At 47.5% G+C, this 517,072-nt stretch overlaps 1 protein-coding gene across 8 annotated transcripts; it reads right to left on the bottom strand.

Moving 5' to 3' along the window:
- Window positions 1-30,914: 30,914 nt before the first annotated feature.
- On the bottom strand, window positions 30,915-400,584 carry CLTCL1 (clathrin heavy chain like 1). 8 transcript variants are annotated; one of them, XM_085634408.1, is made up of 33 exons: window positions 400,401-400,584; window positions 295,239-295,446; window positions 270,663-270,931; window positions 269,386-269,547; window positions 260,906-261,019; window positions 220,941-221,114; window positions 219,762-219,959; window positions 200,993-201,193; window positions 199,653-199,805; window positions 198,998-199,120; window positions 197,998-198,135; window positions 184,649-184,813; window positions 184,203-184,383; window positions 183,291-183,454; window positions 179,726-179,851; window positions 179,196-179,338; window positions 177,840-178,074; window positions 176,654-176,776; window positions 174,206-174,354; window positions 172,715-172,898; window positions 171,619-171,811; window positions 168,829-168,986; window positions 156,851-157,015; window positions 155,360-155,467; window positions 150,498-150,665; window positions 149,395-149,544; window positions 134,125-134,256; window positions 133,310-133,420; window positions 132,376-132,546; window positions 104,242-104,463; window positions 103,712-103,732; window positions 71,068-71,143; window positions 30,915-33,353 (listed from the first exon to the last, which is right to left on the bottom strand). In XM_085634408.1, the coding sequence occupies exons 1-33, from the start codon at window positions 400,440-400,442 to the stop codon at window positions 33,220-33,222; spliced, it is 5,061 nt and encodes a 1,686-aa protein (XP_085490534.1). In that variant the 5' UTR covers window positions 400,443-400,584; the 3' UTR covers window positions 30,915-33,219. The 8 variants fall into 8 exon arrangements, with proteins under 8 accessions (XP_085490534.1, XP_085490535.1, XP_085490532.1 ...); XM_085634409.1 differs by having other exon boundaries at window positions 174,206-174,351; XM_085634406.1 differs by having other exon boundaries at window positions 270,663-270,947; window positions 295,240-295,446.
- Between the last annotated feature and the right edge of the window lie 116,488 nt (window positions 400,585-517,072).

Genomic DNA, 517,072 nt, shown 5'->3' with positions numbered 1-517,072 from the left:
TTATTATTAATGAGTTTTATAACGCGCCTGGTTACCCTTGGGCATCCCCGCGCTCATCCAGAAAGAGACGCCATGACATGAGGCACCAGAATTAGGCAGGAAACAGGTGAGTTTTTAACAGCTTGCGGAAGCGTAAGAAACTTGATTCCAAGCGTAATTACAGTGGAAGGGAGTTCCACAGAATGGCCACATTGATGGAGAATCTTCTACCCCCCGTTCTTACCTTCCTTACTCTCATGACCTTCAGCAGATGTTGATGGTCTGAACGAAGGGAACGAGAGGCCTTATAAGGTTGCACCATATCCCATAGGATAGGAGGGCCTTTCCCCAGCAAGATTTTATGGGCCATGCAGAGTGCCTTAAATTTCACCCTCTCCCTAACGCCAGTGCAGCGCCTTCAGCGCAGGTCGAGCAGACTGACGCCTGGGGAGATCCATCAGGAGCCTGGCGGCCGCATTCTGCACTTGCTGTAATTTATTTAAGGTGGACTCTGGGGCCCCCAGAAACAGCGCATTACTAAAGTCCAGCCAGGAGATGATAAGCCCCTGAATAAGTAACCTTCTAGAGACCACTGGGAGAAGAGGTAAAATCTTCCGGGCTGAACGGAGCAGACCAAAACACACGCCTGTGGTCTTTTTAGCGTGAGTCTTAAAGGTAAGGTCCTGCTCCAACCACACCCCCAAACTCTTGATCTCCTGTTTGGGGGTGGGAGCCGCTCCCAGGCAACTAGGCCAGCTACTCGGAGACAAGGTAGGAGGGGAATTCCCCAATATCATCAATTCCGTTTTGGAGCCGTTGAGCTTGAGTGCTGAGCTACACATCCACGTGAAGATCTTATCCAGGCACGTATGCAGCTGATCGGGATGGTAAGATGACTGGGGGAGGCCTACCACCAGCTGAGTATCATCAGCATAGCTGATAATCTTGATACCCAGGGGCAGTATCTCATTCTCCAGGGGGGCCATATAAATGTTAAATAAGGTAGGGCTCAGCGATGAGCCCTGTGGCACACCACACTGGAGAGGAACCGATGGAGATTTCATATGGCCTTCCCACACCTCAAACGTTCGGCCAGCCAAAAAGGAAGAGAACCACTTCAGGGCCAGCCCGGAGACCCCCACCCCCGACAGTCGTTGGAGAAGCACTTGATGGTCCACAGTGTCAAATGCCGCACTGAGGTCAAGGAGGATCACTGCCACTGATCCCCCTGTGTCCAGAATGCTCCTGGCATTCTCCACGACTGCCAGCAGGGCAGTATCGGTCCCCTGACCGGGGCAAAAACCCGTTTGAGAGTCACCCAGAAGGGAATTGGACTCCAGGAAGCCCGAGAGGCGCCGATTCACCAACTTCTCCGCTACCTTGCTAAAGCCAGGGAGCAGAGAAATAGGCCTGAAGCTGGCAAGGTCAGCGGGGTCCAAGTTAGGCTTCTTCAAGAGAGCCTTGACAACCGCTCCCTTCCAACTCGGGGGCACCACTCCTTGGGCAAAGGATAAATTTATCAGATCCGTCACTGGACCACCAATGATAGAAGCTACCTGCTTAAGATATTTCATTGGTGCAGGATCTTTAGGCGAGCCACTTTTCATGGTCGTCAAGACTGTGAGAACTTCTTCCACAGTGACGGATCCGAAAGAGGCCAGCTCCGCTGTCCGCACCCTGGGCAGAGATTCAAACTTACCATCAGAGGAAATCTCCTCGTCTAACCGAGGGAGTGATGACAGGATGTTATCTATTTTAGTTTTAAAGAAGGAGGCAAGTTCGGAGCATTTCCCAAGAGGGTCAGCGTGGAAGACTTGAGGTTCGGGAGCTTTTAAAAGTTCTTTGATGACCCTAAACGACTCTTTTGAGGAGTTGGCCGCCGAGCCTATTCTCTCCTCAAAGAATACAGATTTAGCTACCCGAATAGCAGATTTGTAAGTGCTAATAGCCGCCCGGTATTCTCTCCGGGTTGCTTCGCTCCAATCTTTCCTCCAAGACCGTTCCAATCTCTTGCAGCCCCTTCTCAAGGTTCTCAACTCTGATGTGTACCAGGGCGCCGATCCCACTCTCTTACCCATAGAAAGTTGTTTCTTCTTGGGGAGGAGAGCATCAAGCGAGTTGGTCAGCCAGATGTTTAGCCTCTCATCGGCGACTAACGGATTGGACCCAAGATCCATGCCTAAACGGACCGAGAGTGCCCAATTGATTAGTGTACGGCCAGGGCATCCCCTGGCAGGCCGCCCTGCGTGGTGGGGATGGCAGCTTCACATCCTTGCCTGCTCCCGGGCAAGCAGGCTCAAAGGAAAGGCCCATCAGGAAGGGGCTGAGAGGCAGGCGCAGGGGGGCCCAGGCAGGCGGGCCCGGGTGCTGCCTTCCCCTGTCTCAGAATCGCCAGACCTCACGGAGGTCTGACTGAGCAAACTCAGAGAAAAAGGACCATCGGGAAGGGGCTGAGAAGCAGGTGCGTACCCAGGCCCCTGGGGGCAGGCCCGGGTTCTGCCTACCCCTGTTTTGGACTTGCCAGATCTCATGGAGGTCTGACTGCCCTCCCCTAGTAATCCGGAGGAAAATTACCCCCCTTTCTTGTAATCCGTGCACATAAGGTGACAGAGGGGACCCTGGGTGCGAATGTACCCGACCTCCTGGAGCCCTGGCTGGGATCGGGCAGGGAAATGAGCCCTCATCGGGACTTCCAGGGCAGCCCAGCCATCTGGTCTCCCCATTGGAAAGCATTGCGTGCGACCAGATGGCTGAGGGGAAAGGTGTGACCAAATGGCCTGGACCAAAAGGACTCCCATCTGCCCGCCTGAGCCTTCGCGGTAAGGCTCCCGCCTGCCCACACAGGGCTCGGGGGCTCCGCTTCCCAGGGGCTCGGGGACCCCGGCTGGGCCTCAGGCACGGGGAGGACCACCGGAGCTCTCGGGCCCGGACGAGGACTGCCCGGGACCCAAGGTGCCTGTCCTGGGCACTTTGCCACACCGTGGGCTGGAGGAGGGAGCCCCCAGATGGAGGGGATGTGTTGTCCGGGCATAGCCCATCTGGTCCCCGGCAAAGAACTGCCAGTCCGGGAGGGGTGTTCCGGCATACCCTGCCCCTACTAATCCGGAGAAAAGCTACCCCTCTTTCTTGGAACCTGTGCACACCGCAAGACTCAGGGGACTCCGGTCGCGAACGTGCCCGACCTCCTAGAGCCCTGGCTGGGATCTGGGAGGCAAATGAGCCATCGGGACTTCCAGGGCATCCTGGCCATCTGGTCGCCCCATTGGAAAGCATTGCGTGCGACCAGATGACCGAGGGAAAAGCTGCGACCAGATGGCCGGGACCGAAAGGACACCCATCTGCCCCGAGCCGAGCCATAGCGGTAGGGCTCCCACCTGCCCTTGAAGGGCTCCGGGGCTCTACACCAGGGACCCATGTCCCGGGCAGATGGACACTTGGCAGGCCGCAGGACGGGGGCTCCCACACCCCAGGCCCTGACCGAAACCCAGGCCCCGGGGCCAGTCCCTGCTTCTCAACCCAGCTAGGCCGGGGAGATCGGGGATCCTGCCCAGGCACGAGGGACTCCTGTCCCGGGCACACGGACCCTCAGGACGTGCGCTCGTTTTGCACACATTTTTTCCATAATTCCGTATAGAGGCCTTACGCCAATTCCGCCCAGCCCAACTTATTTCTGCCTTCATAAAAAGTCTTTTCCCCCCTAACGTAACCTTTTTCCTCCTCTTTGAATATGGAAACAGTCTTTTTTTTCCTGCCTAAACTTAACCTTTTGCTTCTTTTTTGAATACATAAACCTTGTTTTCCGCCCACCTAATAAAACTTTGCCTCCATAAGGATTAGTTACTTACCTGTAATCCTAGTTCTCTTCCAGGGGTATCCTCATCAAAGTCATAAGCATTAAAATATTCCCGCCCATGCGCGGGTTCCCGGAAACAGTATATTATATGTGCCCCACATATATATATATCCATACATATATACCTATATGTATACACAAGCAACTGCAGCCAATAAACCCTAGAGCTGAAACATGCTGTAAGGAATTTCCACTATACATAAAAACATAGCATTATAAACACGAGAAACAACATTATAACTTGGTTAGAAACTGTTTTAATGCTCAGAAAACAGCAGAAATTCTTATAAATCACTGAAAGCATAGGAAGCTCCCAGGCTGCATTGCAAATACCCAGTCTAAAAAGACTGAAAAGCTAACTAATAGCTGCATAGCAAAAAACTGACACCGTGCCTTTAAGGCACACCTAACCCCCACCTTCCCATCATGCCTCAGGGGTGGCAGTAAGGTCAGTTGTGCTTTGCGGGGACTGAAAAGTCATGGCACAAAGAAATAACCTCTGAAAAAGATAGCACACCTTTGCCCGGGGAGGCGGGAGGGTTGCTTATGACTTTGATGAGGATACCCCTGGAAGAGAACTCGGATTACAGGTAAGTAACTAATCCTTCTCTTCCAGGGGATCCTCATCAATAGTCATAAGCATTAGAATAGAATAGCGAGCCTCACCTCATCCCCCTGCGGGCAAAGGAAAGAAACAGAGAATGAACAGTATGCTTAGATAGACCAAGCTACCCAAAAAGGTTCCTCAAGGAGGCTTGGCCTACTTGGGCATCCGCTCTGGAATCGGATTCTAGGCAGTAGTGCCTGGTAAAGGTATGAACCGATTTCCAGGTGGCCGCCTTGCAAATCTCTGCCATTGGAACGTCATGCAAGAAAGCTACTGTGGCCGCTTTCCCCCTAGTAGAATGAGCCTTAGGGGCCAAAGGTAAGGGCCTTTTCGCCAGCTGGTAGGCTAGGGTAATGCAGGAAACAATCCATCTGGAAATGGATCTCTTAGCTGCTGGGAAGCCTGTTCTCATGGCGCCATAGTTGACAAATAGTTGATCCGTCTTCCTAATACCTTTGGTACTTTCCAGGTAGAATTTAAGTACCCTCTTGAGGTCTAAGGAGTGAAGCGACCGCTCAGCCGGGGTCGATGGATTTGGGAAGAAGGATGGAAGAGTAATGGACTGATTAATATGAAAATCAGACACTACCTTAGGGAGAAAAGATGGATGTGCCCTCAAGACCACTTCGTGCTGGTGAAAAACTGTGTACGGCTCTTTAGTACACAGCGCCTGGATTTCGCTTACTCTGCGTGCCGATGTAATGGCTACCAGAAAAGCAGCCTTCCAAGACAGATGCTGCAAGGAAGCTCTGTGGATTGGCTCAAAAGGTGGGCCCATCAATTTGGACAACACTAAGTTCAACTCCCACGGAGGAGAAGGGTTTCGAACAGGGGGGTAAACTTTCTTCAACCCCTGTAAGAAGTCCTTGACCACCTGCATCTGGAAAAAAGAAGGCTGATTGGGAGACCTCCTGTATGCTGTAATGGCAGACAAGTGGACCCTGATTGATGCATACTTTAAGCCTGATCTCGCTAAGTGCAGAAGGTAAGGGAGAATGACATCCTCCTGACCCTTCGTAGGATCAAGGTGATTCTCTCTACACCAAATGAAAAACCTCTTCCACTTAAACGCACAAGACGCTCTCGTGGAGGGTCGCTTCGCTTCTTTCAGAATATGCATGCAATCAGGCGGCAGACCTAAATGTCCGTATTGCAGGACCTCAGGAGCCATGCTGTTAAGTTCAGTGAGGGAAGGTTGGGATGCAGAATCCTCCCGCCCATCTTGGATAGCAGGTCCGGCCTGCAAGGCAGTCGCCTGTGAGGCCGCACTGAGAGATGGAGAAGGTCCGGGTACCACCACTGGCGCGGCCAGTCCGGAGCTATGAGGATCATCTTCATGTCGGATCTGAGCAGCTTGGATACCACCTTCGGAATCAGAGGCAGGGGCGGAAAGGCGTAGGCAAATGTCCCTGACCAGTCCATCAAAAGAGCATTCCCCCTGGTCCCTGGACGGTGGAATCTGGACGCGAAGGCGTGGCATTTTGAATTTGTCGTCGTCTGCAAACAGATCGATTTCTGGACGACCCAAACAATGGAACAGGTCCGCCACCACTTCGTCGTGTAGCACCCAGTCTGGCTGATCTTCGAAGTGCCTGCTGAGTGTGTCTGCTTTGAGATTCAACTCCCCCGGAAGGTGCACTGCCACTACCGAGAGGTTCCGGGCGAGCAGCCAGTGCCAGATCGCCTGTGCCTCCAGGGAAAGAGGGCGTGACCGAGTCCCGCCCGGTTTGTTCAGGTAGAACATGGTCGTGGTGTTGTCGGTCTGCACCAGGACTGAATCGGCCTTGATTGCAGGGAGGAACGCCTTTAGAGCAAGGTGGACTGCCCGGAGTTCCAGCATATTTATGTGGTAGCCCTGCTCTTTTGTAGACCACCGACCCTGTATTTGGAGGCACCCCATGTGGGCCCCCCAGCCTTGCAGCGACGCATCTGTCACCACCGATTGCACCGGAAGTGGCTGGTGAAAAGGGACTCCCACCATTAGATTGACCTGACGAGTCCACCATGCAAGGGAAGATTTCGCCACCTGGGAGAGAGAGATTTGATCTCCCCAACGGCCTGTGGACTGATCCCATTGGTCCTCTAGAGCTTGCTGCAAAGGTCTCATTCGCAGTCTGGCGTTGGGAATGAGAAAAATGCAGGACGCCATGGATCCCAGCAGAGATGCTACCTGCCGGGCTGACGGCCTCTGCATCTGCTGCATAAGCCTGCATTTCCGCTTCATTGAAGACAGTCTCTCCCCCAAAGGATACGCTTTTCCCACGCTTGTGTCCAGAACGGAGCCAAGGTAGTGGATGGACTGAGTGGGCTGCTGCACGGACTTTGCCATGTTGACGTGAAGGCTGAGAGCGTGCAACTGTCTCAGACAGGTCTGGAAGTCTTTCTTCACCTGTTGCTGGGATGGAGCCTTCAGCAACCAGTCGTCTAAGTAAGGGTAGACGAATAGACCCTGCTTGTGTAGGCAAGCCGCCACCACTGCCATACATTTGGTGAAGACTCGCGGAGCCGACTTGAGCCCGAATGGAAGGACTTTGTACTGATAATGCTTGCTTCCGACCACAAACCGCAGGTACCTGCGGTGATTTTTTGCAATTGAAATGTGAATGTACGCATCTTGGAGGTCCACCGAACACATCCAATCCCCTACTTGCAGATGTGGACATATTTGATGAAGTGCCAACATACGAAACTTCTCCTTGACGATGACTTTGTTTAGGAGACGAAGGTCCAGAATCGGCCGAAACTTGTGCTCTTGATCTTTTTTGGGCACAAGGAAGTACCGGGAGTACACTCCTTTTCCGACTTGCGAAGGAGGAACTTTTTCTATGGCCTGTTTTAGCAGAAGGGCCCTCACCTCCTTTTGGAGCAGCTTTAAGTGGTGAGGACGGGACTTTTTTGGCGGGATATCTTTTGGATGCGCTCAAAAACGTAGCGCATATCCATTTCGCAGTATATTCAGCACCCAGCGATCTTTTGTGATGCTGTCCCACTCTGCCAGATGTTGTGACGCACTTCCCCCCACTGGAGTGGGCAACGGTCGTAGAGGAAGCCACAGCTCATGACTTTCCTCCTCTTGTGGTAGTGGAGGACTGTTGCTGGTGTCCACCCCTGCCCCTAGTGGATTTTCCGCCTCGAAACTGCGATTTTCCTTGGGTTTTACTCTGAGACCACTGAGGGGTTTGAACCCTCTGTTGAGGGCCCTTGCGTTGGGTGGGTCTAAAACGGCGCTTGAATTCTTTTTTCTTCTCCAACCCCACAGCTTTGAGGGTGTCCAGTTAAATTTCATGCGCCCCATCTCCTCATCCGTGTGAGTGCCGAAGAGGGAGGTGCCAGAGAACGGGAGGTTTAAAATCCGTTGCTGCGCATCCGGCTTGAGCCCTGTCAGCCGCAACCAGGACGACCTCCTGGCGCACACGCCGTGTGTAAGAATGGGCTGAGACCAGCGCACCATCCGCCGCCGTGCTAATCGACTGATTAGCCACCAGTGACCCTTCAGTGACTATTTCTTCGAAGTCCTTTTGGTCCTCCTTCGGGAGCTTGGACTTGAACCGCTCCATAGAGTCCCAGAGAGCCCTATCGTATCTGCCCAACAGCGCCGCTGCGCTGGAGATCTTGAGGGAAGCTGCTGCGGACGAGCAGGCCCTGCACCCCCAGGAGTCCTGGGTTCTGCTTTCCTTATCCGGAGGAACGGAAGAGGACGCCGATACCGTCTGACTCTTTCTTGCAGCCGCCACTATTTCTGAGTCCGCAGGAGGGTCCATCTTCACAAAGACAGGATCAGAGGTAGCCGGCTTATATTTTTTGAGGATACGAGCCGGAACCGCTTTGACGGTCGCTGGGGTGAGAAAGGTGTCCATGACGGGTTCCATGATCCCTGGGACCAAAGGCAGCAGTGGACGAGAGGCAGACTTCTGGTGAAGTGTTTCGAAAATCACCGACGTGGTGACTTGGGGGACTGACATCTCAATCCCCAACTTCTGCGCCCCCCTCTGCAGCACCTCCTGGTAGGTGTTGATGTCGTCTATGGGTGAGACCCTGGACACTGGGCTGCCCGATAGCGTGGGTGAATAGTCCCTTATTGAGGACCTGGTGGACGAGGAAGATGACGTTGATGGTGACCTCTGATCCCTGCGACGATCACAAGCCCGTGATCCGGCTGAACGCCCCTCCCGCCTGGGGGAGCGCGATCTGCGTCGCCGGCTCTCAGGCGACTTCTCACGTGCTGGTCTGGGAGGACTTGCTCTGTCCACTGCCTCCACCAGCCGTTGCAGTGGAGAGTCATGCACTTGACTGACATATTCTCGCAGTCTCCTTGTAGCCCCTAAGTCCTGCCAATGATGTGCTGGCAGCAGCCATCTGGGCGACAGTCGTACCGCAGAAATGGTCCCTTGAGTCTGAGGGGAAGACCTGCGGAGTTGGCTGGCAGACTCTCGTGGAATTGCCGGTCGTGGAGATGCCCCTGAGCGTGAGGAGGAATGGCGCGAAGCCGACTCCGTCACCAGGACCACCGACCTGTCCGAGGCCTGTCTCGACGCCGAGCGTGGTCTTGACGTCGATCCGTGGCTTCGCCTTCTTTCTCGCCGGGACTCTCCCCTTCTCGACGTCGGACGCCTCGATGTGGACCGGCGGCCATGTTCAGCAGGCGAAGAATGCCGCCTCGACGTCGAACAGCGGTGTGAAGCCGACGACGGAGGCCCTCTCTCCCTCGACGCCGAACGCCGTCTTGACGCCGGCGGAGATGCTGCCACTCTCGACGTAGACGTGGATGGTACCCTCGACGCCGAACGCCGCCTGGATGACGACGGCGGAAGACTCTTCCCTCTCGGCGTTGATCGCTGATGGAGTCGCGACGACGGAGGGGATCGTGCCCTCGACGACGGAGGGGTGACACTCCTCGACGCCGATCGTCGCCTGGTTGACGACGGCGGAGGGTCCCTGCTCCTAGACGCCGATCGTTGTCGAGATGACGACGGCGGAGGTTCCCTGCTCCTTGACGCCGATCGCTGTCGGGTTGACGACGGCGGAGGTTCTCTGCTCCTCGACGCCGATCGTCACCTGGTTGACGACGGCGGAGGTTCCCTGCTCCTCGACGCCGATCGTCGCCGGGTTGACGACGGCGGAGGGGTGGTGCCTCTCGACGCCGATCGTCGCCGGGTTGACAACGGCGGAGAGGCTCTGGTTCTTGACGCCGATCGCCGCCGAGTTGACGATGGCGGTCTAGACTTCGACGTCGGCGACGTACCTGCTCTCGGCGGCGAGCCCGCTGTCGAAGGTCTCTTCTTTGAAACATGACCTACCGGAAGATCTTTCCTCAGCGCCGGTCCCGACGCTGAGGCGGAAGGACGAGAGGACTTGCTTCTAGATGTATCTCTAGGCCTCTTGGAGCCCTTCCTCACCGGAGATCGCCCTCTGGATGGTTGTGCCAGGCCATAAACGCAAATTCGCTCTCTGTCCTTCAAAGTTCTCTTGGACAGGCTCTGGCAGTGAGGACATGTCTTGGAATCATGATCCTCCGGTAGACACAGGATACAGACCCTATGAGAGTCAGTCCTGGCCTTCTTCTTGCCACAAGCAGGGCAAGGATCGAAAAGAGATGGCATTTTAAGGTAGAAGAAATGGCCAAAACTGCCTAAAAAAGACAGCCTCTTACTTCTTTAGATGTAAAACGTCGAAGTAAGGGAAAAAACTGTTGAAAAACAGACAATATTTTCTGACAAACTCAGGAAAAAGTTGAGCTCTGTTGCCAGGATCCTTCCAGAAGGAGCCGGAAAGAACTGACCTAACTGCCACCCCTGAGGCATGATGGGAAGGTGGGGGTCAGGTGTGCCTTAAAGGCACGGTGTCAGTTTTTTGCTATGCAGCTATTAGTTAGCTTTTCAGTCTTTTTAGACTGGGTATTTGCAATGCAGCCTGGGAGCTTCCTATGCTTTCAGTGATATATAAGAATTTCTGCTGTTTTCTGAGCATTAAAACAGTTTCTAAACCAGTTATAATGTTGTTTCTCGTGTTTATGATGCTATGTTTTTATGTATAGTGGAAATTCCTTACAGCATGTTTCAGCTCTAGGGTTTATTGGCTGCAGTTGCTTGTGTATACATATAGGTATATATGTATGGATATATATATGTGGGGCACATATAATATACTGTTTCCAGGATCCCGCGCATGGGCGGGAATATTCTAATGCTTATGACTATTGATGAGGATCCCCTGGAAGAGAACCTTGTTTATATCCCACCTATTCTTGAAATTATCTCCTGCCAATTGTGACTTTTCCCCATTTTGTAACATTGCATCTTTTTCATAATCGTGTTTTCTGATTCGCGCCTAAACTTAAGCTCTTTCCCCTCCCCCTTCCCACCTTCTTCTAACCCGGTCCCCTCCTAGAAACCTACTTAATGAAGGCCGCAGCGTGATCTCAATGAGCAGGTCGCTGGACCAGCACCCCTCGCTTCTGTAGGCTGAGCTCCCTCTCAAGCCTGTAACTGCTGTTAGCCAAACACCTCGTCGCTGCTCTCAACCTCTCCCAATAACCTTGTTTTCTGTCCGCTTAACTTTAATCTTTTTGCTCAACTAAACTTAACGTTTTGCCTCATTTTTGCCTCCATAAAGCAATTATTACCACGTAAACCTAATATTTTGCTCCATAAAGTATTTTTCCTGTCTAAACTTAACCTTTTGCCTCCATAGTCTTTTTTCCTGCCTAAATGTAACTTTGTGTCCTTTTTACCTTCATAAACAGGTTTTTTGTCGTGCCTAAGCGTAAACCTTTTGCCTCCATAAACGTTTTCATCCAGCCTATTAAAACGTTTGCCTCCTCCTTACCTCCATAACCTTTTTATCTCGCCTATTCGTAACCTTCTCTCTCGCCAATTGGGACTATTTTCCCCTATTTCGTAACATTGTATCTTTTTCCTAATCATGTTTACCGATTCCCGCTTAAACTTAACCTCTTTCCCCCTCTCACTTCCCGCATTCTCCTAACCCCACCCAGCACCACGCCTCCTCCCAGGAACATACTTAATGGAAGCCGCAGCGCTGATGCAGGCGGAGTTCCCACTCAAGCCAGTAACCACTGTCAGCTAGACACCTCGCTGCTGCTCTCAACCTCTCCCCATAACCTTGTTTTCCTTTTGACTAACTTTAACCTTTTTGCCTCCATAAACATTTTTTTTTTACCACCTAAACTTAACCATTCGCCTTCTTTCTGCCTCCATAAGTCTTCTTTCCCGCCTAAACGTAACCTTGTTGCCTCCATAAAGTCGTTTTTCCTGCCTAAACTTAACCTTTTGTCTCCTTTTTGAATACATAAAGTCTTTATTCCCGGGAAATGTAACCTTTTGCCTCCTTTGAGTCTTTTTTCCAGCCTAAACGTAACCTTTTTGCCTCCATAAATCTGGTTTTCCTCCCGCCTAATAAAACATTTGCCTCTTTTTTGCCTCCATAAGCTACTTTTTCTCCTGTCTATTTACGACATTCTCGCCTGTCAATTGTGACTCTTTTTCCCGTTTTGACACATTACATCTTTTTCCGGATTGTGTTTTCTGAATTCTGCCTCAACGTAATCTCTTTCCCCACCTGCTTCTTGTCCTCTCCTATCCCCGCCCAGCTCCCCGCTCGCTCCCGGAAACCTACTTAATGGAGGCCGCAGCAGAACTGCCACGGAGGGGGTATGCTGATGTAGAGCCAAAGGCAAGCCCATCTGCGCCCGTCCTCACCCAGTGCCAGGATCCCTGGATCTCCAACCACCCACAGCTACTCCAGAGCTGAATTAACAGCCCTGATCACTGGACCTCCCGCGGCACCTCATATCCCCTTATTCAATGGTAGGACCCTTCTCCTGCCGACATTGCCGATGAAACATCAACCCACCCCTACCTCAGAACCCAGCCCATACCCGCTGACAAAAGAGAAATCCAATGCCCCCTGATCAACATCCGATCACTTCACAAACATGCCACAGAAATCTGGGATACCATCACCTCCCTCACCCCCAATGTTATCTTCCACACCGAGACATGGCTCAACCACGCTTCTGCACCAGACATCACAACCTCCACTTCCAGTGGCTACGAGTTCATACATTGAGACAGAGTCAACAAACATGGAGGTGGTATAGCCATCATCCACAAACAGTCCCTCCACTGCACAGCAGTCGCCGACACCATGAAATGCCGCAATTTCAAACTCAACACAGACAGCAAGTCCACCATGAGGGGCACCCTGGCATAAAGACCACCAGGGCCACACCCTGCATTCTGCAAGGACATCTCCAACTTCCCAGCCCCCCCTGGTCGTCTGCTCCAAGAACTTCATCTTCCTCGGAGACCTCAATTTCCAAATCGACGATCCAAGCAACACCAACACAGCAAACTTAATAGAAAGCATGAACAACCTCGGCCTCACCAAAAAGTCACCGACCCCACGCACATAGCTGGACACACACTGGATCTGATCTTCACAGCCAGCAACAGAATCAAATACAACCCCACCTCAGAGATCACCTGGTCCGACCACTCAATCGTCCACTTCTCCATCTACAACACCACCCTCAACCAGACAAGCAGCACCCGCTGGAGCAAGGTAACGGAAAATCTATGGACCAACAGCCTTAACACTTCACCCTACGGACACCTCCGCCGACCTCAAGATGGCCTTCCAAAATTTCAACACCTGGATCACCGAATGCACTGACAGAGTTGCACCCTTCAAACTTGCAAAGCAAGGCAGACCCTCCAAACACACCAGCTGGTTCACTCGTGAACTAAAAGTCTCCAAATGCAATTGCAAACAACTAGAAGGAACATGGCGCACCAACAAAACACCCAGCGATTGAGGCAACTTCAAAGTGGCTCTCAAATATTGCATACGCCTGAAAAATGCTAAAAAGGAAGGCCAAGCCATCCGCTTTGAAGCTAGCTCCAACCATAGCAAGGAATTCTTCACATCATCAACGAGTTCACCAACCGAAAACACCGTAATCCTCACTCAGGACGTACACAACACCCTCGCAGACTTCAACAAAATCGCCACCATCTATGAACACTTCGACCTGCAATCAACCAGCGACATCCTCCTTAACAGCAGTGACCACCTCAAACACTATGATCACTATGTGGATCAACTAACCACACAAACCACTGCTCCCATCATGTGCTCCATCCTCTCAGGAGTCCCACCACATGTTCATCCTGGGGAACAACTCTGTCAGTAAGGAACTCAACACCATCCTCAACTCGTCCATCACCTCTACCTCTTTCCCAGAAGGATGGAAACATGCAGAAGTAAAGCCTCTGCTAAAAAAACCTACTGCTGACCCATATGAACTCAAGAACTACCGGCCCATCTCCCTTCTCCCACCCCTGGCTAAAGTACTGGAGAAAGCAATAAACCGATAACTCTCCAACCACCTAGTCATCAACAATCTCCTGGATGCATCCCAATTGGGATTACGCGCTAATCACAGCACAGCAATTGCTCTAATTGCAGTCACAGATGACATCTGATCTCTCCTAGACCAGGGCAAACTGCAGCCTTCAACACCATGCCACACTACACCCTCCTACACAGACTCCATCAGATGGGGATTCAAGGAAATGGCATTAAATGGATCGCTCCCTTCCTCACCAGAAGAACCCAGAGCGTCTGCCTTACATCTGAGGCCTAAAGAACATCATTTGCTGTGTTCCCAAACGGTCCTCACTGAGTCCAACCCTGTTCAATACATACATACATACAGCCCCTGGCCACGCTGGTCAAATCCTATGGTATGAAAAACATATCATAAGCTGATGACACTCAGCTCCTCCTCTCCCTATTCTCAAACCCCACTAACACCAAAACCAATTTTCACAGGTGCATGGCCAGCGTAGCCAACTGAATGCAAAACAAATGCCTCAAACTTGACACAGACAAAACAGAGGTATTCATCTTCGGGAGCAACACCAGAACTGAGAACCTCGCCCACACCCACAGACACCGCCATAAACCTCTGCATCATACTCGACAACAAGCTCACCATGAAGTAGCAGCTGACTGCTGTCTCCTCAGCCTGCTTCCTCACTCTGGTGCATGCTCCGGAAAATATTCAAATGGATCCCCATTAACACCAGACGTACCGTCACCCAAGCCTTCATCATGAGCTGCATGGACTGCAGAAACTCCCGCTACGTGGGCATCACCTCACAACGACTGAGCAGACTGCAAACCATCCAAAATGATGCAACTAGGCTCATCCTCGACCTCAAGAGAAAAGCCCACATCACCCCACACCTCAGAGCGCTCCACTGGCTTCCCGTCCGCCTACAAGGCCCTGCACTTCAAAGGACCAGCCTACCTCAAGCACAGGGTAATCTTCCACCAACCCGGCAGACCACGACACTCCGCCTCTCTCTTCCACATGCCCCGCTTCCGCAGAAGTGGCAGCCGCACCTTCTCCTACCTGGCCGCCAAGACTTGGAATGGCCTTCCACTGCACCTCTGGACTGAATCCACCCTACAGAAGTTGAGAGATGGTCTAAAAACCTGGATGTTCGACTGACAACTCCCAGCAGCAGCCCCTCACCCAGCGCCTGGATACCCTCACGGGTGATAAGCAGTGCTCTACAAATAGTTAATTGATTGAACTGTTTGGATGTGCTCCACCAAGGGCACACTAAAAAGGTTTTGCGAAAGTGGGGGGATGTGGGGTGTCAGTGGACTGATTGGTGTTGTCCCCGACTGCAAGGTTTGTGGTTGCCAGGCTCTGAACCGCGAATCTTCTGGGCACCTTGCTGAGGCTGAAGTGGTTGGCGGTATGCAGCACCTCTGCTCGAACTGCAAAAGGAATAGTTGGGTTGATGTGGGTGGTAAGGCGAGACAGAAGCTCAGGTAGTGTGCCTTGGCCCTGATCTCTTTGAAGCACTCCAGGGTAAAATCAGCATTGTCCCTAAAAAGGAGAGTCCGGTCCAAGGATATCCATAAAGGATGGCTGGATATCATCCAAAAAAACGGTCAATCGCATCCAGGCGTGGCAACACTAGTGGCGATGGCTTGCCTGATGGAATCAGTAGTATCCAGGCCATAAAGAAATTTAATTTGGCAGTGCCACGGCTGTCTTGCATGACTTGGGTTAGGACAGTGAGGATATGTTCCGGGACACTTGGGAGGGGGTGGGGGGAGACTAGTGCAACCGAAACCCAGAGAACTTGGGAATAGCGGCACAGCAGGCAACTGATTTGGACCGACTTGATAGCCAAACTAGCAAAATTAAATGCACTCTTCCCAAAGGTCTTCACTCTCTTGGACTCTCTATCCATAGGAAAAGCTGGAAAATGATCCTGATTTGTCTGACTGGTGGAAGCCCACACTAACAAGCTTTCAGTTGAGGGGTGCGGAGACAAAAAGGCAGGGTCAAGAGGGACGGGTTGGTGGTGTCTTGCAATTGACTGGGAGACCAGAGCAGGGTTTGGTCCAGGCCCCTAGAGGGTCTAGAGGGTATCGGTGAATGCCTCATTGAAAGGAGGTAGGGGCTTAGTAGTGGTATGCCCCATATGGAACACTTTGGTCAGAACATTGGTTTCAACTTCTAAGGTAGGGAGCTGGAGGTCAGAGACTTCAGCTGCCTTCTGCATAACTACCCCGAAAGAAGCACTCTCTTCCATGGCAGATCTCGAAGTGAGAGAAGACTGGAATCAGGACAGGTGGAAACGGATAGTGGCCTTGGTCAAGGTCAGAGCAGCGCAGACACGGAAAGACAAAGGGCACTTAGTCTTACGGCACTGACCGGGAACTGTCATGGATCGTGGAACTAGAGGTGGAGTCGGTTTCGGAGACAGGAGAGGTCCAGTGATGGACTCTGAGGGTTCAACTGGCGCAGGATACCATTGAACCCAGAAGTGATGATATTTGGCAGGCCGTCGGCTGTCTTCCCGAGAGATTCTAACTTTTCAGATGGTTAGAAGATAACCTCTCCTCTGAACTCTTGCGGATTGTGTGTCTAGGGTATTTCCAGATCATGGTCGAAATGAACTCGGAGCACTGCAGTCTTGTAGTCATTGACTCAGACTCAAGAGCTAAAGGACAGAGTGTTCTGTTTAAGTGATGTTGGGTCTTCTGAGATGATGATTTTAATAGCCTACTGTCCAAGTTGGGATAAACAAAAATGTTCGTCTTCTCGATGTGAAAAGGGACTAATGCCATGCACTTTGAAAATGTTCAAATTGTTGGCTTGATACCGAAATGAAGACTTTGTATTAACAGTGCATACTGCCCATCAGAAATCATCAATGTTTCTGTATCATAGGGACTGTCTAAGCGGGCACTTTTAATATCCATGGCGCATACAATCTCCTTGATGGAAGTGAGGGCATATTTTATGTAATGCCAATATGCAAATCTTCTCTTTCTTCACATATTTGTTCACTGACATCAGATTGCAAACGGGAAGATATTTGCTGTGGTCCCTTGTTTCAACCCAGAACGTAACTAGGGTAAGGAATATGCTACTTACCGGTATGCATCTGTTCTTGGCATGTAGAGTTGCAGATCTACACACTATGCATAGATCGCCATCTGGTTTTGGGCCCGGATGTTTGCACTTGTTTTTGTCCTGGAAAGTCTTTGGAAGTCACGAGATAGGGGACACCTCCTTTGGATCGTAGTGCGTATGGGCATCGGCTCCATCCTCAGATTGGTTTTCGCCAGCAGGGAAATGATTGAGCTTTGTAAGAAACAGGAATGATGCCCATGTATGCTGGATCTAAATAAGATAATACTGGAACAGATAGAGGTAGCCGGGGAGGCAGGTGGGCGTTTGTAGATCTAACTACATGCGAAGAACATATGCATACTGGTATGTAGCATATTCCGTTCCAGGCATATGAGTGGCAGATTACACACTATGCATAGATTGTATAGCAGTATCCCCTCCTAGCGGCGACTACCAGTATCTGTTGCAGTAGTTTGAAGTAGTGTTTGGAGTACAGCCTGGCCCACACTAGCAGGTTGTTTAGTTTGCACATCTACACAATAGTGTTTTGTGAATGTGTGCGTTGTAGACCATGTAGCTGCTCTGCAGATACCATCTAAGGGAATCTTCCCTAAAAATGCCATTGAAGCCCCTATCTTTCGTGTAGAGTGGGCTTTAGGAGGAAAAGATAATGTACGTTTTGCTTTGTGGTAGCACATTTGTATGCATTTGACAATCCACCTAGCTATCCCAGATATTGATATGGGGTTGCCCTTGTGTGGTGGTGAGAAAGACACAAAAAGTTGTTTGGTCTTACGAAAGGGTTGTGTTCTCTCGATGTAGTAAAGCAATGCTCTTTTGACATCTAAGGTATGAAGAGCTCTTTCTGCGACTGTTTGTGGCTGCAAGAAGAATACGGGCAGCTCCACAGATTGATTGAGGTGGAAGAGAGAAATGACTTTAGGAAAGAATTTAGGATAAGTTCGGAGAACAACCTTATTATGGTGAATCTACAGAAAGGGTTCCTGAATGGTTAGTGCTTGTAGTTCGCTAACTCTTCGTAAAGAAGTAATGGCTACTAGGAAAGCAACTTTCCATGTTAAGAATTGTAGCTCACATTTATCTAGAGGTTCAAATGGAGGACCCCAAGTAGCCTCCTTAATGACGGCTCAACAGATCGGCTATGGTGTTTTGGACTCCTGGGACATGTTGGGCTAGGAGAAAAATGTTCTGAGGTATAGCTCACCTCCATATGTTCTGTGCTAGCTTAGAGAGCTGCAGAGAGTGTGTCCCACCTTGATTTTGTATGTAGTACATGGCTTGTCATGTTGTCCGTGCGGACTAAGACCGTCTTGCCTGATATTTGTTTTTGAAATGTTTTTAAGGCTAGGAATATGGCTAGTAACTCCAGGTGGTTGATGGGGAGTAACTTTTGTTGAGGTGTCCACCTGCCCTGCATGGTGTGATGTAGTAGGTGAGCTCCCCAGCCGGAGAGCGATGCGTCCATTGTCATAACTATTTGATGAACCGGCTCTAGGAACAGTCGTCCTTTGGAAAGGTTCTTGGTGTTCCACCACTGCAGACAGCAATGAGTACGACCGTCTACCAACACCAGATCTCTTAACTGACCTTGAGCCTGGTTCCATTGGCGTGCTAAGCACTCTTGGAGAGGACGCATCTGGAGTCTTGCATGAAGCACTATGAATATGCAAGAGGCCACCATCCCTATGAGTTGCATGAACACTCGAGCTGGAAGACTGTTGCGGTTGGAATTTGGTGAGAAGAGCCTGCATGCTTGCTATCCCGGCGGGACTGGGATAGGCTAACGCTTTTGAGGTGTCTATTGTGGCACCAAGGTATTGTTGTGTGTGGAACATGTGCAGATGGGACTTGGTGTGGTTTACTGTGAACCCCAGGTCGTGGAGTAGTTGGATAGTGGCGTGAGTGTGTTGTACACACTGGTTGTATGAGCTGCCTTTTATGAGCCAATCGTCCAGATATGGGAAGACGTGAATGTGCTGTCTTCTTAGGTGTGCTGCGACCACCGCTAGGCACTTGGTAAACACTCATGGTGCTGTTGTGACTCCAAATGGGAGTACTTTGAATTGATAGTGCTGACCGTCCACTACGAATCTGAGATACTTCCTGTGAGCAGCGTGAATGGGAATGTGGAAATAGACGTCCTTGAGGTCTAGGGTAGCAAGGAAGTCGCCCTGTGAAAGCAGAGGAAGGACCTGTTGGTGTGATCATGTGGAAATCGTCTGAGTGTATGTATAGGTTAAGGGGTCTGAGGTCTAGAATAGGCCTTAGAGAGCCGTCCTTCTTTGGTATGAGAAAATACAGGGAGTAAACTCCCTTGTTTTGTTGGTGCAGGGGAACTGGTTCTATTGCACTTTTTTTGTAGGAGGGAGATTACCTCCTGCTTTAGCATTAACAAATGTTCGTGACATTGGACGTTGTTTGGGTGGTATGTTTGGGGGGGTTGATGTTAGTTCGAGACAGTTACCTGATTGAATTATCTGTTGCACCACTTGTCTGAGGTGATGTTGGTCCAGACAGGAAGGAATTGTTGGAGTCTTCCCCCGACTGGAGTGGAATGGTCTGGGGGAAGTGGAGGGAAGTCATTGGGTGGGGGTGGAGGCAGAGCGGGAGTTGTTGTTTTTGCCTCTGCCTTTGTTGTTGTCCCCCCTTTGGTAACCTCTAGTAAAGGTGGATTGGGGTGGGAGCCTTGTAAGAAGTGGAGGGGCTATCCGAGGAGTAGCCTCTGGAGGTGCTCCAGAAGGATGAGCGACAAAAGGAACGTCTGGAAGCTTGCAACTGCTAGGCTCCCATAGATTTAGCTGCATCGGTATCCTTTTTCATTTTTTCAAGGGATACGTCAACATTAGGGCCAAATAGGTGTTGCTCATCGAATGGTTGATTGAGAATGGAACTCTGAACTTCAGGTTTGAAACCTGAAATGCGTAGCCAGGCATGCCTACGCAGAAGGACACTGGTGTTTATTGCCCTTGAGGTGGTATCTGCTACATCTGAGGAACAACGGTTGGAGGTGATAGTAATGGTTTTACCCTCTTGTATGAGTTAATTGGCCCTATTTTTATACCTGTCTGGGAGGTGCATATTGGACTCAAGCTCATCATAATGTGCCCTGTCATACCTAGCTAACAGCGCTTGAGTATTGGCAATGCGCCATATGTTTTCTGCCTGTAACGCCGTTCGTTTGCCAGAGGCGTCCAGGAGTTTAGACTCCTTATCTGGTGGTGGTGCGTCACCTGAGGATTGGGAATTGGCTCTTTTTCGCGCATTGGAGACTATAAGGGAGTCTAGAGGTGTGGGCCTTTAATGTAGGTTGGATCAGTAGGGGCGGCCTTATACTTTTTTTCGATCCTAGGGTTGATGACTCGAGCCCTGACCGGGTCTTTAAAGACCTCTGGTGCATACTGACCCCCTTAAGCATGGGTAAAATTGAGGTGGACTTGTGTGGTGTCAAAAGTGTCCATGAGAAAATCTTCCTCCACAGGGTCTGTGTGTAGGTCTACCCCATGGTACTGGGCAGCTCTGTGGAGAGCTGGTTAAAGCTGATAGTGTCCTCTGGGGGGGAAGGCCTTGAGGGATAGATGTCCTCTTGTGGGATGCAAGGGACGTCTGGGATGCTATAATCATCCCAGGGGTCTGGGGAGCCAGTGGGACTAGGGTCCCCTAGTGGTTGATCATCCGCACCTCCCCCTGCATCATCGGAGGTGTTATCATCAACCTCTACTAGAGTAGGCTATGGTGTAGGAGAGCAGTGTGGTGGGGGAGGAGGAGGAGGAAGAGGAGAAGGGATCCTTAATGGAGAGGTAGCAAAATCTCGCTTTTTAGGTGGTGGAGCCGGTGCAGGCGTATCTAGTGGTCGCTTCTTGAAGCTAAGCATCAAGTGACCAGTCTTAGGATCCTTTACAAGAGTTTTTTGGGTGGGATCTGGGCGAAATAGTTCTTCTGTGGGAGGCAGATCCTTCGGTGCCGATGGTGTTGGTTCCGTAGGCTCTCTCGGCGTCTACTCTGTAGCGGTTCTGGGTTTGGAACCGTGCGGTTTTGCAGTGTCTTTGGCCGATGAAACCTGTCTCCTCGGTTCCGAGCTCTTTTTTGGCTTCGAAGCATGGGAGTTGGGGACCTTTGGTGGCAGTTTTTGGTTGGCTCCGAGTGTGTTGTCAGTGTCGAGGAGCCGGTGCCAGTCTTCTACGCCGAGTGCTTGGATGTCGAAGCAGCGGTCGGCGTGGATGAGAAAGAGGACTGCTTCTTTTTCGGTGCCTGGGGATGTTTTTCGGCACCGAGGGTAGGCTGACTCAAGCCCGAGTCACCTGAAGGCTTAGTAGGCTTCTTTACCGGGCCCGGAGGCGGGGCATGGGAAGCAGTCTCTCGGTGTGCACCTGGGCCCGAAGGTGAAGGTGTGACCGAAGCCTTTTTAGATGGTGTCGAGGGGGGGGTTTGGGGTTCAGGGTCGACGTCTGTACTCACGACCCTCTGTGCTGGAGTGATGTCCTCGACGGAGTCATCGGTTTCGGAGGCGCTGGCGAGGCCTTCTTTGACCCGCTTCTGCTCTGGCACATCGACGCCCTCTTGGAAAATGTCATCAGGGATCGAAGACGACGAGCGAGCCATGGTTCTTCTAGCTCGTCGGTTCCGAATTGTCTTCTTGGAGCAGAAAGAGGTGCAATCTGGACACTCTCTGGCCTCGTGCTCCGGTGAGAGGCAGAGGTTAAACACCTCATGCAGATCGGTGTGGGGAAACTTCGACCCACATCGAGGACACTTTTTGAATGGCGTCCTTTCCACGAGCCAGATAAGGGCCCATGTAGGCCCAAAGGCCTTCGTCGACGACCGGAATCGAAGACTTTGAAGTTGCTGAGAGTCGCGTGGATTGGGAAAACGCGATCGAGACAATACCGTCAAAAAGGGAAGGATTGCGCGCCGAATGAAAAAAACGGTAACGGTTCCGAACTGTAGCACGAGAAACACATCCGAGCCGGATGGCGGAAGAAAACAATCTGAGGATGGAGCAGATGCCCATGCGCACTATGGTCCAAAGGAGGAGTCACCTATCTCGTGACTTCCAAAGACTTTCCAGGACAAAAACAAGTGCAAACATCCGGGCCCAACACCAGATGGCGATCTATGCATAGTGTGTAATCTGCAGCTCATATGCCTCGAACACTCCCTTTCTTTTGGGGAATGAGGGACCAGTTACACTATCTTTTTGATCAGCAGGATGCAGACTTCCAGTTGGAGTAACTCTTGATGGTACTGAGAGGTTTTATATGGAGAGATAGATGGTAGAGCTTAACGAAACTTCAGGGGGAGGAGGGACATCCTGTCTGGTGTTAAGCATTTAACACGCCTTTCTTAGGTGCAGGGAAGCCGAGGACTCGGACGCATGGAGAATGGACCAGCTTTTTTCCAGGCAAGTACTCTTCACATTCCTGTACTCCCTTTTCTCAATGTCAACAGGTTTGAGTCTCTTCAATTCAGCTTTTCATTGCATTTCATCCTCCACATGGGCTCCAAACAGAATGGTTAAAAAAAAAAAAAGCACGTTTATAATTCTGTGTGTGCTCTCGGTTTCAAAAAGGTACGAGGTATTCATGATGAGCAACGAAGAGCCAGACCTTGACAGAATCCATGGGCAGCTATATCAGCTTAGTGAGCTGCAGCATTTCTAACTTGGTGGGAGACGGTCATGATCCCCTCTTGTAACAACTCAGAAAAATCCTGACAGTCTTTACAAGGTAGTGTCTTCCGGAAATGCTGGAAGGTCGTCCAGAGGGATTCAGCATAATGCCAGAGTAGGACAGCAGCAAGCATGGCCTTCATGGCAGTTGCAAATGTTCCAAATAACTTTTGTTGCTACAGTGTCCATTTTCTTGCTGTCCTTTTTAAGAGGTACTGTTGCGTGAAGCGGAGGATCTGCATGTAGGAAGAAAAATCTTATTCAAGTGGCTTGTATTTTTTCTGCAAGCGTGCTAGACTGCACTTTGCTGAAGCTGGAGTAAGGAACCTCTGTGCTGTAGGTTCTAATAGACCTAGAACCAAATAAAGCAATAATCAGAAGAATGGTGGGGAAGGGTCTCAAAGATCACTGAAGCCGAGTATGTTAAGTTTAGCAGCAGCTCTTACAAAGACTCTGTCAAGAGTGTGTATGACGAGATCTAGAGCAGCGTGTTGGTCTTGATCAATAAGTAGATCATGAACAGGTCAATCTTAAATGCTGATGAAGAGAGCAGTGACTGTTTTGAGGACCTTGACGAGCTAGGACACCTGAATGAAGATAAAGGTGCCTCGGTATACAGATAGTAGCAGCAAAGCAGGCTAGGGAGGCAGCAGAGATTGAGGACATACCGTTGGTATAGGCTTCAGTTTGATTGAGCAGGCGCAAGAACCTGGAAGACCATCTGCTCCGCAGACAAATTGTTGAGGCAAAAAATATCGCCAAGACTGGTGGGGTTCCAATATATCCTAGTATAGTGCAAGTCTGGTGTAGACAGTACTGTCCTTTTCTACATCTTGTTACCCATTCCATAGACAGACTGAAGGATCAGAATAATAATGTATCCCTCGGCATCTGGCATGGATCCTACCTTTAAGTTATAGATCTTAATGCTAAACAGATGCATCCGCATTTGCTTATTTCCATAGACTCTTCTTGTGAGGCGTCTCGGGATACAATGAAAGGAGCCATGGTGGAGGGCGCACACTTCTCAATGCCCCTCAAATCTTCCACACACTGCTTCACACGTGCACTGGACCTCCTGCATCCCACATAGCCTGATCTTTTCCCTCTCCTTGAAAGTTCTCCTGGATATTTTTTGACAAAATAGGCAGGGGTGTGCAGACGAGAGGAAATGTGAAGGCAGACAGCTTGAGTGTCCGTCTAGGCCTTCTTTCTCTCACAAGGAGCACACTTCACAAAAAGGATAACATTTTGTGAAGAAAATAAATATTTCCATCAGAAAACAGATAACGTATAATCTTGAACTATAGAAACGTCAAGTTAAAATGCTTATCAGAGGTTTGGAAAGGTCTCCAAGAAAAAAATCAGCCTCAGGATACTATTACCAGGAGCCTGAAAAAGCTAGCTCAACTGCCCCTGGGCATGATCGAATTCTGGTGGTATGCCATTCATTACAAAAGCAGAGGGCACGTTTTGTAGTATTTCAGGATTTAGCCTATTAAGCTTCAGTGTCCCTTTTCCTGCTGTCCTTCTGTAAAAAGAGCCGTCTTGTAACTGTTATTTTTTTTTAATCATCTTACAGACTGTCAAGCTACTTTTTGTAATGTAAAAGATAAGGATTGGCTTTTGAAAATAAAAATTATATATACATTTTGTAAAAAATGCCCTGCAATCCTGCACGTAGATTGGACAGTTCAGTACTGGTCTGACATCCATCCTGAGGATCCTTCTTGAGATGATCATTTCTCATAGGAGGCTGTGGCCAATACTCGAAGGTAAAAAACCCAAGACAGCCCTCTTTGTAAATCTGATCAGAAATCTTTTTGCTTTTTTGATGTTAAAGATTTTGCATGTCTATGTAAAACAACATGGAAACGCATCACAAGTACATTACTTGAGAGGTTTTAGAAAAAACATTGTTGAGGAAACTATTTTACAGCTTCAGATAAACATTTTTTTTTCTTGTTCGCCTGTCATGGTGACCCAGGGTTAACAGTCTAAGCTTCTTGTTGGCCTTTGAATAGATGAGCAGTGCTGGGAGAAGTGGGTGGAAGGAAAATGCTACTTACCCAGTATGCATCTGTTCTTGGCATGTAAAGCTGTAGATTCACATGCTTCGCATAAGCCTGCCATCTAGTGTTGGGTCTGGATGTTTGCACTTTGCTTTCCAGTCACGAGGTAGGTGATTCCTCCTTTCGGTTATAGTGCGCATAGGCATCGACTCCTTTGTTAGATTGTTTTCCCGCAGAGGGTGAGAATGGAGTTAGTAAGAGTAGAATAGAGATGTCCATGTGTGTGTATCTAAGTAAGATATTACTGCAACAGGTATAGGTTCCCAACGGAGGCGGGTGGGCGCATGTGAATCTACAGCTCTACATGCCAAGAACAGATGCATACTGGGTAAGTAGCATTTTCCGTTCTAGGCATGTAAGCTGTAGATCACATGCTTTGCATAGACTATACAGCAGTAATCTCCCAAAAGCAGTGGCTAACCTGTAGCTGTTGCAGTGGTCTGAAATAGTGTACGTAGAACTGCTAACACATCTACACAATAATGTTTGTGAATGTGTGAGGAGTAGACCATGTTGCAGCTTTGCTGATGTCAGCTATGAGAGCCATAAAAGCCCCCAGTTTGCGAGTGGAATGCGCTCTAGGGGGCACTGTTAAAAGTTCTTTTTCCTTTCGCATAGCATGTCTGAATACATTTAACTATCCACCTCGCAATACCCGATTTTGAAATGGGACTGCCTTTATGTGGTGGAGCAAAAGCAACAAAGTGTTGTTTAGTTTTACGAAAAGGTTTTGTCCTTTCTATGAAATAGAGTAATGCTCTTTTCACATCTAATGTGTGTAAGGCTCGTTCTACCACTTAATCTGGTTGCGGAAAGAACACAGGCAACTCAACAGATTGGTTGATGTGGAAGGCAGATACTACTTTGGGTAAGAATTTAGGGTTAGTACGAAGAACAGCTTTGTTGTGGTGTATTTGTAAAAATGGTTCTTCTATGGTTAGTGCCTGAAGCTCACCCACTCTCTTAAGTGAAGTAATAGCAATGAGGAAAGCCATTTCCCAAGTGAGAAATTGTAATTCACATTTATGCAATGGCTCAAAGGTTGGACCCATCAATCTGGTGAGAGCAATATTAAGATTCCACACTAGGGCAGGTGGAAATCTAGGGGGGAATAACTCTTGAGTCCTTCTATAAAGGCCTTAATAACAGGCAGTCTGAAAAGAGACAGATGTTGTCTGTTTTGAAGGTATGCGACTATTGCAGCGAGATGTAAGCGTATGGATATATACGCTAAATGTGAGCGTTGTAAATGCAGTAAATCGCAAATGATATTTCGAACTGACGCATCAAGCTGGTTGATGTTATTACAGTAAATAACAAAATCGCTTCCATTTTGCTGCATAGCAAGCTCTTGTAGTAGGACGCCTAGCCTCTTTAATAATGTTCATACAGTCTGGCGGAAGATAGAGATAGTCAAATTCTATGACTTCAGGTGCCAGATCGCCAGTTTGAGATGTCTGGGATATGGGTATTTTATCTCTCCACGGCTCTGTGTGAGGAGATTTGATGTGAGGTGTAGTTTTTGATGAGGAACTACTGAGAGCTCCAACAGGGTGGTGAACCAAGGTTGACAGGCCCATGTGGGAGCTATTAGGATTAGTGTGAGGGACGTTTTGCCTGAGCTTCTGAACCACTAGTGGAATGAGTGGGAGAGGCGGAAAACCGCAGGCAAAAATCCCTGACCAGTTGATCCATAGTGCATTGCCCTTGGACAATGGGTAAGGATACCTGGAGGCAAAGCTTGGGCATTTTGCGTTTTGGTGTGTGGCGAACAGATCTATGTCCGGGAAGCCCCACATCTGAAAGAACGGGAGGAGAACTTGAGGGTGGAGTTCCCACTCGTGAATCTGTTGTCTCTGTCTGCTGAGCAGGTCTGAGATTTGATTGTCTACTCCCGAAAGGTGTTCTGAAAAGAGATATTTGTGACGTATAGCCCACCTCCAAATGTCCTGTGCAAGTTGTGACAGCTGGAGAGAATGTGTCCCCACCGGTTTCTGTATACAATACATGGCTGTCATGCTGTATGTACGTATCAGGACAGCTTTGCCTACAGGAGAACTCGAAAGCCTTTGAGCGCTAGAAACACTTCTAGTAGCTCTAGGTGATTGATGTGGAGCTGCTTTTGCTGTTTACTCCACATGCCCTGAACTGTGTGAGTTTGGAGATGAGCTCCCCAACCAGTGAGGGATGCGGCTGCTGTTAGCACCGGTTGTGGAACCGGGTCAATGAAGGGCCACCCCCTGCAAAGGTTTTGTGGATTCCACCACTGCAGAGAGCGATGTGTGTGGCAGTCAACCAACATTAGATCTGATAACAGACCCTGAGACTGATTCCACGGACGTGCTAAGCATTCCTGAAGGGGACGCAGTTGAAGTCTTGCATAGGGAACTATTAAGATGCAAGACGCCATCATTCCCAGTAACTGCATGAATACCCAAGCTGGTAATGAGTGGTGAGGCTGGAACTGGGAAATTAGAGACTGAATGTTGTGGATTCTGGCTGGATTGGGACAGGTTAGAGCTTTTTGTGTATTGAGAGTGGCTCCTAAGTACGTTTGCGTGTTGGAGATGGGACTTGGACAGATTTACTGTGAATCTGAGATCATGGAGCAGCAGTATGGTTCTATTAGAATGTTGGAGACAGTTTGCTTGTGTGCTGGCTTTGATAAGCCAGTTTTCCAAGTATGGAAAGACCTGAACGTGTTGTCTACGCAGATGAGCAGCAAATACTGCCATACATTCGGTGAATACTCAGAGCAGTGGTGACTCCGAATAGAAGCACTTTAAATTGGTAATGTTGTCCCACTACCACAAACCGGAGGTATTTACGATGAGCGGGATGTATTGGAATATGGAAGTAGGTGTCCTTTACGTCTAAAGTAGACAAAGTCGCCTTGCTGAAGGAGAAGGAGCACTTGTTGGAGTTCTACCATGTGAAATGGTCTGATTGGATGTACAGATTTAGGTCTCTCAGGTCTAATGTAGGCCTGAGAGAGCAGTCCTTTTTGGGTATTATAAAGTATAGGGGGTATACGTCGGCTCCTTGATACTGTAGTGGGAATGGCTCTATAGCTCCTTTTTCCAATAAAGAGAGTACTTCTTGTTTGAGAAGGTTGGGATGCTCTTGGAACATGTTGTGTGATCTTGGAGGAATGTTTGGGGGGGGGGGGGGGGGGGTGGCGGTAAGTTGCAGGCAATACCCATATTGGATAACTTGTAGAACCCATCTGTTTGAGGTTATTTTATTCCAGATGGGGAGAAATTGGGAGACGTCCCCCAACAGGAGTGGAATGATCGGGGCAGAGGAAGGAAGTCACGGTTTGTAGTTTGCAGGGGAAGTACGTGTTGAGTTGCCTCTACCTCTTCCCTTGCTGTTATCACCTTTAAATCTTCCTCTAAAGTAACCTCTTGAAGAGGGCGACTGATTATTGCCTTTGTAAGAGGAGGAGGGATTTTCTGAGATGTTCTTTGAGGCCCCCCCATGTAAAAGGAGCGGTGAAAGGAGCCCCGAATGGAAGGAAGCTGCAAAGCCCCCATGGATTTTGTGACCTCTGTATCTTTCTTCATCTTCTCTAAAGAAGCATCTACTGTAGGCCTGAAGAGGTGCTCTTTATCAAAGGGCTGATTTAAAATAGAGGCTTGGACCTCGGGTTTAAACCCATAAATTCTGAGCCAAGCGTGTCTCCATAACAGAACGCTAGTGTTCACTGCGCGAGCTGCGGTATCAGTTGCGTCTAAAGCGCACCTAATGGATGTGTTGGAGATTAATTTTCCTTCTTGAATTAGGTCGCTAGCTTTACTCCTATGTTCATCTGGAAAAAATTATATACATTTTTCTGGCTCGTCATAATGAGCCCTGTCATAGCGAGCTAAAAGAGCTTGGGTATTTGCATTTCACCAGTGATAGGCTGCTTGCGCAGCTACTCTTTTGCCAGAGGCATCTAGGAGTTTGGACTCCTTATCAGAAGGAGGGGCCTCTCCCGTGGTCTGTGAGTTTGCTGTTTTGCGAGCGTTAGAGACTACCATGGAGTCTAATGGAACTTGGCCCTTGATGTAGATAGGGTCAGTAGGTGCCGCCTTATACTTCTTGTCTACTCTGAGTGTGACAATCCTTGCACGCACAGGGTCTTTAAAATCTTGTCTGTGTGTTTAAGCATTCCCTTGAGCATAGGTAGTGTTTGTGTTGGTCTTTGAGAGGAACTTAAAGTCTCAAAGAGAAAACCCTCTTCAAGGGCATCTTTATGAAGTTGTACCCCATGATACCCAGCAGCCCTATTGAGTTGCTCTATGTATCCAATATGGTCATCTGGAGGGGAGGGTTTGGAAGGGTATAGATCCGGTTTGTTATCAGTATTGGGATCTGTATTGTAATCCTCCCATGGATCAGGAATAATGTCCTGAGGTATATCACCATCCCCATCCCCACCATGTTGGTGATCGGGTGACTGGTTGTGGAGAATTTGTGGGTGTAATCAATAAATTTGGGTCAATGGGTGAAGGAGGTGTAATAGGAGGAGAAGGATTAGTGCCCACATTCTTTCAAGTGGAATGTGGTATTCCTCTAGTAATTCTGGTTTACTTTTAGTTGGTAATTTAACATGAATATGTCCAGTGTCTGGATTGATGGCCAGTTCCTTTTGTTTCGGGTCCGTGTTAGAAGGCGGAACATCGAAACAAGGCTCCTTGGATGGAAGAGGAGGCAGTTTGGTTTTTGGCGCCGGAATTATCGAAGTTTTCGGATCCGAAGATTTAGTTTTCGGTGCCGTAGGAATGGTCACTAGTAGATGCTTGAATTTCGATACCGAAGATTTCGGAATGGTGCTCAAACGGGGCTGACTCGATCTCGAGCTGGAAGGCGTTTCGGTGCCGAGCCAGGGGGCAGGTAGTTTGAAACCTTTTCTCGGTGCAGACCTTGGCCCGAGGGCAGAGGAAGGACTGGAACCTTTTTCTTCGGTAAGTATTGGGGCAGGGGAGTGGCAGTACTCACTGTACGCTGACCCGGTGTTACTTGCTCTTCCGTGTAGGAGTAGGCTTTGGACACGGAGATGTGTTCTTCCACTTCTTCGGCTCCTTGTGCGTGGAATTCTTCATGGACGGAATCTTCCTGAAGATGTCTGGTGCGGAGCTGCTTTGTTCATGCATATCATGACGTCGAGCCCGACGGTCACGGAGCATCTCCTTAAATCGAAATGATCGGCACGCATCGCAGTCCTGTTTGTCGTGTTCCAGGGTTAGACACAAGTTGCACACTCCGTTCAAGTTGGTGCGTGGAAACTTAGCGCGACATCCGGGACTTAATTTAAATGGGAGTCCGTTCCATCGACTGCTAGCGTGCCCGACACTGGTAGGCCCAACAGCCCTCCACAAATCTTCCGATCGAAGACTACGATACGCGGAGAATGGGAAACACAATCGAGAAACAATACCGTAGAGGGTAGTGGATTGCACGCTGAGGGGAACCCGAGAAACGGTGTCGAACCGGAGCGCAGTGATTTAAGTCCGAACCCGATGGCGGGAAAAAAAAAATCCAACAATGGTGCCGATGCCAAAGTGCACTATCACCGAAAGCAGGAGTCACCCACCTCGTAACTGGAAAAGACTTCTTCGAAGAAAAACAAAGTGCAAACATTCAGACCCAAAACTCGATGGCAAGCTAATGCAAAGCATGTGATCTACAGCTCACATGCCTCGAACAAAGCTTTTCCATAAAGATGTTCTCATCTGCGGCTGAAGCTTTGTTGAAACACACTTTTTACATAATCTTTTCAGTAATTCTTTCAAATCCTCACAAGAGACCAGAGCTAAACCAGGCATTTCATAGCACAGAGGTTGCAGAAAGATTCTGAAGACTGTTTGTGGTGTGCAGCTTAGCTTATCCATTTCACTGGACAGTAAACATGTCAAGACGTAGAAGTGGAAAGGCTACTGTCTTAAAAGTGGGTATTTAATCATGCTATATGAGGCATTCTGATTATTACCAGTCTGATGATTTGCAATAATTCAAAGTTGGTAATCTATGAAAGATCAATGGTGTCATCAACCTGAAACACAGGATTAACTTAATTTGGGAGTTAGCAGGCGAATGGAAAAGTGGTTATCTATTGTACCACTACACTACCAATTTCCTCCCCCACAGTTGAGCACAGCAGTTGTCCCAAAATACAACTCATAATGAAAGTTTATGAGAGGAAAATAAGAAGATGTAATGAAAGGAAGCCGAAAGGCACCAGAAACAAGGGACTACAAAGATTTGGTTTATGTTTATAATTGTACTTCTTTCTTCACACTATTCAGGATTAGCACATGGTTCATTATCATAAATTATACATTGTTATCTAATTTCAGTACATAAAATGTTAAGGATAATATATTTGAAAAGTGGCACAAAGTATCTCTGTTGGCATTCTCTCAACAAAAACAGAAAACAAAACAGTACTTTGAGCAGAGGCAGCGGGTCCTTCAGCCTGTAGTGAGCTGTGATATGCAGTCTGAAAGCAGAGAAGGATGAGGGTGTGAAACATGATGCAGCAATCAAGAGATCAGAATGGGTGGGAATATGCAGCCCTTGCCTTCTGACATGAGGTTGGCCAAGAACTTCAAGCACTAGTTTATAATAATTACCGCCCAGGCAAACCTTGAATAGCTTTCAGTGTCATGGCACTCTTCTCACCAGAGCCATCAACATGAAACGCAATGGACCACAATATTCTGCATGCCTACCAATGATAAAAAAAGTCCTGAACACATGCTTGCTTTCACTCTAAAAACAGCAGATGAGCACTTTTTAGGGGCTCTCTTGGATAACATACCCTTGCCATTAAAGATTCACACCCTGCCCTCCTCCAAGACAGACGCCTTTTTCTTAGGGAGTCTACTGAAGCCAATGGGTCCTTAGATAATCCTTGAAAATGTATGCCCGATTACAGTCAAGGTAGAATGTCTGTGTTGTCCAACTTAGATACACTTTCATTCAAGTACTTCTAATTGCTCAGTTTTTGAGTCGTACACCAACAAGCATGTGGTCACGCGAGCATGCAGTTAAGGACACACACGTGCATGCAGCCTCGGGCAGGCACTCAAGGACATCTGAACTCTTAGGATAACAATGTGGTAGGCAGGTGTACAGGAACCAGAAAAAGCCAACAGACAACAGGTCAGACAGAAAAAGAGGACATTTAGACAGATAAGACTGAGGCGAGCACACAATCACAGGGCCAGGCAGGCAAAGGGAAGTACGCTAGACAACCCAAACGGGCGAACAAACAGAGGGTAGCAAGGAGATTAAATAAACCAACATACAACAGACGCACACAGGTAAGCAGACACACTAAGAGACACATTCCAAAAGCCAAACACACAAATGAGGTTGAGGAAACAGTCATATGCAACATTTGCTCTTTCTTTGTTCCTTCAGTACCGGCCAATACTTCTGAGATATCAATGAGATGGTTCATCAAACTAAAAAAATGCAATAGCCAAGTCTGTTCACTGAAATAAACCAGAATTAGGCTTAACTCAGTATCCAAAGACATGTGGCATCAAAATGCTAAACAGGTTTACAACCCCACAGCTAAATGATTTTCTTGTCCAACAATCATTACATGGCACAGGCGAAGGAGCAGGAAGAAGCAGCTGTGGGTTCATACTGTAGCCTAGCAAGAGCCAAGACTCACTGTGATGCAGCAGCAGACAGCATAGCTGAGAAACCTGGTTAAGTAACAGAAAACTAACACAGGAAAGACACAATTATGCCTGGGTCATGCCTTTTGAAAGATGAACAGCTCAGCCTTTGCAGAGTGAGGTGACTAAACCAGGAAGGCGTGAGGGGAAAGAACAACATACCTGTGCCGTATTGTCTAAGTCCATACAGGTATAAAGTAAATCACAACCCCCCAGACTGCTAAAGGTCAGGCACAGAGGACAAGGAGAAAGGAGCATAAGAATTCTCTACATTAGAGGATTAGCAGGTGTCAGATACTAAACAGAGGCTAGGAAAACGGGTGGCATCAAAGAGAATCTTGCCCCATTACTTGGTCCAAGCTCTTGAGAAGCAGAGGGGGCACAAGAAAAGTCACCATCTCAGTCCTTTTGTCAATACTGGCTAACACAAATCAGGCCTCCAATGTGCACATGCGCCACATGTAATATCAGCCAGAATGAGATGGCTGAATCACAAATTCCTTCCCTCCCTCAATCAGTATGCTGCCGCTTGCTCAGTAGTTGGGCTTCAGAGCTAACAAGGTGTAGTTTGAGGATTGCCTCCGTCGCCCGACTGATTCTGTGCCTTCTGGTTTATCACAAAAACGCCACTGGGTTTCCTGCTGCAAAGCCAAAATAATAGCAGAGACACACAGGAGACTCCTTTGAAGGTCTAAAACGCAACAGTTCATTAATAATAAATATCAGTGAGCAGAGTCCACTGGCGACCTTCTTCATGTCCCACGAAGGCCGTGTGGTGAGCAGAAGAAGCTGCTTTGTGCCGCTGGGTTCCTTGCACGCTTCTCGCAGAGGTGATTCGAGGGGAGATGGGGAACACTTGGTCACATGGAAGAATCTACATGTTGAAACCATATGCAGGTGGAGGTGCTGCAGCCGGCTGGGCGAATCCTGGTGGTGCGGTGTAACCATATGGGAAATTGGCCTGGGGTGGAACAGCATTAGTACCCGCTGTCAACATCAGTTGTTGGCCTGGAGAATGAGAGAGGGAAAACATGATGTTAGCAAATAATAACACTAGTGGTGCTTATAATCCCTTGAGAAACAGCAATTATTGGCTTGCGTAAATGCCTCAAGCCGCATTGTGACTTATCTGTACTGGCTTAAGTAGGTCTGTTAGACACGGCAGCCGTTGCTTGCTTGTTGGCAAGCAGCATCTGGTTTGTGGGACGATCTATTGTGAGAATACCAAGGTAAAAAATCTCAACCTAAAAGAAAAACTGACTGCAGAATATAGACTACCACGAAGTCAAAAGGTTGTGTAGGTAAAGATTCTATTTTCATTTTCTGTAAACTTTGTTTTGCTTTTCATATCTAACAGACAAAAGGCAGGACACATATAAATCTATGTTTCAAAGTTAGGCAGCAAATAAGTTCAAATACAACCTTGACATCTCACTCGGCGGATGACAAACCACATCTCCTGTGGTGTGCCTCACATTAATTTCATCTTCACTTAATTACATTGACTAAGACTCATAACACACTTTCTCCCTTCATGGGACCCAGCAAGTATCCTTGTATAGTCCTTTACTGAACTGCATTGTTCGGTTCATCAGAACTGAAACCATAAAAACCCCTTCCACCTTTCCCAAATTCTAAGTTTTCTTAACTCCACACCCACTTTTTGGGAGAATAGGAATAGTAAATCTACATTTACCCAAATATGCTCATCTTCACAACATAGTTTGAGTCGATATACTGGAGTTGATATTCTTGCAGATCAATATTAAAAACCCAATACAGTGGTAGAACCCTTTGTGAGACTGGATTCATTGTCAATAAGTGACCCGTCTACATGTAACTTATCCACAGCAGCTTTCAGCTCTAAAGCACGAGACATGCTTATAATTATGAGAAAACGTTCAGGGGTATTTTTATTCTTTTATTCCCTTCCGGTGGACTGATGAGTGAACATGAAATATCTCCACGATTCTCCAGGCCACTGTAGTATTGCTCTTAGATTTTACAAAATGACAACACATTGCCTTTGAAAGACTAGTTGGGTGGGAGGATAATTAATCAGCTCAGGAAACACTGATGTGTCCTTTATTCCGCCCCACTATCGCTGAATTATCAGAGGCATGGGATTATGATGGGCTATAGGACAGAAGGATTCTCTGCTTGAGCCTGGTGAAGGTAAAGAGGTGGTCCAATCTGAGCAAAGTGAAAGGTTGGGCTGGGAAATGGTTTAATGTGACAAATGAATCATTTTGTAATTTGCAAAATATTCCACTCTTATTTGCCCATTTTCTCTCTTTGCCTATCTAGAGATCAAGTCTCTAAGCACCACGGGTTGTCCGACGACCCTTATTTTTCCCCTTTATTTTGTTTAACAAGGTCTTCCTGCATTTTTCTTAAACAGTACATTTACCCGGTCTGTCTACTGGGTAACACCATGGCAACAGAAAACAATTTTAATGTAACTTTACTAAAATGTTAGGATTAAACCATCAATATGCTGTCAGCAAATAATTTATTTTACTGCTTATTAGGACTAGTATTAAAGTACGAACTAATTAAAATGAATTAGGATTAGTGTTACAATAGTGTTACTTTTTAGGTTATATTTTATTATAAATACATCAGGAACATTAATTTATGATTCAGATTAAATAATTGAACAAAATGTAATCAAAAACGTATTTAATCAAACAAAAGCTTAGTGTTAACATTTGCATTAGAATAGTTTTGCTTTAATTTATGGTTAGTGTAAAAAATAATCTTAAACAACAAACAGGTTTCTTATCTTCGAAGGCGGATGCTCTATCACACCACAGATTTCTTTCCTAAGCACACTCGCCAGAGGCAAGACTGGATCTATTTACTTTTCTTCAGCAGGGAACCCACTACCTCATTGATGGCACTGAGCGGGTCTGTGCCCCACTGGAAGTGTTAGAGCACAGCCGCATAAAAGTATCATGCCCATCTGCACGGACGTCCGTTTCTAAACTTTTCCCTTTCCATGCCCTCAAGCGCGGAGTGTGAACACATGTTATCACCAGTGTGCTGAATACTAACTTGAAACTTTTTAGATCCTAAAAAGAGGCAACTCCAAAGAAAGGGGAGGTGGGAGGGCAGTGCTGAATCAGCGGTTAGAGTATTAACCAGAGGAAAATGTTACTTACCCTGTAAGCATCTGTTCATAGCATACAGACATGTAGACTCACATGCCCTGCTTACTCCAACTAGTGTTGGGCGTGGACGCTGCAAGTTGTTTTTGTATTTCGAGTCACAGGATGTGGGGTGAGTTCCCCCTTAGGTTGTTGGGTCTCGCCTGACCCAGCGCATGCGCTGGTCTGGCGAGACTTATTGAGAGGGCTCCAAAAAATGCTACCAGGCCAGCCTAGTGCTACAGTGCATGTGCGCGCGCGCAGCGCTTTACCGCGATTGCTTTCACTTTCGTGGCCGCTTTGCATAGCCAATAGGTCTCGCTTTTGGGAACTTATAAGTATTTAGTTATGCAACTGTTGCATGGCTAAACACTTATAAGGTCCCGAAGGCGAGACCCATTGGCTATGCCAATGCTTGTTTTTCTCTATCATCGGGTTCAGACGTGTACCGATGGGTCACCTGGACTGGACCTGCTCCATGTTCTTGTTTCGGGCCCTCGAGGTTCAACCTTCTACCCCCACCTTTGAGAAACCCTTTGACGCCTGTGGTAGTTCTTCCTCTTTATTCCTCTCCATGCTGACACTTTGATAAACTCCACATCACTCCAGGACATCGAAGAGGCTCAGTCGCCCTCCACTGATACCGGCCCTCACACCAAGTCGCCGCCCAGAGCCATGAGTATGGTCATGGTGCAAGTTCACCATATGCTCCCCAAGAGACTGCACACGGAAGCAGATGTTGGTGCACGTGTAAAACACTGCAGCTGCTTTTGTTATAGGGGGTCGATATTGCAAAACCGGCCCACGGTAACAAAAACGGCCCCCCAGGGGTCCAAAACCAGCCACCACCCTGGTGGCCCACTGGGGAAATGCCCGGTGCCCACTACGGCCTTTAAGAGTCATCGGACCCAGACAAGGATGCCATCTTCAGCACAGAAGGAGAGGCATGCATACTGTGTCTTCGGCTGCAAAGGGTGTTTGGGTTTTTCAGCGCTGGAAGCACAAACTGCTTAGGAGGGATCATGCGTGAAACGTTTAATAAATCTCATCACAGCAGCTGATTTAACCAAGAACAGTTTGAGTTAATGTAGGAAGTTCAAAACGGCAAACAAATAACCTTTGATAGTGCCCACTGCAACGCATTGCTGGTCCACAGATAAAACAAAGGGACATCCGACAACTTTGCTTGTAAGGGACCAGTCACACCTGACCACAAATTTGTCCAAGCACCCGGCATAAATGGATATTCTGGAAGGGAGCCAGGCAACAAGGATGACAGCCACTTCAGGCTTCAGATCAAATACAGTCAGTTGCTGCTGCTCAATTTCCAAGCATTTATGTCTAGAATACACAGTTTCAGGTGGAGGACTCTGACCTGTAGCTGCGACAGAAGATCCTCGCAAAGTTGCAACCTCATCAGTAGATAGATACTCAAGCCCAGAAGTTTTGGGTACCGCACGGTCTTGGCTCAATCCGGAGACACTAGGATAACATGGACCTGGTCTTTCTTGATGTTTCAGAACTTGGGGCAAAAGAAGCAGGGGTGGGAACGCCTACAGGAGCTTGTGTTCCATTCCAGCAAGAGCACATAAGTTCTAGAGGAAACTCCAACGCACAAAGCATTTGACATCACCAAGATCTAAGAGGGTTCTAACCACTGAGGGAAGATGCACCCTGAGCCACTGGATGTAAATGCCACTTGTGATCTGCTAGATGTCACCAGCTCAGATCATCAGCTCTGACATTAAAGGACCTTGCCAGGTGGTTCGCGAATAGGAAAATGCCCTGGCACTACAACTAACCCCAAGGCACACAGCCTCCTGGCACAGGACTTGAGACCCCACTCAGACTTGTTGGTTACAATATTACATGGCAGTGGATTTGTCCAAGAGCACCTGCACCAGCTTCCTCTTGAAGGACAGCAGAAGGTCTTTCAGAGTAAGATATTGACTAGCAACTCCAACAGAATGATATAGAGGTGGGTTTATGAAGGTGACCTTCCTAGCCCAGAAGGGACACATCAATCACAACCATCAGCTCTGGGTGGGAAAAGGAAGAGTGTCCGCAAGAGCAAATCTGGTCAAACCACCACCAATGCCGATCATGAACAGTCTCCTCTAATATCTGGGTAACCACTGTCAGATTTCCTTAATGCTGTGCCCACTGGAACTTCAGCTTTCATTGTGGCATAAGGCTTATCTTATATGGAGGATGCAGAAAGCTAAGAGCCCAGGAAGCTTCAGAGCGGCTTTCACCATGATCTAGACCCGAGGCTGAACCATCAGGATTCATAGCCTGAATGTCCTGGACTCACTGTGGCGAGAACGCCTGTAACTGTACTGTGTCCAAGAGAGCATCAATAAATATAAGCCTTTGTGAAGGAGTCAGGTGTGTCTACAGCTTGCTGATAAAGAACTGCAACAATGTCAGGAGGGTCACCATCGTCTGGAAAGGGTTTACGACTGACTATGGCAAGCCTAGATAGTTGGCAAGGTAGAGGAAGACTGGTATCCCTGACCTAAGAAGACTCTCTTACAGCAGAATGGACAGGTGCTTGTTTGACATTCATCCTGATGTGGTGGAATATTTGGTGGGGCAAAAAGAAAAAGCAGGGCATAGACATGTTCAATGATTTGTAGGACCTATCTGTCAGACACAATGGCTCTCTAACCAGGGAGGAAATTACAGATCCTGCCCCCACTGGATGGGCATGCACCACTAAGGGCAAACTAAAGTGGACTGGTGGTTGTTGCAGCAGGGAAAGCAAAATGGGAGCACTAATCTGCCTGCTGGTCCATGCGCTGTCTGCCAGGCCAAGTCCATGGCCTTGAAAAGATTAGGGTGACTGCTGTACTGGGTGGCGAGACTGTCTATGCACTTGCCATCTGGAATAGCCTCTGAACTTTACGAACTGGTGAGGTATCTGTTTGGGAGGGATAAACAGACCTAAGGAACAAGCAGTAGCTCTGCTTTCCTGAAGACACTCCAATGCAGAGTGTCTTCTCATCAAAAAGGCATGGCCCATCAAAGGGTAAGTCCATAAGGGAGTACATTGCTGGAACATACTGTGGAATACATTCATGCATTTCACAAAAGTACAGGTCTGGTGCCGATTGCCCTCCCCAGGCAATACGTAGTATCCAGACCATTGCACATAACATATTTGACTGGGTCTTCGCCATCATTAATTGTCTGAGCCAAAGAGGCTGTAAGGCCTTCCAGGACCGCTGGTAAGATCTCGCTGGTCATGTCCTAGAAGGCATGTGTATAGCGACTAAGTTGACAGCTGTTACAGAACAAAATGCCAGACTAGCAGAAGAGAATCTAATCTTGCCATTGGCCTCATTTCTGTGTGATTCTCCTTTTGGGAGGAGTTGTGAAGATGAGTTGGGATTCACCTTACTTATTGAGGCTTGAACCAACCACAAGGCTCTCTGGGGTTGGATGTATGGCAAGGAAACCGGAGTTTCCAGGAGCTGGTCTGTGACATCTGGCCACCTGCCTATTTATAGGTGAGCAGGAAAATGTATGAACAGGTAGCCATCAAGGTATCAGTGAGAGCCTTGTTAAAAGAAGCAAGGGCTCAGTAGCAGATGGCCTAGGTTGCAAATCTTTCAGGACTTTTATTTAGCTCCTAACTGAAGGCAGCCGCAAATCCAGAGCTTTCAGCTGCCCTTCAGACTGCTACTGCAAAGGAGGCACTTTCTTCTGTTGCAGGCCCAAGTGGCGAGTCGAGCCTTACCTCAGGAGAGGTGGCAGTCCCACTGGTCTCTTGCAAATCCATGCAGTAGGCTTTATCTGTGTAGCGAGAGGCTCATGATCATCTACATCCTGGGGTGTCCCTTCCTGAGAGTCAGAGCCAAAAAGATAATGGAGTCACTGCTACAGTGTACACCCTGGTAGGCGCATTGACTACATGGACAGGTTGTGCTTTTGCGATTTCGTAGGATGACAGTTGACAAGATTGAGCCGAAGTCAGTTAGGTATTCAACATCAGAATCATACTGGATCGTCTTCTGGCACCAGTGCATCCAGTTACACACAATAGCAACTGGAATTATCAATGAGATAGGATGAAGAAAGAAATGTTATCCTACTGTCACATGGCCCATGGGGACACTGTCGTCTTCCCTAAGCATGAGCACGCTGTTGACTGTCCGCTGCTTCGCACACATTACTACATGAGTTTATTTTGCAAATGCTTTTTTAAAAATAAATCTTTTTATTAATTTAACATTAAAGTCACGTACATTTCCCAGTTGCCATTTCGAATAGTTGTACGATGCTGCATCATCATAGGTAAGGAGAAAATGGTTACAAACCTAATACCCCAAAATCACATTCTTCCCTTCATTGCATTTCCAGCTCCACTGATGGGGATATAAACAGGTTGCCACGGTAGACATTCCATTTCCCCATTTTCTATCCCATTTCTTCGGACACCCACGCGATTTGAATACTTCTGTTTCTGCAATCATTCCTTTATCTATTTCTTTCACCCACACTCGGAAAGAAGGCGCACCTGCCGCCCCCCCATCCCTTCGCAATCTCACGCTTGATAAGGGTGTAGCCCAATATAGTTAGTTGTTGTTCCACTTCTGTGAGGTCAGTCGGCTCCCAAATATTAAGAAGACCTAGTCTCGGTGTGAGGGAGACTTCCTTTCCTAAGGCATTCTGAATATGGGTCGTGGCGCCCTCCCATATGTACCGTACTACCGGACATTCTCAGATCATGTGATAAAAGGTGGCAGCGTGTTGGCAGCCCCAGAGGCACATCGCATACAGTCTGGCGTCTATCTTTGCTAGAGGAACCCCGGTTAAGTACGACCTATGTAAGATTTTGAGCTGAATCAATCTGAAGCGGAGAGGGATTGCTGCTTCTCTGGGGGGCATTAGTGCTGTCTGCCAGTCCTCATCGTCAATGGGTCCTAGGTCTCTCTGCCACTGCTCTCGTAATTTGTGGAAGGTGTCCGGTAGGTTGTTGCACAGCTTTTTGTATGTCAGCGATATAGCTTTTGAATGTAGCGGTCCGTCTAGCCATCGGTCTTCCAGTGGTGATGCTTCTGGTATGGGCAGTGTCGTGGTGAGGGCGTGTCTAATTTGTAGGTATCGGTACACTGCACTGTGGGCCATTCCGTATTTCACCCTTAGCTCCTCAAACTTGAGAATCGAACCCTTTTTAATCAGATCTCTGATATTGGAGATTCCTATGAGATCCCATTTGTCAAAGCCAGGTCGATGACATAAGTGTCCCAGTCTCTGTGTATACCATAGGGGCGTGGCTTTTGTGAGGACATTTGACCATCCCAGACGGTAGTACACTTGATGCCAGATCATCACCGTGTGAGATGTGGGCCCAAAACATCTCTTCTTGTTAATTTTTTAATATAGTGCCCCTAAATACCCTTCTCGACCAGTTTGGTATCGGTCTAGAAGATAAGCTGGATCTGTGGGGGAGCGAGCGATATAGCCAGTGATTCACTACCACTAATTGAGACGCCCAGTAGTAAAGTCTAAGGTCCGGGAGTGCAATGTCTCCATCGTACCACCCTTTTGAAAGTTTTTTCATTGCAATACGAGGAGACCCACCGTCCCATAACAGTGTTCGAATTGCACTTACTATTTCCGAGAAGTAGGTATCTGGGGCTTGGTGTGGGCAATTCTGGAGGATGTAGAGAAAGCGTGGGAGGGCTAGCATCTTAAAAAGAGCAGCTCGGCCCACCAGTGAAAGAGGTAAGGATCACCAGTGCTTCACATGCGCACGTAGGCGGGACAGTGGGGGTGCCAGATTACGGTCATAAAAAATGTTAGGGCTCAAAGTTATGTATATCCCTAGGTATCGGAATCCATCAGTGGCCACTTCTACACAGCAACCCGTAGGGAGCCGAGGGACCGGACCCCCATAGCACAAACAGCACCGACTTGCTCCAATTTATGGCGTAACCGGAGTATTTCCCAAAATTCTTGAAGATATTCAAAACCCCATGGATGGATGGATCTATATGGGGAGGCAAAATAAAGCAGGATGTCATCTGCATAGAGGGATATTCGGTCGTCATAACCCTCCGCCCATTTCAGGCCTCTTACCATGACATCTCGCCTTACCCAAGCAGCCAGTGGTTCCAGCATGAGGGGAAAAATCAAGGGGGAAAGGGGACAGCCCTGTCGGGTGCTTCTTTTTAATGTGATTGTGCGAGATAAGTAGTTGTTCACTCGCACTTGGCCCTGTATACCCGTGTAGAGCAATTTCACCCAGCCCAGAAACTTTGGACCGAAGCCCATTCTCTTCAGGACTTCAAATAGGTATGGCCCCTTGATAGAATCAAATGCCATGGAGGCATCTAGGGACAACACCACTGCGTCCTCTTCTATGTAGTCCCGACGTGCGAGCACATTATGGAGGCGTCGGATATTTAGTGCCGTATTCCTTCTTGGCATAAAGCCAGATTGGTCTGGGTGGACCAGGGCGGGAATGACCGTGACCAATGACGAAGCCAGCCCTTTCGCTAGGACCTTAGCTTCTACGTTAATTAATGAAATCGGTCTGTAGGACCCGCAGTTATCAACAGGTTTCCCTGGCTTGCGAATCACTACTATGGAGGCCAGACGTTGATCCTCCGGCAGTATCCCGTTTTCGTAGCTTTCGTTGTACATGGCCCTTAGGTGAGGGGCAGTCTGAGAAGCAACCATTTAAAAAAAAAATGATGGGAGTCCCGTTTGGTCCCATCGCCTTCCCGGACTGGATATGGCTTATGGCCTTTTGGATTTCCTCATCTAGGGTATCTCTATCAGTGTCAGAGAGCGTCTGTATGTCACTGTCGGAAAGGAACTGACGGGAATCTTCTGCCGTATAAGCAGTGGACAGGGAATAGATGTGCTCCAAGTGACTTGCAAAGGCTTCTGCAATGTCCCTTGGATGAGTGACTTGCGTGCCGTCGTTTAGAATCTGCCGGGGCACCCATCTCTCACCTTGATGCCGTTTCTCTAGCCAGGCCAGGGTTTTACCATCCCTGTCTCCTAGTCTATGTTGAGTGCGGAGTAGTTTGGCCATCATTTGTTCCCTAGTTTTAATCTTATATTCCTCTTGTTTAAGTGTGAGGCGGTGAAGAGTGTCTTCCGAAGGCGTCCTAGAGCTTTCAACTTCCAATTGTTGGAGCTCACTTTCCAATTGTACTAGTTGCTGGCGTTTCTTGTTAATATATCCCATCTTAAGTGACAACGCCTGCCCCTTCAGTACCACCTTGAAGGCCTCCCATATAGTGAGCGCCGAGTCAACGGAACCCACGTTTTCCTTAAAGTAGTTAGTTGTCTGTGTATATAGTTCCTTTTTAATATCAGGGATTTTCAAGAGCCAGGGATCAAGGGTGATTGTGGCCCGTGGTTGATGGTCCCCATGTGTGAGTTCGACCCTTACCGAGGAGTGATCAGAGATGCCCCTCTGCAGGGCATGGGGATTTCGGGAGTGGCCAATTGAAGCTGTGTAGGTTAAAAAATAGTCAATACGGGATGAGCTATTGTGTGAGTTAGAAAAATAAGTGTATTGGGCTTCATCCGGTTGCAACGTGCGCCATATATCTGACCGTCCCATAGCTGTGGTGAACTCTTCCATTAACACATGCAGCCTCACCCCCGGACTCTGTGGGTATCTGTCTTGTCGGTCGTCCATTGTCATGTTAAAATCTCCCCCTAGGATTAGTGAGCCCACCGGAAGGTCTGTTAATATCTTACCTAGGTCTGTCAGTGCCTCTTTACCCAGTGCTGGCGGTAGGTATAGTGAGACAATGTTGAGCGCCCTCCCCTCCAATTGTGCCTCAAGGACCACAGATCTGCCCCCCGCTCACGTACGTTTCACTGAGTGCCAGGTTCTTTTTAACTAGGATTCCCGTCCCTCTAGACCCTGAGGTATATTCCGCATGTACTAGGAGTTTGTAGTTCCATCTGGTGAGGGCCTTACTCTTGTGTTTCTTGTAGTAACACCACATCCGGTGCCTGTCGTTTTAGATATTGTTGGACTATTCCTAGTTTATATTTTGTCCCCCATACCATTTACATTCCAGGTAAGCACAGAGAGTGACGTTTCCATTCTACCCCCTATCATCAGTGATGAGAACAATTAAATAAGGACATTTAGAACTTTCTCCGGGCCCTATATTTCTGAGCTGTGCAACCAGTGTGTAATGGTCTTTCAGTGTGATGCAGGTAAGATCACCTATGTCGGTCCGGCTTCTGATTATCTCCCCCCTACAATCATTTTCTGCATTGGAGCACGCACATGACAGCATGTAATCAGTGACTTTCGAACTCAACAAACCTTGAACCAGGAAATTCCCTTCCATCCTTCCCCACCCCACCCCCCTCCCTCCCTCCCTCCCAGCCCCCTGCCTGTGGATTTAAAACTACCCACTCCCCAACTAGGCAGAGTGCCTCTCTCCCCCCAAAAAATAATGAAGGTATGGGCTGGCAGTCCTCCCACCCTCGTTACATCTGATTATCAGCATGTAAAAGTTATGGGCTCACCACCTAGTTTCTAAGAGGTCCATTTGTCCCGACCCACAGCTGGTTGGTAGTAGTAGTCACCATCGTTGACTCAATCCTGCAAGTGTCCCCACTCATGTACTTTCTTTAGTAACCATCCCACCCATTTCAATGATCACTTACCTGTGGTCCTCACTGAACAGTCCGAGATTCAAGATGATGCCTTCTCAGCTATGTGTTGTCTCTCCCCCCTCCGCCATGACTGAATCGCAGCCCAGCTGGGTCCCTTGATTATCCCTGTTTGATTTCGGTCCTCCATTTCGATCTCTGCGTTGGCCCCCCCACTCTTTGCCAGCCCTCCAGCCAGTCCCATGCTTCCTCCGGCAAATCAAAGAACCATGTCTTGCCGTCCGATTCCACTCTTAGCCTCGCTGGAAACAACATGGCGTATTTCACCTCGCGGTCTCGGAGCTCCTTCTTTACTGCCTGAAAGCTGCGCCATTGGGTCTGGACCTTGGCCGTGAAGCCGAGGAAGAACGTAATCACATTATTGTCTAGTTTCAGCGGAGGGTTGGATCGTGCCGTTTGGAGGATTGTGTCCCTGTCTCTGTAGTTAAAAACACGAGCGATAAGTGGCCGAGGGGGAGCTCCTGGTTTCGGGCGACCCCCTGGCACGCAGTGGGCCCGTTTGATGGAAAAGTAGCTCGATAGTCTCTTGGGCTGCAAGTGTGTCAATATTCATTCTTCCACATAGAGGTCCATTGCCGGCCCTCCAGCACGTTCCGGTACCCCTAGTATGCGTATATTGTTCCTTCATAGTCATCCAGTTGTTTCGACATCAGTGCTTGTTTGGTTTTGAAGGTCCACGACTTGTTTCAGGAGTTGAGACGTATCTTATTGTAGTGTAGTTGTTACCTCCCCCAGGTCTTTTACTTTTTCGTCCATCTTGCGAAAGTCTGCCCGTAGGAGGGACACCTCAATGTTGACTGAGTCTATACGGGCCTCTAAGGACGTACGCACTCCACTGATGGCGTCCATAATGTCATGGAGTGTAAGGTCACTTTGACGGTGTGGATTATTTTGAGTATCTGGCGCCTCCGTCTGGGGCGATTCGCGTTCTTCCCCTGATTTATTCCAGGCACATTTGGCCAGTCTATTGTGGGCATTTACTTTGGTTCCCTTGCCAGTTGCCATGACTGGGTCGCTGCACGCTAGGGACGATGCGCCTCCAGAGAGCCGCCCCAGTACTCGCCACCGCCTGCCCAGTAAGAGTAGCGCTTCCGCGGGCGGCCTGTCAGGTTCCCCAGGATCGGTTTCTCGTAATGCACACTCTTCCCACCTAGGTGTCACGCCCTCAGAGGATGGAATCCCTTCTATGCCCTGTGGTATGCCAGGTGGTCTCTCACACACGAGTACATGCAAGGGCGTGTTGTCTTCACAGGGTCCGTACTTCCCCTGTGTGTTGCTCACCACTGCCCATCACCCACTGGAGAGCGCACTCTCTACTCCCAGTTCGTGTGGGACCCGCAAGAGCCCACCTGGCTCTCACCTCATTAATTACCAGATCACCGGCGTCTCAGGTCCTCAATCTTGTCTCTGTTGGGATTAATGAGCCCTCTCTCCGGGGTCTCCAGACCGACCCCTGCGTGTCCACTAGGGCTGTTCTTGCACTTCGGGGCTCCCCCAGGTCACATCTAGCAGCAGCAGAGGGAGGTGGGGGAGGGGGGAATCGCGCCAACGATGGCCGGTGACACTCGTGGTTCCCTCAGGAAAGATCGCTCTTGCAGGCCCTGCAGCTCACCAGCGCCTGGGCCTCTATTACCGGGCGTTGCCGCTCCTCACCCCAATCGTCACACCTCCTTACCTTCCGCAGTGGGTGAAGCGTCATTAAGCTAGTTTGTCAGGGCTACGTGATCTCCTGGGGGGATAAGGCCGGGGGTCAGTACCCGGTACATCTGCTCCGGGGCCTTCAGCTCAATCCACCACCTCGCTGGTGTTATGTTGCTCCGCCTAGATTACCTAGCTGGCAGTACGATTTCAGGATTCGTTTGACCCCCACAGGGCCCAGCTCAGCCTTCAGTAATTACCGCGAGGGGAAGGGTGGGATCATCCCATTCCTAGCGAGCCCCGATGGTTGTTTGGGCCGCAGGAGGCGGCGTCAGGGCCTAATAGGTTGTTAAAGCCAAGGCTTCGATTTCGGGCCTCCGCGACTGCCCTCTCCCGGCGCCGCACCTTCTACAATGTAGGGAGCGCCGACCCGCTCCTTGTGTAAGTGAAGAGGCGGGCCCGTGCGAATCAATTAGTCGTCCTCAGTGGGATTCGGAGCAGGCGCACATTACCGTGATCACTGAGCTCTCATCACGGGTTGCCGCAGTTTCACCTCGTTGGCCGCTGCGATGTTCGGCTGCCCCATATCTTTGCTCCGCTTGGAGTTGTGGCGATTTCGCATTCAAATACAGGTGGCAGGTGACTACAAGATTCTCCGACCAATAGTAATTCGGGTCAGTATCGATTGCTGCAGCAGGATGTTGTAGGATACGTAGGTAGCGAGGGTTTGGGAGCTTCGCTAACACGCCGCCATTCTTCCCGGCTGCTAGCCACGCCCCCCGCAAATGCTTCTTTTGATATTTTCACATGAGAACTTGCTGTTATGTTTACGCTTTGCAGCTTCCCGGGATTTAGTCTGACCATTCTTAACAAGGTCGAACAACCACCCCTTGTTATTCTGTTCTGGTCAAGCCCTAGCACCTAGACAAAACATACAGATGCAGCTGTTGTTTGGGAATACGTACTTTGGTCTTATTGGAATACACAGACTTGGAGAGGGATCTTTCCAGGAGCCTGACAGCACTTATGATCTAGAACTATCGTCTATAGACGGAGGTACGGGGTCTGCAGATAACACCCAGAGCTCTTCTTATATATAGTCATCCTGCGTCTGTGCAAGGGAGGCTATTCTGTCTCTCACTACGACAGCTCCTTTATGATCTACGGATTACTTGCCATGCTGACCGTATTTGTGTTGTGCATTTTTCTGCTTATTGTGGCACGTACACTGCATGATAGAACACGTTGGTTAAAATAAATATTTTAACCTTGTTTGTGTCGCTGTCAGATCTTATTGTGGACAAGTACAAGAGTGAGCGAAAGGCTGCGTCTTCTAACCGCTATTCCTCAGAGAGTCAGGAGTGTTGTGTTCTGGGGTGTCTAATTACTTGTTCCTCTGTATGTGAGTAGGCGGGTAAGTGAGACACTATAGCTAGTCAGTCCTAGGCTTATGGGTACTAAGGTGGTAGGATGACGCAGTCTCTATATACTAAGGCCCCATATTCCTACGCATAGTTTGCATAGTTCTGTGTTTACGCAGAATCCCTGCATCACTACCATAAGCGGAGATGTTCTGTCTTAACTTCCTGAATATCCAGAGATATTGGATTAGAGGCCTCACTCGCTGATCGTAAAATGGTGCGTCATCGCCGCCTATCCACACCCTGGCAGAATGATACCACCAGGGAGGACTCAACCAAAGATGGAATGGGAGTTCTTAAATGAAATCAAGCTAGACAAGCAGGGATCCAGGAAAAAGATTTTTATTTAAAAATACCTACAGGTATACCCAAAGATTTTCCTTTATTTATAGGGTACCTGGGGTTTGGATAAAAATTGATTTTTGGGGCTATTTTATTGAAAATAATTGTTCAATTGCACCCCTTATGTCTATGCCAACATGTTTTGGCCCGCTCTAAAAGCCTGGTCTGATCTGGGCCCTTCGTCAGGGCTTTTTATGTGTCCCCCTGTTTTGCTATGCATGCACACCATATACATTTGTGAGGTCTAAAGCTCTCACCTGTCTCAGTCTTCTTGCCTGTGGATTTTCCTATAATCTGGATTTTGAAGGGTCATGCGATTCCTAAGAGTAAAGCAGTCTTTTAGTCATACTTTCATCATAGAACGAGCACCATGGGAATACCTAGTGCCATTTTGCAGACCGCCGCCGGTGGTGGTGCCAGAAGACGATCCAGTACTAATTCTGATGGTGAATACCTAACTGACTCTGGCTCAATCTCATCAAGTGTCATGCTATGATGAAACTGAGGCATTAATTGAGGATAGCGGTCAACATGTTTCATGCCCTATGTTGTCTTGAAGATCGTGGCATTTCATCAGGACCTAGAGCGACTGTTAACTACTCATAAGAGGGTGGTTCACAACTAGGTATAGGAAGCCATGCCCTCACCAAATACGCCAACACCTTCAGGGGTCCTCCCAGTTCGGGTCCCGGGCGAGAGCTGTTGAGGGAGCCGGAATCGACTGAGGGTAGGTTACCCGCCATTAGCAGAACCATACGACTGAGTGGGTCTCGACGCTACTACGCGTCTTGTGAGTCCGGAACTGCACACCCTACTACTCACAGCATGCTTATCACACAACTCTAAATCGATTGGGAGAGGAGCTCTGGAACCGCATCAGTAGGCGTGGAAAAAAATGAATTTACGTCGGTGCGCAGTGGTGGCGTTTATACATAGGCTCTGGTCCATCACTTCTGGGGCAGTACAGAAACAAAACTGAGCCACACGTTATTTAGTGGTGCGCCAGAGCACTACTGAAGAAACTTTTCCAGATCCAGTCTAGCGCCCGAGAGTATTCCAAGGTTAGGCACCTGCGATTAGAAATATCCATCAGAAAAGCCAATTTAATTGTGATTCCAAGAAGGTGGTGGATACCTGAGCTCCACGAGCTAAGAACACCATTTTGCCCCAGATACTCAGTCTGGACAAGAGATCGGGCTTCTCCTGTTGTGAGATGCAGCCGACAAGCGACAGATTTCACCAGTGAGAATATTCCTAAGGTATACACAAGAAATTGTGTCACTTCAGTTTTACCAATTGTCCACGCAAAATAGCGAGAGTCATCCTTCCCCTGCTGCTGCCAGGACCTCAGCCGGTATAAGTGCAAGGACCTTAGATACATAGCAGTTTGGTGGGCTGCAGCTGGTGCAAAAGGTTAACTGCCAAATAAGACTGAGAGGAATGATGTGGGGCAGTGGATCAGTAGGTTAGGAGAAATTATCGAAGCACACCCTCCCCATTTGACCCCCCCACCTCCAAGATGGTGAGGCATTATTTAGTGTTTTAAGAATGGAGGAGACCTCCCTCGCGGTCAGAAGATAAAAAGGGGGTAACCCTAATTTACCTGTGGAAGGTGGATAGAAAGGGGAGCTGCTTCTTTAGAAGGTATAGAGGGGATAACTTGTGATAGTGTTTTGAGGCAACTCCTGAGGGATGCTGAGCATCAGAGCACAATGCAGCAACCTGGACAATTCCCACGGAACTATCCTTTGGTGAAAGCATCATCTGGAGCGCATTGCAAATGGTTCACTGCACCTTGGATAAGTTACTGCACACTACCTCTTCTAATGAATCAGTGGCACCGCCATTGGAAATGGTGTTAAGCCACACACAAATTAGTTCCCCTTCAATGACAGGGTCTATTATGGCAATGTATGCACTTTTTTAGACAAAAAAAATGTTGGTTATAGCAATTTTTAGTTTTAATTTACATTCATAATGGCCTGGCAAATTAAAAAAACCATAACAAAACAGAAACTGGCAAAGCTAAAAGGTTGGAAGTCAACATCAGACATATTCCTTTGGCAATGCTGGTTTACCTTGTGTATCACAAAGTGGTCTGCAGTGGAAGCGTTGTTCACGGCTTATCTTGAACGGCAGGGCCAGCCACTGCAGACCGAACTGCTCTAATTAGCTGCTAAGAGCCATTCAATGCAGTCATTAACGGTTTCATTTTAATTGTTTGATGGACCTCGTTGTGCTTTACTGTAAGCACTCTTAGAATTAACTCGAAATAAATAAATTTACGTTCATTGACAGCGTATATATTTATTTTTTTGTCTGGTTTGACAGCGCAGCTGTGGCCAGACAATTATATGAAGATCACTAGAGAAGGGCTTTGGCTCGGCCCAAATGTTGGGAGCCAGGAGTACATGTTTTCATATGGTGGAATTTGGATACTTCCGCAAAAGAAAGTGCTTGTCTCCCACTCAGCTATGATAATTATGCTTATTTAAGCTCAAACTTTAAGAGGCACACACATGACATGGGGATGCTATTAAACTTTATTACAGATAAGGGCACTGACTGCCCAGCTGGCACTCACTCTACAACGCCCCCCATGCTCCGTCAATGTTATGGATTCCTTCGTTCCACCTAACACAGAACATATTTTGCAGGTAGTCAGATCAACAAAATCCGGAGCACCTTCAGACCCTTGCCCGCCTAAAATATTTGAAATGACTCCAGATAGCATTAGCGAGCAACTTGGCATACTCTTAGAAGAGATTATTAGTTCATGCATTTTCACAGACGTATGGAAAACGGTCTCAATTCTTTCTTTGCTAAAAAAAAAAAAAACAATCAAGATCCCAGCGACCACAGCAACTACAGACCTATTTGCGAGGATTCCTTTCCCGGCCAAGGTTTGAGAAAATTCTAAATTCCCAACTCACTGCCTTCGTTTCCTCGGCAGACCTGTTGGATTCCTCACAATACGGTTTCCGACAGGAGCACAGTACGGAGACTGCCTTGGTTATGGCAGTAGAGGAGCTCCGGACAATAATGGACACTGGTGCCAAGGCCGCCCTGATCCTTTTGGATCTATCGGCGGCTTTTGACTCTGTGAACCACAACATTCTTATTAGAAGGCTCCAAGAGGTAGGAGTCAAGAATTCTGCTCTAAATCTGATTAAATCTTATCTGAATAATAGGTTCCAATATGTTCAGATTGGTGACTCTTGCTCAGAGCAGTTCACGCTTCCATGTGGGGTGCCACAGAGCATCTCACTGAGCCCCACTTTGTTCAACTTATATGTGACCCCCTTAGCTGACATCATCAGGCAGTTTGGCTTTTCGTTGGTTTCCTACGTGGACGACACTCAAATAGTGGTGTCCATCTCAAGCAACTCGGAGGAAACCTCTGATCGTATTAGCCAATGCATGTCGTACGTAGACCAATGGATGAGTGCAAACTGCCTAAAGCTCAAAGGAAGCAAAACAGGTTCTCCTGTTGGGATCTGACATCTCTTTTTGGTCACAGAACAGGTGGTCCCCTGGTATAGGAACTCTTCCAGCCCCCCCCCCCCAGTCCATAAGGAGAGGAATCTGAGCACCATCGTTGATGACAGACTGACTTTCCAACAGCAGATCAACAAGGTTGCTTCTCTGGTCTTTCTAACACTTAAGTGCGTGCCTTAGTTCCCCCTGAAGCAGTAAAAACACTGGGGACGGTTCTAGCTATGGCTAGACTGGATTACGGAAATGCTTTATATCTGGGCCTTAAAAAACAGCACATGCTCAAACTTCAGCGGGTACAGAACGCAGCCGCCAGAATGCTGATGGATATCCCCAAATTCCAGTCTATTTCCCAAGGCTTAAGAAAACTCCACTGGCTTACGGTGAAAAAGAGGATAGAATTCAAATGTTTATGTCTAGCGTACAAAGCTATGCATGGAACAGGACCAGCGTTCCTAAAACAACATTTCACCAGGTATCACCCACTTAGAAACCTACGTTCAGCTCAGAGCAAAGTCCTCCAGACACCCAAATTTAGGAAAGTTTGCTGGGGAGGAAGTAGCTTTATCCTGAGCACAGTGAAACTGTGGAACACGCTTCCGATAGATAGTAAAAACTGCCTAACGCTACTTTCCTTTTGAAAATCACTAAAAACGTGGCTTTTTTCAAACTAATTCTTACCGTTTTCCACTGAAATCTTGGAAGACACCTCCGCAGGGGCGCCTAGACGCCCTTGGGCATTCAAGCGCTATATACATTTCACAATCCAATCTTAACTAGATTTATGTTATTCTTCTGTAATCCTGGTTCTCTTCCAGGGGTATACTCATCAAAGTCAGAAGCACTGAATAGTCCCGCCCTCGTGCGGGGACCCCGGAGCATTAACAAAAAAGATATGCATATATAACCATATATATAATATGCATATTTCTATAATATACACATACATGTATAGAAATATGCAGCCCACTATTAAAATCTAGGCTCAAATATGCCAATATTGTATTGTATTTTTCATTTGAAATACATCATATAAAATAACATTTCCATGACCTAGAGAAATGTACTCTCAACTTGTTTGAACACAGCCTTTATTTTCAGAGAAAAAGGCGAGGTGATAGCAGGCAGATTAGCCTAGAAGGCTGCATATAGAACACTCAGAGAAAAACTGGCGCCATGCCTTGAAGACCTCCAGGTTCCCATCATGCACCACAGATGGCTGTTGGGTCAGTTCTTTTTTCTGGCTCCTTCTATGAGGATCCTGGAGCATTGAGCTCGTCAGTTAGTGTTTTTTGTCACTAATTGGTTTTTTCAAGTGAGATTTTCTGTCTTCACTCGACATCTTTAGTACTTATTGTACTATTTCTGTAATTTTTTCTGACTTCCCAGCCATTTTTCCTATCAGAATGCCAGCCTTATTTAATAAGTGCCCTTCCTGTGGGAAGAAAATGGCTAAGTCAGATCCGCACTCTGTCTGTATTGTGTGCTTACCATCTACACACAGACCTGATAAGTGCTACTACTGCCAGCAGTTTTTTATGAAGAACACTTCGTGGAAGAGAGAAGATCAAGCGGCATGCCATGCAGGAGAGAGGAAAGGAGTCTGTAAGTGGCAGGGAAGGACATCCCTCTAAAGAGTCCTCCTCTCGAAGATCAGAGCACAAGAAAATGGGGGAAAAACGAAGACACCGGTCGAATTCGCCGTAGAGGGAAAGATCAACGCCAAAAATACCCATGTGCTCTTCAGCATCGGAATCTCTGTGCCGAGGTTGGCATCGAAGACTATATCGCCATCGAAACAGACTCCAAGTACGGCTAAGCATGTGTCACCTTCCCATCAGCCGACAGACACCCTATCGCAGGCGGTCTGAGTCAGGCTCGCCTATGATGGTGGTGGGCAGATGTTTGACGTCGAAGACACATCACCGACAGGTGCTGTTGCTGTCGTGGGCAATTCGAACATCGACGCCAAGCCCGACGCAGAAGACTTCGATGTCGGTAGGCTTGGTTCACGGTCGATCGACTGCTTTGTCGCAGACGGCAGGGTGAACATCGCCGTCAAGAAGGCCGATGTTGAGAATGTCGCCGTCGAGATGGTCGCTTTTGTCGAGAAGGTCATTTTCGTTATTGAAGATCACCGGCGAGGGGTTCGCCGTCGAGGAGGTCTATGTCGAAACCTACTTCCACCCACCGGCTAAGAGACTGAGAACAAATCACTCACCAGTGCTGTCGTCGTGGGATCCGTCGAGGGAAATTCTTGATCTGACTTCTAAAGGTCTGACGTCGAGGAGTGCTTCATCCTCTCCGGAACTACGGATTGTTCAGGTCACGCCGGAAGGCTCCCCGGCTCCAGAACACCATACGCACAAGTTACTTACTTGTGTAACGATATATCTGTAAGAGAAATTAGTTAGTGATATATTTCTTACCTTAGAATATCCTCAGGCGTCAGACTGGATCCGGAAAGTTTGTCAGCAGTACCCCTGCACGTCGGTAGGCGTCGTCGTATGGCTCAGTGTATGACGCTGGTGTCGTAGCCGCCGAGATGACGTCATCAGAGCTACTTAGACACGCGCGCTGATGTCAGTTCTGTACACAACTTTTCCGCACCAGAAGTGCAGAGCCATGCCAGAGACAGACTACTGGTGCAATAGAACTAGGGCCCTGAAAGGAATGACCTGAACCCTAGAGAACAGTTTGCAGAACTGGGAGGATGGGCGGGCGGTAATATCGTTACAGATATATCGTTACACAAGTAAGTAACTTGTGCATCTGAAAGAGACGTTCGTGATCGATTCCTTACCTTAGAATACATACCCAAGCAATACCAACCCCGGTGGTGGGTCTGCGAAGTGAGATTACACCAGAAAGTCACAGAGAACTGAACGGCCAAAGAAGCTGTCCCTCTGGACCGGACTGTCAAGGCAATAGTGCTTAGTGAAAGTATGCAACAAGGCCCAAGTGGCCGCCTGACCGATGTCTTGCAGGGGAACACTGCGCCCCAATGCTGTGGTAGCTGCCGTCGCCCTGGTAGAATGGGCGGGCAGCCCAACCGGAGGCTCCTTTTTAGCCAGAGAGTAACAGGCTTTAATGCACAAGACAACCCATCGGGAGATAGTTCGCTTGTGCACAGCCCGGCCTTTCTTGGCGCCCACGTAGCCAACAAAGAGCTGGTCATCCACCCTGAACAGTTGTGTGCGGTTGAGATAGAACGAGAGCGCACGTTTTGGGTCCAGACGGTGGAGCCTCTCCTCTTCTCTTGAAGGGTGCGGAGGCGGAAAGAAAGTGGGCAGAATTACAGTTTGCCCGAGATGAAAGGCAGAGACTACTTTTGGTAGAAAGGAGGGACGCGGTCGAAGCACAACCTTGTCCGGATGAATCGCCAGGAAAGGAGGTTTAGTGGAGGGACGCCTGAATGCCAGAATCACATTACAGACTTCGGGAGGCAAGTCAAATGGAATCAGCTGTCGCCGCTCAATCTTGACGCAAGAAGGTGGAGGCTGGAAAGGTTCGGGTGGAGGAACGTCTCCTGTTGCTGCGACAGGAGATCCTCCAGAAGAGGCAGTCGTATCGGGGGATCCACGCTCATACTGAGTAGCTCAGGATATCAAACTCTTCGAGCCCAGTCCGGTGCTACAAGAATGACTTGGGCCCGGTCGCACCTGATCTTCTTCAGCACTCTGGGCAGATGTGGTATAGGTGGAAAGGCGTACAACAGACCGCAACTCCACTCTTGACGAAAAGCGTCACCTAGCAAGTGCCGCCTTGGAAACTCCAACGCGCAGAACTGCTGACATTGTGCGTTCTCTTCGGTGGCGAATAGATCTAACCAAGGTTCTCCCCACTGCTGAAAGAGACCTTGCACCATTCGTGATCCAACATGCACCTTCGGCTGAGTTTGTCCACCCTGGCGTTTAGGGTACCTGCCAGTTGTTGAACCACCAAGGAAATGCCATGACGCTCCAGCCACGTCCAGAGACGTAGAGCCTCCACGACCCCACCCCGCCCTGTTTGTTGCAGTACCACATGGCGGTGGTGTTGTCTGTGAACACCTGCACTACTCTCCCCTTGACAGAGGGAAGGAATGCTTTGAGTGCAAGTAGGATCGCCCTGAGCTCCAAAAGGTTGATATGGAGCTTGGACTCTGCCAGAGACCAGAGGCCTCTGATCTCCGCCTCTCCCATGTGGCCGCCCCATCCCAGGAGGGACGGGTCTGTCACCACTGTGTGCTCCGGTTGGGGAAGGTAGAGGGATCTGCCACTGACCCAACGCTGGTTTGTGAGCCACCACTGCAAGTCCTGTGCAGTGCCCGCAGGAGAAGTGTCAAGTGTTCCCCAACATGCGGTGGTACTGAGGTGGCATGGCTGGAGGGGTAGATTCGAAGGGGAGGGAGTAGCCCCTTCAGACTATTTGCAGAACCCACCTGTCCGAGGTTATGGAGCGCCAGTGGGGAAGGTGATGGCGAATCCTGCCACCCACTGGCGTCAGGTGGGCCTGAAACACCGGAATAGGAAGGGTTAGTGGCGGCGGCAGGGGTGGTGGTGGACTGATCTGTCCGCTGTCCGCGGGTCCCACCACGGCGTTTCCCACATCCGAGGCTGCCCTGAGACTGTGGCTGCTCAGCCTTTTGGGTCTGAAAAGAACGCGCCTGGGCGCCGCGACCTTGACCTCGAAGGGACCGAAAAGCGGACCCCGAGGGAGTACGTGTGGTGGCGAGACCCAAGGACTGGGCCGTAGCCCGAGAGTGCTTAAAGCGTTCCAGGGTGCTATCCGCCTTATCACCAAAGAGGTGTTTACCATCAAAGGGCATGTCCAACAGGGTGATCTGGACATCCCCAGAGAAGCCAGTAGTTCGGAGCCAAGCATAACGACGGAGCGCCACAGTTGTGGAAAGTGCCCTACCAAAAAAAATCGGCCGTGTCAAGCCCACAACGAATAGTAAATTTGTCAGCATCTCTCCCTTCGGTAATGGCTTGGGAGAGAACCGCCCGTGCCTCCACAGGGCACTCAGGCAGCACCTGTGCCACAGTGTCCCACACAGAATGGGAATAGCGGCCTAGCAGGCACGCAGTATTCACCGCCCGCAACCCAGAGCTGGCAGATGTGAAAATCTTTTTCTCAAATTGCTCCAGTTTCCTAGATTCCTTGTCCGGAGGAGCAGAAGGGAACGCACTCGGCGAGGCAGAAGCCTGGACAACCAGACTCTCAGGCGTCAGGTGTTGTGTGAGAAAGCTGGGATCGCCCAGCATCGGGCGATTGCGGCGCGCCACACCCTTGTCTACAGGGACTCCTGTGTTAGGTTTAATCCAGGTGCCCAACAGGCTGTCAGTAAGAGCTTCATTGAAGGGCAGGAACGGCTCCGCAGAGGATGACTGCGGCTGCAGAACCTCAGTTAGAGCCTCAGCTGTCCTACGCAAAACCACCGAAAAAGTCCCAACCTCCTCCGTGGCCACGGAAGAAGGGGACAGAGTACCAGGGTTTGAAGAGAAATCCAGATCCACTGGACCCTCCACATCGCCTTCCCACTCAGGCTCATCCTCGCATTTAGCTGCAAGAGGGTCCTCAGACCCCTTCCAGTACTCCCCTTTGTCTACCGGTTGCTGAAGAGGCCGGTAAGGACGTTTTGCCCTGGGAAATGGGATAAACTCCCCTCCAAGAAATGGAATGGGAGGGTAAGATACCAGTCACGGTTCGGCACTGTCCGGCGTCAGCGGCGGCACCGCGCCCGACGCCGAATCCAGGGCCGGCGCTGGGCGCCGCGCCCGGTGCCGAAACCGGATCCAGGGCCGGTGCCGAGGCCAGAGCCGGCGGCGCCGCAGGGTATGGTGCCAGCGTAGCCGAGGCCAGAGGCTACAGCACAGAGGCAAACCCTTCAGACGGATCCGCGGGGCCCGAAGGCGCTCCGGAGGGACCCGGCGGGGCAAACAAATGGCGCAAGGCCGCCATAAAGGCCTGCACCTCATTTGAAGTCGCGTGCGGGCCCAGAAACGGTGGGTAGGCTGCAGGCAACGACGGAGGCTCCAACGGAGGCACCGGGGAGTTACTGCCCGCCTCCTCCACTGTGTCTCACGACCGGTGAGGGGTAGAGGAAGAGCGACGACGCTTCTTCGACTTTTTTTGGTGCCTAGACTTACCTGTCTCCGATTCCGACGAGCGATGCGAATGACTCGGTGACCGGTCCCTTGACATCCCACGGGATCGGGATCTCGATCGGCGCGGAACCAACTGCCGGACCTCCAATAACTTTCGGGAACGCTCCCGCTAAGCTTTGCACGCCATGGCCCGACAATCGGGGTACGCCTCGGGGTCATGGGCGTGCCACAAGCAGAAGTGAGACACGTCGTGAGGGTCCGATACCAACATGTTTCGACGGCAGGCCCTACAGGACTTAAACCCGGGCATCCGTATTGCACCAGGAGTCAAGTACACGACACAACAAGTTGTCAGAAACCAAGTTGAAACTTTTAACTAGGGGTACCACTCTTTCTCGGATCTGCTCTGCTGCGCGGATAAAGAAAGAACTGACGTCAGCGCGCGTGGGTAGGTCTAAGTAGATCGGACGACGTAATCTCGGCGGCTACAACGCCAGCGACGTACTGGGAGCTGTACGACGACACCTACCGACGCGCAGGGGTACTGCTGACGAAAACTTTCCGGATCCAGTCTGACTCCTGGGGATATTCTAAGGTACGGAATCTATCACTAATGTGTCTTTCAGATACCTCAGACTAACCTCTCCCCGAGATGGTTGGAGAGTATAAAGGACTGGAGGATGCGAAAATTATCCCAGGCTCAGAATACTCTCAAGTATATTCACCTTCTCATTCTCCCGATAGGCAAGTGCGACATGCCACACCTCAAAAGTCCACAGCCTCGAGGAGACACAGATCAAGATTGCCTCGTACCCGCTCTAGGCCAAGATCTCGGTACCGTTCGCCTAGAGAGCGAAGACACAGCTAGCCTTCATGGTCCTCTGACTCCAGATCATCGAAGGCCAACTATTCTCCAACTCGGTCATCTACTCCACCAACTAGAGTATCGCCAGTGGATGATATCCTCACTTTTAATGAGGTACTGTGTAGAGGGGCTTCGAAGCTCAACATTGAAACACCTGCATCTGTCCCTTCAGCATCTGTTATATTTGATACACTGCATCACAGGTCCTCCAATAAACCTCTTCTCCCTTTGGTGCCTGTGTTACTAGAGCCGGCTCTCCATACCTTTCTGACGCCAGCTTCAGTGGGAGCAGCGCCATCATAGATACTGAAGTACAGAGCCCCAGAAAGAGGACATTTTTTCCTGAGATGTGATCCACCACTGGACTCTGCATTGTGTCAGCATCCAGGAAGGGTCACATGGGGGGGGCCTCATCTGCTGTTCCCCCTGACAAATACACCAAAGCTATGGACTCCATTGGGAAGAGAATATGTAACACCTCTGCCTCTTACATGAAGGTGGCCAGTGCCTCTACTCTACTAGGTCAATATGACAGTTTGCTATGGGATTCTCTCTCTTTACGAAGAAGTTGCCAAAGGAAGATCAGCAGGATTTTCAGGAGATCCTGCATGAAGGCTTGTGGCGAATCAGGTCATCAGCACTGCAGCAGATACCTCAGACCTTGCAGCCCAGGGTTATTCCCATGGTCTCTGCTCTAGGAGATCCTCATGGCTGAGACTCATGGGCTTGAAACCAGAGACCCAACACAGGATTCTCAAACTTCCCTTCAATGGTACATCTCTTTGGATCTCATGTAGATGAGATGTCAAGGATGAAATCCGAACTGGACACCTTGAAGGATGTTGGTTTGGAGAAGAGGAAGGACTTCCGACGTCGCTATCGACCCTATGATTGCCATCAATACAAGCAGAGGGTTCAAACCCCTAATTGGTCTTCGCAGCAACACCATGCGAGATCGCATTTCCACCAGCGAAGGCCTGGTAGAGGAAGAGTGGGCTCTAGGCAAACCCCCCCCTGCGGCAAAACAGCCTAATCAGTGAGTTCTTGCTTCCCCGAACTCTGCTACCCACTCCGGTGGTAGGAATTATAAGTTTGCACTTGGAAGGGTGGATACAAGCAAATGCAGGACAACTAGGTACTCAATATTGTGCGGAATTGGTACTCAATCAGATTCAAATCCCCGCCACCCTCTACACTCCTCGGAGAACACCAGTCAATCAACTAGACCTGCTGCGAAAGGAGGTCTCCATACTGCTACAAAAACATGCCATCGAAAAGGTGCCCTGGCAACATCGACAGGGGATCTATTCCCGCTACTACTTGGTTCCAAAGAAAGGTCCAAACAAGGAGTTCAGGCCCATACTGGATCTCAGACTCTCAAACAAATTCTTCCTCAAAGAGAGATTCAGGATGTTGGCATTACACCAAATCATTCCACACATTCATCAAGGGGACTGGATGTGCTCCATAGACCTTCAGGATGCTTATTTTCACATCCCAATTTCTCAGAAGCACCGGAAGTTTCTATGATTCAGGATAGAGTCAGACCACTTCCAGTTCAAAGTCTTGCCCTTCTGACTCAAGTCTGCTCCTCGCACCTTTTCAAAATGCATGGCGTGGTGGCTGCCTTCCTGAGAAAGCAAATAATCTTAGTCTAGCCTTACCTAGACGACTGGTTACTCAAGAGTGCCTCTCCCAGTCTCTTGCAGGAACATCGGAATTACAGCATTCAAATCTAAAACCAATTAGGCCTGTGTGTAAACTTCAAAAAGTCTATCCTCAAACCTACTTAGAAGATTCACTACTTGGGCGCTACCCTAGACGCTGCAAAAGCAAGAGCGTGTCCTTCGGAGGAGAGACTATTATCAATACTCCACAAAGGTCGTACTCATGAGAACACCTCATCCCACAGCCGGCTAGGACCTTCTCTACTGGGCTCGATGGCGTCATGCATATTCATTGTTCCAAAAACTAAGTTGTAGAGGAGACCCTTACAGCAAGCTTTAGAGGACCAATGGTCTCAAGGCTCCAACTGCTGGAGGACACCATAACTCTTCCTCACGCAGTCCAAATCTCAATAAGATGGTGGATGCAACGTGCTCATCTTCTGAAAGAAGTTCCTTTCCACCAGGAAATCCCCAGACTATCGTCACATATGAGTCTCTTCAGGTACGGGGTGCCCACTTGGGATCTTTTCAGGTCCAGGGTATATGGGCGGAAAAGGAGAAAACTTACCACATCAACATATTAGAATTCAAAACGGTACATCGGGCTCTCAAAGCGTTCTTCCCGGCTATAGAGTCACGTTCCCTGTTGGTCCAGACGGACAACACCACAACAATGTACAACCTGAACAAACTGGGAGGGACCAGATCCAGACCCCTGTCTCTGGAGGCTCAAGCAATTTGGAAATGCCTACTGGCGAGGAACATGTCCATATCTGCAGTTCACCTTCTAGACACCCTCAATGCACAGGCGGACGACCTAAGCCGTAAAGCGCATGACTGGGTGCCAAAAGACAAGATAGCACAAGACATTTTTCGGAGATGAGATTCTCTAGACACCGACTTATTCGCCAGTGCAGCAAACGTAAAATGCCACACCTTTGCATCCAGGTACCGTCAACCAGAGGGAATGCACTGTTGAACGACTGGTCAGAGAAATTACTTTACGCCTTTCCACTAGTCCCCCTCATACCACTGGTGATCAGCAAGCTCTACAAATCTAGGACAGAGATGATCCTGATTGCACCAGAGTGGCCTCGCCAGTGGTGGTACAGGGGCCTGCTACATCTCTCCAAGACACCGCAGAGCAGGTTGCCATTCCAAACAGATCTTTTAACCAATTCAGGAGGGAAGATCCTTCACCCCAACCTCCCGTCACTGAGATTGACAGCATGGATCCTGAGTTCCTACCATATGGTCACCTATGCCTCTTGCAGGACTGTATGCAGTTCTTAAAAGAAGCGAGAAGGCCTTCGACAACAAAGTATGCTTTCAAATGGAAGCCTTTTCATCTACGGTGTACAGCTAATGGCCATAACCCTATCATGGGTCAAGAACAGGTTATTTTGCCATATCTTTTGTAATTAGCTAAAACGGGCTTAAAGTTCTCTTCTATCAGAGTATATCTAGCAGCAATTACAGATTATAGAAAGTCTCCCACTCAGGCTTCTTTTTTTCAAATGCCAGTTGTTAAAGACTTCCTGGAAGGGCTAAAAAATGGTCTACCCACCAATTCGGTTACCTTCCCCTGCCTGGGAACTTAATGTTGTCCTTTCTAAATTAATGGGTCCCCCCTTTGAACCCATTCACAAAGCTTCTCTAGAGCACCTCTCTTTGAAGGCCGCTTTTCTAGTGGCAATTACCTCTGCTTGCAGGGTAAGCGAGATTCAGGCCTTATGTTCTACAGAGCCTTATATTGTTTTCCATGCTAATCGAGTGGTTATGAGAACTCACCAGGGCTTTCTACCTAAGGTGATCCCAGACTTTCATATTAATCAGTCCATCACTCTACCCACATTTTTTCCAAATCCTACCATGCCTCCTGAGAGGGCGTTGCATTCACTTGATCTGCAAATTTATATACATGTGTGCATATTAAAGATATATGCATATTATTATATGGAATATGCTACTTACCAGTATGCATCTGTTCTTGGCATGTAAAGCTGCAGATCTATACACTGTGCATAGATCGCCATCTGGTGTTGGGCCCGGATGTTTGCAGTTTGTTTTTCCTCTTGGAAAGTCTTTGGAAGTCACGTGTTCGGTGACTCCTCCTTTGGTTCATATTGCGCATGGGCTTCGGCTCCATCCTCAGATTGTTTTTCGCCAGCAGGGAAAGATGGAGCGTAGTAGTAACAGTAAAGAAACCCATGTGTGTTGTATCTAAATAAGATAAACTGGAACGGATACAGGTAGCCGGGGAGGCGTGTATAGATCTGCAGCTCTACATGCCAAGATCAGATGCATACTGGTAAGTAGCATATTCCGTTCGAGGCATATGAGCTGCAGATTATACACTGTGCATAAATTATATAGCAGTACCCAACCCTAGCGGCGACCACCGGCATCCGTTGCAGTTGTTTGGAACAGTGTTTTTAGTACAGCCTGGCCCACACTAGCTTGTTGCTTGGTTTGCACATCTACACAGTAATGTTTTGTGAAAGTGTGCGGTGTTGACCATGTCGCTGCTTTGCAGATGTCATCTAGTGGTATGTTTCCTAGAAAAGCCATAGAAGCCCCTATCTTCCTTGTAGAGTGGGCTTTAGGGGGAACAAATAGTGTTCGTTTTGCTTTGTGGTAGCAAATCTGTATGCATTTTACAATCCACCTAGCTATCCCCTATTTAGAAATAGGGTTGCCTTTATGTGGTGGAAAGAAGGAGACAAATAGCTGTTTGGTTTTCCTGAAAGGTTGTGTCCTTTGGATATAGTAAAGTAAAGCCCTTTTAACATCCAGTGTGTGTAAAGCCCTTTCCGCAACGGTTTGAGGTTGTGAGACAAAGACTGGTAATTCTACCGACTGGTTTAGATGGAACGGAGAAATGACTTTGGGTAGAAATTTTGGGTTGGTGCGGAGTACAACCTTGTTCTGATGCATTTGGAAAAAAGGTTCCTGTATAGTGAGTGCTTGTATTTCACTAACCCTTCTGAGGGAAGTGATGGCCACTAGAAAAGCTGTTTTCTATGTGAGAAATTGGAGCTCACATTTATGTAATGGTTCGAAAGGAGGTCCCATTAACCTTGTGAGAACTATATTCAAGTTCCAGACAGGCGAGGGTGGAACTCTGGGTGGAATTACTCTTTTGAGGCCTTCCATAAAGGCCTTGATGGCAGGCACTCTGAAAAGTGATAGGTGCTGCCTGTTCTGTAAATAAGCAGCAATTGCAGCGAGGTGTAACCGAATGGAAGTATATGCTAGGTTACACCTTTGTGGATGGAGTAAGTAACATAGGATGTGCTGTATGGACACATTTAAAGGATTGATTGTGTTGTTGTGGCAGTAAACAACAAATCTTTTCCACTTTGCAGCATAGCATGCCCTAGTGGTAGGGCCTCTAGCTTCCCTGATAATATTCATGTAATCAGGGAGAAGGTTAAGGTATCCGAATTCTAGGACCACAGGAGCCAGATCGCAAGGTTGAGCTGAGCTGGGTCCGGGTGCCTGATCTCTCCATGGTTCTGGGTTAGGAGGCATGGTGAGAGGTGTAGCTTTTGGTGTGGTACTACCGAGAGTTCCAGCAGTGCGGTGTACCACGGTTGTCTGGCCCATGTTGGAGCTACTAGGATCCGTGTTAGAGAATGCTGTTGTAGCTTTCGTACCACTAATGGAATTAGTGGGAGAGGTGGAAAAGCGTATGCAAATTTGTTTGACCAGTTCATCCATATCGCATTGCCTTTGGACAATGGGTGTGGATATCTGGCGGCGAAGCTTGGGCATTTTTTGTTTTCGTGGGTGGCGAATAGGTCTATGTGTGGATGCCCCCACTTCTGAAAGAACGGGTGAAGAACCTGTGGGTGAAGTTCCCACTCGTGGATCTGTCTGCTGAGCAGATCTGCCACGGTGTTTTGGACTCCTGGGACGTGTTGGGCCAGGAGAAAGATCTTTTGTGGAATTGCCCATCTCCATATGCTCTGTGCTAATCGAGAGAGCTGTGGAGAGTGTGTGCCCCCCTGTTTTTGAATGTAGTACATGGCAGTCATGTTGTCTGTGCGAATGAGGACTGTCTTGCCTGAAATCTGCGTCTGGAAGGATTTTAGGGCGAGGAAGATTGCCAGTAACTCCAGATGGTTGATGTGGAGTAACTTCTGTTGCAGCGTCCATGTGCCCTGCGCTGTGAGATGTAACCGATGAGCTCCCCAGCCGGAGAGCGATGCGTCTGTTGTCAGGATTATTTTTGGGACCGGGTCCAGGAACGGTCGACCTCTGGAAAGGTTTGTGGTGTTCCACCACTGCAGAGAGCGATGGGTGCGACCGTCTACCAACACCAGATCTGTCAGTTGTCCCTGGGCCTGGTTCCACTGGCGCGCTAAGCACTCTTGGAGTGGACGCATCTGGAGTCTTGCATGGGGCACTATGAAGATGCAAGAGGCCATCATCCCTATCAGTTGCATAAACACTCTTGCTGGGAGAGAGTGTTGACATATGAATTTTTGACGCAGAGCCTGTATTTTTGCAATCCTGGCAGAATTGGGATAGGCTATGGCTTTTGAGGTGTCTATGGTGGCACCGAGGTACTGTTTTGTGTGTGATGGTACCAGGTGGGATTTTTGATGGTTCACCGTGAAACCTAGCTGGTGAAGTAATTGGACTGTAGCGGCGGTGTGTTGCACACATTGTTCGTAGGACGTGGCTTTTATTAGCCAGTCGTCCAGATACGGGAAGACTTGAATGCGCTGTCTTCTGAGGTGTGCAGCCACTACTGCTAGGCACTTGGTGAATACCCTTGGTGCTGTTGTTACCCCGAACGGGAGCACCTTGAACTGGTAGTGTTGTTCGTCCACCACAAATCTGAGGTACTTTCTGTGAGACTGATGTACTGGAATGTGAAAGTATGCATCTTTCAAGTCCAGGGTGGTGAGAAAATCGTTCTGGGAGAGGAGTGGAAGAACCTGTTGAAGGGTTACCATGTGAAAATGGTCTGAATGTATGTAAGTGTTTAGAGGTCTGAGATCTACGATAGGTCGTAGAGTCTCGTCTGTCTTTGGAATCAGAAAGTACAGGGAGTAGACCCCTAAATTTTGTCGATATATGGGGACCTGCTCTATGGCTCCTTTTTGCAGGAGGGAGATCACCTCTTGTTTTAGTAGCGCAGTATGTTCTTGCGACATAGGGCGGTGCCTGGGTGGAATGTTTGGGGGGGGGGGGTAGATGTTAATTCTAGGAAATACCCTGACTGAATCATTTGTGTCACCCATCTGTCTGAGGTGATTGTCTCCCAGACGTGAAGGAAATGTTGTATTCTGCCCCCGACCGGAGTGGAATGATCTGGAGGGAGCGGGGGAAAGTCATTGGGTAGTAGGTGTGGCAGAGCGGGAGGTATTTGTTTTCCCTCTGTCATTATTATTGCCTCTGTATCCGCTTCTTTGATAACCCTTAGTGAAGGTAGATTGAGGAGGGGATTTGTAGGACGTGGATGCACTATCCGAGGAGTAGCCTCTGCCCGTGCCTCGAAAGGAAGAGCGGCGAAAGGAGCGCCTAGGAGTGTGTGACTGTAGGGCTCCCATGGATTTCGCCGTGTCAGTATCTTTTTTCATCTTTTCGAGGGCTTAAACCTTTGGGCCAAATAGATGATCTTGGTCGAATGGGTGGTTCAATATAGAGGCTTGTACCTCAGGTTTAAAACCTGAAACTCTGAGCCAGGCATGGCGACGGAGAAGGACACTGGTGTTTATGGCCCTGGAGGCTGTATCTGCTGCATCTAGGGCACAGCGAATAGAGGTATTAGTTATTATTTTTCCCTCTTGGATCAATTCATTAGCCCTGTTCTTGTATTTTTCAGGGAGATGGTGCATGAGGGCCTCTAACTCATCATAATGCGCCCTGTCGTATCTGGCCAATAGCCCTTGCGTGTTGGCGATACGCCATATGTTGGCGGCTTGTGACGCAGTGCGCTTCCCTGACGCGTCTATGAGCTTGGACTCTTTGTCAGGTGGTGGTGCTTCGCCTGACGCCTGAGAATTTGAGCGCTTCCTAGCTGTAGATACCACTAGGGAATCTAATGGTGCAGGGCCTTTAATGTATGAAGGGTCTGTGGGGACGGCTTTGTATTTTTTCTCTATACGGGGGTTTAGGACCCTGGCCCTGACTGGGTCTTTAAAGACCTCCGGTGCATGTTTAATCACTCCCTTTAACATAGGTAGGATGGCAGTAGACCTATGTGCGTTGTCAAAGGTGTCTAGGAGAAAATCTTCCTCCACTAGGTCAGTATGTAACTCCACCCCGTGGTAGTGTGCTGCCCTTTGTAATAGGTGGTGAAAACCTAAGGAATCTTCAGGTGGGGATGGCCTAGATGGGTAAAGGTCATCCTGTGGGACATCTGGGATGTCCGGATTATTATAGTCGTCCCATGGGTCTGGAGATCCAGTAGGGGTGGGATCCTGTGGCACATCTGCTGGATCATAATATGGGTCTCCTAAGTCGTCTGGGACAGGAGACAGGATTGGGGAACGATGAGGCAGGGGTGGAGAGGGTAGAGGTGGGGAGGGTGGAGGAGGAGGGGAAGGCACTCTGAAAGGGGAGGTAGCAGTGTCTTTCCTCTTTGGAGGTGGAGGTGGAGCTGGTTTGTCCCAAGTGTCTCTTTTTTGAAGACAATGTCAAATGTCCAGTTTTTGGATCCTTGGTGAGTGTCTTTTGGAGAGGATCCGGTGTGAAAAGTTCTTGCGACACTGGTTGTTCGATCGGCGCCGAAGTTTTCGGGGCAGACGGCTTTTTAGGCTTGTCTAAGCTGTGCTTCTTTGGGACCTCCGATTTTTTGGTCGGTGCCGATGAAGGCTTCGGCACGGGAGTGTCGGTGCCGAGGGCCTTGTGATGTTTGGTCGGCACCGGAAGGGCAGGTTTCGACACCGAAGGCTTTGGTACTGGGTTCGGTGTGGAGATGGAAGCCGATCTTTTCTTCGGTGCCTAAGGGTGTTTTTCGGTACCGCTGGATGGCTGGCTCGAGCCCGAGCTGCCGGAAGGCTTAATAGGCTTCTTTACCGGGCCCGAAGGTGGGGTGTGAGAAGCAGTATCCTTGGTCTTGCCTAGGCCCGAAGGCGTGACCGAAGCCTTTTTGGGTATCAGCGCGGGTGTGGGAGGGGGTATTGTACTCACGACCCTCTGCGCCGGGGTGATGTCCTCCACATCTGAGTCGTCGGCCTCGGAAGCACTGACGAGGTAGTCGTCCTCTTTTTTGATGTTCTGCTGTCCCGGAGCTTCGACGTCGTCCCCGAAGATGTCGACTGGAGCGGAGGTCGAGGAGTGCGCCATGTTGCGTCTAGCCCGTCGATCTCGAATAGTCTTTTTAGAGCGAAAAGACTTGCAGGCGGGACAGTCTCGGGCCTCGTGTTCAGGGGAGATGCAGAGGTTGCACACCTCATGAAGATCGGTTTGAGGAAACTTGGACCCACATCGAGGGCACTTCTTGAAGGGAGTTCTTTCCATCAGCCGAGACCGGAGCCGGAATAGGCCCGAAGGCCGCTGTCGACGACCGGAATCGAAGAAGTGCCGAAGAGAAGGTGAGTAAGATGATTTATTATCTGAAGGAGCTCAATGAGCGAGGATTTTTGCGTCAATCGTTGAACCGTAAAGTTCGGAACCGGAGCGCGAAGTATTACATCCGAGCCCGATGGCGGAAAAAAACAATCTGAGGATGGAGCCGAAGCCCATGCGCAATACGAACCAAAGGAGGAGTCACCGAACTCGTGACTTCCAAAGACTTTGCAAGAGGAAAAACTAACTGCAAACATCCGGGCCCAACACCAGATGGCGATCTATGCACAGTGTATAATCTGCAGCTCATATGCCTCGAACATATATTTATATATATGGTTATATATGCATATATTTTTTTTTGTTAAATGCTCTGGGGTCCCCACACGAGGGCGGGACTATTCAGTGCTTATGACTATTGATGAGAATCCCATGGAAGAGAATAATAGTCTACAGTTCTTTGCTATATGCTATTTACTTGTAATGTTTCACTTTACCATGCAGCATTAATTAAAGCCAGACCTACTGGCATTGCCAATGCTCGTTAAATAACATGTTGTCCCTTCCCTTGACATCCAATGTTTGATCCGCGCTGGCAAGGCAGCTAAGTGGGTTACAGAGATGTGTGCTAAACTGGTTGTCCAATGGGGTACACAGCCTTTCCTCCTTCCAATGCCCTACAGTTGAGGGGAACTATAAAATGCAAACTGAAAACATTATAAAAAGGCATTTTGGGAGTTTAAGAAACCCCTATAGTGAGCCTTCCAAAACAAGATAAATACTGGGAAGTATCAGCCAACACACAAAATGCACTAAATGCAAATTATTATCATCCTTAGTGGTATTTTTATTAATATTATTGAAAGACACAGGCAATGCTTCTCTATCAGAGAAAAATCTTCTACAGTGCACAAAGTGAATGCAGGGCCAGGTTGAAAACGGACTCATAGGGAACCATACAATCTATTATGGAAACAGCCCCAGCTCTTTAAGTTCATTGTCTCGCTGCAATAGTAAATTTGTCAGAAAAACGCTCCCACACATCCAGGAACTGTAGAAAAAGTGTTCAAAAGTGATAGGTGAATCTTGCCACCCTGTTTTAGTGGCTGTGGTATTACTGAAAATCTATCACTAGTTGCAGATCTATACTACACACCAGGGGTCACATCTATCAACATTAGGAATAGCGATCATCTAATTGTGATTTTCTGTGAATCGCAATTAGGTCATTGCAATTCCTAATGTATGAAACTCCAAGAATTTCATTTAGCGATTCGCCGGGGTCGCAAATTGAGCTACCTAACTAATAAATATTAATAAGGTTGGTTACAATTTGCAAACTATTAGGAAATGCTAAAATCAAGGGGATGGGGGCCTGCTGGGGTTAGCAGTCCACCATGTCCGTGATTGCTTTTAAATAAAGCAATATATATATTTTTAAATGAAGACTATTTTCCTTAAAGGAAAACGGGTTGCGCTTAAAAAAGAAAAAAAAGTTTTTTTAGTTTTTAAGAGCAGGCAGTGACCACTGACTGCTCTGAGAAAACATTTTCGGTACCATTCCCAAAGGGTAAGGGGGCAATAGGGGACCCCTTTATATTTGCGAATGGGTTACCACCTACTTGAAATAGGTGGTAAAATGCAAATGTTTTGCGACCACATTTCGGTCACAAAACATTCCTACATACGGCTGCAATTCGGTATTAGGAAGGGCCGCCCTAAACACAACCCTTCCTAATAACGGATTGGTATGTATTCGCAATTCCAAATTGCGATTCGGTAACATGCTACCGAATCGCTAATTGGAATTCATACATACCAAAATGTATTTTACTGCTTGAAAATGGCCCGATTTTGTGGATCGTAATGTTTGCGACCGGTAAAATGCATGATACACGAGGCCCCAAATATACACTACAATCCTGTCTACACGGACATTATTTCAAGACCCAGAATTCATTCCCATGGTCACAAGCCATCACCCTGGTAAGATGGAGCAGTTGAAGCGTATCCAAGCAGCATAGGTTCAGCTGTACCGTCTACCTTCAAGGTGCTGCTGGGTCAGTACAGCAGCCTCATTACCTGACAACAGAAGGTCAACCAATACCTACTGTTTTTTAGCTTAAAGTGCTAGAACTGAAGTTTGGCCTGCCTAGGAGAAGTAATGGCTAGCTGACTTGATGCTAACTGTCTATCCACCCGTCAGTCACTGTGATGGGGTCGTGATGTACCTCCCGATGTGGATACCGTCACCATTTGAAACATTATATCTTTACATTACACTAAGTTCACTACAACCAATCTGATCTTTTCGGTCTTTTTGTTTCTGGGCTTGTGGCTGCAGAGGAGCACCGTGTGGCGCATTTCCACAGCTAAAAATAAGAATGATGTAAAACCCTGTGTCTTAATAGAGTTCTGTACGAGAGGTTCATATTTTCAAGAGAAAACAAGCTGTCAGCCAAGTAGGGAACCAGGGTTTAAATGATATACATTTTCTGCAGAAAGCACACACAGAACATTACCTTGTTGTCTCAATGACATACGACGATGGTCAAGGTATGATTGGTTTTCGAAAAGCAAGCCCATTAATAGTGATATATGCTGTAACTTTGAAAACGCCAGCAGAGAAGGATTTTCTGCACTCTTAAAAAGCACATACATCACTGTACGTAAAGAGTTTGAGGAATCAATCAATGTAGGTGGATAATAGGGCCTTTGGAAACAAACAGTTGCAAAATGCTTTGGCAACTTTTGTTAGCAATGAATTATAAGTCTACTTTGACCCCATCCTCGGTTATTGTATGGCAGCAGATATGTCCAGGACAATGGAGATCACGGAAAAGGACCTATAGTGGGGAATGACTGTGTCGAACTGTCTCTGAACTCTCCTGAAATAGGCATGCACTGTTCAGCCTACTGATGCTTCCAATAAGCAGTTACACTTAATGCCCTGGGGCACCAGTGGTAAATGACTGTCTTTGTGACGAATGGCAACTGCAATAAACCCAGACAAAACGACTTTTTGCTTTTACTTAAGAGAAAAATACTCCGGTTTAGTGCAAAATAAAATGACAGAGCCAACTGAAAACAGAATGAAAAGGGAACATGAGAAAATCAAATAGTAGGCAATAAACACGCCAAATCCCACGGGACGCGTCTGACAGCTGAAATTGGGACGAGTCTGACAGATGAAACAGGGACGCGCCCGACAGATGAAACAGGGACGCGCCCGACAGATGAAACAGGGACGCGCCCGACAGATGAAACAGGGACGCGGGGACGCGCCCGACAACTGAAACAGGGACGCGCCCGACAGATGAAACAGGGACGCGGGGACGCGCCCGACAACTGAAACAGGGACGCGCCCGACAACTGAAACAGGGACGCGCCCGACAACTGAAACAGGGAGCCATGGGCAAGCCACAAAGCAGGTGGCAACAGAACCCAAGCTGACCTGTTACAGCACGTTTCTTTGAATCGTGATCGCTCATAGCATATCGATCAATTTTATAAACCATGACAGCATGTATAATTTACTAAAGCACCACTATCACGTAAAAAACAAATTTGATCTGCAGTAAGGGCCCACATACCATGGAGGCTTTTATCACAATGTATCCGATGTACACTCAATGCATGGTCTGGCAAGATCGACGGGCACTTGCAAGGGCCTAACCTTTAAGATTTCCAGAAGTGAAGTCTGGAACCAATGCAGCTGCCTCAAAGACTACAATGAAGCTACCGATGTAGCACCTATGGTGTCTGGGGGTTACCAGTTTAAGCCCCCGCTGAACCCTCTTACAGTATACACTCTACATGGCTAAACAGAGATACAAGTTGGACACTCTGGTCAGGTACTTACCAAAGACTATGGGCGTGGGCTCTGCTACCTGCTCCTCCTCTTTCCTTAGACTTTCAGCAGCATCAAGTTTGTCCACCTGTTTTGGAATAGGCAAAGGGTTCAAATCAAGCAAAAGAGGGCAACGAGGAAAGCAGGTGGATGCTAAAGTGCCAGAGAGAACATGCCACTACAAACAACCATTCATCCTGGATGAAGCATGACATGCAAATTATACAAGTCAGGTGCATATTCTACCACTTAGGTGCATAACTCAGATGAATAAATTACTTCCCTTCGGTAACACTTTCTGGTAGAGACTCTTTCTAACCACAGATTCCTCACCATGGTACATTCCCTAGGTGCCAGAGTGGGTCCGAGAAATCTTGAGCAGTACCCCTGCGTGACGGTATGTGGCGTCTTTCAGCTCTATGTTGGTGTCATCTTTTTCTTTTTTTGTGGAGTTTTATATAGCGCGAACTAGAGCCGAAGGTATCAGAGTGCTTCACATGAACACCAGTTACCTTACAGATAGACACATTCATTTTTTTGTTAGGCACAGGGAGAATAAGTGATTTTCCCAGAATCACAGAATGTTGAGTGTCCCTGCCGAGACTCGAACCCGGTTTCCCTGCTCCGAGATCGACCGCCCTAGCCGCTAGGCCACATTCCCGCCCCATCTGCATCGGAAGTGACGTTACAGTGCCCATATAGGGGCCACCAGAGTGCTGGCATCCGTTTCTTTAGTCTGAGTGGTGAGGATCAGTGAGGAATCTGCAGTGAGTGTCTCTACCAGAAAAAGCATTACCGAAGTTAAGTAAATTGCTCTTCTGCTAGAGACTTCTAACAGCAAATTACTCACCTTATAATAGATACACAAGCAATACCTCAATGAAGGTGGGTCTGCAAACTGGCTTAAACCAAAAGGTCCTGGTGGACCGAACAGGCGAAATGCCGAACACAAAGGCTCAAGCAGTGGTGCTTTGTGAATGTATGGAGCAATGTCCATATGGCAGCTTGACAAGATATCCAGGACAGGTACTCCGAGTGCTAATGCAGTTGTGGCGGCTTTGGCCCTGGTGGAGTGAGCCCTCAAGCCTTCAGCCTTCGCCAGTGCATAGTACATTTTATACAGAATAGTATCCATCTGGAGATTGTTCGTTCCTACACAGCCTTTTTCATCTTCATTCCGGTGAACCCAATGAAGAGCTGATTTTCTACCCGATGATCATTGATGCAATCAATATAGAACGACAGAGCTCTTTTAGGGTCTAAACAATGGAGTCTCTCCTCCTTGGACGGAAAGCAGGCAGAGTGAAGCTCTGGTGATCATGAAAGGGATGATCACCTTTGGAAACAAAGAGGCACACGTTCGAAGGACCAGTTTGTCAGGGTAGAAGTTGGTGTATGGAGGCTCAATGACCATCCTGGCCAATGTTATGGCCACCAGGAACACTTTTTATAGTCCGGAGCCACAAAGGACAACTATGTAGGGACTCAAAGGGACACCACGTGAGATATGTAAAGATCAAATTAAGAACCCAATGGGGCATCACAAGGGAGTAAGTGAGAACAAATATTGGAAACCTTTCAAAAACCAAGTCACAATGGGCAGCTTAAACAGGGAGAGTTCACCTGGCAGCCACAAGGAAGTGGCTGACAAGTAACCTTTAAAAAGGGTCAGAGCAAGGCCTTGCTGGGCTAAAAAAAAAAAGAACAAAACCAAACCTCCAAAAGAGGTGCAAGAAGGGGATTCACAGGGCGTGAGGAACAAAAAGCCACAAACCTGTCCCAACAGCAGGCACAGACAGTTTTAGAGGCGGGACACCACGCTGCCAAGATGACATCACGCAGTCGCTACTCAATTTCTATGCAAGAAGGCGGAGCGTACGCAGATTCTGGCCTGTTTCTGTGACAGGTGATCCTCCTGAATACAGATTCTCAAGCTCTCAAGGAGGTCTGGATACCATACTCTGTGTCCAATCCAGAGCCACGAGATGGACTTGGGTCCTGTCGGGCCTGATCTTCTTAACTCTGGGCAGTAGTAGAGTCCGCGGAAAGGCAGGACTCCTGAGTTCCATGTGAGGCGGAGTAAGTCTCAAAGCGACAGCCGCTTTGGAAACTCCAGTGCGTAGGAGTGCTGAAACTCCACATTCTCGGTGGTGAACAGATTGAGCCAAGGTTCTCCACACTCTCGAAGAAACCTTGCGCCACCTCAGGATTTAGACACCATTCGTGATCTGCAAGGCATCAATGGCGGAGTTTGCCCACCCTGGCATTCACAGATGCCATCAAGTGTTGTATGACCTAGAAAATGTCATGACGTTCCAGCTATGTTCAGAGGTGCACAGGGTTCTGACAGAATCCACAAACCCACCCAGCCCCATTTATTGCAGTACTTCATGGCGGCGGTGTTGTCCGCGAACACTCTAAACAGCCTTCCTTACTGGAAGGAAGGCTTTTAATGCAAGGTGGACAGCTCTCATCTCCAACAAGTTGATATGGAGCTAAGTTTCAGCTAGAGATCAGAATTCTCTGATCTCCACCTCGCCCAGATGGTCGCCCCAACCCAGGAGTGATGCATCTGTCACTACTGTGAACTCTGGGTGGGGAAGGGGGAGGGACCTGCCACTTAACCCATCGCAGTTTGTAAGCCACCACTGCAGATCTTTCACAGTTTCCTCCGATATTACACATCTGCAGTAGGGGCTAACGGAATGCTGTTGCGGCCAGGTCGAACGTAAAAGGCCAAGGGATCTTGCAGTAACCCTGATCTTGCGAAAGCGCTCGAACGCCGCATCAGCCTTGTCGCCAAATGGCAGGAGCCATTGAAGGGCATGACACCCCCCTAGAGCCCAGTGTAAACGTAACCAGCCGTGGCGAAGCAGCGCCACTGAAGAAGCCCAGGCTCTGCCCAGGGAGTCAGTTGTGCTCAGTCCGCACCAGATTATGAGCTTCACTTCGACCACCAAAGCTTGGTTGAGGATAGTTTGGTCTTCCTCGGGCAGCATGGGAAGCAGCTTTGCAACCGAATCCCACAATGCATGGGAATATCAGCCCAAGAGGAATGTCGTGTTGACCAACCACAGGACAAGGCTGGTGAAAGAATAGATGTACTTCCCAAAGGTGTCCAGCCTTTTGGATTTCCTAATAGGGTGGTGTGGTAAGGAATGCACTTAGTTTGACCTTTGTTGCAGAGGCCTGCAGCACCAGGCTCTGGCAGGAGGGGTCCTGGTAAAGGAAGGCTGGGTCTCCCCGGGGGGAACGGAGCAAATAGGCAATCATTAGGTGCACAGGAGCCACTGTGCAAGGTTTTGCCCAGGCCCCCAGGAGCAGGATGGTGAAGGCTACATTAAAGGGGAGCATGGGCTCCGACAAGCCCACTACATGCTGAAGCACCTCTGTCAAGACATTGGTCTTGACCTCGACAACTGCCCTGCACATCACGGTGGCCAAAGATGTGCTTTCTTCCGTGACCTGGCCTGGAAGATAAATCATGTCAGAATCTGGTGAGGTATCCAGGTCACTGGCTTCACTCAGCTCCTCATAACAGTTGTCCTTATTAGGGTCCTCTAGGGGACCATACACCACCTCCTCATCTCCTATTTCAGGAAGGTAGGGCCTATCAATGGGTTGAAAGTCCAGGGGATGGTACGGCCTAGATGGTGCAAGCATAGACATTGAGCGGCACAGGGGCAACACCGGGTTGACATCAGGTTTGATAATTGGCTTGCCGACGAGCTGTACCAGGGATGGCCCTGGATGGGACATAGCCACGGTGGATGGAGGCACCCGTGGCGGCATCAGTCTGGATCCAGGATTGGTTCCAGAGGACCAGGGTGGTGCAGAGGGCGAACCTGAAACAGTCACCCAGCAGGAGCACCCCTGGGTTCTGTAGGGCCCAAAGATGGCACAAAAATAGCATTGTAAAATTCTTTGAATGGGGTGAGTGGCGCTCTGGGACCTGGATACTTGGGATAGCGTTTAGACGGCCTCTAAGCCGGCCCGCAGGTGGAGTGTGGGAGCGGGCCCAGGGAGCATGATGTCAAGAACATGTAGCCAAAGAAAGCTTCGACTTCTTGTGCTTTTTTGACATACCGAACTTTCACAAGGATGTCTTGGAGCGGGAAGATAGTTTGCAAAATAGACCAGGGATCATATACAGAACTGGGAGCAGCGCTGAGTTTTCTTTTGCCTCTGTCATGAGCTTCAGTTCCTGCTCACAAATTACCAACGGGTAACTCATCTTGCACTTGACACAGGGGTCATGTCCCAACCTCAGGCACCAGAGACAAACCAAGTAGAGAACGGACAGATATCTGCCTGTGGAAATCCCCGCTAGGCTTGAAACCTGAACGTTTTGAGTAGACATGATGTCCTAGCACACTGGGAGCAAACCTCAAAAATGTCTACAAAAAGTTGAGAAAAGTTGGTCAAAAAAGACCAAGGTAGCTCTCCGGATTGGTACTGTTGGCGTGGAACATAAGAGCCTGATGTCAGCAGACGAGGGTATTGCCTAAATAGGCCTCACTTCCAACACAAGTACCGATGAGCCAAAAGATGCCACCTAACAGTGTGCAGAGGTACTGCTCAAGATCATGACATCTGGCTAAATCTGCGGTTAGAAGTTGATCAGAAAGCAGAATTATACACTAACCCAGAAATGGCATAATCGCTAGCCCTCAAAAAAGCACAACATCTTAAGCAGGAACAGCGTACACAACCAGTAATATTTTTCAGCAGCCAAGCACACAGTAATCCAACTATGTGAGTACTAATATTCTGCCAGGTGCAGTACACAACAGTCTTGTGGACTAGGGATCAGTGGTGAGGGCAAAAATACCTCCTGGCATTAGAAGTAAGGGGGATCTTGGGGGCACGGGGTGACGATTCGACACTAGTCAAAGGGGGAATGGGGGGGTGAGGACTACTTGCGTCTAAGCCATGAGAGCGGACACTAGGCAAGAGAAACCACCAACCCCCTTCTCAAGTCACCTTTCAAAAAATGGAACAAGGACATCTGCAGACTACATAATTCTGTAAAATCTGTGACACAACCAAACCTGCACTAGTGTACTGGTTAAGCAGGTCTACATAACCTAGTAGTTGTTCACATGTATGTAGTGTTAAAGCATATGTAAAGACAATACTGGATTCACAATGCTGCCTTAATACCGGACTGTAAATTGGTGTGAAGGGATCTTCAAACATTGTACGATTTTAGGAACCCCAGCGTACAAAATTGTGCCCAACTCTGAAGGGAATCACTAACAACTTCTCCAGAGTAAAATACGCCACAACAATGGAAGTGAGTTGCCAATAGTTTTCATACTACAAACCTGCACAGGACAATTCATACAGACCCTGTGACTCAGACCTGTAACAGGCAGCCAATGCTGTATGTGATAGGCTTGTAGAGCCCACCAATTTAGTGCACCAAAGCTAACAAATATGAGGGACGCAATGTGGGACAGCCCTGTTTCTTTATTCAAGCACCACACGATGTATGTGCCCTATATCATTATACTGAGCCTTTACCAAGGCTGTGAACCCTCCACATATGGCCATTTCCATTCTACTGTGCTTGGCTACATAAACCACTATTCATTTCTCTGCGCTGATGGCATATTAGCACCCTTCGTCGCATCCTTCCATGCTTCCATGCACTTACATCGTGTTTACCTCCCACTTCTAGTGTTAAATCTCTTTATTAAATTTGCAATACAATATACACAACAAAAACAGTGCAGTAGCGGGTTACGTATCATCTCGACATTAGTATGAAAGTCAATTAAAAAAGTTGGGGGCGGGGGGCCCCAGGAGGAGGTCAAGGAACAAGAGACTCAAACCAACACCAGGTAGACACAAGTTGGGGGCGGGGGGCCCCAGGAGGAGGTCAAGGAACAAGAGACTCAAACCAACACCAGGTAGACACACTCACTCCAGTTTCGCAGAAGGATTACTGTGAGGAGGGGATCTGGCACAGTCAGAAGGGTCTGGCTATGCATTGTCTCACCAGCACTAGTCCTAACCCCTAACTTTTAATGTTGGCATCTCTTTACCCTTCCATGAGCCAATCGACATTTCGATATGCCACTCACACACCCGTGCCCTTCCCCATTCTGACTTTCAATTAGTTATTTCTAAACCTTTCACAATCTTAAATCTATCGATCATTAATAGAAAACTGCCAATTTGTCTTACTGAATTGTTAACAAACACAATAAACAGTTGACCCTGCATCAATGCCATGGCAGTGTGCAGTATTTGTATTATTATTTCTGGCAGACTGACTTGCTGATGGAACAGTATGAAACACAAGGCTTGCTTATTCTTCTTCAAAACACACTGCACATGACTGGCCTCCAAGCTTGAAGGAGAATTTGTGCTTATTGTGTGAAAATATGAACAGTGAAAGCCAAAACCAACTTCTGCAATGCCATGACCAACGTATCTGGGTGGATGAAAGACAACTGCCTCCAACTCAATGTAAACTGAAGTACTTCTCTTTAGGAAGAACACCTCCGCATGGGACATCAGCTGGTGGCCTGCAGAACTCGGACCCACTCCCCCGACCACGCATGCAACCTCGGCACCATCCCCGAAAACTAACTGACCATGAAACGATAAGTTAACACAATTGCCTCCTCCCTCCTACACACACTTCGCATGCTCTGCAGAATCTTCAGATTGATCCCAATCAACACCAGAAAGTCAGTCACTCAGGCCCTCGTCACCTACAGCCTCAACTACGGCAACGCCCTCTGCGCCAGCATCTCCACCCAGCTCCTCAGAAGACTCCAGACCATACAGAATGCTGCAGCCAGACTCATTCTGGACCTCCCCAAATGAACCTATATCGCCCCTCACCTGAGAGGCCTTCACTGGCTCCCCATACAGAAGAGATGCCGGTTAAAGTTCCTCAAGCACACCAACATAGCCCTCCAAGACCTAGGACCCAGCCTACCTCAACCATCGACTGAACTTCCACCAACCCGCTAGACACCTGCGATCCTCTTCACTTGCCCACGCACACCCCCCCGCATCTGTCGCAGCGGTGGACGCTGCTTCTCCTACATCGCTGCCAAGACCTGGGACGACCTTTCCCTCCAGCACCGTACAGCCCCCTCGCTGTCAGACTTCAGAAAGAGACTCAAGACCTGGCTCTTCGATGGAGACATAGCACCCAGATACCCCTAGGGGTGACAGTGTTGTGCTCTACAATTGCAGATTGATTTAGAAGTGCTCCATTACCAAACAAAGCTAACCAGAAGATAAAATGTTGCACAACGTGTGGGCATTCAGAATCCATTTTCACTCAGTATGTGTTGCATCTGCAAAGCGAACACGTGTGCAACTATGTGAATAATGGCAATTGCTTTATATGAAACAGAGAGGGAGACAAAATACAAGAAAATGTAAACCAGTGGTGGTTGGACTTCTAACAAATCTACAATTGCTTCCAGTCCATCCTCAACCCAAACTTTAAGGTGTTGTTTTTTTCATGCATGGAATGCAGAGCACAAACACTCACTAGTTCTACATTACTCACCTGGTAGGCGACAATTACACGCCACAGCTGCTTGTACAAACTTTAAAGCCTCAGACACGAAAATCTAACCCTGCACCATTTATTTTTGCCCTCACATATACAATCCTGGCTCCGCACCATCTGGCGACTAACTCATCTCACTAAATCTTCTTGAAAAAAACTGCTGTCTCTTGATATCAACCATCTCCTGTCTTCACATATAGTCCAATACACCAAGAAACTAGCAACAGAAATAAAGACGTCAGGAGCATAACCCCCAGTCTCAACACAAATTCTATTTAAAACACTCAATCAATACTATGAGCTGAGACAACTCACGTTCATCCAACTTCAAACATTATCAACACACGTCACCTCTCTAAACCCTGACAAGCCCTGGCTACCAACAGCGACAACACCTCAATATATGTGCCTCTGACTCTGGCACACTTAGCCACACTATTGTCCTCAATTTTGGATACCAGATTAAAAAAAACAAAAAAAAACGGCTGCCTGCAGGTTCTATGGGTTGTCTGGTCACTCACGATGGCAAATCACATCAAGAACAACACGGTTAATCTAAGGACAGAGATGCACTAGATAAGAGTACCTATATAGAAAGGAATTGAACCCTCACAACGCACCCATCTCTTCATTAAACAACAGATGACCCTCAGCAAACAGATTTAATGGCATATTCTCTATCCCAATTAGTGGCCTTGAATGTAAACATTGTGGTTGGCATTCTTCACGTGACCTGATCCTTTGTCAAATAATTGGTTGTTTCATGTCTGTTCTCCACTGCAAAAAAACTTATAAGATGTACTTGGTAATCTAAATACTTGAACTGGTTCTAGATAAAAAGACACAACCAAAACAATAACTTGTTGCCCAGAGCAGACAGACCTTATAATTAAGTAAACAAATGTCACTTTGTTCTGCACTTGATGCAAATAGTTCTTTTCTTCATTGGCCCCATCAAGAAAAGGATGAAATGTCCATTTTATTGGGAGCAATGTCCCAGCAGGTTGAACATGTTCACGTGAATATTTTGGACTCCTGCCAGGTGACAGAATCCCAGAAGAATTTTAAAAGAAGAGAATTTTGGGTGTCTGCAGGAGGGCCAGGCGAACTGCAGCTCAACCAAGAAACACTTGCCTCTGGAAACTCCCAGTGGCAGAGGTCAATCCTGAACTCTATTGTGGTACCTTCCTGCTTTGCAGATAGTAATAAAAGCAGTTCCTCAACAGTCTGTGATATAAAACTTTATTCAAATTCTTTTCTAATTGGTATTTGCCCTTTTGACGCTGAAGAAGTGATACATTTTTAATACTTTCAGACTTTTTCCATATCACAGTCAGGGTTACTGTCAAGAGGAACTGGTATGCTGGCTAACAGCAGCTGAGAAACAAAATGTGGTCAAAGATGATCATACCTTCACAAAACATGAAAATGTTTTAGACACCAAAGATATAAAGTGAAAGGAAAAGCTGGTTCACTAAACCAGGATAATTCCACAGGACCAAGGAGAAGGAACCTGGAGCCAGACTATCTGTAATCAAATAGGCTTCAGCATCTCCTTCTTTCAATGTGGTTTCTGTGAAGCTCAAGGAGACACTTTAGTGGGCTCATTTCCCACAGCAACAGGTGCACACGGGAAGCTAGGAAGTGATTCCTTAACATCTGACCTCATGATCATCCTTTTCTCCCAAAGAGCACAGACTAGGCCACGGGCATGATTCTCTGGAAGAAGAAGACAAATGGAGACAGACACAAGTGCACAGCAGTGGTGAAGAGCAGCACTTTATTCAGGTTGCTGCGATTACTGCTTATGATAAATCTGGTGTCTCATTGAACATCTGCAGACATGTTTATTAGCAGCTACTCCTTAAAACTACTAAATCACAGACCCAAATAAATATATATTTTATCTGATGTATCTCACACTGAAATGGTTAATTCAACAGCAAAATACCTCAATCAGTGTGTCTGTGGCCAAATGTTTGCTACAAAATATTTTTCTAACACAAACATAGGACATTCTGAAAGGGGGGAGGGAGCACACTATCTGGCATACCAGCACACAATTCCGAAGGTTACCCTCTGTTTTATCAAAAAAATCTCATCTATGTGACTCGCATGCCTCCATGTAGTTTCTGAGTCTCTTTTATTCAATGTAGCACAAGAAGTCATGCGTTTGAGGTCTGATTGGCATCAAAAGATATGTTATTGGCGGGCCAAAATACAACAAATCCAAAAGAAAAGCTTTATTCACTATCCCAGTCATGAAAAAGGGCAAAATCAATCAAACCAAAATGGCTAGCAAACCGTCATAATTTGACACCAACATGATTGAGCTGACGCATAAAACTGTCAAATGAAGCTTCTTCCCTGTGAATCAAGCAAGGTCAGTTATAAAAGAACCACATGTAAACCATTCAACTATTTTTTCACAGTATAAATTGTGCATAAGAGCCCAGCAAAAAGAAATCCGTTCAGTACTTAGGCCAATCAAATTCTACAATACTATAAGGAACATCATACATGAGCAGAGACTGCTGGCATGGTATCTAGCACAAGGGAGGATGCAAGCCATGATGCTCTGCTTGAGCACACAAGTGCAGACCGTAGCTCCAAAAGGAACTATTTCATATTAATGACTATATATTTATAGATGTAGGTTCATCTCTACCAACCAAAGTACAGGTAAGTCACCAGCAGGCGTCTGTTACTCTTCTGAGAAAACCCCTTCTGGCGGCAATGGGAATGTCTACACTTCCCACCAATTCTGCAAACCTCCTGTTTGACTGAAATTTTGGGCAAGGGCTATGATTGCTAGGCAGAAATAGAATTTCGATGAGATACCCCAGACTTTAGAGGTAATTAATATCATTAACACAACTGCTCCTCTGATTTGGAGGCAAGATCCGAACAACATTCTAGTCTAGACCTTACTCAAAGGAGGACTGAACAGATATTTTAAAATTCTCTTTATTAGTGGCATAATTCGAAAAGCTATATATGGCTTCAGTCAGCTGCAGGTACTCATTAATGATGGGGAGAGTTTAGAGGGAAAATCAATATTGTAACAAATTGGGATGCACGGCATAATTCAGCAGCAGGTATTCCCTTCATGACAAAGTAACAGGCACATAAGTACAGGGAACTGGAACACAAAACAATTTCCCGATCAGAAGCCACTCAACTCCTCGATGGGCTTGAAGCTGCTTCTGGTAGACATTCAACACAGACTTGAATGATTGGCTTCATACATAAGTTCTTATTTTCCCTGACAGAAAACATTAGACAAGACTGCTTTGTTAGGGTTCACACAAGAGCAGCAGCAGCACACAGTGCTTAGTGTAACAATCACTACCTAGAACTTAACTTGCGATAAATTGGACCAGTTTTAGGGTTCAATCACCATAATAAAACCAACATGCAGTAGCTCTGGATGCAGGATTAGGCAAAACGGTATGCTACGTGCCATACAACAAGAGCAGTACACACTACCAAGGCTAACAAGTGCCATAAGATAAACAGAAAAGTGACTTACTTGTAACAGTTCTAGGAATCTTTCTTGAACATTAACATTTCCTCCTACAAGGATCCAGAAATGCATATAATGGAACGTTTCCTCATTCTTAAATTAATTTTACTGAGGAAACATGCAAATCCACAAGCTCTAACTATTGTTTTTAAAAATCCAATTAAAATCGCACTTTGATGGTAAAGAGCCTAAAGGATGAAAAAGCAGGAAATACATTATTTTCTAATGAGAAAAATGTGTCTGTCATTTTAAAGCGCCAATGAGTATCACTGTACCAGAATACAGAGTGGTATCAGTTTAGTCAGTTCATAAGGTCAGAGAGGTGTAAAAACGTAAGTTTTTGTGCAATGCTTTCGCTTGAATGGGGATTTGGGAGGTCTGCTTGTGAATTCAGAGAAAATACCAATAAATAGAACGCTAGTATTACAAGTACACATTGTTGAATTCATCAAGGGGTCTTCTTTGATTGATAGTCATGAATAGCAGACAAGAGTGGCTAGCTGAGCACTCCAAACATTATTGAAGGTAAGTAACTTGTTTTTCCGATAGTTACTTCTAACTGTAGACTTGTCACTTTTACAATAGATACCCCAGCACTACTTCGTGAAGGGTTGAGGGTCTCAGGAGTGCACTCAGAAGTCATGCAGGGCTGAGCAGATAAAATGGCCCTCCCATCAGACCTGGCTGTCAAGGCAGTAGTGTTTTGTTAACATGTGCACCAATGCCCAAATCGCAAACCGGCAGATATCCAGACTCTGGATCCCTCTTGCCAAACCCATTGTAGTAGGCATGGCACTGGTGGAATAAGTTTGCAGGCCTTCTGGAGGTTCCTTGTTAGCCAGTGAGTAGCAGGATTTAATGCAGAAGACTATAAACATGGACAGACTCCGTTTTTGCACAGCCCTGCCTTTCTTGGTCTCAGTGATCCACACAAAGAGCAGATCATCCACACAATGGCCTCTTCTACGGCCAATGCAGAAATTTTACCTTCTCTTGGTGTCAAGCAAGTGGAGCTTCTACTCCTCTTTTGAGGAGTGGGGCAGAGCAAAAAACATCAGCAGAGGGCTCAGGTAATTGGCTGATCAATATGTAAAGGAAACAATACCTTTGGCATGAGTTTGTTGAGTCTGCAGCATCATATTGCCTAGGACGAAAATGGAGTAGGGAGGCTGCATGGAAAGTGCCTGTAGTCCACTCAAATGATGCACAAGTGAAGGCGAAAAGAAAGTGTCGTAATCCTCAAAAGCTATAGTAAGCAACTGTATGGGATTGAATGGTGAGCACATACGGAACGTCAGGACTAGATTTAGATCCCAGAGTCACGATAAATGTTAGTCTGGGCTTTTCAGTAAAAACACTGGACCAGTGATTAAACATATAAAAGTCTTAAGGGCCAAGCAATAACTCTTAACCGTGCCTAGTGCAAGGTCATGCTGGGCCAACGTCAAAACAAATGGAGGTGGCCTGTAGAGAATCTAGATGGCGTACACCAGGCCCAAACCTTCCCAGGCACCCAGAACAGATGCACTTTGTGGATGGGTATCGGGCCTAAAGAATGAAATCAACCTCTTCAGACAGCAAATTTAAATAATTTAACGGTCACCAGCGAATCGCCATGCTTGCATGTGTAGGTTGTGGAGATTCAGATGCGGGACCCTCCCTTGTTCCGGAGGCAGGAGGTCTGTCCGAAAGGGAAGCCGCAAGGGAGGGTAAATCTGAGCAGTCTGCCCTGACTTTCCTCAGAACTCAAGGTGGAAGGGGCTGTGGTGGGAATGCATACAGGAAACCTATGTCCTACTGCAGATGGAAGGCATCTCCCAATGACTGACTGACACTGTTCATTCAACTGTAGCGAACACACCTAGCAGGTCATGCCACACTGTTCAAAGATGCCCTATGACACCTCAGGAAGGAGACGCTACTTGTGGCCAGCCAGACGACGTCTGCTCAGCTTGTCTGATCTGGTATTTGGAGATCCAGTAGGTGGTTGGCTACCAAAAAGACCTTCAGCAGGTCCATCCACCTTCAGAGAGTGTTCCTGGGAACTCCAATTGCAGACAATTTGACACTGCGCATTTGACAGTACCTAGCCCCCACTCATTGGAATACCTTGCCGGATGAGTTCCGCGCTTGTACCAATTTCCGCTATTTTAAAAAGCTTCTTAAGACCTGGCTATTCTAATGATTCCTCTGCAATAGTGTGCTCCTCTCTCAGGCGCAGAGAGATCCCCCTGGGGATGATTCGTTGCGCCCTACAAATGAGTAAATAAATAAAGATCTAGCCAGGGCTCTCCCCACTGTTGGAAGATGCTCTGTGCCACCTCGGTATGCAACTGAGTAAGTGATATGGCAGGAGATACACTGACATTCCAACCAACTCCAGTGTCACTTGGCACAGGATCCAGAACGCTACCCTGCCATGTTTGTTGCAGGCCGCAGATGTGGTCATGTTATCCTTGAAGATCTGCACCAGTCTTCCCTTGATGGTCAGTATTAAAGTTTCAGGGTGAGGCGGATCGCACTAAGCTCCATACGGTTGCTGTGGAGCATGCTCTCTGATGGAGGCCCCTGATCACCACCTATCCTGCATTGCCTTCCCAACCCAGTAACAAGGCAATCAATTACAACACATCTGAGACACATCTTGGTGGGAAAGGGACGGTGGCCTGCAAACTGTCAGGCTAGTGTTTGTTTGCCACTACTTAAGGTCCTGAGCCATTTCAACCCAGCACCCTGGACAGATAGGAGAGGCAGCCATGATGCTGGGCCCATTGAAACCCAAGGTTTCATTTTATGGTACACATGTGCCATCTAGCGTATGGAATGAGGAGGATGCATCATGCCAGTGGGTCCAGGTCTACCCCTAGATTATGGCTATGGATGCATACTACCTATAGGAAGAACCCATAACAAAATCAATTGTGAAGAAGACCGCAGCAAACATAGCCTTTTTCAGGGTAAAGTTCTTCTCTGTGATGGTGTAAGTAAAGTCTCTTCCTCAGTGTACAGAGGAATACAAAATACTGGCTCGAGGGGTCAGCATTCATCGCACTCAGGGCACACTGGTAGGACGCCAAAGCCAACCAAATTGTAAGTTTTATTTAAAATGCAAATGCTCCAACAATCAGAATTCAACAATATTCATAGTCATGGTATCCAATGTGTCCTTCAAAGGATAGATACACTTTTATCAACCCAGAGTACAGCACAGTTCCCAGTTATTGTATTGTCTGCACTTGTGCCTCGAGTACAATTTAGGTGGAGCTCCAGTTCCTTCATGTAAGAACCAGTTTTGCGGACTCCATCCTTTTGAGTATGGGAGTTATGGGGAACAGGTCCGTCTTTTTAGGAAGAATGGCATCACTGTCATGCCCTTAGAGGATGCCTGCGGGCCAATCTTCATTTAGAAGGGTAGATTTTTTTTAAGCTATAGAATTTTTGTATGCTGAAGGTAAGACATAATCCGCAAGTCGAACCGTAACGTTCAGAACTTCTTTTTCACTTATTTGCTTGCCAAGTTAAGGTCTAACATGGGTCTGACTGAAAAAGAAGTTCTGTTCATATATGGAGCAGCTGGCCTTTCTCAAAAGCATGGAAAATGTCACTCTTGAAATCTTCAGGGAAAGCATTCTATGCATTTACTTTACTTTCTTTGTGGTAAAATGAAAGGAATAATGGGGGTTAGATATCATCATTAGCAGACAACGTTGTGGCATCTTGCAAGTGATTGATCAAACGAATAGTGAGTGGGCTAGGAAAGACTCAGATTTATTCGGTTTCTGATAAAGCACAGGTTGTGATCCATGGAGTGATGTGTAGGCAGTTCGCAGACATTAAAATTAAGTGAAGGCAAAGGGACATGTGACAGAGTAGGATAAAGACATATAGAGGATGGTAGGTAAAGAGAAGGGGTCATTCGATAGCAAAGGAGGGGAAACATTTGACAGTAGTGGCTCAAGGTAAATTTGTCATGCAGGGAAATAAAAGGAAAATGCTACTTACCAGTATGCATCTGTTCTTGGCATGTAGAGCTGTAGATTCGTATACTTTTGCATAGATCGCGATCTGGTGTTTGGCTCGGATCTTTGCCCTTTGTTTTTGTCTTGGAAGAAGTCTTTGTAGTCACGAGGTAGGGGACTCCTCCCTAGGACGATAGTGCGCATGGGCATCGACTCCATCCTTAGATTGTTTTTGCCACGAAGGGTTATGATGGAGTAGTAAGAAGTAGAAAGAGATGTCCATGTGTAATGTATCTAAGTAAGATAGTACTGGAACAGATCGAGGTATCCGGGGAAGTAGGTGGGCGTATACGAATCTGCAGCTCTACATGCCAAGAACAGATGCATACTGGTATGTTCAGTTCGAGGCATATGAGCTGCAGATTGTATACTTTTGCATAGACTGTACAGCAGTTACATCCTTAGCAGTGGCTACCTGGATCTGTTGCAGTGGATTGAGAAAGTGTTCTTAATACAGCTTGGACCACACTAGCTTGTTGTTTTGCTTGCACATCTACACAATAATAGTGTTTTGTGAAGGTGTGTGGTGCAGTCCAAGTTGCTGCTTTGCAGATGTCATCTAGGGCAAGATAGAAGCCCCTAGTTTGCGTGTGGAATGGAATTACCTCTAGGGTGGTACCAGGAGCGGATCCTCCAGTGCCTGACCTCCATCGCTGCAGAGCAGCACGGTTCCTCTCTGGCTGCACTGATGACCTCCCGCAACCTCCGATAAATTTCAGGAACACCCTGGTGACTTCTTCCGTCGAGGTTCCTCTGTCACCAAAGGATCTCGAAAGCCCCAGACAACGTTTCTGTTTGCCTCAAGGTATCAAGGATCCTCCGGTGGCCAACCGTGCTCGCTAAAGAGCAGCACGGCTCGTCTTCGGCTGCACTGTCGACCTCCCCCCGCCACTTAAAAATCTCGAAAATCGCCGCCATCTTGAGCCGCTATCGAAGATCCAACGCGGCCCTTACTTCAGACCAACCTGGACGACTTTTGATTTCTCTGAGCCGTCACTTCACATCTTGGAGTAGATGTTTTCTAACCCGCTCCTGCCGCCGAAGTTAACTCCCCCACCAGCACTCGACATAAACCATCACCCCCCCCCCCCTCCCTCCTCCACCCCCTTCCGGGCCTTCAATGGGTTTTTACCCCGCTGAGGCCTCACCGCTGGACTCCTGGAACTTTAGCAGCCTCCGAGGCATTTGAGTTGCGGTTGCAGATTAGAACCCGCTCCTGCACCCTGGAGCCTAAGGACCCCTCCTAGACCCAAACACTCAAAAACCGGAGGTTCTGCATGCCTCCGGCCCAGATGAGCCCTCCGGCTCGCTTACGACCTACCTGACACACGCTCTAAAACACTCCTTTGGGGACAAGACCAGGCTGACTCTCGACAGCAGAGACCGGCACTCTGTGACATGCCCCAGGGCCACCGTGCTCCTTTTGCTTAATTTCTCGCCACAACACGGGGACATGCTCTGTTTCCTGGACCTGATCTCTAAGAACACGATCTTACGCTATCTCTTAGGAATCCGGACCATTCTAATCCTCGCCAGCCGCGCCTGACCATCCTTGGCTCGAGTTCCTAATTCACCCCCAAAAACAATAATGCGGTTTCCTTGATTCTGTAGTACCATTATGAACCTGATCTTCCCGTTTAGATCTCTTCTACGTATCGCCTCATTGTTATTAAGCTTATGCCCTAGCCTATTCTTGTCTTTCTCTATCCTTCTCTGCCATTAATCTCCCCCCTTCTATCCAACCCTACCTACATGCACTTTAACTACCTGTTCTGATCTCTCCCCCATGAAATCCTGCCCTTTATCTCTTATTTTTTCCTTTTTCTTCCCCTATGTGCTCTCTTTTTCCTCACACTTCCTCATTGTTACTTAAACTAAATTTGCATGTACCTTAAATTGAATGTATTGATTCTATGACCTATAAACTATTGTCTCTTTCCTTTCCCTCACTGTCATTCAACTCACCTTCACCGTCTAATCGGATCCATAGACATATGCACTCTAATCCACCTGTAATGGTCCTATGCCCTACTCAATTCTATGGCTTTCTGATCTTTTTGTGTTTCTCACAAATCTCACTCATCCCCCTCTTAGCCATTTCATCGGACCATGTATGCGTCATAAGCTGCCTGTTTCGATCGTATGCTCTTTACAATTGTTGATGTTTGCATTACCTGCATTTCCACACACCTCCCTATTCATTCAATTACTCCTCTCTCCACTCTGCTAAACAGTGTATCCCCCATACTTCACTCACAGAGGAAACCTACTGCCTATTCGAACTCTGAATCCGACCTCATTTTAACCCTCCTGCATACCTCCTCTTAACCCATACCCCTACCCACTGCTCCCCCTATCTCATTATCACCTAACCCCATCTTGGGCACCAACCTCGGCCTTTCTCCGCTCTCTTTGTAGCCTTCCCAATCCGAATATCCCCCCGCCCACCTCTATCTTGCCCAAAAAGTTCCAATCCCTCACCAACCCCACCAATCCTAGTCATTCTTACCCCCGCCAGATTTGCTGCTGTGATAACGAAAACTAACCCCACCCTCTTACCCCTACCCTCTCCCTCCTCGCTCTTACCCAAACCTCCTTTTTCAAAACTTCTCCCCCCCCTTCTCTTTTCTTGCTCCTTCAATCTCCCCCAGCCAAACTTCACTATCATGTCCCGCATCAATCCCATCCACCCACCACGCCCTGTTCCTGCCCTAACCGACAAACACCCCGCCCTCACCAAACATGGACCCAACTCTTGGACCATTCCATACCCTCCCAACCTTTCAAAAAATGCCAAAAAGAATTTTAAACATAAATTTCTAATCTGGCATCCTGAAACCCTAATTGAAGACAACTACCACCGCCTCACGTCCCCCATTAAAACTAACTATATTTTCTACACCAAACGCCCCTCCAAATGGAAGAGCACCTTTTTACGCCACCTACAAGTATCTAGTGCAATCAAAATCCCCTACTGTTTCAAACTTTCCACTACCTCAACCTCATCTTTCCCTGGTGAAGGGAAATGCTACTTACCAGTATGCATCTGTTCTTGGCATGTAGAGCTGCAGGTCTACACACTATGCATAGAACGCCATCTGGTGTTGGGACGGATGTTTGCACTGGTTTTTGTCCTGGAAAGTCTTTGGAAGTCATGAGATAGGCAACTCCTCCTTAGGATCATAGTGCGCATGGGCATCGGCTTCATCCTCAGATTGTTTTTTGCCAGCAGGGAAATGATGGAGGTTTGTAAGTAACAGGAAGATGCCCTTGTATGCTGTATCTAATTAAGATAATACTGGAACAAGTAAAGGAAGCCGGGGAGGCGGGTGGGCGTGTGTAGATCTGCAGCTCTACATGCCAAGAACAGATGCATACTGGTAAGTAGCATATCCCGTTTGAGGCGTATGAGCTGCAGAATACACACTATGCATAGATTTTATAGCAGTCCCCCTCCTTAGCGGCGGCCACCAGTATCTGTTGCAGTAGTCTGAAATAGGGTTTTGAGTACAGCTTGGACCACACTAGCTTGTTTTGATTGTACATCTACACAATAGTGTTCTGTGAATGTGTGCGGTGTAGACCATGTAGCTGCTCTGCAGATGTCATCTAAGAAATGTTCCCTAAAAATGCCATAGAAGCCCCTATTTTTCTTGTCGAGTGGGCTCTAGGAGGAACAGTTAAAGTAAGTTTTGCTTTGTGGTAGCAAATTTGCATGCATTTAACAATCCATCTGGCTATCCCAGACTTTGATATGGGATTGCCTTAGCGTGATGGTGAGAAAAACAAAAAGTTGTTTATTCTTTCGAAAAGGTTGTGTTCTCTCAATGTAATAAAGCGATGCTCTTTTAACATCTAAAGTATGTAGAACTCTTTCTGCGACTGTGTGTGGTTGAGAGAAGAATACGGGCAACTCCACAGATTGATTGAGGTGGAAGGGAGAAATGACTTTAGGGAGGAATTTAAGATTAGTTCGGAGAACAAACTTATTGTGATGGATTTGTAAGAAGGGTTCCTGAATAGTTAGTGCCTGTAGCTCACTAACTCTTCTTAGAGAAGTAATGGCCACTAGGAAAGCAACCTTCCATGTTAAGAATTGTAGCTCACATTTATGTAGAGGTTCAAAGGGAGGCCCCATTAGTCTTGTGAGAATGTTGTTTAAATTCCACACAGGTGAGGGTGGAACTCTGGGAGGAATTATTCTTTTGAGTCCTTCCATAAAGGCTTTGATGGCAGGTACCCTGAATAGTGATAATTGTTGTCTATTTTGTAGATATGCTGCTATGGCAGCAAGGTGTAGCCTAATAGACGTATAGGCTAAGTTGCACCTTTGTAGGTGTAGTAGGTAGCCTATGATGTGTTGGATAGACACATCTAGGGGATTGATGTTGTTATGACAATATATCACAAATCGTTTCCACTTGGCTGCATAGCAGGTTCTAGTGGAAGTTAGTCTAGCTTCGTTAATGACGTTCATACATTCAGGAGGAAGGTTAAGGTAACCAAATTCTAAGATTTCAGGAGCCAGATCGCAAGGTTGAGCTGAGCTGGGTCCGGGTGTCTGATCTCTCCACGGTTCTGGGTTAAGAGGCGTGGTGAGAGGTGTAATCTTTGGTGCGGAACTACGGAGAGTTCCAGTAATGTGGTGTACCACGGTTGTCTGGCCCAAGTTGGAGCAACTAGAATGAGAGTCAGTGAGTGCTGCCGTAGTTTGCGCACCACCAGTGGTATGAGTGGGAGTGGCGGAAAGGCATACGCAAATCTTCCTGACCAGTTCATCCATATCGCATTGCCTTTGGCCAATGGGTGTGGGTATCTGGCGGCGAAGCTTGGGCCTTTGGCGTTTTCGTGGGTGGCGAAGAGGTCTATGTGTGGTTGCCCCCACATTTGAAAGAATGGTTGAAGAACTTGTGGATGAAGTTCCCACTTGTGGATCTGTTGCGTTTGACGACTTAACAGATCAGCTATGGTGTTTTGGACTCCTGGGACATGTTGGGGTAGGAGAAAAATGTTCTGAGGTATTGCCCATCTCCATATGTTCTGTGTAGCTGAGAGAGCTGCAGAGAGTGTGTCCCACCTTGTTTCTGTATGTAGTACATGGCTGTCATGTTGTCCGTCCGGACTAGGACAGTCTTGCCTGATATTTGTTTTTGGAATGCTTTTAAGGCTAGGAATATGGCCAGTAATTCCAGGTGATTGATGTGGAATAACTTTTGTTGAGGTGTCCACCTGCCCTGCATGGTGTGATGTAATAGGTGAGCTCCCCATCTGGAGAGCGATGCGTCTGCTGTCATGACAATTTGAGGAACTGGCTCTACGAACGGTCGCCCTTTGGAAAGGTTTTTGGTGTTCCACCACTGCAGAGAGCGATGAGTGCGACCGTCTACCAACACCAGATCTGTTAGCTGTCCTTGAGCCTGGTTCCATTGGCGTACTAAGCACTCTTGTATGGGACGCATCTGGAGTCTTGCGTGAGGCACTATGAATATGCAAGAGGCCATCATCCCTATGAGCTGCATGAACACTCTAGCTGGAAGAGAGTGATGCGGCTGAAATTTGGTGAGGAGAGCGAGAAGGCTTGCTATTCTGGCTGGAGTGGGATAGGCTAGCGCTTTTGAGGCGTTTATTGTGGCGCCGAGGTACTGTTGTGTGTGAGAGGGTTGCAGATGAGACTTGGTGTGGTTTATCGTGAACCCCATGTCGTGGAGTAATTGGATAGTCATGTGAGTGTGATGAACACACTGGTTGTACGAGCTGGCTTTTATGAGCCAGTCGTCGAGGTATGGGAAGACGTGAATATGTTGTCTTCTTAGATGGGCTGCGACTACCGCTAGGCGCTTTGTGAATACCCGTGGTGCAGTTGTGACTCCGAAAGGGAGTACTTTGAATTGATAGTGCTGCCCGTCCACTACAAACCTGAGATATTTTCTGTGAGCTGCGTGAATGGGAATATGGAAATAGGCGTCCTTGAGATCTAAGGTAGCCAGGAAGTTACACCGTGAAAGCAGAGGGAGAACTTGCTTAAGTGTGACCATGTGGAAATGGTCTGATTGTATGTATAGGTTTAGTGGCCTGAGGTCTAGAATAGGTCTCAGAGAGACGTCTTTCTTTGGTATGAGAAAATACAGGGAGTAAACTCCCGTGTTTTGTTGATGCAGGGGAACCAGTTCTATTGCACTTTTTTTGTGGTAAGGCAATTACCTCTTGTTTCAGGAGTGTCAAATGTTCTGTTGACATTGGACGCTGTTTGGGTGGAATGTTTGGGGGGGTAGAGGTAAGTTCGAGACCGTAACCCGATTGCACTATTTGTCACACCCACCTGTTTGTGGTGATGTTGGTCCAGGCAGGAAGGAACTGTTGTAGTCTTCCCCCGACCGGAGTGGAATGGTCCGGGGGTAGCGGAGGGAAGTCATTGTGCAAGGGTGGAGGCAGAGCGGGTGTTAGTCTTACCTCTGCCCTTGTTATTGTTGCCTCTGTATCCTCCTCTCTGATAATCTCTGGTGAAGGTGGATTGGGTGGGAGCCTTGTAAGAGGTGGATTGGTTATCAGACGAGTAGCCCCTGGAGTTGCCCTTGTAGGATGAGCGACGATAAGAAAGTCTGGGAGCTTGCAATTGCAAGGCTCCCATTGATTTGGCGGTGTCCGTGTCCTTTTTCATCTTTTCAAGGGATGCGTCAACATTAGGGCCAAAAAGGTATTGTTGGTCAAATGGTTGGTTGAGGATCGAGCTTTGCACCTCAGGTTTAAAACCGAAATGCGTAGCCACGCGTGCCTGCAGAGAAGGACACTTGTGTTTACTGCTCTGGATGCTGTATTTGCCACATCGAGAGCGCACCGGATGGAGGTGTTGGTGATAATTTTACCCTCCTGTATGAGGTAGTTGGCCTTATTTTTGTATTTGTCCGGGAGGTGTTGTAGTAGGGACTCCAACTCATCATAGTGAGCCCTATTGTATCTGGCTAACAGGGCCTGAGTGTTAGCGATGCGCCAAATGTTAGCTGCCTGTGACGCTGTTCTTTTGCCAGAGGCGTCGAGGAGTTTAGACTCTTACGGGCGAAGCTGCATCACCGGATGTTTGCGAGTTAGCCCTCTTTCTAGCATTCGAGACCACCATAGAGTCTAATGGAACAGGGCCCTTAATGTAAGCTGGGTCTGTAGGGGTAGCTTTGTATTTTTTCTCAATTCTAGGATTGATGACTCTAGCCCTAACAGGGTCCTTAAATACCTCTGTAGCGTGTTTAATAACGCCTTTGAGCATGGGTAAAGTGGATGTGGACCTTTGGGTGGAGTCAAAAGTGTCCATTAAAAAATCCTCTTCGACCGGTTCTGTATGTAGGTCGACCCCTTGGTACTGGGCAGCTCGGTGTACCATCTGATTAAAACCCATGGTGTCTTCTGGTGGGAAGGCTTAGAGGGGTAGATGTCATCTTGCGGGACATTAGGGACATCAGGTGCATTATATTCACCCCAGGGGTCAGGGGAAGTTGGTGGTGTGCAGGTCGTCCACACCGTCCCCTTTGTCATCATGTGTGTCGTCATCGTCTATTGGTGTAGGGGATGGCGTAGGAGAACGAGGTGGTGGGGAGGTGGAGAAGGGACTCTAAGAGGTGATGTGGCTATGTCCCTCTTTTTAGGTGGTGGAGCTGGTGCAGGCATGTCCAGTGGTCTTTTCCTGGAGTCAATTGACCAGTTTTAGAGTCTTTAGAGTTTTTCGTTGAGGGTCTGGTCAAAAAAAGCTCTTCTGAAGAAGGTTGGGTGTTTGGTTTCGAGGGCTTTTTCGGTGCCAGCTCCGGAGCGGTTTTGGGCTTGGAGACGTGTGGTTTACTAGTCTGTGTGCTTCTTCGGTGTTGATGGTTTTTTCGGCTCCGAAGAGTGCGAGTCTGAACTTTTGGGGAGTGGCTTCTTCGTCGGCTCCGAGTGTTTTTTCGGTGCCGGAGAGTCACTGCTTGGTGTCTTTGGTGCCGAGGGCTTCGGGGTGGAAGCAGCAGTCGGCCCAGAGGATGGGTGTGGCTTCTTTTTCGGTGCCGATGATTGGGCTTCGGCGCCGGTGGCATGCAGACTCGAGCCAGAGTCGCCGGAAGGCTTGGTAGGCTTCTTTGCCGGGCCCGAGGGCAGGGCTTGGGAAGCAGTGCGTCAGTGTGCACCTGAGCCCGAAGGTGAAGGTGTGACCGAAGCCTTTTTTGGTGTAGGGAGTGGGTCGGGGTCGACGTCTCTACTTACGACCCGTTGAGCCGGAGTCACTTCTTCGACGTCTGAGTCATCAGCTTCGGAGGCGCTGATTAGGTCTTCTTCAACCCGCTCCTCTGGCACATCGACGCCCTCTTGGAAGATGTCGTTGGAGATCAAAGTCGACGCATGAGCCATGGTCCTTCAAGCTTGTCGATCCCGGATGGTCTTCTTCGAGCGGAAAGAGGCACAAACTGGACAGTCTCTGGCCTCGTGCTCCGGAGAGAGGCAGAGGTTACACACCTCATGCAGATCAGCGTGGGGAAACTTCGACCCACATCGAGGACACTTTTTGAAAGGCGTCCTTTCCATGAGCCAGATGCCAAGGCTCAGGTCGGCCCGAAGGCCTTCTTCGATGACCGGAATCGAAGACTTGTAGAGATGCGTGCCGATTAGGGTTCGCGATCGAGACAATACCGTCGAAAGGGTGAAGGATTGCGCGTCTAAACAGGAATCGGTACGGTTCCGAACTGGAGCGCGAGACACACATCCGAGCCCGATGGTGGAAAAAAACAATCAGAGGATAGAGCCGATGCCCATGCGCACTATGATCCTAAGGAGGAGTCACCTATCTCGTGACTTCCAAAGAATTTCCAGGACAAAAACAAGTGCAAACATCCGGGCCCAACACCAGATGGCAATCTATGCATAGTGTGTAATCTGCAGCTCATATGCCTCAAACAGTCATTTCCATCTACAAAACTGGACACAGCCGGATTCAAGCCTCAGAGCAGCACCTTATAATTTTCAAACTCCTTTTCAGCACTCTTTTTGACAAGCTGCCCCTACCTACTCCTCCCCCAACACCTACACAAACCCAAAACCCCCCCTGGCTCCCCACAACTGCCCCGACTTCAAACCCCCTCCCTAATGACACTCCCCGTACAACAACCTACACTCTATCACCCTCTCTTGAACTCCCATGTCTCAATCCTTTCCCCCCTCCCCAACCCTGCCCCCTCCCAGCTCTCCCCAGCCTACCGGAGACAAAATCCACACCCCCCTGAAACACCTACCCTTAACGACACATCCCTCTCCTTGAGTTCCATTCTACCACCCTCTCTGGAACCTACCCCCCCCACACTCCTCTAATGCACTGCCCCAATGTCCCATGTCCCCTGATGACCATCACCCTCCAACACCCTATCATCGTGCTTCCCTGAAACTCAACCCTCGCTCACCCCTCAATATCCACTGGATACTACACCTTTACCCACCTCCCCTTGAAACCACTCCTGACCCCCTCACTCCTCCCATCGCTTACCCCTCCTGAACCCTACCTCTCTATCCCACCGCTTAAAAACAATGCCTCATGGTATAATTTCCACTCAGTTTTTGAGCTGGAAGTCTTCAACATCCTATCCAAACTCAAACCATCCTCTCACACTGAAGACCCTCTCCCATCCGCACTCGTCCAAGATCTCAAACACATCATTGTCCCCTACTGGAACAACTTTATGAACGCCTCCCTCTCAACAGGGAGTGTTCCCATCTCCCTTCATCTCGGACAAATCACTCCCATCCCGAAAAACCCCAAGGCTGACCCTAATGACGCAAACAACCTCCGCCCTACCTCCAACCTCCTCTCCAAAGCCCTAGACAAATGCGCCCTACTTCAACTGGACAAACACATTGTCACGTTCAACCTACTAGACCCCCTTCAATCTGGCTTCCGCAAAGGTTGCAGCACTGAAACTGCACTGCTCAACGTAGTCGATGACATCCACCTTGCCCTGAAAAAGGGTGAGACCTACCTATTCATCCTTCTTGACCTCACCGCTGCATTTGACCTAGTTAACCACCCAACCTTACTCAATGCACTCAAGGATTGCTTCGGCCTTAATGGCACTGTCCTAAACTGGTTCACCTCCTACTTCCAACATAGAACCCAACAAATTAAAATTCAAAACTGCCTCTCTAGCCCAGCATCTGTCTCCCTAGGTGACCCCCAAGGATCTATCCTCTCTCCCACTCTTTTTAACCTCTTTATGGAACCCCTTACCCCCATACTTAAACAATCCAGAATCAACTATCACCTGTACGCTGACGACACCCAACTGTATTATAAAATAAAATCCCATTCTGATATCCTGCACCTTAACACTGCACTAACCAAGATCCAAACCTGGTTCCACAACAACCATCTCAAACTCAACCCTAAAAAAACTGAGATCATACTCTTCTCTCCCAAAAACAACCCTCTCCCCAGTCAAACTTGGATCGCTGACCTTAATGCTCTAAACGGCTCTCTCTCCCTCGCCGAATCTGTCAAATCCCTCTGAATCACCATCAACAATACACTCCCCTGCAGGAAGACTATGTATGCCTGTATGCCACTGTCTTTTGTTACTTGGTTAATAAAAAGATTTTAATAATACACCGACGCTAAATTCCCGTATAAAGAACTTCGCAAAAGGTGTACTTTTTACACTCCGGCATCTAAAAAAATCTTTTAAACCTTTTATCCCAGCGGAAGACTTCAAATTAGTTATCCAATCTCTTGTCCTATCAAAAATCGACTACGGAAATGCCCTTCTCTCTGGTACTCCCAAAATCCACCTTGCCCCCATCAAATCCGTTCTCAACCTTGCAGCCAGACTAACAACAAACTGTAAACATTTTGACCACATCTCACCTGCCCTCAAGGACCTCAAATGGCTCCCCATCGAGGGCAGATCCTCCTATAAAATTGCCTGTAGTGCACACAAAGCCCTCTATCAAAAGACTCCAATCTACCGCTCAACCAAACTCAATAAAGCTGGCTGCGCCCAAACGTTGAGAAGCACCAACTCTCTCATTCTCATCCCCCCACAACAACAAAAAAAACTCCTCCCAATCCCGCTCCTTCTCTGGCAAGCCCACAAACATCTGGAACGCCCTCCCCAAAGACCTTCGATATAACCCCTCCTAGGCCAGCCTCAAAAGAGACCTTAAAATGCACTTTCTCACTAAATATTGGGGAATGTAATTCCTTACTCTCCGTTCTGACTATTTTCCTTCCTTGGGCAACTCCGCCTACCTCTCGCACTCACAGCCCCCCTCCTTACACCCTCCACACCCCTCTCCCCTCCCTTACCAGCCCATTCTTTTCTCAATCCCTCCACTCTTCGCCTTCTTATATTCCCCCACACCCTACTATGTCTGCCGAGCCCCCCTTGGTATACTGTAAAATTGTTATCAATAACGACATTCTTGTTCTTTAAATTGGTTTTTGTTTATATTCTACTCCTTCACCTCACTACGTACTCTAAATGTTTCTTTTTACTCTGTCAGACCACCTTGTATAATTTGTTTCGCTCATAACAATTGTTGCTTTCTTGTTTATACCCATGCAAATGTAAAGCGCTCTGATACCCTCGGCGCTATATAAAACCTTCAAAACAAATAAATAAATACATAATAAAATAATGAGCTCTAGAAGGAATGGTTAGTGTGCGTTTGGCTTTAATATAGCATATTTGGATGCATTTAACAATCCACCTTGCAATTCCTGCCCTTGAGATGGGATTGTCTTTATGAGATGGGGAGAAAGCCACAACGAGTTATTTGGTCTTCCTAAAGGATTTTGTCCTGTCAATGTAGTAGAGTATTGCTCTTTAACGTCTAACGTTTGAAGAGTTCGTTCTGCCACTGAGTCTGGTTGAGGGAAAAACACTGGGAGTTCAACGCTCTGGTTGAGATGGAAGGCAGATACGACTTTGGGTAAAAACGAAGGGTTAGTCCTAAGAACCACTTTGTTATGATGGATTTGTAAAAACGGTTCTTGTATGGTTAATGCCTGGAGTTCACTAACTCTCCTGAGAGATGTTATAGCAACCAAAAAAGCTACCTTCCAAGTGAGGAACTGTAGTTCGCATTTGTGGAGAGCTTCAAAAGGGGGACCCACGAGTCTGGTAAGGACCACATTTAGGTTCCACACTGGAGAGGGCGGGACTCAAGTCCTTTCATAAAAGCTTTGATAGCGGGCACTCGAAACAAAGACAAATGTCTGTTTTGGAGATAGGCTGCTATCGCAGCTAGATGTAGCCTAATATGCTAGGTTACATTGTTGTAGATGCAAGAGGTAGCAGATAATGTTTTGAATAGAAGCATCTAGTGGATTGATTTTGTTGTTTGTGCAATAAAATGACAAACCGTTTCCATTTTACTGCATAGCATGCTCTGGTGGTAGGGCATCTAACTTCTTTAATGATGATTCCGGCAGTTTTGATCAAACTGTCCCAGTCCAGGGCCAGGATGATCCTCATTGCTCCAGAATGGCCTCGGCAGTGGTGGTTCTTCTACAACGGTCCCTCCTGCCGCATCTTCGACTTCCGTGTCGGCTGGACCTTCTCACGAAGTTCCGAGGGCAGATGGTGCATCCCAACCTCTCGTCGTTGAGTTTGGCAGCATGGCTCCTGAGCTAGTGCAGTATGGACATTTAAATCTGCCTCAGAACTTCGAGATCTTAAAAGAGGCAAAAAGACTGTCTACAAGGACTTCCTATGCATACAAATGGAAGAGATTCTGCATTTGGTGCACGTCTAAGGGTGCAGACCTTACATCCTGCAAGGAGGATGTCATCTTTCCATACTTACTGCATTTGGCTCAATCTGGCCTGAACTTTCATTCCATTAAGGTTCACCTAGCAGCTTTAACTGCATATAGGAAATGCCCTTCACAAACTTCCTTTTTCCAAATCCCAGTCATCAGATTTTCTGGAAGGTTTGAAGAAGGTATTTCCTCCCATTAGGCGTCCTTCGCCTCATTGGTAGCTTAATGTGGTGCTGTCTAGACTAATGAAGGAGCCTTTTGAGCCTATTCATAAGGCTTCTCTACAGCATCTGTCCTGGAAGGCAGCTTTCCTTGTAGCTATAACATCGGCTCGCAGGGTGAGTGAGATCCAAGCTCTTTGTTGCCAAGAGCCCTATACTGTGTTTCATGCTTCTAACGTTGTCGTGAGAACTCACCCAAAGTTTCTTCCTAAGGTGGTGTCCTATTTCCATGTGAATCAGACGATCACGTTGCCCACGTTTTTTCAGCATCCTTCCTCTCCGGCGGAGAGGTCCCTTCATTCCCTCGATGTGAGAAGGATGTTGAAAATCTACTTAGATAAGACTAAGGAGATTCGTAGATCGGATCAATTATTTGTTAATTATGGATCAGCCAGGACTGGTCTTGCTACCTCTAAATAGTCCATCTCTAGGTGGATTGTGTCCTGTATTCAACTATGTTACCAGAAAGCTAACTAAACTCTAGCGGGTAAGCATAAGGCTCACTCTACCAGGTGTACAGCTGCTACAGCGGCTTTGCTGCGCAATGTCCCCATTGCAGACATCTGTAGGGCTGCCACTTAGAAGTCAGTTCATACCTTTGCTAAGCACTTCTGCCTGGACTCTGATGCCAGGGCAGATGCTCAGGTTGGGCAGGCTTCGCTGAGAAATGTATTTGCACAGTAGTGGTTCTGCCTGTTTCTTCCACCACTAGGTTTGGTTTGTGGGGGATGGGCTAGTCATTCTATTCACATGATTATGACTATACACAGAGATCCCCTACTACAGAAGGAGTAGTTTCTTACATGTAACTCCAGTTCTGTAAAAGGGGTATCTCTGTTATAGTCATAAGCAACCCCGCCCTCCTCCCCTGTGGATGAAAGGATAATATCCTGAATGCTACAGGCCTGGCTGTATACACCTTCAAATATAACTGAAAGTAACTAGCCGGTGGCTGTGCATCATGGGACACCCAGGGTCTCTGGAGGGTTCCTTAAAGGCACGGTATCCTTTTACAGACACATAATGGCAGCCTATGGGGGCTTGTCTGTCCAACCCTTCCTCTCTATCATGACAAAGGATTTTTGTGAAGGGGAGTTTCTCTGTGTGTGAAACTTAGCAAAATGTCTACATTTCAGTGTCATCTGGCTATCCTTTTTCACTTCAGGATGAAGCACTGGCCAGAGTAGCCTTGTTTATTTCAGGCTGCATTATTTGTCTTTATTTTCTCTTAAGTGTCTATGCAGGATTGCAGAAGAGGACAACTTAAGAGACTATTTTGATTGTTTCGGGGTCCTCGCACATGGGCGGGACTATTCACATGATTATGACTATACACAGAGATCCCCTACTACAGAAGTCTTGTTCGTCACCCGATTGTTCCGGCTGGATTTCTGGATCTGCTCCGAAGAAGTCCAGAATCGAGCTGCTTCCGCAAGACATTTCTTGACATCGAGCCCGACGATCACAGATAGTTTTCTTCGACCTGAACGATGCAAAGGCCTTGCAGTTCTTTACTTCGTGCTCCGGAAAGAGGCATAGATTGCACACCTCGTGCAAGTCTGAGTGTGGGAACTTAGCACCACACCCGGGGCATTTTTTTTTAAAGGAGCCCTTTCCATTAACTGCAGGCGTGGTCGGCGCAGGGAGGCCCATCGACCAGTGGCGAAGATGGAGGTCGAGAAGTATTTTTTGAAGATGCGCGTCGAAAAGGGAGACGCGATTGAGACTATACCGTCGAGTGGAGAGATTTGCATGTTGAAGGGGGATTCGAAACCGATATCGACCCGGAGTGCAGCAATGTACATCCGAACCCGATGGCAGAAAAAAACTATCTAAGGATGGAGTCGATGCCCATGCGCACTATCGTCCTAGGGAGGAGGCACCTACCTCATGACTACAAAGACTTCTTCCAAGACAAAACCCAAGTGCAAACATCCGAGCCCAACACCAGATGGCGATCTATGCAAACGTATACAATCTGCAGCTCATATGCCTCGAACATATTATTTGCTACTGAAATAGTACTTTTATTATGTGCTTTTAATCTGTACTAGAATCAGGTGAACTGTGTCTGGAAATAGGATTTATTTCTTTTTCTCATTAGATCTTTGAGAACCTTGGAGAAGCTTCTCTTAAGTCGACAGAGGGGTCTGATTTTATCTTGATAATCCCATCTTTAAAAAGATGATGCATCAAGGACTCCATTGTGGTCAGGTTGGGAAAACAGTTCTTAACCACCTGTATGAATTTCAGGCACTTATAAATAGCCCTTAATTTTGCGGTGTGGCAGTTCAACAGCTTAGCAACTTGTACGAAGAACATAGCGCCTTTTTGATAAGGGAGAAAAACTAATCGCTAAGCTAGCCTGGAACTCAAGTCCCGAAATGATTGAGAGTGTTTGTTAATTTTCATCTGGAGGAATTACAAACCTTCACAGTTTAGCTCCTTTTTATTGATGAGCAATAGTATGACTATCTTCTTGCAACCGGTAGCCAAAGAAACAGACTTCAGGTATATATGCCTGCAACTTTAAATGTAAAACAAGTCTTGTGGCTGCGTTCTGAATTCTCTGGAGTCTTCATGGTTGAGTGCAGAGTTCCATGATATAGCCTATTTGCATAAAGCAATTTTGAGAGAATGAATGCTGCTTAATCCATTTGTTGAAATCCAGGATGTGGAAAAATTTGACCGTTTTTTCGTAGAGTAGAAAGACAATTTAGTTTGACTGTCTACCTGAGCATTCATAGTGAGTGCAGAGTCCATGGTAATTACAAGATTTAGTACTTCCTCGGATATTTTTGGTGGTGGGCTTAGTTCCCTCAGTAATAAGTAATTCTATTTTTGATATATTTAGTTTGACATGGTTCCACCAACTCAGTCATTGGTGACAGCTTTGAGGCAGCTGTTGAGTTTTGAGTTTCTCAAGTCTTCAGGGTTTTTTAATTGCAGTATTATTTGTATCATCTGCATGTTGTAGCAGGTAAGAGCAAAGCTGTTGATTAGTTTTGGTTGTGTGTGTACACTGAAAAAGAGAGGTGAGATGACAGATGCTTAGGGAGCTCAAAGAGTAGGGAATCATATATATTATGTTAGTTCTGTTCTGCAGATAGGTGGCATTCCGGGCAAGAATTATACCGTAATGCAGATGTGTCAGAGTCTGAGAAATAGGGATTAATGATAAACTCAATCCATAAAAACACAAAAAACATTCTCAGCCATATGTGATGTCCCGATGACAAAATCTGAAAAGGACGAGGATCCTCCTGGATCTGGAGCCTGGACAGCCATACCTTATGGTCCAGAAGCAGTTCCAGCATGTATACTGAAACCTCTCTGGATGAACTCTGGATCTCAGAACAGACTTCAAAGCATTTTTACTGCAGAAGCCCAATTAGGTTTTTAATGCAGCAGGGTCAAAACACAGTCCCCGTTTGGGCACCTTAAAGAAGCACATTTCTAGGGCTAGTAATCCTTTGCGGATGAGGGAAACTACTAAATGCCATCTTCTCACAGAGGGCACCATTAACATTGACGTGCCCACAACATTGGTCAATGACTAAACGTGCAGTCCCCTCCATGATCCTTTCATGTGTAGCCCCTGTCCTAGACTAGAGGAATCTGAGAGGACAAATAAAGCCCAGTGAGGACGATATGTTGTACTCCCTAAGGCCCTTCACCATCCAGGATATTTTGTAGGAAAGGCAACATTCACAGAGAGGAGGTTATAGGAAAGCTTTATCACTGGCAGACTCACAACAAGAGTAATCTTGTCCTTCATTATAAAGTGAAAATACCAAAAAAACTGAACTAAGAGAAAAGGCATATAGTGCCCAAAAAAACCCACTAGTCTGCATTCAGCTAACAAAATCAAGCTGAAAATGCTCGATTTCAGGAACTTATTCTGCAGATTGGAAAAAATGAATGCACTAACTGACACTGCTCTGCATTTTGGTGTAGTGAAACTGCTTGAAGCCTTAATGAGCCAATTTTTAAATTAACTTTTGTAAGTGAGTGTTTATCTGCATCCTTTCTTGTTTACTTTTTAAAGAGCATTTAAATGGGATTCTTGCTGTGCTAGGGCTCGCTCATTGGAATGTGATTTTGATTGGATTTCAATAAATGTAAACACAAAATGCTACTTGTAATTTGCCATGTTTTCGCTGTAAAAATAATTAACACAATTACTCACTCACTTAAAATGGGCTTTGGGATCAGTCCTATGGAAGGAAATATTCTAATGTATAGGAATAGCAAGGCCTCCATGATGGAGAATTAGACTGCGTTATCAAGGTCAACGAGACAAACGTGTAGTAGTTCTGGACGTATGAACAGACAGGTAATGTTAAGTTTCACTCAGCAGTACTTGCGCACACTGTTAGGAGTAACAACAACTAGATACAAATAACTTCATGTATGTTAGGTTTGATTCAGCCACAGTCACCGACATCCCTATTTAAGAGCCAGGCTTCAGCAAGACTTGGGTTAGGTTTTGCTCAGCAACAGCTGCTCAAGTAACTAGTTTTATGCAAAGGAACCCTAGGGCCGGCATACCGACATATCAAAGGAAACAAGATCTGGAAACAGTCACCTTCACAAAGCGCTCGTCTACCTGCAAAAAAAGGCAGAGGATGAAGGCATGACAAGGTAGCCCATGGAGAACAATAACAGGAACACTTCAGGAAACCACAAAACAAGCAAACATTAGTGGAAGGAGAAATGTTTAAATTGTAATCACAGTGTCCTGGAAATATTAAATGGTTAGAATCGATTGGTTGCACGAGAAAGGCGGCTGTGTGCAGAGATTGGGCTAATGCGTACGTTTGCTAATAAGACATTGCATGTATAATATGGTGATGTTCAATATGCCTTATTGAGCTTACTCGCTGTAATTTATTGAAGCTGAATAGGTGGTGTGAAGAAAGAAAATGAATATAAAACATTCTGCTTTCAACAAAACCCACATTCAATACACTTTTTAAAATAGATAAGTGAGGTTCTGCAAAAGGCCATAAACAGATCAGGACCAGACAAGTGGCTTAGAAATGCAATACCGTTAAATACATTTCACTATTTTTGTTACAACAACATGCCATAACTCCACCTGTTGAAGTGACCTACCTTGGTCAGGTACTCCCGCATCACTTGGATGAAGTAAGGCATAGCAAAGTCCATTATGTTGTGCCTCCAGGCCAGCTCCAGAACTATGTCTGGATGCAGCAAGTCATAGCAGGTGAAAAGAGATGCTGCAAAGCATTCCTGCTTGCCCTGCTCCAGGAACCACTGCAGCAACGTCTCCGCAAGCTCCATGTCCTTGGACTCTGCAGCATACTGCATTGCATCCTAGAAAGAGACCCAAAAGAGATTATACGTGGCATGGGACAGACCAATGAATTTAGATATATATTTTACTGTCTGTTTAGTAGGATGCGATACCTGTCACCCTAAGACCGACAAACAATTAAACACTGGGTAAGACAAAGTGGGTGGAAAAGAAAGCAGATATAGTCCAATTGTGAGAAAGAGCCTCTTCCGATATCGTTAGCCCCTACTTTTTGCCTGATATTTGATGTGGTTTCAATTGTAGTGCGCATGATCCCTGCCAACCAGGTCCCCTGTGTAAGTGATTCTTCCCTAAAAACTATTCCACAATTGGCCCTTCAGGCCCCCTGTAAGTCCCTAGTAAATTGTACCTGGGTTCCAAGGGCATGGGGACTGAAGAGGGTCCCCTAGGAGCCCATCACCTAGGCCATGCAGACTGCCACTGCAGCATGCATAGCCTAGTGCAGACTAAACGACAGTCAATATGGCATACTGTCTGTGTGCCATGCCAACTAGTACTGCCTAAAGTCTAGGTAAGTTACCCCTCTAACAGGCCTTCCAGCTCTAAGGCAGGGTGTACTATACCACAAGTGTAGGCATATCGGCATGAGCAGATATGCCCCTACAATATTTAAGGCCATTCCTAGATATTGTAAGTGCTAGGGAAGCCACAGCGAGTACAGGGGCTGGAAACAACAACTCGAGTTCCCCAGCACCATGATGGCTGCTCTTAACTCAGGAGTGTTTGGTACCAAACTATTCCTCTCAATAAACCCACACTGATGCCACTGTGGGATTTATTGAACCTGCCACGTTTGTAATTCGACCCCCCTATCATCTGCTGGCAGCCCCCGGTCTACACCCCCACCTTAGGTGGGAAAACCAGCAGGAAAACCTAGAAGAATAGGATGTGTGCCCACCTTTGCCAACTCCACCCCCCGTTCCCACCCCGAGGTGACTTAAGCGAGGTGAAGCACATCTTTCAGTCCCCGCCATTTCGAAGATGGAGAGACTCCTTCCATCAGGGCTAGGACTATGTCCCCTCCCCCAGGAGGGTGGCTTAATTGAGGGTGTAGTCACCCCAGGTAAGGTGCCCATTGGCCCTACCTGCTACTCCCCTAAAACAGCCCCAAGTGTAGTATTTAGGGGGCTCCCCCAGACCTGAAAACTAGTTCCTGCCAACATAAGAAGGAAGAAGAAAACGCCGTGCAGTGAAGCCTGAGACGCCTACTGACTTGGCCCCAGCTCTACCGGCATGTCTCCAGCTTCCTAGACCCTGCAAAAGAAAACAACGCCTGTCCTACAGCCTGTGACTTCCAGAACCTGAGGAAGACTGCCTGCTTTTCGACAAAGACCAGAGACTCCCGAGGATAGCTGATCTGTCCCCAAGAAATCTACCAAAAGGACTCAGGTGCCCTCCGGATCTGCGTGTCCTGCCCACTCTGCACCCTATGCCTCTGACCTGTGTCCAGGTGGCCCACCGTACCCATAGCAGACTCCCCAGCGATCCAGACCTCAAATCCAGTGCTGGCTGACACCTTCTGGACTTCACGACGTCAGCAGCCTGAACCCCAGAGGCTCCCCCTGACCACGACAGTCTCTGGTAAGAAGAATCCAACTTCTCAGGATACCTCTGCACCCGAAGCACCTGGGCTTTGGGGAGCTGAACCGACGGTAGCTCTACGATACCTGCCCCTCTACATACCTCTGCTGTTGCTGGTCTCCGTCCTGCAGTCGACGGTGCGATGCCTGCAACTGGTTTGTCCTAAGCAAGTTCTCAGTTGAAAAGCAATGGGTGCCCAATACTGCATTTGCACCCTGCACCTGGCCACCCCTGTGCCGCTGGTGGTGTATGTTTGGTGCTGCTTTGTGGCCCCCGTGCTTGCTCTAACCCCCAAAGCTTGCCCCCTGCAACCGATTTACCTACCTGACAGCAGTGTGGCTACAAGCGCCCGTAGTCTCCACTGAAAGGCACGCCGAATTTGACCTCTGAACCCATCCGTCCCTGTGCCACTGGTGGTGCAGACTTTGTGCTTACCTGAACCTTGCCCTCTACTGATCTTAACCACTGAAGACTTAAACTGTAAGTTGGGTATTTACCCGTAAAACGACATTGTTGTCTTCCTCCATAGGAGAACATTGATCTGGTGGAAAATGACACTAAGTGTCGACTTTTAAAACGTACTTACATTTTTTTTTTTTAAGATCTTGCTCTTAAAACTTGAACAAAGCTTATTTCTAGGTCTCGCCTGACCCTCGCCTGAGCCAGCGCATGGGCTTTAAAAAGCCTACCACAGCTTTTTGTATGGCATACTGCATGCGGTTACGCGCACAGGCACGAGCAGAGGCGCCATCTGGCTTTCCTCTCGCTCTCCCAAGCGAGCGCGCCTCGCTCCGCCTCTGTCTTGCTCGCCCCTTCCATACCACAATGCGCGTCTTGCGGCCGCGTGTCTAGTGCTTGAAATTTCTTGACTGGTTCAGCTTGTCCTAGACTTCACTCTTCGTTTTAAAATATTGGTATCCTTCTGCTGCCTACCCAGGGCTAAATGATGAGCCCTCGGTACCTAGACTCCTCACCAACCATTAATGAGAATTTGTTTCCCCAGTTCTGGAGATCACAACAGGTTCTTTAACACAGTACATCCATGGATAACTCTTTCCTTTTCCCCTAAGCTGTGCACCTGCTAGACCGTCATCTGACATCAAAATCTCGTTTCCGAGCAGATCCGCTCCTTCCATCGGCAACATTGTATCTACGGACGAGGTTTGTACGAGCCCCGCCCGTCACTACCTTCTGCGCAGGTGCTGAGGAAGCATTCTCCAACTTAGACTCACCAGAAGCAGCCTTCGTTCCTACGGAAACTGATGAGAAAGTTCCCACTATTAGTGGCTGCTTAGAGCCGCCAGGATCCGTGCTGGTTCTCCGATGTTGCCCCTGAGTTTCTCTCTCCGCTTCCTTCTCTGCTGCAGCAGCGACTTCCTCCTGCTTCTTGGCTGAGACACCTCGGTGGGGTTGGCTCCAGGTCCATCCCGCTACTGCTCCCGCCGCGTCCTTTACAGCCTTGTTGCCTTTCATTGCCATTTACATTAGGAGAAGCCCAAGCCTCATCCGCAGGGTGCTGACCACCGACTTGATTACCCACAGAGCTGCGACAATCTCGCTACGTGTTCCTCGAGATTGGACACCACTGCAGAGCCACAAAGGGTCAACGATGTATGCATCTTCCAGCATACTAATACATCATTTCTGTTTTCTTAGGGCCAAAGTGCCAGAGCACCTCTCGCAGTGTTCAAGCAGCCGCCATCTTGCTCCTCAAAAAGTTCCCTCCCACTTCTGTTATAGTAGGCACCTGTATGCAGCAAATTCTAACATTTTCACTTTATTTACTGCTTTTAGAACTTCATACATAGCGATCTACTTTCTTACTGAGGTTCAGCTCCAAATATCTTACAGACATTCCCTTATGTTGTTCAGGTGATCTTAGTGTATTCACTGCATTTTTATTTACCTCCCAGTTGTTAGGAGTGGCAGCTCTACTAAGAAAAGTGCATGGTCTGACTCTGTCATTGACTCTATTCTAATTCCGCCATATGGACAAACAATCTCTAGTAGAGACCCATGAATTCTTCACTGTGACTTAGGAACATGGCAAAAGAGGCTATCGCTAATGTACAACAGCCTTACTCTACCAGGCCCACGCCTTAGCTCTCCTGGGACAACTTTCGATCTGCCCCAAGTCCTTTTTAATCTGTCTAAATTTAGATCATCAACTAGAGCCAGCTCCATCTGCCCTAAAGAACTGAAACATGCTGTTTTTATTATTCAAACAGCTCCTGTTCATGGCTTTGTGTGTATATTGATCCTAATCTTAATTTCTCTGTACTTTTGTGCCATTCAGAAGAATGCACCTCCTGTGCTTCTCCATAAACCTTTCATTGAGCCTGCATTCTGTAGTTTTTAACTTCTGAGAAATTTTGTAAGGAATTTACATTGTACAACTAGCAGAAAAAAATCAACAGCATCACTCAGCGCCAGCGCATCACTCAGCGCCAGCGCCACCGCAGCATCACTCCGCGCCACCGCAGCATCACTCCGCGCCACCGCAGCATCACTCCGCGCCACCGCAGCATCACTCCGCGCCACCGCAGCATCACTCCGCGCCACCGCAGCATCACTCCGCGCCACCGCAGCATCACTCCGCGCCATCACTCAGCACTCAACGCAAGCACAGCATCACTCAGTGCCAGCATAGCATCACTCAGCATCGCCTTTGCACTAGTACACCACCACATCATCACTCAGCAAGACCTGAGTATCATTCAGCATCGTCTCCGCACCATCACTACCACCTCAGCATCACTCAGCACCACCTCAGCCTGCTCTTGGAATCTGGCATCTGTTGATTCTCCCATTAGCGTCTGGCTGCTGCTAGTGTTATAATACAGGTACTAGTTTCCAACCTTCACCCTCCGATTGTTTAAGCCCCCTCAAAAAAGAGCTTTAACAGACAATCATTGGACTAGGCAGAAACAAGTTGCCAGCATTGCAAGAACAAAGGAAAACTGAGGAAATGTTTTATTGTAAATACTTTAATATGGTCGTTCAGTTGTACATAATGCCTTCTTGGTCATATACAAGGTAACAAAAAAGTTTCTGACACTTTTTTATTATAACTTTTCAGCAATCTGCACAGCAGCCACACTTCTCTACAGCACAGCTTGAAGACATTGGCAAAGTCACTAGCTCTGGCTAAACACTTTTAAGGCCCCAAAGGCGAGACCTATTGGCTATGCCAATGCTTGTTCTAAAATTGGTGTGGATCCCCTTTTTGAGTCGTGTGTCCCTTATTGGACTATGTGTGTGCAATAAATGTCTTACACTCCTCTATGTTAGGCCCAAGGCTGCTCCCCACACTACCACTATTAGAGCACTTTGGGTTTATATGGAGCCCTGAACACTTTTGGGGAATCTCTGGACTCTGGGCACAGTATAACCACCTAATGGGATACCATATACAGAGCCAGCTTCCTACACCAATGTGCCGACAGTCTTGGAGAAGCTGGTAGATACTAGGGAGGAAGGGAGAAAATTCAAATGCCATTGGCGGGGAATTTATTTAACTACTATAGTAACGTTTACAATTTTAGTCCAAAGCCATCTAAATTCACCAATATGAGAACGGCCAAACACTACTAGAATGTGCCCCTGCATGCCCCAGAATTAACATCTTTAACAATCAACCAGAATGACCTATTATACCGACCTGATCTATGGATTGTTGTGAACAAAGGTGCTTAATGTAGGAAGCTGGCTCTTTATATTGTATACCAAAAAGAGGTGTACTGTGCAAAGAGTTCAGGTATCCCTTATAAGTTGACTGGGGCTTGCTCTAGCAATCCCAAGGTGCTCTTCAAAGGGGGTGGTGTGGTCGAGCAGCCTTAGGCTTATTAGAGAGGAGTGTTCGAATCAATAAATAAATGATACACACGACTCAAGGAGATCCATACAGATTTATAAAAACGACATGTCTCTTTATATAAATTTAGGCACCAAGATTAACACGATCAGGTAAGTATGGTTTGAGCTAGAAATACTTTGTTTTTTGAAAAGTCGACACTTGGTGCAATTTCTGGAGCAGTAACGCTATCCTACGAAGGAAAGACATAACCCAAAACAAAAAAGTGGTACTTGAAAGGCAAGCTATGGAAGCATAGAAGCCAGCCGTTCAAAGAGGATGGTAAAGGGGCTAGGCTTCATGGGAGCGACAAGCACAAGACTGACAAAATGTGACACGAATTAGAAGTAGGGAAATGAAAGTGACTGTAAAGACAACAAATGGTAATCAATGGGAGGAATCCAAACCCCTCTATGATCTTGATTAGGCAACACATAACAAATTAAAGGCAAATATTTATGTAAGCAAATAGACTCCAGAGTAAACAGTACACTGTGAAAACACTAACTGCCTTAACCCCTTCCCCACTCATGACGGAACCACTCCGTCATGAGCCACGGTCGCCGTGTGCTCATGACGGAGTGGTTCCGTCATGCTGCGGCCGTTGGCGGCCGCGCCGCCCACGCGGCGCTAATTCCCCGCCTGTGCGGGTGATTAGCGCAGTGGGCGGAGTCATGACAGAACCACTCCGTCATGAGCACAGCTCAACCGTGGCTCATGACGGAGTGGCTCCGTCAAGAGCACCGCGCTGCCCCCAAACCCCCCCCCCCCCCCCCCCAGCGCTGCGGCGGATTTCCCGGCCGCAGCGAAAGGGTTAAAGAGACAATTCCATTACGCAGCACAATAAGAATAGGTCCCTCATTCTATTTTGATAGTCTACCTAAAGATGAAGGATCTAAAACTAAAGGATGGGGTTCTATTCTTTTGGTTTTATTTGGAAGGAGGGAGTTCTTTCAAATGAATCAACTCACCCAACATCCTTGGACACAGCAGGGACGGGGAAGGTGGTGGAGAGAAGACAATGAACCCCCCACCACTGCCATTGGGCAAGCCAGAAAGGGGGTGGAGGCTAAAAAATGTTGAAGTGCAACAGAATCACTACTATCCTAGGTCCAGGTGTGGGAGGAGAGGGTATAACATGCCTTCATGCTTGGATGGAAACAAAGAAGTGCAAACAGGTGAGCTAAAAGGATACCTGTCTTTGGACAAAGTGGGTAGTTAATGCCATTGAGTGCTCCCCACCTGGGGGAGGTAGGGGGCAAACTGACAACCCCACTTCCCCGGCATTTGGTTAAGAGCAATGGGGCTAATCAAAGACTATATTCTGACCCAGCATATACTCTAACGAACAGGGTGCTAGGGCCGGCGTTAACAGTCCCGGTTGTCTTTGGCCTTTACTAATTGTCAGCTCATGGATGCCTGGTACAGGCGATTTCGCTGGACCAGCTCTGCTCCCAATTGTGAAGTGGGTATCAACCTATATGTCAGCTGTATTAGCATCTTTCACCTTCAAAATAATTAAGGTGAACGAGCTTCAGAAGTCTACTATACCGTGCCATACAACACCACATACACAATCTACACTATAAGGAATGACATACATCCTATTGGTTAAAAATGGATGTAATCAAAGTTTGTAAAAACTACTAACCCCGTAATACAATTCCCAAAGTACTGTCACATTTAACCCCTTCAGTGCCACGCCCTTTCCCCCTCCTGTGCCGGGCGTTGCACTAGTGGGTGGGGTTCATGACGAGATAGTCTCGTCATGGGCACAGCGCAACCGTGCTCCATGACGAGACTATCTCGTCATGGGCACTGAAGAGGTTAAGGGGAATTTAATAATGCACCCTAAAACACCATAAACATAACAAACCAACCAATCATATCTTTAATGTCAGACGTCCTTGCAAAATGGCAACCTTTACTGAATTAACTACACACAAAAAAATCTAGCAATCAGCACTTTAATTCATGTCCCTCCAGCTACTCAGTGACGCAATCATAAAAACTAACTCATGTACACGCACCTTGATGGGGTAACTCACACTTAATTAAAAATCTATTTACTGAAAAACTCATCTCATTTTCACTTTTCAAAATTAATGAGGGGGGATTGATTTGAGTTTAATTTAGTATGGCAAGGTGGCAATAAAGGTGAAAGCAGTGCCATTTGAATATAAAGCAATTTTAGGTTTACGCCTGACGCTAATTACAATGTCTGCTGTTTCCAGCATTGCAAATAGGCCTTGCCACTTTCTGATCTAGTACCCACTTGTGGAAAATTTCCCATGCATTTTCTTAATACATCTGCCAGAACATTTAATTCTCTTGACAGACGGTATGACACCAAATTAACTTTTCTGATAAGTGCTAGATGCTAAAACTCCAGTGCCACTTCACTGTGCTAAAAACCATGCTTCCCTTGTTGGTTGACATAAAACAGTAGTGGTATTGTCTGTATCATGTGTCACTGTATCTGGTTTGGAAAGACCTTAAGTGCAAAGTATACGGTCTTCAATTTGAGTAAATTTCTATGTTTGACCGCTTCTTCCAAATTTCAAAGTCCTTTTACTAGTAAACCTTGTGGGGAACACTCGTTTGATTTTAGAAAAAATGGCATATGTGGGTAAAGAACTGTATTGCATTCTCAGTCCACACGTTATTCAATATGCTCCACATGTTAAAAAGCTGAATTATTTGCACTAGTCCCAAAAAAGAGACGCCGCCACCAGAGGCTCTTCATGTAAAACCACCCAGACAAGGAAGGTCAAAGCATCAAGCATCAGTACGGTACAACCACCGGTTTTGGGTTACACTCAGACTTAAAATCGAATATAAACCAGATAAGCTCAGCTACATAAAAAAAATCTCTGGAGCTAATAAATACCCTAGAATCAAAGAACTCTTCTTGACTTGATTCGAAAAATCTGAAAATCAAATTAGCCAAGGTAATATTTTTTGGGAGCAGCTCACATCCTCTGGAAATCTCTCCCTGCTGAAATGCGATGACAAGACAACCTACTAATGTTCTGAAAGAATCTAAAAGCCTTCCTTTTTAACTGCTCTGTAAGTTATCTTGTAACAACTCTTAACCTCGCAACAAAAATACTCCTGGAATGCTGTTTTCTTACCTTAATTCTTTACTCCCTTATTGCTTCATCCTTGCTTCCCAGGTTACTTTTTCTACTTTCCTCCTGTCCTCCCACTCTCCACTCTTACTCCTTTTGCCTTACACTTTCATCCCCTTTTTAACTTTTTCGCCACGTCCCCCTCAAGTGTTCCTCTTTATCCCCTCCGCTACACTTTCTCTCCCTCCACCTGAATGTTATTTGCCCTCCCAAATTCATCCCCTCAATCCTTCACTACCCTGCTGAAATTTCTTTCCCTCTATCCAACTTCCCTCTAACCCCCATTCTATACCCCTACCACTCCTCATCCAGTCCGTTGCCCCCTCCCTTAACTAGCTCTTTCCGGTGTCTTCCTTTTTCCCAGTTCCCTTATTTCATCCCTAGATTTGATGGCTTTCTATTAACAAATCATCAGTCTTTTTTACATTCTATCAATGTTACTACAAGTTACCCAGAGACGTCACTCTTTTTAATGTTGTTACCATATAAAGCAAGTCAACACACCCTTGGGTAGAGCAGCACTATAGAACATTTTTAAATAAGTGGATTACTCTTTACTAAATATATATTTATTCTTACATGTCCTTTTATTTAAGGAGCTGTAAGAATGATGTTTTAACACTTTTTTGCATATGTTGAATCTGGTAATATAAATCGGGTTCAATTTTTTTTCTATAAAAAAAAAAAAAAAATCACTAGACTTTTGTGGAAAAATATTTAGCAGTTATGGTAATTCCTCAAAATGCAGTTTCATTAGACTGGTTTCATCCTGGCTGGCATCCACCATTTTAAGAATTTGTTATAATGAGCCATGGACCTTATTACAATCTTGTTGGTGTCTCTTTTCAAGCATCAGTGTTTCTTGCATCTATTATGGCGCTTTACCTTTGGAGTCCTATCTTTTTGACTCCGAAGGCTCATCATCAACTGTAGACTTTGCCCATTTTTGGAGTTAAAAAGATGCCCATTAGAACAATTTTGATAGTTTTTTATTTTTAGAAATTCCCTGTTCCCTCAATGTCAGAGCTGGAGAATTCTTTCTCCTTTCCTTCTTCTGCACCTTCATCATCATCTGAGCCCCCGCCCCACAGATCAATACCCATCTCCAGCATAGCGGGTTCTCTTTGTTACATGCTTACGTCAATTTTTGGATCCTAAACATTATGAGCCCACCCCCATGGCTTATCGTTTCTCTATTTATCGCGCATTTTTCCTTAAGTTTTGAACACGAGTAACATTATTCCATCTTAGGATCTAGCGGAAAACAATTTACATACAGTGTTCATGTCTTTTATGCAAATTTTCTGTAGCACTATAAGCAGAACCTGAATGGTGCTCCACCATCTCCTAAAAATCCATACAAATGTAAGTAAACAGATGCAAGTAAACATATGTAACTAAACAGACACTCCTTGAACTTGACTATGGTCAATTGTCTCAAGAAAACGAATTTATTTCCCCAGCTGATGTTGAATTTGATGGCCCAGTCATGCTCAATCTTAGAACTTCCTTCAGAAGCAAAGGCAAAAACATTAGCCTTTGGTAGAAACGCAAATAATTAAAAACCATCAGCAACGATAGAGAACTGAAATATCCATGCTCTTCCCTGCGCGACTGCGTGTTGAGGCGGGTAGGAAAACCTATTTTTTCGACCTCCCGGAGGCCGTATCGGACTGACTGGAGAGACGAAGAGACCCTCCGAAAAGTGGCCCCTCTGACAGCTGAGTGGGAAAAGGGGCCACCACTAGAAAACCTTAAACACCTGCGATGCCGCGGTTTACCATTATGAACAGGTACTTGCCGGGGGCTCCTTCGGACCTTCTGGCCCTGAACTGCGCATTTTTTATTGCACAAACTATTGTTACTCCATCTGGCCTCCTTGCGCAATGCTTTAGACGATTTATCATGATGGGAGGGAGGGGGGGGGGGGGGAAATCGGCGGAGTGCCACAGCCTCCCCTTACGTTCTTTTTTTTTGCAGATTTATCTTTTTTTCGTGGGCGACAGGCACTCTGCATTTTTTGTTCTGATGGGCAGTTCGAAGCCCAGAGTGCAGGGAAGCAGGGAGGGGGGGGGGGGGGGGGGGGGGGGAGTTGGGAGGGATTGTTTTTTATTGTTATTTGTTGTATGTATGTTTTCGACGGCATAGTGCCTAATTGTACAATACAAAGTCATACTCTATTGACACACACATGGGTACGCAGCGGAATAGGGAAGCCAAAATCTTAAATTGGAATGTCAACGGATTGGGAGACAAAGTTAAAAGAAGTGTAGTGACCCAATACATAAAAAGACTTTCCCCTGACGTAGTCCTACTTCAGGAAACACACCTAATGGGCAATAGATGTGGAGCAATGGCTAGGTGGGGATATTCGACTGTTGCACATGCGGGCTTCACATCTAATTCGAGAGGGGTGGGCATTATTATGAAAAAATCATTCCCGCTGTCTGTGGAGTCCACATACATAGATGATCGGGGGCGATATGTTGCTATCACGGGCACGTGGGAGGGTCACACTATAACTCTTTCAGTTTACGCACCCCCTGGACTACAATCTGCCACATTTGCTCACCTTAGTGCTCTGTTGCTTACACTACCGGAGGGGCACCTCGTTATTGGCGGGGACTTCAACTCCGTCATTTCGGGCGAGCTAGATAGACACCCGCCCCGAGTGCCCAACAGCGCAGGCGCTTCCTAACTTTCTAGATGCAATGGGCTTAGTAGATATTTGGAGAACCTATAACCCAGACAAAAAGCAACATACATTCTACTCCAATGCGCACCATAGCCTCTCCCGCCTGGACTACATACTTGCCCCCGCCTCCCAGGTCGCCAACTTCCATGAGATCAGACACCTTGCTAGAGGTATATCGGACCATTCCCCCATGTGGGCCCATCTAGTGTTAGACTACAGACAAGTAGGGCGCATCGCCCCCATAAATCCCTGGCATCTCAAAAACCCTAAAATACGTAAAGACCTTATAAAAATCTATTGACGACTATTTTACAGAAAATGAGCACACGGTTGATTCCCCACAGACGCTTTGGGAAGCCTTTAAAACAGTGGTCAGGGGTCAGGCCTTGTCCCTCATAGCAGGAGCCAAAAAAGAGAGACTGAGGGACATCTCGGACGCTGAGCAAGATATCTATCAGCTCGAACAAGACGCTAACTCAAATCCCACACCCGAAACGATACATGCGCTCCGCCTCCGTCAGGACGAATATAGAGCACTGGTCACCGACCGCGCCAAACTAATGGGTCAGGAAAGACTAGGTCGTATCTACGACTGGGGAGATAAAGCAGGGAAATTAATTGCTTGGCTGGACCGGAGGGAGCGAGCTAGCCGGCTAGTCCCGGAGCTCAGGGGAGCGGAGGGTGACTCCATAAAGGATCCCCAAGCGATAGCCAACCAGTTTGCAGCCCACTACCACGCACTTTATAACTCTGTTGCCCCACATACGCAAGCAGACTCTCTTGACCTACTAGAGAATATCTCCCTTCCTGCCCTCCCGGAGGCAGATCGCCAATTCCTGGATAGCTCCCTCTCCACTGAAGAAATCGTACTAGCAATACGAGCGCTACGCCCGGGCAAGGCTCTCGGCCCAAATGGTATCCCCATTGAGCTGTATAAGCTTCGCCCTGATAAATTAAGCCACTATTTGAAATCCATGTACACCGGCGCTCTAGAGGAGGGGGTGTTGCCTCTCGATCAGCGTCTAGCGACCATTGTCACCATACATAAAGACGGTAAACCCAAAACCGACTGCTCCTCATATCGACCCATCTCCCTGCTCAATGCGGAGCCTAAAATCCTAGCTAAAGTACTTGCCAACAGACTAGTGAAAGTTATAGGGGACCTTGTACATCCTGACCAATCAGGATTCATGACTCGACGGAACACTGCCCTGAACCTACGAAGAATCCACGGGGTGTTGGGCAGGGCCCCTACATACGGGAGGACGCAATCATAGTGTTGTTAGATGCCACTATGGCATTCGACACCCTTGAATGGCCTTATCTCTTCGCAGTATTAACTAAACTGGGATTTGGCCCGATATTCATCAGCTGGATAAAACTCCTCTACACCGCACCTCTGGCGCAGGTGGTAGTGAACAACAAAAAATCCAACTCCTTTGCCCTTAGTCGTGGCACCCGTCAAGGTTGCCCTCTCTCTCCGTTATTGTTCACTCTAGCCCTTGAACCACTCGCAGCATGGATCCGTAAAGATGTGACCATTCGAGGGCTGCAATGGTCGGCAGGCTGGGAGGACCGTATCTCCCTATATGCAGATGATATTCTCCTCTACCTTGCCTCTCCCAAGAGGTCCCTGATTGTCCTATTCGACATCTTAGATGTTTTTGGGAGACACTCTGGATTCCGGGTTAATTGGCAGAAATCACTCATATATGTGTTGCATGGGAGCTCCCCCCAACTGTCGCGCAATTGCCCAATCTCAATTGTCACTGAAGGCTTTAAATACCTAGGCATATTTGTCTCTCTTGACCCCACACTTAGATATGACCGCAACCTGGACCCACCCCTGCAACGGCTTAAAAGTGTCATCATACACTGGAAGTCACTCCCGGTCTTTCTATTGGGCAAGGCTGCCTTATTTAAAATGATGTCCCTGCCCAGTTTCCTTTATGCATTACAAAATGCCGCGGATCCTGTTCCCAACTCGTACTTTAGGGAAATAGAAGGACTCCAAAGGGACCTCTTGTGGTGTGGCGGCCACGCATCGCCTTGCCAAAACTCACGCTTAGCTGGTATGACGGTGGAATCGGACTACCAGACATCAGAAAATACTACTGGGCTGCTCACCTCACAGCTATAAATCATGGCACCTACAGCTCCCCTGACGCTCCAGGATTCCGTATGGACCGATGGATCCTCCCTAACGGGGCCTATGCTTGAGCTCTGTACTCCAAGCCCGACAAATACCCACTCACGGGGCCTACCAAGCACACAGTCAAGATCTGGCACGCTGCGACACAATCACTAGGCTGGCGTAATAGGCTAACGCTTGCCACCACACTTTGGGACTCACAACAGCTAGGTTATCTGGGAAACTCCAAAGGTTTTACTAAATGGGACCTTATCTGCATTTCCAGTATTGGAGACCTCTGGGGTGCAGAGGGAGTAAAACCGTTCAACGCTCTTCAGAGTCAATACTCATTGGCGGACTCTGAGTTGTTTAGATATCTTCAGGTCCGACATGCACTGCAGTCCGTCTTAACTGGTGAAGGCTCCCTGCCGGACAGCTCCCCATTGGAGGACAGACTTCTCGATGGCCATATGCCTGAACTGGCTATATCCCGGACGTATAGGAAACTTATCAATAATATGAGCGACCCCCTGACCTTGTTGCGAGAGAAATGGACAGCAAATGGTATTGAATTAGATGCCGAAGGGTGGCAAGAGGCGATTTCATCCCCTAGAACAGTCGCTATATCAGCGCGGCTCCGGTTGGTACAACTTAAAATCTTACATAGAATATATGTGACGGGGCCCCAACTGGTACACATGGGGGGCCAGACGGATGGGTCTTGCAGACGGGGGTGCACACAAACGGGCATTTTTATGCACATTTTATGGCACTGTAGGCTAATTCAGGAATATTGGCGTAAGATACACGAAAGTGACACTCTAGAAATCGAGATCCAACCAGAAGCTCCCAGATGCCTCCTTAATATTTGGGAACCGACAGACCTCAACAATTACGCCATGCAATGGGTCACACTCGGCTGCACGATAGCCAAAAGGAATATCGCACAGCTCTGGGGGGGCTTCACGTACACCCAACATTGCGGACTGGAAAACAGACCTTGATTGGTGCATGCAGCGGGAGAATTATGTATATATTGCTCGGGCTGCCCCCGTAAATGGTCCAAGGTATGGGCCCCTTGGAACGTATATCGAGGTAATATATGTATCCCCCCCCCCCCCAGATTGCTAGATGAAGATGTCTCCCTCACCGTGTAATTCCTACCTCATAAACCTAATGTATACTGAAGAACCTTTGTTTTGCTGCCACCTTTGCTATGATTTTGTGATACTATGCCATGTTGTCGAATCAGTTTTAATAAAAAGATTTACAAAAAAAAAAAAACATCAGCAACATATCTGCTTGCTTTATACATGACCACCAAAAAAGTCTAAAGATGGTAGTGCACGTACTGGGACATTGCAATCTTTCAGTTTATGTAATACTAGCTCGAACTATGACCTAACAGAAAACCTTTTTTTTAAAGAATTTCGGAACCCATCTCCTAGGTAATAAATAACACAAAACCGGTGAACTCAGAATAGGTTCACAATGCAAAACTCCCCGAACTCTTCCCTTTAATCCCAAAAATTAGATTAATTAATATAGTGCAAACAAATGATCAATATTTTACACGGTGGGATGTTGTGTACAGCTTCTCAGTAGCCTTTTCTGCAAAAGAGAAAAGGATACAGGCCTGCAGAAAAACGAATAGTTTCTTACCTGTCGGTGTAGTTTTGCAGCTTGAAGATCTTTCTGGATTCACTATGCTGTGCATTATTCCGCGATCTTGTGGTTGGGTCCGGATTCGTAGTGTTTTCTTTGTTTTTTTTTTTTTTTTTTCTCTAGCACAGGTGGGCGTCGACGACCACCATTTGGTGCACCTCCCGTGACGTCGTCGTGCTTCCTGCGGAAGTCCCACCTTTGAGGCGCCATCTTCGGGTCCTTTTTTCCCTTTTTTTTTTTTTTTTTTTTTAACCCTAGGCGATTGATTAATTCTTCTTGTCCATTTTCTGTAATTTTTCATTCCTTCTGATCTTTTCCATTTCACCCCCTCTTCCTCCAGCCTCATCTTCCTGGCGGAGGTGGGTGGGTTCGCTAGTGAATCCAGAAAGATCTTCAAGCTGCAAAACTACACCGACAGGTAAGAAACTATTCATTTTGCAGCGTGAATATTTCTGGATTCACTATGCTGTGCATAGACTTTGTAGCGGTTTTCCTAATTTTGTGGCGGCTGGGTGTTAGATGAGCGTTGGTCGTTGAAAATGTGTTGAAGCACCTTCTGTCCAACCTGTGCTTCCTTGTTCATCTGAATGTCCACGCAGTAGTGTTTCGTGAACGTGTACACAGATGCCCAAGTTGCCGCGAGGCATATGTCCTGGATGGGCGTGTTCGCCAGGAAGGCCACGGTGGCCCCTTTCTTCCTTGTGGAGTGAGCCTGAGGCCCCTCCGCTAGCTCCTGTCCAGCCTGTTTGTGGCAGAATTGAATAGTGAGGGCAAACCACCTAGCGATGGTGCCCTTAGTCACTGGCCTACCCATGAAGCTAGTAGCAAAGGACACAAACAGCTGCTTCGACTTCCTGAGTTCCTTGGTTCTCTCAATGTAGTGCATCACCGCTCTTCTTGCGTCGAGGGTGTGCAGGGCCTTTTCTGCGTTTGAAGTCGGTTTTGGAAGAAACTTGGTATCTGAATACTCTGATTCATGTGGAACGCCGACACCACCTTGGGCATGAAGTGTGGGTCTGTTCTCAGGACTATTCTGTCCTTGTGAATCTGAATGTAGGGTTCCTGTAGTGTTAGTGCTTGAAGCTCGCTCACCCTGCGTAGTGAGTTTATGGCCACCAGAAAGGCCGTTTTCATCGTCAACACCTGCAGTGTGGCCTTGTGAATGGGTTCAAACGGTGCCTTCATGAGCTCCGTCAGCACCACGTTCAGATTCCATGCCGGCGGCGGCAACCTTTTCGGGGGGGCCATCCTTTTGGCTCCTTCCATGAATCTCTTCACCACCTGCGAGGTGAAGAAACTTCCACCCTTTTCACCTCTGGTGTAGGCCACGATTGCCGCTAGGTGTACCCTTAGGGAGCTCGAGCAGAGGTTACTCTTTAGAAGGTGTGTGAGGTACCTCAGTACTGTTGAGTCTCTTGTCATTCTGTTTTGCAGGCCCTTTTTCCTGCACCACACAGTGAATCTCTTCCATTTTGCGCTGTAGCATTTTCGTGTAGTTGGTTTCCTTGCCTCCCGTAGCACTCGCATAGTGCTCAGAGGCAATCTTAGGTGTGCGAACTCTAGGTCTTCAGGAGCCATGCCGCCAGGTTGAGGGTCTCTGGCTCTGGGTGCAGGACCTCTCCGTTTTGCATTGAGAGCAGGTCCTTCCTCCTCTCGAACCTGTATGGATTGCCTTGTGCCATTTCTTGAATTTGTGAGAACCATGTCTGCCTCGCCCACTGCGGAGCCACTAGGATCAGAGTCATGTTGCTGGTTCTGCACTTGTCGAGCACTCTGTGCAACAGGGGTATCGGTGGAAAGGCGTAGGCAAATGTCCTCGACCAGCTTATCCATAGGGCATTTCCCTGGGATTGCTGATCTGGTTGCCTGGACGCGAAGCTTTGGCATTTTGCATTGTGGCGTGTTGCAAATAGGTCTATTGTGGGAGTTCCCCATCTCCGGAAGAGTTTCTCCGTTTCCTGGCCATTGAGCTCCCACTCGTGCGATGCTGAGGTCTGCCTGCTTAGCCAGTCTGCCTCCACATTGTCCTTCCCCGGTAGGTGAATTGCCAGTAGATCTATCCTGAGAGGTATGGCCCATCTCCAAATCTCCTGAGCTAGAGAGGAGAGAGGGAACGACTGTGTCCCCCCTTGTTTGTTGATGTAGAACATTGCCGTGGTGTTGTCTGTTTGAACCAACACCCTCTGGTTGTACAGGTGCCTCTGGAATGCCTTCAGGGCTAGCAGGATTGTTTTCAACTCGAGGTAGTTGATATGGCGAACCGCATCTGCTGGAGCCCACAGACCCCTCACTCTGAGGTTCTCCATGTGCGCTCCCCATCCCTTTTGCGATGCGTCCGTGGTAATGGTCACTGTTGGGATTGGTGGTCTCAGGCTTCTCCCTGCTGTCATGTTGTTTCTGTTCCACCAAGTTATCTCCTCCTGCACTGCGTGCGTAACAACCACTAGATCCTCCCAACTTCCGTTTGCTTGTGACCATTGCTGTTGTAGCCATTCCTGGAATGGTCTCATGTGCAGGCGTACATTCGGCACCAGCTGGATACACGACGCCATCATCCCCATCATCTTGCTCACAGCCCTCACTGTCAGAGCTCGCCCCTTCTGGTAGAGCCGCGTCTCCTTCAGTAGTGCATCTGTCCTCCTGTCGCTGGGCACTACTGTACTGTTGAGGGAGTTGATTTTCGCCCCCAGGAAAATCTTCACCTGTTCCGGTTCCAGCGAGGACTTGCCCCAGTGGATCGAGAACCCCAGATTCCTGAGGGTGTCTATTAGGCGTTTTGCGTGCCTCTCGCACGAGTTTGCCTTGACCAGCCAGTCGTCTAAGTAGGGGTAGACATGGATTCCCTGTCTTCGTAGGTGGGCCGCGACCGCCGACAGGCATTTTGTAAAGACCCTTGGTGCCGATTTTAATCCGAAGGCCAGGGTTGTGAACTGGTAGTGTTCCTGTTCGATGTTGAATCTTAGAATGCCCTTGTGTCTTCTGTTTATTGGGATGTGAAGGTAGGCATCCTTGAGGTCCACGGTGACCATGAAGTCTCCGTCTCTTATTTGGGGCAGTACCTCCTGCAGCGAAGTCATTTTGAACTTCTGCGATCTGATGAACTTGTTTAGGTAACGCAGGTACAGGATGGGTCTGAGGTTTCCGTCTACTTTCGGGACCACGAAGTAGTTTGAGTAGACCCCTTTGTTGCGTTCTCTGAACGGCACTGCCTCTATGGCTCTCTTTTCTAGAAGTTTCCGTGTTTCTTCTCTGACTAGTGCCAGTTCTTGGGCCGATCTCTGTCTTCCCTTTGGTTTCCTGTTTGGAGGTCTTTTCTCCAACTCTACGCAGTATCCGTACTGCATGATGTTCCGTATCCACTTGTCTGTGGTTATACGCAGCCACTCCTGAAGGTAGAACCTCAGTCTTCCGCCTACTGGTGTTGTATGCTCGTAGGCTTTTGAATATTCTTTTCCCCCTGATGTTACTTTTTTGCGCCTCACCCTTGGGGGCATGACGAGGGTAGGCGTCCTCTTGCGTGCTGAGTCACTTTGATGAGGGCTGTTCGCCCCCTCTCCTCCTTTGGCCACGTCCGTTCCCTCTCCCGCGAAAGGACTGGCCCCGAGGTTGGTACTGCCAGTTTTGCTTCTGCTGACCTTGTCCGTGACTTTCACCCTGCTGACCCTGCTGGAACGTCTGGTGCGACGGCCCCTGCTGGCTTCCTCCCCTACCGTAGGGTCTCCGAGGGATTGCCTCGCCTCATTCCCCTCAGCTGTAGGGCCCCCATGGACCTCGCCGTTTCGTTTTCTTTTTTCAGATGGGTGAGCTTCTCGTCCACTGTTGCTCTGAACAGTGTCTCTCCGTTGAAGGGGGTGCCAAGGATGTTGTTCTGCACCTCCGGTTTGAATCCCGAGATTCTTAGCCATGCATGCCTTCTCTCGGTGACCCCTATGGCCATGAGTCTTGCTGAAGTCTCTGCCCCGTCCAACGCCGTCTTTATACACGAGTTGGCGATGTTCTTGCCTTCGTCTATCAGGTGTGAGGCTCTCTGGCGGTATTCTTCGGGGAGGTGCTTTACTAGCTCCCCCATCTCGTCCCAGTGCTGGTACTGGTGTCTATTGAGGAGTGCATTGGAATTTGCCATGCGCCAGTGCATTGCGGCGTTCCTCTCGACCTTTCTTCCTGTGAGGTCTATCCTCCTGCTCTCCTTATCAGGTGGTGGGCCCGAAGTTGCTGGTACGTTGGCCCTTCTCCTGGCCGTGGAAGCTATGATGGAGTCGGCGGTCACGCTACCCTTGATGTAAGGGGGGTCCAGGGAGGAGTGCTTATATTTCTTCTCTGTCCTGGGCGTGATCGACCGGCAGGTCGCTGGTTCCTTGAAGGCTTCTCTCCCCTGATTCATCACACTTTGTAGCATGGGGAGGAACTGGCTCCTTGTCTGGATGGGGAGCAGGGTCTCGAGGAGAAAATCGGCTTTCAGCTTCTCCTCGTCGAGTTTGACGCCGAAGGCTGTTGCTGCGCTCCTGACCACCATATTGTACACCCCGATGTCGTCGGGTGGCGAAGGCCTCGAAGGGTACGTGTCCACGGGCTCCTCCGGGTTTTCGGTGTCGAGATCCTGCCATTCGATGTCGTGGCTGGTAGATGGCGCCGAGTCGTAGAACGACTGTTGGTCTTCTTCCTCGGCTTCACCATCATAATAGGGCTCTTCTTCCTCTTCGAGATCCCTTGTTAGTCCTTCGGTGTCGAATTCGTCCTCGACCTCGACGACGTCCGCCGATGAAACCGTTGGAATCTTGAATTCCTTCATCTTGGCGTCGAACTCCTACTTCCTTTGAAGGATGTTCTCCATTTCGGCCTCGAGCCGCCTCTTCTTTTTCTCCATCTCGGAGATGCTTTCGGCGTCGACCGAGGGTCTTTTCGATGAAACTTGCGTCGACGTCGACCGTTCTTTCAGCGTCGATCGGCCCGTTTCCTGGGTTGTCTTCGACGACCCTTGCTTTTCGGCGTCTTTCGGCACCAGGGAGTCCTTTTCTAAGGATCCGCTCGGCCTCTTGTCCATGGTTCCCCCTTTGGTCGTCGAAGTTTTCGGCGCCGGGGCTCCCTTCGTGGACTTAGACTCTGATTTTCTCGAGTCACCCTCGTGTTTGAGGTACTCTGTTTTGCGCTTGACGATTCTCTTACCTCGTCTTCTTTTTTCTTGTCGGTCTCTACGACCGTGAAGTTTTTGGCTGTCTCGGCGACGTTGTCCTAGTCGTCCGTGGAGAGGCCCAGATCGTAGAGCGACGGGGCCTTACCCTTGCCATCCATGCTGGCGTTGGCTCTTCTCTGCCGACCTCTCACCCTGAGCGTCTTCGGCGCGAAGGCTGAGCAGGCGTTGCAGTCCTTACTCTGGTGTTCGACCGGTAGGCAGAGGTTGCAGACCGGATGCTGGTCCTTCTGCGCGAACTTGTGGTGGCAGTTTGGGCAGAACTTGAATGGCGTCTTGTCCATTGCGCTCAGGGCCTCTGAGTGCGCATTCTCCAAGGTCGTCGAAGAAAAAGGGCGCTGAACCTCCTTTCTTCGCGCTCCTGATGAAATCTCTTCCTTTCCTGTGATATCCTCTAGTATTTATCGACGAAACTCGCTTTTCTTTCTTCTTCCTTCGAGTGTAATTCTGGAGCTTCCCGATGACGATCCAGACCCAACGGCGGAAAAAAGAATCTGAAGATGGCGCCCCAAAGGTGGGACTTCCGCAGGAAGCACGACGACGTCACGGGAGGTGCACCAAATGGTGGTCGTCGACGCCCACCTGGGCTAGAGAAAAAAAAACAACAAAAAAAAACAAAGAAAAGACTACGAATCCGGACCCAACCACAAGATCGCGGAATAATGCACAGCATAGTGAATCCAGAAAGATTCACGCTGCAAAACACACTTTCATAAAGAACCATGTGTGTTATGTGAACAAAATAAACAAGGCAAGAGGTTTCATGGGTCCAAAGTATTTAACATGGGCCTCTTGGAATTCAGACACTAGGTTTAGACTCTGGTTTGACCCATCTTTCAATTTGCATCTCAGGCATGAACTGGCTGCTAAAGAAAGTACAGGAGAATGATGGAGTAATGTGTTGTGGAAAACAAAGAATAGCATGTTTAACACTGCACTACACCATGCTCTACGAAGGCAGGACAGAGGCATAGTTTGAGTATGTTCGAGTTGCTGGAGAAATAAGAACTAGAGATGCAAGGCTCAGCTAGGTGATATGCTGGGGGATTATGTATTTTCCTATCCACATAGCTGTGGGATGTATCCTGTTACCAGAGACAAGATGGTGATAGCACCACGTGCTACGAAGGGAGGAAATGCTTTTAAGGGCAGTGTCATGAGCGTTGAACAGGAAATGTACACAGTCTGGCACAACTGACAACAGGTCAAAGGAAACTGCTGATTGGGGGTAACGGATGGTCTCCAAAACAGACCTTCTCTGTAAATATATGCAACTGTTAATAGTTGCAAATATGTATTGAGATGTCAAGACTGAATATGCTACTTACCAGTATGCATCTGTTCTTGGCATGTAGGGCTGCTGACATTCATATCTGTGCATAGATCGCCGCCTAGTGTTGGGTCCGGATGTTTGCACGTTGTTGTCCTGGAAGAGTCTTCGAAGTATCCTGAGATAGGTGACTCCTCCCCTGGACCACAGTGCGCATGGGCATCCTCTCCATCCTCAGATTGTTTTTCGCCATTGTGGCAGTGATGGAGTAGATAAAGAAAGTGATGACCATGCTATACAGTAATTCTGAGAGCTGCAGCTGCTACAGGCGCCGGGGAGGAGGGTGGGCGATATGAATGTCAGCAGCCCTACATGCCAAGAACAGATGCATACTGGTAAGTAGCATATTCAGTTCGAGGCATGTGGGCTGCTGAATTCATATCTGTGCATAGAATACATAGCAGTACCTCCTATTAGCGGCGGCTACCAGTGCCAGCTGCAGCGTTCTGAAAAAGAGTTTTGAGAACAGCCTGTCCCACAGCTGCCTGCTGTTTTGAGTGTACATCTACACAGTAGTGTTTGGTAAATGTATGTATAGTGGACCATGTGGCTGCTCTACATATTTCCTGTAAAGGAATGTTTCCCAGGAAAGCCATGGACGCCCCTAACTTACGTGTTGAGTGGGCTCGTGGGGGAATCGTTAATGTGCGTTTAGCCTTTTGATAGCAAATTTGAATACATTTAACGATCCATCTGGCTATACCTGCTTTGGAAATGGCGTTGCCCTTGTGCTGTGGAGAAAAGGCAACGAAAAGTTGTTTTGTCTTCCTGAAGACCTTAGTTCTGTCTATATAGTACATGAGGGCTCTCTTTACATCTAGTGTATGGAGCATTCTCTCTGCTACATTCTGTGGATTTTGAAAGAAGACAGGCAGTTCAATAGTTTGATTCATGTGGAACTGCGATATTACTTTAGGCATGAATTTGGGGTTGGTACGTAGTACGACCCTGTTTGCGTGAACCTGTATGAATGACTCTTGAATGGTTAGTGCCTGGAGTTCACTAACTCTTCTTAACGAAGTGATTGCCACTAGGAAAGCTACTTTCCAGGTGAGGAATTGAATCTCACATGAGTGGAGAGGTTCGAAGGGTGGACCCATCAGTCGGGTGAGGACCAAGTTGAGGTTCCACACCGGTGCTGGTGGGTGTCTTGGGGGAATTACTCGTTTAAGTCCCTCCAAGAAAGCTTTGATGGCAGGCACTCTGAATAAAGAGAGGTGCTGCCTGTTCTGGAGATAGGCTGCTATTGCGGTCAAATGGATACGTATTGAGGTGTATGCCAGATTGCATCGGTATAGGTGTAAGAGGTAACAGATTATATTTTGAATGGATGCGTCTAGCGGGTTAATGTCATTGTTGTTGCAATAAATGACAAACCTCTTCCATTTAGCCGCATAGCAAGCTCTGGTAGTGGGTCTCCTGGCTTCTTTAATGATCTCCATACAGTCAGGTGGCAGGTTTAGGTAGCCAAACTCTAGGACTTCAGGAGCCAGATTGCCAGGTTCAGCTGTTGCGGATCTGGGTGCTGAATTTCTCCATGGTTCTGCGTCAAAAGCGCGGGTTTGATCCGCAGCCTTTGATGCGGCACCACGGAAAGTTCCAGAAAGGTTGTGTACCATGGCTGGCGTGCCCATGTTGGAGCAACCAGGATGAGTGTCATTGAGTGCTGTCGCAGTTTGCGTGCCACCAGCGGTATCAATGGCGCTGGGGGAAAAGCGTACGCAAATCTGCCGGACCAGTTCATCCATATCGCATTGCCCTGCGACTGTGGATGTGGGAACCTGGCGGCAAAGCTTTGGCATTTTGCGTTTTCGCTTGTCGCGAATAGGTCTATCTCTGGATGACCCCACTGCTGGAAGTACGTTTGGAGTACTGATGGGTGTAACTCCCACTCGTGCATCTGGTGGCTGTGTCTGCTGAGCAGATCCGCCATCTGGTTGTCCTTGCCGGGGAGGTGTTCCGCCATGAGGAATATGTTCCTCTGAATGACCCACTTCCACATGCTCTGAGCCAGATGAGACAACTGTGGAGAGTGTGTTCCTCCCTGTTTCTGTATGTAGTACATGGCAGTCATGTTGTCCGTCCGGATCAACACGACCTTGTTGCACAGATGTACTTTGAATGCCTTCATGGCTAGGAAGATTGCCATCAGTTCCAGAAGGTTGATGTGCATCTTCTTTTGTTGTGTTGTCCATAGTCCCTGCACTGTGTAATTGAGTACATGAGCTCCCCATCCCTGGAGAGACGCGTCCGCTGTCAGTATTATTTGTGGAACAGGCTCTTGGAACGGTCGGCCCTTGCAAAGGTTTTGTGGATTCCACCAATGCAGAGAGTTGTATGCCCGACCGCTCACCAACACTAGGTCTTTTAATTGCCCGTGAGCCTGATTCCATTGACGTGCTAAGCACTCCTGAAGCGGGCGCATATGTAGTCTCGCGTGTGGGACTATGAAAATGCAGGAGGCCATCATGCCTATCAACTGCATGAACACTCGCGCAGGAAGGGAGTGTTGGGGTTTGAACTTGGAAATCAGCATTTGCATGCTGTTGATCCTCACTAAATTTGGCTGAGCTGTGGCTGCCAGAGTGTCTATGGTCGCACCTAGGTACTGTTGTACGTGTGTGGGTTGGAGATGTGATTTTGGGTAATTTAGTGAGAATGCCAGACTGTGAAGAAGCTGAATGGTGCGGGACATGTGGCTGGCACATTGCTGGGCTGACTTTGCCTGAACAAGCCAGTCGTCCAGGTAAGGGTAGACGTGAACGTGTTGCCTCCGTAGATGTGCAGCCACGGTAGCTAGGCACTTTGTGAAAACTCTGGGTGCTGTTGTCACTCCGAAGGGGAGGACTTTGAATTGATAGTGCTGACCCTGAATGGTGAACCGGAGATATTTTCTGTGTGATGGGTGTACGGGTATGTGGAAATACGCATCTTTGAGGTCTAGCGTGGCTAGGAAATCTCCCTGTCTGAGGAGCGGGAGAACCTGCTGCAGGGTGAGCATGTGAAAATGCTCTGAGAGAATGTATTGGTTGAGGGGTCTCAGGTCTAGGATAGGTCTGAGTGACCCGTCCTTTTTTGGTATTAAGAAGTACAGAGAGTACACCCCTGTTCCCTGCTGGCGTACGGGCACGACCTCTATTGCGCCTTTTTGCAGCATACTTAGCGCTTCCTGCTGTAATAACGCTAAGTGCTCTGAGGACATAGGACGGTGCCTTGGCGGTATGGTGGGTGGAGTGGAGGTTAATTCGAGACAGTAACCGTGTTGGATAACATCTTTGACCCACCTGTCTGTGGTGATGGAATTGCACGTGGACAGGAACCGCTGGAGTCTCCCCCCGACAGGTGTTATGTGGTCGGGGGGAAGGGAGAGGGCGTCACTGTTTGTTCTTAGGGGAGGACCTGGTATTGCCGTAACCACGTCCTCTGTCCTTGGTGCTGGAGCCACGATATCCACCTCGGGTGTTTTTATCGTAGGAACTCTGTGTGCCCCCTTTATTGTAGGTTTGCTGTGCCCCCTGTCCTCTACCTGCACCTCTATTTCCGGGGCGACGAAAGGAGCCACTACGAAATGTCTGTGTTTGCAGAGCCCCCATTGACTTCGCAGTGTCCGTGTCTTTTTTTTATCTTTTCTAAGCTGGCGTCAACCTCCGGTCCAAATAAGTAGTCGGGGTTGACCGGTTGATTGAGGATGTTATTTTGGACCTCAGGTTTGAATCCGGAGATTCGTAATCAGGCGTGTCGTCGTAGCATGACGCTGGTGTTTATTGCCCTTGCAGCAGTGTCTGCAGCATCTAGTGCACACTTGATGGATGCGTTTGTGAGCAGTTGTCCCTCCCTGATGAGGAGCTCCGCTGCCTCTTTGTACTCGTCTGGCAGGTGTTGGAGTAGGGACTCTAACGTGTCATAGTGTGAGCGGTCGTAGCGAGCTAGGAGGGCCTGTGTATTGGCGATGCGCCATATGTTTGCTGCCTGGGCTGCAATCCGTTTGCCGGAGGTCTCTAGAACCTTGGACTCTTTGTCCGGGGGAGGAGCATCACCAGTTGTCTGCGAGTGTGCCCGTTTGCGAGCATTGGCAACCACAATGGAGTCCAGAGGCAATTGGCTCCTAATGTACGTGGGGTCCCCAGGTGCGGGTTTGTATTTTTTCTCGATCCTGGGGTTTATTACCCGTGCCCTGGTGGTCTCTTTGAAAATGTCATTTGCTGGCTTGAGGACACCTTTTCACATGGGCAGAGTTTTTACAGTCCTCTCGGAGGATGCGAAAGTGTCCACCAAGAAATCATCCTCGATAGTGTCTGAGTGGAGTTGCACTCCATGATTGGCTGCGGCCCGTTCAATGAGGGCGTTGAATGCAGCAGTGTCCTCTGTGGGGGACGTTTTTGCGCCATAAAGTTGTGTGTCCTGTGTATCCAGAGCGGCACCTGGCTCTACGGGGTCATCCCAGACCTGATCAGGGTCTTGCTGGCCCTCAGGGTCCATGTCTTCGGGGTATGTGGCGTCGTCACCCATGTAGTCCTCCACTGCATCCGTGTCGGAGTGCGTTGGAGAGAATGATGGATCTGTGTAAGAGGTGTGGATGCGTTCATAAAGAACTGGTTCCGATTACGCAGGCATTTTTTGTTTTAGCGGGATCCTATAAGAGTCCAAAGCGTGCCCTGAAGTGATCTTCCGCTTTCGGAGCATAAGCCTGCCGGTGTCGGCGTCGATGAAGTGAGACGGCGATGTCCCAGTAGTCGAGTGTTCGGTAGATGGGGACCTTGTCTGGGTAACGCGGGTTCTGATTTCGAACATCTTCGGCGCCGTGGATGGCCGCAAACCAAAGGTGATGTTGGCCGGTGCCGAAGGTGCCTTCTGTGCCCGTTTCGGTTTGGAGCCCGACGAGGTCTGGAGGGCTGCCTTTTCCCTGATGCGTTGCAAGGACACTGCCACTTGTTGCACCTGGAACGCCGACGGTTCTTTGGCGCCGAGAGGTTCCGTCGAGGCAGGTGTGGACTTCTTCGAAGTCACCGGGTCATCGAGCCGAGGAGGGGTAGTAGCCGTCGACGGCGTTGATGAATGTACCTTAGTAGGTGCCTTTGAGGTGGATAGCGATGCAGTGGCCATTTTCACCTTGATGGCTGGTGCCGATTGCTTCGGTGCCGGGGGCCTTGGCGCTTTGACGGTACCGATGGATTTTCTTTTTGGGTCGGCGCCGACATCGGCTGCAGCGAGTTCGGCACCGAAGTCCCTTTTGGTGCGGTCGGAACCGATGGGTTTGGCTGGCGTCGAAGGTGTGGTGGTCCTCGAGCCGACCAGTGTCAGTTTTACTTTCGGTTTCTGTTGAACCGGTGCGATGATTGGTTTCGGTTTCGTGGTAGGGAAACCAGTCTTTTTAGGTAACAATGGCTCTCGCTGAACGTCCGTGGCCGGGCCAGAGGGCGGGGCCGAGGAACTGCGGGATTGGTCTTGGGTAAGGCCCGAAGGCGATCCCTCGACCGGAGCCGTCGACTGACTCACTGGGATATCCTCCATTTGGACGGGTAGGCCTTGCTCCTCACCGGAGCTACCTTCTTCGGCCCCTAAGGCCTCGTCGTAGTCTCCTACCTCATCGTCGGCTTCTTCCCTGTGAAAAAGCTCTTCATCGACATCTTCCGATCGGGAACCGTGTTCGGAAGTGGGGCTGGAGGGTGTATTTTCCACGCTTTCGACATCTTCGTCCTCGGTGCTGAAGATGTTGGTCGGGGCTGGTGCCGCTTGCTGCGCTTCCAGTCGCGCGGCTCGTCGATTCCGTAGAGTCTTCTTGGATCGGAATCGGGCACAGGCCATGCATTTCGATTCGTCATGATCCGGTGAGAGGCATTTGTTACACACCGGGTGGACGTCGATATGGGGGTATTTGGCGTGGCAAACAGGACACCGCTTGAATGGGGTCCTCGATTCCATCGTCGAAGTTCGGTCGATGGTCGGATTTAATGGATCCGAAAAGTTGTTAAAGTCGCTAAACTAGCCTGTAAACTGTCGATACCGATCGGGAACAGTACCGTCGAGAACTAAAGGCCTTTTGGCCTGAAACTAGATTTTCCTAACTTGAGTCAAGATAAGCACATCCGAACCCAATGATGGAAAAAAAACAATCTGAGGATGGAGAGGATGCCCATGCACCCTGTAGTCCAGGGGAGGAGTCACCTATCTCAGGATACTTCGAAGACTCTTCCAGGACAACAACGTGCAAACATCCGGACCCAACACTAGGCGGCGATCTATGCACAGATATGAATTCAGCAGCCCACATGCCTCGAACACACATATACTGCTGGTGGTGGCAGTAATCTAGTTAACACCCCTAAACAGAACTTACCTTGTAAAGGCGATCTTTCTTGCAAAGCTCCACACTCTGCTTCCAGCGGTTGTTGCCTTTGTACAAATAAGCTGCAATTCGTCGGAACTCTATCAGCTCGTGCTTCTCGAGGCGCTGCGCCAGGCTAATGTTGTCAAAGTTATCATAAGCATCAATGGAAGCCCGCAGACCCTGCAAAAGTCAAGCACACCATCACATCTTTCATGGAGAACAGGTAGAGAGTGACTCACTGTAACAACCACTTTCAGTCTGTCCCCCAAAGTAATACATGGGCCATAAAAATATGGGGCACTAAAATGCTGAATTAAAACAAATCAAATATTTCACAAGTAAATGTCAACAAACAAAATAGCTAGTTTAGAGATTAACCGATTGGATTTCAGGGAGCTGCAAGAAGTATAGAAATACAGCAAGTGAATCGATGCATGTCTTGATTAAAAGACACAATCTAAAATATCAAACAACTGATTTCTAAATAAGTCAACAGTGGTCTTTAAAAAGATGGCTGTGCGGTCCCTAGACTGCACCAGTGCTTGGGAATGGACTGAAAGATTCTGATGAAGGGGACACGTGTTTGACCACTATGGCAGCTGACATACAGAGGTCATGGGTGGAAAATACACTGTTTAAGTGCTATTCTATCCACTGCCTACTGGGAGGCTCAAGAAGTTCAAATGTGTGCACAGCTGTGGAATCCTGACAATTGATGCTGGGTTGCTGAATGTTAAGACTCTGGTAAAAGGGAAACCCCAAAAAGCATTCCATGTCGGCTTCAGGTGGGTCAGGTTACCCTACACAATGTATTCAGCCTTGTCCGTGATTGCTGGGCGTAAAGCCCCCATGACACCAGGCTTCTTTAAGTCTATCATCTAGGGTCTGTGACAAGTCTAAGTTCCCTGCCACATCTCATATCACATCCTGCACCTCTCCTCACCTGATAATCCTCCTCCTCTGTCAGCAGATTGTTCAAGGCCTCATTGACACCTTTGTTGTTGTGGTTCTGCACCGAACGCAAGTATGGTTTCACAAGTGGTAACTGGTTCACCTAGGCAGTTGAAAACAGGAGTAAGTCCATTAAAAAAGGTACATGTGGTCTAAAAGTAGGAAATGCACTAAAATGACTGAAAACAGCAGGCTGAACATCCAAGATAACACAGCATGCACGCCTTTTTCTGCAACTCTACTTTTCAAGTCTTCGCAATCAGTGAAAACGTTTTTTTTATATTAAAAACAATTAGAATAAGCATGTGCACAGCCAAGAAATCTCAGTTTAAAACGGTTAAACTTGGAGCGTTAGCACATTAGAGCACACAAGAGGAAGCCAGTAGGAGTAGACTGACAGACAATAGCTGTAAAGTAGTCCCTTGTAATTCAATGAAAGCACCCAAATGGAGGTGGAAGGATACGCCCAAAAAACAACTCGCATTATGCTAGAGATTAATATCCCACTTGGTTGAAGCACGCCTTGATTGACAGTCTCGAGCCAATGTATGAAAATGTTGGTCGAAGAAAGTCAAAGGCTGAATGGGGCAGATTCAAAACCCACTATGTATATGGTTAGAAATATGGCAATTGGAGAGCTGCACTATCAAGAGCCAGAGCTCGGGTCCCCCGCTCTGCGGGGGCTGCGGGGGCTATTGTTACGCCACTGTGTAATGGACCTCATTGACTTTTCTTGTTTCTACATTGAAAAGGCCAAGCCACTCGTAACATCCTACAAAGTTAAGAAGTTCAGCCTTGAATGCTCACCTTAGAGAAGTAGCTGACCGTCCTAGTGTGGTCTAGTCTAGGCGACAACACCATCAGCAGGTCATTGATGAGGAGTGGTTTGAAGTCGAGGTAGTACTGCAGGGCTCTGTAATACAACTCCACGTTGGCCACCTGTTGGAGAAAGGAGGAAGAAATAGACAGGTTGGGGGTCAGAAACAGCATCGCAATCCGTTTAAAAGAGACAACTTATGAGGAAGCTAGAGACATGATGAATCTCAGAACTGAAATCAGCCATTTTCCACTGGGAAAGGCCCAATTCATATTCACTTAAATTCCAAAGGACGTGATCAGAATGACCTTATTATAAACTATTTCATGATGTGAGCGAGGACACTGAAATCATCAATAGTCCACGGCGATGTGCATAATGATAATCACAACAAACTGCCACTATTTTCCTTAGCATCAAACTACTACAACATTCTACTTCCATTGAAAAAACTGCTAACCAGCCAAACAAATAGTCGCAATGTTTTAGGGTCTGAGTTAGATCTTGGCGGACAGGTTACTCCATCACAATGGTGACGGATATCCCATCTGCCGAAATATAAATCCAATAGGATAGAATGGGATTTATATTTCAGTGGATGGGATATCCATCACCGTTGTGATGGAGTAACCGGTCCACCAAGATCTAAAGCAGGCCCTTAGATGTCATTCCCCGGATTCTTGCAAAAACCTTAATGTTTTACTGACCATGACCTAGTAATGAGACAATACTTAACTATACAGACACTTTTCAAGATTTGCGCACTTTGTAAGCAAAAAAGACAGATACCCATCAGAGGCACAAAGAGCTAAGTAAAGCATATACAAATAAAAACAAGCGAGAGGGGAGCACTTAGTTAATGGTCTATTGTGTGCTCGTCCTATTGGTTGACTCTGTACAACACAGTATGATATACACCAGATTCCGTGAATAGATTGATTCGCAATGATTAAGGCTAAGTAGTGATGCGCAGCTACGACAGTTTTCTCTACTTAAGAATGCTGCACTCTACCCCATCATGGTGGCATGCTTTACCACCGAGTTAGCTCCACAACCTGAATAAGGAGGTCATTCTTATCCAGAAAGGGCTAAATAGAACCCATCTGTAACAAACCTGCAGTTTGTCAGACTCTTTTGAAGTGATCCTTTTTGTTTCAACCTTTGGCTGATAAGCTGTCCCTACTCTTTGCTTATCATGGATCACTGGGGACGTCAGAATACAATCAAACGTAACCCAACTGGTCTTACTGAAGACTCCCTATGTGAAGGTTAAAAAGGTGGTGGATGCTAGTCGAGCATCCTGTGTTCCTCCTCTTGTAAAGCTGTACCACCGAATTCAAAGAGCCTCAGTCAGGGTTGATGGCTTTATCAGGATAGAGGTCACATAGTTTTTACTGCCCACTATACATCACTGTAGGTATTGATGTAAAGCGGTGTGTTAGGAATGTGAGTGGTTAGAAATAGCAAGTACAAACCAAGAATATATATATTTTTTTCCTATAGAGGGAACAACCAAATTCAACAACTTTGTGTAACACATGAGCACAAGCCAAGACTCTGCTTTCTGTATGCGTAGAAATACGTCATTTTCCAATTCCTAACACAAGTACCGTCAGTGTTGCCACATCATGCATTTATTTTGAAATTGTGTCGTTGTACCTAGTAATAGTCGTCTACGTACCTAGTGGGGTCCCAAAAGGGGAAGAGAAGAGTGGTTCACTAAAGACAGTTCCTCTGCTTAATTCAAGTGTTACATTTATTTTGGTAAATAAAATGGCCACAAAAATGACTAAAGGGTATCTTCATTATAATTTGAGAGGGGATTAGGTGGGCACTGGGTAAGAGTCCAGAGGATTTGGTTTGCAAAAACCTGTCTAAGCTACAAATCAGTTACGTGCTGTGAATAAATGAATCCGAAGAATCACGCGTCATACAGTGTGTTGTGCTGAGAATTGTAAAGCAACACAAGTTGCTAGATGATTCACATGCAGCTAGAGGTTGGAGACCAAATAACTAAATTCATGCAACAAATACAACGATTATTATAAGGCAAGTAACCAAACTACACTGACCTACTGTGTCAGAGATACTAAACACATGACTAATTGCGCTTCTCATTATACACAGAGAACAATCCTAAATAAAAAGTTACTTACCCTTAGGAGTAATCCTCCTGGATTTCTCCATCTACCTGCAGATTACTCACCTCTTGAATCTACTCCAGGCATCAGACGTGATCTGTAGGAGTTGAAATGGCAGGTGGTGCTCTGCTCCAGCTCAACGCCAGGAAGCATCCTGCACAAGACATCACCAAAGACATAAAAGTTCCACGCACATATGTTCCTGGTTTGTTTTTCCACAACCAAGAGTTAGAGACAAGGCCGACTATACTGAAAATGAGGACCTTACTAAGGGCCTAAACCACTTCTCAGGTGGGGAGGTAGGCGAGATTGGCGAGCAACCTGCAAGCAAATACAGTATCCACCACAAAGTAAGTTACTAAAGGTAAGTAACATTCTTCTGATAGATACTGATACATAGTAATACCTGCAGATTTCTCACCTCTTGAATACATACCCAAGTACCACCTCCATAGTGGTGAGTGCAAAGAAAAGGTTAAACCAAGAAGTGCGACAGAAAAGATCTTCCAAAATGGACATCCCTACAGACTTCTTAATCTAGACAGCAATGTCTTGTGATGGTGTGGTCAGAAGCCCTTGTTGCAGCCGAGCAGATGAAGAGAAAAGGAAAAACCCTGAAGAAGCTTTGGCCCTGGAGGAAAAGGACCTGATGCCCTCAGAAGACTCTTTGCTTAAGAGAGCACAGCAGATCTGAATCCCAGCCTTTTATGGCACCACTTTCAATGAACAGCTGGTCATCAATCCAGCATTCAGGGGTCCAATCCACATAGAAGCTCAAAGTCTTGCAGAGATTCAGATGTTAGAGCTTTTTCTCCTTCTTGGTGGAAGAAGGATGTGGATAAAATGTAAGTAAGCAGGGTGATAGACTGGCCCACGTCAAACGGAGTGACCAATTCGGGCAGGAATTTAACTTTTGTCCTACGAACCAACTTTTCCAGAAAGAAAGATGTAAATGGATGACAGGCACACAAAGCCTGCATCTCGCTAATATGTTGAGTCGATTTGCAGGCAATCCAGAAAACGTTCTATCATCAACAGCCACAACAGGCAGTTATGCACGGGCTCGAACAGGGGACTTATCGAAAAGTTAAGCATCAAATTAAGGTCCCACTGAGACACAATGAAGTGTCAAGGAGGATACATTTATTTCAAACCTTTGAAAACCTCACAATCAGCGATTTAAATAACAAGTTGCTCGGGTAAACAAAGGAAGACCAAAGGGCTTAGAGGTAACCTTTAACAGTGCCAACAGCATGGCCTGGCTAAAGAAAGCATAGCGCAAATGAAAGACACATTTAACGGGAGCCGCGCTGTCCCTGGCCCACCAAGAAGCAAAACGTCCACAGTACAGAAATGTTGCGGAAGGATGGGAAGCCTACAAAATGACGCCCATCACCGCGTTTGAAGGTATTCAAATTGCACCACTGACTCTCCATGCCTGAAGGCGACTCTGGAGAGTCAAGTAGAATACCTGTGCCTCTAACCGCGAGAGGAGATCTGCACTAAGAGGAAGAGCGAATAGAGGGCACAAGGACACACTGATCAGATGCATACCACAGCCTCCGAGGCCAGTCTGGTGCAATCAAAATCATCTGTGCCCAGTTCTGACACCTCTCCCTCATACCATTAATGGGACAGGCAGGATGAGTGAGAACGTCCTATGTCAAACAGAATGCATCTCATTGAGGTTCCTTAAGCGGAACCCGAAGAACGTAAAACACCCAATATTGTGGGTTTACCAACACGGAGAAGAGTTGACCCAAACAGAGAAATCCTGAACCATCTGAGGGTGAAGCTGGCACTGGGTGTGTGTGTGTGTGTGTGTGTGTGTGTGTGTGTGTGGGGGGGAGGAGGCTTGGACGCTATGTTGCGAGATCTGGCAGATGAGAGGATCCCGGCATCAAAGTGCAAGGTGACCACCTAGGGATCAGACGCTGCTGTGGGGAGAAAGGCACAATGCTGTATTTTGACCCTATTGTGAACATTCGGCAGATGCAGCATAAATCTTCTGTGGCTGTCTGATTCGGGTGGAGGTACAATACTGACAATGTCTTAGCGACACTGTAGGTTTTTTGGAGGTGCCGGAAGATGTGCACTGCCGCAGAGCCACCCAACACGCAGGACCAGGACCTTAGGGACTATATGCATGCCTGACAGCCACATATAATACATAGGCCATCAACAATAGCGGAGTGTATCTTGAGAATTTTACAATTTCTTAGAGCCAGTGGGGAACCAAGCACCTGGTCTTTGGGGAAAAACACCACAACAAGATGGTGCATGACAAATCTGCGAAACTCACGCCAAGTCAATAGAATAGATTAGGAAGTTACTTACCTTCGGTAACGCCTTATCTGAAGAGACTATCTTGCCTCAGATTCCTTACTTTACAATATTCATCAGGTGTCCAACTGGATCCGGAAATTTTCTATCAGTAACCATGCGCACCGATGGATGGTGTCATTGACTTTGCATCGGTGTCATCTCCGCCATGATGTACACAGAGCTAAATAGGGGCCACCCGTGCTTGTTGACGTCAATTCTTTTCACGCCACTTATGCTTATCTATTAAGAGCTATGGTCAGTCCTTTTTTGACTGACCTTTTTCCTCAACTGATAGTCAACACTTTGAGAAATACTTCTCCTGGAATGCTAAGGTTGTCCACTAAGAAACCAGCACGTTTCAAGCCATGTGGTGCCTCGCAAAGGCAGATGTTATGTTAGGGTAGCTTATATAGCGCATGGCTGCCCCAGCAACGGGGCGTCCCAGCGCTTGCAGACAAACCAGATACACATCAACCCAGCCAGGGGTGGGAAGAACCACAGAGAACCGGGCCTAAAGAGTGGCAAATAGCCTCACTTACATTATATATACTTACCTTAGTTGTAAAGGTACGTGTGGTAAGGGTATATGCATAGTAAAGGCTTGCATTGAAAAGGTATATGCATAGTAAAAACATTGCATGGTAAATGCGTGTGGTAATGTCATACAATCACTGGAAAAGGCACAGCCATCACCCAGAGAAAACAACTAAAGACTCAAGAGATTAAAAAAATTACATGATATGTAAAGTCTCTATATAACAAATGTAATAACAATAAAACATACAAAAGTTCAAAGACACAAAAAGCAGGCACCAATACACAACAGAGGAACAAAAAACAGATCCAATATCCATCATGTTAAGAGAAGAAATTCATAAAGAAGATTTAGATTTTCGCTGCTGTTTCTTAGTTGGCCATGAAATTGGATGTGACTCTTAGTCAGGTGTTACCCTTTTTCGACCCATTTTTGGCTAAATTCTAAAAATGCTTTTCTTGGAGTTCGTTTCTGCATCAGGCACATAGTCTCTGAAACGATCAAGGAGTCCAAATGGATGCAATATAGCTTAGAGTCTTGTCTGTGACAAACCCACACTTGATTTGTCTTTGGTGCCTGGAACGGGACCACGACTAAGACCTGTGAGGACTGCAGTGTCATACATATGAAGACGCTGAGGGAGCGTTCCCTCAAACTCCTCCCCGCCCAACGTCATGCGGATGGCCTATAACCACTCATGGAGCCCCTCCAGATGGTCCCCCGATCCAATTGGTTGGTTAAGTCCGACCAAAAGAAGAAGTCCAAAAATTCAAAGCAGTCTTCGACTTCACCCAGCCAGTTCAAGTCCTCAGATGTTGGCACTTTAGGCCTCACTCCTCCGTGGAACTCTGGTCAGGGTCCACTCAACGCCTCCTTGACTTTCCCAGAGGCGAAGCGACCCCCGCCGAACTGAAAGAGTTCTATAAGGTCATGCACATCATGTTTGGGCGACTCGGCCTCTCTGGTGCGCCTATGTGCCCCGCGGGAGGGGCCCTCGCTGGATTCATAATGGTGGGTTCGCCCTCCGCACCAGTCGGGCATCTTGAATCCGGTGCTAAATCCAGAGCGGTGCCACTGGGGATATCAAGACCTTCCACAGTGCCCACATCTGTATGGAAGTTCCTGGCAACACCGATGCCCCGTGGCAGCACCATCCCCATCGCTATACCTGACTGACTGACTCTGGCATACCTTCAAACCCTGCAAGTGGTGGTGTGACAGTTGAAGGACAGAGCCCACCAACTATATGCCATGTCCATTGCTGAGCAATGGTCCAGGCGCAATAATGTGTGCCAGGTAGGCATACTGGAAAAAGCAGAGGGCACGGATGTGGAGATCTTTGTGGAGAATTTGGTGATACAGACAATCAAACCATGAGACTTCTCACTGCATTTTGAGGTAAAGCAAGCACATCGGGTGCCAGAGGCCCTGGCAAAACCTGGAGTCAGATCATGACTCCTCCTGGCCCGCATTCTCAACTTTAGGAACAGCAACGCAAACTTTGAGCGGCTCGCTGGCAAAGTCCCACATAATATGAAAATCACTCAATAACGATCTCCCGGATTACAGCCAGGCAGTTTAAGCCCAATGCAGTTCCTTTAATAAGGTGAAGGCACAGCTTCACAGGCAGACCCTGCAATACATGATGATTTTCCTGGAGCACTTAAAGGTCTTGGCAGAGGGGAGCTCTTGGTTTTTTGAATCACCACAAAAAGCCTGGGAGAGGCAGGAGGTCAGTGGAGAACGGATGAGTATGAAGGGGAAGCGCATCGGAGGAGCCAGGTCCGAGAGGCAGAGAGCAAGGGGACGGCACCGCCATCAGATGCAAGATAGAATGGTGTGATATGGACTGAGGCCGCCCTGATTAAACTCTGAGGCTCACTGTACTTTGGGAGAGGGGATGGCAGTCCAACGATGGAGTGTTCAGAGGCAAGGAACAACAGACGCCATCTCAGACAGTGACCAATTCCTGTTAGCAGAGTTCGAGAGTTAAGGAGCCGAGGCAGAACACAAGCAGGTTTGAGATTACGAAGGGGTGTGTAACAAGCATTTCGGGCATTTGGGTGGAGGCTAGTTTACAAACTTGCAGCCCAAGGAAAGGGAGTTATGGGGGCTGGGGGGGGGTTTGGTATTGTCTGCTACAGCAGCCAGTAAACACGGAGGCGGGAGGGGGGAGCAGGGTCACACACTTTACTACACCCCAGCATGAACAGGATGCAGAAAAGACCAGAACCTAAAGGAACAACTCTTGAACTCCTTTTGTGAAATGTGAATGGGCTGGGCAACAAGTTGAAGAGAGGGTTGGTGTCCCAGTTCCTATTCAGACACAACCAGGACCTCATTTTGCAACAAGAGACATACCTGGTGGAGAACCATTTCAAATACCTCAGACGGGGAAGATACTGGACCCTGGTGCATTCTAGTTTCACCCAGGGGGTCTGCATCCTAGCTCGCAAATCGCTCCTCCTAACTATCACAGACACATGAACAGACCGAGGTGGCTGCTTTGCACAGCTGACGTGCAGAATGGAATGGGTAGAAACTCATGGTAGCTTCATGATACTTGCCCCTGGATTACTAACCTGGGACAAATGGGAGATTGGCTGACAAGTACGCGGGACTACCTGACCTGCATAGGGGAGACTTTACCCTCACCACGAGGGGAGACCAGGGCATAATTTCCAGGGGCTCACACAGGGAAGGAGAGGTGGGGTCAGGGGGAGATAACAGATTGCTTTCTTTCACCACATCCATGGATCTCGTAGACCTGTGGTGGGACGAGAATTCAGGATCCGGCAATACTTTAACATATTGAGAAACTCCAGTTCGATGTCCAAGCAAGATTAATTCCTAGCACCAGACACGCAGAGACAGAGATTCCATGATGCCAGGAGAATATCAGAACAAGCCCCAATGTGCACACAGTTTGTCCCACTAGGGCCCCGACAACGGTAGAAGTGGAGATTAGACCCGTGGGAGCTTATGGACTGGAACACCAAAAAGTTCATGTCAGAGGGCACAGAGCATTATTTAAAGACCATGCAGTCAGTCTCATCTAGCATAGTAGTTCGGAATGCATAGAAGACCGTTCAAGCGGGCTGTTGATTTCACATACCACAGGGAAAAAGAGGGCCAGGATGCGAGAGCTAAAGGCGCTCTAGGTGCTCAATGTGCTGAGACCCCCCCTCCCTCCACCCACCACACTACTCGAGCACCAGGTGCATGCAGCTAGAGAGGAGTTCAAATTACTACCAGAAGCTAAAGCACAGGCATAATACAGAGCACACCAACACAGACTGTACGAAGTCTAGAACAAGCCGGGGAAACGGATGGCATGGTTGGGAAAACTCGAAGAGGGACGAGGTGGATCAGAATGCTAGAAACCATGGAGGAAGTGCTAATTAGCAGGGCGGCAGAGATCGCTCACATTCACGCTACATGTAGCCGAGCTGTACAAGTCATGGAGCAGGGAGGACCTGGAGGAGCTAGAGAAATTTATTGCGGATATTCCTATGCCTGTCCTAGAGAAAGACAATGGAGCGATGACTGACTGGGAATTGGAGGAGGCACAGTTAGGGGAATCAATTTCATAACTTAAGAGAGAAAGACCCCACGCCCAAATGGGTTCCCTCCAGTGTATCTTAAACGTGGAGGGGGTAATGCTGACAGGCCCATTCCAGGACATGTTTTCTGAGGCCATAGACAAGGGTACGACTTTCGATGGATCTGATCCGCAACCATAGTCCTTATACACAAACATAGCAAGCCAGTGGAGCAATGCTCCTCCTTAAGGCCTATTACAATGCTCAACACAGAGATTAAGATTCTGGTAAAGATCCTAGCGTCTTCCCAACTCATTGATGAACTGGTAGCCCCTGACCAGTCCAGCTTTAAGCCCTTAAAGTAAACATGCCACAACCTTCAACGATTACTTGGTTGCCTCACCAGGTGCCATTTAATACCAAAAACGTCGATCATCCTGTCCTTGGATTCTGAGAAGGCTTATGACTCAATAGTGTGGCCCTATCTGTTAGCCACCTTGCAGAAGATGGGTATTGGCCCCAGCTTCTTGTCATGGATACACCTACTATCTAAAGATCCAGCAGCCAGGGTGAGGGCTAACGGTGCATTATCAGGTGTGCTCCGGCTAGAAATGGGGGTCAGACAAGGATGCCCTCTGTTTCCCCTGCTGTTTGCCTTGGTGCTCGAGTCTTTGGCTTGCTGGGTGAGGATAGAGGAGCAGATCAGGGGAGACCTTCGGAGTATATTCCGGAGTCCAGATCAACAGACACAAATCTGTGGCGTTCTCGATCACCCAGTGGAGGCCGCCAACAGACTGGGATGTTCCCCTGGTATGGGCACAGAAAGGATTTAGGCATCAGGGGGTCCAGGTAACACCTGACCCAGCCAAGTTCTAGAAGCAAAACCTAGGGTGGATTCTAGATGAGTACAGGGGAGTTGTGGAACATTGGAGAAGTTGCCCTCTTTCACTACTAGGCAGGGCCGCCCTTCATAAAATAGTGCTGCTGCCCGAGTTCCTCTACGGACCTCAGAACATAATGTTTGAGGTCCCAAATAAAATGTTTCGCTCAGTGGAAACAGCGACACACACACACTGCTCTGGAAGGGTGTGGGGGTCTAGAATAGCGCTGACGACCTTATCAAGGGGTCAATACAACAGAGGAATCACACTCATTCGACCTGCAGCCATATTACTGGTTGATCCAACTGTAAGTGGTTAATAAAGGGATGTTTGCCGACCAGCAGTGCAGGCAGACAGGTGAGCAATGGACTCGGGGGATACATCTGTAGGTTGTTCCCGAGTGACTTAGTAATTGCTATATGGAGGAGAGCAACATGCAGTACATTTTGGGAGGGGAGCGCAAAGCTGGAAACGCCCCCATGGGACTCAGACGAGCTGAAAGAGCTCTGATCTCTGGAGATCTGGAAACAACAGGATTTGCTGTGCTCTGCAAGGGTGGAGGATGTCTGGGTTCCCAGGAGATGCTCTTCTTCCGGGAAGTCCAGGGTCAAAACAAACTCAACAGTCAACAATTCCGGCACACACAACTATGCTGCGCTCCCACGTGATACAGGGATAAATTGAAACAAATAGAGGAGACCCCTTGAGAATATAGACTTCTTGCAGCCCCGCTCATGACACATGTAATCTGCCAGATATAAAAGACACTTATAGCAGCACACAGTAAAAACCTTCCTGGCAGCACTGAAGGAGAGATGGGAAAGGGATCTAGGGAACTTAGAAGAGGGGGGCTGGGATGAAGGATGCAGATACCCCAGAGAGGCAGCCATTGAGCTGGGTAGCATGTAGTACTTTGGGCCTGGGCACTGTCAGCCTATTCTCCGAAAGGGCTGAGAAGCCTGTTGCTGCTGAGGCACATATTGGTGTTGCCTCTGCTGGTATCCCAACTTTGTTGAGTCCTGACCATCCAAAATCAAACACTGTAATGGTGGTTGGATTTCCCCTGGGACAGCTGGTAAGATGTCCACCACTCTGTCCCACAAAGTGTGGAAGTACCTGCCCAGGAGGCAAAAGGTATTTATGGACCTGAGGGAGACGCTGGGGGTGGAGAACATTCATTTGGTGAATGTCACCATCCGTTTAAACTCTGTCTGCTGGTGTTGTGGGGAATTAATTGGGGTTTAGGCACCTTATGGACTCTTGGACCACCAAGCTATTTGAAGTAATGTGCTGGAGGAGAACATTTAGATGGAGGAGAAAACTTAGATCTACAGGAGCGGGTCTGTGTCCCTGGCCACTTGCCTGTTCACTAGGGGGCAAGATCCTGGTTTCGCTCAAGTGCCCATTAAGACAATCAGGGTCTTATTAAAGGGTAAAAGAGGTTCTTGGTTTGTTTGTCTAGGGCTGAGGACCTTAGTTAGTACCTTTGTTTTCACCTCAGTGAGGTCCAAAACATTCTGATCACCAAATGAGGCTGATGGTTCTGTTGCACAACCTGGGTCAGGGATGAGAGGTCAATATCCGAGGATGTATTCTGACCTGGGGCATCCTGAAGGTCATCAGATACATTACATTAGTCATCTTTTGGGCCATCATCATTGTTCCCCTCGTCATAGTGGGAGACGTGTCAGATTCTGATTGGGTATATTGTCAAGGTCAGGGTGGAATGGGAGGGGTATCCGAGTCTGATAAAAATGATCTGCTTTGTTTCAGCCATCGATGCCCAAAACAGTGGCTTCTGCCATGGCACCAGGGCCAGAGTAGGCAGAGACAACTGAGGAAGAAAACAAAAAAAGTCTGACCTTGAATCAAAATTGGAGGGGCACAGTGTGCTTTGGGGACAGATATTAGCTACAGTAACCCGACTGGAGGCCCCCTCGGGTCCTTGGGGCCTAAAGGCATGCCTGAGTGACCCAGGTGGGGCACCAAAAAGGGTGCCTAGATCCTAATTCAGCTTTAAAGCTGTTGCGGCGTCGCGGATGGCCTGGGGAATTCTAGGCACACTGGGCTGGAATTTGGTTTTGATATGGAGGACCAATTCTGCAGCCTAGAGGTGCATGTGGAATCGCACAATTAAGCGGTGTGCGATTGAGACCAATGCCTGGACTTTTTATGGTTCTTGGCCTTTTTTAGTTTACTTGTACCCTGTGACCTCAATGACGACTGGTTACAGGAGAAGTCTTGGGATTAAAAGCGCGTTCGTGCACTGGACAGATGATTTCTTTGGCTTCAACTTGCGAAGTTCAGAGCATTTCACTTTGTGGATAATTTTAAAGTTAATTTTTACACACCAGTCATCTTTGCGGCTGAGGCACAAGAGACATATTGTGGCACATGTTGTGAGTGTCAGTCAGCAAAACACAGCTTAAAACTAGTTGCTTTGTTGCAATTTTAGAGAGAAACAAGACAGTCAGAATGACAGGACTCTAAGATTTAGATCTGTGCTTAAAGGTGCAGAACATAAATGAACTAACACTAACGGGTGGAGGTACAGCATATATGGGGGTGCTGACATGGCATTCGAGATGGGACCGATTAGTCTCAGAGCCACGCAATGCCACCTGCCCGTATGCAAGGGAATTGCTAGTAAATGTTTCTGGGTCCAGTCTGACGCCTCAGGAAATTCACAAGTTGAGGAATCTGTGGTTAGAAGTCTATCAGACGATGCAAAAGCTCATCACTTTCACGGGGTCCAAACAATGGAGTCTCTCTTTCAAGGGAAGAGGCGGAGAAAAGAAGAAAGATTCAAGAGGAGAGCAATCTGAGGTAGAAGTACCAATGGAGGCAAGCAGGTTTCACACCCTAACTAACCAATACTTTGGTGGAGCCAGATGTGGAGTTCTGGAAAAGTATTTGTCTGGGGAAATGTGAAGAATAAATAACAGGCAAATGTGCAGTATAGTCCAATACTGCCACTGAGGAGTTCTTGTGACATGGTGCACCACAACGCCACAGGCAGAGTACTTTGTAAATGTAACCAAAACCCAGAGATCTCTATTGGACCATACAGATGTTAAGGGTTATGTTTTTAAGAATATATATTACATGTTCCTTTTTGGGTAGTTAGCTTGATCACACGAGATCCTCGCATTGAGACTTATTTCAAGCATAAAGACGCACCCGTCTTTTCTGGTTCCCCGTTTTGCTGGGGGACACATGGGAGGATTTCCTCCCACATTCCGCCCTTTTCTTGCAATAATACCCGTACCACGACCCGGACCGATTGAACACCGGCTCATCGGCTACAGAACCACCATGTTTTGACATACAGCCCTGAAGAGTCACAAGTGTAATACGTTGTGACGAAACACGTGTCGGCTGGTTTGTTTTTCACTCTGTATTGATCTGGATTAGTATATATAAAAAGATCCTTGCACATGATACACCTGATGTCGACCTCCATAATTTCAAAAACAAGAACATTTTGATATCTGTGCCATTACCTATCGGGTACACCTTTACCATTATTCCAATACGTGTGCACAGGACCTTACTTCTATTTTATGGTGCGGGTTTCGACCCACACACTTGCAGGGGCTGTTTCTTTTGGGTTTGTTTCCCCTGACCTGTTAGCATCGTTCTTACTCAATTTTAGTGACACCCACGACGCACACGTTTGAGCGCCAATTCTTCCTCTACTCTAACGAAACCCTCCATTATTGTTAGCTTGAAAAAGTGGCTGTCTTCAAAGGGCATCTCACAACGGGCACTCACTGAAATTAGATTTTTTTGTTGCTAACGTTTCTTGATTTGTTGATAAAATAGTGAACAATGAGGAGGGCCAGTGGATTTAAGTGATTATATGGCTACAGCATTCACTTCAAAAGTATGGATTTGGTTGAACTAGCGATATAATTTGCAGATTTCACACAACAAAATCTAGCTCAAACGGATGAAACTACTATCAGAGACCACATAATTTGTCTTTTTGACACACTGTCACATAATTTAGCTCTCCTTCCCACATAATACTAGTGGTCTAAAATTAGTAAAGCTCTTCTGAGTATTTTGCAGCAGTATTAGGATGACAGAACCTATATTTCACAGGGATAAAGTGTACAAACTGCTGTCTGGGTGAGCTACTTAGCTTGTGTCGCATATGTGCCACTTTTATTGTTCCGTGCAGCACTAGAACATGGCTTTAGAGGTACAATCTATCATTCAGTAATGAAAAATCAAAAATAAAATCAACACATACCAGTTTCACGAGGACTACAGTACTCTAACTGTAAGAGTGATCTCATGTTATCAATACTAGGAACAGGTGCCACCCTGTGGCTGGATCAGAGACGGCACATCACCGAGCTGGTAGAGGTGATGTGGCAGAAAACGAGAAGAGGGTTCATCTTCTCCTACATAGTTATACGTGACCCTCATGAGAGTATGCTCCGCATCCAACTTTGTTTCCAGATCCTGAGCCAGGTGATAACTGAACAAATGCAGCACTGGAGAAGACAGATAGGTATGATCTAAGAGCACCAAAGTCACCAAACAAATGTTGCGTCTGTACTACCCTCAACTTGCTCCATTGCTCGCTTCATGTTTTTAATTTGTCATATTGTTCCTTACTCAACTGCCTAATAAACATTTACACAAAGCTAGATGCACCCACTCTGGTTCTATTACCAAACCATTTTAAGCAAATTAGGCAGTCGCACATACTCAACATTACTTCACTAGGGGACAGGAACGCCTGTATGTCTTCAAGGAACCTTGTCATCTTCATATTCCACCCTGGAAGGAATTGGCATTGTGGCACAGGATGACAGCTTACTGTCCTAGTCTCTATCTACCTGTTGGGAGCCTTTAACAATATGGATCAGGACATCCTTATCTACTATTGTGCTCCATCAGCATCAGAGGAAAAGCTCAAACATTGTTTACGTCATGCATCTCTTCACACTAGTAGGCCTTTTACATCTTGCCATGCTCACTTAAATCCAGGATCCCAGTCAGTCACATCTAGTGTCCCGCAGGGCTACTCACTGTCCCAGGTGTATTTAACATCTTTACCGAGCTTCCCGTTAGTCCAATGGACTTCAATTCTACATGTCATGATTACAACTAGATCCTTCCCGATCTGTAGGGGTGGCCGGGTAAGTTGTTTTAGTATTTTAAGTACTACATAGTGAACAACGAAAACTTAATTCAGCTACTACCTCTTAAACAATACAAATCGCAAGCACGTCTGTGTTTATATGTTCTGGCCTCAGGACCTGGGCAGTTGCTTCATCTTTGATAAGATTCTGAACAGTGGTTTCAAACCTGACCTGAAACGATCACTCTTGGGTTGTCGATGAAAGCTGTATCATCTTGTTTTTAACAACCTCAAAATCTCACAGGATTCAGCCTGCTTGTTCCTGAGTGACCAGACGTCAGTAATTACAGCCTTTGTGGGTCAAAGCATGGATTATGGGAATACTTTAGATATGGACTTCCCACCTCAACCGGAACTTCATTTTAATTTTTTAGGCATTACATTAAAATCTTCTATGGATCTAATTTGTACTTTGATAAAAATGTGCCTTTGTGAGCTCATTTGTTGGTACTTCCAAATTGGCTGCCGCTTCCTCTTTAAAATATGAGCATTTGAAAAACAGGAATGCAATTGTTCCTTATTGGAGCCTTGGCTTCAGTTACTCATTGCTATAAGTATGTTGTGGACCTTAATTCTCTAGCATTTCACGGACCTCCTTTGATTCAACACCATCCACGGTAAGTCATCCGATTACTTAATGTTGCAAGTATCAATGTGCAGGACTGCTTACACCCTTACCTTAGTGATAATGTCTTTAAACTGCCCTTCCTTCCAGGCATCAATAGGGTGATTCATCATGGTAATTATTGCATTGTCGTACTCTTCGTACTTATCGTACAGGAAGACTAGCTCGCCCCACAGATGAGCCTGCTCGGCTGCTCTGAGAACCTAGAAAACACAACACACCACAGTATTTATCTCCTGGACAAGTCTGAGATGGAAAAACATCAAAGCATAAAGATTAAGAGTACACAGCTATTTAGTGTAAACTTAAGTCACAGCAGACAGTTACACAGGGTTCGCATACGATGAACCAGAGCAAAGGGATTTAACGTTCACCACTACTCTAGAACTAGGCAGAGGAATACATGGTCATATCAGGGCTCGAAAAATCCGAAAAATGGTACTAGTCCTGCAGGTCTAGTACCTTGAAAAATCTCCTCGACCTAACTGCAACGTACTTGACCTCCGTCTCTGAAAGCGGAGCAAATGTGACAAGTTAACAAGATTTAAAGGCATCTTTATTGCTCATTTGCTTTGTGAGCAATAAAAATGCCTTTAAATCTTGTTATCTTGTCACATTTGCTCCGTTTTTAAAGACAGAGGACAAAAGTTAGTTTGTTTTCCTACTGGCCAGAAAGGGCGAGTAGGACCTAAAAATAGCTCGTCCTCATTAATTCTACCTCGCAAATGCGAGCGGGCGAGTGGATTTGTCAAGCCCTGCATATTATAAACCATCCATGAGAACACAGGGCATTAGCGTGCAGCACAGAGTCAGTGGGAACTACTGAGCCCATGCACACTTTCCCTACTGTCCACACTCTTCAACCAGTCCCCTCATGCACTCAGACACCAGCTGGAGGAATACAAACCTCTTTCGAACGAGTAAAGCACCCACTGTGTCTGGTAATCTTATACCGTGCACCCTTAAACCATCAAACTTGAGTCAAGAACCAAATCGAAATCCTAGACACCCTGTGTGACCGGTGCATTAGTACCAAGGAACGCGAGGCATCAGTGATGAAAGACGGGCATTGAAAGAAATGTGAAATCTGGACAACGGAAGATTCATATAGAGAACAAAGGGACAAACAAGACATATACACCCTCGCTTTCCTTACCTTTGGAATATTTACTCGGGACCAGAAGAGTTCAAGATGCTCGCGCATCTTCTGAGGTTTGAACTTGGAGTATAAGATGGCAAGCTCGGTGAACATACCCATGTGGGCACGCTCCAGGCCCAGAGCAGCCTCCAGCAGTGAAATCAGCTCCTCAAAGTAGCCACGATCCTATACAGAAAACCAGACCACAGAACGCTTAGTAGGAGAAAGCATGAAGATGCAAACTTAGACATGGAAAATCTTTTCAGTGTACTAAACTTTCTTCAAAACGTTTCAGGTGCAAATCAAATCACAGCATCTTTTCAACCACAGGAGTGTGCTTTTAAGGTACACACACTTAATGGATGTAAGAAAACACTACGGTCGGGACTTTCAGACTCTAAAATCCATACCCGCATGAAGGTCTAAAGAGATGCCTTCACAATATGCAAAGGGTAAATTCATTTATTTTCGCACAAAGCTACTGTATGATGTAAGAGCTGCACAGAAGGAGTACGCCTGCCAATAGTCTTGCATCAACTTCACTGCTACACTCACTATTCCATGTTTACCCACTGCTGCATTCTTTCACAATCTTTGCATTTGAGTACCTTCTAAGACAAAGAAAAAACTCCTAAATGAATTAGTTCAGCACACGCCTCTCTTTTCTAGGTCACAGTGAACCACACTTGGCCTTGTCTCTATATTTAAGAGCTTGAGGACTCCAGGACTGGAGATAGGCAGGAAAACCTTAAATGAAAATAATTCCTCTAGCTTTCCTTAAAACTGTTGTCCCTTTTATCTCTCCATCCTCACCCATTTCTTCATCTTGTAGGCCTTTTATAACCTAGCTAGGGTTGTACGTGAAAACCTAAAATCTAATCTGATATTGTCCCTTCCAGTCAGATACTCAAGCAGTGATGGGTCTCATAATTTTATCTCCCTGTGGATCATAAAAGCATCTACAGAAGTGAATGAGGCTGAATGGGAAGTAAACACATAGCTAATCCACTTGCAAAACAGACTGCATGGCTAAAATATATATTCTTATACCTTTGTCTTTCTTCTATGTCCAGAACTCTCAAACTAAATTATAAGCATCACAATCAAAAAGCAACAAAATAAACAAAACTTCAAGTAAAGGAGGCTGTCCTGCAGTGGTTTACAGGACGGCACCATTTACCAAGCAGCATAGTTGGCAGCCATAGCGGAGACATGTTAAAGAATGAAAGAACAGGAGTGTGATTGCCATGGATTTGCAGTGCACCAAGTAATATGTGCTAAACGCCACACGCTTTATCCAGTGGCAAATCTGCAAACCTTACTGTACACTCACAAACAGCTACTACACCTGTGCAAAGATGATCAGTGGGTAACCCTTGCACCAGGGCCAGAAGGCGTAGCCATATGCTTTGAAGTTTAGAGGCATAAGTTCTCTGTGAAGTACTGACAACACCTTCTCTTTGAAAAGTATATCTATCATTCTGTCACAATCCTTCATGAGGGCACCTAGCCGGGATCTGGAATTCAATTCCTGCGATAGGGACAAACCTTTTGCTTAATGTTGGAGGAGGGTGGTGCTGGGGGGTTTCTGCGGGGCGGCGGCCTCGGGGCTCTGGCATGGTGTTTGATGTGGTCCGCTCTCCTTTGATTGCTTGAGTACGTCCTCTGGACGCAGAGTGGGCCCTCTTATGCTCCTATCTCCCTAATTTGATTAACGAAGGCGCTTAAGGCTCATCAGTAAGCACCCCTCTTCCTTGTTCTTTTTGGAATGGTTGACCGTCTTCCCATTATTTTAGAGCGCCCCTGCTTTCGAAGAGCCAGGAGAGCCTGGAATATTCAAGATTTTAATGCTAAACATAGGCATTGTAAATAAGATCCATTTAGATGAATGACATTTATCTGTATCTGGTGTGAATATTAAAGACGTCTGGCATGGGTATGATCCGGTTTGACCTAAACTGGACAGCTCTGGTCTGTAGGAATAAGTACATAGATGTCATAACATATGCATCCGCTTCATAGAGAACAAAGAGCCAGTCTGGTGTAGTCAGTAAGAGTCTTGTGCACAGAAGCTAAACCACGTATTCACCGGGACTTGGACATTTTCATTTTTACTTTTTGATGAGCAAAAATGTGCCGGTTTCCTTCAGTGAAGAGAGAACTTTCCAGCAGTTTGGAGGAAGAAGTGCTGTTGTGTCCTCACACCTGCAATAAATAACGCCAACCTAATCACATTTAGGTATCTCTGCTTAACTGGAATGAGAGACCTCAAATTTCCCCTGTCTTTAAACCAACACATTTTCAAAAGAACCTGTAGAGCCAGCTCATATTGACTTATCTTAGGGTGTGACACTCCTGAGCGGGAGCTACTGCAGTTATTGTATGCTACCCAGAATAAGATGTTGTGAGCATTCTCTGATCCTGGGCAGTGGTTCGTAAGCCACACAAGCTCCTGGATAAAATCCCTTCTACTAGCACCCCTCTCACTCCGAATGTGCTTCCTCCTCCATATGAACCATATCACTCCCTTTTCAGCAGAAAGATTTAGAATAATCACTGCCTCATGAACCACCAACATGATGAGCACAAAAGGTTATATAAGAGAAAGTTGTAATCACCGTGGACTGTCTCAAAGTACGTATTAAAAAAGCAAAGCTATAACAACCATGCACTACTCTGTTTTTAAGAAGTACACCTGCACTCTGCAACAAGGCTGGAGCCTCACTCTGGACCTCAAGGACAACATCAAACTCTTCCCGAATAGGTTTCCCACAACAATAATTCCCAACATCCTAAATAAATGGCTTGCTGAAGTTGACAATGATTTCCTTGCGTGTTTTTACACCCACTAATGGGACATCAGCTGCTTAGAACCTCCAAAAAGTAGCTGGAAACCCGCTCTGTGCAGGGGTTTCCAACTCACCTTCCCTTCCACCATTTTATATCAACTCTTTACTTGGTGGCTGTGTAAAGGGAGCCATTATGTGACCCTTGGTGGCCCATTGTGAGGGGGCAGATCTGATGTAGTCATGGTGTCAAGGAAGTACCTCAGCCTGAACAGATTTATCTGCGCAATAAAGAATGGTGAGCAGAGACCATAATTGATTAGAAGTTCTGGTGAATCCATAGGAGAGAGGTCTGTCCAGAGACAACCGACATAGGGTAAGAGACATCATCAGATCTTTAGTCCTAACCTGTGGCATATGGAAAACTAGGACAAGCACGTAAACCGCTTTTATTTTTTCCCCTCATCAGCATGCTAGAAGGAAGCAAAGGTAGCTATGAAACCTTGGGCATAGAGCACAAGGAACGCCTCATCCCCAGGTGTTCGCCAGGGATTGCTTGGAGCACTGGGCTTGGTGGCAAGTCGGTTCGCATATATGTGACTGCATAAATAAGTAAATCTTTTATCTTAACTGTTCATCTGCAATTGCTTGACTACTGAATTACAAAAAAAAGGAAAGCAACACTTGTAAGTTTGAGTTTATTTAATACAACCTAAATCTACATATTTTACCTTGCTTACACATATATACCTTCCATGTACTTGTGTATCTTTATATTTATTACTTTGCTTCTAATTCGGCATCTCCAATGGACTACTCCATGTCTCACCCTATATCTCTCACAGTATATCCTCTGACTCATCTTAAACCTCATTCTACTACTCTTTCCAATGGAGTACCCTATTTCTCAACCTATACTCTCAATATATACCCTAATTCATCTGTCATTCATCCCAAGCCCCATTCCACTATGATCCCCAAAATAACCCTTTCTACACTCTAACCTCCTTTACGCCTCCTTGCATCATCTCATACCTCTTACTATTCAGATCTTCCTAACATGCCTTTCTAAACCCTTTCCAGAGACTCTGCACCCTCCACCTTTCCTTTACTTTTCCTAAACCTCCTCCTACTGCCATCAACTCCAAACAAACAAACTTTCTAGACCCTTCCCTCTTCTATCCCTCAACTATTCCCTTTCAATCCAAATAACAGACTAACATGTCCACCGCTCAAATTGATTTAATATTTTTCTATACTAATTCCCCACTAATCCGGTTTGGGTTCTGGAGTAGCATTCTACCCTCCGAAAAGCACTTCAACACCTCATCATGAGTAGCAAGCGCTATATAAATGCAAACCTTTCACTCTATCACTCCACTATCCCTTTTAAATACAAATAACAAACTTGCATGTCCACAGCTCAAATGAAGTTCATATTCCCCACAAATCCTTTTTGGGTTCTGAAGTAGTGTGCTACTCACTGAAAAAGTGCTTCTACACATCATCAGCTCTATATATATATATATATATAAATGCAATTACAATTAATGTGTTAAAAAGGTCTGAAATGTGGTTTATGCCAACGATACCACCAGTAATTACAAATGCATTCCATGTAGGCCACTTTCTTTTGTACTGCTGTTACATGCACAACTGTATAAATGTGTAAGTGAGGGTAGTTTGGTAATCTTGCCTACATAATGATGTATTTGATACCTAAGCTATATTTACAGCAATTTGCTTAGTGCTGTGGTTGGTTATGCACCCTGTTGGAATATAGTTTACTGAACCGAAATGTAACTTGACATTATTCCTTGTGTAAAGTGCTCCAACAGCACTTGAATTTGTTTCATGCTGTGTTTTTGCTGTTTTGTTGTCACTGTACTTACATGTTTAGTTAAAAGAACTGGTGCAATGAACTCAAGTGAGAACAACATGGCAGAGATTAAAGATTTATTATCCATCGTTCGACTGTTGGGAAATGGTAAGGTTAAGATACATATGTGTGTGTCTATGTAAGTCTGGGAAGCAGGAATGGCTCTAACAGAAAATGATTTATGGTTTCAATAGAAGAAATGAATGCCATCTCACCTGGTAGTAACTGATCAGCTCCTCTAGCTCATCGGCGTGGATCACAATGTGCAAACCACATATTTGAGCAAGCCTGAACTCTGTTCCGTCCACACAGGCGAAGCACACCTGCAACGAAGAGAGCGTTGTTTCGGTCAAGGAGAGCAGCAACAAGGAGCTGCTTCAATAGCACAATTCTATAAGAACCTAAAGCATCTCTCAAGATAGCCGGTTCTGGAATAACATTGAATTCTTGCAGCCTCAAACACATTATAATATAACCCACCAACACTCAAGTAAATTCACTAAACCTAAATAAACTAGAAGACTGCATTACAATGAGGCATGCGAGCATACGGGTCACCTATGCATTAAAAGATTTAATAAGGACTAATCGAACCCCAATCGTCAGTTTCACATTCACCTAACCCTGGACATTCAGAAGGAACATAAGTTTGTGACTGTATGTGCAAAACATATGGTGTAACGTGATTTGTTTTTAAAAATGTATGAACACCAATGTTCATACACTTTCTTCGACTCAGATATGCTAGGTTCACTCTAGGATAGAAAGTCGTAAAACCCAAACCACATATCATTTCACTTTCCTCTACAAATAGTCATACTCAGATAGGACATGCTAGGTAGAACCCACTCACCAACTTGGGCACTAAAAACAATGTAAGTGGGAAAGCATTGCTAAATAGATGAGAAGTGTGTCACCACACAAATGTGCACCTTAGAAACACAGACAAAACTTGGATGAACATAACAATCGCGCACATTCATCGCATCATGTCGCAACGACCTGTGTTGTGGCGAATTTACAAAAAACACCATGCTCTTGCCAAACAAGGAATTATTGACCCCAGTCCCCAAGTGAGATACAAAGTTATGTCTTTCAGCACCAAACAAACACACCAAAAGATATTCCTAGATCAAATGAAATCTCCTTTTATACTTATAAAGACCATTTCAAAACTCTCAAGTAACCTCAGAAAGCCAAACACCAGCAAAACAGACGCTATTAAATAATGATTCCTCCATCCCACTGATGGTCTTCTTGGATACAGTTTGACCATGTACAGTATGTGCTTCGATAACATAATTGGAAGTGCTATACAACTGTATAAAAATGTAATGGCCAAAAATAATTTTATAGAAAGGTAAAACCAAAAATATGATCAAAGGTTTTGGGACTAGAATCCCAAATGGTGAAGCAATATAAAATGAAAGCACAAATTTAATGAAACAATGCTGAACTGAATACGCATTTCACAAAAAATGCAAAATCACCTTTAATGGATATCTGTTCACTACAACTACTAACATTACTTTCACCTCCAATCAGCAAATTTTACTACGGGGTTACAGAGGGATACTACAACAACGGAGCAACAACCATTAGAGTTTGCATTACGTCAACTGACTGTCTTCCAGTCTCTCCTCACTAAGTATTCAGGGGATAATGCCCAACTCTATTCAAATCAAGTACACACAAATGTAGCTTACCTCTTTCCACGTCCTTGTGCTGTTGGCTTTTCGGGCACTGTCCACGGCTGCCTGGTACTCCCCCAGGTGCACCAACGTGGATGCCAAGCGGGCAAAATTGGACACATTATTATACAGTAGCTTTGCTGCATCATACATGCCTTCCTCGTAACAGCGGTCACCAACCTGCAGATGAATAGAGTCCATGTCAAATGCAAAGAAAGAAGAAATCATGGTGGCTATTAAGTGGCGGGTGGGCAAATGAGATTTCTTTATTGTGCAGGCTGCTCTCAAAAGGACAATATTTAAAAGCTGCTTTGCAGCATACATCAAGTGCCTGAAATGAACAAATCTTAACCCTTTATCCACCCAGATTACATGAGAATGACAAAGATGTACAATACTAAGTATCCTTTAGTTCCTAGCAACACTTTTGATACTTTTGCAACAACTTTCATACACCTCTTGTGGTCTTCTTCAGTTAAAGAAGAACACAGGAAGGAAAATGCATAAGGCTTCATGCACCACATCATATCATAATAAAATCACGATTTATAGAGCTACCTCCTGTTTGTATGTTAAATCTGAAATCATGAACTTTTAGAAATCAGGAGACGCAAAAAGTACCAAACTTTAAAAACAAAAAAACTAGCGCATAGTTCCATCTAAGATCTGTGCAGCAGGTGAAGGTGCAGGTGTGCCTAATTAAATAAGACTCTAAGTGTGGAGAATAGTTTTGCATCAACTGATCGTTCTATTCTCAGGACAGTGCTTTCAGCTGCCAACAAAGGCCACACAATATGGAATGCACCAAGATGATCGTTCTCCACATACAAGGCCTCGAAGGGGACAGTAACAGCCATGAAGAAGAAGCATTAGCGCATACAACTGCTCCACCTAAAATCCTCCAGAGAGGATATGCATACCAAGGGCAAAATTATAGAAGCTAGATCATAACCACCTCCATCGACCTTGCGTCCTACATATTATCATAGTCAACAGGGTTGTGACAGCAAGGAGACCTTCTACAGCTCATCCGAGGAGAGAAAGAGGAATGCTTCTTCATAAGTTAATAAAAACTGGTGCTCAACCCACAAAACAACTACTTAATTGGAACGGCAAAATGGAGGCTAGCAATAGAGCAGACAATACAAAATGGAACAATGTCTGCAGAATGAGGCAACAAAGGTTACCCTTTTTGGAAGCTGAACTGGGGCAACAAAAGGCTTTCAAGAGGCAGCGCCCAGGTAGAACACCTTGATGATGGTTTTTCAAGTGTATAACACCTATATGGCAAACTAAGCAATCCTGGAAGAAGTAAACATGCCAGCAATGATACGGTTTCAGAATCATAGGTGGTCCCCGTCATCCCACCTGGATTGACAAAGTACAAAATGTTAAGACTACCAACCAAAGTTTCAAAAAAGGTGTGGTATTGGGAGGGCACAACAGCTGCAGATTTGGGCAATACAAGGAACAGCTAAGACAATCTTTAGGCTAATTGTTCCAGTCTACAGCAGATTAACAGAGATGAGAAGACAAGAGACAACATTTTAAGAAACAACTGATGGGACTGAAGGGAAATCTCCGTGGTACTTGGCCAAGTGACAAGACGTTGTGTGTATTTAAAGAGGGGAAGAATACAAAAGCCTTTCTGGTCATGGTACTGAGAAGAACAGACAGATAGCAGCACAGACTGAATAGTTGATTTCCCTTTCATACTATCTTCATATTTTTAAACTTCTTTTTGAGCAGATCAATTCAAATTTCAAGGGAGTACACATAGGGGATGAAATGCAACAAAATTAAAAATTAAACATTTAAAGAGCAAACTGACATTCAAAAACCACAAGCTCTGTCTCACTGTCCCATGCAGGCTTTAAGATTTATTAGAAATGATTTGTAAACCTCATATTCATGTTTAAAATTGAATATGCTACTTACCAGTATGCATCTGTTCTTGGCATGTAGGGCTGCTGACATTCATATCTGTGCATAGATCGCCGCCTAGTGTTGGGTCCGGATGTTTGCACGTTGTTGTCCTGGAAGAGTCTTCGAAGTATCCTTGGATAGGTGACTCCTCCCCTGGACTACAGTGCGCATGGGCATCCTCTCCATCCTCAGATTGTTTTTCGCCATTGTGGCAGTGATGGAGTAGATACAGAAAGTGATGACCATGCTATACAGTAATTCTGAGAGCTGCAGCTGCGACAGGCGCCGGGGAGGAGGGAGGGCGATATGAATGTCAGCAGTCCTACATGCCAAGAACAGATGCATACTGGTAAGTAGCATATTCAGTTCGAGGCATGTGGGCTGCTGAATTCATATCTGTGCATAGAATACATAGCAGTGCCCTCTATTGGCGGCGGCTACCCGTGCCAGCTGCAGCGGTCTGAAAAAGTGTTTTGAGAACAGCCTGTCCTACAGCTGCCTGCTGTTTTGACTGCACATCTACGCAATAGTGTTTTGTAAATGTGTGTGTAGTGGACCATGTGGCTGCTCTGCATATATCATGCAGGGGAATATTTCCTAGGAAGGCCATGGAAGCCCCCAACTTACGTGTTGAGTGGGCTCGTGGTGGAATAGTTAATGTGCGTTTTGCCTTTTGATAACAGATTTGAATACACTTAACTATCCATCTGGCTATCCCTGCTTTGGAGATGGCGTTACCTTTGTGGTGTGGGGCAAAGGCAACGAACAGTTGTTTTGTCTTCCTGAATGGTTTAGTCCTGTCGATGTAGTACATGAGGGCCCTCCGTACATCTAGTGTATGTAGTGCCCTTTCTGCAACAGTTTGTGGGTTTTGGAAGAAAACGGGCAGTTCAATGGTCTGATTCATGTGGAACTGCGATATTACCTTGGGCATGAATTTGGGGTTGGTACGTAGTACGACCCTGTTGGCGTGAACCTGAATAAATGGCTCTTGAACGGTTAGTGCCTGGAGTTCACTAACTCTTCTTAGGGAAGTGATCGCTATTAGGAAGGCCACTTTCCAGGTGAGGAATTGAATCTCACATGAATGGAGAGGTTCAAAGGGTGGACCCATCAGGCGTGTGAGGACCAAGTTGAGGTTCCACATTGGAGCCGGTGGGTGACTAGGTGGAATGACTCGTTTGAGCCCGTCCAAGAATGCTTTGATGGCAGGCACTCTGAATAGAGAGAGGTGCTGCCTGGTTTGCAGATAGGCTGAGATTGCGGTCAAATGGACACGTATAGAGGTGTACGCCAGATTGCATCGATAGAGGTGTAAGAGATAACAGATGATGTTTTGGATGGATGCGTCCAGCGGGTTGATGTCATTATTACCGCAATAAATGACGAACCTTTTCCATTTGGCTGCATAGCAAGCTCTGGTAGTGGGTCTCCTGGCCTCCTTGATGATGTCCATACAGTCAGGTGGCAGGTTGAGATAGCCAAACTCTAGGACTTCAGGAGCCAGATTGCCAGGTTCAGCTGTTGCGGATCTGGGTGCTGAACCTCCATGGTTCTGCGTCAAATGCGCGGGTTTGATCCGCAGCCTTTGATGCGGCACCACGGAAAGTTCGAGGAAGGTGGTGTACCACGGCTGGCGTGCCCACGTGGGAGCAACTAGGACGAGTGTCAGGGAGTGTTGTCGGAGTTTGCGGGCCACTAGCGGTATCAATGGCGCTGGGGGAAAAGCGTACGCAAATCTGCCGGACCAGTTCATCCATATCGGATTGCCCTGCGACTGCGGATGTGGGAACCTGGCGGCGAAGCTTTGGCATTTTGCGTTTTCGCTTGTCGCGAATAGGTCTATCTCCGGATAACCCCACTGCTGGAAGTACGGTTGGAGTACTGATGGGTGTAACTCCCACTCGTGCATCTGGTGGCTGTGTCTGCTGAGCAGATCCGCCATCTGGTTGTCCTTGCCAGGGAGGTGTTCCGCCATGAGGAACATGTTCCTTTGAATGGCCCACTTCCACATGCTCTGAGCCAGATGAGACAACTGTGGAGAGTGTGTTCCTCCCTGTTTCTGTATGTAGTACATTGCGGTCATGTTGTCCGTCCGGATCAACACGACCTTGTTGCATAGATGTACTTTGAATGCCTTCATGGCTAGGAAGATTGCCATCAGTTCCAGAAGGTTGATGTGCAACTTCTTTTGCTGTGTTGTCCATAGTCCCTGCACTGTGTAGTGGAGTACATGAGCTCCCCATCCCTGGAGAGACGCGTCCGCTGTCAGTACTATTTGTGGGACAGGCTCTTGGAATGGTCGGCCCTTGCAAAGGTTGTGTGGATTCCACCAATGCAGAGAGTTGTATGCCCGACCGCTCACCAACACTAGGTCTTTCAACTGTCCTTGAGCCTGATTCCACTGACGTGCTAGGCACTCCTGAAGTGGGCGCATATGTAATCTCGCGTGCGGGACTATGAAGATGCAGGAGGCCATCATGCCTATCAACTGCATAAACACTCGCGCTGGAAGTGAGTGATTGGGTTTGAACTTGGAGATCAGCAGTTGTATGCTGTTGATCCTCACTAAATTTGGCTGAGCTGTGGCCGCCAGAGTGTCTATAGTCGCACCTAGGTACTGTTGTACGTGTGCGGGCTGGAGATGGGACTTTGGATAATTTAGTGAGAATCCCAGACTGTGAAGAAGGTGAATGGTGCGGGACATGTGGCTTGCGCATTGCTGGGCTGACTTCGCTTGAACGAGCCAGTCGTCTAGGTAGGGGTAGACGTGTATATGCTGCCTCCGTAGATGTGCTGCCACTGTAGCTAGGCACTTCGTGAAAACCCTGGGCGCTGTTGTCACGCCGAAGGGAAGGACTTTGAACTGATAGTGCTGCCCCTGAACAGTGAACCTGAGGTATTTTTTGTGTGAGGGGTGGATGGGTATGTGAAAGTACGCATCCTTGAGGTCCAGTGTGGCTAGGAAGTCTCCCTGCTTGAGAAGCGGAAGGACTTGCTGTAGAGTGAGCATGTGAAAGTGCTCTGAAAGAATGTACTGGTTCAGGGGTCTCAGGTCTAATATAGGTCTGAGCGACCCGTCCTTTTTTGGAATTAAGAAGTAGAGGGAGTACACTCCCGCACCCTGCTCGTGGATGGGTACGACCTCTATAGCGCCTTTTAGAAGCATACTTTGCACTTCTTGCTGTAAGAGCGTTAAGTGCTCTGAGGACATAGGACGGCTTCTTGGTGGTATTGTGGGTGGAGTGGAGGTTAACTCCAGACAGTAACCGTATTTTACAATATCTTTGACCCACCTGTCCGTGGTGATGGAATTCCACGTGGACAGGAACCTTTGTAGCCTTCCCCCGACAGGTGTTATGTGGTCGGGAGGAAGGGAGAGGGCGTCACTGCTTGTTCTTGGGGGAGGACCTGGTGTTGCCGTAGCCGCGTCCTCTGCCCTTTGTGCTGGAGCCACGATATCCACCTCGGGTGTTTTTATCATAGGTGGTCTGTGTATTGCCTTTGTTATATGTTTGTTGTGACCCCTGTCCTCTACCTGCTCCCTTGTTTCCGGGGCGACGAAAGGAGCCGCTCCGAAAGGACTGAGTTTGGAGAGCGCCCATGGACTTTGCAGTGTCCGTGTCCTTTTTTATTTTCTCAAGGGTGGTGTCAACCTCTGGCCCGAATAAATAGTCGGGGTTGACAGGCTGGTTCAGTATATTGTTTTGTACCTCAGGCTTGAATCCTGAGATCCGTAGCCAGGCATGTCGTCGCAGCATGACGCTTGTGTTTATGGCTCTGGCAGCCGTGTCTGCAGCATCTAGTGCGCATTTGATGGAAGCGTTCGTTAGTAGCTGTCCTTCTCTGATGAGCATTTCTGCGCCTTCCTTGAACTGGTCAGGGAGATGTTGGAATATTTGCTCCAGTGTGTCATAATGCGCTCTATCATAGCGAGCAAGGAGCGCTTGAGTGTTGGCTATGCGCCATATGTTGGCAGCTTGGGCGGCAACTCGCTTGCCAGATGTTTCTAACACCTTGGACTCTTTGTCCGGGGGAGGAGCGTCACCTGTCGTTTGCGAGTGTGCCCTCTTGCGTGCATTCGCTACGACGATGGAGTCGAGTGGTAATTGTCCTCTGATGTAAGTAGGATCCCCAGGTGCTGATCTGTATTTTTTATCAATCCTGGGGTTTATCACTCGTGCCCTGGTGGGTTCTTTGAAAATGTCCTTGGCTGGTTTGAGGACCCCCTTCAACATTGGCAGAGTCTTTACATGTCTTTCTGAGGATGCAAAGGTGTCCATTAGAAAGTCATCTTCGATGGTATCAGAGTGAAGCTGTACCCCATGGTTATTCGCAGCACGTTCAATAAGAGCGTTGAACGCCGCAGTATCCTCCGTAGGAGATGTTTTTGCCCCATAGAGTTGTTGGTCCTGTGCATCGAGAGGTGCACTGGGGTCTGCAGGGTCGCCCCAAGTTAGATCAGGGTCCTGCTGGTCGTCCGGGTCCGTGTCTACATGGTAGGGGACTTGGTCATCCATGTAGTCCTCCAATGCATCCGTAACGGAGCGTGTGGGGGAGAACCGGTGTGGATCCTGGTAGGATGAATGGAAGGGTTCATAAAGGAGAGGTTCCGATTCTGCAGGCAACTTCCTTTTTAGTGGGATCCTGAAAGGGTCCAACGGCGGCTCCGAAGTTATCCTTCGGTCATGGAGAATCATCCTGCCAGTGTCGGCGTCGATGATACGTGCCGGAGACGTCTCAGCAGGTGTGACCGTAGGTTGGGACTGAGTTGGAACATTTTTGGGATTGTCGACGGAGGCAAGCCGAATGTAATGTTGGCCGGCACCGAAGAGGCTGCTGGAGCTCCGATCGAGCCGGAACCCGACGTGTCCTGGAGGACAGCTGCGGTTTTGCTGCCTTGCGTCGCACCAGGTCGTACTTGGGGCGTCTGAGGCCTTGGCACCGGCCAGGCTGGTAGAGGCCGTGGATTTTTTCGGCGCCGGCGGTTCATCGAGTCGAGGTGCAGAGATCACCATCGAAGTCTTCGATACCTGAGGCTTAGGTGTCGTCGAGGGAGCGATGCGAGACCCAGCAGGCGGTACGGCCCTTGGTGTCGTCGGTGCCGGTAGCCGAGCAGGTTTGTCGGTGCCGATGGCTTTTTTCCGTTTGTCGACTCCAATGTCGCCCGCTTCAAGTTCGGCACCGAAGTCTCTCTTGGTGCGGTCGGTGCCGACGCGTTGCGCTGGCGTCGAAGGCCTCGATCCGACCAGCGCCACTTTCAGTTTCGGTTTCGGTGGAACCGGAGCAGCTTTCGGTTCCGGTTTTGTGGTAGGGAAACCAGCCTGTTTATGTAGTAATGGCTGCCGCTGAACGTCCGAGGCCGGGCCCAAGGGCGGGGCCGAAGAACTGCGGGATGGGTCTTGGGTAAGGCCCGAAGGCGATCCCTAGACTGGAGCCACAGGCTGTGGCACTGGTGATTCAACGTTTTGAACAGGTAGGCCTTGTTCATCATTGGAGCTACTCTCTTCGGCCCCTAAGGCCTCCTCGTCGTCTCCTACCTCGGTGTCGTCTTCACCTCTGTGGAAGAGTGACTCGTCTACCTCGTCCGATCCGGGTTCATGTTCGGAAACGGGACTGGAGGGCAAGACTTCTAATTCCTCGACGTCTTCGGCCTCGTCGAAGATGTCTGTTGGGGCCGGTGCCGCGTGCTGCGCTTCGAGTCTCGCCGCTCGTCGATTCCGCAGAGTCTTCTTGGAACGGAACCGGGCACAGGCCATGCATGTCGATTCGTCGTGGTCCGGCGAAAGGCATTTGTTGCACACCGGATGGACGTCGATGTGTGGGTACTTCGCATTGCATACCGGACACCTTTTGAATGGCGTCCTCGATTCCATCGTCGAAGTAGTCGATGGACAGGTAAATGCGAAAAAAGTCGGTGCTGAAGTTAGTAGACTAACAGGATTGTATCGAAACCCGATCGATAAACAGTACCGACGCAAACTAAAGGCCTTTTGGCCTCGAAAAAATATTTTCCTAACTTGAGCTAAGATAGCACATCCGAACCCAATGGCGGAAAAAAAGAATCTGAGGATGGAGAGGATGCCCATGCGCACTGTAGTCCAGGGGAGGAGTCACCTATCCAAGGATACTTCGAAGACTCTTCCAGGACAACAACGTGCAAACATCCGGACCCAACACTAGGCGGCGATCTATGCACAGATATGAATTCAGCAGCCCACATGCCTCGAACACATTATACTTGTATGTACAAAAGTAGAAAAATCTGTAGATGCTGTGTTTCGGTGGAAATCAGATTAGCTTACATTACCTTCTTTAGAACATACATATTAAAATCAAGAACTTATAACTGATGGTCTCCAAGTGTATAGGAACCTTTATACTTGCTTTGAGATTGTGTGACGGGGACTTTGTGTAACAAGACTGCATTGGCCTTGGAGGAAGATAATCCAACCGGCTCCAGGTGACTGCCTATCAACTGAATTATATTCACAAGAAAACAGACTCCTTGGGTGTAATTCTATCCAATAATTTGTATAAAGGAGAGGTTCAAGGTAGAACCAGAAGTACATGTGCAGAAAAACAAAGAGGCCACAAACAATTATTTTAAACAGCTGTATTGTCTTACTCTAAGCAAGTAATTTTAACGAGTGGAGAACACAGTCCTGGTCTTTCAATCAAGGCATGTTTTACTAGGAGTAGAAGGTGTCTAAATGCAGTTTATTCCTCCGAAACTATAGAGGTTCATATATACTTGGAGACCATCAGTTATAAGTTCTAATTTTTAATATGTACGTCCTGAAGAAGGTGGTGTGAACCAATCTGATTTCCACAAAAACTCAGCGTAGGCAGACTTTGAACTTTTACACATAGATGTAGAATGAAATGATTGGTGTGTGCTTTCTGTGGGCGTCTTTGGGTACTGAAAGAAATTAGGTAGCTGTCTGAACTGGCTGACAAGGACCTTTGGGAGGAAGTGTGGAGTTGCTCTCAAAATCACTCTGTCCTTGCAAGTAAGACTCCTCTGTAGTCAGCCCTTGCAATTCACTAACTCTTCGCAGTGACACTATAGCTCCTATAAAGGTTGCATTTAGGATCAATTAATTGAGTTCTCCCCCAATACATTGGTATAAAGGGCTCTTTTATCAACAGAGTGAGCACTAAGTTTAAATTGCATGCAGGCTCGGGTCCTGTCCCCTCTGGTAAAGGTGAGTTTGCTCATTCAATGCCAGAACTCGATCGTCTACTACTTCCCTTGAACTCAGTGCTGCACCCAGAAACACCTTCTCCTGTTCTAGTAATGGGAATGTTTACTCCAGATTTATAGATATTAGTGTGTGAAGCATGTGTATTACTGTTTGGATGTCCTTCCGGAATTGTTGTTACAAGCTAGCCTTTACTAGTTACTCATACATGAATTCCTTCAAGCACTTTGTGAATACTATGGGTGCAGACTTTATCCCAAATGGCAATACTCTGAATTGATATTGTACTTTGTCCATAGCAAATCGGAGGAACTGCTTATCTTTGCTGCTCATTGGAATATGCAGGTAGGTGCCCGTGAGGTCAATAGAGGCCATGAAGTGTCCCTTCTTTAGTAGTGGAATGACCTCCTGCAATGAGGTCTTATTCAATCACTGTGTCTTTATGTTTTTGTTTAATAGTTGAAGGTCTGACATCGGTTTTAAGGATTTATCCTCATTTGGCACCAGGAGGTATGCAGTGTACATCTGCCCTTATTGACATGCTCTCTGGGTACCTTTTCTATAGCTTTCTTCTGCAAGAGTTCTTGCACATCTTGTTGAAAAGACTTCTTCCAAGACAACAACAAACTGCAATCATCCGAGCCCAACACCAGATGGCGATCTATGCACAAGTACATATTCTGCAGCTCATATGCCTCGAACAGAATTCTTCTCTGCTGTGCCTCTTTGTCTTTGGTTGCACTTTTGGTGGTCTTTTAATCAGTTTGATGCAATAGCAGATTCGTATAATGTTGATAATCCACTTGTCTGAGGCGATTGCTCCCTGCCTGGCAAGGAATCCCCTTATCGTGCCCACAATGGTGGTGCTGAAGGGGGGGCTGTGGGTGTGAGCGAGCCACTTAGCTGTGGACCCCAAGCCCATCTTGCCCTGCCACACAAAAAAGTTGCTGTGGTGTAGAGTGTTACTGTCTTTAAGTTGTGGCTCTTGCAAGCTTCCAGACTGGTTAAATGGAATCTGACGAGTGCCTGACTGAAAGGCGCCACTGTCCGATGGTCTTCTGGTTTGCAATGACCTCTCATAAAGGCACCTCAAATTCACAATGCACCAATTGATTTGGCAGTGTCATCTATTGATTTGTTGCAAGGCCTTGTCAATGTCTGGTACAAACAGGTGTTCCTCTGTGAATGGCATGCTGATGAAAGATGACTTGACTTTTGGTTCGAACCCCAAAACTCCGAAATAGGAAGGCATCCTCTGTGTTTTCTCCAGTACACATCGGTCTACTTGCAGTATCCGCAGCATGAGAACTGACTTGAGGCATGTCTGACATAATCCTGTCCTCCAGTAGGACTATTTTTGCCCCTTTCTGATACTGTTCTGGCAAATGGTGCATCACATCTTCAATTTCCTCCCAATTGCTGGTGGCCACACTGGTGAAAAAGTGTGCTAGAATTAGCAATCATCTACTGGATTGCTGCCATAGGTTCCATTTTTAGGTCGAGCTTAATGACCTGTTGTATATACTTAGTGCACTCGCTGCTTTTCATTTGCTAGTGGCCAATCCTTCCTCTTTGTTCCTCCTTTTTGTCTTTCGTTTCCTCCCACAGAGCAGGGATCAAGTACTGTATCTTTACGGATTTGTTGTTTATCAGTTCGTTTGGGGGACTATTTTTTAATTTCTTTCCTGCTTGTGTTACACTGAGTGCGTGTTCAGCTACAGACATGTAGACGGTGGAGTCTTCCAACTTAGAGATGAGGTCCCTCTTTTTGAATGCGTCCCATGTGAGGTCGCGTTTAGATAGATATGTATTGACCCCTGTCCCATGGGCATATAGGGTTGCCCTCGTTGAATATATATATATATATATATATATCTTCAGACAGAACTCCTTGCAGTCCTCAACATTCAGCCAGAGCCTCCACAGCACAGAGAGAGTCCGCAAGTATTTTTTCGATTCAAAAGTGCTTTATTTTAGTACACCATAAGTGCGAGCATGGACGGTCAACGCGTTTCGGCGACTGCCTTCAACTGGACCATATATATACACAAACTTGAGTGAGGTCTGCTTTTCCTATGACTATAACAGAGTAATGTCAGTATCGTTGTTTCAATCTAGTTTTCAACATTTTTGGCTGAAATGTGGTGCTGGCTTCGAAACCATCCGCGCTTAGATCTTTCTTTAGGCACAAGTAGCAAACTTCGTGACTGTTTTACTGTGCGAACTTGTGATGGCAACACGAACAAACTCTAAAGGGAGTGTTAACCATCTTGCACATTCTCTGGCCACATGATCAATTCTTTGACTGTAATTTTTCCCAATGGAAAACATGTCACATATGTATTCCCTCTGGTATTTTGTGTTTCAAACCGGCTCTCTCCCTCATGGTTTCCCTCGAGGATACATCGATGTATCTTCTGAATATTGAAGCTCCTCCTGTTCTGCTTCCAGACCCAATGGTGGGGGAAAAAATCTGAAAATGGGCACCACTCACAAGGGTTTCCAGGTATACTTATGAAAAATAGACTACGAAGAATTCTGGACCCAATCACTAGATCGTGGAATAATGCAGAGCATGTGAGATCAGAAAAGACTCACATTGCAAAATAAATTAAGTATATCAATGTAAAGCCTACTCAGTAAGAACAGACTTAAACAAAGCAAAAAAATATAAGTTTTTCCTTTACAGAAGTTTTTGCAGGTAGACACCAGGACTATCATACAACAAATATTTCTAAGCGTCACTTTCAAATGAATAACCTGTAAGGTTCTTAATCTATGAAAGGCAGAAAACACATATAGATCATGAATTACAGTGTGCTGAAGACAAAGCTGGTTAGGCTGTCACAAAACTCGAGGTACCTGCTGGATATGAGCATTGTTGGGTCCACTGACAAACTCCTGCAACTCTGCCAAGCGGTTGGTCTTTGCCAGAGCAAAGATGAGTTCGGTCTCCACGTAGGACTCTCTGGACTTTTTCCTTGCCATCTGCAAAAACTTAACCAGATCTTCCCAATTGCCTGCAGGAAAACACATTATTTAAATGTGAAAGTTACATTTGTTTACAACAACAAAAAAACACCATGGTGAGAAGATACACCAGCCCTATAAAAATCACCTAAATAGATATACTTCTTTCCCTGCAAGTTCAAATTTGATTTCCCCATGATAAACTCCGATAGGCAGAAAAACGGAGCGGAGGGCAATACTGTGAAAAGTCCTGGTGAGTAGAATTGGGATAAATTCATGGTGATCAAAACTGGAAAGAAATACTGGCATAAACAATTACAAAATCTGATGGCAAACAGAAGAGTAATTTATGTGTGGTATGCTGAACAACATTACATGAACAGCACGCTGAACTGTGATGAATTTATGCTGGGGAGACCAAAGACTTGATGCTGAGCAAAACTGTATCAAACTCGTGCTAGACAGAACTCTGATCAAATTACCAAGGGTAGGATTTTATAATTCATGATGGAAAGATTTGCATCCATTTATTTTGGGAAAATCGGAGGGTGTCCTGCGAAGGGAGAAAAAGTTGGAATTCATAACGCTCAGGGAACGGACGTCCAGGAGAAGGCTTAAGTATGCATTGAAAGGAGTCTTTAAAACCCTACTTTCTTTTAACTAATGTGAGAGGTCAAATGAGTTTCCACAAATAAATACTTTACAGAATTTGCAGCACTCTAGGTGTAAGCTTTTGGAGCATCTCCTTCAAGATAAAGACTCACCAGGAGGTACCAGTTGGATTCAGCTGCCTGTAATTCACTCACATACCCTTACATTTACAAAGAGTGGTCTTTTTATTACAATACGTGGATGTTAAAGCATCCATTTGGTGCCACTGAGGCATACTGGTCCACGTTACGGAAATGAATGCTTAATCATCTTCAAGTGGTATTCAGGTCACCTCTAACAAAGAAAAGGCAGCAGCTGCTGTGGCTAGAAGTCATGCTGGGTGCAGATACAGCATCAGAGAAGGTCACAGGAACACTGCATTTATGGATACTTGTTTGTTCTCTGCACCTCCCCTTTGTTTGTGACCCATTTGCTCTCGGGAAAGCTTACTGTGGAGAGCAGACAGGCAGTCTGCCCCACATGGGTACAGGTCAAAAGGCGAACGCTTTCACTAACGAGGCTCAGTGGAGAGGTCGATTGACATACACAGTGTCAGGACACTTTCAGTGTCCTAATACTAAAGCACAGGTCGACTGCTGAAAACAAAACAAACGACATGAAACACCTTCGGTAAATTTATATGACTGATCAACTCACTGGGATAACACTAGTTTAAGAAAGCTTGTCAAACTTCAGCCCACATGAAAAAGTATGAGTGCCTAAAAGTCTACGGAGACTACTGTGTAACTATGTGAGGAAACTTCTAGACCAAAGGACATATGGGAGCCCCTGAGATATTTCCTTCAGAATAGGGCGGCGGAAGCAGAGCAGGATGACACGAGTTAGGCGACATGAGGCGATGTGGTGGGCGACACGGGGCGGCGGTCTGGGAGAATGGAGGGAGGATGCACTAACATCTCAATGCGACTTTTAAGATATCGCTTAGGTATGATGGGTGAATGGCTTTGTGGTAGTTTTATAATTTGATGTGCTTTGTATTTTGGTTGGATTTGTGGGGAAGTGTTTTTTGGATTTTGCTAATCATTATATACGCATGATGATGATATGATCCATGCTTGCATTGTTGATGTGTATGTTTTTTTTTTTTGTCTATGCAAATAAAAATGTTATTTAAAAAAAAACTATGTGAGGAAACTGAAGCTGGCGGACAACACTCAGATTCTACGGCACAGATCCTCACTGATGACATATATATCTGAAACGTAGTCCAACATGTAATATGGCAAAGCACTACTTCAGAACGAAAAGATTTCAAGCTGGCTGGCTCAACTGGCGTGGGTGATGCCATGCGAGTTCTGTGTGTCCCTAATCAGCAAGGAATTACCAAAATTGATGCTGCCGCAGTCCTTGGGTAATAAGCTTAATCAGATGTTCTGTACGTTTAAGTAGTGAACTGAGCTAAGTGTGGGTCTGAATCATACAGGTTTATCAGTGGGATTACATTTTCGGTTGCATGGTATCAAACACAAAATACATGCCCCTAAATCACTACCCTCTAAACAAGTGAGACCAGGAGAACTAACATGAATAGCCACTTTAAGAATCAGGTCTCAATGAGATGCCTCTAATGGTATATTGTCTCTGGCACTACAGGTAGAGCAGAACGATGAAGAACTCAATAGCCAAAGAATGACAGGCTGCCTGAAAGTCGCGTGGGGCCCCAGATTTTTAGTGAAGCATTTGGAACTGTTTGCATGCAGAAGGGAGACTATCTGAGTGGTTTAATATAAATTAACAGAGACTCTAAGAAGAGTGACCGTAAACAAATGGAGTAAAAGGCAGTGACACTGATCCTTATGGGAGTAATGAAACACTGGCTGTGAAGTCTCACACAGTTCTGTTCTGTTTTAGGAGTAGGATAGGACAGCACATGGTGGAAGCCTGATATCATCTCTCCTAATTAGGCTAACTGCATGATAAGCCATAATCTGATTACAGTCTGCCAGGCACTGTCTGCTTGTTACCCAATAAGCTCATTATTGCAATCATGGAGCGCGCAGGACAGCTTACTGTTCTTGCTGGCAGCCTGAACCACCTCCATGTATGCTGAAGGATCATCCGCCTTTATGTAAGAGTCAATAGCTTCCTTCACAAGGTCTTTCTGGAGCTGTGCTCGCGCCAGCTGGCTCCACACCGCAGGCTCGTTGCACTTTTCAGCAAACTCATATGCGCGGTCCAGGTTTCCGATATGTTCAATGAGAACCTGGCAAAGTGGAAGACAACAGAAAGATTCACACATGTAGGCACCACACTAACCCTTCACCTAAACCTCCTTGCAGAGAGTCAGCTTGTACGAAATGGAAAGCACATAAAAAAAAATATTTGGCATAGTTTTCATAACTCTCACACAGAATAACAATTAATGTAATCTACAAACAGCTACTTTATGTGTGCATTTCATTCACAACCTGCAGGATTCATCTGCTGTCCCAAGTCTGTATAGACTAGACACTACTATACCTCAAAAATAATCAGTTTAACCAAGTAATTTATCTGGTCAGTACACTACAGACACATTAACAATTTCATTCTGGAAGTAATGCTTCACTTCCATCCTAAATGAGTGTTTTTTATGCCACGATAAGGATCTTATTGTACCCCAATAAATCTCAGACCTGCTGATCTACCTGTCCTGGGCTGTACCACTGCTACCACTCAGCACAGACAGGCCAGACCAGCCAAAGCACCCTGCTCATAAGCGGCAGCCCCTGCAAAGCGAACTCTCTACTTACAATGTACCTCAAGCCTGTAAATCCAACATGTTGGGGTTACTGGTACATTTCCTAGAACAGTTTAGAAAACGCAGCTGAAAACTGTATGTAAACAACATTCCAAATGCATTCTTCAGCTGCACAAACAATCCTAGTATAAACATACATGCAGAGAAAGTCTAGAGAGCTACAGGTTCTGAGAGAGACATCTGAAAAGAGGGAGAGAGTGGATCTCATCAGCCAATGGTTTCAGGGTCAGTTTTCAACTAAAAGGTATATTTTGGTTCTAAACACTATCAGCGATAGTGTTTGACAAGTGCAGGAGGTTAGCCTTTCATGCCACATTTCTCATTGAAAGGTTTTTTATACTTCCAGTATCTATTCCTTGTGCTCACCTGTATGGCAGATGTGTTGACATCAAACTTGCGGAAGATTGCAAAGGCCTCCTCAAACAGCTCATTACTGATGGCGATGTTAGCGATATCAGGGGCATCATAGTTGTCCAGGCGGTTGATGTACTCCATCACACGGGTGCGGTCTGCTTTGATTGCGGTCAAGATCAGAAGGTTCTGCAGGTTTCTGAGAACAGAAAAATTTACAAAATTAAACCTCAGTAACAGAAAACAGAACTGGCAACCCAGGAAGGATACAGAAACAACAGAGAAGAACATGGAAAGAGACTATCCAACATCAAGCTTATCAGCAAGGAAACTCACCGATACTCCCTAACGCAGCAGTCATATGGTAAATGCCCATCTTTTAAAGATGAAAGCATCCAAGCACAGCTGCCAAGAGGCCCCATATTTGAGAGACAATCTTTGGCCAGCTCGGACTTTTTTACAAACCACACTTTGCATGCGGAGATTTTAATGGACCTGCGTACAAGTAAAAGGAAACTTGCAGCCACAACGTAATGGATATTAAGCCAAGCCTAGGTGGCACAGCCACACTTGTTATGTCGAAGGACACATCTCTGGAAAATATCAGCAGACACACAGCAGTACAGCCATGAGGGAGGCAGGTAAACAAAGCAAACAGCACCTTCTGCAAATGCTTCCATTGGAGGGAAGAAAGTAAGGATAAAGACAATTATCAAACAAGGCAGAAGAGAACGGTGCTTCCCCACTTCAGAGAAAATGGACTACTCTTGAAAAATAAAATCAAGACAGCAATGCCCCATATGCTGAAATGTGGCATGAGAAACTGTAAAACTCGTGTTCTGAAACATGGGAGAAGGTCAGCACTAACTGGAAGCTCTGGTTCAGGAAGGAGTAGACGAGAAGGAACTAGTTATATATTCTAAAGAGAGCAGGAACAAATTACTTTTCCCAGACTCTTGATCAGACACAAATACATACTTGCCACATTTTCCAATGGGGGAATGGAGAAGATGGCGTTGTTGCAAGTTCTAGGGAGGGCAATTAGGAGCCCCATGTTCTAGGAGAAAGAACTAGCCCCATGTTTGAGATTGAGCAGAAGATGAACTTATCCATACTATCAATCAGTTTACAAAACAAGCCTTCTATTCTACACAACAGTAGAGATTGCACAGACCTCAGAGAGTAAAGGACAGTATATCATGTGTAAGAGAGGAACACATCACATGGAGCTTGTGCACACGGGAATAGAAATCCACTCCAGTCTTACGCAGCACAGCAGAGATCTTCTGCTCTTTAAATAAGAACACCACCAATTGTCATGAGGGCATGTGTGAGGTTATGTTTAGCTTCAGCAAGAAAGAGGCCCAATCAGGGCATTAGGACATTAGAGGTTTACAAGAGCATGAACTCTTGGTAGCAGCTTCTACTTGAGCTGCCATCCTCATTTTTCTCCACAACTCAACCTGCAGCCTCACCCTCAACCAACAGAGGGAGTTCCCAGCTTACCTGTGTTCACTGAACACAGAGTTCTCCAGCACAATCTTCTCCAGCAGCTCAATCAGCTCATTGGGCAGGTCAGCAGTCATGAAGGCTTTCACTGTGACCGACACCTCCTCAGGGTCCTGAGTCTCCGATAGGGCTGTCTGCACCACCTGCTTTCAGAGGCAGAAAGAGGAACCTCAGACATGGGTTCATGCATCCACTGTATCTGCCCACACCCTGGTCCACATGAAAGAGCGCCAAGGCTGGAGGCCTCAGTTAACGTAGCGACTAACTCAGCAGTGTAAAGGGGTGTAAGGCTGGTGGGCTCAATGAATGCAGTGTAAAGAGGCCCAAGGCGCAGGACTCAGCTAGCGTAGCGACTAACTCAGCAGTGCAAAGGGGTGTAAGGCTGGTGGGGTCAATGAATGCAGTGTAAAGAGGCCCAAGGCTGGAGGCCTCAGCTAACGTAGCGACTAACTCAGCAGTGCAAAGGGGTGTAAGGCTGGTGGGCTCAATGAATACAGTGTAAAGAGGCCCAAGGCAGGAGACCTCAGCTAACGTAGCGACTAACTCAGCAGTGCAAAGGGGTGTAAGGCTGGTGGGGTCAATGACTGCAGTGTAAAGAGGCCCAAGGCTGGAGGCCTCAGCTAGCGTAGCGACTAACTCAGCAGTGTAAAGGGGTGTAAGGCTGGTGGGGTCAATGACTGCAGTGTAAAGAGGCTCAAGGCTGGAGGCCTCAGCTAGCGTAGCGACTAACTCAGCAGTGCAAAGGGGTGTAAGGCTGGTGGGCTCAATGACTGCAGTGTAAAGAGGCCCAAGGCTGGAGGCCTCAGCTAGCGTAGCGACTAACTCAGCAGTGCAAAGGGGTGTAAGGCTGGTGGGCTCAATGACTGCAGTGTAAAGAGGCCCAAGGCTGGAGGCCTCAGCTAGCGTAACGACTAACTCAGCAGTGCAAAGGGGTGTAAGGCTGGTGGGCTCAATGACTGCAGTGTAAAGAGGCTCAAGGCTGGAGGCCTCAGCTAGAGTAGCGACTAACTCAGCAGTGTAAAGGGGTGTAAAGCAGGTGGGGTCAATGAATGCAGTGTAAAGAGGCCCAAGGCGGATTTTTTCAGTGAATGTGGACAATGGCTCAGAAGTGTACAGATGTGCAAGGCCTTTGGCCTCCATGAACATGGACAATGACTCCGGAGAATACAGAGGTACAAGGCTGGTTGTCTATGTGAATGTGTACAGTGACTCAGATAGGTGCAGGGCAAGTGGCTTCTGTGAATGTGGGGGTTAAAAACTTTCACACTCCATGGCTCAGAAGTGTGCAGAGCTGCAAGGCCGGTGGTCTCCATGAACGTGGACGATAACTCGGGAGCTGAGGTGCAAGGCTGGTGGCCTCTGTGCATGTAGACAATGACTAAGCAGCGTACAAGAGCACAAGGCTAGGAGCCTCCGTAAATGTGGACAATGACTCAGCAGTGTACAGAGGTGTAAGGCTGGTGGCCTCCGTGAATGCAGGCAATGGCTCAAGATCGTAGAAAGGTGCAACGCTGGTGGCTTCGGAAAATGTGCGAAATCATTCGCAGAATAAAATGGCGCAAGACGAGTTATTTCAGAGAATGTGGACAATGACTCAGCAGTATAAACGGGAGCAAGGCTGGTGAACTCAGTGAATGTGGATACTGACTTAGCAGCGTAGAGGTGCAAGCCTGGTGCCTTAGTGAACATGGACATTCTTTCAGCAGGGTAAAGAGGTGCACACCTGGGAGTCTCTGTGAACGTGGACACCACCTTGGCAGGACAAGATTTGTATGTAAATATAACACAGGCAGCAGACTGATGTTCCTGGAAACCAAGGCTTGTTTGCACACTTGACACATACTGCACCGGTAGACTCACCTCACGATGAATCCCACAGGTGTGGTTTTAAACAGGTTTGTTCAGACGCCACGCAATTCCTTTGTGGTCTATTTCCAAACACAGCCAACCAGAGATAAAAAGTGGATGCTGGGAGAAGCTTTGATTTGGTGAGTCGCCAATAGTTTGTTACATATACTTATGTAGCGCTGAAATATTCTGCTGTGGCTCTTCAAGGGCTTTGACATTAACTGGGTTATAAAGTGCATTTTGAAACCTGAAACTAATTTCGAAGCCCTGAGAAACCACTTAATATATAAACATCCACTACTCTTGGTTAAGGGAGGATTATTCTTATAGAAACCAAGTTTATATTTTGAACAATGTCAATGTGTTGCTTTTCAGGGCTTGGTCTTTAAATGATACATTTTAATACCCATCCCACTGTTTAAATTACGGTGCATATAGAAGTACTCCATGCATCGGCATCAATAGGAAGCCCCGACCACACAGACCCAGCTATGGCACCAACCCTGTGTAGTACGCATTTAGTGTTGCATTATGTTTACACGCTCCTGTGCAGCCAGACGCTTACTACCCCTGAGCACAGTGGCTGCAGCACATTACCTGATCGATGAGCTGCCTCCGGAACGGGTTGCTCTCCTCCAGGACATTTGCCCAGAGTTCTGGGTCTTTCCGCCTCACCAAGTAGCGTGCTTCACTCTTAAACAGCGAGTTCTCATTGCAAACCTATAGAAAGGCAAGAAAAGAATAAAGACAAACTGTGAAGATAGGTTCAAACTGGGCTCCGGTATCCACGCCGGACACAGACGGCAGTACTGACCAAGGCCGTTCCATCTGGGGCACATAGTGAACATAACAAGCAAAGCACACACAGATGAAGTCTCTAGGCACATGGGTCTTCATGCTTCTGGGAGGTGGCAGACTGACAAACTAGGTATGATCCTTCTTGTTGGTACCATACAAGACATGGTTCCATAGATTTGCTTGATTACTTTTCCATTTACAATTTGCTTAGGTGGTTTTAATTGTATAAGCAGGTTCAAAGATGCATGCCAAAATTACTTCTCCATTTCAGCAACCAACTCCCAGCCACTAAAGTAGGTGATTCTACGTAAGCACATACAACCTAGCACCAACAAGGAGTAAAGAACAGGGTCAGTGTAGTGGTTGGTTGCTGATTGAAGATTGCGAATTACAAGGAAGGGCTGTTGATTGTAGGGATGTGGGAATGAGTGTGTTGGTGGTGCCGGGGATAATTCTATTTCTTCTTATCGTGATTGTGGGTCTTTCGATGGACGAGTGTCAAGACCTTGCAAACCGCTAAGGCGGAAGGGAGATTTTGTGTGTAGTTGGATTGATTTGTGGGAAATCTCCTTTTGTTTCAGGGCAGTTCCTTGTGCATTTTCAGTGTGGGTTGGGAATGTGCCATGGAGTTTGTCTGTTTTTCATCTGGTCTTACCCTTTGTGTAAGGTGTCAGTGTGTTGAGGTTGTGGTGTTTGTGGATGTGAATTATGTTCTTAGGAAGGAAAGGGGGGGGGGGGGGTGTTATTTACTTAGGTGTGGTAATACTGTTAGGTAATAGCTGTTCAGGAATGTTAGCTATGTATTAGAATGATCGCTATATATTGGAATGTGACCAGTGGGTCTCATGCTGGTTGTTTTTAGAGTGCTGTTTTGACCGTTGCTTCTGGTGCCTGGCTTTGGGTGTCATACTGTTTGCTGCTGAATAAACTTCTATGCAATCCACATATTCAAGTGTCCAGGTCCGGTTCCTTACAGTCCGCTCACCTTAATCAACTCGAGGTCACACTGTCCCCGCTCATAAGCCACACAGGCCAGGTGGGGGTCGCGTTTCTCGCAGTACTTGCCCACGACGCGGCTATCATAGAAGGGATTTTCCCGCAGGAAGCGCTCAGGGTTGTTGTTGCTGTCAATGTAAATTTTCGCCAGGGCATTGTGTGTGGCAGGCTCCTCGCAGCCCTCGTGTATCCGGGACTCTAGCCAGGGCAATAGGAGCTTCAGCCTAAAGAGCAAATGAAAGGAGCATGTTACAGTGCGTGCACTATTAGAATTCTCCCGGAATGCAAGACAGAATGTATGAAGAAAAGAAGAAAAAAAACAGCACAGCATGCCGAAAGGAGTGAAGATATTGCTCAGTGAGTACATTGCAATGGTTTGCTTTTTTTAAAATATTTATTATTTTGCTTTTACATGCACTTAATAAGACATAGCTAGTGTCTCTGGGTTTCAGCAAGTTGAAAAGATGCACAAACAATTGATGGCACATACAGGTACCAAAATGGCAGGATTAGGGTGGAGAGGTTACATTCTGGCAGGAGTCTTAACCGGTCCTCTTGCTTTTGCCTCGTCGTTGCGGGAGAATAGGAAGAGGTAGGGAACTAGCATGAGGGCAGGCAATGAAACTGGGACCAGAGGTGTGTGTTTTGTAAAGCTATATGAGGCTTGTACCAAAGAAGGATTTGGGAGAGGATTACTGTTGATCAAATTATTTTAGGTTGTGTTCTGAAGATCAAAGAGCTGGACAGGGATCGGCTGCTGTAGAGGCGAGAGACAGCAGGTCCAAACGACCAACCTTAGATAAGAATAGTTTGGTAGTGGCACAAACTGTGAAACACCAGCCAATGTAGAGTTGGTTTAGGGGTAGACAGTAGGGCAGTTGTGTTAGACCCTGTGGGGTGCTTAAGCAAGAGGTTAGGTTGCTGTGTGGATATCTGGGTTTAGCTGAAGAAAGGGTGTACGGATGTTACAAAGTTTATTTAAAATCAGCCAGCGATTAAATGGCAAACAGTCTCCTTCTATACCTCCCCTGAGACATATGGAAGCCACCAAATATGCACCCAAGTGAATTTGTGCTATTATCAAATCAAATGAATAGAACAGGCATTCAAAGACGATATTTCCCCCCATTTTTCAGCCCCACAGCACACCTTTAGGATACTTCCATTTTAAGGTGCCCGCCCATTACTCTCATGCTAGTAATAAGGTCGCAGTCAAGCACTGTAGGCTCCAGAGTGCGTGCCACAGTAGTAGTTGTGCATTCAAAAGCATTACAAAGTGTTTGCTTGAACTGCAGCAGGATGGGAAAGGGGTCAGAGTCAGCCAAAGTCACTTGCATGCAAATACCTGTTTCTTTTTTCCACTTCAGCCACTAGCTCATCTGTCGAGAACTGACCCCGAACAATCATGATCAGATTCTTGATGACGTCTTCAGAACAATCCACATCAAGGAGACCCCCGATGACTGCTGGGATACGGCTGGGGTTCACCTGCAAGAGGAAAGGCAGAGCTTTGCAAGCAAGGACATAAAAGGAGAATGAAAAGCATTTCTTGCAGCTCACTCAGGGATGGTTTGGACGTGCGCTCTTGGGATTTAAGAACTAGAAGGGTTGCCTGGTCCCACCTGGAAAGGCACAAAGGTCACCACTCTTGCACCCTCATTGAGAGAGAATCCCTCTTTTGGGCTACACAGGCATTACGCACCTCGCTCTTAAACACTACTATGCACATGGCCATGACTCTCTTAAAGAAGTGGGATGGGCTTTTGTACTAAGTCTTGCAGCCAGTGGTCGCTCTTTCACACTCACATGGATACGCTTCCCTCACTGCCACTAAACATCCCAAGAATGAAGAGACATGTAGGATCCCAGACTCACCTTCTGAACGTAGATCTCGATGTACTTCTGCAGGTTGTTACGGTACAGATACAGCACCAGGTCGTGGACGAAGTCAAACCTGTCGCAGACAATGATCAGAGGGAGCTGGTCTGTTAACTTGGCCTCCTGAACAGTCCCAGGGAGAAGGAAAGAGAAGATTATGGCAGCAGCAGCACAGCTTGTACTGCTTCACGCATGCAATCACGCCCAGAGACTGGGGCCTCCGAGGTTCTCTTGTGGACCTTAATAACAAGAACACTACAGAAAATCCCAGGCATTTCGATGGAGCGCCTTCATGTGAAAAGACCCTTATCCCAAGAGCCTGTAACGGCCTCTAAAAGAGAAAAAGAAAGTCTGAGCAAAAGGCTGGGCTTGCCAGAGATCTAGGAGAAAGTCTTGGCTTTTCTCTCAAAAGGTTGCTTACCTCGGATTACCAGTTCCAAGTCTACATGAAACATGCTCCTAACGATTACAAATCACAGATGACTAACACCTGCAGGAAACTAGTTCAAGGCTAGCAAGCCCATAATGAGTGGGCTGAAGACTCGGGGATTTTAAGTGATATTCAATACGGATTTCGCAAGGGTATGGGGACAGTGGACCAGAGCCTCAATTTAAATCTTTTAATTAATAAGTATACGACAGCAAAAAGGGGCAATTTATATTTAGCCTTCGTCGATTTATCATCAGCATTCGACTGTCGTCCATGACAAGCTATGGGCAATCCTAGAAGACTTAGGTGTGGATATTCCCCTAATTTCTTTTCTTAAACAGCTCTACGCAGGGGCCAAGGCAAGGGTGAGGTACGGGACTGAGGGTCAATGTACTACTGATTTTAGGATTGGAAAGGGAGTGAGACAGGGCTGTGTTCTCGCTCCCTTCCTTTTTAATCTTTATATTAATGGTTTAGGTAAACATTTAGTACACAATTGTATTGACCTTCCTCAAATAGATTCTAGACCCATTCCGGCTCTACTATATGCTGATGAAGCCGTGTTAATGGCCCGTACTCCCCTTGCCCAACAACGTGTCGTCACTGCTTTTGAGAAGTATATGTCCAATCTGGGACTCACCATTAATGTTACTAAAACATTTGCTATGTTTTGCGGCATTAGTCAGAGTAGGATCCCTAAGACCATCTTTGTATATGACAAACCTATAGAGTACACTAAATCATTTGCCTATCTGGGCATTTTATTTGATAACAAATTGAGTTGGCATCAAGCTGTGAAAGCTAGGAGGATCCTGTTCGCTAGAACAGTGACTGCCCTACATAATTTTAGTAAAATGTTGGGCAAAAGGCCCCCACATGAATTGCTAAAAATTTATAATGCCAAATGCGTCTCTGTTGCCACCTATGGAGCAGGTGTCTGGGGGGGTTGTTGATGTCACTATTTTACAGATGGTGGAAAATAAATTTTTAAGGTTATTGGCGGTTCCAGAGTCCATCTCAACTTACTCATGCCACGTAGAACTAGGAATTGGTTATCTAGAAGACATTATTAAAATACAACCAATACTCTAGTGGCACAGGATTTGGACCTCGGATAATCTGGCTCTGAACCGTTCCATAATCCTTGACCTTTTAAATTTGGAAGGGGTCTTAAAGATCAGTTGGCTAACATATATCAAATCATTCTGTGGCAAATTAGATCATTGTGAGTTTTACGATAACCCCACAACCTTGGCTCGGATAGCGAGAAAAGATCTGAAAAAACTGTGTTTGGACTATCTAAATGACTGCAGATTCGCCATTGAACTGAGGAAAACATCGGTCCAGAGCCACCAGCTGATTTCTACTCATTTATCAATTCAACCATATATAAAATTAGTAGATGGTGACTTTGATAGGTTTTTGTTAGTTCGATTTCGCCTGGGAATTATTCACAGGCTACTAAGTTTCCCGGAACGGAATGACTGGTCCAAACAATTATGCAACTGTCCTTGCGACGATATTTCGACTCAATCTACACTGCATGTTGTACTTCTGTGTAAATTCTATTCTATTCCTAGGAAAAGATGGATTCTGCCAGTTTTGAAACTGTTTGGCATCAGGCACTGCCGACCTGCGCTTATTGCCCTGCAAATGCTAGATACTGTCTTTGCTGTAGCTTCAGTCAATGCTTTTTTAAAATTCATTTTCAAATCAAGGAATCAGTTGTTAATGTAGACATTCTTTGTGTTTTTAACTTGAATTGTGTTATCCATGCTTTTATGATTATTGATTTTAATCGAATAAAGCTGGATTTGATTTGATTTGAGTGGTGCTGTGAGGATAATCTTAACCTTCTACTACACCAACTGCAGAGACAGACCACCCATCCAGAATTCTAGCATGTTTTCAGTGTCTCACTCAGTGAATGTGTGCACTGATGATCTACAGCCCTAGCTGTGTCACTCAGTACAGATATAGCAAAGGCCGTCGTGTGCACCAAATTCCACCAGCTTCTATGGCTTGATGGCTGAACTTTCCTCTACAGCTTCACACCTCGAAACAGGCTCTCCATTTCAACCACAAAGGCACTATGCTACAAGAATATGTCCCGCTTTTTGTCAGTGTGCTCAGATCCCGCTCATTGCTACTTGTTCACCTTCGAACCTCTGCTAAACCTTCTTTCCACTCCGATATGCCTTTTAACCAATAATCTACTAACTGTCTAATCTCTCCTATGCCATCTAACTGGCAGTCTAACCAACTAGACCTAACCTGCTAACCCTAACTAGTACTCTAAACTGCTCTGCTAAGCATCTCATTCTCAGTTTCTGTCCACTGTGCTAAGCCTTTCCTTAAAATTCTAAGGTACTAAGCAAAATCCTAACATTTCCTCACTATCAACATCAGATTAGCTTTTTAACTCATTAGATCTCTGTACTGAACTTTCACTAATTCTAATCTTTATCTCTCTCTAAAAAGCCTGCCAACTCGTAAACTCTTATCTTGATGCTACACTCCAAATCCTTCTAATTCTCATCATCACCAGCCCAACGCTCTCATAATCCTTTGAGATGTCAATCTTTTTTTTTCCAGCCCTAGCTTATTTCAAGATTTTTCTTTCCATTCTCCTAAGACATCTCTCCGCCCCCTGTTCCTAAGCTTCAAAATTTCTATGGATGGGTGTGGAGGATATCAGTTGTGAGCTTCAACTCGGTTATGTATGGAAAGATAATTTGCAACGTGTGCCCTTCCTGTCACCTACAACTATTTGTATGAAAAACGCCCTACCATTAGCAGGAGCTCACCATCAGACATGAAAGAAAGCAGTTGTGCTTTCTAGCCTGTCGCCAGCCTAGATAGAAAGAAAGCTGTGCTCACCTTTGCTTTTTATTGCATGCTTTAACTTTAGATCCTTATATTTAGCACTCAGCTTTTATGGCGTAACATGAAGCAATAGACAAAAGACACAAACTATGACAGTAGAAGCTGATTTGCGTTTCAACAGTGCGTTGATGAACCAAGCTTCCAAAGTTGTTTTGCAAGTAAAGCTCCAGAGAAATGGCACCTCTACTCTGACGTCCTGCATTTATTTCCCATGAGAAATGCACACACCCCCAAAACGAGACCTGCCTTGAGGAAGTTCTTGACGCGCTCGGGATTGTAGCAGTTGCTTTCCCTGCAGATGCGTTCCACCTCCTTGATCTGCCCGGTCTTGCACGCAGCTTGGATGTACTTGAAGTGGACATCAGGGTCCTGGCTGAAGTTAACAATGGACCCCAGGAAGTAGAAGAGGCCTGGAGAGGGGTATAAATGCAAGTGCCCAGGTGTTAGAAACTCCCTCATGAAGGGATTAGTCTGGTTTACAATCTTCCCACTTTTAGCAGTTGAATGAACTGAGGTACACTGAGATAGCGATTCACTCTGAAACACAATGTGGACAGGTAAAGCAGTCAGCATCAGAAACTCAGTGCCTGGTTCCGCAGCCAGCAGATCACGTTGGCTTATGCGGCTTCATATGAGAGGAACGCGCTCTAAAGTAAGTTCTCTCAGAACAGAGTTAAGGCGAGATGGAAGCTGGATGAATTCCAAAGTCAGATCCAATGCTCCCAAGTGAAAAAGAGGACAATATTTGCTTTGAAGGAAACGAAATGGCACAAAGGCAACCAAGAAAAAAGCACAGCTTAGCAGTAAATAACATGGAATTACTGCCTCATGAGGTACATTTCTCAACAACGTGGAGCTGGGGGATTGTTGTTTTTCTAAGCTAACTGAAATGTACCCATGCTCAAAATATTTAATATTAACTCAATCAAAATCTGCTGCACTTCTGCGTAAGGTTCCTGTCAATGATCTTAATTAGTGAAATCTGACGCAACACTTAACATGGATGTGAAAAGAAAGACATTCGAATTTACAATATGTAATGGAAAGATTCTCCTGTCCTTGCCGCTCGAGCACCCTACCCCCCCTGCCCCCACACACACACACCATGGCATAGCAGCACTCGCTCAATAGCAGTGCAAGGGCCTCTTAAGATCATACCTTCATAACTCTTAAATGACTCAAAGAGCTCCACCAGTGAATTTGTGCCCAGCTGTTCGTGGTACTTGGAGGCCACCTGCACACACAGCTGCAGGTTCTGGCGGATGTTAGCGGAGAGCATAGCGCGCAGGCACTCCACGGAATCCTCCACTGAGAGAGAACCGAAGAAGTTCACAAGCCACTGAGAAGAGGGAGCAAAGAACACACATTAGTTAGCATCATTTTGCTATCAATAAATACCCATTTTCACTGAACAGAGTAAATGCATTGGATCCTGCATGATGATTACATACTACCCCCTTTACTCATGCAGGCGTAAAGACAAAACAAGCCCAGAACCACATTACAAGCAGATGTGCACTGTAGATACAGTTAGAATTCCCATTCCTATTGTAAATTCAGAAAGTATTCATGCTTTAACTATACCCTGAAAACAGGAGCGTTACCTCTGGGTTCAGCAGGTGTGTGTGGACAACGGCCCGTTTGATGTCATAAAGGTCTGTGTAATGTTCCAGCGCCCGCTGCAGCAGACCAGCCTTTTCACACAGCTGGGCAATGTGTGCCCGGTCATAGTGCGTGAACATCTGGTTCCCAAGGATGGCATCAGCAACCTGAAAAAAGGCAGAGTGATCGTCTGATGGAATCCTTATCACATTCTCCAGCTACAAACTTCTCGAAGCACTTTGAGATGCTATATGGGGATAATCTCTTGGTGCAATACTGGTCATCTTATAAGTGAAATATCTGTCGTCCTAACAAAGGTTCTCTGAGACTGTAATCGACTAAGTAAGGCTGTAGTAGTCAACCAAAGCCAAAATAGTAACATATCACAGAGTAGCAGTATGAAAAGTGGTGAATAAAGCTCAAAAAGGCACCAAACCTGCCTCAACATAAATTTACTGCATCCACTCATCCCAATGCGGGTTTGCTGTCTTTAAGTTATTCAGTGTAATAATGTTATATAAGCAGTAGGGATGGAGCTTAAATGGAGATGTCCTATGAATAACCCATCAGCTCTGAGTGTAGGAACATCTCCATGAGAGGCTGCCAGTCAGGCCATGATTATTTTGCATGGATTCAGATGCCCTTGAAGATTCCTTTTTGTCACTGAAGCACTGAATGACTCCGTAGAATGAAAAGTTGCTTACAAGAATGCCTAATTCTCGGTAAATCCAAGAACAGCAGACTAACACCACACAGACTGAGATCCCTGGAAAACGCATTATATCCTAAATACATATATGGGAAGGCTGGCAACTTCTGGAATTTGAAAAGTGCAGTGTTAGTGCTGCACTGCGCGGTTGTAAGCGTATATCTAGAGCCTATTACGAGGGCGCAGTTTCCTTGAATTTTTCATTTTAAGTGATGATTAACGCAGTGGCGTGCTGTGCGGGTGCAGCTTAGCGCCCTTCATGAGCAGATGTGCTTCCTCAGAGTTCCAGCAGAGCTCTCTTTTGGGACCCAGTTCGTCAGTCAGGGGAAAGTGAGCGAGTCAGCAGTGACTGCCAAGATGCCAGGTGCCTGCAGATGCCGACAAGGGGGTTAATTTGTAGGGAACTGAAAGCAAAATGACTGCAGGCCAAAAGATTCTGGGGCAATGCCTGGGGGGTACTGTCCTCATCTAGTTATCTGTTCCACTCTTGTTTTCCTGTATCATCGACATGGTGAAAAGGAGTGACTTGAAAAGAAAAATATAGACTTTCACAGTTGTACACGCTGAAACTCCTGTGGCTAGTGAGCGACCTGTTAGGAGGAACCTAACAGGGAAAAGCCGCTCCTAGAGGTTATAGGTTTCGAGCCTGGTTCACCAGGCAGCAGGAGTATGGCATACAGTGCTGATCAGAGCGCCAACTAGGTCTGCATTCGCTGGCGACAGTCCTATTTGGATTATCAAACCATTTCTAGATATATAAAATCAACATGTCTTTCCGGACTGACAAGGAGGTAGTTGTAAAACTGCTGAGGTCTTATTGTCAAACGCTGGAACAGGCGCAAGGGTACTTTGGGCTGAAAACGAGTCAATCCTTACAACATACTAAAATGGCTCAAATAGCTCACTCTATCTGGAGCCTATTTCCTGAGGCCTCAATTGAACATGAGACAATGCAAAGATTGCTGGATATAGCGGGATGTAGAACATTGATAACTGTGCTGCAATGGTACAGGACAGGGCAGGAATACAAGGAAGCGTGGTATCGATGGGCGGCAGACTGCTCAGATGACGAGCACTGAATGGAAGGCATTTGAGCAAGTTAAGAAGATCTCCCCAAACGCCCGTTTTAAATACAATTTCATTACCTGCACAAAACATATACAGCCCTTGCAAGCTGGCCTTGAGCTATACAGAGAAGCCATCCATGTGCGGCAGATGTGGTGCTCCGGAGGCTGACGTTTGCCTATCCCATGGTTGTGCCCAGGGATGGAGGGCTTCTGGCATGGGGTGGTAGCCTACCAGGATGGAATCATAGGCCTCAATATTATGAACTTCGTGTGTAAAGGCAGCTTTTGGATAATTACCCTCACATTTTGCTAGGTTTAGTGCTAATTTACTGATTCTGAAAATGGGGGTACAGACGTCCAGTGCCCACTGTATGTGCTCTGACTCAAAGTACATTGGCTAGTACCTGACTGGCATATATAACTTACCTATGAGTCCCTAGTATTTGGTACTCTGTGTATCCAGGGCCTGTAAGTTTAAAGTCACTAATAAATTGCAGCACTCATTATACCACCACTAAGGTGGCAAGTGAAAACATGACTCTGGGCCTGCCAGTGCAGCCTACGACCTGGCATTACATTACCCTTCTTTTTTAAGCCAGGTAAGTCACCCTAAGGTGGGCCCTATGTACCAACACCCCAGGGTGCACAGTACTTTAAAAAGGCATGAGTATTTAATTTTTACATGTTGTGGCAGCGAAAAATCTCCAAAGTCTTTTTTCACTGCAACAAGGCTGGTTCTCCCATAGAAAAGCACTGGGTTACATTCTTACAACTTATCCTGTATAACTTTGGTTTGAGACTCCGCAGACCCTCGATTCAAGGACTCAAATGAATAAAAAGGAATATGCTACTTACCAGTATGCATCTGTTCTTGGCATGTAGAGCTGCAGAGTTGTACACTTAGCATAGATCGCCATCTGGTGTTGGGCCCGGATGTTTGCAGTTTGTTTTTGTTCTTTGGACAGTCTTTGGAAGTCAGGAGTTCGGTGACTCCTCCTTCGGTCCGTACTGCGCATGGGCTTCGGCTCCATCCTCAGATTGTTTTTCGCCAACAGGGAAATGATGGAGCGTAGTAATAACAGTGAGAAACCCATGTGTGTTGTATCTAAATAAGATGTACTGGAACGGATACAGGTAGCCGGGGAGGCGGGTGGGCGTGTACAACTCTGCAGCTCTACATGCCAAGAACAGATGCATACTGGTAAGTAGCATATTCCGTTCGAGGCATATGAGCTGCAGATTGTACACTTAGCATAGATTATATAGCAGTACCCAACCTTAGCGGCGACCACCGGTATCCGTTGCAGCTGTTTGAAAAAGTGTCTTTAGTACAGCCTGGTCCACCCTAGCTTGCTGATTGGAGTGCACATCTACACAGTAATGTTTCGTGAAGGTGTGCGGTGTAGACCAAGTGGCTGCTTTGCAGATGTCATCTAAGGGTATATTCCCTAGAAAAGCCATAGAAGCCCCTAACTTTCTTGTAGAGTGGGCTTTAGGCGGAACAGATAATGTTCTCTTTGCCTTTTGATAGCAAATTTGTATGCACTTTACAATCCACCTAGCTATCCCTGATTTAGAAATGGGGTTGCCTTTATGTGGTGGAGAGAAGGAAACGAACAGTTGTTTAGTCTTCCTGAAGGGTTGCGTTCTTTGCATGTAGTATAGCAAAGCCCTTTTCACATCAAGTGTGTGTAAGGCCCTTTCCGCAACAGATTGGGGTTGCGAGAAGAAGACAGGTAATTCCACCGATTGATTGAGATGGAAGGGGGAAATGACCTTGGGTAGAAACTTCGGATTTGTGCGAAGTATGACCTTGCTGTGATGTATTTATATGAAGGGTTCCTGTATAGTGAACGCTTGTATTTCACCAACCCTTCTAAGGGAAGTGATAGCTACGAGAAAAGCTGTTTTCCAGGTGAGAAACTGTAGCTCACATTTATGCATTGGTTCGAAGGGCGGACCCATTAGTCGTGTAAGAACTAAATTTAGATTCCATACAGGGGAAGGTGGTGCCCTGGGAGGAATTACTCGTTTAAGGCCTTCCATAAAGGCTTTAATAGCGGGCACTCTGAAGAGTGATAAATGCTGTCTGTTTTGTAGATAAGCAGCGATCGCTGCTAGGTGTAGGCGTATGGATGAATATGCCAGGTTACACCTGTGAAGATGGAGTAGATAGCATATAATGTGCTGTATGGATGCATCTAAAGGGTTGATTGTATTGTTACGGCAGTAAATTACAAATCTTTTCCACTTTGCGGCATAGCATGCTCTAGTGGTAGGACGTCTGGCTTCCATGATGATGTTCATGCAGTCAGGGGGAAGGTTAAGGTATCCGAATTCTAAGATTTCAGGAGCCAGATCGCCAGGTTGAGCTGAGCTGGGTCCGGGTGCCTGATTTCTCCATGGTTCTGGGTTAGGAGGCATGGGGATAGGTGCAGTTTTTGATGTGGTACCACTGATAGTTGTAGTAGCGTGGTGTACCACGGCTGCCTGGCCCACGTCGGAGCTACTAGAATGAGTGTGAGGGAGTGTTGTTGTAGCTTCCTTACCACTAATGGAATTAGTGGGAGAGGTGGAAAGGCGTATGCAAATCTGCCTGACCAGTTCATCCATATCGCATTGCCCTTGGACAATGGGTGTGGGTATCTGGCGGCGAAGCTTGGGCATTTTTTGTTTTCGTGGGTGGCGAAGAGGTCTATCTGAGGATGCCCCCACTGTTGGAAGAATGGGTGAAGAACTTGTGGATGCAGTTCCCATTCGTGTAGTTGTTGCGTTTGTCTGCTGAGCAGATCTGCCATGGTGTTTTGTACGCCTGGAACGTGCTGTGCCAGGAGAAAGATGTTTTCGGGAATTGCCCATCTCCATATGCTCTGGGCTAAGCGGGAGAGCTGGGGAGAGTGTGTCCCCCCCCTGTTTTTGGATATAATACATTGCAGTCATGTTGTCTGTGCGAATGAGGACTGCTTTGCCCGAAATATGTTTTTGGAAAGATTTTAGGGCTAGAAAGATCGCCAAGAGCTCCAGATGGTTGATGTGGAGCGATTTTTGCTGTGGCGTCCATAGACCTTGCATCGTGAGGTGTAGGAGGTGCGCTCCCCAGCCGGAGAGCGATGCGTCCGCTGTTAGAATCACCTGAGGAACCGGGTCCAGGAACGGCCGCCCTTTGGAAAGGTTTGTGGTGTTCCACCACTGCAGAGAGTGATGTGTGCGGCCGTCCACCAACACCAGATCCGTCAGCTGGCCTTGGGCCTGGTTCCACTGTTGTGCTAGGCACTCTTGAAGTGGACGCATGTGGAGTCTTGCATGGGGCACTATGAAGATGCAAGACGCCATCATTCCTATGAGCTTCATAAACACTCTTGCTGGAAGAGAGTGTTGGGGAAGAAATGTTTTGCGTAAGGCTTGAATGCTTGTGATTCTGGCTGAGTTTGGATAGGCAATACCTTTGGAGGTGTCTATAGTGGCCCCGAGATATTGCTTTGTGTGAGATGGTATGAGGTGGGACTTTTGGTAGTTCACCGTGAAGCCTAGCTGGTGGAGCAGTTGGATGGTGCTGTTTGTATGTTGCACACATTGGTGGTAGGACGTGGCTTTTATCAGCCAGTCGTCTAAGTAAGGGAAGACGTGAATATGTTGACGTCTGAGGTGTGCTGCTACTACTGCTAGGCATTTGGTAAACACCCGTGGTGCGGTGGTGACCCCGAAGGGGAGAACCGTGAATTGGTAATGCTGCCCGTCCACCACGAACCTGAGGTATTTCCTGTGAGAGGGGTGTATTGGAATGTGAAAGTATGCGTCTTTCAGATCCAAGGTTGTGAGAAAGTCTCCCTGGCAGAGGAGCGGGAGGACTTGTTGTAGGGTGACCATGTGAAAATGGTCTGAATGTATGTAGGCATTTAGAGGCCGGAGGTCCAGAATGGGCCTGAGGGTCCCGTCTTTCTTTGGTATTAAAAAATATAGGGAGTAGACCCCTAGATTTTGTTGATTGACGGGGACCTGCTCTATAGCGTGTTTTTGGAGGAGGGAGAGTACCTCCTGTTTGAGCAGTGTGGAATGTTCTTGAGACATTGGACGGTGCCTTGGTGGGATATTGGGTGGGGTAGATGTGAGTTCGAGACAGTACCCTGACCGAATGATTTGGGTCACCCATTTGTCCGATGTTATGGACTCCCATGTGTGGATAAAGTTTTGTAGTCTGCCCCCGACCGGAGTGGGATGGTCTGGGGGGAGCGGAGGGAAGTCATTGTGCGGGTGGGGTGGCAGAACGGGTGTTGTTGGTTTTGCCCCTGCCCTTATTGTTGTTGCCTCTGTAACCACCCCATTGGTTGCCCTTTGAAAAGGTATTTTGAGGAGGGGACTTGTAGGAGGTAGAGGCGTTATCGGTGGAGGAGCCTCTGCCTGTGCCACGAAAGGATGAGCGTCGAAAGGAACGTTTAGAGGCTTGTGTTTGGAGTGCCCCCATAGACTTTGCTGTGTCTGTGTCCTTTTTCATCTTTTCCAACGCTTCGTCCACCTTTGGCCCGAAGAGAGTTTGTTGGTCAAAGGGGTGATTGAGTATGGACGCCTGGACTTCAGGCTTGAACCCTGAGATCCTGAGCCAGGCATGGCGACGAAGCAGGACACTGGTATTTATGGCTCTAGAAGCAGTGTCGGCTGCATCGAGGGCACACTTAAGGGAGGTGTTTGTAATCAGTTTACCCTCCTGTATTAGTTCATGAGCTCTACGCTTGTGTTTCTCGGGAAGGTGTTGCATAAGAGCCTCAAGTTCGTCGTAGTGTGCTCTGTCATAGCACGCAAGTAGCGCTTGTGTGTTTGCAATGCGCCACATGTTTGCAGCTTGAGAGGCGGTGCGTTTGCCAGACGCGTCTAAAAGTTTCGATTCCTTGTCTGGCGGTGGGGCTTCTCCTGAGGACTGGGAGTTAGCCCGCTTTCTAGCTGTAGAGACAACTAGGGAATCTAAGGGAGCAGGGCCCTTAATGTATGCAGGGTCTGTGGGTGCCGCCTTATACTTTTTCTCTATTCTAGGGTTTAGTACCCTGGCCCTGACAGGGTCTTTGAACACCTCTGCGGCATGCTTGGTGACACCTTTAAGCATGGGTAAAGTAGAAGTGGATTTGTCCTGTATGTCAAATGTATCCAGTAAGAAGTCGTCTTCCACTGGTTCAGTATGCATGTCCACCCCATGGTAGTGTGCTGCTCTCTGCACTAAATGATGGAACCCTAAGGAGTCCTCTGGAGGAGACGGCCTGGATGGGTATAGGTCGTCCTGAGGTATATCGGGTACATCAGGGTTATTGTAATCCTCCCATGGGTCTGGGGTCCCCGGTGGAGTGGGATCCATTGGGGCGTCCGCCGGGTAATTGTCCGGGTCCCCGTCATCCGGATCTGGGGACGGGGCCGGAGAGTAGTGAGGTAAAGGTGGCGGAGACCTGGGAGGGGGAGGGGGTGGAGGGGGTGGAGGAGGTAGGGGAGGCGGTAGTGGGGAGGGCACTCTGAGGGGAGAAGTAGCAGAGTCCTTCCTTTTGGGTGGAGGAGGAGGAGCCGGAGTATCAAGGCGTCTTTTCTTGATAATTAAAGTCAATAGCCCAGTCTTTGGATCTTTGGACAGAGTCTTTTGTAAAGGGTCTGGTGTAAACAGAGCCAATGGTGCCGAATCGTCTGTCGGCACCGGTGATTTCGGAACCGAGGGTTTCGATGGTTTGTGTGCGCCATGCTTTTTTGGGGCCTCCGGTTTTTTCGGCGTCGAAGGAGTTTTCGGCGCCGGAGCGTCGGTGCCGACAGATTTGTGTTTGGTCGGCACCGAGAGTCCAGGCTTCGGCACCGGTGGCTTCGGAGTCGAGCTGGATATTGCTTTCTTCGGTGCCGGATGCTGTTTTTCGGCACCGGGCGTCGGCTGGCTCGATCCCGAGCTGCCGTGAGACTTTGGAGGCTTCGACACCGGGCCCGAAGGTGGGGTGATAGAAGCTTTGGTCTTGGTTTTGCCCAGGCCGGCAGGCGAGGGAGTAACCTGAGTCTCTTTGGTTTTGGGCGCGGGGGTGGGAGGGGGCACAGTACTCACGACCCGCTGCGCCGGTGTGATGTCCTCCACGTCGGAGTCGTCGGCCTCGGAAGCGCTGACGAAGTCTTCCTCCTGCTCGGTGTGTGTTTGCCCCGAAGCTTCGGCGCCGTCTCCGAAGATGTCCGGTGGAGCTGCAGACGATGAGTGCGCCATGGTGCGTCGAGCGCTTCGATCTCGGATGGTCTTCTTCGATCGAAAAGACTTACAGGCGGGGCAGTCTCTGGCCTCGTGTTCTGGAGAGAGGCAAAGGTTACACACCTGATGGAGGTCGGTGTGGGGAAATTTAGACCCACATTTTGGGCACTTTTTGAACGGAGTCCTTTCCATCGGCCGGGACCGGAGTCGAGGAGGGCCCGAAGGCCGGTGCCGATGTACGGGATGGAGAAAGTGCCGCTTCGAGAGATGAAGATGATGAAGAAACTCGAAGAAACGAGGATTTTCCGTCGAGGCTGGAACCGTAGAAGTTCGAAGCCGGAGCACGAAGTATCACATCCGAGCCCGATGGCGGAAAAAAACAATCTGAGGATGGAGCCGAAGCCCATGCGCAGTACGGACCGAAGGAGGAATCACCGAACTCGTGACTTCCAAAGACTGTCCAAAGAACAAAAACAAACTGCAAACATCCGGGCCCAACACCAGATGGCGATCTATGCTAAGTGTACAATCTGCAGCTCATATGCCTCGAACTGTAAAATCCAATCTGATGGTAAACTTCTATTTCAAAGAACGGTCTTGAAAATGCCACTTTTAGAAAGTTTCTAGTAGGTCTTTCTGCGATAATACCCATCTGTCACCCTGCAGGGAGGTGTGAATTGCTCTCAGGAAAGGAACAAAAAGGCTTTGACCGCGAGGAAATGTAACTTCATCCTGACAGGATGACCTGGGGGATATGGGCAACAACTGTACAAGCTCAAAGGGTCGGCCCCTATCACAGGCAGATGTAACCAAACACATTTTCTAAGTAGCCAGAGTGGCAACTATTGTGTCCGAGAACAGGCTTTGCAGGGGGAGCTGTTCATTATACTAGACATACCTCAGAGGTGAGCTCATCGCTCTGACGAAGGGAAGAAAGATTCTGCAATATGGGATTTTCGTAGAGCAGGGCACTGTGGGATTGTTTAGGGCCAAACCCTCAGGAGATTATGTCAAAGTGGATATGACTGCCCTGGGAACATTAGTTAGAGAGTCGCCCCCACCCACAAGCTAGCACCAGCCCTCAAAGTGGCAACCCTGGCTATCTTCCTCAGTATACTGCTGGACCTGCTGAAAATAAAAGAAGTACTAGGCCTCCAGTTATACCTATGGGGAAAAAAAAACGCGGGCTGGACCTGCGCTCATTTAAACCCAGTACAGAAGATTGGACTCCAAAGACTAGTTGGCTAGCCTTCTGTTAACCTACAGGAATATAAAAGCTGCAGGAAGCCTGCAAGATAAAAACAGCTTACCAGTTCAAATTGTATTTGCCTTAGACTGTTGGCTACTGGGAGATTGAGTTCTATGTCAAAGAGTACCCAAAAGGTCCTGGACCCTTGGCTGGTGCCGGAAAGTACCCTCTCCCCCTCAAGACTGCAACAATGGACACCTGGAAATGTTTTCCTTAAAGAACCTGATGCCATCATGGGACTGCAGCTGAACAGCAGCGGCCGCATTGCCGGTCAGATTCAACTTGCTGGTTTGCCCAGCTAAAATCCGCTCTACTTCAGAAATAATTAGAAGTCCCAACAAGAAGAAATTTACCAGGAACAACGCAGAGCACCACTCCGCCATTGTGGAGTCTTCCATCTGATTCGGTCTGCAGCCCACACCCACCAACGAGAAAAATACTCCAGAAGAAAGACTAAGGGCCTGATTTAGATCTTGGCGGACGGGTTACTCCATCACAAGGGAGACGGATATCCTGTGTGCTGAAATATAAATCCTATTATATCCTATGGGATTTACATTTCGGCGGACGGGATATCCGTCACCATTGTGAGGCAGTAACTCATCCGCCAAGATCTAAATCAGCCCCTAAGTCAGAAAGTAAAGTTTTCACTGGGAGGAACCTGGTCCCTGTATCTGACCCACACGTCATCGTGGTCAGCATTAACTTTGAACTTTGACCCCGGTCTAGCACAGCCAGATACCAGAGGCTGCTGCTGTTCTCTGATTGGCACTAAAAAACTCCTAAAAATTATATCCCCGGTTTCCCTGATGCGATTGTCATTTTGGCGTCTATTTGCTCATTAAAATTTATACTATATTTATCAATTGGATTGGGATTTTTACTGTGTTGCCGACTTATTACCTGTTTCGGGACTGATAAATGCTTTACAGTTGTTTCCTTTGAGTTAAGCCGGACTGCTCTGCGCCACAGCTGACCAGAACTGAGCTATGGTTTAAATTAAAGTAACCTGACTGGACCCGATACAGAATAGTGACAGTATTACTAGCTGATGTTTCACAATCACTCCAAATAATCCAGTTTCACACAAATTCTATTAAAACACATCTGTTAAGTATGGGACAAAGAGGAAGCACAGTAAAATGAGGATACAAATGGGAGCAATGATGGGCACTGTTCTTGCGTAAATGTGAATCGCTATAAACTGGGTCCCTTCAGGAGCCCAAAAGCTAGCACATTAAAAAAAGACTTAGAGTGGGCTCTAGTTGATGAACAGCACATATAACAGTTTCAAAAGGATAAAAAAGTACCATTAGAATATGCGGAGTGACCGGAACATCTAAAGAAATTTTCTGAGCCCCAAAATAACAGACAGCCTTGAGGGAAGGGAGGTTAAAGAAATAGGAAATGCATTGTTTATAGAGAATGGGGGAAGGCACTGGCGAGTGGGGCTCTGTGGATGTGCGGGAGCTCCCTCCCAAATGTGAACAGAACTTCGTAAGACATAACATTCTTGAAGACTCCATGCTGTTGTGGCATTGTTAATGTTGTATGCTCAAAAGTTAAATAAGAAGATTTAAAAATAAAAATAAAAACTTTCACTTCAACACCATCATCATGCCCTGGAGAGAAAGAGAGAAAAAATAAACCGGAGAATCCAAAAGCAGAAGAGATCTCGATTCTAGAGGCTTCAGGGACCTGTAGCACCCTAGATTTATAATGATTGGAAAGTGACCGCCACTGAAGTCACCATGCCTGTTCTTGTCGAGGGGATGACCAAAACGAAGGGAGATTTGTATGGGTCGAGCTGACAGGTCCAAAGTTGAAAGCCTTGCTGTCCAAGTTATTTGAGGAAGATACGTCAAAAGAGGCTTTTCAGATGAGCCCATATCAACTCTGAAGAACACAGAGCCCCAGATACAGCATTTTAACGACAGCTTACAGACCTCAAGCATCCGTCTGCATGGTGTGCCAATCCAGCCTTCGAGGAGTCTCGCTGCACCACGATTTACGTTTTTTTGTACATAGGTGTTTCCAGATACTCAGGTTAAAGTTTTAGAAGAATACCACCCCTCAACTAGAAGCATGAAAGGGAACAAAGAAACTAGGGATGCATTGCAGAGCTTGGCAGTACTCAAGAAAGGAATGGAGACTTTAGGTAAGCCAACAGCCGACATACAGCAACCATAAACTAGGACTCTTTCCCATCTTTATTGACTAGAGCAATTTTAAAAGAAGATGCAAAGGTTGCACAGCATCCAAAGAGAGGTGCTTGCTTAGGACCTTAAAGCCTCTTTGTGGCATCCAAAATATTACAGTGGCTATCAGGCGGAAAGGTCATGTTTTTATGCAGCCAAATGCTTCTTAGGGCTAGGCATATTAACATGGTATCTGTGAACCGAAACAGAGTGCCCAAAATTCTATGGCCCATTGTTGAAGTGGCGGTGTGTTCGTTAAAATGGTATGTGTATTTGTAAAATGCACTATCACCTGCGAGACTATCAAAGCACTGATCAGGTGTATGTGCCCAGCCCTGCCTATGGTATGTTGGTTAATCGAAAATAGCAAACACAAAGAGATGATGGACAGAGCGTAGAAACATTTTTAGACACCCACCCCCGGTCACAGATCCGGGTTGAATCCATCATCATTCTTTAGCTCACTTCGCCAACCCAGTTCAGACCCAGCAATATGAAAATCAGTCTTGACCCTGTTCCTTGTGGGAACATTCTAGCTCAAACTCCCAAGCCAGTTCTTCCTTGGACCGGAAACACACATCCTGGGGGCGGTTTCGGGGGTAACACCCCTCATTAGCCAGGCTAGCTTGAATCCAGTAGCAAAGTGAGCAAGAGCCCCACGTCTGGGCATACCCTGTAACTTAGGGTAAACATAGTAAACACAAGATGATGGACAGAGCACTGAAACTTTTCAGACACTCGCCCCCAGTCACAGACCCAGATCTGTAACTGGGGGCGAGTGTCTGAAACGTTTCAGCATCCATCCATCATCTTATTGTTTGCTATGTTCACCCTAAGTTAGACTGGAGTCTCTGGCTCACTTTGCCACTGGTTTCAAGCTAGCCTGGCTGATGAGGGGTGAAACCCCGAAACGGGTCCCAGGATGCTCGTTTCTGGTCTAGGAAGGACCTGGCCTGGCAGTTCGGGCTGGATAGTTCCCATGAGGAGCAGGGTCAAGGCTGATTTGCATATGGCTGGGTCCAAAGTGAGGAAGCTTAGCAAGCAGAACAGTAATGGATTAACCCCAGATCTAAGACTAGGGGTGAGTGTCTAAAACGTTTCAGCACTCCATCCATCATCTTATTGTGTTTGCTAGGTTAATCGAAAAGCCAGGTCTTCTAATATAGCCTCAATTTCCGAGCCTGAAGGAGGGTCTGAAGGGAGGGTTAAACAGTATGGACAAAGGACTATTTTGTTTCTTCCTCCTCCCAAATTCCAACTTTAAGCTTGCAGCGGGTAGAGATTGGTGTTTAGAATCAACAAGACTTTCATGTGTTGGTCTGTACTTTATTAATGGGTACCATTTTTAGTTCTTCGGAGCCTCCATTCAGGGATGTGCATCCTTTTCTGTTCTCCCCCCCAAAAAAAAGCTGAGTTTTAAAATGAAAGTGCTTCAGCCAAGCGTACTGTTTAACTGATTTGGGTATTTAAATGCATTTTTTTAAAAGAAACGGTCTGAAAACAATGCCTTCTAAAGGCATTATTTTCTATCTATTGCTGTTCATAAATACCGAACCTGGGATCTTGTGCATTGAAGTAACTACTGTCGACAGTGTACCAGAGACCACACGCATTAAAGCAATGGTTGAAGACCTATTACCCCCATTATAAAGACATACATTCTTCGTTAGATCACCACTGACTGAAGATGAAAGTCCATTCCATAGTGAACCGTTGCCTTACTTTCCGTACTCATCTTGAGTTGCTTTTGCTGACTTGCACTACAGACTGCTGGTTGTATACAGTGAATGTCACCATGTAAAATGAAATCCCTGCAGCCCTTCAAACAGTGAACATGAGAATGGTAAATTCCCACCAAACCAAGAAATGTATCATGAAAGAGGTGTCGTCCCCTAAAATGTGTACTTGTGCAGCCTCAGTTTCTCCCACCCTTACCTGCGGTGCATGGATGAGGTTCATCTCCAGCAGGCGCGTCTGCAGGTGTCCCTCGGCGGGGCGGTTATTTTTCAAAGCGTCCAGGAGGAAGGAGGTGCACTGCTGGATGAGGCTGTTTTCCATGAACACATCCACGATCTGCAACAGAAGAACAAGACAGAAAATCAGCAATCCTGATTCACCTGGTCTACAGAGTCAACACTGGCTGAAAGCAAATCCTGCCAGACTAGGCGAACGTTCACTAACAGGGACTCAGTGTAAAGTATGTACTGAATGTACAACAGGGAATAAGGGACCCACAGATGTTTTTGCTATTTAATCGCGTGGTAAGAAACCTCATTTAATCTAAAAACATTCTCTTCCACATTGTAATTAATGAGATGTTACTTGATACTATGCCATATTCTACTGTGAAAAGAGGTTTTAGCTACAATACTTGGGATTGGTCTCTGGACATTAGTAGTACTTCCACAAGAGAACTGTGGTCTAGTTCCCTAGAGAAGCCCTGGCAAATCTCGCCCTCACCAACACTAGCTGTCATTCTCTCGTCATAAGGTTCAGCCTTATAACTGCTTAACCAATATCCAACTTGAGGACTGCAATTTCTGCTGCCACCCCAGTGATTTACGTTTGATAGTCTTGAGCACCGTCTAACATGGACTAGCGGACCAGCCTTCCCGGATATAAATTTGGGTTAAAAACTCCATCTTCATGATTGCGCAACAGATTAAAGTGCAACAGAATGCCACAAGCACAGGTTTGCATCATGACGCACGCAAGCATTTGGTGAGGCTCGCCTGCTCAGTCTCGGACGAGCATTGTGTTGGAGAAGCCACTACTGATAAGAATGCATAGATGAGGTTTTGTGGCGCCTGTGACAAATGTTTAAATAAAAGAAACAAAAATAACTTTGTGCCAATGCACCGTTTGCAATCTCATGATGGCCGCTCTCCTGCATGATATTCAACATTATTTCTGACATTCTGGCATTCAAACTTACCTGATTAATGTTGGCCAATGGTTCCTCATCCTGCACCAGCATCTGTGAGAACTGCAGGCCCTGCTCTGGGCTAACACGCATCACACTCCGAAGAAGGAAAATCCAATCTGGGGTGTAGGCGACCTAGATTAGCAAATACAATAAGAGTAGTGGCAAAGCTCTTTTAGAGAATGTACTAATCCAGACAGACAAGTCTTACTTCTATGCCACCTCCTCTCTTCAGAACATCCCAACCACCTTCTCTCCTCTAAAAACTTGTAGGACATCTTTGGCCACAAACTTACCACCCATAACAGTCTATAGATATCTTTCACACTTAGGAGGAGGAATTTGTCCATCAGGAACCCAGACTTAAGCCACCACAGCTTATCTCCAGCATGATGAATACTAACTTTTTAATCACTTCTGTGACGTGTAAATTTAAGGAAAGCATCTTACCAAAAAGAATTGGAAGGGGAGTCAAATATGTGGACTCTAAGTGGATGCTCAGCAAGTGAAATTTCCTTAAAGAAAGGCAGAGGGATTACGGAATAACACATTGACTCGTCGCTAATACTATCCATTTTATTACCAGAAATCACCTACTAGCAATGAATAAAAACACTGAAGTCAGTAAGAGTGTGGTTTCACTGACATTGTCAAATCTGATACCCACCTTTTTCGCATAAAGCACAATCTTTTGAAACTGGCCGGTTTCCGCAAAGCACTGGATGACTTTGTTTGGCACATTGGCACGAAGGTACACACTCAGGGCCAGGGTGGGGTCCACGGCCTTCACCAGGTCTCCGAGCTCTTCTGAGCACTCCAGCTAGGGGGAGAAATGCGTTAGAATGGGCCTGACCAGGAAAGAAACCTATGCTTGGATGTTTCATGCTACTGAAACACTTGTGAACAAGCGCTGCTGGTAAACTGAGACCATGCACACTCAGACATTTGTCTTACACAAAAGCACCCTACTACGACACATCACAGAAAATAAGACACCATCTCAAGAACTCACTGCACAATTTGCACAGTGTACAAGAATACGTATCATTAAAAATCAAAGTGACCCCACATCTTTCTAGTCGTATTATGCGATCTAGCAACGCACACAACCTTTGACCACAGGTGCCTGACTATTCTCATTCATCTGGCTGAACTCCCAATCCTTCGCTCAAACTACTGTTCTAAACAAAGTGCACTGCTATTGCAATGGCTTCACTGCAGTCTTCTTCTAAAGAGACATCTGCCAGCTTGCTATAAGAAAGGTTTACATCAAGTGTTTGAAATGTGTTCAGAACCAGCTGGGTTCTCATTCAAGATTTTCTGCTGGCTATCACAAATGAAATAACGGATAGGGACTCAATTACCCTATAGATGTGAATCACAAACATGCATGCACATTTTAGAGGATTACGTGTCTCACAGCGTAAATGAAAACATATAATATGAGGGGGGGGGGGGGGGATCCTTGGCAGAGGGTGTGATCATACACCAGCAGGTGAAGGGTTAATATTTATAGGCCATCTCGTGGTTCCTATGGGATATCAAATTCAGCAGAAAACAAGAGATAACGGACAAGTGATCCTATTTGGATTTCCGCACACACACAAAAAAAATGTGCTTAAAATAAACAGAGACCTTCCCAAATAAAAACGTGTTCTGTCATATTTTTACCAATACAGAACAAAAGTTGTGGTACCAGTTTGTTAGTCAATTCAAAATGTGCTACAGTAGTTATCTTACTTCTTGGAGAATAAGATTCACGTTCTCAAAACATATCTGAGCTCATTTCCAAAGATATGATAACATTTGCTTGAAGAGTGCCTGCAGTACTGTTTATGGGACACACTAGCATTATCAGATAGCACACCAAGCTTTCAGATTGAAAAACAAAGAAATCCTCATGTGTCTAAATAGGACAAACCCAACTTGCACTAGTGAGGGCCTCATAAATCCAAGAGGATCTTAAGAGGAGGCAGCTTTCTTCAGCACATCCCAGATGTCACATACCTTGTCTTCCTTCAGCCACTTCTCCAAAAGCTGCTTGCGTCCCTGCTGCAGAACCGGCCGGCAGAGCTCCAGGGACTCAAACTTGTTCAGCTGTCCTTGGTCCAGAAGGATCCCGAAGTACTGCAGGAGGGGAGAGGCCTGGCCAGGCTGAGCTGGAACTGTCTGGAACTTCCTGATGGTGTCCGCTGTGCGAAGGATTCCCTGAGAGGAGGAAGAGCAGAGGATGGCTTAACACATCATAGGTTCCCTAAAGCAAGGTCAGGATCCCCAGAGGGTCCCTCATTGGAGACATTCAACCCTATTCCATTAAGTTCACAATATCGCCTACATCCAAAGGCAGCATCGGAGCTGCACACCGATAAGAATGGTGTATGCCACGATGACAAGAAGCATATTGTCAAACACCAGACAGACCAGCGACACTCTGGAGAGGCAGAAACACGATCTGGCATGAGCGGGACTCTGTTTAAGAGGTGTTGCATCTTCCCCTTTCAGCCTCTTCACATGTGCCTGAAGGAGCTGCCGGTCGGCTGATAAACATAAAGAGCTAAGCAGGCAATGGAGTCTAATAACCCACTACTGGCCCAGTGAGTAGCCCTAGAAGCAATTTCGGGATTCCTCTGTACAAACCAGGCTTCTCCGACCAGTGCTTGTGAGCTACTGGGAGCTCTCCTGTGTGCAGCCCAGCCTGCTTTTACTTAGTTGAAGTATTGCAGTTCTACCAAAATGGAAAAAAGCGTGCAATCAGGACGAAAATGTTTCTGTTTTCATAGTTCACAAACTGATTTTTGGAGAAAAATCACTGGATTTATAAAAATATATTTAAAACTGACATATCAGTGATAAATCCTGTGGCGTTGTTAAGACTTATTCCTAATTATCTTGGAGCTAGGTGTATTGCAGTTCTGGCCATTTTGTATTATCCGCAAACTTTTTTTATTCTACATAACTGCTGGCAACCGTGCCTTCTGAACTAAGTTGATCACTGCTTGCAATCTTACATTCAGTGGCCACTAAGCTAATCTTTTCTAAACCAACACCTGGACCCCTACAGCTACTGCCAACCCACCGTACGCCAGGGAGCTAAAACCCCAGAGCTGCATCCTCCTCAACATATGCTCCTTACACAGGCACGCAGTCGAAATCTGTGACCTCCTCAACACCCTATCGCCAGATGTCGCTTTCCTCACAGAGACCTGGACCAAAGCCAGGTAGGCAACTGACATTGCAACTGCCATCCCCGACGGGAACAAGATCCAGAGGAAAGACCGCCCCAACCACCCTGGAGGTGCACTTGCCATTGTACACAAAAACTCCCTCCGACTCACAAGCACCAGATCGAAAGACCCCATGCCCCCATGAAACACCTGTACTTCCAGATCTAGATCAACCCCAGAACGACTGTGCGGAACCCTCGCCTACAGACTTCCCGGACCACGCATCCTGTTCACCATCACCATCGCAGACCTCATCGCGCTCCACAGACTACACAGTGCTTGGAGACCTAATTTTTCACCTCAACAATCTCAGTGGCCCCAACTCCACCGCACTCCTGGACAACCTCGCCAACATCGGACTGAAGCAGCTTGTCGCCTCTTCCACCCACAAGGCAGAACACACCCTCAACCCCATTTTCGCAGGAGGAAACATTTGTTTGTGCCACACCACGCAACCCCTTTGGACGGACCACCACTATGTCAACTTCTCAAAACCCACTGCACACTAGCCCGCAGAAACTGGAGCAAGACCACCGAAGAGCACCTCAACTTCGCACTCAGCAGCACTCCTCCACCCACCAACGCAAACTCTGCAGCCAACAAACTCCACAGATGGATCACCGACTGTGCTAACACGCTTGCCCCCCTCGAGAACCCCGACAGACAACACACCACAAAAGCCACCTGGTTCACAACAGACATCCGTGAATCCAAGCGCACGTGCCGAATGGAGGAACAGCGAAACCTCGGAAGCACGCACCGCCTACAAGACTGCCACGACAGAACACCACCAACTCATCAGGCCCACGAAGAGAAACTTGATCCAGGACAAAATCCCCTCCAACTCCCAAAACTCTAAGGAACTCTTTAGCAACATACAGGAACCACCCCCCCTCCCTCTGCCCCCCCCCGCGAAACCTCTGACGTCCCTGCATTCCAGGACCTCGTGGCTCCTTCTTCCATCACAAGATCAGGACTCTCTAAGACAACTTCGACGAACAGAACTAAGGCACTGACAACACCAGCCACCAACACCACCACCACCCAGTCGACCATCACCACCTGGACCCCTTTCACCACAGAGCACACCACATTGACCATGAGGAGCACACACTCAGGAGCTCCCACCAACCACTGCCTGCTGTACATCTTCCACAGAGCCGCCTCCGCCATAGCTCCTGAACTACGACCTACACATCAACTGCACCCTCGAAACAGGCACATTTCCCGATGACTGGAAACGCGCAGAAGACAAACCCCTCCTCAAGAAGCCCTCCCCAGACCAGACGGACCTCAAGAACTACAGACCCATCTCTCTCCTACCCCTCACCGCCAAAGTCGCTGAGAAGATAGTCAGCAACCAGATTACGAACTTCATAGAATTCAACACAATCCTCAACACTTAATCTGGATTCCGCAGCAACCACAGCACCGAGACCACCCTACTAGTCGCCATGGACAACATTTGCACTCTTCTCGACTAAGGCCACACAGCAGCCCTCATTCTACTAGACCTCTCAGTAGCCTTCGACACGTCTCCCAACCAGGGGTGTGGAATTTAATGAAATATCTACATGTCCACGGGGCAGGTTGCTTCATAAATCTACTTGTCCTGTAACAAAATGCACTTGTCCCTTTTGTGCCATGTAGTGCGGCAACAAATTACGGCAGCAAACTCATATAAGAGTTCTAATATAGCCTCTCCAATTATGCCAGGGCTCGTACCATAGTAGGGTTTGAATACTAGCAATTCCCTTATGTTGCTACGTTTCTGCAGGTCTACATGCTGGGGCTGAAGGTAGTGGTAAGCAATAGTTCAAGGGTCGGAATGCTCTTTTGAGTCCGTGCAAACCTTCTAACTTGCATGTTTTAAGGGTTTGCACCAACTTCTGACAGTGGCAGACATAAAACTTTTTCCAGGATTGGGAAAAAAGTGGTTGGAGGAAAAGTGAACCTAAAACATTCAGATTTTCACGTGAGCAAATCTAAACATGCACATTTGCTCATGCTAAAATGCATTTCACAAATATTTTCTAGGAGTACTATTTCTATACCTACTTCTGTAAATTCTTGTGAATTCACATAAACTGTATATATGCACTTAATGCAAGTATATATACCATTGATGCACTTTTGAGACTAACAATTGGGCCTCAAATGAGCCTTGGCGTTAATCATGACCTTTTGTGTTTAAGAAAATTGTCTCTCTCAGTCTATCAGCTGGCTTCACTGCGAGTGACAGTATTCTGCTCTTTTACAAGGAAGATATTGGTATACAAAGTAGTTTTGTTCAGTGCCCGGAACTGCTGTGGCAATGTGTGCTTTTTGAGACCAAAATCTATTTTGCCAATGCTTGTTAGAATGGTGAGGGCCCAGCAGCTCCCACACCGATAAGGTTTTACAAAAACCATGCATAAACAACTCACGCTTTGACAAAACCAAGAGGCTGACAACCAATTTCAGACCTACTGACCTTGCCAGTGCTTGTTTATTTTTGTTTCTCATCATCTTATTTAAACTGGTTACTCTGATTTTCCGTTATGAATATTTTTGGGAAATACAAGCATACATCAACGTGTTACTAAATGATGCTGCAAAGATATGGTACCTAAAATCTTACAGTAGTTGGCAAAATGTTTTTTTTCCTGCTTTCATTTTTTTGTGAACATTTTATTTTGGAAGCAAAGAATCATCACTCTTGCTTTCAAGCTTCTTCAAATACTTACATATAATCAGAGAGCATTCTGGAAGCATTATACATATCTTCATATTAATAAACTTTCAAAATGTGTGCACACATTTAAACTGGAACCACCGTCAGTAGTGCAGGCCGAGCTTACAACATTTACTTTTAGTGCACACCCTATTTATAAAGGCTTTGCATTAATGAACCATAAATACAAGTTTGAACAGAATGAACACAAAGATACACACATTACCTCAACTGCAGACAGTGCCCTTCCCCAATCCATATTGTGGTACTGCAAACTGACAGCCAAAGGGTTGGTGCTGCAGGGGGTTGGACCTACTTGTCCCAAGGACAAAATACACATGAAAACTTGTTGTCCATGACCTCAAACAATATGTCCCGGGCGTCGGGCTATAGGAATTCCACATCCCTGCTCCCAACACACTCTAGCCACCAGACTCCACGACGCCGGCATACAAGGAACCTCCCTAGAATGGATCTGCTCATTCCTCGCCGAACGAGCTCAAAGAATCGTCTCCGAACCCACAGAGATCAGATGCGGAGAACCCCAAGGAACCTCACTCAGCCCCACACTCTTCAACATCTACATGGCCCATCTCACAACCATCGTCCGAAAACACGGAGTCAGCATAGTATCCTAAGCCGACGACACCCAGCTCATCCTCTCCCTCACCAAGGAACCCGGCATCACCAGGCACAGTTTCCAGGAAGGAATGAAGGACGTCGCATTCTGGAGGAGCAGCAGCTGCCTGAAGCTCAACTCAGAGAATGGAAGCCCTCGTCCTCAGATCCACCCCCTCAGCATCCCACGACAAGACCACATCACCCAGCACCTACGAGACCTCCACTGGCCCGCTGACTAAAAGAGTGACTTTCAAGCTGCTCACTCACGCCTACAAGTCCCTCCACAACACCCGACCCAATGCCTCAACTAAAGAATCTCCTTCAACGGCCCCATGAGAAACATCCGCTCTGCCGACCTTGCCCAGGCCGAAATCCCTTGCATTTGCAAAGCCAGAACGGGAGGAAGACCCATCTCCTACATTACGGCCAAGACCTGGAACAAAATACCCCTCCGCATCAGGCGAACCCCCACAGTGCAAGTATTCAGGAAGAGAGAGGATGTAGCCTTACGGCTGGAGCTATCGACCTCGAAGCTGGAGAACTGGGTTCGAGTCTCGGCAACGACGCGCAACATCCTGTGATTCTGGGCAAATCACTTAATCTCCTCGTGCCTAACAAAAAAGAATGTGTCCTACTGGTGCTCATGTAAAGCGCTCGGATACCCGATGTCTCTGGTCTAGTTCGCGCTATATAAAACTCTTTAAAAAAAAATGTTTAAAAGAGCGCCACAAGACCTGGCACTTCAGCTGAATTGGAGCCGCCCGTTTTCCTCCCTTCCCCCAGCGCCTTGAGACCATCACGGGGACGTAGTGCGCTTTACAAATCCCTGATTGAATGTGGCCACAATTACAATGCTAACCGTATTAGTAGCTCAGGATGAATTTCACTGGAAATCTGTAGTTCTTATTACAGGAAAACTTTGGAGACCGCTGGTACTAACAAACACAATTAAACAAAAATCCAAGTTATGTACTAAAGAAAAATACAAAGAACAAGCCGGCAGAGATTTTAGGTTACTAATATATTTTCCACAGCTTAGACATTTTGCCGAAATTCCATGGGCAATCTGAAATGAATTATTTGACAGAATTCAAGAAGCGCCCACACATTTCCAGAACACATGTGCAGAAAGTGCAATGTTTACTAGTAGCAGAATTCAGCTTCTGGAATGGATGCTTCGGGCTGAGCAGATGAGAAACTGATGTTAGCAGATGGTGCGGGGAGCAAGCACTCCCAATCCAGACGAACCCAGAGCCGTCGCGTATGTGTAGAATTATTACGACACACTTCATGATCGGCTGCAGGAACATTCGTTAAGTGAGTGCTGGGTACAGCGCGGGAATGCACCTCTGGTCTCACCAATGGTGATCTGCCGTGCACAGTTGAAAAGGGCACAGACCCCAGTGTCACTAGTCCTAGCACTTGCACAGCGAATGTCGTGCGTTCACCCTAAAAACCGTGCGTTTATTGTGCTCCAAAGTTCACCCTGAAGCACAGGAAGCGTCGCTCAGTCTTTCCAATGACGGGCAGGGCTCGGTTTCGAAGAGCACGCGGTGCCATTTGAGTCAATCTCGCACTAAACAATGTGAGGGTCATTTGTTCCTGGCATAGGACGGGGGTCGGGGGGCTCCACAGTGAGTGCCCGTTAGGGCTCACTAGGGCAGGGCCGGGCAGCTCGAGGCTGAAGAGCAGGGCTTTGCTGACGGCCAGGACAGGGGCAGGAGCTCAGCCTAACATTTGATTTTTGAGACCGAATAAATGCATTTTCCAGTCCGCATGCCTCCAAAGCGCCGCCACCTCTCAGTGCAGCCAGACGCCCGCTGAGCTCGGCTTGTAATGAAACCGCTCGGAGTAAATACCGAGTTAAACCCAGCCTACGTTCATTCAGAAGCGGAAGAGCAGCGCACTCTAGAGGAGAGGGAAAACGTGTTAAGCTTGTTCCACTTTTATCGGCAACGGGCTTGTTTTCAGGAAGGACTAAATGAATTACATTCCTTTTATCAGAAAAGCTGCGGTTACCGAGATGAAGGGTTTTGCCCCTTAGCAGAGCGCGCAGTGAGGCGAGCATGCAGAATCACTGCGGCTACACTACTGCGGACCGACACCATCTATACACACCTCATTGGTTACTTCACACCAGTGTTAGAAGTGGGGGGGAACGGAAGGGCACGGCGTGCCCCTACTTTTAAAAATTATGCTAGTCCGTTCCCCTACTTCTTGATTTTTAAAAAGCGTCCCGGGACTGCCCTAATTCAGGCCCGGTTCTAGTAAGGGCTTGAAGGCAGGCGCGAAACGCCATGGGGCTCAAAGTGCTTCAAAGCCCGGGCGCGCGCACACAGACAGTTTCAGAGATTATCGCAGCCGTACCCGAGTACTTCACAGGTCTTTAAAAGACCATTTACATGTTAACAAGGCTTTGTTTATTTTTTCACCCCTTCATCTCCAACAGGGGCTGGCGAAAGGCGACAAATCCTTTCTTTGGCCGCGGTAACCTTTGCCGACTGTCCTGCTGCGTGGATATTCTTTTTCTCTGCAGCGCAGGAGAAAAGAAGTTTGTTTATTTCGATTCACCTTTCCCAACCCCTGCAGCTGCTTATCACTTCAGGCTGCGACACTAAGATTGACTAATGGAGTAGGTAGGAGAATGTGTCACTATTTTTTTTTCTTTTTAAATTCTGCACAGGCGCAGCAGGACATGTACTTTGTGTGTGCTTCATTTAATCAGTTTTTATCATTATCATGGCTGATGCAGGACAATAGGACAATAAAAAAATGCCCAGATAACGCTGGCTATTAATGATCCTGCTGGAGAGCAATCATTTCTCTGTTAGTAGTTAAGTGCAGATGAACTGTATTTTATGTCGAAGCTCAGTGGGTTACTGTCATTGTGACAGAGATCCTTGTGTTACTTGCAGTTCAGAAGTTACAATCCTAACATAGGACAGTGACCAATGAACTGTCATCAAAGAGCTGTATGCAAACCTGAATGATATAGTTAGAACTTCGCGTTTTTTGTTTTGTGATATAGTTAGAACTTCCCCAATCTTTCATTATTCTAATGTTGCTAAAATGAGTATCTTTGGGCAGATATACACTTATCAGTAAAGCCAACCCCTAACCACTGGAGTACTCTTTAAATCCTGAGTTTGTGCTTCTCCAGACCAAACCCTCTTAAAATAACTGCCCACCAGTATGGATGACATGTGATTCATACACCTTGTAATCCTCATTGGTTTATGTGACATTCCCTGTAGGCTGATTTACATACTTGTATGATTCGTTGTCTCTGTATAATGTGTGTGTGGTGTAAAGTACTGACCCACACTACACTGTTATGAGTAGCGCTACACAACAAATGAAATGCATATGAGAGAGGGGCTACATAAAGATGAGGGGCACTGTTGGAGGGTGGCAGTGAGGGAATCCGAGGAGGAGGTAGTGGGAGTGGCTATGGAGCGATGAGGGGCACTGTTGGAGGGTGGCAGTGAGGGAATCCGAGGAAGAGGTCATGGGGGAGGGGGGAGCTAGGGAGAGATGAGGGGCACTGCTGGAGGATGGTAGTGAGGGATTCTGAGGAGAAGGTCATGAGGGGGAGGGGCTACAGCGAAATGAGGGGCACTGGTGGAGGGTGGCAGTGAGGGAATCCGAGGAGGAGGTCATGAGGGGGAGGGGCTATGGGGAGATGAGGAGCACTTGTGGCGTATGGCAGTGATTATTGGTGTGGCGCCAAAAAAGACTTTCGCATCAGCGCTAAAGCCGGCCTTGTCATGGCCTTTCTGTTTTTGTTTATTTAATTAGCAGTCGGGTCATAAGGGCTACTGTGGAACATACTTTAAAGTGTGTGCTAAATATATTTACTGCTATATTCAATGTTTTAAGTTTGAAGGTGATTTTACTAATGTTTTTACCGGGAAAAATGAAAGTGGAGCCCGATGGTGCCTGATATGGGGCTGGGGCCCAAGGTCAGCTGTGAGATAAGGTGCACTGGAGAGGAGTAGTGGACAATCAAGCCTGTAAGGAAGTGCGTTGCGGAGTCTGGGGTCAGGTGGAGGTAGCAATGAAGAGGGATCCTCCATGAAGGCTCGAACAGAGGGAGCCCAAGTAGTGTCACTTGCCTGATACTACCACCTCAGAAACCTCCTCTTCCCATCAAAGGAAAATTACATAGAAAAAACAGTTTTTGAGAGTGATAATATTTAGAAAGAGATTTGGAAAAGAGTGCGATTTACTGGGCCTTGTAAGACTAAGAAGAGATTAAGGAGGGCCCGGAGGATTTGCAGTCTGGGTGTTGCTACTCCCAAGATAATTTTGAAAAAAAAACTATAGGGTCAAATACTGCATTTTATTTTCAACACCCCATTTTTACACAAATTCTCTCCAAAGCCATTACTGTGCCAAGACAACATCCCCAGGAGTTGACCACATTTTTTTTCAAGATGCACAATATGTTCCTCCCATAAGTAAATATTTACCTCCACTTTGCCAAGGCCTGTGTTTTGTCCTGTTTGCTCACATGTTATCTCACTCAGGCTCACTACCCCTATTATTCATTCTCATTCACTTTCCCTTTTACTCAAAATTGCTCACTTGCACTCACTCTTCATTCGGTATCACATTCTCACTCACTCAGTCTCACCACTTTTTCCTACTCTGATTACCTCATTCTAATTTACAGTTTCACTTACTCTACATGACTCCTTCTCACTCACTTTCTCTCACTTTCATCGACATACACTCTTTCACTCATGCTCAGTTACATTCAGGCACTCAATCATTCACACCCACATTTACTTACTCGCACTCATTCTTCTTTGCAGGACACTTGAATACATATGTGCTATACTATGTTTGAGCAGCTAGCTGGCTGACATGAATAAGAATTATTTATTTATTTATCTCACTTGTAAAGCGCACTCTCACCTAACAGGCATCCTGGCGCTGACAATCAAGAGTGCACAATTTGTGGATAAGAAGGAGCCCTTGTGGGTTTCCGTGAGTCAGATCAGATTCTCTTGAAGAGTTCCTTTGTCTCTGAGCCCTGCTTAACACATGTGTACAGGAGGAGCCCAATATTCATGTCCTCAATGTTTGAGACAAAAAATACTCATTGATTTCTGAACGAGAGTAAAAGCGTTAAAGTAACATGTCGTTCCTGCTTATATTTTGCATGCTTTACATAATCCTGCATTCCCTATGAGTATTTGCTTTTCCCAGAATATTGTTTCTTTTTTTCAGGCACTGCATAATTTGAAATGAGTCACATCCAGGTGCTTATAATGGGGCAGAATTGGGTTGTAGGTGAAGACAGTGCGAGTTTCACTCAGTGGGGCAGAAGGGTGTTCGGTGGGGATAGGATGTGGCATTATGGCCAGAGCTACCAAATTTGGAACTGGGGAACCTGGTTCAGCCTTCATGCCTTGTCCATCAGACCACTCCTGAGGGAGCACCCATGATAGACTTTAGAAGGCCCCACTAGACCTTAGAAGCCCTGGTCTCTTAGCACCAGCAGGTGAACCCTACCGGTGGCCAGCTGGGTAAACTTGAAGCCCTGTCCACCACAATTCATACCGAAGTTCACCACCAGTCTTGCGGGCAGGTCTACAAAGCAGCACACCCTAGAGCAGCAGTGGCTTTGTCACGCAGTAGTTTTCCTGCAATAATAAAAGTCTCCCACACAACCCCCACGGTTTTTGACGCATTCATAGATTTACAAGGACTTGTAATCCTGGGAATGCGGCAAAATCTTGCGCTGCCCCAGAGGAGGCATAACTAGGAGAAATATCTTAATTTCTCCTTGCTTTTTCCTCTTTCAAACTGTGCTTTATTCTGCAGCCCACATAGAAAGATGAAAAAGCCTCTCAAGATTGTTTTTGTACAGGAAGGTTCCCCTTCCTGCACAAAAACAATCCTGCATGCAAAGGAGGCACCCTTGCACCATGGGGCAAGTGTGCCTGCGTTGAAGCTAGGCTGTCGAAATGGCGCCAGTGCAGGGGGAAAAGACCGGAATGCACCATATTGGATAAATACGGCACATTCCCGCCCTTTCCCTGTGACGCAGGGCAGCGCAGCAAAGTAACTTGCTGTGCTGCCCTGCGCCACCATTCCCATAAATATGTCCCTAAGCTCACAAATAGTAAATTGACCACACTAATTATCTGTGTAAGAGCATGTATTGATAAACACAATGAGCCACTGACCTTTTTCTTGGACCTTGTTGAGTTGCCAAGCACAGCAGCAGATCTAATCTTAGATACCTTACTTGTATGCTTAGAGAGACACGGTTTTACTGATGAGTATTTAAAAAGTCATTTGGTTCAGCTTGTAACAGATGGTGCTTCCAATATGATAGATAGGAAATCCGGTGTGGCAACTCTTCTGAAACTGAAATATCCACAGTTGAGTGTATGGCACTGTGCTAACCACAAGCTGGAGCTTGCTGTGGGTGATGTTTGTAAAGAAGTCGCAGGCATTAATCAGCTCAAATTTTTTTTTGATAAACTATATACCACCTACCATGCCTCTCCGAAAAATCAGAGAGAGCTTGGGGAATGTGCTCTGGAGGTAGAAGTAAGACTTCTGGCAATTGGAAAGGTGCTAGATGTACGTTAGGTGTCCTCAAGTGAAAGATCTGTGAGAGCTGTTTGGAATAACTACAAAGGACTTATTAAACATTTCATGGAATCTTCCGAAGACTCAACGAGGAGTGACATTGAGCAGAGGAAATATGCTGGTTTAAACCGTTTATTAACCTCCCTGGTGTTTGTTGAAAATATGGGCATTTTATATGATGCTCTCACAGAATTGGGTGACCTATCCAGAAGGCTGCAGCGGCGTGATATGACCATATATGAGGCCGATCGTTCAATACAGATGCAGATTTTAGTGTTTGAATCAATGGCTGATGCACCTGGGCCCTTTGTTTGCTACAACTGCATTAGATGCTGCTGAACGGATGCAGTTTGCTGGTATAGGACTGCAACAGAGCAAAGGCTGTGTTAGCATCAATAGGGCACAGTTCTTTAGGAGCTTAGCAAATAACCTGCGAAATAGGATGACAATGTCTAATGCATCAAATGTTTCTAGATGCACAACCACAAACAATGATGAAATAGAATACAAAGAGTTAGTACATAGAGTGAAACTCCTACAACCAGTTTATTGGCCAGATTCAGTAGACATCTTATACGGTGAGGGAGAATTACAAAACCTTTGTAGCAGGTTGCATGTATTTGATAATAGGCAGTACATCCTTAGTTTCAGAGAGTACAAACAAAATAAAAATTGCATCTCTGAAAGCCTGAAACCATTAATGCACATTATAAACACCTTTTGTACCTCAACTGCTGAATGTGAACGGGGCTTTAGTGTAATGAATGATGTGCTCACACCACTGCGGAACAGAATATCAATCAATCGTCTGTCTTCTACAATGTTCATAAATATCGTGGGACCACCTGTCATAGAATTTAAACCTGAATTTTATGTTCAGAAATGGTTAGAAAAAGGGAGGAGAAGTACAGATGAAAGAAACTGCATGGCTCGGAGACAAATGGCTTATGATTCCACTTATAAGCGTATTTGGAATATTCTGTGATTGGAAACATGTCCCACATTGTAAATGAATTAAATATAAACAACTTGTATATTAAACCTCAAATAAACATGTTTATTGATTCTTTGAATTAAATAACGTTATAAGCTGTAACTGGTCAGTGAAATGCCAAACGTTCAAAAATTGGTATGTTTTGCTATTTCTAGCCACACCTCCGACTCCGCCCACTAATCCAAACCTTGGGTTATTCCCGCCCCCTGTGTCTCCGCCCACAGTTCCCCTACTTTTTTTTCCCCACTTCGACCACTGCTTCACACAGACCCTTTGCAATCAATATGCAATACTAGAACATGTTTATGCATCGGTGCTCCGGTCAGAGATCTCAAAGGTTCCTCAAAATGAACGGTTTTCAGATATCTATCATAAGCGGCAGCTGCACATCAGGGGTCGTGAGGATCTTGCAACAGCTCTATTAGTGAAGCCGCCGCCCCTGCTCCCGGACATCTCCGCTCTGGAAACAAGCATTTGCAATGCAATAGGTCTCGCATTTATAAGAGTTTGAGCTATTGGCATTGTAAAATTACAATGCCTTTTATTTATGTTTTGGTTTTAAAACAAATAAAAGGCATTGTCATTTACAATGTCAGTAGCATAAACTCACATAAAAGCAATGTGTGGAGTGCAGCAGTGTGCAGCAGTGTGCAGCGTGCAGCAGTGTGCGGCGTGCAGCATGCAGCAGTGCGTAATGCAGCAGCGTGCAGCAGTCTGTGGCGTGCAGCAGTGTGTGGCGTGCAGCAGTGTTTCGTGTAACATTGTGCGGCGTGCAGCAGTGTGAGGCGTGCAGCAGTGAGAGGCGTGCAGCAGTGTGAGGCGTGCAGCAGTGTGAGGCGTGCAGCAGTGTGAGGCGTGCAGCAGTGTGTAATGCGGCAGTGTGCGGCGTGCGGTAGTGTGCGGCGTGCGGCAGTGTGCAGCGTGCGGCAGTGTGCGGCGTGGTTTGTAAACAACAAGAAAAGCGGACATCAAAGGAAGGGTGGGAGGAAACGAGCATATGGGGTGTGAGTTATAACGAAAGTTAATTGTTGTAAGAGGGGATGTAGGAAGTGAGGCCGAGCGCGCGCTGGCGAAAGCAGTCTGCTGCTTTCAAGTCCGATGCCAGATGCCAGCTTCACGCTTGAATGCCTCACATGCACTGGCCATAAACAGCATTCCTAAGGTCTTGTGCCCCTTACTAAATCTCTCTGAATGCGTGAGGCAGCGCACGCGCAGGAAGTAGCTGGTGGCAAATGGAATGCGCGTGATTGTGCGTGTAACCGCCACCCGATCCGCCTGGGAAGCCTTTGGGAGCATTTTCTGAAGCCCCTACATAAGTCTCGCTGAGCGATCGCTTATGCGATAGCCAGGCAAGACCTAAAAAGGGGGCACTTCTGGCCTTTGTTGCACAATGTGACGCTGCCACAAGCTGCCGGTTCGCTCATACACCTGCTGATGTCTTCCAATGAAGGTTGTATTAACACAATGTCCAGGCTTCCAGTCGGTTCAGGACACGGCTCCATAAGGGCACAGCAAGCACTGCTTCCTACGACAGCCCGCTACATACAAATACTATCGACAAGGTTTCATTTGCGTCATCGTGAGGGGGTGAACTAACCAATCCACTTCTAGTCACCTCCACGGCCACGGTGTATTTACACCTACCCAACATAATCTAGTTCTGCAGTGTCCACAGTACAAGGACACTACACAAACATAAGACGCACAGGAGGCACTGAGGACTGCAGTGACCAGATAGTCCTAGGAGATCACTGCGAGATCTCTACAGGGTACTGTGACCTCCAAAGATACCCAAGCGCCTGTGGCCTGTACCACAGACCTGGGAGCACAGCATCCAACCTCAGGAAAATAAAATACAAATATGGGTTAGTTAATTAAAATCATAACAATCATTTATCGTAGTAAAACATGGTAAAACGGAATTCATTGTCAAGAGAAGGTCAACAATATTAAAACCAAGTGCTGGAGTAGTCCAGACAAGATTGAACTGTTTAAGTGACTTGAAGCTGATAGCGGTTGAGGCCGCCAGCTTCATTATCAACAATGAGTAACATACTTGAAGCTGATAGTGGTTGAGGCCGCCAGCTTCATTATCAACAATGAGTAACATACTTGAAGCTGATAGTGGTTGAGGCCGCCAGCTTCATTATCAACAATGAGTAACATGAAGCGGATAGCGGTTGAGGCCGCCAGCTTCATTATCAACAATGAGTAACATACTTGAAGCGGATAGCGGTTGAGGCCGCCAGCTTCATTATCAACAATGAGTAACATACTTGAAGCGGATAGCGGTTGAGGCCACCAGCTTCATTATCAACAATGAGTAACATTTTAAACAGGAAATTAAGAGTTTCATCTCAGATTGTTTTTTTTGGTTTTTTTTTGTGTGTCTCTTTATCAGAGCCTTGTGACAATAAGAATGGTGTGTTTATTGGATTAACCAGTCTAGTTGTTCTATCCCTCCAAATGGCTAGTGCAAACAGATATTGAGGCTCAACTGTGACGAGGTGTAATGCGTTCAAAATCTGTGCAAGTTGGCCAGTGTTTGAAGAGGGATGGTACCCAAGTCTTTCAATGGGTGGCAAGCGGAATGTGCAAGCTCCTTCGAATAGGCAGGTTTATAAAAATGCTAGCTTCAAGAGCTGCAGTTTTACTGGGTTCCGTCTGCGAGACAGAGGGGGCTTCATAGAGGATTTTGTGTGACTATCACTTCCCCCTAATGATGCTCCAGACTCTCGTAGTCTTCTGCCCGCTTCCGCGAAGAACTTGCCGTCCTGTGCTAGGACTTTTGGAGTAACAGATGTATATATAAGTAGTAGTGCTTCCTTGCATGATCTGATCACATGTTGCTAAGGATAGGCCTCAAGATACCTGCGTCTCTGTTGTGATGAGCATGCGCAGCAGCATACGATGTGGGCAACTGATTCGGAATGGTAATTACACAGTCTACATTGTTCCTATGCCAGGTCCCAGTTATTACAGGGCGCCCTGTACACCTGGATGGGTGTAGTCAGTAGGCTAAATGATGAAACATTCTTAAATGCATGCTTTCCAATTGCTGCTCTTAAGTATGGTTAGTAAAGAAAGGTTTCATATGATATTACAAGCTCCTCTGCACCTCTAATGCTTCTTGCCTTGGTTAGGTCCAAATCCCTTGAGGCCTTCTTAGCTTGTGTCTTTGCTTTTTAGCTGTGCTTTGCTGATTTGGAGAGCCCTCAGAGATGTTAGATCCAGTTTTAATGTTGAAGCGGCTAGTTGCAGGTACTTCGCCAAGGCACTTATCTTGTCCGAGAACATTGCCATAAGGGCACTCCGCAGGGACTCTGGGTCGGTCCGGCTCACCTGAAAGTAGTAATTGATTATGTCTTTTTTGCATGCTTCGTCCATGCTTGCGCGGTTAAATTCCAGGCGTATTAAAGTGCGCAGTGTGCGCTTTAGCATGCCAAATAACGTTTTATATGACAACGTGTGGTTTCGCTCACGTGCCTCTGTTAGCCTTCCAGGATAGGCATGGTGGCCATAACTTAGTGTTGGTACGAGTTTGGCCTCAATTACTCTTCGTATTGCCTCAGCAGAGTGGCTGTTTAACTTGTGGTTGAGACAAGCTAGAGCATACGTGGTCTTTGCTGCTTTGGTTTCTGTTGCCTTTGTCTGCAGTGTATGTGTCCCTGAGTCCATGAGCCAAACTCCAAGGTAGTTGTACTTGGAGTCCGTGTCAACCTTTAATGGGCCGAGTTTCCACTTGAGTTTGTGTTTTAGAGGGCATCGACCAAAAATCAGGACTTTTGTTTTTCCCGCATGGAGGGCGTTGCGTTTATTGTACTTGTGTAATATTTCCAGGGCCCTCCTCATTCCTATTTGAGTCTGGTCCATCAAGACCAAGTCATCCGCGTACCGCATTATTGGGAATTTTTTCCGTCCTAACGATGGTGGAAAGGTTATGCCTTTCAATAGCTCTTCTCCTAGATCCGCTGTATATAGGTTAAATGAAGGTGGGGCAAGTACGTACCCCTGCTTTAAGCCTCGGTTTGTGGAAATCCGTCTTGTGGCGTGTGATTGCGTTAACTTGATCCTCACCCATGTATCCATATACAAGACTGCTATTGCTGCAAGCAGTTGTTTAGGCATGCCCCATCCTGCCAGTTTTCTTCCACAGGATGTTATGGTCAATGCCGTAAAAGGCCGCACTATAGTGCACAAAGCAGGCATTTAATGGGGTGTTTCTTTCACGCATCTTTGAGCCCAGGTAGGCAAGAGCGATGATGTTGAGAGCTGATGCGTCAGGTCTCAATCCTGTCTTAGAGGGTGGTGTGATTTTGTCTGTTATCCATTGCTCTCGTTCTTTTAAGAGAATTTTTGCAAATAATTTGCCATCTACATCAAGGAGGGCAGTTAACCTGTAGTTTTCTGGCAGAGTTGGATGTCCCTTTTTATGAACTGGGTAAAGGATTGAGCCCTTCCATGCTTCTGGTATGGCAGACGTGGCAAGGCATTCGTTGAACAGGTTGGGCATCACTGGGGCCCAGAACATTCGGTAGTCTTTGAAAACGATCCCCGGTATGCCATTCGGTCCTGGAGCCCCGTCACTCCGGCTATTACTTATCTTTAGTAGCTCTGCCCTAGTTACTGTTATGAAGTGGTCATCCATGTCTTCTAAAATATTCTTCAGCTGCTCTATATGAAAGGTCTTTGATTTATCCGAGTCTACATATAGGTTCTCCACATGCTGCTCCCATTTGTTTGACGGTAAGATGTTCTCCTTGCTATATGACGTAGTCACTAAGCTGTTTATGTATTTCCAAAATTCTTTGGCATTGCTGGGCATAAGCAAGGAGAATAAGTGTTTCCACTGTTCCTGGATTTCTTGATGTTTTTGGCTCCACACAATCTTTTTGTATTGACTTCTGGCCTCTGTCAGCTTGCTTTCTGTAGCTATGGTTCTGTCTTTTCTATGTTGTTTAGCAGTTTGTCTAAGTTTTTTTGCTCTCTGTAAAACTCTTGTTCTGGGAATTCGGGGACACCGAACATCTTTCGGCACAATTTGGCTCTCCTTTTGATTTTGTGGAGATAATGACACGTGGAGTAGGTCTAGCAGTCGGGACCATGCCCTACTTTATTGCCTCATGGGGCCATTGGCCAGTTGCAATGATGTGTTTCCAATCTTCATAATTGGTCATTGCGACCGTTCCCCATTTGATCCTTTTTATGAGTGGACCCGCATTTGTTTCTTACTTATGGCCGGCTGGATTGCAGATTTTATGGACCAATGTGCTCAGACTGATGTCTATCGTAATTGGTTTGTGGTCGCTTTCGTTCCTCCACTGTACCTGGAAGGCTGTGCACCTCTTTGATAGCTCGCTGCTTAAGAAGATATAATCAAAGGTCGATGTATCTCAGCAAGTGTGGATGATAGTGCCCCCAGTCAGAGCTACTAATGCTGCTGACCCAAGAAAAAATTTGCAGATGCATGCTTGGAGGATCGTTCTTTCTCGGCCGCGTTGGGATATATCAAGTTGGTCTAAATTACAAATATTAAAATCGTCGGCCATTATGTACTGATTTCCTGGATGTTCATATATGAATCCTTTAATAAGCTTGGTTGTATTCTTCACTATGGCCAATTTTGTGTCTTTTTGTGGACTTATGTACAAGTTTATCAAAGATATTGACATGGGCATTTTATCTAGTGCTAAGCCACTTATGTTAACTGCCTGTAGGTTCCAATTGTTGTTTGACCACTCTTTGATTTCCACTCGTAATTCTAGTTTCACATAGATTGCGAGGCCACCCATTGGTCTTACGAACACATTTTTTGTGTGTGTAGGTATGTGGCTTATTTAGAACCCTGGAATAGGTATGGGAGCAGTCGACCACGTTTCTTGCATGCATATGATATCTCCAGTGTTTAAAGAAGTCCAATGTTTTTTTATCCGTCGTTGGGGAGCAAAGACCTGCCACGTTCTAGTTTATAATCCGTAGTGCGCTTCTTATAGGGATTAATGATAATTGTTTTGCATTTCCTTTCCTGAAGAGTTGACCACCCTCTAGACGCAAGGGCTGTGGGGAGCCAAGCCCATTCAAGTTTTTCCAGGTCAATGCGTGTTAATTCTTCCTCGGTCCTAAGGTTTTCACTCCTGCGTCCACGGGTGTTTCTGCTCCAGTCCTGACAGAGGCCAGCCGATCCCACACCATACAGTATAACAAAGGACTCCAGGTTTAACGTTAGTCTGCTGCTACAGTTTGCCAACCCTGGGTTAGGTGAGCGCAGAGGAATTACTGGAAACCTACAGCTTCACAAAAATGACACCGATCAATATGCCATCAATCATCTATCAAAACACGTTTTCTAAGTGAAAAGTTAAAATATTTAGTTTGTATTGATGCCCCTTTCTGCTATGTTTTACGCCCTACACTCCACTCTAACCCCCCGCATGTGCTGATTCACAGGCCTGACTTTTACCTGTTTCTCCAAAGAAACTGATAGACAAATCGTGCAGGCCGCTCAATGTGCTCCCTCTGCTGGGATCACACTGCCTGGAGAAGAGACGGCCATCAGTCCACAATGTGGATAGGTTTCCAGTACCTTACGAGTTACAAACATCGCGCGCTCCTTACCTTAGGTGCGGATGCTGCAATCTTTGCCGCCTCCGAATAATTCCCCTGTGCGAAGAGGGTGTTAAACTTCCTTGCGAAAAGCTCCTCGGCGCCAGCGAGGTTGGACCGCACGGCCATGCGCAGAGCGAGGTCTGGGTTCTGCAGCACACTGGTGGCATAATTCACAATGTTCTCTTCCTCCACACAGACAGACAGCACCTAAGGGGAGACAAGAGGGACACGAGATGGTTGAGCAGACCAGGGTGACCTTCAACTGTTCGCAGAGACCCTGTGGATCAGGCATGGCCAGCACGGAGGGGGCAGCGCTGGAGCTCAATGCATAGGTAAAATATGACGGCGGTCATCTTCCTACCAGCAAGCGGGTGATGGAGAAAATGCTGGGCTTTGCTGAGAAGGTCATGCTCAAAATAGTGGCTTGTGCCCAGTAGCAGGAACGGATAAAGACTGACATGGCAGTGGAGGAACCACAGAAGTTCAATCTCAATAAATGGAGAGTCTCACATGAAAGCCAACAGGCGTGAGCAGGGTATGCAAAATACCAGATACACAGGCCCTCCTTTGCCCTGAAGAAGCTTGGCATGCCTCACTTCGAACCAGACATCTATAAACTGATGGGCGGTCAGACCCCTCTCAAAATGCAAACCTTGGCCGTCCAAGCTCCGTGTGTTATGCGGGGGAGAGACCAGGGCCGACCGTGATCATCTGGCATGGTCAACCGTGTGTGCGGAGGGCAGGGATGGAAGCGTTTCTAATCTCATTTGGGAGAAGCTGAATACACAACATTTAGTCTGACGGGCTGTTCATTAAGAAAACTAGGAGGGCCCGGAACTATAATGACCCTACCCAAGAGGGCGCAAACGTGATCCATAACTGATTCCACTCAAGCACAACTAGAGGATGAACTAGAACTGAGACAATCATAGCGTACTCGGCTCTGTCCCCAGATGCCAGATAGACAGTACTGAGGGAAACTGGCGCCTTTAGCAAAATGCAAAGGTGGGCTCATTCGTTTTCTATTAATGTTATGGGGTGTGCACCGGTAGACCCTGAATGGCAACCAATCCTGTCCATGAATGATGGCAATGGCAGGGAGCGGACCTCTGGCTACGAGCTCATTTCTTTGAGATCTTACGCTGGCGCGCTGCAGGATGGCATCGGGATGACACAAATTTAACTTACCTGTCCTTTCTTGTTCACACCAATGATGCCAGAGGTGGGCTCATGTGGCGCAGTCACAAAGATGGTGTCGGCACTTATGCGGTTCATGTAGATGCAAACCCCAGACTCCAAGTCATACATGTGAATATATCCATACTTTGTGATGAGGTAAATCACACCGTGCTTTGTTCCAATCTAAAAAGGGGGATGAAAACATGCAGAATTAACTGAGCACCAGTGAAAAAACACTTCTCATGCACCGTGCAGCGATGGGGTTAGCCGGGGCCATCATAAGACACACTGTCCCTAGTCACACAAAAAACCTAGAAGTAACTGTGCAATTAGTGCAGTGATAAATGCACAAACCTACTAAAGGTTCAATTAGTCTGGAGAAAAAAAGTCAGTAGACACCACTGGAAGCTCTCCTTTAATTCAAAATATTTCACAAAAACAGCGTTTGCAACCTCACTCCATATGACACACACCTTTCCTAGGAAATATCTTACTCTCTAATTAATTAAATCTATCAACCATCTGTAGGAAGGTGGATATCTGACCATGGTTACCCCCAACTTTTTGCCTAGTGTCTAGCTGGTTTTTCGACTTAGTTGGCCTGAGATCCTGCCATTCAGGGTCTCAGGCTGTCTGCTCTCTCTGTAAAATGGACTCCATGTACCCTAGGTACATAACCAATTGGTAAGGATCACCTTATTGGACCCTGTACAGTGTACCCTAGGTACCCAGGGCATAGGTGTACCCTAGGCCTCCCAGGGGCTGCAGCATGTATTATGCCACCCCTGGTCTGGCCTTCCAATCAGACACAACTGGCTGATCACTCAGCTGGGGCAAGGTCGTGTAATCACCCCTTGCTTAGATATAGTATATCTATATCTACCTTATATATAGACACATGTGTACCTATCAGTCACTCCTATGGCAGGCCTTAACAATCCTGGAGGCAGAGTGCTTGGTAACATGTGAGATGGTGCTCTAGCATGAGCTGAGCCTGTCTGCAGCTTTCGGAACCATGTCCTTATAGCTGTTCTATGATATAGCCTACCATATACTCTTAAAGTGCCTTATAATCTTAAACGGTTATGGTAACTATGGTTGGGCTGTATCAAAACATGTCGTGTAAGGTGTCTAACACTTTGGAATAATACCCCCATACCATTTCTGGTGATGAGGATATTATTCCTCCCTTCTAGAGGGAGAGACATGTTAAAATCCTACTTTGCTGTGTAACCTCTGACCAAAGCCTCAGCATCACAAAATGGATGCTGCTGCCACAGACACAAGTCTGACCTCCTGCTGCTGGGAGTGATCCCAGCCAGGGAGGCCTGGACAATAGGTTTCCTGCTTGGGGAGGTGCTAGCACCTCCCCAGACAGCCTTTAGTGTATTGGGGCAGGGTGGGCTGAAAGGAATGAGACATGCCTGGGGCACACAAGGTGTTCCTTGCATAGTCCAGTTCAAACCGGTGCTGGGGCACTCCAGCCCCAGCTCTGGCGCGAAACTGGACAAAGGGAAGTGGGTGTAACCACCCCCTCCCAGGTCCCACCCATAAGGCGTGACCTAGCAGGTATCCCAGCCCCCCCAGATTAGTATAAGAGTGGGAGTTGGGCCTCAAGACTTTAGATTATCCTGAACCTGCAGAACTGAACAGAAACTCTGGACCTTCGACATTCGACGAAAGAAGAAGACTGAAGAATCTCCCTTGTAGCCAAGGAGTGGCTACCCTGTGCAGGCACCATCAAGAGACTACCCTTTGCTTTGCGACCGTTCTACGAGGAACCGACTGCCGAGCCCGACCAGAGCCTTGACTTCCAGACTTCTCCGACCCTCTTCCACATCTGCAGCAGAGCTGAGATCCGTGGAGGCGACGAGCGACGTGGGACCGGCTACCTGGGAAAAGTGGCTAGTAACTTACAGCGCAGCTTCTGAGGCACCCTCGAAGTTGTGCACCGGGGATTGAGAAGCCCCAACCCCAAGCACCATCTGCACCGAAGATCAGCCCCCCACACTCCACGAGTCCTGCGTGGGGCCCTTCAGCATTTTTCTGCTTGCCGCGTCTGTCCGGTTGCTTGCCCGCTGGCTAGTGGCCTCTGTGACGACGCACCCTGAAATCTTCTGCGCTGGTTTGGCTCCTCCAGACTGGCTCCCGCTTCTCTGCAAAGAAGAAGCACCCCAGACCTTCCTGGTCTGCACCAGAAGCAAGTCCTTTGTTCTTCGTGGGTTCCGCTTGCCAAGGCTTGGTGAGTCCTAGTCCAACTTCGACGCCGCCGACAGCAAGAGCCTTCGTGGGACAGCTCGCCTCCTGGTCCTGGTCGTCCTCGACGCTTCCTGGTCCTCCTGGCTGCAGCGACAAGCTTCACCTTCACCTGCAACTCTTCACGACATCGCCTGGTTCCTTCCTGGTTCCACGTGGTCACTGGCTAGTGACCTTGACTCTGTCCCTTCTGCTTGCAGGTTTCTTCTCTTCTTGATCCCAGCCTTGGGATCCACCGGACACTCTTCACTGACTGCCTGTCAGCATCTTTCTTCAGGCATCCATAGGAGTCGACGACGAAAACGACGCATCTTCACCCCTATGCACCCGCAGCCTGTGGGCTAGGTAACTTGGGTACTCCGGTGCTCATCAGGATAGTGACTATCCTAGTGTCTAGTTTTCAAGTCTCAACTTCCTAGCTACTCCGGAAGTGTCCTAAATCTACCGTTTTCTAAACTGTACTATTGCTATTGACTTTTACGCATTACGCGTGAGTGTTTCCACTCTGCACACGAATCCCGTGGGCCTCCCACTTCCTAACTAACGCTAGTGTAGTGTAGCCCCAGCGATTCCCTAGGCCTAGGCCTATTCTATTTCCGTGACAGTGGTTCTTATACCACTTACTTAGTATATGGTTTGCGTGGCCCCTAGGGCCTAACTGTATTACTTACCTGTGTGACTTAATGTATGCATAAATAAGACTGTGTTGTACTTACCTCTAATCTCATAAAGAGTGCTGAGGGTTTGCTTAGAATAAATACACTTTATTTTATATATATATCTGTTGTGGTGTCCTTTCATTTGGTATTCAAGGGATTATATATGGTATCACAGCTGGCTTCACATGCCATTCAGAGTTTAGCCTAAGACTGCTCTTGTCCATGCTACCACTAGGATAGCTGGTCTATAAGGTTGACTTTACAACCAATCACCATAAGGGTATTTGGACTGATATAAGGTGTACACTATAACTAGTGACATCATACATCAGGCCAACTTCTCACACCATCAAACACCACTTCACCAGTGAAAGGACTTCAGGTGAAACGAGGGACGCTAACAGTGACAGTCCTAAGAATAGCAGACCTGCTGAGGCGACGAGGGGGCGCTTGTAAAAGCTTTCATAGCGCTGTCTTCACTGGACCTTAGGATGCGCAGGCCTGGCTTGGAGAGGAGCACTGGACACATAGAGGAATAACGCCACACTTGACTCGTGCTCAAAGAGTGGGGGCATGTCGACCCTGTTATGTATCAAAGGGATGGACGCAGTCGGGACGCTGTGAAGGCCTTTGAACAATCATCCTGGACTCAACGGGAGAATATCATGGAGCATCTAAGGAGAACTGTTTCCAAATGATTGTGTATTTCTGTGTTTTTCTACTGTGCAACACCACACACTGGCACATTTACGCTTTGAGTTTGGCTGTTACAGAATAAGGGTTGCAATTCAATAAAAACAGGTCACACTACATGATCGTTAAAATCCACCATCCAACATCTTCATTAGTCGCAAAAGGGACGGGAAAAACATTAATGCAACTTATTCAATTTTTGCTTGAGTCTGCTATATGAGACCAACACGCTCAGCAGCATAATTGACGAAAGGGATTAATTTAATGTTAAGATGCAGTGCACATTTGATAACAAATACATCCTCTGTGTCATAGTCAAGGCAGTGCAACTTTGAACCATAGATTAGGCGTTCCAAGGAGGCTTTTCCCATCCCTCCACTCTGTTCCCAGGACTATCCTCCCTACTCTCTTTTCCAAGGACACAGGAACCCAAAGAGTAGATAAGAACTGCTTAAGAAATCCATGAGTGAGTATCCATCGGTTGACTCTGGACCCACCAGTCAATGCTCACCCTCCGCTGAGGAAGGGGACAGTTATCCACCTGAGCCTTTCCTCAACAGTGCTATGAAGCGGTTCGAGTCACAAGCTTTGTAACACCTGAGCAAATAAGCGCAGGCTCTTCAGAGACTATCGAAGAGTGGAGGCCCTCATTAGATGGCTGTTCAAGGTGCGTGGGGTGATGGTAGACTCTTCAGAGACTATCGCAGTGGTGGTACAAAGAGTGGAGGCTCTCATTAGAAGGCTGTTCAAGATGATAGACGGAGCAGAGGGTGGACTATTTGGAGACTACGGCAATGGTGGTACAAAGAGTGGAGGCGCTCATCAGAAGGCTGTTCAAGATGATAGACGGAGCAGAGGGTGGACTATTCGGAGACTACGGCAATGGTGGTACAAAGAGTGGAGGCGCTCATTAGAAGGCTGTTCAAGATGATAAGACGGAGCAGAGGGTGGACTATTCGGAGACTACCGCAATGGTGGTACAAAGAGTGGAGGCGCTCATTAGAAGGCTGTTCAAGATGATAGACGGAGCAGGGGGTGGACTATTTGGAGACTATGGCAATGGTGGTACGAAGAGTGGAGGCCCTCATTAGATGGCTGTTCAAGGTGCGTGGGGTGATGGTAGACTCTTCAGAGACTATCGCAGTGGTGGTACAAAGAGTGGAGGCTCTCATTAGAAGGCTGTTCAAGATGATAGACGGAGCAGAGGGTGGACTATTTGGAGACTACGGCAATGGTGGTACAAAGAGTGGAGGCGCTCACTAAAAGGCTGTTCAAGATGATGGACGTAGCAGAGGGTGGACTATTCCGAGACTACGGCAATGGTGGTACAAAGAGTGGAGGCGCTCATCAGAAGGCTGTTCAAGATGATAGACGGAGCAGGGGGTGGACTATTCGGAGACTACGGCAATGGTGGTACAAAGAGTGGAGGCGCTCACTAGAAGGCTGTTCAAGATGATAGACGGAGCAGAGGGTGGACTATTCGGAGACTACGGCAATGGTGGTACAAAGAGTGGAGGCGCTCATTAGAAGGCTGTTCAAGATGATAGATGGAGCAGAGGGTGGACTATTCGGAGACTACGGCAATGGTGGTACAAAGAGTGGAGGCGCTCATTAGAAGGCTGTCCAAGATGATAGACGGAGCAGGGGGTGGACTATTCGGAGACTACGGCAATGGTGGTACAAAGAGTGGAGGCGCTCACTAAAAGGCTGTTCAAGATGATAGACGGAGCAGGGGGTGGACTATTCGTAGACTACGGCAATGGTGGTACAAAGAGTGGAGGCGCTCACTAAAAGGCTGTTCAAGATGATAGACGGAGCAGAGGGTGGACTATTCGGAGACTACGGCAATGGTGGTACAAACAGTGGAGGCGCTCATCAGAAGGCTGTTCAAGATGCATGGGGCAGAGCGTGGACTCTTCAGAGACTATCGCAATGGTGGTACAAAGAGTCGAGGCTCTCATTAGAAGGCCATTCAAGCTGCATGGGACAGCGAGTAATTGAGTGTCAATGGTGGCAGACCGCTTGTGGTTCAATGCATGTGGACTAAACCTGGAATTTGCCATTGTAGACTACCAAAGCGGAAGCAGCGAGGGGAAAGAAACAGAGCTAGAAAATGAAATTAAAGGAGGCAGGTGTTTGCTGCCTGTTGTTTGCTGGTATACACTTAACCTTCATCAATATTGGTATGGTTATTAGGCAGTTTTCACTGCCAATTCAGTTAGTGAAGACCGCAGATGGAACATATGCTTAGGGCCACTGGAATTATCGGATTCTGGGGCAGGGACGTTTTTTCCGCGTAATTATGGATTTGCCACATAATTCATCTGCTGCATATTCAGCGTTTTTGTTTTTTACAAAAATGTGTTTCCAGCTCAAATGGATCAAAAGTTACTAAAAATGCAGCAGTGTGTTGTCGCGCACAAGAGAACTTCACAAACCTTGACTAGTCACCCATAATATGCTTATTAAGGTGTTTGGGTGTTAAACTGGTACCAATGACGGGGAAACCTATACCCACACAGTGTTAATGTGTGTAATAAAATATTGAAGTCATTTTATCACAAAAAGTGACATGTTATGCCGCATAGTTAGGCTTTTCCTGGTTCATTCTCCAGCCAACCCTGCCACATAATTTGGTCCTCTGTTTCCAGCAGGTCTGAATATGCAGTGGAACGTCACAGCACAACCCACACACAATTCATCTTTACAAAGCCCAATACAGCCACTATCTAACCACCCAAACTTTGGTATGGCCCACCAGTGTATACCAACACGCAACGGTGTAAGACAGCCGATTTTTGCTGAATAGCATGGCCCAGAGTCCATGCCCACATATCCATTTAAATTGTAAAAGATGTGTGTTCTAGACACGTAAAACAGTAGCGGAACCTGGAGAGATTTTGCACAAGAGCAAAATTCAGAAGAATTACAGAAGTCTTTACGGTACATTGTAAGTGCTGCGCCTTACAAAGTCACAAAAGAAGCCTGCATAAAAACACAATATCCAAAACAGACAGGCCAAAGCAAGGCTGGAATAAACATTTTAGCACGAGCAGACACTCTGAGTGCTGCAGCCATCAGCCATGTACCACAAAGATGACCCAGCACAAACCCGCATCAAAGATTGCTGACCCGCAAAGGAACAGCCCCATAAGCGCAAAGCGCATGAAATATTGAAGACCCATCATAGGAAAATAGCAGAATGACGAGGAAGCTGCATTTAATTTGGAGGTGAAAAGAGATCAATATTTTCACACAACTTGTTTCTATTCTTGTATCTTCCAAAGGCAAGAAATACTAATTGATTTACAATACGGACTAGATGTTTGCTTTTAGTTTCAAGATACAGACTAAAGGGGGTCACAGTGAAAAAAAAATCAGAGTTCTCATTGATCAACCAGTGTACTCGTCACAAATTAGATCTTCAGATAACCTACTAAAAGTAGAATTAACTGTAGCGCTTCGGTGACCTTCCAAAAATTGAATACTTTGTACTCAGACACATACTCATCCGATAATTCATGAACAGGCAATACAGTGATGTTCATAACTATGCAGGGAATAGCCGTGCATACGAAATCAAACTTGAAAATGTTAGGACGAAAACCAAAGGCTTTGTAAAGAGGTGCTGCCTGACCTTGTGCGTGTATTTTTGGGCAGCCCTGTGCAGATTTTGCAGAACAATCATGCACTAGTAGTTCTCCCATTTTACAGATGTGAGGCATCAAAGCATGACTCTAATGTTGAGGGGTACCCATCTTTCACAGAACGCATACTGTCCCCCACTACACAGGCTTCATGTGGACTGACATGGTGTCAGCATAATTTATGGTTAGCAGCAGAGCTTTCTTTCCTGATGTCTGAGACATAAAAAGAAAATGAGTGTGGCATATAAAGAGCGAGAGTGACAGAAAGATACCGTTTACTCACTTTTTAACATGCATGGGTGGCTGGTGGAGTCCACTAGACACCCCATACGTCAGTTACACCAGATGCCATTTTTCATCCCAAGATTGGTGTCTGAATGTGCACATCTCCCCCTTTCCACACAGCCAACAGACTCTGTGGAAGAGGGCGGGAGGTGGAGACAACCCACTTACTGCATCTGCTCTGCCAGAATAAAAACAAGCTCTTCCCCCTTCACTGTCTGGAGCCATGCTAGATGCTACCTGAACTATCCCAACCTGCTCTTGGCAGGGCCAGCAGTGCTGCAGGACCCAGACACACGGAGATCCTGCTGTGCTCATTACTTTCTGGATTGGAGGGTCACTTTCAGATCTGCAGTGTGGTCAGCAGGAAAGACAGGTACGTGGCTCTCCATGAAGTACCCTGTTCAATGTTCTCCTAGGCAACCTGACCAACAGAATGCAGGAGGCGAGCAGACTAAGGACCTTCAGAACTGGAACAACCGCCCCATTGTGGGATAAAGGGATCATCTCCTGAATGTCGAGAATTCTTTGTGGAGGAGGAAATGCTCGACACACAGTAGTGTCCAGAAACGCACCTATGAAAAGGTTGCGCTGAGAGGGCACCAGGTGAGATTTGGGCACATTGATTGAAAAACCCAAGTTGAATAACAGATGAGATGTTACCTGCAGATGATGTTGCACCATCTCTGGCGACTACTTTCAGTAGCCAGTCATCCAGGTAGGGGAAAACCGGAATCCCCGACCTACTGAGATGGGCAGTCACCACCGCCATCACCTTGGTGAAGACTCGAGGTGCAGTAGTTAGACCAAACGGGAGGACCGCAAACTGGTAGTGTTGCGACCCAACCGTAAAACTGAGATACTTCCTGTGCGACTTCAGGATTGGGATGTGGAAATACGCATCCTGCAAGTCGATCGACACCATCCAGTCTTCTTGCTGCAACGCCTGAGCAAGGGTTAGCATTTTGAATTTCTCCTGTTTCAGGTAGAGGTTCAAGACTCTGAGGTCCAGGATCGGACGCAAACTGCCGTCCTTTTTGGGAATCAGGAAATACCGAGAGTAGCATCCTTGACCCCTTTCCTGCTCTGGAACCATCTCTATCGCACCTTTTTGTAGCAATGCAAGAACCTCCTTCTGCAGAAGCAGATGGTCCTTTGAGCAAAAACCTTGGCAAGGAGGGTAAGGGGGAGGAAATTCCCGAAAGGGAAGGGCGTACCCATTCTCCACAAGGTTTAAAACCCAAAAGGTCCGTTGTGACCATTCCAACCTTGCAGAAAGTGGGACACTCTACCCCCAACAGGCCCCACATGATCCAGGATGGGGGATCTAGGGCTGTTTCCCGGTTGCATCATTGGGAGCAGAGGAGGATGAGGAGGAGGAGATATTGAGGCCAGAACCACGCCAACCCCTTAGTCTTCCTCTATAGGACTTATAGAGAGGATTTTACAGCTGTTGCTGCTGTTGAGGTTGACAGAAGGTGCGGAAGGAAGACCTCCCAAAACCCCTATACTTTCTGAAGCCAAAACCCTTCGACTGTCTGCAATCCTAATGATTTCGCAGTCACTCTGCTATCCTTGAACCTCTGTAGGGCAGAATCCGCTTTCTCTCCAAAAAGCTTTGTCCCATCAAAGGGTAAGTCAACAAGTGTTGCCTGAACATCAGGTGAAAAACCAGAAGAGCGGAGCCAAGCCAGTCTTCTTGTGGCTATGGAAGAACCCATAACTCTGGCAACCGAGTCAGCCGTATCCAGGTCTGACTGGATTACCTGCCAAGCTGCAGCCTGAGCGTCCGAAAGAACCTCCATGAAACAACCCTTCTCCTCATCAGCCAATTGCTTTACAGAGTCCATTAAAGCATGAATGTAACGGCCTAACAAACAAGTGGCATTAGTTAATTTCAGTGCCATACTGGCTGATGAGAAAACCTTTTTAGCTGACTGTTCAATTTTCTTTGAGTCTCTGTCAGCTGGAGCTTGAGGAAAAGCCCCCGAAGACTGTTTGAAGCAGGATGCTTGCACAACCAAACTCTCTGGAGATGGATGTGAAGAAAGGAAGCTCGGATCTCTTGGAGCTACTCTATCTTCTAGCCACAGCCCTCGAAACAGCAGGCGAAGAAAGTGGCTTGCGCCAAACATCCATAATCGGATCCAGGATGGCCTCATTAAAAGGCAACAGAGGCTCAACAATTGAGGAAGGCGTATGAAGAACCTCGGTCAATAAGTTAGGCTTATATTCAGCAGAAGGCAACTGTAAGTCTAAAAGCTCCGCAGCCTTCTTTATTATCAAATGGTAAGGAGCCAGTTCTTGAGGCGGAGAAGACCTCAAAGAAGAAAGTTCCCACTCAGGAGTGGTGTCTAATCCGCTTGCCTCCTGAATGCCTTCAAACTCATTCATTGAGTTGTCTAATTCACCTTCCTCCACTTCCTCTGAACGATACTGCTTCTCTTCTATAAGTCTCTGAGCCTCTCTTTGAGATCGAATCCGTGGACAAGGCGTCGGCGGCGCCATTCGCGGAGTCGGCTGCGAAGATGGAGTCGGCGGCATCACACGCGGCGCAGCTGGAGCCGGCGTCGAGGGAGGCTCCAACGAAGGCACACTATCCAGACGAGGCCGGGAGGAAGGCTCTCCAGCAGGCGCCGGGAACTGCCATGACGGCGCCATCGGCATGGAGGGCATAAATGGTGCCAGAGCATAGTGTTGTGGCATGCCCAAACTGCACGCCAGCGGACCCACGGGACCTGAAGGTGCTCCGGATGGGAAGGCTGCTCTTTGAAAAACTCCATACATTGCATTTAAAAAATGCGACGGATCCGCCCCTGGAGTCGGGAACTGCGGGTATCGATTCAAACCTGTATCCAGCTGAGGAGTAACCGGCATCGGAGCCGGCGGATCCCCTAGCGGATCCACTGGTTCACCTTCAGGTACAGGACAGAGTTCAGCACCCTGATCCGGCTCGGCATCAGAAGCTGGTGAATCCTTCAGCGCCGGAGACTGCACTGGAGTTACCTTTGGCGAAGGAGACTTCTCTGGAGTGACACGAGGAGAAGGAGAATGAGATGGTGAAACAAAGTGCCTACTGCGACGTCGAGGTGAAGGCGACCTCGAAGCCCTGCTCTTCGTCGATCGGCGCCGAGAATCATGCTCCTTTTTCTTGTGTCTTCTCGACTTCGACGAGGTGTTATCTCCTCCTCCAGAAAGAGTGGTAAAATTAGCACTCTAAAGCAGGGAACTTCAAAAACCCGCCATATTTGGTATGCAAATCTGGCTTCGCACAGCCCACATCCCCCCAGCTCTGAACCATCTGGCGCCAGTAGAGGCAATAAAATTAGCTATGCAGGAGGCATGCTACTCTACCAGGCTGGGCACAACTCTAGGGTGACTAAGCCTGAAGTGAACACCAAATTTAGGATTCCACCAACTTGTGTGGTAGAATTAGCAATTCTGGGACAGGGCGATGCCCACTCCCCAAAGGAAGTGGTCATCAAGGTTATATTACTAGTAGACATTTGAATAATAAAAATAAAGGATATTGGAAAGAAATGTAACATATTTGTGCTTCTCTGAAAGCATGAGTGCACTGTTGAAATAACTGACTTTGAGAACAATGTCTGTGATGTGAACATAAATACGTGTTACAGTTAAATAAAATTATGACGAAGAAGGAATCATTTCAACCCTCGATCCCCCTCCTTTTAAAAGACACTGTAAGCATTTCAGATGCTAGTTTCCAGCTGAAGGCAAACTGTGCTCACAGTCAATTGAATGGGGGAGTTTCTACTACTTGGGCAACATGGTCGCTTCTTCAAGTGGCTCATTACAGCAATCACCAGCCACCAGTTAACTTCATAAAGTACCATGCACCTCTTTTCCATAACCTTACTACTGCCCTCTACACCCATGCTGCGCTACAATGGCAGCAGTGGCAGCATCAGTAGCACCGGGCAGGCAGGTGGGGGTGCAGAGGTATCAGAAGATTGGGGAGGAGAGGTGTTGCTGTGATGGAGCGGGTAGTACAACCTTTTGTATACCCCCCCCATTTTGCATGTTTATATTCATCCGAATAATCTATTAATTGTAATATTATTAATCCGTTTGAAGTGATAACTCACCAATTATATTAACGAAAGTATTACATGTGGGATTTGCATTTCGCATGGCTAAACTAATTGTATACTAATATATGTACGCATACTAATGGTAGAAAATTAGAATATTGCATGATATATGTTGCTTTTGTGACGTAATTGTAAGTTGCACCAGATGACATCATTGGGTGAGTGTAAACGCTTTGAATGTTGCTATCATGCTAGATAATTACTTACACATAGGGGAATTAGTGAGGGTTTAACATTTTATTAGCCATTTCTATGTTTTAATTAGGTTTTGTGTTTGTTTTGCTTAAGTTGACCGTTTGGGCCTAAGAAAAGATGGCTGACTGAGAGACATGACGTGACTGCTACCTTTTCACGAGGTTTCGGGTGAAATGCGCCTGCGCAACAGCAAGCAACAATGGCCTCGTCCTGACCCCAGGCAAGATGTACCAACCAAGGTCGTACTGGGAGAGTTGCCAGGACCACAAAACAAAGGACAGTCTTTAAAACCGGAACCAGCAAGTGTGATAACTTAATCTAATAGACTATGTGAGAACTTCACCGAATGACCCCAAACCCACCATTCTTGATACATTTTGACATTAAAATCATTATAACAGTCAGTAGAATAGTGAGTTAAGGCGTTAGTTTGTCGTTCGATTTGTCTTGCTGCGAATTTCCTGACGTTATACTGACGGAGAGGACGGTGACACTGCTGGACAGCTGTTTCCATGAATCTTTGACAGACTGAATTGCGGCTTGACTTGATGAATTAAAGAATTTTTCCACGACTTGATTGACTTAGAGGACGACTAATAGCCAGATTAGGTAAATATGATGTTCTGCGGTTTGGTCGATGATTTTCTAAAATTTGCAATTAATTAGATAAACGATGCTTTGATTAATAGACAAATGTGTTGAGTGATTTTTTGAATAAATTAGATTTAAGAGAAGAGTATAATGAATATGCTACTTACCAGTATGCATCTGTTCTTGGCATGTAGGGCTGCTGACATTCATATCTGTGCATAGATCGCCGCCTAGTGTTGGGTCCGGATGATTGCACATTGTTGTCCTGGAAGAGTCTTCGAAGCATCCTGAGATGGGTGACTCCTCCCCTGGACCACAGTGCGCATGGGCATCCTCTCCATCCCCAGATTGTTTTTTGCCATTGTGGCAGTGATGGAGTAGATACAGGAAGTGATGACCATGCTATACAGTAATTCTGAGAGCTGCAGCTGCGACAGGCTCCGGGGAGGAGGGTGGGCGATATGAATGTCAGCAGCCCTACATGCCAAGAACAGATGCATACTGGTAAGTAGCATATTCAGTTCGAGGCATGTGGGCTGCTGAATTCATATCTGTGCATAGAATACACAGCAGTACCTCCTATTAGCGGCGGCCACCCGTGCCAGCTGCAGCAGTCTGAAAAAGAGTTTTGAGAACAGCCTGTCCTACAGCAGCCTGCTGTTTTGAGTGTACATCTACACAGAAGTGTTTGGTAAATGTATGTATAGTGGACCATGTGGCTGCTCTACATATTTATTGTAAAGGAATGTTTCCCAGGAAAGCCATGGACGCCCCTAACTTCCGTGTTGAGTGGGCTCGTGGTGGAATCGTTAATGTGCGTTTAGCTTTTTGATAACAAATTTGGATACATTTAACGATCCATCTGGCTATACCTGCTTTGGAAATGGCGTTGCCTTTGTGTTGTGGAGAGAAGGCAACGAAGAGTTGTTTAGTCTTCCTAAAGTTTTTAGTTCTGTCAATATAGTACATGAGGGCCCTCTTTACATCTAGTGTGTGGAGCATCCTCTCAGCGACATTTTGTAGGTTTTGGAAGAAAACAGGCAGTTCAATGGTTTGGTTCATGTGGAACTGCGATATTACTTTAGGCATGAATTTGGGGTTGGTACGTAGTACGACCCGGTTTGCGTGAACTTGTATAAATGGCTCCTGAATGGTTAGTGCCTGGAGTTCACTAACTCTTCTTAAGGAAGTGATGGCAACCAGGAAAGCCACTTTCCAGGTGAGGAATTGAATCTCACAAGAATGGAGAGGTTCAAAGGGTGGACCCATTAGTCTGGTGAGGACCAAGTTGAGGTTCCACACCGGTGCTGGGGGGTGCCGTGGGGGAATCACCCGTTTAAGTCCTTCCAAGAAGGCTTTGATGGCAGGCACTCTGAATAAAGAGAGGTGCTGCCTGTTTTGGAGGTAGGCTGCTATTGCTGTTAAATGGACACGTATTGAGGTGTATGCCAGATTGCATCGGTATAGGTGTAATAGATAGCAGATTATGTTCTGAATAGATGCGTCTAGCGGGTTAATGTGATTGTTGTTGCAATAAATGACAAACCTCTTCCATTTGGCTGCATAGCAAGCTCTGGTAGTGGGTCTCCTAGCTTCCTTAATGATCTCCATACAGTCAGGTGGCAGGTTTAGGTAGCCAAACTAAGACTTCAGGAGCCAGATTGCCAGGTTCAGCTGTTGCGGATCTGGGTGTTGAATTTCTCCATGGTTCTGCGTCAAAAGCGCGGGTTTGATCCGTAGCCTTTGATGCGGCACCACGGAAAGTTCCAGAAAGGTGGTGTACCATGGCTGGCGTGCCCATGTTGGAGCAACCAGGATGAGTGCTGTCGCAGTTTGCGTGCCACCAGCGGTATCAACGGCGCTGGGGGAAAAGCGTACGCAAATCTGCCGGACCAGTTCATCCATATCGCATTGCCCTGCGACTGTGGATGTGGGAACCTGGCGGCAAAGCTTTGGCATTTTGCGTTTTCCCTTGTGGCGAATAGGTCTATCTCTGGATGACCCCACTGCTGGAAGTACGGTTGGAGTACTGATGGGTGTAACTCCCACTCGTGCATCTGGTGGCTGTGCCTGCTGAGCAGATCTGCCATCTGGTTGTCTTTGCCTGGGAGGTGTTCCGCCATGAGGAATATGTTCCTCTGAATGGCCCACTTCCACATGCTCTGAGCCAGATGAGACAACTGTGGAGAGTGTGTTCCTCCCTGCTTCTGTATGTAGTACATGGCAGTCATGTTGTCCGTCCGGATCAACACGACCTTGTTGCATAGGTGTACTTTGAATGCTTTCATTGCCAGGAAGATTGCCATCAGTTCCAGAAGGTTGATGTGCATCTTCTTTTGTTGTGTAGTCCATAGTCCCTGCACTGTGTAATTGAGTACATGAGCTCCCCATCCCTGGAGAGACGCGTCCGCTGTCAGTATTATTTGTGGAACAGGCTCTTGGAACGGTCGGCCTTTGCAAAGGTTTTGCGGATTCCACCAATGCAGAGAGTTGTATGCCCGACCGCTCACCAACACTAGGTCTTTCAACTGTCCTTGAGCCTGATTCCACTGACGTGCTAAGCACTCCTGAAGCGGGCGCATATGTAGTCTCGCGTGTGGGACTATGAAGATGCAGGAGGCCATCATGCCTATCAACTGCATGAACACTCGCGCCGGAAGGGAGTGTTGAGGTTTGAATTTTGAAATCAGCAGTTGCATGCTGTTGATTCTCACTAAAGTTGGCTGAGCTGTGGCAGCCAGTGTGTTGATTGTAGCGCCTAAGTACTGTTGTACGTGCGCAGGTTGGAGACTTGACTTTGGGTAATTTAGTGAGAATCCCAGATCGTGAAGAAGGTGAATGGTGTGGGACATGTGGGCGGCGCATTGTTGTGCTGATTTGGCCTGAACTAGCCAGTCGTCCAAATAAGGGAAGACGTGAATATTTTGTCTCCGCAGATGTGCGGCCACTGTCGCCAGGCACTTGGTAAAGACCCTGGGTGCTGTTGTTACTCCGAAGGGGAGAACTTTGAACTGATAGTGATTCCCTTGAATGGTGAATCTGAGGTATTTCCTGTGTGAAGGGTGTATTGGTATGTGGAAGTATGCATCCTTCAGGTCTAGTGTAGCTAGGAAATCCCCCTGAGTGAGTAGTGGGAGAACCTGTTGGAGGGTGAGCATATGGAAATGCTCCGATAGTATATATAGGTTTAGGGGTCGCAGGTCTAGGATAGGTCTGAGCGAGCCGTCCTTTTTTGGGATCAAGAAGTACAGAGAGTACACTCCTGTGCCCTGCTGAGCGGTGGGCACTACTTCTATGGCCCCTTTTGCGAGCATAGCAAGCACTTCTTGCTGGAGTAAATCTAAGTGTTCGGCTGACATAGGACGGTGCTTTGGTGGTATGTTGGGTGGAGTGGAAGTTAGTTCCAGACAGTACCCATGTTGAATGATGTCCCTGACCCACCTGTCCGTGGTGATGTTCTTCCATGCGGGCAGGAACAGCTGGAGTCGTCCCCCGACAGGTGTTAAGTGGTCGGGGGGTAGGGAGAGGGCGTCACGGTTTGTTTTTTGGGGGAGGACCTGGTGTTGCTATATCCACGTCCCCTACCCTTGGCGCTGGATCCACCATATCCACCCCTGTTGTTTTTGTCGTAGGTGGTTTGTGTGCTACCTTTAGCATACTGTTGTTGTGACCCCTGGCCCCTTGACGTTCCCCTATTTCCAGTGCGACGAAAGGAGCCACTACGAAATTGTTGGGTTTGTAGCGCCCCCATAGATTTGGCAGTATCTGTGTCTTTTTTTATTTTCTCTAGGGTAGTGTCAACGTCTGGGCCAAATAAAAATTCCGTGTTAACCGGTAAGTTGAGGATATTGTTTTGGATCTCGGGTTTGAAGCCTGAGATGTGTAACCAGGCATGGCGTCGTAACATGACACTTGTGTTTATTGCCCTGGCCGCTGTGTCAGCTGCGTCTAGGGCGCATTTTATGGACGCATTAGTTAGGAGTTGTCCTTCCCTAATGAGGAGCTCCGCTGACTCTTTATACTCCCCTGGTAGGTGTTGGAGCAGTGACTCTAGGGTGTCATAATGTGACCTGTCATAACGTGCCAGGAGTGCTTGTGTATTGGCAATGCGCAGGATATTGGCTGCTTGCGCCGCCAAACGTTTGCCAGATGTTTCAAGGACCTTTGACTCTTTGTCTGGGGGAGGAGCATCACCAGTTGTCTGTGAGTGGGCTCTTTTGCGAGCGTTGGCAACCACCATAGAGTCTAATGGCAACTGACCCCTAATGTATCTAGGGTCACCAGTTGCAGGCTTATATTTCTATTCAATCCTGGGGTTTAACACTCGGGCTCTTGTGGTGTCCTTGAAAATGTCTTTGGCAGGCTTCAGAACCCCTTTAAGCATGGGCAGGGTCTTGACAGTTCTTTCCGAAGATGTGAAAGTGTCAAGCAGGAAGTCCTCCTCAATGGCGTCAGAGTGCAGTTCCACCCCATGATGAGCAGCTGCCCGTTCGATAAGGGCATTAAATGCGGCCGTGTCCTCTGTAGGAGAAGTTTTAATATTGTAGAGTTGCGCATCCTGAGCATGTGGCGTGACACTTGGGTCTGTGGGGTCATCCCATGCCTGATCAGGATCCTGTGTGTCATCGGGATCTGCGTCCGCGGGGTAGATGGTATCGTCCCCACCATATTCCTGCATTGGGTCCGATTCAGAAGGGGTAGGAGAAAAGGACTGCGGAGCTAGTTGGAGGGGATGGAAGTGTTCTTGTAGCACTGGTTCCTGCTCCGCCGGTAGCTTGCGTTTAAGAGGAATTTTGTATGGCACCTCTTACCTGACTGGCGTGATCTTGCGCTTGTGGAGCATGAGCCTGCCAGTGTCGGCGTCGATAAACTGTGGCCCTGAAGGGTCGTGTTCTGTTAGGCCAGAGGTGGTGGACTGTGTGTGGAGGACACGTGTCCGAATTTGAAAGAGTTTCGGTGCCGATGTCGGTGGCAGCCCAAAGGTGATGTTGGTGGGCTCCGAGTGTACTGTACCGGGTGAGGTAGTGTGGGGACCCGAGGTAGAGTGGAGGGCTACCTGGTCCCGGATACGTTGGAGAGATGCAGATACCTGCTGCACAGCAAACTGAGATGGTGGTTTGGTGGGCATCTTGGTAGTAGGTGTGGAGGCCGACCCCGACTTTTTTGTCGGAAGGGGGTCACTGGCTTGAAGGGATGCATCGATAGTCGACGTAGTCTAGGACTTCTTTTTTTTGTTTCCGTGCTTTAGGCGTCGACGTTGCCGAGGCGGCCATTTTGACTGCGGAGGCGACGGGCTTCGGTGTCGGCGTCGAAGGTGTCGGTGCCTTGTGGTGCACGAGGGCGCGCCTCTTCTGAGCGTCGACCGCGTCTGCTGCGGTGAGCTCGGCGCCGAAGTCTTTCTGTACGCGTTCGAAGCCGACGACTTTTTTCGGCGTCTGTGCCGGGGCAGCGGACTGTTTCGACGCCCTTGATCCGACCACCACCAGTTTCGCTTTTGAAGAGACTGGAGCGATGGATGTTTTTGGGTTTAACAACCCGGTCGTCTTGGGTAGTATTGGCTCTTGCATAGTGTTCAGTGCCGGGCCGGAAGGCAGGGCCGAGGAACCATGGATTAGGTCTTGGGTAAGGCCCGAAGGCGATCCCTTGACCGGAGCCTGACGACTAATTTCGGCCTCCGTTTCGACGGATTGGCCTAACTCCTCGGGAGAGCTGTCTTCTTCAGCCCCATAGGCTTCGTCGATGTCCCCTACCTCGTCGACGGCTTCTTCACGTCGAAAGAGCTCTTAGTCATCGTCGTCCGATCAGGAACCATGCTCCGAAGCGGGGCTAGATAGTATTTCTTCCACGCTCTCGGCGACCTCGTCCTCGGTGCTGTATGTTGGTGGGTGCGGGCGCTGCCTGCTGCGCCTCGAGCCTCGCTGCCCGTCGGTTCCGTAGAGTTTTCTTGGATCGGAACCGCGCGCAGGCCATGCATTTTGATTCGTCGTGATCCGGCGAGAGACATTTGTTACAGACCGGGTGGACGTCGATGTGAGGGTACTTGGCGTGGCACAACGGACACCTCTTGAACGGAGTTCTCGATTCCATCGTCGATGGAGCGTCGAAGTTTGGACCAATTCGAATCGAAAGTTTGAAAAGGGTGTGGAGCACTAGGACTAGTAGTCTACACCGAACGGTAACTGTACCGACGAAAACTATAGGCCTTTTGGCCTAAATTAAGTATTCCGAAGTTGAGCTAAGATAGTTGCATCCGAACCCAATGGCGGAAAAAAACAATCTGGGGATGGAGAGGATGCCCATGCGCACTGTGGTCCAGGGGAGGAGTCACCCATCTCAGGATGCTTCGAAGACTCTTCCAGGACAACAATGTGCAATCATCCGGACCCAACACTAGGCGGCGATCTATGCACAGATATGAATTCAGCAGCCCACATGCCTCGAACATAAAAGAATTGAATTACCAAATACCCAAATTCAACTAACTGATTCATCGCCAAATGTGGGGAATATCACGAGGTTTGAAGTTAATAAAGGCAATCAATGTATATTAGGGTTTAGGTGAAAAGATATTCCTTTCATGTCAGCGTATGGAAACTTATCCCTCCCGGGAGAGCAGATCAATGAAGTGTGAGTGTTGGTGTTATGGGCCCCACCAATGAATGTATTGAGTTAATGTGTTATTGCGATATTTGGTCTGTGAAGAAGGGAGGATTTGACATTCCACGCTGCAACAGCTGCACCGGGCAGGCAGGCGGGGGAGGATTGGTATCAGAGGACAGGTGAGGAGAGGTGTCGTAGCACCAGGCAGGCAGGCAGGGGATGAAGGAGAGATGTTGTAGACCGGGGAGGAGAGGAGCCGTAGCAACGGGTAGGCAGGCAGGGGTGCAGAGTTATCAGAAGATCGGAGAGGTGTCGTAGCACCGTGCGGGCAGGCGGTAAAGGAGTGGTACCAGAAGACAGAGGAAGAGAGGCGTTGTAGCACCAGGCAGGCATGGTTTCAGAAGACTGGGGAGGAGAGGTGTTGTAGTAAAAAGGCAGGCAGGCGGGGGAGGAGAGGTGTTGTAGTACTGTGCAGGCAGGGGGGAAGGAGAGGTACCGGAAGACCGAGGAGGAAAGGCGTTGTAGCGGCAGGCAGGCGGGGGAGGCGAGGTTTTAGAAGACTGGGGAGGAGAGGTGACGTAGCACTGGGCAGGCAGGCGGGGGGAGGAGCGGTGTTGTAGCACGGGGCAGGCAGGAGGGGGAGAGTTGATATCAGAGGACAGGGCAAGAGAAGTGTTGTAGTATCAGCAGGCAGGCGGGAAGGAGAGGTACCAGAAGATCGAGGATGAGAGGCCTTGTAGCAGCAGGAAGGCAAGGTTTCAGAAGAGTGGGGAGGATAGGTGTGGTAGCACCAGGCAGGCAGGGAAGAAGAGGTGTCGTAGACCGGGGAGGAGATGTGCCGTAGCACTGGGAAGGCAGGCGGGGGAGGATTGGTATCAGATGACAGGGCAAGGGAAGTGTTGTAGCACCAGGCAGGCAGGCGGGGTAGGAGAGGTGTGGTAGCACCAGGTAGGCAGGCAGGGAAGGAGAGGTGTCGTAGCACCGGGCAGGCAAGTGGGGAAGGAGAGGGCCTGTCAGGAAGGGGGGCAAAGAAGGAGAAGTGTCAGAGGGCAAGGCTGGAGGGGTGATAGAGGACCGGGCAGGAAAGGACACAGGCAGGAGCACTGTCAGAGGACGTAGCACACAAGGGGGTTCAGAGGGCTGTGCAGGAAGAAGTCAAGCAGGAGGGATTTCAGAGGACTGGTTATAAGTGGCCGAGACATGGGTCTGGCTTGACTCATGAGAGCCCAAGCAGGTGCCATGCCCTGAAAATGTTTGACAAGTACACCATACAAACAAACATAATATAAAATGTGATGAAGTCAACTTGCAATACAAAAAAGTGTATTTCTTTCACATGTAGAACCTTGCGACATTAATACGTCTATCATAACAGTGCAATGAAAAGTATTCTATAATATGCACTGCACTGAGAAGTACATAGTAACAGTTTTTAAACTTGAACTGCTAACCATTCTGAGCCTGCCCCCAAACCTTACGACATGCCATTAGTGAAGTACGATGCAAGACAGTAGTCACATGAACCTTGTATGTGGCCCAGATTTTTGTAGCTAGGGCAACATTATAAAAGAGATAAAGTACCCCTTGTAGTACATTAAAACTATATTGCAAGCCACAGAGGAGTTCCGTGACCACATAGAGGAACACCACCAAAGGCCAAGTTCCTTTATAAGGTTATGGAACTCCAGGTTAACTTGCAATATCCTTATCATGTACGCCAGGGTGTTTTTAGCCTATATATGGTTACACCATCACATTTACGACAAACCAATTAAAACCTTTGTGTGCAGCTCTTTTATATGAAAAAGCAAGGATGTTTGCAAAATTAAACACATCAAAAACCTGTTCGGTATTTGTTGCAAACCGATATTAGTTACAGTGCAATAGAAACCAGTTTTTTTAAAAACCTACAGTAGCTCAGAATGTGTAGAATTCTTCAGAAATATTCTAGCTTTTCTCCATCAAGGGAGAACAAAAAATAAAACATTATCTCTGCTTGTCACAGTAACCTATTATAACAGAGCAGAAGACAGAAAAGCAATGTTCTGTTCTCATTGCTTCAAACAGCTGCTTCAATTAACTTTGTGACTTGACCTGCCTTTCACCTCAGCCACTGGCTCTGGCGGTAGGCATGGTGACGTCAGAACTAGACTGTAATAACTTATAATAGTCAAGTTCTGGTGTCTTTTCTTTATAAATTGGCGACTGAGTGCATCAGTAATCGCCGATTATAAAGAGATAAGAGACTTGCATTTATAGAGGGATTACAGAGCTCTATGTATTATAGTCTATTGAATCACATGCAATCTGTTTTTGTATAGCTAGTATTCAGTACTCGGGTATTTGAAGATGCTTTTATTTGCAATAGTGAAGAAAAAGGAGGATGGGTAAAACAAATTATTTGACTAAGATCACGCAATATGATTAAGTGGGGAAGCCGCAATTAATTCAGATTTTCTGGTTTCATTTGGTACAAATGGGCCACTAAAAGGGTATCCATTTGTCTCTCCTTTTTACCTCAAATGGCAATGTTTTGTTTTTACCTCTTGGTGCATAAATGTAGAAGAACGAGGGTAGCAAGCAGAACCCATACGAAAGCTCTGCTTATTATGGGCTGGTGTTCCAAAAGGCACTCAAGTTGAGCCAGAGACAGGCTTCAGGCGTGTGCCTGGCTCAAGCTTTTACTGGCTCCTCAAAAGGACCCATTCTTGAAGTCAGAAACAAACAAAGCTTTTAAACCATCGTCTGGTTTCCAACTGGAAATGTTCAACTTAAGCAGCTGTGATGAACAAGTTACTAACCTTCGGTAATACCTTATCTGGTAGAGTCTCTATCTAGCCGCTTATTTCTTACCTTAGAATTATCCCCAAGCGTCAGAATGGATCCAGAAAGTTTTCATGGGCAGTACCCCATGCACACCAGTAGGTGGCGTCGTTCAGCTGCGTATGTCGTTATCTGCGCCGTTAGTGACATATGCGGTGCCTATATAGGCGTCACTCCAGTGAGCTGATGTCAGTTTCTCTTCACAACCATCCACACCAGAAGTGGGAAGCCATGAAGAACACGGACCACTGTTGAGGAAAACTTGGCTCCTGAAGAACAAGTTGCTTACCTTCGGGAACGTCTTATCTCGTGGAGACTAGATCTAGCCGCAGATTACTTGCCTTTGCATTTCCCAGGTGTCAGACTGCATCCGTAAGATTTATCGTGAGCAGTACCCCTGCGCACCGGTAGGTGGTGTCATTCAGCTCTGCTTGCGTCTGCGTCATCCGTGCAGGAAGTGACGTACGCCACACTCAGAGGCACCACCTAGGTGTGCGGACGTCATGTTTTTTTCACGACTTTTCACACCAGAAGCGGGGAGCCATGAAGAACACTGACGACTGGTGTGGAAACTAGGGCCCTTAAAGGGGTCAACCCTAGAGCGGGGCCAAGCAGCAGGGCGAGATGGCCGCCTAATCCATCAGCTCTGTCAATACTGTCCCCATATATCTATCCAGCATACTAATCCGATTCCCGAGAGGGGGAAAAGGAACCGGAAAGTGAGCGGCACCACTTCCATAGAATCCCGGGTCTGAAGATCGCATACGGCCGGAGTTATAGGTCCCGTTCGCTGACTGCCTGTGACGGCGCCGGAGCCGGGAACTGGAGTGCCGGCGGAGACCGCGGAAGTGACTGGGAGGTGCGGCCCAACACGATTGCAACTCCCGGGTCCTGCGAGCAGAGCGCTGACGTCACCATGACTGGTAACACCCACTGGACCCTCGACACGCTTCAACAGCTGACGGAGGGGTGCTGAAGATGCCGCGAGTGGAGCCCAGCTGGGGCCCGGCCGGATGCGAAGTGATAGGGGTCCGTGAAGCCTGGTGACGGTGTGGGGGCCTTTAGTGCGCATCGGAGGAGGCGGTAAGGTGAGGCAGGGTGCCGGTATTGGGGTTGAGGAGCGACACAAACCCCCCCCCCCCCCCCCCTCCCCCTCTCCGCCGACCTTTCCCGCAAATATCAAGATGGCGGCGGCAGGAAAACAGGGATTGTCTCTTCTCAACGGGGAAGACGCCACACAGCGTGTGCAGGAGCCCGGGATAGCTGAGAGGCCCTGCGAAATAACAGAGGGAGACTGAGGCACCTCTGAGTGGCCTGACAGAAGACCCTTTGGGGGGGGTGAAAACACGAGGCCCAACTGCGACACAGGGAATACGCATCACGACCTGCAGTGGCGGATTTAGCCTGCCACCCAGGACTATCCACCAAATTATAGGGCACGTGTTTGAGGGATGGTGAGTCGCACCCTCCCCTCTCATTGATCCTACACCCTACAGTCTTGTTGGAGCTTGACAGCCTGGGATAGGGCTCTGACACTGCGCCGACCAGCACACCGCTGCGGTCCGAAGGAGAGAAAGGCAGCGCCACAGTGTCCTGGCCCTACGACAAAGCAAAATTTACAAAACGAACGCAACAGGGGCAAAGGGCTCCAAAACAGTCCAAACGAATAAACTAGATCGCTAGCCGTTCCCTAAAGATACACTACAGGAGCTCCACACCAGAAGCAAATCCACAGGAGACCAGGGAGGGGAGAACCAGGCGCTGACACTAAAAGACGTCATGGACGCTATAACCGGAATTAAGACCACCTTGGAGCATAAGATGGACTCAATCTCGATCGCAGTAAACCTTATCAGAGCAGATCTCACCCAAATCAATGAGAAAGTCAAACAAGTAGAAATCACTACGACGAGCCTAGTTGGTGATAATCCGTAAGGGTCTTGTTAAAGCCATAGATAACTACTTCGAGAAAATGAGGGGGCGGTGGACTCTTCCCAGACTCTATGGGAAGCCTTAAAACAGTGATCAGGGGCCAAGCCCGGTCTCTAATATCTGGACAGAAGAGAGCCCGGTCTCTAATATCTGGACAGAAGAGAGACAAACAGAAAGAGATCTCGGAAGTTGAGGCAGAGATCTATCGGCTAGAAGGGGGAACTGGAAACTGACATCACACCAGAGATGCTTCATCCGCTACGCCTCAAACAAGACAAATATAAAGCTCTGGTAACCGACAGGACTAAAGTCCTGGTGAGGAAGAAACTGGGCAGACTATACGACCTGGGAGATAAGGCGGGGAAACTAATAGCCTGGCTTGATAACAGAGAGTGGGCAAGCAGACTATTTCCGGAACTCAAAGATACGGGTAATATTTCCATAACAGACCCACAGGATATCGCAAATCAGTTTGCCAGCCACTTTAGTGAGGTGTACACTAACGTGGCACCATATATTGAAGAGGACTGTTGCGAGACATAACGCTCCCCACCCTCTCTACAGAGGACCATAATTTTCTGGACAGTGCTTTGACGACGGACGAAATAGCGCAGGCAATTAGATCATTGAACTCAGGAAAAGCCCTTGGCCCCAATGGCATTCCTATCGAGCTGTATAAACGCAGGCCCGACAATCTAGCCCCATATTTAAAAAACATGTTTGATGAAAGCAAAGAGCGGGGGACATTGCCAATGGATCAAAGGGTGGCCACCATAGTCACCATTCATAAAGGGGGTAAACCCAAAACTGACTGTGCCTCATACAGACCAATCTGGCTCCTCAAAGCGGAACCCAAAATTCTTGCCAAGGTCCTGGCTAACCGTCTAGTTAAAATAGTAACAGGCCTAGTACAGCCAGAACAGTCAGGCTTTATGTCACACCGAAACACAGCTCTGAACCTGTGCAGAATCCATGGAGTTCTGGGTAGAGCAGCCACGATCCAAGAAACGGCCATATTTGTATCCTTGGATGCGAAAATGGCATTCAATACCGTCGAATGGCGTTATCTCCTGGCTGTGCTCGCGAAAATGGGGTTTGGTCCGGGCTTCACTCAATCGGTACGCCTCTTGTATCATGCGCCAATGGCGCAGGTTGTGGTCAACAACAAAAAATCAGACACGTTTACCCTGAGTCGAGGGACCCGCCAGGGATGTCCGCTTTTGCCTCTTCCGTTCGCCCTGGCTATGGAACCACTGGCGGCATGGATCCGGAAGGACCCAGTAGTACGAGGACTGCGTTGGTCCCCAGATTGGGAAGACCGCATTTCACTCTACTCGGATGACATAGTATTGTACTTGGCCTCCCCCAAGAGGTCCCTGGTGGCACTCCTGGCCATCCTGGCAGATACTCTGGGTTCTCCATCAATTGGAATAAGTCCCATCTATACGTCCTCCAGGGAGACCATCCCCGCAACCACGAGGGTGCCCAATACAGATTAGCACAACGGGCTTCAAATGTCTGGGAATATTTATCTCCTTAGATCAAACATTCCGCTACAGTTGCAATCATCTCCCTACGACGGAAAGGGGGGTGTTTTATTCTCTTACTGAGGAACTGAGAGCGTCACACCATTAACCTGTCTGTTTTTAACTACAAATGTGAAGATCTTTTGTGATTTGAAACGGAATAAAAAACATCAGCAGAAAGCGTCAATTTACAGCAAATTTTAAGTTAACCAAAAAAATGTGCATTTTTGTATACTCACTGAAAGCCATTTAAACATGCTATTACTGAGCACCACAGGTCTGTGTACAAATAGTTCCAGCCATTTCCGAGCTCAGCGATGCGTTGATATGTCGTAAAATTCACGTGATTTATTAAAAAAAAGTAAAACCTAAAAATATTGTTTTCATATTTGTGTGATTACGTAAAAACGTATTGTTTAAAATAGGCCCTTTGCCTTTTAAGTGAGGTTTATTACAAGATCATGAAATCACTTCGTAGTCACTTCTGTGACGTCACTGTGATCTGCATATGATAATTCGTCTCACCACTATTTTAAGTCGGACTAGTGCCCTGAACATACGTGGGCAGGTGCGACAATGTTAAGTGCGGCTAGTTCTAAAGTTGAATTATTTATATTTTACGGGTTTATTGCCCAGCCCCGAGAGTTGACGCGCCGTGAAGCTGCCTTCATGCAGTACAGCACGAACCTTCCTTTCCCCCGCAGGGGGCGCACGGGTGCACGGAGGGGCAGCTGCAGTGACGAAGTTACGGAATCACACAAACACAGGCGCGGGAATTGAAGGTGCACCCCAGAAGGAAGCGGCCGGTCCTGAAAAACAGGACGCATGCGGGGCGAACGGATGTCAAAGTTTATTTTAAAGTAGGGGCAGACAGTGTAAGGAACCTTTTAAGTACGGCCGCGTGACTGTAAGGAACCTTTGAAGTACGGGCCGCGTGACTGTAAGGAACCTTTGAAGTACGGGCCGCGTGACAGTAAGGAACCTTTGAAGTACGGGCCGCGTGACAGTAAGGAACCTTTGAAGTACGGGCCGCGTGACAGTAAGGAACCTTTGAAGTACGGGCCGCGTGACAGTAAGGAACCTTTGAAGTACGGGCCGCGTGACAGTAAGGAACCTTTGAAGTACGGGCCGCGTGACAGTAAGGAACCTTTGAAGTACGGGCCGTGTGACTGTAAGGAACCTTTGAAGTACGGGCCGTGTGACTGTAAGGAACCTTTGAAGTACCGGCCGTGTGACAGTAAGGAACCTTTGAAGTACGGGCCGTGTGACAGTAAGGAACCTTTGAAGTACGGGCCGTGTGACTGTAAGACAGCAAGGAACCTTTGAAGTACGGTGTGACTGTAAGGAACCTTTGAAGTACGGGCCGTGTGACTGTAAGAAACCTTTGAAATACCAGCCGTGTGACTGTAAGAAACCTTTGAAGTACGGGCCGTGTGACTGTAAGGAACCTTTGAAGTACCGGCCGTGTGACAGTAAGGAACCTTTGAAGTACGGGCCGTGTGACAGTAAGGAACCTTTGAAGTACGGGCCGTGTGACTGTAAGACAGCAAGGAACCTTTGAAGTACGGTGTGACTGTAAGGAACCTTTGAAGTACGGGCCGTGTGACTGTAAGGAACCATTGAAGTACGGCCGTGTGACAGTAAGGAACCTTTGAAGTATGGGCCCTGTGACTGTAAGGAACCTTTGAAGTACCAGCTGCATGACACTGTAAAGAACCTTTGAAATACCAGCCGTGTGACTGTAAGAAACCTTTGAAATACCAGCCGTGTGACTGTAAGAAACCTTTGAAATACCAGCCGTGTGACTGTAAGAAACCTTTGAAATACGGGCCGTGTGACAGTAAGACACCTTTGAAGTACGGGCCGTGTGACAGTAAGACTGTAAGGAACCTTTGAAGTACGGGCCGTGTGACTGTAAGGAACCTTTGAAGTACGGCCGTGTGACAGTAAGGAACCTTTGAAGTATGGGCCCTGTGACTGTAAGGAACCTTTGAAGTACCGGCCGTGTGACTGTAAGGACCCTTTGAAGTATGGGCCGTGTGAGTGTAAGGAACCTTTGAAATACGGGCCGTGTGACTGTAAGGAACCTTTGAAATACCAGCTGTGTGACTGTAAGGAACCTTTGAAGTATGGGCCGTGTGACTGTAAGGAACCTTTGAAGTACGGGCCGTGTGACAGTAAGACTGTAAGGAACCTTTGAAGTACGGGCCGTGTGACTGTAAGGAACCTTTGAAGTACGGCCGTGTGACAGTAAGGAACCTTTGAAGTATGGGCCCTGTGACTGTAAGGAACCTTTGAAGTACCGGCCGTGTGACTGTAAGGAACCTTTGAAGTACGGGACGTGTGACAGTAAGGAACCTTTGAAGTACGGGCCGTGTGACTGTAAGGAACCTTTGAAGTACGGGCCGCGTGACAGTAAGTACGGGCCGCGTGACAGTAAGGAACCTTTGAAGTACGGGCCGCGTGACAGTAAGGAACCTTTGAAGTACGGGCCGTGTGACAGTAAGGAACCTTTGAAGTACGGGCCGTGTGACAGTAAGGAACCTTTGAAGTACGGGCCGCGTGACAGTAAGGAACCTTTGAAGTACGGGCCGCGTGACAGTAAGGAACCTTTGAAGTACGGGCCGCGTGACAGTAAGGAACCTTTGAAGTACGGGCCGCGTGACAGTAAGGAACCTTTGAAGTACGGGCCGCGTGACAGTAAGGAACCTTTGAAGTACGGGCCGCGTGACAGTAAGGAACCTTTGAAGTACGGGCCGTGTGACTGTAAGACAGCAAGGAACCTTTGAAGTACGGTGTGACTGTAAGGAACCTTTGAAGTACGGGCCGTGTGACTGTAAGGAACCATTGAAGTACGGCCGTGTGACAGTAAGGAACCTTTGAAGTATGGGCCCTGTGACTGTAAGGAACCTTTGAAGTACCAGCTGCATGACACTGTAAAGAACCTTTGAAATACCAGCCGTGTGACTGTAAGAAACCGTTGAAATACCAGCCGTGTGACTGTAAGAAACCTTTGAAATACCAGCCGTGTGACTGTAAGAAACCTTTGAAGTACGGGCCGTGTGACTGTAAGGAACCTTTGAAGTACCGGCCGTGTGACAGTAAGGAACCTTTGAAGTACGGGCCGTGTGACAGTAAGGAACCTTTGAAGTACGGGCCGTGTGACTGTAAGACAGCAAGGAACCTTTGAAGTACGGTGTGACTGTAAGGAACCTTTGAAGTACGGGCCGTGTGACTGTAAGGAACCATTGAAGTACGGCCGTGTGACAGTAAGGAACCTTTGAAGTATGGGCCCTGTGACTGTAAGGAACCTTTGAAGTACCAGCTGCATGACACTGTAAAGAACCTTTGAAATACCAGCCGTGTGACTGTAAGAAACCTTTGAAATACCAGCCGTGTGACTGTAAGAAACCTTTGAAATACCAGCCGTGTGACTGTAAGAAACCTTTGAAGTACGGGCCGTGTGACAGTAAGACTGTAAGGAACCTTTGACGTACGGGCCGTGTGACTGTAAGGAACCTTTGAAGTACGGCCGTGTGACAGTAAGGAACCTTTGAAGTATGGGCCCTGTGACTGTAAGGAACCTTTGAAGTACCGGCCGTGTGACTGTAAGGACCCTTTGAAGTATGGGCCGTGTGAGTGTAAGGAACCTTTGAAATACGGGCCGTGTGACTGTAAGGAACCTTTGAAATACCAGCTGTGTGACTGTAAGGAACCTTTGAAGTATGGGCCGTGTGACTGTAAGGAACCTTTGAAGTACGGGCACTCTGACAGTGTAAGGAACCTTTGAAGTATGGGCCGTGTGACTGTAAGGAACCTTTGAAGTACGGCCGTGTGACTGTAAGGAACCTTTGAAGTATGGGCCCTGTGACTGTAAGGAACCTTTGAAGTACCGGCCGTGTGACTGTAAGGAACCTTTGAAGTATGGGCCGTGTGAGTGTAAGGAACCTTTGAAATACGGGCCGTGTGACTGTAAGGAACCTTTGAAATACCAGCTGTGTGACTGTAAGGAACCTTTGAAGTATGGGCCGTGTGACTGTAAGGAACCTTTGAAGTACGGGCACTCTGACAGTGTAAGGAACCTTTGAAGTATGGGCCGTGTGACTGTAAGGAACCTTTGAAGTACGGGCCGTGTGACAGTAAGACTGTAAGGAACCTTTGAAGTACGGGCCGTGTGACTGTAAGGAACCTTTGAAGTACGGCCGTGTGACAGTAAGGAACCTTTGAAGTATGGGCCCTGTGACTGTAAGGAACCTTTGAAGTACCGGCCGTGTGACTGTAAGGAACCTTTGAAGTACGGGCCGTGTGACTGTAAGGAACCTTTGAAGTACGGGCCGTGTGACTGTAAGGAACCTTTGAAGTACGGGCCGTGTGACTGTAAGGAACCTTTGAAGTACCGGCCGTGTGACAGTAAGGAACCTTTGAAGTACGGGCCGTGTGACAGTAAGGAACCTTTGAAGTACCGGCCGTGTGACTGTAAGGAACCTTTGAAGTACGGGCCTAAGGAACCTTTGAAGTACGGGCCGCGTGACAGTAAGGAACCTTTGAAGTACGGGCCGTGTGACAGTAAGGAACCTTTGAAGTACGGGCCCTGTGACTGTAAGGAACCTTTGAAGTACGGGCCCTGTGACGGTAAGGAACCTTTGAAGTACGGGCCCTGTGACGGTAAGGAACCTTTGAAGTACGGGCCCTGTGACGGTAAGGAACCTTTGAAGTACGGGCCCTGTGACGGTAAGGACCCTTTGAAGTATGGGCCGTGTGAGTGTAAGGAACCTTTGAAATACGGGCCGTGTGACTGTAAGGAACCTTTCATGAAAACCGTGGAGGTTTGGCCGCAGACAAATCACGCGTCACAGAATGAACCGGGGCAGCCAGGAGCGCTGGCACCGGGGCTTTCAGCATGAGTACCCCTGCAGTAGTAGGCGCTATGTCTGTGGCGCGTGGGCGAGCTGGCACACTGCTCTGGGAGTGAAGTGGCGGCTAGTCACGGGGTAGCTACACCGAGGGGCTGGTGCTAGGTGGCTGTGACAATAGTGACGTTCACTCGCCTCGGGGGTCAGTTCGGCGCCTGCTCCCCCGTTTCCCATGATGCTAAAGGCAGGAGACGGTGATCCCTCCTCGTGGAGGGGCGGTGGATCCCTTCGGGACAGGCAGTGCGGACGCAGTGCCCTTGACACGGTTCCTGCGCCGTCCTCTGTGCGCTGCAGGCTCCTCTCCTTGGGGCAGGCGCCTCGCAGCGCTGCACCAGCTCTTCAGGAGGCATAAAAGGAAACCTCTTTAAACCCCGCTTCTGGCAGGGCCTTTTGAGAGTCACGGCAGCACAAAAGAAAATTGCACAACACGCCTCGAAGGCGCCTCATTCGGACTCTGTGCGCACCGCTGCTTTACACAATCTCGGGGCCGCATTGAAACGGGGAACAGTGGGCGCATCAGCATTTAATATTAACGACGACAATGTATAAAGTGCGCTTTACGAACTCAAAGCATCTCTGAGCGCGTAAATACCTGGCGCGATCTCCCAGCTTGGTGCAGACTTCAAAAGGATTAAGCACCGAGTCGGCCCCGTAGGCAGTGGCGTAGCTAGAGCTTGTGGCGCCCGGGGCTATCCTTCAGATTGCCGCCCCCCTGGGGGGGTGCTGGAGAAAAAGGATGGCGAGCACCTGAAAGAGGTCAGAGACACACGTAGTATCGCCGCTAATAGTTACCTCGATCATGCAAGTTACATGCACATACATGACACGGTCCAGGGCTAGACAGCCCCTGTCCCCAAAATATTGCCGCCTGGGGCGGACGCCCCCCACCTAGCTACGCCGCTGAAGGAAAAGCAGAAGGAAACCCAAAACTTACATCAGTTCTACCTACTCTGCTTGTGACATCTCACTCATAAAATCACAGCTTGTGCAGGACCCTTGTCCCCTGTCCCCCTGTCCCCTATCTACCCCGTCCGTGACCTCAGCAATGTCTGCAGACCGGTCCACCAAACTGGGTTTGACCACGATTCCCCTGGCAGGACCTTCAGGATACTACAGGTGAGTCCAATGCACCTGATCACTAGACTAACTTGAGTTCTGTAGTTGGGGCAGTACCAGCCCTGCAGTGAAAGCCTTCTCACTCCACCCAAGCCCCCCATGAGAGCTCAGTAGACGCCATCCCACATGCCCCTCCCAGGAGAGAGCAGTGGAGCCATCCACTGCCCCAGCCGCAGAAGAACTACATACCCTGACCCCACCCATCCCAGGAGAGAGCAGTGTAACCATTCTACTCCTCCCTCCCGCCAAACAGAGAGCATTCAACACCAACTCAGGGTCGCCTACGGTCACTACAGTATAGTAATGTGAGTTTTTAAAGACTGTCAGTGCTCCGAAAGAATTTCAATAAGCTGGAGTGTCAGGCCAGGGAATGCAGTAGAATGTGTAAAATTCCGTTTTTACCAGGCCAGAAGGGGGATCTGACCCGTGGCCCAGCGTAGAGACAGCCTTGACCCTGCACCTGTCACTACAGACAGCCCCATGCCCGCAAAAAAGATGTAAAAATCTATAGAAATATTTTCCTATTTTTGTGGGGGGAAAAGGGTATACTAGGAGGAGACAACCCACGGAATCTGCAGAAGGAACCGTGGCAATGTATACTAATAACAGTTTAGTTTCCCAATGTAATATTAAAATGAATTGCACCCAAGGTGCCTCGTTTCAATATTCCTGAAAGTTTAGAAAGGAAAGTAATTGAATGTGAGTCCTGATATCATGGTATGTGCCAGTCCTCACAAACATCTCTTGTTAGCACATGAGTAATGCCAAGGTCTCTGCACTTTCATATCGCCCGCGCTCTTTTTGTGTGTGTTACTAAGAACACGCAGGTGTTGCTTGCCACATTCACTCTTCAGCTGTAAATGTCCACTTCAGCACAGACTTACTTTGCTGAGCTGACGCTGTAATCAAAAACAAGCACTGGCAAAGCCAAAAGGTCTTGCTTCTGAGAGCTATTGATTTGGCAATGCTTTGTAGCCATGCTGTACAGCATTGCAGATGCTTTGCAGTGTAGCTAAAACTAATTTTAAATGGCACTAATACACAGCCAGGGCTAATGCACTTTTACCCGATACTTCCCCTTAAACTATCCCAACCATCAGATATCCCAATCTTCCCTCACACTGTCCCCTTCTACCTTCAATCTAGCACTTCTATACTCAAATGATCCCTCCCTTTCAACCTAACCTCCTTCACCCAAACTGCACCAAAACAACCTCTCCAAAAACAAAACTACCCCATCTTCTCGCTACCCCATACTTTTAGACTACCTCTCCACTCAAACTACTTTCTATTGTCAAAGAACTCTGCCTACAGTCAGAGTATCTCCACTTACTACCTTCTAGAACAATGTCACCCCTTCAAACAAACTACACCTACCTTCATGCGAACTCCACCTTCAAACTACCCCTCCAATGCTGAAACTACCTCCAGTTGTAAAGTATTCCCTTCCAACTTCCTCCCCAGCACCGAAGCTACCCTATATTTTGTCACATCCCTCCTGACCTCTAAATACTTCCAACTTTCAAACTGTCCCCACTTCCTACTACTCCTATACTCAGTCTCCCAGTATCAACTTACCCTGCGCACTCAGCATGACCCATTTTACCTGAGCAAATCTTCGATGTCACAAAGTCAGCCTCAATACCCCATGCCCCTTCCCTTTCACTATACCAAGGATTTCTAGAACTGGGCTTATTTACTGATATTGAAATTCTCCCTCTCTCCTCTTACATTTTATTATTCCATATATTATAATATATATGTAACAACATAATGTTGAGTAATCTAATTCTAGTCGCGTAGCACAAAACCCCTTAGAATTCTTGTAAAGTGGGTGTAATGGGGTAAGAACCACACCAACAGGCCTAGAACTCCAAACAAAGCCATATCAACCTAACTAAAGCCATACAAACTAGCGTAGCCCAGTACAAACAACAGACAATGGGAAATGCCAAAATATTTCAAAGCATATTAGGTGTGATATTTGCTAAAATTACACACAGTGCCTAATTTACCCTTAGGAGTCTGTCTGCACAAAAGAATTACATTCGAGGGTTTACTCAAAACACAAAACTCATACAAAGTATTGTTTCTCTGCCTTTGCATAAATTAAAAATCATATTTGTCACAAATAACAGAGTTATTTGCATGTGTGTGGCTGATGCCATCATTGTGGCACAATGCGCAGTAAATACAATGCAATGCTAATTTTGGTTGTGCAAGAGAGACTATTGCACATAGTTGCATAGTGTGAATCTTGGTAAATCTGCTCACAAGTGTACTGAATTTAGAACGTGCTAGATCAGTAAATGCACACAAACATAATGACCCCTTCAACACCCAAACTACTCCATACTCCTACTACCTCTGCCTTTTATTAACCCCTTCGGTGCTCATGACGGAACGGTTCCGTCATGAGCGTCGGTTGAGCTGTGCTCATGACGGAACCGTTCCGTCATGACCACGCCCGCGCAAGCAGCGCTCAGCACAGCGGGGGAATCCGCCCCGCATGGAAGGGGTTAACCCATCCTATATTTAAACTATCCAACCTTTAAATTACTCCTTCTACCCTCACATTATATCACCAAAACTCACACACTACACCAGGCCCGGCTCCAGGAACTTTTATTTGGGTGGGCCAAGGGTGCATTCGGGTGGGCCACTACAGGCCCGATTTGTCGCTTATATGTCTAGCCAGGCCTGCTTCCAACCCTCCTTTAGCTCTTCTTAGTCTACCAAGGCCCAGTAAAACACACTCTTTTCCAAATCTCTTTATAAATGTTATTACTCTCAAAAAGTGTTTTTTTTCTCCATGATATGTCCCTTTGATGGGAAGAGGAGATTTCTAAGGTGGGAGTATCAGGCAAGTGACACTACTCAGGCTCCCTCCGTGTGACCTTCAGGAAGAATCCCTCTTCATTACTACCTCCACCTGACCCCAGACTCTGCAGCGTGCTCCCTTACAGGCTTGCTTATCCACTTTTCTACCACCCCTCTTCATTGCATCTTATCTCACAGCTGACCTTGGGCCCCAGCCCCATATGAGCCACCATCCAGTTGCATTTTCATTATTCCTGGTAAAAAAACATTAGTAAAATCACCTTCAAACTTGAAGCATTGAATATAGCAGTAAATGTAATTAGCATGCACTTTACAGTTTTCCTAATCACCCGACTGTTAATTAAATATACGAAAACAGAAAGGCCATGACAGGGTTGGATTTAGTGCTGGTGCAAAAGTCTTTTTTGGGGCCCTAACAATGACCTCTTTCTCCGTGGATACCTTTACTACCACCCTCCAACAGTGTCCTTCATCTCTCCGCAGCCCCTCCCCCTCATGACCTCCTCCTCAGACTCCATCACTGCCACCCTCCACCAGTGCCCCTCATCGCTGCGTAGCCCCCGTACCCCATGACCTCCTCCTCGCTTACCTCACTGCCACCCTACACTAGTGCCGCTCATCTCTCTGTAGTCCCCCCCCCCCCCCCCCCCCCACCCCATGACCTCCTTCTTGGCTTCCCTCACTGCCACCCTCTACTAGTACCCCTCATCTCTCGGTAGTTGCCCCACCCCATGACCAGCTCCTCGTATTCCCTCACTGCCACCCTTAACCAGTGCCCCTCATCTCTGTTGCCCCTCTCTCATATGCATTCCATTTGTTGTATAGCGCTACTCATATCAGTGTAAGGTGTCACAGTACTTTACATAACAGCACACATTATACAGAGAGAATGAATCAGTCTACGGGGAATGTCACATAGGCCAATGAGGATTACAAGTGTAGGAGTCACATGTCATTTATGCTGGTGGGCAATATATTTTACTAGGCTTTGGTCTGGAGAAGCACAAACTCAGGATTTAAAGAGTACTCCAGTGGTTGGGGGTTGGCTTTACTGATAAAAATGTATGACTTCCCAAACAAACTCTTTTTAGCGACATCAGAATAATGAAAGACTGGAGAAGTTCTAACTATATCACAACACAAAAAAAGGTGAAGTTTGTATGCAGCTCTTTGATGACAGTTCTGAGTTCACTGTCCTATTTTAGGATTGTAACTTCTGAACGGCAAGTAACACAAGGATCTCTGTGACAAAGGCAGTAACCCACCGAGTTACCCACATAAAATACAGTTTATCTGCATTTAAAAACTAACAGACAAATGATTGCTCTCTAGCAAGATCATAAATCACCAGTTATCTGAACATTTTTTTATTATTGTTGTACATCGGTTGCAGATTCATTGCCATTGCCCAGGCCCACCCCCTAGAACCGGGCTTGCACTACACTCCAGTTTGAAAAACTGCCCATTCAGACGCAGACGCACACTGTGCTCTCCTACCTTAAAGTAAAAGTACATATTGGTAAACGGGTCCCATCCAGGGGTGTCAGGCACCATAGCCGATTCATCCACGTCATCGGGGAATGGTGGTGGGGTGCAGGAATCCATCCCAACCCCTGCACGCGCTCTCCCTGGCTGCACCAGCGTTGTGGGCTGCTCGACGTCGTGGTGCACGCGCTGGAGGCGGAGCTCGTTTCACCGCGCGCCCAAATAGCCTAATCTGGCAACGTGGTGCGTGTTCTGCATGCGACAATTTGTTGCGTTTCCTTTTTTGCAAGCACGTGAGCAGTGCTTGTATGTGAAACGGCGGCCGCGCGGCACAGGCCCGTTGCGGCGGCCTTTATAATTTATTTGGGTACACTGACTGTCAGTGTCTCCAAATAAATTATAAAGGCCGCCACAACGGGCCAGTGCCGCGCGGCCGCTGCCGCCCGCAAAACAGTGCCGCCTGGGGCGGTCCGCCCCCACCGCCCCCCCCTAGCTACGCGCCTGCCCGTAGGAGTCCATGTACATCATGTAGGCTCTCCTGCAAGTCTATGCGGAAGGCCTGCACTGCACCGAGCTGCGGACACTGATGACACTACTCACCACGGGGGGTAGTTGCACTAGTAGTTAACCTCAGCCCGCTGAAGGCCTCACCACTGCACCTTCCTCAAGGGACCCGACGTGCAGGCGCACGGGTCAGCCTGCGCCCAGGGCACGGCCAGAGACCGCTGGCACATCGAGGGAAGTGGGCTTCGGCGAGTGTCTCGGGAGCACACGGGGGCATGTGACCGGCTCCATGAATACACTGCACCCCACAAACGCCAGAGGGTGGCTGGAGGCAGGAGCGGTTCCAATGAGCAGCCTGCAGTCACCTCAGTGGACTGCCCTGGGGGCGCAGAGTGCGCACACCTCACACAAAGTCCATCTGAAGCACTCACCCCCTCAGCCCCCACCCTTGCAGCTGGGGGGGTTCGACGGGGCTAGTAGGACCCAGGGGCGGCCACGCCCAGTGCCGGCAGTTACCGCTGATCTCCAATTCATGCCAGTGTGAGGACACGCGTGTTTAGCAATCAAATTGTTAATTTGTTTTATGGAGCACTTAATAACACGACAATATTCAATCAGTTTATAGAGCGCGCTAATCACCCGTGAGCAGAGGCGCAACTAGAGCCAAATTTCAAGAGGGGGGAGCTAAGAAAAAATTTCGGGGGGCTGAATCTTTAAGCAATAGGCAGAGTGGAGCGGATCTGGGGGGGGGGCGCTGAATCTTTAAGCAACAGGCAGAGTAGAGCTGCAGGGGCTCTTAGAAGGTTTGAAACCACAGCAAGGCCTCATTAACATGCAAATTCTCTTTTAAAGACCTGTGAAGTGCTCGGTGTGGCTGTGTGTGTGACCGGGAAGCTGTCTCATCCCAGGCTGCCACACACGAGGGGGGGGGGGGGGGGGGGGGGCTGAAGCCCTTTGAGTCCAATGGGCATTGTGCGCCTGCCCGTGAGGGTTGCAAGGCGCTGGGGGGCGGGGGTGCAGTTCCAGATCAGCCGAAGAGCCAGGTCTTGAGGTTGTTCCTGAAGGTGTGCAGAGTGGGGGAGCGTCTGATCTTGACTGGGAGCTTGTTCCAGGTCTTTGCTGTGATGTAGGAGAAGGCTCTTCCACCTGCTCTGGTCCTGCGGATGTGTGGTGTCTCTGCGAGGTCAGCGGAGCGTTGGTTCCTTTTGGGTACATGGAAGGAAACTCTTTCTTGGAGGTATTTGGGTCAGATGATGCAGAGGGATTTGAAGGCGTGGGTGAGTAGCTTGAAGACTACTCTCTTCTCGATGGGGAGAAAGTCGAGGCCTCGTAGTGCCGAGTCATGTGTTGGTGTCGTGGGCTTCCGAGGACGAGTCTGGCTGCAGTGTTCTGGATGGTTTGGAGGTTGTGTAGCAGGGTTTTGTTGATACCGGCTTAGAGGGAGTTACCGTAGTCCAGTCTGCTGGTTATGAGTGCGTGGGTGACAGTCATCGTGAGAGAGAGAGGATGAGCTGGGTGTCCTCGGCATAGGATTCTATGTTGAGCCCATGCTGTCCGACGATGGCGGCGCGGGCGCCATGTAAATGTTGAAGAGCGTGGGGCTGAGCGTGGATCCCTGGGGTTGAGCGCGGATCCCTGGGGCTGAGCGAGGATCCCTGGGGTACTCCACAGTAGATCTCTGTGGGTTCGGACAGGAAGGGCCAGTTTAACAGTGCTCAGCTTTTTTAACCTCTGAAGGAAGAAAGGCTGAGTAGCCATTGTCTTAATTTACATTTGTAAACTGTAAATCCTACACAAAACTGAAAGAAATCTCGAAGAGCCTCGCCTCGCACCAAGCAGCAGGGCAGGTCAGGCACCGTGAGGGCAGGTGGGGTTTTCATGTGGTGCAGCGCCTTGAAGGACAGACAGTGCGCCCGGCAGTCCTTTCTGTGCCTCGTTGCAAGCCCTCAAGGCACGGCGTACACTTTTCACAGCCAATAAGAAGCCTCGATGAGCTGCTGGTAACAGGTGGCAGCGCCAGCAGGCCTGGCTCCTCTATTCATCACATCCAGGATTCTAGGAGCTACATCCACGCCAGCCTGTGTCGTGTGCTATCCAGACATTCATATCGCGACATCTGTGACGATTTCTGCACTACAGACTTCTTTATCTGTAGAGGGTTACAAAACCTTAAAGCGCCGTGAAGCTGCAGAATGACGGCAGGTAACCTCTACAGAGAACACCAATTTAAACTCAACTCAAGTTTATAATTATTACTATACTACTGGAGGAGGATTCGCTTGAAAGTTTGATTTAAATCAAACTGCCACTCAAAAGGCTGAAAGAAAGATCTGAAAATTACTTGAAACAAAATACAAACCAACGAGCACAAAAGACACCCTGTCACCGAGAGGCTCTCAGACAGTGGGAGAGGTCACCATCGCCCCACGGACGAGAAGCATTGGCAAAACCACTAGGTCTCGCCTATGCCAAAGCTATTGCCTTTGCCAATGTCTTTTAACCATGCTGTACAGTAACAAAGCTGTGCGGCAGGACTAAAAGTAAACTTAAGAAAAACATTAGGGGTGGGTGAAGAATTCCACTCCGCCGGCAGAGTTCGCAGAGTTTTGCCCACTCTGAAGAACTCTGTTAAGTGATGCGGACTGGAGTTTTTTCTCTTGCGCTGCTCGCCCACATTAAGTGGGCGAGTGAGCAAAATCACGCACAAGACCTCCTCCTAGCGAGATTTCTCAACATGGGCAGTCGCAGCCGCTCGCATTGAGAAATCACCGCTAGCGTTGAGGAAGCTGCTGCTCGAGTAGAAGAAAGAAGCAGTGCCCCGAGATGCGACGCTTAGTACCGTTTGCGCTAATTTTCCGGCGCAGCAGAACTTACCACACTCCACCGCTTGAGGAACTCCGTGGAAAGCAACAGTTTTTTTGGCACTTCGTGGAGTTCCGCCCAGGCCTAAAAAACATGCTATGACGTTGTCAATGCTGGCCACACCATAGCGCTTTTTTCCCTGTGGCTGGTGAATGTGGGCAGCATGGACAACAGGAGGGAGGGTGGAAAGGGGCAACACTGAAAACGGGAGGATGGGAGGGGACAGCAACGGGACGTTTGGGGGGGTTGTTCTCTAAAACAGCCAACAGGGTGAGAGGGATGAAGCCACCCAGACAACAAGTGGAAAGAATCAACACGTACGTGTGGGGTGGGAGGGGAAACAGCAACACAGACATCTTAGGGGAAGATGCAACATGGATGGAACACTAAATCAAATAGTACCAAAGCAAGTGGTGGATGGTCAGCGGATGGGCACTAATCAAAGCAAATCAATCAGTGCTTGGTCCAAGCTCTAATCTAAAGAATAGGAAGTGACATTGGCAGTACAGGCGTATTAGGAAGCAGCAAATAAGAGTGGCAATGAAGCCAATGAATGGCAAGCAATGGGTGGGTTCCAAGTCCCTTAAAGTACACAATACATCCTGCAGCGAAACCAATCGTGCTGTAGGCAGGTAAGACCTAAAAACTCCTAAATGTCAAGAACCAGAAAGAAAATAATCCTACAAACACAAAATAAAAAAAAGATGGCACACAAAATACACATTGCAAACATTCCACTCACATTTTGACACACTGGGGCTGCAAGGCAATTTTCTTTGTGAATCTGGACACCAGCCACCAACCCAGTATCAAAAACCCAGTAAGACTGAGTATCACAGCAGCGGTAAGCCCCTTCTCTGCTGGCATGCTCTCGCCTACACTGCACATGCAGCATGCACGGGGCCTCAAGTCTTTGGGGCCACCTCAGTCTTACCTGCATGGCCACAGGGAAGTCGGTCTGTGCCTCTGGGGGGAAGAAGACATCTACAGCTTTCTTCACGAAGGGCTGGTTCCCGGTGGCCGGCTGGCCCACCTCTATAATGTGAAGCTGTGGGCAGGGAGAGAGACAGGAAAGGTATATCACAAAAGCAACCAAGAAACGTGCTGGGCACGGTGCAAGAGAGATGGGTGACTCAAGGGCACTACGCTTGGGCCTCTGGTCCCAGGCTACAGCACACCAACAGCTGGAACCCGGGGCATCAGGACACCCTCTGCCTCCCCAGGAACCAGCAGCAACAGGACACCCTCCAAAAATCCCCATTCCCGCACAGTCTTGCATAGGTAAAGTGAGGTCCTCTCTGCTTTTCAGCTCAGCTACCTTTGTCACTGCTGTCGACAGTGCTGTCTCTGACCCTGGTTACTATTTGGGTCCACTGCATAAAGGGAATTTTGTTCAAAACAACTAACAAAATCTTTTACTGAGTCTTCAAAACGCTTCAAACTTTGCCCCAGTAAACAGCATGTCAGTGAAAGTGTGCCCACTCGGAGAACACTTCACCTAGTAACGAGCAGCAACTGCTTACCACTTTGATCTACATATTTTATGATATGGGTCCACATTGATAACATGAAAATTAGGGCCTAGGCAGAGCGTTGCTCCAACTGCAGGAAAGACACTGACTAAAACACAGTCTCTGGGTCAGGTATGTAAATGTCGCCTAAATCCTCTACGAAGAACCGTTTTAGCGCGGGGACACACCGGTGGTGTAACCATGCGCTCTACAAATGGCAAACTAAACACGGCAAGGGCGGCCCAGCGCATGGCATGCAGAACATTGCACAAGAACGCATGCACACTGCTGCAGATGGGGGTTACAACAGCTCTATATGGCCCATTCTAAAATAGTGTCTACTAGCAGTCCCTTGACTGTATGTACAAATCAATGTAATTCAAAAATATAATATTCACACTCACGTTTTTAAAAAAAAAATTAGTTACCGTTTATTTGTAAAGCATGTTATGCATCACCATTTAAAACTCAATCTATTCTAGTCCCTACTTAACATTGATCTAAGCAGAAGATATAATCCAAACAATATATTCAATTTGAACATGAGCAAGTAAAAAAAGGCTGAAATGTCATTTGATACTGCAAAAAATGTAAACAGGACAAATTATTACATTAAAAACGCCTCGTTATGAACCAGCATAACTGAGAAAACACACCACCAAAAGACATTACACTTTGTCATATATTAACACATCCAAAGACACTACTGGACTTTAACCACTTATGGGATGTTTTGGGCTCTTTATCACTATAAGTGTGTATCCGTTTCTATGGATTGTGTGTTTCATGAGCGTCGACGCGTTTCGATAGGCTTTGTTTTATACCACTATCTTCCTCAAGACCATAGATATAGGTTTTCTCTCAATATTCAGTGGTAAGCAGGACCAAAGACGTTTCCCCGCATTCATGAAACTATCGGCGTGCTCAAGGCTATAGGGGGCCCACAATACGAAGGACAATTTATCCACAACGGTCTCGTCTATAAGCCTTCGGCTGATCCAGCTGAGGACAATCTATATTTTACGGATAATGCGGGAGAATAACAGTGTACCATAAGAAAGGATACGGGGTGGAAGGCACACAAAGGATTTCACACAGTCTTGATCCCCAATATCATCCGAGTCGTATAGACGGATAGAGATTGAATTACAAGAACGATGTTGGCATAATAACGACATCAATAACGAAAGAAGCACTGAATATTGAGAGAAAACCTATATCTATGATCTTGAGGAAGATAGTGGCATAAAACAAAGCCTATCGAAACGCGCCGACGCTCATGACACACAATCCATAGAAACGGATACACACTTATAGTGATAAAGAGCCCAAAACATCCCATAAGTGGTTAAAGTCCAGTAGTGTCTTTGGATGTGTTAATATATGACAAAGTGTAATGTCTTTTGGTGGTGTGTTTTCTCAGTTATGCTGGTTCATAACGAGGCGTTTTTAATGTAATAATTTGTCCTGTTTACGTTTTTTGATTATTTGCAGTATCAAATGACATTTCAGCCTTTTTTTACTTGCTCATGTTCAAATTGAATATATTGTTTGGATTATATCTTCTGCTTAGATCAACGTTAAGTAGGGACTAGAATAGATTGAGTTTTAAATGGTGATGCATAACATGCTTTACAAATAATAAACGGTAACTAATTTTTTTTAAAAAAACGTGAGTGTGAATATTATATTTTTGAATTACATTGATTTGTACATACAGTCAAGGGACTGCTAGTAGACACTTGTAAAAAGTATCCTATTCCCTTGATCTTACAAGGGATCTCTCTCTACTTTCCTATAACCATTCTAAAATAGAGCACCCTGGGGGATTAAAGTGGGGAGAAGACAGACTGACTGGACTTGAGTGAGAGTGTCGACAAAATCTTACTATAACATTGATAAAATGCATTTCTCCCAGGTTTCACCAGCATAACAAAACAGACCTCTTTAAAGGTTTTACAGGTTTTATTGTCTTAAGTGTTGCTCATGCCAGTGGTGTAACACAGGCCCCTACAGCCCCGGGGTGCCGGAGGGCCCACAAGCTACAGGGGGCCCCTCAGCACAATACTTGGGCTGGAGCGCTCCTGACCGAGTCCAGAGGGGGCCCCCTCACGTACCTTGCAAGGGGGCCCTCTCAAGTTTTGTTACGCCAGTGGCTCATGCGCCTCCAGTCCATGCAAGAGAAGCTAGCACTAACCAAAGCAGCCACTTGTAATGCTTTGTTATGTGTATTTGTATAGTGCACAACTCCTACAGAAAGGTAACCTGGCTTTGAAGCAGGAGCAGTCTGAGCAGAACCATGGCTTGACCTAGGTGTTCTGGTCTTCTGCCCAATTCTTGCAGGATTCAAGAACGGAGGAGACGCTGATGTGCAGCGGGCAGGTGGTTCGAGGCATTAGGAGCGAGATAGGAGAAGGCATGACCGCCTGATGAGTTTCTGTGTTATCGGGGCGAGTAAGAATCCTGAGTGGGGGTGTCTGGTAGGTTTGTGGAGGTTTATGTGGTTGTTTAGGAACAAAGGACCAATGTTGAGCCAGTCCTTGTATATGTGTGCGAGGAGTTTGAAGTTAGCTCGTCTGCGGATAGAGAGCCAGTGCAGCTCTTTGAACTGCCGGTGATGTGAGCGCGGGGTGGCAGGTTGAGGGTGAGCCTGGCCGCTCAGTTTCTTATGGTCTGGAGCAGCAGTTCTAAACCTATTGACTTCTGTGGACCGCCACTTAACTGCTGATGAATCCGGAGACACCCACTCAATCATTAATTGAATCTGAGGACCCCCACTGAATAATTGCTTGAATCTGGGGACCCTGGACGAAGCAATTCCGATTATTTTAATTGCAAAATACACAAAAATGCGTAAAGAAGCATCCACCAAACAAATACACATGATGAAACAGTTTACTTAATTCACAAATAAGTTTACAAAATATCAACATTTTAATGGGAAGTTTGGAGATTTTATAAATTGAACTGATGCCACCCATTATCCATACCAAAATCTGTTTGATGCATTTGCACTTCTCCCACGGATCAATTGGAGGATACCAACTTAATTTTTGGTCTGCCACCTTCCATCTCGTCTACAGGTCTTTAGGACAGAATAAGGACTTCATTAATTAATTCACAGATCTCCTTGCCACCCTATACAATGGACACATCCCCAACACCCTATTGGATTACTTCAACTCCCAGACAACAGAAGCTTAAGTAAAGAAGAAAAAAAAAAGAGCACTCACTCAACCGTTGCACTGTAAAGGCCACATCCTCGACCTAGGCTTCTTAGCATGACCAACAACCTGATGGAAATCACCCATACCCTGGAATAGGATGAACCACATTGCCATCCTCATCTGCCTGCTCAACAATTTGATGTCAACCCGAAAGAGAAGACTGCATCTTCAGATCCTTCAAAGACATTGAAAATCTAATGCTTGAATTCCTATATTACACTGCAATCACATTCAGTGTTAACGACTAAACAACTTAAACACTTTAAAAAAAAAAAAAAAAAATGTGAACATTCACGCGCCAACTAAAAAATAGAAATGCAAGCAAAAACCTTCACCACCATAGCAATCTAAAGACCTCACTGACAAACACGACAACGATAGACAGGGAATACAATGGTAAAAAACAACCTCCCGACGACCTCATGATATTGAAGTCCTTCTCCACAAAATAGACAGCTCATAACATCAACCAAAGTAAGGTACTCTAACAATGAAACGACCAATAGAAGCAGAAAGCAGCTTTACAAAAAAAATAAAGCACTAAATCAACCCCTGCATGCCCCTCCTATGCCAAACTCCACAGAGCAATGCCGTCAAACCATTCTTCAGGAAGAAAATACAGACAATCTGACAGCACATCAACACTAAGCCAGCTCCTCCTCTTACAACCACTCCTTCTCTTAGAATCTAACAATGGCGCATCCTTCAAAGTTTTCCTCTTGCAGATCTCAACGACACACCCAAGTCCTTCAAAGTCACTTATTAAAATTATTTCTTACCCCTCGTCCTTCATTAAATCTCCCTCACCCCCACTCACCATTGTCCACACCTCCATCACTCAAGCCATCTTCCCAGAAGCTCTCGAGACAGGCCAGATCCTCATTTCTTAAGAAAACTACACTAAACCCTGATGACCTTTCCAACTACAGGCCCATCACTCACCTACACTTCATCAGCAAGACGTGTAGTATACACATAACTTAGAGAACACATCAATGCTAACAATCTTTTTCACCACTACTAGTCTTCCTTCACATCATGCCACATCACTGAGGCTTCTGGCTTACACATCAGATGAGTCCCTCCTGACCACAGATCAAAATGACCACTGCCTCTGAATATTGCTGGATCTCGCACCTGCCTTCCACACAGTCAGACCCTTACCCACACCCTGCAGGTTCGAACAGGATTCTCTGGTAATGTCCTTTACAGGGTCTCCTCATACCGTTCCAATCTACACCAGTCGTGCACATAAGCATCCAAGAGATACCAACAGAAGCTTATCACTGGAAGTCCCTCAGGGTACCATGGAGTCTCCTGTAATCATAAACCCCTACATGGGGCCCTCTGGGACGCTTCTCTGAGATATCAGAATTCTCCAATAGGTCAGTGATGCACAACTCTCCTTGAAAGTCTCTTCGACTCCAGACTTCCAACACCTTACTCACTGCTGCTTTCTGACCTGGCTCTCCAGTGTCTCCCTGACAGAAAGAATTCCTATTTGCCAAAAACAAAATGCAAGAAATAGTACAAACCTGACTCAATGACAAGAACTTTAACAGCTTCAAACCCCAACTTTCACCACATGCCAAATCACAATGATTTACTGTGGTCACCAACCATCATTTTGAGGAACTTGGTGCCAAAAACCAAAACAAGAACAAAAAAACAACAATGGTACAAGCTCTCGTCTGAAGAAAAGGAAAGTTTTTTTAGAAAGTGACTTGAGTACACCTGTTAAAGCCCTTTCTCTCACATCTGAACGGTGGCAACGCACAGCTCCGCAGTCTCCAGAGTCCCCCTTGAGGGCATCCTATATGCCACACCACATATCACCCATGGCCAGAGGAAATATGTTCACCCTCAGCCTGATGAAACTGTATTGGATCACCTTGCCGCCCGCTCCACTCCCCCACACTATATTCCAAACCAGTTTAATCTTTCACAAAGCCTTCACAAAGCCTTCACAAAGCTTATCTTGCAGACTAAGTCATTATCTCTGGTGCCTCACGACACACCCACACCATTATCAAACTGGAGGCTAAGTGGAGTAAAAAAAGACAAGGAATCGGGCTATTTCCATCTGTATACCCACGAGCTAGAATAAAGTAAGCGTAACAAACAATGCTCCAATTTAGGAAAGAGTTTAAAGATCACCTCATCACAATGCAGTAACAGTATACTTCTGCTCCCAGAAGCCAGCTCACCCTCCATTAACTCGTGAACCGTATCCTTACATTTGACCGTGTAAAGCACTCTGCTGCTTTTTGGCTCGGTTCGTGATAGACAAACATCACACAAACATGCATACATACATACATACCATCTTTCTTAAGGGGGCTATAACAAGGGTTCCATGCAGAGTACTAGGAGTTACACTGAAATGAGACCTGGACCCCATTTTGTCACCGATGTCAGACTCCAACTTTATTCCAGTCGTTTTGAGTGTGGCGACCCTCCTCTTGCTGCCAGTTCATGGTGGTCTCTTGCGTTCCCCTCCCAGCTCCACAAAGGAGTTCTGTCCCCATTCCTTAAGTGGATGCTGGAGGCTGCACTTCTCGTCCTCATGATCAATTTGTCGTCTTGTTCAGATATAGAATTTCCAGTGTCTGAATCCCTCGCCTGCAGAAAACGTTAATGCATGCTCTTCTCTTGGGCAGACAGCCACATCCCGATTGAGTTACAACTATTTCCAAGCCTTATTGTCTGAACTGCTGCATTTGTATTTTAGACATACGTTTAATCTTGTAGTCAAACAAAAAGGGGCCACGGTGGGGTATTTCCTAATTTTAAAAAAGGAAAAGTTTTCCAAAACGCAGATTATAAAAAAAAGTTCATTGAACAATATACACTTCTCTGTGGGTACTCAATAGCACGTGGGGGATAACACCTTTATATCCTCTTTATAAAGAAGCCCTCCAATAGATCCCTGTTTGACGTAACAAGGCACATATTCTCTGTTCCAACGCCCACAATCTGAAACAGTTCTGGAAGCACTCTGGTAACTCCACGAGAATGAGCGAGGGATGCTCTTCCTCGTCCCAGGAAGGGCCAGGTCCCGAATTAGGTCTTAAAGGATGCTCAAAGCCATCAGCTCTTGGTCCAAGGGCTTTATGTTCTTTTCTCGTCCATCCTGATTTAGCGTTTCCACTCATGGTGGACACATACATTCACCTCCATCCTCCACTTCCTTGTTATTGCACCTATTCCACTTATGGTTGCACATTCTTCCTCCACCTTTCATAACCTCTTCTCCCAAACTGCCCGGGATCACTTTAAGCAGCATGCTGTTGTCCTGGGGGCCACAACAGTTGCATCCACTAGAGCAGCGGCTCTTAGCTGTGGTCCGGGGTCCCCTAGGGTTCCACAAAACATTCCCAGGGGGTCCGCGACTACTTAGAAAATTAATAATAACAGATGAATAAAATATACATAATTGAAAAAGCAGAACATAAAATTGAAAAATGCAAAAGCGTTCTGTAAATGTGAAGGAATGCGAAACTGGAGGATAAAACTGAAGTCAGCAGCCTCAGGTGGATTCATGAGAGCAGTGCAAGTGCATCAAACACTATGGTATGGACTATGAGTGACCTCACTTGAATTCAGGAAAGCTCCAACCTTACCACTAAAATGTCATCATTTGTGCATTTGTTTTATGAACGCATGTCTCTGTATTATTTGTGTACTTTCTTGTGGTTCAACCCATAGAAAATGCTTAGGGCGGGGTCCCCAACTTCCAGCAATGACTCAGTGGGGGTCCCCGAATTCCAATTATGAAATAGTGGGAGTCCCCAGGTTCCTGTAATGATTAAGCGGGGTTCACAGAGGTCAAAGGTTAAGAACCACTGCACAAGAGAAGTACCTATCCACTCTCTTTTTTTCTTTTTTTTTTTTTTTTAAACACTCCGTGCTTGAATCTTTAAAAGTGTAACATTTTTCTTGCAGTCCTTTCTGGCTCATCATTCGGACTGCCTTAATGCAGCAGAGAATCACCCTCTTCAGCCACAGCCGCCACCTATGGGCCATAGGTAGCAAAAGAGGCACTGCTCACTTAAATATTTCCCCTCTGAACATCAGAGCCACCAGGACTATCCCCACAGAGGGAGAGGCGCTGCAGCAACAGTCTATTCCTTCAGGCCCTTCCAGTCTTCCTCACAACCAGAAAGGGCAAATCGGAGTCCCCGACAGCACCCGCTGAACTGGAAAAGCAGAGAGCCACAAATACAGCAGGAAGAGCCGACTGCTAGCCACCATCATGCGGGCCAACGGACTTTGAGTACTGTTCCCCCTGCAGTACCAACCACCATAGAGCACCACCATGTCTGGCCCAGGACTTGGTCAGAATGAGCTCTTAAACCACGTGACCCACTTGAAAGAAGACTGAGGGAGGCCTCTTCGATGGAGAAGATGATGGTACGCTCTCAGAGACCAACTACTGCTTCCATGGGCTCATCGTACACACAAGGCAGAGCAGGAGCATTTTGTTTGACTGTTTAGCCTATCCCAAGGGATGGGTTCCCAGGAAGTATAGCTTCAGGATAGAATGAAACCATAGATTGCTGGAAAGCCAGAAAACTCAACCATCTTGCTCGGGTGTTGGCCACGGCCCACTAGAGCTTTGGTCCGAATGCTCATGTTCCGGACTTTACCCCTTCCCCTGTGGGTGGTGTACATACCTTGCCTCCACCCTGACCGCGGACAGCAAAGCAGAAGAGGGTGGAAGGCTTGGAGTTGCCCTCAATCTTGAAATCTGCAAACGCTGCTGCGTGGCCCTCAATTGGCTGCGAGACCTTCCTGTCCACAGAGTAGAGCTGCATAGCACCAACCACGCGGTTTTGCTGCAAGTAAGAGAGTAAAAGGGAGCAAGTTATTATATTCAGATGGAAAGGACCCCAAAAGGAATCCACATTTGTCACAGCGAAAAAGAGGTCTACCTACACGCATTCACAAATTTTAAACCAAGTCAAACACCCAACACTATGCACCTACATAAACATTCACATTGTGTGATGCAAAGAATAGGTTGTTTTAATGGGACAGAAGATCACTCAAAATAGCGCGAGTCATTCTAACTAAAGTCTGCAGCCCCTCCACCAGGTCCAATAGTGGTCAATAACATGGACGCCGTCAAGAAACAAGCATGCTGTAGAGATGCTCCCTCAATAACAGGACGATTACTGTTAGCGGAGACCTGCAAGATATCCTCGGCACATTAATGACAACACACAAACTCCCTTTTCTATAACATCACAACACACGTTTCTTGACTATGTCCACTGCGTGCTGCACCATCCACCAGCATTATACATCCACTGAACACTTCGCTCAAGATCCATATATCATACATAGGGGTTTAGCTAAATGCAAGCCGAACTGAAATATTCCGACCTTCAGTTATTGCCAATGCCTCTCTTGCCACTTTGGAGAAAATGGCGGGTTTAGGCAGAGACCCAAAGGAAGCTCCAAGGAAGTCTAAACCCGGGGCAGAAGGTCGACTGATCTGGGACAGGGCAGAGAGTGGCTAAATGGGTGAAGCACGGGTTCAAGGGCAGGATTTGCAACTGAAAAGAAGAGAGCCCTTGCAAGCACACCCACACACCCATCACCACCAGAGAGGGCCTTCTCAGGTGAAATCTACCTTTAAAGCTGCTGAACAGTTCGGCCCTTACACCGAAGGAAGCTCCTGCAGATGCACCAATCGGCTATCCTAATAATTTAGCACTGCAGATATAGGGTAGCAAGCTGTCATTGCCCCTTACATCCTGAACACTATTAAGGTTCAGAATACAAGTCAAGTGACCTGAGCCATAGGGTCCCCTTCCTGCCACGAATGGAGCGGGGCTGTTGGAGGAACCAAGGGCTGCAGAGAACTACCCACACACTGCCTCACATTTTGAAGGTTTTGTGTGGACACCTGTGCAGATATAGAGGACTGCACAAAATCCTGCCTTACTTGTGCGGAGATCCCGATCAGGAGTAGCCACTTCTGTTGCTCATCCGTGCGGTAGTTGATGATCTGGCAGCCAGCCAGGCTGGCGTGGCGGTCGAACATCTTTTGCGGCTGCGAGTCACCCTCCATGCTCCAATGGTACACCGCCGTCTCCGTCACCAGAGCCACCGTGTTCACTGAGATCCACTTCCAGAAGATAACCTCCTCCGCCATGGTGTGAGCCTTCATCTTGCTCTTCATTTCGATGTTGAAGATCTGCAGGGTCTTACCCGCTGGCATTTGAGATGCAAGAAAAACCAACAAAAAAAAGCATCACAGAACTCTGCAAGGTACAGCGGTCTATTGCCTTTGTGGCCTAGACTTCTAGGTACCACTTGCAGGCAGTGCGACCACACTAAGCCGCTCTCGTATGATCCTGGGTGACAAGTGACAACTAACACACATTTACATACATGAATTCATAAATTCGACTTCTACGAACATATGGACTGCAGGACGGGCGAGTCGCGCTTAACAAGGCTTTATAAAATGAGTGGTACAAAGGGTAAAGCTGATTTTCCAGTGAATATTGGGCCATTTTAACTTTTGCTTGAGACCAGCCTCCGAAAGATGGACAGAAATTATTGGCATGAAGAGAGTGATTCCTGTATGCTCAACTGTGTGTCTTTGTAACATGTGCTAAACCCCCTGCTCGGTTTAAGTTTTCACAATACTACACTCTGGTGTGCCTCATGCCGGACTTCGGAAACAGTGTTATCGGTCTTATCTCACTTTCACTCTTTGCACCTCCTCACATTCAGCAGAAAATACAATGATGTTTAAGAGTTACGGTAGAGTCAAGAGGCCAACCCTATGATGTCCCTGAAGGTTCAAGGGTGTGTGAGGTCCCTTCTGCTACCCTGGCATCCATTACTGCTCCCTTATCCTGCATGTTACGCCTCTCCTTGCCTGCTCTTATAATCCCACCACACACACTAGAACAGGAAGAGGGGTCTCCATCCATTTTAGTAATAAGATCTACTTATGTTCAATGAAAATCATCGTGAGCTACTAATTTTATTATGTTTGCAAGAATGACCACATCAGACAAGATTAGATTAGTTACTGCCATGTCCAAGATTACCAGCAGTGATCCCCTCAATGCATCAGAAGGGCTGCCAGCAGGAATGTGACAAAGGCTTTGTCAATTTGGAAGGCCTATGCATAGGAAATACATGCCAGCCACAGCGGCAGTGCCCCTGGCAAGGAGGTAATCATATTGGTAATAAGTCTCCACACAGGACACATGACTCAAAAATCACCAGGAAATATATTTTGGAAATTAAAGCCATTTTTCTTCAAACATCAGCTTATGAGTTCTGAAAATACACATTTTCGTCATGGATTACACAATGTTACCCTCATGCCTGAATGTAACCAAACAAACAGTTGCAGTTTGGAAGTCAGTGATACACACAGAGGTGCTACTGACAAGTAGCTGGAGATCATCTCGGGGCTCACGAGCTACTCGTTGGAGATGAGAAGCCTGCACTATAATGACCCCAAGATCCCTCTGCTGTCTGCTTGTCTGCAGTGACCCCCTCTTCGTCTGTCTCTGCTCCCCAGGGGTTCTCCACCGCACCTGCACACAGCCGCATGTGTCTGCTATGAACTCCAGCGGTCACCTCGGTGGCTCATTATGGAGTTCCCTTCAGGCACTGCTGAATGCATTAGCCATCAGCACCCGAGATTGTGCACTCTCTGAACTATCAACTGAGACACATGCAAGAGCCACCCGCAAGGAGACTCGCCTTCCTTCCCACACCTTGTGCCAGGCCACTGATAAGGCACAGAGAAGGGTGTCTCTCTGGGCCGAGGTGTGCGACGGCCCCCTGGGGGATCGCACCAAGGCTGCATCACTCGCCTGGGGTGTGCGACCCCCAGGACGGCCCCCTGGGGGATCGCACCAAGGCTGCATCACTCGCCTGGGGTGTGCGACCCCCGAGGGGGACTCCTGCGGGATCACGCCATGGCTGCATCACTGGCCTGACTGGCCCGCCCGAGGTGTGCGGCCCCCTGTGGGCTCGCACCAAGGCTGCATCACTGGCCCGAGGTGTGCGACCCCCAGGGCGGCCCCCTGTGGGCTCACACCAAGGCACCATCACTGGCCTGAGGCGTGCGACCCCCACGGACGACACAGTGGAAGCTCACACCAAGGCTGAGGAGTTTCTTACGAGGCTTCTGTAAGGAACAGTGGCGAAGACAAACCAGGAGGCAGCGAGGGAAAAAGAGAGAGAAGGGCAGGCAGAGTGAGAGAAGGGCAGGCAGAGTGAGAGAAGGGCAGGCAGAGTGAGAGAAGGGCAGGCAGAGTGAGAGAAGGGCAGGCAGAGTGAGAGAAGGGCAGGCAGAGTGAGAGAAGGGCAGGCAGAGTGAGAGAAGGGCAGGCAGAGTGAGAGAAGGGCAGGCAGAGTGAGAGAAGGGGATACAGAAAGAGAGAAGAGGTGGAAAGGCAAAGCAGGATTGAGAGAGCGAAGGAGGCGAGACGGAGAGGGAAAGATGACCGGCATCGAGAGATGGAGAGATCAGTGACAACAAGACACACCAGATGAAATCGAGACAGAAAGACGAAGATACAGAGGAAGTGGCAGAATAATGTGATAGAGAGACAGGGAGAGAAACACCAACAAGTGAGTGAGACGGAAATCTAGGAATAGATATCAAGGGAGACCTCGCCAGGGAGACAGACACTTCGACACAAAGAGTGAGAGGAAAAGAGAGATACACACATATCAAGGGAGGGGGACACTGAAAGATTCACAGAACAAGAGAAGGCAGAGAAAGAGAGAGACACGAAAAGAGGGGGGCAGTAAACCGGGAGAAAGACAGGGAGAACCAAGGCAGATCTAGACGGGCACCGAGAGAGAAATCTCTTGCGCTCCAAAAGACACCGCTCAAGGACCACTCGGGCCCTAAAACTCTGCATGGCAAAAGGCAGAATCAATGGACAGCATCACAGAGACCCCCCCCCCCCCCCACACCCCCCGGTCAGCAGAGGTGGCAACATGCGGCACGGAATCCAGGCTGTGCTGGGCCACAAGCCGTGTAGTCTTTGGAGTTTATGGGAAGGATTCTCTGCACATTACAAAGGGACTCTCATGCAAAGAAATCTATTTTATTGAAAAAGTAACAGCAGCAAGCTCTTTGCACTAGTCCATGGAACCACTGCGTTCTGCACCACGGCAACGATACAAAAGTTATGTACCACTAAAATAGTTGAGGGGGCATGACTGTAGAGAATGAAATATTCAATTTTTAGGTCGAGCCTGGGCAGCGCATGCGCTGCTCTGCGAGGCATGCTGTATTCAGGTATGGTCTTGAAGCTCCGCCCATCCTTTCAATTGGCTCCTGTTACTGTCCGTTTTAAATCGTTGCTTTTCATTCATGAATAGGCGTAGTAGTCCCTCCTTGGTACTGCCTTGTCTGAATTTGTAACCTCCCATGAGGACTGGACTATTTACTTGCCTTGTTTCACAGTATGCTTTATCTGGTCTGTGAGCACTATTTTGTTGAATGATTTGCCCCTATTCCACCCACTACGTGCTTTCCTACAGCACCACAAACACGCTGCCCGCTTTTATTTTAATTAGTAATAATGGTCCATTTTAACTACAGCGGCCGTGTTTCTTTATTTACTTTGGCAGCATGGTCCGCTTTAAGTCTAGCAGACGTGCTACTAAATATATATATATTTTTTGCAGTGGAAGTCCCCATACCATGCTTTCACTTTCATAGTGGACGCGCCCCTTTCTTTAGATGCCGTTACCATACGGCAAACAGAGTTTAAAGAAAGGGGTGCAGCCACTATGAGAGTGGTCTCACATTTGCGAGAGTTTGAGCTATTGGCATTGGAAAGGACAATGCCTTTTATATATGTGTTGGTTTTGAAAACACAAATAAAAGGCATTGTCTTTTACAATGTCAATAGCTTAAAGTCTTGCAAACGTGACACCTATTGCATTGCAAATGCTGGTTAATTAAAGTGTGTTTTATATTGGGTTTTTTACTTAGAGAAGATGTTGCCCCTGAGGGCAGATAAGCGAGTAGATCAGTTGTGTTTTCACTTTTGCAACTACACCGGGCTGATAAGTAGGTCAGATATTCCTTGGGCACCGTTTCACTTTTACGTGTATTTTTTCTTTTTTTGTGGTGTCCTTCACTTGCATCCACATTCTCCATGCAAGTCGACTCGCACACATTGTGCTTCTATCTGACAGCATGTTTTGCCTTCATCTTTCTAACTTGCCGCCATCAAAGAGCTCCTTGCTACATGAAACTCCAAAAGAAAACAAATCAATGGTGCTATTGGTGCTTGCTTTGGGAGGGGGGCAAGCTATGGTTTGCACTGGTCAGCAGGGTTTGGGAGTTACAGTAGTCCTAGATAAGATGCATGTAAGTTATACTGGGAGGAGAAGCAGGGCAGGTGTTCGACGACGAGGGCCCATGTCCGAGGTGAGGTCCCCTTAAACTTGTTCAAGAACCACAGACAGCCACACCCAATGTTAGCTTACGGGTAGACCTTTTGGGAGGTGGGGGCTGGGGAAGACTAGTCTCGTGTTTTCCCTACTTGTTCTTCTGGTTGAGGCTTCTAAACTGGAGCCATGGTGCTGCTTCATGCAGGTGCAACTGGGTCAAAGTGCAAAGTTTGTCTGCTAGGGAGTCCAGAGAAGTAGCTGCTCTGAGGTAGAGCTGTGTCCATGGCACAATGGTTTCAATGCAAAATCTGCACTCTACGCCTCAATGTTCAGTGAAAGAACATGGCTAATAGTATACAAACCTAGGAGGACACTGCTGGCTACCTGGAGAGGATCTTGATCTCAAGTGGCCATCTTGGAATGTACCACCTAGGTACAGTGGGGCCGGATCCAGGTCACGTGCTCAGGACATGCAGGTTCAGATAAACTTACATGCAATGGTTTTAACTGAAACACAACACCCTGGAAGTGGTCATCTCGACATATTGGCATGGAATTGGCACAGGAGACATCTCTTCTCTGCCAAGACAACCTTCGGTCAGCTGGCTATGTGTCCGAAGCTAGTGTTTGTCAAATTCAGCACTTTCTCTTTAGTAGTTTTTAGCTTATACACATGTATTAGACTACAGAGAGTTATGGTTCAAATTTGTTGGCAAGAGTAGGTGAAGGTGATGGTGCTATTGACTGGGGGCGGGAGGGGGGTAGTCTGTCGGTATATTAGGTGATTGCTTCAGGGGCTCAAGGGATGTGACAACTATTAATGCAATTATTTTGTCATTTGCTGGATTTGATTATTCGCTGGTCAGTCCTGTCTGGAATTTAGGGATTTGGTAGCTCAGTGAAGGTAGAATCAAGGCGACTAGAACTGGTGTGTTGCACTTGGAATGTGCTATGTGGGTTGATTGGGCGATTTGTTGGGAAGTGAGATTCATGGAGTTGACTAGTTTCAAGAATGCTTTCTCGAGGGTACTAATAGGGGTATGGAACTTGCTAGTACTGGCAATGAATGTGAATGAGGCAAATTTGTCGTAGGTGTTTTTGTTGTAGCTGCGTGATCTGTAAATAAGGCTGGTGATGGTAGTAGGAACAGTGCGAGGCAGGCTAAAGGAATCTGAATGATGTGTGTGGTCAGATGGGCTCTATGAACAGTGACGTTTTGTGGATAATGGCAAGGTTAGCGCTACAACCACATTAGTGGGTTTGTGTTTTGTAAGGAAGTTACCGGCCATCTATGATAAGCTAATATTAGATGGGAGATGAGTTGGGTGAGCACAGGGAAGCATTTGGATGATGAAGGAAGCACATGGGCAGTAGAAAGGAACAAGCTCTGCCATGTCTGCTGTGTCAGAAATTGCTGCAGAAATTACTGAGCAGGAGTCATCTGGAGGATGTTAGTTCCACGTTGTGTAAGATTAGTAGTGAGGAGTAAGAGGTTTTGTTGGCCAGACAAACTCGTACTCATCACCACAAATCACACACAGCGTGACTAACATTTTTGAGTAAGGTCAAAGGTAGGAAAGCAAGAGTGGCTGTGGAAACACATGGTGACTTAGCCAGGAGGCGGGGTGTAGGGATTCTTCTTTTGCCCCCACCCTTAGCATGGCCAAACAGATAATGAACTTTGGAATGTTTTAGCCCTTCCCAGTGACACCAGGCTGCAACACCCTGGGCAATCAGTTAAATGGTGTAGAGGATTCCAACTGCACAAGACGCGGGCACATCTACCTACTCCAGGTGATAGGAAGTCAGAGTGGCATTTAGTTGTATTTAGGGCACCATCAAACTCCCATCAGTAATCATTATTTCAGGGCCGTCTTGCACGTTGACGATTTGAACCACAAGGTCTCAATGATGTAGATACTGCTGGACAATTCCACATGCTGGAGGATGCAGGGACTGTTGGGTGACAGTTCAGCGTGATGACTGGGAGCAAGCCCTGATGCATGGTTCACCCTCAGATGAGAATTAAGCATTTCTGAGATGGATGTCAAATTGAGTGAATGGCCCTCCATCAGGATATTAACTATCATATCATGCACCCCACGGTCAATAATTGAAGCAACGTCTTCTGGCAATGAAACCACAAACCGCATCTAGATGACTTTAGAGCAGAAGGAAACCTTCTATGCCTGTGTTATGTGGTGTCTATTGTGGGGAGGAGGAGGTACACTATTGCTATCTTTTGGCAATTAGGGTTTGCCCAGGAGGGAATTCGATTATCTCTATTATGAAAGGAGTCTACAAGCAAAGCATGTGGAAGGATTAATTTGAGCTTAAGTGAGGGAACTACAGTGTATTTATAGAAAAGAAACCCGCAACAGAAGAAGCTTGCCAGTCTCTGAATCCTCCAAGCCAAAAACCTTTCCTAAATGCAAGATTGCTAGCGAGCAGCATCAGCTCACCTCTTATCTTGGTTTACTAGGAAGAGAAGATGCTCATATACTTTTGGCATGGGAGATACACATTCGTGGTATGGTTGTACTCCTATTAAACAAATCAGACCCCAGGTTAATCACTACGTGAAGCAGGGGAAGTTACAAGGCTAGACCACCTCATTTGATGTCCACTGAACATGAGGGATCTATTTGATTAATGCAAACATTCTATAATAACTGTACTCCCATCTGCAGGCATACTTTAGATATGTAAAGGAGCTGTGACAGTCAACTGGGTCATGGAATATTAGGTCACAAGGTCAGAAGAGAGGATGGAACACTTGGCCTAGAACAACTGATTTGGGCAAAATGCTAGAGCACTTGGCTTATACATAGGACTGATACCAGTGGCCAAAGCAACAGGCATGGTGCACCGATTCTGCCAGAGGACCAGGGTACAGCCAGGAAGACAGACCAGGTTACAGGGGGCGGCTGACCAATAGAAGCAGCAGAGAGACCACCAAGAAGCTGGGCAGACCAGAACAGTGCCATATGCTTGATCACTACAGAGTGGAATCATTAAATAAGACCACAGGTTATAAAGATCGGAGACATTTATAGTGTTTCGTTTCAATATTTTCAGACTGTATTCACATTAGCTGCCTAGGCTTCCTATCATAATACTTGCAGACCATCCAGGATACAAAGTTCCAGTAAAAAGAGCTCTTCCACCTAACACCGGTGGCATGAACAAATATGTTAAACAAAATTATTTTGGGGACGGTTCTGTTTCTGGAGTCCATCAAACCTCAAGAACAGCCACACATTGATTCTACGTTCTATTACTCAAGCAGTCTTTCCACTGCATGTAGTGCCAACAATGAAACGGTCTGGAAAATACGTTTTATGCGCCAAGAGGGCAGAGTGTTCTCTATTTTGGACTGGCAGAGCTGACAGCTCCTGCAGCGGAAAAGTGAGAGGACATCTCCAGCATGTGCACTTACACTAGCTCTGGGTGCATACCCTAAACCTGGAAGGAAACATCCTGGCTTCAGTAACCGCCAGAACAGGAACCTAGCTCAAGAAAAGGGACTAATATATATATTACTGGAAAGCGCTATATAATTACAAACCCCTTCCTTCTTCTATTCCTCCACTATCCTTCTCAATCAAGATAACTGACTAATATATTCACAACTCAAATTACTTTGATATTCCACTATACTAATTCACCACTAATCCTTTATGGGTTACAGAGTAGCGTTTTACTCGCCAAAAAAGAGCCTCAGCGCCTCATCAGGGGTAGCGAGCGCTATATAAATGCAAACCTTTTCCCTCTTCTATCCCTACACTATCCTTCTCAATCCAAATAACTGACTAACATATCCACCACTCAAATTACTTTCACATTTCACTATACTAATTCACCACTAATCCTTTTCGGATTCCGGAGTAGCGTGCTACTCGCCAAAAAAGTGCTTTGATGCCTTGTCATGGGTGGTAAGCACTATATAAATGAAAATACAATACAATACAATACCAGGTCCTTGTGTTTCTTCTGGCAACAGAATAGAGAAAGGACTTGAGGTAGCTTGGCTGCACACGTTCAGTTGCAGATAAAGGGGACATCATTGCCTGCTACCTGTCTGGAGCAGGTATGGTCTTAGGTAGAGGACTAGGGTTAGCTGAAATATTTAACAGCTTGTTTTATGATATACGTTTCAAGTGAGCAGTATGGTATTTGTGAGTGTGAGTTCAGATATTCCTACTGTGATGCTTGAGAAGAGTAACTGTTGGTGCACGGCTGATTTTAGAGGACAAGGGTACAGAGCTGCTGGGCACATCAAATTGGTATAGGTGGCAGAAAGAAGCCCGCTGAGTTATTTTTTCAGGGTGTTGATGAAGTAGAAGCGAGGGGAGCAGCAACACTTATAAGGCACTTAGTGGCTCAAAGTTGCGCCTGATGGTACTCTAAAGAACGGATGTCATTATCTCAACTCACCAAAACAAACTTTATTAGATGGTAGATTAGCAGACAGCATGGTCTGAGCCTGTGACATACAAAATGAACACACATACATCTGAGGAGAAGACATTAACTCACTAAGACAACTTAGGGGTACTGATTAAGGCTCAGTTGGAAGGACCCAAAGAATCACCGTATCCTCCTAGCAGGGAAGACATATCAGTAAGATGAATGTTCACTGCTGACAAGTGCAATTTGCACGTTCCAACCCCAGGAAGACAGACTCAGCCTTTCATCTCTCCGAGGTGCGGAATGAAGCACTATGTAAAAAACAAGTTATTATTTACTAACCAGAAGTGATTCAGGAATTGAAACCTCAACTATTGCAGCCATAACTTTATGAAGGTTTTGCCTTGACGCTTGCAAGCAGTTACCTCCCTCATTAAAGACATTAATCTAACAGTTCAGCTCTAAAGGTAATCACACCTAGCCCAGGACTCGGAAGCGCGTTGTACACCATTTTACCCTTCTATCAGGTTGTGCTGTTTTTCAAAGTCATCTCTATAATTGTTTTCCTTTATAAATCATTAAATTGCACTATTCTCTTAGTCTCCTTTATTAGAAACAATGACCACTGCTCACTATTCGTTTTTCTTTGTATGCAAATATTCTTTCTCTACTTACGGCTGTTGTCCTTCACTAAATTCCTAAATGTATCACTATATAAAGGGTCAATAAAGAAATTAAACAAATTTGAACCTATGGATAAAGGCCTGGAATGGTAAGAAAAACTTTAATGAATGTGATGTTCAGTTACTCTTGTTTATAGCACATATCAAGGACTCGAGGTTTTAGATTGCTTTTTAAAAAATATATTTCAAAGGTATTAACCCATATTTTTTCCTAGTTCTCGATTAGTTTTGTTCCATGCTAAATGAAGTCCCAATTATTCTTTTTCCTTTAGTGGATGCGTGATAGCCCTGGCATCCCTATCTTAATGGGAGGACTGCAGCCATAATGAGTGTTTTCATTTTCTCTGATTTTTCTTTTGTTCGCAAAAAAATAAGAATGTAATTTAACCTTAAACATGGCAGTCCATACGAAATATAAAAAATGAAGATATTAAAAAACAAAGTCCTCGTGTTCCAGCTATTCAGCCAAAGTCACCCACTTTTTTTTTTTTTAACAACCATCACAGGACAAGCATTCGCCTGAAAAATCAGCTTTGAGGACTAATAAAACTATACAAAACCAAGCATAGACGTATAATATTACCAAAAAATGGTTTAAAAATGCAGTTTGTCACTTACCAGAGCCTGATGCATCCGCTTCGTATATAACCACTATGCTTCCCTACTAAAGGTGAGATCAAGCATGATATCCACTCTCTCAGGTAGAATCACAGAACAACTTGCCCCAATGTATGAAAAGATCATGGAAGGAGCGGGGTACATCACATTTGCTTTGGTTCCAAAACCCACCAAAGCAGTGAGTGTACGTCTTGACAAGCCCCAGCAACCAGGCAAATTTAGGGGAAGTATCAAAAAGTTAACTTGGTCAGGGTTGCAATGTTGTTCAAAAATGGGAGAAAAGATGAGCTACATGGTCATTTTTGTATTTTTGTTCCTTACTCTCTTTCATTCACAGCTGGTCAGGAATTGCTGGGGCACGAAATGCAGAACCAAAAAGCTTCTTTCAAAAGAGCTACTGTATCATGATTTCTGGGTGGAGCTTCTGTTGCCCAAATGTCCAACCTTTCATAGGTACTGCCACTCCACCACTATGCCACAAACTATCTCGATCACGATTTGTGTGTTCTTTCCGATGCACAAGTACTGAATGGACAGTTACTGTGACAAAGTCTTAGTACCTCTTGTCCTGCTTTACATTCTTCCAAATGATTGAAAAGGGGATTTCACATCCTTAAGCACAAGAAAATAGCATATGCCATACCAGGAGCAGTGTCTGTGACCATTGTAGATGCCCTGCAAATGTCTACAATGAGAATGTGCCATTGGAAGGTAGTTAATGGTGCACTTGCCAAGGCGAATAACCATGAATAGGTACAATACCCAATGTCATACGATTTTCAGATAGAAGACACTGCCATCAAGCATTAGCAGTCTTATTTAAGTTAGCCACTGGAAAATGTCCCCCATACAGTACCAAAGGATCCATCCAAATGACAACCTTCGGTCTTTCGTAGCTGAAGCATGACTCATAGGAAAGAGCCTGAGGCTTCCCGGATCATCTGTTGACATAAAGCAATGGACCTTTTTCTTTCCTTTGCTTGCCTGCTCATTTAAAGAGAGAAATCCAGTGGGTTTAAGAGCAGTATTGGACACAGGTTTAATTTCTAGAACTTGCTCAACCAGGTCTCCTCGAAGTGAACATTGTGTGCACTACAGGAAGGGTGGAACTTTCAGGAAGCTTGATAAAGCTGGATGATCCCAGGAAATTAAATTCGGATGAACAAGTAACAGTACATCTTAGGAAGACTGGATCAACCTCTGGCTGAGAAAGCTGGACTACAACCCAACAACTTCTTTAAAGGATGTGGCTCTATTAGCATGTTCAGCCCTGGAGAGCTCTGGTCAGGCTCTGTGTGGTTCCAAGATAGAAACACCTGTCTGGAGTACATCATATTAATATTATTTGTTTTTTTATATAACACTTCTCTCCGAACCTCTACATTTTAAAGCAGCAAGTATTAATGGTAGTCAATTTACTGGTCTGGGGGAAAAATGGCTAGCTTGGCTCAGCCAGGATTTAAATTCATGGCCTGAAAACGTCAGGGGGTATCTTGCCAGCATTCCGTACCAGATTCAATTGACAAAAGAATGACTAGTATTAAAGGATGCAAAGTATTGTGACTCTGTGCTTTTCATCCACGGGGTACTCACAACGGTCTGCTCCTGGATAAGCATCACCTTAGTAGAGGGATGGTCAAGAGCCTCACTATGGGCAAGATGATGATGATCACGCCGGTGATGGCAGGTGCTTCTGACCCGGAGGATTGCACTCGGTATTGAATCCCTCTTACATAAATAAAGGAGCTTCTGTAGAACTACAAAGATTAGGGACAACCTAGGTACCAGTCAGTTAATCAAAACAGACAGACTGTTTCTCAGCAACCTCGTGTGAAGTTACATTTAATGGGAAGACCTCACTGATTGGTGGTTACCTAAACCACCACCTAGGCTTTGTGTGGATCTGCCCCAGAGAACTGCCTGCAGCATTCAGAGCACTGCTGTGCAGCAGGGGAGAGGCAACGTTTTATTTCAGCTGAAAACCCTTTCAAGAAACTGAGTCAGCTAGAGAAGGAACTAGTCTGCCCAAAAAGGGAAAGCATCCAAGAAGCAAAAAGCTACGTCTTGGTTGTGAAAAATTAAAATGTCATCGTGGTGGGGACAGTGTTGTGCAGAGCAGCAGGAGCTGATCCAAGCAGTAAAGGTACTCGCGAGAAGTGCATCAAGGAGGAACAGAGACTTCTTTCTTCAGGATTCTCTATTCAGAGGGGAAGATGCCCTCACGCCCTGTGCTCTCTAGAGCGGGTCCAACTGAAGAAGCAGGGGCCGTGGAACAACACAAGTCAGGTATAGATTTCCTCTGACTGTGGAGGCTCTCAAATATGTTGCAATCATACAAAGAGAATTGCCCTGACAGTGGGAGATGTTATTTTCTATTAAGTATGGCTTATCTGCGTCATATCATGGCTTTGGGAAAAGTTGTGTGGCCAGCCAATTTATCTGAACCAATCCAAGATAACCACAATTAATATTCTGGTTAGGAACATTTTACCAAGCCTAAATGGAACCTGATAGTTTTTCTGTGGTATCATTTCCTCTTATCCTCGTATATAAAATAGCTCAATGGCCTTTGCTGAATGCATTGCAATGCATTCGAAGTCCATATTTTCACTGCATTCAGCGTCACCTTGGGCATTTTCCTCCTATTCTTGGGCCAACCTAAGAAAATACCAGGAACTCCTCGAGTATTTAGTGCATGATGCCACCCTGGCACATAGGAGCAGTCGCCATTTCCCTTATACAATCAAGAAAAGTGAAAGAACACCATTAAATCCAGCCCTTGACAGTGGGTGATAAAGGTGCGGGCAGCATTGATGCACTCAAAGGACGCTTCTACAAGTGAAGAGCCACACAAATAAAATTAAAGTAACAGCAGACTTCTCAAGAAGCTTTCCTGTCCTGCCTCCAGCTTGCCAGCAATTCAAAATACCATTTGGGAAGAAGGGAAAGCATAGCAACAGTGTAACTGGCTTTCACCACCTAGTACAAAATAATCCATAATGTGAGGTCAAGCGGCAACATTAGATCAGAATTTTCTCAGTGCACTCCATGTATTTAATATTTTAGGCTTTTTAGTTTAGCTCATGGTGTAATACGACATCTGTTGCACTGTGTCTGGCAGTGCCCTTAAAAATCCAAAGCTGTGTGGGTCAGGAACTCCTTTCCCTTAGATGTGAGCACCGTTATCTTGAAACAAAATGTTGCTTATCTTATTGTAGATCAATGAATTTTCACATGAATCTTCAATGTTTGCTCAACATAAAATTTTATTCTTAGTTTTCTTTCTTATGTGAATTTCCTTTACCATTCTAGCATCTTATGTTCTCAGATGCACAAATATTCCATTTGCAGTTTGTTCTATGCCCAATGCATTTTGGGTCCTATTTGACCCTTCTTCAGGGCTCTAAAAACAAATACATGAATAGCACAAATCAAATATACAATCTGAAAATCCTTGAACACTTCAAACAAAACAGGGGAAAAAAACGAAGGCTAGATTCAGCATGGTAACAGTATTCGGATTAAACTCGCACTTCACAAAGTTCAATGCAATCTTTCAGTGTGTCAATAATCATTGCGTTTTTAAACCGTGACAAATTAATCATAAAAACAACCTTACCAATTTTGGAATCTTAAGATACATGCTAAGTATGCAGACTTTTAGTATTCTGTGCGCAAGCTAAGCTAATGCAGGGCAAGCGCGAGGAACATTTCCGTGTCAAAATAATGGTTACATTGTATCAGCAGGTAGCCGTTGCTCACGAAAAGAATGCGTACATGATCAATCATTACGCGGTTACAAAGATTCGAAAGAATGTTTGGTTTCGGTAATGTTGCTACTGTCATAGAACCTTTCTCGTACGAAAATACTCTTGCATTTCAATTATTTGCTTAACGAAAACACTTGCATTGAAGAACCCTGCTTCAATCGCGGAATGACGCGCAAGAAACTTTTCGACTGGAATGAACGATCGCATTGAACTGTCTTATTTTCTATAAATGCATATAAGTATATTTGTTGTAACTTACATTGTTTAAATTGATTATGGTAAAGCACTTTTATGATCAGTTTATATATAGAAACCGTAAATTCTAACTGAATTTTTACATGATTGTTACGCTTGTTAGTGTTTGCACACTGAGACATAGAACTGTATTTCATCATTGAGAGTCATCAAATACCCTCGCGATTAATTGTTTTAGATCAAAGCATGACACTGACGAAATGTGGTGAATTCTTTTTTAAATCACTATCATCACACGTTTACAGCTGAGAACACTGCAAAATTAGCTGGCGTTACTTTACATACCACAATAGTGCATCATGGAGAGTATAGTTTTCTACAATCACCTATCACAAAATAGGGGCACGGACACTTTAAGATCCATTTGAACCGGTAAGACGTATTTTATGTTAACACCTAATGTATCGTGAGAGCAGCCACCATCGAAAAGTTTCTTGCGTGTCATTCCGCGATTGAAGCAGCGTTCTTCAATGTAAGTGTTTTCGTTAAGCAAATAATAGAAATGCAAGAGTATTTTCGTACGAGAAAGGTTCTATGACAGAAGCAACATTACCAAAACCAAACACTCTTTTGAATCTTTGTAACCGTGTAATGATTGATCATGTACGCATTCTTTTCGTAAGCAACGGCTATCTGCCGATAAAATGTAACCAATATTTTGACACGGAAATGTTACCCGCGCTTGCCCTGCGTTAGCTTAGCTTGCGCACAGAATACTAAAAGTCTGCATACTTAGCATGTATCTTAAGATTCCAAAATTGGTAAGGTTGTTTTTACGATTAATTTGTCACGGTTTAAAAGAGCAATGATTATTGACACACAGAAAGATTGCATTGAACTTTGTGAAGTGCGAGTATTTTTTTTTTGTTTTTTTGATTTTCAAAAACCTTTGTCTCATCAAAGCGTACACTGCTATTCAGACAACAACCCAGAGGCAGGCAGCATGTTTTCAGTGCGGCGAGCCGCATGAGCGAGTCCACAGCGTACATTGGAGTAAAGAACAAAGAGTATCATTTTTATGAACATTTCAACAATACCAACTGTGAACTAGAGTCAGGGAGGAACCTGCCAACAATAAGGGCCAATATCCCAGCTGCCCCCACCCTGCGACCTCGCACCATCAGATCCGCACAAGCACTAGCTCTCCCATCTCTGCTGGACGCAGTTTCAGCTAACATGGCGCTCGTACCAGGCTGGCGCCTTCACCACAAGCGTGCTCCACGACGCAGCCTTATCCGATCATCATCTCATCACCAGCCATCCGACCAGTTAACTCAGTCATCCCCCTCCACTTCCGCTCCTGCAAGCCACTCCACCAACGGCTGCCACACATCCGCAGGTCTTGAACGCTGCGGCATTTGGTCCCAGTAAGCAGTCAGTTGCTCCCTACAGTATACCGCTGATCCCACCCAGCCAGACGCCTTCGGGGGAGCTTTCTTCTTCCAATGTATCGCTATTTGGCGCTTGGCAAGCAATAATGAGAGGGCTACGAGCTTACGCGATGCCCTAGGCACATTCAGCAAAAAACCCAGGAGGGCTACAAGCGGGTCCGGCACCAGTGCCGCTCCCACTATCTTCCCTATAATGTTGAAAACTGTAACCCAGAATCTGTGTATTGGTCCACACGTCCAGACTAGGTGGTAGAACGTAGCCTCACTCTCGCCACATCTCCAACAAGTCGTGTCGGACCGGAGACCCATCCTAAACAGTTGTATGGGCGTGCGGTATGTCCTGTGCAGGTAATTAAAGTGTATCAGTCTCAGTCTATAGTTAGGCGACAGGTGTTCTAGTTGGGTGCAACAGAATTCCCACTGTTTTCTGTAATATGTATGCCTGCGTCCTCCACCCACAAGGTCCTGGAGTCAACGTGCGCGACAGGCGTCGTGCTTTGTGTGGTCCTATAAATGCGTGTTATCAATTTACGCGGGGAGGAGTTTGACAGAATGTCTTCCAAAGCTGCCAGCGTCGGCGGAGCCTGTGGGAACATGGGGTATTTGTGCCTGCAAGCCGACCGCAATTGGTAGTACAATAGGAGCTCCGATGCCGTCGGCTCAGGCGCCGCGGCCAAGGATTGAATCGGAAGAAAAGTGTCATCCGGATACAAGTTCCCCGCCACCCTCAGGCCACACGCGTGTGCTCGTCGCGCCACCGCCGCGTCTGTAAGCGGACTCAGCAGAGGGTTGGCCTCCAATGGCATACTTGGGGCATATAGGTCCACTATGCCCGCACGCTTCGCAATGTTGGACCAGGCCCAACGCACCATCTCAACGGTGTCAACGTCTTCCTGGGACCGCTTGTATTTCTGGTACACCGCTGTCCGTATAGGACAAGGAGCCGCCACGTCCATCTCTATTGCCACGTGAGGCTGGTAAGGAATCCGGTGATGCCAATAGTGCAAGTATTGGGCCTGCGCACTATACGCATACAACTCAAGGTCCGGGGCTGCGAGACACCCCTGCCGGAAGGGGAGCGTAAGGAGGTTCCAGGCCACCCTGGGCTGCTTACCCGCCCACACCAGTTCAATCATCGCGGATCGAAGTCGGCGAAAGAACGCCATCGTCAACGGCACGGGGATGTTTGCGAACAGATAGAGGAATTTAGGCGCCACAACCATTTTTGCAATGGCTATGCGGCCCGTCAAAGACAGTGGCAACGCTGTGCACCTCTTAACCCTACTCTCTAGCCACTCCATGGCCACACCAAAGTTAGCCAACAATATTTCTTGAACTGAGCGGCTCATCCTTATACCCAAGTACTTGACCTCGTCCGTGACCCAATCGATCGGGAATTCCGTGTGGCACTTGTTCGTGCCCTCCGTTAAGGGAAGCATGGACGATTTTGACCAGTTGATATCTATGCCGGTGAGCCCACTGTAGCGCGTCACCTCTCTCATCAGCGGGTCAAAGTTCTCCGACGGGTTCATCATGTATATGGTGATGTCGTCGGCATACAGAGAAATTAGCAGACCGCGCGACGTAAATCCAATGCTACGCTGAGTATGGTGTTGTCTCAAGCGGGCCGCTAGCGGTTCCGTCGCAATTGCAAATAGTAACGGCGACAGTGGGCATCCCTGTCGGGTCCCTCTGGTTATGGAGATAGGGGCAGACGTCTGTTAATTTACCCGCACCCTAGCCGCCGGACCATTATACAATATGCCAATCCGCCTGGCAAATAGCAGACTAAACCCCATTCGGGTAAATAACGTCTGCAAAAACTGCCATTCCAGAGAGTCGAATGCCTTTGTCGCATCCAACAGTGCCGCAGCGGCCTGGACTCTGGGATCCAAATAATGCAGGAGCTCAAATAGTACTCTTAAGTTGTGAGAAGTGGACCTCCCCAATACAAATTCCGATTGATCAGATAACGCGATCTGTGGAAGCATGTACTTTAAGCGATCAGAGAGCAGTTTAGCATATATTTTGGCGTCGAGGTTTATTAGTGACAGTGGGCGATAGAAGTCTGGGTGCTTTGGGTCCTTGCCAGGCTTAAGCAGCGTGACGATCAGTGCTTCCCGCAGTGACTGGGGGAGGACCCCCTTTTCCACTGCCTCCTCAAACACCCCATGTAGCCTCGGGACCAGGATGTCAGCGTATTCCTTGTAGAAGGCCGCCGTCAGCCCGTCCGGGCCCGGTGCCTTGCAAGGTGGGAGGCCAGCAATTATCGCCCGTATGTCGTCTTGCGTGAACGGCAAGTCCGTGTATTGCCTGGCACTATTGCTGAACCACGCCAAGGCAATGGTGTCCAGGTAGTCGCTGAGCACCTGTTCCTCTGGCGTCACCTTTGTGGAGTATAAGTCCCTATAGAATTCTGTCATTGTGTCAAGGATATCTGGCGGCTCACGCACCACGTCGCCCTCTGCACGCTGCAATTCCAGTATATAATCCGACCCTCGTGGCGCGCGAAGCATGTGCGCCAGCGTGCGTCCGGCGCGATCCCCCTCGTCATACCGCCTAGCCCGACAGTCTTTAGACAGGTACGCGACTTCCCTGTCCGCCTCCTCCTGGTACCTAGTGAGCTGCGATCAAAGGTCCGCACGCACTCTATCTGACGGCACATTTAGCAAGTCAGACTCCAGTCGCGCAAGGTCAGTTTCTAATTTGCTCAAGGTATCGCAAATTGATCTCAGCACACCCGTTTTTAGCGACATGCAGTGCCCTCTCGTCACCACCTCACAAGCCTCCCAGAGCGTGCCCGGCGAATCCATGGTGCCCTCATTAATCGCAAAGTACTCCTCGAGCTTTTCACGCAGTGCCTGCTGAAATACCTGATCGCGCAGCGCCAGAGAGGGAAACCTCCAGCTAAACGGTTGGATATATTGGGACGGAGTGGACAACGTGAGGAGCACCGGGACATGGTCGGACAACGATCTCGGCAAGTGCATCACCTCTAGCACCGACGAGTGCAGGTCCCTGGATAGCAACCAGTAATCCAGCCTGGACCAGGCGGCTCTATGAGCTGTTATACATGTGCCCGCGCGGTCCCCGGTGTGCAGCACCCTCCAGGAGTCCACCAGCCCTGTCTCCTGCATAATACAACCAAGCGCCTCTGATGCCTTAGGGTGGTGTTCTCTAGTAGCGCCCTGTCTATCCATAGTGCCTGAGAGTACAACATTGTAGTCCCCCCCCCACAAGATCGCTGCCGGGCCACGAGCCTGCACCTTATGCCATAATTCCCCGAAGAAATCTGGGTTATCAACGTTAGGGCCGTACACATTCACCAGCACCAGTCTCATGCCACACAGCGTTCCCACAAGCAGTACATAGCGGCCTCCCGCGTCCCTGAACTCCTCGTGTGTCGTCCACTGGAGACCCCTTCTTATCAGAACCGCCACCCCTCTGGAGTAATTGGAATAAGATGCGTGAACTATCTCTCCCCATCGTTTATGCCTAAGCAACTGTGCCGCATTAGCTGTCAAGTGAGTCTCCTGCAAGAGGCAGATGTCTATGTCTTTTCTGTGCAAGAAGGCCTGCACCAACCTGACCTTGCGTCTATCATTCATGCCTCGCACATTCCAGGTAAGGCAGTTTATTCGCGTCACGGCGACAGGGACATGAAGAAGCCACGATCAAACAGTATGCCCAAGCCATGTGACACGCCACCCGACCACAACCAGGCGAGGCGCACAGCACAGTCCAACGACCCAGCGGGCCACATTGCACGTAAGCGGTCATAGTACAATAAGCAATAAGTTTTTCGACAGGGCGGTGAAGAATATACGGTATACAGTACAGCAGTAAATCTCGCTTCCTCTGACTCCATACTACCAAACAAACCCCAGAACCACCCACCAAACTCAAGTGAACCCTCCCCCCACCCACTCCAACCCCCCCAACCAGGTTGTGCAATATCCCCCCAGGTTACCCACCCAGCCATATAGACCATGACTAAACCCAACAGCAGTAACCAATATGTGGGAATCATCCCCTGAGGTACGTAGGTTGGCCGCCTACTAACCCTGTACTCATGACAGGGCAATCGAGCACTGGATCAGCGTGCCGGCTCAAGGACCCCCTCCATCCCAGGACCACAGTGATACACACAGCCCTCCCAGTGCAAGAGAATGAACCCCCTGCACAGCAGTCAAACGATAGGCCCCGAATCGGCCTGGACAGGGGGCACACAACTGAATATCAAACATCAAACGTGATCCGTCACTCAATGTCACTTAGCCGGTCCTGTCGATCCGGTCCCTCAGCAGGCGGTTGGTTTTTTGCTCTCTTGCCAGTTGTTTCGCATATTGTAGGGCCGCTTTCGCATCCACGAAGAAAGACGGTTTTCCGGGGCCTTGTACCCGGAGCTTCGCGGGGTAGATCAGGGAGTATTTCGTTCCCGTTTGTTGGAAGAGTTTTTTCGCAGGCATGAATTCTCTACGAGCGGTTTGCACTTGCATGGTATAGTCTGGGTAGAGGGCAATGTGATTACCTTTGTATTGCATGTCCTTCATGTCTCTTGCCATACGCAATACCGTGTCACGGTCTCTATAATTTAAGACGCGCGCGATGATTGGCCTAGGCAGTGCTCCCAGTTTAGGCCTGGGTCCCAATGTCCTGTGCGCTCTTTCCACGAGGAACATCAAGGATAGCCCCGACCCAAATAGGTCTTTCAGCATCTGTTCAACGTATTGCTCCATGTTAGTGAGGTCTGTTGTTTCCGCCACACCCGTGATGCGGACGTTGTTGCGCCTCGAGCGCGCTTCTAAGTCCTCGTTCTTCTGTTGTATTAACTCCAGGACTTTATCCATTCCACGCAGTTGTTTGACCAGGTCGGTCTGGCCATCCTCCGTGTCGGCCACGCGTGTTTCAAGCGCCTCCACTCTGCCTTCGTGCTTGTCCATACGCGTCGTGATGCCGTCCATGCGTGCCGCCAGCGCATCCATTTTCTTTAAACATCGATTTAATGTCCGCATCTTGTGGGCCACACTGTTCCGCGCGCGCGGCATCCGCGTCTCGGTGTTCCTGGTCCGACGCTTTTTGTTTGGACTTATCGAACGTGAGTTTGGGCTGGCGCGTGTCCGGTTTGCCCATGGCCGCCTCCCCGCACAGACAGCAGATAGGGGCCACTTAACCACAGGCTCCTCCACGGCACCGGGCGCCCCACTCCAGGCTCCTGCAGCAGATGGTAGGAAGGGCAAGCGTCTACAGCAGACCAGGGAGCCGCCGCCCCCGTACCGGGGTATGTCTGTAATGCAGGGAACCAGGTCCACTAGGGTGGGACAGCCGCAGGGTGTATCTTCAGACTCGGCCTGCCTCCCGCTCAGCGGCGCCCCTCGCGTACCGCAAGAGCCCCAGTGCAGGTATCCACCGGGCCGAGCGAGCGCCGGTCCGCGCCACAGGCCTCAGTCGCTAAATCCAGAAGCCACCCGGCCACGCCAGCGGTATCACCACCCTGTCAGGGGCCACTGCTCCACAGCGCGCCGCTCTGCACTGCCGCGAGGGGAAAAGGCAAGCCCCGCAGCCCACCACCTCCCCCAGGCCGCCGCCTAAGGGCTCTAGCTGGTAGTGGGCAGCAGCGCAGCCACCCCTGGAAAGATGGCCGTCCCCGGGGCCGTCCCGGTCTTCAGGAGCTATATCGGAGTGCAGCCGCCCCACGGGCATATGGCAATTCTCTGTCGTGCTAGGTCGGGCACAGCGACAGCCCACTCAGGACGCCGACTCGGGCTCAAGTCGTCCGACTCTTCGTCAGCCCTCGAGTCCTCAGTGCCCGGCGGCCGCAGCGCCGCTCCCCCGCCTCACCTTCTCACAGCCAGCGATATTCCGTTGCGGGACTGACGCTGTTGCAGCAACGCTACTCCGCCGGTGGGGGTATAGGTTGAGGAGACTGTGCCCCCAGGGCCAAGCCGACCCAGCAATCTTTGCTCCGTTGCGCACGTTTCAGGCCGCTCCGTCACTCAACAACCACCGGGCCGATCTCCGCCACAGCTCCAGCCACGGGTTCAGGAGTTTCGTCGGGAAGGGCCGACACCCAGCACACTTTGCTGGGGACGTGAGGACCGAGCTCAGGCACCTGAATTGCTGATAATTGTCGGATTGATTCGCTCGATCGGCGGAGCTGCGGTTTCAGGCAGCCATTCCGCGTTGCAGCCAAGCCACGCCCCCTTGTGAAGTGCGAGTTTAAATAGAATACTGTTACCATGCTGAATCTAGCCTTCGTTTTTTTCCTGTTTTGTTTGAAGTATTCAAGGATTTTCAGATTGTATTTTTGATTTGTGCTATTCATGTATTTGTTTTCAGACCCTTGAGGAAGGGTCAAATAGGACCCGAAATGCACTGGGCATAGAAGAAACTGCAAATGGAATATTTGTGCATCTGAGAACATAAGATGCTAGAATTGTAAAGGAAATTCACATAAGAAAGAAACTAAGAATAAAACTTTATTTTGAGCAAACATTGAAGATTCATGTGAAAATTCATTAATCTACAATAAACATTTTGTTTCAAGATAACGGTGCTCACATCTAAGGGAAAGGAGTTCCTGATCCACATAGCTTTGGTCAAGAGGCAACAACCACGTAATCCTGCTGGGCCCTTTACTTTTGCCCTTTCATTTTAAACTCCCTTATTTCTATAATATGCGGACTACAGCAGGGGATAGCAAAGATGCTTATTTTAACATCTACAAAAACCAATGTGGGTTTTAATCTGGCGCGTCAGATTGAGTCGAGGGCCAAATCATCTCTATGGCAAACATCAACTCTGACTGAATTTAACTGCTTTGGGTTTTGCTCAGTTCCAGGCACATCTACCACAATCCAGCAATCCTTCCACTACTGTTTAAACATCTAATTGCCCTTTTTAAGCGGTCCTAGATTGTAAGGAACTTGGACCCTCATTCTGTCATTAGCTGCAATTTAAGTCTAACTATCCATGAAATGGTTCAGCCATGGCCTGAGAGATGGAGAGAGGTGGGTGCAATGCTGAGGACTCGACGCTCTCCTTCCCGACTACAACGACATGGCACATGATCTCATTATCCCAATATAATCTCATGGTTATAAACAATACCCTTCAGACCACAAAACCAAACATATTCGCCAACCAAATTTGAAATTTACTGTTGCTTAAAAGAGTGATCAATTGGGAACTGTGAAAAACACATTCACGTTATGAAATGCATAAGGAATAGACTCACACAAGGGCGGTTGCACAGATGCTTGAGATGGAATGATAGTCTTGGGATCTCATAAAAGTGATGCTGCCCTGGGTTTCTCTTCCAGGTTCGCCTGTTTACACCAGTACATGTCTTCCATGGAAAACAGCATGGACATTATACCTATCGGGAGTTCCATTTAATGCAAAACCATTAAAGTGGAATGGGGCCTATTTACCACTATCCAAAAGCCTCAACTAATTAAAGGAAGACTGGTGGTTTAATGTGTCCGCCATAAAACCAGACACTTGGGACTGCCACAGGCTGGAATTTACTAACACACCTTTCAGACAAATATTAATTTCATTTAAAATTCAGGCAGATGGTGTCAAGGTGGCAGCCACAGTCAGATTTGTAAGCTCCCCATCTAACCACGCACAATAAAATATGAATGTCCACTGTCACATGCAACCACCAGCCAAGCTGATGATTTATGTGGTTACACTACTGAAAAACTAAGCAATCTATGGCATCACAGAGGAACACAGCAGGTTGACTAGTAGAATGGAAACCAAGATAAATTTAGGTTAAAGATTTTCCTGAAAAGGTCCAAGGGGGCTCAATGGCAGTACTAGGAATCGCTTCCGTCCCACTGAAGGGCCACCACTTGGAGCAAGGGGTGTCCTACAAGGCCCACTTATAATGAAGGCAACCAGGCTAGAAGAACTACATCTTTTCAGATATATGGCATGAAGACCAGTAGGCATGTTTGGTTAATGGTGCACTTCAGTACCTCGTATGAGATCAGACTATAACAGATACACACTACTCGTAAAATGGGAACAGATAAAAAAACTCACCGTCTGTGCAGAAGTAGAAGAAAGCATGAGGAAAAGTAGAAGAATCAATAACAGAGAGGAAAAATAGAGCAAAGCAGTTTCATATGCAAACAGGGATGTGGCTGTGGATCAAGTTAAACAACAGTAAGATGAGTCAATGCGGTAACCTGTGCTTCACCCTGGGGAACGATGTTTGGTGGTAAATGTGTGCTATTCGAAGGCTAGAGGCAGCAAAAAAAGAAGATACGAGGTAAAGGGCTGGAAGCTGCGTCTTCCTTTGGATGCCCATCGATTTTAATATGACATTTATCCGCTACTTTGCTTTTTAGATGTCAGCATGGACATGTTGCATGGTACAGTATGTGGGACATGTAAAGAAAGACAGATTAATAGGATGCACTAATCGGAATTCTTCGACTGAGGATTTAAGTGAGAGTCGGGAAGCAGAATGCACTGCATTTCTGCTCTTCCAAGCGATCTGCTCAGGTTAAGGGCAAGGCAGGATAGAAATAGAATTTTACCTTGTTTGAGGTCCGCATCAGTAATTGTTTTTAGTGTAAACATCCCAAATGGGGAACAGTGGGCTAAAAAGGGCAGGCCGTCACACGTGTGGTGTAGGTATCACACGGATACACCTTAGTGCATCTAGCACACACGCTTTTCCTTTAGGATTCAGGCTTGGGTAGGCTACCAGCAGGACTTAAAGGCTTTGAGTAAATCATATATAACTGAGAGCTCTGGAGCAATTAATAGGTGAGCTTCATAACTAAAGATTCCAAAGCACAGTGCTTTACTAAAGTTGCAAAGTCTAGGATACTCCAGGTCATACCTTGTGCTCAGTGCTTCTGCACTTCATTTATAAGAATAAGATGTCTAGCTATTCACGGGATTGAAGCAGCAGTGCCTGTAGCAAGTCTCCAGAAAAGACAGGTTTCATACACGGAGTAGAACAAGCGCTCATGCTTACCTTTCAGAGCTATGACCTTGGAAGCAGGGTTCATGATGGCGCTCTCCGCCGAGATGGGCCGGCGGATGGGGGTGTTTGGCTCGCTCATATCGATAATGACCACCTGGGCCTGCTCCCCCACCTTCTCCCGGATGCAGATGAACTTGTCAGATTCCATGGTGAGGGTGCTGAACCCAATGTTTGCAGGGTTAATGCCCAGGTTCTGGAGCTAGAGATCGACACAAACAAAACACATTAAAAAAAGAAGAAAAAAATACTAAATAATCAAGAAATGTATCTACTGATAGTTTAAAAGAATGCAATGTTTGCAAAAGGAGATACTCAATAGCACTGGTAAACATACCCGTAAGAGCATATCGAAAGGTTGCAAATTGTAACGTAAAAAAGTGAACACTAGATGGCAATGATAGCTACTAACTCACTAAAATCTGTAAGCTTTGCTTGACTAACATGGTGCCTCATTAGCTCCAAGCTAAAGACAAGAGCAAATCGAACCCTGCATGTTTGCTTCCAATAACAGCTTACAAACAAGCATTTACAATGCAATGGTCTCGGCATTGTTAAAGTTAGAGCTATTGGCATTGCTCATGACATTATTTTTGGTTTAAAAACATCTCTCTCTCTCTCTCACAAAAAAAAGACTTATTTTGGTGACAGAGACAGATGTTTTAAAAACAAAAATAATGTCATGAGCAATGCCAATAGCTCAAACTTTAACAATGCCGAGACCATTGCATTGTAAATGCTTGTTATGTCTCGCGAGCGAGACTGCGCAAGCGCAGCCATCGCTAGCCGAGACCTAAAAAGGGGGGGGGGGGGGGGGGCTTGGAGAGAAGCATTATTAATAGTGGGTCCACTCTACTGATAAATCATATGAGCCTGGACAGTGTAGGCGACAATCTTTAATACTACTCACTCCCTTATTTTGATACAGGAACCTGCGATCAGACATGGTTAACAAGTGTGAAAAAAATTAAGTTATACTATCACAGTAGTCTTTTCTTGCCGAATAATTTAGTCAACCATGCCGCATAATTTAGTTTGTCTCCAACCACAAAATACTAGTGGCCCTACTCAACCAAACCGCCAAAACAGAATATTTAGGAGGAGGGGGACTTGAAATGCAGTACACTAAACAAAACGAGCAGTTATCTGGCCAAAGCCAACAGAGTAAAACATGACAATTTCAAATTAAGACGAACCCAAACGTGTTGTTCCATGAAGTGTTGACTCTGTACATAACAGATGTTTGTCTGAACTGCAGCCTCATTAGTATCCACATATTACCTGTACGCAAGTTATCCTACCACTCCTTACATGCTGATAAATTAAAGTTCTCCTCAGCCAAAACAGAGAACATAAGTGCCATCGCCACTATCAGACCTTCTCCTCCTAGACCATGTGCCCGCCAAGTCGCATCCATTCTCTCACGGTCTTAGGCCCCGCGATTATCTTTCACAGGTTGTAATTGCCTGCAAACTCTGCTGTCCACTCGTTTGATATGGGATATGACGCCAGTTAAGGGGCTCCCAACACCTGCTCGCATAATAGGGTGTCACTAGCCAATTTAATAGCCCTTCTATGAATGTTTAAACTGTTTCCATCCTCTCGCTTTCAAATGGTTAACACCACCGCCCTTGCCCCACCAGCGCCTCCATTCTGCCACCTCACAAACTGCCCCAATCCTCTCGCTCCACAGTAAGGCCCACTCTCCTTTGACCGATTCTGTCCTGCGAGGTTCCCTCCACCCAAAGGCCTCCGGAGGTACCGGTACCAAGCTCCCATCCTCTACAAAGCCTGTGACTCTTTCTGGGGTTCTTACTTGTCCTTCTCGGTACCGAAGATTGATGCAAGATACTCCGCCATGTTCTGTTGCTGCTCCGCACCGCCGCCGCCGAAAACGAAACGACTTCCGGCCTCTGGTAGCCGTCACAAAATCGACCAAACGTCACTTCCGCTAGATAGTTTTACTCTGCGCATTGAATTGTGGGTAACACAGTTAACGCCATTCGGGTAGAGAGGTTTTATTATACCAACGTTATAAGGAGCTACAAGTACCAGAATGCATATTCCCGAATACAGCTCGGCCTAGCTCCCTTCGTGCACCGTCCCGATGCGCGTTTCCGTCTACCCGGAAGTGGCTTTCCGTGCTGGTGCGCACTAAGAAGAGGCCGAGGAAGGAAGGAAAGGATCGTCTGATGGTGAGTGAGTCCTGAAAGAGGTTCTGTCTGTCCCGGCGTATTCCGCTCTCTCGCTTTCCGATAACGTCCTGTCCCCTGAGGGGGAGGAGGCAGGGAGAGAAACAGTGAAGAGGGCCAGGAAGGGAGCAACGGAGGGGGCAGAATTAGATTGGACGGCGATGGGGGGGGGGGGTGTTCGGGGGACGGTAGAACGGGAAAGGCAGAAGGGGACATTTTATGGGTCATTAGATAGCGTGTGTGCGCGGGAGCAACGCCGGGGCACCACCACCTTTCTCCGAGGCACAGCAAAAATGCCTCGGAGAAAGGGAGCCTCATTTTCGGATTTCGGGGCGTGTTTTGCTGTTGTCTCCTCCCTGAGACTTCTTGCAAAAAACACGCCCCCGATCCGAAAAGGACGGGGCTTCAACGGAGTGACTGGACCTCTTCTCCAGTGGCTGGCCAGCATTTAAGAGGCCAGCCAATGGAGAACAGGAGAGAAGAGGGGCGGGTGCAAGCCCCTCTTCTCAAAGTCACTCCAACTCATTAAATCTCGGAGCGAGACTGCGCAAGCGCAGCCTTTCGCAGCCGAGACCTAAAAAGCGGAAGCACCGATTTAATAGAGGTTGTGATCTGAGCCTCTTTTGAAACGCCGAAGTCAGGCGAGGCGCCTGCGATGAACTCATAAAAGGGATCTGTGTGGGGTCATTTAGGGGCTGGGTTCCAGCGTGGTTAGGGTCAGCCGCGCGCACTCCGGAGATGGGAGGCTGCGGGGGCATTCCTTCAGGGCTGCGAGGGGTTAAAAGCTGAAGCAAGTTACTGACAGGCAGGGCTGCTGGTGGGCTTTATTGTTCGGCCCCCTTTCTCACGGCTCAAGAAACGTAACCCCCTCCCCAGCCTCGGGCCAGCTCCGCGGCACCACAAAAGCCAGAGCTTCCAAAGGGATTTATTTAAATGCCGTGCCTCTCTCAGCTCACAAAAGTCCGAGCAGAGAGGCCAGGCTCCGCGGAACCTGCTGCGGGCCTGACGAGGGCACCGGGGCTGCAGCCAGCGCCATCGAACCTGCCGCTACCAAGTTTAGGGGCGCTGCAGCCAGGGATAGGCCCACAGCAACTGCACTGAGCTCCGTCACATCTCCGGCTACTAAAGCCAGGGGCATCAAGTGGGCAATCAGTGCGAGAGTACCAGCTGCACCCAGCTTCATGATGCTGCAGCCCGGAGAGGTGCCACCAGGTCTTCAGGCAGTGGTGCGAGAAGCCGGTGTTCACCCAGTTTCATGATCCTGCAGTTAAGACAGGAAACGCTAGGTCTGCAGACAGTGGTCAAAGCACCTGGTTTCATGATCCTTCAGCCACGACAGGAGGCGCTAGATCTGCAGACAGTGGCCAGAGCACCTGCTCTGCATCCGGGGCAGAGGGGACTAGGTCTGCATCCAGTGTCATCAGGCTGCTGCCCGGAGTGGGCCACTGCGTTTGCAGACAGTGGCCAGCCGGGGGGGGGGGGGGGGGGGGGGGGCTCGATCCTTGTAGACAAGCATTCAGAATATTAGCTTTACAAACGACATGCCTGGCACAGGAAATCTGTAAATATGCTTTGCAATAATAAAACGTCATAGAAATCGTTGCTTGCTTGGAATTCATCTCCTTTCTCTACAACAAACATTGTTGAGAGCCGCGACCCTGCCAGTGCTTAGTGCGACCCTGTGAGGTGAGGGCGTAAAAGAGGGGGGCGGACTTTACACTCACTCTCTGCTACAGCCTTACAAATCTTCAGCTCTTATCCGTAAAAGGCCCCCAACCCTCACGGCAGTAAAAGTGTCCAAATCCAGCACCTGGCCCACTACCCGACGCCGTTCTGTCCTCTCGACGCCCACCCTCTCTTCATCTGACATGGCGCACACCCGCTCTCAAAATATGGGCTTTCTGGCTGCTCTGTGGTCGTCGTTCCCGACAGACAGAAATGGGTGGGGAGGAATGGGGCAGGCGTAACACGCGTCTCTCTCGGCAGTTGGGGAGGACCCGTTTTCTCTCGGCGGGAGAGACACGTGTCTGCGGGTGGAGGGTGGGATTGGGCATTTCTCGTATGGCCGAGCAGAGGGGCCGATATAACTTTAATTCACGTTAACATGAGCGTGGGATACTAGGCGATGCCCGCTTATGTCGCAGGAGGCGCTAAAACATGAACGCTTTTAGGTACTGGGCACCACGACCACCAGTACAAAGCACCCCCAGTTGCCTCATGGCGTGAGTGTGTCTCCTAACAATGCAAACTGAACCACAAAATCTTACAAGATTAGCTATACATCACTTTACAGAGACAGAGGTGACCGAGGGGGAGGAGGCAGGGAGAGAAACAGTGAAGAGGGCCAGGAAGGGAGCAACGGAGGGGGCAGAATTAGATTGGACGGCGATGGGGGGGGGGGGTTCGGGGGACGGTAGAACGGGAAAGGCAGAAGGGGACATTTTATGGGTCATTAGATAGTGTGTGTGCGCGGGAGCAACGCCGGGGCACCACCACCTTTCTCCGAGGCACAGCAGAAAATGCCTCGGAGAAACGCCACGTCCTTTTCGGATTTGGGGGCGTGTTTTGCTGTTGTCTCCTCCCTGAGACTTCTTGCAAAAAACACGCCCCCCGATCCGAAAAGGACGGGGCTTCAACGGAGTGACTGGACCTCTTCTCCAGTGGCTGGCCAGCATTTAAGAGGCCAGCCAATGGAGAACAGGAGAGAAGAGGGGCGGGTGCAAGCCCCTCTTCTCAAAGTCACTCCAACTCATTAAATCTCGGAGCGAGACTGCGCAAGCGCAGCCTTTCGCAGCCGAGACCTAAAAAGACATGGCTAGCTCATCAACCAGTGAATACACATTATTTCAGACATATATCGCAATCTATGTTAATTTGTCAGCATCTGGGTGTACACTCTTGGATTAATATACTGTGAGGTAGGTTCTGGGGACCAAACCCCGTCCACATCCAATAATCTTCAGTCAACTAGGACAGACTTCACTGAGTGTGACTCCGGTCGTCCATATTAGTCCTTACTCACTTGGACACCACAGCTCATTTAATAATGAGCCCCAATGCTGGCCGGTATTGAGCTCCCTTGTAAAGCATTATTTTGATTGCCACAATTTCCACTGATTTTGTTTTTATCAATTCCTTCACACAATCCCTAATTCAGCCAGGTCCTCGATTTTTAGGACATGGCAATTCTAATTTTTGCTAGCAACAATTCTCATCTGGCATATTTAATCATGGTTTTCTCTCTTATTCTCTGGGATGAGTGCATATTTCTCGTGAAACAGTCAGCATATGGCAGTGAATATATCCTCTACCGTAAGATCTGAATGAGAACCGAGTCTCAGATCATTCAGATGATGTTGAAACTCTATGGTTAAACATCAAGGAGTCATAGGAGGAAACCAGCTGGTGCCAGACGATGATCATAGGGGAAGCAATGCTGCTGAATGGCTGCAGTTTAAAGAAGTTTCATAGAAAAAAGTGGCGCATGCTACTTCGCACAACTGGAGTCATATGTCCCACTGTATCCACGATTACATTCTTTTAGGTCAACGATTCACTCGCAATTTGGTACCATTTAAATTTAAAGCAGCATCAGAAACAAACTGTAAAGGAAATCACAAATATCGCATAGATCAACCCCTAAGAGGGATACTGCCGCCCTTATATTGAGTCTGTCACCTCAGAGCTGAATTGTACAGCTGCGGAAGTTTGAAACGCATTCCTTTACATCTGGGACTATTGATCTCAAATGTCATGGTCACACTGAATGCCCCCTTGATAGCCATCTTGGCAGATGCCACCACCCAAAAACAAGAGAGGCAATTCAATGCAGAGCCTTTATTTTGGTGAACTAACTGACAAGCAACGTTCACACATCCACATCTACGGCTTCAGGTGTCAATCTGCAATCATGGGTGAATGACCACATGTGAAAAATGACTGCACTGCGACCAATGTGGAGGGAGGGCCAGAATACACACAACCATGCACCATCCACCTGCTGTTCAGTCACTTGGCTGCCACTCATCCTTGGCTGGCAAGAAACCTGTGCAGTGGAGTCATTTCAAATGCATTCTATCACACATGTGGGACTTCAAATGATTTTTCCGATGGATTCTCTTGAAAGCCCCTACTTAGCATCAGTCACCAGATTCTCATTGTCTGGAGCTCCGTATTACCCTGCAATACATCACCACGCGTGTGTTCAGCACCAGTTACAGCTTGCTCGGGTCTATATGAAGCCTCAATAAGGAAAGAAATGAAACCACGCAGCAGGAGGGAGGAAATGAGAAAAAGTATTTAATACGATCACCACCATTTACAATTGGGCCAATTATTCTAGGAAGGAACCATACTCCAGAGACCACACATACTGATTATTTCTTGAAATGCAGTATGCAGCCTCCAAGCCTGGGCTTGTTCAGGGCCACAGTAGTGAGAACTTACAGGCGCCACACAGGCAGAATGTTCTCACAAATGTACAGCTCTTTTGATTATGCTCATGACCACAACAAGTACTCCGTTAATGTGCTCTTTAATGCATCCAACATAACACTTTCCAGAAACATCTCCATACAATGCAGACCACTCTGAAAACATATTTTCAGAGTCAGAAAGACAAACTTGTGGCTAGTAATTCTGGTCAACCATTCTGATGTGTGTTCTGTTACATACATGTTATGAATTCAAGGACTAAAACTAAAAATATTCTGTAGGTTACAACATGGAGCAGGATTAAACAACCTGTCACCATCATGTTACTCACATGAAACCCAAACACTGCGTTACACATGTAAGCTTGTTTTAACAAGCATTGGCAATACCAATAGACCTGGCTTATAAATGAAGTGCCTCTTCAGGAAATGGTGGGCTTAGGCACTCATTAAGAAATTAAGTTATACATACATTTATTCACTTACGCATCTATTCCTCTACTTTAACAACCACAATCTAACAAATACAAACTCAACAGCTTTTGCTAGATAAATTAAAAGAAATAAAGTAGAAAAAGAAAACATGCGGCAGTATAAGCAGTTTGCAATAAAGTTAAAACACAGCAGGGGTGGCCATCTTAAAATGGTATTACAAAGTCTTTCAGACTTTTAAAGTTCCAGCCTTAGAACCAGTGTGTTGCCATCTTGGAATGGTAAAACAAAGATACATTAGGACTCTACCATCCCATGATGGATGCCTAGTTTAAAGACAGTGGCCACGCGGGATGTGGTTCAGTGCAGATGAAATTAGCGGAAAGCAAGTAGTCCAATAGCACTACCTGGGGAACAGTTGTGTATGCAAAAAAGGGAAATAAAAAGAGGGGAAGAAAAGAAATTAAAGGGAACCTATGAAAGAAGAAAAAGGGAAAACAAAGTGCTCACCCACCAGCCTCGGTACAGAAACGCACTGATTTTCAAATGGACATGATCAGAGAAATGGCACCAATCACAGGGCAAGAGAGCCAATGGCTGAAGTAGGGTTACTCATTACACCATGCTGTACGCCGCCATGGATGGAAGCAGAGTGTAAATGACGCTCAGAGAGACCAGTGACAGAATATGATGAACCCAAAGCTTTTCCATGTACCACTATTCATGCATATATAAGACAGACAAATATGAGTGTCAGGCATTCCGAAGACAAACAATACAGCAAGAATTATTACAGTGCAAATCTTCTACGCTTTATAAAAGGGGCAATCAGCGCCAACATCTTTGCCTACAAAATAAATCTGTGAGATTTCATTCATCAAGATACATGTCTCCAGGCATTAACATGGTGCAGTAACAATGCAATCTTAAAAGCCCATTTCCTACAACACATTCTGTTCACAATAAGTCAGACCTACTCCAAATAATTAGAAAAATATATATTTTCCCAAAGGACTGATAAAGCCGTTAGCTTGTATCACTGGCTTGACACCATAACAGGCCTACTGAAGTGAGCCCAAGGTTTCACACAAGGCAACCATTAACTAGGCTGCAATAACTGTAAAAATTAATTCAAAATTACAGTTGCCAAAACGATATAAAATTCCTTGAAAAGGGGCCTAATGAGGATTATCACAGTGCAAATCTATCTGCACTGTTTGTCAGAGAGGGTAACCATCGTCAAAACCCTTGCCTACCACAGTAATCAATGAGATTCCATGTAAGGACTTCTCAGGCTTTAATACAGAGCAATAACAATTCGCCCTTAAATGCCTATTGACTAACATATGATTTTCACAATAAATGCTTACGGCCTACTGCCTTTATCGCCGCTCCATAAATCACTGCCATAACCAGCTCACTCCTGCTGTATTGCACATTCGCGTTTGCAATCCACAACTTCTGCTCCATCAGAGGCTGTACTCAAGGAACTAATATATTGAGGGGACCAAAATCCCTCTCTCAGGACTACCTCTACAACATCTTTTAATTTGGATCACATAAGTACATTGACGCCCGAGCTGTCAAGCCAGACCTATAAAGAAATCTGCACTCAAGACAAAATTTATCTTAAGAAGCATGCGGACCACGGTCGATCATGAGAAGATGCAGAGAGGGAGGAAGGGCTGCACCAGCTTACACAATCTGCCACATGGGCAGAAAACAGGTGCAAGATAAATGGAACTTGAAGGGGAGAAAATTGGGGATGTAAATTGTGCTTAGTCAGGAAGCACAGCAATTATTACAGTGCTGTTGTTCAACCACTAACAAACGGTCTCAAGCTTCACAACTGAAAAACAAGGAATTCAGAAGCCCATCGAAGCCAGAGTAATAACTTCTAAACTGCAGTTTAGTTTACGTAATTGGTGTGAACCTCTCACTGAGACTATTACACAAATCCACTTTACCCATCATGGATATATACGCCAGGAAGAGTAACTCTAGTCATTTAAATGTTCATTATTATTTTAGATCCTTAGTGTCCTGTTAGCCCGGACTTCTTCATTCTGCTGACCACGACCATTAAACCCGAAATTGTGACCACCAGATAAAGCAGAGTAGCTCCTGAATCCACTGTTAGCCTGGGTGTTATTGCAAGCACTGTGGGTGGCACCCATGCAACACGAACAAAGAGGGCTGCCACCTCGGGAACCAAGGAGGCAGAAATGCATTTCAATAATGTGCTTGGCGGACATAAGAACGATAGAATACACACCGTTCAGCTAACTGATTCAACGGCTCTTTGCAGGTCCAAGCACAGATCACTAAGATTATGGGACACTCGAGGCACAGAGGAGGTAGGCCCTCCAGAAAAACTAACAGGATCACATTGTCGGGCCTTCATCAATGAATTACAGATGGCACCCTCCTGCAGGCCCAAAACTGCCACTAGTCATCTTCCCTTAAGTAAGCATCTTTCCGTTCCCCATGAAGGCCTCCTGCTGATGGCAGGGCCCTCAATGTTTGCATTACAGGTGCTTTCTAGCTAAACACTTACTTGTATGACTGCTGATACCGCCTGTTGGAGTTATACATTGTCAGATGTGTGGCGGCACAGGGATGTTAATAAGATGTCTGCCCCAGGCTGCAGCCACGTCTCCGTGTAATGAACCCATGCAAGATGGGAACTCCATCAAGGGGCGAGAGGGTCCTGCCAATGGACACGTTACCCAGTCCCTTAATTATTTCACAACTGGTGTGGCAAAGGCACGCAGCAATGAGCAGAGCCCCCCCCCCCCTCCGTGGCCGAGGGCCCGATTCTCACTACAGAGCAGTCAGGATCAGCCCTCAGGGGCAGGCACGCAGCAATGAGCAGAGCCCCCCTCCTTGGCCGAGGGCCCGATTCTCACTACAGAGCAGTCAGTATCTGCCCTCAGGGGCAGGCACGCAGCAATGAGCAGAGCCCCCCCCCCCCCCCTCCGTGGCCGAGGGCCCGATTCTCACTACAGAGCAGTCAGGATCAGCCCTCAGGGGCAGGCACGCAGCAATGAGCAGAGCCCCCCCCCCCCCCTCCTTGGCTGAGGCCCTGATTCTCACTACAGAGCAGTCAGGATCAGCCCTCACGGGCAGGCACGCAGTAATGACCAGCGCCTCCCTCCTTGGCCGAGGGCCTGATTCTCACTACAGAGCAGTCAGGATCAGCCCTCAGGGGCAGGCACGCAGCAATGAGCAGAGCCCCCCCCCTTGGTCGAGGGTCGGATTCTCCCTACAGAGCAGTCAGTATCTGCCCTCAGGGGCAGGCACGCAGCAATGAGCAGAGCCCCCCCCCCTTGGTCGAGGGTCGGATTCTCCCTACAGAGCAGGCAGGATCAGCCCTCAGGGGCAGGCACGCAGCAATGAGCAGAGCCCCCCTCCTTGGTGGAAAGCATCATTCTCACTACAGAGCAGTCAGGATCAGCCCTCAGGGGCAGGCACGCAGCAATGAGCAGAGCCCCCCCCCCTCCGTGGCCGAGGGCCCGATTCTCACTACAGAGCAGTCAGGATCAGCCCTCAGGGGCAGGCACGCAGCAATGAGCAGAGCCCCCCTCCTTGGCCGAGGGCCCGATTCTCACTACAGAGCAGTCAGTATCTGCCCTCAGGGGCAGGCACGCAGCAATGAGCAGAGCCCCCCCCCCCCCCCCCTCCTTGGCTGAGGCCCTGATTCTCACTACAGAGCAGGCAGGATCAGCCCTCACGGGCAGGCACGCAGCAATGACCAGCGCCTCCCTCCTTAGCCGAGGGCCTGATTCTCACTACAGAGCAGTCGGGGTCAGCCCTCACAGGCAGGCACGCAGCAATGAGCAGAGCCACCCTCCTTGGTGGAAAGCATCATTCTCACTACAGAGCAGTCAGGATCAGCCCTCAGGGGCAGGCACGCAGCAATGAGCAGAGCCCCCCTCCTTGGCCGAGGGCCCGATTCTCACTACAGAGCAGTCAGGATCAGCCCTCAGGGGCAGGCACGCAGCAGTGAGCAGAGACCCCCTCCTTGGCCGAGGGCCTGATTCTCACTACAGAGCAGGCAGGATCAGCCCTCACAGGCAGGCACGCAGCAATGAGCAGAGCCCCCCTCCTTGGTGGAAAGCATCATTCTCACAACAGAGCAGTCAGGATCAGCCCTCAACCAATGGCCTACCAAACCCCTCTTCCGAATACTCCCAAAAACAGCCCACGAAGAGTACTCTGAATTCTTTCTAGTTGTAAGGGGCCTCACTTGAGTCAGAAAGAGATTCTCCCCCTTTATGTTGTTCTAGGAGGTCTTGCAGCATGAAAAATGCGCCCAACCTTTGGCAAAGGCCAGATGTCCACATTCCAATGCGCGCCTCAGGAAATGCACGGGGAGTAAAGAGGAAGCAGGAAATGACGTGAATACACGAAGTAACAGTTGATAAAACAGACAGTAGACAGTGAAATGACTGCTGTCTCGATAAGGGAAGATTAAACAAGTGATCCCAGAACAAACCTGCACCCAAGGTCTACATCAACTACTCTGCACATGCAGAAAGGAATACAGGAAAATGGGAACAGCATAGGGGCAGGTCACGAGAGGAGAGCATAAGTAGTACCAAAATGCATGCAAGCAGAATAATGTCAAACAATGAGAATACTACAGATAGCGCAGTGGACAAACGAGCCAACTGCGTGAAACCTTGGGCCACAAGGGTAGAACGTCAAAGATATTTCCACTGAATTGGACTGTACCACCATCTTTTTGTACAGGATATTTTCGTACTCTTTTAAGGGAGTGTACAGCTTACACCGTGTAATACAATGAGAGGAGAAAGCATCTTATTAGTTGTTTACCAATTCTCAATGGATAAATCAAATGTATCCAGTCCCGCGCCCACACACTTAGCCCCCCACCCCAAAAGACTAAGGCAACAACTGAAATATTCGGCTGAAACACCTCGACCTCAGGCACCCTCCTCAACCTCCTCCACCCCTCTCCCCCCCAGCCCCCAATGCGCCCAACAGAATATCTTTAACGCGAAGGGTTAAGGCACATGGGAGCGCCCTCCAGATAGTGTCCAAGCTGTGCTTCCCACTGTCCCTCAAACATGAGGTGGGCACCCTCTAGATTGCCAATTAGTTTCTCCATAACAAGAATATTCAATAACCGCTAGTAGCACTGTTCGATCGTGGGTGAGTTGACATTTTTCCAGGCATCTTAATGTTAGATATCATTCGTTCTTGCCATGTGTGTACAATTCTCTGGACAAAAACCCCATTAGCAAAGTCCTTGAGGCTAACGGCAGCGCAAACCCTATAATGCTCCAGACAGTGTCCGCCACTTCTCTCCCAACGGTACGAGCCTGGGGCATCCCCACCGTGTTTGAAATGTGCTTTTACTATTCCACAGGCCCTCCAACAGAAGTCTTATGCCTCTGGATACACTCTACGTATGATGCCAGTCATATATCAATTTGTAATGTATTTCGTTATTTCTCAAGCAGATAGAACGGTTATGTATGTCCCTTCGAGACGCTTCCGATCTCCCTGTGTGATAAGGGTGTTCAAGTACTTGTCCCACCGCCCTCTGGTTGTCCGTCTGTCCGTTGGGTTGCTCCCTGTAAGATCCTATAAATGTTGGAAACTCCCCCTTGTGAATGGAGGAGTTCGCCTATCATCCTACACCTTAACCTCTTAAGCAGCTCGCTCCAAGGAGAGGCCTTGGACACCGGCTTATCAGGCACAGCCAGCTTTTCAAATGGGTGTTGGCCTGGAAAACCGACAAGGGCAAGAGTGCAAATATATACTGCAAAAAAAGAGGGTGCGATATGTGGGCAATGAAAAGAATGGAATACTAGGTTTTTAGAATGAAAAGACAAGCCAAATAAATGGTCTCACAATTCCGCGCTCAGTAGCAGCCGCTAACCCAGTGAGATCAATAAACTAGCGGCCATGGATCTGAAAGAGCTGCATACAAAGGCAGACATTGGAGCCTTTCAATACAAGTAAGTGTGCCGGTAAAGAGAACAGACGTGCAACATTCATTGTGCAGGGTTTTGAGGGCAGAGACCAAGCTTGAGTTCACTATGTACAGGTGTCCTGCGAGACCCTTTTGGGGCCACTGCTCCTGAAAACAAGTATTGGCAAAGCCAGTAGGTCTCGTTTTGGCAATGTGGAAAAGCATCCCTCATGCTGTGCCACATGGCTAAAGAATGAAAACAAAAAGCTTCTGGTGATGCAGCCGCATCATTTTGTAGATGGACGCACCAAGCATGCGCGCCTACAAAACCACAGACTGAAGACCTTGAGTTACACACAACTGCTACCAACAGCTAGACACAACTGCGCCGCTGCCACCATAAACGCAACAGACCTGGTGTTCGAGCAACACAAAGCCGAGAGGCAGCGAGTCCCGCCTCCTCTTGCAGATACTCGGCAGAAGAGGGCGAGCCCCGGGCTGTCATGGGCTTCATCGGACTTCAGCAGCAGACTTGGGGGGGGGGGGGGGGGGGGCGGTCAATCAAGATCAGAACTGAACACAAACATGTGGTCAGAGGTCTACCTCACGAGGATCAAGGAACGAGACGAATGAGCAGCATTCATGGGACAGGGTGTGTAGGGTGAACACAGCCAGGCCCTCGAGGGTGGGTACAGGAGGCCGTCGCTGATTGGAGAAGTCCGGTCCCTTCAGAGAGGACAAGAGCCTCGCTTCACATGCTCCTGTTCGTGCAGGATCACACGCCCCGCACATGGACGTTGTTGGTGAAGTGGGGGTGCGGCCAATGAACCAACACCCTCCTTATATCAGTTCAAATAACGTCATTTCCGCAAATAAGGCCATAAAAGTATTGAAGCATACATTAAAAACACATAAAAAGATAGAACAGATAATTTAGACATTCATTTTGAAGGTTTGTTCGCTAAAAAGTCGTGCAGAATCCAAATGAAATCACCCAAGGCATTGGGAAATTAAAAAAGTCAATGCAACAGTAAAACATATCTGAAACGACCGTGAATCACGTGGATACGCGGCTCCTTGGCAGGAGCAGCGTCGCAGCAGAGAACTCAAGTGACCGGCCCTGCTATGGGACTCGCGGCTTCGCGGGAAAGAACAGCCTTCCTTCTCACAAGCCACACTGCACCCAGACATGCGACACCCGTACAAGCACGCAACAACCGACAGTGCAATGACTGCGAGTGCACACCTGTCGGAGGCTGGCAGCAGCCAGGTAAGGCGTGGACAGACAGGCAGCGGCCAGGTAAGGCGTGGACAGACAGGCAGCGGCCAGGTAAGGCGTGGACAGACAGGCAGCGGCCAGGTAAGGCGTGGACAGACAGGCAGCGGCCAGGTAAGGCGTCGACAGACAGGCAGCGGCCAGGTAAGGCGTCGACAGACAGGCAGCGGCCAGGTAAGGCGTCGACAGACAGGCAGCGGCCAGGTAAGGCGTCGACAGACAGGCAGCGGCCAGGTAAGGCGTCGACAGACAGGCAGCGGCCAGGTAAGGCGTGGACAGACAGGCAGCGGCCAGGTAAGGCGTGGACAGACAGGCAGCGGCCAGGTAAGGCGTGGACAGACAGGCAGCGGCCAGGTAAGGCGTGGACAGACAGGCAGCGGCCAGGTAAGGCGTGGACAGACAGGCAGCGGCCAGGTAAGGGATGGACAGACGGGCAGCGGCCAGGTAAGGGATGGACAGACGGGCAGCGGCCAGATAAGGCATGGACAGACGGGCAGCAGCCACCTAAGGCGTCGACAGGAAGGCAGCGGCCACCTAAGGCGTCGACAGGAAGGCAGCGGCCACCTAAGGCGTCGACAGGAAGGCAGCGGCCAGGTACGGCGTGGACAGACAGGCAGCGGCCAGGTACGGCGTGGACAGACAGGCAGCGGCCAGGTACGGCGTGGACAGACAGGCAGCGGCCAGGTACGGCGTGGACAGACAGGCAGCGGCCAGGTACGGCGTGGACAGACAGGCAGCGGCCAGGTACGGCGTGGACAGACAGGCAGCGGCCAGGTACGGCGTGGACAGACAGGCAGCGGCCAGGTACGGCGTGGACAGACAGGCAGCGGCCAGGTACGGCGTGGACAGACAGGCAGCGGCCAGGTACGGCGTGGACAGACAGGCAGCGGCCAGGTACGGCGTGGACAGACAGGCAGCGGCCAGGTACGGCGTGGACAGACAGGCAGCGGCCAGGTACGGCGTGGACAGACAGGCAGCGGCCAGGTACGGCGTGGACAGACAGGCAGCGGCCAGGTACGGCGTGGACAGACAGGCAGCGGCCAGGTACGGCGTGGACAGACAGGCAGCGGCCAGGTACGGCGTGGACAGACAGGCAGCGGCCAGGTACGGCGTGGACAGACAGGCAGCGGCCAGGTACGGCGTGGACAGACAGGCAGCGGCCAGGTACGGCGTGGACAGACAGGCAGCGGCCAGGTACGGCGTGGACAGACAGGCAGCGGCCAGGTACGGCGTGGACAGACAGGCAGCGGCCAGGTACGGCGTGGACAGACAGGCAGCGGCCAGGTGCGGCGTGGACAGACAGGCAGCGGCCAGGTACGGCGTGGACAGACAGGCAGCGGCCAGGTACGGCGTGGACAGACAGGCAGCGGCCAGGTACGGCGTGGACAGACAGGCAGCGGCCAGGTACGGCGTGGACAGACAGGCAGCGGCCAGGTACGGCGTGGACAGACAGGCAGCGGCCAGGTACGGCGTGGACAGACAGGCAGCGGCCAGGTACGGCGTGGACAGACGGGCAGCGGCCAGGTACGGCATGGACAGACGGGCAGCGGCCACGCAAGGCATGGACAGACGGGCAGCGGCCACGCAAGGCATGGACAGACGGGCAGCGGCCACGCAAGGCATGGACAGACGGGCAGCGGCCACGCAAGGCATGGACAGACGGGCAGCGGCCACGCAAGGCATGGACAGACGGGCAGCGGCCAGGTACGGCGTGGACAGACGGGCAGCGGCCAGGTACGGCGTGGACAGACGGGCAGCGGCCAGGTACGGCGTGGACAGACGGGCAGCGGCCAGGTACGGCGTGGACAGACAGGCAGCGGCCAGGTACGGCGTGGACAGACGGGCAGCGGCCAGGTACGGCATGGACAGACGGGCAGCGGCCAGGTACGGCATGGACAGACGGGCAGCGGCCACGCAAGGCATGGACAGACGGGCAGCGGCCACGCAAGGCATGGACAGACGGGCAGCGGCCACGCAAGGCATGGACAGACGGGCAGCGGCCACGCAAGGCATGGACAGACGGGCAGCGGCCACGCAAGGCATGGACAGACGGGCAGCGGCCACGCAAGGCATGGACAGACGGGCAGCGGCCAGGTAAGGCATGGACAGACGGGCAGCAGCCACCTAAGGCGTCGACAGGAAGGCAGCGGCCACCTAAGGCGTCGACAGGAAGGCAGCGGCCAGGTAAGGCGTGGACAGACATGCAGCGGCCAGGTACGGCGTGGACAGACAGGCAGCGGCCAGGTACGGCGTGGACAGACAGGCAGCGGCCAGGTACGGCGTGGACAGACAGGCAGCGGCCAGGTACGGCGTGGACAGACAGGCAGCGGCCAGGTACGGCGTGGACAGACAGGCAGCGGCCAGGTACGGCGTGGACAGACAGGCAGCGGCCAGGTACGGCGTGGACAGACAGGCAGCGGCCAGGTACGGCGTGGACAGACAGGCAGCGGCCAGGTACGGCGTGGACAGACAGGCAGCGGCCAGGTACGGCGTGGACAGACAGGCAGCGGCCAGGTACGGCGTGGACAGACAGGCAGCGGCCAGGTACGGCGTGGACAGACAGGCAGCGGCCAGGTACGGCGTGGACAGACAGGCAGCGGCCAGGTACGGCGTGGACAGACAGGCAGCGGCCAGGTACGGCGTGGACAGACAGGCAGCGGCCAGGTACGGCGTGGACAGACAGGCAGCGGCCAGGTACGGCGTGGACAGACAGGCAGCGGCCAGGTACGGCGTGGACAGACAGGCAGCGGCCAGGTACGGCGTGGACAGACAGGCAGCGGCCAGGTACGGCGTGGACAGACAGGCAGCGGCCAGGTACGGCGTGGACAGACAGGCAGCGGCCAGGTACGGCGTGGACAGACAGGCAGCGGCCAGGTACGGCGTGGACAGACAGGCAGCGGCCAGGTACGGCGTGGACAGACAGGCAGCGGCCAGGTACGGCGTGGACAGACAGGCAGCGGCCAGGTACGGCGTGGACAGACAGGCAGCGGCCAGGTACGGCGTGGACAGACAGGCAGCGGCCAGGTACGGCGTGGACAGACAGGCAGCGGCCAGGTACGGCGTGGACAGACAGGCAGCGGCCAGGTACGGCGTGGACAGACAGGCAGCGGCCAGGTACGGCGTGGACAGACAGGCAGCGGCCAGGTACGGCGTGGACAGACAGGCAGCGGCCAGGTACGGCGTGGACAGACAGGCAGCGGCCAGGTACGGCGTGGACAGACAGGCAGCGGCCAGGTACGGCGTGGACAGACAGGCAGCGGCCAGGTACGGCGTGGACAGACAGGCAGCGGCCAGGTACGGCGTGGACAGACGGGCAGCGGCCAGATAAGGCATGGACAGACGGGCAGCGGCCAGGTAAGGCATGGACAGACGGGCAGCGGCCAGGTAAGGCATGGACAGACGGGCAGCGGCCAGATACGGCGTCGACAGGCAGGCAGCGGCCAGATAAGGCGTCGACAGGCAGGCAGCGGCCAGGTAAGGCGTCGACAGACGGGCAGCGGCCACCTAAGGCATGGACAGACGGGCAGCGGCCACCTAAGCCATGGGCAGCGGCCAGGTAAGGCATGGGCAGCGGCCAGGTAAGGCATGGACAGACGGGCAGCGGCCAGGTAAGGCATGGACAGACGGGCAGCGGCCAGGTAAGGCATGGACAGACGGGCAGCGGCCAGGTAAGGCATGGACAGACGGGCAGCGGCCAGGTAAGGCATGGACAGACGGGCAGCGGCCAGGTAAGGCATGGACAGACGGGCAGCGGCCAGGTAAGGCATGGACAGACGGGCAGCGGCCAGGTAAGGCATGGACAGACGGGCAGCGGCCAGGTAAGGCATGGACAGACGGGCAGCGGCCAGGTAAGGCATGGACAGACGGGCAGCGGCCAGGTAAGGCATGGACAGACGGGCAGCGGCCAGGTAAGGCATGGACAGACTGGCAGCGGCCAGGTAAGGCATGGACAGACGGGCAGCAGCCAGGTAAGGCATGGACAGACGGGCAGCGGCCAGGTAAGGCATGGACAGACGGGCAGCGGCCACGCAAGGCATGGACAGACGGGCAGCGGCCACGCAAGGCATGGACGGACGGGCAGCGGCCACGCAAGGCATGGACAGACGGGCAGCGGCCACGCAAGGCATGGACAGACGGGCAGCGGCCACGCAAGGCATGGACAGACGGGCAGCGGCCACGCAAGGCATGGACAGACGGGCAGCGGCCACGCAAGGCATGGACAGACGGGCAGCGGCCACGCAAGGCATGGACAGACGGGCAGCGGCCAGGTAAGGCATGGACAGACGGGCAGCGGCCAGGTAAGGCATGGACAGACGGGCAGCGGCCAGGTAAGGCATGGACAGACGGGCAGCGGCCAGGTAAGGCATGGACAGACGGGCAGCGGCCAGGTAAGGCATGGACAGACGGGCAGCGGCCAGGTAAGGCATGGACAGACGGGCAGCGGCCAGGTAAGGCATGGACAGACGGGCAGCGGCCAGGTAAGGCATGGACAGGCATAAGCTCGGCAAACGAACAGAACATGGGAAGAGTTTCCTTGTCAGAATTACAGGCTGGGCTAACGGGAAATTCCAATGCAGCCATCCATTAGTGAGGCAGTAGAAATCCCTAAAGGGAAAAATCGCACATCAAGGAGAAAACAGCAGTATAATTGGTAAGTAATATAAGTGTGAGTATTGTTCCACACTGTAAACTATCGGGGTGCTAAAATAACTGGAAGCACCTACTACCTAACGGTGCTATCGGCAAGTTGCAAGAACATGCACATTAACATCTCTAAAAACACAGTCGGAGCACACCCTTACTAGTCCCAAAGACTTGTGACTAGTAAGGGTGTGCTACGACTGTCTTTAGAGATCCATTAGTGAGGAAAGGATCTCAAAGGTAATGAACCCACTCTAAATGGAAATATAATGTGGTATTCAACGGGGCAGTGAACAATCCCAGAGGTGCTCGAGTACAGCTAGACTTCAGATGAAGGACCTACCCCGATAACGCGGCGCAAGCCGCTTCTGGAGCATGGCTATGCTCCGGACCGGTAGAGTATTTTCAAAAGCTCATTCGAGGGGAGTGTTCACTGGACGGAGTCTCCCAAAGATCAGACACGCCTAGAGAAATCAACAGCTTGTTGATGTTTGCGAGCCGAGGGATGTTATTGCATCTGCCTGCCTCGATGATGTCCTCAAAGGCAGCAGCATAGTGGGCAACCTCTGGGGTGGACCATATGCTCCCTCCTCCAATACAGTAATGGGCCAAGCCCAGACTCGCTTTCAATCCTCTTTATGCCCAGGTCTAATGTCAAGGAATGGAAAGGAGCGCAGTGCTTGCAGGTAAAGAGGCCAGGGTTCTTGGCCCACACACGGCATCTCCACCTCACCCACTCTCTATCATGGCAGCATGAAGGTGAGGGCTATAGGACAGCGTCAGAGACGAGCAGCTTTAACGCTACAACAAGGGGCCCAGCAGCACGACTTGTTGGGGCCCCTAGGGAGTTAGGATAGGGAGACCTTCAATGACGGAGCAATACATTTAGGAGGAGAATGGGCTCCAGCAAAGGGTGGTACAAGATCAGTGACCGAGCACACAAACCTGGGTCAACCCGACGAGTAGCCCCAGTGTGAGAGCAAAGACAGGTGACTGTGCTGGGGAGCATCCGAGCATGGACTCACCCAGGTGACGGAGCTGGGGAGGGCACAGACTCTCCGAGGTGACAGAGCTGGGGAGCATCCGAGAATGGACTCTGAGGTGACAGAGCCGGGGAGGGCACGGACTCTCCGAGGTGTCCAAGCCGGGGAGGGCACGGACTCTCTCGAGGCAACAGAGCTGGGGGGCAAATTAAGCACTGGTCTAACAAGAAGCAAAGCCTCTAATCTGAAGGTCCAAGGTATAAATGTACATCTTGTCAGTTACGCGAGTCACCGGGTGAAAACAAAATGACTGACAAAAGAACCATTATGTCTATTCAACAAAACAACAACAGCAGGAGGAAGAACACACATTACCCCAGAGGGGCTGTGAACATCCTCGGTGAGGTCACGTCTCACAGCAGTGCAATGTTGAATGGGTATCTCGGGGTGGAAAGGAGAGCAAATTCACCAGAAACAATGAAGGGATGCAATGCCATCCTAGAAAAGAGAAATTGCTTTATTATCCATCTATACTGTCACATTACACAGCCACTCGTAAATGCTCAGAATCCAGACTGGCGACTATTGCCTACAGGAGGCATGCCTTCTAAATGGACCACCGAGGCTGTTAGGAGTCGTACCCTCTGCTGAAGTGCCACCATCCCTCACCAATGTCAGCAGTACACTCTTGGCCTCACTACTGTGGTGTCTCGATCAATCTCGGGGATGTCCTCCACTGGGGTCGGCAGTAGACTGCAATGGACACTGGCTGTGGAATGCATGGCTTCCGATAGTGCCAGGAGCCATACCGTCTGCTGTGGTACCTCTATTGCTTTACGAACACCAGCAGTACACTCTTGGCCTCAGTACTTTGTCTCAGGGATGTTCTCTGCTGGGGTCTGTAGTGGGCTGAGATGACCACAGGCTGTGGAGTGCATGGCTTCAGCTGATCCTGCTCCGGTTGGGCACTTGTTGTAGGCAGTTCCGCATGTTCTTCTCTCCTGTCTGCCACCATGCACTATACCGAGGTCACTGGTGTGGGTAGGGGGCAGGTACCAGGCCGGATATCCCACTCAAGGGCGCTGATTTCAGAAATACAGAAACGAGGGGCTTGTGGTCTGCAACAACCACCCAGTCATGCTGGGCAGAAGTGGCGGCATCCCACAGAACAGCAAAGGTCCTCTCTAGATATCAGTGGGAGTGTGGGCTTAGCTGTAGAAGATTAAGGTGTGCCCTGCTTGGATTCATACCGCAATCCCACCCCTAGACCACAGTGGCTGCAAACACTGCAAGCACCATGTTTTTCAGTGGGCCAAGGAGACCCTTCTCATGCTGGCAAGCACTGTGCTGGATGTACGCATGGATGGACCCTGGGAGTGTCCATGTTCATATGCACCTAAAGCATGTATGATGTGCTGCCCTGGTCATGTCATAGTGAGCCCTAGCTTTTAGACGTTTCAAAGGGTTGTGCTGCTGGCAATCACAGCGAGCGCTTACACAGTGTGCATCAAGTCCCACCCTCCTTAAGGTGGCTCAATAAAGAGTGGTGCAGGAGCACCTGGTACAAAGTGGCGGCGGCGCCACATCACTCACATCCGTATTTTGAAGTTGTAGGTACTGGAGGTCCAGCTCTTCACAGTTGTGTAGGGTGCAGCATGTTTCCATAGGAATGCATAATACCAGGAGCCACAGACTGGTGCAGTCTTGGCATGGAGTCACCACAGTCCACCCCTCATTTCTCAGCACTGAGGATGTTTGGTATGTGCCTGAAAGAGGGAGAAAGAGTGACAGCAAGAACGAGAATGCGAGTACGGCTGAGTGAGACACTGCGAGTTTCCTATCTTAAAGGGACTGAATTATGGACATAACCGCAGGATACAACACTGTAAGCTTGCTCCTTCCTTCCTGTAGTCAGGGGTGGAAGCTCGTTTACAATGGTACAGGAAAAGGGCACTTCCGGGTTATGTGCTCTTGCCCTTAACCATGCTAACAGAATAATGCAAATATATCGAGGGATCCGCAGTTTTGTCCCAGAGAAGTATTGCACTGATAATTATTGTACAAAAAAAAACCGTTTCTTTTTAACTAGGCTCCAAAAATATGAAGCATGACTTTACAGTGCAAATTTGACACTTGAGATACATCCCTTTCTTTGCGGAGTCTTGATAGCAAACAAAGACTTTTTGTATCATCCATTATACATGATTAAACGTAGTGGAATTCAACACTGAAGGATGCTTGTTTAGCCGAGATCTGCAAGCCAACGCTTTACTTTTAGCCCAAGAGTGAGAATTGCTTTTCTTTTTATGAACGCCACCTTCACTATTTTCAAGTCTTGCTACGGAAAACTTTAACTATTGTCAAACTCCTACTATCTACAATTAAGGATACATAGCTTGGACTTTAGGGCTAGCCCCTTGCTCATGACTGGATGGCTTTCTCATCTATCTCAGTTCCTGCTCCTTATTTTGATGGTTTTCCTTCCTATGTTTGTCCCATTCGGGCATTATTGGTTTCTGACCCGATGACTTGTATTTTTTCAGCACTGATGTAAGGAAACTGCTTTTAGAGACAGCCAGAGGCACACTTTCCATGTTTATAGTTGAAAGACCTCTAGTGATCCACACCAAAACGTATAGGAGCTCTGGACCTTCCTTCTGCATACGTCTGTTAAGCTTCTTTGTCACGCATGTGCTTGCTTAATCAAATACTTTTTCTTCTTCTTGAGTTTGAACCTTCAATAGAGCATAGCATAATTTTGTAACCATCCTTTTATTTGGATGTCTTGTATCCCTCCACTGCTCACATTCAGGGAACTACTTTTTTCTTTCAGCACTTTATAACTGCATTCGTTTTCTTGCTCTCTCTCGTGTGCAGCTTCCCACCTCAAAGCTCCCTCCTTCCCCACTCGCTCCATGTTGCTCCCTCCTCTAGCACTCCCAGTTTGTCCACTGGTGCCAGCTTTTACCTTTTTAGTTCTTTTCCTCCACTTCTCAAGCTATTCAGTTGCTCCACCGCCCACACCCTGTGTGCTCCTCCAAAGCTGACTTCTCTCCCAGCCACTCCTTCATTCCTCACCTACCACTCTTGTTGTGGTCCTTTAAAATAAAACACTGTGCCTTTTGTATTTTTTGCATAAAATGCACCCGAAGAACAAAAAAAAGAAAGAAATGGACAGAAAGCAAGGCATGAAGAAACAAAAAAGGAAAAGGAAAAAAATGAATCTGTGGCAAAAAAGGGAAAAGTCAAAACAAAGAAAGTGAAAGAAGATGGAGAGAAATTGACAAGTGATACATGGGAAGAAAAAAAGATGACATGGGAAAGAAAATCAAAAGGAGATAAAGAGAAGGAACGAGATAAAATAATAGAGTAAAGAAAGAAAAATAGAGACTAAGAATGAGAGAAACTATCTGGTCAGCTTCCCACACCCTAAAGGCAAGTGCTGACTTAGCAAAAAGCAGCTGCTGGTTATTTTCAAATATCGGGCAGGAAATGATCATGCACAGATGCCCCTGGCAGCCAAGGAGCTATCGGTAGTCCGTGACGTACCTTTAGAAACCCCCGAATGGATTTTTGACAAAAAAGTTGCTATGTTAAAATTACGACTTTTAATTGCTCGATTAACTTTCTAACTCAGACTTTATCCGCATTCTTAAACTATTCAGTATTATTTTGAGGGGGCTGTTCTACCTTTGCCTAATTTTAACGACACCCTTAGGCCTAGAACTCGTATGATCCATGAGGTGGAGGCCATCAAACTTAAGTATGCCCCTAAAAATGAATCAATCTTTAACCTTGCGGAGACGCAGCCTTAAGACCCGGGCAGAACGTGAAAGGAAGGCTTTGTATCCATGGGTACCAAGCTACTATGACCACATTTTTCTTGTGCTTTTCCTGTCACTGGTTCCACAAATTAGTGTCATTATTTTGACACCTAAAAACATCCGATATCCTACTGTACGCTCCTTTCTCCATTTGGTGACCTCCAGAACTTCACCTACCATTTCCTGACTCCAATCCTTTTACACTGTCCTTATGGAAACCACTCCCAAGGGGTCTTAGCTCTGTCACGCCTTATCAGGGGTGCTACACAAGATAAAGCAGTTCCTGCTTGTACATACAAAGGGTCTAATTTAGACAACTCTGAACTCCCGTTGCTCTGTTTCTGCCACTTCACATCTTCTGTCAAGTACGCTAGAAGGATCCTCGAAAGAAGAGCTATTGGAGATGAATGCTCTTTTTAAAAAATCCTCATCCTTTGCTGTGGATGTGGTGTTTGGGTCGTTGTTCCAGTACCACTGGAGCTCCGGGGGTGTGAGGAGATGGTGATTAAGTCCGTACTCAAGGAGTTGGCCCCAACTCTATTACTGACACTAGCAAGTCATGAAATGGTACGAATGGTTGGCAAATATGAAGTTATTCCGTGTTTGTGCAAATCCATCCTTAAATAGTTGGTTATTGTCAGCTTGCGTCGCTTATGCACTTTTTTTTTTTTTTAACTTGGCGACCGCATTTGCCAATTATGTGCCATTTACAGACAGAATAACTTTTCACCATATTTTGGTTTCCTCTTATTCCAAACGTGCAGTGTAAGCTTATGTAAAGAATGTCACAAATGACAAAACCTGTGCGAGTAAGGCAATATCAGAGGCTTTCATCCTCTGTAGGAAGCGGGTGTGATTTACGTTTTAATTTGCATTGAATTATCGTTGCTTAAGTGCAGGCTACAGTTTTGAAGGCACATGAAGAGCCTTTATAAACCTAGAGAGCCTTTCTATACATACAGAGCCTTATATACATAAGGAGGCTCTGTACTCAATAACCTGCCCATGTGGCTTAACAGACTATCTGATAATTTCCCCTAAATGTGGGTTCGATATTCGCCCTGTTTGGTCCCTTCCACCAAATAAGGGTCCTAAGCTCACCTACCTAGTCATTGCAACTCAAAAATGGTACTTCCAGAGAATGTAACCCATTGCAGAAGACATCGATGCCCATATGATCCTCAAACACATGCACACTTCAGTCATAAGATCAATGAAAACAAAATTAATCTTGTCTAATGATCCTTCCAAGAACCATTCTCATTGGAGAGCATTCAGATAAAGCAGCGTTATTACCTGTGGTTAAGAGATTAACAGTAACAGAGGTGCACATCGAGTGCCAAAAACAAAGTCTTGCATTTTAGGCACAGCAACCTAAATAGGTGCACAAAAGGGGGACTTAACAATCCCAAGCCAAAAATCAGAATCAAGAAGAGAAAGTATCACCAGATCCGATGTACCTACAGATGGCCAAGTATGGCGCAATAGCAGAAGTCAATGAGCAGTCAATTAAATACTAGTAAGCACAGATAATGTACAATCAGCAGTACATAGGTGCTGATGTTAATGTATAGTGTATTAGCAAGATTTTATCTGGAGCACTGCGTCCTCCCAAAGACGCAATCTTCAGAAAGGATTTGATCAAGTATTAAAAGAATAGAAAAAAGAAAGAGTAACACAAATGTGTCAGGCATGCCCTATAGGCCCAAAGAGGGAAAGAACGTAGACTTAAAAGGCGATTAAGAGATACTGGCCTGGAAGCTTTAGCTTGAAAAAAGAAAGGCCATAACTTAAGTCGCCCTTCTCCCCAGAGGAGTGGGACATCACCAGTCTTACAAATGACAGGGTGCCATGCTGGCTGCGGTACGAGGCAGAAAACCAATAAAGACTCACCCAGGAAAAGATCAGAAACTTTAGAGGCATTTTCGGGCAGAGTGCAGTGGTGTGCAGCGACACTCTTGATAGTATATAATTCAGTCTATGTACAATTTATAGGACCAAAAAACATTTTCAATACGTTTGAACAAACCAATGGCAGCAAGAGGTGGGGGCAGCAGGGAAACGCAGTAGACTAACTAAGGTCAGTAAATTCACTAACCGAGAGGAATAGGGCTCGCTTCAAGGATCCTTTAGAATATTTCTCACGTCCACCCTCCCCCCCAACCCCAGTGTGTATGTGGGGGGGGGTTGGGGGGGGGATTGGGAGATATGCAACGCTTGGAGCAAAAAGAGGGACGGAAGAATTACCCGAGTACTCCAATATTACTGTCAAGGAATTGCACAGTGTAAGAGGTGCAGGTATCATAAAACATGTGGTCACAATACGAGACGGGACAAAAGCACTTCCAGCTGAATAAGGCCCTTTTCTTTGGAAGACGAGTGGACGCAAATTAAGTTGCCAAACAGAGATCTGAAGAAGTGAGGGCTTTAGAACCTGGACAACTACAGAGGACCTTTAGCCGTGGACACAGACCGTCATGAAGAACCAGGAAGTGAATACCTTTCTATAACTCCTAAATAGGCAGGAACCTAAAAGGCGATAATTTACGCATTTGGTGGTTATCATTAAAATTTTGTGGGCATGGCCCTCGGGGGCCAACGTTAAAGACCCCTGCCATAAAATAAGTAGAAAAAAAGAGCAGGCTGGCTAGACTTGGTGATAAAAACCTGCCATCACCTTCAACATTTTCATGCCTATGAGGAATTCAAGTTAAACCACTAGTAACCTGTGAAACAAGCATTTGCAATGCAATAGGTCTTGTATTACTGAAAGTTTGAGCTTTTGCCGTTGCAAACAATAATGCAACGCCAATAGCTCAAACTTTCAGTAATGCAAGACCTATTGCATTGCAAATGCTTTTTCTTGGAGTGCCTAGTAATTCGTTGACATATGGCTATAGCCGGTGGCAGTCCGCGGGCCACTTGGCCACAGAGCAGTTACTTTGACTATTCTTTGGCGTCTGGGATAAACTTTAATGAGCAGTCTGTCCTGAAGAACCATTATCCTGTGTAGGGTGGGGATGATGGGTTGGAGAAATACCGTGTCTAGAGCTGGTATTGGGAAAACTTACAGGTTTCGCGGTTAACATGTAGTATGCATGTCTCAAACAGGGGGGTTCTGAGTTTAATGGTATTTTCAAATGATTTGTATCTATTCTTAAGCACAGGTAGGCACAGGACAGCGTCACTGATCCACAGTGCCTGCAGCCCACCTGTGTGTGGCATTTGTCCACTCCTGCTAAGCCTACGGTCGCCTCCTGTGGGCGTTAGTGCACACTGACCAGACAGTCGCGTTGTCACCTTAATACTTTAATTTTGCCTGCTGCGGTTGTACAAGTAGACGTGCGTTCCAGGCTGGGACTTGTGACGTCACTCTTTATCTACTCCAATGTTGTTGCCCTCTCCTCATCCTTTTGGTGTGTCAGTCACCCTGCAAGTGACTGCCTAAGGCCAGAGGCGGAGTGTAAACAGGCAGAGGATGCGTCACCCTTCCCACTCCAGCCCTGATCCCTTTCAAAAGTCGTTCCGAAAGAGCCACAGGGCCTTTCCGAGTGCAGTTCGCCTCTCTGGACATCTGTTCTTCCAATTCGCGTGACCTCCTCGACCCTCCACTGTTGCAGACTTTCCATCGACTGCAACGATGGTTAACACAAGAACTGCCTCCATCATAGCCATCAGCACTGAAGAATGGCGGCCTGTCACAAGCCAATCAAGAGAGGAGGCTGTCGTGTACCTACTGCCCAACCCTTGGTAAGGTCCTACGTGGAGGGTCGCGTGCAGTTTCTAAGACTGCACTCGAAGTACCCTGTGCAGTTGCGAGGGAAACATCTCCCCAAATATGCAACCCATTAGTGCAAGACTCCAAAGGTGGGTGACACTCGAAGTACCCTGCGCAGTTGAGAAGGGATACATTTCACCATATACATAACCCATTAGTGCAAGACTCCGAAGGCCACCCCCAAAGTACCCTGTGCAGTTGACGAGGGGTAAATTTCCCCATATATGTAACAATAAGTGCAAGAATCCGAAGGCCGCACTCGAAGTACCCTATACAGTTGCGGAGGGATACATTTAACCATATATTTATTTAACCATTAGAGCAAGACTTTGAAGGCCACACTCGAAGTGCCCTATACAGTTGCGGAGGGATACATTTCACCATTAGTGCAAGAGACCTTCACATCAGCATGACAATTTTGGTGACCAGACCTCGGCTTGACACCTATTATTCTAATGTCGGTTCTAGATACGTGGATGCCTGAACCATGTCCGTGTCATGACAAGAGCTTTTTATGGTCACGTTGTTGCAGCGGTTGTGTGATGTGGGCTCTAGGATTCTTTAGTAGGCGGAAGAAACGTCTAGAGTGGAGGGTTTCTCTGTAGAAGGATGGAGACTGATTGAAGACTGTCACAAAACCTGAGGGCGGAATGCCTTAAAGTAGGTCTCCAGCAATGGAAGCAATGTGTGGGTCGGTTTAGAGTTGTGATAATGTCTGTGAACTGTCATTAACTTCCAAATTATATACAAAATTACGTTTGGTAAAGTCCACATGATTCTACTCTGCTTGGATGTGTCCAGTGCGTTTACCCTTCCATATAGTCGCCTTCTGTCGAATTCAGTGGTGGCCGGTTAGGAAAACGACTCTCTCTATCGCAGCCCTCAGATAACCACGGCTGTCAGCCAGATACCCGGCATGACATCCATATTTAACTGGCGATTTGGTGCAGAAAGTGGGAGCCAGGCAGAATGCAATCAATGGGTCTTAACGATCTGCTGAGCGGTATGGTTTGCCCTTTCCTGGTTTATTTGCTCGGCCCTCCCCCGGTCCCCTCCCTGGTGGAAGCTCGGCTCCCTGGCGTGCTCGGGCTGAAGCCCTGTGCCTGTCACTGCCACAGAGACCAGCGCGTGCCCTATCTTCAGGCCAGGGGGGCTGAGACAATCAGCAGCCCCTCCCAGGGATGTCCTGGGCTGCTGATACCAGCCATGGCCCCCATTATTGTTCACAAAATAATACAGAGTAATCTTTCGGCAAGCAATGATGGGCTTTGATTACATACATAACGTGCCCTGAAGCAATGGCTGCCGGTGGTAGCAGAGGAAATCACCTATAGCCGATTTCCTGCCTCCTGATTGTTATAAGGCACGTAATATAATTGAGTGATTGAACCTGCTCCAAATCGTTGCAGTGGGCGGGCCTAGATTTTGAACTTCCGCTGCTTTGCTCAGCTTTGTTGTAGACATCATATAATGAAGTGGTGGGTGCCCTTTCTCGGATTATCGCTGCTCGACTGACCCTTCTGGGGTGCCTGCATTTCAATACAGACAGCTCATCAAATTATAACTATGAAAAACATAAAGCTGCCCTGTGTTACTAGCGTTACAACCGGAAGGCAATCTTGCTCCCTCCCCACACAGCCCTTTGCATGCTGTAATATGTAGGCCCATGCTAACAAGAGGAAAAAAAATTAAACTACAAGTCCCAGAATCCAACGTACTGCACGGCATCAATCCAAGAATGCCTGAAACCCCCACGACATTGTAGCAATACACAACAAGACCCCAGTTCACCTGACAACAAAAGGCAGTGAAAGCGATCGCAATTGTAAAAAAAAAAAAAAAAAAAAAACCACGCCCGCGAGTGGTGCGCGTGCGCCACAGCGAGCCATATGTTTTCAATTATCGCGCCCGTGTCTGGGAACGATAATTGAAACCACATGGTCTTTGGTGCGCGTAATAGACACCAATAGGCCAGGGGCGGAGCAATGTGGCCGCCTATGGCCTACTGCGTGCTCTCTTGGAAAAAACAGTCACGCAAAGGCCAATAGCAGGGCACAAAAGGAAAAGCACACGCACGAGCGTGTGCGATTCCTGGCTCCTTTTTGGAACCCTGGACAAAAGGAGACTCTCTGCGCGAGCAGCGCTGCGCACTTCATCGCTAGGCGCGAGACCTAAAAAGGCACTTGCCTAAAGAGCTCTTTATATCACTTCTGACCGAATTAAGTGATCTACTTCAAAGTGAACAACTTGTGCAACAAGAGCTTTCCTGTACAACCCCTGGTTTTGTGAAGCTGGTCAAATGCACCAAGCGGTGTCAGAAAAGGGAAGAACCAGTGATGAATGGATGATGGGAAGGGAGTGGATAAATCACTTTAATAAATATGTCGAACTTGAAGACTCTACAGCTCCACTGCGCCACTCATTCCACGAGATTTAACATTTAATGATAGTGGAATTAACGAAGAACATGATTACCAACTGAGTGCCATAAGAAACACTGCACCTTCAAGAAAATGTTCCTGGAAAAATGCAAGTCAGATTGTTGTCCATCTGAAACAGGCTTTCCCAACGGGTAGCTTGTGAGTTACGGGTTGCTCGTGAGTTACTGGTAGCCCTCTAGCTACCTGTAAGTAGCCCTCCTGTATGCAGCCCAGCCTTGTAAATTAGAAGCTTTCAATTGGCTGAATTAATGTATGTATCATAAAGTGGAGTGTGTATTCAAGGCGAAAATGTGTGAGTTTTCAGAACTCATACGGTGACCTTGGGAGGAAAAGGATTCAATTTCCCAAAAATATTCAAAACTGACATGTGCCTGATAAAATCTGTGGCACTGCACAGACTTCTTATTACCACCACAACCTTGGTGTTAGGGGCAATGGGTTGTGTATTGCCCATGTAGAGGCATTTGACATTGACAAAACATTTTTAAGTAACTGCTGGAAACCCTGCCCGAGGCGATCACTGCTAGTAATCGTGAATATGGTGGCCACTAATGTTCTCTGGTCTGCTGTGGACGCAATTGCAACACTAATATTTGTAGCTAGGAATGATTTTTTCCTGAACATAAGTAGCTCTTAATGCAGAAAAGGGTGGAGACCCGTGGAACAGCTTAGTTTGACCACATTTAAACGCTCTTATCCCAGTGAATTCTACTATAATTACATTGTAAAAGGTCGCTGACTAACAAAATGCACGAGAATATAAATACATTTGGCCCTGGTAACTGGAAGAGAACATAGAGGAGGGTGAGGCCAGTGCTAATCACTTGGACAGATCTTTTAGAATCAGGTTTTCATTTTCCGAAATGCCGGCTGTGTCCCAGAGTAACCGACGAATATTGCATTTGTGTCCTGTAATTAAACACAAGGCATCCTGTGAGATGAAAAAACAAATATGCCTTTAAAATAAACAACAATGTTTACCCTAGTTTAAAGCTACGAGTTTTCACAATCCAGAAGCAGGACAGATTGAACTCAATCACATTTGAAAAGTTTCACATAATCCAAATTTTAAGATGTCCTCCCACGCCAGGGCCAGAGAAAGAGGCCCAAAAAACCTCCAGATGAGGTTTAGGAAGATTACCAACACAGAAGACTCATCAAAGCACCAAATGCGATAAGGAAATTGTACTAGTACACAAAGGGAGTCACTGTTCCTTGTAGAGGATGAAAGAGGAAGAATCTTTTTTTTGTGTGCTACTCTATCTCTGGGGGACAAAGTGTCCTCATCATAATGCCCTCACAGACCCTGAAGGATGTCATGCTTCATCATTTGGGCTTTGCTCCTCGTCGGGCTGGCGCTGCAATGCCCTAGAGGTCCCCCGAAGGGTTTCTTTATCGGAGATCTTTTGATTAGAAGCCGTTTCGGTGCGTGGGTGTAAGTGGCAGTGAAGTCTAAAGTGGTGTGTTAAAAAATGACTGGAGGGAGAGTGGGTACCATTTATTAGGGTGATCCCTCGGTCATTGTTAAAACAAAGTGTGTAGTGCTGGTCTAGGGGATATTAGGTCTTTGTTTTATTATTATGTATTGTATATGTTTTTTTAATAAATAATATGGGAAAAAGTGTTTTTGACGGATATTGATGAATAATGAAGAATGTACTGGTTAATAAAATAGGTAAACATCTTATTCCTTTGAATCTGTGTAGTTGTTTCGTTTGACTGTAATCACAAAGCATTGAATTACTTTATTGTAAATTTGGTAACCTGCATAAGACTCTATCGCACACTTAGTCCCTTTTTCTCACGTTGAGAAAAGAGAGGCCCAGGAGGAGATAATCTCTTCCTAATAACATCAACAGGAGAAGGGAACTTTTGTTTTTTTGAGTAAATTACAGAGACACAAAGTGTGAAGTGAGAGTTGCATATGCTCCGAGCTATAAACACTAACAAAGCGCTCCAATACCTTTCGCTATGTGATTACACTGTCACGGCTCAGGAGGAAGAGCAGGGGGGCTATTACCTGCCCGCTCCATGATTGGAGTGTGCATTGTGGCATTGAGTAATGTCATTGCCATCTTTGGCCTAATAAAAAACTCCTGGTGCAGGGCGGACTGTGTTTTGTGGCAGGCATGGAGGGAGGAAGGGATGGTCTCGGCTGCAGCTCCGGCCTCGTACAGTGCCCGTACTATTACTAGTGAGCGAGAGGCACTGAGGTGGTGGTGGTGTGGTATTGGTATCGGTGGTGGTGGTGGTGGCATTTGTGGTGCTGGTATTGGTGGCGGCATTGGTGGTATTGGTGGCGGTATTGGTGGTGGTAATAAAACAGGCTTTTGAAAACAACCCCTCAGGTGGCTCTAGTACTGATGACATGTAACACAGATGTGCTGTTATCAACTTCAGCCCATGAGCACAGGATGTTCCACCTGGAATTCACATGATTTAATTAGCTAATCACTCCTAAATCCATTTTACTTGGGGGGGTTTAAACAGACAAGATAATGCTGGGTTAAAGTGATCGAGCGCAGGGGCCCGTGTTACGGATGCGGCCGTGCTGCTTAAAAAACCAAAAGCGGTTACAGCTGAAGTAGCGCATGTCTGGCCTGCAGCAAGAGAAACTCAATAAGTAAATAGTACTTACAGACTAATTAACAGGTCCCGTTAAACAACCGAAGTAAAAGGGCCAGTCGCCATGGGAGGGTACAAATGAAGACAAGGCCGTACTAAGGAGGGACTAACAAGCCTATTAACGAATCCGAAGGCAGCATTTACGAAAGACAATGTCACAAGCCAATGAAAAATATGGGAGGAGAGTGGACGCGGCTACTCTCCCATAATCTACTACCCCAGTCTCGCAGAGCAAACAGTGCATGCGTGCTGCCACTAGGTTTTACCTAAAAAGCAGAGGGTTGCGCCCTTGACTGAGATTATCTCTCTAAAAGATACATTGTGGACACCAAGTATTGGGTAAAGACCGTGTAACGGAGACCCCCTACCTCGGGTCGGGCCCCCCTTCCTTACCCTGTCCAGAGAATCCTTTCCGCTCAATCCTCCCTGTTCGGACAGTCCATCCAAGCTTTCATCCACAGCCTCGGTTACCCCAGGAACCCCGCCCCTCTTTCTCTTACAGGAGCCAATCCCGAACAGCGACCCACCGGAAGGACAACCCCTGATTCCCGGAAGTCCCTCCTACCCGTTCCCCGCCGGGGACAGAAAAGCCGGAAGACAGGAAGCAGAGGTGTTCGAAGGATCGTGGAAGGAGAGTCCGGCAGGAGATACGACGAAAGGAGAGGACGAGAGCGGCGAACCAGAAGAGTGGTCGGAAGACTGGTGGAGTCCCCCGGAGGAGGCTGAAGAGCGGCCGTAACTCGGATGAGAGTTACGGCGGAGCCCGTGAGTACCAGTTTTCTTCCAGTATAGCACTCTAAAGCACCCGTGTGTATCTTGGGTTCTTTGTACATAGATGTATATAGTCTCTCTCCTGTTAGCACCCCTGCACACTAGTAGGATCTCTAGGTATCCATTGTACAGCACCTCACGCTTTGTACATAGTATCCCACTCAACCCCCTTTCCGAACACCCATCTTTCCTCGACTTGTCCCTCTTTCTCCTTGTCCCTTCTCCTCACACCCCCTCCTCTTTATCACTCCCCGGTGAAGGTTACGGCAGCGACATAGACTGTCCGCAGGTCTAACGGCTCCTTCTGTGTTTTTGTCTCACTGCCCTCCGAGGTGTCCGTCCTTCCCCCTTCCTGGGACCAACGTCGGCGATTTGGACAGCAGAAGACCTTCGGTGACGACGACCTCAACCGACGGGATCCCACATCGCTTCCACCCCCTCCTGCAGAAGACCCGCATTCTATCCTGTTGTACACCGTACCTTGGACTCAATAAAGTAGACTATTGCACACTATATACGGCCTCCTTGCCTGCTTTTCCAGCCCGCCAAATCCCAAAGATCACAGGTGGTGTCAGAAGTGGGATTAGCTGGAAGCATGGAGGCCGTAATAAAGAAAATGGCGGAGAATCAGGAGCAGATGGGGATAATGATGGAGCGATTCTTGAAGACGGCCGAGGACGATCGCGGCCAACTACACGATGTGTTAAAGGGTCAGGGGACCACCCATGAACAGGCTATGGGAAAACTGACCACTGTGTTGGAGCACCAGAGACCAACCACCTCCCTACCCTCAGTGGTGCTGCAAAAATACGTGCCCGGGGAGGATCCCGATTTTTTCTTTACCAATTTTGAGAGATTGGCACAGGCTGCAGCATGGCCTGCCGACCGGTGGGGTCATTACCTGGGTCCCTTATTGACCGGCGAATTACAGGCGGCGTACCAACAGGCGAACGTACAGGGTACCACACCGTATGGGGACATAAAGAAATGCATCCTTGAACGGTTGGGTATCGACGACGAAACTTATCGCAGGAAACTACGGCAAATCAAGGAAGGACCCCAGGAAACCCCGAGAGCTCTATCCTTTAGGATTAAGGACCTGGCTAATAGGTGGTTGAGACCAGAATCCTCCACCATGGACGACGTGTTACAAAAAATCTACCTAGAACAATTTCTGATGTCCTTGTTGCCCGGCACCCAAAGGTGGGTGCGACAACATGCCCACCTTACCCTAGACACTGCGGTGGAAATTGCGAGTGCCTATAGTCGGGCACAAGAGATCCAACGAAGTAAGGAAGATCCCCCCCCAAACCACATCCCTCCACAAACCTCCGACCTCCCCGTCCGTCTTTCCAAAGGCGACCGGAACCAATCCCCCTGCTCCCATACCCCATACCTCCCCGACCTAATAATCCTGGACCCCAGTGTTACCATTGCGGGGGTTTTGGTCATATTGCTCGGTTGTGCCCCCAGAAGGAGGAACCGATGGAGGTGGGACTCGCCAGGAATTATTCGGTCCCAGGCACGTCACCTCCGTCGTTCCGCTGCCCGGTAAGCTTTGATGGGCAACCACTTATGGCCTTGGCTGACTCGGGGTGTCGTCAGAGCGTTCTCCGGCCCCAGCTCTTGCCTCAACCTGTGGGGCCGACGTCAGGTACGGTCGCCATTCAATGTGTCCATGGAGACACAAAACAGTACCCCACTACTCAAGTTCGGGTCCAACACCCCAAAGATCCTGGAACCACCCTCTCTGTTGGCCTTGTCCCCACTCTACCGGAACAGGCTATTCTAGGAAGTGACTATATGGGACTACCAGGACTTCTGCAAGAAACCACTGATTCCCTGACTCGTTGGTGGGGAGAAGCCCCGTTCCCTCAAGGACCTGTTTCCCCTAGGACTGATCCCAAGCCACCGAAACCCAAAGCCCAGAAAAAGAAGGAGAGACGTGAATACACCGGTGTCTTCCCAGTGACCCTCGAAGAACACCCGTGGCAGACCGACAGAGAATTCAGGGCAGCCCAGCGAGAGGATCCGGTGCTGCAGGAAGCATGGGCCAAGGCAGTAGACCACGAGGATCCTCTTATAGTAGGTCCCTACTTCTTTAAGAAACATGGGTTGCTATATCGGAAGGGAGGGACCCACCAAAAACCACAATTACTCATACCCGGTCCCTTTCGGGAGAAGGTACTCTTTCTGGCCCACAGCCACCTTCTGGGGGGACATTTCGGAAACGAGAAAACCAGCCAAGCGATCTTAGACAGGTTCTATTGGCCAGGGGTACACCAAGCCATCAAAACATACTGCAGAGAGTGTCCGGTCTGCCAGAAACACAGTAGATACCAACCTCCAAGGGTACCCCTACAACCCCTGCCCCTCATTGACGTCCCTTTCAGCAGGGTAGGCATGGACATCATAGGGCCCTTGCTACCTTCCCGAAGTGGTTGCAGATACGCCCTAGTTATCGTGGATTACGCCACCCGCTTTCCCGAAGCCCTTCCCCTACGACAACCCACCACCCAAAACGTTGCGAAAGCTCTCATCACTGTGTTCTCAAGGGTAGGATTTCCCCGGGAGATCCTGACGGATCAAGGCACTCCCTTCGTCTCCTCCCTTATGAAACAGGTCTGTTCCCAACTAGGGATTAAACAGATACGCACCTCGGCGTATCATCCACAAACCGATGGGTTAGTGGAACGATACAATGCCACCATAAAACAAACCCTAAAGATACTATTAGGGTTGGAGGCGAAGAGGTGGGAGGAGATGTTACCCCTTGCCTTATTTGCGATACGTTGCAAGACGCAGAGCAGCACAGGATATTCGCCCTACGAACTGTTGTATGGCCGACCCCCTCGTTCTCTATTAGATATGGCTCAGGAAGCCTGGGAGGCAGAACCAGATCGCACCCGCCCCCTCCCGGAATATATGGAGAACCTCAAAAACCACTTGTCTCTAATAAGGGACATAGTACATCAGAATCTTACACAGGCACAAGAGAAACAGAAGGGTCAGTATGACAGAGGCACAAAACACCGGGTCTTCTCAGTGGGAGACCTAGTTCTCTTAATGATGCCCTCTTCCGATCAAAAGCTCCTTGGACAATGGCAAGGTCCCTACACCATACTCCGACAAATAACCCCGGTCACCTACGAAATACAACTAGACCCCACACGGGGTACCACCCAGATTTACCACGTCAACCTACTAAAAAAATGGGAAGGTCCTCGTCCCGTCCTGACCGGCTCTGTGGGTCTGGAACCCCTTTCTTTCTCCCCTTGCATAGACCCCGCCCTACCTCCGTCCCTGAGTGTAGCCCTCCAACATCGTCTCTCCCCTTTACAACAGGTGTTTTCCTCTTTGCCTGGTCACACCTCCATTACTGAGCACGCCATACAGACGAGTCCGGGGAAAGTGGTCCGACAAAGGCCTTATAGGGTCCCTGAAGCCCGTAGAGCGATCATACACCAGGAAGTCGAACAAATGTTAAAACTGGGCATTATAGAACCCTCTGTAAGTGACTGGAATTCCCCAATAGTGCTTGTACCCAAACCTGATGGGTCTGTTAGATTTTGTATTGACTTCCGGGAGGTCAATAAGATATCAACCTTTGACACATACCCGTTACCCCGAGTAGACGAGATGGTAGAGCGTATAGGGAAAGCCCAGTACATATCCACTCTGGACCTTTGTAAGGGGTACTGGCAGATACCCCTCAGAAAAGAAGACCGAAAGAAAACGGCATTTTCTACCCCTGAAGGTTTATATCAGTTCCATGTCCTCCCCTTTGGCCTCCATGGCGCGCCCGCCACATTCCAACGGGCCATGAATCATATCTTACGTCCCCACACTCAGTATGCAGGGGCCTACCTCGACGATATAGTTATCTACAGCGACACCTGGTCACAACACTTGGAGCATCTCCATAACGTCATTTCCTCTTTGGGCTCCTATGGGTTCACGATTAATCCCGCCAAAACCACCCTGGCAGCCCAAACCGTTAAATATCTGGGATACCTCCTGGGTGAGGGCCTCATACGGCCCCAGAGCAGCAAAACAGAAGCCATCCATTCCCTCCCCTTCCCCCAGACCAGAAAAGACTTGAGGGCCTTTCTGGGCCTCCTTGGTTACTATCGCAGGTTTGTGCCCAATTTTTCCCAAAGGGCCGCCCCGCTCACTGACCTATTGAAGAAAGCCACGAAAACAGAGGCCATTCTGAAAAACCCGACTCCCCTATTGTGGCATGCATTTAACGATCTGAAGAATGCCTTGACCTCCGATCCCGTACTAGTTAGCCCGGATTACACACAACCCTTCCTCCTTCAGACAGATGCTTCAGAACAGGGTTTAGGGGCAGTACTGTCACAGAGGGACCACGAGGGGCACGAAAGACCCATCCTGTACCTCAGCAGGAAACTGTTTCCTCGAGAACGGAATTATGCCGTCGTGGAGAAGGAAGCTTTGGCGATTAAATGGGCAGTGGACAGTCTCCGTTACTACCTAGAAGGACGTGACTTTACCATCTTCACCGACCACGCCCCCCTTGAGTGGATGGCCCGGAACAAGGGTCACAATGACCGTGTCCTGCGGTGGTTCCTGGCCCTCCAACCATACCGCTTCAAAACAGTACACCGAAAAGGCACAGAACAGGGTAACGCGGACTTCCTCTCTCGCTATCCCCTATCCACACCGGATACAAGAAAGACAGCTAGGGAAAGGGAATGTAACGGAGACCCCCCTACCTCGGGTCGGGCCCCCCTTCCTTACCCTGTCCAGAGAATCCTTTCCGCTCAATCCTCCCTGTTCGGACAGTCCATCCAAGCTTTCATCCACAGCCTCGGTGACCCCAGGAACCCCGCCCCTCTTTCTCTTACAGGAGCCAATCCCGAACAGCGACCCACCGGAAGGACAACCCCTGATTCCCGGAAGTCCCTCCTACCCGTTCCCCGCCGGGGACAGAAAAGCCGGAAGACAGGAAGCAGAGGTGTTCGAAGGATCGTGGAAGGAGAGTCCGGCAGGAGATACGACGAAAGGAGAGGACGAGAGCGGCGAACCAGAAGAGTGGTCGGAAGACTGGTGGAGTCCCCCGGAGGAGGCTGAAGAGCGGCCGTAACTCGGATGAGAGTTACGGCGGAGCCCGTGAGTACCAGTTTTCTTCCAGTATAGCACTCTAAAGCACCCGTGTGTATCTTGGGTTCTTTGTACATAGATGTATATAGTCTCTCTCCTGTTAGCACCCCTGCACACTAGTAGGATCTCTAGGTATCCATTGTACAGCACCTCACGCTTTGTACATAGTATCCCACTCAACCCCCTTTCCGAACACCCATCTTTCCTCGACTTGTCCCTCTTTCTCCTTGTCCCTTCTCCTCACACCCCCTCCTCTTTATCACTCCCCGGTGAAGGTTACGGCAGCGACATAGACTGTCCGCAGGTCTAACGGCTCCTTCTGTGTTTTTGTCTCACTGCCCTCCGAGGTGTCCGTCCTTCCCCCTTCCTGGGACCAACGTCGGCGATTTGGACAGCAGAAGACCTTCGGTGACGACGACCTCAACCGACGGGATCCCACATCGCTTCCACCCCCTCCTGCAGAAGACCCGCATTCTATCCTGTTGTACACCGTACCTTGGACTCAATAAAGTAGACTATTGCACACTATACGGCCTCCTTGCCTGCTTTTCCAGCCCGCCAAATCCTAAAGATCACAGACCGGCAGAACAGAGATTGTTTAGATGGAGCGGGAATACCATCCGTCGATGCTTTGGAAGGGAGAAAAGGAGGTTGCCAGACAGGTAGGGATTGTGAGAACAAAGGATGAATAAACACCCGGTTACCCTAGAACTATGAACCACTTATCCAAAGAGGAAGTCTCATTTGTTAACAGAAAACATATTAGTCTTTAACAATTTTCTCTCATTATCCTTCTCAACCAAAGAGTAACTCCTTAGCCCTTTTCTCAGTCACCCAGATATTTGTCATCTTCATCCTTTACCTTCCAAGTCTCCGCACTACCACACAAAAACAAATCAGTTCATCGTGCGCAGATCAAGCAACTAACTTAATACTTAAAATGAAGATAAATGGTTGACCAAAAAAGGTTCAGTTCACTTATCAACCAATATTTAAAGACGAAAGTGAGTAACCCTCAACTAAGATTCGTATAATGGGTTAAAACAGTCTTGCTTTTCATGCAGGTTATTGATTTTGACATTCAGCACTTTTAGATAATACAGGTCGGAATTCTACTCTATTTATGGAGTGATCTATTTCATTTAACATCAATTATTAACACTAAGTAGCTCTGTTGAATTACCATCAAGCTAGGTTGTTCCCAAACATGTTGCACGAGACTGCTTATTTTAATATATTGAAGATGGCCTCCACTGTCTCTCACAACAGGATCTAACCTGCAAGGAAAAGAATGAGCTGTGGGCAGATTGAGGGCACAGAGTCACTCCATGAACATTGAGATTTCCTGACTGGCACTCACTATTAAACCATAGCACTAAGTAAAATAAAACACACTGGTTATTTTCAATAACGCACTATCGCAAGTGAACGCCAATGCAAACAAACTGAATTTAGAAGCAATGAAATGACATTCCTTCAGCATACCGTAATCCGAAAAATCCTTGGCTAGCAACCTGCGTTCTTTTTAAGAAGTATTTGCGCCCCTTTTGTCTTTGTATGATGGCTTGTAGGGGGGCGGCCCCTCCAGAAGTGCCTGCACTGCATCTTAGGTGTTGGCAAGGTCCTTGGAAAAAGCCATTTGTGCACGAGCCCAGGGCTGCTAAAATGCAATGAAGAGAGTGTTTTGTTGTTCAAAAATCAACAGACGTCAATGTTATAAACTAGTGGTTGTGCCAATGGGTGTATATAATGTGACCGAGCACTAAGGGTGGGCGGAATTTGCAAAATTGACTTTCGCAAACTATCGCGAAATTGAGCAAAATCTCCACGAGCATGCGGAACTTTCACGAAGATTGCTTTTCCGGCCCGTTCGCAATGTGTTTTTGCGTGCTCGCGGGGAAATATATCTCCAACTTGCACATGCGGTTGCTAATGGGCGCGGCCATCTTGTTCACGATGCTCATTTCCTGTTCCGGGTCGAATGACGTGTTCAGCGATCGCAAACTCTCGCGGGATAGCGCAACCTGCTACCAACAATCCAACATCTCGTGGCGCGCGCGAACGGTTAGGAAAACTCGTCGGCGAACGCAGGGACCCGGTAAGTCGCGACCGCGCTAGAACGCCTTTTTAAAGCGCGAACAAGAAAAATACTTCAGTTTTGCGGCAGATTGCGAAAGTTTTGACATTTTCGCACTCTCCGCGGAACGCGAAAATGTCAAAATATCTCAAATTCCACGAGTGGAACGAAATTTACCGCCCAGGCCTACCGAGCACCTCCACAAACTGGTAAATATCACCCAATAGCATGATGTTTCCTTTGTGTCACAAAAACTTGACCAAGTTAAGATTTGGGACCTATGCAGAGGGACTTTGCCCCTTCGGTTGTAAGTGCCAATGCCAAGTTCAAAGGATAAAAGAAACAGACTGGTGGAGCGCCTTAGGTCTACAGCGAAACTCTCGATAAAGGCCCTAATGAGCAATCTGTCAAGAAGCGCTCCAATACTTACCGGGTTTAAATCATTTATTGCATCCACCTCAAGCCAACACTATGCACAGCCTCAGGTCAAAAACTTCTCTTTAACTGCTGCATCAGGAATCTATCTGATGACACCTTGTAGTTATGGGACAGCAGGCTAAGAACAATAGGTTACAACACAATCCCTTTCAAGGAAACTCCGCCTAGCTCTAATGAAAGGATCTCAGGAGCAAAGACTTGACTGTCCTGACATTGCCACCGCAATCACTGTAAAAGAGAATGATAACTCTGCTGGCCTGCCACGCTCGCCCCTCTGCTGGCCTGCCACGCTCGCCCCTCTGCTGGCCTGCCACGCTCGCCCCTCTGCTGGCCTGCCACGCTCGCCCCTCTGCTGGCCTGCCACGCTCGCCCCTCTGCTGGCCTGCCACGCTCGCCCCTCTGCTGGCCTGTCACGCTCGCCCCTCTGCTGGCCTGTCACGCTCGCCCCTCTGCTGGCCTGTCACGCTCGCCCCTCTGCTGGCCTGTCACGCTCGCCCCTCTGCTGGCCTGTCACGCTCGCCCCTCTGCTGGCCTGTCACGCTCGCCCCTCTGCTGGCCTGCCACGCTCGCCCCTCTGCTGGCCTGCCACGCTCGCCCCTCTGCTGGCCTGCCACGTACCTTTATAAGACACACTCCTGTGTCCAGTGCTTTGTCTAATGTAAACTGCAGGTGTAAATACAGCCTGCGCGAGGCCTACAGTCTTGTGCAGAGCCGCGCCAGCTGAAGCAGTGTGGTCGGTGCACAAGAAGTATGTGAAATAATCAGAATGATAAAATAGTTTAAGCTGTCAGATTTATCTGAAAGCTGCGGGTTCGTTACTATGGGTCCTAAGCACCGACTCCCAGCCCTGCACTGAACACACATTACAAGACGGAATTGGAAAGCTTCCAAGTCTTGCAAAGCTGTGAGGAAACATCTAACCTCCAGGCTACCTTTGAAAAGGCAGCCGGCCTGTCTGTGCCAGCTCAGAATAATGCAGGCGGATGTTATTAAGAGCTGGAAAACATAAGAGCAGGATTGGCACACAGATGCCAACCTGCGGGCTCGTATTTCACACAGTGGAGTCAGGTTGATGTTAGGTAGACAAGGAGCTGGGCATTTGGTCCTTTGTTGACTTCAGATCTCACATTTGTTCCAAACCCCAACCCAGCAGAAAGGCACCAAGTCCAGGGGATGTGTTCTGAAGTGCTATGAAATAAAGAGGCAGCACACATTTCTACACTACAGACCTGTCCAAGGCCGGTCCAGAACGCGCTTGGAGATTCTCCAAAGCCACGACCTTTTAGTAATGCAGAAGCCAAAACACCGGCAAAATGGATGCAATACAAGAAAAAAAAGCTGAAGCCTCCACTTGGACAGAAACATGGAGCTCTAACACATGGGAAACAGCCTTTACACCGTAGCTCCAACCACGCTGTGCCTTAACAGCGCAGTCCGAACCACGGATGCGTCTCTACAAGGCATTCCTTTACCACAAGAGTCGTTGGAACGACTTGCCTTATGTAAAGCATTGTTGGATTTTAAGTTCAACACTTTCCCTACTGGCGCACAGCCTGGAGTTGGAATGGTAAATTATACTATTCCAACTCCAGCGTTTTCTCAAAAGCAAGTCGTCGTAACGACTTGAATGGTAACGGAATGCATTGTAAAGACGCAATCGTTGTTCGGACCACGTTATTAAGGAAGGTGTGATTAAGCCCCGAGTGGTTCAACTCACAACCCTACCACATCATGCATGGAGCTCTACCACAAAGTGACCCATAGTGCGATCTACAACACCACTAGGCCATTTATGTCAATGACCCAATAAACACCCTTTCGCACTTTACATCAACTTTGTCACCTGCTACAGGAGTGATTATTGCTTTTCTTTTAAAGCAATTTGGATGTGATCTTCATGATAGGCCAAATAAGTTCAGAATCACAGGCACTGATCAACAAGGGCCCGCCTCTAAGCTTCAACAGTTTCTTTTAAATAGTCAGGTAAGATCATGAGATCCCAGTGGGAAGTCCTGTGCTGTACGTTACAGTAAACCGCTAAATCCCTTGTCCTACAATAGCCTAATGCCTGATGCACAGCATTTTAGACACTATCATATACTGGCATCAAAACCAACCGACAGTTTTAGGGGGTTTCTTGGATTGTTGTTCGACACGTTACAGCCCAGTTTTGTCATCTGGCTTTGCAATCTTTGTTTCAAGCCTATGAGATCTTTCTGGCAAATGACGATCTTGAGTCAGTAACCAAGATATGCTAGGAGCTGAGACAGTACAACAAGGTGTTTGGTTTGCAGGGGAGGTAAGGGGGGGAGGAGGCAGGAGAACAATGCTGGTAACTGAGGAGCCGAATGTTCATGGGTCTAGTCAGCTCCACATGGTATTTGATTTGTAACTGTGTGTGGTGGGCTATTCCAAGGGATACTGCCATCCTGAACGATGGCAGAGGTCAGCTTCCAGACATGAACAGTTGAAAAATGTTTTTCCTGACTTGTGTGTTCACCGGATGACTTTAACAAAGATCCCAGTTAAACATTACTCCCGGGATTGAAACCTAAGGGGCCGACAGCCCCCAAGAAGTCTAGGCTAAATAAGCACTGGCAGAGACAATTGTTCTGGCAACATTGATTTGTAGCGCTACTCCAATAACTTTTTCAATCTTAGTGTGCACTATGAGTTGTGCTAAGGAACCAACATTTTTCCAAGGTAAGATAAAAGATGAAAACCACAAGAAACCTGGACTAGTCACCTTATCAACAATGTACTAACAATTCATCAAACTTTATCCCTATCAAACACTGGCTATTGAAGAAAATTACATAATCGCTTCTGACCATTTCTTCTCCGTCGAGGCTGCCCTTTAGCTGGGCTCACCTTCTCCGCCATCGATGCTTCTCTTTGGCCCTTGCCATTTTGCATCACCTGGTCAAGGACTGGTCGTCTCAAGACCAAGGGGATTTGTTCCTCTATAACAAAGAGGAATGAGTCTTGGGAGACCCTATCCGCAATCCCCAACAGTTTCCCCTCCACCCTTGCATCTGGGATTGGATTACTGTGTGACGGTACCTCCCTCAGGTCAGCACAATCCAGCCTACTAGTGAGACAGTCAAATATGGGCACCTGGTCAAGGACTCAATGTAGCCGTGAGAACTGCCATGTATTGCCACGGCTATGCCAGACAGATAAGACACAGCTGAAGAGGCCCACACTGAAGTACTGTGGCAGCTTTTGTATGGTCTGGCCCCGTATGCCCCTCCATGAAAAACTTACCATCAAAAAGGAGTATTTCCTGAGAGCTAGAAGGGCAACACTGGTAAGTCGACTCCTCTGACTACACATCATTCCTGATACATGGAAAGGAAAGGACATATTGCCTATACATAAAACGTGTTAATGTAGTGACCCTAGCAATTATCATCCAAGATTTTCTGTGGCCACATTTTGGAAGGCTAACCTTCTGGATTACTGATAATGTACTTGGTCATCTTCAGGCGGGGTTCTCGGTGGGCCCAGGCATGGTGGATCAAGTCTTTTATTGATAAAACGGAACGTGGTGGATTTTGATGGAGGAAGCCTGTACATAGCCTTCGTCGGTTTCTGTGCAGCATTTGATATGGTGCTATGTGCGCAGGTTAGGTGGGGGTAGCAATGGAGAATTGAAAAGGAAAATCATAGAGCACAGAGGGGTTCGCCAGGGCTGTGTTCTGGCCCCCACTCTGTTCCTCCTCTTCATTAAAAGGTTTGTATTTTTTTTTAAATCAACAGTAGACTTTTTATTCAGTTGTACCAACAATGCATCCAAGCTGTCCGGGGAAAAAAATCCGGCCTTGTTATTTGCAGACTATACTGTGCTAATGTCGAAGACTTAGATGGGTATCGAAATTTTAATACAGAGATTAGCCTTATTTTGTTTTGCCCATGGGTTGGAGATAAATGCCCGTAAGACCAAGCAAGTGGTGTTTAACCCACATACGAAATCCAAAGGGGAAATATCCATAGGTGGAAGCAATTTAGAAGCAGTGAGGGAGATTGATTACCTGGAGATCAGGTTGACAAATTCACACTTGAGGCCATAGCAACTACTAAAACGCACCGCTATTTTAAAACACAGAGGACTGCTCATATCTAAATTACTTAGGCAATCCTTGTACCAGCCTATATCGCCAGCTATTGAGATATAAAGAACACAAGAAGTTAGTGGAACAGTTTATGGGCCCTAATTACGGAGCTAATGTGATGTTTCTTGCTTAGGGAAAATTAAAAATGGTATGATAATGTAATTGTTGTCTGTGCTTCCAAGAAAAGAGGGGACTCGGGGCCAATTTAAACTAAGTCCAGCATACAGGCCCAAGCGCAATACAAAACAAAGTGGTATGCCGTTCGTACTGTGTGGTACAGGTAGATGTTTATATAGAGAGCACCGATGTGCTCACTTCGGGCAGGAGAAAGATATCCTCCTTTCGGAAAAAGACCCTCACACACCCAATCAGCTAGGACCGTCTTGCTTCATCGTTTGGTCTGCTCCTCGTCAGGTTGGCGCTGCAACATCCAATCGGCACCCATGATGGGGCCTTTTAGCTGAGATATTTTTTCCTGGCTGTTGGGTGCAGTGCGTGTGAGGGTCCCAGTGAGTGTAGATGTGAGGTTTGTGAGGCTAAAACAGGAGTTAGAGGTCCACTCAGAACAATTTTAAAGAATGTGGCCACTATCCTGATTAAAAACGAAAAAGCGTGCACTCCTGCTCTAAGGTTGCAGGGTATTGCGCTTTGAAATCAGGCCAACATGTTTCTTGCCCTAGGTCAAGTAGACGGCAATTCTTCAGGGCCCGTGTGAGATCTATCTACACTTTTTGGTGGTGGCCTATATTAATACCGAAAAGTGACCACCCATACAGCACCCTAAAAAGTGGTACCTGTAGATCGAACACATCACCCAATTTGGGTCAGCAATGTGGGTCAACGTATACCAGCAGGTGTACGTTGACACTCATTACCGACGAGGAGCAGACCCAATGATGAAGCAAGACACCTAGCTGATTGGGTGTGTGAGGGTCTTTTTCCGAAAGGAGGATATTTTTCTCCTGCCCAAAGTGAGCACATCGGTGCTCTCTATATACACATCTACCTGTACCACATAGTAGGAACGGCATACCGCTTTGTATTGTTGTCTGTGCTCCAGAGTACCCCTATGCTTCCCTTAAGACTCGACCTGGTGATGGAATCTATAGCTGCCCACATAGAGTTGAGGCCATTCCTATATTGGGTCAGATTTTGGCAAAGATTTAGTACCCTACAGGGAGGGGTTGCATGAAGTGGTTGAAAGGCAAAATACAAGTAAAATACCCATGAAAAAAGGAAGGGGAAAAAAACCCCCCAAAAAAACTCTTGTGCGTGGCTTGCCAAGTTATTGGTTGGATGTAGATTCTCTTACTGTTGGAACAGGACAAGTTATTAAAGAAAGGTTTAGACACTGGTTTATGGCCTAGCAATATCCAGTCTGATTTCTAGGTAGGCTGGCTGACACTTCTTTGGTCGAATATTACTTAGATCAGATACAACCCCCCACAGTGCGGACGCTTTACATAACGTAAAGATTGGGGACTTTGGTCTTTCCTGGGAGTATCAGAAGCAGCGTAGGTCTTTCCTGGGAGTAAAGAAACTGCTTAGGGACAGGGGACTCAAATATGCGATGCTCTTTCCCTCCAAGCTCTGAGTGGAAGCAGATGGTAGGGCTTGGTGTTTCGACGACCCCGAGATCGCAGCGAACCGGCTGGAGACACGGAAAGCCTGAGGTCGGAGGGGCTACTATCAGAGAAACAATCTCAAGACTGCTGGAAGTGACTCTCGGAACCTTCGTACCAACTATAACTCCATGAGACAGACGCAAATGGACACTGTAGACATAATGAGACGGGTAAAAGGGGCTAACCTAACTGGATGTGAAAAGTATATGCGATTGTAATTCAGAGATACGTAAAAAAGTTCCCGTGTGGGTGGGTGGTTGGGGGAGGCCGGGGTATCACACACCCCTCTTTTTCTTCATTTAGTACAGCAGTTGGCGACAGGCGCTCTGCCAGTTCCAAGTGGGCAATTTTAAGTGCAGAGGGCAGGGAAGCAGGGAGGAGGGTTGTTGGGGGGGGGGGGGGGGGGGGGGTAATTGGTTTGTGTTTGTAATTATAATTGTTCTGTCTACAAGCAAGGTGATAGGCGTGACTAGGGCTATGGATCTTTCCACTACGTCTGATGCATACACAGTGGGATAAAGGGGCAAACATTTTGAGCTGCAACGTCAACGGGCTTGGGGATAAAGTTAAACGCAGTATAGTTTTTCAGTACATTAAGAAGCAGGCCCCTGAAAATGTACTTCTGCAGGAAACCCATCTGATAGGCAGCACATGTAGAGCGCTTTGCAGAGGAGGGTATAAGTTAGTGGCGCACGCGGGGTTTACAACGAGCTCGAGAGGAGTAGGCATTATGCTAAAAACACATTCCCTTTTAATGTGGAGTCCAAATGGGCTGACGACAGGGGCCGTTATATAGGGATCACTGGGTCCTGGGAGGGACGAACTGTTACATTAATGACGATTTACGGCCCACCTGGCCTGCAAATCACTACATTCCAGGATCTGTGCACTACTCTCCTTTCATTGCCTGAGGGAGTGCTACTGCTGGGAGGAGACTAATTCGGTGGGCTCAGGCGAATTGGACCGTCACCCCCCAGCACGGGTTGGGGTCAGCTAACAGATGGTTGCCAGGTTTTCTGGAGGCCATCGGATTGGTAGACAGCTGGCGCACTTACCACCCTGAAAAAATACAACACACCTTTCATTCTGGGGCCCACGGTAGCCTGTCCAGATTAGATTACATTTTGATCCCCAGCTCCCAAGCCTCACTTACCCATGAAATTAAGCACTTAGCGAGGGGTATATCTGACCACTCACCGATATGGGTACATATACTCCTAAATCAGATTAGGGTGGGTAGAATTGTCCCCATCAACCCCTGGTATCTACGCAATCATAAACTTCGTAAAGGTCTTCTCAAAACTATGGACACTTATTTTACTGAAAACTCGGGCACAGTGGACTCCTTGCAGGTACTCTGGGAAGCATTCAAAACGGTAGTCAGGGGGGAGGCTCTCTCATTGATATCTGCTCACAAGAAGGAACAACAAAGGGAGGTGTCTAACATAGAGGACGAGATCTACCACCTAGAGAGGGACATGGAAACAACAATCACACCGGCATCACTCCACCTACTTCGACTTAACCAGGATGAATATAGGGCGTCACAGAAAAAGCCAAAGCGCTGGGGACAGAGAAGATTGGTAGGCTTTATGACTTGGGAGATAAAGCGGGGAAATTGATAGCGTGGCTTGAGAAGCGTGAATGGGCTAACAGACTTGTCCCGGTCTTGCAAGATGCTGATGGTGTTGACATTATTGACCCTCAAGGAACTGCAAATCACTTTGCTAATCATTTTGATGCGATGTATACTACAGTGGCACCGTACACTGAAGACGACTCGGCTGAATTATTGAAAAGCATAACACTCCCTACCCTCTCCTCATCAGACCAGTAATTAATGGATAGTCCCTTGACAACAGACGAAATTGGAGGCGATCAGATCATTGAAATCAGGAAAAGCTCTGGGCCTAACGGCATTCCTATTGAATTATATAAACTTCACCCTGATAAACTAGCCATTTATCTAAAAGCCATGTTTGAGGAGAGCAGGGAAAAAGGGGAACTACCTATTGATCAACGAATAACAAACATAGTGACTATTCATAAAGAAGGCAAATCCAAAACAGACTGTGCCTCATATCGACCGATCTCCCTCCTTAATGCCGAACCTAAGATCCTTGCCAAAGTATTAGCCAATAGGCCTGGTTAACCCAGACCAGTCCATTTTTATATCACAAAGGAACACGGCATTAAATCAACGCCGAGTCCATGGGGTCATTGGTAGAGCAAATACAATTATGGAACCAGCTATCCTTGTCTCTTTGGATGCCACCATGGTGTTTGACACTATTGAGTGGCCCCATCTGATAGCTGCCCTTCGAAAACTGGGATTTGACCGAGAATTTATCCGGTGGATTCCCCTCCTTTATTCTGTGCCACTGGCACAAGTCGTGTTTAATAATAAAAAATCAGACATTTAATTTGAGTCGGGGTGCCCACTTTCCCCCCTCCTGTTTCCATTGGAACCCTTGGCAGCGTGGATCAGACAGGATCCGGTTATCCGGGGTATGCGTTGGGCACCTGAGTGGGAGGACCGTATCTTGTTATATGCAGATGACGTGCTGCTCTGCTTAACCTATCCCAAGCGATCCCTAACTGCAGTTCTAGATATATTGACTATATTTGGCAGATATTCTGGGTTCACGATTAACTGGACTAAGTCCCACCTGTATGTCCTCCGGGGGGGGGGGCCCAGACCTGCCCCACAACTGTCCAATCCAAATCAATGCCACGGGATTCAAATATTTGGGGATTTTTCTCTCTTTGAACCCTCTACTTAGATAGGAGAGAAACCTCCTGCCTCCACTACAATGGTTGAAACGAGACATAGCCAATTGGAAATCTCTTCCTCTTTCTTTATTAGGCAAGGCTGCACTCTTTAAGATGATGTCCCTCCCAGCTTCTTTTATGTCCTTCAAAATTTACTTGATCCGGTTCCACTGAAATATTTCAAAGAAATCGAACACCTTCAGAGGGAACTATTATGGACCGGTGCGCCGCGGATAGCCTTAGGTAAGCTCACGTTAAAATGGTATGATGGAGGCATCAGTCTCCCGGATATAAAGAAATACTACTGAGCCGCAAACTTAGCGGCTATTAATCACGGCACTTATGGTAACCCTGAAAACCCAGGTTATCGTATGGATAGATGGCTCCTCCCGGGTGGGAATTACAATAGATCACTATTCAAAATCCGTCCGGCAACGACTAACGGGTCCTACTAGTCACTCAGTTAAGATATGGCACGCCGTTAATAGATCCCTCGGATGGGAGCACAAAGTGACACTGGCCACTCCCCTATGGGATTCTGTACAACTAGGCAATTTATGGACATCAAAGGGGTTCGATAGGTGGGACATGATCGGCATTACGTGAATTAAAGATCTGTGGGATAAAGGGGAGGTGAAAACATTTGCCACTCTCCAGAGTCAATAAGAGCTGGCTAACTCGGAGATTTTTCGATACATGCAGTTTTGTCATGCACTACACTCACTCCTCCCAAGGAGCTCCTCCCCTCCAGAGTCATCCCCATTAGAGGATAGGATTTTGGATGGGCACCTTCCAGATAAAACCATCTCACTGATCTATAATAAGTTGATATATAATATGGCTGACCCTCTATTGGGACTGTGACAGAAATAGGTGGCGGATGGGATAGAAATGGATGATAAGGACTGGAGAGAAGGGGTGTCCTCTCCCCGAGTGGTGGCTACCCCATCACGATTAAGACTAGTTCAACTTAAAATCCTGCATAGAATATATATAACAGGTCCCCGACTAGTACAGATGGGCAGAGCGGAAACAAGAACCTGTCGCAGAAAGTGTGGACAGATGGGTACCTTAAAGCACATCATATGGGAATGCATGCATATACAATTATACTGGAGGGAAGTACATGAAGTCTTAAGTACAGTCCTTGGTATCACTATTAACCCTGAAGCACGCAGATGCCTGTTGAACATATGGGAGCCAACTGACTTAAATACCCATCAAACGCAGTGGGCCACCCTTGGGTTCGTAATTTCAAAAAGAAACATCGCTCAGGCCTGGGGAGCGACGATTCCCCCTACGTTAGAGGCATGGGAAAAGAGTATGGACTGGTGTATGTTCAGGGAAAAGACTGTATATGCTGCCCGTGGTTGTCCTAGAAAGTGGTCCCGCATTTGGACACAATGGAACTCATACCGTGGAGATATTTGCACCCCTCCACAGAGTATTGAATTAGATGATCGGATTCCCTGCATGAATGATCCCTACTATGTGTAACGTAGTTGATTGTCTCACATTGTCATGCCTTGATTGATATTGTTAAACTTCGAAATTGCTTATGTGTCGACGCTTGTTTAATAAAAAGATGTATAATGTTTTTATTTTTTTTTAAATAAAAAGATTGGGGACTTTGCCAACTGCCTCTTGCATCTAAGTGATACAAAAGGGGGTGGTGATGGACGGAGCATCAGAACCAATCAAAAACTCACACCCAGTCAACAGATCAGGGATTGATCCATCACCGTTCTTTAGCCCACTCTGATTTGCATATGGCCATGTCTAAACTGGGGTGGTGTAGTGGGCAAAAGAACGATGGATTTAACCCAGATCTCTTGACTGGGGGAGAATGTCTGCATTGTCAGCGTTCCGTCCATCATTTGTTTGTTGTAACGCTTTTCGCCCTAAGTGGGATGGGTATTCCCAGACGTGGGACCCGTGCTCACTACGCCACTGGAGTCAAGCTATCCTGGCTGATGACGGCCGATAGCCAGAAACCGGTCCTAGGATGCTTGATTCCGGTCCAGGGAAGACATGGCTTGGCAGTTCGGGCTGGACTGTTCCCATGAGGCACAGGGTCAAGACTGATTTGCATATGGTCATGTCTAAACTGGGGTGGCGTAGTGGGCAAAAGAACGATGGATTTAACCCAGATCTCTTGACTGGTGGAGAATGTCTGTATTGTCAGCATTCCGTCCATCATTTGTTTGTTGTAACGTCTTGCATCTAAGTGGCCAACTCTGGGTGAAGGCAATAATTGTCTGTCCAACCTGCACGTTATGTGAGGAGGCTGAGGCCATCTCTTAATCTTCTGGAAATCCTATATCACGCAGAGGTCAAAATGGATCAAACCACTGTTTAGCTATTAGGCATACGCCATTTTTAAACTGCATTCTGTGTATTTAGGACAAATACTACTTTGGCTGTTGTATGTGCAGTTTCCAATTTTCTAGATACTGCTCGGTGCGTCAGGAACAAGGTGAAGGAAGACTAGAAACGAAGATATCATGCTGAGGCGATACGGCATAGCTGCTCATTTTATATACGAAGGGGGGAGGGCAATTAATTGTTAGCTGATTTTATATATTACAAAATATGGTTTTACATTTTTAATTTGTTTTATTAATTGTGTATACTGTCATGTTGATGGATTATTGTAAATAAACAGGCTATATACATGCAAAGAAATTAAATGAAGCTTGTAAGAATTTTTATTGCAGCATAGTCAAAAGTGAAAGACAGTTCCTAGGTCTGAGAACCTTCTTATAGACCATCACAATAATGTCATTCAGAAAACAGGGAGCTAACATAACCCCATCAACATAATCTGATGTGAACCACCAGCAACACCACCATGAGCTTAGCCACAACAAATGCTTCGCCATCGCAAACCTGATAATGCACAACAGACAGACGTAGCGGATTGTTCTCCAAGGCCACTCCCCTGACAATGCTGTTATGTTGATGTTTATTTATTCAGTGCACCACTCACCTATCCATATTGGCACTACAGAATATACAATTACAAGGTGATGGCAAAATAAAATACTTACTTCACTATACTACAGAGTAAACAGCCAAATATTTAAGACCAAGAACGCCTTGGCACCAATTCTCACATAATTGCTTTGGCTGGGACAGAAGTGCTAACTTAGCAGAACGACGAGAACAATTCAGGGAGAGTCAGGTAAACATTGAGGCAATGAAGTTAAGGAGAAATTTAGTACTCAGTTTTGTGAATTCTCGTCATGGCTTGAATCACACACTTTCATCCTGGACATGGGCATCGGTGAGGTGGTACATCATTGCATCTCCTCCTTCCTGACAGCTCGTACTCAAAGGATCCAACTGGGTGACTGCGTGTCCAAAAAAGGGGACTTCCCTGTGGAGTACCACAAAGCTCAACACTATCTCCGCTACTCTTCAACATCTATCTCCAGCCACTGGTGGCAGCTCTGGCCCGCATTGATTGCCAGGTGTTCAACTATTCAGATGACACGCAATTAATCCTCGAAATTGACAACTCCTCCCAAGCCCACTCACACGTGCGAAACACCCTCAGATACATTGTCAACTGGATGACAGCCAACTCGCTCAAAGTCAATCCTGACAAATCAGAGGTCCTAGCAATCACTAAGGGAAGCAACCCTTTGACTGACCGCTATTGGCCACAAGAGCTGGGCACCACGCCTACACCAGTTCCAGTCGTAAAGATCCTAGGTATCAAAATAGATGCCCAGCTCACCCTGTCTAATCAAGTGTCCACTGTGGTCGGGACCTGCATGGGCCTGCTGAGACAACTGAGGAAACTGTCACCTCTCCTTTCTCATTTTCCACTCTGCGGATAGTGGTGTCTGCAATGTCTGGGATGTGAGGGACATAGCACATGGGGGATGCACTAGGTGGCAACGAACTGATATTTTCTTGAGGGAGCAGCATGCCTGAGGGGGTGGTGGGTGTTTCCTGGGAGTTTGGGAAGAGGGAGAGAGGCGGGGGGAAAGCAGGATGGTGAGTGGTGTAATAATATGTCTTTAGAATTCAATTTCCTTTGTACTGAATTCTATTTACAAGTGGCATTTGCACGAGGCATGCCATTGGGATGTTCAATATGGAAGGCGCTCTGGGGCAATCACACGCAACTAGAAACGGGGAGGGGAGGTGGTCCAGTGAGCAAACTTACCTGTTACCCAGCCGATGGGAGGGTCGATGCTGAGAAAGGAAGGAGGACCTTACCAAAAGAGTGGGGGGGTACACCTGTACTGGACTTTAATTGAATTGCTTGATCATTTGTTGTGCCCTCTGGGCTGTTTCTCCCCCCGCCCATGATGTCACATTGAAAAATCAATAAAAATCTGTTTACTAAAAAAAAAAAAAAATGGTGGTCTGCAATGATTGTGTACTGTCTGGACTACGGAAATGCTCTGTACATTGGACTTCCTGAAAAGCTGTTAGGCAAGCTGCAAGTAGCTATGAATGATGCAGCTAGGCTGATCTTCATGCTCCCAAGACACGCACGTGCCACACCTCTGTAGCAGCAACTGTACTGGCTCCCCGTCAAACAGCGAGCCAGGTTCAAGGGCCTCTGCATCGCACACAAAACCCTTCATGGACATGCTCCAGTATACATTAAGGAGCGCCGGGGGAGGTATGTCCCAGGACATACCCTCCAGCCTTCCGAAGCAGGCCGGCTTGGTTGTCCACGGTTCAATAAAACGATTAAAGGTGGGCGAGCCTTCTCGGCCTTGATCCTGCAGTTGTGGAACAAGCTAACAGAGAGCCTACGCAAGGAAACCGCCCTTCTTCCATTTAGGAATAACCTGAAAACCCTCTTATTCACAGAGGCCTGGGAACAACACACGCTTTGACTGGGTACTAACAGTAAAGCCAATGGTGGAGTCTATAGTTACTCTCTCTTAGCGCTAAGAGACCTGCTGGTGATTATGCGCTTTATAAATCCCAATTAACAATAACAATTAATAGTACGTCAACCATAGCAGTGGTTAGAGTGTGGAAGAGGTTTTTTCCCCATTTTGAAAGACCACAAATACTTTCAGAAGCAGTGGCATTTTGCACCAGTTTCAGGAGGAATAGAACATTCCCCAAAGCATACAGACAAGATTAAGTAAGGGCATTTAATACTAAGATATACAAATGGTGCAGAAAAAGCTGTAGGATACTCTATCAGTTTTTACTGAAAGAAAATGTAGTTGCTCCCCTGGATGCTTGTAAATCAAGAGAAAGATTTTGATCAATGTGGATACCCAAGGAACAGACCCACGGAAGAGATCACGCATTGGCCCACAACCACAGTCCGAGCATCATTATCAAAGGTTGCAGATTTGGTTTTGGTTGGATTCAACTTTTTTTTAACCATATCAGGACCTATCGCACTCCATTATTTCCCAGGACCATGCAGGGAAGCGAGGTTGAGTGTGAGTCACCGATCTGCATCAGAGATCAGGCCATTTTTTTTCTGGTCTAGAGTCCCACTTTTGTGGTCCATTCCAGTCGATGCGATCAGTGCCAGACCAGGAATTGCATGCTTCTGTGTGCGGAACTCTGTTTTTGATGCTTTGGGGTTGTAAGGGCAGGGATGTGGTGGTACATGAATCTAACTTCACCATATGCAACGCTAACCAACCCAATAAAATCATGATTGCGCCTACATTTAATGTTCAACTATCGCACACATGCTGTGCCCTGCAGCAGGAAGCACAATACAGTTGGCTTAGGCCTTCAGAAATAAGAATCCAACAGGGGTAGGAGCTTTGCCAGGGAGGGCGCCTGAAGAAGACATCATATGAGTAGCACACCAACATAAAGGACACTGCCTCAACACCCCAATTTCTCCTTCGCTTAGGCGCACGAGCAAAGAAAAAGCTGGTGCCCTGTTATATTCTGCTTAGGCAGCGTCAGTTAAGCGGAGGCTGTGACGGTTCTTATGACATAGCAACAGTCTATGATGACATAGCAACATTCTATGATGACATCAATGTATTCTGTATTTGAATCGGTCAGTTGAACTGTTGGTTGTGCCTGACCTACCTCCACATGGTTTTATGTCTCTGATTAAATAAACTGCTTCAATGTCTAGTGGTCGAGAGATTCACATCTTTAATTACAACAATGTTGGCGACGAGGCATCCTCAGACCTACGCTGTACGTAAAGTAAGCTGCGATTTATAGTGTAGTTGCTTTCTAGGAGGAGTTTGCAGCAGCTGTTTTATCACTCAGGGTACCACACCATGAAACAAGGCAACGTACGAGGCATTCACACCCACATAAACACCAGAGGAGACAGAATAATTATTCCACGCATCACCTCCCTTTAAAAACTGCAAAGTTCAGCAGTCCCGAAAGGGAAGAAATGCAATCAATACACTTGCTGCAACGCCCCGGGTACGTGGCTGTGAGTCACCAGGCCCAGCCCTTACACCAGACTCGCATTTCATCAGCATTTCCCTGAACAGCCCTGCAACGAGCAGTCCCAGCACAGTGATCGCACTGCACAGGCATGGCCAGCTACTGGGAGTAGCTGTTCGAGGGGAAATGATTCAACTATTCCAAGAAGGAGAAAAGGTCAAGGCAGCCTTTCAGCCCATTAACGGGTGAAAGGGAGCCAACGGGGATTTAATGCACCTCAACAGGCGCAGCCCTGCAGAGCAAATATGGGGCACATGGCGAATTCTTGGGGTGTGCACGAGAGAAGAGACAACATTCTCAACCATGCAGATGATAAGTGGGCCAGAGAAACGGCCTGCGTGAGATGGTCCGAGTCCGGCATTAACTCCTAAATCAAGGCGTCAGCCATAATAAAGGATGCAATAGTATTCAATCAATAAGGGGGTTTTAAAGGGCAGATCCTCGCCCGTGAGGGGGCGGCCGATTCCGGAAAACACACCAGGCTTCTCAATGAAAAATGCAGACCGCCTTGGATCTCTGGTATCTGAGGTACATAACTCTAGTCTACTTCACCTGTGGCGGGACGCAAACGAGCGCCCTCCCGCAACCCCCAACCTTGGATCACCCAAGAAGTAAAGAAGCTCGACACTTACAGAGTCCAGGACTACGGCTCGGAGTTCTGGACCCTCCAGAACAAGCACCGACAGAGCCGACTCCACCTACTGCCAGGTGCTGCACTTCAGCCAAATACAGCAGCAGACAGCAGTCTTCTGCAGCCCCAACCACACTTCCTGCAGCAACTTCAAGTGCCACAGGGAGATGAGTTTGAGCTGTTGTTGGATATGAATAGTTAGGACCTCTTGAGCCAGCGATACACAGAACTCGCAAGCGAGCAACTAAACTGAGTAAGTCCTCCTGAAAGGAACATTTTTTAAACTGCTCTAAATATTGCACAGGGCGAGGAGTGTCAGCCTGACCTGTGACTGGTGTTTATTTCCCCACAGCTAAGGAATGTCCTCCTAAGTGAGGAATGACAAAATCAAAGAGTTTGATTATCTGCTGAGCTATTATGTGGGACTGGGCAGTAGCCCAGACAGGCCACTCAATTTGCTCTGCTAGCAAAAGGCAAGCCCAGAAAGATATCAGAACACCTGCACTGTGCTCTTGAATAGGATATAACACCGTACATATCTTTTTGCACACATGGGTGGGGATCCCCCAGCCTAAGTCTGTACTACACTTTTTTCAGGCTTTCATCAATAAGAAAATCTGGTATCTTCCTGTATTTAAAATGCGTGCAATGTTCGGCCAGTAACAATTATGCCATGTGCACCGCCATAACCCCTCAAAGGAAGGCTTTGCTATTTCTTTTTAATCCAGTTTAGAGGTTTGGTTGGTTTACGGGCCAACTGTCAGCATTTATCTTCAAAATGTAGGTACAATGTCCTTCAATATTGGTACTCGGCCTTTCCATTTAAAATCCCCAACTGATCGCTTTGGCTTTATTTGCAAGTTGCAAAATGAGAGTTGAAAACATCCGATATCAGACCTTGGCCTAGCTTCTACCTTATTCACTCAACCACAACACTTACACACGTAGTTCTGCATTTGGTCTGGTCAACGTCCAACTCCACCCACAAACATTAACAAGCTTTGGACAAGTTACATAATTCCTGTGCTGAAGATATCACTCACATCCTTCCGGTTGTCAAAGAAAGGACTAAACCAGCTACAGAACAGAATCATTCACAAACTAACTGTCCAAGTTCACACTCCTACAGCTGATGCATTAAGCTACTGCAAGGTTTCAGAATGCAAGACTGCCCTAGGCATGCACTATGGGTATTATCAGAGCCAAATCCAAACAGAGGTGGTGGCAGTTTTCCAAAGAGGAATAGTTACTAGAATTGTTACCCGCAAGAGTAAGGGCGGTTAGGGTCGGATACCAGAGACCATGCAGTGTATGGTAGAAGCAGCCGATTAGACGGGTCAGCCCCTGCGCTACTTTCATAATACATGTTTCACTGGGCGGACGCAGCTGAACGGGAACAACATGTACATTCACAAAGCGCTTTCTAAAAATATCTCAAAGTAGTGGATATTTTTAAGGGTTAGGTCGCCTGCCTGACCTCAGTACATTATAGTCTCCAACATCACCAACAAGGTGGAGTACTGAAGTTAAGGGGGGGAACGGGAAGGGCAGTTGAGTGCACTTGTGGGGGGAGAGGGGGGGGGGGGGGGGGGGGGAAAGAGGCCCCCAAACTGCATAAACTCGAAAAACGCCTCAAACATTCAAGCTAACATGTTAAAGAATATTGAATTGACCTGCTACTGTGAGACACAAAACACCATAAAATGAAAACTGTACGTTTTTAGAAGCCATCTGGAATTTCAGCCAAAAGAGATTTCTCACATAAATAATTTCTCTGCCAGAGTTTTTCCTACCCCTTCAGCCATTTAGCACTTGCAGTCTTGCTGTTACCGAGAACGTTGGGTACTACAGAGGCACGCGGAGACATTTGCACTGCCAAATCAGGCAATTTCAGTTTGTTTAGAGTACTATATTAACTGATTCAAAGAGTTAGAAACCTTCCATCTCAGACACGGTTTTGCACTTAGACTTTTCCAAATTGGGCGGGGAAAAGCCACGTTCAAGCAGATCCAAGAACGAAAATCACTGTTCTTCCATAAAAGGACTTTCATCGATTAATAAAGCACAATCAGTTTGGCCTGTGATCATGGTAAATAGACTTGCGACAAAACATGCAGGTTTATTCACTTGCTTAGGCAGCGTTTCGACCTATCCAGGGACTCAATCCCCCTTTCGACAGAGAGTGTTACAATCACTACACAGCATAAAAACCAACCCGGGAAGCAGAACCGGCCCATAACATGCCCTGTGGCGATGCGAAATCCTCAAGAAACGGTGCACCTAGGACAAGCAGTTAACTGCACTGAACTTAAGGAAGGTGGGGTTTCTCCAGTCTTTAAAGGCACCGGAGTCCTGAAAGTGGGTTCAACAGTATGCCGACAGAAGCGGCTGAAGATGATCACGGTAGGGCTTGTGAGTAGAAATATCCCTTCCAAGGACTACTGGTCCAGAAGCTCCTACTCAAACAGGAATGCATGAGAACCGGTTGGGAGAAGGAACTCGAAAAGGATGGAGACCCATCCTTCATGGCCTCAGGGATTCAGCGGTCTTTGGTTGACACGTTGCGCTTCGTAGAGAGTGCAGGTCAGTTGTGATGCGAATAGGTCAAGACAGATTGCCTTCCATAGAAGGCAGTATGGACTTTCACAGTGGGAGCAACGAAAGAGTGAAGATGGAAGCAGTGTATATCCAGTCTGACAGATGTTTCTTTAGTAAAGATTGCTGGCAATGGAGAAAATGCACAGTAATGTACCAGCTGCATAATCTGAAGGACCCTCTTCACTCATCTTTATGTCCCTCATGCAGATGTGCCAGAGAGCGAGATCTGCTAGAGGGACAAACAGAGAACATCTGCAACGTAAAGATAAAGGTTGGTGCCTGCAGACACTAAGAAACTGTGGCAGATACAAAAGGAGCACTGGCTACAAGGGTGATGGAAGTCAGTATCAACGTAAGGACTTCCTTAACGACGTTGACACAGAAAGGCTCACTATGTCCGAGTGTGGAGTTTCCTTCAAGGGTTAGGGGCAGGACTTTGTCAGTAGCCGACAGCAACATTCAGGAAACAAATCCTGAAGTCCCACTGCCTTTGAGTGAGCCCTTGGGAAATCTTTTCCAGGGCTTTTGTTAAGCACTACATACAAAAATTAGGAGGACATGCACCGACCATGGGCTGGAAAACATGGACCTAGATATGCAGGTGTGCTAAGGACCTGGAACATAAAGTAGCAGAGTGATCTCTGGCCAAAGGCAGAAGCATCTCAGTTACATATCATACAGTGGTTGTAGCACAATTCCCACCCCAAATAAGGTCATGCGCAGTTCCACAATGAAAGCTACACAACGTGTAAACAGAGTTGTTTTCAACCACTTATGAATTTAAATGCATGAATTAAATCAAATGTGTTTAGCACAAACAGCTGCCGCAAGAGAGTCTCCTACTAAAGAGCACACTTTGAGCTTAGCAGAACCACCAAGTTTCCAAACCTTTCTGAAATCCTAGGTAGTGGTTTTCTCCCTTAGGTTGTTGGGAAGAGCATTCTACAACTTGGGCTCCTGGTACAAAAAAAATCTATCCCCCACATATGGAATGGTATATCTATGGAAATATAAATACCCTAGTTTCTGCCAGCTTAGCATTCTTGTCAACCTCGCTTGAATGAACACAGAGCCTCTCTTACAGAATGCTGTGTCACAAAAAGAGTCTTAAATCACGCCACTTAGACTGAGAGCCAATGTAGCTTCTTCGAGTGATCTGATGTCCGGCTGCCAAGAATAGGTTTAAGAACACCCTAGCGTCAGCAATGCTGGACCTACTCCATTACTTGAAAATTGCAGTGATGACAATGAAGGAGCAAAAGGATTGGATCTATGTCATATTTTCAGTATATAAACAAAAGACAATGGTACATAGAACTAATCTAAAGAGAACACACATGCATAGCCAGTGGTTAATGTTAAAATCGGCATGGGTCCAGACCCAGGGAGAAACGAATTTTTAAAGGTATTACACAAAGATGTGCCATACTTCCCACCAATCTTCTCTCCCCAAAAATGCAGACAATTCTCCCTGCTGGCTTCCAAACTATGGAATGTACTCACCCTAAACTACCGAACTTTGCCTTTTCAATAAGCGCTGAAATCCTCATCTTAACCATCTTGTAGAATTCAATCCATCTCTCATTAGCTGTGTGCTATGGAAGAGCTTCACTCTAGATCAGTTACCGCCACTACAACACCCGTACATTGCTTTAAACAATACACCCCCCACTTTATGCAGGAGGCAAGGCTTTTGTGGATTTATATGGAATGTTTTCTACTGAAACGCTCAGTTGTTAATAAAAATGAATATCTCAGTCATTTAAATGAAGCTTTCGAAGGGCATGTACTGGAAGAAAGTGGCGCAGCGATATTTCTTGTGCTCTTTCTGGAAGACAAGTACTAAAGGCCAAAATGCAGACAGAAGCTTTCAGATCACTGTAGGCACAGAAATCCTCTGAATAGAACTCCTGCCTTTATGGCAGATCAGCAAAGAGAAAACCCCTACCCAGCGGGAAATTGTTAGAGAAAAAGATTTGATTCTTTGGGATTCATCTTTAGTTTGAATGATGCCATGCAAAAACAATAAGGAAAACAAGCATATGCTGCCCCATGGGGAAAGAGTTATAATGGAATGTAATACAGAGCTGCGAGGCTTCCGAGGACGCAAGTCTCTTAAAAGCACAGCATGCTCTGAAGGTGCTGAATTCAACATGAATGTTTACGGTCTGATAGGGGTGAGCTAAAAGATTGCTGCTTGATGTAGGCCTTCAGGCATCACAACTAAACCCTCAACTGATGGCTGAAAAAGACGGCCTGGTAAAAATACAATTTCACTGAAAACTACAGCATACATGTGCCTTTGTTGAGGGGACCTCCAGCGCTTAGCCAGCAGTGCCACATATGTAGCAGATTTCGAGGAAATCTTTGACTATGTTCATGAATTCTCCTTCAATCCACTCTATGTAACTTTATCTTACAAGAATTATGTGAAAATCTAGCATGCAGCCAACCAGCCTACTCAGGTAGGCACTTTAAAGCATCAATGTTAACCAGAGTTAGCAAGCTATGCTAGCTAGAACTAGGCAAATGTTGCACGGTAGCAGAGATGGGCAACTGAATTACCTGCTCTCATTTAAGGTCACCTCAACCCACCACTAACTTTATCACCTTATACTGGCTTTCCGAAAACACATAACACCTCTGTGTGGTACTGGCAATGAGAGTGAGTCCATATTACTTTACGTGTTCAATGAAAAATGTTCTTTTCAGAAGATGGCAAAGGTATTACAAGTGCATGTTACATAAGAATACAAAACGCTGAGAACCTACGTTTTAATTCATGCAAAAATGTGAATCAGCTTTGTAAATCAAATAACTGTATGTACTGTATTATGTAGCCCGTACACATTTAGTAAGGTGGTCTCATCTGATCAGTACTTCTACATAATTAACTGTGTTGATAAATGCTTTAATAACTTATCGCATTCGAGGATTCTTCACGCATCACGTCCAATTCACATGTTAGTGACCTTCTCCATGTTAATCACCCAGATGACCATCTAGAAGCATATCTCGCGTGATGCATACATGCAGTGAGCATATGCTTAATTCTGTCCACAAACAGAGCATTATGTGTTTCCCACTGCAGAAAGGCACAATGTTCATTTAGATTGGTACATACTGGAGAATAGGAGGGGTCCTTCTAGGCAATCAGAAAGATAAGCTATACTGGTAGTCTGAAGATGCTAGTCCAAGTAGAAGAGGCTTTAACACTCTTCTCAAATTCCACCCCCATCTTTTGGATGGATTGGCTGCAGCAGTAGATATGCATAAGTGGTTTCAACTGGGGCTACCGTCTGCTGACTGCAGAAGGTGAAGGCTGAAAGTTTGGATTGTACAACCCTCGTCAGTCTCAGCATGTCAGGAACTGCTGAGCTACGCTCTCATTCACTCAAGTAAACTCCCGACGACATACGGAACAGATGCAAAAAGAACAAATGCTGGACAAATGAAACATGCACTTCCAGTCACGGATCGGAGTTTAACCCCTTCCATGCTGCGCAAATTCCGCCGCTGTGCTGACGGAATCTTGCGCGGGCGTGGTCATGACGGAACGGTTCCGTCATGAGCACAGCTCAACCGTGGCTCATGACGGAACCGTTCCGTCATGAGCACCGAAGGGGTTAATCTATTGTTGTTTTGCTCACCACGCTACCCCAGTTTGGACCCAGCCATATGCAAATCAGCCTACACCGTGCTTCCCATGGGAACAGTCCAGCCCGAACTGCGAAGATCTGCAACTGGGGGTGAATGTTTGCACTGTTCAGCATTCCGTCCATCATCTGTTCTTTTTGACATACGGAACAGGAGCCATGCAAAACATGGGCAGCAGCTCCCGCTGCAGCAGACGGTCACTGGATTCGGCCACCAGGAGAAGGAGGGACAATGCACCAGTGGCCACAGGTGTGTAACCAGGGCCGTGGGGGTGGGATGGAGGCATTTGGGGGCTGGGCCAGCCCATAATAATCTTCAGCCCTTCCAAATGACCGAGGCAAATGGCACAGTATAGAAATCCGGAAGTTCACACGGTCAATGTACAATAAAAATGTCTTAAAAAATAAATTTTTGTTACATTTGCTGTGTGTTCCAAGGAAGGTTAAATCTCAGGCTATTTCGTCTAACAAACTCCTGTTATGTTTTTTTAGGAGGAGATGTGTTTTACTTTTCTTAATTGCAAAGTGAAAGGATTTTGTAGAGTAAACTAAATGACTCGCGGGGGCAGAGAGAGCCACTGTATTTATGAGGCAGGGGAAGCCTAAATTATGTAGCAATGAGGACTACATTATGTGTCAAGAAAACAAATTATGCTGCTTAATGTGGCACATTTTGTAATAGTCTCAATACATTATTTTATCATTTGTAAACGCTGGCACTGTCTAGCTTCATTAGTACCAGTTCCACATCCAAACATGGTTCTTCACTATGCACTATGGGTTCCTTTTGTAATGCAAGTGATGTGCTACCGAGTGGAACTGGTACTTTTCGGAGTGCATTTAACGTGAAACAATATAACTACACGTAAACACATACATATATATTTTTTTAGTTACCCCCAATGAAGGGTGTGTGGCACCCGAAATGCATTGGGATTGATCGCTATTGATCCAAGATATAACTGTCAACTTGGATGTTAAAGGGATTCTGTACAGAAATGTGTTGAAACTCACATGATTTGTTTTTTTTAAACCACATCAAATTGTTGCGACATTGCTTTTGATCGTAAGAATGCTTACGAGATGTGGCCAACGGGCATCAAAGGGTGGAGCACTTCGGTTCCCTGGGTGTATTCCTGTTGATTCTCGGGGAAAGGCAGACTCCCACACAGAGAAGCCCACCGAATTTACAGAACCTGCTCTAAAGTTTTATTACTTTTTGAGTGCGTTATTTCATTGTATATTGATTGAGGTTTCCCTGGGTGCCACCTATCAAAGCTCAAATACAGCAGCTGCCCACATTGCCAGAATTGGCCAATTTGCAAGATAATATCTTTATATTTCCTTGTGTCTGAGGGGGATTAAGGAGCATTTCATTTTACTGCCATAGTTGTGCAATACAGCAAAACAAAACAAGCATTGGAAATGTTTTGAGTTAGAGCTATTGGCATTGCAAATGGGGTGCTGTGGTTTGTGTTTGCATCCACAACCCTTTCCCAGTGAGAGCCCTAAAGTGACCAGTATATGCCCACAGCACTTTGAAGAAGGGACAGATTAAAAATAAAAAATACCTCAATTTGCAGACAGACGATACGTTGCACACAAAAATGGGGAAAGAAGTGGTCAGGGAACAGCAGGAATATACATGCCTTTCATTTGGGAGGAGTAAATCGAAGCAGTGTTCCCGAGTAAATAGAAGTGGTGATCCTGACAAGAGCCGGATTAGGGATGCCTTGAACTAGGAGCAGCAACAGGGTGGGGGTGAGGAGCCATCCCCGGTGAGAGGTTTGACAACTTCTGGACAACTCCAGCAAGTTTAGGGTAGAAAATAAATGGGGGTTTGTGGCATATCGCCAAGACAAAAATTACAGGAGGCCAGTAGTGATACATTGGGCAATACTGCGGTGGTAATCTCTTGATAGGAGAGCACCGCCCATTACCGCTTAGCAGGCAGGGGAGTCAGAGCCTTAACTGACTTCGGAGGCCGTAACTCACTCCACTGGATCCCTATCTTCGGGGTGCCAGTCCCCAGTGGTTATGGTGCAAGTCTGGTGGCCTTTTGTAATGCGCCATTTGAACCTAAAGTTGTTCTTATGTAAAACGGTTACGTCCACGCATGCAGAAAAGGGAAAGGAGGAGGGACAGGTGCTCGGCTTGCACGCACTCTTACTGAGTAGCGCACTAGAGCAGGTAAGCAATCAAAATAAAACAAATCAAATTACACAAACAATGTGATGTTAATTAGTGTAGGGTTGCTCATGATGGTCACTTATAGTGGAAGTGGATTCTGAAACATTGCTAATAACGACTAAACTATGAGCCAGACAATGACGAGAGCACTGGGGGAGATTGACCGACACAGCAAGCAGAAATGTGGCGTTAACTCCAGCACTTGTGTGGCGTGCTCACAAAGAGGAGCGATGGGGGCGGAAGGGACAGACGGGTAAAATGTAACAGCCGTTAGGGATGAGAGCAGCAACCACTGGTGCAACAGGCAACAGAGCAAAGGATGGGTCCATGAAGGGAGCACCGCACTGAGCCAGGAAAACCCGTGCACTGTGCCACAAAACTAAGAGAGTGAGCGAACACAAAAGAAAAAAAAACATTAATAGGTTAATATTCCAAGGGAGGAGCAAGATACGAGAAGGTGGAACATAGAAGACAAAAACACCATTGAGAAGCAAGCTTTTTCGAGTGACACTCTCCTTAACCAATCAGCAGCAAAGTTGCGGAATGAAATCCCACATACTGAATACAGCACATCTTCCAGACAGCACAGGAGCAGTCTAGGCTCGACCTAAAAACAAACTAGGGACACATGGGAAGCATTTCCCTTGCAAGTCGACTTAGATTTTGGAAAAGAAAATGCTTCTGGTGTTTTTACCATAAACATTTTCTTTTCTAGTTCCATAGATGACCCGTTGAAGTTCAACACACTGTGCAGGCAGTGTGGCGGACGTCAAAGGGTCATTGTTTGCCCTAAAGCAGTTAAAACCCACCAAATCCATGCAGCCTGATGTCTTGTCCAACAAGCATTGACAAAGTCTGCAGGGGAAGATGCCAACATTATGCTAACTTCTTTGTTCCAGGACTGTAGGGGACTTTTTCAGTTCCAGGAGGCACCCAGGAGGGTAGGTTTCTGGGACTGGGGGAACAGGAAAAAGCACAGTGGTCAAAGAAAGCTGGTAGCGCTGCTAATGGCCATGCATAGTCAAGAGAATATTTCAGTTGCGAACATGATTTGTGGAGCAGAGGGGTAGAGCGAGAATAAACAATACTGAGAAGTATAAAGAAGATAGAGGTTCTAGAAAAAGAGAAGATTGAGAGAAAGAAAGGAGAGTAAATAGAAAAAGCAAGAGAGCAGGAGAGATGTTACTAGGAAGATCGATGCAGCAGAAAGGGGTAGAGGGGAAAAGGTGGAGAGAGGCAGTAGGGACAGCGATTGGAATAGAATGGAGAAAGTAAGAGAGCCTAACAAAGCAAAGCGAAAGCTAGGTACACATAAAAAAAATGGTGACTGGAGATTTTAAGTGGCATTTATAGCTTATGTTCTGGCCAATACACCTGGCCCAATGTGATTTCAAAGCACAAGTTTGAACTTTATTTTCAAAAAGGGATCTTGGAATAAGAATCGAAGATCACCTTGCATAGTGGTCTTTAAAATCCTAATAAGATCTAACCAATTTTATTTGATCCACAATGCTTTTTACAAATTGCTTAACAATGGCACCCCCTTGCCATGTGTTACTATGAAGTGCTGATGTCTTTTCTTTCGATACACATCAGCCAAGACTACATTTGCTGCTCCAGTTGCTGGGGGAGCCAAGTTCTATTAAGGTGGCCGTTTGCCTTTCTAGTGTACTTCAGTTGCTAGAACATACAACCTACTCGCTGAGGAAGCCAAGTTCTATTACGGTGGGAAATTTGCCTTTCTAGTGTAGTTTTAAATATGGCAGTTTCTTAACTGTTCTAGAAAACGAAGTTTGACTCATCTGCACCTGTACTAATGCCGAACAATCCCTCTGCAAGTAAATATTTTCCATTTCTAGCACACATGGCAGGCTCCCATGTTTTCTACATTCACCACTCAGAAAAGTGCATGTGCGTCCAAGCAATGTTAGCCACATAGAGGTTGTCACATTGAGGATCCTAAGCAAGGAATCTACTACATGTGAAAAAGTAGATGATACCCATAATTCTGGAAGTGGATGACACTAGAAGCAGAGGTCTACAAACTTTTTTACTCTGAGCCCCCCCCCGAAGCAAAATGTTTTGAGGTCGGGCCCCCCTCTAAAACTTTATGGCAAGGATTAGGGGAGTGGGGGGGGGGGGGGACATGGCTGCGTGCAGTGAGTTGGGCTTATGAGAGGATTTCAGGAATACTTTTTCCATAGCTTATGAACCGCTCTAAATAGGAGACTTATAAAATAGCAAATGCATCAAACAAAAACAGGTATCCCAAACAAACTGCTCCCCATAATTAGGGTGTTGTGAGCCCCTCACACTCTGTGACCCTAATGCAACTACACCTGCTGCATTAAAAACTGCAGTCCTGAGTAGCAGACTATCTCCTCTGCATCTTTTACCTCTTCCCCACCATGACGGATCATCACTTCGGTCCTAATGCTTGAAAGGAAAATAAGCTCCAATGACCCTTTTTTTAAAGGTAGACAATCATAACTGTGATGCAGTGAGCCCCTCAAATCCCTGGGCTCCAGTCCTACTAAATCTGCTTCCTTAATGATAACCAGCAGTAGCCACTTACACACTTGGCAGCAGTACCAGCTTCACTAATGAATGTCCCTTTAAAAAACACATATGGTCCCCTTCTTTGGGGGTATCTCTCTGAAGAAGCGGTCTCTGGCCATTTGTAAACATACAAATGAGTTCCAATACAGTGCTCCCTATTCTGGGCCCTCTCTGACAATATCTATGAATCTGGCTCCTTTCCTCTGTCTCCTAGACCATTACTGTGCAGCAGCAGCATTTTCCACATAATTATCAGTTTACTGCATTTGCTACATACTCTGCAGATTTCAACTACAAAAAAACTAGCTTAAACAGAACAAAAGTTACTTAAAGGGTGACAAAGTGTTTTGGAGCAGTGGAAGGCCCTTTGCAAAGATTGACTGGTAATCTTGTAGTTGCTTACTGCTGAATTTGGGTGTTAAACTGGTACTAATGAGATGAAATATTTCCCCTGACCGAGTTACCTTGGGTTAAAATGACAAAATAATGAAGTAATGGTAACCACAAAATGTGGCCCATTGTGCCGCATAATTTACCTTTTCTGGCTGCATAATTAGTCAAACCTGCCGCATAATGTGGTCCTCTTCTACTGAAAATTCCTAGAGCTTCATGGTGGCAAAGATTTATTATTTTTGAGATGTAATGGAAGGGTGTGATCTGGAGTAGTGGAGACACTTACAAAAAAGTTGACTAAAAAGTATATTTTGTAAGAACTTGTTTTATCTCAATCACTGCATCATTTTGCAGCAGCCTAGCTTATATACGGTTTTAAAATACTGACATTCACAGTGCTTTCTGCCAGTCTGGGACTTCATGCACTATGAACAGGGCCACTGGAATTATGCAGCAGGAGAAGGCCAAATTATGCAGCAGGGCTGACTAACTTCTGCAGCAAGCAAATACGAACTATGCTGCAAAATGCTTCATATTTTGTGATAGTATTACTGCATCATTTTTAAATTTTTACACTGGTTAACACTGTCCTGGCTTTTATTGCCCCTCATAAGTATCACATTAACACCCACATATAGCAATAAGAACCAGAAAGGTGACAAGTCAACCTTTAGAAAGTGCCTTCAATTGCGCTGTAACATGTGTTGCTGCATTTTTAGTAACCTTTGAACCGTTTGAGCTATAAACAAGTTTTTTTTTATCTGCAAATTAGGCAGCAGATGATGCATTATGTGGCAAATGCTTGAAATCCATAACTATGCGCGAAATGCCAAAAACGCACAATTTCATAATTCCAGTGGCCCGACTATAAATACAAAAGGTCACTATTCCTCTGCACCAACTAGGGTTCAATTAAGTGTTGCTCAGCTTTAACACACACAGACATCAACAGTGATGTTAGTCGCCAACTGAAGTTTTATAACCTAAAAGAGTGCATTAAACACCAGTTAGTTTAACTTGCATTTATTATCCAATTAGGCTGTTATTGCATTATTTTGTACACACGTGCATGACTGAATACACTAAGGCTTTTTATTTCTTTTAGCAACCTCTTTGACCCTGCCAGCACACAAAGGGGTGCACCTATACCCGAACTTCGGGGGGGGGGGGGCAAACACTCTCTACCAGCGCTGGCCCTAGCACTGGTCGCACATGGTAAAACAGTCTTTTTGACGCCCTCCCCCATTTCCTCCTTCTCCATGAATTCCCTCACTACCACTCACCAACGATGCACCTCATCTCTCTATAGCACCTTTCAGACAAACATTTAATTTTTTTTAATAGAGCTACTCCTAGTTTACTCACACTCAGTTCTGTGATCTGCATAGTACACATTTTTTTGTAGCAGGCACATTAACTCTCTGTGCTGTGTGGGTGGCAGGAGTGCACGGTGAGCGGTGCAACAGTGCAATCCCCAGTGCAATAGCAATACACTGGGGATCCAACACATGGCCATTAACGGTGGGGTGGGTAGCGGAGATGGATCGATGCATGATTGCAGAAAAAGAGGTTTGCAAGCAGCGGGGTTGCCCTAAGAAGTGGGATAGGAAGTGGGGTGGGTGGAACACATACAGAGGGGAAATGTGTACCTCTCCAATAGTGGATATGGAGATGAAGGACAATCGAAACAGGGATCTGCCAAATTTTTAATTGTGTGTCATCTATTAATATTGCACAGCACCTATGGGAGGATCTGGACCTTTCTATCAAAAAATATGGTAATGAGAGGACATTGTGACAGTAAAACCTCCAAATTGTCACATAATTGTGATTTCTGTATGATGTGGCAATGTGGCGTTCATAAGTCGAACTTTACTGTGAAATTGTGCTGATGAATCTGTGCTTTATTTCGAATTAAAAAAAAATATACAAAAAAAGAAAAAGAAAAAAAAGAGTAGGGTAAGCGGAGTGACTGCAGTGTGAGTGAGGTGACCATATGATTTTGGGTGCGGATGTAAGTACAGAGTGGGACGAATAAATGCATGGTTAGTGATGGTCTTGTTTGAGTGAAATTGCAGATTGAGCAGTGAGGGGGGCAGGTGAGTGAAGTGTCACATTTATTTATATTGAAAATTTTATATAGCGCGAACATGACCACCGAGGGTATCAGAGCGCTTCACAGATTATGCATTACAAGGGTATAATACAGATTGTGCATCACAAGGGTATAAACAAAGCGACCAAATAAAAGTCTAAAATTGTCCAACAATCTCGTGAGGGTAAAGTAAACACACCAACAGGCAAAATCCCAGTCTAGAATTGTCCGACCTAATCGTGAACCAGGAGGCTGGGCCAGAGTCAACTGGTATGGACCCAGAATCCGATGAAGGTGCCAGGCTAAGGCAGAAATTTCTTCATCAGGAGTCCTTTGACCTCTTTTTTGAAGAAGACAGTAGAAGGGTTCACCCTGACTTCGGGGGGGGAAGGGAGGACTAGATCCTCGGCGCCATCCCTGAGAAGACTCAGTTATAGGTCTTTTTTTCTTGAATTTTTGAAGTTGAATCAAGAGGGTGCTGGCGCTTCTGGAGGCTCTAGAACCACATAAGAGTTCCAGTTTCTGGCCTAGGTACAGCGGGGTCTTGAAGTGGATGGCTTTATGAGCCATGCATGCAATTTTGAACTGTATCCGAGCTTCATATGGAAGCCAATTCATTTCCTGCAAGTCCGGAGGATGTGGTGTTTTTTTTTATGCCAGTTATCCCCAGTTTATGCCTGAACTGGGGTGGTGTAGTGGGCAAAAGAACAATAGATTTAACCCAGATCTCTTGACTGGGGGAGAATGTATGCATTGTCAGCATTCCGTCCATCATTTGTTTGTTGTAACGCTTTTCGCCCTAAGTGGGATGGGTATTCCCAGACGTGGGACCCGTGCTCACTACGCCACTGGAGTCAAGCTATCCTGGCTGATGACGGCTGATAGCCAGAAACCGGTCCTAGAATGCTTGATTCCGGTCCAGGGAAGACATGGCTTGGCAGTTCGGGCTGGACTGTTCCTATGAGGCACAGGGTCAAGACTGATTTGCATATGGCCATGTCTGAACTGGGGTGGTGTAGTGGGCAAAAGAACGATGGATTTAACCCAGATCTCTTGACTGGGGGAGAATGTATGCATTGTCAGCATTCCGTCCATCATTTGTTTGTTGTAACGCTTTTCGCCCCAAGTGGGATGGGTATTCCCAGACGTGGGACCCGTGCTCACTACGCCACTGGAGTCAAGCTATCCTGGCTGATGACGGCTGATAGCCAGAAACCGGTCCTAGGATGCTTGATTCCGGTCCAGGGAAGACATGGCTTGGCAGTTCGGGCTGGACTGTTCCCATGAGGCACAGGGTCAAGACTGATTTGCATATGGCCATGTCTGAACTGGGGTGGTGTAGTGGGCAAAAGAACGATGGATTTAACCCAGATCTCTTGACTGGGGGAGAATGTATGCATTGTCAGCATTCCGTCCATCATTTGTTTGTTGTAACGCTTTTCGCCCTAAGTGGGATGGGTATTCCCAGACGTGGGACCCGTGCTCATTACGCCACTGGAGTCAAGCTATCCTGGCTGATGACGGCTGATAGCCAGAAACCGGTCCTAGGATGCTTGATTCCGGTCCAGGGAAGACATGGCTTGGCAGTTCGGGCTGGACTGTTCCCATGAGGCACAGGGTCAAGACTGATTTGCATATGGCCATGTCTGAACTGGGGTGGTGTAGTGGGCAAAAGAACGATGGATTTAACCCAGATCTCTTGACTGGGGGAGAATGTATGCATTGTCAGCATTCCGTCCATCATTTGTTTGTTGTAAAGTTAAGAGCCCGGCAGCAGAATTGAGGGTAGCCCTAAGAGGAGCCGTCCTCACTCTAGACAGGCCGCAAAGTGTTGCACTACCATCCAGTTTTGAGATCACTAATGCTTGTACTGCAACCTTGAGGTCATGAGAAGGGAGGACGGCTTTGAGTTTCCTAAGTAAACTGAGTTGGAAGTTAGCTCCTTTGGTGAGGGAACTGATGTCCTTCTGCCTGTTCAGGCTTTTGTCTAGAATGATACCCAGAGATGATGCAGAGTCCACGAGGTGCGGTCTGCAGTTAAGAGTTAGGAGTCACATGAGTGCAGGGTGAGTAGTGTGCTCGTGTGACTGCAGGGTGAGCAGCACAGGTGCATTTTGAGTGCAGAGTGACCGCTGTGAGTGCAGGGTGAGCGTGAAAGTGAAGGGTGAGAATGAGGAGTGAGTTGTCTGAATGCAGGGTGCATTCCCAGACACTTGAAGTAAATCAGCATGTTATTGACGACGGCGTAGGGTTTCAGATACAAGTTAAACTATTGCTACTATAGCATTACTCAGGGATCGAGGGTGGAGGAAATAAATAATGTGCTGATCCTGCAACAAACTTCCAGTCTTATGATTAGGGTTGCCAGCTCATTATTTTGATGTCGCAGACGATACAAAAATAAAACAGTCACCTAAAGCCGCATTTTCAGCACTTATCTGTACGTACTTCGAACAGCAAATATAAATAGAAAGCACTTTTAATAGTGTTCTAGGGCGGCCTGAATGATTCATGACTGATAATTAAAGGGAACAAAGACAGAAACGTCTCATTACAAATGAATACATACTTTTTTATTTATAACCCTATTTAGTCTCAAGACGAGCTCTTTGCAGGCTCTTTTAACAACACATGGCTGGGATTTTAATTTTGGCAACCCTACTTTATATTCCTTTTCATGACATGCATTCTCACACTAGTAAATGTAAAATAAAAATGTAAGGAATAGGCAGAGTGGCGGCCCAGGAGGTATTGGAACCAGAAAACAAGCATTGGCATAGCCAATAGGTCTCGCCTTTGGGACATTATAAGTGTTTAGTCATGCAACAGTTGATGTTGCACCAAGGATATTGTGCTGCATAATTAAATACTTATAAGGTCCAAACGGCGAGACCTATTGGCTATGCCAATGCTTGTTTCTTTACCAGAAAATACCTGGTGCAAACCCCTTAGCTTTTTTTTTTTTAGCTGCTGGCACTGGCTTAACTGCCCCCCCCCCCCATCTTTGTTTTACATTTTTTTTTTTTTTAACCGAATCAATGTTTCTTTTTTGAGGATGGTTATGCATCAATATTGGTTTTGGAGGAATCAATTATAACATGGCTTATAAACAGTAAAAATATTCACAAGCACAATATTTAGTACACACCTATCTAATGTTATTGACTGCCAGATGCAAGGATACCCGCTGTCCCACAGGGGTGCAGAACGGATGTAGGGGTAATGGATCATCACTGTATTACCAAATGAGTGCCTACCAGTGGAGATGGGAAGCTGAGTAAATGACGATTTAGATTTTGACAACCTTCCATGAAAACAGTCTCTCTGACCCTGGGGTACGGTTGTTACAGAAGTTGGAAAAGCAAGCAAGGAGACTGAAATATGAATTGTTAATGCCTCCTTTCTAATATCTTAAATTGCTTTTTGAATAACTTTCTTTCTTCAAGGCCCCCCTACCATCAGTCTGTCTCGTATAGTTGTAGTATTTCTTGCTCCATGTGTTGATCAAACAAAGAAAACCCTGAAAAGGGGAGGTTCATCATTTTTAGCTGTGCCGCTCATATTAATGTGATAAAGAGGAGGCAGGAGGATCTATGAATGAATAATAGATTGCAGTGTCCTGTGGCAGCCTATTAAGTGAGAGCAACTGCTGCTCTAATAACTGGCTTAGAAACCAATGGTTTTTAATATAGCATTTCAGTACCGTCTTGCTTCTGATGTTTCGGCAGGTCATCTATAAAGGATCGCAGACCCTCACGTTTCACTAAGATATCTTTCAAACAAATGACTACCTGCTGTATCTCATTCTTTTCTGCCAGTAGCATCCAGGAGTATGCCTGCTCACTGCGGCGGATCTGTAGTTAACAGAGCCGAAGCATGCCTTCTCGCTTAAGACACTACAACTGAATTAGGCGGGGGAGATGGGGTGATCAAGCAAGATGACCGGTTGGAAGCCCTGAGTGGGGCCTCCGCTGCCAAAAGTGAAATCCTGCGATCATCCTGCGGCATCCTTAGTCGGTGATACAGGAATCTACTTCTAAACATCACACTGGAGGACTAGGAGAGAGACCCGAGTGGATTGGTGGCTGTGGGTGTGGGGGGGGGGGGGGGGGGTAAGCTGCCTAGCTCTGTAGCAAATATCCCCCTGAGACCAGAGCTGGCAAAGGAGTAATCCGCCTGGACGAAAGATCCTGCCTTAAAGCCAGGGCGTGCCTGTCTGCTTCTGAGGAGACTGGCTCCGTGAGGTCCCAAGGGCCAACAGAGCTGTAAGTCAGGCCAGGAGAGAGCCAGGGATGCGGACCACCGCTGCGGTCAGGACGGATGGAACCCCCTGCCGTCAGAGCAGCGTGTTGTGCGGTCAACACGGCTGGTGCAGGGGGTGCAGAATGAGTCCTCAGCGGCGGCGAGTGCTACAGGCGGCCGATCTGGACTGAAGGATGGAGTTCTCCTGGAGGCCGAGCGGGCCGTGAGCTTGCTGGTAACGGCCCCCCAGGAGCAGACTGAGGGCCCCCCAGGAGCAGACTGAGGGCCCCGAATGCACATAAACTAGCAGCGGGTTGCTGGCTGGGCCCGACAAGGTGTTTAAGGCAAGGCCGACAAGTGCTTATGGGGGGGGTTGGGGGGGGGGGGGGGGGGGAATGTCATTAGTCTGAAAAAAGGGGTTAACCCAGCAGCCGGGGATCTACTTGCACCCTCAGGGACAATGCCTGGACCCAGACAAAGGTTGGCCCTGAACTCCTAAACTGCTAGCAAACCAGGGGGACGAGCTAGGGAAAATCAAGTAGCGTGAGGGAGAGGACTGGAGTGGGCCTGTGTCGCCCCTTATCCCCGCTAAGGAGACCCCGGGGAGTGCGTATAAAGCAATGACTGCAGGACCCTCGCCCCATGGCCGGAGGTTGACCCCCTGACAGACTCAGCGAGTCGGCGGCATCTGCTCGTGGAGCCTTTAAGCAGAAATCCGTACGCCTCGGGGCTGACGTAGGCAGACACTATGAAAGTGAAAATTGTGTTAATTTCTGACAAGAGGTGGCACGTAGGATCTAAAAATAAACTGACGAACATGTACCATGGAAGACAGACAGGAAACAAATTAAACAAGCACGCGAGAGGTGTGCGCGCGCGCCACAGCGAGACATCTGTTTTGCATTATCGCGCACGCATCTGTGCACAATAATTCAAAACAGATGTGGCCCGTGCGGGTAACCGCAAGCAATAGGCCGTGGCCAAGCAAAGGAGGGACATACACCCGCCTTTTCCCAATTGCGTGCTGTTTTTCTAAGAAAGACGCACGCAAAGACCAATAGCCTGTGAAAAAAACAAAACCACACTCACAAGCGTGTGGTGAGCTTTCTGAAGCCCCTTACTAAAAGTCTTGCAGAACAGCGCATGCGCACTGCTCTAGGCTCGACCTAAAAACTAAGCCTCAGTAAACAGTTTACAAAAGGTATGTAAATATGCAAATGGTCTTTAAAGGCCTGTGAAAAACTCCGGCGTGCCGCAGATAAGACTTCAGACACTGCCCAGCGGAGCCCACAGACAGCAGCACACTCACTGACCTCCGGCCCCACGGCACTCTGATCTCACTTCAAGGGCTTCGGAGTAAATGAAGACAGCCTGGAAATGCAGCAAACAAATACTTCCAGGCCATCTTCATTTACATGTACTTGCAGAGGCATTCGCGCCCCCCCCCCCCCCCTGGAAATCCATCCAAGCCCCCCCCCGGGGGGGCGTGCCCCACAGTTTGAAGAACTCTGCTCTGTAGCATCCATATGGGAGGTACCATGCAGGCAGCACCAAAAGGAGATGTTATCACAGAACAGGATCCCAGATGCAAACCATTAAAATATGACATCTTTGAAGCAAGGCTGCTGCCTCCCTATCTACGGCTCCTCTACCTAGAGATGAAACTAGTGTCCTCAGCCAGGCCACCGGCCTCAAATAGACACATCCTGGGTTCACGCAACTTCACTTACGAAATTGATCAGTATTAAAAAAACTCCACACTTTACGAAGCAGATGAAGTTTCCTAAATTTACATGAGTTATGACGACTTCCTGATGGGAGTGTGGAGGCTAGACATACACTAAAATAAGAGGTGTGGGAGGGCTATGAGTTGGGCCCAGTTTAAAAAAAAAAAAATAATAATTTGATAAGCTTTGTATTACACCAAACTTGAATAGATTACAAAATACACAAAGTTGTGAGTTAGCATACTTTCAACTCTTCTACTTTAATGCCCATTTAATTGATAGGATTTAAAGTTGGATTGTCAACAATTGATTGAGTGTGCTTTAATATGCACCTTAAAGAAATCCAAGTATTACTTCACACAGAATCACATGGTATGACCAGAATATCATAACCAGATAATCAATGACACAGAATACTGAGGACAAAATATTGAATCCTAAATATCAACAGGTAAGTATAGGTTATCTATACCCGACTGCACACATATATACACAAAAACATATATACACCCACACATATATATGTAAAGAATGCATCTTTAGACTACAGCTTTAAACTTTGGTCATAGCTGAGGGCCAAGCCCCCCAAACATACACTTCTGGCTACGGGCCTGTGTGTAATACACTGATGGTACTCACAGGACAAGCTGTACATGAGTCTTCTTTGACAACACTGAATGACAGGTACTACAGCGTACGTGCCTTTGGTTCCAAGAATCATTTTGTGAGAGGTGCTACTGTGGAAGGGTAAACCTCAACAAACTTACTTGGGCCCCAGGCAATTTTTTCCATTTCATCTGAATTTAAGATAAGAGGACGGCATGTTCATAAAGGTTGGTGCTAATCATCTTCATTGGAAGCCCTCCCACTTGACTCTGGATCTCTAATTTTGGCGGTGGGGAAATTATATCGCAACCGGGCCTACTCTTTCATGGCAAAGTCATTGTACTAATTGTTGAACTTCTTCAGTCATCCTCAAAAAGAACGGCACACTGTACGATCATTTGCATTGTGGCAAACGCCTCTACAATTTAGTCTGTTCCAAACAGATCAAAAGACTTAACATGTAGATATGTAGTTGTCAGATTGAAAGCCAACCCAATGCTAGCTTGCGACCACTTAGAATAACAACCATTGGCATAGCAAAGTGGTCTTGCCTTTTTTGGCTTATTGGTTTTCCTAATGCTTTTTGCGGATGCTGTGTAACATGGGCAAAAAAGGTGTGATGATGTGTCTGTATCATTCTGTGGGTGTGCCTATGCGAGCTCTATTGGCTTTATCAAAGTTTGATTTGATTTAATTTAAGGATTTATGAAGCACCTGAATCACTTCGCAAAAGACCTAGAGCATGGAAGCAGGCACTGCTATTCAAGCCATGTTGCATAGCAGTGCAGCTGCTGTGCAACATGGCTGAAAGGCGCTATGAAGCTAGCCACAGCACAGTTTTTTTTTGTTTTGACTTTAGCCATATTGCATAGCAGCTGCGCTGCAGTACAACATGGCAAACATTTTTTTTTTTTAACAGAACACCCTGATAAAGCGAAATAGCTCTCACATATGCAGTAACTACTACTTGGGGAAATGGGGAAAACAACAGGGAGATACGGGTGAGGGTGGCGGTGGGCATCACAGGCCAAGCAACAACGCAGGTTGGGAGACAGAGGAAAGGAACAAGAACGATATAAGCAACAATGTGGGAGGGAGCACAGAGCAAGCAAAAAAAGGCAAGCAATGGGGGCGGGGAGAGTAACTACCCCAAAATAACAATGAGAGGAAAGCTATGATGCGGGATGAGGGTAAGCAAAGATGTAGAAGTGGGAACAAGCAACAACGATGACAATTAGGAGGAAGAAGAAAACGAAAATGGCCTCAATCCCTGCACGAGCAAAGGAAGAACCAATATTAAAAGGAAGCAATTGGTACTTGGTCCATGCTTCATGGAAGGGAGAAACAAAAGAAGAGAAAGGAACCCGCAAGCGATGACCAATCAGGAACCAGCAATTAAGAGTGACAATGAAGCCAACGAATGATAAACAAGGGGCGGGCCCAAGCTTTCTTCTGGTCAACATAATGTCTTGCAAAGAACACTGCATGCACTGGCTCTTATGAGACCTAAAAAGTATATCCCTGAATGTGAATAGTTAAAGAATACAAATCATACCCAATCAAAAGCACGATAAAGAGCTATGCTCCAGGGGCGGGACAGATATAAAAAGAGGAAGGCAAACTTGAATAATACACAAGCAAATTACCGTGATAAAGCAAACTAATGGCAAGCGATGGGCAGGGCGCAAGGCCATTGTACGTTTTTGGTATGGTCCACAAGAAGTCTTTTGCAAACCGACAACTAAAATCGGAGACCTAAAAAGGGAGGCCGTGGGATCTCCAACATGCCCAACGGAATGGATGGGACAGCCGCAATTCAACACAGTTTGGAAAATGTTAACACCCTGCTGTTCAATGGTACGAACCTCGAGAGCACACAAAAAGAGCTTAGAGGTAATTAGAGCAGCTTAGAAATCAGAATAAAGTAACTCTTGCAAATCCCATACAAAAATGAATGCTGCTCACTGGGCGCAATGTTTCACAGTTAACATCGTAAAGAAAATCTATGTAGGAGTTGGAGTCTCATTTAATGTTACCAAAGTGTAACTTAAAGGGCAACAAACAAACCAATACCACAATTAGGCTACAAACTATTCATTTGAAAGCCTTCTAAACCGGATATTGCCACATTCTCCGGCTAAAAGGAGTACCAGAAAAAAAGGCATCCATGAACTAGACATAGCTCTCTGTGCCGAGTACTTCTGATGGTGAAGGTCCTGCAGGTATGGAGAAGCATTCTTCGCACAGATCCATCTTGGAGACCTTAGGACACCTTCCCGTGCAGGCCTATAGAGAAGGCATCAATCAGAAGGGGAATACACTCGGGAGAGAGTAGTAACGCTGCACTGAGCACTCCTGCTATCCTACTGACCGGCACCACACAGATCTCTTCATCGGTCTGTCTTTCTATCTTTTCAGCGTTGCTCCTTTTGAGGGCAGCTGCGCGACACCAGGTTCATTTCACAGCAGCTCTGTGCAGACCACATTGCAAGCACGCACCGAGGCTCAGGCTGAGGGACACGCACGCACATCACACTCTTCCTCTAGGCACACTGGATGCTTGTGAACTGGACTCTGGAGCCTGCGATGCTGCGGCGCAGCTGCCCTTCTGATCTCGCACCACGGCGTTTCCAACCATGTCCTTCCCACGCAGGGATGCACCGGAGGCCGCATCCATCTGTGTCAGCGCTCAGCATCCCAGAGCAGGGCCTGGATGCACCGCGCCAGGTGGGCCGCAGACTCCACATGATGCAGCAAATCTAATGAACACTCTTATCGAGCTGCCGGCAAGCTCTTCTCGGCTCTGCAACTGTGGGCATTACAGCTTAGATCATGGAGCCTTTCCAACGGGGTTTGAATCAAAAGAGAAGGATAGCCTACAAATCAAACATGGTACTTGGCAGTCTTGCTGCTTTACAAACAAGCCTTTGCCTTTTATATCTTACTGTTTTCTGTCTTGAAATGTAGGTGGCACCAACCACTATTTGGAGGAGAAACAGCATTGTAACGAATCTTAAATATGGAAACAACAAACGGATAATACATCGAATTGTTGTTACTACCACATCGACAACCAACATAAACAACTGGAGAGAAACAAACAATCTGAGAAAACCCTGGCTGTCAGAGCCTTCAGACAACAGTGCCCGCAGACATTACATGAGAGAGAGAGATCAGTTACTTCATCCTCTGCTTGGATTAACAGTTATACAAGTTTTTCTGGAGCCCATAACCAGTACTTGCTTCGCCGTTTTTTACGTCCTCTCAAATTCAACAAAAGAGGCCCTGTGAGGCAGCGGTCTGCCCAGCATTCAATGGTTTGTCAGGCGACGAGCCCAGGGATCAGAGCCCTGGCTCCACAGTAGATCACTTCGCACTGGGACCACAGCTGTTCCGTAGGTTTGTGCAATATGAACGCAAAATGAGCTTCTGTGCAGAAAAATCAGGAACTTCACAACCACATTGCATTAAATCGAGAAGCAGCAACTTCCCATGGCCACAAAGAAGAGAACCCAGGTCAGGTGTCTTTCCACTCACCCTCACAATGCTCACTTGACCAAGTCCACATCAAGTTCTTATATAGCTAATGTGAGCATCACAATGTGAAAATCATCTTTATTTAGCTGCTGGAGACGTTCAAAGCAGCAGGTCTCTTTTTGTCCCATGAATAGGTGTAGGGGTCATTCAGACACCCAGCTTGCAAGGGGACCCTTGTCTTGTATGCCAACTTTGGTATCGCTTTGTTCGCCCCAAGTTGGCAGGGTATGCCCAGACGTGGGTCCCTTGCTCACTTTGCCACTGGATTCAAGATAGCCTGGCTGATGAGGGTTATGAACCCGAAACCGGTCCCAGGATGCTTGTTTCTGGTCCAAGGAAGACATGGCTTAGCAGTTCGGGCTGGACTGTTCCTTTGAGGCACAGGGTCAGACTGATTTGCATGCGGCCATGTCTGAACTGGGGTGGCGGAGTGAGCTAAAGAATGATGATGGGTTAAACCCAGATTAGTTGACTAGGGGAGAGTGTTTGATTTGCTCAAACACTCCATCCATCATCCCCTTTGGTATAACTTTAGCCAGTCTGCATATTTAGCACTTTGCATGCTGTGGATATTAAGCTGAAGGTGTCACGTGAAAGTGTCCTTTTTTTTTTGCTTTGCTGATGCAACATGCGCTCTTAACATATCCAGTGTGTGCTGTACCCATTCTTCAGCAAAACAATGGCGCTGTCTCAGCAAACCTTGAATTTACCGACTCGTGCCAAGTTATCCATTGTATACTGCGGGGCAGACATGGAGTGGAAGAGGTCATCATCAAAAGACTCTTGAAAACGGTCAGAACTCTGGCAGCACGAGCCTCTTTCTCTTGCCTCTAGGAGACAACATTCTGAGAGGAACCTCCAAACACCCCCTAGATCCACTGGTCTCGGCATGAGACTACTCCATTTATGAAAGGCCAAGCATGCGCAGTTCGCCCCCGAGAAGCGACACAGCAGGCCTAAGGCCCTTTACAAAAAGATCAAGTAGACGACATTGAAGCTGAACCCTAACAACAATAAACATGCACGACTTCAGACTGCGTAGGAATGTCAGCAATGCTGGCCCTACTGGCACAGTTCTAGTGACCAAGGAGGCCGGGCTAACTGATGTTAAAGATAAGCCCCTGAGCTTCATGCGGCTGTCTGATGAAAGCTGCATTGAATCCTAAAGAACTAGCACATCTGCCTGAAAGGAGCAGATAACTAGCAAAACAAAACAAAAATACAACCATTGGCAGAGCCAATAGGTTTTGCCTAGGCAAGAGCTACTGGATTTGCCAATGTATTTTAACATGTTTTTCCACACAACATGGTTAAAGTAACAAGCAATTACGTATCACAAGACAGAGGGCACTGCCCTGGAGAAGAGAGGAATTCGGGAGGTCTCGTGATAATACGAAAGGATGAATGAGGATGGATGTATTTAGTATAACTGACTTTGCTCCCATGTCACATTTAGTTAACAGCATCTTTGATACAGTCTCGGAGGCCGCTGTGCCTTAATGAAGCACTCATGTCCGCTTTGCTTATTGGGCGTAAGGTCCCTCAGTAAATATGCCTCCTTACTTACTTCACTGTTGGTGCTGCGAAAACGTCAACCAGGCACGGCCTCAGACCCAAGAGCTAATTTAGTGCCGTTACTTGGACAGGCTCGTAAACTGAAGATTTCATCAAGAGATTGCTTTCCATTCTCTGGATGGAATTAGAGGATCTCGGGTCAGGCCCTTAATTCTAGTGCCCTGGTCGCCAGTGTGATACATCACAGATGCACCATTTCAATCTGGAGTTTGTTTCTTTCGCATAACGTGCTGGCATCCACCATCACTTGCCCAGCCTTGTGTTTGTTTATTCGACTATTTGTGTGTGGAGGTTTTTGTCCAAGGCTGGCTGTGAAAACACATATTTTGGGGAATACATCTTTCATGGTACACAGGGTTGCCAAACATTCTCCCTTCCTGGGAAGAGGATTGCGAATCCTCGAATGCAATGAGTGAAATCAGGCAGGCCAGTGCTCCGGAAGGCTCCTTCCGCAGTGCTTTCCGTGCCAAGTGCACTTCCTGCTCGCTAAGCATTCCTACTGGCTTGTCGGTGATGAGCGCAGGGCCTCTGCACTGCTGGGAGCCCAGGTGCTGTCTCCCCGGCACTGCAGCATCGCCTGGGTGGAGTCCAGCATCGGACCCAGAGTCTCCCACAGTCCAAAGTGAGCAGCCTCGGGCAGCACTCCCACAGACCCCGCTAACACCGAACGTGTGGTCACAACACTGCGCACTGGGGGTCAGGCACTCTTCCACTTACACAACGGGTGCTTTACCAGCGGTGGCTGACGGCAGGCCGTCTACGTACAACACGCTTTCAAAATGTTCTCTTTTTTAATAGTTTTCGCATAACAACGGCTCACGCAGAGTACTTTCTGTACCAAGCCGGAGTGTCGAGCACAAATCTGTTTTTAGTAACCAGGACAAGTGAAGGTCGTTTTGGGGTCCGGACTGGAATGCTGCTGGTAGAGTCCCGCTGGACACGTTCCAGTGTTTTGCTGTGTGTTACACTCACACCCACCCACCACAGGCGTCACCAGCCAGGTGTCCTGGACCAGTTCCAGTACCCCACTGCTGTCTGTGTGGTCACTCCTGCAGCATGAGGGGCTAGTGGCACAAGACACCACGGTACTGCTGTCCCTACCTCCCAGGAAATGAAGACGTTTTATGACTCCTCACAGGCAAAGGCAGCCCTGGTAAAAAAATGATCTAACAAGCTGCACTCCCTTGCTTTCCGTGCGCTCTCTTTCTTTACACCAATCTGTTCTCTCTCCCTCCTTCTCTGCGATCGCTTTTCCCCTACCTTCCCTTCCCTTCCTCTCCCGAAGCCTCGCCGTGCCTGCTGCACTCAACCTCGAGGTGCTGGGGAAAGGGCCAGAGGCACCAGGAGAGGCCGCGGCCTTTCACAGCGGCCTCCAGGCTCCAACCCGACGGGCAATGCCCGGAGGAACGAAAGGCCTGTCCACACGGACCCTACGGACAACCGCGGATAGGTCTGTGCAGGCGGGAGTCACCGACATTTAAAAAAAAAAAACCCGATAGAGAAGTAGAGGCAAAAGGCGTGAGTGGTGGGGAAAGGCCAGAATGAAGATTGGACAGCTTATTTGGCAATTCCAGAATGTGGTAGTAGGTTATTAGGGAAACATTTGGGGCCCTGAAATTTACAAGTAGAGTATGCACCCCTAAGCCGAGTTGTTGACATCCTAACCAGGAACCAATTATTGCCTGGTCTCAGCACCAGTCCAGGATAGTTAGTTGGCCACGAGAAGCAACAAAACAGGCCGTATCCTTAATATGTTCTTCCCCTCCGCTATATTTCAGGTTCCACCTCTTGCCCCTTAGTTTTCTCTTGTTTGGGCACCTGCCTGCTTCCTTGCAGTCGCTTAGTGAGGGGCTAGTGAGCTGCTCTCCCACGGGTCCCTCCGATTTCGAACTCACTGCCAGCACCTGGAGTCCACTCACTGCCAGCACCCGGAGTCCACTCACTGCCAGCACCCCCAGGGTTTAAACTCTTGTCCATTCCCGAACGCTGCTCATTCTCTTCCCTCCACAGTAACACACAGTGCTCTGAAGCCCGCTCAAAGGCAGAATTTGTGCTAAAAATATGCCATGACCTAAACTGATCTGTTCAGGACCAGAACGGGATCCTCTATTTAAAAGAACCAAGTATTTTCTAATGTTTTAGAGAGCTGCAATTTCATTTCAACCAAAGAGGGAATGTACAATTCAAAGAGAGCAATACATATTGGACCAAGACAGTAATAATTCATTTACATGCTAAACACTCATCATCAAAGCAGATGTGGAAGGGCTCATGCTGGAATTAGAAGTGAGGGGGTAATCACTCCAATCACAGCTTACTAGCTTTTCTCTCGAGCTAAAGAGAAGAGAGCGAGACGATGGCCCAGAAATGGACAGTGAGCTCATTCCTATGGAAGGGCTCTCTTAGGCGATGGGCCCAGAAACTAGACAATGCACAGAGGTTATCTGCTGAGAAGAGATTTCAAGTGGGCATGTAATGGGATAAGGTAAATTAGGGGCAATACAGAGGCAGTGTTATGATGGCCTTGAACACCAAGGTAAGTCTTGATATAAGATCTCTGGCAGAGAGACATCCTGACTGATGACAGTAAGGGCAGAGTGGGGAAGACTGAAAAGTTTTTTGTACGACAAAAATTATTACTTTAATCCACAGAGAGGGCCCAGGAGGCGAACGGAGCAGATCCACGAGGAGGCAGTTATAATAGTAAATGATCATCATGACCAGAGTGGGGACTAATGCCCTGGCTCTGTAGAAGTTGAGGCAAGGAAATATGGACTGCAACTAGGTCCCAAGTGCTTGATATACGAGTCAACCATCACGCAAAAATTAGAGAGCACCGCAAGGCTTCAGGCCTCAAAGATGGCATTGAATGTAAAAGACGAGGAAGAAGTAGCAGTGGGAGGGGGCGTGACCAACTGCACAGGGAAATTGCCGCACGGTAGCTCCTTCTGGGAAGGACATGTGGTGCACCCTCCGGCCCTGTATACCGGCTCGGCCCTGCAACTGCACCGGGATACATCAGATGACCAGCCTGGGGCAGCGGTCCCTGCTCCTCCAGCCCTCTTGGGCCCTGTTGATTGGGCGCTGTACACTGTAGCCACGGTGGACCCAAGTGTGCCATTTTTGCTAGCACCAGAACCGTTGACTCAACTGGACCCTGCTCGTAGCACTTGAGGCCATCCCTGGGAGCCATGGTCCTGGGGAGCGGTGCCATGGTAGCGTAGGGTGGACTGTGCCCCCATCGCATTAACAACTAGGGCCCGCATCACCGGCTACAGCAGACTGCGTGAGCAACAGCTGTGGCAGGCCCGAGTGGCCTCATGGAACTGACTGTTTGGGCTGCGGGCGCACCACCTTATTGCGAGCGAAGGCGAATCCGATCTCCATAATCATGGATTGAAGACATCACTCGTTGGACAACTCAGTGCGCGCATAACATCAAGTGACTGACTGGCTGGTGAAGCCCAGGCGATATAGCCGTACCCTCTTCCCCCTTTCTCCCTCGCCGGCGTGGGTGTCCCTTGGAACTGCGGCACCCTTGGGTCTTGGACTAGCTGGTGGAAAACGACAGGCCGTTGTGGGCTGGTCTCACAAGCAGGCGGCGGCGAGTAGCCGGTATAGCCCAGGCCCCCAACCTCGACGCACTACACCCTACTGCGCCACTATTACAAGCGGCCGCGGAGCACTCCAGGCTAAACTCAAAAAATATGCGTGGCAGAAGGGCCAGAATGAGAAGCAACCAGGGCCCAACACTAGCGGAAAACAACCGGACGCCACGTTGCAGAACATACTTGCCGCTATAACGTCGGTGCATACCAATTTGGAAAGCCGCATAGATACCGTCGCCTTGGAGGTCTCGATTATAGCAGACATGAAGAAAATGGCGGAAAGAGTACGTGAAGTGGAAAGTGCGACCAAGGACCTATCCACAGACACTGACCACCTCAAGCACCAGGTGGCCGATCTCCAGACTACCCAAGTAGTCATGGCACTGCAACTCGATGACTATGAAGGCCGCATGTGGCGCAATAACATCAGTATTTTGGTCGTACCGGAACAGGCCGAAGGGCCTGCAGCAGATCTCTGTGTCGAAGACCTAATCCTCAAACGTCTGCAACCGAAGGGACTCTCCCAACATTTCTCCATTGAACGTGCACAGCAAGTGCGAGGGGGGGGGGGGGGGGGGGGGGGGAGAGCCAGGCCTGGCGCGCAGCCCTGACCGGACCGCTTTTGGCAAGAATCTTCAACTTTCGCGATAGAGATGTTATCCTGCAAACAGCAAGAGCAACCCTGTCACTGTCTATCGAAAATAAGAAGGTCACCATCTTTCCAGACTTTACCCTAAGGGTCCAGAAACAACGTCGCAGCTTCCTGGACATGAAGCGGGCGCTGCGGGACCAAAGCATTAAATACGCCATGCTCTTCCCAGCCAAGCTACGGGTGGAATCGGAGGGGAAGGTGTGGTTTTTTGCTAGGCCCGAGGACGCTTGGGACTGGCTTGAGGGCTGTTGACAAACGCCGTCGTAAGCCAGCTAGTGACAGATGCAGCTGCGACAGGTTGAGCCCGCAGACTGAGTCCCCGCCGGGTGGCAATTTTGCAATGCAGAACCCAACAGGGTAGGGTGTGGGGGTTTGACATTCGAGTGGCTGGTCTTTGATCAATGGGACTTGCCGTGTTGAGGCTCGACGGACGCCCTGTGCCTCATTGGCAATCCAGCACGTAATACATATCCTGTGCCATACAAGGTCTTATATACTACAATTTGGCATTCCGCCAACCTCCGATGTGGGTCAGGCAATTGCTCTAGTTTTTTGGCGAAAAGCCTTTTATTGGTTCCACTGACAAGATAGGTGGTTTGAAAATGTAATAAGCTGTACCTTGGTTAAAGAGACTCCGTGAACAAAGGCCTGTTGGGCGCAAACTGTTCTGGCGTCAACCGCCCCTCACTTGACCTATAACAGTGCAAATTCTAAATGTCCAGCTTGACGCGTTTGTTCCAATGGTGTTGACATCGCTGCCCTTGGCAGTGTTTTTTGACTAAGGTTCACCATGTCTGATTTATATATTGTGGGTTTGAATACTGGGGATGCAAGTACTCCCACGAATTTCTGCTTCAGGGAGTGGGGTTGGATCACGTTCCCAATACTGTTGAGGGTGGGCGACAGGCACTCTGCAAGTTTGGAGTGGTGGGTGGTTTTGTGCCCGCTGTGCAGGGAGGCAGGGTGAGGAGTGGGTGTTGGGGAACAGGGGGGTTGGGTTCAGTTGCTTCGACTTTTGTTTTTCTAATGATGATTCCGTTTGTTTTCCTTTTTCATGTTGGGTCTTGTTATTTTTTTCATCAACTTTTTGTATTTATTGTATTCTATGCCCACAGTCCTGCTCCTACCACGTCACTACGGGGAGCACAGGAGGTCCGCGGGGCTGCACGCGCTAGATCATCCACACAGATTCTTCACACGTGGTTCGCTATGCGGCCACATTGTGGGCCCCCTTCCGTTTCCCACCCTCGATGTCCGCAAACTGACACTGCCTCTGCTTCTCAGCTCTACATTGTTCATCTATCTATTTCTCCATGGTGCCACACTTAGCACTCAAATTCCTTACGTGGAACGTTAATGGCTTAGGAGATAAAATCAAGCAGGGTATAGTCCTCCAGTACCTGAAGCGACAGGCACCAGACATTGTTCTTCTCCAAAAGACACATTTAATTGGTAACTCCTGCGGTGCATTGAATAGATGGGGATACCGCTTGGCCGCTCACTCGGGATTTACAATGGGTTCTCAAGGAGTTGGGGTGCTCCTGTGCAGAGGCTGTCCGTATTTAATAAACAGGGTCTGGTCGGATGAGCAGGGTCGATACATGGTGCTCTCTGGTACCTGGGAGGGACAGACTCTAAATGTTATATCCCTGTATATCCCACCTGGACTGCAACGTCCTACACTGCGTGACCTTGGAGCGCTCTTGCTTGACTTGCCCCTGGGGCTGCTGGGGGAGGGACTTTAATCTGGCTGTAGATGGTGCCAAGGATCAGCTATGGGCCTGGTCGATATCTGGTGGTGACTCAACCTGACCACCGTACAGTATTTCATTCTGGAGCCTATAATAGTCAATCGCATCTCGATCACATGTTTACGCACGCTCAGGATATACATATGTATACTGAATCGAGGTGTCTGGCACGCGGAGTATCTGATCATGCCCCCCTCCTCACAATGCTTGCGCTCGACCTGCCCAAGCGAAGCGCCACCCTCACTATAAATCCCTGGGCACTCAAGGTACCTCACATCAAGAAAACACTACTTAAAGTAGAAGACTGCTATTTTAAGGAAAATGTGGGGTCAGACACTTCAGCCCACGTCCTGTGGGGAGCGTTCGGTGCTGTTATGAAAGACAGAGCCCTATCATTGATGGTTGGCCATAAAAGAGAGCTCACCAAGCGTGTCACTGAACTCGAGGAGGATATCCTAGCTAGGGAAGAAGCCCTAGCACTCACCCCTGAGCCTGAGAAACGACACTCGCTCTCGATGGTGCGTCTCGACTACCGACAGCTTCTGACGGAAGCAGCCTAAGCACGATATACCTCCACACGCCATAAGATATACGAACTTGGTTAACGGACGGGTAAACTTCTTGCCTGGCTGGAGAAAAAAGAACAACTAGCAAGGTGGGTCCACTCAGTGCGTGGGGTCAATGGGGAGGTAATCACTGATTACCAGCAGATAGCCGATATGTTCGCTTCCTACTTCTCGTTGGTTTTCACTTCCGCTGGGACGCGCCCCCCCCCCCTTGCTGCAAATGTATATTGAAAGTCTTGATAAATAAAGGGGCACTACCTGCTGATGTCCGAACGGCCTCCATTGTGGTCATCCACAAACAGGGCAAACCGCCAGATGGTTGCAGGTCCTATCGCCCAATATCACTACTTACTGTTGAGGCGAAAATATTACCCAAACTGTTGCTCAACAGATTTATCCCCTGCATTACAGAATCAGTGGACCCTGATCAATTCGGGTTTATACCAGGGAGGAGTACAGCTTTAAACCTAAGGCGATTGCATGGGGGGATACGATCAGGGAGGACGCTGCGTTACTATCACTGGATGCCTCCATGGCATTCGATACTTTCGGTGGGACTTTCTGTTTGCAGTCTTGGAGAAGATGGGTTTTGGCACAAACGTTATAAGGTGGATCCGTTTGCTCTATGGCCACCCTACCGCACAGGTAGTCGTCAACAACCACATCTCGATACAATTCCAGCTGGGGAGGGGTACTAGGCAGGTGTGCCCCCTGTCACCCATGTTATTTGCCCTAGTTCTTGAGCCACTGGCAGTCTAGAGACTGAAGTGGACGGAGGACCACGGAGACCGTATCTCCCTATATGAGGATGATTTTCTCCTGTATTTGGCGGTGCCCTCGCGGTCTCTCCGCCGCGTCCTCCATATTTTCCATATCTTTGGCGCACACTCGGGGTATACCATTAACTGGACTAAGTCCCAACTCTACGTGTTGTGGGGTGCACCGCCGTACAATCCGAGGGGGTATGGCATACCGGTGAAAACAGAGGGCTTTAAGTATCTTGGCATATTATCTACTGGCGGTCGCCAGTAGATAGTTATAGTTGGGACCTATTTTCCATAGGAAATCCGCAACATTCTATTCCCAATAAGTCTGGCGCCGGTTGATGAATCCTCGCAAAATTTTACAAACTTTTGGCCAGCTCCGCTCCTACCCTGAAAGTTTCGTGGTGATTCGTCAAGCGGGGGCCGAGAAAAAAGGGGGGTCCCAAAACGCGTTTTCCCCATGCAATTTCCCATAGGATCTGTTGTCGCAGCTACAGCCTGAACCGCTGAACGGAATGACACCAAATTTGGCAAAGAGGTAGTCCTCAGTTCAGACTCGTGCCTTTTGCATAAATGGTGTGAATCTGTTCAGTAGTTCCTGAGAAAATTAGGGTAAAAAAGTTAGTGATATCTATGGCCGGGGAGGATCCACGGACCCTACCCGCACCGTAAGCGCACCCTCCCCGAACCGAGCGCGCACCCTCCCGATCGCGCGCTGAATGCTAATTGGCTGTCGAGTGTCTGTCTACATTCGAAACCAGGAACTGTTGGCGGCCATTTTCTGCCTCCGTAGAAGTGAGGCTGAAGAAGCAAGGGGAATAAGTGTGTAAAACATATAAAGGGGGCAGAGTGGAAATACTCTGACCCTCTAGAGGCGCTGACCCCCTGGGGCCCCCTTTTAAAAAAAAAAAAAAAAAAAAAAAATAAAAAAAAAAATGCAAAATGCAAAATGCGCGCAGGGTGCGCGCATCCTATCGCGTTGGGTGCACGGATTCTCTCGCGTTGGGTGAGCGGTTCCCAACGCGTTGGGTGAGCGGATCCAAAAAACATGGGAAAAAATATATAAAATAAAGTTTTGAACATATAGTTAAAAAAATATTTTTAAAAATATAAAAAAATATGTTTGAAAAACCCAATAAAAACAAATTTTTAATTTTGAAAAAATAGGTTACACAAATTGCGTTAAAAAAGAATTTAAAAAAAACAATTAATGAAATTGACACTGAAATTGAAAAATATAGAAATCCAATGAAAATCATTAAACATGATATCTTTAGAGATAAGTTATAGATAGGAATTAGCATTTAAAAAAACCTTTGAAATTCACTGAAAAAACCATAGGTTTCATGCACGTTATAGTTAGGAATTGGCATTTAAAAAACCTTTGAAATTCACTGAAAAAACCATAGGTTTCATGCACGTTATAGTTAGGAATTGGCATTTAAAAAACCTTTGAAATTCACTGAAAAACCCAAAGGTTTCAGGGGCGATATAGTTCGGAATCTGTGTTTAAAAAAAACCTTAGAAATTCACTAAAAAAACCATAGGTTTCAGGGGCGTTATAGTTAGCTGGACATTTCCCTCGTACAAAACCCTAGAAATTCTCCTGTTATAGTTAGTTCAGCTAACTATAACTCGCGCCCCCGCAATGCACTGCTGATGACGTCACATATTACATCACTGATGACATCTCAAATGACATCACTGATGACATCTCAAATGACATCTCAAATGACATCACTGATGACATCACTGATGACATCACTGATGACATCACTGATGACATCACTGATGACGTCATCCAGTGACTGTGTGTTTCTGTAAAGTTTAAATATGTTTTATATATTTATGGTGAAAGGCCTATGGAAGAATGAGTGGGTGTATAAGTGTGTGAATGGATGATTTCCTAGGTGCGTAACTGACTCTATAAGTGAGTCATTAAATGCATCTTACTGCAGACTAGTGACTAAACTGTGTGAATGTCTGTTATGCGTCTGTGTGTTGGTGTATAAGTGGCCGCATGGTTTTGTGAATAGCTATACGAGTGTCTATATGTAAATGTATGTGTTTTTTGTAAAGCGCACTGCTGCCGAGGCGTCGTTGCGCTGTAGACCGCTGGGGAACCCGTCCTGGCTATCCCTGCGAGATGGTCCCTCATGGATATCTCCAAGGTAAAACCAGGCATCCCCGGCGAATGTGGGGGGCCGTTGTGAAGATGAGGCAAGCTAATGCCCAGAGTTGCTGAGTGTGATCCCTGGTTAGAGTAGGCACCGAGGCGAGAATTATCGAGTCCGCTGGCCCTGGTCCAAGACCCTGCCGCGTCGGGAATTGAACCCTGGTCCCGGGCCATCCTCTGCTTCCGGGTCTGCTGCCTCCAACCAGTGAGCCACACTACTCCACAATGGGATATATGGGTTATTGATTGGTTGTCTGAGTATCTGTATGGGTGCCTGAGTGTTTGTGTGGGTAGGGTGTGTGTGACTGTGCATAGATGTGTGAGTGGGTGATTCTATGGGTGCATGGTTTTAAGAGTGCAACTGTGATGGACTGTATGGTTGGGGGACTGTATGTAAGGGTGTGTTAGTGATTGAATGTATATCTCAGTTGTACATGTGTCAGTAACTACATATGTGAAACGCAGTGTATGTGTGTGTAAGAGTATATAACTATCTATATGCGAGTGTGTGATTGTGGGAGTGGCTGTATAGATGACGGTGTGCTTGTATCAGTAATTGTATAACAGCGTCAGAATTTGTTAGTATTTTTATGAGTAAGTGAATTTGAGTGTGTTTAACTGTATAGGTGAGTAAATTGGACTGGGATTAATTATTTGTATGACTGACTAGGTTTGTCAGTACCTTAATGGAGGATTGGCGGTGTGTGAGTGTCTATATAGGTGTATAAATGCATATGATAGTCCTGTACGGAGTGACTAAGTATGAGTGACTGTACAGGTGAGTGAGTGGAGATGTATGTAGACCTAAGAGTCAATGAGTGGGTGTGTAGTTATTGGTATTGGAGTATCTATGGTTTTCAAAATGGCCGTCTGAAATTTTGAGTCGGTGTATCAAAGGTTATATTAGGGTGTGAGAAGATGCACTAATTTATCACATGGATGACGTCATCAGTGATGTCATTTGAGATGTCATCAGTGATGTCACTGACCATGTCATGATTGATGCAACAGTGCATTGCGGGGGCGCAAGTTATAGTTAGCTGAACTAACTATAACAGGGGAATTTCTAGGGTTTTGTACGAGGGAAATGTCCAGCTAACTATAACGCCCCTGAAACCTATGTTTTTTTTAGTGAATTTCTAAGGTTTTTTAAACACCAATTCCTAACTATAACACCGCTGAAACCTTTGGATTTTTCAGTGAATTTCAAAGGGTTTTTAAATGCCAATTCCTAACTATAACGTGCATGAAACCTATGGTTTTTTCAGTGAATATATATATATATATATATATTACATTACACCGGATCCGAATTTATTCTATGAGTCCAACCTGCTCGCACCCCTGACACGTGTTCAGTCTGACGCCAAACACTGGCGATCCCTCCCCCTTACCCTTCTGCGACCTGTAGCCCTCTTTAAGATGCTAGCACTGCCACGTTTATGCATTGCAGAACACCCCTTATAAGATTCCTGACAATTACTTTGCTAGCATCGACGGTCTCGACATCGAGGCCCATCGACTACTGTAGGACGGACAGGCTCCACGCATAGCTATGAAAAAGTTGACGATGGGGTGGTATGATGGGGGTATTGCACTGCCCGACATGAGACTACTACCAAGCGTACCAACTGGCTCCAAACAAAAAATGGGTACATGGGGAGTATGATGACCCAAATTTCCGCACGGACCGGTGGCTCCTGGGACGGGGGGGGGGGGGGGCGCGGGGGGGTTACGCCAGGGCACTCTACGCAAACCCTTGCAAGCTCAATCTCACGGGACCCACGGCACGCACAGTGGAGGTTTGGCACAGAGTGAATAGAAAGTGGGGTTGGCACAATAAACTCACAAAGGCCACACCACTCTGGGAGCTGGATTTCTTGGGGCAGCTCAGCAAATGCCCTGGCTTCGACAAGTGGGATATGATAGGTATCACGACAGTGGGTGACATGTGGGTGGTGGGAAAATTGGCCACATTCTCAGACCTGCAGATCAAATACAAACTAGCACAGACCAAGGCATTCCGATATCTGCAAATTAGCCACGGAGTTAAGGCAGTCTTGCCCGAGGACGCCCCTCTACCGGAGGCCTCTCCATTGGAGGACCGACTGATACTTGACCCCATACACAAAAAGGCCATATCTCTCACATACAAAAAGCTAGTGAACAATCGCCCAGACCCATTAATGCGCTTGCGACAATACTGGGAAGTAGACCTGGGAGACTTGGAGGATGACGAATGGCGCAATGCCCTGGCCTCCCCCAGAGAGGTGGCTATCCCAATGAGGTTGCGCCTGGTCCAATTGAAGATCCTTCACCGCGTGTACCTCGACAGGGATCTTGGTCAAGATAGGAAGGAGGGCTGACCCTCTGTGCCAACGGCAATGCCACCAACCGGGAGCTTTCTTTCATATCCTTTGGGATTGCCCTATGGTACAACAATATTGGAATAAAGTCACAAAACAATTGGAGAGGGAAGGCGGTAAGACACTGAAGGCCTCCCCCCAATTATGTCTTCTAAATATCTGGGAAGCCACTGACCTAACACAAACAGAGCAAACGTGGGCCTCACTCAGGTGAGCCATTGCCAAACGTAATAGTGCCCAAAAAATGGGGGGTGGGGGCGGTCCCAATCCTGCCTGATTGGGCAGTTGACATGGATAGGGCAATGATTGCCGAGAAAGAGGTCGTCAAACACAGGGGCTGCCCCAGGAAATGGGACTCTAAATGAGGGAGGTGGAATAGATGTAAGGGAACCATTTGCTTGTCCCCTACAATAGAGCTGCAACATGAACGAAATAGACTACTGGATATCTCTGGTCTCGATGACGTGTCCTTACATGGTACTGAATAAGGGAATTGCTAGCACGGCAAGTGCTAAATGCACTACATTTTTGTTTCATGATCTGGTCCTCCCTCATATGTGTGAATTATTTGATGTATATGCCGGAAAGTATTACTATGACTAAGTGGAAGGGTTTGTACGGTGTCTCCCAGATTCCAACTGTATTGCAAAGTGTACATTCATGCTGTGGACACCTATGCGGTCTTCTTGCTGCTTTATGTTTTTCTTTTATCAATAAAAAATGTTTAAACATAAGAAGTAGCAGTGGGCAAGGTAGCATAGGCAGTGGAATTCGGTAATCGAATCAGTTCCATTTTGAAGGAATTTAGCGTGAAAGAGTAAAGAGACATCTAATGTTCCGCTACTATCAGGCAGTCGGCCAATTTTGAATGAAGGCTAGGGGAAACAACGGAAAGTAGAAAAAATAAGTACTCATTAAACCAGTGGGACAAGAAGCCAAATTAGGTGAGGCTATCACCAAAGCAAGTGGTATGTATAGCAGTAAAAGAACAGTGCAGCCATGACTGAACCCTAAGGGGCAACCCTGGGTACGAGTCACTTGATCATAAACTACGGTATTAACTAAAACCAATCTTTTTTTAAATGTATTTATTTTTAACATTTTTTGAAACACAAACAGCAAGATAACCAAGCTTACATCCTCCCATCTTTCCATTATATTGACTCATAACCACCCCAACCAAGACATTACTTACAATTTGTTTTCTCTTTGTCAAACAACAATCTTCAATAATACCTTCTCCAAAAGAAGCATGGAGAAATGTCATGTTTGGTCACCATCGCTGGTCCTCAACCAATCTTACAAACCAACACCACAGTCTCTCTGTTACACTTTCCCTGGAGACTTACATCTTACAGTCTGTGGTTACTACTCCTACAAAAAGGAGGAGCATGGGCGTGTATGTTCCTGCAATGCTTTTCAACCTTGATCAAACAATCAATCAATCAAAAAGCTTTATTCGACCATGATAATGACAGTCATAAAAGCACAAAAAATATACAATTAGAATGACATTTAAATTATTAAAATTCATAGATTAAAACAGCACTAAAATTGCAAGTTCGCAAAACATTAAAATTTACACTCAATAGAATAGGTACACATATCAGATCCCACTTCTCCTCGTTAAAAATGGTCTACAGTACCTCAAATATCATACTTTTCCTTTGCTGAAGGACCTTTTTCAAGAACTTTGATACCCTCCAAGCCACATGTTCATTCTCTAATAGTTTTAGGCGAATAAGCGCTGGACGGCATTGCCTAAGGCCTTAGTGTCTTAAAAGAGGCAGTAGCCAGACTTTCCTTAACTCTGAAAACAGCTTGCAAGAAAGAGTTAAGTGGATAGTAGACTGCTCGGAGTAGGTGTCACAGGGGCAAGGGGGAAAGAGTCTTGATCAATCATTCATTTCGGGTATAGTAATTAGTCTGTGAATAGTACCCAATCTGAATCTAATCAGGAGCAATCTATCAAAGCCACTTGCTACAAAATGTAGATAAGGTTCCATGCCCAGGGAGGTGATCCTTAACTGATGTTGCATAACAGTAGGCTTAGTAACTTCACCTACTGCTCTTAAAGAGCCCAACAGTTCGAGGCCCTCTTTCTTCAGAGCTTTTCTGGAGATCCGAGACATAGAACTGGGGTTTCTAAAATAGTCTGGGTGTCATAGGTCAGTCATGAAACAGTGGACAAACCTGACCCAGGGGATCTTTAAAGCCCCCTCCAGCCTAATGCAATCACGCAGGATCTCTCTATTTAAGTGGGTCTGTTCACTAGCCCATATCCTGTCCCAAAGAAGTATTGGCTCCAATTTAATGAGGTCCGCTATATAAGGAAGACCTAGCTCCTCATGGCACACGAAGGAGGACATAACGCAGGGGACTGAAAGGATGTACTGCAGAAAAGTATTTTCCACGAATTGTAGGGGGAGGGTGTTGGCAAAACCCCATACCCCAGCCTCATACATCGCGGCTGAGATACACTGCACCTTATACATTTGCAAAAGTTCCCCCGGCGGCTTCCTGCCCAACTTCTTCGCAAAAGTAGCAAGGTCACTAATTGATCTGCTAAATGAGAGTTTTTTCGTCTCAATGGTGCGTGTCCAATTATCACTCTGATTAAAAAAGACACTGAGGTACGAGAAAGTTCTTGTTGACGCTAGCTTCCTACCATCCAAATGTATGTTCCTACCCATTTCCCTCCAAGCCCCTAAACCACAGCTCATGACAAAGATCTTTAAGAAGTTGATGCTTAGAGCCAGATCAAGCATAAAAACGTTAAAACTATCCAAGACCCTTTGCAGACCGTTTTGCGTGCGCGCCATTAAAACGGCAGCGTCCGCGTATAAAAAGGGCCGGTATAGGCCGCCCTCCTGCTTGGGGAAAATCTTGTCCGCTCTTTAGCAGTGCATCAGCCATTCCATTAATGTATAGATTAAAAAAGAAAGGAGCCAGGACACAGCCCAGCCAGACCCCCCTCCTTATGGGGAATGTTTCTGTACACTGTCCATCTACCCCATAACAAACACTGGCAGAAGCTCCATCGTATAAGCACTGCAAAAAGGCTATAATATTGGGGTCCACCCCTAAGCCTACAAGGATCTCCCATAACCTGACAGGTATAACAGAGTCAAACGCTGCCGTTCGGTCAACGAAGACTAAATATAGTCTCCCCTTTTTAGCTCTTGTATATTTCGCTATGATGATAGCCAGGTTTAAACTCTGTTCTATGGTGCCAAATCCTTCCTGAAAACCGTACTGGAAATCTGACAGAACCTGGTTTTCTACCGCCCAATCCTGCAAACGTTCCAGGATGACACGTCCTGCCACCTTCACCATTGAATCAAGGAGGGAAATTGGTCTATAACAACCAGGATCTTGACTGTTTCCCTTCATGAAGATCGGGATAATGATGGACTCCACCCAGGTCTTTGGAAATGTGGTGCAGGCGACTGCATTAAATTGAGTTAAAAGGGGGCCCCATAAAAGTGTGTTAAATTTGAGTAAGTCAACCGGGACCCCGTTGGGCCGGGGGCCTTGCCCCCCTGGCTCCGAGCAAGAGCTATGTCTATTTCATCCAACGTTATTTGGAGCTTGCCTTGATTACATTGCGTGGAATAGGCACCCAGGGATTGCTGGTCAGGGAGGACGGGACCGTTATACACTTTGGAGAAGTGACTGACCCAGGCGTTTTCTGGTATCGCAATCTCAATAGCGGGGCCTTCCCCCCCAAACAGGGGATTGGCCCTTAGCACCTTCCAAAAGGCCACAGAGTCCTTCCGTTGGGCTGCTGAATGGAGAGAGTCCCAGGCTTCCTCCCTCAAGCTTCTTTTTCTATCAGCAATTAACCTCTTAAAATCTGCTCTTGCCTGCCTTCCTCCCCCAGGCGATCTAGGTTGACTATGCAACTCGGCTTTCAATTTAGAGTGTGCTTTAGTGCAAGCACTATTAAACCAACTCAAAGTGTTAGGCTTGTTACAACTTTGTACACTTAATAGGCTCTTAACCTCGTTAGTTATCTCGAGGAAGGAGTGCACTATGTCGTCCGATGAGGAGAGCTCACTCAGGCAAATATCAAAGACGGGTTTACATATATCGAGATGAGCTGTTTGGTCAGTGCCTTTGGGTCCACTCTGGAACATCGCAGGGAATAACCATTCATTTTTTTTCAGCTCTAAGCTGCCTATCACCCGATTAGTTGGTTTCTTCCTCTTGAAACTTTGGGCGGGTAAATATAACTTTAGACAGAGCGGATAGTGATCACTTAATGAAATATCCCCTGTCTTAAAGGAAAGCAACCTCGGTGCGAAGGTTATGAGGCTAACAAAGTCAATGGTGGAAGCAAGACCTCTACCGTTAAAAGTCGAGGACATAGTCTCGGGGATGGGTACAAGATCATTCACAAATCCCAGGTCATACCGGAACAATAATTCATTAAAAAGTTCCCCCGCCTTTGTATGAGAAAAATGATAACCTCCTCCTCATCATTGTGGAGTCCACATGTTCTGAGATCAACCGATTTACATAATGCACAATTAAAATCCTCCATCAGAATTATCGTACTTTCCTTTGATCTCAGATTACAGCTGGCTTCCAGGGCCTCGCCAATCTTTGTAAGCTCGAGCCCAAGTTCCCCCCTGGCTCATTGTTATAAAAATTTACCAGGATCATACACTGAACGATTTATGGCTAGTTCAATGATATGATAATAACAATCCCCTTACACAGAATACAATCTTATCCACCACTAGCTTATTTGAGATGTACGTGCACAACCCGCCCTTTGGCCTTCCTCCCAGACCCTTCACCGCAGGGATGTTAAAAGTCCTATAGCCATTGATGTGCATTGGCTCTAAGCCCCATGTTTCCTGCAAACACAGGATGTCAATGCTTTCAATGAACTCACACCACACCGGGTTTTGGATCTTAGAGCGCAACCCTGCAATGTTCCAGGAGGTGATACTACATGTAGATGTTGCTCCTGTGGATGTGGGACTCTCTTGCGTTGAGGAGGGAAGGTGACTTGTGCTGTATTTAGGCCCTGCGCTAGTGCGGTACTCACTGTTTATCTGCATGTGTGAGGAGGAGTTACTACACACAGTCTCCCTAAGGTTGTACAGAGACAGGGGGGATAGATTGGTCACTGCAATAGGGCTATCTGTCCTGCTGCATTGAGCTCTAGGACCATCCACCGGCTTTTCAAACCCCCCGTCTACTGTAACACTACGCTGTGAGGGAATCATCAGTCAGTCGATATTGTCCAGATTGTAAAGGGGGTTCAAATGGGTTACTTACAGGAAATGGGTAACTATGGTGAAAAGAACCTATGCGGGGTCCCTCTAAGGGATGTTGAAACGGTCTAAGAGGGTGATAGAAAAAACCCAAAGGGACAATGCTTAACCCCTTACTTCTAACTGGCCAGTTACCCACCCTTGTCAAGATGGTTCGAACCAGGGCTGGGGATGCAAAGGAAAGGACTACACAATCTCCAGGCAGTGACTTGTTAGAAGTTCCCAACCACCCTATCCAACGAGCCATTCTAAATTCAGCAAAAAGCTCAGTTTTCAGACCTGTTTTCCCACTTAAATGGTGCATGGATTTGTTATGTAATGTGGACCAGTGTTCAAACTCCCCTTGTGGCACCGGGGGGGGGGGGGGGGGGGGTGGAGGGGGGCGGACGATCACCAGGACTATGGTAAGTGGTGTCGCTTCCGGTGGAAGGTGTAATACCTTCGGCCCTTGGCACACTCCCCGAAGGGCCTCTGGGGGGCCTGAAACTGAACAAGGTGAAGTTTCCGATCCCGCCTTATGTAATAACTGCTGGTTGGTAATATGTCTTGAGCTGACAACATTCGAAAGACCCTGCTGCTGCGTTGAGTGGGGGCGCTTCAGATGGCCTGCCTGAGACTGCAAGAGGTCAGCCCCTTCGGAGACAGGGCGTTCTAGGCTGGCTTGCAGACTTGAACAGGTTGACACCTGTTGGAATAAAGGGATCTTCTGTGAATCATTATGCTGGGGAAGATTGTGTGCATGGTCATCCAAGGAACTAAACGGAATCTTGGAGACATATTGGCTGGAACCTGGTGGCACTGCAGAAGTGCGGTTAATGAGCCTTTCCAGGATAGCTAATCTTCCCTCCATATTGGTACGGGTGGCTACTAGAGGGATAACAATAGCGTTATGAGTTTCCTCCATCTTCCGCCAAAACTCCCCAGTATTTGAGCCTACGGGGCAGGTAACAGCCACCTCCACAGGAGGTATTTGTTCAGGGGTTGACATATGCAAGCCCATTGTCGACACGGGCCCTTGAGATGTGTGCTGCTTGTTAGTTTGCCTATTGTTACCCTGCAGCTTCCTTTTCTTCCCTGGGGGTTTTGAGCACGATGATGGACTACGTTTTGCTTTTTGGCCCCAGGTAACAATTTTGGATCTAGCACCCTCATTATTCATTTCCTGTGAGTCATGTGAATGAACCGGTTATATGAGGAGGTGGGGGGGGGGGGGGGGGCAGATGTGGGGGGATATCATAGGGGATCAACAAAGGAGTGGGTCAGTGTAGTATCAAAATGAAAGAGCAAGCATGCTAGTAATCGCATTAAGATTATTACTGTTGAAAAAAAAAACCTTCGTTTTTTTATAAAAGCCCTCACTCACCAACCTGGTTGGTGACATGCTTCATCATTGGGCCCCACCAGGAGTGGCCGAATGCCACCCAGTGTGCTGCGACGCCAGTTTACTGCGGAGCTGGCAAAAACCGTGTAGGGTGAAAGTGAATTTAGTGAAATTTAAAAATGCCCAATTGCCCAATTGTGTCAAAATTGTGTCAAAAATATTTTTTTGTACACAAACAGTTTTTTACTTATGTCTGATTGGCAAAATTAATAAAGGTCTGGTATGCGGGTCTTGAGTTGTGAAGGGCCTTGTATGCATGGGCGAGGAGTTTGAAGGTTATCCTTCTGTCAAATGGGAGCCAGTGGAGGTCGCGGAGGTGTTGAGTAATGTGGCAGCGACAGGGGACCCACAAATCAAGTCTCTCATACTACCTCTACCCCTTGCCTACTAAGCCCGTCCTCTTCATTTCACATCTATTACCCTTCAGTGTTCACAAAGACCACCCCATTCCCTGTCCAAAAGAAACCCCAAGAAGTTCCTCCTGCCTGCTAAGCATGTCCCATCGATAACATGTCTTCATCCTCATTCTCTGAAACAATATGCGCTCCTAATACCCCAGCCCCCTCCTCCCCCTGTGGGATCACTTGGGGCTCCCTTTCCTATGTCCTCTAAGACCCTACACAACCTACAGATGACTACTTTCAGAACTCATCACACCACCATTCCTTCACTCATACAGCCCCATTCATGCCCTCAACATTACCTTGTATTTCCTTCACGTCAATTCGCCATATACATACTGACATATTGCCCCCTCATGCAACCCTTTCTCTTGTGATGTATTCATTCTCTTACCTACATTCAATCACCCTCGACCAGCGCTTAGCTTTCACCCAATTTGATGTATTCTCCCCTCCCCAAATGTACCCTTTCAATAACCCAATCAAATGATTAACTGACATCCCCTTTCATGTAACTTTTTACAAACCTCATCATAAACAGTAATCAGTACTCTTGAAGTGACCCACACTCCTATCACCTCTACTTCCTTGACCGCTTGTTCTCCTTGTGTTTCTAAACATTCCCTTGTCTTTAATTTTGAACATACCTTTTTGATAAATATTTCTGTACTATGCCAGTTCAATCTCTTTTTTAATTTAGTTATCTCACCATGTCCATCAAAACCACATCATTTTGCATTTTTCAACTAAAGTGTGGTAGTGAAACTCATTATATCCCGTTTTATACCATAGATATGTACTAAAAGATTATGTCGTTTTCTGCACAGTGATAACCCAATTACATGTTTATATTTTTGCAGTACAATGCTCTGAAACTTGAATGGCCTATTTTGTACTTTAAAAAAAAAAATCAAAAATATGCATTACAACCCTTCACCTATGGAGTCCTTCCATACCCCCATTATATCCCAACAACCTTCCTCCACTTAAAGATATACCACTTATTAATGCATCGCATACCATATCCATTTAACCCTCTCATATGGAGAGGTCTCTAGTTTTACAGGTTCACGTGAAAGCAACTCAGAATGTAAGCTTTATTCTCCAACTTGTGGGATTTGTAAAATAGTATAAGTTTAAATCAGTACTATAAGTCCCAAACCACAAAGAAAATACTTGTGCTGGGTGAGTTCCCCACACATGGCCATAGGAAATGTTGACTTTGCTCTTATCAACCCTTAATGTCTTGCCTCACATCTTTATATCATTTATGATCCTGCTGTTACTTGTACACTCCTGCTGCAGGTACCTATTTTAATACAACTCCATCATATTCCACTCAACTCCCCATGTAGCTTGACATCACCCATTCCCAGGATCACATACAGAATGCCCAACTTATTCCTTTATGACTTTAGTATTACATCTCATGCTTTCTCCTCCAATACTCCCTAACTGCCCCAGTGTTCCTTCTTGTGGCCACCTTCTTTGCCCCTTCCCATAGCCTCTCCCATATTTCTTTCCTTTCCACCCAATATTCCACCTTCCAAATCCCCAACTCCCCCATCAAATGTTTTAATTGACTACTGTTAATGCCCCCTAAAAACCTCTCCCATATCTTCTTAAAGTCGCATTCAATGTTTCCTAAGAAGCACACCTTCCCATCCCCACTTAAAACTGAATAGAATCTTCATTTATGTTCCTACCAGTACACTCTAGTGGTTGACTGATTAAGCACTTTAGGGGTTAAAGATCAGGCGATTGCCCTACTTTAATCTTTCCTGACCTCTAGAGTTCAATCAGTTCATCTTGAAGGACACATCTCTGAATCCTATGTCTTACCATGTGTTGTTCCCCCAGGGTTCATCGTTGAACCCATCATTATTCAATATCTACGTCACTCAGCTGGCAGCACTAATTAGATCCTTTGGGTTCTCATATGTTTCGTATGCCAACGACGCCCAGATAGTAGTATCTCTTTCCAATTCTAACCAAGGCATTGATGAACCTTTTCGTAACTGTATGTCTGCAGTTAGCGACTGGATGGACAAAAATTGCCCTAAATTAAATTCAGCTAAAACGAGGGTGAAGCTGTTTGGCCATAATATATCCTTTTGGACCCCTTCATGCTGGCCCTAAGATATGGGGACTCTTCCCATCCCTATGAATATAATCAGGAACTTAGGAGTCCTGCTGGACAACAGATCAACCTATTCGAACCAGGTTAATACAAACATTTCTTCTTCCATTTTTTATCTTAAAAACTTTTAACAAAACCAAACACCTGATTACTCACAACCTTCTGAAAATAATGGTCCTTGCATTAGTACTTTCACACATTGACTAATGCAAAGGCCTCTATCTTAGTCTGCAAGTGAATCTCGTGCAGAAACTACCAACAGTACAAAATTCTGCAGCTAGAATGCTTCGAAATCTGCCTAAATTTCAATCTGCTACCCTAGCGCCGAACAAACTCCACTTCCATTCCAGTGAGAAAGCAAGCTGCTTTTAAATCTGTGCATTGCCTATAAGGCGTTGGCCGGAACAGGTTCAGAGTATTTGAAAAGTACATTCTGCTGGTATATTCCTAACAGACCCCCCGATCCAGCCTTGGGAAAATAGTTGTTGTGCCTCGACACTGACTGACCATCTGGGGTGGCAGCGGCTTTATGAAAAACACTGAACTCCTAAGGAAATAACTCCCTCTTGATCCAAAACTAGCCCCATCTTCTTAGTTTTAGGAAAAAATAAACATTTGGCTTTATAGCAAATAACATCTCTCACAGTTAAGACATTTGCTGTCACTCCTGCACCCTCTCCTGCTCAGATCAGCACCAAGACGCCTCAGGGCATAAGAGCACTTCATAAAACTCAAAATCAAATCAAAATCGGTAGCCTCCTATAGGCCATAGTCACATCCCTCAAACAACCCTCTCACTTACCCTCACATCACACCCCCATTCAATATGCCAATTCACATGCCCCTCCCCGGATCGGTCCCATATTCCTTCCAATGTCTCCACACATACCACTCCATGCCCCTCTCAAATACACCCTACTAGGATCCCTTAAATTTGCAACATTCCCATGCCCGTGACTGCACCCCCATGTTCCCATTCATCCTATCACCTTACCCTTTAATTCCCTCTCTAATACACCTTCAGTGCACCACCAATGCCCCCCCTACTTCCGCCCTCCCATAACCCCCTCATATTACCTGCCACCGAGTCCCTCGTCTGTAGATCCGATTATACCCTAATGCCACAAGCCCATCTCTCTCTCTCTCCATCAATTCCTAAACCCACTTATTTTGTACTTCTCACATCGTCTCCTTCCTATGTACCCTGATATTGCCAACATAATACTCATGTTTGCATCTCTCATAGCTGTCCCTCTTTTGCACCTCTCAAACCTCCCCACTTTCACTTCCCCTCTTTCAAATCCCCCATGTCCAATACATTTGCCCCATAGCTCCCTTCACCACGTAGCCTTAGTTTTCCCCTCTCCGAGCTGCTTTCCGTTGCTCTCATTTTCCTCCTCTCGTGTCTAGGCTGCTGCGATCAAGTTATTGTTCCAGGAATTAGGAAGGCTGTGTGGGGCGATAGAAGTTTTGCCTATTTCACCTGTCAACGTTGGGACAGACTGCCCATGCACCTTAAAAGTCAGTCTAATCTTTTAACTTTCGGAAACACTTAAAATATTGGTTCTCATTGTCTTTATAGTTTTTATCTTTTTTCTCTTCTGGAATTTAGGGATGAAAGGCAGGATAATGATAGCCCCAAGACGTCCAAGTGCATTTGCGAACTTTAGAAATCTCAAATCAAATGACCCATCATATTTACTCTCCCCCAAGTACCCATTGTGTAGTCTCTCTGCCCCATGCACCCGACTAAGAGTCCCATCAATTTGCGGCTCTTATCTCTTCCCTCTAGCACGTTCCCTCTCGCATACCCTTTCCATCCTTACGTCCCCCTCACTTTGACCCTCTCCTGTCTTACTACACCACCTCATTTTGCCTCTCATCTCACCTTCACCACGTCCCCTCATTTTGCCCTCTCGCATCTCCCCCTCCCCACATACCCTCCTATATCTCACCATCACCTAATTTTGCATACTCACCTCACTCTCCCCACATTTTGCTTCTCACATCGTGCCCTCTAACGTCTCTCCCTCCGCACATCCCCTCATTTTGCCCTCTCACATTTTGCCCTCTCACATCTTTCCCTCCGCACATCCCCTCATTTTGCCCTCTCACATTTTGCCCTCTCACATCTTTCCCTCCGCACATCACCTCATTTTGCCCTCTCCCACCGCAAGTCTCTCATTTTGCTTCCCTCACCTCACCCTCACCCTGCCCACATCTTGCCCTCTCACATTTCACCGTCCTTCCCCACAGCCCCTCATTTTGCCCTCTCACATTTCACCCTCCCTCCCCACATCTCCTCATTTTGCCCTCTCATGTCCCCTAACGCCCCCTCACCTGGAAGTGCTCCTGGAAGCGGATAGGCAGGATCTGGGCCATGGCTCCGGAGTGTAGGGCGGCAGAGGCCGCGCTGGGTACCAGGGGAGGCGAGGGTGCTCTGGGGGAACCGGCTGGCTCCGTTGCCTGCTCCGGTCACGGCTCTGGATACAGCGGGCTTGAAGGAAGGCGGGGGGAGGCGCAAGCGCAGTGCGGACCTGAAGGAGCTGCAGGTGTGCGCTTGCGTAGTGCAGACCGAGGGATGTAGACAGACGCATGCGCAGTGGGCGCACCGGTGACGAAGCTGTACCAGGCACGGAGAGGATGTGAGTTGGGGGCAGAGCGAGCCGGCACAGAGTTCTAATCAGAACACTAGAGTGCTCACTTGAAAGGAGTACTGTGTTCGCAGCGGCCGCCATGCTGCGGGTCTCGACAGTTTTACAATCCCTCCAGTTTACAAACTAGGTGATCTCATTGGCAAGGTGTACTTTGCTTTGGTGTCAGTTGTAGGAACTTCAGAGGTGCTGACTCGCGTTAGGTTTCACTTAACAGGTGTGTTACACACGTGCATTTTTTCCCAGTCTATATGCAATCTCTTTAACCGTGGTTTGAAAAGTACTACTGAAGCTTCATATCTGCCTTGGCATGTCTTTGCCCAAAAACTCTTTTGCATGCTGGCATTGCGACATATCATAGACATGGTTACCAGATGATTCCTTGTCACGGACATCAGTTTTGCCAAACTGGATGTTTTTTTAAAACACAATAGTGGATTCTGGATAGGAGATGATTGGTTTGACTCCATTAAACCAACTGCACTAACATATTTGAAAGAATTACTGGTTAAATGAAAGCCCAAGACTGGAAAACTAGTCCTAATGCTAATAGGCTACTGTGCTGCGAACAACTAGCTGGTGAGTAGAAATGTTTCCCGCTTTCGCGTCAAGAATTTTTGATTCTATTAAGGATACTGTAGTGTTGCGCTCTAGTTCTCGTGGGCTGCGTTGTGACGTAGCGCGCGAGGACGAACGTGAATGAGCGATTGCGCGTGTGGGGAAAAAGACCGCGGAGACGCGATATGCCCGGCGCTGTCCCGTAGTGTGAAATAAAGTGAATTGCCTCTTATACAAGATACCTGGTGTTGGTGGCATTTATTCTGGAAGCGTGTAGCAACATTACAGTGGCGACGAGGGTAGGATCCTTGGACAAAACACGTGGTGAGGAAGCCCAGCAGAATCCAGCCACCACACCAGAAAGTACTGGCCAGTCTAGAAGCCATCACCGAGGACCACAGGAAGAAAGGCTACCACCACGGCGTACAAAACAGCGGGAGAGCGTGGCAGAGGCGGTAAGAAGGGACAGACGCCAACCACAAGGCGAAGTACCAGAAGCTGGGGCAGAGAGTAAGAGAATGACGGAGTATAACACCACTCCAAAGGGGCCCTGGCGGAGGCAGCAGTATGCGGAGACAGGGGAGCAGGAGAAGTCCGACAGGATCAGGCGCAAAGTGATAGCTCGAACGCGCCAGGCAGTCTGAGAGGCCCAGGGGCGGAACCAGAAAGACGCGCCACGATGAGCACGCAGGCATCTTCACTAACTACGCCAATCCCGTTTCTGCCGAGGCCTGGAGAACCTCAAATGAAGTGGGAGGATTGGAGAGAGTACTTCAAGAACTACATTGAAGCCCTAGAAGACGAAAATGGTGAGGCTTTCCCCAGCGCGAGGAAGAGAAGGATTCTCCTGCACAACTTAGGCCCGAAAGGCATAAGGGTCTTTCAGAACCTGGTGCCCACACCCAGACCGAATGCAGATGACGTATTCAGGCACGCTATAGAAGATCTCGACAACCACTACCGTCCTGCGGTGTGTGTCTCCATTGACCGGTACAATTTCCAGCAGAGGAAACAGGAAACCGGCGAATCCATAGATGATTATGTAGCAGCGTTGAGAAAGTTGGCGGTGACATGCAAGTATGGAGCACTGCATGACGAATTCATAAAAGATCAAATAGTCATGCACACCACCAACAAAACAGTGCAGGACAAGTTGTGGACAAACGGTGAAGCCTCGCTTAAAGAAGTAATTGCCATGGTAAAAAAGGCGGAATTGTCGAAAAGGTGTGCTGGCACTATCAATTCCGCAGAATGCCTTTTGGTCTTGCTTCAGCAGCGGCGGTGTTCCAGAAATTGATGCATCGTCTCCTCAAGGACATCAATGGTATTCAGTACTTCCAGGATGACATACTGGTGATGGGGACAGACAGGAAGGATCACGATAAGAAGCTAGATAAAGTACTTCGAGTGCTAGAACACAACGGCCTGACCGCAGAATGGGAAAAATGCCGACTAGGAATGACGTCCGTCACCTACTTGGGACATGAAATTGGAGGACAGGGCATCACGCCTAAACGCGCAAATGTGAAAGCGATTTGCAATGCTATGGCTCCATCCAACAAAGAAGAGGTGAGATCCTTCCTAGGGATGGCAGAATATTATAGCAAATTTGTGCAACACTTTGCCACCAAGACACACCACCTGCGACAGTTGATAAGGGCTAAAACAGCGTTCAAGTGGACAGAGGAAACACAAAAAGAATTTGAGGCCTTGAAGAATGACATTAGCCAAGCCGTACCACTGCAGGGATATGACCCACTTGGACAGTCGATATTGACGACGGATGCCAGTGAGAAAGGATTGGGAGCAGTCCTCATGCAGGAGAGGAGAGAAGGAACGACGGAGACCCTCAGTTTCGCATCAAGATCTTTATCACCCACAGAACAGAAATATAGTGTAATCGAGAAGGAGATGCTAGCGGTGGTGTGGGCCATGGGGAAGTTCAGCCAATTCCTATGGGGCACGAGGTTTAAACTCAAAACAGACCACAAGCCGTTAGTCAAAGTGCTCACCTCGAGCGGGCATGCGAGTGCCACGCCACGCATCGCTAAGATGACACTGAAATTACTAGAGTACAGGTATGATGTAGAGTACATACCGGGGACACGAAACAAAGTAGCAGATTACCTCAGTAGAGCGACAGCTATGGAAGGAGCTCCCAACCCATCAACAGAAGAGGAAGAGATGGTAGCGGTGATGGAAGATCCAGAAAGAGTGATAAGTAATCAGGAGTAGACCCAAGCGTACGAAGAAGATAGGGAGATTAGTGAGGTCAAGGAGTGCATAATACATGGATGGCCTGAGAAAAGACGGTTGCAGGAAGCGCTCAGGAAATTCTATGAAGTCAGAGAGGAGCTGTCAGTGGGGGCAAAGGGATATTCCTGTACAGAGGTGATAAAGTTATTCCCCCAGCAGCGTTAGTTCCTCGTCTGGTCGCGCTATTGCACGAAGGACATCTAGGAATAGTGAAAACCAATATGAGAGCGAAGCACATGTACTGGTGGCCAGGAATTTACGTCCAGGTGGAAAGACACATAAGAGAATGCGATCAATGCCAAAGAGCGAACAAAACGCTGAATCCCTTAGGAACGGCCTTGGGAAAATTCGCACTACTGAGTGACCCATGGGAAGAAGTGTCAGTGGACATTCTGGGACCTGTGCTTGACACCCAAGGAACGCCCAAATATCTGTGTGTCCTCGTCGACAAGTACTCAAAATGGCCGGAGATACACATCCAAGAAGTAATGGATGCGGAGACAGTGATTAAGTTCCTAACGTCAGTTTTCCTCAGGGAAGGTATCCCGAGAACCATCCTGAGTGACAATGGACCGCAATTCACCTCTGAAAAGTGGTACAAGTATGCAGAGCGGAACGGAATCAAAATACAACACACCTCCGTGTATCATCCGTCGAGTAATGGACAGGTGGAGCGATTCAATAGAGTCATAATGAGGTCCATCCAAGCAGCCATCATGATGGGAAAAGATTGGGAGAAAGAGGTACAGAATATGATATGGGCATACCGTATCACCCCCACCGGCACGGGGTATAGCCCTTTCCAAATCTTGAGAGGAAGACATCCCTTCACCAAAGACAACATAACATGGAGAGAAAAGACTATCACTAGCAAATGGTCCCCTGCGGTGGTACAGCACAATCTAAAGAAGGCCCAGAGAATATATACGGAGTACTACAATCAGAGGAGAAAAGTGAAGGCAACAGCCCTGGAGAGAGGGGAATGGGTGAGAGTCAGATTAGCTACAAGGAAAAGGAAAGGAGACAGCAAATACAGCCCACCTCTACAAGTGAAAGAAGTGTACGAAAGAGCAGCATTGCTCAGTGATGGGAACGTGTTGTCCCAAGACTGCATGTCTAAATGTAACAAGATCCTACGATGGCCCCCAGAGGAGAACGAGAGGACACAACAAGACCTAAAGCCAAGAGAAAATGAAGGAAGTAACCCGGCCGAAGAAAGGGACATGAGGGCAGAAGGAAACTGTGAGGAGTCTGGAGGTCAAGTAACGCCTGAGATGGAGTAACAGCTTGGAGAGGAGAGTGTGACCCCGAGGAGAGAAGAACCGGGTACACCGAGAGACAAGGTGGGGAGCCCTGCAGAGGACGGTACCAAGGAAGCTTTCTCCACTCCGGTAAGGCGCGCTAGAGCAGGCAGAGTGGTGGTAAGACCAAACCACTTCCGAGACTTTGAACTAGGGGGGAGCTAAGCTACCAGAGGGACTGTGTGGACTACAAATTCTTTGTTTAATAAAAAGAGGGAGATATGTAGTGTTGCGCTCTAGTTCTCGCGGGCTGCGTTGTGACGTAGCGCGCGAGGACCAACATGAATGAGCGATTGCGCATGCGCGTGTGGGGAAAAAGACCGCGGAGACGCGATATGCCTGGCGCTCTCCCGTAGTGTGAAATAAAGTGAATTGCCTTTTATACAAGATACCTGGTGTTGGTAGCATTTATTCTGGAAGCGTGTAGCAACATTACAGATAGGAAGGGGAGGAAAACATTTTTTCTAGCTAGCGCATCAAGAATTTTCAATTCTATTAAGGACACGGAGGCAAGGATTATGCTTCTCTTTCTTTACTGAAGCAAACAGCAACCAATAAAACTTTAAACTACACAACCCATGTTGCCTAGTATGACATCACTTCACCAATCAGTGTACACTCCCTTTGGTATATAACATTAGAACACCAAAGTCCATCCTGTTTCTTTGCTAAACAGTTCAGAACCACAATTGTAAATTTCATAACTCCCGGTCTTCCAACCGATCTCCGTCACCGGACCTCGAACTGAGGAACATCTCATCTTCATCAAACTCCGATGTCTTACTCCTCAAGAGCCTTCATGTTGTCTTGTTCTCTGTACCTGAAATAAAACAAAAGCCATAATATCTCATGTCTAACCAGACGTCTTAATCAAAGGGGTGGGCATCTTATAACACTTCACAATAACACTCCACAATAACATATAATAATAACTGTTGCAAATCAACATATGCATGCTCTGGGTGAGATAATCCTCGCTTCCGTGTCCTTAATAGAATTGATAATTCTTCACGTGCTAGCTAGAATTTTTGTTTATTCTATCTCAGGAAACGGAGGCTTCTGATTATGCTACTTCAAAGTTTTGCAATCACAACACATGCTGCATCCCCAATTGGTTTATGATAAAACATTTTGAATGTCAAATCAGAAGACCAATCCGCAGCAATCATAATGTCCTCCAATTGAGAACCAATAAGAAGCCATGGCTCCCCTCATGGAATGAGCTCCAAAACGGAGACATCAATAGCAGCTTGACTTAACAACCATGTAACCCATCCGGCTAAAGTCGCAGAAAAGAGAGGGCGGAAAAGTTTCAGCAACAAAATCAACAATTGACCTGACACATCATGTCTAAACTCCCTAGTACAATCCTCATAACATTTCAAACACTGAACCACACATAGTTTTCTGTGGTGTGAGAAGCCAGGGTAAGTCACACATGTGGAATTTGTCTTAGTTTGTTTAGTTCATTTAGAAAGTGTTAAAGAGACCCCAGAGGGGGTAAATACTCTACCTGCCAAATCCAAGGGCTGTATACATCCAAAACTCGCCTGCAGGAAATGAGGCACACAATAGCGTAAGCTTTGCTGACAACTGTTTTCGTTCACTGGCCAATTCCTGATAAAACGAAGTACAACATCTACATCCCACAGTGTGGAATATCTGGATTTTGGTGGTTACACCAGTCGGATGCCTCCCAGTAATTTACAAACTAAAGGATTTCCCCCACCGGTTTCCCCTCTACATGGGGGTGACCTGCTGAAATTGCGGAACGGAAATTGTTAACCATCCTATATGCCAGTCCCTGACTGGCTACATCTGAAAGGAAATTAACAATCATATGTATACCGGATCCCACGGGAGTAACCTGTCGTTCAGTACACCAACAAACCCCTTCTACGCCAAGTTGTCTCGTACCGTTTGTGCGTAGCAGGAGCCCAAGATTTTAACATAAAAAACCAGTGCTTCCTGCGAAACTCCTGGCACTTGCCAGCATCTTACGAAAGTCTCCATGCCATGAGGGATAATTGATCCTGCATCACCAACAGATGCAGACGACCCATCGGATCTTGTAGTATTCCTGGGAACAAGAGCAGACCTACTGGGGGAGCAGTGGCCAGGGTTAACATCACTGGGAACCATGACTGAGCCTTCCAATAGGGAGTAATCAAGATTAACTCTGCTCCCTATCTGCTGACTTGTGGTATCACTCTCTGGATCATGACGAACAGGGGAAAGGCATAGAGCGTACCCGTCGTCCAAGATTGAAGGAATGCTTCGATTTGAGGGCCTGAGAATCCGGCCTCCAACTGTAAAACTCGGGCAACTGAGTGTTCAATCGGGATGCAAATAGATCTATCGTGCATGGACCCCACTTCTGGTTCAGTTGTTGAAACACTCTGGGATGCAGTCTCCAGTCGCTGAAGTCTCGAAGATATTAGGAGTTCCAATCTGCTACTACATCGGAGCTGCCCAGAATATATTACGCAGTGACAGAGGTCTAGTGTTGAAGGCAGTAGTGCCATGAATCTTTGGCTATTTCCGCCAGTAGATGAGACCTTGTGCCCCCCAAACAATTGATGTACCTTACTGCTGAGACATTGTCCATCCGAAAAAGGATACAACAGCACTTTTTCTGTGGGGAAAAAGTCCGGATCGCAAATGATCCCATCCGTAGCTCCAGACAGTTTATGTGCAATTTCAGTTCCTTCGAGGACCATCTGCCCCCCATCTTCACTGACCCGCATTGGGCTCCTCAGCCCCACCGGCTGGCGTCTGATTCGATCACTACCTCTGGAATCGAAGAAAAATGGCCTTGCCATTCCAAGCATCCATGTGTTCCAACCACCAGGATATTTCTGTCCTGGCTTCTGAGGATAGGAGTATTTGCTCTGAATAACTCAAACCCTTGTGCAAGTGCATGATCTTCAGCCGTAGTAAAGCCCGGTAATGCAGAGGGACCGGGAAAATTGCCTGAAAGGACAAGGCTAACAGCCCTACTAGGTGAGCCAGAATCCTCAAGGATAAAGTCGGAGAGGTAAGTGATCTCTTCAATTCCTTCTTGACCGAATTCCTCTTTTTCAGAGGCAGCAAAAGTTGCGTCAACACCGAGTCCACCTGGAACTCCAAGAACTCCATTGATTGGGAGGGAGTCAAAATCGACTGATCCTAGTTGATGACGAAGCCCATGTCCTGAAGGAACAGGATCCTCCAGGATAAATGGAGTAGGATTGTTTCCGTGGTCTGTGCCATTATCAGGACATCATCCAGGTAAATGATCAACCTCACCCCTCTCTCTCCCAGATATTGTTCTACTTGTTTGAGCAACTTGGTGAAACACCAAGGGGCAGATGAGAGACCGAAGGGCATGGCGATAAATTCGAACCATCGATGACGCCATTGAAACTGGAGGAATCTCCGATGAGGTGGAAAGTTCAGAACAGCCAAATACGAGTCCTACATGTCTAGACACACCATCCAGACTTTTTCTAACAACAAGTCCCTCGATAGGTGTATGCCCTCCATTTTGAAGTGGCGATCCACAATCCAGGGATTTAATTCCTTGAGCTTTAGCACCAGGCGGAATCCCTGATCTTTCTTTGACACTAGAAAAATCGTGCTGACTAAACCATGATGGTGAGGTGATGACTCTATAATCGCCCCTTTTTTTCAAAGAGATACTATCTTTTTGTCTATGAAAGAGCTTTCTGTTATGGAAAAATGAAGAGGTTGAGGCATCAGAAGTTGTTCTGGGGAGGAATAGAACTTTAGTTGAAAACACTGTACTGTCTGAAGTACCCAAGGTTCCTGTGTTAGTGGCTCACAATTTTGAAGGAACAATCCAATTCTTCCTCCCACAAACACCTCTCCGACCTGTACCATGCTTACCTGCATAGGAGGTGTCACCGGCATTGTTGTTGTTACCTCCTCTGTAGCCACCTCGATTTTGTATGCCTCTCCCGCCTCTACTGCGGGCGGGATAGAAGTTCGATCGGGTGGCGCCACTACGACCTCTGGTGTTGAAACCTCAGGAGGCCTGGAAGTTTCCTAGGCCGGTCGCTCGACACCTGAAGCGCCCGGCCCTGGTAAAAAGCCCACTGTGAAATATATATATATATTTTTAAAACAGATTTTATTTGTCAAAATTACACATATGGCGCCAATCTCTGAACCCCAGAGACAACTGCCGCATGATAGAGACCAAAATTGACTTTGACCATTTTACACATAAAAAAAAAGGAGAATATGAAAGGCAATACAAATAAAATCAAACTCTCTAAACAACCACCCTCCCGCACCCTTCCCCCCCCCCCCCAGCGCACTGTCCCCCTATTACGGTGCAGCATAACATTAATTTGAACTGCCATTGGTCAACCCAAGAGCCCACCTTCCACAACACCATACCCTGCCAAGAAATCATGGGCAACCCACCATGGAGTGTTACGAACAGGGAGAACCTGAAATAAGGGACTCAGTGGGGTCACACTGGGTCTCGACTTCGGTCCCCCAGCGGTGGTTCAATCTCCAAACCGCGGTAATCTGCCCAGCGCCTCCAGATCTTGTAGTGCTTACGGGGACACCCTCTGGCTTCAAAAATAGGGATCTCCCAACCCATGCAAAAGTCCATGCTATTTTTCCAAGCCAAAACTGAGGGAACCACTGCCGCCTTCCAGGTCTTAGCTATGTCCCTTTTCGCCAAAGTAAAACCCAGGAGCATGAGATGACGCTGGTAAACATTGCCCCCGATCTCTTCCATCACATGTAGGAGAATTAGCTTTGGCGCACTAGGAAGCTCCCATCCCAGGACCTAAGAAAGACAGGCCAGAACTCCCCTCCAGAATCGTGCCAATGCAGTGCAATTGTCAGGTCCCGCGAAGGCCTCTCAGGATCGGTTCGTTGCTCCAAGGGGGCCCCCCTATTGACAACCTTAATTCCGAGTTGCCATAAAGGCACGGAAGCTTAAGGGGATCAATCGGGGGGAAGGAAAGGAAGGGAACAGCGGGGAGGGAGATCTGTAAAGGAAGCACAGGGTTTGGTTAGCAATACCGCCTTTACCGTAAATAACAATTGCACCCACTTGTCACTCTTAAATGATTAGGTCTACCTGTAAAGAAAAAGAACCAAAGCTAGCTTTGCCAGAAGAAGGGCGATTAAGATTTGTCAAAGCCTCTTCAAGGCCAGCTAGATGCAGGGTGCTCAAGGACGCCTCAGGTCTGTGTACGTTACCCAAAGGGCACAACTGTTGATAAACAAACAACACATAAACCCCCCCCCCTTGTATGTACTGCAGAGGAATATACCTTAGATTATATTATCGGGGGTAAAACATGTACCCACCAGAAAGGGTGTGCTGGTAGGCCTCACCGGGGAAAGAAGGTCTTATGCTGCAGCCCAGCGGCCACTCTACAAGCCCCCAGCTAGAAGACAACACAAACACACACAAATCAGCGCTACTTGGTAGGCTTCACATATAACATTAGGCGTTGAGCGTTGACATCTGATAAGGCAGAACAATGTTGAGCAATGAAATCCACAGCGTGGTATTAAGTCATACCACCTGGTAAGTGTCGCTAGTTTCAGAGCGCTCCACGCACTCACTCATGCAGGAGAAGTATTTCCCTGTCAAAGTCTTACGAACAAGCAGTTTGGTTTGGCAGTGTAGGCAGTTTACTGTTTTACCAATTCGAGGAAAGCACGAACGTGTGCACGAAAGGACTCTTGGCGGTGTCACTGACACCCTTACCGCACCCGGGGAACACCACGATTCAGCGACGAGGTTCAGGTCAGGCTCCAGGATAATCTGCGAGCGTATCTCCTCGCTTTCCGGCTAAATGGGTTCTTGGCACCTTGCGCCGCGTCACTTCCTGTGCGCAAGCGTCGCCGGCCCAGAGGCTGATGGGGTTTTGAAGTTCCGTGGCGGCTGCGAGAGTCCCCCATTTGACCCGCATCTCGCGGAACTGGTTCGCGGCCCGATACCAACGGCCCGTGTCTTCCAGGAGGGAGGTCGAGGGGGCAGAGGTCCGGTGAGTGTTCATGACAGCACATCCCTCTCCCCGAGACCTCTGCCAGGAGCCAGGTTTGTGGGGGTGTTTCGCATGGAAGGCTTTTACACACCGGGGAGCATGCACCCCTGTGGCAGGTTCCCACGAATCGTCTTCCCTTCCGTATCCTTTCCAAGACACCAGGTACCAGAGTTTGGACCCTCGCATTTTTGAGTCGAGGATGGCCCGGACTTCATACTCAGGTTCGTTGTCTATCCAGACAGGAGAAGGATTCTTTTTTACCGGGGTGTAGGATGGCTTTAGAAGCGACACGTGAAACACTGGATGTATTTTTAGCGTTTTTGGCAACGCTAGCATCATAGCCCGCGGGGAGATAACTTTCTTGATCTTGTAGGGCCCAATGTATCTTGGGTTGAATATGCTGTATCTCCTGAATCGAATGTTTTTGGTGGATAACCATACTACGTCACCCTTCTGATAAGGAGGATTTGGTTTACGGTGCTTATCCGCCATATTTTTGTAAGTTATTTTGGCTTTAGCCAAGTTTTTATACGTGCTCAGTAGGACCCTTCGGATGTGTTTGGTTCGGGTCCCGACTTCCGGAACCTCAGGCCCTACCATGGGGTGGGTCAACGAGGTAAAACGGGGATGAAAGCCATAGTTGCTATAGTAGGGTGTGTACTGTGTAGATTGGTGCTTGGCGCTATTGTATGCCACTTCGGCCAAACAGAGCCATTCAACCCAAGAATCCGAATTGTCTTTAACATAGCATCGTAGATACTGCTTTAGGTTCTGATTTAGTCGCTCCGTTTGCCCATCGGATTGGGGGTGGAAGCTAGTTGATTTGGAGGACTTCATGTGTAACGCCTTACACCACTCCTTCCATAACTTAGCTGTAAATTGAGGGCCTCTATCTGAAATGATATTTGCCGGGAGTCCGTGTACTCTGATAATGTGGACTAGAAGTAACTTGGCTAAGTGCCCTGCAGTTGGTTCTTTGGCACACGCAATGAAATGTCCCATCTTGGTAAGGCTGTCTACCACCACCACGATGGAGGTACAGCCTTGGTCCTTTGGAAGACCCACGATAAAATCAATGGATATGGTTTCCCATGGTTTCAATGGTGTGGGTAGAGGTTGCAAGAGACCTTGAGTCTTCCCATGATCTGTTTTGGCCTTAGCGCAAGTCTCACAGCGCTTTACCATGTCCGTGGTATCTCTCACTACTGATGGCCACCAGAATTGACGTGAGATTCGGTCGAGTGTTTTTCTGACTCCGTTATGGCCAGCGCTGGGTGTAGAGTGACACATGTGCCATACCTCCTTACGCAAGGACTGTGTTGGTACAAGTAATTGGTTGCCTTTCATCGGGAGACCTTGGTGGAGGCTCCATTGTGGATGTGCTTTCAACCATTGTCTCCAGTAATTGGTTTTGATTCCTACGCTTATCTTTTGGAGGAAGGCATCCGTATGTAGCACTCCGATGACCTTCTGTGGGTCCAATATCGCCTGCTGCGCTTCTGTCTTGGGATCTAGGGGGGTCGTCTGCCTTGACAAGGCGTCGGCCTTTCTGTTTTCTGTCCCGGGGCGATGCGTCACTATGAAGTGGAATTCTGAGAAAAACAACATCCAGCGCAACTGTCTAGGAGATAACATGCGGGTGGATCGCATAAATTGCAAGTTGCGATGGTCGGTATAGACCGTGACTACATGTTTGGCTCCTAATAACCAGTGCCTCCAGTCCATGAAGGCTTCTTTGATGGCTAAGAGTTCTTTTTCAGCTATGGTGTATCGGGTTTCAGTCGGGTTTAGTTTCCTGGACAGGTAGGCTACTGGATGTAATTGTCCAGTGACCTTATGCCTCTGTGAAAGAATCGCTCCTATGGCGACATCCGAGGCGGCCGCCTCTACAATGTAGGGACGCTCGGGGTCAGGGTGAGCCAACACCGGAGCGGTGACAAAGGCATCTTTTAGGCATTGGAAGGATTGTTCTGCTTCTGCAGACCAGCAAAACGATACATTCTTTCGTAGTAGGGCTGTGATGGGTGCCACCATGTTAGAGAATCCGTTAATAAACCTGCGGTAAAAGTTCGCGAATCCAAGGAAACATTGGACATCCCTCACGTTGGTAGGTTTGGGCCAGTCTTTTACCGCTAAGATCTTCCTATCGGACATTTCTTGCCCGTGGGTGTCAGCATTACCCCTTGAAACTCCACCTTATCCACGTGGAATTCGCATTTGCTGAGTTTACAATACAAGTTGTTTCTGCGTAACGCCTCAAACACCTGACAAATATGCGCCAGATGCTCCTCAACCGATGAAGAGTAAATGAGAATGTCATCGATGTAGGCCACTACGAACCTGTCCAAGAACTCCCGCAACACCTCGTTCACGAAGTATTGAAAAGCTGCGGGGGCGTTGCACAGGCCGAAAGGCATTACTGTATATTCATACAGACCATAGCGTGTACGAAAGGCAGTCTTCCATTCGTCCCCCTCTCTTACCCTTACTAGGTGATAAGCCCCTTTTAAATCAAGCCGAGTGTATATGACGGCTGTTTTGACTTGTTCTAAAAGTACAGGTATCAATGGTAAGGGGTATCTGTTCTTTATCGTGATATCGTTTAGGGCGCGATAGTCTATACAAGCCCTTTTTTCGCCGTTAGCCTTAGGGATAAAAAAGAGGGGAGAGGCCGCCGGGGATCTTGAGGGACGGATAAACCCATTCTCTAGGTACTTGTCTAAATATTCCCGTAAGTGGGTGTCTCGGCCTCTGTCAATGCATACAAGCGACCACAGGGTAGCAACGCCCCTGGTACCAGATCTATGCGGCAATTGTAATGCCTATGTGGGGGTAAAGTGTCTGCCAGCTTTTCACAAAAAACGTCCTGATATTCCGAATACCAAGAGGGAAGCTTGACATCTGTTTCTGCGGCCGTCGCTAAACTATAGGAAGAGAGCAAGGTTACCTCTTTTTCTTGACTAATGCCCATACAATGTGCCTTGCACCAGGACCCGCTAAACCTCACCTTACCTTCCTTCCAATCGATAGCAGGGTTATGCTTTCTTAACCAAGGGAGCCCCAGTATCACTCCGTATTGCGGAGCCTGGAGTATGTTGAACCGCACCGTCTCGGTATGGTCATGTTCGCACTGCATTAACAAAGGTTTAGTGTGGTATTCAATGGGGCCGGTACTTAATTTCTTTCCATCGACCGCCAGAACCTCCTCAGGATGGTCCTTGGCCAATAACACGAGTCCCAAACTTAACGCCACCTCTCGGTCCATGAATAGCCCTGTGGCTCCAGAATCAACCATGGCGTCTAGAGGTTGCCATCCCTTGGGGGTCCTGAGGTGTATCGGAAGAAAAATATGTTGCGTAGCGTATTCCGTCTGTTTGGATAATGAAGGGACATGAATACCACTCAAGGAGTTCCCTTCAGCCTTCCCTGAGTGTATTAGTTTCCCTAACTTTCCTCAGTTGTGCGTCCAGGTGATTTAGTCACCCCATATCCTGTTTTGGGTTTGGCCAAGCACTCCCTGACAAAGTGGCCTTTCTTACCACAATACATACATAGACCCGCTTTGCGTCTATTGTCTCTCTCAGCTTGTGTGAGCGGAGCCCTTACCGCCCCTATATCCATAGGTTCTACGGTAGCTCCCGACCCCACGCCTAGGCCACTATTGCGGTCAAAGCGCATAGGTTGTTTCTCTACCTTTTTTCTATCCCCTCGACGTTCACCCAACCGATAGTCTAATCTCAATACCAAATTGATTAGGTCTATGCACGTGGAGGGTTGGGGGTCTATCTGGGCTATTACGTCTTTCAGGTCGTCTTTTAACCCTTGATAAAAAAGAGCCCCTTTCTTTTCCTCGGGCCACTGTGTTTCGGCCACGAGCCTCTGAAAGGTGTTAACGTAGGTAACTATGTCCTTGCTACCTTGTTTTAGTTCTAGCAGCTCTCTATCTGCTGTAAAAGACGCCGCTCGGCGATCAAATACCGTTTCAAATTCCTTTTTTAACTCCTCCCAGTCGTATAACAGGGGGTCGTCTCTACTCACATAAGGCACGGCCCATTGAGCTGCTTCTCCTGTTAAATAAGAGATCATAAAGGCTACTCTGGCCTGATTTGTGGGAAAGGCTTTAGGTTTGCATGAAAAATGTAGCAAGACTTGTGTCATAAAGACTTGTACTTTAGTTGCATCTCCCTGAAAATGTTCAGGGGCAGCCAAGGGAATGGGAGTAGGTAGCTCCACTGTCAATGGCATGGGAGTAGCGGAGGTTCCAAACTGGAACATACCACCGACCGCTCCACGCCCTACTTGGGCGTCAAAGGGGTTCCGCTGTAACCTATTTACGGAGTCCTGTAGTGCGGCTGTCTCAGCCCTAGAGGCTGCTACCTCATTTCGTGAATCCGCTATCTCCTGTTGAAGAGTTACTAGGGTGGCCAAAACGTCTTCTAGGGTGGTCATGGTGACAATGAACCGACCGGGAGAGGTATATTAAATTAGGCAGATTATTCTGTCAGGTCCCGCGAAGGCCTCTCAGGATCGGTTCGTTGCTCCAAGGGGGCCCCCGTATTGACAACCTTAATTCCGAGTTGCCGTAAAGGCACGGAAGCTTAAGGGGATCAATCGGGGGGAAGGAAAGGAAGGGAACAGCGGGGAGGGAGATCTGTAAAGGAAGCACAGGGTTTGGTTAGCAATACCGCCTTTACCGTAAATAACAATCGCACCCACTTGTCACTCTTAAATGATTAGGTCTACCTGTAAAGAAAAAGAACCAAAGCTAGCTTTGCCAGAAGAAGGGCGATTAAGATTTGTCAAAGCCTCTTCAAGGCCAGCTAGATGCAGGGTGCTCAAGGACGCCTCAGGTCTGTGTACGTTACCCAAAGGGCACAACTGTTGATAAACAAACAACACATAAACCCCCCCCTTGTATGTACTGCAGAGGAATATACCTTAGATTCTATTATAGGGCGTAAAACATGTACCCACCAGAAAGGGTGTGCTGGTAGGCCTCACCGGGGAAAGAAGGTCTTATGCTGCAGCCCAGCGGCCACTCTACAAGCCCCCAGCTAGAAGACAACACAAACACACACACACACTGTTGGACTTGGCCCTTTTTCCCCAGAAATTTTTCGCTTTTCTGGGAAACTAAATGAGATATGAATGCAAGTATTGAATGCTGTATGAATGTGTGCAGACTGAGTTTCCCCATTTTAAAAATGTAATTTAAAATGGATGCCAAAGCTGTGTGGTTGCGCCGTTTGACTGAGCTAGGTTGACAGTCTAGGCGTTATTTCCCAGCAGCCCCAGCTTTTGGAGGGAAGCCTGGCACCCAGGGTGCTCTACCCCTCCCCCTAGGCCAGTTAGAGCCAGTTTCCCCAGATGCTTCTAGAAGCTTCTGGCACTGTCTGGAAGGTGGGGTGAGGGGTGTCTAAAGGGAGGAGCTGGGTTGCCATGCAGTCAGTCAGAGGGTGGACCTGGGAGAGAGGGGACCTGCTGCCAGGGGTTACCGCCACATAGGCCTGTGTGCTGGGCCCTGAGCCTACCTACCCCCCCCTACTGTCCACAGGGCGAGGGAAAGATATAGTTGGGGCAACGCAAACCTGGAGAAGCCCTCGCAGGAGTTTTAGGCGGTAGGATCAGTCAGGGACCTATGCCTCTGAAGGTGACAGGGTTTAGGCACTGCCCTTTAAGTGAGTGAGGAATCCTGAACTACCCACTGATCTGGCCCGGCGAGAGGAGAATCCAGGGACGACAGGTAGAGACTGAGTAGTCCGCCTGCAGCCACCAACGCAACTTCCCCCCCCTCAAGAAACCCTCAATCAAGGGGCAGGGACCAGAGAACGCTATCTACAAGCCCCTGGAAGGAGAGCGCTATTTACAAGCCCCTGGAAGGAGAGCGCTATTTACAAGCCCCCTGGAAGGAGAGCGCTAGGTTTGGTGAGCGCTATCTTGGAAGTGACTGTGCACTGCCCCTAAAGCTGGTGGGACCGCCTAGCACCTGCAAAGCGCTATACCTCGTGGCCCAAAGGAGGTGAGGAGTGTGTGGCCAGGGAGAGCTGGGCGCTGAAAGACATATCGGGAGCCTACCCCGTGTGCCAGCCTACTGAGGAGCCCAGCGGGAGCCCACCCCGCGTGATATCGCCGTCGGCGCGAGTGCCCACTGCCTCGGCGCTTATTCCTTACTTCGGGAGCCTACCCCGCGTGTGTGCCACCTTTGAAGGTTTAATCACCACATCGGGAGCCCACCCCGTGTGTGTGCCGCCACGCGGTGTTGGTGTTTGTGCCAGCGGGAGCCTACCCCGCGGCTCTGATGCCCAACGCGGGTGCCTACCCCGCAAGCGTCTTCAGCTGAAGGCGGGAGCCTACCCCGCACTTCCAAACTGCCCCGGAATCACCGCTGCGACCCGAGGTAGCGTTGGAGGCCGCCGCGCTGCCTGCGACGACCCGGAAGAAGTCGGGACCTCGCCCGAGCCGGCCGGAAGTGGCCGCGTGATCGAGCGGGGCTCCCGGGAGTCTGGGAGAGCCCCGCGAGCCGAGCCTAAGAGTCCCGGGTCCCGGGAGGGGGCCCGGGCGAAGACCCGACCGGTGCCTTGGTGGGCGGGGCTCTCGCGAGGTGACGAGAGCCCCGCAAGCACAGCGACCCAGGAGAGAAGAGGAAGGTCAGGGGCCCGAGTCGCATTGTCGGCGCCTGCCCCCACCGCCCAAGTGAAGCCGGAGAGCGTGACAGTTTGCTGCCGGGAGGCCGCAGCGACGCCTGAAGCCTGCCAGGAGAGTGCCGGTGAGTGGGGCCTTGGTCCGCGCTTGCCTTGGTGGGAGGGGCGAAGTCGGGTCACATAGTCGGTGCCCACCCCGGTGAATGCCCGGAGGGCCCCGTGGGGCCCATACTTACTGTAGGGACACCCCCCTGCCTTCCATGTCCTGGCAGGGACCTCCACCTCGCAGGAACTGTCTGGACTCGGTACAGCTGCCCCGACTGGCAGTGGGCAGCTGCCACGTGTGCCTAATCGGCCCGGGGAGCTCTTCAGTAAGCCGGTGAGGAGGAATATAATGCCGAGTGATAGGGGGTGAATTCGGGGTACATTGCCGGTGCCCGCCCCCATTGTCCCTTCCTCATCACAACCTTGGATGCCCTGACCTACTGGAATGCCGGGGACTATAATTAAATGCATTTCTGGCCTAATGTTATGCTATGTGCAGCGCCAGATTTACAGGCCATGTTTGAAGCGCTATTGATTGGCAAGAAGCAGCGCTATGTTCATATGTCCTGGTTTTGAGGCGCTATTGAATTGATATGGGCAGCGCTAGGGTAAATGCCTGATTTAAAATGCGATTCAATTGCCCCGTGCAGCGCTATGTTTAGTTGCCATGCCCTGCGCGCTAATGCCTTGTTTTAACGCGCTATCGCCGTGAAAGGTGCAGCGCTATCTTCGAATGTCATGTTCTTAAGCGCTATGTTAATGGTTATGTCTAGATGCCAGGTTAAGGTGGTGATGCTCTGCCTACCCTAATTTCCTGCCTCAGGGGATGCCCAAGCCGGTCATGTATATTGTGATGCTGTGAGGTTTCCGTTACAGGTGTTCCGGCCTAATGTCTAACATCATGCCCTGATGTATTTTATTGCAGGATTCATGTGGATGGATGTTACCTTTATTCCTGTCACGTACATTTATTCTACCTGTGCTTCGCAATGGTTCTGGCAGCGGCCCGATTGGCCCTGCCATGTATATAATTCCCCCCTGTAAATTTGACCCAGCGCCAGTTGGCGCAGTATAGAGATTACCTGTCACCTTGTGGTTTTGGACAATACAAAAGTTCTTTTTACCTCAACTGGTGTAGTATCTCTTTTTGTAGTGTGCCTTGTGTGTCGCCTGTGTGTACTGCGTGGATGCTTTCCACATTTCCTCTGGAGTTTGGCCCGCCCGCTCTGCACCACGCTACCCGTTTCCAACACACACAAATCAGCGGTACTTGGTAGGCTTCACATATAACATTAGGCGTTGAGCGTTGACATCTGATAAGGCAGAACAATGTTGAGCAATGAAATCCACAGCGTGGTATTAAGTCATACCACCTGGTAAGTGTCGCTAGTTTCAGAGCGCTCCACGCACTCACTCATGCAGGAGAAGTATTTCCCTGTCAAAGTCTTACGAACAAGCAGTTTGGTTTGGCAGTGTAGGCAGTTTACTGTTTTACCAATTCGAGGAAAGCACGAACGTGTGCACGAAAGGACTCTTGGCGGTGTCACTGACACCCTTACCGCACCCGGGGAACACCACGATTCAGCGACGAGGTTCAGGTCAGGCTCCAGGATAATCTGCGAGCGTATCTCCTCGCTTTGCGGCTAAATGGGTTCCTGGCACCTTGCGCCGCGTCACTTCCTGTGCGCGCGCGTCGCCGGCCCAGAGGCTGATGGGGTTTTGAAGTTCCGTGGCGGCTGCGAGAGTCCCCCATTTGACCCGCATCTCGCGGAACTGGTTCGCGGCCCGATACCAACGGCCCGTGTCTTCCAGGTGGGAGGTCGAGGGGGCAGAGGTCCGGTGAGTGTTCATGACAGCAATGCCATATGGTATGATTAATAATAATAATAATACACATTTGTAAAGCACGAACAATGACCCGTAAGGGTCTTTAGGCGCTGGGGGCCGTCGGGAAGATTAAGCAAGCTATTGCCCAGAGTCACATGGTGCTGGGCTAATCTGCGGCCGGGATCGAACCGTGATCCCCAGATTCCAGAGTCAGTCGCCCTTGCCGCAGCGCCACACCTCTTCCCATGCAGCAGGGTCACCTCCTCATATTCACAACGGAGACACACCAGGGAAGCCACCAAGCCCGCCCTCCAGAGCCGGACCCTGGTTTAATACACCCGATGAAGATATTTAAATTGAATAAGCCGCAGCCTTATTGCAATGGCCGCCCCACGCGGGGAACCCAAAGCTTCTGTCCAATCCTCCTCATCCATCTGACTCACATCACCCTCCCATGCCCCCCTTAACCGCTGCAATTAAGGGGAACAATGCGTAACCAAAGATTGATACATTTTTGAGATCTTATGATCCAGGAGGTCCCCCATGAATACCTTGGCCTTCACCGGGCTGAACTCCGGCAAAGAGTCTAGGCCCTCCAGACTGGGGGAAATGGCATGCCTAAACTGCAGGTATTTAAAGAATTGAGTCTTCGGCATCTGGAAATCCTTCTGAATGTCTTGAAAGGACTTCAAGACCAGGCACGCATGATGTCCCCAGATTAGATATCCCAATACTGTCCCAGTCACGGAATCCAGAAAGACTTGCCAACTGCGGAAGGCGGCCATTATGCCATAGCGGAGTCTCCCTAGTCAATCTGTTCCACCAGCCCATTCAACAGAGCTCTTGCCTCCAAATCTGAAAAACAATCCTTGTGGCGGACGGCAGAGAGCGTCGCAGCGGGGCAGAATAAAGAATAGTATGTAGGGACCGATCCCCCATGCAGCACCACTCCACGGCGTAGGCCGGGTCCGCCCTGTCTCCATACCACCACTCATTCAAGACAAGCAAATGTGAGGCCACGTAATAAGACCAAATATCAGGGGTTGCTAGCCCACCGCAATACGTCGATAGAAAACAAGTCCGAATCGCTACCCGAACCACCCCGCCATCCCAGAGAAACTGACTCAGGGGAGAATTCACCTGGCGGAACCACCGCGGGGGAATCGAATAGGAATGATTTTGTAAATGATACAAGAGGCGCGGAAGCAACACCATCTTAAAAATACCTGACCGGCCGTAGATGGACAGAGGCATATGGGACCAGATATTAATATCCTCACGCACCCGCTCCCACACTGGTGCCAGATTTCGCTCCCATGCCATGGTGGGAGAATCAGACAGATAGACCCCCAAATATTTCAAGCGCCCATGTACCACCTGAACCGATGAAGCCCAGGAACCGAGCCTGCCTCCAACTCCCAACACCCACAGGGTAGACTTCCGGGGATTCTGTATAGACCCGAGATTTCTCCAAAGACCTGCATGATACGCAACAACCAGGGGCCCGTCCTATTCAGATTGGTGAGGAAAAACAACATATAGTCGGCACATAAGGTGATGCAATCGGACAATCCGCGTGCCCACTCAAACCCAGACACCAGACCATCCATCCGCACCCAAGCGGCCAAGGGCTCCATTGCCAAGGCAAAAAGATAAGGGGATAACGGACACTCCTGCCTGGTGCCCCGTTCGATAGAAAATGCAGGGGACACGAAGCCCACAATTCGCACAGATGCCGTCAAGTCTGTGTACAACAAGGTCAGCTAGGACAGGAAGCTCGGCCCAAAATTGAGCCTTCGCAGGAGTGCAAATAAATACACCCAGCTCAAAGAATCAAATGCCCTGTCCATGTCTGCTAGTAAAAGCGCCGCCCGTTCCCCCAGTCCCTGAACCGTCGCGACGGCTACATGTGCTCGTCTAATATTGTGACGCATAGCGCGTTGGGGCATGAACCCAGCCTGATCCAGATGTACGAGTGAGGTTATATGGGGTCGAAGACGATTAGCCAGCACCTTGGCCACGATCTTGGCCTCAATGTTCAGAAGGGAAATAGGACGATACGAGGCATGGTGCTCGGGCGGGCTGCCAGGCTTGTGAAATACTACTATCTCAGTATGCCTCCAATCACTGGGCAATCTCCCCTGGTCCCTGGCCTCCTCCACCACCCTGTGAAAGTGGGGGCCCAACTGCAAGAAATATTTTTTTTTAAAATTGCATGGGAAACCATTTGGGTCTGGAGCCTTGCCGAAATTCAGATCACCCAATGCCGCCCCCAGTTCTTCCTCTGTAAGTGGTTCTTCCAGCTCTTCCCGGACATCATCCGGGAGGGCCTTAGGTGGGAGATCATCCAAAAAATGGCCAATGACTTCCGCTGATAGACATTCTGCAGGGGCAACCAATTGCGCATGATACTCCACAAAACTACTAGCAATGGCCGATGCACCAGATACAGGCAACCCATCCGACCCCACGATACCAGGGAGGACCTGGGGGTGAAGAGAGCCCTGACATATTCTATGCAACATCTTACCCGATTTGTCACCCCATTGGTAGATCCTATTGCGGGTGGCCCGCCAGACCGGGCAAACCTTGTCTAAAAGGATATGGGAATAATCCTGTTGAGCCAGCAATAATTGATGGCGGGCCAGCCGAACCCCATCCTCCCGGCTGCGCGCCTCCAGCTCGAGGATGGTAACATCCGCACGAACCAGAGCCTCTCTGCTCAACTTTCGAGACGCCATGCAGAAAGAGAGGTCTACCCCACGAATTGTGGGTTTCAGTGTCTCCCAGAGAGTCCAAGCCCCCAGGACCGAGCCCACATTAGTGACCAAATAGTGATCAATGACATCCTCCATCCGTTCTCTGTAATCTTCCTTCTGGAGGTTCCAGGTGGATAAACGCCATCGGAACGGCCCGCATGTCCCTCCGGCACGTAAGGTAAGAGCCACTGGGGAATGATCGGAGAGTCCCCGCAGGAGAATGTCCGCCGCCACCCCCCTGCAATCAAAGACCCGTGGGATAAATAAATATTCTAGGCAGGAGAAGGAACCATGGACCGCCGAAAGAAACGTGTAACCCTGTGTAGTGCCATGTAATCTGCGCTAGGTGTCAACCCAGTCAAGGCTCAGCACTAGAGAATACAATTTAGTAGGATGACGGATGTCCGGCTGATCTCCCAACCTCCATCTGTCCCTGGCCACATCCTTAACATCATTCCCATCACCCCCGACAACTGCTAAAACCTCAGGTATGGTTACCCACAGGGTCATAATTTTCTCCGCCAGCCCCAGGAAAGAGGCGGAGGGGCATAGACGCTCCCTAGAACTAGGACCTCCCCACCCACCGTGCCCTGTACAAACAGGTACTGGCCCTGTGTATCTCCCCAGGCCCTAACATGTGTGTATGCAACTCGATGATGGATTAAAATAGCGACCCCCCCCCTAGATCCCCTCACAAACCCAGAGTGAAAGACTTGAGCAAATTCGAAGCGCTGGTAGCATAACCCCTTATTCCCCATGAGGTGCGTTTCCTGCAGCAGCAACACATCTGCGCGGGCGCGTTTAGCTGACTTCAGAATAGCCCCCCGTTTGATCTTGTCGAGTGCCCCTCTAACATTCCAGCTGAGGACCTGGAGAAGGCCAGAGGCCTCCCGTGTAGCGTAAGGCATTCCTTCACTGTGTATGTCTCCTATAAATCAATAGCAGCAGCAAGAATCCTCTATACATAAGAACAGACTCCAGAACCCAAGTAGACGGTGCAGCAACCCAACAAACCCGCCACCCCCAAAACATAGCCCAACAGCCCCCCCCCCCACCCTGTATCTCAAGAATGGTGAAGTACCTGTCGTGGCAGGCAAAGCAGGCTGACCCCAACAGGAGGTCCCACCCCCTCGGATCTCCAGTTCACAGCCCTTCGTCCGTCGGCCTCTTCTCCTTCTGTGGAGTCTCACTTGCTTTTCCGGACAGTACAGGAAATTCCACTCGAGAAAGTTACATGGTCAACTTGGGTTCAGTGCGCCGAGACGTGTGGACGGGAAGTGGACCCGCGACGCGCACCACAGAATTGGGATCGGCGCCTGGACTTGGAGCACCTTCTCCCTCTTCCCCTCGGCTTAAGTGATGTGGGAACTTGCGGAGAAGATGGGGTCAAGTGTGTGGGCGGCGGAGTGGGTGGGTCTTGTGACGAACTGTCTGAGACCGAGGTTGTCAATCAGGGTGGTGGAGTTGGTGTCGTTGTTGTTTTCGAGGTGGACGTTCAGGTCTCCGAGGAGGATGTAGTCTGTGGAGGCAAGGGCGTGCTGCCGAAGTCGGAGATGGAGTCGCTGAACTGAGGCCAGGGTCCGGGGGGTCTTTAGATGAGAGTTCCTCTGAGGGTGGCGTTGGGATCAATGTGGATCTGGAAGTACAGGTGTTTGGCGGTGCTGGTCGTGACCCTGTGGGTGTTCTTGTGGATGATGGCGATTCCACCTCCTACTCCGTTTTTGCGGTCCCTGCAGGTGATCTTGTAGCCGTCCGGGCTGGCTATGGCGATGTCGGGTGCCGAGTAGGCGTTCATCCAGGTCCCAGAGTTCGACGGCGTGTTTGCGTGCGGAGTGGGTGTTCAGTAGTATGGATCTGAGGTGGTTGCGTCCTTTCGCAGTGGGCGGTTTGGCGGCTCGGAGGCTGGTGAAGCTGTAACTCTAGCAGGAGAAGGGTCCTTTGGTGTGCTTCGGGGTGGCCAGGAAGCAGGTGTGCGGTGGTCCAGTGTTGAGTGCATGGAGGGTGCTGGCGGTGCAGTGGCGGTGTTCGGTGTAGCTTGTACAGGGACCAGGGGATCTGCCGCTGGGCGCAGACGGGCTTGCCTTAGGCGCGCAGTGGCCGCCATTTAAGGGGAGGTGAGAGGGAGGAGCAGCTGGGAGGCGGTGCGGCGAATGGGCGAGCAGGGGGGCCGGGCCGCAGGGGACGCAACGGCAGGTAAAGTGAGAGGGCTGAGCGGGCGGAGGATACAGAAGGCAAAAAGGGCACAATAACAGTACAACAGTATAAAAAGGAATAAAAGGCGAAATACAACAAATAATACGAGAGCAGAAGCACAATCACAACAGGGAAAAAAGGGGCAGAGCGAGCGCAAAGAGCTTACGGCCTACCACTGGCCACCAGGGATGAGGCGCAGGTGGTAGCCTGCGGGTGGAGGAAGGCCTCGAACTCTCAGCACGCGGCAGCAGCGGGCTCAGGGACACGGACACACAGGTGGTGCTGTGCGGCGTGGGGAGCGACCTGCCTGAAAACAGGCGGAAGCATTTTTGTCAATATTATCATCATCACCCAGAACTGACTCTGTTAGAGTTTGCTCAGGTCCCAAACAATGACATATGATAGCAAACGCATTCTTTTTTGTAAATGAGTCACCTTTAGTGGCATCCAAATATGCTTCAAACCCCTCCTTCCACTACTCCCAATTAGTGTCAGCAGCAATAGGATTTGGTACAAATGGAGACGGAGGTCCTATAGTTTGTTTCTTTGTGCAGGTATACGAGAATCAACGTTAATATAAATGTGTGCGTATCACCAAACATGCACTATGAAGGGAACTCAATAAGTCGGCAAAAGAAACTGCGAGATGCCACACTTAATAAGAGATTGGCAAGGGAAATATGAATTGTGCTCTTCTTAAACTATTATTATTTTATATTGAAGAAGTAGCAGTGTCACCCATAATTAAGACTGCTTGGAGACTGGAAAAAACAGAGGGTGTGCGTATCATTGATGCACCTCAATGGAATGTGAATTCCTGATGTGTTTATCACTGATACACTTTTAACATGCATTTCCCAAAAGCAAAATGGAAGCAATGCATTAATAAGCAATAGTGCGTGTATCACTGATACGCTGTAGAAGAAATCTGTCCTAAAAATATGGTGTTGACACAGCGTCATACCACGAAAAGGAAATCTGGTGCTCATAAGCAGGATGCTCTCAAAATAGGCAGGTCCTTAGTTGTGTAGAGCCTTGTGTATGTGGACCAGCAGCTTGAATTGGCATCTCATCTATACGGGGAGCCAGTCAAGTGGCCTGAGGTGGGTTGTGATGTGGGTTCAATGGGGACGGCCGAAGAGGAGTCTGGTTGCGGCGTTCAATAGAATATGGCATGTTACAACATGTGCTTTTACTACGCAGCTTTTCACAAAGCGGTCGTTACAATGACCGCGTTGTTACAACGCAATGCCATTACTATGCAAGTCATTACATCGACTTGCAGTAGATGGCGCCGTAACATTAGCAATATATAATTTACTATTCCAACTCCAGCCTACGCAACAGTAGGGAAGGTGTTGGAATAGTAAACTACATTATTCCTTATGTAAGAGCGCCTTCTACTGCAAGTCTATGTAATGACTTGCATAGTAATGGCATTGCATTGTAACAACGTGGTCGTTGTAACAACTGCGTTGGAAAGGCATTGCAGTCTAATGACCGCAATGTAAAGGTTGTTTCCTGGTCTGACGTCTCTGTCATAGGTGTGTGGCGATTCTTACGTAGAGGGCGTTGCCGTAGTCCAGTTGGCTAGTGATGAGGGCCTGTGTCACAGTATGTCTCATGTGTAGGGGTAGTCACTTGAAGATCTTATGTAGCATGCGCAGAGTGAGGAAGCAGGCGGAGGAGATGGAATTGATCTGTGATTTTATGCAGACTTGAGAGCTCATGTGTGTTTTGTTTGAGATTTTCAATGTAAATTTAGATCAGGCTACAACAATAGCAAGCCACCAGCCAGTCTTACATCATTCAATGGTTCAACAGAAGGCATGTAGACTCTATAGAATCAGCCTGGCCCATACTGGCACAAATCAGCCAATAAGAGGCAAACTAGTGTCTCTAAGTGCTTGTAGTGTGGGTGAAATTCACAGAGGCTTTTGTGTTCCACTGATGCCACTACTACCCTTCTGCTATGTTGGCAGTGCTGTTCTTGGTATAAAATGTGTATGTTTCAGACATACATGTTAACAATGTTTCTGCTTTAGCAGCAGTCCTTTGCGTAAAATATACAACTGTCCAACAACTGCACCATCAGTGCATTCATGAATCCACACATTCCAGTTAACTCCTGTGCTGTAAAATGAGTTCCGCTGCTGAGCTCTGGCAGATGCCTGCTCAAATTAGGCACTGTATGTGGCAGGTGATGAGAGATGCTACACCCACAGCAATCAAGCAATAGAAGGTTATTAAGGCAATTGCACAGAAAGAACTCCTACAACTACTGATGACTGCTGTAGGAAATCCACCTTTTACGCGCGGCACCCCAGATTTTGCGCTCTTTGCTGGACCATATATTTTTTCTGGCTGTAGTCCTCTGTGCACTTTACCCCAGCTAACCGACAATAAAGTGCTTGTGCTCCTCCTTTCAACATGGTAAAGTTGGAATACTCCTAATTGGCACATTTAACTTACCTATGAGTCCCTAGTCTATGGTTCAAAGTGTACCCAGGGCCCTGTAAGTTAAATGTCACTAGAGGTCTGCAGCACCCATTGTGCCTTTCACTAGAGTGACAATGCAAACAGGACTGCAGGCCTACCATCTGTGGCCTGGCTGTGCAGTTTTAAACTCCAAATTCCACCTGTTAAAATAACCCCTTTTGACAGACCTAAAGCATCCTTTTAAATATTTATAAGTGCCCATTAAATAGGCCTTATGCTCACAGGTGAGTCCTTATTGCTTATTGCTTTATAGTTATTATTTTAAACTGTTCTATCTGACGCTCATTAATGTATTCCCCTTCTTGCTACTGTATGTACAACGCCCGTGAGCATCATTTTCAGTTCACAGGGTGATTGTTCACTCATCACACGCAGTAAGTATTAATTTTATTTTTGGTTGTTGTTGTTTACGTGGGGGTCACCTCCCACATTTTCTACTTTTATTAACTGTCTACATAAGATGAAGAATGCAATTTATGAAGTGAATACATTTCTATCATTGCACTGGAAACTTGCTACCCGGATTTTGTTATGATACTATTGTACAATGACTACAGTAATCTTTGATGCGTATATACAATATTCTTATATGAAATTAGTTCTGTGTGAACCACTGTTGTTGTACATATTAACTGTTCCAGCGGCCAGATGGTACCCATTACAAAGCATTCACCAACAGTGAGAAGACCTGCCTCAGTCCATTGCTCCAACTGGTGTGCCTTGAAAAAGGAATCCTGGTCTCCGTGTGGCATCCCATCCAAAGGAAACGCTTCCTCCAACCCCTGCGTGCCACTGCTAGTAGTATAGGCATTTTGCAGAGTTTTGTTGGCTTGCGTAACAGGACTGCAATCAAAGCCCCCTGATTCGGCTTGCCCCCAACCGCTCCCACTTCTCCATGTGTCCCCCATCCAGCCAATGTGCTGCCACTAAATATTTTCTGCTTGAAAGTAGAGATCATAATCTGGGACCTCCAAACACCCCTCACTAGTCGGTTTACTAAGCGTGTCCAGGGCCAACCTCTCTATTCTCTCCCTGAATCCCAAACCAATTCCTGCACCACTGTATCAGGCCCCTTAAACCACTTGGTTGGAACCAACCTCTGTAGATTCACAAAGACATACAGAAGTCTGGGCAGCATGATCATCTTTGTAAGGGCTATCCAGAAATGTTAGGTAGCCTCAGCGATCTCCAGAATACCACTGAACCCTTCAGTGCTTCAAATGCTGTACCCCGTTTCCTGTCTCCAAGGTCCTCCAGCCTATGGTATATGTTCGTGTAAAAACAGGAGAGCGATCCCTCTATACCAAGAGTCGGGTTACCATAAATGGTTTAAAAAATCTACTGCTCTTGGAGGACTAGTATTGAATTTTTTTCAACTCACTTGCACCAGAAGCACTCAGACGATATGTATCACTTCACCAGTCTTGAAAGGGAAAACCAAAGTACATATACATAATCCAAAGTTTAATCACATATAAATTAAAATTGCACAAACAATGTATACAAAGTCACGGTAAAACCATTAAAAACAATCCAATTAATAATTTCACACCAAATTAAAAACATCAAAGAGAGACAAAATATGAGACATATATTTGTCATTCATGACGGTTAATTTGAAGATATCAAAATATTGACATTATTTTATTGTTTACCTACAACACCTTGTTTCTCAAATAAAACCTTAAAAAAAAACAAGAGTCAACATGTTTCGGTGGTAAAGACAGGATGAAGCCACCTTCCTCAGGACAACAAACAATATATCCCTCTTAACGAATGGCCTAGGAGACACACCTGTGCAGGAAAATAATGCAAATATCAGCTAATAGAATAATCTCCTATAAATACAGTGCGTATTCATTTTGTAAGATAATTACACAAACACCTTACAGTATTAAAAATATTCAAAATTTAAACAGATTAATACAAAAACATTTCAAAAAATATTTTTTTCCATTTATTTGAAAGAAAAAGGGCTCCCTCCCACATACATCACCCCATATTCTGAATATCTACATATTCTTTTACCCAACAGTACCCAATCAGGACTGGGAAGAAACTAACATCCATTCCTTAATCCATACTACATTCATATGTTACCAAGGTATTTCTAAACTCAGCTCAGTTACGGAGGTGAGGCCAATATTCAGTCTGTTCTCACTTTTTGGAAGAATCAGTAAATGTTCCTAATAAAAAGTAGAAATACAAAATAGAAAAAATATAATGACTGCTAACTACATATCCCAATAAGTTAACTGTGAGCTTTCCATGATGTAATCAACCTACCTCTCTTGTGATCCCACAAGGGGCAAATCACTCGTTATCCCACCTAAACAGGTGCAGACAGTGATTTTAGAATCAGTGTACCCCGCTAATAACTCGGAGTCTTCATTTACCAGCCCTATAAAAATCAGAAATTCTTGTGTTATTTTTTTTATATAAGAATGTTTTGAGAATGTTTTTAAAAAGTAAAAAGGACCTCATTTAATGATTTCTACACTGGGAGATCGTATTCATACTCAAAATATAAGCAAGATTACAATTCATTAGACACAACTCATTTAAATAAGAATAGTGTGGGAAATTCTTTGACGATGTTTCTCTATGTGATGACCACGTTCTATTCAATTAAAAGTGGTTAAGGCTTGTTACCACATCTTTTAGTCACTAGAATGACCTAAAACAAAAAAGCCTTAATGTTAGTGCTAAAGTATATAGTTAAATCTCTGGTTTTTCACAACGATAGATATATTACGCACTATACCGAGCTTCTATGGCCCTATCTTAATCACAGTCCGGAATCCTATTACATATTTTATATGCTTTGGGCCTTTAAGGTTATATCATGCATAGTCCAATTGCAAAGGCATTAGTCGCCACAACACATTGCTAAAATGATGACCCCCATCCTCGGCTCAACTGTCTGCTATGCCAATATGTGGGATTATACTGCTAGACCACCGCCGGAGTACTTCCTCGACAGAAAAAGGTAAAGAGTTATGCATACTCTGATTTATGAACTAACGTAGCCTGCCTGGCAGGCAACAGATTTCTCTGAGGTTAAGAATAAAAATCTTTTCACCCTAGGCTCAACAAGCCTCACAACTACTCAAAACACTAAGCCCAGGTGGATGATATTGCAGCCCTTCCAGACCTCAATCTAGAAGCTCAGTATGCAGGCCTAGACTTTTGGGGGATCCAATAGAAGACAATCAATGTTTCTCGCAGTGGATTTCCACCCTGAGGAATCGCTTTGCATCTCCTGGTCCACAAAATAACCACCCGTTTAAGAAACCCTCTGCTCTGTGGTACACCCACAACCTGAGAGAAATGCATAGCCACTGCATGAAACTGGAACATAAATGATGACAAAAATATAAACAGACGGAACGAACCGAGATCATGGCCACTCTTAAAAACTACCATCAACATATCAACGCTGCCCAGAAATCCCATTACACCGAAATGCTTAAACTGGCTTACTGAAACCAAAAAACTATCATTAAGATAGTCAACTCGTTTACAAATCACATGTCACTTAAACAAGAGATCCCTCCATCACAGTCTCTCTGTAACCGCATAGAGGACTTTTTTTAACAGAAGGTCCAGTCGCTACAACAAGATTTCTCAGTACCCTCAGTCCCTCCCCCAAATACTAAGGTCGATTCAGAAAAAAACAGACCTTTCCTTCAAGTTTTTCAAACTATCAGCCCAGACCAAACCCGTCAGGCTACTCTTTTTTTTTTTTGCGATATTGTGAGTTTTTTTAATATAATTTTGCATAGTTGTGATTCATCAGCACTGGACTTTGAGATTATTTCTCTAAAAAAACATAGGTTTCAGGGGCGTTATAGTTAGTTGGACATTTTTTTTTTTTTTTTTTTTGAAAACCTTTATTTCAAAATTCAGGACACAGCTATTCAGCCGACAGCCCGAAGGTTCGGCAGCATAGAGAGTTAGATACAGTGATGTGTCCCCAATACAGTTCAAAAGTAATGCAAAGGTCCAATTTTAAGTAAACACAGAAAAAACTCACAACAAACCCCAGCAAGGCAAGGACATTGAAAGCCCATGGCGAAAGCCCCCAGGGGAGGCCGGACCCCACTCATCTACTAATTACAAGACTGTGTACGGAGGAAGAAGGGGGACAGCAGAGGCCCAAAACGGTTCCTAAAACCAAACTGTGCTGGAAAGTAGGTCAGGGGGAAAGCTGTTCCTTGGGAGGTTCCAGATCAGGGGCAAGGCATATTCCCCCCCTGTATTGGTTCCACCGCCCCCAGATGGCCTGCCACTTCCGGGGGCGACCTCTAGAGCAGCAGACCGTCTTCTCCCTAAACATGCTCCAGTCCATGTTCTCCTTCCACGCGGTCAGTGTAGGGGGTCCCGAGGAGCCCCACAATCGCGCGATATCCCTTTTAGCTACCATGTTACCCAGAGTCACCCATTGGGTCTGCGCCTCATCGAGGTCAGTGGGCCCCCAGACGTTCAGGAGGCAACACCGCGCCTCCGGCTGTACCGCAGTGCCCGTCACCTCCCCCATAACTGCATGGACTCTCCTCCAGAACTCCACAATGACCCCACATTCCCAAATGATGTGCAGGAAAGTACCCACCATACCACATCCCCGTCTGCACAGGCCGTCCTCCGAGAATCCCATGTGGACCAGCCTTGGCCCCGTCACATACACCCGGTGCAGTATTTTAAGCTGCACCAGCCTCAGGCGCGACGGGATCGCAACCTCCTTAGGCGAAGAAACCGCTGACTGCCAGTCCTCATTATCCAACTCAAGGCCATCCCTAGTCCACTGTTCTCTCAGCCCCAAAAGCATGTCTGCCCGGACGTTAATCAACTTCTTATATATGAGCGAGATCGTGCTCTCGGGCATGTGACCATCAAGGACTCGGTCCTCAAGGGGAGAGGACTCCGGCACCTTCTCACCCTCCACGAGGACTGATCGGAGGGCGTGACGCAGCTGGATATACCTGAAATACTCTGAGGGCCCTAGCTCATACTCAGTCTGCAACTCCTCGAAGGACTTCACCCTCCCCTTATGCAGCACATCTCCCACCTTGGATATACCTATCAGGTCCCACTTATCAAAGCCCTTCGTATGCCAGAGTCTTCCCAATCTTTCCGATTCAAACAATGGGGTAGCGAGGGTGAGCCTATCCTTCCAGCCCAACGAGTCAGTCGCCATCTTCCATACACGCACCGCCACACCTGTGGGCCCCGTGAGGGACGAGTCTAAGGACCGCGAATACAACGCCCTATAGTAGTTGCCGCCACGCAGCAGCCACCTATCCATGGCATACCCAGGGCTGAGGGCAGGGCCATAAAACCCATGGTTGATCGCGCTCAGCTGCGTGGCCCAATAGTACCGTCGGATGTCGGGGAGCGCAATGCCCCCATCGTACCATGGGAGCGTCAACTTTGAAATAGCTATTCGCGGCCGCCCATCCCACAGCAACGTCCGTTGGAGGCCTTCGACCTCTCGAAAGTATTTGGCCGGTACCCAGTCCAAGGTGTTCTGGAGGGCATAGAGGAAGCGGGGAAGAGACATCATTTTGAACAGGGCCGCACGCCCAACAAGGGAGAGCGGCAGCCTCCGCCAACCTTCAACGTCTCGCCTCAAGCGTGCCAAGGGGGGGAGCAGATTCCTCTCATAGCGCACAGCAGGATCCATGGATATAAAAATCCCCAAATACACGAAACCCTGCTGGGCCACCTGTATCGAACATGTTTTAGGGATCGGTGGGACCTCGCCACTAAGAACGTACAAGTACGATTTGCCCCAATTAATCACAAGCCCCGAATTCCTACCGAACGATGCGAGTACGTCACAGACCACTATAAGTGACTTCTTAGGTGAGGCAAGATACAGCAGGATATCATCGGCATAAAGCGAAATACGGTCCTCGTGATCAGGCGACCACCGAAGGCCCCGTATATCCGGGTGCCAACGTATCCACGCAGCCAACGGTTCAAGGGCGAGGGCGAACAACAGAGGCGACAGGGGGCAACCCTGCCGAGTACCCCTACCAAGCTGAAACGGAGTAGATGCCCGACCATTCACCACAACATTCGCTAGTGGCCCCTCGTACAGCAACCGAACCCAACTCACAAAACCGCGACCGAAACCAAACTTGGCCAGCACGGCCCATAAGTATGCCCACTCCACCGTGTCAAAGGCCATCGTGGCATCAAGAGATGCCACAATAGCCGGTTCACGCAGCGTGCCCGCCCTGGCGATGACGCCATGAAGACGCCTGAGGTTTAATGCTGTGTTTCGATGCGGGATGAAGCCAGATTGATCCGGGTGGACCAAATCGCCAAGTACCCTAATCAAACGGGTAGCCAGGAGTTTGGCCAGAATTTTCGGCTCAGCGTTGAGGAGTGAAATGGGCCGATAGGAGGCGCACCTATCTCGGGGTTTACCCTCTTTATGTATGACCACGATCGACGCCAGCCGCTGATCCAACGGAAGGATCCCATCCCCCCGCGCCTCCAAAAACATGGCGCGCAGGTGAGGGGCGACCCTATCCGGGCACAGTTTGTACAGGTCGATCGGCAGTCCATTCGGTCCAGAGGCCTTACCCGAGTTTAACGCGCGAATCGCCCCCGCCACCTCGTCAACCGTTATGTCACCATCCAAATCGTCCCTATCTATGTCAGAGAGGCAGGGCAACTCGATATCACGGAGGAGATCAGACGAGTCCTCGGGCGGCCTGTCCGACACAGAGGAATAAACCCTACGAAAATACTCCGCGAAACAATTCACAATCCCCTCAGGTTCCACAATCGCCTCTCCCCACTCTCCTGTCAACTCTGGCACCACTCTATTGACCCGTTCTTTCCTGTCCAACCACGCCAGGAGTTTCCCTGCCTTATCCCCCACGTCATACAGGCGGCCCTGTTGTTCCCTACTGAGGGTCTTAGCGGCGTTCGTCACCAGGTCCCTATACTCCGCCTGTTTCAAGCAAAGCTCATGCAGTGAGGACTCTGTAACCTCCTCCTCCATATCCCCTTCAAGGGCCGCGATCTCCTCCTCCACCTGCCGCACCTCGCCATCCCTCCGATTCTTGGCAGCCACCACCAGGGAGAGGGCTTCCCCCCGAAGCACGGTCTTAAAAGCTTCCCACAGCGACACCGCCGAGTCCACTGTTCCCAGATTGTCCTTAAAGTAATTATCTACCTTCTTTACCAGGGCGCTGCGCATCTTGGGGTCTCGGAAATACCATGGGTTGATGGGGGCCACCCTCCCTCCTCCCTCCCGACCTAGATCCAGCCGGATCCACACTGGCGAGTGGTCAGAGATACCGCGTGCCATGTGCCTCGCCTCGGATATCAACGAGGCATGTGCGGCCAGAGTGAGCAGGTAATCAATCCTGGAGAGGCTACCATGCGCCCCGGAGTGAAACGTGTATTGACTCTGTGTGGGGTGCCGGAGCCTCCAGCAGTCTATCAGGCCAAACGTATCCAGGAAGTCTGGAAGCCATTTCTGAGCCCCCCCTGTGTCTCTGGGCGGGTATCTATCCAACAGTCCGGAGCCCACAGCGTTGAAATCCCCTCCCACTACCAGCGTTCCCCCGGGGAGAGTCAGCAGAGCCCTGCCCAGTTCAGCAAATGTGGAGGCCTGCAGGGCCGGCGGGACATAAACCGAAACCAAAACCAAAGTCCTTCCTTCCCACCGCCCCGCCACCGCCACAAACCTCCCCCTATCGTCAACAATGGTGGAGTCCACCTCAAAAGGCAACGATGCTCTAACGAGGATGCCCACACCCCTGGACCCAGAAGAGAATCCCGAGTGTGCAATGAATTTATACCCCTTCCTATTCAAGGCATAGCACGTATTACCTATGAGATGCGTCTCCTGCAGCAGGACAACATCTGGCATTGAGCGTTTCAAAAATTGCAAAACAATCCCCCTCTTGATGCGATCCCCCAAACCATTAACATTCCAGCTTATAACACTTAAGCCTCTACCCCCCATCCTCAAACGGAAAGAGGCCCACCCCACACCCGAGAAGCCACCATGGAACAGCCCTGAGGATAATCATCATGCCTTGCGGAAATAAACCCCCCCACAACAAACTCAAAATCCCCAAAACTCCCCCCACCCTGCACCCCTGCTGCAGCTTACAAAGCCCCCCCAACTTGCAGTGTGCCTGTCGCCCTACAAAAACAAAAAATCTACAAAAAGTACCCTAAGGGAGGAAAAGAGCACCCCTCGTCCTCCCGCAACCCTCCACAGATACTGCACTCTGTTCAAATCTTCAAGTATGGTCAAATCAAGTCAGGTCGGCTCTGAGATATCAGCCCTGTCCATCCCGGCCACTGTCTCCATGCTCGGCTGTGTCGTCCCCCGTCCGTCGCCGGGGCAAAGCGTCCAGCCATTCGTCGGCCATAACAGGAGAGTCAAAAAAGAATGTCCGATCTTCATGCACCACCCGTAGTTTGGCAGGGAAAAGCATGGCATACTTCAGATCCAGTTCCCGAAGTCTCCGCTTCACCCCCAGGAAGCTCTGTCTCTGTCTCTGCACCTGCTGGGTGAAGTCCGGATAAAAATTCACCGACGCATTCTGGAAGGGGACTGGGCCCGTCACCCTCGAAGCTTGCAGGATAGCGTCCCGATCTCGAAAATGGAAGAGCCGGGCGACAATCGGCCGCGGCGGGGCCCCCGCCTTGGGCCGCCCGCCCGGCACCCTATGGGCCCTTTCCACCGCAAAAAACTTTCCAAGGCCCTTAGGCTTCAAATGATTGAGGACCAAATCCTCCACAAGCAGGTCCGCCGAAGCCTCATCCGAGGACTCCGGGACCCCGATGACGCGCACGTTGTTGCGCCTGGCCCGGCTCTCGAAGTCCTCCAGCCGGCGGGCGGCTAGGTCACTCTCGGCCCTCAGCTTCCGAACCTCGGTCTGCAGATCCGCAACATCATCAGCGAGGCCCGTGGTCTTGTGGTCCAGGTTCTTAACGCGTTCGTTCGTCTTGCCCAGGTCCGAGCGGATCAGATTGACATCCACCAGGATGGCATCCACCTTATGTGCCAGGGCCTCGAACTGTCTCCCCATCGAGGTCTGCATCCCGTCGAGCGCGCCCATGACGTCCTGTAGGGAGAGCTCCGGTGTCCCAGGCGAGTCCTCCTTCTGGGCATCCGGCGCCTGGCTCGATCCACTCGGCGATGCTTTCAGGAGGGCGTAGCGGTCCATACTGTTGACTTGGGAATACGTTCCCCGCCTGGTGGACTTAGTCTTCAGCCGATCCCCTTCTGCTTTGCCCGACATAATGGACTCCAGGCAGTCCAGTGCAGTTAAGACTGTTCCCTCTGAAAGAGAGGAATAAGGAGTGAGCGGGTCTGCCTTGTGCTGCCGGAGTAGCCCGCCGAGCGTCCTTGGGGTAATAAAGCCACCCAGAGCTCTACAGTGTCCGGGCAGACAAAGGGAACGAAATCGAAAGTGAAAGAGCGAGGGCCTCCGTTCGACAGTTCACACCTCGCCAGGCCGTTGTTGATCAACTAGGAGTCGGGCATCCTGCCAACTCTAGCCCCTGGCATCCCCGGGAGTTAGGCCGCAATCTTCCGCCAGTCGTAAGTCCGGTTCCCGATGGGCGATCCGACCGCGGGTAGCATCAATCGCCTCCCTGACAACTCAGCAACACGGTGCCATGCATACCATCAGGATTAGAGACAGGATAGTCGACGGAGGGCGCGAGGGTCTCGGGAGCTCTAAGCTCACGCGGCCATCTTGGTCAAGCGCTAGGCTCCTCCCCCCGTCAGGCTACTCTTGCTGTTAAATTGGGTTCGCCTTTTGACCCCTGCCTCCCCTTAATTTTACATGCTATGATAGATACTGTTAATACAGTCATCAACAATATAATAAATGCTTCCCTGTCACTAGCTGAAGTTCCCAATGAATGAAAACTTGCGGCAGTCAAACCTCTCCAAAAGAAACAGCTTGCTGACCTCACCACCCTTCCCAATCTTCGTCCCATTTCTCTACTCTCTTGCCTAAGTAAGATTACTGAAAAACTAGTATAACTCCCAACTAATGGACTTACCTGGAAGGAGCAAACATCCTACACCCAACCCAATCGGGGTTTAGGCTACAGCACTCTACGGAATCAGCCCTCCTGTAGACGGCTGTATCTGACCAGGGAAGGAATGCTGCGTTGGTCCTATTAGACCTATCAGCTGCTTTCGATACGGTCTCACAGGTCATCCTCTTGGACTGCCTTGAATCCTATGGCATTTCTCACCTCGCCCTGGCCTGGTTAAAATCTTTTCTACAAAACCAAAGGCAAGTCATTACCCTTGGACACTGCCAGTCAGCAGAAAAACCTCTGCTCTCCGGGGTCCCACAAGGGTCCATCCTCAGCCCATTGCTTTTCTATGTCAATAGGGCCCCACTGATTAGCCTGATATCGTCCTTTAACATCGAGACCATCTCCTATGCGGACGACACACAGCTAACCCTGGTCCTAGATAAAAATACCACACTAGCTGAAGAAAACCACCATTAATGTCTCGCAGAGGTTTTTCATTGGATGAAAGTTAATCACTTAAAGTGTAACTCAGAACAAACAGAAATCATGCCATTGGGGAAAGGGGATATTTTCCCCCCAGTCTATGGTGGCCTGCCAACATCCCCCTACCCCGAACTCAGTAACCATAGCCAGGAATTTGGAGGTCAAATTTTACTCTGTCCTTCCATCAGCAATCCTTAGTAGTGGCTGGCACCTGCTTCCACTTGATAAAATCATTAAAAACGTTATTTGACTTACTCCCCAGTAAGGTGAGACAGGCAGTCGCAGTGGCCTTAATTACTTCTAGACTTGACTACTGCAACAGCCTCTATGCAGGAGCTAGCAAGTCGGTCCTACACAGACTACAGATGGTACAACACGCTGCAGCCCGACTAGTACTAAAATTGCCCAGGAAGTCATCAGCATCTGCTGCACTGGGAGTACTCCATTGGCTACCGATCCACAAAAGAATCCCATTCAAAATCTTGACAATTTACTTTAGAATCTTTCACTCCTCAGGCCCCCAATACCTTCGGTCCAGGTTCGCACGCATGTACCATGCGGTACCCTCAGATCCTCTAAAGCAAATCTAATAAAATCCCCAGCCTTCAGACGTGTCTCAAAAGGGGGAAAATCAATTGCAGTGATAAGGTCCAAAGCCAGGAACCAACTCACCAAAATCTTCATTTCATCCAATCAGAAACTCTTTTCAGGAAATCCATGAACACCTGGATTTTCTCGTCCCCTGATGCACTATGTAGAGCACTCATCTAAACCATCTTTCCAGCCTCAGTCACCCTGTCTGACAAACAATCCGCTCAGCGCCATGATGAACCCCGGAGTGACAGCTGCACTTTACAAATACCTTTTAACATAACAAAACATAAGATAACATATGAATGTAGTATGGAATAAGGAATGCATGTTAGTTTCTTCCCAGTCTTGGTTGGGTAATGTGGGGTAAAAGAATATGTAGATATACAGAATATGGGGTGATGTATGTGGGAGGAAACCCTTTTTCTTTTAAATAAATGGAAACAATTCTTTAAAAAATAAATTATTAATCTTTTCACATTTTTAATACTGTAACTTGTGTGTTTAATTATGTTACAAAAAGAATAAGCACTGTATTTATAGGAGATTCATTCTATAAATGTTGTATTGATTGTAATAAAGGGGCCTAGAGTTGATATTTGCTTTATGTTCCTGCACAGGTGTATCTCCTAGGCCATTTGTTAAGAGAGATATATTGTTTACTGTCCTGAGGAAAGTGGCTTCATCCTGTCTTTACAACCGAAACGCGTTGAGGCTTGTGTTTTTTTAAGGTTTAATTTGAGAAACGAGGTGTTGTAGGCACACAATGAAATAATGTCAATATTTAGCTTTCCTCAGTTTAACCGTCACAAATGACAAATATGTGTATCATATTGTGTCTTTCTTTGATGTTTTTAATCGGTTGTGAAATAATTAATTGGATTGTTTTTAATGGTTTTATCGTGACTTTGCATACATTGTTTGTGCAATTTTTATTTATATGTGATTAAACTTTGGATTATATATATATATATGTACCTTGGTTTTCCCTTTCAAGACTGGTGAAGTGATACATATCGTCTGAGTGCTTCTGATGCAAGTGAGTTGAAAACAATTCAATACTAGTCCTCCAAGAGCAGTAGATTTTTTTAACCGTTTATGGTATATGTTCACCCCAGATATCTAAAGGTGGAGGCAGTCCATGCCATTCCTAGGTCTACCAGGTCATATTGGGAATGTAGTAGGAAAATCATAGATGAGACCAGAATTTCATCTTGACTGGACTATATGAAAAACCACTCACACAGAAGGGGGCCCCTGAAACTATACATAGGCAGGAGGAACAGGGGAAACTGAGAAATACAATCAAGACAATATCTCTCTGCCTCTTGGATATAATCAAAGTGCTAATCGTCACTGATGTATATACATACGTACATGAAACCTGGCCTTCCACAATACAGAACACAAATATGTTGGATACAAAATTATTAAATGTATTCAATAAATTACAGAAAATACAAATACAAATGTTTGAAAATGTAAATATAATAAACCATAAATGAGCCAAGGGCAACCAACACTGCACACATACTATCGTTCATACAGACCAGTGCATACCCACACATACACATACATTCTAAAAAGATAAGGGTTCAAAACCTTCTAAATACGGATGTGGTCAGGGCCAGCTTTAGAACTGGTGGCGCCCAATCTGAACAATCAGAAATGATTTCTACCCAAACAAACCCTCTGTGAAACATTAGGATACTTAAAGTCTGAGGAAAAGATCAATACGCTCTAATCTGTACTTGAAGCCTGCATTTCAGTTATTTGACAGTTAATAGCTCACTGTTAGGAGTTTAACTTATAAATTGCAAGTAACAATAGGAAGTCTGTCGAAAGCAATAACCCACTCACCTATTTATGCTATATTCACTTTGTGATTTGCATGGTCGCATTCTCTGCAGCAGGCACATTAACCCTCTGCACTTCCTTATGATGAATCAAAACTTCCACAAGTCAAAATTCCACTAGACAAAACTGCGGTCTCTCTCCGGGAAGAACATTAATCACCGGAGTTCACTTTACATTTTTATTCTTTGCTGAAAATTGTTGGAGGCCAAGAACGTGGCCGCGTGTGCTTTAAAAAACAATGAAAACTAGCAAACAGGCGCCCCCACGTTTAGTCAGCACCCGGTGCGGTGGCACCGGTTGCACCGCCCTAGAGCCAGCCCTGGATGTGGTGGAAACAGATGTTATATGTCCAAAAGAGAGTGTATCCAGGAGTGGCAACCATGCTTTAGACTTATCCACCTCCGAAAGAGCCCATCCCAGTCCCTGAAAGAGAGGCATCAAAGGTTGAACATTGACAACGCCAAGTAACAGCGCTTGCATAGACAAGACCTATTGGCTTTGTCAATATTTGTTATTTCAAGAACTCCGGCAAGCGTTTTCAAGTTGATCTTGGGACCAGAAGAGGCTATGCTATGCTCAGAAACCAGATGTAGCACATTGGCCAAGAATTTACAATGGTGACCAGTGCAAAGCTAAAGTTTGTCTTTGGTAACGGGGAGGTAGGGGTGAATTTGTAGAAACGATGAAGGAAAACAACCATACTTGGCCCTTCTTACCTTAGTACAAACTGTTCGTGTTCAGGAAACTCGTTAATGGTAACATTCCTAGTGTTGACTTACATGAGTGTATGCTGGTGGGAGACATGTACCAGTGGGGCTTTGCAACCACATGTGACACACCACCCCCTCAACAATTGTATTCAGGCTAATGGAATGGAGGAAGCAAGGATGGCGGGGGTAGAAGGTGAGGGGAACAACAATTAACAGGAGGGGAAGGGGTTGCAAACAACGATAGGTGGACAAGCATCAACAACGGAATGAGGGAGGGACGCGACATATGCAATAACAACTGGAGGTGGGAGGATGTGTAAACAATGGAAGGGAGGAGGGGAGCAAACAATAATGACAGGTGGTGGATTGGTCAAAGCAACAACGGCAAGCAAAGATGACAGACGAACCAAGAAAACAAAATGTACCTGAATCCGAGCGCGGGCAGCAGAAGGACACTAATAATGCAATTAATAGGTACTGGGTCCGTACTCCATCGAGGGACAAACACACAAAGAAAGTGGAACCAACACACATTAATCAATCAGAAGCGAGAAAATGAGAGTGACAATGAAGCCAATCAATGGTAAGTAATGGGGGGCTCCAAGCCCTTTATAGCTTTTTGTTAAGAAGCAAAAGATCTCACAAGAAACGGCGAATGCACTGTCTCAGGCAATACAATAAAAAGAGGGGAAAAAACATACTCTCCTTTTCATATCCCCTACATCACTTAACGAAAAGTGTATAGTTATAAAGGCTTCTTTTACTTGTAATGTTTCGCCTTCCGGAGACATTATCTCTACGTCCCTCGTCCCAGTCATTACTTGTTTGGGGAATCCAACCTAGGTGACTTGTGTTCCAGTTCAGGGAGGTCCTGACTTGGAAGTTCTGGTTGGACTGTTCCCTTGAGGAGCAGGGTCAAGACTGATTTGCATATGGCTGGGTCCAACCTGAGGTGGTATGGTCAGCAAAAAATAATGGATTGGAATGACACCTGAGGCGATTACCAGTGGCTGAGAATAATTCAAGCATTCCATTCATCACCTTGTTATTTTTGCATTTGCCGCCGTAAGTCTCCCGGGTATGAACAGATGTGGCTACTGGCCTCAATTTGCCACTGGAACCAAGCTATACCTGGCTGATGAGCCCTAACCAGGGCGAACCCTTTCCTAGGTTGCTTGTGTTCCGATTCAGAGATGGCATGATCTCGCAGTTCGAGCTGGACTGTCCCCATGAGGAGCAGGGTCAAGACTGATTTGTATATGGCTGGGTCCACAAACCTTCCAGACACCTCTGTTTGTCCGGACTCCGATTTGCATAAATCCCATGCATATGGAAAATCAGATACAGCCGTCGAGCCTTCTCCTACATCGCTTCTAAAGCATGGAACAACCTGCCTCTACACATAAGCGCCTCCTCCCCACTTCTTGAGTTCTGCAAGAAGCTGAAGACCTGGCTTTTCAAGTTGTCCCACCAGGCCCTATGCGCGCCTAGACTCACACCTGCTCAGCGCCAGGGTACCCTCCTGGGTGATAGTGCGCTCTCGCAAATCTTCACAGCATAAACAGAAGTCATCATTAAAGTAGCCCTCAAGAAGGCAGCAGTCAATGGAAAAGTTCCAGGGAAAATCTTTTCAGGATGCTCTACTAGCAAGCAGAAAGAAACCTCTAATAAAGGACCTCATTCCTGATATACCATCGCTCAAGAAGACATAGGGCCGCGGTTACAGGAAGGCGTTGGTATTCACATCTTCTGGACGAATGATGAAGATTGACTTCAGACAAATGGGGGATTGGGCCTTAGATATTGTCAGGAGAGGGTACAAAGTAGAGTTATTGTCTCATTCTCCAGACTCTGGGATCAAAATGCTCTACCAAGAGGAAGACAATGTTGTAAGGAGAGAGATAAAGGCTTGAGCTTTTAGATGAAATAAAGCAAATAGCAAGAACATAGGCAGATTAAGAGCAGCAGCTGGAATCTTTGTCGCAGAAACTGGTGATCAACTGGAGGCCTTCTAGAGGGAGCAACGAGTCAAGAGCCCGGTGTGATGCAGACTGACCAGTTCCCTTGTATACTCTCAGACAGAACTGAACTGGAGCAGGAACTAGAGAAAGAACAGGAAGTAAAGATTCGGAAGGTCAAAATAAAAACAGATGGTAAAGTAGGTAAACATCATTTCAAGACATACCATCAAATGTATCTGCTCAAGAGAAGGGCAAGAACTGGACTGCAGGCCTCACACTCTATTTGAGGAGAGGCGAAGCGGATGTGCCTGCGTGCAGCAAAAAGCCTAGCCCACAAACCAGCTTTGTGGACATCTATTCACCCATCATGGTAGGTAGTCAAACAAGATTACACAACTGAGGTCATAGAAGACAGACTACCTTTACAGGATCCATCCACAGCCATAGTGCCACCAGATGGAGACCTAAATTAAAGAAATAAAGTAAGACACACTGGCTGAATGTATCTTGACAAATTTATTTCGACCACTAGCATAGACAGAGGACTGAATTCAAAGAAAACACTCCTACCTATGCCAAAGCAAAAAGTGAACTTGAGTCATTATAATAGTCTTATTTAAAAACACAGTTGGCTTACCGTCTAGCCACCTGAAAGATGCATTTAACTAAAACAGGAGGCGGATGGAAAATGGCATCCATGGGTCTAAAAGCTCCATAGCCTAACCAAGGTATTCCAATATTTAGCAATACTCTTTCTGCATTGCTGCACATACAGTTTAAAAAGCAACATCTGCTCAAATGCTACCCATGCTGTCTTTATGAAGGAGAACACACCTCAAATGAACAGTTCTTCCACTCTGTATATCCAACAACCACTGAATAAATAGTAATATCAAGTAAAGCACTTGTAAGTGGCACCATGGGTTCCTTCAAGCAAGTTACATTACAGCCAATGACATCTACTCTGCTGCAGAGTTTAAGCTGTGATTCACAATGTGAAGCTCCCTGATCCATTTGATTCCCTTCCCAGTATGTGCTCTGTTAAAATCGGGATCTCCTTTGACGTTGTGATCTCTTGGTGCCCTTGTGGTAAATGAAGTGGATCAAAATCAGAGCTCACTTTGGCCAAGATGGTGTCGCCCAACAAGGCTGATCAGAGGGCAGTAGGCAGTGCTTGCTGTGCATGGCCACTGGGTTGCTGAAGGGTCTGGCTGCTGACAGAGACAGTTGATGTTATGTATTTAGTAGTAAAAATTGCAATGAAAAAACAGCAAATCACAGCTGTATGAGAGCTGGAGAGAAAATGGGATAGAAAAATGCCATCAAACTAAAACACAAAAACCCATAAAGTCATGACAACTCACCTCATCTTGACTTGCTTACGTATACCCACCCCCCTGCCAAGCCATCGCATTTCACTTTGGTGCCAATCGTGAGTGAAGGCAACACCCTGATAGCCAAAAGGATTTCTACATGCTGGAACGAATTCCCCCTGCATGCTATTGTGTCACTTAATTTGGATGCAATGACCATATTAGGTGAGGGGAAACCATCAGGATCAGTGAGAGAGTGTAAGAAATTGGGTTGCAAAGGATGTAAGACCTTCACAACTAATTAGTCTGATACTTTCTCTTAACTGGGAACCAAGTACCTCATTGCAGCACTTAACTCTCTCAGGGCAGTGAAGCAGAGCAGTCCAAGCCCTACTCAGGGGATATGTGCAAGGGTTCACTGATAGAATATCAACAGCCAAAATATCCCCATACACAAATATCGAGTCATAAATATCGGTCAGAAATATTGACATCCTATATTTATAATGGTAAGTATGAAAATATTGATGTAAAAAATATCGATGTACAAAATATCGTTTTGTTTATATATATATATAAAAAATAATGTTAAATATATTAAATAATAAAATTAAATTTGAAAAAAATATTTAGATTTAATGTACATTTTAACAAATATAAAAATAAATTGAATTAAAAAATGTAAACATACATATATAAATACAAGCTCCAAGTGTTCCCACCAGTTTACCATGCACTCCAGCAGCAGAGATTCCACGCAGGTCTCACAATGCACAGGCTGTAGCCGACGCGTTTCGGAGAGATTCCTTTTTCGAGGCTGGTGACGCAATGCTCCAAGGTCTTCTGGGAACAGCAGACCCCAGAATCATCAGGCCCACATATCACGGGACCCATCCAAGGGTTTTGATCAGGGGACCCAGATGCACTCGACCGATTGCGGTAGCAAGAACCGCACTTCAAGTCCCAGAAGACCTTGGGGCATTGCGTCATCAAAGCTTGACCGATCAGCCTATCAGCAGGCGGATATGGCAATAAGAGGTGCGGTTTGGAAACTTTGTGCATCCGGTGAACCAGCCTCGAAAAAGGAATCTCTCCGAAACGCGTCGGCTACAGCCTGTGCATTGTGAGACCTGCGTGGAATCTCTGCTGCTGGAGTGCATGGTAAACTGGTGGGAACACTTGGAGCTTGTATACATATATAAATATATATATATATATTCACTTTAAAACAATTATTAAACTAATAATTTTAATTTATTTTAAAATGTTATAAATATATTAAAAATGAACAATAAATATATATGTATATATATATATATATACATACACCTATAGCATAAAATCGAATAAAAAATATTATGGTGCCGATTCTGATCCGGAAAAAAGATTTTGCGTACGACTCATATCCGTATTTTTTTACGTATGAATCGTACAAGTACCGTACAAACGGCCAAGTACGATTCGGACGTGAAAAATACCTACGAATAGCGTCGGGAAATGTCACGATAGGGAGTCGGAATTTTTTACGTCCGAATGGCCTCGTGAAAGGTGTACGAGAGGGAGCCGGACATTTTTACGTGCAAATCGTAAAACAAAAGTCCGAACGCGCAAGTACGATTTGTACCGCCCGTCCGAATACACAACTGCATGTAAAAGGCCCCGTACGGAGCCAACGCAGTAGCACACATGTACACGGGTAAACTTGTGCCCCCACCCCCAATATGTCAGCACCGTACACCCCCCTGTCCGCACTGTACCCCAGGCCCGCACCTGTATGCGCCGTACCCCCCCTGTACGCGCCGTAACCCCCCCAGTACGCGCCGTACCCCCGCATGTATGCGCCGTACCCCCACCCCATGTACGCGGGTACTCCAGGCCCGCACCTGTAAGCGCTGTACCCCCGCATGTACGCACCGTACCCCCCCCATGTACGCGGGTACCCCTGGCCCGCACCTGTATGCGCCGTACCCCACCGCCCCAGGCCCGCACCTGTACGCGCCGTACCCCACCGCCCCAGGCCCGCACCTGTACGCGCCGTACCCCCACCGCCCCAGGCCCGCACCTGTACGCGCCGTACCCCCACCGCCCCAGGCCCGCACCTGTACGCGCCGTACCCCCACCGCATGTACGTGCCGTACCCCCCCATGTACGCGGGTACCCCAGGTCCGCACCTGTATGCGCCGTACCCCCACCGCCCCAGGCCCGCACCTGTATGCGCCATACCCCCACCACATGTACGCGCAGCACCCCAACCCCGTACCCCATCACCCTCACCCAGCATCGCGTATGTACGGACCGTACCTACGCGACAAATACTCGTAAAGAACCAGGACACTGTAAAACAGCACAAGGAGGGTCAATTCGACTCGCACAACACCACAAAACACGTCTACATGACAAAATACATCTCAAAGACTGACCTGGCACATCCAAACAGGCAAACAGAGGCCCAAACTCACAACCACCTCTTATAACACACCCACCAAAATTCAAACACAGCCACACCCAAAAATGGACCAATAAAAAGGGCCCACACACACAACCCATGAGCCTTTGCAACAGACCCACTGCTGCCAGACCCCACACACAAACAACTGCACCTTACTGACCCCTTAACTACATCTTAACTCACACACCTTCACACAATCTCCTTCACAAACACCCCCACTCACATTCACACACACACCGTCACATTCACACCCACACACCCACAACCATCTACACCCACACCCCACACCATGCCCACTGACAAGAATCCAAAGGTCACAAGGGCGGAGCTGGAGCTCCTTGTCAATGAAGTCATCAGAGTCGAGCCACAGCTGTTTGGAACATTGGTCAGACAGACCAGCATAGCCCAAAAACCTGTGGCAGAGGATCGTCGATAAGGTGAATGCTGTTGCGCCCATCCGAAGGACCAGGCATGAATGCCAAGCCAGGTGGTACGATCTGTGCAGGGCAGTCAAGAGGAAGATGAATGAGGAATACGCCCAGAGTAACATCACTGGAGGCGGGCTGCCCCGCAGACCCGTACACTACCATCCCTGGGAGGAGAAGGTGATGGCCACGCTTCCGTCGGTGGGAGTACACGGAGTCCAAGGAGTCGCAGAGCCTGGTGAGTACACAAACAACTGACGTAACATGGGGGGAATGCCATCCACACCACAAATACACAAAATGCACGCAACTTCCCCCAAGCCCTCGCCGCACACAACCACACTCAAAAACCACGCTCATGCCACCAACGTCTCCATGCACCATTCACAAATCAAGCCAATGCCATGTCCCAGACTACACCAACCACAAACCCAAGACTGGATGTCGGGGAGGCTGGGAGGGTGGGCCTCACACAACACATTGTGAAAATGAGAAGCAGACACCAATGCCCTCAGCCCATATGGCATAGGTACATACCCATGCACAATGCACAGGGACTGGCAAAGTACTGACAAGGTAGCTGACACTTGGCCCTGCTGTATGCAGCACAAGGCCTTCCTGGGACCACTGTACACTCAAACACCAACTCCACAAGCACAGGTAACTAGCACAGGAACTCACACTCACTGTCATGCCAGCATTCACCATGAGGGGACAGACACATCACCTGGGAGACCCAATGACAAATCACACTACACTCAACAGCAGGCCCGGTCACACACACCCCCCTTACGCAAGCACACACCCCCAGGGCAGGCAACGGATTTACACACTCTCACAATGGACATGTGACACAAGACCAATCCATAGCCAAATAAGCATCCTAGGCAAAATTCTACAGGTCAAACACTCAGGAGAACATCTCAATCTGTCCCCCGCAACATACCCATCCCCAAGTGGACATTGAGAGGAATGCTAGGCACATCCAACTACCTGGAGGAACTATGACAACATGAATATGTATGAAACATGGATGTCGCATGAAACAGCATTAACATTGTCTCTCTCTCACACACAGGGCAACGTCGTGGATCTTCCCCCAACACTGGGGGGGGAACAATCACAGTCCCCGGCTCGGCGTGAAGATGACCCCACCGGCAGTGACGACTCTCACCACTCCGTGGATGACCCCGACCAACCTGGCCCCTCTGGTGCCCAAGCCCCTGCAGCACCTGCGTCAGATACACCTGTGCCAACCACCACCCTCATTGCTGCCACATCCCAGGAGACACCCAGGAGCCCTGCTCGCACTGAACAACAGAGCCAGTCTGACCAGGAGGGACAAGGTTCTCCGGGCACCCAGGAGGAGGCAGGCAACCCTGCAAATGCCATCCCTCAGGGGTCCCATAGACCCGATGTGCCCACAACGGCAGGCCAGGCTCAAGTGGGCAGGGGTGGTGGGAGTGGAGGCAGGCGGAGGCGCAAACCGGACCAGCCAGCTGAGGGAATCGGTATGTCCCACATACGCCACATCCTGGACACATACCGGAATGACACCAGGGGCATCAGCCAGGTAGTGGCAAGACTCACAGAGATGCAGGGGACCCTCAACGAGATCAAGAACATGCAGGCCGAGCAACATGCCAGTCAACAACAACACCAAGGACGGATGGAGGCAAGACAGGCTGAGCTCCTGGTGGTGCAAAGGGACATGAGCCATTCACTCCGTCGGATTGGCGACAACATGGGCAACCCTCCCTGTGACAGCAGGCGCAGACCAGCACCAGCCACAGGGAGGGAGGAGGAGTCATCCGACGGAGCGTCCCAAACATCGTCAAGGCCTGCATCTGAGGGTCCCCGGAGGAAGGTGGGTCGTCCACAGAAAAGACCGTGAGAGTCAGCGGACCGTCAACATCTCCCAGGTCACCTGGCCTGGCACCTGGCCCTCTGGCGCAACAGCAGCACCTCATCCAATGACATTCTCTGCCACATGGACTTGCTGGTCACAGTCTGACCAATGATGACCAACACTGTGCTCTGGACTCTGATGACTTCCAATGCCAAGGATACCATCTTCCCCTGTGAACTTTGGATTCTATTCCCCCGGTAGAGCACCTAATTTCACCTACCAAACACGTACCCCACCGCAAATAAAAATATTATTTGGTACATGAGACGTTGCTGTCATGTTGCTTAATTCCACAACATGTGTGTGTAAATGTCAAACTATGCCTGAGTGTTAAACTAACTCCAGCCATCCATACCCTGGGATCTGAGTCTGGTACAGGACACACATGGGTCACAAGATATCATTCAAAGCAGGCATGGAGCAGAACACTCACTTTTGATGGCCACAAGCTGCTGAGGGGCGGCTTGCAATACTGAGCGGACAGACCTATTTGGAAGATTATCATTAAGGCGTAGAGGTCATGGCTCATGTGGATGTTCCCGGGGAGGGAGTCCCAGGTATGTGTTGGCAGGTGGGAGAACTATGTCCTGCATGCAGGAGTACGGTGGATGTGAAGAATGGTGGCCAGGGCAAGGTCGGATGCACGGAGATGTTCCAACGGGGTCTCGTATGACAAGACGTACAAGGTTGGTTTTGTGTCGGGGTTGTGGACTGCCTCCTGAGTGTGGGTGGGGAGTGTTGAGGTCATCCTGCAGCAGACAGTGATCCCTTGCAGCTATCTATGGTGGACGGTGATGTGGCTGGGGCGCAGGATGTTGAAGCTGAGGTGTGCAGATGCACCCTGGATGTGGACAAGTTTCCCGGGAGTTTGGATGTATGTGCTCCGTAGAGGGCAGGCCTGTATTTGACACGGATGTTGTCGTGGACATGGGGGATGGTCTGTCTTTCCTTGGAGTGGATCTATCTGTGGATCATGTGCATAATGCAGAGGGCGTTGCAGCATGAGGTACAGATGCTGTGGACTGACATGGCAAATGTGTGCGAGCAATACATGATGCACACCATCTTGCGTGTGTGGCCACTGGGTGCCGGGGCAGGGCTCTTGCGGGTGGGACACAAGCACTTGACCCAGCTGTAAGGGGACAATCCTCAGATGATCACCTCAGTCCTGTACAAGTTCAGCCTCAGGTGGCTCATGTACAGCCATTCATCAATGGATCTCATGCATTCAGGAATAATGGAACTGGCAATGTCTGCGTCTTTGGTGAGGGTGAGGAGCACTTGGCTGTCAATGGCATACCAGCTGATGAGGTGCTGTGCGCATGTGATGGTGGAGAGGGGGGTCCTGGACACATTGTACATGTCATTCCTCGCGAATCAGCCCCTACAGGTAGCGAGTATATAAGGGGCGAAGAGCGTGTACACGCCGCTTCGCGTTCTAGCATTGAGCCCCATTTCCGTCCCAAGTGCTGTTGCCTGACTTCCTGTAGCGTTAGTTCCGGTTTCCTGTTGTGAGTCGTGGACGATTCCCGGCTCCGGTGGTTGTAGCGTTGTGGATCCTGTTGTTACGGAGTGCTGACGGGGTCCTCTCTCTCTCCAGGATATTTGGCGAGGGTTACCCGTTTCCTCTGGTTGTGGCATCTTCATGCAAGTAAGGTCTGCTGGGTGTCTAGAGGTCCAGGGGTTTCCTGTCTCGCGTCGCTTCGTACTTAAAGAGGTAGACTGATATTGACGGAGCGCATTCTCCATCACCAGCGCTTCCTGTCGGGGTGTCTTCATACCAACGCCTCGCTTCTCAATGAGTTATACCTGAAACCTTATTAGGCGTATGTATAGTTATAGGTTTACCTGCTGTTAAGGTAACTCCAAGGTTGGATATATTTGGAGTCTTTTCCTTTGTGCAATTTCCACGCCCCCAGTATCATTTCCTCCCTTCACCTTTATATCCATCCCCTTCGTCATCCTGAGCTGCTATCAGGAATCCGGTGGTGATAAATTGCGAGGACCATTGAGCAGGGGGTTAGGCAGAGGCGTAGCTAGAGCTTGTGGCGCCCGGGGCTATCCCTCAGATTGTCCCCCCCCCTGGGGGGGGGTGGCTGGGAAAAAGGACGGCGAGCACTTGAAAGAGGTCCAAGAGACACGTAGTATCAACACTAATAGTTACCTCGATCATGCAAGTTACATGCACATACATAACACGGTCCAAGGCCAGTTGAATACACCGGTGACTGGCAGTACAATGGAAAAGACACAGACTGCATGATCTATCTGGGGACTCAGAAAAACCGCATGTGACATCCATCAGAGAGCTGCGTGAACGAATACCTGGTAATCCCCTCAGCACAATGCAAACATGCACATACATGACACTGTTCGGGGATCCATCATCTACAGCTGACATTAAATTACCAAATATCATAGTCTCCCCAATTAACTGGCTCCATTTTAGCTTCTGTATCTATTAGTTAATAGAAAGCTTTTCAATTGCAGGAAAGAAAACAACGAGCAAAAGCAATATATCTATCTATCTATCTAATTATTGATCTATCTATGGGCAATTTGTCATCTATTATTTGTCAGCAATGTTCTGGATGGGAGGGGAAGTGATTTACAAGAAGCAAAGCCTCAAGTGTATCATGAGGACTATTCCCCAACTCAAGATTGGTAGTACATAATACGTTACCCTTTGCATACTTTATGTATGGCTTGTTTAGTAGTTATAAACAAATACATTTATATATAATAAACATTTAAGAGGAGATAGTGGATTAAATCCGTATGCACACTGAATAGGCCTTGTGAGCATCAGCAGAGATAGTATACTCTAAAGACATAATAGCAAATAATCTCTGAGGAAGAAGAGTGTTTTTTCCACATTAGATGGGTTGCTCTATGGCAATAATATAACATCTGACATTTGTTCTGTGGTATAAAATGGGAGTGGGGGGGGAGGGCATACATGTATTAGTATACATTCTCCCCAGTAGCATATTTAATTTAGCCGCATTAATGTTCACTGTCATAGCATAGATGTATATATTGTTCCACTAACATAGATGCCCATAGATATACCCCGAAATACCCTTTCTCTTTACTTATACACATACTTATGTACACATCACAAGCACAAATGCACATCAATATACTGCTATTGATTGGTATTTATATGAAATCTGTTGCCTATTTTGAATACGCACTTAGGCAACCGTTCTCTTCTGCTCCAGAGCCCAAACTAGTTCTGCTTTAGACTCAACACAAAATGGCTTCAGTTTCTGGTAAATTATATAAACAAGCATTTGCAATACAATAGGTCTCGCATTTACGCAAGTTTAAGCTATTGGCATTGTAAATGACAATGCCTTTTATTTCTGTTTTAAAAACTAAAACAAATAAAAGGCTTTGTTATTTGCAATGTCAATAGCTCAAACTTGCATAAATGCGAGACCTACTGCATTACAAATGCTTGTTTTATAGGACTTGTTTGTGAACTGTCTGCCACTCTGCCACTCACTAAAGATCCTTTCCTCCCCTCTGAAAACCGTTTAGCTCTTACCTCACTCAGCCTCCTGTACTGCAGCAGCCAGGGTATCTATGATAGGGGTTGGCCAGCACTGACAAAGTCAAAAGCTGGTAGCCAGCTACAGACCTAATGGTTTTGCCAGTACTTGTTTTTAATAAAGCATTGTACACCTGCTTTTTGGGAACTTCATCAACCTTTGTTCGAAGATGTTAGAACAACATTGAAGGGATTCTGCACACATGGAAATATTTTGATAGCTCTGCTCATTAAAGGGCTCACAGAGCCAAGCCAGAGCATCGGCTGGGTTTTCCCAGTTTATTTGTTGGGCGAGTTGGGCAGGACAGAAGAAAAGAAAGGAAGAAGGGAGGATGGAAGAAAAGAAATAAGGCAAGAAGGAAGGAAAGAAAGAAGAAAAGACCAAAAGGAAGGAAATAGGAAAGAAAGATGGAAACAAAGATATAACAAAGGCAAGAAAAAGGAAGGAAAAAAGAAAGCAAAAAGGAAAGAAATAACGAAGGCTCAAAAAGGAACCAAAAAGGAGAAAGTAAAAAGAAAGGAAAGAAAGGAGCCAAGAAAGAAAAAGGAAGATAGCAAGACAGAAAGTAAAAAAGAAAGAAAGCAAGAACAAAAGCATGAAAGAATGAAAGCCAGAAAGAAGGAAAAAGGAAAGAAAGGAAAGACTGCAAGAAAGAAAGAAGGCATAACTTAATACAGAAATCTACACAATCTATTATGCTGCGAAGTAGCTTAAGTCAGATAAACAAAGCGCACTCCAACAGCTATTTTCAACACCATTGGCAGGATAACAGAACTGATGAGACCGGACTGTGCCTTTCTTACATTAAAAGCGTCCTGCTATCACATCAGGCTCTAAAAACAAAGGCAACACTGAAGTGATTATAAAGTAAGAACAAAAACACTAGCACTGAAGAGAACTCTCTTATGTGTGGATGTGCTCATTGTGAAAGAGCAAAATGCAGTCACTCAAAGTGAAGTTAACCAGTAGCTTAAGTAGGATGACCCATTGTAAGTAAGTATGTGATACATTCATTTTAGTGAAGTCAAAAGGTTTTGACGAACACCAGATCTAATTATTAATATTGGATGGAAGTGTTTTGCAGGCCTTGCGCATCGAAATCTGGATCATTAGCGAACCCCAGAGTTTGCGATCTGAAGAAGTAACCTTTTAATTCTTTCAACTGGGGAGCCCAAGGTAGCCTTGCACATTTTCAATTTCTATGGCTAAAATAAATTTTAAAAACAAACAAACCTTTGTTCTTCGAATATTACATGTTGGATCATATGTCCAGTAAAGCAACAAAGCACACGTTGTTGCCCCACATTGTGCTAGTAGCTGTTACCTAATCGACACGCCCGTATGATTTAAACAAACCAGCAGGCTTGAAAGCGAAGGCAAGCCAGTCTCCTTAGTTTCATCATATTCACATAACCTTCTACTGGAAATGTTAATTGCAAAGCAAACAGCTTGATAATTAAAAACATGCCCTCTGGTTTTCTCTTTAGAGTCTTGTGTCCCAATGAATTGCCATAAAAACATTTTTTTAAATCCTCAGATTGTATATAGCTGGGACGGACTCACAAGCACCCACAAACGCGGTAAATATCACAGACATAAATTCAAACTTCAAAGCCTGTACGTACCACAATACAGACCCTTGCGCGCCTCTGTTTGATTGCCTGCACACATGTACACCGGCCTATGAAGCGGAGGGCTCGTCGGCTGGATCCCGGACCCTGAGCTGAGAAAGCTCATTAGACTTTTCCCTCTGACCTTGGTCGCGGCGTGCGCACGACCTCACCACCACAACTACGCTAGGTGGTGGTGAGTGCAATGCAGGCACATAGCTGCCAAGGTTTCAGATTGCTGTGTGTGACATATTCATAATTTCAGTGTAATTATGAGTGACATTTGAAAGACTGTGAGAGACACTTTCTCGCGAGTAAAACCAAGCAATGAAGACAAGCTAAAACATATAAATATCAGAAATTACACCCATCTGAGCAACGAGAAACTCTTAAGACGCTAACTGCTGCAAAGTACCAGAAATTGAAAGGCACTAACCTAGTGCCTTTGCAACCTGAAGTGATATTTGAGCTCAATGGAACTGACTGGTGATTGCTTGCCTATGGTGCAATTAGAGGAGAACTCCAAAGCTGTCCTGTAGAGATGGCAGGATAATGGTACATCTACCAAAAACGAATGGCTAAAAAATATGTCTTACCTCTAAGCACCCCCACAGTACCGCAACTCCTCATTCAGAGGTTGCATACATCGGTGTGTCCGATTCTGAATTGTACAGTAGCTCCATCCTCATAGAAGCCTTGCAGGAGTGGTGTGGGGCGTCAGCTGCTACAATTTGGTATGGCATTACATAAGAGGGCAAACCAAATCTGCTGTGTTTTTTTTCTTCATTCACGATGCAGAACATGGGGGTGCTGATAATGGAAAAATTATTAACGGCTGCTGACTTTGGCACTGGGAGCCAGGTTCGAGTCTCAACGAACCGGCCCAAAATCTTGTGATTCTGGAAAAATCTGGGAAGTTAATTTCCATGTGCCAAACAACAAATTAATGTGTCCTTGTAATGTAACTGTGGGGCAAGTAAAGCCCTCCAATAACATCGTGTCACGTTCGCGCCATATAAAACTGCAAAATAAAACATGCTCTGGGAGAAAAGTGAAGTCCCAGTGTGTTTGCAAATCTAGCTGAATACTGTCAAATAAATAAGGCCCCGCCTGAAACCTCCTTCACTTTGGGGGTCTCGTGAAAAAGCCAACTGAATCTCCAGGATACCCTGGCGGGTGATGGTGTACTTTCAAAATACAAATCTCCACCGCCACCGAGTGCCACCGTAGATTAGGGAACACTTAAAAATGTCAATAAAAGTGCTCACGTCGTTTGAGAGGTGAAGTCCAAGTTGGGCACGAGGCTGCAGGATCAGCGGTGACAGGTACTCTAACTCGACACTCCAGTAGCTTGGCAAGTCTGAATGAGGCCGAAATTATTTAGAAATAGTGAAGGTGGCTGCAATAATTTCGGCGGGCCCGGGAGTAAATTAACAGCTGAGCTACAGGCACGGTGACAGCTCGGGTCGGTGCGAGGTACCTGCAGCAGCGTTGTGAACTCCGGCGCCATCATTCAATTTGCGGCACCACCAGCAAAACGGCCAGCACGGAGGCGTTCACCTTGTTTAAATCTCCCGGCCCGCTCCAGCAGCAGGATGTGACGTTCCCCGCGGCGCTGCAAAGTAGCACAACCTGGCGTTCTAGTCATTGGATCATGACGCCAGGCTTTCGTCAGAGCCGCGCCGCGGGTGAATGATTACAATAGTGCAGTTGAGTGAGCTCAGGCGGCGTTCATAATTTATTTGGGGACACTGACACTACTGTAATGACTCACTGTAGTGTCAGTGAGTGTCCCCAATTAAATTATAAAGACCGCCGCAATGGGCCACCAGTGTGCCGCCTCCTAATTGTGCCGCCTGGGGCGGTCCGCCCCCACCGCCCCCCCCTAGCTACGCCACTGGGGTTAGGTTTCCCACTCTTCTTCACATTAAGCAAGGTATTTGATCTTCCCCCACCTCTCCTATGTACTAGCGGTATACTCTACCTCCCTGGGTTTACGATCTTTGTATACTTACTCCCCGCAGCTGCTCGCAAAGGAACTACTACTTAGAACACACCTGCTTGTTCCCACAGACTCATACATAGCAGCAGACGATATTCCCGGTAGGTGTTGGGGGAAATACAGAATTGAAGGAGCACAGGTGGCGATACAGAGATATTCCACTAACCATCTTTATATTACAGCTGGGAGACCTTCTTGTTTGCCCTGTTACGATCTATCACGCTCCTGCTGTTCCTCCTGCCGGAATCACCTATCAAGACCTACCGGATCCCCCCATCTATCCTTGTTTTGTTTCCCTGTTTTCCCCGGTGGGTTCTCCGTACTCTAGAGTTTGATAGAGTCGGGGAAACACGGGGGACGACTGTGGACTTATCTTCACGACTCCAGACGCTCCTGCAGAAACATCCGCGATCCTTACAGTACATTGACACGCTGAGAGATGATACCTGTGCCATGTGCCAGACGACGACACCATACTACATGCAGAAGCCTTGAGTCCCACTCCCATGGCCTTGCTGGGGTACAGAGCCGGTGGGGAGTAGGAGGGACATGACCTGGTTGGTGTGACAGGGCCTGGAAGGCGTGGCAGCGCTGTGTAGGCAGTTGGAGTAGCACACTCAGCATGCAAAGGTGTTGTGTGTGCGCTTAGGGTATGTCTGACAGCATGCGGTAGATTTGCGGATGGACATTGCTTGGAGTGTGGCTGCTACATCAGACTGTAGTGTGATGTGGGTCATGCAAGGACATGAAGGTCGTGCAATGTGCACGTTGCATGTGCTGATGGTCCAGCCTTTGCCACTGCGTGGCGCCAACTGTGGCATAGACAAGCTGAGGACAGCCAAATGAATGGGTGGAGGGAGGAAGGGAGGCGTGTGTGTTGCCAAATCAGGATACTCTGTGGGCCCTTGCTGCAGGGTCCGCAGCAGCAGGCGGCATGTCCTTGAAAATATTCCACAATTTGCACACAAAGACTAGGATGTCTGAAGGACAACTGCAACAGGCGTGTGTAAAGGAAGGAGTGTCCGGTTTTACATGGCACACCCAGAGACAATGCATGCACAAACACCAAAGATGAATGACACCGGATCAGGGAACTGAAGGCCGAGCTGCGCACAGGAGACACACCCTCAGCAGGTGTTGATGGCCCATTGTGTGGACCAACATGCCAAAATACATACACAACCATGGACTTCATGCACAATAGGGATCATAATCCATGAGGAACTGCATGCATGTTGCTAAACTACACATGGACTCCTCTGCACAATCTTTCACAACTATGCCAGAGTGCCACGGTTTTCCGTGATCTTCTCCTCGGGATGACACTGATGCTAGGTATGGGTCCCCCTCCCATCCGTCCCCAGCCCGGAGAATGTAGTATACACGCGGACTCGGGAGACGGGTGAGCGAGGGAAAACGGGGTAGGAACAGCTGGGAGAGAGAGACCTGGAAGAAAAGAAGCACTGGGTTAGAAGAGGAGCTAGGACACCTACACCCCTCCCAATGACCCCCTTGGGGTGTATGGACCCTGGTACCTGGTACACCTGTCTCTCCGAGGCCAAGGTTCTTTGAGCCAAATGGGGAGGATTCGGGGGACACCACGACAGGAAGAAACAAGGTTTGGGGTGGCGCTACCACTTCCACGCCCGGAAATCTGTGAGCGGAGGAGCGCCAATCAGGTAAGGTTCTCTTCCCCCCCCCCACGGAGTGTGGTCGTAGAGCGTTCCGCTCGGTTTCCACCCGACAGTCTGGGGAGAAACGAACAGAAGGCAGTCGAGGGATTGCGGGGAACCCCTCTGGAGATGTTCGCGCTTCTACTCTATGCTCGCGACTCCGGCGTGAGCAGAGGAGCGCACTCCAAGGTGTTGTTCGCCCGGAAATCCAAGGGGCTGGCTGGGGTGTTGTCCGCCCGGAAATCCGTGGGCTGTGATGGGGTGTTTTCCGCCCGGAAATCCGTGGGCTGTGACGGGAACTCCGGGGTTCCGAAGAGGAGATGGCCGCGAGGGTTCAGACGGGCCGGAGGTCTGGACTCACGGAGTCTGAGATGCTAGCGGTGAGCACTGAGACACTCACCGAGATGCGAAGGCGTCTGCAGCGTCACCGGCACAGGAAGGCAGAAGCTCGAAGGTCCGCTGGAAGCTCCGACATTTCTGCAGATGCGGGCGGGCTGGAAACCACGATGGTGGGAACAGGAGAGCCGTTGCAATGATTACGAGAATCATAGGCAATGCCCCCGGGGTGGCTGTGGGCTTTTATTCGTTGTGGGGAGGTTACGTGATCACACGGCCGCCGCCCTCTGGGACTTGTAGTTCTTCCGGGTTCTTTGTGCTGGCGCCGGCGATCACGGATCATGACACAGAGATGCCGCATGCAAAGTGGCAAGAGACCAGCATTGACAGAGATGAGGCACCTTGGAGTGTGAGGAACACCTTTATTACTCAGGCTCACACTAAGGGAAATGCATCCTTTTGAACAGACTCACAGGTCATTCCTCTGACCATGTGGGACCTACACTGGACATCCCCTGCAACACACAGATGTGTAAAATCCTACTGAGCTGGCACACAAGTGAAGTGGGTGAGCCAAACACCCCTTCCTCCACACGGAGAGTCTGCAATTCGCCATTGAGCCTCTTATGGGGATGTCCCACACTATGTCCACCATCAGCATCCCGTATGTTCCTGAGGGACGTTTTACACACATTGATGCCTTCATCACATTCCACAAAACATTACAGATGACTGTCAGGAAGGGTGAATATCAAGTCATGGGAGCCATGCCACATGTCATGTGCCCCATGGTGAGTCGACAGGTATGTATGGTAACACAACATGCACAGGAGCAGTCCCAACATAAACCAAACACGTACCACACACAAAATGCCTTGCTGCACTCCTTACCCAAAATGACTTTTCACCATGTCCGTGCATGGAACGCTGATTCAGCACACGTTGCAATACTCATGAGGAATAGCTGGAGGCCAACGAAGACACGAGCAGATGACATGCGTAAGAAACTGTGGATGACAGACACACCACAAGTCAGCAAAGAGCTAGTTATCGGCAGACATGGACATGTACTCGACAGGAATGATGTTGTCAACATGCTAATTTAACAAATTAGTGTCCATGCTAAAATGTGTGGAATGACATCATCACTTGAATGACACATCAGAACACACCTCCAAGTCACTTAGCACACAGTCAGCTGGCACACACATTGAAACACATGCCACACAAAGCTCAAAGCGTGCACACTCAGACACAGGGACTCACCATTATGAGAAGAAGTTGCGGATGAGCTGACTCCGGATGTCCTCCTCCTCCTCCACCTCCTCACTTTCCTCGTGCCCAAGCCCTTCATCCTCCACGGGTGGATGTTCCTGCTCATCGGGATCCAGGATGAGTGGCACTGCCTTCTCCACTGCCATGTTGTGCAGCATGCAGCACACAAGGAAGATTTTGCAGTCCTTCACCGGGGCATATGGGAGGTACCCGCCGGTCTTGTGGAGGCACCGGAATTGGCTCTTCAGGAGTCCAAACGTCCTCTCAATCACGCGCCTGGTCTGCCCATGGGCGTCGTTGTAACGGTGTTCTGCGGCTGTTCTGGGATTACGGAGAGGCGTCATCAGCCATGGCATGTTGGGATAGATAGAGTCCCCTACATGGAAACATCATGTGAAGAAGTGGGTCAGGAGATGCCGTAAGATACAAAGATACCGCTAAACAGAGGACAAACAGAGTATACCCACCAACAAGACATGCTCATTCGTCGTGCAGCCGCAGCATCATTTCTGGCACCCTGCTACGCCTCATGACGTAGGCATCGTGTGCTGACCCTGGAAAACGGGCACAGACATGGGAAATCCACATGTTAGGTAGACACACCACAAGGGCATTAACGGAGTGATAATGTTTGCGGTTCCTAAAGGCTACCTCCTGTGCCTGTGGTGGTACCAAAGCCACATGTGTCCCATCAATGGCCCCAATTACAAGAGGCATCCCTCCCAGGGCATAGAACTCACCCTTGACACCTGTCAACTGCTCACGAGTGGGAAAATGGATGAATTCATCCAGGTGCTCTAACATGGCTTCTAAAACATCATGCAGGACACGGCTGAACATTGTCTGGGACATGCCACCGACATCAGCTATGGTGAATTGAAAGGTACCGGTGGCAAAAAAATGTAGGGATGCCATCACCTTCATCTTGGGGGTCAGAGCAGTAGGATACCTGTGTCGCGGTTGGAGGTGTGGTTCCAGCCGGGTGTTCCAGCGCTCAATCAACTCTTGCGAGAAGCGGTATCTTCGGATGCAGTCATGTTCACGCATGGCACCCAGGTCTGGCATTGGTCGGGGGAGAGGCGGTGCCCTGCAGAGATTTGGAAGGAATAACGATGAGCGAGTACATCACAACAACAATGTCAATGAAATGAGCACATGTTCAACAGCTAATACACATCTGCTAAATACAGAGTCTGGTCTGTGCAATACATCCAGCACACGTATGCCAGCAAGGTGATACTCCTACGAAGAGCCAGCTACAATAGTTTATTTGCAAGGTCGACGTGACATGCCATGAAACGAGCTGTGTGCCAGTGTAAGTGAACAGCCAGACACATTACAGGAGTGACAGACATCCACATATCTGCATTTGAAGGATGTAATCTCATACAGACAGCAGGCGGGAAGCTAGACGCACAGGTCAGATGTAATTTACAAAGGGCAGATCACACATCTTTCCATGAAGGGGTACATGTCAAATGCTGATAACCCAGACATTGAGACAACGCAGATATGTCCTCAGGTCGCAATACCATGTTCGATGCATGCAGACACATGTCACGTGGTATTGCACATGTGGCATGGTGTGCGTAATTGTGTGCCATGCACATAGGCACACAGACACATGTTGGATGCTGCAACAGCAGATGGAGTTGACGGAACACCAACTGCAAGCTCATGGGAACACATGACACACACATGACATAGTCACATCGTGGCACGCTGGTAGTCACATGTCAGGTGAAATTATCCGTGTACCTGCCATCAGGGGACAGTTGCGGGTGTTGGTGACTGTGGCATACCAGTGATGCAGTGCTTGACACGTTTGTACTACATGCACACATGTGCAAAGTGTGAAGGGGAAGTGTGCCACGTAGTGCCCCATCACACATGACATGTGTAAACAGCTCATCACACATCTATTGTGCCACAACATGAGGAGACATGTGCCACATCACTGCCTGACACACCTAGGCCCTGCACATGAAGGACTGCACTGACAATGACTTGATGTACAGCCTTGTGCGAGTCTGACACCTCCATTCCTTTCGTGTGCGCCTCCTATCACCAGTGTAAGCTGTGAAACGCAGTACACACGCTCTGAGGCCGTTTGTACGGGCCGTACACGCGTCAGTACGGCTCGTACTCACGCGTGTACGGGCTGTACACGCGTGAGTACGGCCCCTATCACTATAGTTGTGTTACCGTAGGCCATTGTGATAGGGGCCGTACTCACGCGTGTACGGGCCGTACACGTGTGAGTACGGCCCCTATCACTATAGTTGTGTTACCGTAGGCCATTGTGATAGGGGCCGTACTCACGCGTGTACGGCCCGTACACACGTGAGTGCGGCCCCTATCACTATAGTTGTGTTGCCGTAGGCCGTTGTGATAGGGGCCGTACTCACGCGTGTACGGGCTGTACACGCGTGAGTACGGGCCATACACGCGTGTGTACGGCCCGTACACACGTGAGTACGGCCCCTATCACTATGGCCTACGGTAACACAACTATAGTGAAAGGGGCCGTACTCACGCGTGTACGGGCCGTATGTGCGTGAGTACGGCCCCTATCACTATGGCCTACGGTAACACAACTATAGTGATAGGGGCCGTACTCACGCGTGTACGGCCCGTACACGCGTGAGTACGGGCCGTATCACTGTAGTGATAGTGCCCTAGGGGTACGTGTGAAACGCGCCGCACCTGTGTGGGGATTTAAAATATTACAATGGGGACACATGAGGGACAAGTATTAGGGCATAAATGCATGCTGGTTGTCATGGATACCGAGTTTCAAGTTCAAAACTTTACATCATGTGGTCTGGAAAAAGCAGTTGGCCACATTATACATTGTTGCAAAGTGGTTGTTGACTTGACATGATGCTGCAAATTCGAAAGATGCTAAGGCTGTCACTGGTGTATGTTTAAAGGGATTGGAGGAAACGTAGGATGCAAATGAGTCTGACCAATCACTCTGTACTCCTGTAAATGAAATAGGCCAGCAATGCAGATATAAGGCAGGCAGAACCCATGAGAGGGCACTTACCTGCACAACATGTCAGTCGATACCACTGCTGCTGTATTGTCTCCCTCTGGCACCATGTCAAGGACTGTGGAGAGGGCCCAGCATTTCACCCAGGAGGAGAATGAGGCCCTTCTGGATGTGATCCTCCCACGGTACCCCATGCTGTATGGTCGACCAGGGGGGCAGGTGAGTGCTGACTCCACTACCTTTGCCTGTGCACCTTTTTTGTGTCTGTCACTTCTGGCATTGTGTCCAGGTGTGACAGACATGCAATGTTGTTTAGAGTGGGTCCCAGGGGGGGTGGATGGCTTATGTCTCTCATGCAGGGCTTGATGTAGTTCATGTGTGCACTCCTCACTTGCATTGTGCTTACTGTGACATTCACTGCATAGTGCATGGCACATTCAGCCTGGCTAATCCTCTTGGGCATTCTTGTTCTATTGTCCTGCGGTGATTCGGTGGTCACCCCGGTGTGACAGGTGACTGCACCCACAGATGTGTGTGAGTTGAGTGGAGCTGTGGTGAGAGTGGTGAGAGTGTCCAAATGATGTGTACGCCCCCTGGACATTGATGTGTGTGAATGTTCCTTGTCATGTGGGTGAGTGTCTATGTGGAGTGTTGCACCACAGGTGCATGGAGGAGGCAACTGCTCGACCCATCTGATGTGAGAAGTAAGCCGTGCTGTGTGTCTGACTTGCTGAGCTAGCCCCACACCTGTGACACCCCCCTGGCAAGTGGCACATTTGCAGAGTGAGCTTTGTATCCGCTGTTGACAATGGAAGGTGATTGATCTGTGCCTGTGTGTGTCTGTGTACTCTGCTGCGGTTTCGTCAGTGGCCTGGGGCATGTGACTGCTTTGCGGTGCTGGCCATCAGCCTTGTGTTGCTTGAGATGCACAGTGTGTGCCATGATCAGGGATTGGTTCGCACCCCTCATGCCACCTGTGTACTTACTATGCCATGTAGTGCATTGATGCGTCCACAGTGGCAAATGTCCCTATGTTGGAGCCGGCCTCGTGGCGTGGTCCTGTTCCCCCTCGCTAAGCCGCACGAGGTCCCATGCACCTCGGGGCTCCTCCATTTTGGATTGTACATGACTCTACGTAACCACCTACGTGACCCCGCTCCACCCGGCCTCGGTCCCAGCGAGGCCCGACATCGGGGCGCCAACCCCTGGCCAGGGGGATACCACGTGAACACCTCCCCCCTCCCGGCGGAGAGCAGTATCGATGGGACCCCCAACCGTCCTTCCACACCTAGGTGCGATCGCCCCACAGCTCTCTTGGGCCTGGCGCCTCTCCTGCTGGGCGTCTGGCCGCTCCCGACCCGGCCTCTCCGCCCCCCCCGGGCGTGGGTCCGGACATCAAAGGGCTCCAGACCTATATCTGGGGCGACCCGGCAACAAGACGGCAGTTGTATCCCGGAGTCAAGAGCCCTGCTGATCGGATCGCGGCTGACCCTACGGAGAAAGACTCACCCTGAAACCACACTCTGAGCCCTGCTGATGACGTCACGGCTCCATCGTGCTTAAAAGACCTTCACGAACCTTTGGGGCCCTGCTGACGCTGTCGCGGCCCGACCTTGTTGAACTTACCATCAGAGCCCAGCTGACCTCGTCGCGGCTCGACCGAAGCGGACCTACCACCGGAGCCCTGCTGACTGTGTCGCGGCTCGACCTAATCGGAGCTACCACTCGAGCCCTGCAGACACCGTCGCGGCTCCCCACGTCCGAGCTGCTTTGAGACCAGCATGCAAGGTCTGGCGCAGAGCCTCCCCGTACCAGGCTGGTAGTAAGACTGTCCCGCTACCCTACCCCCACAAAGACCTTGAGACTCTTTCTGGATCACTCGATCCCCCTGTAAACATATTGAATGTGCTACCATTGATAAAGAACTAAGATAAGCAACTGATACGGAGTCCTGTGTAGTGGTGTTACTGGGCCTAGTACGATCACAGGAGAAGGACCTCTCCTAGGAGGCTTCTCGGCGGCGCTCGGCTATAACTTTGCGGTAGGAAGGTGCCCCGGAGTAGTCCCCCCGACTCCCCGGTGGTCCTCCCTCCAACACCCTATGACTAAGGAGCTATTACTTGCCAGCATACTATGCCCTGTTCAACAAATCAAAGAAGTTAAAATGTGTGTCTCTGTGACATGGTGCAGGTGTAGTGATGTTGTCCCACTTTGTCATCCTCACAGGTAACCGCCTACCATAAGGGAAAGATATGAAAGGAGGCCGTCAAGGCCGTTCAATCGGTGGAGGGTCACAGTCGGCGCCTGCCACAAGTGAGGAAGAGATGGCAGGACATCCGGTGCTGGACCCGGAGGATCGCCCGGGTCATGCTGAAGGAGGAGGCTCCCTGCAAGCATGGCGGGCGCCGGCGCCTGACCCACCAAATGAAGCGTTTCCTGGCGGTGGTCTTCCCTGACCTGGATAGGCGGATACAGGAGTTACAGCAGCAGGAAGGGGGTAGGTACATGTGTGTTTGTTGTGTGTTGCCAGCTTTTGTTGCTGCTCAGTCACCTGGAGACACTGCCAGGGTATATATGTGCAGTGCATATACTGTTCCCCCAAGTCAACCTGTGCTGTTCTTCCTCCCTTCCCCTCCTTGACATGTGTTACCTGGTCTGTGTGTTATCACTATTGCACATGGTCATCTAGGCTGCCAGTTAATCAAGGTGCACACTGCTTTCAGCATCATGTGTGGGGGTGGTCTGCCTGTGCCCTATCCTGTTCAGTCATTTGGGGGTGCATAATTGTTGGCACTGATGCTGAGTCTCAACATAGGAGTGTGAGGTTTCAAATGAACAAACTTGCTGCATGCATTACCAATGTTGTGGCCTCGGACATGATGTGCATGAGTGGGAGATATGCATTGTGCCGGCACGGTTGTTCCTGTTACAGTCAGCTCATTCCAGGACCATGGAGCAGTGTGCCCACTACAGTCCCCTGACACAGCCTGCCCTCCTAATCATGTGTGTCATCCAACACTGTGCACATTCACTGTGGGTTCAGCATGGGCCTGCCTCTGTGGCATTGTTCCCTAGCTTAGGTTGTATTTTTCACATGTGTGCTACATGTGTCCACTGGACAGGGATACACCAGTTTGCTTGTGCATACTCACACTGGGCAGTGCCTGTGTGGCTATTCACAACAATCCGTTGATGGTTGTTTGTGACAAATATGTTTTGCCAGCCCTACAAGGTGATGTTGTGTTAATGAAGCGAGTTTTCAAGCACAGTTATTGTAACCATGAATAAGAGGTGTCACTTCTTGATCGGTATCAGTCACATTGACTCAGGTATGGGTGGGTGTATGCAGGAGGGGCGTACATGTTCAACCCTGATTTTTCATTGCCAGTTCTGACTTGTGTGTGATAATTCGCAGTACAGAAAGTCACCGTGGAGTGCCCCCGTGATGTTGGCCAGTGCTTAATGTTTGTGCTTCGTAGCCTGTGTCAGTTTTTGACAATCATGTATCCTGCTTGTACATTTTTTGCACCTGTGTGTGGTTCAGATGCTACACAGTTGTGACTTTGTGTGCTGACATCTGTGGGTACATTCTGGCTTGCCATGAGGGTGTCCCCACAGTACAGCTAAGCTTTTTTACAAAACAATTGCAGGCCCATTAGCTTATTCATTGTCCTGGGTGTGGGCATGTGTGCCACTCCAGATGACAGTCAGTAGGTCATATGTGTAGCCAACTGTGTAATCAGGTGACGGATAGCCATGTGACAAATGACATTATTCAAGTTGTCCCTTGGCAATCACTACACCTGTCAACATGTCTCAATGTTTCATATGCTTGACCTTGTTGTTTTGTTGTGAAGGACAATAATGTGCCTGCATGACAGATGTCTCCCAAGGAAGTGCACAAGACACCACCTTTACACTTTCCAGGGACCCGCTGGCACATTTTAAAGTAAGGCACAGTTTGAACAAAACTTGTTTAGAGTTCATACATATACATGTTCTCACAGTGTGGTTGCATTTGGGTTAGTCCTTGGTTGTTGCTGATACCAACTTACGAGTGTCAAGTCATCCAGACCACCGTGGTGCCATGTATATGTACTTACTGATACCCCATTTCTGCATAACAGTGGCTTATTTGAATGAGTCTGGCAGCTCAGACAATGACTGTGTACATGCAGTTTGGTGTGCACCTCCTTGTGTGACTTCTGTTATACAGACACATGTGTGTTCTGTTCACAAAGTGGCACATTCACACATTCTAGACATGTCCATTGTGTAAAGGGTTGTGATTCTCCAGGAATCACAATCTATTTCTTTGGGGTTTCCTAAGTACTCACAGGTCTCTGAGTGTGGGGACACCTTCTGCATTGGCATGTGGCATTTGGCCTTCGGTGTGACAATACTGTTTGTTTCCCAGTGAACAAGAGGTGGCATGCCTTCATAGTCTTGCTGTGCTCAACTGATCCCAGACACTAGCTTCTCAGGATCTTGGGATTTCAAGTTATTTGCTGTTGTGTCCTAATTTTCATTTTTTCCAAGTGGCATGGTGGGTCAACCAACTGGGGAGTGCAGGGCTTACATATGTGGGGAGTATTCTAGATGTTACTCATGATGCCTTTCCTGTTATGCACTGTTGCCTATTTTGTTTGGACTCATGTGTCAGATGTGTACAGGTGACTGATTTTTTCCTGTCTCTTCACCTTGCCCACAGCATCATCGGAGGACACCGAGGGAGACACCGGCACGGACGTGGAGGAGGGATCGAGCACTGGTGCCACCACTGCTGAGGAGTCGGCGGAATCTAGTGGCACGGTGGGCGAGGGGAGTGAGGCGGAGGTCCTGCCCAGTACCAACACTGACTACGAGGCTGACGGGTCCGAGGCTGAACTCCCTGAGGGGGCGGAGGCTGCTCCAACAGCTGGCAGCAGCACTCCATCCGTCACCGCCCCCTCCATTGCCATCACCGCCCTCCCACTTGCTCGGGTCCCTTCTGTCCGTGCTAGGCGACCACATGTCTCCTTCGTGCCAGGCACTGCACCCCCTGCCCCTGTCCCCCCTGCTGCCCTCACTGCCGAGTCTATGGACATTCAGCGGCAGTTGCAGGTTGGGCAGACATCGATCCTGACTGTCCTCCATGGCCACACCAGACTGCTGACCCAGATGGTGTCGTACATGGAGGGCATGTCATCAGCGATGTCTGACTAACGCATGTTGCTGAGGTCCCTGGACTCGTCACTGACGGCAGTAGTGAGTCACCTGCAGCGCTGCGTCCCGCCCCTACCCCTGCACCATCCACAAGTCCCACACCCATGCCTGTCCCAAGCACACCAAGACATCCACACACACGCACCCCACCAGACACAAGCAGCACACCACTACGTAAGGGCAAGCGCACACCTCCTGACACGCACACTCAGGGGGAAGCAGGCACACCCACTGGGTCTGGGGCACACAGGCAGGCACGCAGCCACAGTCCTCGTCCACATGACTCACTCCCCAGTCCCTCCGATGTCACTCCCCTTGGCTCGCCTGCCGCAGAATCGGAGAAGGAGGCCTACTTCGCTGGGCTGGGCCTCAGCCCCACTAGTTCACCTGGCCGCAAACGGTCAAGGCACTCCACGGGTAGGGGAGTTAAGCCCCCCAGCCTGTCCACCACCTCCCCCAGTAGCGCTGCAGGTCATCCCTCCGACGCCCCCCCCCCCCTTGGGGCCTGTTGTTTCTCCGGGTGCACGGGAGACGCTTGAAGATCTGGCAGAAGTGTGCAGCGCCGAGCTCGCCTCCACCTTTGGCACTGCCCCACCCCCTGTGGTGGAGTCGTCCATCCCTGCACCCACCACACCTACCCTTCACCCTCCTGTCCCTGCGGTGCCTGGTCCTTCCCCACATGATGCCCCCCCCAGTCGCTGAACCAGAGGTTTAGTATGTGCAGGCAAGCTAGGGGAGACGCGTGGCCATGTGTCCCCCCCCCCAAGGACTTCATATCTGGACTGGCCATTGGCCTTTGTACATAGTGTTCTTTACTACATCTTATTTTTTCATGCTGAATAAAGCATTTTCTTTTCCATTTTGAAAAGTCTTGCATTTCATGTATTGATGTTGATGCTGAGGCTCCAGGAGTTGGGGTTGTGGGAATGTGTTATGTTTCATGGAAATGTTGCAGTCTGCATCTCATGGGGTGGAACCTGGTATCTGCGTGCCCTCACAAGGTCTCTGCAAAGAATCTTTGGTCGTGTCTGCTCTTTGTGTTTGGAGACATTGTCCCTAGAAGTGTTCCTTCCTCTGTGGCATCTGACATCTCCCCTGCAGAGGGTTGCACAATTGTTGTGTTGCCCTGTGTCTACATTTCCTTTGTTGGTGATGGATCCCTTCAACTCTGGCCATGCCTGCTCAGCAATGAGTCCGGCTGCATCGTCTGTGCCATCCTTGGTACTCACTGTACTTGTGTATAGAGTATTTTGCCATGCCTTCATGGAGAAATTGTCCCTTTTCCGCACAATGCATGTGTGTAATCCAAGCCTAGCACACATATGGTACTTGTTCTGCTGGGTATTTGAACACCTGACTCACAATTGTGGGCATTGTATCTGTGGGAACTCCACCCTATTCCTTCCATGACAGACAACATCTTGGTGGCTGTCCCAGCACCTGTACATTCCTATCAGTCCTGGGATGTGTGTAACAGTGTGTGTTCCCTTTGTCTCTCTTAGTTTAGTAGGCATTGACATGACCATACAGTCTTGTGGCATGATCTCTGTGTGTGTATTGTGCTGCATCCGCCAGGGGTGGGTATGCATGTGTGATTTGTCCTCACACCCACATGTGGTGTGTCATGCAGTGGGGGAAAGACATCCATCCTCCTGGGAGTGGGACACTGCTCTCAGTGATGTGTTGTTATGGCACTATCATCATAGTCAAAATATCGGGATGCGTACATACACCCATGGAATTGGGATCATCTGATAAGGATGTACACACCTCCATGTCTGTGTCCACTGCTGGTATTCCTCTGCACCCACCCCTATGTCTGTCCACTGCTGGGAGTGATAGGCACCCACCCCCATGTCTGTGTCCACTGCTGGGAGTGATAGGCACCCACCCCCATGTCTGTGTCCACTGCTGGGAGTGATAGGCACCCACCCCCATGTCTCTGTCCACTGCTGGGAGTGATAGGCACCCCCCCCCATGTCTGTGTCCACTGCTGGTATTCCTCTGCACCCACCCCCATGTCTGTGTCCAATACTGGGAGTGATAGGCACCCACCCCATGTCTGTGTCCATTGCTGGGAGTGATAGGCACCCACCCCTCACATGTCTCTGTCCACTGCTGGGAGTGATAGGCACCCACCCCTCATATGTCTCTGTCCACTGCTGGGAGTTATAGGCACCCACCCCCATGTCTCTGTCCACTGCTGGGAGTGATAGGCACCCACCCCTCACATGTCTCTGTCCACTGCTGGGAGTGATAGGCACCCACCCCCATGTCTCTGTCCACTGCTGGTATTCCTCTGCACCCACCCCCATGTCTGTGTTCACTGCTGGGAGTGATAGGCACCCACCCCCATGTCTCTGTCCACTGCTGGGAGTGATAGGCACCCGCCCCCATGTCTGTGTCCACTGCTGGTATTCATCTGCACCCACCCACCCACTTGCCCCCTTGCTGTGGTACACTGCTGTCCTGGGCATACACCACCCCCAATTTACAGCTGATGTGCTGCACCAAGCGGTAGACCAACATTTGTGGCATGTGTACGCCTTGTATCCATCATGTAATGGGGCCGTAGGGGTACGGGTGGTATGGCACATACCCCTGCATTCATAGGGTGTGTATGGGCCGTACCACGCGTACCCCTACGTCACCTCTACAATGGTGGTATGGCCCGTACCCACGCTCTGAGGTGCGTGGGTACGTCCCGTACCACCATTGTAGTGGTGATGTAGGGGTATGCGTTTACGGACTGTACCCACGCTCTGGGGGGCGTGGGTACGGTCCGTACCACCATTGTAGTGGTGATGTAGGGGTACGCGTGTACGGACCGTACCCACACTCTGTGGGGCGTGGGTACGGTCCGTACCACCATTGTAGTGGTGATGTAGGGGTACGCGTGTACGGACCGTACCCACGCTCTGGGGGGCGTAGGTACGGTCCGTACCACCATTGTAGTGGTGATGAAGGGGTACGCGTGTACGGACTGTACCCACGCTCTGGGGGGCGTAGGTACGGTCCGTACACACGTACCCCTACATCACCACTGCAATGGTGGTACGGACCGTACCCACGCTCTGGGGGCGTGGGTACGGTCCGTACCACCATTGTAGTGGTGATGTAGGGGTACGCGTGTACGGACCGTACCCACGCTCTGGGGGGCGTGAGTACGGTCCGTACACGCGTACCCCTACATCACCACTACAATGGTGGTACGGACCGTACCCACGCTCTGGGGGCGTGGGTACGGTCCGTACCACCATTGTAGTGGTGATGTAGGGGTATGTGTGTATGGACCGTACCCACGCTCTAGGGGGCGTGGGTACGGTCCGTACACTCGTACCCCTACATCACCACTGCAATGGTGGTACAGACCGTACCCACGCTCTGGGGGGCGTGGATACGGTCCATACCACCATTGTAGTGGTGATGTAGGGGTACGCGTGTACGGACCGTACCCACGCTCTGGGGGGCGTGGGTATGGTCCGTACACGCGTACCCCTACATCACCACTGCAATGGTGGTACGGACCATACCCACGCTCTGAGGGGCGTGGGTATGTCCCGTACCACCATTGTGGTGGTGACGGGTACGCGTCCACGTCCACTTCCGTTGTGGCAGGACGTGGGATTGGTGGACACGCCCCCCGAAGTGACCAGACCATGGAGGTAATTAATGTGCAGGATGTATTTGTTTTTTGTGGGGTGTGGGTGTGGGTTATGTTTCCATTGAGTGCAACAGTAGGGAAAGTGTTGAATAGCGGAGAGGTAAAAATTACTATTCTCACTCCAGTGAGTGCAACAGTAGGGAAAGTGTTGAATAGCGGAGAGGTAAAAATTACTATTCCCACTCCAATGAGTGCAACAGTAGGGAAAGTGTTGTATAGAGGAGGGGAAAAAAATTACTATTCCCTCTCCAAAGACTGCAACAGTAGAGAAAGTGTTGGATAGCGTAGAGGTAAAAATTACTATTCCCACTCCAGTGAGTGCAACAGTAGGGAAAGTGTTGGATAGCAGAGGGGTAAAAATTACTAACCCCACTCCAGTGAGTGCAACAGTAGGGAAAGTGTTGGATAGTGGAGGGGTAAAACCTAATATCCCCAATCCAGTAAGTGCAACAGTAGGGAAAATGTTGGATAGCGGAGGGGTAAAAATTACTATTCCCACTCCAGTGTGTGCAACGGTAGGGAAAGTGTTGGATAGCGGAGGGGTAAAAATTGCTATTCCCACTCCAGCGAATGCAACAGTAGGTAAAGTGTTGCATAGCGGAGGGGTAAAAAATACTATTCACACTCCAGTGAGTGCAACAATACGGAAAATGTTGGATAGCGGAGAGGTAAAAAATACTACTCCCCTTCCAGTTAGTGCAACAATAGGGAAAGTGTTGGATAGCAGCGGGATAAAAATTAATATTCCTACTGAAGTCAATTCAAAACTAAAAACGAACAAAATATCAACTACAATACAAAAGATGTTAAAAAAGAAAACATATATAAAAATATTAAAAGTTATAAAAGATAGAAACATATTATAATGTTAAACAAATCTATAAATTACCTACAAAGATTATTTAATACAATTTAAAAATAATTTACAAACAAATAATTATTTTTAATAGAAATTAATTATAACCAAAAACAATAATTGGTACATAAATGTAATCTTTTTTATTTCCTACCCTATAACACCACACAATTCACAACACACATCAAATTTTTTGAAACAGTGTACCTCCATAATTAATTAACATAAATAATTATCAATTAAATAAATATTATTGATTAAAAAAACAAATTAAGACAGATAAAAATTAATTTATTCACCAAACGTTACCCCTAGAAAACCAAAATCCAGAAACAAAATAAAAATGAACAATTACCATAAATATTTATCAATTAATGAATATTAATGATCAATTAATTAATTAATTGAACCTAAATTACTTTCCACCCTCTACCCCAATAAACACCACAACATACACCTAAAAATCATTACACAATTTCCATAACTAATTTTACATTAGTAAATTAATATCAATTAACATCAACAAATTAATTAATTTAAAATAATTTACTTCCCAACCTTTGCCACTATAAACCCCACAACTCACATCTCAAATTGATTACATTATTGCCATATTTAAATTTTAATGAATTAATCAGCATTAATTCACAAATAATTATTAATTAATTATAAATTACTTCCCACCCTATTCTCCTATAAACCTCACCAACCGTTCCTAAAAAATGACACAATTAACATAATTAATCACCAATTAATTAATAATAAGCAATCGATAAAAAATTATTAATACATGAATTCCCACAATTAACAGTATAAAATATAAATTAAATAAATATTAATATATAAAAAATATTAAATGACTTCCCACCCTATTAAGCTATAAAGCCACAGCCCGCTCCTAAAAAATGACACAATTAACATAATTACCAATTAATTAATAATTAACAATCAATTAATAATAAATTAATTCCCACAATTAACAGTATAAAATATGAATTAAATATTAATAAATAAAATGTATTAATAATTAGATTATTATTAAAATACTTCCCACCCTATTCCCCTATAAACCCACAACCCGCTCCTAAAATAAATTACATAATTACCATAACTACCAATTAATTATTTAATAAAACAACCAATTAACAAGTAATTTATAATAAATTAATCCCCACAATTAACACTCTGAAATCTAAATTAAATAAATATTAATAAATAAAAAATAATAATTAATTTATTATAATTAAGTTATTTCCCACCCTGTTCCCCTGTAAACCCACAACAGAATTAGAAAATGCAAAATGTAATCAACATAAAATTAACAACTCCAAAAATTAAACAACAAAAGCAATACTTAAACAAAAAATAAATCACATACTTTTAAAATACATAACAATAATAAAAAAATCGATATTTAAAACAACTATATTTTTGCAAACGATATTAATAACTTCGATATTTTCAAAAACGATATTTCTTACCTTAAAGTCGATATTCTTGACCACGATATTCTTGTTGTTGATATTTCCTTATTACGATATTTCCAACTCTATATTTGTGTGTGTCGACATTTAAAACTCGATATTCTCATCTGTGCACCGTGGGCTAGTATACCCAGCACACTAGTCCACACCAACACTCAATAAATCATTGTCCGGCCAGTGCTTTTTACTATGAAAAGGAAAAGTACTTTATTACGCACACTCTACTGAATACTCCGCATTAATTTACAAATATTTGCAATTAGGTAGAGGGAAAAACCTCAAAACAGTTCACATCCCCAGCAAGCCATGAACCGTGTAACCACAATACCCCACCTCAACTGGACATAATATAAGAGAGTGTGGTTAGCAAAAAGGCAGGCATGCTATGCTTTCGGAAAGCAGTCGAGGCCTGGCACTTCAAATAAATACGTTTTTGTGGTGCTTTTCCTGTTCTGTTAGCATGTTGCCTCTTACTCCGCGCTGGGATGCCTTTGGGTCGCCATGCGCTATATAAGTTATAAAAATAGAAAATACGGGTGTTCTTAGTGTGTCACCACAATGGTAAGCGCAAAAACAAGCTACAGGAAACGAATGCAGCGCCATTGAAATCAATGTGGATTGTACCGTCTTTGAACAAAGTTAATTAAAACATGCAACCTTTCGTTGTCCATCACATCATTGTTAATAAAGCATTATATATTTAATAAAAAAAGGGTGCAATCATCTTTCTTTTATTTTTACCATGCTGCCACTGCAGCTCTAAAACCAACCAGCAGGGGTCCTTGCATTCAAGATCCTTTATGTACCAGAGCAAGCCCTGCAGTGCTTGAACACACTGAAACCTCCCCCAGGGCATTAATGGTACCCCCCTCACCCCCCGAGACTTAAGGCAACCCTTGGGGGACATTATCTGTGGGGTTGCTGCACCTCTAGCAGCTTGGCGAACACTTTCTCCAGATGTTGGTGGTGCCCCTGACCTGCCGTCCACCACAAAGCATTGTATAAAATGTTTAAACACTTGCAGGTTTATATAGGAGGAGCTCTACTGCCTAAGGATGTGAATATTAAATGGGTAATCTCCCTGCTTACGGAAATACTTTTTTCTCTTTTATATAAGTGGCGGCACACCTCACTTTTGATTTTTCAGTACCAGATGCCCATGCCCACTTCGCAACCCAGGTGCTGCGGGTCATTGCCCATTGGCGGCTGCTGGGGAACTGCTGCAGCCCCAGCCTCCTCCTTACATGCGTGCAGCAGTCCTCATGCAGTTCTTGTGTCTTCCACCCAAGATGTCAGCTGTGTGCTACCCACTTCCTTCAAAAACATGCAGGGGGTGGGGGCCCCTCTGCCATCTGTGGAAAGCGGCGGCTGTCCTCCTCAGCACCTGATGTCCTGGGGTTGTCAGGAACTCTGGCAAGGACTGGGGCCAGGGTAGACAAAGTAAACAGATTATTATGTACAGAGCTGCCCACGATCACACAGGGAGTCAGAGAGGAAAGGGGATCCAAAGGGGAAGCTCTACACAAGGGAACACAAAAGTAAAAGCTCAGAAAGAATATTCACTCAGGAGGCAATTTAGCATTCAGGCTAACTAACACCAAGGACAGAAGTCCAAGACATCAAGATATATATATATATCTATACGAAAACTCCTCACAATGCATACATACATCAACATTAACAATAAAGGTAATGTAGGGTAAAGCACTCAGGAGCTCCAAAAAGATGAGACTGAAGTTCAGTAAGTTTCTCACCCACAAATACTAACTGCAAATACCCACACATATGATATACATGCAGCTAGCTGATACATAATATGATTTTATAAAAGTAACTGAAAGACAATACTCACAGTGGACAAGAAATAAATCCTGGCGATCAAACAGAAACAAGTTGGAGAACTAAAATACAGAGCCACAGTAGACAAGGAGCAGTGCTTAATAGGAATGAAGGGAAACAAAGGGCACACTTGGCAGAAAGCAAGTCACAAACCACACAAGAACTGGAAGCTAAGACAACAAGAACAGGAAGGCAGCAAACTGGAAACTGGAACTAAATGAGAGGAAGGAAAGCACTGGGAAAAGATAAATGCAGAAAGCGTAAAAGTTCAAGGATGCACTCAATAGTGCTGTCTCATAAATCAACAAATCAAGTACTGCAGGCAGTGCCCACTCAAGGAATCAGCTACAGCTCAGGAATCAGGAAACACAGAGTAACTATAGCTCAGGAATATTGTAACCAAAGACATCAAAAACTCAGGAAACAAGGGCTCAGTCAAACAAGAACACTGCTACATGACTAACGCTGGACTGAAAGGAATTAGGTTTAAAATGAGCTGACTATAATCACATGCCTCAGGATGGGTGGAGGAATTCAGCACACCTGTCAGTCACAGGTGTGCAGGGGTGGAAACTAAGCAGTGAGCAGGGATTTCTGGGGATTTGAGTTCTCTGCAAGAGCAGACTGGCTTCCACAAAACCCAGAATGGATCTGAAATGGATGGAAATTTCCGAATAGTGTCCAGAGCCTGGAAATCGATATATATGTACAATAGAAGGCCCAGAAACTTATTTGAACACTGGAAAGTCCCACATGTTGGCCCTCTGGTGTTAGGCACAATAGCGCAGGGAGGGAATCATGACAGGAGAGATGGGTCCCTGGCACAGTTTTCTTTTGTAACAGGCCCCAGTGAATGGGATCCCCACTGCTGTGGGTGATCTCAGGGAGCAGGGCCACAGGCCTGTCCCACCCCAGTTAAGAAATTAATATTAGAGGGTGTGCAGAGCATCAGGGGCTTGGTCTTCCCTGGGGGTATTGTTAGAAATTATTGTGGAGTGCTATCCATGCCCCACTGGGCACCAAGATTCTCCGTGAAATTTCTCTGGCCCTTTAGGGCTGATCGATACAGTTTTGGTGGCATCCTGTTCCTAGTGGCAAGCTGTAGCCACCAGGAGAGGATTTTCCAGGCCTCCATATGGATTTGTTCTTGTTTTGAAGCTTCATTCCAGCCATTCACCAGACCAGTCCCCTGATGTTCTCACTTGCTTGGGGGTCATAATTCACAGCTCCTTCACAGTCAACAAGCACCCCTGCTGCACTCCCCTGATCCCACGGCCTCCTGGCTACTTGCAGGGCACCTGTGTGCCAGCAGAGTCAGGGGTCTCCTCCTTGAGAAAGGGCCACTGCTACAGTAAAAATCCACAGAAGTCTCGGGGAACCCTGCAAGGTCCCATGCGACAGGTCCTATTCCAGAGGGGAAGAAAGGGGGCCAGCACCACTGGCCCTGGAGGCACCCTACCCAAACCTGGGTGTTAACGAAAGTTTCAGAGTCTCAAAGTCCACCCTATGCAGTAGTCCACTTGTCATCTTCCTCCCATCTGAGCATTATTCCAGCATCTCAGCCCAGGTCCACCTTCATCTCAACCGTCTCTTTATTGTGATCTTTAAGTGGAAATTTCTGGAAGATAGGTGCTTCTGCTCAATCCTAGGGTGCCACATCGTCCTTCCACCCCTGCACAACATTCTGGGACATTTAAACATGGTGACTTGAAGGGGTCTATTGAAAGACCTTTCCTGAAAACTTCAGCCCCACCCCAAACAGACAGAGCTGCCAGATCCCTTCCCACCCATACTTCAAAGTGGAGCCCCTGCTATGTTGGACTCCAGAGGACTGGCCTTTCTCCTTTGTTTCTATGGGCTTGGACTTGCCCAAACCAGGTGCAGTGTGAAGCAGTGGCGTAACGAAAGTTCAAGGGTCCCCCCTGCAATATACACAGAGGGGCCCCCCTCCGGATTTATTCCGGAGGGCACAGGCAGAAGTACTGTGCCGAGGGGGCCCCCTGCAGCTCGGGAGCCCCCCTGCACCGCGGGGGATGCGGGTGCCTGTGTTACGCCCTTGGTGTGAAGCGCTAATTATTACATGCATATTTCACTCCCACCCCTTCCTTTCCCTGGAGATTGGCCAAGCACTGTCCAAAGGCTCTATGGTGTGACGAGGCCTTTGATCCTTCAGAAGACCAACCAACTTGGTCCAGTAGGGGAGTCAAAGGCTTGGAATCTACTTATGAGCTGAGCCAGAGAAATATGATAATCCTCCACCTGCCATAAGCAGTGCAGTCGACGAAAGTGACAGTGGATCTGCACTGAGAATACAGGGTTACCCTAAAATTGATTCCTGACCATTCTCTTGAGGCCTACAGACGGTACACTGTGCCGTGGTGCAGATTTTGCCCATAATGTGTAATTCAGTTAAGCATGCAGATTTTCAGTATGCATTACGTATGTAGACTATAAATAAGGCTCCCTGTTTTCCGTTTTTACCGATTTTTACAGATAAATACAGACAGAAAAACATTTATTTTCCTGTCTGTATTTATTTTTAAATGTGGATAAAAACGGAAATTGGGTTGTTTTTGAGTGATTCTAAATGACTGTCAGGCCAGTAGATGTGCGGATTTACAGGCAATGGAATAAAAAAAAATATATGGATTTTAGTTGAGAGCCTTAAACAGCAGTAGATTTGCACAACATTGATACTTAAATTTACATATTTTCTTAAAAGTGCATATTTTACCATCTGAGTGTGTGTATTATCATTGAAACCTGTCAGGCATTCAGGCACGAGTGCACATTAACTGGTTAAATAAATGCAGAAATATACATATTTCAGCTTAATTTTTTAACGAAACTTAAAATAAATATGGATAATGCAGGTAAAATTAGCAAAAAATAAATATGGATAAATACAGACGGAAATGACAAAAGTATAAATACCATAAAACCGGGAGCCCTAACTATAAATGCCCATTTAATCAATAAAAAAAAAGTGTAAAACATCCAATACTACACAGTTCTTGTGCAATTCATAGTATTTACAAAGTACATTGTACCACAAAGGGGTCAACCAAAGGGAAAGGGAACTTATCAAAAGGTTGAGACAAGGCACGGTCCAGAGACAAAAACCTTAACATCGGTCCGTTATGTCTACGGTAAGTGCCTGAAAAATCTTCAGGTAAGATCTATAGATCTGCTAACCTGAAGTGAGTTCCTGGGATACCTCATATAAAAGAAAACATAATACACTAATATATATTTGTTCTAGTCAGACAGGGTTAAATATGTCAAAGTTTAAAAAGCCACCTATGAACTAAAATAAATAGCGTCTGGAGAGTTCATTCTCAATATATAATAGTGTTATAGAACATAAACCTCACAAGAATGAATACAAAATACAATAAGTCAAAACATCAATACATTGACCCCATCGTATGCTATATTATACGTTTTTGCCTTTCTTCTTTCTGATTAGCCACAGTATTTGCCATAATCTGCTCCGGCTTAAGACTATAGAGAGCGAAGTATCTGCTAAAAGAAGTGTAAGCGCTGGTAGAAAAGTACGATCCCATGTTAGGGCACAGAGGTCTCATCCGTTTATGTCTTGGTTTGGCAAACATGGGACAGGAGAATAGGACTTGTTTAGTGCTTTCTACCGCACAGTTAGTGCACAAAGTGCATAAGATCCCAGTAACGCAACCCTGTTTCTACTCAGCAATATGCATGTTGATTTTAAGTATCCAAATCTAAAATTTATGTACCAAGTTCTAGCCAGCAGCAGTTAAATGGAGTCTACATAAGCTTCCCACATGGGACAAGGCATTTGAAGGATAACATTATTTGCAAAATTGCCCAGGGTAGAACATCTGTGCGGGATAAATTTGACATATTCTCAGACGACAACTTTGACAACCCCTGTTGAACTATGTGAAATTGTAGGGTGTCATTCTTTGTTGTACTATGTGTAATAGTACGGGGTCATTTCCTGTTGTACTATGTGTAATGTACTATGTGTAATAGTACGGGGTCATTTCCTGTTGTACTATGTGTAATGTACAATGTGTAATTGTATGGGGTCATTCCCTGTTGTACTAAGTGTAATTGTATGGGGTCATTCCCTGTTGTACTATGTGTAATGTACTATGTGTAATTGTACGGGGTCATTCCATGTTGCACTAAGTGTAATAGTACGGGGTCATTCCCTGTTGTACTAAGTGTAATTGTTCGGGGTAATTCCCTGTTGTACTATGTGTAATTGTACGGGGTCATTCTCTGTTGTACTAAGTGTAATTGTACGGGGTCATTCCCTGTTGTACTATGTGTAATGTACTATGTGTAATTGTACAGGGTAATTCCCTGTTGTACTAAGTGTAATAGTATGGGGTCATTCCCTGTTGTACTAAGGGTAATTGTACGGGGTCATTCCCTGTTGTACTATGTGTAATGTACTATGTGTAAAACGAACGGGTCATTCCCTGTTGTACTAAGTGTAATTGTTCGAGGTAATTCCCTGTTGTACTATGTGTAATTGTACGGGGTCATTCCCTGTTGTACTAAGTGTAATTATACGGGGTCATTCCCTGTTGAACTATGTGAAATTGTAGGGTGTCATTCTTTGTTGTACTATGTGTAATTGTACGGGGTAATTCCCTGTTGTACTATGTGTAATTGTACGGGGTCTTTCCCTGTTGTACTATGTGTAATTGTAGGGTGTCATTCTTTGTTGTACTATGTGTAATTGTACGGGGTAATTCCCTGTTGTACTATGTGTAATTGTTCGGGGTAATTCCCTGTTGTACTATGTGTAATTGTACGGGGTCATTCCCTGTTGTACTAAGTGTAATTGTACGGGGTCATTCTCTGTTGTACTAAGTGTAATTGTACGGGGTCATTCCCTGTTGTACAATGTGTAATGTACTATGTGTAATTGTACAGGGTAATTCCCTGTTGTACTAAGTGTAATAGTATGGGGTCATTCCCTGTTGTACTAAGGGTAATTGTACGGGGTCATTCCCTGTTGTACTATGTGTAATGTACTATGTGTAAAACGAACGGGTCATTCCCTGTTGTACTAAGTGTAATTGTTCGAGGTAATTCCCTGTTGTACTATGTGTAATTGTACGGGGTCATTCCCTGTTGTACTAAGTGTAATTATACGGGGTCATTCCCTGTTGAACTATGTGAAATTGTAGGGTATCATTCTTTGTTGTACTATGTGTAATTGTACGGGGTAATTCCCTGTTGTACTATGTGTAATTGTACGGGGTCTTTCCCTGTTGTACTATGTGTAATTGTACGGGGTCTTTCCCTGTTGTACTATGTGTAATTGTAGGGTGTCATTCTTTATTGTACTATGTGTAATTGTACGGGGTAATTCCCTGTTGTACTATGTGTAATTGTTCGTTTAAGCCCAGGTTCGGATGCCAGTGATGAATATGTTGGACCCAGGGAAGACTTGTGGCACCGGCAAGGGATAGTAACTCCTTTAGTGCTTCCCTGTATACATGCTGTTCCACAGTGACCTGTAATCTTCAGGATAAAAGAGGTCGCGGGGAGGCACAAAACTCAATAAGTTTAAGGCGATGTCCAGATATGAGGGAACTAGTGGAGCTCTCTGGGGGATAATTCTTAGTGATCTTATGAAATTGTTCTCTTGTACTGCTGGGTGAGTTACTGGAGTATACCACCAGATTACTTAGAGGGCGTTGTTTGTCCTTTGTCCTGATATACCTTGCAGCCAGTGAAATAGCCCTTGGGCGAGCAGCCCCAAAATGCAGCCGCCCTATGGGTGGGCGTAGCCCTACTTTTCTCTAGATGGGGATACTAACGGAGTCTGGCATCAAGTTTGATTCCCAGGAACTTAAAACTACCAGCTCTTTTGAGTGCTGTATTTCCTAATCTAATTGTCCTCCTATAGCTCTTATGTGGGTTGAAAAGTAATCTCAGATTTGGTGGTATTCATTTCAAATCCTTTAGATGAACAGTATGATTGGAAAAAGGTCAATGAGTGTTCCAAGCCCCTGGGAGTTTTGGAAATCAAGATGCTGTCAATGCTGAATAATAGCGCCGGCATGGATATCCCATTTAACTCTGGTGAGTCATTAAGGCAGCCACTAAGATGATCAATGACATCATGTACGTGTAGTGAGAAAAGCGTTGGTCCAGAACTCACCGCTGTCTCACCGCCCTCCGGACAGGTATGTGTTCCGTAAGTTCACCATTACTGCCCCATCTAAACTGGGCGTAATCGTTCCAATGAAGTCTGGCTAAGATCTCAAGAAGAGAAGGTGGAACTCCCATGGACCTGAATGTTTCCCGTGAAGGAGGACCTACGAACAAGATCGAATGCTGCTCTCAGGTCCATGAAGGCAATACATAAATGGTCATTGGTTAAGTTGGTATCCTTCCACAAAATTAATGCCAAGCGAAACAAGCATTGGCATAGCCAATAGGTCTCGCCTTTGGGGCCTTATAAGTATTTAGTTATGCAGCACAATATCCTTGGTGCAACAACATCAACTGTTGCATGGCTAAACGCTTATAAGGTCCCAAAGGCGAGACCTATTGGCTATGCCAATGCTTGTTTTCTGTAGGCACAGGAAAATTAAGTGACGTGCTTAGAATCACAGAATGTTGAGCCGACACAGAAACTCAACCAAGTGTATGTGCACAAACGTAGGTATATATATTTTTTTACCATGCAGCTTACTATCACAGTTTGCAGCTTGGTTGCATTATTGTGTCTTTTGTTCAGCACTGTTTGTAAACTTATATACACAGAGCTTACTAACACAGCTCAGTGAGGTTATGTGGTCATTGCATGTGCGACTTGCAGGACACACTGACCTGCAACATAGCCCGTTTGGTTATGTCCCTGCTGGAAAACATCTGCATGTTAATACTTTGACTTCGCCCAAATCATTGAAGAGGTTTGATAAGCTTTAATACATTGTTAAAATAAATGCTATTAATTTGGTTGCAAAAAAATTAACTTGCTCCTTTAGAATGACATGAAGAGTCTAGTGGACACAAACATTGTTTTATCGGTAGCTTACTGTTTTTTATTATTTTCGTGAGCAACACAGGTGTGTTCAAAGGCCCAGAACGCCAGCTCTACTGCTCTAATAGAAGCCGCGGCAGTAAATAACTGCACACCACTAAGCATAAATCCACTCTAAAGGGATGCCAGGTTCTCGTGCATGAAGGCTAAGCAACACACATAGGGTCAACATTCTGTGGCTGGTGTGGCTTGCAAAGCAGCCTTTTATGGTAACAGGCAGGTCAAAAGTCCTAAAATAAGAAGTGGGGGGACTAACCTTGTTAGGCAGTATGCAAGCGGCATCGCGGCGCACAACATAACACATGGCATCACAGGAATTTACATAACAGAAAGTGGCAGGGGTAAAAAAGCATGGGGGCGGTGCGGGGGGAGTTGTTGTTGGCAAAGAGCAATCCGTGATGTAAATCATAACCATTCAGATAATGTTAAAAGGTGTAGAGGTGTCATAGCGCCGTCACACCAGGGTTATTATTTGAAGGACATGTGGTCAACTCATGACAAGTTTCAGAAATCTAAAAGTAACTGGAGGAGAAAAAAGGCACACAGTATGGAAACCGGCAGATTATTGGTCTGGAGGGCTCAAAGGATGAGGGGCGTCTATTTCACATACTGCAAGAGGAATACATCGATTTAACAGGACTTATGATGTTAGCAAATTTTATGAGAGGGCGCTTTGCCTGGGTAATAACCACTCTGGCAAAGAATAAAATAACTGGTCCCAACATCGTTTGAAAACGGTCTGCTATGGACAGTACGGCAGATCGAACTTGAAAGAGTCGTACTGTAACTTCTGGCTAGGTACAGAGGTGGGAAAAAAACCAGAAGGACAAACATCACCTTCAGATATGAGTTCGCTCTGTGTAACTTTGACCAAGACGAGGAAAACCAAATGACTTCCAAAAAATTTAGATCACAGCTATCGTCCAATGTAAGAAGTATGTAAACAATTAACTATAGGGTGTTTTGTTTTCTTCACAGCAAAATAAATACATAAAAAGGTAAAGCATAGACAAGTCAAACATTCCCAGGGGCGTCTGCATGACAAATTCCGATTCTAGTAAGTGTGCTTAAAAATGGCTGACAGCAAAACGTACTGATCTTAAGTTCCTGAAAGCACAGAGCCCATAAACTCCAGGCCACGTTTGCCGTCACAGTCTCCGAACAGTAGACTTGTCTTTTGGCTAAAGATCGGGTCCACGTTTCAGAAAATTAAATTTTTAAGAACGGCATCGCGAGTTTGCTATTTCTTCATTTACAAGGACGAGCCAGCTATCTTCAAAAATTAGCCGTGCTGCCGTGAAAGTGAAAGCGACGCGCACTCTTGTGGAGGTGGGGTGGAGGGATGCGCCGGAGAAAGGGTGGACGAAACGGAGACTGTTGCAGAAGCAGCCGAGGGCAAGAGATTGCCCGCTGGTCAAAGAAATAAATAAAATGACTGGAGACATATTTTGTGATGTGTAAGTATGTGATGTGTTGAAAGCAAGATCACAGTTGAGATCACCACGCAATGCATTCCGCAATAAAATAAATAAATAAAATGAAAGACAAGCGGTCTTCAAAAAGGAGACGGAGAGGGCGGAGCGAGTAGGCGAGGAAAGAGAGGGACGTGTGGGTGAGGAGAGAGAGGGAGATGAGGTAGGGAGCAGAAAGTGTCTTGACCCTGTGCCTCATGGGAACAGTCCAGCTCGAACTGCCAAGCCAGGTCCTCCCTGGACAGGAAGCAAGCATCCTAGGACCGGTTTCGGGGTTTCACCCCTCTTCAGCCAGGATAGCTTGATTCCAGTGGCATGGAGAGCACGGGACTCACGTCTGAGCATACCCGTCCCACTCGGGGTGACAAATGCAAAAATAACACTTGATGGACAGATTGCAGAACAGTGTCATACATTCACCCCAGTACAGAGATCTGGCCCTAAATCCATCGTTCTTTTGCTCATCATGCCATTCCGGTTTGAACCAGCCAAATACAAATCAGTCTTGACCCTGCACCTCATGGGAACAGTCCAGCCCGAACTGCCAGATCAGTTGACTGGGGGTGAGTGTTTGATTTGCTCAAGCGCTCCGTCCATCATCTCCTTTGGTATCGCTTTGTTCACCCTAAGTTGGCAGGGTATGCCCAGACGTGGGTCCCTTGCTCACTTTGCCACTGGATTCAAGATAGCCTGGCTGATGAGGATTATGAACCCGAAACCGGTCCCAGGATGCTTGTTTCCAGTCCAGGGAAGACTTGGCTTGGCAGTACGGGCTGGACTGTTCTTGGGGGGAGGCAGGGTAGCGCTCCAGCTCCTGGACGCCTCCCACCCTCCTCCCACCCCACAGTAAGTTATGGATAAAAGGAAAGGGCTTTCCCGTCCGCGCAGCGGGCGGGCGCAGCGGGCGCGCCGATGGCACGCCGAAGGCGCGCCTAAGGCAAGCCCGTCTGCGCCCGTCCGCGCCGGACTCGCGCCTAGCGCCAGCACCCCTGTTCCACTCGCCCCTAAAATCCGCTGGTCCTCAGATCAATTGCTGCACCTCCGTCCTGCCACTTGCGCCCCCGCTAGCGGCTGTAATACTTGTAGCTTGGAATTTACTGCATATTCCTGCCCTCACTGCAACTTCTCTCTTCCTGTGGTATCTAAAGCGCCGCTACTTTCCCCAATTGCTAATGTTCAGCCGCCCACCACCATAAAAGCCGCATTAGTTAATTGCAGATCTCTTCCAGCCCACGCCCATGATATCTGGTTATCTCTTGACACCCACAAATGGGATCTATTGTTTCTTACTGAAACTTGGTTAAAAGACTCTTCTAAACCGGATATCACTCTAGCCACTCCCCCTGGTTATTGTTTTACTGGCATTAATCGAGACAATTCTAAGACCGGAGGGGGTCTTGCGATTATTGCTAAATCCCATCTCAAATTAAACCTCACAAAAATTCCCAATTTAGGTCTCATTGAAGCCGCTTACTTTACAATCTTGGACACTGCCAGGACCATCTGTGCTGGCATATTGGTTTATAACCCCCCTGCCGTTACCTCTTCCTCTCTTACTACCTTGATGCATTCTATCGCTGATTTTTCTCTTAAACACCCCCATTTCACTGTCTTAGGAGATTTTAATTTACATATTGATAATCCTTCCTGTACTCTAGCCTCCTCTTTGTTAGAAACTTTACAAGGACTCACCCTGTCCCAATTTGTGACAGACCCGACTCATAAAGCTGGCCACACACTTGACCTCATTTTTTCCAATCATCCAACCCTCTCCACCCTCCCCCCCACTCCTTTGATTTGGACCGATCACTTTCTCATTCCTTTTTCGTTCTCGGCCCCCACCCCTCCTCCCCCTATTCCCCTTAATCAAGTTAAAGGACGTAAATGGGCCAAAGTTACTTGTGACTCTGTGGAAGCTCATCTCCATTTTCGTTTTAACCATCTAAAAGACCTCAATTCTGAAACTTTGAGATTTAATTCGTCTCTCTCCGATGCGCTTGACTCTGTTTCCCCTCTTGCTCCTCTTACTTCCTTCAGATCTCGCCCTTCTGCCCCTTGGTTTTCCCCTTTGCTGCGTGAGGAAAAGAGCAAGTGTAAGCAGCTGGAACGCAAATGGAGAGTAAACTATGATCCTTTAGCCAAATCGGCTTACAAATCTGCCCTAAATCATTTCCACAAACTTAAACGCTCTTCTATGAGAGCTTACTTTTCCAATCTTATTCAACAGGCGCAGAATTCCTCTAAAACCCTTTTCTCCATTGTGAAAGATTTCGTAAACCCCCCTGCTTCAAAATCCCTCTGTACCCCCACTCAAGATCTCTGCAATGGATTGTCTGATTTCTTTCAAGAGAAGATAGTTAAACTTTCTTCCTCCTTTGCAGCGACGACTCCTGACCACTCTGAAGATCGCTCTTGCCCCCTCTCCTGTTCTTTCAATTCTTTTTGCGAGCTAACTCCAGACCCTGCGTTAGTCTTGCTACACAACGTCAAGTCTGGTTCCCCCCTAGACCCAGTCCCGGCCAAAGTTATGAGCACTCTCGCCCCCATTCTAGTGAACCCGTTTCTTTCCATCTGGAATGCCTCTTTGTCGCGTGGCCAATTTCCCTTAGTTTGGAAACAGGCCAGGATTGTCCCCATACTGAAAAAACCTGGTGCCGATCCTTTTCTCTTTAGCAACTATCGACCCATTTCGCTTCTGCCTAAACCTGCCAAGATTCTGGAGAAGGTGGTACAGAAACAGTTGGCACTGTACCTTGAGTCAAACCAGCTACTACACGACTCCCAGTCCGGCTTTAGAACCGGCTATAGCACTGAGACAGCGCTGCTTGAAGTCTCAGAAATCATCAGGGAATCAGTGGATAGGGGCGAGGAGGCCATGTTGGTCCTCCTCGACCTATCCGCTGCTTTTGATACTGTTTCCCATAAAATACTTACCACCCGCTTACAACAGCTAGGGGTGGGTGGGACAGTGCTGGCCTGGACCACTTCTTTTTTGTCTACTCGTTCTCAAAGGGTTTTGATGCACCCTTTTGAATCCGAGGACAAACCTCTCTTGTGCGGAGTGCCCCAGGGCTCTGCTTTGAGCCCTCTACTCTTCAATGCTTATGTGGCTCCTCTGGCCAAGGTAGTTGAGTCTTGGGGTGTCAGGGTGGTCTCCTATGCTGACGATACTCAGCTTATTTTCTCCTTTCGAGACCATTCTGACTCCCTCTTTTCCAACTTTAGAAACTGCCTTGGCAACATTTGCACCTGGATGTCAGCTAATCATCTTGCCCTTAACACCGACAAAACGGAGGTTCTTTTTTTCAGCAAGAAATCCCCCCCCCCTGCTATCCTTTGGTGGCCTCCCATCTTGAATCCTCCTCCCACCCCCGTTCAGGCAGCTCGTAACCTTGGCTTCACTTTTGACAATTCTTTGTCTGGAAGTGTACAAGTCAACAAAGTGGTAGGGGCCTGTTTCTCCAAATTACGTATGATCAGGAAAATCTTCCCCTTCCTTCCTCAATCTTCACGCAAAACTGTGGTCCAGGCTCTTATCACCACCCATTTGGACTATGCTAACAGTCTTTATGCAGGTGCCCCTCTATACCTTATCGACCGCCTGCAAATAGTTCAAAACGTGGCAGCCCGGCTCATTGGTAATATCCCTGCCCGTACTTCAGTCAGAGCCTACCGAGAAGACCTTCACTGGCTTCCCATTTCACGTCGCATCGATTTTAAAATCTTGACCCTGACATTTCGGGCTATTCATGGAATTGGCCCGCTTTATTTGAGAAAGCGTCTCAAAATCTCTGTTTCAGTTAGGCATCTAAGATCCAACAACCTTCGTCTTCTGATGGTACCAAGATTCAAGCTTTCTCGGAGTGGCGGCAGATCTTTCACCGTCACTGCCGCAAAGCTCTGGAACAGCCTTCCACTTGATCTCAGGTTTTGCGAATCTGAGCAAACTTTTCGACGCAAACTTAAGACCTGGTTGTTCTCTAAGCGTTAGGGCCTGGCATTGTCAGATTCTCGCATTCTCCTAGTCCCTCTGTGGCATATGACTCTGGTTACTCTTTTTGGGGACAATTTTGTAATCTTAGCGCCGGGACACCTCCGCCGGAGGTAGCTGTGCGCTTTACAAGCTTCATAAATAAATAAATAAATAAATGAGACACAGGGTCAGACTGATTTGCATATGGCCATGTCTGAACAGGGGTGGTGGAGTGAGCTAAAGAATGATGATGGATTAAACCCAGATCAGTTGACTGGGGATGAGTATTTGATTTGCTCAAGTGCTTTGTCCATCATCCCCTTTGGTATCACTTTGTTCGCCCTAAGTTGGCAGGGTATGCCCAGACGTGGGTCCCTTGCTCACTTTGCCACTGGATTCAAGATAGCCTGGCTGATGAGGGTTATGAACCGGAAAGCAGTACCAGGATGCTTGTTTCTGGTCCAGGGAAGACATGGCTTGGCAGTTCGGGCTGAACTGTTCCCATGAGGCACAGGGTCAGACTGATTTGCATATGGCCATGTCTGAACTGGGGTGGCAGAGTGGGCTAAAGAACGGTGATGGATCAAACCCAGATCAGTTGACTGGGGGTGAGTGTTTGCAATGTTCAATACTCCGTCCATCATTTCCTTTGGTTTTGCTTTGTTCGCCATAAGTTGGCAGGGCATGCTCAGACGTGAGTCCCTTGCTCACTTTGCCACTGGATTCAAGCAAGCCTGGCTGAAGACGGCTGAAATGCCAGAAACTGGTCCTAGGAAGCTTGTTTCAGGTCCAGGGAAGACATGGCTTGGCAGTTCGGGCTGGACCGTTCCCATGAGGCACAGGGTCAGACTGATTTACATATGGCCATGTCTGAACTGGGGTGGCAGAGTGGGCTAAAGAACGGTGATGGATTAAACCGAGATCAGTTGACTGGGGGGTGAGTGTTTGCAATGTTCAACACTCCGTCCATCATTTCCTTTGGTTTTGCCTTGTTTGCCATAAGTTGGCAGGGTATGCTCAGACGTGAGTCCCTTGCTCACTTTGCCACTGGATTCAAGCAAGCCTGGCTGAAGACGGCTGAAATGCCAGAAACTGGTCCTAGGAAGCTTGTTTCCGGTCCAGGGAAGACATGGCTTGGCAGTTCGGGCTGGACTGTTCCCATGAGGCACAGGGTCAGACTGATTTGCATATGGCCATGTGTGAACTGGGGTGGCAGAGAGAACGGTGATGGATTAAACCCAGATCAGTTGACTGGGGGTGAGTGTTTGCAATGTTCAACACTTCGTCCATCATTTCCTTTGGTTTTGCTTTGTTCGCCATAAGTTGGCAGGGTATGCTCAGACGTGAGTCCCTTGCTCACTTTGCCACTGGATTCAAGCAAGCCTGGCTGAAGACGGCTGAAATGCTAGAAACTGGTCCTAGGAAGCTTGTTTCCGGTCCAGGGAAGACATGGCTTGGCAGTTCGGGCTGGACTGTTCCCATGAGGCACAGGGTCAGACTGATTTGCATATGGCCATGTCTGAACTGGGGTGGCAGAGTGGGCTAAAGAACGGTGATGGATTAAACCCAGATCAGTTGATTGGGGGTGAGTGTTTGCAATGTTCAACACTCCGTCCTTCATTTCCTTTGGTTTTGCCTAGTATTTTATAATCATGTAACGGAATAATTTGGACCTATTTATCCTTGATACTAATATATTGTCCGGTCCTGAAAGTGTTGAGGTCAGAGAACGTCTCCAAATATCTTTTAGTCAGTTAAGCCACCAGTAATTGGCTAAAACAGAAAGTCTGTAGTCTCTTTCTTGTTTTCAATGTATAGAAACTCTTGGCCTCATTGAACAAGTAGGGAAAGTGGTGGGTGTGCAGACGCGTTTCGACCTTCGTATGGGGACCATGAGGATTCAAGGAAGGTCTTCCTCAGGGCTGGGGATTTCAGTGTAGGAAACTGGAATTTAAGAGAATGAAAGAGTATATTAATCTCTTATTGTGGGATAATGTAAACAATACATAGAGACTCAGTAACTCCAAACCACCGTATTTGAACATACCGGGTGTCAGTCTGTGGGTCTTATCGACTGGCTGGAGTGTCACATCTCCACATTGGGACACATTGCTCACTCTTTCAGTACTTTTTAAAAATATCTGCAGATAAAAGAAGTTGATTATCTCGTCAGTCATTAATCGTAGGGGTTGAGCATATAGAGAAGTGAGTGTGGCGTATCGAGTGAGGAGTGAACATGCACTACTTCATGGCAGGTGAAGAGTGGCATTTCAGGTGGATTTCAGATGTGAGGATAGCTTTAGTTCCCACTTACATCTATAGGGCAACCCAGATAACTTATAGTCCATGATTTGGGTGCCTGGCATTCAGAGACTATCACCCCAGTGAAGCTATGAGCTCTTCCTGTCGAAGCCATGACGCATGCCTCCCTCTATCCTGTGGCTCACTACATGCGGGCATGTCTCTAGTTACCTTCAGTTTTTAGTAATCAGTGGGGTTTGCACTTCTGGGCAGTCACGCGGTTTGTTTCACATCCAGCTCGGTTGGCATTTCTCTTGCGTCTAAGTTTCTTCCGCGTTGGTCATGTGATGGTTGGACTAAGCGGTGACAGCTCCTCCGCAATGGCGGAGGAGCGTCGCCCCAGTGGCGCAGAGCCAGCAGCTGAAAAATAAAACAATATTTTATTATCAATTTATTTTTTAGCTGCTGACTGAGCCAGCATGTGCACGGAGGATAGGGGCTGGGCCATGGGAGAGGGAAGGAGAAGCGGTAGAGGTGCACTTTTAAATGCATATGTCAGTTTGGCCGATGGCTGGCCCGCCAAACTGACATGCACACTTAGGTTTCACCAAACCAGAAGTATTGCACAGCCCGGTTGGAGAAACAGCGCAGAATCCCTGTGCCTGAGCGATTATTATTCTATCCCACTCGGGCCAATCCCCACGCTGCTCTTATACTTGAGAGGAGTCTGTGATGCTGTTCCAGGGACTACTGGGTCCAGGAACTGGATGCAGATGAGCACAAGGCGGCCGGCAGCACCAGGTAAGTCTTTTTTTCATTTTTATTATTAAAGCCCCCTGCTGCGTGCTCTGCCCGTGCTTTACAAATCCAGATTGAGTGACCCAACCAGAAAAAACCCTGGCTTTAGGAAGAGAATATAAACCACACACAAGAGCAATCCAATGCTTTGCAAAGTGGCCTAAACAACATCCCAATCTTTAACTTGCACTCCAAAAAAGAAAAGAAAAAGTAGAATAAAGAAGACAATTTAAAATCCTGGTACCTGGAAGAGTTGCCCAGAACTTCCCCGCCGCCTTCGCCCAGTGGTATTGTGATTACTGGAGATCTCCTCCCATGGTATGAGGGTCCCCACTGTGCAAGCCTCTCACCCTGGTGTGTTTTTTTTTAACTCAATGCAAGCACTTGTAATGCTGCTTTTGCTTTAGATACGGGATACGGGACTGCCAAAGAAAATTCACAAATGAGGAGATAATGTATCAGTTAATATATCAGATTTGGAGCAGCGTAAGGTTTGTGTTATATTAAAAAGCAGACAAATTGGGCAAAAAAGTGAATACCCCACTCACGTTATTAACCTTACACCAGGTCAGCACCAATCCCTTAAGAGTTTCATTCTTCTACGACAGGCTACTTGGGCGCAGATACCGGGCTGAGCTAGATGGTAGCCTGACACGCTGAGCCTGCACACGTATGTTTATGTGCAACCATCCCAGCATTACCGTAGCATTAAAAGATGGACACTGGCGGTTGGCACTCTCAGTCCATTCCCACAGAATTTACCATGAGTGAAACTCAGTTACGAAACTCAGTTAGTGAGACTCAGCTACAGTAAAAGCCAAAACTAGGTAGTCAAAAAGCAAAAAACAAGGGGGATTAAACAGGCTGAACTTGTTTCTACAGAGTGCACTAAGAACTCTTTTTCAGCAGAAGCATACAACTTCTGACCAATCAAATGCTGTACTCAAGGTACCCAAAATGTGGTCAAAACCCCGCTCTGAGTGGTGCTCCTTAATTTGTTTTGTGCTGATCACATAAGGCCAGGTGTACTGTTGAGCCAGTCTTTTTTAATAAAAAAGAGAAAAACTGCAGTTTTTCTACCACAAAATGTTGCTTTGTTTATTGTTTTATTCATAAATGTCATTGTATTGTATTGTAATTGTATTTATATAGCAATTAGAACCCCTGATGAGGTGTTTAAGTGCTTTATTTCGAGTAGCATGCTACTCTGGTAGCCTCAGTAGGTGGTTAATTTAGTGCTTTTTGCTAGAGTTTGTTCTCTTACATGCATGTTTATTTATTTATTTAAAGAGTTTTATATAGCGCTGGCTAGACCCGAAGGTATCAGAGCGCTTTACATAAGGTTCCAACATAGTTACAAACTTACATCAGTTACAAGTTACCAAAGATACCAGTAAAAATCATTAAGGAGCATTGAAGAAAAGGAAAATGGGGTGAGGAATGGAAAGGGGTTGAGAGCAAAAGGGGTAGGGTTTAGATACAGCGGAGAGACGAAGGGAAAGTCTGCCCAAGGTCCGGCCGGGTAGTTGACGTCCGAGGGGAAATCCGCGGCCCATCTCCTCTTCAGCTATCAGGTAGCTCCACCGGGCATCGGTCAAATGGCTAGGTCTCAACAGAGAAACATTAAAGGGGTTGAAGGCGAGAAGAAGGGAGGGAAGAGGGGGAAGGGGGTGGGATGAAGGGGTAGGAGGGGGATACGACAGAGAGATGAAGGAAACTCTGCCCAATGGGTGAATGGATGGTGTAGTGAAAGCTCCCACAGGGGCATTGCTAGTGGGAGGTTCGAGGGTGTGTTAGCTTTTGCATATGGCTGGTGGGATGACTGGAGTAGGGGTAGTTTAGAAGATTGATATATTGTAGGCAAGTGATTACCACTTTGTGAGAAGGAAGGTATTATGGGTTATGGGTCGGGACTGGGGCAATTCACATAAGGGCTTGTAGGAAAGTAATCTAGAGGGTGCACCGCTTTACGAAAGAGGCGAAGAATGGCATGCACTTTGGAATGGGAGTGGATTAAAGCGATCAGGGCATGTAGAGCATTGAAGATATTTGATTTTTGTTTTACGTTGGGATTATGCACTATAAAGGGAGAAAGCTGGTTGGTTTCTATACAATCTTGCGGGATGTAATTCCATAATTTGGCAACCTGTACAGAGAAAGTAGAGCTGCTGACAGTGATCTTTCTGTAAGGTGGAATGATTACTCATGGTTCTGCTAGTTTGTAACGTCAATTCATGGGTTGGGAGTATTTGTCGATTTTCATCCAGAGAAATCCCGGCCCTTCTTTGTGTATTGACTTGGGAGTGATACAGAACAGCTTCACTGGAGATCTTCTTGCGTTAGGTAAACAAGAGAAGAGCATTCAAGGCAAGGGAGATGCATGCGTGAATCTTTGGATGTAAAAGTAATCTTGAGGGTGAGTTCTGAATTCTCTGGAGAGGAATCCAGTGCGATTCTTTTTGTGGAAATTCAAGATGGGGAAAAATGCCAAAAAGGGTCCTTAAAATGTAGAAGGTTAATTTGTCCACTTGAACGTTCACTAAGATTGCATCAGAATTCCAAGGTTTTGAACTTCTTGTGATATATTTGGCGGTGGTCCTAAATCGCCTGGCAAGAGTGTGAATGGATCATGTTTTCCAATCTCCACAAGTGAGTATTTCAGTTTTTGAAACATTTAAGATAGTTGTAGGTCATCCATTGGTCTGTGGCTTGGAGACAGTGTTTGAGTTTAGAGCTTCCGATGTCTTTGGGGTTTTCCAGTCTGAGTATTTTGTGTATATTGTCCGCATAATTGTAGCAAGTATGGTCAAATTTGCTGATTAACTTTGGTAATGGTTCAATGTAGACGTTGAAGTGGAGAGGTGACAGATTCTTGGGCAACTTCAACTTTTGTTTTGATAGGTGTTGAAGAGAGACACATGTATCCCGTTAGACTTTCATCAAGATAGGAGGCGATCGAAGCAAGACTTATGCCTTTAATACCAATTTCTTTCAGACTGAGAGCAAGACTCTGCCTTCAGTTCAACACTTCTGTTACGGTATGCATGCTTCGCTTGCTATAGCGCTGCGACTCATGCCCGTATGTGTATCTCGAGACTTCGAATTCATATAGCTCCTGCCACTTCCCTCGTACCAGCTTACATTTTCCCGTCTTTCTCTTATACTGATGACATACAGCCAGTCATCTACCTGAATGGTAACACCCTCAACACCCAAGTACAATTCAAGGATTGCTTCATAGTAATTTACCATCTGAATGAATTCCAGCATCCTTAAGCTCCACTTTGGCATAATTGGGTACTAATAACCAGTGCTGCCCCTTCTTGTGGGCAGCGGGCTGGTGGCCACGGGGAGGGTTAGCTACCTATTCTGCCTAGGCAGCAGATAACGATTTACTTTTGATGCTAAACCGACCCTCAAAACCAACCCAAAGTACCACTGGCTTTTACCTCCTAAAAATCTTGACGAAAAGTTTCCATTTTTTCTACCCTCTTGGCAGGTATCTTCACCTAGGCCTTCCTACCTGCCCGACGACTAGGATTCCACTGGTGCAATTTCAGCAGCTCACGTAATTTTGAGGGTCAACTGGTGAATTTCCATCCCCCTGCACCTAACCATGGTGTACTAGTTGCCTATAGTCAAGCATAGTTCTTTAGAGTATTGCGTCTTCCTCATAAAGGCTCAAGATCTGTCTTCTTACACCTCTTAATACTTAGGGCCAGATGTATGACCTGCCAATTAGCGCCTCGCAAATTGCATCGCATTTGCAACTTGCGAGGCGCTATTTGGCATGTACAACAGTGTATTTAACACTGTTTGCGATTCCCAATGGGGTCGCAAATTGCGAGGCTCATGAATATTAATGAGCCTCTCGCAATTTGCGACCCCATTGGGAATGACAGGCCTTCCCAGGGATGGTGGCCTGCTGGGCTCAGCAGACCACCATGTCTGGAACTGCTTTTAAATGCAGCCCGTTTTCCTTAAAGTACCACTGCCTGCCCCTAAAAAATAATATTGCATGCATTTGCAATGGAGAAGGGGTCCGTGGGGGACCCCTTCCCCTTTGCAAATGCATTACCACCTACTTGAGGTAGGTGGTAATTTGCGAGTGTTTTGCAACCGCAATTGTGGTCGCAAAACATTGGTACATAGCTTTGAGGTCGCTGTTAGGAAGGTAACACCACTTCCTGATAGCGAGTCGCAAAACAGTATTTTGCGAGTCGCAATTTATTTGCGAGTCACAAAATACTGTTTGTACATGGGCCCATGCTTTTTAGCGTGCGCAAACGGGTCTAAGACCTGTTTGCGCATGCTAAAAACCGTTGCACATCTGGCCCTAGGTCTCTTCCTACTTGGGGCCTTACTCTCTGCCGGTACCAATACTCCCATTGTTCATGGTATTTGTCTCGCTCACCCTGGCCGCGGAGCCTTTTTATTTTGTATCCTTCAAAACTGCGACGCTCTCCAGCACTCGCTCAGATCTCTGAAACACCATCTCCTGTTGCAGAAACTTCTTAAAACTTGACTGTTCTTTTTCTTAAACTTTATTTTCAGTTTTCTCATTTAATAATAAAACAGAAAACAATCTACTTCAGATACATGTCCACATATGACAGTCCATGCAACAAGAGTGAAATAAAAAGACAGTAAATATAATAAGTCCTTAAAAAAAAGCCACAGATGCTTATAGTATGTCAACCAGCATACAGGAGGTCAGGTCCATTTCAAAAGCTGCTAGTGTCCGAAGACAGTGTTCCAAGCTTAACCAGACAGTACCTCTTCAGCTGGGAAGTCAGTGGCCAGTGGGTATTGAATGGGTGACCAAATATATGTGGGTCGTGAGGTATGTGGGAGCAATGTGAAATATGTACCCATATTGTTGTAGATGAGGTCTTTGATCCAGACCTTCATGGTGGGGTTGGTGCTCTGCTCCATCATATGGCCACTCTATATCTCGCTGATAAAAGTGCCAGCACCCAGTATCATCTACCAGATTTAGGATAGACTTTGACATAGCCAAGTAGAACCTGCAGTGGCAACTGAGATAAGTGAATATCTATCATTTTAGAGAGAGTGGCAAAGATCGACTCCCAGGGCACCAGGATAGGGCGGCAGGCCCATGCTACATGAAAGTAATCCGCTGTTGGGTAACTGCATCGTGGACATTTGGAGTCATCAGTGAGACCAATGGCGTTCAACCCAGCAGGCGTGTAGTGCCATCCAGGGAGGGATTTAAAATGTAATCATGTTTGTCTCATGGTCAGTGAGATATTACAGATCTTGAAGCATGTGACATTCCAGATAGTGTCTGTAATTGGCACATCCAACTCGACCTCCCACCTAAGTCTAGCTGGAGAGATGGAGGACTGCGGGCCATCCGTCATGGTGGAATACAGTGTTGTAACAAGGCCACGCGGAGAGAGAGAGGCGAATGCCTCTGTTAATGCAGCGAGAGCTGGGGGGAGGGGGGACAGCCGGGAATTGAGGAAAACGTGCTGTAATATTTTCTTTATCTGCCAATATAAAAAATAGAATAGAATAGAAGGGTTTTTTGTATAGCGCATGGCTACCCGGAAGCATCCCAGCGCTGTGCGGTCACTAGAGTTGGCCTAACCCTCTATGGAAAGGGCAAGTTTTTAAGTCGTTTACCAAAAGCAAAGTGATTAGGTTGTCTGCGCAGTTGCAACAGCAGGTTGTTCCACAGCTTGGGGGCATTATACGCAAGCGACAGCCTCCACTTCTGGCCTTCCTGATCCTTGGAACCACTGCCAGATGCATCTCGTCTGAGCGAAGGCTTCTGTTAGCCTTGTAGGGGTGGATCAAAGACTTGAAAATAGGAGGCCCATTTCCACGTAGTGACTTGTGGACAATGCTCAGGGCCTTAAAGTTGATCCTTTCCTGCACTGGTAGCCAATGGAGCATGCGTAGTGCCGGTTTAGCAGAGCATCGTTTCTGGGTTCCCGTGAGCAGTCTTGCCGCGGAGTTCTGCACGGTCTGCAATTTTGAGATGACATGGTTCGGATCGCCCAGATAAAGGGCATTACCATAATCTTTTCTTGATAAGATGAGCGCTTGGACCAAGTTATTTTTTTGCCTGGTCAGGTAGTAGTGGCAGGACTTTGCCAGTCATTCTTAGCAGGCCAAAGCAGAGCGCGGTGGTTTTCCTGGCCTGAACTTTAAATGAGAGATATTGGTCCAACCAGATACCCAGACTTTTTATCTCTGTTTCAGGGATGGGTACTGATCCCATACAAGCTGGCCACATAGTGCTGGCTTTGAAGTTTAGCTGGTTGCCAAGTATCATAAGCTCGGTTTTGCCACCGTTGAGTTTTAAGTGGGATAGGCTCATCCACTTGGTGACTTCCTCGAGGCAGTGATGGAGATCCAGGGGTGTAAGGTTGGTCTGGGTTAAGGCCACCACCAGCTGGGTGTCATCGGCCTATGTAACTATATGGATCTCAAAGGGGGCAACAGTCTCTGCCAGTGGATGCATATAGACATTAAAAAAGGGTTGGGCTAAGCTATGAGCCCTGTGGACCACCACACTTGAGTGGGATGGATTTAGATAGGGTGTCCCCTGAGAACACTTGGAAAGACCTATCCTCCAGGAAGGATTGGAGCCATGATACCACCTCCACAACCGCCAGTAAGGCAGTCTCGGTGCCTTGGCGTGGGCGAAAGCCCATTTGTGAGGGGTGGAGCAGGTGATTAGCTTCCAGGAACGTGGAGAGAGTATGGTTGACAACTTTCTCTACAATTTTTCCCATTGCAAGAAGCAGCGAAATGGGATGATAGTTGCCCAAAACTGCCGGGTTCAGGTTTGGCTTTTTGAGCAGAGCCTTTACCATAGCTTTCTTCCATTCAGGGGGGACTGTCCCTAATGAGAGGGAAGAGTTGATAAGACTGGTCATACTGGGGGCCACCGTAGATGCTGCCAACTTTAAAACATTAAGAGGTGCAGGGTCCAATGGTGACCCCGATTTTACTTTGGTGAAGGTGGCTAAGAATGACTCCTGAGTCAATGGTGTGAAGCTCTCCAAATTGTATTTATTTCCAAGCTGGCCCGTGGCCATCGACTCAGGGGAGTCATTGTCTTTTTGTGGGAGATACTTAAGAATGTTGTGAACCTTAGTGGCAAAGAAATCTGCGAGTTCATTACAGAGGTCTCCTGACGAATCCGGGGCCGCCAGGGGATCTGGGTTTTAAGAAGTTTTTTTGCAATTAAAAAAGTTTCTCTGGAGGAATTGGCTGCTCTGGAAATCTTTTCCGCATAGTAGGAAGCTTGAGCTCGTTTTATTTCAGTCTTATAATTTCCGATGGCTATCCCATATTCCTGTTTCTTAGCTACAGAGAAATCTTTCCACCATATCCTTTCTAGGCGTTTGCATCTTTGTTTTAGTGCCCGCAGCTCAGGGGAGAACCATGCGTTCTTACTACAGCCTTCCTTCTTCTGGATTAATTTCTTTGGAAGCACTGTGTTCAGTGATTCCTCGATCCAGTGTGTGAACTTCAGATAGTCTGAGATAGGATTAAGTTCTAAATGAGGTTCAGTATTTTCCATTACCCAAATCCACTCTTCCAACGGGAGTTTGGACCAAGGTCGTACCAGTGTACGATTTGAGTGTGGGTGCAGTACGGGGGTTTATGGGGTCCATCTTGTGGGGATAAGGAAATGGTCAGACCAAGGTATGGACGCGGGAGCTTTGGCTTTGAGGTCCATCAGGTAAGAGAAAATTGGGCCCAGAAGGTGACCCTTCATGTGAGTTGCTTGGGAGATCTTCTGATGGAGTAGGCATGCCCTCAGGTCTTGTGTTAATTCAGTCACGGATGACGCTGAAGGATCGTCAAAGTGCAGATTGAAATCTCCTAGGAGAGTAAAGTTAGCCGAAGTGCTAGCTAGGGTCATAACAGTCTCCATCAGGGATTTGCCACATTGGCCCATTGACCCAGGCGGGCGGTAAATAAGAATGCCAGAGAATGACAGTGAGGGGGTAAATTCAATTGCAAAATGAGCATTCTCACAGTCTGATAATGGACTCTCTAATAATCTACAGATCAAGTGATCTTTTTAGATTATGGCGATCCCACCGCCCATCCCTGACATCCTATCTTTCCTCTGGATTAGATATCCAGGAGGAAGTGCTTGGACAATGTCTGGTTCTGTACTCAAAAAAATGTACCCATGATGAAGGCCCACCCATCTACTTACATGCTTCAATTGTGATGAACGTTCCTCCAGGAAGAAAGTCCCCCATTGTATGGAAACCTTGGGATTCCGGTTGCGTCCGTGCTTTCTGCTCAAAGGTGAGGGGCAAAAGAGGGCTGAAGTGGGCATCGAGGACCGCACGATCCTGAGCCTGCTTCCAAGCAAGGGCCACACCTGCCAAGTATCCATCTGGGCAGGCAGTGTTTGAGTTCTCTGCATGCATGTAGGGTGGGATAGTATAGTATTCAGTGGAAGTGGAAGCGACAGCTTCTGATTTCATATGTCTGGTACCCCGTTACAGTATATCCCTAGTATCAGGATTACTCTTCAGAGCCCAGCCAGGGCGCAACTAGGCCAGTCACCTCTCAGCATCGCCTAGCCGCTGCATTTGTACTCAAAGTATTTCACCTCCGAGTCTGCTTCCTCCTGAACCTGGAGCAATGTTGCTTGGATTTTGGAGGAACTGAAGAGTCCTGAGAGTGGAATCAGCTATACTCTAAGGGACCGATTCCGATTTCGGTCGGAGCCCTTCCGACCAAATCGGAAGGTGTCGGACGGATTCCTTTCCGACCGAGCCATTCTGATGGGCTCGGTCGGAAAGGAATCCGACTCGGATTTCTGGATTGCAGACGACAGGCTCGGAGAGCCCGTCCGCCATCTGTAAATCCCTCAGTACTCCCCCGGCCGCCTCTTTGCGACCGAGGGAGTACGATGGCAGTTTTTCACAGCCTTTTCATGCTGGTCTTTCCGGCACAAAAAGGCAGTCGGAAACTGTCTTTTGGGGGCCCAAGTGGGGCCCCCATGGGTGTGAGGCTGCCGAATGGCGGCCCGGGGGCACCTATGGTGCCCCTCTGTGGATTCCTGCACCCGGTGGCAGGCACCTTGGGGTGCCGGCCACAGGGTGCAAGGATGAACTGCACCCCTGCTTTTCGCACTGCAAGCATGCATTCCGCTCGGAATGCATGCTTGCATTGTGAAGTATACGAATGCGACCGAACCCTGTTCGGTCGCATCGCACTTGCAGGGCCGCAACCGACGACAGCAGGTCGGTCGGTTACGGCTCCTGACCGATGTCAGGCGGACCTGAGTCCGTCCGATATCGGAATCAGCCCATAATTGTTTTAGTAAAACCTGGCTGTTCTGTGACGCCCTCTGTTGTCACTTGCCCTCTTGATTCATTTTGGAGCTTGTACCACAAGATGATCTAGGGTAGCAGCTGTGCTCTATCAATTCATTCATTCATTCCTTGTGTCTTGATGCTCTACGCCACTTCTTATACTCGCCTCTTGCTGTTCAAGAACAATATGTGCCTGTTCAGATGGGTGGTCTTTTAAAGGAACAACGATGACTACAAAAGGGAGATCAGATCCCTTTTCTCTATTACCACAGTTGTCAGAATCTCAGTTTCTTTTTTGAAAAATAATTTTTATTTTATAATCAAAAAATGGTGGGTAGTGCCAAAGGAAAAGTTTTTTCCCATTTTATACTCAGACAATTACTTACAAGTAACATAATTACGTAGTATTCCCTATTGCATTAATGTGATCTTAAATTAACTAGGCTTTTTGTAGGGACCATTGTTCCTTTAAAATAGTGTGCACCCGTGGTCCCTATGCGCCCCTGGGTTCCCTGGTTTGTGTGTACAATGTGCAGATAGATGGAGCATCCTCTGAGAAGATGTAATGTCTGCTCAAAGCACTTATATCATCCATCATTGAAATTTCTTTAAGATAGTGGCTCCAAAGTCCTCTTTTGTCACCATCAGGATTATGTGTAGACCACTCAGAAGCCATGCTACTGTCTAGATGAGATTGCGCACTTGGCCCTTGCCCCTCACTCTCAAAACAAACCATTGGATGTTTGTTAGTGTCCTTAATACTGAATTCAATCATTTGTTTCCATCGCAGGTCGTCGAACGATTGATTATCTGGTCAACCCATGATTGAGGCTCATTTCCTGACCATCTTTTCATCACAAATCCCACTGTGAAGAATGTAATGTTGTCTCTTAGCTTGGGCTGGCCCTGTGTTAGATTTTTCCTACAAAGCATGGCCAGGTAACTCTTGGAAAAACATAGTCATTGGCCAGAGTCAGACCTTCCTAGACCCGCGCCTGCGCTCCAAAACGTACTGCCCACCTCTCTTTCGTTGACTCCACCCGCATCAATGCTACATCTGGAAACGTGTACGCATCTCCTTAACTCACTCTTCTACCACTGGGAGTGAATACAAAAAATTCTTTATAGGCAATATTTTGGGTATGGATAATTTTAGTGTAATCACTTTAGATTGTACTGCACTAATTGTTTTTTTGTCTATTTTTGTAACATATATTATTCTGTTTACTATATTTTTCTTCTTGTATATTCATTGTGTACGCATAATCATTGTTTTGTACAGCAGTTTAATGTGAACCTTAAATCCCTGAAAAATATTTGCAATCCCATATTCTCAACATAAACAGGGCTCAAAAGCTGAGCTCACCTGTCAGCAAAGGGTGCTCAAAAGCTGACTGCGTGAATGTAGTGCATATGCTTCTGAACATCTAAGCACATCACAGGCCTGTTACTGCTTGTGTGGCTGAACGCTACTTGACTCTCTAAGAATATTGTATGGTGATCTCTGGGCATTTACATGCATTAGCACTGAGAATGTGTATTTGTTAATTAAGAAGATGCAGTGCAGCATTAACAAAGACTGGCCATTGACCACCTCCCACAGAACCAAGAAAGAGCTATCAATGCATCAATACTTACCAAGTTTGGGTTGAGTGAGTTTCTTTGTTCCTATAAATTAGGTTCCTGGGCGCGGCACAGTCTATTTTTATGCAGCACATACAGAGATGTTGAGAGAATGCTCAGAAAAGTATAGGAAGCACAGACAATAGCTATTACGAGGACAGACTGACTGGGCTGTATTAAAGTCTCTAGAGCCACCCCTGCTGGTTTAGCTCTGTGCCTGGCCTGTGTTCACATTCACTCTTATTAGCATCACTAGAGATGAACATGTTGCTGAAGTACAGCATGCTGCAGCTACTGCCACCCAGCACCCCAAGTAAAGAGCTGTTGGCCACTGCAAAGGCACTGCCAAACACCTCATGTTCACAATGTGCCAGGCTGTGGCGATTGCACCCTGTCTGGGTGGCTTGAGGCATTCTAAAGCGTTACAACAAACAAATGATGGACGGAATGCTGACAATGCAGACATTCTCCCCCAGTCAAGAGATCTGGGTTAAATCCATCGTTCTTTTGCCCACTACGCCACCCCAGTTCAGACATGGCCATCGTTTTTATCCACACTCAGTGTGGGAGGGTATGCTCAGACGTGAGTCCCTTGCTCATTGCACCATCAGGATTCAGGCAAGCCGGGTCCACGAAGGCTGTGATGCCAGAAACCGGTCCCCGGAAGCTTGTTTCCTTCCCAGTATAAGAATTGGCTTGGTAGTTTGGTTTGCCTTGTTCCCATCATGCACTGGGACAGGTACAGACTAATTTGCATGTAGCCAGGTTCTGAGCTGGGATGGTGCAGTGAGCTAAAAAACGGTGATGGATTAAAACCATGATCTCTTGACTTGGTAAGAGTATTCTGCATCATTCAGAAACTCTGTCCATCACCACCCCCTTTTTCTAGAGCACTCCATCCACCACATCTGGTTTCTCTGATCTATCAAAAAGAGAAATCATGAAAGAGAACTTTTCCCTCATTTTTATTTTACAAGGAAGGGACCTCTCATGCCTCCCTCATGAGTACGAGCAGCTTTGTTCAAGAGTGAGTGTGCACATGTTCAGATGGGCAATCCCATCCTCCTATTTTGTGAAGCCAACGCTGAGATGCTTCACTTCTTACACAGTCTCGCCATCTTGCTGCTCTAGAGGGAATAATATCAAGAGAGTGCTCTCCAGAATACTACGCAAACAGATGTATTTTGATTAAAAATGTGTTAAATATTTAATACCTGTGGTTAGTTAACTCAGTATTTTGATATATATCCCTTTTACCTGCATATTAAATCCTTCCAGGTCATTAAGGACACTGTCTCCAGTCCTAAATTTTTCGCAAATCTTTGATTTCGGCTGTTTAGTCTAATTAGTTTGATGGAAGCAAGATAGGAGTACAACTCCCAGAATGCACTAGGCTATCACACAAAGGTCCAGGCCTGGAAGTAGTGTCTGTAGTGACCTGGAGGGAGCTAGTCACCCCTACTTCATAAGTAACCAACCATTGGTGGGGTGAAGTCAACTACCGACTCGGAACCAGGACTCCCTTTATGTGTAGAACCATAACCATATGTGCGCATGATTTATCTGGAGGCACCATGGATAAGCGCCAGCTGCAAGCGCGTTCAAGGTAAGGTCATTTTGCCCAGAAGCTGTCTGTTCTGTAAATGCTTTTGTCCTATAATCTTGGCTTGGCCTCTTCAGCCTTCTACCTCTGACACCCCTCTCCATCACTCCCCTAAGATGTGGCAGCTGCTCCTGAAGACGTGGCTTCCCTCATCTTAATGTTTATGTCTGCTGTGGCTGAGCCCTGTTTCTGGCTTAGCGCTTAGATACCCTTGGGTTTAACGCGCTTTATAAATATAATTTTCATTTCCTTTCAAGTGATGGCTCGCATTGGCTCATCGCTTCTCTCGGTGCACGCAAACATACTGTTGCTGCAGCAGAGAACAAGAATGAAGGCTACATTGGACCCCAGGCCCCAGCAATGTCCCGGAACTGAGGGCCACCGGTACATCTACTCTCGTCTAGCCCATCCGTGCTGGAATATAGGGTGCAGGGGTGCTGCAACACCCCCAAAAGAACCATGCTGAAGCTCAGAAGGTAATTGAGAAATAAGGATGCCTTTACGCTGTGCGTTTATCGTGTCACGTTTGCTGTGCCTTCAAAGATAGATTTCAAATGCCAGGCTATGTCTGATGACAAATTGCTGCTTATCCTTTTAGCACGGCGATTGGTGTTCACTTTTTCTCACTGCAAAGTGAGGGGATTGTGTAAAGTGAACTATGTGACACTTTTGCTGGGGTTACAAACGGTGTGAAATGAAAGGCTGTACTATTTCATTTTTTCTAACACACAACAAAGTCCAAATACCTGTAAATGAACTACACACAAATATTTCAGAATATATCAGCGGTTAGGAAAGCACAAATTAATCTTTTTTTTTAATTCTGAAGTGCGATGGAAGCAAAGATTTTAATTGGATTAAAACAAATCAAAACTCTTGGTGATGCACAAAAATCATAAATATTCGCTGAAATTCAATTTTCACACATTGTCGTCTGCACACTATATTATCTTATCAGTACAACTGTACGTGTCTTCACGAGAAAGTGTGCATTCTGTAAATGCTACTGCACCATGCTTTAGTGAGATATGTGTGACAAGGTGCTCCACATTGCACCGTCAGCTCCATGTTATCACTCTCCTGCTGAATACATTTGCTACACTTGTTCTTTTGAGTGACGCTTGCATTTTTCACAATTCTATACGACTTCATTGATGTAACACTGATGGCAGCGCCCCCACTCTGAACATTGTTCCATCACCACTGCTTTAGCCAATGAAAATGTTTGGAACCTGGTAAATTTGTCCCCACTACATCTCACCCCCATCATTCATCTGTGTCATGCAGTTTCCGAGGAGCCCTTTGTCACCAAGTTGCTCCACGTCATTAAATGCCACGGTGGGCTTTTTAGCCTACAGCACTTTGCATTCTGGGACAAGTAGTTTTGCTGTTACCATTGTACCCATGGTGGTGAGACACACAGTGGAGGACCAACAGCGCTACTATGTGGAACCGTTGGGAGGGGGCCTGGAACAATCGGTTCGTTTTTGGAATAGGTTACCCCCTTTCAATGGCAGGAACAGTCACACTGGCAAAAATGGTGTTCCTCCCTAGACGTCTATATGTGTTACAGAATGCTTTAAAACGATGCCTTGCAGCCTTTTTAAGACCTTGGGCAGTTTATTCATCTCATTGGTATGGGTCAGTAAGTGGAGCGGGGTGGCACTGCTGCAACTCAAGCGAAACATGGTGGTGGGGACTCCCGGACCCGGAGCTCTATTATTATGCGTCTAAGCTGCAACATGCTGCTGCACATTGGGCGGCTGAGGAGTCCAACTGGGAGACGGGACTGTTAGATGCCACCTACAGCGCGCCCTTTCTGATGGCATTACCCATGCGTGGCTCGCAAGTGGTGCCTGGAACCCTGTATCTGATCAGACAGGCGGTGGAGGTGTGGGAGAGGGCGGTTACCAGAGTGTTTCGGAGGCCTTCCTTTGCCAGGGCGCTGAAGGTATGGATGCTGCTTCCCCTGAGTTGTATTGGGGAGGACATGTCGGTGGTGAGATGGAGGGAAGGGGGAAGCGAGACGTTGGCCTGTGCCCGCGAGATACATTCTTACTTTTGATGAGGTGAGGGAGGCATTTCCGGCGGAAGGGGGCCAGTTTCTTCAATATGCTAACTGACAACTATGGCGCAGGGGATCTGGATGAAGTTCCCGGACGCCCCTAAACAGATAGTTACGCTACATTTACTGTTGGCGGTGGGCTCGGCGCGGCACTTGGTAATGCATCTATATAAGGCGCTCAAAGAGGATAGGGCTTGACCTGAACCTGGGGCACTATGATAATGGGCAGTGGATTTGGGGATGCCCTAGACGGATTCAGAATGGAAATTGACTTGTGAATTGGTTCGGAGAGTGCCAGGTAATGAAAGATTTGAATTGCCTCATTTTAATTCCTGTACATCGCACAGATTAAGCACCGCAGAATGTATGCAACAGGAGGATGGAATGTCCTAGGTGTAGAAAAGAGGGGCCCTCGTTTCTGCACATGGCATGGGAGTGCCCTCGGGTATATGCTTATTGGACCTAGGTGGTTGCGTGCCTGAATGGGGTGACTGCGCTTGCGATTGAAGAAACGCCTAGGGAATGCCTCCTTGGTATTGTTCTGGGATCTAGGAAGATAAATTTGCGCTTGAGATTCCTATAGTTGTCTCTAGTGCTGGCTAAACGCCGGGTAGCCATGGGATGGTTGGGTACGAGAGCCCCTTCAGTAGCGTATTGGCGCAGGCATGCGGAGGAGTGGGCTGTAGCCGAGGAGGCACACATGAAGCTTTGCCGTAGAATTGGTAAACTACAGGAGGGCTTGGAGACCTGTGCCACCTTGATGGTGAACTTACAGGAAGAGTGGGAGGGGGAGCAGCAACAGGAGGCCCAAACTCAAGTACAAACTCAGGGAACGGAGCCCAAGATGACCGGAAACATACAAGGGAAAATGAGGAAGGGAAGCGGAAGAGAGGCAACATTCAGAATTAGGGAGGTCGGGTGACAACAGGAGCTGTGGAAGACCAGGAGGGACGTGAAAGGAGGAGAAATAGAGGTATCTATGGCCTGCTGAGGATGCTGAATGTGTGTTCCCATGGACACTTTTGTACTGTTCCTGTGAAAATGGAGGGAGAGGGGGAATTGCTACTGAGGAACAGGACCTAGAAAATAAAAGTGACAGTGTTCCTTGCAATTCATTGGGGATTTAGATGTTGGGAACGAGCAGCATGATTTCTGTTCCGTATCAGGTTACTGTCATTGTTCTTGTTTTGATTTTTGTTTGCATTCTTTTTATTTGATATGTGATGACCTCTGCATCACCGAGTGCATTTGATGTGGTCTTTATCGAGCTCTGATGTAGGGCACAATGGAAACTGAAACTTAATAAGAAGAGTGTTACAAAAAAACACAACATTGCGTCCATAAGCTCAAAGGATGAAGGTGTCACACAGACTGTCTGGAACAAATGGGAGCTTCAGGGCAACATGAGTGTTGAAGTTTTGTTTTGCTTGGAGAACGACATGATAGAGGATCCACATGAATGAAGAGGCTGAGTCATAAATGCTAAGCCTTCTTACTAATATGGTTAGGTGAGGGGGTCAGGACTCACCAGAAGGCCATAAACTACGGAATCGAGTTTGTGGGTGAGCAGCCGATGCAAGGATAGGACAGTGACTGAAGCAGGAAGTGTGCACCCCTGAGCAGAGTGGGATCTGCTTTCTTTATAATTATGTTTATTTGCATATAAACCAAAAGGAAACCAAGCTTTTCGAGTAGCACCTACAACAGGAGTACACAGGTACCTTTTTTAGGTCTCGCCAGCGCAAGCGCAACTCTGCGAGACATTTAGTAGGTGGGTTTTCAAAGTGCTACCCCACGCTTTGGCTGACCTAGCGCTTGCGTTCACGCAAGCATGCACGTGCGCAACCGCCAGCTTTCAGCGCCCGATCAGGCGCCATCTGTCTTTCCTCTCGCTTGCTCTCTGAACGCTCCTCCGCCCCTCCCCCGCCGCGTCTCGCGTTAATTCGCGCTGCTTTCACTTTCGCCGCACACCAAACAGAGCCTTGATGACTGCAGTGACTCGCTCAGGCTTTCGACCAGCTTCAACTTTTCAGGTACTTTCTTTCTCAGCATATACTTGTTGTTTTCCTGTTGATACGTCTGTAGGCATGTATTCATGCATGAATTTGGTTGTGACTTATGTCTTATGTGTATGTCTGTCTCTATCCATGTCTCACCCAATTTGTGTGCATGCCTGGGTGTACATGTATTACTGTGCTCGTCGGTTTGTAAATACTTTTGCCTGTATCCATGTGCGCGCGTATGTTCTAAACGTCTCTCTGTAGCTATCTATGCATTTCAGCCGTCTGTGTCTCACTGACCATGATTTAGCCTCTGTCCCTTTTTTCGCTGCTTGGGACTTTTTCTTGATTTTATGACTGTCTAGAAACCATGCAGATCTACTATGCTTTTGTGGAGAAAAGTGTGTGTGCGTATGCCTGGGTGTACTTGTATTACTGTGCGCGTCGGTTTGTAAATACTTTTGCCTGTATCCATGTGTGTGCGTGCTTTCTAAACGTCTCTCTGTATCTATCTATGCATTTCAGCCGTCTGTGTCTCACTGACCATGCTTTGGCCTCTGCCCCTTTTTTTGCTGCTTGGGACTTTTTCTTGATTCTATGACTGTCTATACACCATGTAGATCTGCTACGCTTTTGTGGTGAAAAGAGAGAGAGAGAGAGAGAGAGAGAGAGAGAGAGAGAGAGAGAGAGAAAGAGTGTGTGTGTGTATATGTATATATATATTACACAGAGCTTTTAAATACTAATGGCGCACTACAATCCCCCACTTGTTTGAGATGCATTTTTATTTGGAAATGTATTTTTGCATATTTAATTACAATGGTATTTTGAAGTTGGTGTTAAATGTCACCTGCTCCCCCAAGCAGCGCACGTACAGCCCTATCAGGCTGCTCACGTCCTGGTCGCTATGTTACCCCAGCACAGTCATCATGGGCCCCACTATGTGCAGTGCACTTCCAGGGAGTACGCTGTAGACACTTCGTCTCTGCCTCGCACCTCCACAGCCTGCCACCTCTAGCGGAGCACCAAACTTCTAAGGCTTCCCCCTCCCTCTCGGCAGCCACCATCTGAGGAGACTACAGCACTGCACTGGCAGAGGACTGGAGAAACTGAGTCAATATTTTGTGGAAAGAGCTGCCAGGACAGGAGTTTCTCACATTTCAGTGTTAAAAAAAAGGTAGATTTCAATAAGTTTACATTTCAAATGTCTTCCCGTCTGTGGTCCTTTCTCTAGTAATGCCCCTCACAGCAGGACTGTCTCCAGCCTGGAGCACTCACAACAGAGGCACAAAGAGGTGTGAGGGCTCTGCACCAACGTGTCATGAAGGTAGACAAATGCTTGGCCTCACCTAAAGGGTCCCTTTCAACCTGCAGCTCCACCTCTACTCACCCATAGCATCAACAACAAGCATTGGCATAGCCAATGGGTCTCGCTTTTGGGACCTTATAAGTATTTAGTTATGCAGCACAATATCCTTGGTGCAACAACATCAACTGTTGCATGGCTAAACACGTATAATGTCCTAAAGGCGAGACCTATTGACTATGCCAATGCTCGTTTAATTAATCATAATCATAACATTTAAGACGCAATTTCAATCTGGCCACTAGGTGGTGCCAGTTCCCAATGTTTGAGGAATGTAAAAGTAACAAGACTATATATGCGCCATAACCGGCCTCACGAGCGTTTTCCCACGTTGCAAACAAGTATTGACAAAAGCCAATCGTTAAATTCTGTCTAGACTATGCCCGCAGGGAGCCACACACATTGACACAGATGAATACATTAAAATATCCGTATAAAGCAACAGACGAACAGAAAACGAATGTGATTATGTAATGTAACTGGTTCTTATGTAAAGCGCTTCAATAGCGTCGGGTGGATGTCGCGCTATACAAACTGCAAAAATTACACTTATCTGCACTCCCTGACCAAGACACCCACAGCCACACATGCACGTAGGCTAGTAGAGAAACGGGCACCCCTGTGCACAGATCTCCAGGCGCAGGGGCGTGGCTTCCATCGGTGCAACAGGCGCAGTGGCACCGAGGCCCAAGGGGCCCATTCAATCCTGATTATTCCTGTATTTTATCATTCAAACCACCATCCAGCGGGCCCATTTCCTCCCTTGCTCCGGGGCCCATGACCCGCTGGCTACGCTGCTGAAAAGGCATGCAGTGAACCTTCTTACACAGACAGTGTGATGCTGGGTGAAGCTATAGCGCCTAGCACTGCTTTCATGCTGTCATCTCACCTCCAAGCAACACAGGGAACGGAATGATGTAGCAGGGAGGGAGCGGTAGTAGGTTGCTGACAAAAGGGGTCTGGTTGGCAAGGACGAAGAAGGAAAACAAGTAGGCAACTTGAGGCGGCAGGACCTGGTAGGAAAGAGTAAGCGCTATAAAACAAGAGCAGGCAACCAGTATGAGCAATCAGAGACCTGGGGGACCTACAGGACCCCAGTGAGCAGTGGTGGCTGAGAAGAGTGATGTGCAAGGCATGAATGCCTGGTATGAACTGCACAAGCTAGAGTTTGGGGTTTCTTGTGTTCCCATCTGGAGTGGATCGGGTCTGACTATCCCTATTCGAGCAGAACCGCGACTGATTTCCATATGGCTGGTCCCAGTTTAGAGCTGCACAGGGTGCTTACACAGGATACCGGAAATAAGAACATCCTGGGGCAAAATATCGTGAAAATAAGTTTCTATAGGTAAGCAAAGTTTTACTATGTATAACCCCACATGTACGTACCGTGATAATATATATCTTCAAGGTATGGGTATGCGGAGTTAAGACTAGGGAATCTACACCTACCTATTTGCACTTACCTTCTTGATATTTCGGCCCTCGATATTTTCGACCCGACATTCTGTGCACACGAGTTTTGTGTTTCTATATTCTGTCAGTGATCCGCTGCACAAGGATTGTAGAATGCTGGAGTGGGAGGCAGCCGAAGCAATCGTCAGGGGCCTACATGAACTCATGCATTCCTTCCTCACCTTGTATTTTTAGGTCTCACCTGACCCAGCGCATGCGCTGGTCTGGCGAGACTTATTGAGGGCTCCAAAAAGTGCTACCAGGCCAGCCTAGAGCTACAGTGCATGTGCGCGGGCGCGCGTGCCACGCTTTCCCGCGATTACTTTCACTTTCGTGGCTGCGCGGCCGCTTTCAATGGCCAATAGGTCTCGCTTTTGGGACCTTTATAAGTATTTAGTTATGCAACTGTTGCATGGTTACACACTTATAAGGTCCCAAAGGCGAGACCTATTGGCTATGCCAATGCTTGTTGTTGTTCGGACCGAGAGGGTGGCCAGGACCGGGAGTCTGTGAGGTACAGGGAGGGCGAAACGGACAGGGCAGTGTGACTAGCACAGAGAGTGCCAGTAATCTGCAGCGAGACATGGACGAGGAGTGTGGCAGGGGACAGGGGGGTGACATGGACCGGGGAATTGGCAGAGATTGGGAGGGGTGAACGTACTGACACACTTTATTGCCCCCTGCCAGATGCCAGCATTTACTGAATGTCACGTCATCTATGAGAATAAAATCCTGAATGCTCCCTCCGGTGATAGGTTGCCAGTGTGACGATTGACAGTAACCCCATAAATGCTAAATATGCACACGCCTGTCAGTAGGCATGCGCCCCATACTGCTTCTTCTCCTCATTGCCTCTTCACCTAGCCTGGCCCAATCTACATAGCTACCCACTTAGCCACACATCACTGCCCATACTGTAGCCTTTACCTTCCAACACATACCTCTACGCAAATCCTTTATTACTCACCTGCCTCCTACCCTCATATTAGACACTTCTCACCTTCCCTATCTGTCACCATGCACCCACTACCACCTTAGTAATCACCCACTTTCACCCTGTCACGTGCCTGACCACATACCAGATACTATCCACTCATCTACGCCGCTGCTCACACATCATCCACTAGCCACCTGTCACCACCCAATGCACTACTCGCCTTCTCCACCTTTCCCTCTGCTCCCACATTTTGTGCCACTTCTATCGCAACTCATCTGCTTCCACCGCCCACCTCACCCATCCCTACCAGCCTAACTACCATACCCTTGCCTCACCTCGTTCACGATCCACCTGCCTCCACGTCAGTCACTACACACCTTGGCCATTATATGACCCTACCCCACAAGTGACTGGGCGCCTGCCCACTACCAAACCCCCTGCCCACCACCTAGTCACACAATGCACTTTACGCTCCCACAATATGAAGAGTTACTCAACCTTTTTTGCACATTGAATCACATTTTTATGAACTATTTATCATGTCTCAATTTAAGAACAAAGCCCACGTTTTCCAGCTCTTGCTAGCCTTATGCACTTTACACTTTTACATTTCGAAACATAACTCAAACATTTCTGAATAGTAAATTAATATTAGATTAAGTGTGTTGTATCTTGAGGTATTTATGCTTATTACATTATGTTTCCTTTTAAAGAATTTGTGCCTTAAAACCAACAGGCTATGTTGTTGTTTATTTTGTTTTTCCGTTTTTTTTCCAGAAGAAAAGATATGTTGTATCTTGAGGTATTTATGCTTATTACATTATGTTTCCTTTTAATGTTGTGAATATTATAATGTTCTAGAATATGTGGTCACCTAGCAAGTGGTCACCTAGCAACTGTTGGATTCTATGTATTCCTGTTGGAGCGGTTGGTGGAGTTGGTCCTGCTGACTCTGCTTTGCAAGTAGCCAAACAAATAACCAGCTTTAATCACATCCGTTTACCTGGTTACTACAATAGGTTGATTAGGTCTCATTTCAACTATGAAGCTTGCATTGACCTTCAATATCCAGATGTCCCTGCATCGTTAGTCCTGAGAAGACCCCGCATTCATAGGAGGGTCGAAACGCCGTCGACAAGCACATAGAACAGACCACAATCCAGCCTGTATCATTGCATACGTAGACTGTTGAAAAAGTGTATTTACATGGTCGTTCTTTCTTTTCTTCTTTTCATTTATGGAAACCCACTTTTCTAAAAAGCATTTTGGTTTTGTACAGTCACTTTTTGGTTCCAATTTTCACTTGGGGACACTATGCACAAAAATGTCTTTACGTTTGTGATTTAAAAGAAGTGTATATACCATTTACTGCTTTATATAAAATACTGTATTAATTCAACTGTGTAGAGATTTCATTTTGTCCTCTGACATTACAAGGTCCTTTCAAATCTATTGCCATTGTGCGTATTCATTGCTTAAATCATTCTTTCTATTATCCACTGGAACCACTGTTCTTCCATGTATAACCATTACCCTGGTTCCGTTGTGAGTAGGGTTCCCCTGTTGTTAGAAGTGGGTTTTCAGAAGGACACCTAATGGAGTCCTAAGGTATCTGCAGGTATCCCAAATGATATGGATAGGTCACCGCACCCACTTTTGGCATTCTTCCTAAATATATAAACCACATAGATTATGCTTAGGTCTTTGAAGGCCTCGTGCTCACACATATCTCTATAAGTAAAACTCACTATTGCGAGTGGTACTTCGCAATCTCTACTAGTCTGTTTCAGCAACATGCTTTTAATTGGAACAGAATCAACAAAGTCAACATTAACAACTCAATCTGGTCTCTAGGTCTGAATCAGTTAAACTGGATAAGTATGGGGTGGGAGCAGAGATAAGGAATGGGTGGGATGTGCACCCCCTCTTTATGTATGATGTATGCTGCACTCGTCATTAATTAGTTTGAGTGTCCACATCTAGGAATTCCACGACAATATCTGTCCAGTTGTCTTTGATAGGGTGTTTTCAGAGACCGCGGTGCTCCTCGTTGCGTAATGTTGTGCCCTTCATTACGCCCCATTTCTCAACCTCCCTTTTCCATTTACAATGCGGAAGACTCTCGGTAGAGCGCCAACGCATTGCTGTTGCTCTCCTAGATAATGCTAGTGCCAAGTCCAGCAATCTATTGCTCACCCACCCAAGTCTAATATGTGGGTGTAGGCTTGGTAGGCATGAATCGGGAGCGTCTAGAGTAGTTTTCTCCAGGGTTCGTTCCAGATCAGATGCCACTGCTCGACTAAAACGAACACATTTGAAGCAATCCCAGACCATGTGAGTGAAGTCGACGTCCACATAACTTCATCAAGTACGACTCTTGTCTGCTGTTCCTGCCATGAAATGTAAGCTGTGTGGTTAAAGTAGGTGTCATGTAGGAAACTACATTTTGCATATTTAAAGCTTGCATTTCTGGAAACCTTATGAAGGTGCTCCAACACCTGCACCTACTCCGTATCCCTGAGTGAGTTATTTAGGGTTCACTCCCATGTGGCTCTCAGGTTCTGAGGTGGGCCTGCGATCGTGGATAAAAGGGATTTATAGGATACTAGTTTCTACCCAGTGCCGGCGGTGAAGAGGATCTGTAGGAGAGATTTATCGATTAAGGATACCAGCTTCCACCCAGTGCCGGGGGTAAGGAGGATCTGTAGGAGTGATTTATCGATTAAGGATACCAGCTTCCACCCAGTGCCGGGGGTAAGGAGGATCTGTAGGAGTGATTTATCGATTAAGGATACCAGCTTCCACCCAGTGCCGGGGGTAAGGAGGATCTGTAGGAGTGATTTATCGATTAAGGATACCAGCTTCCACCCAGTGCCGGGGGTAAGGAGGATCTGTAGGAGTGATTTATCGATTAAGGATACCAGCTTCCACCCAGTGCCGGGGGTAAGGAGGATCTGTAGGAGAGATTTATCAATTAAGGATACCAGCTTCCACCCAGTGCCGGGGATAAGGAGGATCTGTAGGAGTGATTTATCGATTAAGGATGCCAGCTTCCACCCAGTGCCTGCGATAAGAATGTTCTGTAGGAGTGACTTATAGATCCAGTATACGAGCTTCCACCCAGTGCCTGTGATTAGGAGGATCTGTAGGAGCGATTTATAGATCCAGTCGTGCTGTTGTAGTCAATCCGCCATATACCAGGAATGGTGAGTCTGGCAGAGAGTTTTCTTCTACCATCAACATAAAGCCCTCAAACACGCCCTCCATATCTCAGTCTCCCATGGTATCAACCCCCCTGTACTCCATTCTTCTAACTCTCTAGAGGTGAGAAACCCTTCCAGTGGTATTGGTAAGCTTACCAGTGAAAGGGCCAATGCGTATAAGAGGCGCTGGTCAGTCAGCTTCGCACTCTGCTCCAAAAGCGTACAGCAATCTTAAAGCACTTTGGTGGCCCAGCCTTTTCAGTTCCTGTACCCAGCAGAGACGCAGAGTGCTCACTCACGTTGTGGTTGGTTAATCGCTCCAAGGCCGGCCTGTCCAACCCCACCATCCATCTAGAGAACCACTGTACCTGGGCTGCCAGGCAGCATGCCTCGTAGTGTGGGCTCCCAAACCTCCCTCTCGGTGGGTCACTGGAGTGTATGCAGTGAAGCTGTGTCGCCACCAGGGCTTCAAGTGAGCCGGGTGCAGCAAGAGCTCAGCACCGGTTGTTTAAAAAAATCAGGTGTTGAGACGGGTCGCTATCGAGCTCTCCGTTTTAGCCCTCAGAATGAAAAAAAAATCTTAACTCTGTAGCAGTGCCACCCTTCACTGGAATGTAACTTCAAAGAGACTGGTTATAGCTCTTATAAAGTTTCATCATTTCAGAACTGAATCATTTTCAATGTTATATACAACAAAGCCATAGTTGTTGCTTATTTATCTTACGCAACTAACTACCATTGACAAAGCCAATAGTACTGGCTTTTTGTAGGTTTTAATATTACGTGTTGTATTATAGATCTGGATGCAATGACAGAAGCAGCAAAATACCAGTCGGGTGGCACACTGTGCTGGGCACAGATTTTAAGCTTATTTGTTTTTAAACCACACCCTTAATTACATGGGCCTCGCCCCTTTGAGGGACACCCTCCCCATTTTTTTTATCCCACTTAAAGCCCTGGTCGCCACTCATTCCAAACCAAGTCCCAGGAATATAAGATTGACCCTACTCAGCACCCGTAGTCGAGGCTGCTGATTGAATGCTGGCATTTACATGTAAGAAGGTTTACTTGACTGCTTTCCTGAGGCTTTCACTTACACTCAGGGCCACAGTCCAGCCTCAGACACACTGCTCCAGCTGCACTTCACCATGGAGTGCACCACACAGTCCCGCCCCTGCCTCATCATAACCCTCCGTAGGCCAAGCACATGCTGAGGTGAACCAAGAAGAAAAGTCCAATTTATTGCCCGGCATTTACCTTAAACGGCAAAAATCATTTGCAAAATTTAAGTCACTAGTAGAACTAGATTGATTTTAGGAAATAAAATTGCTTGCATTTTAGTCGTAAATGTGTGTATATTATTTTTGTTTGAACATTCACCTGCACACCAGGCCAGGCGCCAACCAGGATGCTTCTGAAACAAAAACCAAGCCAAAATGGTCTGCGGTGTAGTCGAAGAGCCAGGTCTTGAGGTCCTTCCTGAATTGCGGCAGGGAGGGTGATTGCCTGAGGCTCAGAGGCAGGGAGTTCCAGGTGTTCGCAGCGAGGCAAGAGAAGGATCTTCCTCCAGCTGTGGTCTTGCGGATCTGTGGGCCGCTGGCCCGGGCCAGTTGGGCGGAGCAGAGATGTCTGCTGGAGGTGTAGGAGAACCAGTGGTTGAGGTATGCAGGTCTGGCATGGTGGAGGGCTTTGTAGGCATGCATGAGAAGCTTGGAGGTGATTCTTTTGTTGACAGGTAGCCAGTGAGGGTCTCTCAGGTGGCTGGTGATGTGGCTGTGGCATGAGATGTTCTTTTGGAGATTCTGGGTGGTGCCAGCGTAGAGTGCGTTGCCGTAGTCGAGTCTGTTGCATGTTGAGCGCATGGGTGACCGTTTTCCTGGACTCGGTGGGGATCCACTTGAAGATCTTATGAAGGAGACAGCGCATGTGGAAGCAGGCAGATGTAACGGCGTTGATTCGGCAGTTCATTGAGAGTGAGGAGTCCAGGATGATGCTGAGGTCTCATGCGTGGCCCGTGGGACAATTCCAGGCACTGGGGGCCACCAAGAGTCATCCCAGGCAGAGGGGGAGGAGCCCAGGATGAGGACTTGGATCTTGTCTTCATTCAGGCGGCGTCTGCCTTCATCCCGTCGTGGGAGTTGCTCTTGGCGGCTGTGGGCTCGTCTGTGAGGGAGGAAATCAGTCGGGTGAGACAACGTTAAGTGTGTGGTTTCTGACGATGGCTGCAAGCGGGGCCATGTATATGTTGACGAGGGTGGGGCTTAGGGAGGATCCCAGAGGCACTTCACAGCTGGACTCTGTGGGCTCTGATCCGAACAGTGGAAGTCTGACTCCCTGTGTTGACACAAATTGTCCAACTGATATTACATGTCAAACCTAAAAAGCACCAAGATTTGATGTCTTCCCCTCCCTAAAATGCGGATTACATTCTTTGAAGAAGGGCAAGGAATGTTTAGCCTGAATCGTTTACTAAGTTTCATAATGATAAAACATTAAGAAAACAGAAAGGCAAACTTGTATTTCGACACTGTGAGAACGCTGCACTTCTTTAATGGTAATTGATTTGCCAGGGTTGTAAAACCATGCTTCTCCACAGTCTCTCTCATTGAGTAAGATCCTTTTGGCAGACTCCTGGCAGAGAATTCCAGTTGTCCCATAAAAGGTTGGCCTGCAATGGATTCCTCTGCCTCCTGGTTACTGTAGCCTTGGATGTACAACAGAAACAACAAAACTAAGGTTGCTGGAAATAGAGCTTTAGAGTTTCCTAGGTCTATGAACGAGCAGCTCAACAAACTGTAGTGTCTTGTAATAAAACAACACTGAATCTCTTTTGGTTCCCACTCTATGCCGTAGGCCTGTGACGTAAGCGTTGTAAGGATGAGTTTAAGGCAGGCTTAGAATGTTGAGTTCTGAC

The sequence above is a fragment of the Triturus cristatus genome, chromosome 11 (genome assembly GCF_964204655.1).
Source record: "Triturus cristatus chromosome 11, aTriCri1.1, whole genome shotgun sequence".
In the NCBI taxonomy this organism is placed as follows: Eukaryota; Metazoa; Chordata; class Amphibia; order Caudata; family Salamandridae; genus Triturus; species Triturus cristatus.
Note: the sequence above shows the minus strand (reverse complement) of the source record. Positions and strands in the feature narration are given on the sequence as shown.

What these genes read in the sequence shown, in the direction of transcription:
- CLTCL1 (XM_085634406.1), bottom strand. Translation starts at nt 400,442, where the DNA reads ATGGCCCAGATCCTGCCTATCCGCTTCCAGGAGCACTTCCAG. An exon ending in CCAAGGTCATAGCTCTGAAA is followed by an intron (nt 270,948 to 295,239) that starts GGTAAGCATGAG and finishes TTGGTTTTTCTT; the next exon opens with GCATCTCAAATGCCAGCGGG. An exon ending in GAAGTGGAAAAAAGAAACAG is followed by an intron (nt 178,075 to 179,195) that starts GTATTTGCATGC and finishes TTTGCTCTTTAG; the next exon opens with GCTGAAGCTCCTATTGCCCT.